At 46.7% G+C, this 576,716-nt stretch overlaps 8 protein-coding genes, 4 non-coding genes and 1 pseudogene across 15 annotated transcripts; 6 read left to right on the forward strand and 7 right to left on the reverse strand.

The window, feature by feature from the left end:
- The first annotated feature begins 1,544 nt into the window (after positions 1-1,544).
- On the forward strand, positions 1,545-56,186 carry ALDH1L1 (aldehyde dehydrogenase 1 family member L1). The gene is made up of 23 exons (XM_056128967.1): positions 1,545-1,676; positions 19,165-19,318; positions 21,216-21,450; positions 22,271-22,436; positions 22,591-22,692; positions 23,354-23,443; positions 25,334-25,471; positions 27,150-27,275; positions 28,992-29,083; positions 34,212-34,359; positions 35,610-35,729; positions 36,809-36,936; positions 39,149-39,299; positions 40,031-40,101; positions 40,532-40,637; positions 42,487-42,574; positions 48,946-49,039; positions 50,510-50,609; positions 52,270-52,368; positions 52,515-52,680; positions 53,205-53,310; positions 53,591-53,790; positions 55,802-56,186. The coding sequence occupies exons 2-23, from the start codon at positions 19,192-19,194 to the stop codon at positions 55,855-55,857; spliced, it is 2,709 nt and encodes a 902-aa protein (XP_055984942.1). The 5' UTR covers positions 1,545-1,676; positions 19,165-19,191; the 3' UTR covers positions 55,858-56,186.
- Positions 56,187-64,157: 7,971 nt separating this feature from the next.
- Positions 64,158-102,501, forward strand: SLC41A3 (solute carrier family 41 member 3). Of its 3 annotated transcripts, none has more exons than XM_056129671.1 (11): positions 64,158-64,276; positions 72,989-73,257; positions 84,651-84,758; positions 92,531-92,602; positions 93,662-93,806; positions 95,541-95,687; positions 96,480-96,624; positions 97,057-97,136; positions 100,089-100,223; positions 101,634-101,782; positions 102,251-102,501. In XM_056129671.1, exons 2-11 carry the CDS (start codon positions 73,003-73,005, stop codon positions 102,455-102,457), a joined length of 1,443 nt encoding a protein of 480 aa, XP_055985646.1. In that variant the 5' UTR covers positions 64,158-64,276; positions 72,989-73,002; the 3' UTR covers positions 102,458-102,501. The 3 variants fall into 3 exon arrangements, with proteins under 3 accessions (XP_055985646.1, XP_055985647.1, XP_055985648.1); XM_056129672.1 differs by having other exon boundaries at positions 64,196-64,276; positions 72,993-73,257; XM_056129673.1 differs by lacking the exons at positions 64,158-64,276; positions 72,989-73,257 and adding an exon at positions 82,486-82,680.
- Positions 102,502-110,217: 7,716 nt separating this feature from the next.
- On the forward strand, positions 110,218-152,668 carry NPHP3 (nephrocystin 3). Its single transcript, XM_056129678.1, has 27 exons — positions 110,218-110,613; positions 112,403-112,528; positions 114,199-114,349; positions 116,522-116,674; positions 118,356-118,489; positions 119,384-119,544; positions 122,153-122,309; positions 123,554-123,628; positions 125,642-125,815; positions 129,132-129,235; positions 130,886-131,000; positions 131,409-131,552; positions 132,252-132,349; positions 133,944-134,046; positions 134,957-135,039; positions 136,527-136,665; positions 138,255-138,419; positions 140,646-140,740; positions 142,397-142,519; positions 145,947-146,136; positions 146,348-146,589; positions 147,086-147,161; positions 148,405-148,532; positions 150,171-150,411; positions 150,946-151,071; positions 151,965-152,080; positions 152,488-152,668. The coding sequence occupies exons 1-27, from the start codon at positions 110,218-110,220 to the stop codon at positions 152,666-152,668; spliced, it is 3,996 nt and encodes a 1,331-aa protein (XP_055985653.1).
- A 2,422-nt stretch (positions 152,669-155,090) lies between these two features.
- On the reverse strand, positions 155,091-168,864 carry UBA5 (ubiquitin like modifier activating enzyme 5). Its single transcript, XM_056129674.1, has 12 exons — positions 168,667-168,864; positions 165,197-165,242; positions 164,994-165,083; positions 162,283-162,392; positions 160,541-160,627; positions 160,057-160,141; positions 159,465-159,569; positions 159,155-159,282; positions 157,862-157,997; positions 157,153-157,228; positions 156,912-157,018; positions 155,091-155,950 (listed from the first exon to the last, which is right to left on the reverse strand). The coding sequence occupies exons 1-12, from the start codon at positions 168,819-168,821 to the stop codon at positions 155,870-155,872; spliced, it is 1,206 nt and encodes a 401-aa protein (XP_055985649.1). The 5' UTR covers positions 168,822-168,864; the 3' UTR covers positions 155,091-155,869.
- Positions 168,865-169,726: 862 nt separating this feature from the next.
- On the forward strand, positions 169,727-262,529 carry ACAD11 (acyl-CoA dehydrogenase family member 11). Its single transcript, XM_056129670.1, has 20 exons — positions 169,727-169,940; positions 176,232-176,331; positions 179,057-179,182; positions 180,844-181,005; positions 183,648-183,812; positions 193,185-193,326; positions 194,317-194,438; positions 197,061-197,167; positions 200,366-200,492; positions 202,246-202,323; positions 203,155-203,293; positions 211,931-212,038; positions 214,864-214,962; positions 243,146-243,212; positions 244,950-245,035; positions 251,349-251,420; positions 251,910-252,064; positions 260,238-260,354; positions 261,343-261,452; positions 262,308-262,529. Exons 1-20 carry the CDS (start codon positions 169,792-169,794, stop codon positions 262,420-262,422), a joined length of 2,346 nt encoding a protein of 781 aa, XP_055985645.1. The 5' UTR covers positions 169,727-169,791; the 3' UTR covers positions 262,423-262,529.
- On the reverse strand, positions 217,016-225,037 carry ACKR4 (atypical chemokine receptor 4). 2 transcript variants are annotated; one of them, XM_056129675.1, is made up of 2 exons: positions 224,946-225,037; positions 217,016-219,942 (listed from the first exon to the last, which is right to left on the reverse strand). In XM_056129675.1, the coding sequence occupies exon 2, from the start codon at positions 219,931-219,933 to the stop codon at positions 218,881-218,883; it is 1,053 nt and encodes a 350-aa protein (XP_055985650.1). In that variant the 5' UTR covers positions 219,934-219,942; positions 224,946-225,037; the 3' UTR covers positions 217,016-218,880. The 2 variants fall into 2 exon arrangements, with proteins under 2 accessions (XP_055985650.1, XP_055985651.1); XM_056129676.1 differs by lacking the exon at positions 224,946-225,037 and adding an exon at positions 222,836-222,929.
- Positions 262,530-270,846: 8,317 nt separating the features above from the next.
- DNAJC13 (DnaJ heat shock protein family (Hsp40) member C13) lies at positions 270,847-398,501 on the reverse strand. The gene is made up of 57 exons (XM_056129669.1): positions 398,234-398,501; positions 383,216-383,296; positions 378,069-378,144; positions 375,892-376,041; positions 375,441-375,482; positions 370,614-370,814; positions 365,906-366,112; positions 365,725-365,820; positions 364,269-364,360; positions 352,776-352,942; positions 352,596-352,675; positions 352,346-352,515; positions 351,351-351,450; positions 349,515-349,622; positions 347,679-347,834; positions 346,742-346,798; positions 344,671-344,792; positions 343,166-343,241; positions 342,600-342,695; positions 341,403-341,546; positions 337,602-337,616; positions 336,968-337,050; positions 334,872-335,025; positions 329,016-329,119; positions 328,773-328,932; positions 326,487-326,549; positions 324,552-324,653; positions 322,068-322,172; positions 320,590-320,792; positions 319,465-319,549; positions 317,702-317,856; positions 317,233-317,278; positions 314,027-314,181; positions 312,271-312,472; positions 309,963-310,078; positions 308,393-308,471; positions 305,908-306,043; positions 303,718-303,902; positions 303,272-303,346; positions 300,791-300,910; positions 299,328-299,507; positions 298,890-299,057; positions 296,021-296,134; positions 294,199-294,315; positions 292,791-292,968; positions 289,336-289,427; positions 286,928-287,027; positions 284,037-284,111; positions 283,718-283,830; positions 283,236-283,405; positions 283,050-283,092; positions 282,511-282,684; positions 280,147-280,326; positions 279,341-279,481; positions 276,735-276,878; positions 273,244-273,343; positions 270,847-271,713 (listed from the first exon to the last, which is right to left on the reverse strand). Exons 2-57 carry the CDS (start codon positions 383,281-383,283, stop codon positions 271,607-271,609), a joined length of 6,747 nt encoding a protein of 2,248 aa, XP_055985644.1. The 5' UTR covers positions 383,284-383,296; positions 398,234-398,501; the 3' UTR covers positions 270,847-271,606.
- Positions 283,487-283,641, reverse strand: LOC130037957 (uncharacterized; annotated as a pseudogene).
- A 45,530-nt stretch (positions 398,502-444,031) lies between the features above and the next one.
- Positions 444,032-496,468, reverse strand: ACP3 (acid phosphatase 3). The gene is made up of 11 exons (XM_056129543.1): positions 496,324-496,468; positions 480,452-480,547; positions 474,563-474,649; positions 473,940-474,092; positions 471,584-471,682; positions 470,955-471,047; positions 468,772-468,904; positions 465,632-465,714; positions 462,774-462,877; positions 457,889-458,058; positions 444,032-445,063 (listed from the first exon to the last, which is right to left on the reverse strand). Exons 1-11 carry the CDS (start codon positions 496,438-496,440, stop codon positions 444,945-444,947), a joined length of 1,254 nt encoding a protein of 417 aa, XP_055985518.1. The 5' UTR covers positions 496,441-496,468; the 3' UTR covers positions 444,032-444,944.
- On the reverse strand, positions 447,516-447,619 carry LOC130037935 (U6 spliceosomal RNA). The gene has a single exon (XR_008794520.1). It is a non-coding gene; the product is annotated as a U6 spliceosomal RNA (small nuclear RNA).
- LOC130038029 (U6 spliceosomal RNA) lies at positions 469,156-469,262 on the reverse strand. The gene has a single exon (XR_008794584.1). It is a non-coding gene; the product is annotated as a U6 spliceosomal RNA (small nuclear RNA).
- Positions 496,469-566,004: 69,536 nt separating the features above from the next.
- On the forward strand, positions 566,005-566,076 carry TRNAC-GCA (transfer RNA cysteine (anticodon GCA)). Its single transcript has one exon. It is a non-coding gene; the product is annotated as a tRNA-Cys (tRNA).
- A 3,509-nt stretch (positions 566,077-569,585) lies between these two features.
- Positions 569,586-569,657, forward strand: TRNAC-GCA (transfer RNA cysteine (anticodon GCA)). The gene has a single exon. It is a non-coding gene; the product is annotated as a tRNA-Cys (tRNA).
- The last annotated feature ends 7,059 nt before the right edge of the window (positions 569,658-576,716 follow it).

The following is a 576,716-nucleotide window of genomic DNA, read 5'->3' on the forward strand; positions in this document are numbered from 1 at the left end:
GGTCTACACTCTGGGGATATGGCGGAATGGCCCCCGCCCCAACTGTCTGCCTCAAAGCTCATCCAGCTTGGAGAGAGTCAAAGAACAAATGACAGTGAACAGTGATGGGATTTAACAGCAAGTGACATAAAGGTGACAAGATAGAGTGCCGGGGACACCGGCACAGGTGTGTGAAGATTCCGTCCTGGACACTCTGAAGGGAAGGTAGGACAGAACCTGCTTCTGCAGGCTGTGTGAGAATGTTCCAGCAATGGCTGATGCAAGGGCTCTGAGGCTGGGACCAGCTCGGGGTGCTCAGGCACTGAGTAGAAACTGAGGCAGTCAAGGGTTGAGAGATGGCTCAAGTGTTAGAGCACAGCACGTGCGAGGACTTGACAGTACTCCTGAACACTGTGGCCGTGGGGATCCCTGAGCACCCAACCAGGCCTGGATGGCACTCAGGCACCCCTGATTGCCACAAGGGGGCCCTACTGAGAAAAGGGGGGCCTAGGGACAGATAGCAGGGGGTTAGGGCATAGGCTTTGCATTTACGGGACTGGGTTTGACCCCATGGTACTACCTGGCCCCCTAACCTTGGCTGGGGCTGGCCCCAGAGGCTCCCAGAACCGCTGGGGTGACCCAGGAATCCTGAGCAGTAACACATCATCACCCCCTGCCTCATTGAACCCCTGCTGGGCTTGAGAACCACAGGGAGTGGCCCCTGGTCCCTGCACCCCTCTTAGGAGTGCCCCCTGCTCCCCGCCACCCCAGAGAGAGGTGAGGAGGGCTGAGAAGGAGTCTACACAGGGGAGAGGCAAGGCAGGGAGTTCAGGCGAAAGGAAGCACCTGTTAGAGGCCCACAGACAGGAGACAAACAAGCTGTGATTCCCCCCCCCCCCTCTGTGGACTGGCCCAGGTCGGGGCTCGCCCTTGTGCTCAGCACATGACTGTGTTAATAAGATTCAGACAAAGAGCCTTGGAGGTTGAATTGGCTTTATTCTAGCAAAAGGGTGACCTGGGCAACAAACCGGCCCAGCCAGGAGGAAAGAAAGGAGGGGCAGAGAGGTGTGTCCAGGGGTGCCCACCCAGCCCGTGAGGTTCCAGTCAGACCCAGAAACTGCAGAACCCTCAGTTTAATGTTCCACTTGGGGAGAGGCGGTAACTGCAGGTAGGTTAGACATTAAGTCGTAGCGGGGCCTGGCACTCGGGAAGGAAAGGAAAGGAAAGAAAAAAATGCAAGCAAGCAGCAAGCACCTATCCAGGGGCTGTGGCCCCTTTTAGATCAGCAGGACTGGGCTCTTTGAGCCAGCCGGGCATTTCCGGCTGGGGAGCTGTTCTTTTATGGGGTGCCTGGCCAGCTCCCAGTCCCTGCCGAGGATCCATCGCTGGTCGCTGGTCGTAGTGCCCACACGCAAACAGGCTTGGAACGAGGAGGACCCCTGAACCCAGGTCGTGGGACCGCAGAAGCCAGGGCCACTCTGGTCCCCGCCTCCCGCCTCCCTCCCACCTCCCGGGTCCCTCCCCCAAGCTCAGCTGGGGCTCCCTTGGCTGTGCAGGCAGGGGGCGGGTCCCACTCCCTGCCCTCGGCCAGCCTGCACCGGCTGCTGTCCCTGACCAGGCTCTCAGCTGCTGTCCCTGACCAGGCTCTCAGAGGTCCCCGTGTCCCTGCGACGCCTGTGCAAGTTCTCCCACGCTCGGTGAGTTCCCCAGCGCGAACCAGACCCCCTTCAATTTTCCCCTTGCAGGGGGCGGGGTGGGCCTCTTTCTTGGGCTCGGGGTGCCCTGGGGTTGGGGGTGGGGGAACAAGCCCCCCGCTGGGCTTGCAAGGAAGAAAAAAACAAAAGTCACAAGCGCAGGGCGACAGGGACAACTGGGATATTGCTCCTCTCTCGGCCCCTGGGCCCATTTTTGGAACAGGATAATGCACCCCCCACCCCATCATGGGTCAGATGTGACGGCTGGGCACCAAGGCCTCTTGGGATTGCAGACCGACGGGGATCCCCCAGATAGCCACCCTGACCCCCTCTTCTCACCTGCCCAGGGAAGGCTGGCATGTCCCTGAGATGGAGCTTAGACTTCTCAGTCACCCGGGAGCAGAGGGGGGCACTAGGGGGGGTCTCTGATGTCCTTGCTTCCGTGCCCCCCTTCTCAGTGACCTTGGGTCGCCTCTTGGGCTGAAGTGGGGAGGGATGAGAATCCACAGGTGGTCTGGGCTCACCTCCACACCCCCAGTCCCCCCACCCCGAATGTAGGCCACTGTCCTTCTTTCTGGCACTGGACTTTATAGCGACCCCCGGAACTCATGACCAGGAAACCCTAATAGTTTTTCCAGGTGGGTTCTGAACACCAGCTCAGGGGGTCTCGGATAGAGAAAAGGACAGCAGAAGGGGTGACCTGCCTCCAGGGGACCCGGCTAGGAGAGGAGCAAGGGGTCCTCCCTGTCAGGGTGCAGGAATGGGGGTGTGGTGTGGGTAGGGGGTCCTAGCGTGGGAGGGGATGCTGTTGCTGGGCAGTGACTGGGCCTTTCTAGGGCAGCGTCTCTCCAGGGTCCTGGGACCCCCAGGCCAGAACAAAGGGTCCAGAGGCTCTGGACACCCTATCCCCCGACCCCAAAGTGTGCCAGCTAGGCCGGGGGGGGGCAGTCCAGGAAGCCAGGACCCTCCAGCCACCAGCACCTCCAAGAGCACAGGGACACGAGAGAACTCAGGGGGAGGCAGAGGGGTCACCCACAGCTGCAGGGCTCATCGTCCCGTCCTGGAGCTGTGCCAGGGTCCTGGGGTCAGAGGGTACAGGAGAGGGGGCAGGTCCCCAGGACAGCTTGTCACTGCCACAGTCCCTGGACCTTGATAACAAACATCCCTTCGTGCTGGCCGCCCTGCCCACCTCGCCTCCAATGGGATCTTGTACTTTCTTTACTTTCCCACAAGCAATGCATGCTAATGTAAAAACCCAAATAGTTTCCAGAGAGAAACTTCTGGAAAGAAAATTCCAGACTCAAAACACAAAAAATCACCTAGAACCACAAACGCTTAACTATTAAGTCATGACTTAAAAATGAAGTATCAATCTTGTAGGATTTTTACATTCGAACTACATATATACCCTGTACATAGACTCCCCCCACATACCATACCACAATACGCCAGATGAATGCCATATACACAGACCACATACCACGTACATATCACACATACACACACTACATGTACTGTACAAGCATACATACCACATATATGTGACTCACACGCACACCAGTTATACACACCACATACCACACACCACACAGAACATACACACTCCATATACCACACCTCTATTACACAAACCACACATTACTACACACACATGCCACACATACCATAAACACAGCACACTTGTAACACACCACATATACACATCACATGCATCACACATGCCACATATCACATGTACCCCTTTACAAACTTAGGCACCCAGATATGCTACACATACAAAAACCATATACACACAGACCAGATGCCATGCATACCATGAAGAACATCACTGTCACTGTCCTCCCGTTGTTCATCGATTTGCTGGAGCAGGCCCAGTAACGTCTCCATTGGAGACTGTTGTTACTGTGTTTGGCATATCGAGTACGTCACGGGTAGCATGCCAGGCTCGGCTCTGCCGGGCGGGCGAGATACTCTTGGTAGCTTGCTGGGCTCTCCGAGAGGGGCGGAGGAATCGAACTCGGGTCGGCACAGCGGGTAGGGCGTTTGTCTTGCACACAGCCAACATGTAGAACATATCATTCCATATACCACACCTCTATTATACAAACCACACATATAGTACACATACATACTACACATACCATAGACACAGTACACACATAACACACCACACATCGCAGGCACAGAAGTCCCCGTGGTTTGTTACTTCTGGGGTGAGCGGCTGTATCTGTTATGAACATGAAGAAGATGATCTCCGCGGATTGAGTGGCTTTCACAGCATGAAAGTAACTGTGTCATTATTCACCAGTGCTCATAGACCAGTACTCTCATCTGAGCAGAATTAAGAGAGGAAGTTTCTGGATCCCAAAGAAAGGAAGCATCTTTAGGATTTGGGTATTTATTGCCAACTTTTCCTCCCAAGTTTGTGCCAGCTGTCACCTTCCTGATGGTGCATGAGTTGATCTGTTTTCCCAGAAGAGTGCATTTGAGTTGGTATATTGTCATTAGCTTCCAATTTTAAGGGAGAAAAATAGCCTCTTGTCTTATGATGCAGTTCATTGGTAACTTGTGGTTTCAATGTGTCTTTTGTCATGGACGTGGAATATTTTCCCTCTGGCAAATCACTTCAGAGAACTCAGATTTCATGTATGAAAATTTATAACATTCATTCCTTTACATTTTTTCTTTACCAGCAGACTTGTGTAGCTCAATGCTCACCAGATTTTTCTAATATTTTGTGCTAGTGATTTATAGCCTTTCTATTTTTATTTTTAAAAATATTTTTTGGAGAGATAGTACAGTGGATAGAGCATTTGCCTTGCACACAACAGACCCAGGTTAGATTCTCTGAGCCCACCAGGAGTGACCCCTGAGTATAGAGCCAGGAGTCAACCCTGAGTGTGGCCCAAAAACCAATACATAAGTTTAAAATATATTTATTTTTTAATCCAATGAGCTGTATTTTGGAGTAGTATGTAAATTATAAAGCTTGGTGTGTTGGTTTATTGATTTAAATTCATAGATAATCTTAAAGAAAAATTTTAGACTTACGGAAAAAATGAGCAGACCGGAGCTCCCATGTACCCTTTTAGCCTCCACACTGTTCCTTGTTATTCATACATTTCATTAGTCAGATACATTCATTATGTTTATTGAGCCCTATTGGTACTCTTTTATCATCTAAAGATTATGGTTTACGTCAGACTTCAACTTTGGGCTGCATTGTCTATGGGCTTTGAAAAATGTCCTGCCTCCAAGGTACGGAGCATGGGTATGGAGCATGGTGCATCACTGTGGGTACATGCATCACTGTCCTCCCGTTGTTCATTGATTTGCTCAAGCAGGCCCAGTAACGTCTCCATTGTGGCACTTGTTACTGTGTTTGGCATATCGAATACGTCACGGGGAGCTTGCCAGGCTTTGCCGTGCCGGTGAGATACTCTCAGTAGCTTGTCGGGCTCTTCAAGAGGGGCAGAGGATTTGAACCTGTGTTGGTCATGTTGGCTGCATGCAAGGCAAACGCCCTACCTGCTGTGCTATCACTCCAGCCCACCTCCATGGTAATAGTAGGTAATAGTAGATCTACAGTAAATGAAAAGATGGCCAGAGCTCCATCCATTAATTCCCCAAGCCCATCCCCTGCCAACCTGCCTCCATAGTTTGGCCTTTCTCAGAATTTCATATGTACCACAGTCTTTTTTTTTTAATTTTATTTTTATAAAGTAGTTCACAATATTTGATCACATTCAATATTCAAACACCAATCCCACCACCATTACACCTTCCCACCACCATATTTTGGATGTTTTCATCCTGAACTCCAGCCCCTGCCCCAAGCAGAACCAAAATAAATGTTTTGTACTGCTTGTTATAAATAAAATGCTGAAAATGCTCCAAAAAACTTTCCTTAGAGGAGAGTGTGTAAAGATTGTTGTATTTCATCCAGGGGGCATTAAGCCCTTCTATATGAGATTACTAATATGCTGTTAAGGGTTAAGACCTGTGTGTTTGTATATATACATATATATGTATATATATTATATAAATACATTTCCCTCTAAGATCGGTTGCCTTTTACTTTAAACCCCATCAAATGTAGTGTGTTACACTTGAGTGTTGTGAGGTATGAGATGTCGAGCCAGGCTATACTAGAGTCTTTTCAGGAATCTTCTTTCACTTACTAATATTCAATTGAAGTTTCTCCATGTCTTTTTGGTTTAATGGACTCTAAGTATTGGCTAATACTTTGTTTTATGGGTACAATACTGTTTATCTTTTCACTTATCAAAATACATCTTGATTGCCTTCAAGTTTGGGCAGTTGGGAAAGAAGTTGCTATAAACTTGATCTCCAAGTTTCGACATGGATCTATTTCAACTCAATTTGGGTAAATACCAAGGAGTGCAATTGCTGGGTCGCATGATAAGAGAATCTTTAGTTTTGTAAGAAACCTTCAAACAATACATTCTCCTGTGGACAGAATCCACTGGTCCTCAGACCCCTGCCCCCCATTGTCTAGAGCAGACCCAGGGGCAGCCTCTTTCCAAATGCCCTCTCCAACTGCTGGTGCTGGCTTCTCACTGCAAACCTCTTGAGGTGCACAGGTATGGGCATGACGATCTTGGGTTTCCTCATGGGCTTCCCGGAGCGGCCGCTCACCTTGCTGGCATGGCTGGGCTTAATGTGTTTCCACTTGGCGCACAGATTCTGAGACCAGATCTTCATCTGCATCTCACTCAGCTTGAGGGCATGTACCATCTGTGAGCGCTCCATCTGGCGCAGGTACTTCTTGCAGTGACTGAGAGTTCCTATTGCTCCCTATCCTCTTCAGCATTCTGTGGTGTCAGTGGTTGGGATGTTGGCCATTCTAGGAGGTGTGTGTTGATGGTTGTTGTTTGAATCAACAATTCTTGATGGCATGTGCTGTGAAGCATCCAATGGTGCTCAGGACCTACTCCTGGCTCTGAAGTGAGGGATTACCCATGGTGGGGCTTGAGGAGCCATGGTGGGTGCTGAGGATCATCCCTGGGAGTTGGCCGTGTGCAAGGCAAGCGCCCTACCCATTGTACTATATAGGTCCGGCCCTTTTCACATGCTACTTGCCATCTGTCTGTCTCCCTTATTGAGGTGTCTGTTCAGGTCTTTCCTTCATTTCTTAGCTGGGTTGTTGGCTTTTGTTTTTAAATTATTGAGTCTTAAGGGTGCTGTATATATTTTGGATTCTAGTTCTTTATCACATATGTGGGTTTTGTTTTGTTTGGGGGGGGTCTCCCTAGAGGAGTTGGAGATCGCCAAGTCTATACCTGGGTTTGGAGAGGCCATGCAGTGCAGGGGATTGGACCTGGGGTCCAGCACACCAGCGCTTTGAGCTGTCTGCCTGACTCCCTTTATGTACTTCTTCTCAGTATCTTAAGTGTCATTTTCAAAGTCAAAGCTCCTCATCTTGAGAGAATAAAAGGGAATGCCCTGCCACAGAGGCAGGGTGGAAAGGGGGGTAGGGGGATGGGAGGGATACTGGGACCCGTGGTAGTGGAAAATGGGCACTGGTAGAGGGATGGGTATTTGATCATTGTATAATTGAAACCCAAGCACAAAAATTGGTAAGTCTGCATCTGTACCTCATGGTGTTTCACTAATAAAAATTAAAAAATAAATACAAGCTCCTCATCTTAATAAAATCCAATTTACCCTTTCATGAAATGCCCTTTTGGTGATATACCTAGAAATGCAAACTCTAGGCCACCTGGACTTTCTCCTAGGTTGGCTTCTAAGAGTTTCAGAGTTCTCATTTGATATTTAGGTCTATGATAGATTTTCAGTCATTTTTTATATCTAATTGTTTCAGAATCATTTGTTGAAAAGCCTATTCTTCTTCCACTGAATTGTCTTCACTCTTATGTGAAAGATCAATTTATTTTCTGTATTTGGTTTGTTTCTGGTTATTTTTTCTCTACCCTTTTATCATTATCATGTCATGATAGTAATATATAAGACAAGTAGTCAGGCACTATGTGTATTATATGGTATAAACATATGTAAATAGTAGTACAAGATCTATAGTAGATCTTGACATAAAATAATGTCAGGCATTGAGCTTTGTTCTTCTCCTTCAATATTGTGTTGGATATTTCAGGATTTTTATCTTCCCATAGAAACTGGAATTGTTACTGGGATTGTGCTGAATCTATGAACAAATTGGAAATAACTGATACCTTTAATATATTGAGACTTCCACCCCTGTTTATGGATTATCTCTACATTTGCTTTGTTTGAGTTTCTCATCAGTTTTTATATATAACTAAGTGTTTTCATTGTTTAGTGCTAATGTAAATGCATTGTATCTCTAATTTCAACCCCCCAATAATGTTTCTCAGGTGTATAAAGGCAACTGAATTTTTAACACTCTATCCTGTGACCTTCCTATATAGTTGCTTATGAGGTCCAGAAATTTTTATTAATCTTTGAGATTTTTCTGATAAACATTTATGGTACTCATTAATGAAAAGTTTATTTCTTTCTCCCTAATTTGCACACGTTTCATTTCATTTTCTTGTCTTGTTACAGTGGCTAGAATTTCCAGCAGGATGTTGAATAGGAATAATAAGGTGGACACACTTTCCTGTTCCTATGTTTGTGGGAAAGTGTCTAATTTGTCATCATATAGTGTTAGTGATAGATTTTTGTAAATGTTTTAATGGACATAAATTCTTTCCTATTCCTGGTTTGTTGAGATTATTTAATCATAAACATCTATTAAGCTTCATCAAATGCACTTTATGCAACTCTCTGTGTTCATACAATTTTCATTTTTTATGATATTAATGTGTCCTATTACATGAATGACTTTTGAATGTTGTTTTGCTTTATTCTTTGTTTTGGGGCCACACCCAGTGATACTTAAGAGTTACTCCTGGGTCTGCACTCAGGCAGGGTTCCAGAGACCAAATGGTATGCTGGGGGTCAAACTTGGGTCACCATATACAAAGCACGGCCCCTTCTCACTGTACTATCTCTCCAGCTACAATTTTTGACTGTTAAAGCCGGAATATCTGGTATAAATCTCACTTGATTGTACAAAATTTTTACACATCATAGAATTCAATTGGCTACTATAGCACTGAGAATTTTAATGTCTATGTTCATGAAATATATTGATCTGTCATTCAGCTTTCTTATAATGTCTTTGGGTGTTTATTAGGCATGACAAGATGAGTTAGAAAATACTCCCTCTGCTGTCATTTTCTGAAATAAATTAGAAGCAATTGATAGAATTTTTTTCTTAAATGCTTAGTGGAATTCATCTGTGAACCTAGTTCTTTTTGAAAGGGAATTTATAATTGACTACATGTTCTTAATAAATATGAATTATTTTTGGAGGGGGGCAAACCCAGGGGTGTTCCGGTATTACTGTTGGCTCTGCACTCAGGAATTACTCCTTGAGGCGCTCAAGGGACCATATGAGATACCAGGAATTAAACTAGGTCAGCTACATGCAAGGCAAGTGGCCTTCCTGCTGTGCTATTGCCCTGGCCCAAAATATGGGTTCTTTAAAATCATTTCTTTCTCTTTGTGTGAGTTCTGTAAATTGTGGCTTTTTGAGCTTACATTGATTTGACTTTGAGAGAGGGGCCTCTTAGCCATAGCAGGAAACAACCGAGTTTCCACTTGGTATATCCCAATCAGCTCTCTCTGGTTTAAAACAGCTAGCATGGCTACAGATACATCATGACCAGGGTTGGTTTCTCGTCTCTTGCCCCCGCCCCCACCCCGTTGCCCTCATCCCTTCCGGCTGTCACATTCCATATGAAAGTCATGGGCCAATTCTGAGGTGATTGGGCTCACAATTAAGTGCTCAGACTCACTTTCATTCCTAAGGTGTGGTGATGGATCACCCTAGTGATGAGAAGGTCTTGTGGACAGCTCTGGTGGTTCCCTTCATCCACTTTGTCCTCCAGAGCTTGTCTTAGAACATAGGCTTGCTTCTAAGACTTGTCCCTAAGTGCCTTCAACATCTTACCAGACAGCTGTTTGCCTAAGGAAGCGTGAAGAAGAAAATGGAAGGAGTTTGCACTGTATTTTGTCTCTGCAGGAAGAGGAAAGTTAGACTGAGAAGGCTTCTTATCAGTGAGGCTGAGATGGCGTCATTCATGTCTGTCACCTACCTGAGCCCTATAAACATTCTGGACCTTTGCTCTCAGCTACCTTCAATGCTGACTCGAGGGGCAACACTTGGCGAGCAGACTCTGCCTTAATGACTTATCTGGGTCTCCCATGCCCACCTACGGGGGTAACAAGGGTCCTTGTGCCCACCTACAGGGTTACCAAGGGTCCTTGGGTACATCTACAGGGTTACTATGAGTCATCATGCCCACCTACCTGGTTACCAAGGGTCCTTGGGTGTACCTACAAGGTTACCAAGGGTCCCTGTGCCACCTTCAGGGTTACCGAGGGCCCTCAGGTGCACCTACAGGGTGCACCTAGAGGACAATGAGTCCTCATGCCCACCTGCGGGGTTACCAAGGGTCCTTGTGCCCACCTACAGGGTTACCAAGGGCCCTCAGGTGCACCTACCGGGTGTACCTAGAGGACGATGAGTCTCTCGTGCCCTCCTGCGGGGTTACCAAGGGTCCTTGTGCCCACCTACAGGGTTACCAAGGGTCCTCGGGTGCACCTATAAAGTTACCCAAGTGTGCTAATGAGACCCCCACTGCAGAGAATTCCCTGGAAGGAGGATGTGATCCATGCCTGGGTTTGGACCTGCCCAGCCCTCCCTAAAAAGCTCTCATCTATCCCCAGCCTCAGAAATGCCAAGCCATCGCATCTTATCTCCTTGTTATTACTGGCACAGAGGACTGGGGCAGAGGTCAGTGACAGGAACAACTTTAATCCAGCGCTTTTCAGGAGGCAACATTTCAATTTCCTTGGTATAGAGATAATCCATTAATGAACATTAAAAAAAACAGCAGTCATTTCTTTTTTGGAGGGTTGGGGAGCATACCAGATACTGCTGTGGGTTTTCTCCTGGCTCTGTGCTCAGGGTACTCTCCTGGTGGGGCTCAGCGGTGCATATGGGGTGCTGGAGAATCACACTAGGATCAGCTACATGCAAGACAAGTGCCTTAAAAAGCACATGAGAAAATGCTCTACATCATTAATCATCAGGGAGATGCAGATCAAAACCACAATGAGATACCATCTCACACCTCAGAGACTGGCCCACATTCAAAAGAACAAAAGCAACCGATGCTGGCGCGGATGTGGTGAGAAAGGGACACTCCTTCACTGTTGGTGGGAATGCCGACTGGTTCAGCCCTTCTGGAAAACAGTATGGACGATTCTCAAAAAATTAGAAATTGAGCTCCCATTTGACCCAGCAATACCACTCATGGGAATATATCCCAGAGGCAAAAATGTATAGTCGAAGTGACATCTGCACTTGTTTGTTCATTGCAGCACTCTTTACAATAGCCAGAAACTGGAAGAAACCTGAATGCCCAAGAACAGATGACTGATTAAAGAAACTTTGGTACATCTACACAATGGAGTACTATGTAGCTGTTAGAAAAGATGAAGTCATAAAATTTATATACAAGTGGTACAACATGGAAAGTATCGTGCTAAGCGAAATAAGTCAGAAAGAGAGGGATAGGCATAGAAGGATTGCATTCATCTGGGGAATACAAAGTAACAAAATATGAGATTAATACCCAAGAATAGCTGAGATCAGCACCAGGAGGATTACTCCATAGCTTAGAGGCCAGCTGGGCATTCTAAGGGAAAGGGCAGCTCAGATAGAGAAGGGAGCACCAAATAAAGGGTATTTGGAGGATCCTCCCAGGAGGGGAGATGCATGTTGTAAGTAGACTATGGACTGAACATATTTGCCACTCATTGCCTCTTTTGCAGACCACAACACCCAAAGGGAGAGAGATAACAAAAGGGAATGCCCTGCCACAGAGGCAGGGTGGGATGGGGGGTGGGGGTGGAAGGGATATTATCCATGGTGGTGGAAAGTGGGCACTGATGGAGGGATGGGTATTTGATCATTGTATAATCGAAACTCAAGCACAAAAAATTGTAAATCTACAACTGTACTTCATGGTGTTTCACTAATAAAAAGGAAAAAAAAGACAAGTGCCTTATCCACCATACTATCTCTCCAGTCCCAGCAATCATGTTTTAATTTTAATGCATACAAGAAAATACAACTACTAATTCAACCATCCTTTCAAATATTTCCTGGTTTAATATCTAAAAGTAGAACATAATGAGGCATTAACTAGGGAAGTGAAGTGGGGACTAGAACTTTTACTCAAAGAAGGAAGAGGAGAATGAAATCAATGAGGCCAGTGCAGTGTTCGTGGATGGGGAGACTTAATATTGCTGTGAATAGTGTCCAGAGACATTGCATACTCAGCACAGATGCCATCAACATTCCAAGAGTCTTTTATTTTTTTTCAGAAATAGAACCAATCCAAACAGTCATTTGTGATTGCAAGAGGCCCCAAAATAGTAAAATGATCTGCAAAAAGAACAAAATTAGAGGACTCAACTTTTCTGACTTTAAAACGCACAAAGCTGAAGTAATCATAACAGTGTCCAGTTGACTTTTGACAAATTCGTTCAATGGGGGGAAAATTAGTCTCTTAGTAAATGTTGCTGATGCAGCTGGATTTTCACATGCTCCCAAAATGAAGGAGACCTTCTAACACACCACACTGGAAAAAAAAACACCTCAAAATGGGTCAATAACATTAATAGATTACGAGCTAACACCAAAATATGATTCAAAGAAAGAGAAGGGAGGCTGGAGAGAGGGCTGAGGGTTAAGGCATTTGCTGTTGCATGCAGCCAGTCAATCATGATTTGAATCCAGACATGGTAGGGACCCCCCCGCAAGCACTGCTAGGAGTGACCCCAGAGAACTGCCCCAACTCCCCTCCCACCCATCCCCGCAAAAAAAAAAAAAAAACATAGGGGCAAGTCTCCAAGATCTTAAACTTTAATTTCATTAATGCACAAGAAAGCAAAGGAAGGAGTGAAGGAAGAATAGAGGGAAAGATGGAGGGAAGAAAGAAAAGAAGGAAGGAAGGCAAGGAAGGAGTGAAAGAAGGAAGGAAGGAAGGAATTCAGACTCAAGCTAGGCTATGTATCAGGGCAAGACAATATAAAATATGATTAACTGAGATCCCAACAAAGTTCTCTCTACATAAACTGATAAATAAGGGCCAAGATAGTCAAGGCCATATTGAAGAATGAAACTGGTGACCAGAAACTACCATATGCCAAAAGCCGTGAAAAATCTCTAGAAAGCAATGCCTGCAAAGTGGCAGAGCAGCAAAGCCAAGTCCTCGTCCTCCCCCCACAAAGAAACGCCGGGAAACTTGTGCAAAGTGACAGAAACAACTGTCAGCTGTGACTTGACTCAAGCCAAGATTGTGAGTGAGAAGTTTAAAATGTGGGAAATCTCCCTGACACCTTCTCACCTTTACTCCCAGCTTGGTAGCAGTCAGGAAAATAGGAACAAATGTTGGCAAGTATCATATCTGATAATTCTGGTTTCAAAATCCAGAATTTATGAAGAGCTTCTTAACGTGTCAATGAAAGATAAACAACTCGGGGCTGGAGCACTAGCACAGCGGGGAGGGCATTTGCCTTGCAAGCGGCTGACCTGGGTTTAGTTCCCAGCATCCCATATGGTCCCCCGAGCACCGCCAGGAGTAATTCCTGAGTGCAGAGACAGGAGTAACCCCTGTGCATTGCCGGGTGTGACCCAAAAAGCAAAAGAAAAAAAAGGGGAGGGAGAGAAAGATAAACAACTCAAAAGAGGATACACGTCAAGAAGTGGAATTGAGGGATAATGTGGCCATTTCATGTTTAACCTCTGGAAGAACTGCTGTTATTTGCTGCAACTGGAAATGCTGCATATCCACATCAATGTTAAAAAAAAAAAAACTCCGTTTGTCACATCTTCGTCAACACTTACTTTCCTTTGAAGGAAATTACAGGGACCAGAGAGACAGTACAGGGGAAAGGTGCTTGCCCTGCATATAGCCAACCCAATTTTGATCCCCCATACCACATGTAACCCCCTAGCACCATTAGCAGTGACTCCTGAGCACAGAATCAGGAGCATCCCCTGAGCACCGCCAGGTGTGATCGACCTCAACATCAACCATCACCCAAAAAATAATGTTAAAAATAGTCAAATTAAAATATATTTAGCTGAGCTTGGATTGGTATGGGGTTCCATCAATAGAGCTTTGGGTTCAAGTCTTAGTACCCATATTCCAACAAGCATCATGACATGTGTCCCTTCCCCCTTGCACCACCACCAAAAAAATTATTGACCTACCAGTAGGTATGAAGTAGTATCTCACTGTGGTTTTGATTTGCATTTTCCTACTGAGAAATAAATCGAATATCTTCTCAAATGCTTATTGGTCACTTGTGCTTCTTTTTTTTTTTTGCATTTTGGGGTCACACCCGGAGATGCTCAGGGGTTACTCCTGGCTCATGCACTCAGGAATTACTCCTGGTGGTGCTCGGGGGACCATATGGGAAGCTGGGAATCGAACCTGGGTCGGCCATGTTGGCTGCGTGCAAGGCAAACGCCCTACCCGCTGTGCTATCGCTCCAGCCCCCCACTTGTGCTTCTTTTGAGGGGTAAATATTTATTCAGACATTTGATATTGAATATTCAAATATTCAATATTATTTTTAAAAATTGGAGATTCAGTACCAGAGAGATAGCTCAATGGCCCGAGTGCAGCCTTTTCATACAAGAGGCCCAGTTTCAGTCACCAGCACAGTAAGGTTCCCTGAGCACTGAGTGATCCCCGAGCACAAGGCCAGAAGTAGCCCCTAAACACTTCTGAATACAGGTGTGATCCCCCAATTTAAAAAAAATCAATGAATAATAAGAAGAAGAATTAGGAATTCAAACAAATACTTGTATGCCAATGTCAATTGCAGTCTTATTAACAGTAGCTAAAAAGTAGAAACAGCCCCAAGTATTGCCAACTGATGAATAGATGTGCCACACAGAAAAATATATATGTATAATATATATACATACATATATATTTTATACAAAGAAATAAAATCAGATACACAATGAAAATATTGTATGATGCTATTTGTACATAGTCACAGGAATTGTAAATTTTATAAAGATGGGATATAGAATGGAAGTTCACAGGGGCAGCTGGTGGTGGTGATGTTGATGGTAGATCTTAAATACTCACAGTTGGGGGCTGAAGCAATAGCACAGTGGGTAGGGCATTTGCCTTGCACGCGGCCAACCTGGATTCAATTCCCAGCATCCCATGCAGTCCCCTGAGCATCGCCAGAAGTGATTCCTGAGTACAAAGCCAGGAGTAACCCCTGTGCATCGCTGGATGTGACCCATAAAAAAATACTCACAGTTGTGTGGGTGATGAAATCCCTTTCTGAAAACAGATTGTCATGATGCTTGAACAATACAAAATGTAAATAGCAACACTGAATTACACACTTAGAAAGAATTGTGATGTGAGTTTTATGTTGCATCTCTTCTATGATTCTAATAAAAATAACTTAAGCTGGGGCCAGAGAGATAGTACTGGCATTTGCCTTGCACACAGCCTATGCTGGTACCATCCCCGGCATCCCATATGATCCCCCAAGCACTGCCAGGAGTAATTCCTGAGTGCTGAACAGGGAGTAATCTCTGAGCATCTCTAAGTGTGACACTGTAGTACTGTAGCACTGTCCTCCCATTGTTCATTGATTTGCTCGAGCAGGCACCAGTAATGTCTCCATTGTGAGACTTGTTGTTACTGTTTATGACATATTGAATATGCCACGGGGAGCTTGCCAGGCTCTGCTGTGAAGGGTGACACAAAAATCACTTAATCACTTAACTTCCCGTTAGTCGTCGATTTGCTCGAGCGGGCGCCAGTAACGTCTCCATTTGTCCCTGTCGCGTGCTAGTGTAGCCCAATGGCATCTCTTCGCTCCGGGAACACAAAAATAAAAATTAAAAAATTATAGTCAACTTAAAGATAGTCAAACAGATCCTTGGAATGGAATACAGAACCAGAGATGGATTTATCCATATATGGTCTGAAAAGAAAATGTTTTGGACAGAAATTTTATTCTGGAAGGATTGAGCATGTAAACAGGAGCATCAGAAATAATAAAGGTTCTAGTTTCTCTCTTTTTAAGATGAAAACTATTTTTCAAAGCAGTTTAAGTTCCCAGAAAAATTAAAGTGAAGGTGTAGCAATTTCCCCCAACTCCTGTGCCCTCAACATATCCATACCACGTTCCACACAGGGGTATATTTGGACATCAGTATCACCCAGAATTCATAGCTTACCTGAAGGCTTACTCTTGGGGTTCACGTGCTGTAAGTTTGGATAAATCTATTATAACATGTAGGCATCATTTTGTGCCATACAGTACTTTCACTGCCATAAAAACCCTCTGTTATTAAGGACCATAGAGATAGCATAGGGGTACGGTGTTTACTTTGTATGTGGCTGACCCTGGTCACATTCCCAGCACCACATAAGTTTCACCTAGCACCTTGAGTCAAGAACTCTTGAGTAAAGAACCAGTAGCCCCTTTGCACTGCTGGGTGTTGTCCCAAATCCTCACAACCCAAATACTCGGTGCTGTCTGCATTCATTCCTTCCCTCTCTCCCATTCTGATCACCACTAACCTTACTACCATCTCCACCGTTTGGCATTTTCCACCCTGTCATAGATTTGGAATCATATACTCAGTTGACGTTCAGATTCGCCTTTTTCCCTTAGTAATACACATCGACGTTTCCTCCGTTGTTCTTTATGGCTTCATGACTCATTTCCTTTTCTTGCTAAGTAATTGTCCATTGTCGAGAGAAAGCAGCTTGCCCATCCTTTCACCTATGAAAGGACTTCTTGGTTGCTTCCACGTTTTGCCAATTATAAATAAACCTGCTATAAACATCTGTGTACAGAAGATTTTGCGTGCACATGAGTTTTTAGCTCATTTGGGTAAATACTAGGGAATGTGATTGCTGGATTATATGGTACAAGTATGTTTAGTTGTGGAAGAGGTTGCCAACCTGTCTTTCAATATGACTCTCGCATTCTGCATTCTGCCCCCATGGTGAATGAGAGTTTTTGTTGTTAACTAACATTTTGATGTTGTCAGTGTTCCAGAGTTTCGCTATTGTTAACAAGTATCTCAGTCTTGCTTGAATTTGCATTTCCCTATAACCTACACATGCGGTGAAGCATCTTTTCATATTTCATATGCCACCTTCACATCTTCTTCGATACAGGGTGTGTTGAATATCTTTGGTGCATTTGAAAACAGGTTTCTTGTTTTCTTTTCTTTTCCTTTTCTTTTCTCTTTTTTTTCTTTTCTTTTTGTTTGTTTGTTTGTTTTTGGAGCACACCCAGCGATGTTCAGGGATTACTCCTGGCTCTGTGCTCAGGAATTACACCTGGTGGTGCTGTGAAACCAACCATATGGAATGCCCAGGATCAAGACCTGGTCGGTCATATGCAAGGCAAAGGCCTTACCTGCTGTAATAGGGATCTGGCCCCAAGTTTGTTTGATATTTTTCTGGTTTAATTTTTTAAGTCGCGTGTATATTTTGGAGAACAGTTCCTGATCAGATGAATCTTTTTCAAATATTTTCTTCCAGTATTGCTTTCTCATTCTCCACACAGTGCCTCTTTCAAAACAGAATAAGACACTTTATGGTATTCATCTTCTCAGGGTTTTTTTTTCCTGAATTGTGTTCAATTGTGTTTAGATATAACATCAGAGTGTGTTATATCTAAAATGTCAGCAGATGGGAGTTGGAGCAATAGTACAGTGGCTAGGGCGATTGCCTTGCATGTAGCTGACCCCAGTTTAATCTCCAGCATCCCATATGGTCCCCTGAGAACCTTTAGGAGTGATTCAGGAATGCGAGTGAGGAGCACCCCCTGAATATTGCCAGATGTGGACCAAAAACCAAATAAATAAGTAAATATAAAGACATTTCTTTTAAAATAAATACATAAATAAAAGCCACAAAATGTTCTTGGTCATCTAGGTTTTTCTCTGTGTTATCTTCTAATTTTATAGGTTTGAGTTTTCCACTTACATCTGTGGTGTATTTTGAATGAGTTAAAGACTGTGAAGTATCTGAATTAACAACTTGCTTGTTGTCCAATTGTTCTGGTACCATTTATTGAAAAACAGTCTTTGCATCCTTGCACAGATAGCTGCTTTGTCAAACAATAAGAATTTTAGAAGACACAAAGAATATTATTGTAAGTGTGGAATAAACAAATATTTCTTAAAAGACCACAAAACCCAATAACCATAAAGGAAATCCTTGATAAGGTGTACTGTGTTCTATTTAAGTCTTCTGTTCATCCAAAAGATAGCACCTAATTTTGTTTTCCAATTAAATTCCTTTTATTGAATTGCCGTGAGATGCACCAGGACAAAGCTATTCCTGGTGGGTTTCAATGATACAATGTTCCGACACCCATCCCTCCACCAGTGTACATTTCCCACCACCAATGTCCTCAGTTTCCCTCCCACCACCACCCCATCCTCTATCCCTGCCTCAGCCTGCCAGAGTGATCATTTCTACCAATCATTGCCATAGTGGTCCCTTCTCTATCCCAACTGCCTTCTCTCCTAACTCTTGAGGTCAGTTTCCAAACATAGACCAATAAATTGTTTTAACCCATCATGGAGATATTAAGACAGTCAGTCCTTAAGAGACTGAAAGTGGCAAACTCAGAACTGGAGAAGATATTTGTCATAGATAGCTTAGATGAACCAACTCCAACCCCTCGCGGAGACCGACGAGATAGTACAGTGGGTAATGCATTTACTTTTGGCTAATCCCAATTCCAACCTAGACACAACATATGGTTTCCTGAGTGCAGAGTTTCCTGAGTGCCTTGAGCAACACCAGCTGTGACCCCAAAACTAAACACAAAACCTCCCTCAGTCCTCTGGACCCTTGAGCTTAGCCCGCCACCACCTTCCCCCACCCCCCACCCACCCCACCCACCCCGGTTCCCCCTCCCACACACACATACACATAGGCCACTCCCTAACTCAGAGAAATGAGCTCGTTTGAACATTGAAAGTCATTTGGGACAGGAAAGCATTTCCTCAATTAACAAGTGAGGAAACTGAGGCCTGGTGAGACTTGATGACAGTTACAAAATTGGTGAGTCATGGGACCAGGCTCCAGTCTGCCACTCAGGGCTCCAAGCCCATTTGGCGGGTTTCCAGGGCAACACCCACCCCCCACCCCATTCCGTGGTGGGCTCTGATAGCTTCCCAATGGTGCCCTTCTTGGGGTTCTTTCACAGTGCCAGTCTCCCTGCAGGGGTCTGCCATCCAGGGGGCTCCCAGTTGAGGGAGTTGGGGTGAGGACCCAATGACCTGGCAGCCCTGTGCCATGGGGGTCACTTTGGGCTCTGATTGCTCCTTCCCCAGGTCCTGTGGCCCGTGCGCCCGGCCACCATGAAGATCGCAGTGATCGGGCAGAGCCTATTCGGCCAGGAGGTGTACAGTCACCTGCGCAAGGAAGGCCACCAGGTGGTGGGCGTGTTCACCATCCCAGACAAGGACGGCAAGGCTGACCCTCTGGGTGAGTGGGGCGATGCAGAGCTGAGGGCACTCTCACCCGGAAGCAGCTTCCAGGGGCTCCCCTGAACCGTGATCGACTGCCTGGATCTGGGACCAAGTGGATCCCTGTGCCCGACTATGGGGTGTGGTTGTGTCTGTGGTCAAGCCAGGCCTGCAGCCAGCACCCTGCTGCCGGTTGCTCCCCATGCCCCTGGGAGGCCTGTCACCCTGTGCTGTGACCTGCCCCAGGACTGTCAGCTCGTTTACCGGGGAATGGAGGGGCCTGAGAACGTGTGGTTTTCTAGAAGCCGCCTCTGGGCGTGCTGGAGGGCCCTGAGGCCTCACCCAGCCGTGCCATTGTCCCGATTCCAGGCACGCTGATGCCAAGAGCCTAGCTCCAAAGGGACAATGAGTGTCCCCAGACCTCAGTGTCATGCTGAGCCTGGATTTTTTTTTGGCTCCTCCCCCAGGCCCACTCAGGCCTTGGCCCTAGACCTGACCTCAGTGTGACCTGGAACCCAGACTCACCCCACCTTCTGAGTCCTGTTCCTGGACTAGACCCGTGACCCCAGATGTCCTGAGGTCCTGAGGGAAATCTGTCCTTGTTTGGTGACAGTGGGGACTGCCCTTGGACACAGAGCCCTGATACTGAGACCTCTTTCAACAGCAAGGAGGATGGAGAGATAGAGAGAGAGAGACAGAGACAGAGAGAGAAAGAGAGAGACAGAGATCGAGACAGAGACAGAGAGAGACAGAGATAGACAGAGAGGGAGACTGAGATTGAGGGAGGGAGGAAGGGAGAGGAAGAAGGAGAAGGAACAAGAGAGGGAAAGAAAAAAGGCAGGGGGAGAGAAGGGAAGGTGTGGGATAGAAAAAGGAAGGCAGGGAGAGAGGGGGAAAGGGAGAGAAACAGAAGGAGAGGGAGAGAGAAACGAAGGGAGGGAGGGAGGGAGGGAGGGAGGGAGGGAGGGAGGGAGGGAGGCCAGAGAGGGAAGGTGGGAGAAGGGGGAAGAAAGGGAAGAAGTGGGGAGGGAACCCAGACATCTGGCCAGGTGCTGACAGAGAATGGGCCACATAACAGCATGGAACTTTCCATGGGGCTTGGGAAGGACAGATGCGAGGACTCACGTGGAGGTGGTGACTCAGGCCCCTGCTAAGGTGGGGGTAGGGGTGGGGAGGTGGGTAGAGAGAAAACTTGCTATCAGCTAAATCTAGAAAGTTAGGGGGGGAAATTCAAACTTGTGAGGAGGGCACATAGCTTGGGGTTGGGGTCCTTCCCCAGGTCCCCTGTGGTGGGGGCAAGACACAGGCAGGCAGGTGACAAGCATGGGGCTGCCTCTGCAGACACGGAGAGAACCGCCCAGAGACTGGGGAATAGCAGCGGGTTTAATGCTCCCAGCTGGGTAAAGCAGCACAAGAGCCTCCAGAAAGGGGCCAGCCTGGGAGCAGCTGAGAACAGGGTCTTGGTTCCCTCCCCAAGAACACACACTGGAGACACAGGGACTTGATGGCATGTGGAACGTGAGGATAGAGCCTCAGCCACTGAGGTGGGTCAGGGAGTGCCCAGTAGTGGTCAGCTGGGCCACCTGGAATAGAACACTCTTGAAACGTCACCCTCGGCTGATGCTACACCCTTCATCCCCTAACGGGACACCGAGAGTGTCATGTGACTGAAATGGGCACACCATCCTACAGAGCACACCATCCTACTGGCCTATGATTGGCTCTGGGTGACTGAGTGATTCAAAATGGACCAATCCAAATCTTCCCTGAGTTTTTTAAATCTTGTGTCTGTGGAGCTGATTGAACAGCTGGTCAGGGTGGGCGGGCAGGTTGGGGAAGAAGGTGCAGGAATTGCTTTACTGGGAAGGCGGGTGCCTGGTGTGGGGCGTGCATCTCACCTGCTGTTCCCCACGCAGGCTTGGCGGCTGAAAAGGATGGTGTGCCAGTGTTCAAGTTTCCCCGCTGGCGCGCCAAAGGACAGGCTCTGCCCGACGTGGTGGCCAAATACCAGGCTTTGGGCGCCGAGCTCAACGTCCTGCCCTTCTGCAGCCAGTTCATCCCCATGGAGGTCATTAATGCCCCCTGCCACGGCTCCATCATCTACCACCCTAGTCTGCTCCCCCGGCACCGAGGGGCTTCAGCCATTAACTGGTGAGACGGAGCAAAGACTCTCCCCAAATCAGCCCCAGTGGGCATTCCCCAGGCCTAGGGCTTGTCTCAGGGAGAGAGGAGAAGGAGGAATGGGTCAACTGTGGACAGCGGGGATTCCACACAGCAGACCACTCAACTCTGATGTCAGGAAGTGAGAATATTCCTCAGCAGCATACTGGGGACAGGCCCTGTGCACCCACAGCAAAAGGAGCCCGGTGCTGTCCCCAGTCTGCAGTGAGTCACCTGGACAGAGGGGCCTGGGGAGCTCACCAGTGGGCACCCAGGAGGCTGCTGGGACACCCACCCAGCTCTAGTCCAAGCTTCTCCCTGCCAGTACTCTCAGCATCACCCTACTGGGCAAGAGATAGAGTTGGAGTAAATGGACCCTGAATAAGATAGCTTGAGGCAACAGGAATAGCTAAGACAAGAGCTGGTGCAGTCTGGGTGGCGAGTGAGTTAGGGGTGGTCAGGGAAAGAGACTAGGTTTACAAACAGGCCTACCCTTGTAGGGCAGGTCCCCTACCTTCCCCTACTCACAGGTCTCTTTACTTCCCTAGGCCTCAGTCTTCACATCTGTCAAAAGGGCATATGATATCTGTCTTAGCTGTGACCATGGAGGATTGAGTTATATGGGTCACATGGGCTTTGCACACACACCTTGCCTGTCGTTAATGCCGACATGCCCCATCTCCTTCCTGGTATCCTGTGGGGAGTCAGGGATGAGGGGGCTAGAGGCTGCCAGAGGTCACAGGGGCTGTCCCCAAGGCATCACTCTCCATGCTCTTTCCTCCCTAACTCAGGTTCTCAAACTTCTTCCTAGGACCCTCATTCATGGGGATAAGAAAGGGGGGTTTACCATCTTCTGGGCAGACGACGGTCTGGATACTGGGGACCTTCTGCTCCAAAGGGAGTGTGAGGTGCTCCCAGATGACACAGTGAACACGCTCTACAACCGCTTCCTCTTCCCCGAAGGCGTCAAGGGGATGGTAAGAGCTGGGCACTGGGTGGGGGTGCACTCAAGCCCACAGGCCTTAAATTCCAGCCGCCTCCCTGGGCACAGCTCTGCAGGGAGCAAGCTCTCCGTTCAGGCTTTCCAAGAGGCAGGAAGGACTAAGCTTCCTGATGATCCTCATCCCGCAGGTACAGGCTGTGAAGATGATTGCCGAGGGCAAGGCCCCCAGGCTTCCCCAACCAGAAGCTGGAGCCACCTACGAGTGTATTCAGAAGAAGGAAAATGCCAAGGTGAGTGCAGGCCCTGCCCCCTGCAGCCTGCCCGTGCATCGCTGAGCCCCGAGCACCTCCTGCAGGAGCTGCCTCCAGGCTGGCAGAGAAGTCCCAGGCCACGATGGTGAGTGGGACCTCAGAGAAGAATGGCCGGCAAGGAGCAGCATCCACCTGGGGTTCTTCCTCTTTCTACTCCTATTCCTCCTTAGGGATAAGAAGGGGCAAGCATGGGGGACTCCGTGCAAAGCCAGATGCTCGTTTAATGCTCTGGCAGGGGGGTCTGTATCCCATCTCTCTGCTCAGGCCGGAGCCTACGGCCATACCACCCTGAATGTGGCCAATTTGGTCTGCTCAGGCCTGATAGGGGTGCTGTGTGGGGGTATGTGGGACCTCCCAGGTGAGGCGAAGCTGGCAGAGGCATATGAAATGGGTCTTCCCTGTGCGTGACACTGGGCCATAGAAACCCCAAAGCAGCGTCACCTGTTTCCAGCCAGAGATGCATGAGGGGAGGCAGGATCCAGAGCCAGGGTGCCAGGAAGCGCCCCCCACCCCCAACACCCCGGTTCTCTCCTGAGACTCTTCAATTGGCAGCTCAAGGGTCAGCAGGGTGAGAGGTGGGGGGACAGAGGCCAAGGGGGGAGACCACTTTGAGTATCCGTGTTCCCTCACCTCCTTGCAGATCAACTGGGCACAGTCGGCCGAGGCCATCCACAACTGGATCCGAGGCAACGACAAGGTGCCAGGTGCCTGGACGGAGGCCTGCGGGCAGGTTCGTGGGGCGTGGCTGGGAACTGACTGTAAAATGACCCAAATGCGTGTGATTGGCACAGAGACAGAAAGAGAGAGAGAGAGAGAGCGAGCCAGAGAGAGAGAGAGAGAGAGAGAGAGAGAGAGAGAGAGCGCAGAGGGCTAGAGCGGATACTTTGCTTACAGGGGGTCTGGGGGTGGACCCACTGAGCACCTCTGGGACTAACCCAAACACACACACACACACACACACACACACACACACACATACCACACGTGTCCATGCATGCTTGATCAGGGTAACAAATAGCCAGTGTCCTAGCCCTCAACTCTGCCAAGTAAGGCATCGCCACCTCAGCCCTCAATTTTACCCTGGGACAGCAAGATCCAGTCTCTGCCTCTTTCCTGACAGGGGAAAAGCCAAGCCCCAAGCCCCAGCCCAGCCAGGGGAGTACCATTGGCTGTGAATGCCCGGACTCTGACTGCCAGGCTCTGGCAGAGGCTCAGGGAGCACGAGCTGGGCTGGGGTGTCGCTCTGCAGTAGAGCACCTTGCATGTAGGAGACCCTGGGTTCAATCCCCAGGACTGCATGTGCACGCACACAGAGAGAGAGAGAGAGAGAGAGAGAGAGAGAGAGAGAGAGAGAGAGAGAAGAAAGAAAGGAAGAGCAGAAACAAAGCCAGTGACTCCCTCAGCAGTCACAGGCAAAGTCTCCTGGGACACACTACCCTGACAGCAGGCAGACTCCCACCCAATGACACAGTACCCTGACAGCGAGCAGATTCCCACCCAGTGACACAGTACCTGACAGCGGGCAGATTCACACCCAATGACACAGTACCCTGACAGCAGATAGACTCCTGCTCAGTGAGGCCTGAATCAGCCAAACCAGGGTAGAAATGCAGCTCACTGGTTGGGGCTTACTCAGCTGCTGGTCACTCTCCATTCTGGTGGTTCTCAGGAAGGGGGTGACCCTGTCAGGTGTGTGAGGCTCAGCTTAGTTGATACATTTTAGAGGCAGAAGCAGGAGGCTGCCCAGGTGGAGCTGGAGTTACAATGTCTGACAGAACCAGCCGAGTCAGCGGCATTTGTGTGTGTGTGTGTGTGTGTGTGGTGGGGGTGGGGGGCGCTGCTGTCTGCTGAGGAGGATTGTTAGACACCACCGTTCACCCCAAAGGTGATGAGGAAGGGCCTCGTGCTTTGGGACAGAGCCGGGTATGGGAGGCAGTGGACAGGCCAGCTGCTGATATGGGGAGTCCCACTGGGTATGACAGGTGTTGGAGGCTTGAGGGGCCTGGCAGGACCGTCCATGATCTTGTGGCGGGTATCCCTGTCTCCATGAGGCCCTAGATGGTTCGAACCTCTGACTTCCGTCCAGCTGCCCCAGTGGGAGCCAGGATGATGTTCCGAATCCCTCACTTCCGGCTAACTGCACCAAAGGGGTCTGGGAAGATGATCTGAACCCCTGACTTCCAACCAACTGCCCCAATGAGGTCTAGGATGATGGTCTGAACCCCTGACTTCCAGCCAGCTGCCCCAATGGGGTCCAGGAGAGTCTCCTGCCCTCAGAGCCACAGAAAGAGCCTTTGCAAGTGGGTGTGCCGGGCAGCCTCCCCGGGGCAGTGCTCACCTTCACACGGCCTTGGGTATCCATCTGTGGTGAGGGCCTTGGGCCACTGCAAAGAGTCTTCGGAGCACTCGGCTCCTGAGGCAGCTTGGCCCTCATCCCCCAGCCCTTGGAGGCTGCCCAGCTCCTCTGTGTCCCTGGAGGCAGGTTCCCTGCTGCCGAGTGTCCACGGTCAGTCAGTCCATCCCCATTCCCAGGCCTCCGTGATCCTGCTCCGCCCTGCCCAGGCTGCCTGACCCACTGCCACCACTCACCTTCCCCCTCTGCCTTTCCGACTCTCAACAGAAGCTGACGTTTTTCAACTCAACGCTGAACACAGCAGGCGTCGTCCCCGAGGGTGAAGAGCTGCCCATCCCGGGTGCCCACCGGCCAGGGCTGGTCACTAAAGCTGGACTTGTGCTCTTCGGGAATGATGACAGAATGGTAATGGCGCTGCCCGGAAGGGCACAGGCCACAGCTTTGCCCGACCTGGGGCTGCATGGGGGATACCAGCCCTGGGGCTCTAGTACGGCGCATCTGCCCCCTCCCCTCACTGGGAACCCCTGAGCACTGCCAGCAAGTGGATCCTTCCTGCACCCTCTCCTGGCCCCAAACTCGAGCCCTGTTTGAGTCCATCAGACTGTGTGCCCCGAGTCAGGGTTCCCCAAACGCAGAGCCCTGGTTTCCTGTCCTTTGAGCTGAGGTGTCATGGCAAAGCACCCAGGTGTCACGCTGACACACCCCACACTCTGGCTCATACCAGCGGGTGCTGCAACTCAGAATCCCAGTGGCTGCTCCCGCATGGTGGGTCCCCGGGCAGGCAGTGCCTCGGTGTTGAGGACAGTTCTCCCACAGGTCCCCCGAGACCTGCACCCATTGGGTCGTTAGATGGTCAGGGATGCACAAAGCAGGCATGAACCCCATCTCCCAAGCTAGTCGATGGCCAAGGCGGGATTCGAACCCACATGTTCTGGTTCTGCAGTGACTGCTGGACTCTGAAGCCCTACCACTAGGCTGTCAGCAGCTGAAGATTCTAGAAAAGGAGGGAGGTGGGGGTGGGGGAGAGCGGGGTCTCGGGGACTTGGGGAAGTTTAGCAAAACCCCGAGCTGCAGCTGTTCGTGTGTCCAGGCCCAAGGGAGGCGGGAGCAGAACTCCCGTGTCTGGCCTGTGCCCACCTGGGCCTGGCACCTGCAGGTCACATCCTGCTTCTGTCTGCCGTGGACACGGGTGGGTGTTCCCAATGATGACTCAGGCTGGTTGACACTTGCAACAGGACAGGGTCTCTGTCCAACATTAGGGTCCCGCGGAGCGTAGCCGAGATGGGAATACTCATGCACGTAGTACGCAAGTGATGCACTCCGAAAGTTGCACCCCCAAAGTTGCAGAGATCGGGGGAGCAGGCCAAGGTAGATGACCACGCTAAAGGAGGGGGCTGCCGTGTGGATTGCATTCGCCTGTGAGACCCCGTTACCCTCACACCCCTCAGTTCTCAGGGTCCTGTGGCCCTGCAGTAGAAGGGCGCAATGCAGACCACACGGCTGGCAGCTGAAGAATGAGGCACCCGTAAGCGAGGAAGGGGGGCTCTGGGACTCCCCCGGGGTCTCACTGTCGTGACCACGGCAGCAGCATGGGAGGAAGGAGGCTGGGGAGGTGGGCCCATGGCCCAGGGCCCGTGGTCCTGGCTGGGCTCCATCAGGCATCCTCGGTTGAGGGGGACAGCCTGTGCCCAGCTCAGACAGAGCCGTTCTGTGTCCCCCCTTCCCCCACCTCTGAGCCTGAGGGAGTCTTGGCGCCCCCCTCTGTTTCCCTGGTGTCTCCCACACTCATCTCTGGAGCAGTTCATTGTTCTCCCCACTGACGCCCAAGCCAAGCTTGGCTCAACTCACGTCTCATGGGGAGGCCTCATGTCTATAGAAACAAAACAAGTGTGACACCCCTCCCTCCAAACGGGCATGTTGGGGGGGGGGGGTGGCAGAGGGGAGGGGGAGGGGCAGTTTCCTTGGTGTTCCTCTCTGGAGCCCCTCACCTCATCTCTGCACTCACGGGCCTGCCCCCCCCCGCACGCACCTCCTTCTCGGGGTGCCCTCTGGGCAAGGGTGACCCCGGCCCCTTCTTTGGCAGCTGCTGGTGAAGAATATCCAACTGGAGGATGGGAAGATGCTCCCGGCTGCACAGTTCTTCCGGGCAGCGGACAGCAGTGCCCTGGAGCTGACCGAGGCAGAGCAGGGCACCGCTGAGGCCGTGCGGGTAGGTGGCCCTCGAGGGAGGGTGTCTCGGGGATAGGTCACGTACAGCGCATGTGCACCCCACACCTGCGTGCTTCATGCCTGGGCACTTCTGTGCCGACCTCAGGTGTAGAGCAGGTGGTGTGTCACTCTGGGACTTCTGATGCCTCCCCCCGCCCCCCGCCCCTTCTGCTCCTTCCTGGGCCACTGGAACCTTGAGATTTGGCCTGCTGGCTCTGAGACTTCTAGAACATCCTGGTCAACAATGAAGTTATGGAATTGACATTTAGGAACAGCTAAGTGGGCCACATGCCAAATGCATCCAACATGGCCCTCTAGACTAGAAGCTTCTAGGAAGACTCCTCAAGAGGGAACCCAGAGTCTCCAGTTCAGCTCACCCCTCCATGCAGTGCCAGAGAGGGCTTCTCTCTCCGAGATGCAGTCTCTTTCCCCGGAAATCCAGTCCATGTGGCCTCCCCCTGCAGCTCCTCCTCCCTCTCCCCGCCTCCTTCTTCTGAAGGTGGGGTGATCGGGGAACCTCAGGCATTCAGCCACTTTGTGCACTCAGTGACACATCTAAGAGATGACTGCCTGGCTGGCGAGATAGTACCGAGAGGAAAAAGTACTGGCACGCAGCAAACCAAGTTCGCTTCCCAGCATCACGTATGGTCCCACCAGGGGTCACTCTGGAGCACTGCCCATATGACCCAAACACCCCGTCTCCCCACCCAAAGAATTGAGTGTTGAGCTAAAACCAGTCACTAGGCCAGAGGCTGGAACATGACGGAGCAACGTTCCCACTGTCTATGAGGGGCCCTGCTCACATGAAAGAAAGCCACGGGCAGCCAAGCCTGGAATAAAGTGGTCTCAGGGTGCCCCAGGGAGCCACATAACAGGGAAATGAGGATGAGGTCGGAGCTTGAGAGAAGGGAAAGGTCAGAGATCTCTGTGAGCAGGAGAGATTGGGGAGATGCTTTAGGCAGAAGGAAGAGGAAATACCCTCAAATTGACACGTCTATGGGGCTGGAGCAATAGTACAGTGGGTAGGGCGTTTGCCTTGCATGCAGCCAACCCAGGTTCGAATCCCAGCATCCCATATGGTCCCCTGAGCACTGCCAAGAGTGATTCCTGAGTGCAGAGCCAAGAGTAACCCCTGTGCATCGCCGGGTGTGACCCAAAAAAAGGAAAAAAAAAACACAAACAAATTGACACGTCTGGGGCAGGTGACGGCCTACCTGGGGCACTGACTGAGCTAGTGTCCTGGGATCTAGAACCAGATCTAGACATGCCTGAGGATCTAGAACTCGCTCTAGACAAGTCTCTGTAGATCCAGAACACCTGGCTGCTTTCTCAGAGCACAGGACAGAGGACCAGAGCTGGTCAGTGTTTGGTGGCTTGATCTGGCCTCGGGACCCCCACAAGAATCACCATGTTCCCTCTTATTTGACATGCCAATGGCCATATGTACATAGGGTCACACTGGGAGCTCCCACACCCGCGTGACACCCCCAGCTATAGTCAGGTCTGGGGTGTGGTCCCAGGTTTTCCTGTTGCCTTGAGACCACCATAAGGACCCACAAGCAGTTGACGTCAGGGTGAGTTGGGAATGAGGACAGCAGCTGAGGGCCTGGGCCGAGGCCCCTCCTGCTTCCCTGGGGACTCTGTGGGGAGCAGCCCTTCAGAGTGGACAGCGAGCCCAGCTCCCAGAGACCAGATGCTCACTGCCCCTCTCTTTCAGAGTGCCTGGAAAAGAATTCTTCCCAACGTCGGGGAAGTAGAGGACACGACTGATTTCTTCAAGTCGGGGGCAGCCTCAGTGGACGTGGTGAGGTGAGTCCAGGCGAGGCTCAGGCTGCTCTTCTAATGACTCATGTCTTGCAGGCTGAGTTCAGTGGCACGCAGCCCAATTCAAGCACTTCTCTAGAGTGAGTTCTAGATCCCTGGACATGTTAGATCTGGTTCTAGATCCCAGGGCATGTCTAGATCTGACTCTAGATCTCTAGACCGCTTCTAGATCAGACTCTAAATCTCTGGGCCTCTTCTAGACTTGGCTCTATATATCTGGATTCAGCTCTAAAACTCAGTGCGGCCTCTAGATCTGAGTCTAGGCCCCTTCTAGATCTGGTTCTAGACATCTAGAACTCTTCTAGATTGGGTTCTAGTTCTCCAGACCTCTCTTGGTAGGGTTCTAGATCTCTAGAACTCCAGCTCACTGGAAGCCATGCGGCAGCCAGTGATTCAATCCCATTTTAAGACTGAGTAACGTGTCACCGTGTATCACCACTGCCTTTTGTCTTCAATAATAAGCTGTCACAGTTTTATAAGCTATCATAGTTTATTATTAATTATTAATAAGCTATGATAGCTATCATAGCTTATTAATAATTAATAATAATCTAGAGCCCGGCAAGCTACTGAGAGTATCTCGCCCGCACGGCAGAGCCTGGCAAGCTCCCCGTGACGTATTCAATATGCCAGACACAGTAACAACAAAGTCTCCAATGGAGACGTTACTGGGCCCGCTCGAGCAAATCGATGAACAATGGGAGGGCCTTTCCCTTTTACCTTTACCATGGCTTATTATTGTCTTCAATAATAAGCTATCTTATCATTCTCTGTTGTCACAACTGCACCCTTTGATCTTACGGCACGAGAGTTTTGAAGTTATAGCTCCTTTTTATTTTTTATGTATTTTGACTTTTAAGCCAGAATTGTAAGTGGATTTGGTACCACCTTTGACTATATGTGGTATTGTCTGTATGTGTCTGAGAGGGGGGTGTGGCTTATGGTTGCAGGCATGAGGCCTGGGTTTGGTCACCAGTACAGCAAAGAATCAATAACTGCATAAATAAAAAATTTACTTTCATGCTCCTTCTGTCTCTCTTCAGCAGTTTTCTTCTTTCTCACTGAAGGGCTCCCAGCAGCATTTCTTACGAGAAGCTCTATTTCATTATCATCCTTGTCTCTGCAAGCAACATGTTTTCTCTCTCTAGTTTCTTTTGAGATTTTTTCCCCCTTTAACTTTTTTTGTGTAAGATAGATAGATAGATAGAGCATTTTAAAAATTATTGTTTGGCCACAGCACCCAAAAGGAGAGAAAGAACAAAAGGGAATGCCCTGCCACAGAGGCAGGGTGGGATGGGGGAGATGGGGGGGTGGAAGGGATACTGGGATCCGTGGTGGTGGAAAATGGGCACTGGTGGAGGGATGGGTGTTCGATCACTGTATAACTGAAACCCAAGCACAAAAATTTGTAAGTCTACAACTGTACCTCATGGTGTTTCACTAATAAAAATTAAAAAAAAAAAACATTGGAGACATACCCAAAAAATCACAGTTTACATTTTAAAATGCAATACATAAAAAAAATACTGTTTGATGGACCAGAACAATAGTACAAGAAGGTGGGACACTTGCCTTATACACGGTCAATCTGAGTTGGAGTCCCAACATCCTGTATGCTTTGATCCCAGCATCCCACATGGGCCCATGTGTCCTGTTAGTACTGATTGCTGAGCACAGCTAGTTGTGGCTATATAATATATATATATATATTGTTTGGGGCTGGAGAAAGTACAGGGATTAAGTAAGGTACAGACATTGTATGCCCCAGCACCACATGGTCCCTTGGGCACCTTTGGGTGTGGCCCTGGTAGTCCCTGAACACCATCATATCCTTAGCTTGAGCTATCAGGCCCAACTGGCCAGGAATCACCAGGAATGCCCCCATCCCCAGTATTGCTTGGGAGATGTGCTATCCCCAAATACGATCTTAGGTTCTTTGAGCTCTGAATCTGTAGTTCAGTATTTCATATTGGAAGCTTCTTGGCCACTGTTACTTCCGATCATTTCTCCTGTTCATTTTTTTCCTGTTGGCATTCCTGTGATGGGTCTGTAGTATCTTCAGGAACTACCCCGTGGATCTGGGCTCGTCCATTCTCTTTGATTATTCTTCTCCTTTTGCATGAGGGTTTGGAAGTTCTTTTTGGCCTGTCTGATGGGGGATGGGGGTGGGAGGGAAGCTGGGACCCGTGGTGGTGGAGGATGGACACTGGTGGAGGGATGGGTACTCGATCATTGTATAACTGAAACCCAAGCACAAAAATTTGTTAAGTCTACAACTGTACCTCATGGTGTCTCACTAAAAAAAATTCAAAAAAAAATTCCAACACCAATTCCACCGCCACTGTCACCTTCCCTTGCCCATTGTCTCCATTTTCCCAACCACCCCTCAAGACTTCCTCTGTAGCAGGCCCGCAATAATTTAATTTTTAATATTGAATGTTACCACTAACTGGCTAATGAAATTATTTTTAAAAAATTTTGGTAAAATAAAATTTGTGAAAATTGTTCTATCTCAAAATAAATAAATAAATTAAAATAAATTAAAAAAATAAAATTCCCAGCTGGATGGTTCTAGAAGTGTCTGCCCTCTCGGAGTCTGGTTCTGCTTTGCTGTGTCTCTTCGATGTTCTTACCTTTCAGCAGAGCCTGTGATTTTTCTGTTGAAAGTGGGATGAGAGAGGCCCGGAGAGGGAGGATAGCAGAGCAGACACTTGCCTTGCACAGAGCCGACCTGGGTTTGATCCCCGGGATCCCACAGGGCCCCAAAGCCACCAGGGAGTATTCCTGAGCAGAGTCAGGAGTTACTCTAAGCACTACCACCACCCTCCCCAAAAAGAAAGCGGGCTGAGAAGAACTGAACTGAATAATTGTCTGTGGCAGAAGTTTACTCTTACAAACAGAGTCAGGCTGGACGTAGCTGTTGGGGGAGAAATGAAAATTTCTAGGATCCTTGGTTTAGTCTTCTCTGTGGTCTTAGAGTTCCTTAGAGATTCCTTAAAAATGAAAATGACACTTCTTTTTTCTTTTTTTTATTATTTATTTATTTCTTTATTTTGCTTTTGGGTCACACCCAGTGATACACAGGGGTTACTCCTGGCTCTGCACTCAGGAATTACCCCTGGCAGTGCTCGGGGGACCATATGGGATGCTGGGAATTGAACCTAGGTCAGCTGCGTGCAAGGCAAAACGTGCTATTGCTCCAGCCCCCAGCACTTCTTTTTTTAAAAAATACCTTGTTGTTATGAAATGTCTGCGCTAATTCTTTGCTTGTTTGTTCGGGGACCACACCCAGCAGTGCTCACGGCTTACTCCTGGCTCTGCACTCACCGATCATTCCTGATAGGGCTCAAGGGACCATCTGGGGTGCTGGTAATCGAACCCGGGTCGGCTGCTTGCAAGGCCAATCTTACCCACTGGACTAACTCTCCTTGATCTGTTTTTACATGACTTACTTTTTAAATTAATTTTTATTAGTGAAACACCATGAGGTACAGTTGTAGATTTACAAATTGTTGTGCTTGGGTTTTGATTATACAATGATCAAATACCCATCCCTCCACCAGTGACCATTTTCTACCACGATGGGTCCCAGTATCCCTCCCACCCCCATCTTCCCCATCCCACCCTGCCTCTGTGGCAGAACATTCCCTTTTGTTCTCTCTCTCCTTTTGGGTGCTGTGGTTTGCAAAAGAGGCATTGAATGGCAATCATGTTCGGTCCATAGTCTACTTTCAACATGCATCTCCCATCCTGGGAGGATCCTCCAAACCCCCTTTATTTGGTGCTCCCTTCTCTATCTGAGCTGCCCTTTCCCCTAGAATGCCCGGCTGGCCTCTAAACCATGGAGTAATCCTCCTGGTCCTAATCTCGGCTATTCTTGGGTGTTAATCTCCTATTTTGTTACTTTATGTCCCGCAGATGAATGCAATCTTTTTATGTCTGTCCCTCTCTTTCTGACTCATTTCGCTTAGCATGATACTTTTCATGTAGTACCACTTGTATGTAAATTTCATGACTTCATCTTTTCTAACAGCTACATAGTACTCCATTGTGTAGATGTACCAAAGTTTCTTTAACCGGACATGACTTATTTTTTTTTAACCATTGAGTTTGGGGAGTTATATACTCTAAAACAAGTCCTTAATCTGATATTTGATTTGGATATATCTTTCTCCACTCTTTAGCTTGTCTTCTCATTATTTCCTTAGTGTCAGTCAGGGATTATCATCGATTTTTTTCAGGAAGCGCTATCAGTGGGCGGGGGGGGGGGGGGGGGGTTCAGTGACTCATCAGACGATGGGCAGTAACTGCTTTGATCTTTATTTATTTATTTATTTATTTATTTATTTATTTTTGCTTTTTGGATTACACCCAGCGATGCACAGAGGTTACTCCTGGCTCTGGCTCTGGTGCTGAGGGGACCATATGGGATGCTGGGAATTGAACCCCGGGTTGGCCGTGTGCAAGGCAAACGCCCTATCCGCTGTGCTATTGCTCCAGCCCCTGCTTTGATCTTTACAGCTCAAGAAACTAAGGCCCAGAGAAGTTAGTCACTTGACCCCAGGTCACACTTTGTAAGTGACCGAGCCAGAACAGGAACCCAGGGTCTTCTGAATCCACATACTGGCTCTTAAACCCACTGTGGCATGCAACATATATGTTGCTCAAGCCCATATGCTGCTTGCACCCATGTGGCAGAGCACATGTCGTGTTGGGCCACATGTGTTGCCCTCCCCTCCCCTCTTGAGCTCTTGAGATGTGGATTTTCATACTTTCGTGTCTAATGCTGGGATGTGTGTAGGGGCTCTGTCTGCTCTTGGAGAAGCCCACGTTCTCCCTTGAGCACCTCTCACTCTCTCTCTCTCTTTCTCTCTCTCTCCTCTCTCTCTCTCTCTCTCACCCACCCCCCACACACACACTTTCACTCTCTTCCCCCCTCCACACCTTCAAAACCCTCCATATAAAATCTATTTATTTAAAAAAGAAAAAAAACACTTGTAGGGTCCCACCCAGTCTTGGGGCCCTGGGTGAGGCCTCTTAGATCTGTAGTGTTGGCCGCGGCCTCTGCCGCTTGTGAGGGGCCCTGCTGACTGACCCCTGTCTCCTCTCTCAGGCTGGTGGAGGAGGTGAAGGAGCTGTGTGAGGGCCTGGAACTGGAGAACGAGGACGTGTACATGGCCACCACCTTCGGCGACTTCATCCAGCTGCTAGTGAGGAAGTTGCGTGGGGACGACGGGCAGGGCGAGTGTGCCATCGACTACGTGAGTCTAGGCCCCTCGGCACCACCCCGTCCTGCCCTCCCCTCTCTGTCCCCTTCAGGAGTCACAAGGGTGCAAGTTGCATGTCCAAGAGTAGCTTGACTGGTCCGAGACGGAAGCTGAGAGGAGAGAATGGGTGGGGGGCAGGGTTGGCCTCAGGACAGGGGGGTAGGGTGGGCAGACGGAGGGACTGTGCCCAAGGCACTCCTCCTGGACCTGTGACCCCCTGTGAGGTCGATGGAGGGTTGCTGACTTACTGGGGGGTCCTAAGAGGCCATCTGCCATGCGGGGGGAGTAGGGTCGCAGGTCAGGCCATCTGACCTCAGCCTGTGCCTTTCATGACTCCTGACCCCCCAACTCTCACCGCCCCGTGTGGCTCCCCAGTGGAAGCAGCCGCTAGGGTTCGCCCAAGGTTCCCGGGGAGCAGCCATCGTGGACGCCTGGCGGGGGAGAGTGCTGCGTTCACCACACATGTCTCTCCTGTGTGCTGTGACCATCTGTGTGTGTGACCATCTCTCCTATATGTGTGACTGTCTCCTGTGTGTGACCATCTCTCCTGTGTGTGTGAAATCTCTCCTGTGTGTTGTGTGACCGTGTCTTGTGAGTGTGACCGTCTCTCCTGTGTGTGTGACCATCTCCGGTGTGTGATCACCTGTCCTGTGTGTGTGACCATCTCTCCTATATGTGTGACTGTCTCCTGTGTGTGACCGTCTCTCCTGTGTGTGTGACCATCTCCGGTGTGTGTGACCATCCCTCCTGTGTGTGTGACATCTCTCCTGTGTGCGTGTGTGAGACCAGGTTCTGCGAGTGTGACCATCTCCCCTGTGTGTGTGACCATCTCCTGTGTGTGATCACCTGTCCTGTGTGTGTGACCATCTCTCCCGTGTGTGTGTGACCATCTGTCCTGTATGTGTGACCGTCTCCACTGTGTGTGTGACCATCTCTCCTGTGTGTGTGACCATCTCTCCTGTGTGTGTGACCGTCTCTCCTGTGTGTGTGACCATCTGTCCTGTGTGTGTGACCATCTGTCCTGTGTGTGTGACCATCTCTCCTGTATGTGTGACCATCTCCTGTGTGTGACCATCTGTTCTGTGTGTAACTGTGTCCTGGGTGTGTGACCATCTCTCCTGTGTGTCTGACCATGTCCTGCACGTGTGACCGTCTTTCCTGTGCGTGTGTGACCATCTGTCCTGTGTGGCAAAGGCAGGTGTTGGAGCCTCAGTTCCCCTGAGCCCACAGACCCTCCCCCACAGGTGGAAAAGACCGTGAACAAGCGGACCCTCCGGATGCCCCACCAGCTCTTCATCGGGGGCGAGTTTGTGGACGCCGAGGGGGGAAAGACCTTCGACACCATCAACCCCTGTGACGAGAGCGTGAGTGGCACCTGCAGTCCGGGCTCCCGCTGCTCCCCATGGCTGTGGGCCCATGAGAAAGACCCCAGTGGAGTTCTCTGAGGGGCCCAGTGCTCCCACGGGAGCCCAGGAAGGGCCTGGCAGGGAAGTGGCGGGATGGGGAGCTCAGAGACGGGAGAAGCCAGGGTGTCAGGTTTGATCCCCGGCATGACGTGCCCCCCAAACGCTGCCCGGAGACAACTGTGGGCTCAGCCAGGAGTAGCCCCGGCACCGACTGTGACCCAAAGACACAAAAGCAGCAACTCCAACAAGAGGGAGACAGTTGCAGTCCGAAGGAAGGAACAGAGGCTGCACCCTGTCCTCAGCCCCACGGGTCCTCTGCCTCCTGTGGTCCCTTTGTGTACCTGCAGTTCCCAGAATGGAGCCCTGCAAGGCCTGAGCTGGGAGCCTCCCCCTGCAGCCCAGCCAAAGTTCCTTCTCTCTTTTGTCTCTGTCTCTGTCTCTGCCTCTCCTTCCCTCCCTCCCTCCCTCCCTCCCTCCCTCTCTCCCTCCCTTTCTCCTTCTCTCTCTCTCCCTCTCCCTCCCTCTTCTCTCTCTCTCTCTCTCTCTCTCTCTCTCTCTCTCTCTCTCTCTCTCTCTCTCTCTCACACACACACACACACACACACTCATGCCAGACACACATGTCTACATGCAGAGCGCTGCACCCCACAGTGCATGTTGAGGGCCACTTAAGGAACAGGATGGACAAAAGGACACCTGGGAACACAGGCAGAGGCCCTGAACCATGGGCCGGCAGGAACCGGAAGCTGTCAGAGCTCTAGGCCTGCCCCCAGAGAGTCCGGGAGAGAGGCTGTGGACTGGGCTCCCCAGTGGTCACTTTCTGAGGATCCCAGAGGGGACATGCACACCTCCCCCATCCACCCCCTGCCCTGCACCCCAGGGCTGAGCCCCTCCCAGGGAGTGAGGGAGAGGAAGAAAGGGGCTTCATCTGAGGCCTTCCCCCCACCCCTGTGTGAACCGTGCCCCACCCGCCCAGTGACGGGGGAAAGTGGGTCTGCGGGCACAGCCAGGGCACCTCATGGCGCTGCTCCCCACAGGTCATCTGCCAGGTGTCCCTAGCCCAGAGCAGCGATGTTGACAAGGCGGTGGCAGCCGCGAAGGAGGCGTTTGAGAATGGCTTGTGGGGGAAGATCAGTGCCCGGGACCGGGGCCGGCTCCTGTACAGGTGAGAGCCGTCCGTGCGCCTGACTGCACTCACCCACACCTCAGTCAGGTGGGAGTGCGTGCTAGGTGTCCTGCCTGGAGGAGGTGGCGTCCCAACGGGTGGTGTCACGGAGCCAGTAAAACTCAGAACAGACTTCTAAAAAGAGAGGTGGGGGCGGGGAGTTGTACCAGAGGCCGGTGTGGACGGTGTGGAGCAGAGATGGGAGAGGCAGGGTGGGCACCCAGCTGGGGCCAGGCAGAGCACAGACTCTCTGGTGCCAACTCCAGCGGGGACCAGGCAGGGTCTCCCCACTCTTCCCCATGCCCGCTGCCCAACTTTCCCGCTCACACACTGAAAAAGGAAGCAGCAAAACCAGGACGAAGGGTCCTCGCCCGGGCCCTGGTCAGGATCCGAGGGACAGGCATGGGATTGCTTCAGCTGGTGACCACATCACGGGAGGGAGGCTAGGAGAGAGGCCTCACCACCCCCCACCTTGGGCAAGGTGGGCACTGGGGGTCTGAGCATCACCCCCAGGGGAGTGGGATGACCCTTCCAGACAGGAAGGCTCTGGCCAAGTGGCCGAGCAGTGATGGACGATCCCGAGAGGACCATTCCGGCCATCTGATTTGCTCTGGGGCCTGGAGAGACCTGGTCACAGAAGCCAGCAGTGTGTTGGTCTCAGCAGGTTTGTCGCCCGCGGGACAGTGTCCCATGTGACTTCCTATCAGAGCACCTTTGGTTTCTTTTCTAAAGTCCAGAAATGCCAGGGCAGCCCCCGGCCCCATCAGAGGACCGTGTGTGGGCGGGGGGGCGGGGGGGGAGCCACAAGGTTGGCAGAACTGAGAGGTGGGGCCGGCAGGGAGGGTCTGTGGTCCAGCCTGCGTGTCCAGGTTAGTTCCTGGCACACCGAGAAGCTGTCAGTTTTGTTTCTTTTGGTGTGGAGTTTTGGGATTACATCAATCCAGGGGCTGATTCCGGTTTGGTGAAGGGAGGTGGGGGTGGTCCCTCATGGTGGTGCTCAGGGGACCATAGGGTACCAGCAATCCCACATGCTAAACCTGCTCTCAAGGGGCTGGAGAGACGGTACAGCAGGGAGGGGACTAACTTTGCTTATGCAACCACCCTGGGTTTGATCCCCAGCATCCCCCATGGTCCCCTGAGCACTGCCAGGTGTGATCCCTGAGTGCAGACCCAGGAGAAAGCCCTGAGCACTGTGAGAAGTGGTCCAAAGCAAACAAAAATCATGCACTTAAGAAGCCATCATGCCTGGTCTTTATTCTGGAGCAATTGCACAGCAGGAAGGGCATTTGCCTTGCACACAGCCGACCTGGGTTCGATCCCCAGCATCCCATATCGTCCCCCCCAAGCACCGCCAGGAGAAATTCCTGAGTGCAGAGACAGGAGTAACCTCTGAGCATCACCGGGTGCGACACAAAAAGCCAAAAAAAAAATTTTTTTTTAAATAGAAGTCATCAACTGGGGGCGTGGTTGAGGGGAGGAACATACCAGGTGACAGTGCTCAGAGCTCACTCCTGGCTCTGTGCTCAGGGATCATGCCTGGGAGTGTTCCTGGGCACGCAGGCGGTGCTGGGGAGTGAGCAGGGGACAGCCGTGTGCAGGGCCAGAACCCCAACCCCTGAACTACTGGCTCACGGAGGTGAGAGCCAGTCCCAGGCAGCGTCCTTCTCACAAGACACTGTGCTGCCACCTGCTGGCCAGCGGTGTGATAATCTCCCAGATTCCCCTGGGCATGTAGGTGGCATCTGCATAGATGAAGTGTGGAGAGGCGGGATCCCAGGGTATCTCCAGCCTCCCACTGGCCCATCCCTGACCCGGGCAGCCTCCAAGCCCCCGGAGCTGGTCAAGGCCCATCACTGGTCCAGATCAGCTCTGTCAGACGGAGCGCAGCATCTCAGCCTGCATTGGAAGTGGCCTCCAGTGCCATCTGGAGACAGGATCGGGCAGGTGGGGGGGTCCATCCAGGGTGGGCTGTCCAGGGACGAGGTGTCTGAGTGGGGTGTGAGAATGGCAGAGGACAGACCTCAAGGTGTGCTGGCCGGGCCACGGCTGCGGGTGCAGAAATGGCCCAGAGGGTCTGGGTTCCTCTCGGCTCCCCGGTGCGGAGGGAGGGGGGTTCCCCCGCTTCACTGCCCACCACTGCACAGCTGAGGGCAGCAGCAGACCACCTGGCTTGCTGGACAGCCCCGTCGCGCCCCGTCTGCCCCTTGGCCAGGCTGGCGGACCTCATGGAGGAGCACCAGGAGGAGCTGGCCACCATCGAGGCCCTGGACGCCGGCGCTGTCTACACGCTGGCCCTCAAGACCCACGTGGGCATGTCCATCCAGACCTTCCGCTACTTTGCAGGCTGGTGCGACAAGATCCAGGTGGGCCTGGCGCTGGCCATCTCGTGGGGCGAAGGGGGTGGCGCACACAGCAGGCCAGGAGGGCAGGGAGCCCGCCCCCCCCCCGCCAGGCAGAGTCACTGCCAGGCCATCGAGTGCTGCCACTCAGCGCTTTAGACAGCACCGGTGCTAGCTCTGGGCCCTGCAGGCATGAGGGCGGGGGCCGGCCTGGCTGCTGGCATAAGGGTCTCACGGGGCCAGTGTGATCAGGGGGTCAGGCTGGGAGGCCCCACTTCCGGCCCCCTGTGAGCTCAGGACAGGGGTCTGGGTCCGAGTGGCTGCCTGGGGCTGCTCTGTGTTCCTGCAGACCCTTCCCACTTCTCCCTCCCTGCACAACAGCACATTTCTCCTTGGGCCCAAAACCCTTTTGACTCTTCTTCCACCATGGTGTCCTGTGCTTTCGCGGAGGCCCCTTGCTGGGCGAGGCTCACCTGTGCTGCCTCTCCCAGGCACCCGACACAGCAGCTCCCAGCTCCCAGGGGGTCAGGGCAGCGCTGGGAGGCGGGCCGGGTGACTCCCCAAGATGCCCGTGCAGTGATGGGGCTCCCCTTTCTCAGGGGACCTGAGCTTCGGGAAGGGGAGCTTGGGGCCTCCCGCCCACCTGCGTCCTGGGGCATCAGACTGTTCCTCCCTGGGGTCCAGGCACGAGGCAGCCTGCCTGGATGGGAAGGGCGAGCGCCATCCCGCCAACGCCCAACCCTGTCTCTATCCAGGGCTCCACCATCCCCATCAACCAGGCCAGACCCAACCGCAACCTCACCCTAACCAGGAAGGAGCCGATTGGGTGAGTCACAGCTCTGGGGAGCACTGTTCAAAAAGCACTCTAGGAGGCTCCCAAGCAGTGCCCCAAAGACGCTGACAACTCCAGACCAGCTGGACAGTTAAATGGTCAGGTTCAGGGGTGCCGGCAGCCACCCCTGACGCTGCTGGGGTGTGGGAGAGCGTGGTGCTGGGGATCACACTCGGGTCCTCCTGCATGTCGGCGTGTGCCCCTGACCCCTGAGCTGCCCGCCCCCAGCCCCTCACACCCCTGTTATCAGATTTCTCAAGGAAACTTCTCTTTGCCAAGCGCCTTCTGCCAGATCCTGCAGGCACCGTGCAGGGGTGAAAATGGGCGAATGTGCTGCTTTCTGGGGTCCAGGCCACTTCTGGGTGAGATGGAGGGGCCAGCCGGGGGCCCGGAGCGAGCAGGGACCGTGCTTCTCTCGTGGCAGGGTCTGCGGCATCATCATCCCCTGGAACTACCCCTTGATGATGCTCTCCTGGAAGACAGCCGCCTGCCTGGCCGCGGGGAACACGCTGGTCATTAAGCCTGCCGAGGTGGGCGCCCCTTCTGCAGGGCTGGGGGTGGAGGTTGGGTGTCTCACAGTCAGGCCAGGGGGGCCAGTGCGCCGCCCCTGCGGGGACGATCCTCAAAGGCCTCGACTGCTTCTTCTGTACCTTGGGACTAGCCCACACCCTGCCTGCCCCAGGGCTGCCGGGGACAGATAGGCGGGCATGCCAGACAGACAGACAGGTGGGCATGCTGGACAGACAGATGGACAGGCGGGCATGCTGGACAGACAGGTGGACATGTTGGACAGACAGATGGACATGTTGGACAAACAGGCGAGCATGCTGGACAAATGGATATTCTGGACTGACAAGCGGGCATGTTGGATAGACAGATACACATGCAGGACAAATAGGCAGGCATGCTGGATGGACAGGCGGGCATGCTGGACAGACAGACATGCTGGACGTACAGGCGGGCATGCTGGACAGACAGATGGACACGCTGGACAGGCAAACATGCTGGACAGACAGACACCCATGCTGGACAGACAGATGGACATGTTGGACAAACAGGCGGGTATGCTGGACAGACAAGCGGGCATGTTGGACAGGCGGACACACTGGACAAACAGGCTGGCATGCTGGACGGGGTTCCTGGGAACCTCCCAATTTCCCCCCGCTTCCAGGAGCAACTTGACTCAAAGATAACGTCATTAAAAAGCGGCTTTTCTTTCCACCAGTTTTATGAGGGGACAGATGGACATAGGGACAGAGGGACAGAGGAACAGGTATCCTACCCAGCTCAGGGAGCACCGTCAGCTCCCACGCGTGCAGGGATAGGGAAGCCCAGAGCCTGGTCCCTGTGGCTCAGGAAGGGACCCAGGGAAGCCTGGTGACCACGCGTCCCTCCCCCTGTGCCCCGTCTCCTGTGGCCACGCTGTCCTGCCTCCCTGCACTCGTGTCTGTTATATCTGTGGCTTGACTCTCACCTGCTTCCCCCAGGCGGGCGCCTCTCAGCCCCCTGTCTGATGATGTCACTGCGAGTCTGTGGGGCTTTCTCGCAAGGTCCCACATCGGTGTCACCTCACCGTGCCTTCAGAGTCCAATTGCCTCCTTTCTTATGGCTGAATAATATCTCATTATGCCTCTGTCCCATCCACCTTGGGGTCCCACAGGTGGAGCACATGAAGGAACAGGAATGGGGGTGCCTGGAATAGAGTCCTGGGCGTGGGATGGCTGATGTGTTTATAGCATTTTCCCGAGTCAGGTTCTAGAGAATTCAGAGATGGGGAAAAAAACAACAATTATTAGCACCTTTCCACCACAGCTGCCTCCTGAGATCAGTTTCCCCCTTTAGCAGGTGCGGGAAAGTTGCTGATAAATCACAGTAATTATTCCTAGGGGAACTACCCCAGGACCAGCCCCTGCTGCCCGGGCCATAAGCCTGACCTCACTCCTGAGCCTGACATGTCATGAGGAAAATTTTCTGGGATCAAAATGTGCCTCCTCTTCCTCCGAAGAGCAGGAGGAGAAGTGTAGGGGCGAGGCCTCCGGCAGTGGGGTGTCCTCCCCCCCGCCACCCCAGAATCGTGTGTGCACCGTGAAACACCCACCCAGCCTGGGCACTAAGAGGTTTCCTGCACACAGTGGACAGAGGCAGCCCAGGGTGTGCCCTGTAGGCTTTTGGGCTCGACGCCCTGGTGGAGAGCCAGGGTCCCATGTGTACCCATGAAGCAGGAAAGGGCCTGATCTGGGCCCGGGACTGGAGCCAGCCATCAGGGATGGACTGAGCCAGCCCACAAGAGCGAGCAAGTGATCTGGCTGGATTGGCGGTTCGCAACGCAGAGGATCACTTCGGGACTCTGCACCCAACCTTCTTTCCGGCACCCCGCAGGTGACCCCGCTCACAGCCTTGAAGTTCGCAGAGCTGACCCTGAAGGCCGGCATCCCCAAGGGCGTGGTTAATATTGTCCCGGGATCTGGTAAGAAGGAGGGCAGGGTGCAGGGGGCACCAGGAATGGGGGGCCAGCTGGACTGTGCCAGGGTCAGAGCAGCATGGCTGTATGGTGTGTCCTGGAGGGGTCAGCCTGGGGGTCAGGGAAACCCTCTCCTACTTGGAGGGGTTTGGGCTTTTTTTTTCTTTTTTTGGGGGTGGGTGGGTGGTCACACTCGGCGATGCACAGGGGTTACTCCTGGCTCATGCACTCAGGAACTACTCCTGTTGGTGCTCGGAGGACCACATGGGATGTTGGGAATTGAACCCGGGTCGACTGCATGCAAGACAAATGCCCTACCTGCTGTGCTATCACTCCAGATTTCAGCTTTTTTTTTTTTCTCCACCAGTGGGAGGGGGTGGTTTCCACTTTTAGCGCACTATGCATTCCAGGAATAAATCTGCTAATTTGGGATTTACCTGCCTTTGGAAGTTTGAGACAACGTATTCACAGACTAGAATTAGAGCGTGTGGTAATTGCTTTTTCAGCATCTTCTGTGACTCGTTCTCTAGTGGAGTGGGAGAATGCTTCTCTCTTGAGCACATTTTAAAATATATATTAACACGGGGGCCAGGGAGAAAGGCAAAGTGTGAGGGCGAAACTGATGCTATGATAAGCTGCAGCTAACACCAAGTCTCTGCTGGGCCTCAGTTTCTGTTTCCCTGGAGCAGAACTAGCAGTTTCTGGTAGACTCCCAGTTGACTAATGTGCCTAGATAGGGAATTGGGCAGTTGGGTCTGGCCGGTCATTTTGCTGACCACCATCGTAATAGAGCCGATGCTAAAAATAGAGCAGTATATAAATTGCCTCTTAACTCTGAGCCCTATATAAACTGCTTGTGATTTGGAGTCAGGGTCCTGGTCAAGACTTCACTGTGTTGGATGAAACTCGGACCCTAGCTCAGGCTAGCGCTGGCTCGGGCTAGGAAGAAAGTTCCTTTGCTTTCGCATTATCGTGTGTGGACTGGGTCTCTCTGCAATTGGGAATCTGACACTTGGTCACAACAGCAGGACTAGAGCCCCGAGCACTGCCTGACATGCAGGAGACCTGAGCTCAGTCCCTGCCATGGCATCGCCCCCTCACCCACTGGATGAAACCCCCTGACAGAACTAAGACAATGGCACATTGGCTGACAGTTGTCCTCATCATGCTTTATAAATATTTCCTGTGTTGGCCTGGGAGGGGCTTCCTAAGGGGCCAGGGGACCCCTCCCAGCTAAGCTCAGTTAACTTCAGTTAACTTCCCAGCCAGAAGTTCCATGAGCGAGTTAGAGAACACAGTGCTGCTCAGACCCCATGATGTCAGAGATCACCTGGGCCACCCCAGTGGAACTTGGGAACCTCCAAGGCTACACACCTGGGAAGGCCCACAGGGCTGTGTGGTGCCAGAGATTCAAAAAGAGTCAGATGCGGAGAATGGGCACTGGTGGAGGGATGGGTACTGGATCATTGTATAACTGAAACCCAAGCACAAAAATTTGTAAGTCTACAACTGTACCTCATAAATAAAGAGTCAGATGCATGCAAGGCCTTACTTCAGCCTGCTATTGTTTTGTTCCGGTATCTCTATTTCAAGTTTCCTGTTGACTGTCACAATATCTTTATACTTTATTTCATCCACGAAGTGTGGGGAAGATGCGGTATTTCCTCAGTCCCCCTCAGCAACAGCAGAAAGCTCCTGAATGTTTTTCTCTGCTCCGTTGCTTTTCCGTTGCCTCTTCCCTGCTTTTACCCTTGTCACCCCCTTCTCTGTCCACCCCCCCCCACCATGTGCTTACACCCCTGCAGCCCTTGGAGCTCACTCGTGTTTCTGTTTTGTGGTTTGAAGTGAGAAGAGCCCTGCAAGGCCTTTGGTAACATGTCCCGCCTTTCAGCGACACTTCGGCCACTCTAAGTGGGTTTGGCCTACCGTCTTCCTTCAGCTTCTAGAATTAGAGTCTCTGCAGCTTTTCAGAGGCTGCTGTTGACCTAGTCTCTCCACCCTGCTACCTTCCACCTCCAGCTCCTGGAGTCGCTTCAACCCATTGATGCTGTGTACAGCACACAGTTGTTTTTTTTTATTTTTCAATGGAGGCGTCATGGCACGCGTGTTAGTGTTTCATGTTTACATTGTGACTGTACCACACCCACCTTTCAGAGGAGCGGTTTCGCCTCTCCGCTCTCTTCAAATCCCTTCTCCCCTCTCCCTGTGATGCCTCTGTTCTCTGTTCCGTTGGCAGTGTCTCAGCGTTGGCTTCCAATGGCCACTAGCCCTTGTCTGTTCTCTTTGCTTCTTTAAACTCCACAGAGGAGTGACGTCCTCTGGCATTTGTCTTTCTCCTTCTGGCTCACTTCTGGCTCACTTTACCTAGCGTGACGCCCTCCAGTTCCATCCAAGTCGAAGCGAAATGCATGATTTCATCTTTTCTCAGATCTGAGGAGCATTCCACTATGTCATATTGCCTTTTTTAAAATCGACTATGAGATCTTGTTACTGTGTTACTGTGTTTGGCATATCGAATACTTGGCTATGGTAAATATATATCACTGCAATGAACAGCGAGAAGTATATATTTTTGTTTGTTTTGTTTTGTTTTAGGGTCACACCCAGCGATGCACAGGGGTTATTCCTGGCTCTGCACTCAGGAATTACTCCTGGCGGTGCTCGGGGGACCATATGGGATGCTGGGAATCAAACCTGGTTTGGCCGTGTGCAAGGCAAACACCCTACCTGCTGTCCTAAGAAGTGTATATTTTTATACTCATGTTTTGCCTTCTTGGGTTAAATATCAAGGAGTGGGATCACTGGGTCATAGGGCAGTGCTAGTCTTAAGTTTTGGAGATTCCTCCAGGCTGTATTCCACGGAGGTTAACCAGGGTTCAGTGAGTGAGGATTCCTTTTTCACTCCATCCCGCCAGTGCTCATTCCTGCCCTGCCATTTGATATTCTCACTGGTGTGTGATCATATCTTATTGTTATTTTGAATTGATTTTGTGTGTTGTCTTTGAGGAACTACCTATGCAATTCCTCCCCCTATTTTTCCACAGTTGTTTGTTTGTTTATTAAACCTTGAGAGTGTTTTAGATATCGCAGATATTAGCCCTTTGTTAGACTTGTGGTATATGAATATTTTCTCCCATTCAATGGAATGTCTTTTTGTTTTAGACCTCTTTTTTCTTCCTTTCTCTCTTCCTTTCTCTCTTCCTTCCTTCCTTCCTTCCTTCCTTCCTTCCTTCCTTCCTTCCTTTCTTTCTTTGTGTGCAGAGCTTTTTAGTTAAACATGGTCCCATTTGTTTATCTTTCCTTTTGTTCTCTTTGCCAGTGAGATTGTATCATGTCTCCCCGAGGAGGGTCTAACAGAGAGTTCTGTCTGTTTTCCTTAGTGTGTTTTATGGACCCGGGTCTTTTATGCATTTGGTGTTGTTGTTGTTATTAGTTTTTATTTTTAACCTTCAGTAAGGAAACTATATGTGACACCAAGCTCAAAAACCCTATGTGACAGGGTAACTGGGCCACCGTCGGGAGGATGGATATGACTGCCAGCCAACAAACTTTAGTCTTTTTTTTTTAAATATTTTTTTTAATACGTAATCTCTGTGAATTACAGAGTTGCAAAGTTATTCATTATTTGGGCTGGAGCAATAGCAGGTAGGGCATTTGCCTTGCATGCGGCCTACCCAGGTTCGATTCCCAGCATCCCATATGGTCCCCCGAGCACCGCCAGGAGTGATTCCTGAGTGCAAAGCCAGGAGTAACCTCTGAGCATCGCCAGGTGTGACCCAAAACGCAAAAAAAAAAAAAAGTTATTCATTATTAAGTTTCAGGCAAACAATGGTCCAGCACTAATTCCTTCCCATGTGTCCACTGCCCTCCACCAGTGTCCCCAGTTTCCCTCCCGTCCTCCTGTCTCTGTGGCAGGCACTTTCCCCTCCCCTATTAACCTAGTATTTCCTTCCCTAATTTATCCCCCCAGCTTCAATACTTCAGCAAGAGTTTCCTTCCCTAATTGTTCCCTTCCCTAACTTATCTCCCCAGCTCCAAGCTTCGGCAAGCTTCCTGCTGAAAAACAGTTCTCCTGCCCTTCGTTTCTATTGCCTTTTGGGCTGTGTTATCTTATAAACTTTCTTTATATCCTGTGTCTGAGAGAGATCACTCTGTGTCTATCCCCCTCCTTCTGACCAACTTCACTGCACATGATGTGCTCCAGATCCACATAACAGCAAACTGCGTGGCTCTCTTTTCTCTTACTGCCCAGTAGTGTTCCATTGTGTTTTGTCCATTTTGAATCAACATGTATGTGGTGTGAGACAGGGAACCAGGTTCCTTTTTTTTTTTTTTTTTGCCTGCATCTGATCAGTTTTCCTGGCACCATTGGTTGAGGATGTGTATGCCTGGTTCATGGATTGGAAGAATGAGTTGGACCTTTCATTTGCCTGCCTGACAGTCTCTGCCTTCTGCCTGAATTGTCACTGTCACTGTCACTGTCACTGTCCTCCCGTTGTTTATCGATTTGCTCAAGTGGGCCCAGTAACGTCTCCATTGTGAGACTTGTTGTTACTGTGTTTGGCATATCGAATATGTCACGGGGAGCTTGCCAGGGTTTGCCGTGTGGGCGAGATACTCTCAGTAGCTTGCCAGGCTCCCCGAGAGAGGCAGAGGAATCAAACTCGGGTCGGCCGTGTCAGCCACATGTAAGGCAAACGCCCTACCCGCTGTGCTATCGCTCCAATCCTGCCTGAATTATTTAATTTATATACATTATATAAATTTATGGGCTGGAGCAATAACACAGTGGGTAGGGTGTTTTGCCTTGTACGGGGCCGACCCGGGTTTGATTCCTCCGCCCCTCTTGGAGAGCCCGGCAAGCTACCGAGAGTATCTCACCCACAAGGCAAACCCTGGCAAGCTCCCCGTGACATATTCGATATGCCAAACACAGTAACAACAAGTCTCAGAATGGAGACGTTACTGGTGCCCACTCGAGCAAATCGATGAACAATAGGAGGACAGTGCTACAGTGCTATATACACTATAATTATCTATAGATTGTCTTCACAACTATCTTTTTACTTTTTATCTTCTTTTCAATGCTAGGCTTTGTTCTCCTTTTTAACGGGTTTCTTTTGTATTATCTTTTGTGTTAAATTAATATTTCCTAATTTTAATTCTCTTCATCTTAATGCTTTTTCACTCTGTATGGAGTATGTGGGCTGAGCCATGCCTGGCGGAATTTGGGGCTAACTCTGCGCTAAGAGGTCAGTCCCCAGTGGTGCTCAAGAGGGTCAACGATATGCAAGGCAAGGGTCTTACCCATGGACTATTTCTCTGGCCCTCACTGTTTTGTTTTGTTTTTAATTTTTATTAGTGAAACGCCATAAGATACAGTTGTAGACTTACAGATTTTTGTGCTTGGGTTTCAGTTATACAATGATCAAGTACCCATCCCACCACCAGTACCCATTTCCGACCACCACGGGTCCCAGTATCCCTCCCACCCTCCATCCCCCCCCCCATCCCACCCCGCCTCTGTGGCAGGGCATTCCCTTTTGTTCTCTCTCTCCTTTTGGGTGCTGTGGTTTGCAAAAGAGGTATTGAGTGACAATCATGTTCGGCCTATAGTCTACTTTCAGCGTGCTTCTCCCATCCTGGGAGGATCTTCCCAACACCCTTCATTTGGTGCTCCCTTCTCTATCTGAGCTGCTTTTCCCCTAGCATGTGTGGCTGGCCTCCAAGCCATGGAGTAAACTCACTGTTTATTTTTAAAGTTGTCTTCTTGGATTCTCTTAGACTTACCACTTCTTTTTGTTTGTTTGTTTGTTTAATTTTATTGAATCACCGTGAGATAGTTACAAGCTTTCACGTTTGGGTTACAATCCACTTCTTTCTCAGAGTAAATTCAGATCTGTACTAATTTCTGAAATGTTTCTGTCTATAATCTTTTCTTCCTTTTATGTATTTTTTTTTGTTTGTTTTGAGGGGCAAGGGTTTCCAAGAGTCTTCAGGTTCTGTGGGCAGGCCTTGGCCGACTTGGTTTCTTCCTGGGCCCTCTGTGGGCTTGTTGGTGACCTGCGGCCAGCCAGGGCTGTCTGAGTCCCCAGGTCTCTCCTCAGCAGGACCCCAGTTAGAGTGAGGGGTCCTGCCCACACCACCGGGTTTCACTTCACCGCCTCTTTCAAGGCTCTGTTTCCGGAATCACCACATCTGAGGCGTGTGGCCTTTTGACAGAGGTTTTGAAGGAACACAGTTCTGCCCAGGGCAAGGAGCAGGCTGTGGAACCCTGGCTGTGGGGAGCTCTCAGGACATAGGCCTTCTGCCCAGAGCGCTGGCCTCAAGGGGAACACGGCACCTGCTCTGACCATCTCCTCCTGCTCATATGACAGGCTCACTGGCCGGCCAGAGACTCCTGGACCACCCAGATGTGCGGAAAATTGGGTTCACAGGCTCCACACAGGTGGGGAAGCACATCATGAAATGGTAAGTGGGGGAACAGGGGGTGAGGTGAGAGGGAGCGGGAACGGCCTCTCCAGAGGGTTTGGACAGGACAGCGCCGGGTGGAGGCCAGGGACCCACGCCTTCAGTCTCCGTGTATGGGAGCTCACTGGGGGTGGGGTCTCACAAGCCCTGAGCCAGGCTCTGTGAGGGCACAGCTTGCATTTGGCAAGGCCGCTGGCCTGCAGTGTAGAAGCAGAGGCAGCCTGGATGCAGCCTCACGGGACACAGGGTCACGGTCCGCCCAGGGCTGCTGGGCACTCGGAAAAGCTGCTGAGAGTCGAGTCTTATGGCTGCCAACACCAGAGACACTCCAGGTTTGGCAAACATAGTGTTAAGTCCGGGCTGGAGTGATTAGCACAGTGGGTAGGGCATTTGCCTTGCACGTGGCCGACCCAGCCGACCTGGGTTCAATTCCTCCACCCCTCTCGGAGAGTCCAGCAAGCTACCGAGAGTATTTCGCCCGCATGGCAAAGCCTGGCAAGCTACCCGTGACATATTTGATATGCCAAACACAGTAACAAGTGTCACAGTGGAGAAGTTACTGGGCCTGCTCGAGCAAATCGATGAACAAGGGGAGCACAGTGACAGTGACAGTGTTAGGTTCGGGATTCTGGGTTCCCAAGTGGCAAGACGGACAGAGACACACACACACACACAGTGATGCAAAAAGCAGTAGGAGTTTTAGTCCAGTATACTGGGCTCAACTATCTCACCCAGAGAGTGGTCTCTTGATAGCGACCCCGACTCCCAAGTGCAAGCAGTTTATATAGGGTTTAATTACATAAGCCATGCATGCCTTATTGTCCCAGAAAAATCTGACTTAGTTACTAAACAAAGGTGGTTTGGCATGGGTCTAGGGTATCTGTTGGACTCTGACTGGTGGGGGGCTGGTGGTTGCTGGGTACATGCTCAATGGTTTCTGGCACATTGAGATTGATTTTGCCCACTTGCCCACTTGCTGGGCCCAGGGACATTCCCAGGGAGCTTAACCCCTGCAGTGCTGCTGTTACTCCCCCTGGGGACAGGTTCTGTGTGTGACTTTCTGCCTGCTGAGCAGCGGAGGGTCAGCTGGGACAGAGAGAACAGCGCCTGGTGCCATCAGACGGGAATAGCCGTGTGACTTGCACAGTGTCTGGGATGGTCAGGGCAGCCTCTGAAGAATGGGCTGGGGGAGCGGAGTTCGGCAGGAGTGAGGGGTGACCTGCAGGGACACGTGAAGGAGGGGTGGCCTGGAAAGGGGCTGTGAGAGCAAGTAGTGGGCAAGGTGTTGGGTGGGGAAGGGTCAGTGGGTAGGGAAGGGGGAGGGGAGAGAGTGGGCTAGCGTGTGGGAGTAGTACCGGGCCTGGCCCTCAGCCCCTGGTAGCCCTCTGCTTGCTGTCCTGGGGTGAGCTCGTGTGGCCCCTGGGGCCCCTGTCTCCGAGGCCCTCAGCCCCCAACCCTCTGTCCTTCCAGCTGTGCCCTGAGTAACCTGAAGAAGGTCTCCCTGGAACTGGGTGGGAAGTCGCCCCTCATCATCTTCGCCGACTGTGACCTCAGCAAGGCCGTGCAGATGGTGAGAGCCGATGTGGGCTGGGGCGGTGGACAGGGGCCCTCCCAACCCACAGGCACATGCAGCCTGATCCCAGATGTGCCACGAGCTTAGACCGGCAGGGAGGGACCTCGGGGTCAGAACAATGAATCCTTCAAAGCATGCCTCGGAGTGAGGTTTTACTGCGGAGGGTGCGCAGTCATCCAGGGAGACCCTCCATGAGTCAGCCGGAAGCCGAAGGGAGGTGGCTGTGAGAAAAAGGAAGACAGAACCCCAGGGCATGGGGAGCCCCTGCTGGCAGCAAATGCAGACATACACGTGCACATGTGTACACACACACACATACACACATACACGCAATCATGCACACACACAACCACACACACATACACACAAAACCATACACACAACCACACACATACACACATGTGCACACACACAGCCACACACTCATACACACACAACCACACACATACACACAAGACCAACACACAACCACACACACGTACACATACGCACACACAACCACAAACATACACACATTGCACAACCACACACATACACACAACCACACACACGTACAAACACGCACACACAACCTCACACACATACACATACACACACATGGGGGCGGGTCGCACTTAGAGGGAGCTCTGGGGATCACTGCACCTCTCGGCACCTCTGCACAGTGGGCCATGGCCATGCCGCCCTCTGAGGTGAGTCTTGACCTGATGCTCTCCAGAGGTTGTGCATATGTATGTGTGTGGTTGTGTGTGTATGAGTGTGGTTGTGCATACTGACACGGGGATGCTCAGTGTCATGCATCATAGTGCCTCAGGCTCTCTGTCCACTAAGTCCACGGTCACCCGGTGCCTCAGATTGCCCCAGCCATTCAGGTCCCGCTGTGCTTGGGGATGATGTGCCCCGCCGGGTGGACATGAGCGGGGTGGGTTGATCTCAGGTGGCGGGGGGCAGTGAGACAGTCCCCCTGCCCTTGACCCCAAGGCAACCCTCAGCTGTGGGCGCCAGAGCTGAGCCCCCAGCTGCTGGGCAGGGCAGAGCAGCCCGCACCCCGTCCTTCCCCGACCCACTGGACGCCCTCAGGAGCCTCTGAGGACGTCTGTGCTGGACTCCCGCCAGGAAAGCACTGAGCAGGGGTCAGCCAGCATGTGCCCGCCCCAAGCCACCTGGGTGCATCCTGTGTCACCTGTGCCCGCCCCAAGCCACCTGTGTCTGCCCCAAGTCACCTGTGCCCGCCCCATGCCCTTCCATGTCAGGCCATGTCCCCGAGTCCCTGAGCGTGGGCTCCCCGTCCTGGCCCAGCACATGGGCTCCCTGGACTCTCTCTGCATCCTCCCTCCTATCCTCCACCCTGCAATGTGGACACTGGTCATGTTCCCTGCAGCAGGGCCAGGCTCCACCTCTCTCACCCTCTCCTGCTGACCTCAGCCTCAGCATCCTCCTCCTGTCCCCACTTGCCTCTCCTATGGGGGTGGCCGGGGTGGGCTGGCGTGTGTGTACCCAGCACCCAGCCTGGGTACTGCCGGGGCCCAGGACGCAGAGCTTCCTCTGCCCCCCCCCGTAAGAAGGGGCCCCGCACTGCGCCAGGGTCGGGGGGGAGAGGGCGCTGAGGACCCCCATCCCCAGCACAGCGGCTAATGCCACTCTCCCTCCCGTTCTCCAGGGCATGAGCTCCGTCTTCTTCAACAAGGGGGAGAACTGCATTGCAGCTGGCCGGCTTTTCGTGGAGAACGCCATTCATGACCAGTTTGTGCAGAGGGTGGTGCGTCTTCAGGGTGGGCGGCTGCGGGGTCCCTGCAGGGCTGCTGGGGTGGGAGAGGGAGGGGCGGGGGAGGCGGCAGTGGTGCGTCCGCCCCGCACCCTGGGACAGCCTGAACCTGGCCAAGTCCCTCAGGGTGCTTCCCGCAGGTGGAGGAGGTGAGCAAGATGAAGATCGGGAACCCCCTGGACCGAGACACGAACCACGGGCCGCAGAACCACCGTGCCCACCTGAAGAAGCTGCTGGATTACTGCCAGCGGGGGGTGCAGGAGGGGGCCACGCTGGTGTGCGGGGGCAAGCAGGTCCCGCGGCCAGGTCTGTATACCACAGCCCCACCCCTGCACCCTGGGTGGGGGGGAAACTGAGGCAGCAGGGTATCTGGACGCTGCTTTCCTGCCCAGATCTAACCAGAGGGCTGGGCACGTCTCTGGGTCAGCCTCTGCTCTCAGGCCGCGTTGGGGGCTCAAGTCTGTCCTGAGTTTTGGGGAGCTTCTCACAGACAGCCCCCCCCCGAGGCTCTCTCTGTCTCCTTCCTGGGCTGGAGGTCACCAGCTCCCTGAGCCCCTCAAGCCAACGGCACCAACCTTTAACATGCCAGAAGTCCCACCACCCGCCTCTTCTCGGTGCAGTGGTGCCTTGTATGTGGGAGGCCCTGGGCTCCGTCCTCAACACCCCTTGCCCCCACCCGCCCCCAAATTAACTAGAAAAGCCCAGATCCTCGTCAGCTCCAGTCCCTCTGCCAGTCCTATCAGCATTCTCCTCAGTGAGAGGGTCGGGCGCGTCTCGTGGGAACCCCGCGGGAGCCCCCGCCCACAGAGCGTGGCACCCCACTTCTGCAGGCTTCTTCTTTGAGCCCACGGTGTTCACCGACGTGCAGGACCACATGTTCATTGCCAAGGAGGAGTCCTTTGGGCCCGTCATGATCATCTCTCGGTTTGACGACGGGTAGGGAGTTCCTACACGCCTCCTCCTTCCCTACTTCCTGGGGTCCCCGCTTAGTCTGGGGGTGGGGGTCAGAGGGTGGGAACAGGAGCCTCCTCCTCCTCCAACTCTCCTCCTCCTCCTCTTCCTGTGTCTCCGCTGCCCCCATTCTCCCACTGTGCCGGGGCTCCACACCCGTCTTCCCCCAAGCACCCCACATGGCAGGAACATAGAAGGGTCTGGTGTCCCCTGGAGGGAGGGGGTCCAGGCCCACCCCATGGAGCGCCTCCTGGTGTCCCCACAGTGACGTGGACACGGTGCTGTCTCGGGCCAATGCCACGGAGTTCGGCCTGGCCTCTGGGGTCTTCACGAGGGACCTCAGCAAGGCCCTGTACGTCAGCGACAAGCTGGAGGCGGGCACTGTGTTCGTCAACACGTACAACAAGACAGACGTGGCCGCGCCCTTCGGGGGCTTCAAGCAGTCTGGGTTCGGCAAAGACTTGGGTAAGCCCCGCCTGGGTGGGGAACACCAGCATTCCGGATCACGGGGTGCTGGAGCAGAGTGAAGGTCGCTGGGGTGGGGGTAGGGGCTGCAGGAAGGGGCTCCCTGAGCAGCAGCACCCGAGCTGAGCACCTTGGGAGGGGGGGTCTTCCAGACCCCTCAAGCCCATGGCCCAGGCAAAGGCTCCAGCTTTGATCTTGATGCTGGACCAGAGCACTGGTGTGGGCAGGGCGGGAAGGCAGGGGGTCTGGTCAGGACTCAGCACAGGAAGCCATGAGCCCATGTCCCATGGCACTATGAATGAGTGCAGTGGGTGGCCGCTGTGGGTGGGTGCTATGAATGGGTGCTATTGATGGGTGCTGTGGATGGGTTCCGTGGTTGGGTGCTGTGGGTGGGTGCAGTGGATGGATGTTATAGGTAAGGTGCTGTGGGTGGGTTCTGTGGATGGGTGCTGTGAATGGGTGCTGTTGGTGGTTGCTGTGGGTGGATGGTGTGGATGGGTGCTGTGGGTGGATTCTGTGGATGGGTTCTATTAGTCGGGTCTGTGGCTGGGTGCTCTGGGTGGGTTCTGTGGAAGGGTGCTGTGGATGGGTGCTATGGGTGGGTGGTGCCATGGATGGGTGTTATAGGTGGGGTGCTGTGGATGGGTGCTCTGGGTGGGTTCTGTGGATGGGTGTTGTGGATGGGTGCTGTGGATGAGTGCTCTGGTTGAGTTCTGTGGATGGGTGCTCTGGGTGGGTTCTTTGGATGGGTGCTGTGGATGGGTGCTGTGGATGGGTGCTATAGGTGGGTTCCATGGATGGGTGCTCTGGGTGGGTTCCATGGATGGGTGCTATGGGTGGGTTCCGTGGGTGGGTTCTGTGGATGGGTGCTGTGGGTAGGTGCCGTGGATGGGTGTTATAGATGGGGTGCTCTGGTTGGGTGAAGTGGCTGGGGGCTATCCTAGCGTATAGGTCTCACCAAGGTGTGCGGGCTGCCAGGAAGTGGGGTTCAGGCTCCGCTCTCTCTGTCGGGGCTGCTCTGAGACTTAGGACAGGTCTGACCCCCACATACCCAACAAGCAGGGATCCCAGCCCTGAGGTAGATGTCGCTGGGTGAAGAGCTGGAGCTCCCAAGAAACCTCCAGAAACTTCCACCTAGCCCAGGGTCCTCAGGGAAGGAGAAACAGGGTCTGACCCATTGCTCCCACCCCACCTTTCAGTCCCCGTGAAGGAGTCCCCCAGATGCACACACACTGCAGGAAGAGGGGGGTGTGCGCTCTTGCACATGTCCGTGCACATGTGTACCACTTGCATGTACATCCCACATGCACACATGCAGGCACGTGTACTCTTCATGGCCCACTTCCATCCCTCTGTCCCCATCCACCACCTCTTCCAGGAAGGTGGCTCTCTTCCTGCCGTCCTCCCCGAAAAGCCATGAGGAGGGCAGGGTCTTGGGCTCTGGCCTCCAGCACTCAGGGCTCTGCCCAGTCCCTATCACCTCTCCCCTCCCCAAGCCCTGCAGGGCCACGGAGCCAGAGGCAGAGCAGCCCACAGCATGATGGTGCAGAACCCGGGACCTGGGACCAGCTCAGCAAGTGGCTGAGACCCCCTGGGTGGGCCGTGGAGCCACTCATATAATCCTGCCTATCTCTCTCCCACTCCCACCTCATGGCTGGCTCAGCTGGGGTAGGGGAGGGGAGCATCACTGGGGAGAGCCAACGGGCTGGCACAGTTGGGCCAGCAAGAGGGCACCCAGAGTGCCCTCCCTGGAGAGGAGGAGGTGGCAGAGTGGAAGCTTCCAGAAAGTGGTCTCAGGGTGGGTCTGGAGTCTTCCTTTGCCAGCCTCACGACTCTCCTGCCTCCCCACTGTTGGCACTCGCTCCCCGCTGGCCTCCCGGTCATTGGTCACCGGCGCTGAGTCTGAGCTGGGTCCTCGTGGCCATTGAGGGGGTGTGGTGGGCTCAGAGGGGGGCGTCGGGCTCACGGCAGAGCTGCTGTGGGAATCGTGGTGGCCAGCGGCTGCTTGCAGGGGAGGCGGCCCTGAACGAGTACCTGAAGATCAAGACGGTGACCTTCGAATACTGAGGAGCTGCCCAAGGGCTACCCAAGAGGAAGCCACGTGCTCGCCTGCCTGGACCCACATGGACCCGCCCGGTACCATCTGGGAAACAAGGGAGCCCTGCTGCCTGCCCCTGTCCCCCCACTCTGACCCTGCCCACCCCCATCCTAACCACACCCTGCCCCCTGCCCCTGTACAGCCCCGCCCTGACCCTGTCCACCCCTCACCCACCCTGCCTCCATCCCTCCACATCCTGTCACCTGCCCCCTCCGCCCCCCACCGCCCCTGCCCCTCCCTGTCCAGTCAGAGAAGTCCTGAGCTCCACGGTCAGTGGCTGCGGGCTAAATAAAGGTCCTGAGCAGCAGCAGCTCCCCCCGGTGTCCGTGTACGTGTCCTGGGCGTGTCTTGGTGGTCTCCGGGGTCCCCTGGAAGTCCGAGAGGGCATCCCCATCTCCGGGAGCACCCGGCACCCTGGAGAGAGACGCAGAGAAACAGGGGTGTGGCAGCTGGGTGCAGTTTTAGGGGTGCAAGAGTCCCAGGGGTCACCCCTAAGGGAGGAAGCACAAATGGAAGCCTTAGAGGTTGGCACAGGCTCACGGCCCCCCTCACCTCCCTCCCCCACCAGCCAGTGCCCAGGAGGTGGAGCCATATGACCACGCCCCTGACCACACCCCCATTCCTGCCCCTGCCCCCAGGTCCCGCCCCCCTCCGTCCCTGCTTCCCGAGTCTTCCCCTGACCCGTTGCCCAGTTTTGGGACTGGGGCTGGCCTGGGGGCCGGGCCCTGCAGCTCCAAGCAGCCGATTCCCCGCTGGTGTCTCAGCTCCCGGGCCTCCACCTGGGCCCTTCATGTCCCATTTCTCTGTGATTCCCCTTGGCCTGGTGTTCTCCCTCTTCCTTTCTCTGTCTCTCTCCGTCTCTCTCTGTCTCTCTCTGTCTCTCTCTGTCTCTATCCTAGACCTTCTCACCCTGTAGGAGCGCACCCCTGTACCCCTACTCCAGAGGCCTCAACCCTACAATCTCCTTTTTGCCTGCTGTTGCCTCAGTTTACCCCTCTCGCCACACTCTTCTTGGCATTCCCACCCTCCACCCTTGCCTGGCCCTGATCCTCCGGCTGCACAGCAATTTAGGGTCCCCTCCTCCTTCTGGGGGTCCTCTGGCCATGCTGGAGGTGTCTCAATGGGGCAGAGCCTACCCTATAGGGGCCTTCCCAAATCCCCCACCCCCGGCGATGCCTTTGTGGCCTCCTGCCTTCCCTCATCCCTTCTACCAGGGAACATTGTGGCAGAGGGTCTGTGAAGCTAACAACAAGCTCTGAGCTCCAGTTCCCAGTACTAGCCAGTACTTTGACTTAGTCCCTATACTGACCTATCTGTCTCTTTTTGAGGGGGTGCTCTCAAGCAGTGCTCAGGAGGCTTGGGGGCCCCTCCCAGCAAGGCTCAGCCCATCAGTCCAAGTGGCTCGCTGCAAGAAGCCCAAGAACTCAGTGCTGGGGGCCACCAGGGCTGCATCCGGCGGTGCTCGGAGGACCACTGGTGCTGTGGATGGAAGCAGGGCCGGCTGCAGGCTGCGCATACTGGCTTCCTGCACACAACCCTTCCCTGGCAGAAGAGTGCCACGGGCCAAGGGTGCCCACGCCTACACAGAGCCAAGGAGCTGGTTCTCACCCTGGATGCCTGCTCAGAGCTGGTGGTCACGGCTTAGTTGAGATGCGCCTCGCTGGGCCCCCAGCCTCCAGCAGAATTCTCCTGGATCCTTCCCTCCTGAAGGGGCTTCCTAGGGATAACGTCTCGTGCTCCAGCTATTTTCCCAACCAAGTCCTCGGAAAGGCCAGCTGGGGCCCCCAACTCTACTGCCCTCTTCCTAGGCCTGAGCAAGGCCAACTGGGGCCCCCAACTCTGCTGCCCTCTTCCCAGGCCTGAGCAGCTCCCGCAGGACCAGGACTTGGCCCTCCAAGACCACCTATCCCCCTTCTGATGTCAGTCAGTGGCAGGTACCCAGTCGCCCCCAGCCTTTGTCCCTCTGGGTCACACACAGGTGCAGTCCCCAAGCTCAGGTTTTTTGATTCGCTGGAGCAGCGCCCAGGACTTGGGGAAACGCTCAGCAGAGATAGGACAAGAGGGGGACAGTCAGAGGAGGTGGTGATGGGGCGAGACCGGAAGGACCTAGAAGTTCTAACCCCACAGAGCTGGGGGACATTGACCTCCCGTGTGGGGGATGCGTTTAACCTGCACACCCTCCAAACCTGCACAGGGGTTATTCCTGGCTTTGCACTCAGGAATTACTCCTGGCGGTGCTCAAGGGACCATATGGATGCTGGGAATCGAACCTGGGTCAGCTGCATCAAGGCAAACACCCTACCCATTGTGCTATTGCTCCAGCCCCAGTCCTTTAAAGGTGAAAAGTCAGGCTCCTTATTGTGCCTCAGGGTCATGAGTTTATGACCTTGGAAGAACAGCATGCCAGACCCCAAGGGTATGGACATAAATGCCCAGACATCTGACCAGGGATATCAAGGATGGTTCCAGTCAATGTAACAAGATGTGTGAATCGCTCTGTTTCACTTCTGTACCTCCACTTGCTTGCTCAAGGCTGTAGGTGCACCTGGCCAGGGGCATCAGACACGCAGGCAGGCACCCAGGCACACAAGCAGGAGGACGTCGGGCTTAAAAACCGCTCCTGGAGAGTGATTGAGGCTCCAAGGCTCTTAGGCTTGTGAACCCTCAGTGCTGAGTCCCTTGTGTGAGCGTGTTTTGGTGTGCAAATAAAACCTTGAAATATCTGTCCTGGGGCTGGAATATAGCAGAGTGGGGAGGGCGTTTGCCTTGCACGTGGCCGACCTGGGTTCAATTCCCAGCATCCCATATGGTCCCCTGAGCACCGCCAGGAGTAATTCCTGAGTGCACAGCCAGGAGTAACCCCTGTGCATCGCTGGGGGTGACCCAAAAAGGTAAATAAATAAATAACAGGAGACACTTCTCATCATGTGACATTGAGTATGGCACTCACTCATGGTGTATATGGTTGTTCTCTTCTAGATTAAGAGAGGTTAAAAACATATAGCAATTAACCATCACTAATGGGCTTTTCTTGATTTATTTTCTAATAATTCTATTTGCCATTCCTTTAAGTTGTCTTGAACCTAGTGATATGAAATCAATTTATTATATGCCTGCCTGGGCTGGAGCCATAGCACGGCAGTAGGGCGTTTGCCTTGCGTGCAGCCAGCCTGGCTGAGCCGGGTTCAATTCCTCCGCCCCTCTCGGAGAGCCCAGCAAACTACCGAGAGTATCTCGCCCACACGGCAGAGCCTGGCAAGCTACCCGTGACGTATTCGATATGCCAAACACAGTAACAACAAGTCTCATGATGGAGATGTTACTGGGCCCGCTCGAGCAAATCGATGAACAACAGGAGGACAGTGATATGCCTGCCGAGTGTGTAGGCTGCAGGTGGGGTGGGGAACCTGGAGCTAATGGTTGTGGGGTTGATATTGAAATGTCATATGCCTGAAACGACTTTATTATGAACAACTTTGTAAATCTCAGTACCTCAATAAATATTACACGAACCAACAAACTTGCTCTTCGGGGTAGGGTTAGGGGTGGGCTTGGGGGTCTCTGCAGCAATACCCCTAGCTCTGTGTTTAGGCATCACTCCTAGAGATGCTTGAGGGATCGTCCGCGGTGCTGGGGATCAAGTGGGGTCCACCATGCACCAGGCAAGAGCCCTATCCACAGCCCTATCTCCCCATCGCCGCTACTGGGATCATTACGGAGGATTTTTATGGAAGTTTACAAGTAGAGTTTTCTTTTGTATGTGTTTGAGGTTTGGGTCACACCAGTGGTGCTCAGGAACTTTTCCTGGCTCTGTGCTCAGAGGATCACACTTTGGAAGGCTCAAGGACCGTATAGGAGGTGCCAGAGATTAAACCTGGTTGGCAGCAGACAAGGCAAGGCCCCCACCAGCTGTACTATCCCTCTGATCGCACAGGAGAATTTTAATCTCCTCACATCGACACCATCAGCTGTGCCCCCAGCCCCCCGTTCCTCTCCCATCTTTGATCCCAGTAGCGGCTGCGGGGTCCAAACAGGGCACGGGGCCAGGGGACCCCACAGCACTCAGGGCCCTTGTCAGGCCTGAGCTCCATGGAGTCACGCCCCCTGCTGGCCCAGTCCAGATTTTTCACGGAGGTAATTCAGAGAGCTGAAACAACAGTCAAAAGGAGGCAGTGGGCGTAGCGATAACACAGCGGGTAGGGCATTTGCCTTGCACGCGGCTGATCCGGGTTTGATCCCCAGCATCCCATATGGTCCCCAAGCACCGCCAGGAGTAATTCCTGAGTGCACAGCCAGAAGTGACCCCTGAGCATCGCTGGGTGTGACCAAAAAAAGGCAAAAAAAAAAAAAAGAAAAAAAGGGGGCAGTGCCAGTGACTTCAAATCCCTGCCTATCCCAGACAGTGCACAGTGCAGAGTGTCAGATGTGGTCCTAGCACAAATATGTCACGCCATATTTTTCAGCACTGGTGTGTTTCACATTTAACAAATCTGCACCCAAGTACGATGTAGTGGGGTAGGGGAGGGGTGAGGGAGTTGCCCCACACTGCCAAACTGTGTTAGAGTGTCCCATAATTCAATTCTGATGCCATTGACTGAGAAAGAATATCAGATTCCCCCAGTTTGGGACTCAACCTACAGGCTGTCCCCAGGTCTACTTCAGACTTGGGATGAAAGTCCTGGTTGTCACCTGGGCTCCAAAGCACTCCAAAGGTGGATGGTACCCAACCCCCCATCTGGGGTCAGTGCGGACCAGCAGCCGTCACCGAAGCCCGGCAGGCTGGAGGCCCCACAGTACCTGCTCCCTCGGCTTCCCCTGGACTGACCGCGGTTCATGGCCAGCAGCAAAATCAGCTCCTGGAGTTTCAATGTGCATCAGCCGCCTGTGGGCTCTCAAGGTCCCAAGCTCTTTCTGGGCTGATGGTATGGAGAATGGGGGGTGAGGGGGAGGCCCATCTCTTTAAAAGTGACATTCCTGGGCTGGAGCAGTACTACAGCGAGTAGGGAGTTTGCCTTGCATCGTCTGACCCGGGTTCGATCCCCAGCATCCCATATGATCACCTGAGCACCACCAGGAGTGATTTCTGAGTGCAGAGCCAGGAGCAACCCCTGTGCAATTCTGAGTGTGACCCCAAAAAGCAAAAAAAAAAGTGCCATTCCTGCTGGTAGAGGCATGGGGGGTGGGGGTGGACCAGCAGCCCCAGTCAGGTGGACAGACTGACCCCAGGCCCGCCGCTCCTGGATGTAACTTCCTGGGGGGAGGTTTGCAGACAGGCAGGGGTCCCCTGGTCTTCCGAGCACAGCACTGCCAAGCGTTCCCCGGATGGAAATAGCAAAGCCTGCTCTGCCAGGCCCCATCCAGCCACTCTGGCCGGTTCGCAGATTCTGTGATCCCACAGCAGGCTCAGAGACAGAGGCAGGGGCTAATTACCACCACAGCGTGCATGATTTTTTTTTGCTCATGGCTTTGCAGTTTGCAGGAGGCTTCCTAGTGATGCTGCTGCTACTCCCTGCCTGGAAATTATGCTTCACGCAAACGCCACATCCAGTAATTTCTTCTGGGGGCCCACTAATACATTTCCAGGCTGTAGAGGCATACCCCCAGGCCTGGTCCAGCACTTTGATGCCCCAGGGCTGGGCCTGCAGGGCTCACCCTGCTGGTCACCATCACCCTGCCTGAAGATCTACAGCACTGAAGTCCCCCTGAAGCAGCCCTGCGAAAGAAGGTGGGAGCTAGGATTGGTACCCCCCTGCCAATAAGACATCTCTGAAACTCCCAGAGGTGCCCAGGTGGACTGGATGGTGATCACATACCCCTCAGTGACACTTTTTACTGCCTTCCTTCCCCTGTCATGCCTCCTCTCTTCCAACACCTCAGTCTAGAGGTCACCCCGGGTGCCCAGGGGATACCCTAATATAGTGTCTGCACTGTGTGGGCCACACACTAGAAGAAGCCAGGGATGAAGAGAGAGTCCCCTCCCTTGGGGACGTCACAGGCAAAAATACCCTACCTAAGATTAGCAGCAGTGCGACCCAGTTAAGAGGCATTAGGGGATTTCAAGGAAAGAGGTGGAGGAGAGCATGTGCTTTGTGGCCCCATGCAGGGTCTGTGCAGGGCTTCTTGATGTACACATGCACCCCTATGGGGGCCCCGGTATCCCGAGGGGGTCACAGGTGAAAACCATGCCAAGTGGGGAGGGGGCCCAGCACAAGGCTAGGAGGCTGGGGGGTCCACAGGAAGGAAACAAGATAGGAAGGGGTCATGGCAGGGAAAGGGTTGAAAAACTCTTTTCATGGGGCCAGACAGACAGTACAGCGGGTCGGGCACTTGCCTTGTACACCACTGACCCAGGTTCGATTCCCGGCATCCCATGTGGTCCCTCAAGCACTCTGGAAGTAATTCCTGAGTGCAGAGCCAGGAGTAACCCCAGAGAAATACTGGCTGTCCTCCCAAATTTTTTTTTAAAAAGAAGAAAAGAAAAACTCTTTACAGAATGCACAGCACAGCCAGCCTCTGCAGGCACTGGGGTGGAAGGAGCTTCGTTTCTAGAGAGACCTCTGAGGACCAGTGGGCAGCACTGTCATGGGAAGAAACCGAGGTTCTGTGCTCCAAAGATCTTTGTGGGGTCAGATCTTGTACCTCTTTAAGCCATGTAGAAGTGAAGTGGGGGCTTGGCAAGCTACTCATTGCAAGGGCGTTTACCTAGCAGGCCATCCCTTGGTTCTGAGCAGTGGGCAGGCAGTAGGCCAGCCCTGGGCTGGGATTCCTGCCCCTGTGCTGAAGGCCTTTTGGCAAAGACAAGGACATCCCCAGATGAGTGTAAGGTGGATGCTGGGCCAGCAGAGAGATGGGCATGAGGATAGGTGTGGCCTTGTTCAGGGCCCCCACGTGCCCATGTCCATGTCATGGATGGGCATTTCTGTACAAAGCACCTTAGTACAAAATTTAAAGGTGGTTTTTGGTTTGTTTGGGGCTTTTTTTTTTGGCAAAAAAAAGTACAAAAATATATTGTACAAAATGAAATATTTTTATAATCGAAATTATTTTTATAGTTGTTAAGAAAAGAGACAAATTTAGGCAAATCCACCTTCCAGCAAGGGGAAGCCAAGGCTTTTTTCACTACCAGAGCCACTGATAACCCCAGGAAACTTCCCACTGACTGGCTTCATACTTCTAGGAGAGACTCAAACTATGGGAATGTTTCAAAAGCAGCTTATCAGGCAAGTATACTTAAGTATTAAAAGGTTAAATATGTGAGCCGGAGTACATAAAACTTGACCTGGGAGGGTGGAAAGATGGGTCCCAGAGGTAGGATAGAGTACCCTGGGACCCATATTTGTCCTTCCCGAGGCCCAGCCTGGTTTATGGCCCATCACCACATATGGTCCCAAGAGTGTCACCAAGAATGATGCCTGAGCACAGAGCCAGGAGTAAACCTTGAGTACCATATAGTACATGGCAAAGCACCAAAACCCAACACACACACACACACACACACACACACACACACTCACACACACACACACACACATAATTTAAAATGGTGTGTGTGTGTGTGTGTGTGTGTGTGTGATATTGATGGGGAAAATTACACCATGCAGATCTGCAGTCCCCCAAGGAGACTGTGGAGTGTTTCACTTCTCTAACCATTTCCATACTAACAAGTCACCTCTGCCCGCACACCAGCCCTGGAACCTTGAGGGGCGCCAGCCCTCAGACAAGATGATACCTGGCTTCTGGGAACAGCAAGTGGTCAATGCACCCCTCAAACAAGAATCTCCTTGTGTCCCCCTCTCCTCTCAGGGGGTTCCTCAGCCCCAGACCCGGTTTCCTTTGTTTGTAAACCAGGTCTGAGTGGCAGGAGTATGCGGGTCCACCGAGGATGCAAGTATTCGCTCCATTCGCTCCATTCATTGGCTTTGCAGGCGCACAACTTAGAACAGGATGTGACAGCTGACCCTAGGCCTTCCCACCACGCCGTCAGCAGCAACCGCCCTCCCGGGAGCTGTGTGTAAAGCTCAAACTTCCGAACTTCCCGCAGACCTCACAAGGTCTCTGAGGCTGGGCCCCGGGGACCTGGACCACCCCACCCCTCCCCGCCCTGGCCTCAGACGACCCCGCCCCAGACAGCCCCGCCTCCGACCGCCCTCGCCACGCCCCCTACGATTATACTACCTTCCAAGGACAGCCTTGCCACGCCCCTGACCGCTTTTGCCACGCCCCAGACCGTCTTCGCCACGCCCTCACTCGCTCTCGCCACGCCCCCGGACCGCCCCTGCCACGTCCCAAGCCCGTCCCCGCTAGGGGCGGTGCCCGCGAGGCTAGGGCTGGCCACGGTGGCCCGACCCTTCCCGCTTCCTCGCCAGCCTGCCTGAGGGAGGGGTAACGGTAAGCGCTGCCCTGCGCCCCACCCAGCCGGGGTGGGAGAGTGTATGTGTGTGCATCGGAGGTGGGATAGACCCGGGGAGACCCAGGGGGAACCCGGCGCGGGGATGGAGGGGACGGGGCTCTGGAAAGGGGTGAAAGCAGGCGCTACTCAAGTCCAGGTCTAAAGGGGGGCTTAGGGCGCGCGCCCTGCGCTGGCCGCGCCTGCCTCTCCCCCTCCACGCCCCCCCTGCCCCCAACCCCCCCACCCCCTCCCCCCGCCCAGTGCACCTGGTCCGGCCGGATAAGCTGCAGATCTGCAAGTCCCCAGGTGCGTCCCGGCGCCCGTCTTGCACAGACGCTCCTCCCCTGAGCTGAAACTGCAGGGCTTGGAGGGGATTGGGCCGCGGGCGGGGGTCCGCCGGGGTTGCTTGGTGCAGACGCGGGGCTGCGGGTCGGGGTGCCGCTCCGGGTAAGTCAGAGGACGGATACCCGTGATGGCACACATCGGTGATCGGTGAGATACGGGGATGGACGGAGTCGGTCATCAGGCAGCGGGCAGGGGAGGAAGGGGGAAAGGGCTGGTTTAGGGACGGGACGGGACAGCCCTGGAGCGATGGAGCGTCCAGGGGAGCGGGGTACTTTGTGGCGGTGAAAGGTGTCGTTACTGTAATTCAAAAGACTCTGAACGTTCATGTTGCTGTAACCGGTTCACCTCAATATAATAAAGAGAAAGTAACAACAGAAACTGGAACGAGGAACATTGCTCAAAGCGCTGGAGTTTTACAGGAGCCCGGGTTCAACACTCAGCAATGCGTGATTTTCAAGCACCACGAAGGACATCTCGTTCCCTCCCACCTAGCACCTAACTGGGGTAGTTCCTGAGCGCTGCAAGGTGTACTCTCTCCTCCTGCCCCTCCCCCCCCAATCATTAGAGAATGAGTAAAACTGGACAATATCAATCCCCCGTTCAAATCAGCAAGCCTGAAATCCAGCCTACCCCAGGCTCCATCTGCTCCTGATTTGGTAAGACAGGTCTGCCTGAGCCATGGGTCAGCTGGGTAGGACACTGCCTGCCCGGGTTCCATCCCTGGCCTCCTTGATGGCCTCCTGAGCCCCACCAGGAGTATCCCTGAGTGTAGAGACAGGAGGAAGCTCTGAGCAGTGCTGAGTGTGAGCCCAAAACTTAAAAGAAAAGAAAAGAAAAGAAAAGAAAAGAAAAGAAAAGAAAAGAAAAGAAAACAATGGTCTGCCTGCAGGACCAAGCTCTTGGCTCATTCACCCACTGTCACTCGTGAAGTCACGAGTCTGCAGTTTGGAAGGAACTGGTCAGCTCTCCCAGCCTCTGGTCTAGAAAGATAACCCGATTGTGGGGTGCCTCAGCATTTGGGGACACAGAGCCAAGATAACTGGCTGGCAGCAGGACAGATAATTTTCCTAGAAGGATTCCCTGTGACACACCCGAGCCTCTCAGCCTCTTTCCCTTCTCTCCCTTCATTTCCTCTTCTCCAAAGGACAGAAGTCCCCAAGCAGGACCCACACTGTGTTTGAGGCCGGACAAACGCCCAGGCTTCCAAATCTGTCAGAAGACCAGGCCGACACCGGGAGGTTGGGCCGAAATGAAGGCCCCCTTCCTGCCGAGGTGGATGCTGTGTCTCCCCAAAACCACCTCCTCCTGCCAGAAAAGGGCATCCCATGGTCCCTTCCTCTTACTCTGTGCCAGTCAGTCGGAGCGGTGGCCCCCAGGGGGATCTTACATTTCTGGGATCCCTGCAGGAGTTGGTTCAAGCGTCGTTCAGCATCCCTGGAAGCCGGAAGTGTCTGGGTGGGAGAATGTGTTCACGCGCTGCTTGGCCCCAAAGCACGAACCTGTTGGTTGCTGGGGTTCCTGCTGGGACAGGGGACAAAACCCACTTGCCTTTTGTCCACCAGGATGTAAAGCAGGAGGGAGGTGGCACTGACCCTAGGTGAGGAGTCCTCAGCCTCTCCTCCACCCAGGGGGCACAGAAGTGAGAGGGACATCCCTCTGCGGGGTGTGAGTCATAAGGAATGAGAAGTCCCCATCTCGGGAGCAGGCGTGGAGAGGGACTGGGTAGGGGGGTCTGGGGTCCGGGCAGGGGCCCACAGTTTGGGCATAGGACCGGAGTCTGGCCAGGCCCCATGTTGCCAATCACAGGAGAATGGAGGTTCCTGATCCTCCAGCCACCCCCCACTGAGGCCGTCCTACCTCACCGGACTGAGGCAGACACTGATGTTGGGTTCTGGGTTCTGGGTTCTGTGTGGCACATCAGTTCTGGTTTCTGGTCGCCAGTACAAACCAGGCACGACCCTGCAGGACACAGGAACGGGGTGGGGAGCAGTGATGCTGCAACAGTTGTCAGGGAGACCCCAGCTTCATAGATGACCTGATTGGGTGGGGAGGCCCAGAGCCCAGTCCCAGGACCAGAAAGTGACCCTTCCCCTTCCTATGCCGTTCTCCTTGGAGAAACTCAACCTCTGGGCCTCTTCGGGGAGAGAGCTCCTGCTTTGAAGGGTGTGGAGATTCCCGGGTCTTCTGATGGCTGCATCATATTTTGTTGTGTGTGTCTACCACACTTTCTTTTTTTTTTTTCTATTTTCCTACTTTATTTTTATTTATTTTTTAGAGCATTACAAAGCCATTCATGATTGGATTTCAGTCAGTGTTTCAACGCCCATCTCTCCACCAGTATACATTTCCCAGTACCAGTGCCCCCAGGTTCCCTCCCATCACCTACCCCCACTCCTTTCCTGCCTCTTTGGCAGACGTTTTTCTTCTCTCTCCCCACCCCCACTCTCTTTCTGTGTCTCCCCTTTTGGGCATTCACAAATCATCCTGTTATTCGTTGATTGCCTCAAGCAGGCCCCAGTAACGTCTCTTTCATCCTAGCCCTGAGATTATATTCAAGGCTCTTTAGGAGAATGAGACCCATCATTGTTACTGGTATTTGGCATATTGGGTACGCCATGGGGAGTTTGCCAGAATCTGCCATGTGGGCAGGCTACATTTGGTAGCCTGCCAGTTTGTCCAAAGTAGGAATGAGATAATAAGATGTTGCGCGGCCGCAAATGCGGCCGTGCGGTTCCAGGAGCTGGTTTTTATAGTCTCTGAGTCTTGGCCGTTGATGGGATTACATGGCGCCAGGGGGCCAGTTGGTGGGTGTGACCCCCGCCTACTGGAATTTGGAGGATCTGGGTGGGGGGTGCTCGGCCCCAATCCGAGTAGGCTTGGAGATCTCGGCCCCGGAACCCGCATAGCTTTGTCCCTCTGCCAGTACCTTCATGTGTGTGCAGCATGGTGGTGGCTGGTCCTGAAGGTCTCAGGCTGCTGGAGCCCTGGTCGGGGCATTATGGTTTGCAATATTGATACTGAAAGGTTATCAAGAAGATCCCTTACCTACTTTTTTTCCCCTTACCTACTTTTAATTCTGAGATCTTGTCCAGCATGATGATTCCCAACTATTATTATGATTCTGTTTCTTCTCTGGGCTGGAGCAATAGTACAGCGGTTGGGCGTTTGCCTTGTATGCGGCCAACCGGCCGAGCCGGGTTCGATTCCTCCGCCCCTCTCGGAAAGCCCGGTAAGCTACCGAAAGTATCTCGCCCGCATGGCAAATCCTGGCAAGCTACCCGTGATGTATTCGATATGCCAAACACAGTAACAACAAGTCTCAAAAAAAAAAAATGGAGATGTTACTGGGCCCACTGGAGCAAATCGATGAACAACGGGAGGACAATGCTATACAGTGCTATACTGTCTCTTCTCTATCTTACCTACCCTCAGCTCCCGCCCCCTCCCACACACTTATTGTTAATTACAGCCATTGACCAGTCCTCCTAACCCCTGTTTACCCTGGCCATGGATATTATTCTTCTACTATATATATGTATATATATATATATTTATATACTACAAATGAATACAGTCATTCTATATCAGTCCCTTTCCTTCTGACTCATTTTACTCAGTATTATACGCTCCGTGTCCATCCATTTATAGGCAAATTTCATGACTTCATTTTTCCTGACTGCTGCATAGTATTCCATTGTGTAGATGTGCCACAGTTTCTTTATCTATTTGTCTGGGCACTCAGGTTGTTTCCAGATTCTGGCTATGGTAAATGGTGCTGCAATGAATATAGGAGTGCAAATGGTGTTTCTGCTGTTCTATCACAACTTCTTGTCCAGTCACTGTCATTGGACGTTTGGGTTGGTGTGTATGCAGCTACTGCCCTATGTGCAGCATTGAACATTGCGTGCATATGTCTTTTCAAATTGATGTTTCTGTGACTGGGGCTGGATCAATAGCACAGCGGGTAGGGCGTTTGCCGTGCACGCAGTTGACTTGGCCAACCCAAGTTTGATTCCTCCGCCCCTCTCAGAGAGCCCAGCAAGCTACCGAGAGTATCTCACCCGCCCGGCAAAGCCTGGCAAGCTTCCCGTGATGTATTCGATATGCCAAACACAGTAACAACAAGTCTCACAATGGAGACGTTACTGGGCCCACTTGAGCAAAATCAATGAACAACGGGAGGACAGTGCTGTTTGTTTGACAGTGCAGTGCTGTGACTGGGGCTACCAAGAAGTAAATTCACTGGGTCAGATGGAAACTGTGTTCATATTCTTCTATTTATTTTGCTGTGGGTTTTGAGGCCACACCTGGAAGTGCTTGGGGCTTACTCCTGGCTCTGTGCTCAGAGATCACTCCTGGAAGTACTCAAGAGAACATGTATAGTGCTGGGGATTGAACCTGGGTTGGCTGCGTGTAAGGCAAATGCCCTACTCCTGAACATCTCTCCAGCCTCTCATATTCTTTTGTTTTTCGATGAAGGACAAACACCGTGATGGTAATGGGTTACTTCTGACTATGCACCCAGAAATCACTCCTGGTGGGCTCAGGGGACCATATGGCATAGTCCTATTGGTCTAAAAGTCTTTGTTCCAGTACTTGGGTCACCTGTGTGCAAGGCATGTGCCCTACCTGCTATACTACCTCTCTGGCCCTGACCCCTCATATACTTTTGAAACATCTCCGTACTGCCTTCCATAGAGGCTGATCTAATTGGCATTCCCACTGACTAACAATGAAATAGATTTCCTTTTCACTGCATCCCTGTTAACATTGGTTGTTTCCGGTCTTTATGATATGCACCACATTCACTGGTGTGGGATGATAACTCATTGGCATTTTGATTCACACTTCCTTGACAATAAATGATGATGAATGCTTTCTAATGTCATCTTTGTGGCGGTATCTGTCCATCAGCTGTCCCACTTTTGAAGGAGGATGTTGGGTTTTTGTTGTTGTTGAGTTTTGTAAGTGGTTTATACAGATTTATACATCTTTTTCTGATGTTTGTGGTGCAGATATTTTCTCCAGTTAATAGGGCATCTTTTTCTTTTAACCCGAGTTCTTTTGCCATGTAGAAACTTTTTAAATTTGATGTAACCCACTTGTTGGGCTTAGGTTTTGTTTCCTTTGGCACTGGAATAAAAATTACTGATGAAACCTCTAAGGTCGATATCCTGGAGAGTTTTTGCATGTGACTTTTTCAGTGTGTTTTGTGGAGTCTGGTCTAATTGCAAAGTCTTTAAACCACTCCGAATTAACTTCGTTGAATAGTGTAAGATTCAACTTTGGCTTCATTTTGCTGCATGTGGCTACCAATTTGCCCAGCACCATTTCTTGAAGAGATTTTTTTTTGCTCCATTTTATGCACCAGCCCTGTTCATAATCTTGAGACCAGAGAGATAGTTCCACAGGTAAGGTGCTTGTCTTGTGCACAGTTGATCCGGGCTCAATCCCTAGCACCCATGTGGTCCCCTGGGCACCACCAGGAATGATTTTCTGAGCACAGAGTCAGGTGTAGCCCCTGAGCCAAGTGTTGCACCAAGTACCCCCAAATTAAGTGAATTGTTCACAATTCTAAGGGTTTACCTCTGGCTCTCATTTTAACCTACTGGTCTAAAAGTCTTTGTTCTAGTACCACACTGTTTTAGTAACTGTAGCTTTGTAGTACAATTTAAAGTCAGGAAAAGCATTATCTTCCATCTTCCTTTTTTTTCCTTTCAGAAAAGCATTAGCTAGGTGAGTAATTTTATAATTTCACAGAGATTTTAGTAGAGTTTGTTCTCAGCCCTTAAAGAATCACTTGATCACTTGATCCCCCGTTATTCATCGATTTACTTGAGCGGGTGCCAGTAACATCTCCCTTGAAGAATACCACTGGAATTTTATAGGGGTTGTAGTGACTCTGTATAATGCTTTGGGTGGAATAATCAGTGTTAATCCTTGCAGTCCAAGAATGTGAAATTTATTCCCCCGTTTGGTTTTGGGACCACACCTAGTGATGTTCAGGGATTACTCCAGGCTCTGCATTCAAGAATTACTTCTGGTAATGCTCGGGGGACCGCATGGGATACTGGAGATCAAACCTGGGTTGGCTGCATGCATGGCAAGCACCCTATGTGCTGTATTATCTCTCCAGCCAGGGATCACTGTTCTGACCTGGGTTCCTATAAGCAGACTGACTCTCCTATTTCTTTTCAGGTTTTATGTTTTTTTTTTTATTAGTGAAGCACCATGAGGTACAGTTGTAGATTTACAAATCTTTGTGCTTGGGTTTCGGTCATACAATGATCAAATACCCATCCCTCCACCAGTGCCCATTTTCCACCACCATGGATAATATCCCTCCCCCCATGCCCCCCCACACCCTGCCTCTGTGGCCAGGTTTTATGTTATTTTAATTGTTGTTGTTGTAGTTGAGCTCAGCACATTTCAGATAACAGAACGGGCATCCTTTTTAAAAAATACTTTGTAATCAGTATATTAAAGAGACATTCATGCATTTCAAGAATTGCTTAAATTCTGAGCTCCAGATATAAGCTTGTGAACATGACTTAAACATACAGTTAAAGCTCCTCATCATAATTTGCTATACTATAGATGACATTACAGTTATTTGGGAGCTCAGTTAAATGATCTTTAGTAAGCCTGTACCATATCTAAAATAATACCTTCCTATCTCATACATGCAAATACATTTCCATGTAAAGATCTCGTCACATTTAAGTAAATCCTGTGCCAGAAGTCACTACTGAGGCTTATCGTGCTCTAGAGGGGAGAATGTAACCAGGGTTACGTGTGTGTGCTATTTAATTGAGGCTTTTCTGTGGCTTTTCTGAATAAGAAATTTTGTCTCTATATATTTTTGTTCATTTGGGGGCCAAACCCAGTGATTCTCAGGGTTGCTTGTAGTTCTGCCCTCGGGAATTACTTCTGACCGTGTTGAGGGACTGTATGTGGTGCCAGGAATCGAACCCTGGCCGGCGATGTGCAAGGCAAGTGCCTTGCACACTGTCCTATTGCTCGGGCCCCATCATCTATATTCTTTATTCTGTATGTCTGCTCCATCCCTAGCACAGTGGGTAGGGCCAGGCCAACCGAAGTTCGATTCCTCCGCCCCTCTCGGAGAGCTCGGAAAGCTACTGAGAGTATCTCGCCTGCGCGGCAAAGCCTGGCAAGCTACCTGTGACGTATTGGATATGCCAAACACAGTAACAAGTCTCACAGTGTTACTGGGCCCACTCAAGCAAATCCATGAACAATAGGAGAACAGTGCTACAGTGCTACTGTGCTGTATGTCTGCGTGGCAATTGGAGAATGAGAGGTCAGGGACTTCCTTTATCTCCACTCTTGGAGGGAGAAGACTCAGGTTTTGCCAAGGGACTCTGGGTGCATGGGGAGAGAGGGGGTCGCTGTCAGCATTCCATCAGGAGAGGGTGCGCTCTGCCTCCCACTGGTTCCTGAGCATATGCTACACCCCCCTGGGCTTGAGCACTAACTGCCCTGCTGGGTGGGTGGACCCCTAGTTTCCCAGGCATGTGAGATCTTGGCCATACCCTAGGTTTTCCTTCTAAGTGCTTTGACTCAGCCCTGGTTCATTGCCTTCCACTGTAATCCCTCTTCCAAGGGGCCCGGCAGGAAAAGGCTTTTGTCCCAAAGCCAGTTCCAATTGCGATCAAGTACAGTCCACACACACACAGCTCCCTGTGGATCGATAGTAGTAGTTCTGGAGCACCCGTTTTTGCAGACCTCCAGCATGCTGGGGTCCCTGGACAGAACAGCATGCCCCACCTGGCGGTTACAGTGTTGTCTGTTACAGTGTTATTCTTTCTGAGATTCAGCAGGGTTTCTCGCCCCCTGTTGTTTTGACTCACAGCTGTTGTTTTGCTCTTTACAGAGGGGAGAATTTCCAGACAGCCCCAGTTTCTGGCAAACCCTGATTCCTATTTCTTTTATTTTGGATTTTTTTGGGGGGGTTCACACCCAGCAATGCTCAGGGGCTCTGGCTCTGCACTCAGGAATTACTCCTGGCGGTGCTCAAGGGACCATATGGGATGCTGGGAATCGAATCCGGGTCAGCTGCGTGCAAGACAAATGCCCTACCTGCTGTACTATCGCTCCAGCCCGCACCCCATTCCTATTTCTTTAATCGTCTTTGCTTTTCTTACTCTCCCCCCCAAAAAAGAAACAACAACAACAACAAAAAAAAAACAAAAACAAAAACATACGCATATCCCAGAAGAGGTGGTTGTTAATTGGGCTTGCAGGGGCAGCTGTGGGGCAGGACCAGGTGAGAGAAGGGCCTTGGCCAGCCTGCTGTCCACGTGTGCAGGTCAGCTGCCCTCTAGCCCTACTGCTTTATGTTCCAGGCAGCTGTGTCCAGATGGAGAGGACGGAGACCCGGCAGAGGAGGCCAGAGGAGCTGGGGCTCCCCCACACTCTCATCGCAGGAAGAGTTACTGCATCCTCGGAGAAGGGAGCTCTCATTGCTCCCGAGAGCCCAAGGCTTGTTGCTAAACCCGTGGGGCCTGACCTCTGCAAGGAGACCACCTGGTCCATTGCCCGTCAGGTGACAGTGCCCTTCATGTTCTCCGGCCTGGGCATGTCTGGGGCCGGCATGCTTTTGAACTATTACCAGGTAAGAGGGAAGAATGGGAAGGGGTGTGAGGGAGGGGCGTGGCCTAATGTGGCCTGAAGGATGGGCAGCTCTCCGTTGGGTGCAATTTGAGAGACACGGGGTGGAGTATTCTCAAGCTGGGTGGGATTCTTTTGAGTTCTGAGTGACAGAGGTACTGTTCAGTCCACTTTAAGCTTTAAAGGACTTCATTAGCTCGGTTAAGTATACTATCAACAGGATTGGACTTCAGGCATGGCATGATCCAGGCGCTCTCCTGGTACAGGGGTACTGGCTCTTTCTCAAGTCCATGACAAGAGTCCACACCTAGAGGGACGGGTGGTTCTTGGTAGTCGTCTTTTTGTTTATATGGGTGTTTTTGGAGGGAGGCACAGCCAGTAGTGCTCAGGGGTTGCTCCTGCCTCTGTGTTTAGGGATCACTCCTGCCTTGGTGCTCAGGGGACCATATGGAATGCCAAGGATTGAACCTGGCTCAACCATGTGCAAGGCAAGTGCCTTACCTGCTGTACTATTGTGCCAACCCCTTATTTGCATATGTTTGGGGGGGTTCTCTCAAGTGATATTTGGACCCAGGGGCCACACTAGTGATTCTCAGCTAACCAGGCTGGAAATTCAGTGTCCGAACTGAGGATGCACATACTTCTCAGGCCCTGCAATGCTGGGCCACCTGGTGGTGCTGGAGGCCTCCAGAGTGACACCATACAGCGCTCAGGGATCTCCAGGGCTGTGTGACTGGGATACCCAACACAGTGCCGTCCCCGGCCCCTTGGAGATGTTAAATCTCCATTAAATCTGTCCTTTTCTCTGATGCCGGCACAGTCATGTTCCCACTCCTGGAATGAGAGTTTCTAAGCATGGTGGGTTCCCCACGCTGGGTCAGATAGGATGGTCTCAGACCCCAGGACCAGAACCTGAATTGGTGCTGTTGGGCTGGGCCTGAATTGGTGCTGTTGGGCTGGGCTGCCAGGAGCCATGCTGGACTCCATGTACAAACAAGCAAAGCTTTATTGAAAGGAAAAGGCTTGGGGGCCAGAGTGATAGTACAGCAGGTAGGGCGTTTGCCTTGCACGCAGCCGACCTGGGTTCGATTCCCAGCATCCCATATGGTCCCCCAAGCACCGTCAGGAGTAATTCCTGACTGCAGAGCCAGGAATAACCTCTGAGCATTGCTGGGTGTGACCCAAAAAAGCAAAAAAAAAAAAAAAAAAAAGGCTGCCAGATGGACTCTCTGTCAAAGGCACCAGGAAGCCCGGAAGCAGGACGAACACATGATCTAGATCTTCAGCTGCGCAGAGGAGGAGGGGAGGGACGGGCATCTTGCCCCTTGCATGTTCGCATTTAACTGGGCCTCATGGTTCGAGGCATGCTCTGTTCCTCTTTCTCAGTGAAACCTCTTAGCCACATTCTTCCACCACTGGTGGGTGTCTTGGGGCCACGCCTTACAGATGCAATAAGGGTCTCTGTCATCTCCCAGGGGTTCCTGGGATGAAGCAGTTCCTGGTTGGAATGTGGTCTTAGCCCAGTGGTCAGCTTTGCCCTCTCGGCTGCATGCTGTCCAGAGGGAGAAGCAAGTTACCTCTGGTCCAGGTCCTCTTTCTTGAGCACAAGGACACTGCCCTCGAAGACCCCTCCCTGGGGGTCCCCCAACTTCTCACTTGTGATTTAAATACCGTCCCCTGCCCCACCGTTTGAAACTAGGTATTGGCCAAGAGAACTGTTTGGCTGGAAGGGTGAAGCCACGGGCCAGGGGAGGGTCAGATGCCCGCCAGGGGGCGCTCTGCACACTGTTGGGTCCTGCAGGGCTAGACTGGAAGGGACAAAGGCCCTTTCAGCTCACGGGGGCTGACCACACAGGGGGAGGCTTTCCATGCCTCCACCTGGTCCCAGTCTCCCCAGGTGCTGAGTCCCTCTGAGGGGACATGGCTCTCCAGAGGCTGCTCTGAGGCTGTCCCCAAAGGGACCGTGGGCTCCCAGGCAACGGCTGAGCGTTTGCTTTCTGGAAATGATAAGACATGCAGGGTTCAGGGTTCAGAGGGCTGACACCTATGCACAGGGAGGGGACATCCGTCTAGGTGCAGGGACGGGCCCCCTGTGTGCCTCGGTGGGCTGGCTCTGCATCCTGCGACTGCAGCCTTTGCCATGTTCTGTGGCATGGTCACCTTTTCCTTGCTGACACCCCGGGGCACTACAGATTAGGGATCTTGGCCCTTGAACAGTGAGAGATTGTGTTACATGGTTTTGTTTTGTTTTGTTTTGCTTTTTGATTTTCTGTATATCCTTTGAATTTTTGGTTTGGCTTTGGGGTTTATTTTTGTTTGTTTGTTTCATTTTTGCCACACCCAGCAGTGTGCTCAGGGCTTACTTCTGGCTCTGACTCCAAGCGACCTCGGGGTGGGTTTGTGGGTCTCTGGAGAAGGAACCAAGGAGGCTGCTTCCCTTGAATTGTGTCAAGCTGGACCTAGAGATGGGGGCTGGCCGGCAGGTAGTGGGGAACGCGGCACCTTGTGAGGGACCAAGGGGAGAAGGTGGCAGGGGTCAGTCCTGCGCAGTGACCTCCCTGGAGCCGAGGGCTGGACAGCCCGGCACAGTGGAGAGACTGCTTAGCCTTGCATGCAGTGACCCTGGCTCTATCCCTGATGCTGCAGGGACATAGCCCCCCCCCCCCCTCCACACACACACACACCTGCCATTACTACTGGGAGAAATCCCTGAGCACAGCTCTGGGAGTCGACCCTGAGCACTGCTGGGCAAGTGAAAGCAAAACCAGAAGAAAGGCAGGGAGCAGAGAAAGGCAGGAGGGCTGGGGGTCCCCTCCCTCCAGGGAAGCCCCGAGGCAGAGTCCTGGGCACTGAATGGGACAAAGAGACCCTGTGGGCTGGGAAGTGGCCGAGGGGCTGGGGAGGGTGGGGGGAGCTCCTGTTTATCCCAGAGGGTTTGCACAGGGGAGGAGAAACTCCCACCAGGAATAAGCACGTTATCCCACTCCTGTGGCAGGGGACCTTATCAGTGGCTGGGGCAGTGGCTTGAGGGTAGGTCAGTCTCGGGCCAACCCCCCCCCCGCCCCCTGCATACCCCACGCAGACAGGGACTGTGGTGAAGACTGACTGAAGCTGTGCTCAGGGATTTCTCCCAGTAGCAATGGGCGTGGGGGAGGGGGGGGGCTATGTCCCTGCAGCATCAGGGATGGAGCCAGGGGCACTGCATGTAAGGCTAAGTAGTCTCCCCACTGTGCCAAGCTGTCTAGCCCTCGGCTCCAGGGAGGTCCGGCAAACAAAGCAGAACCTTGAGAGCAGGACAAGCCCCCCCAGCCCCCTGTATCACTCGGGGGTGCTGGCAGTGCTTGAACTCGAGGGTCTGAGTTCAGATCAGCTGACCCTTTGCACTAATAATGGCAGGGACCCTGTACCCCCATAACCTAGGGGAGAGTCTCTGCCTCTCAGTGCAGTGGGCTCTGCGGGGTCTGGGGCTCAAGGGGGATGGTGGGGGGGGGGGGTTCCCTCCAGAGTCAGCATGTGGCTCGACACCTGGGGTGATTTCCAGTCCTCTGAAGGGGACAGAGAGTGCCGTGGAGTGTCAGCTCTGGAACCCGAATGTCCAAGAGGGACTGAAGGGGGCGGGGCCCATGTGAGTACGGTCTGAAGGCGACCTTGATGCTGTCAGCAATTGGGTCCCCCCTCGATGTGCCAAGTTGGGGGTGGTGGACTCCAGTGGGGGGTCACCAGCCCTTCCTCCTCCCGGGATCCCTGCTGTACTCGGGCGCCCTGAGCCAGTGAGTCCCGGGTGGCCCTGCCACCACAGCAGCAGGAAAAAGCCAGACCTTTCCCAGCCAGGGACCAATGTCATTGGCTTCTCGGAGCTCTTGGCCAGTGGGGGCAGCATCTGGCCTGTGAGGACCATCAGCCCGTGCCTGGTGAGACTCAGAAAGACCTGGGAGCATGTGAGCAAGGTGTGCACTTGGGAAAAAACGGAATATCTCCCGAGTGCTTGGCCCCCACGGGGGAAGAGTTACAGCACAGGAGGGTACTGAGGACGTTGGCCTTGGGGTCTGCTCCCAGGCCGCTGTCGGCAGGAGCTCTCCGTGGATCTGCTGGCCTGGGAGCTGTCTCGTCCCTCCCCTGGGCAGGTGGGCCAGGGTGGGTGAGGGTCCCTCCCCTGGCCCGGACCTTCCCTGGAATCAGGTCTAGCTCATTCGCGTTTCCCACTGGGCACAGAACTAGTATTTGGTTTTGTTTGTTTGTATTTTATATATTTTTAATTTTTTTATAGACTTACAAACTTTCGTGATTACGTTTCAGTCATACAGTGATCACGTACCCATCCCTCCACCGGTGCCATTAAACTGGTATTTGTAAAATCGCGTGTTTGGTTGTCCGTATTAGGACCCAGCACACGGGGACTCACTTTGTCCTCACGTTTTGTATCAGCATCAGGGGGGTGGCTCAGAGGACAGGTGCACACGTGTGGCATGCTGGGAGCCCCTGGATTTGGTCCCAGCTTTGTAGGGTCCCCCAAGAACCATGGAGAGTGACCCCTAAGCTAGGAGAGACTCCAGGCTGTGCCAACTCCTCACTTGCACTCCACAAGCAAATAACAAAACAAAAACGGAAAGAAAAACCCCTCGTATAGTAACATCATTATTTTGTTTGGGTCACAGTCTATGTGATGATGGCTATGAAAGTAAATAATCATAAAAGAATGTACAAAGGGGGCTGGAGCAATAGCACAGCGGGCTGGGCGTTTGCCTTGCACTCGGCTGACCCGGGTACGATTCCCAGCATCCCTGAGCACTGCCAAGGGTAATTCCTGAGTGCAGAACCAGGAGTAACCCCTGTGCATCGCCGGGTGTGACCCAAAAAGTAAATAAATAAAAAATAAATAAAAGAATGTACAGGAAAATGATACCCTGTGCACTGCCAGGAGTAATTCCTGAGTGCATGAGCCAGGAGTAACCCCTGAGCATTGCTGAGTGTGACCCAAAGAGCCAAAGAAAAAAATTCCAAATGCTGGCTTTTGGGCTGGCTCTGTAGTACAGCGCATAGCACTTGCCTTGCACGCAGGTTTAATTCCCCAGCATCCTCAGATGGTCCTGACGGCAGAGCCAGGAGTGATCCCTATGTGATCCCCTCCCCCCCCAAAAATAAATCATTTCCTAAGAGATATACATATGTATGTAATGATACAGCATCAATGAGTGCATGGTCTAGAGTGATTAAAATAGGATGCCTGGAGAGGCTGTGTGAGGGCCTCCCCAGCCCTGGGTGGGTCCTGGCGGCCACTCCTGGCAATTCTTGGCCTGGTGGTTCCAGGCCTGAGGGTTAGATGCCCAACCCTGTAATGCTCAGACCTGACAGAACCGAGGGAGGTGACCAGGGCTAGTTCTGTGATCATGTGACGGGTGTTCTGGAGGGTGAGGGGGCACAGTGGTGCTCAGGGCTTACTCCTGGCTCCTGGCAGGCTCAGGGACCTTATGCGATGCTGGGAATCCATCCTGGGTTGGCCACTTGCAATGCAAGAACCCTGCCCACTATACTATTGCTCTGACTTTTCTTTTTTCTTTTTTTAATGCTAAAAGCACCGCAGAGCCTGGCAAGCTCCCGTGGCATATTCAATGACGCCAAAAACAGTAACAATAACGGGTCTCATTCCCCGGCCGTGGAAGAGCGTCCAATACAGCAATTTTGTTGGGAAAGACGAGTAAGGAGAGGCTGCTAAAATCTCAGGACTGGGGCAAATGGAGATGTTACTGAGGCCCGCTTGAATAAATCGATGAACAATGGGATGACAGTGATACAATGATACAGGAAAAAAAAATAAGTCACTGTCTCTTATACTCCCTTCACCCTCAGCGTGGGGGCGTCTCTCCTGAACTTTTCACTGCTTTTGAATTACTTTCTTATCTCTTTGGCATTTGATTTTTTTTTGAACAAAAGAAAAAAATAGAGAAAAATGCCTTTGTGATCATTGTTGCTTGCTGAGTTGACCCTCTGTGGGTTCCTATCTTCTGCACTGTGTATAATTATACTTTGTATCAGAAGGCACAGGAGGTGCTGAAGCCCAGACAGGGGACATCTGTCTGGAAATGGGCGTCTGGCCAGAAAGAGGGACACCTAACTGTTCCCTCTAGCTTGGGAAGAGAGTAGAGAGGTGTCCAGAGAATTGGGGCCAGCCCCCAGCCTGGCCCCCCAGACTTCTCTCTGACGTCATGGCGTCTCCTTCAGCCCCTTCACCTATGCAGCCTGTGCTCAGGAAAATGCCATTTCTCTCAGCTTCCTTCTGCCTCGGACCCATTTGGGTTGTGTGTGTGTGTGTGTGTGTGTGTGTGTGTGTGTTTTGTTTTGTTTGGGGGCCACACCCAGTCCACTCAGGACTCCTGTGTCAGCCGCCTGCGCGAGGCGAGCACCCCACCCTCTGGACTGTCACCCCAGCCCATGAACAATCAGCGAGGCCTAGTCGGAGGGCCACAGCAGACAGGCAGCGGTCCAGAGAGTGGCCGTTGGGGAGGGATGCGGGGGCACCCTGAGTTGGGCTCAGTCACCGAGGGCCAGGCTCCTGCCTCTGGGTCAGTCTGGGATGTGACCCTGTGGAAGGCTTTGTCACTTTGCAGTTTCCTGAGCCTCCTGGGACCATCGAGAGCCATGGGAAGTGTCTGGTGATGGTTGGATGTGAAATGATTCGACAAAGGAAGGTGCTGTAAAGCAGCTCAGGGCACAGAACAATGATGGTTCAATCATTCATTCATTCATTCATTCATTTTTCATCCATCACTGGTCACTGGGTGTTGTACCGTGTTCTTGGCCAGCCAGAGACTCACTGACAAGCACGTCCCACAACTCCTGACTGAGTTCTGTTTCTTAGGATGGTCGGCTCGTTGGAGAGGAACTCTGCGTGCATCGGATGAGTTTACAGCTTAGAGCTTAGGCCAAAGTCTAGCCAAGATCAGACCTGAACGCTCCTCCATGGAGCGATGTACCGAATCACTTCCCTGCTCTGAGGGTTGTGTTTGGGCATCCCAAAGGCTCATCCTCAAAGGCAAAAGCAACTCGCGCTTCCTCGGGGCTCAGGGGTCTCGCACGAACAGAGGAGGGGAGAGTGTGCTTTCCACCCCCAGGCACTGCAAACAGATAGAAAGGAGGAACAGGAACGTGCTTTGGAGCGCTCTTGGCAGTGTGGGGGCCGACACAGAGCCTGCAGCGTGATTTACAAGAGCTGAATATGGAAGCAGAAGGTGTGTTCCCTTAGCAAGCCGATCAATAGATGATCGGGGAAGGAAGATGAGAGCCATTTTAAAAAAATGGAATCCTTTTTAGGCTATAAAAATAAAATGAAATAAAATTAGGCAGAATCTCGCCACTCATAGCAAAAGTGGAAGAAAGAGAGGGGATTATGTGAAGTGAAATAGGCCAGAAGAGAAAGACTGGGGTTGGATCAACTCACCCAAGTGAGTTATTACTGAGAGAAGCGCAACTAATGGACAGAAAAGGGGAATAATATAGAGCTGTGGAACAGTAGTTGGGATGGAGGGAGGGAGAAAAGGTGTGTGTGTGGGGGGGGTTTGTGCACTCACGCGTGAGTGTGCATGTGCTTGTGTGTGTGTTGGGGTGGGAATGGGGGCGTTGTTTTGTTTTGTTTCGTTTTTTTTTTCTATAGCACAGTGGGTAGGGCGGGTTGGGCTCAGTCACCGAGGGCCAGGCTCCTGCCTCTGGGTCAGTCTGGGGTGTGACCCTGTGGAGGGCTTTGTCACTTTGCAGTTTCCTGAGCCTCCTGGGACCATCGAGAGCTATGGGAAGTGTCTGGTGATGGTTGGATGTGAAATGATTCACATTGGATGTGAAATGATTGCCTTGCACACAGCTGACCCAGGTTCAATTCCTCCATCCCTCTCGGAGAACCCGACAAGCTACCAAGAGTATCTGCCTGCATGGCAGAGCCTGGCAAGCTCCCCTTGGTGTATTCAATATGCTAAACACAGTAACAGCAAGTCTCATAATGGAGATGTTACTGGTGCCCACTCGAGCAAATTGATGAACAATGGGAGGATAGTGACAGTGATAATTTACATTTGGGTCAGGCTAAACAGGAGAGGCATCTCCTCCTCCTCCTCCTCCTCCTCCTCCTCCTCTTCCTCCTCCTCCTCCTCTTCCTCCTCCTCCTCCTCCTCTTCCTCTTCCTCCTCCTCATACTCTCTCCCACAGGGCCTTAGCTGTGACCAGGCTCATGAGCTGGTAGATAAGGAGGATTATCAGTCTGTGGTCAGAGGACAAAGAAAAAGTGTTCTGAGGCCTGAGAGGAGGGTGCTAAGCTCTGTCTGGGAAACTGGGGCAGCGTTTGAAGCCCCCTGAGTTGGTCCTGAGGCCTGTCAAACATTAGGCAGGGTCTGAGCAGGCATGTGGGAGGAGCAGGTACAACCTGGCCATACCCGCCAGAGTGTGTATCCCCCTGCATCCCAATATCCCACCTGGCATTCCCGTCTCCCACCTGAATTCCCATATCCCACCCGGCATTCCCATCTTCCACCCCCATTCAACCACAAGGGTTAAAATTCTCTTGGAGAGACAGTAAGTACAGCAGTCAGTCTCTTGCTTTGCACGCGGCCAACCCAGATTCAATTCCTGGCATCCCATCTGCCGCCAAGCACCACCTGGAGTGATTCCTGAGTGCAGAGCCAGGAGTGACCCCTGAGCATCACCGAGTGTGGCCTCAAACCAAAAATCAAAATCAAATGAAATGAAACTCCTGCTGTTGCCCTGGGGCTGGGGCAGGAGCGGCCAGGCACGTCCTGTACGCTGACCTCTCGGGCCTCATCTTGCCAGAGCACGGGAAACTCCGGGCCTTCACACCCCTCCAGACAGACCCCCCTGGTGTTGCTGGCCAAGGCCAGGCGTCACTCCAGTCATATCGTCTGGACTCAGCACAAGCCAGTGTGCCACCCTTCCTCCACCCCCGCTGATATCAAGGCTAAGGGACAGGGAGCGCCTTCGTGGAGGGCGGGCCAGGGAGGTCTCGGTGGACACAGCAGCCAGTGTCTGAGGAGCTCCAAATCTGCTGGGTGTGTCCAGTGGCCAGCTGTCCAGGTCCTGCTGAGGCTCACCCCCCTTTGACTCTCAGGAAGTCGGGGAGCCGATCCCTCTGCCGACGTGAGCCGCCTGCACCTTCCGCAGGCGAGTGTTCGAGTTCCGGTGTGGTGAGGAGGAGCGGTCAGCGGGGCCTGGACAGCACCCCCACGGCCCAGTCATGGTGGTCACCGAGCTCAATCTGGAGTTCCGCTTCCAGGGCAGGAAGCTGCGAGGCTTCCGCTGCGAGCTCACGCGGTCCCCTCACGGCGTCGTCCCCGAGAACGTCTGCACCATCACGGTCCAGATCGTGGTGCCCATCCTGCTGTCGGGCCTGGGCATGATGGCCGCGGGCCTCGTCATGAACGCCATCCAAGTGCGTATGGGTGTCCGAGGGATGGACAGGGCGTGGGGGCAGAGGACCAGAGTCCCTGGGCGTCCTGGTAAGGACCGACGGGGGGGAGGGAGAGGAAGGAGCTGCCCATCAGGCTCCCGGACAGCCGCCCTGACCCGGCCTCCATGGTACTATCCTCAGGGGATCCATGTTTAAGGTTCACAGGGCACTGACCCGGCTTTCTGACTCAGTTTCCCCATCTGTCAGCACCCACCGTGGATGATCTAGAGAACCTGACCGAGATTGTCCATGACCTTTTCATCCCCCACCGGCCCTGGGGGTCTTTTCCAAGGGGAAGACAAAACTCGGGCTAGCCGAGGAGCCTGGTGGGTGCAGGGTGTTGGGGGTGGAGGTCCCCAAGAAATAGAGGCATGGGCAGAGGGTGGGCCTCCCACCCTCCATTCCCACCTCCCCCCCCCATTCCCACCTCCCACCCACATTCGCCCTCTCCCACCCCACATTCCCGTCTCCTACTTGCGTCGGTTTCAGCCCAGGCTTGTCTTTGAATCTCTGACTCGTCTTAGAATGTGCTGGAATCCTGGAGAGTTTCTTCCTTCTTCCTTCCGCTCCCCCCTTTGCTCCAGAGCCGGGGGCTAGAGTGACCAGGGAAGAGGCATGAGGGAGGAGGGCGTTGTGTTCCGTGGGGTCGTACATTCCGTGGGTTCATATGTTGTCATGCTGTCTCTTGACCTGGTGAATGCAGATATTCTGTCCCGGGGGTGGCCAGACTGTTCCCCCTCTCTCCTCTGCGAGCTTGCCTTGTCCTTCTGGGTGGCCACTCGCCATCTCCCTGTCTGTCCGTGAGCCGGAGACAGTTGATCTGCTGAGCCTGAGACCTCCTGGTCTCCAAACAGGGCTCACGATGGCCCCATCCATGGACAAGTCCCCTCTGGACTGGTCAGTTTGCCGGCAGAAAGCCAGTGTTCAATGGGGCTAGGGAGTTAGGGCCAGGTTTAAAGTGCTGGGCTGGCACTCAGACCCACCCCTGCCACCATGTATGGTCCATGAGCATCTGAAGGAGTGATCCCTGAGCACTGCTGGCTGTGCCCCCCTCTTCCGAAGAAATAAGGGAAGCTGGTGTTTAAGCCAGGGTGTGGCTTAGCAGTAGAGCACTTGTCTGGTGTGTGGGGGTGGCAGCACATTGACCTACCTTGTCCTGATCAGGACGGGCCTCCTCGGGTTGCGGTTCACAGCGGAACCCTGGAGTCTGATCCTGCCCTCTCACGAGCAGGTGCTAAGTCCAAAGCCTGTAAGAAACAGTCAAAGACCACCTTGTTCTGGACAGATAGCACAGGGGTTAAGACCACATGCAAGTGGTCTGTGGTGTTTCCATCACCAGTATCACTGAGGAACTCCTGATAATTCCTGAGCACAGAGCCAGGAGTCACAGAAACATTCAGCCACGTAGAGACCAGGTAAGGCAGGAAGATAGTCCAGGTGTTAGGTGTGTACATGGCCTGCCCTGGTTCAGTTTCCAGCACCACATGGTCCCCAAACACTGCTGGGTGCAGCCCTGGGTGTCCCTGAGCACCGTGGGTGGCCCAGGACCTCCCCCAGCACTGTGTCCTCCGTCCTCCATTGAATTGCCTGGTTGGCCCAGAATTGTCAGGAGGGGCTCTTGGGCCTCCAGATCACCACTTGGGAGACCCCTCACCCCAAAAGAAATTGGTTAGAGCAGGAGAGAGAGACTTGCCTTGCATGCACAGGATCTGGGCTTGATCTGCAACACTGTATATGGCTCCCTGAGCACTGCCAGGAATGAGCCCTGAGCACAGAGACCGGAGTGAGCCCTGAACCCTGAGTATCACTAGGTTGGCCCAAAAACCAGAAGAGAAAAAAAAACTGGTCAGTTGTAGTTATTGGTGGTGAAAAGTGGGTGAGTGAGGCTTGCCCGAAGCTTCCGAGATGCCCATCTGCACCCTGGGACTCATGTCCATTCTCTTCCCCACCAGCACTGGCCCGTGTTCACGGAAGTGCAAGACCTTCTGACCTTGGTGCCCTCCCTGGTGGGCCTAAAGGGGAACCTGGAGATGACATTGGCATCGCGACTGTCCACCGCAGTAAGTAACAGCTGGGCCCCAGTGCCCCAAGCCACTGCCATCATGCCTGTCTACCGCAATCAGAGCTGACTCTGTACCCCAGTACACTGGCCTCGTGCTGTCCACCCCCATAGTGTTATCTGGTGCCCAATACCCCAGAGCATATGTCCCCACCACCAGCTTGCCCTTGAGACAGGTAGGTAGTTGGTGGGTCGGGTTGGGGTCTGGGGTATAGACCAGTGTTGCTTGGGGTACATCCCTCTAACGTGCTCTCCGTGTGTCCCCCCTCCCAGTCAGTCAGCCCTTTTCCCACGGCCAAACTGGCCTTCTCTCAAGGCGGAGCACCCATATCACCTTTATTTTTCTTTCAACCCGAATGTTGGGGACATTCTGGGCCCCCCACTCCCTCAGCCATCTGCACCCCATGGCAGGGGACTGTAAGAGCTGCACAGAATGTTATAAAGAGAAGAGATTAAGGCCAGAAAGAGCAACATGAACATCGCAGAGTTATCAGTTCTCCGTGTTTCAGTTGATAAAATTAACTCAGTTGTTATCTATCTGCCGAATGGAATTATGGGGACATTTGGTTAGTTGTTCCCTTATTCTGTTTCTTATGTCCTGCATGTTTTAAAGTGGAAGGAATAAATGAGTGAGAAAAGGCAAGAAGATATGGTAGGAAAAAAGAAAAAAGGAGAAAGATTTAGGGTCAACCTTGATTTTAAAATGTAGTCTAAAGCTTTATAATTTAAAAAAAAACCGCAAATAGGATCATTGGTGTATCAGAGAAAAAACTGGGCATCTAGAGATACACTCAGATGAATATGCATGCAAACTATTGTAGGATACTGGCGCTTTTAAATCAGTAAAAAGACTAAACTAGGAACCTAGTACAGCAGGTAGGGTGTTCACCTTGCATGCTCCCGACTTGGGTCTGACTCATGCGGTCCCCAGAACCCCTCCAGGAATGATTCCTGAGCACAGAGCAAGGAGTAAGTTCTGAGCTATGTTGGGTATTGGGTGTTGGGTGTGGCTGAAAAGCTCCTCCAACCCCCCCAAAAAGTATTGAGATTAGTTGGTTCATTTTCTATAGGTTTATTTTTATTCATGCACTTTGTTTTGTTTTTTTTTGAAAAAAATTAATTTTATAACTAAATCAAGTTGTTCACGATTTAGTATTTTTTCCCTTTAATTAGTGAGACACCATGAGGTACAGTTGTAGATTTACAAATTTTTGTTCTTGGGTTTCGATTATACAATGATCAAATACTCATCCCCCCACTAGTGCCCATTTTCCACCACCATGGATAATATCCCTCCCACCCACTCACCCACCCCCCATCGCACCCTGCCTCTGTGGCAGGGCAATCCCTTGTGTTCTCTCTCTCCTTTTGGGTGTTGTGGTCTGCAAAAGAGGCATTGAGTGGCAATCATGTTCAGTCCATAGTCTACTTTCAACATGCATCTCCCATCCTGGGAGGATCCTTCAAACACCCTTTATTTGGTGCTCCCTTCTCTATCTGAGCTGCCCTTTCCCCTAGAATGCCCGGCTGGCCTCTAAGCTATGGAGTAATCCTCCTGGTACAGATCTCGGCTATTCTTGGGTATTAATCTCCTATTTTGTTACTTTATATCATGATTTAGTATTTTTAAAATTTTTAAATATGATTTTTTTTGTTTTTCTCTTGTTTTGGGGCCACACAGGTGATACTCAGGGGTTATTCCTCAGGCTGTGCTCAGGAATTCTTCATAGCAGTGCTCAGTGGACCATATGGGATACTGAGGATCAAACTCAGGTCAGCCACATGTAAGGCAAGCACCTTGCTGTCACTCCGGCCCCTCATGATTTAGTTTTTTTTTTCTTTTTGGGTCACACCTGGTGATGCACGGTGGTTACTCCTGGCTCTGCACTCAGGAATCACCCCTGGCGGTGGGATCTTATGGGTAGGGGTAGGGGTAGCAGGTAGGGGACCATATGGGATGCTGGGAATCAAACCCGGGTTGGCCACGTGCAAGGCAAACGCCCTACCCGCTGTGCTATTGCTCCAGCCCCCACATGATTTATTTTTAAACTTGCAACCCTCCAACACCAATCCCTTTGCCAGTGTCCACTTGCGTCCTTCAATGTCCCCAGTTTTACTCCTGTTCCCTGCTTCAATGGCTGTACTTTTTTCCTTTTTTTTTTTTAAACCTGCTTAAGCATTGTGGTATCCAATACAAATCCTGATTGGGCATCATGTATGTCACTCCCTTTCCCTCGTTTCGGAACCCAGTCCTCATCCAGAGTGACCGCCTCCCCTTATCACTGTCATGGTGGTCTCTTCCCTGACCTGTCCCCTCTCCACCCTCCACCCACAGTGGCAGACGTCCTACCAAGGACCCATCCTCTGCCCTTTCTTTCTATTATCTTTGAGCATTAGTTACTCTCCTACTGATTCCTGACATCCCACGTATGAGTGAGTCCATTCTCAACATGTGTTTTGAATAGATTAAGTAACTTTAAGTGAAACGTGCCCAGAAAACATGCCATTATGTTCAGAATCTGTTAATACAAAATGCTTTTAAGTCACAGAAAGAAAATAAATCAGACAATTTCTACAGGATAAGTAATCGGCTGGTCTGTAGTCAGTAGGAATCTGTGTTTAATTTGTGAGGATCCCGGAGCCGTTGAAACAGAGGGCCACCGAATGAGAGGCATCCTACCACATGACTTCAAACACCCAAGGCAGTGAGTGGAAGACCGAGGGTTGGTTTCTGAGGGTTGATTACTTCTGAAGGTGTGAGGGACAGTCTGCCCTGCCCTGTCTTAACTTTGTTCTTTTCCTGGGATTTTTTTTTTTGAAATATTGCTCAACTCTGGGTTTCTTGAGATTGCGTAGGTAGGCATTTTAGAATTTGTTTTTCTATTTCTGCAAATAAGCCATTGGAATGTTGATAGGGATGGCATTAAATCTATAGACCGCATTGGGTAATAGCCACCTTAATGACATAAGTCCTGCCAAGTCACAAGCATGTATTGTCTTTCTGTCCTTGTGTCTTCTCTAATTTCCTTCAACAGTGTATGTAGTTTGTTTTTGTTTTGACCCAACAGTGCTGGGGTGCCAACTTCCCAGGGGACCCCTAATGAGTGATCTGGGACAAAAGTAATGGCAGGGGACCATAGGGGGATCGAACCCAAGGCTCTGATAGGCAAACCTGCACTCTAACCCTTTGAGGCATCTCTCTGACTCCTGAGGTATTTATTATACAAATCTGGGGCCAGAGAGATAGTACCGCAGGTAGGACACTTGCCTTACACATGGCTGACCCAGGTTCGATCCCTGGCACTGCTTATGGTTCCTGAGTAATCAGCGAGTAGAGAGCCATGTGGCCCGAAGACCCCCAAAATAATGAAAGGGGTGGAGGAAGGGAGAGAGAGACAGAGACAGAGACAGAGACAGAGAGAAAGTCTTTTGCCTTTTTGGTTATGCTCATTTCTAAGTATTCTATTCTTTTTTTTTTTGATGCTCTTGTGAATAGAATTGTTCTTAGTTTCAGATTTTCTGTTGTATATAGAAACAAGACTAATTTCTCGTGTGGTTTTATATCTTGCAATTTTGTTGAATTTATTAATTCTGTGTGTATGTGTACATGTGCAGTCTCTGTGGCTTTCTGCACTCTAAGATCATGTCATCTGCAAATGGAAACAATTTGACTTGTCTCCAATCTGCATCTTTATTTTTCTCTGAGCTGGCAAGCACTCCCAGGACCGTGTTAAGCAACAGTGGCAACTATGGGCCTCCTTGTACATTTTTTTTTATCAAAAGAAGTTTCAGACTTTCACTTTAAATGAGATATTAGCCCTGAGATTTTTATATGTGACCTTTATTATCTTCTTTTGGTTTTTCTTTTTCAATTCTCACTTTGTTGACTGTTTTTCTCATAAAACAATGTTGAATTTTATCAAATGCTTTCTTTCATCGATTGAAGTGATATTGTGCTGTTTTTTTTCCCTTTTATTCTGCTAATATTTTTGATTCCCACAAGTTTACACCCTCCTTATTTCAAGAAATAAATTCCACTTGAGGGGGCTGGAACAATAGCACAGTGGGTAGGGCGTTTGCGTTGCACGCAGCCGACCTAGGTTCGATTCCCAGCATCCCATATGGTCCCCTGAGCACCGCCAGGAGTACTTCCTGAGTGCATGAACCAGGAGTAACTCCTGTGCATCGCTGGGTGTGACCCAAAAAGAAAAAAAAAAGATAAATTCCACTTGATCATGGTGCCTAGTTCTTTTAGCATGCTCTTGGTCTGGTTTATTAGTACTTTATTGAATATTTTTGCATCAGTACTTATACATCAGCACTGTTGTCTATAGTTATAGTTTCCTCGTAGTATCTTGGTTTGCTTTTCTGTCAGTGATGTGGCATCCTGAAATGAAGGTGGAGTGTTCCTTTCTTTTTCGTTCCTGGAAAAATTCGCAGAAGATTGGTGTAGTTCTCCTTTAAGTGTTTGAGGGGAGCAGTGTGTGGAGCCGTGGTATAGCAGGAAGGGCACAGGTTCGATCCCAGGCACCCAATCTGGTCCCCTGAGCTCACCAGGAGAGATCCTGGAGTGCAGAGCCACGAGTAGCCCTGAGCACTACTGGGTGTGGCACAAAACCTAAAAACGAGCAACACAAAACACACAAAAAAATGTTTGGTGGGAGCTGTTGAGGTAGGACAGCAGGTAAGACACTTGCTTTGCACAAGGGCACCTGAGACCCACTGGTAGTGAACCCTGAGCATAGAGCCAGGAGTGAGCCCTGAGTCCGCAAACAAACAAAAATTTTGGGGGGGGGGGTCACACCTGGCGACACACAGGGGTTACTCCTGCACTCAGGAATTACCCCTGGCAGTGTTCAGGGGACCATATGGGATGCTGGGAAATGAACCCGGGTCTGCTGCATGCAAGGTAAATGCCCTACTGCTGGCTGTGCTATTGCTCTAGCCCCCCCCCAAAAAAAATTGTTTTAAATTTGTGGAGGGTCTGGAGAGATAGACAGTACAGGGGTTAGGGAGCTTGCCTTGCGTGTCGTCAACTCGGGTTCAATTCCAGCTACTACATATGGTCCCCCAGTACTTCCAACTGTTATTCTAAATTTCTGCTACTTTTTTCAGTTCTGTCTATGTCTATTTAATATACTTGGGCAGCTCTGATGTATGATGCCTATATGCTACAATCGTGTTTTCCTGGTGGCTGGAAGATTTTTTTTTTTCATTAGAGCATGCCCTTCTGTGTCTCTTGTAACCATTTAAAAATAAATTATGTTTGGTCTGATATGAATTGGAGCGATAGCACAGTGGGTAGGGCACTTGCCTTGCACGTGGCCAACCTGGCTGACCCAGGTTCGATTCCTCCGCCCCTCTCTCGGAGAGCCCGGCAAGCTACCGAGAGTATCTCACCCACACGGCAAAGCCTGGCAAGCTACCCATAACCTATTCGATATGACAAACACAGTAGCAAGTGTCACGATGGAGACGTTACTGAGCTCGATGAACAACGGGAGGATAGTGACAGTGACAGTGGTCTGATATACATACAGCTGCCCTGCTCTCTCTCAGCTGCGCTTTCTACTTAACAGCTTTCCCTGTCTTACTCTCTTAATGTGAATGTGGTCTTAAAGCCGAAGCAAATATTCTAGAGAAAGTATATCATTGCATCCTTTTATCTTTATTCTGCTAGCACTGTAGCACTGTTGTCCTGTTGTTCATCGATTTGCTCGAGCGGGCACCAGTAATGTCTCTATTGTGAGACTTGTTACTGTTTTTGGCATATCGAATACATCACGGGTAACTTGCCAGGCTTTGCTGTGCGGGCGGAATACTCTTGGTAGCTTGCCGGGCTCCCCAAGAGGGACGGAGGAATGGAACTCAGGTCGGCTGCATGCAAGGCAAACACCCTACCTGCTGTGCTGTCGCTCCAGTTCGTTCTGCTAACTCGCGTGGTTTTTTGAGAGGCCAGGGGGACAGATGAATTTTGGGAATCTAAAACGGGACCTCATTCATGTTCTTGTGCGGTTTGATTTGAGATTTTAATGCATTGACATTTAACTCATTACTGATAGAAAAAAAATGCCATTACCATGTAGTTATTTGTTTCCTCCGTGTCTCCAAGAGCTTTCTTTAAAGCACTGTTTCTTAAAATAAGTATCTGGGGGCTGGAGAGATAGTTCAGGGATCAAGGCACTGGCCTTGCATATGGCCAACCCTGATTTGATCCTCAGTACAACATATGGTCCCCTGAGCACCACCATGGATTACTCCTGAGCAACGAGTCAGGAATAGCCTCTGAGCACTTCCAGGTGTGGTTCAAAACAAAAATAAAAGGGTGAGTTCTAGGGTTTGAAGTCGTTGGTAGGAGACAATCAATAGGCAGTGTGGAGGGTACCCAGACCAGCTATAGGGCACTGCCCGTAGGGCTTTGTGTCTCCTCAGCCCAGCCCCCAAGGCTCTGCTCTCTTGCCCTTGATTCCCTCAATCTCATGAGGACACCTGACGTTTGTGTTAGTGTACCTGCATGAAGTAGGAATCTGACCAGGGATGGATATCCATCAATGCTGAAAACAAGAAACAGTTCCTTAGTTGGAACAATGAAAAGTAATTCTGCTTTTTTTTTCTTTTTGGGTTGCACCCAGCGATGCACAGGTGTTACTCCCAGCTCATGTACAAAGGAATTACTCCTAGTGGTGCTCATGGGACCATATGGGATGCTGGGAATCGAACCTGAATTGGCCGTGTGCAAGGCAAACACCCTACCTGCAGTGCTATCACTCCAGCCTTGCAATTCTGCTTTTTCAAAAGAGAAATTCAAAAGTTTAGTGAGCACAGAACAAAAAGCCAAAGAAGATTATGAATATGGAAACTTTTTTGTTGTTTTTTAGTTTGTTTTTAGTTTGGGGTCACATCTGGTGGTGCTCAGGGGTTACTCCTGCCTCTGTGCTCAGGGATAACTCCTGGCAGGTCTCAGGAGAACCCTAAGTTGAACCCAGACTGGCTGTGTGCAAGGCAAGTGCTTGACCCACTGTACTATCTCTCTGGCCCCTGAAACCTTTCCTTAGGAACTTTTGTTTAATTAATTTTTTTTCAATGCGGAAATGAACCCAGTTCTGCATGCAAAGCATGCATTTTATCATTCAGCTGCATCTCTGGGCCCTGAACCCTTTTCTTACCTTTAACTTAAATTTTGCTGGCAGCTACTTTGATGTTAGGAGCTAACTACCAGTGTTAGAGGAGAGGGTCATATTTCCAGTCAGACTTGGTGTATTTTGTAAACAGGACCCTTGGCAGAGGTGAGACACTGCAGTGATTAGTGGTCATTTGAGATGTGACTTGCTGGAGGAGGGAGAATGGGGGTTGCAGGTGTTGGTCAGGAGGGGGGACCCGAGACTTGGCTACTCAGCAGGAGCCTTGCTGACCTTGCAGTCCGCAGATGAGCTTGGAAATCCGATGGTCCTCAGTAGTTGACAGCAGTCACACTCACACACTTGCATAGGAAACAGCTGCTCCGGGTATGGAAGTGGTGGTCTGGGGATGAGTTTGTATATGGGGGGGAGGTAACCCAAGTACTGAGGGAGGTGGTCCAGGTATGGGACTACTGGTCCAGGACCCAAGGGACTAATGTCCTTCCCTCCCTGGCCCCAGGTCTCTGCTTCGCTCACTGGGCCGTGATTTGCTCTGATCTCCGTGGCTCAGTTTTGCAGATCTCTCCTGGGTGACCTGCCCTTCTGGGCACTGGGCCCAGCCAGACTGACCCTGTGCCCTTTGCCTCTCTCCTAGGCCAACACCGGCCAGATTGATGACCCCCGGGAGAAGCACAGAGTCATCAGCAGTAACCTGGCCCTCATTCAGGTGACGCGTCCTCTACTCTTCGGAGCATGCTACCCGCCCCCCCCCCCCGCACCCCCACTTTCAAACCTGTAGCCTGACATGCCTAGGTAGAAGGGGACAGGCAATGTGAGCCTTTGTCCCACACCCTGCACGGAAGTTGGGGACCAGGGGTCACCAGTACCTCCCCACTCACCCACCAGACCGGCTGGAGGCTTCTGGAAAGATCTACCAGCCTCTTGCTCCAGGCCTGCTCCCCGCCTTTCTCTCCCTGCCTCAGCCAATGGTAGTATCCGCTTTCTTAGTTCTGTGATTGCCCTGTGCTGTGATCCTGCTTCCTCTCTCTGAGGTTTTGGGGAACCCCTCCTCCAGGGCCCTTCCCCTTAGCCCTGCTCCTGCCCCCCTGCTGAGCCTTTATGAGACCCTCCCCATAAGTTTACTACTCCTGCTCTGTGCTCAAGGTCACTCCTGGCAGTGTTCTGGGGACCACATGCAGTGTGAGGGACCAAATCAGTTTAGACCGTGTGCAAGGCAAAATGCTTTACCCCTGGCCTGAGCTCTCTAGCCCGTGTGCCTTAAATGCTCTCTGCGTCCCTCAAAAGAGGACGCCAGTCAGTTGGTGCCCATCCTGGGTGGGTGGGGGGGTGCGGTGGGGAGGCAGGATGCCCAGGCAGCAGAGAGGGGCTGGGGCAAGAGGGAAGAGGAAGAACCTGGGGCTGGAGCGATAGTACAAGCCGGTAGGGCGTTGGCCTTGCACATGGGCGACCTGGGTTCGATCCCCGGCATCCCATATGGTCCCCCAAGCACCGCCAGGAGTAATTCCTGAGTGCAGAGCCAGGAGTAACCCCTGAGCATCTTGCATTGCTGGGTGTGACCCAAAAAAGCAAAAAAAAAAAAAAAAAAAGGAAAAATCTGATTCCCACCCCCCCTCCACCTGCCCAGAATCAAGGGCTGAAGGAAGGGGCGGGGGGTCTGCTTTCCTGGGGTGCGTGGGCTGCTGGCAAAGTTTAGGAGAGACAGTGCATGCCCTGCAGCTCAGGACCTAGTGCTGTTACCCACCGTGCTGACCGTCTCCCCCCGCAGGTGCAGGCCACCGTGGTGGGGCTCTTGGCCGCGCTGGCCGCACTGCTGCTGGGCGCCGTGTCCCGGGACGAGCTGGACCTGGCCAAGGTGGAGCTGCTGTGCGCCAGCAGCGTCCTCACCGCCTTTCTCGCCGCCTTTACCCTCGGTGAGCTGCATCCCTGCCCAGCGTTCCTCAGCTCGCTCTGGCACCTGAACCATAGCCCTCCTTGGGGAGTGACCCATGGGCATCCAGAGTGGGGCGGGGGGGGGGGGGGGGGGGGAGTTTGTCAGGGGGCGGGGAAAGAGCTTGTGGTGTGCTCATAGGTACCTGGGTTGGGGCAGAGGGGTTAGGGAGGATGGGGAGCCTCCGCTCCAGGCAGGATAAGGCGGGCCACCTCCCTTCCTGCCCCCCGGGGACACATCCATTCAGCGGCAAGGCCTCTGTGCCAGTGTTCCCCAAGAAGGTGACCCCTTCACCCCCACGCCGGGCTGAGTCAGGGGACACTGGATTGATGGGGTGGGGCGATTGGTAGTAACAATTGGGGGGGATTTTCTGTTAATTTAAGGTGGATTCCCCCTAAAAAATGGGAGCTGAAAGATAGTACAGCAGTTAGGGTACTTACCGTCTATGTGGCTGATCTGGGATCGATTCCCCAGACTGCATGTTTCCCCAAACCCTGTGATCCCTGACCTCAGGGCCAGGAGTAAACCCTGAGCATCACCACGTGTGGCCCAAAAAACAACCCCCCCCCCAAAAAAAATAATGTGTATTTCCAAAGGACAGTGAATGATTTTTTTTTTTTTGAGAGAGTAGCGGGATTTAGATTCTCAGGGCTTTCTTCTGGCTCTGTGCTCAGGGACCATCTGTAATGCCGGGAATCTAACATGGGCTGGCCACATGCCAGGCGCACGTCTTAACCCCTTTACTATCTCTCCTGCCCTGGAGTGATTTGTTTGTTCATGCTGGGTTCAGGGGCTACTCCCAGCTCTCTCCCTGGGGGTCACCCCTGGCAGTGCTCAGGGGGCCATGGTGGTGGTGGGGGGTGGGCAGGGCTCAAACATGAGCCTCCCATTGCAAATCATAGGCTCCAGCCTGGCTTGGAGCCTCGTTGCAGCCTGCTGAGCAAGGGGGTGTGGGTGGAAAAGCCCGGAGTCAGGCTGTGTCCCAGCCAGAGTCTGTGCTGGGCTCTGCAGTCACTGAGCGACAGTACTCAGGTCTGCCGGTGTTTCCTCCCTCAGAAGTCTCTCCAGACCAACCCTCACACAAGCACCAGGCTCTGCTTGCCTTGGAGAGCACTGTGAGAGTGAGAGTCTAAAGGGGCAGCTGACCCACAAACATGGGGTGTGGGAGAACCCAGGCCTCCCCACATAAAAATATCCACAGGCACAGAGACGTAGTACCCCGGGCAGGGTGCTTACCATGTCTGATGCTGATCCAGTTCTATTCCCCGGACTTTATGAGTCCTGCCAGAAATGATCTGTGATCACAGAGCCAGCAGTCAGCCCCGAGGACCATCAGGAGTGCCCCCAAACAAAACACCCCAAAACATCCACCAATAACTTCGTCTCCCCAGGATTTCACAAGCTAGCCTGTTGTCTGCCTGTGTCACCTGTCATCGCAGGGGTCTCCGGCCCCCAAAACCCACCTGCCCACTCTCTCCCCATTTTCCTGGGAGCTTTAGCCCAGGCCTGAACCAAGCTGAGTTCACCCACAAGCAGGCTCAGTGCTTGGCGAGAAACACCCCCGCATTCAGGATGGGCCGCAACTCACACACCTGTGAACGGTGTCTGACAACCTCCAGGCCCTGTCATGCTGAGTGGCCTGCTTCCTGTGCCACTGAGCATCCAGGGTCCCTGGCTCCCTGCACCTTCGACGCCCCTCTCTTTCCACTCCCAACAGGCATGCTAATGATCTGCATAGTGATTGGCGCCCGGAAGTTGGGGGTCAACCCCGACAACATCGCCACCCCCATCGCAGCCAGCCTGGGAGACCTGGTCACCCTGTCCATCCTGGCGCTGGTCAGCAGCTTCTTCTATAAACACAAAGGTAGGGACGCCGAGAGGGGCAAGGGACACGTTCAGGTGGGCAGCAGGGACAGGCTAGAGTCTGGGTGGCGGGGAAGTGAGGGAGAGACTAGAATGGTCAGGGGGTGTGGTCAAGGGCGTGGCCAAAAGGTCCGATCAGAAGGTGTGGTCAGGGGCATGGCCAAAGGATCCGATGGGGGGTGGTTGGGGGCGTGGCCAAGGTGTGTGGTGGGAGGGTATAATTGGAGGGTGTGGTTTGGTGCGGCCAGAGGGCCGGTCAGTGGGCGTGGTCAGAGGAGTCCACGTGCAGTCTCAGTCCCTGGTGGACCGAGGGTGGGGGGGAGTGGACAGCACACAGCCTCCTCACCGCTGGAGAAGGCCACAGTGGGAGGGAAGTGACTGGTGGTGGCCTAGCGAGAGGCACGGATGTGTGTGGGAGGGGGGCCACCTTGGTCCAGCCACAGCCAAGACTGGCACCTGGACAGGGTTCCTTAGTGGCCGGAGGGCGGCTGCTCCTTGGTTGCCTTCCGGCGGGATTTGAGGAGTCACTGAGCACGTGATTAGCCTATGTGGGTGGCCTGAGCCGGCTGCAGGCATGGTCCCCTTGAAAGAACCATTGAGAAGAATGCCAGTGAGGACCACGGGACAGGACACAGAAGACCCATCGGGGCAGCCACAGGACGGATCCGATGGGGCAGTGCGGTGGCCGCAGGGCGGGTGCACCCTCGGGAGCACAAAATGCCGGATGGCTGGTGCCCCTCTGCACCCAGACCTTCAGGCAATGGGTGCTGCCCCGTGTCCCCTCTGCCCGCAGACACCCGGTACCTGCGGCCGCTGGTCTGCGTGTGCTTCACCGCCCTGACCCCCGTGTGGGTGCTCATCGCCAGGCAGAGTCCCCCCATCCTGAAGATCCTGAAGTTTGGGTGGGTCCCCATCATCCTGGCCATGGTCATCAGCAGGTGAGTCCGTGAGCGCAGCAGCTCTGCCTCTGCTCCTGTCCACCTGACTGGGAGTTGGAGGGGGGAACGTAGGGGTGAGGCGCAGAAGTAAGGAGACCCTCCCCGGCTCCCTCATGGAAGCTGAGGGTCTGTCTGTTCTCCCACCGCGCTGAGTCCCCTCCACGCTCTGTCCCTGCGCCATCATTAGGCTTTGGGACACCGGGTCCCCTTTCTTGCACCTCACAAAGCATGAAGATATTCAGTAAATCAGGGTGTGAGCCCTAACGGCAGGCCCATGACAGTTATCTCGGGCATAGCTTAGAAACTTACACAATGTATTCTAACATTTTTCCAATAAGAAATTAGTTCCTAAATTGCAGGTCAGGCTGTACTGACATTCTGGCTCCCGGCAGGAGGCTACACTCAGAGACTGACCGTTTGCTCTCTCCCCAGCTTCGGGGGGCTCATCCTCAACAAGACCATCTCCAAGCAGCCCTACAAAGGCATGGCCATATTCACTCCCATCATCTGTGGTAGGTGATGGCAGGCCAGGCGGGTGAGAGTGGCAGGGACTCTGGGTGTCAGCCCTGGGGCTGGGTTGGGCTGCAGGAGCCCAGAGAGAGGGACTCCCTCCCGCCCCGCCCCACCCCCTCCCCAGCTCCCGGCCCAGCAGAGACTGACCCCCAGACTTGAAGACATGCAGACTTTGCCCCACGACTTGCTGGCCCCTGCTGGCTGAAGGTGACCATGAGATGCCAGGTGACCATGCCTTGCTGGCCCCTGCTGGCTGAAGGTGACCTTCAGAACAGAACTGGGCCATGTGGCCACCTGTGACTGTTCTTTGAAGCTTCATTGGCAACATTAAACAAGCCGACACAGGCTAGAGAGATAGCCCAGCTGGTGAGACCCTTGCTTTGCATGTGGCCTACCTGGATTTGATCTCTGGCATCCCATATGGTCCCCTGAGTACCACCAAGTAATGACTCCTGAGTACAGATCCAGGAGTAACCCCGGAGCATCACTGGTTGTGGCCCAAAAACCAAAACTAAAAAAATAAATACATTTAAAAGCCAACGATACACATCAAAACCTGGATTTCTGGAACCAAGAAGATGGTGCTAAGGGCTGAATATATTATTTACATGCAAAAGGTCCAGTTTCAACTCCTAACACTGCAAGGTCCCCTAAGCACCCACCAAGAGTCAACCTGAAGCACCAATGGGTGTAGTTCCCAAACCAAAGAAGCAAACAAAACAAAAAGAAAATAATAAAACCTGGATGGGGTTTCCTTCCTTGCCTGAGTCCTGCCGAGTGCGGCCCTAAATAAAACAGGCATGTGGATTTCTCTTTATTACAATACAAAACTGATGCTCGCAGGTTTATACTGGAGAGATCGGTTGCCACTGAGATCATCTCTGTGCCACCAACTTGGCCTCAGTCACCTCCATTCCCTGACCCTGACTCTAATTCTCCCTCCTGCCCCTTGATTCACAGCCAGACTTAGAATCTGTGATAATTTGTGTGCAGATCCTGCCTATGACCACAATCAGTGTGTGTCCTGTTATTCGTCGATTGCCTCGAGCAGGCCCCAGTAACGTCTCTTTCATCCTAGCCCTGAGATTATATTCAAGGCTCTTTAGGAGAATGAGACCCATCATTGTTACTGGTATTTGGCATATTTGGTATGCCACAGGGAGTTTGCCAGACTCTGACCTGTGGGCAGGCTACATTCGATAGCCTGCAAGTTTGTCCAAAGTAGGAATGAGATAATAAGATGTCATTAAAAAAATGTCCTGATAAGACATCGCGCGGCCGCGAATGCAGCTGCGCAGTTCCGGGAGCTGGATTTTATAGTCTCTGGGTCTTGGCCATTGATGGGATAACAGTGTGTGTCCATTTTCTGCAAATTCCCTAGCTGGGTGAGGCACAGACCAGATAACTCACTGTCTGGTCAGTGTGGTGCTTGGGACTGGCTACCTCTGGCTACAGAAATAGGCTGCTGAGGCCCTTGCCTGCCCCCCAAGCACCCCCACTTCCACAGGACCCCAGTGTTTCTTGCATCTTAGGCCAGAGAGGTAGCACAGCTGGTAAGGCACTTGCTTTGCACATGACCTACCCAGGTTCGATCTCCAGCATCCCATATAGTCCTCTGAGCACCACCAGGAATGATTCCTGAGTGCAGAGCCAGTAGTAATTCCTGAGCATCCCAGAGTGGCCCAAAAACAAACAAAAAAAAGAATCAATAATTTAAAAAGCTGACAGTGCACATCAAAACCTGAAATCCTGGGGCCAGGCAGATGGCGTAAAGGGGCTGAGCATGTTATTTGCAGGTCTGGACTCTGACAGAGTCCCACAGGGCCTGTCCTCACTTCTGGGGCTGACCCCCATCTGCGGATAGCCCCTGGTCAGTGAGTCCCCATATGCTTGGGAAGAGTCTCTGGGATGTCACCTGCTTGGTGCCCTCTGGGGCCAAGTATACAATCCAGATGAGCAAAGCAGAAGGACAGCGAGTCAGCGAGACAGTAAGGAGTGGTGGGAAATAGGGGCAGACAGCAGAACCTGTTCCCTGTGAGCCGGAAGCCCCTGCACCTGCTCAGTTCCAGCCTGTGGCCTCCCTTAGGCCTTCATTGTTCAAGTACAGGCCATGCAGCATCGCTGGGCAGTGTCCACTGTGCACACACTGGTCCTTGCATGGTCTGGAACAGCTCAGGTCACTGGGTTCATCCCTGATGGTCCCTGGTACACATCAGGTCCAGGGAGGAGGCCCCCATTCTCGGTGGGGCACAGCAGTGCTCCAGGGGAGGTCATTGTGGCAGGCCCCATTCTTTCCAGCCCCAGGTCCTTGCCCCTGCAGGAGCTCACCCTCTGGGATCCTTGGGCCCAGGAGGATTGTCCTTTCTCCTGCTCGTTCCTCTCCTCCCCACCACAACGTGGGGGAAAAAAAATTCTTTCTATCATCCAGCTTGTAACTCCTGTCGGCTCCTATATCCTGACAGCTGCCCGTAGGCTCAGCCATCCTCCCTTCCACCCTTCTTTATCCACCAGGCACGGATTGAGAACCCATCTGGCCAATAACTCTCAAGAGGTGCTGTCTGTTAGGGTTTTTTAGTCACTACCCTAGTGCCTCACCCAGCAAGGTCAAGGGCAAGCAGAAGGGAAGGAGAAAATAGCAAATCTCCATCAAGGGAGGCTTCCTGGAGGAAGTGGGCTTAAATGCCCTGCCACAGAAGCAGGGTGGGATGGGGGTGTGCTGGGGGGTGGGAGGGACACTGGGATCTGTGGTGGTGGGAAATGGGCACTGGTGGAGGAATGGGTATTTGATCATTGTATAATTGAAACCCAAGCACAAAAATTTGTAAGTCTACAACTGTACCTCATGGTGTCTCACTAATAAAAATTTAAAAAATAAAATTTTTTAAAAATGCAGACTAGATCCAAGTCTGACCGATAAAGGCAGTGAAATCTAATGCTCTTTCCCCTCGCAGGTGTTGGTGGCAATCTGGTGGCCATTCAGACCAGCCGCATCTCCACCTACCTGCACATGTGGAGCACACCTGGAGTCCTGCCCCTCTGGATGAAGAAGTTCTGGCCTAACCCATGCTCTACGTTCTGCACCTCAGGTGGGTCTGTGTCCCCGGACGCCCTGGGACCATTCCCTTGAGCTGAAAGTCCATGACACGAATGCTGCCAACTGTGTTACGTCACATCCAAGTGTGAGCCACCAGTGGTACGCACCAGCATGGACAGGTAAACCAGTGAAGACGGGCAACAGCAGAAGCTGGTGCGTGTAGTCTTGGACGTCTTAAGACCCCTGACCTCAGCTCAGGAGGTCTTTGGCGACATATCGTTCTCCCTGAGATCATTGTCTCCATCCCTGGCCTGAGTGGATTCACAGAAATCCTACCAGTGGCATGATAAGACAGAGGACAGCAGTTAGACGCAAACCCGTGAGCACACAGTCCCCACGGGTGTGAAAAGAAGAAAGCCAGGGGCGTGGTGACACAGACACAAGAGGCCCTGGGGTGGCTGCTGGGAGGAGGCAGGTAGGCGTATCTGAGGTGGAGGGGACAGCCGAGGCAGGAGGGGGAAGGTGAAGGGTGGGAGCTCAGTGAGGGAGCTGAGGTCACCAGCGTGGAGGAGCTGGCCGCCCGGGGTGTGGGGGCTGCAGGAAGAAGCCCGGGTCCCCTCCCGAGAGCCCCGGGAAGCCCCTGGAAGGTTTTCTTCTTTCCCTTTTAAAAATACAAGTTTGGGGACCAAAGTGATAGCACAGCAGGGAAGGTGTTTGCCTTGCACGCGGCCAACATGGGTTCGATCCCCAGAATCCACATGGTCCTCTAAGCACCACCAGGGGTAGTTCCTGAGTGCAGAGCCAGGAGTAACCCCTGAGCATTGCCGGGTGTGATCCCCACCAAAGAAAATACAGTTTTGGGGCCAGAGCAATAGTATAGCCAGGAGGGTGCTTGCCTAGCATGGGGCTGACCGGATTTGATCCCCATCATCCCATATGGTCCCCTGAGTACCGCCAGGAGTGATTCCTGAGCAGAGAGCCAGGAGTAAATCCTGAGCACTGCAATAACCAAAGCCAAAAGAAATAGATTAAAAATAAAAATTAGAAGTTGGTCTTTTCGGACCGGAACGATAGTACAGTGGGTAGGGCGTTTGCTTTGCACACAGCCAACCTGGCTTCAACCCCCGGCATCCCATAGGGTTGCTGCCATTGCTGGCATGGTCCTCCAGCACTGCCAGGAGTGATTCCTGAGTGCAGAGCCAGAAGTGACCCCTGAGCATTGCCACATATGACCCAAAAAGCAAAAAAAAAAAAAAGTTGATCTTTTCTCCCTTCCCTATAACGTCAGCTTCACGAGGGCCATGCTCTGCTCTGTATAACGTGTTGCCCATTGCAGATACCCAGGTACCCTGTGGCCGTGGGAGAGAGGAGCTGGTGGCATACCTGTCTGCTGTCACATGCTGCAGGGGATCTGCCTGACCGCCACCCCCCCCCCCCCGGCTTCTCATTCAATTTCTTCCAGAAACCAATTCCATGTCAGCCCGGGTCCTGCTCTTCCTGGTGGTTCCAGGCCACCTGATTTTCTTCTACATCATCTACCTGGTGGAGGGCCACTGGGTCACCAGCAGCACCGTCTTTGTGGTGCTCTACCTGCTGGCGGGCCTCATCCAGGTGAGCGACCCCACCCACAAGCCATATCCCTGGGCTGGGTGAGGGGCAGGGAGTGGGGGATGGGTTGTGGGTGATCCCAGACTTGCAGAGCACGGGCGCTGGCTGCCAGGAATCCAAGCGACTCACTGCAGCCACTGCTGGGGCACACGGACAGTGCAGATCAAACTCTGCTCTGCACACTCCTTGTGGCACAGGGCACACGGCACAGGGCATAGGTGCACAGCACCCAGCACACTCCGAGAGACACACTGCGTGAGGCGCCCAGGCCACTGCACAAGGCGCTCTGTACTCCAGAGTCCATTCTGCAGGGCCCTCAGTGTCCCCTCCAATGGCAGTCAGCAGAGGGGTCTGGAAGAAGGGGACATCCAGGGCCTAGGGCACAGGGCCACCGGGCCATCTGGCCTGGGAGTCTGTTGGTGGCTTCTCACTCGGGCCACCGTCCTCTGTGTCTGCTAATCCTCCTGCTAGGTGGCGATCCTGCTGTACCTGGCGGACGTGCTGGTTCGGCTGATGTGGCACCAGGCGCTGGACCCTGACAACCACTGCATCCCCTACCTCACGGGGCTGGGGGACCTGCTTGGGACGGGCCTCCTGGCCCTGTGCTTCCTTGTCAGCTGGCTGTGGAGGAGCAAGGCGGAACTGGAGGGCATCTCGGGCGCGGCGGGTCCCCCCTAAAGATCCAGACGGCCGGCTTGTACCAGGGAGTGTGCCCTCAGACCTCTAGCTGGAACAGATACAGTGTCACTGCAGGCATCTGGGTCCTCCCGGGTTAGGGTCCTCGCGTTAGACACCTCCATCAGGGTGGGGTGGAGGCCCGAAACTTCCTTTGTCAATGTGCATTAAATGTGCCCCGCAGGGTGGGAGCAGGGAGGGGTTGCCCAGGCGTGGGTTTCACGGCATGTGTGTGCCCAGGGGTCTCTGGCCTGAACACCCTGAAGGAAAAGGCATTTCCACTGCCCTCTGGGTGTGTGTCGCTGTCCCTGTTTTGCACCCAGGCCGGCTGGACGGGGGTGACGCTGGAGGGTTCTGTGCTGTGCCTGCGCCTCGGGGCTCTTGGAGTCACAGTTTACCTTCTGTCCTCACCAGCTCCCAGCCTAGGCCACTCTGCTGCTGAGGCCCGTGCCCAGAGTCCCCCCTCCCCACCCTGACTCACCCCCTACCCTGCTTTTGGCATCAGAGCTATCACTATCCACCCCCCCCCCCCCCCCGTATTTTCTTTTTCCTTTATTATTTTTTTTAAAGAAAACATCTCTGTTTAGATTTACATGATCAGTGAAGTAATAAAACATAGTTTATAATGTCCTTGGCTTTCTTGTGGTGTCGTTCGTTAATGCGACCTGAAGTGGTGGGTGCAGAAGAAACCCACCTCAGGTGTGTCTCAGTTGTCTGTTTCTCCAGTTGGGCAGAAGGGCTCGTCGGACATGCAAATATGGGGCCAGAAAGACAAGGTTCAACTCTCACTCTCAAGCACAGTGACCCCCGCTATACTCTGGATGTGGCCAAAATCTAGAAAGAAAATATGCAAATGACCCGCTCCCCACCCCTGCCCCACCCCCAAGGCCTGCCCAATCAGAACATCTTGAGTAGTACCCTGGGAGGCGGGGTTTAAGCAAGTAGCCAGGTGGTTCTGGCCCCCACATAAATGCAGCCCCTTAACCCTTTCTGTGGTCTGGAGTAGGCTTACTTCCCGTCTCTTAACTCATCCATCAAAGTTAGCCCAGATTCGCACCACGGGAGTATTACCTTCCTCTGGCAAAATTAATTTGCCCAGCAAACTTGGACCCCTGCCCTTGATCATGGGTTCCAGGGCCAGGCTCAGGCCCTCGCCCACCCTCACGGGATGGAGGGGGCCACTCCAGGCTCTGCTGCTTGTGGGAAGACTTCCCTGTGGCCCCCATTTATGGTGGCCCCAGTTGTTGTATGCCTTAGGCTAGAGTCCCCTGCAATGGATGACGCAGCTCACCTCCAACTAAAGTGAGAGCAGAGGGCCACGGAGCAGGGGCTGATGATGGGGGGTAGATAGAGGGGTGGGGAAGGGGCCCTTTCATGGAAAGCTGCAGAGAGAGAGCTAACAGAGGGCTCTGCCAGTGGCTGAGTGAAGGACACAGAGATGGGCATTGAAATAATAAGAGAATCTAGATTAAACTGGCCTGTTCGCATTCTCCGTGCACCGAGAACCCCGGAGACCCCAAGTCAGGCTGAGTTGGGAAAAAAGAGCTCCAGAGTGGGGGTGTCCACCACCCTTCGGGGCTGTGACGAACTCAGCCCAGTAACACCGAGGGCTGAGCTGCATCCCAGCCTAGAGTGGAGGCCCTGCCCATCACTGGAAACCCCGCCCCATTGGCCCCGCCCCTCCCAAGCCCCGCCCCTACGACCCCGCCCACCGCGTGAGTTCTGCAGAGACCTGGCCCATTGCTGCGAGCCCCATCCCCCACCGTGCCAACTGACTTTCCTGCCAGAGACAGTTGAAGGACGGTCCCGTCTCTAGGTAATGAGCATTCCCTCTTCGCTCAAGCCTAACTTTTAGGGTTCCTCTGTAACATTTGTACTGCGCAGGGCACAGTACATGCGGCTCCCATGAAGGCCTGGCAGGGTTGCCAGGAGGTCTGCTCCAAGCATCCTACCCGCTGTCCTTTTCCTGAGCTTTTATGGACTGTTAAATCCCGCTTTGCCAATGTTTTTTATACATGGAAACTCCCTGGGTACTTGCTTAGTACATGCTTTCACACATCGCTGTGCACGCAGTTAAGGATGTGAGTGCATTTTATATTAGCAGCTTAAACGTAGTTTCATACCTCTACTCGTCAAGTTTTCTTTCTTGCGTAATCAGTTGTATCAGTGGCCTGTGAGCGTGTGTCTCAACCAAATATGTTCTTGAATTTGCTTTGTCCTTCCTCTCAGATGTGGAAGGATAGGGTGGGTTTGGATTGGATAGAGATTTCATTCCCTGGAGATGAATCTGTTCTTCTGAATTGCTCAGTGTTGGCCCCCATAGCTAATTTTTTTTTAGTGAGAGAGAGAGAAATTAAATGATTGAGATGAAGGTGATTAAAACCAGAAAAGAGACATCTCTCTTGCCTGGGAGAGTGAAAGATGATATGGAATATTTTCCAGTGCTGGTTTCATCTGCCCTTACAGAAATTTGGAAGATATTCTGGATAGGGGAGAAACAAAACCTTTACCCTCAACTTTGATGTGTGTGGTGGTAAAATATAAATAATGTGAGGCCAAAAAGATAGAAAAGTAAGGCACTTGCCTTGCACACAGCTGACCCAGGTTCATTCCCTGGCATCATATATGGTCCCCTGAGCACCACTGGGAGTGACTGCAGAGGCAGGAGTAAACCCCAAGTACCACCAGGTGTGACCTCCAAACCAAAAAAAATTTAAAAATAAATCTGTTTGAAGGTCAGGGATGTAACTCGGCAGTAGAACATATGCTTTGCACTTATGAGCCTTTGGGTTTGGTGCCAGGGCACACTATTAAATCTATTTAGTCAGGGTCTGAGGAGACAGCTTAAAAGGCTACAGTACATGCTTGCCATAATGGAGCACTGGGTTCAGTCCTCTGCACTGCATTGTTCCCTGAGCACCACTGGGTTTGACACCCCATCACCAAAAGAAAATAATAATAATAATAATAATAATGACTAAACTAAAGAGTAATGCCACCTTAGGCTCTTTGGGTATTATCTGCATATTCTCAGGATCAAAGCCAGGTCTTAATGCATTTTAAAGCGTGCACTTTTCTGTTGAGCCACACGTCTGGCCCACTAGAGCATGTATTTGAATCCATTCTGTCAGTCTCTGTCTTTTTTCCAAGAGGAGAGGGTGTCGGGGTGCACCTGGTGGTGCTCACAGCTTACTTCCGGCTCTGCCTCATGGATCACGCTTGGTTCAGGAGACCATATGGGATGCTGGGGATTGAACCCAGGTTGCCCCCGTGGAAGGCAAGCAATCTATCTACCCACTGTACTAGCTGGTCCCCAGTCTCGTGATTGGAGAGATTAGTCCTTTGTCATTCGGAGAAATTTCTGCCTAGGATGAACTGACTTCTCTCCTGCTGTTGGTTTCCTGTGTGCTTCACAGCCTCTGACCCTCCAGGACCGAGCAGGCCCCTATGCTGCAGGATCTCTGCCCCATCTCTGCTGATGAGGACGCCCCATACTGACCAGTGCCTCGACACCACGGACCAGGTGACTGTGCCACGCTCGCAGTGGCCTGACGTTCCGTCTGGGACAGAGCTGCCCCTGAAGGGGGGTGACAAGACTCCGCAGAGCTCCTCCAGCCTCCAAGAGCTTTGCTGCAACGTCTAGAGCTTGAATGCCTTGAACCGCCCCAAAGCCGTCAAATGAAGCCTACTGCCTTAAGACCATCACCTCGGAGTCCCCTAGTGAAGGGGTCACTTGTGATCAGCTCCAGGGCTCTGTCCCCAGGAGTGAGGAGGAGACTACAAAGCCATATCCTGCAGTTACTCACTACCCCTGTCTGGTTTGGCCTCCCCGGATCCCGCAGTGGGAACGAACCCCTGCTTCTCCAGATGCAAAGTACAGACTTTGGTCTCAGCAATGAGTTCACCATCTGCCATAAATGAACAGCCCCCTGGGGGTTTCTCAACTTGAAGAGCAGGCTGGGGTCCAGGGCATAAAATGTTGAGAGATAGATAGGTGTGAGTGGGGAGCACTTGAGACTGATTGGTTGATTTATATTTAGCAAAGGAATTCCCTGGGAGGAGAATTTCTCCCGAGGACATCTACTGGGACGCAGGGGACCAAGAAGAGGCGGCAAAGGGGTGTCCTGCACAGGCATGCAGGGAAGACGATAAATTGCCCAGTTTTCAGAAGCTACAAACATGGTCCCTACACAGGATCTTTCCAAAAGTCACCTCCTCAGGGGAGCCCTCCCAGCTTCTACAATCTTCAGTGACAGCCTCCCTGACCCCAGGCCTCTGCGGGAAAAACAAACCCACTATATAGTATTCAGAGTTCTCTCCCATGTCCTCAGTACATGGCCAGAGACCACCCCGCCCCCACCATTCAGAAAAATGTCCTCATTGGAGGCTGAGGGCCCAGGTCACCTCTGGTCTTACCACTGTCCCCTCCTCTCCTCCCACTCAGCCCCCTCACCTGCATCCCTTGTTTGGAGCAATTCACATGTAGTTTTTTTTGTTTGTTTTGTTTTTGTTTTATCTGCTGGTTGTGTCCCCTACCTGTTAGCTCTCTGGAGTAACATTTTGTCCCATCCCTGAACACGCTGAGCCTATAAGCATAGAACAGGGCGCAATAAACATGAACAGTAGAACCTTAATACTCCCCACCAAAACCCCAAACATACACAACCTTCTTACCATGTATCCTCTTGTCTCTGAGCCAGGGGGCAAAACTGGGGACTCAGGGAGGTCAACGTGGGTTTGGGAGCCCACAGAACTCTCCTGGCACAAAGCAGATGTTCAATAAATATTTCTGGTGGAGGGAAGGAGCTTTCACCGATAAAAAAGAAGACTCCTCCAGGGCGCTTGTTTTCAGATGATTCTTTGCGTCTGTGATCATATATAGAGCCAGCCTGGTTTTACATACCATATAATAAAGTAGCCCCAAAACTGGTGGTTTACAGCAAAGCTCTTCTGGTTCTGTGGTTCTGTGGGTTGCCTGGGCTCAGGAGGGTGGTTCTTTGTTGCTTCTCTCCTCAGGCCACTGGAGGGTGCCAGGATTGCTGTGACAGGCTGTCCCAGACTTGCTCACATGTTGGCCCGGGGCCTCAGCTTGGAGGTTGAGCTGTGCTCAGAACCTCACCACTCAGTTTAGACTTCTCTCAGCAGCCCAAGAGCCAGAGTTTGCTGATAGCAGAAGCTGTGGTTGTGTTAGAAGGCAGGCCTCAGAGTCACTTTTGCCATACTCTGTCAGCCAGATGCAGGAGTGTGGACAGACCCCCCACCTCATGGAGGATGGTTGGGAGAACGGGTTTTGCAGTGGCTGTTGTTGTATGTATATCCCCACAAAAATTCCACAATGAGCGCTCTAATCTGGTATTGGGTGTGGAGTCTTTGTGTCTAGGCAGGGAAGCAGATGTTTAAAAAGATCATTCTAGAACCTCCCAGGAGTGGGTAAATCCTCACCATAAATACCTAAAAACCAGACAAAAGATTTGGAACATCTCTTTTTGTGCTCACTGAACTCTTTGTTTCAGGATAGCAGGCCTATGGGCAGACCAGGACAAACCTGGAGTAAAAACGCTTTATTGGGGATGAGCCGCTAGGGGCCCAGTGAGAGGATGTTGGGCTGGGGAGGCCCAATCTGGACTTAGCTTTTCAGATTCCAGCCCTTGAGACTGCGGACCTGATAGGAAAGAGGCTCAGCCACCGTTGGGATGGAGGCTGGAGGAAAATCAACCCACTGATGGATGGGGCGAGACTTGTCCTGTGTGGGTGTCCTGTGTGGTGTGTGGGTGGCCACGAGGCTGGTGACACTGGCACCTGACCCCTGTCCATCTCACCTTCTTCACCAGCACCCGAGCTTGACTTTTTGCCATAAGCCTCTCTGCCAGGTCATGAGCCAGAGTCTCATGATTTGCATTTTTCTGATGATGAGCCATGTCGGCGATCTCTGCATTTAATTATTGGGCTTCTGTAGGTCTTTGGAAAAATGTCTCCCAGTCTTTCTGCTCATTTTTTCCCACTGGATAGCCGAGCAAGCTACCGAGAGTATCTTGCCCGCACGGCAAAGCCTGGCAAGCTACCCGTGACATATTTGATATGCCAAACACAGTAACAAAAAGTCTCACAATGTTACTGGGCCCGCTTGAGCAAATTGATGAACAATGGGAGGACAGTGACAGTGACAGTGACAGTGGATTATCTGATGGGGGGGGGCGTTGTATAAGTTTCTTGCATATTTGGACACACCATATGTGGCTTGATTAGTAAATATTTTCTCCAATTCTGTAGGTTGCCTTTTCATTTTGCTTTTCCTGTGCAGAGTTTTTGGGGTTTTGTTTTCTCTTGGGGACCACACCTTGCAGTGCCTCAGGGCTACACCTAGCAGTGCCCTGAGCCACATCTCACGCAGACACTGTCCAGAGACTTTTCAATCTGAAGGACTATCCCTTGTTCTGTTTTGCTTTTGTTGCTTGAGCTTCTGGTATTTTATCCAAAAGCATCACTGCCAATTATTTTTTTCTCTTAACCTAGTTTTGTCAATCTGTTTCCTTTCCTTTCTTTTTTTTTTGTTTTGTTTTGGGACCACACCTAGAGGTACTTGGGGTTTACTGAATTCCATGCTGGGCAGAGGTCACTGAGAGAAGGGCCCCGGTGCATTATACACGTGGACACTGGGAAACTGGGCTGCTCTCCCCGCCCCACTCCTGGGTGCCCCTCCCTGCCATGATAGCCCCGCCTCGCCAATGCTCCGCCCCGTTACTCTATCTCCGCCTTCTAGGCCACCCTAGCTGCTTCCTAATGCCCTGCCCCGTACCGCTAGCCCCGCCCTCCTCCCGCACCCTGTCCTTTCCCGAGGCCCCGCCCCAGACCTCTAGCTCCTCCCGGTACCTTCCTGAGGCCCCGCCCATCGCGCTAGCTCCGCCCCCTAAGCGATTGCCGCTGGCTTCCTGAAGCCCCTTGTTCAGCAAGCCCTGTCCTGTCCCTTCCTGGTTCCCTGCCCCACCCCGCTAGCTCCGCCCTCCTCCCGCCCCTGTCCCGGACGCCCCAGCTCAATACCTCTGGCTTTCTGAAGCCCCTTGTTCTGCAAGCCCTGTCCTTTGCCTGCCTGAGGCCCCGCCCCGTCCCGCTAGCCCCGCCCTCCTTCCGCCCCTGTCCCTGACGCTCCCACTTGTTCCCACTAGCCCCGCCCTGCCCTTCCTGACGCCCCACCCCGTCCCTCTAGCCACGCCCACCCTTCCTGCCGCCCCGCCCCATTCAATTAGCCCCGCCCTCCTCCCGCCCCTTTCCCTTCCTGACGCTCCCACTTGGTCCCGCTAGCCCCGCCCTGCCCTTCCTGACGCCCCACCCCGTCCCTCTAGCCGCGTCCACCCTGCATGACGCCCCGCCCTGTCCCGTTAGCCTCTCCCTCCTCCCGCCCCTGTCCCTTCCTGAAGCTCCCACTTGGTCCCGCAAGCCCCGCCCTGCCCTTCCTGACGCCCCGCCCCGTCCCTCTAGCCACGCCCCGCCCTTCCTGACGCCCCGCCCCGTTCAGCTAGCCCCGCCCTGTCCCTGCCTGACGCCCTGCCCCATTCCGCTAGCCCCGCCCTCCTCCCCGCCCCGTCCCTTCCTGACGGTCCCGCTTGGTCCCGCTAGCCCCCACCCTGCCCTTCCTGACGTCCCGCCCCGTCCCTCTAGCCACGCCCCGCCCTGCCTGACGCCCCGCCCCGTCCCGCTAGCCCCGCCCCGTCCCGCTCGCCTGGTCTCGCCCCCTCCCGCTGCCCGGCTGCCCGGTCGCGGTGGCCATGGGCACCGCTTCGTCGCTGGTGAGCCCCGCGGGCGGGGAGGTGATCGAGGACACGTACGGGGCGGGCGGCGGCGAGGCCTGCGAGATCCCGGTGGAGGTGAAGCCCAAGGCCCGCCTGTTGCGCAACTCGTTCCGGCGGGGCGCGGGCGCGGCGGCGCTGGGCGTCGGGCCCGGCTCGCTGCCCCGCGCGGCGGCCGGCGGCGGGCTGCTCGGAGCCAGCTTCAAGTCCACCGGCTCCTCGGTGCCCGAGCTGGAGTATGCGGCGGCCGAGTACGAGCGGCTCAAGAAGGAGTACGACATCTTCCGGGTCAGCAAGAACCAGGAGCTGCTGTCCATGGGCCGCCGCGAGGCCAAGCTGGACACGGAGAACAAGCGGCTGCGTGCCGAGCTGCAGGTCAGTCCCGGCGGGGGCTCGCGCACGGCTACACCCGGGGCAGCCCCCGGCGGCCGGCCTGGCCCTGCCCGCTGGACCCGGTGCTGCCCGACGGCCGCCGCGCGCATTCCAAAGCTGGGCGTTCCAAGACCGCAGGAAGGGGGCACTTTCTCTTGGGCACTAAGCAGGAGTCCTCGGCATCTCTTTCTTGGCCGTTTCTAGTCCATTCATTCGGATACCCTGGAGCACTTAGCGCGCGAGTGGCCTGAAGCAGGCACCGAGGTCCGGCCTGGACTGGGTGTGCAGGGAAAGCGCGTGTGCACCCATGGGCGCTGCGGGGGCGACTCCGCAGGACCCCCCCCCCCCATCCCTGTTGCATACCTCCAGGTGGGCTCCTGTCTTTGTGAAGTTTCACAGCTGGTGGCTTCACTGCTCTCCAAGTCCATTTTTTTCTGGAACCACCCACCTAATTTTCACCCAAGTTAACTGCTCTGGCTGAAACCGTTTCCTAGATGTAGTAACCCCCCCAATTCATATCAGGAAACAGTTGTTACTTGTTACCTCCCCGTTAGTAGATCTAACTCATTATAAATCATTAAAACAGCCCTGAAAGCAAGAGTGGCTTTTCTGAGCAGAGTTTGGAGGTTTTAGGGGCCATCTGAGTATTGCATTTTTTCACTCTTTTTCTTACCGTGGAGGAGACTTGAGAGACCCTGGGAGAAGTGAATTAATAGCTGTGATTTTCCTGAAAGCAAACTGGTCATTCAATGAGCACCATTACCTTTACTCCGGAAGGCAGACTGATCTGTGACCTTACCGGTTTTCCTACTGAGTGCTCTTAATCTTGCCTGTAAAAAATTAATCTGCGTGCCTCACACACCTGATTTCATGTGCACATGTCACTGTTCAGTGACACGGCACATTGAAAATGACTGAGCTGGGGCTGGAGAGATAGCACAGCGGGTAGGGCATTTGCCTTGCATGTGGACGACCCAGGTTCAATTCCCAGCATCCCATATGGTCCCCTGAGCACCGCCAGGAGCAACTCCTTAGTGCAGAGCCAGGAGTAACCCCTGTGCATTGCTGGGAGTGACCCAAAAAGCAAAAAAAAAAAAAAAAAAAAAAAAAAAAAAAAAATGACTGAGCTGGAAGTAGACAAGAAGTCCATCTCCACTGAAGATTTGCAAACACTGACTAATGCCACCAATGGGTGGGAAAACGAAAGATACCAGTTGATGCTGTGGTTCTGTGGCAAAAATATTAATTTTCATTGAAATCTGAAGGTTGAAGTGTGCTCATTTATTAGAGTTCAGGCATGTTTGCCTTTTTAAATGATAACATGTTTGAATGAAATAGCAATATACAGTTCTTGATGGCTGGTAAAATGGCAAGTAAGGGATTGCAGTGATAGTACAGAAGCGAGGGCACTTACCTGGCAAGCAGCTGACTCCAGTTCGATCCCCTGCATCCTCTATGGTCTCCTCAGCCCAGCCAGAAGTGATCCCTGAATTCAGAGCCAAGAGTAAGTCCTTAGCACTGCTGAGTGTGGCCCCAAATCAAAACAGAAAAGCTAATAAATTGTAAAATTTTTAAGATCTGTGGAATGTATGCCATAGAATAATAATTCTGAGAGGAATGCTATTTTCATTAGAAATGACAAGGTAAGGGCCTGGGGAGATGACCCAGAAGGCTGGAATGCCTGCTTTGCATTCAGACGCCCAGGTTAGTCCCCTCCCATCCCCTCCCATTCCCCACCCCCACACACACACAACATGCAAAGGGAAGAAAATAAGAAGACAAATCATTCTAGGCACTTCAAAAAACTTATCAGAAGATTCTTCGGGAAAAGGAAAGTGCCTTAGAAGCAAAATATCAAGCAATGGAGAGAGCAGCTACATTTGAACATGACAGAGATAAAGTTAAACGACAATTCAAGGTAAATCCCTTACGTGTTTGCTCCCAGTGTGATGTGGAATAAAATCATCATGTTTAAAAAGTTCATATCAAAACAGTTAGATTGCAATGAAAAAAATAGAATGAGTGGAGTTCATGCACAATTCAATCAGCTAATCAGTGGCCGAATAAATAGCATTACTCCTACATGAAAAAAAAAATAGAATGAGCCATATAGGATGCCTTAAAGTGATAAAATTAGAATTGTGCTTTATGTGTTTGAGTTGTTTATGTGTTTGAGTTGGACATGGGAGAAAAGTAAAGAAAGGGTTTAAAAATAGACTTTCTAGGGGCTGGAGCTATAGCACGGTGGGTAGGGCATTTGCCTTGCATACAGCTGACCCATGTTCGATTCCCAGCATCCCATATGGTCCCTCGAGCACCACCAGGAGTTCTTGAGCACAGAGCCAGGAGAAACCCCTGTGCATCGTTGGGTGTGACCCCCCCCTCAGAAAAAAAAAGCAAAAAAAATGGACTTTCTATTTGGGAATTTAAAAGATAAAGGTAGGGGTTGTTTGCAGATAGGGCGCTTGTCTCGCACACGGCTGACCAGGACTCGATCCCTGGCATCCCATATTGACTCCCCAGCACACCAGGAGTGATCCCTGAGTGCTGAGCCAGGAGTAAGCCTTGAGCAACCTGGGTGTGGCTTAAAAACCAAAAATTTAAAGAGAAGAAAAAGGAAAGTGTTTCTTCATGGGGCATGGCATTTGGAGATGTTTGGGGATGTTTTGTGGGTGTGTGAGTGTGACAAATTTTCTAAAAATCAGGCCATACTTGGGACAGTCCCACACCACAGTCTGGAGACCCGCCTGAATTCCAGTGAGTTTCAGTTACAAAATACAGAGGAAGAGGCTTGGGTTTGTCTGCCCTTCAACAGACATCAAGACCCATAGGAATATTGTTGTTGTTTTTCATTGAAAGATTTTTTTTCCCCCTTGAGCTGGAGTGATAGTATAGCGAGTAGGGCATTTGTCTTGCACATGGACAAATCTGGATTTGATCCCTGGCACCCCATATGATTCCCTTAGCCCTCCAGGACTAATCCCTGAGCGTAGAGCCAGGAGTGAGCCCTGAGTCTTGCCTGGTGTGGCCCCCAAACCAAAAAAGAAAAAAAAAGTTTATTTTTCCACTTAAAAGTTAATGATGAAACTAAAAAAGAAAAAAAAAGAAAAAAAAGTTGATGATGCATGGAAGCAGGAGACAGTACAGTGGTCAAGGTGCCTGTCCAGCATGGAAGCCTCCAGAACCACCTGGATGACAGATGAGTCCCCCCTCCCAACCCCACCCTATCATCCTTATGTTCTGGGACCTTTGCACCGAGCCGCTGATCTGATTGGCTGAGAATCACCAATGCCCCTCACAAAGGACTTCTGAGCACTGTTTGTTCCCCCCACAAAGTCGCTGATACAACTTTGCTTAGGGGAAGTTTCCAAGTGAAAATTGTTCTTTGAGGGCCAGAGTGATGGTCCAGTAGGCAGAGCGTTTGCCTTGCACGTGGCTGACCTGGGTTCCCTCTCCGGCATGTCTGTATGGTTCCCTGAGCCTGACAGAAGGGATTCCTGAGTGCTGAGCTAGGAGTAAGCTCCAAGCACAGGGTAGAGTCTCCCACAAACAACAGCAACAACAACCTAGAAGAAAATTCTATTATAGATTTTTAGGGAGACCAAGGAAAATGAAATTCAGGACCTATTGCGGGCTAAGCGCGAGCTGGAGAGCAAACTTCAGAGGCTGCAGGCCCAGGGCATCCACGTCTTCGATCCTGGGGAGTCTGATTCTGATGACAACTGTACAGATGTGACTGGTAAGTTTGTTCTCTCAGAGGTCTGAACTTCCCCCCACACTGCAGCCGTCCTGAGAGGCAGCTCTGCGTCCCGCCTCTCAGGATGCTGCTTTGCTTCTTCCCGCCCTCTCACTCAGCTCTAGCACGGCTCTTTGCCATCAATCGCTGGCCTTGGCTGGTCGGAGGTTCCTTCTGGTTGCTCAGCCAGAGTGAACCCAGAGGCTTTCTTTTCAAGTTAAGTAGCTTCCCCGGTTCCCCCTCTGTGTCCGCGCTTCAGCCGGAGGCCAGCGGAAAGAGATCTGTTCTTTTCATCTTTGTGTGTGTGTGTGTGTGTGTGTGTGTGTGTGTGTGTGTGTGTGTGTGAGGGGGCGGTTGGTGGTGGGATTGAGCCATACTCAGCTAGTATACTCAGTGCTCAGGGTATACAACTGGCTGGGTGATGAGAGATCACTCCTGGCCGTCTCAGTGAACTAATTTCAGGCTGACCTGGGTTGGCAGTGTGCAAGATACTTGCTCTGCTGTCTGGCTCCTGGAAGCTCTATTTTTATTTAAAACAAATGCACTGTCCTCCTATTGTTCATCAAATTGCTCTAGCGGGTCCAGTAACATCTCCATTTTGAGACTTGTTGTTACTGTGTTTGGCATATTGAATACATCACGGGTAGCTTGGCAGGCTTTGCCGTGCGAGCGAGATACTCTCGGTAGCTTGCCGGGATCTTCGAGAGGGGCAGAGGGATCAACCGGGCTGGCTGCATGCAAGGCAAATGCCCTACCGCTGTGCTATTGCTCCAGCCCATTTTTATTTAAATTTTTTTTAATTTTATTTTTATGTTTTGCATTCTGGAGGATCCCAGAGTTACTCCTGGTTCTGTGTTCAGGGATCATTCCCTAAATGTAGTCTTGGGGGACCATATGGAGTGCTGGGGATCGAATCCAGGTTGGCCATGTGCAAAGCAAACACCCTACTGGCTGTACTGTTGCTACGGCCCCTCTATTTTTTAGGTAAGGTAAGGTAAAGGCCCTCCCGTTGATCGTTGATTTGCTCGAGCGGGCCCAGTAACGTCTCCATTGGAGACTTTGTTGTTACTGTGTCTGGCATATCGAATACTCTCGGTAGCTTGCCGGGCTCTCCGAGAGGGGCGGAGGAATCGAACTCGGGTCGGCCATGTTGGCCGCTTGTAAGGCGAACGCCCTACCGCTGTGCTATTGCTCCAGCCCACTATTTTTTACTTTTATGAAAAATATCCATACTGTTTTCTGTACATAGAGACAGAACCAGATGGCGTTCCCACCAACAGTGAATGAGGGTATCTTTTTCCATCACATCCCTGCCAACACTGGTTGTTTTTAGTTCTTCTGACGTGAGCCATTCTCACTGGTGTGAAATAGTCTCTCATTGTCACTTTGATATGCATTTCCCCGATAAGAAGTGATGACGTGCACGTTTTCATATGCCTACTAGCCAGCTGTGTATGTCTGTTTTGAGGCAAGAATCTATTCATCGAGCCAGAACGATAGTACAGCGGGTAGGGCATTTGCCTTGCACACGGCCAATCCAGGTTCCATCCTCGGCATCCCATATGGTTCCCCAAGCACCGCCAGGAGTGATTCCTGAGTGCAGAGCCACGAGTAACCCCTGAGCATCACCAGGTGTGACCTCCTCCACCCACCAAAAAAAAAAGAGTGTGTTCATCTCCTCTCCCCATTTTTTGATGGGGTTATCGTTTTAGTAATTGTTGTTGAGCTTTGTGAGTGGTTTATGTATAACAGTCAGCCCTTTATCTGACTTTGGGGTACAACTATTTTCTTCCATTCAGTAGGGGCCTTTTTTGTTAGCCCATTTTTTTTTTTGCCTTGTGCAGCCTTTTTAACTTGGTGTGGTGTGATGGATCAGTCTTTGCTTTCATTATCTTTGCCACTGGAGTCAAAACATTGAAGATACCTAAGGACCATATCCTGAGGAATTTTGCTCCAGTTTTCCTCAATGTACTTTATGGATTCTGGTCTGATCTCGAGGACTTCACCCTTCTCGGCGTTAACTTTGGTGACTGGTGGGAGATACGGATCCAGTTCCATTTTTTTGGCCTGTGCTTGTCCAGTTTTCCTATCACCCTTTGTTGGCTGTACATTCCGTGCTCCACTTACGGTGGCAGGTTAACTGGTACGTCTGAGGAAGCTCTCTTGCATTCACAGCTGCCGGGACCCACTGTGAGTATTGGACGGGTGCAGCCCTGGGCAGTGAACCATCCATCGGGAGTATGATCCAGCTGCAGCAGACCTTCCGGGGCCCAGAGTTCGCTCACAGCTCCATAGACGTGGAAGGACCTTTTGCAAATGTCAATAGAGGTAACTCATGCCCTTTGACGGTCACCGGGGCTGTTCAGGCCCTGGAAACATGTGCTAGGGGAGCTCCCTTCTGTGGAGCAGGAGACTTGGGCTCTGGGTACCATCCACTGACATCCATCCCGGCTTGTCCTGGTGCTGGTTCTGATCAGCTGATGATGTTCCAGAATGTACCTCTGGACTTAAGGTGGGCACTAGCAGGCCTGACCAATCAGATTTCAGTAACCAAGCTTCTGGCCAGTAGAGCATTTTGTGTGGATTCACTGAAGAGCAGCTTCTAATCTTTCCTTCGGCGTCTTTGATATGGAGGCAGGTTTGAGTAGGTTAGTGGGTTGGAGGTAGAAAACTCAGTTATGTTTGGTCAAAAAGATGTTTTCATTATTTGCATGTAATTTGGTGTCAGACAGTTCTAACCTCCGCTGTTTTAATCTCAGTTCATATCTAAGAATATTGTGAGATAGCTCAGTTATTCTTTTTCTTGAAACTATAAAATGATTTCTCTTAGTTAAATAAGAAAATTTTTTTTGGTTTGTTCGTTTGGGGGCCATCCCTGGTGTTATGCAGGGCTTATTCCTGCCTCTGCACTCAGGAATTGCTCTTGGCAGGATTCTTCGGACCATATGGGTGGCTGGGGATCAATCCTGGGTCAGCTGTGAGCAAGGCAAGTGCCCCGCCCACTGTTCTGTCACTCTGGCCCCAATAAAAATGACTTTTGACAAACCATACCACAGTGGTGTGTGTGCTACAGAACTTGGTCTGCTCCAGACCAAACTTTTGGCTGTTGGACTGGGGGTGCCAGGGGCCCACTAGGGTCCCCCTATTGCTGCTCAGGGAACCAGATGAGGCTTGGATCGAATCAGGGTCCTGCACATTCCAGTCATACACTCTACCACTTAAGTCAACTCCCCAGTTCCCAAACAAACAAACAAACAAATTATTCTTAATTTGCCAGATAGCCCTTAAAATGTGTTTTTACTAAAGTGCTTGTGGTTTCTCTTCATTTTTCAGGGGTGGGGAAACTGGTTCCTGCCAAGGGTCATTTGGATATACAAAACACCTTTCAAACACCGTACACTAAAGGCAGATGGGCCGTGGCAGCCAACCAAAAGCAACCGTATCTGCCCCATCATGCCCCAGGTCCAAGCCACAGACGTGGCGGGTGTTACCTGGCCTGTGTGCCAGATGGCCCCCACCTGTTTTATACCATTCTTGACTTTTATGTTTTGACTCTGGGTATTACAAGGATAGGACCTGCCCAGAGGCCAGCGCTCCCAGGACCATCAAACTGCTTGTGTAAATTGCTCAGTGGCATTTACCTGGAGCTACAGGTTCAGGTGACACTGGTTGACACTGGTGGCTTTCAGTCCATAATTTTAATTGAACGTTGAGAAAACCGGCTACCTTCTGATATATCCTTCTAGAAGCTGTGTCAGCAGTACAGTTAGAACAGATGTTTTAGTGGTGTCTGTGGTGTGTGTGTGTGTGTGTGTGTGTGTGTGTGTGTCTTAAGACTCTGGAAGTATTGGCTGGAGTACAGCCAGTAAGGCATTTGCCTTGCATGAGGTTGACCTGGGTTCCCGACATCCCATGTGTGACACAAAAAAAGCCAAAAAAAAAAAAAAAGCCAGTCTCGATGAATGTTTTCTGGTAGATCTGATCAAGACCTTAGAATCTTTATTTCTAGATGACTGGGATGTTGCCGTGGCTAGTTTATTACAAGTCACTCCCTTGTTCTCACATTCCCTATGGAGCAACAGCGTCAGATGTTACCTCATTTACACGGACGAAACGCAACCTGAAATGGATCTTTTCCTAAAGGTGAGAATATCTGTATAATCTGTGTTTCTGGATTTCAAATGCAGTTCACGTGGTGTCCTTCTGTGATTCTGCATCATCTCAACCAAGGGTGATTTACCACTGCATGATTATGTTTTCAGGAAGCAGCTTGGGTTTTCTTCTAAGGGAGACACTCGCTCAGTATTCACAGGAGATTCAGAGGGAAACCTCGGAACTCCACAGGTTTGAATGCTTTACTGCACATGCTCCACGATGCGGGGGATGATTGTCAGGCTGTGTCAACTTCAGTTAATTCATGCTAGTTAATATCCTTGAATCAGTGTCTGGTTATCCCAAATGTAACTCTTGTCCAGGTTTTTAGAGTCTGAGGACAGTCACTGGACACACTCGTCATGGTGCCGCAGTGCCAGATCGTGCCAAGAGCCAGACCCAACACTGGTTGTGGGGTCACACCCGGTCACACTGGGTGCCCTCCAAGCGCTATGCCATCACTCAGGGAAAAAGTGGTTGTTCCAAATCAAACCTGCCTTCAAAGTGAGATCTCGGCCCATTGAGCTCTCTCTCCAGCCCTGTTTTATTTTTAATTATAAAAGAATTCATTTCCATGGGGCTGCGTCGAAAGTACAGTAGGTAGGGTGCTTGCTTGCTTTGCATGTGGTAGACCCGGGTTCAATCCTGGGCATCCCATATGGTCTCCCAAGCAATGCCAGGTGTAACCCCCAAACTAAAACATCAGCAACAGCAACAACAGTTCATTCTCTAGCTAGGAAATAGCCAAGTTGCTTAAGCTATTATTATTTTTGTATATCTAGTATATATTGTTCTAAAACAATATCGCTTGCTTTTTAAACATTGTAACTAGTGAAAAATGGATGAGCATTTTAGTGAAATAAGCTTTTTTTAATGTATTTTCAGGACTATTCCCCTAAACTTAAAAGAATGTGTGAGACAATGGGACATTTTTTCCATGCTGTGTATTTTCCAATAGATATTGAAAACCAATACCTCACTGTCAGGAAATGGGAAATCGAGAAGAGTTCCTTAGTTATTTTATTCATTCATTTAACTTTACCCAGGTGAGTTGAAATGTTAATGGTTAAACTTTTCTGTTGCTTGTTTTGGAGCAGTGGGAGGGTTTGGAGCCATCCTTGGTGGTGCTCAGGGCTTATTTCTGGCTCTGTGCTTAAGAATCCCTCTGGGTGGGCTTCAGGAGACCACATGCAGTGCCAGAGATTGAACTGGGGTCAGTCGCAAACAAGGCAAGCACCTTTCTCACTAAGCTGCCTCTCTAGATCACTGTCAAACACTATCCTCCCATTGTTCATCGATTTAGTTGAGTGGGCCCAGTAACGTCTCCATTTTGAGACTTGTTGTTACTGTGTTTAGCATATCGAATACGTCACGGGTAGCTTGCCAGGCTTTGCCATACGGGTGAGATACTCTCTGTAGCTTGCCGGGCTCTCCGAGAGGGGACGGAGGAATCGAACCCAGCTCGGCCGGGCTGGCTGCACAGAAGGCAAATGCCCTACTGCTGTGCTATCGCTCCAGCCCCATCTCTAGATCATATGGTTAAATTTGTTAATGGAATGATTGGGATTTCCAACTATACCTCAACCTTCTTCTTCTTTTCCTTTGTGGGTTAAACCCTGTGATGCTCAGGGCTTACTCTGCACTCAGGAATGACTCCTGCCAGTGTTCAGGGGAGCATTTGGGATGCTAGGGATTAACCTGGTCGGCCATGTGCAGGGCAGATGTCCTCCCTGCTGTGCTATTGCTCCAGCTCCTCTAATTTTGCCTTCCTAGAATCAAAATCAGACCACAAAAGAATTAAATTCCATGACCTTTTGTACTTAAAGAACAGCTTGTGTTGTCAGATTGGCTTCAAGATCATAAGATGAATGGTCATTTTAACAGGGCTCAGAAAGCTATGGCTCATTGACCCAATCTAACCAGCCTCTTATTTATAAATATACCTTTATTAGAACATGGGGTGAGGTTTCTACGACACCCAGAGGTGTTCAAGACCTACTCCTGGCTCTGTGCTCAGGGATTGCTTTTGATGGAGCTCAGGGAAGACAATTATATGATGCTGGAGATAAAAGATAAAACTTCAGGCAAGTGTCTTAACCCGGGTACTGTCTGTCTGATCCTTTAACCCTTATTTTTAGCTTTCTCTCTATTGAGAGATGGGTGGGTTGGGGGCCAGAGCTCCTTCCTAGCTCAGTGCTCAGGGGTCTCTCCTTGCAGTGCTCAAGATTGGCCCTGGGTTGCCTGCGTGCAATACACACAGTCAGCCCATTGAGCTGTTTCTCTGACCCAACTTCATTTTTAAAAGAAGGGGCTGGAGTGATAGTACAGTGGGCAGGGTGCTTGCCTTGTGTGTGCCCAACCTAGATTCAATCCCTGGAACCCCGTATGGTCCCCCAGGTCCCATTGGGAGTGATCTCTGAGCATAAAGCCAAGAGTAAGACCTGAGCACCGCGGGGTGAGGTCCCCCCATACCAAAACCAAAACAAACAATTATTACCTCGACCAGAATATCGCTGAATTCTCACCTCTCCCTGGATCTACCTTCAGATCTTTCATATCCTATATCTCAGATGCAAGGACTCGGGCCATTTATGGAATGCAAAAAGACTAAAAGGTCTAAAATAAAAAGAAATCTTGAAACCCAAGGGTGGGGAGATATCTCAGTAGGTAGGGTGTTTGACCTTCATGCAGCTGGCCTGGGTTAAATCCCCAGCACCCCACATAGTCCCCTAAGCCCGCCAGGAAAGATCCCTGAGTACAGGCGTCACCCTCCCAAAAAACCAGAAAAAGTCTTGAAACCTTGGGACTGAGGATTGAGGATACTTAGGGGGAAATCTCTCTGAGTGGATTTCTGTTTTCCATTTATTTGGAAATAAGATAATGCACTGTCCTCCCATTGTTTGTCGATTTGCTCGAGGAGGCCCAGTAACGTCTCCATTGTGAGACTTCTTGTTACTGTGTCTGGCATATCAAATATGTCATGGGTAGCTTGCCAGGCTTTGCTGTGCGGGCGAGATACTCTCGGTAGCTCGCGGGGCTCTCCGAGAGGGGTGAAGGAATTGAACCCGGCTCGGCCGGGCTGTCTGCGTGCAAGGCAAACGCCCTGCCGCTGTGCTATCACTCCCGCCCAAAATAATGCACAGGACACATTATTTTGTGCCTCCTTTGCAGCAGTTGTGAGAGTTCTTTTTTTGTCGAATTAAAAACTAAATTTAGGTCTGCTTGAAATATGAATGCATTACGCACTTGATTCCGCCTGTGAGATGGTTGTTGAGGAACACACTTTGAGACTAAGGGGCTAGGAGACCTTCCGAGGCGGGAAGTCTTGTCCTGTGAGGGCTTGGCATGGGGCTAAACCTCCGTCACCGACCCTCCGGGGAATGGAGGTGGTGCCCTGGCCCGTGTGTTTGCATCGTTGGTAAGAAATGCCCGTTTCCTTGGGCTGGAGCAATAGCACAGCGGATAGGGCATTTGCCTTGCACGTGGCCAACCCGGGTTCGATTCCCAGCATCCCATATGGTCCCCTGAGCACCACCAGGGGTAATTCCTGAGCGCAGAGCCAGGAGGAACCCCTGTGCATTGCTGGGTGTGACCCAAAAAGCAAAAAAAAAAAAAAGAAAAGAAAAAAAAAGAAATGCCCATTTCCCACCCTAGCCTCTTGGTGGAGGACTGCGAAGAAGCTTTTCTAAAGAACCCCGAAGGCAAACCGCGCCTCATCTACCACCGTTCGGAGCCTGGGAAGGTCAGTTCCGACTCCGTGCAGAGATTCATCGAGCAGGTTTCTCACCTGCACAAGACCAGCAAGGCCAAGGTGAGGTTCGAAGGGCCACGTCGAGAGACCTGCTGGGCCAGAGGAAAGTGGGGGCCCCAGGGTGACATGGGCGATGGAGGAGGCTGGGGTGCTGGGGGGGTTTCACAGGGGAGACAGGTTTCCCAGCAGACTTGTGACCTCTGCCAGGGAGGGGAGTGGAGAATGGCCAGGAGGAGACGCCTTGAGGACGACATGCAGCATGCGGAAGGGGTTGCCTGAGCCTCAGACTCGGAACAGCTGGGCTTTCCAAGTTCAACACCACTGGGCATTTTTGGTTTTGTTTTTTAGTTGCCAGGTCTCTTCATTGTTTTTTTTTTTTAGGGGAGGGCAGGAGTTGGGGGGGGGACAGGGGAGTGGATAATTTGGGCTGCACACAATAGTGCTCAGTACTTGGGGGACCCTATGTGGTTGTGAGAGTGGAACCTTGTTAAGGCAAACACTTTATTCCCTAGACTATTTCTCCAGCCCTGACACTGTTTTTACTTCTCTGTGGTCAGCCAGAAAATAAGATCAAATGTGAAGACTGGCACCTCTCTCGCTCTCTCTTCTTTCTCTCTCTCTCTATCTCTCTCTCTTTCTTTTTCTCTCTTTCTCTTTCCTTTCCTTTCTTTCCTTTATTTTTCTCTCTCTTTTTCTTTTTAAAAAACAATTTGTAGTGGTGCTCAGGGCTTACTCCTGGCTCTGTGCGCAGGATCACTCCTGGGAGGTGTGGGGACCATGTAGGGTGCCAGGGATCGGACCTGGGTGGACTGCATGCAAGGCAAGCACCCTAGCTGCTGTGTGGAGGGATTGTGGCCATTCAGCCTACAAAGAACCCAAACTCACACCAGAATGTTAGAAGCGGGATTTATTCACCTGCAGACCAAGTGGAGCTGTAGCTCTCTTGCTCTGATGGGCCCAGAACTCAAACAGGGAATTGATGCTTTCTTTACCTCACAAACTCAATGGAACTTCCCCTTGGGAGTGTAGACAAAGTCGGGGCTGGAGAGATAGTAAAGCAGCAAAGCACTTGATTTGCACGTGTCCAATACAGGTTCAATCCCTGGCATCCCATATGGTCCCCTGAGCACTGCCAGGAGTGATTCCTAAATGCAGAGCTAGAGGTAGCCCTTGAGCATGGCTCGGTATGGCCCCAAAACACACACACACACACACACACACACCATTGATGCGTGACCCACTCCCCCTTGCCTCCTGGTCATCCTGGTTTCTGTCTTCTTTTCAACTCTTGATTCTCCCCTCAGATTATTGATCACTCGGGAGATCCTGCAGAAGGAGTGTACAAGATTTACACTTACGTGGAAAAGATCATTAGACAGGTAAGTGTGCATTCCCTGTCAGGGATCATGTGAAAGATGTTCAGACCATTTTTCCCGGGACTGGAGAGAGAGGACAGCAGGCAAGGTGCTGGTCTTGCACACAGCCAACCCAGGTTCCATCCCACCTCCATTGCCCGGAGGGTCGGTGACGGGGGTTTAGCCCCACGCCAAGCCCTCACAGGACAAGACTTCCGCCTTGGAGGGTCTCCTAGCCCCTTAGTCTCATAAGGTCCTCTCATCCTGTCAGGAGTGATCCCTGAGCACAGAGCCAGGCATCAGCCCAGAGCATTGCTGGGTGTGGCCCCCAAACAAAGCAGATGACTGAAGGGAAAAAATGACTTTATCTATAAAATTGGATTTTCCAGAGAAACCCAGATGTTACATTTGTCAATGCTAAGGGCATGCTGAGCGATCTGGAGATCGAACCCAGGCCCAATGCGTGGAGAGAACCCTGGTCCAACTTTAGTGCTGATTTTTCATATTAAAAAATATTTACCGGGGGCTGGAAAGATAGCACAGTGGGTAGGGCATTTGCCTTGCACACGGCTGGCCTGGGTTCGGTTCCCAGCATCCCATATGGTCCCCTGAGCACCGCCAGGGGTGACTCCTGAGTGCAGAGCCAGGAGTAACCCCTGTGCATCGCCAGGTATGACCCAAAAAGCAAAAAAAAAACAAAAAAACAAATATTTACCAAGGGCCAGAGCGATAGTACAGCATGGAGGGCATTTGCCTTGCACGTGGCCACCCAGGTTCAACCTCTGGCATCTCATATAGTACCCCAAACACCATCAGGAGTAAACTCTGAGTGCAGAGCGAGGAGTAACCCCTGAGCACCACTAGGTGTGACCCAAAAGGACAAAGAAAAAAATGTTTACCAGCCATATATAGGCAGAGATACTGTAGAAAACATTTTTGCAGACAACATTCCCTGGGAGTCAAATATTTCTTTTTTTTTTCTTTTTGGGTCATACCTGGCGATGCACAGGGATTACTCCTGGCTCATGCACTCAGGAATTACTCCTGAGTGGTGCTCGGGGGACCATATGGGATGCTGGAATCGAATCCGGGTCAGCCACATGCAAGGCAAATGCCCTACCCATTGTACTATCACTCCAGCCCCAAGTCAAATATTTCTTAACTTTATTATTTCTTAATATTTTTGTTTTATCATCATAAAATAAAATTTAAATGATTATGTTATAATATTATAAATATTATAAAATAATAGTTACACCTGACAGTGCTTGGGAGGGTCCTTGTTGCTGGGGCCTCGTGCATGCCAGGATACAAGACACATGCTCAGCCCCGGAGCTCCATTCCTGCCCCCACTTTGCTTTAATTTTTGTGTTTATTAATTTCATTTTTTAATGATTTTTGGTTCCAACACCCAGATTTGCAAAAGTTATTCACAGTTGTGGGGCTAGAGAGATAGTACAGTGGGTCAGGCTCTTGCCTTGCATGTGGCTGACCCAGGTTTGATCCCTGACATCCCATATGGTCCCCTGAGCACTGCCAGGAGGATTCCTGAGCACAGAGCCAAGAGTAACCCTGGAGCATCGCTGGATGTGGCCCCCAAACCAAAAAAAAAAAAAAAAACCCTGATATTTGCTGGTGAATTTCAGGCATGCTCTCTTCCAACACCAATCCCCCCAGCGTCTTATTTATTTTTATTTATTTATTTATTTTTGCTTTTTGGGTCACACTCGGCGATACTCAGGAGTTACTCCTGGCTTTGCACTCAGGAATCACTCCTGGCGGTGCTCGGGGGACCATATGGGATGCTGGGAATCGAACCTGGGTTGGCCGCGTGCAAGGCAAACACCCTACCTGCTGTGTCATTGCTCCAGCACCCCCCCCCCCCCCCGCAGCATCTTATCTTGAAAATAAGCTAATGCTCTTATTCCAGTTTGTGAATGGACTCTGAGGGGTCACGCCTGGCCTCTCCGCAGGACCCCCGCACCCAGGCCCCCTCTTCTCTTCATTCCTTCTCAGGAGCTTCTTCTTGGCGTGCAGGACCTCCTGGGCTTCGAGAGCACTGAGCTGGAGACGAAGGAGGCCGGCAGTGAGGAGGCCCTGCCCGAGGAGGAGGGGCCGGGTGATGTGCTATGGGACATCCACGACGAGCAGGAGCAGATGGAGACTTTCCAGCAGGCTTCCAGCTCCACCCACCAGCTGGGCTTTGAGAAGGTAAAGGAGTGGGAGGTGCAGTCCCAGCCCGGCCACCGCTGCTCCCCAGCTGTGTTCCGGTCGGGTTTGCCCCTTGATAGAGTCAGGGTGGTCAAAATGAGTTAGCGCCCTAGAGAAATGTCTCCGGAACCCAACCATCTACAATCTAGCATTCCAGAAGTGCAAGGCCATGACATCCACGACCTTCAAGATGAGCAAGGGACAATAAATGATCTAGCATCTGCCCCTGGCAGGCAGGCTTGAATGGTGGTGGGAAAATTCAAGCAAAACATAATGCCCAAAAGTAGAGAGAGAGAGAGAGAGAGAGAGAGAGAGAGAGAGAGAGATTGGGGAAAATGCCATTGGAGGCAGGATGAGGACTGGGATGGGAAGGGGATATACTGGGGACACTGGTGGTGTGCACTGGTGGAGGAATGGGGGTTCGATCATTGTACAGCGAAATCTCGAACATGAAATGTTTGTAACTGTGTCTCACGGTGATTCATAAAAAAGAAAAAAAAACCAACAACAACATAATGTGGAGTTCATGCCCAATTCAATCAGCTTAATCAATGGCTGAATGAACAGCAGTACTCCTACATTTAAAAAAAATTAAAAAAGAGTCTGGGTGAGTGACAGTACCTGGCCTCGGGTTGGTTCTCCACCTTGAGACACACTCTTGGATTTGTGTCCTGTAAAAGTGAAGAGTCTTTTAAGTATTGATGTAGAAAAATCTTCCCAAAGGAAAAGAAGGTTCTCTTTTTTTTTCTGGACTGCTAGAGTCTTAGGAAAGACACATTTATTTATTGGTTGTTTTAGTTTTGGTTTGGGGGGCCACATTTGGTGATGCTCAGGGCTGACTCCTGGCTCTGCACTCAGGAATTGCTCCTGGTGGTGCTCAGAGGACCCTGTGGAACTGGGGATTGAACCTGGGTCAGTCGCATACAAGGCAAACACTACCCGCTGTACAGTCAGTCCAGCCCCAGGATAGGTGCTTCTGTTACTCCTGGTGGGCCCAGGGGAATAATACCTCGCCAGAACCTGGCCTCTTGCTTCTGCATGAATTTTTATAACCATCCTTGGGTAACTGAGCAAAGGAACACAGGAATGTGAATTACAAGTCTCTAGAGTTCCATGTAATTGACTCGCTAGCATCCAGACCTCTCAGGGGACAGGGTTAACAGCAGGTGAGGGTGGAAGGTGGCAGGGAGTTATTGTTTGAGTCAAGGAATGTAAACTATTAGCCTGGTAGGTGTTCAGGTTGGCAGCCAGTAGCTGTGGCAACGTTATGGAGCTGGAGCCTGCAGGGGTTAAAGGGTCAGGCCGGGCATACCAAATGGATATCACAGTATAGGTTGAAAAAGGACACAAGCCAAAGCTGAGTTGCACATCTCATAGCGGGCTACGCGTGCTCATACTATTCAGCTTTGACACTTGATTCGGGTGGTTTTTTTTTTTTTTTTGGCTTTTTGGGTTACACCCGGCAATGCACAAGGGTTACTCCTGGCTCTGCACTCAGGAATTACTCCTGGAGGTGCTCATGGGACCATATGGGAAGCTGGGTCGGCCACGTGCAAGGCAAACACCCTACCTGCTGTGCTGTCACACCAGCCCCATGATTCAGGTTTTTCCTCAGATATTTTCCCATCTCAATATCACCATTGAACAGTTTCATTATCCATCAGGATGTGTCAACTGCGTGCCTGTTGTCCTAGCACCTTTAACTCACTACAGAAGAGAGTGAAGAAACTCGCCAAGAATAGTGAGGCTTTACTGGAACAGAGGAAGCGTATGCATGTGCTGTCCCAACCACATGCTGCAGAGTGCAGGTGGTACCCGGGCATATGAGTTGCCCACATTTTGCCTCTCGAGATGGGGACTTTGATCTCTAGGGCTGGGGTGTGTCCTGGGTCTCCCTCTCCACTCTGGGGAAACCCTTGTTCCCTCTTGAGTCTCTCTATCTCTATTTCTCTCTCTCTCTCTCTCTCTCTCTATATATATATATATATATATATTGAACCACCATGAGATACAGTGACAAAGCTTTCATGTTTGAGATTCAGCCATACAATGATAGAACACCCATCCCTCCACCACTGCAAACTTTCCAACACCAATGTCCTCGGTATCCCCCCACCCCCACCCCACTCCATCCCATTCCTCACCCTGCCTCTATGGCAGACAATTGCTCAGATACTCTCACTCTACTTATGGGCATTATGTGTTTTTTTTTCTTTTTGGGTCACACACAGCGATGCACAGGGGTTACTTCTGCTTCACGCACTCAGGTATTACTCCTGTCGGTGCTCAGGGTACCATATGGGATGCTGGGAATCGAACCCGGGTCGGCCCCGTGAAAGGCAAATGCCCTACCCGCTGTGCTATCACTCCAGCCCCTGGGCATTATGTTTTGCTTGAAGTTTCCCACCACCATTCAAGCCTGCTTTCCAAGGGCAGATGCTGAATCATTTATTTTCCATTGCTCATTTTGTACATGTGAGAGGTCATGCGACCGCATAAGCGGCCACGCACTTCTGAAATTCTAAGATAATAAATGATTGGGTTCCAGAGACATCTCTGTAGGAGTTATTCCATTTTGGGATTCAATTGGGAACTTCTGGGCCTGGGCTGTTGGTGTGCCAAGATGGCCCCCAGAGGCAGATTGTGGGCGTGACTTCCAGCATTTAGAGTGGGTGGGAAGCCAGGTGAAACTGCCCAGCTCCACTGCCACAACCCTCTCTCTCTCTCTCTCTTTCTCTCTCTCTCTTTCCCTCTCACCCCATTTCCTTATCTCTTCTCTCTCTCTCTTCCCTATCTTTCCTTCTCTCTCTCCCTCCATCTCTCTCTCCTATCTCTTCTCTCTATCTTTATCTTTCTGCCTTCTCTCCTCTCTTCTATCTCTCTTTATTCTCTGTCTCTCTCTCTCTCCAATCCCTCCTCCAAATTTCCAAATAAAACTGAAAAAAAAGAAAGAATTGGAACTGGAGGGTCTGGGCTGGAGAGATTCTATTGTGGGCAAAGTGCTTGCCTTGCATGTAGCTGACCTGGGCTTACTACCTCACACTGCATAGGATCCCCAAGACCGCCAGGAATGGTCCCTAAGCACAGAACCGGAAGTCTTGAGTACAGCTGAGTGTGATTCAAAACCAAAAACAAATAGTAAGGTTTTGGGGGGAGCTTGCAGGGTGGTGAACGTGTGCTTTGCATGGGAGAGGCCCAGGTTCAATCCCGGGCACTGCGTGGCCCCCCAGGCAGCAGTCAGAGGTTGGCAGGTTAATGTTGGCATATCCTCCCAGACCGGGGCTTCTTCATGATTTCCATCAATCTCTGTTTCCAGTACTACCAGCGGCTGAATGACCTGGTGGCAGCCCCCGCTCCCATCCCGCCGCTGCTTGTCTCTGGAGGACCAGGTTCTGGGAAGTCCCTTCTCTTAGCCAAGTGGTAGGTGACTGTGCGACTCCAGGCTTGGTATTGTCCTCATTGTTGTCCAGGGATGCTTTCAACAGAAGGCACTGCTGCCTGCTTTCCTGTCAGCGGGGACAGCCCTGAGCGCGCGCACACACACACACACACAAACACAGACACATACTCACACACACACACACTCATACACACTCTTACACTCACACAAACACACTCATACACTCACATACTCACACTCACACACACTCACACATACACACACACACACACTTATACACACACTCATACACACATGAAAATAAAAGAAAAGATCCCTTCCCTGAAGGATTTTCTGTGTGAAGGTTAGAAGTGTGAGAATGGAAAAGAAATAGGAGATGAGCCCTTGTGACTGCAGGAGAATTAGGGAGTCAGAGCCTGGTGGGGGCTTGGGAGGGCATCTGAGGGTGGGCAAAGGGAACTCAGGGATGCACCTTTGTTTGTAATTCCTGGCTTCATCTTAAATGTTTCATGGGCTCCTTCCATCCTTCCTTCCTTCCCCTCCCTTCTCCTGCCCTCCCCTCCCCTCCCCTCCCTCCCTTCCTCCCTCTTCCTCCCTCCCTCCCTCCCTCCCTCCCTCCCTCCCTCTCTCCCTCCCTCCCTCTCTCCCTCCCTCCCTCCCTCCCTCCCTCCCTCCCTCCATTCCTCCCTCCCTCCAACTCCCTCCTTATACATGCAGAGCCAGTGCTCTGCCACTGAGCCACCACATCCCTTGCCAGATTTACAGAATCTGAAAGGAGACACAGTTTCGTTAGTATGACAGCCCCTAAAGAACGACTAAAAAAGGGCAACCTTTACTGTGTATGCAGGCTAGCTCTTCATGTTCCAATCTAAGGCCCAGATATGTGAATAAGCTCTTTAACTTTCATTTTAGCTCACTATTCTGGTTGTGAACACTAAGGCTCCAGTGCCGGAGAACATGCGCTGCGTGTCCGACTGCCCGGCCTCCAAGCACTGCCCAAACAGGAACTAAGTAATGGCAGGAGCGAGTAGGAAGTTGCTTTCATTTCAGTCACAGTCACTTCCAGTGACAGTTCGGCGGGTTGTTGCCCTTCCATTGCCCTTTGAGTTAAAGTTACACCTCAGGCCAGAGTTCATGCTCTGCGTATAGGAGCTTGATGCAAGGTACTGCATCATCCTCTGAGTACCACCAAGAGTGACCCCAGAGCACTGAGTCAGGAGTGGCCCTTGAGCAACACTGGCTATGGCCCCAAACCAAATTATGCTAACATTAATTTGTAATTTAAGTAAGTAAAATTTTAAAATTATCAACTTATTTTTTGCGGGTGACCACACCCAGGGATGCTCAGGTCGTACTCCTGGCTCTGCATTCAGGGATCACTCCTGACAGTGTTCAGGAGGCCATGTGGGATGTTGGGGAATTGAGCCTAGGTCAGCTGTGTGCAAGGCAAATGCTCAACCTGTTGTACTATCTCTCTGGCTTTAAACGTATGGATTTTCAAAGGTTTATGTAAAAGCATCTGAAAGTGGGGTAAAGTGGGCAGTTTCCCCCATTTATTCAAAGCCACTCTGGGGCCAATTATCAGCAGTAATGATGTCTAATTCCTTGAGAATTCTTTTGTCGCTGCTGGTTAAAGGAGCATCATCTGATCCGAGATTCTTTTCTTCCAGGATTCAGTTGCAACAGAAGAATTCTCCAAACACACTCGTTCTTTCTCATTTTGTGGGGAGGCCACTGTCCACCAGCTCCGAGTCATCCTTGATCATTAAGCGGCTCACTCTCAAGGTACGGGACCAGAACTTTGGTCTAGATTCAGGAGTTGTCGGGACCGAATCTGAATGACAAACTAGTTCTTAGGGTTGCCCATCTGGTATGATTTTGTGGATTAAAACTAGGGGCCGACTCAATAGGACAGAGGGGAGGGCATTTGCCTTTGCACTCAGCCGACCCAAGTTCGATCCCTGGCATCCCATTTGGTTCCAAGAGCACCGTCAAGAATGATTTCCTGAAGGCAGAGCCAGGAGGAACCCCTGAGCGTCGCTGGGTGTGACCCCCCAAAAAATAGTAAATAAAAGTGATGCTGGCCAGTGCTGGGCCCCTTGCGGGGGACCGTCTTGGTTTGGAAGCACAGTGCCCTGTCCCGCCTCCCCCCGCCCACCTGCCCCTGAGTGTGTCCATGTCCCTGTCTCGCAGCTGATGCAGCACTCTTGGTCAGCATCTGCTGTGACGCTGGATCCTGGGAAGCTTCTGGAAGAGTTTCCACGTTGGCTGGAAAAACTCTCTGCCCGCCATCAAGGCAGCGTCATCATCATTATTGATTCTATAGATCAAGTCCAGGTACTGTTTCCCCCTCGGAACCCGCCAGCACCCCCAGAAAGAGACAAAGGCATCGGCAGGCACTGAAATCCCCCAATGGAGATGAAAATGTTGATGCTGTTTCGTTCACATCTGCTTAGTATCTAGGAAAAAAGTATGGATTTTTTAAAAAAGAAATTATATATATATATATATTTTCTCCTTCCTTCATATATATATTATATATAGTATATATATATATATACACACACACTATACACTGCATACTGGCTGACATGTGTATCTTATTGGAAAAAAACAATTGAATTTAAAAATGATCAAGGGGGGCTGGAGCGATAACACAGCGGGGAGGGTGTTTGCCTTACATGCGGCCAACCCGGGTTCAATTCCCAGAGCACCACCAGGGGTAGTTCCTGAGTGCAGAGCCAGGAGTAACCCTGTGCACCGCCAGTTGTGACCCAAAAAGAAAAAAAAATGATCAAGGATCAATTCTTTCTGACATATGTTTAGGGTATAGATATTTCTCTAATACTCAGAATTCAGATCCATTGTATTTCGCCATTGTCCTTTGGATGCCATGAAAGAATTCATCGTCAGCTAAGAGCTCATCCACACCGTGCATGAGAGACAGAGAGTCGAATTTTCTTCGGGGAGCGATTATTGGGTTGCCTTGAAATACCTTGAAATTAATAGACTGAATCTTGTTTTTATATTTTTAAGCAAGTTGAAAAGCACATGACATGGCTGATAGACCCACTGCCAGTGAATGTCAGAGTAATTGTCTCTGTGAATGTGCAAACATGCCCTCCAGCATGGAGGTGAGGACGGGTGCTCTCAGCTGATGCCGACTGTCCCCCCCCCCCCCTACCAGCAAGGGTCTCTGAGGCGCGTTTGTAGACGTGGGGGAGACGCGGGTGGATTCACGAAAGAGACTCAGCGAGATCCCAGGAGTGGGAAGGGGAGGGAGGACGTGAGGATGTGAGGGAGGAAGAGGCGAGGGGGACGCCCAAGTGTCTGCCTCTCGAAGGAAGATAATTTATGCGGGGTCCCCTGAAGGAGGCGGCTGTGCGGGTGTGTGGAGGAAAGGTGGGGAGCCCGTGGTCGGATATGTGAGGCTTGAGTTGGCTCCAACACAGTGATGTGGAGTGAGGGCATCGGGGGAGGACTGGACCAGGGCCACTGACAGCTATTGTCCTGAACCGGAAATGGACTTTAACCCATCCCCCTGAATTCTGATGCCTTCCCCCCTCACCCCTCCCTCTCCCACCCCCTCCAGCGCTCTGATATTCCCTTCAGGAGCCTTTTTCCATATTTTACTCCTACTCACCTCCCTCCCTACGAGAATTTCTCTGGCTTCTTTGTCTTGGGGCCACACCCGACAGTGCTCAGGAGTTACTTCTGGCTCTGCACTCAGGGATCACTCCTGGAGTGGTGCTTTGGTGGGCCCTATGTTGAACTGGTGATTGAACCCCAGTTAGCTGCGTGCAGGGCTAGTGCCTAACCTGCTTTGTTGCCTCTCCAGCCCAAGAATTTATTTTTCAGTGCTAGGGATCGAACCCAGGCTGGAGTGATGGCACAGAGGGTAGGCACTTTGCCTTGCACGTGGCTGACCCGGGTTTGATTCCTCCATCCCTCTCTGAGAGCCCGGCAAGTTACCAAGAGTATCCCGCCCACACAGCAGAGCCTGGCAAGCTCCCCGTGGCATATTTGATATGCCAAAAACAGTAACAACAAGTCTCATAATGGGACGTTACTGGTGCCTGCTTGAGCAAATCGATGAACAACGGGAGGACAGTGCTACAGGGATTGAACCCAGGTTCTCATATATGAGCCAATGCTCCAGCCCTTCTTCCAAGAGAGTTTCCTGCCATTCATGTGTTGTTAGACAGTTTATGTAGATAAACATGTGTGTGCTTTATTTGTATCTGTGATTTATTCCTAAGGAGAGTAAGTTTTGTTTTTGTGGGCACCCCTCACCCTGTCCCCCCGCCCAGGGCAGTTCCTCCCTGTTCTCTCTGAGATCTAGGTTGGAGGGTGGATAGTTCTCTTTTCTGATTTACTTGTGAGCAAACTATGTCTTGTACTATTTTTTATTTTTTTACTAACTCTCCATATCTATGTCTAGCATTACTGAGAACATGGACTTTTAAATGGTTTTCCGCTTTGTGTCAACTCTTGGCTATTTACCAACAATCTTCTTCACTTTTTTCAGTGACCGAAAGTAATGACATACCTTTGAGAATAAATGAAATGTTATTATTACGATGATTAACAGAGAGTTATTTTTGCTATTTTAGAAAGATGATATAAAAAGAGTCATTCCTACTATGTTTTCGGGATAAATGTGTAAGTCACAGCTTAAAAAAAAATCATCACGAGAGAATTTCATTTTCCTTTCGTTTCTAATGAAAGGTTGTGGCCAACGCTTCATCTTGATCCTTTAAATCCCAGCGATGCCAAAGCTCTCATCATTGCAGAATGCCATGCCTCGGACATCAGGTTGAACACAGAGCAGGTAAATTTTTAAAACTTTGCTGCTCTCTTTTACTTCATATCAACCTTCCTTTAAAACACCTTACAAATCTTAAAATTCACTGTGTGTGGAGAGCCCTGTGGAGAGTGGGTGGAGGGCCCTGGCTCTGACCCCCGTGCTGTCTGCCCCAATACCTCCAGGGGTGTCCCTTACAGTCTTTATAGAAAATTCAGTGTGGGCCAGTCCCTGTGGTTTGGAGGACCTCGAGGGTTTCATAACTATTTTTTTTTTGGCTTTTTGGGTCACACGTGGCAATGCACAGGGGTCACTCCTGGCTCTGCACTAAGGAATTACTGCTGGCAGTGCTCAGGGGACCATATGGGATGCTGGGAATCGAACCTGGGTCGGCCGCATGCAAGGCAAACGCCCTACCCACTGTGCTATTGCTCCAACCCCTGTAACTACTTTTTAAAAACCATTTGCTCTGGGGGCCAGAGTGATGTACATTGGGTAGGGCATTTACCTTGCATGAGGCCAACCTGGGTTCAACTCCCAGATTCCCTTTTGGTCCCTTGAGGATGGCTGGGAGTCATTTCTGAGCTCAGAGCCAGGAGTAACCCTTGAGCACTGCGGAATGTGGCAGTGCCCAAACAAAAAAAATAGATAATAATAAAAATAATAAAAGCATTTGCTCTTACACTAGTAACAAATATAGAAGCAACAGTACAAAGGCTCTTGACCTTTTAGGTTTGCCTTGCTGTGTCTTGCTCTTTTTTTTTCCCCCAATGCTGGGGCCAGAGGGAACCGTGGGGGGTGAGGAGTGTTGGGTGATGGCAGTGCTTAGGGCTTACTGCCGGCTCTGTGCTCAGGGATCCCTGGGCCAGGGCCCCCGCGTCCCTCCCACTTCCGGACTGGTGAATGTCTCTGTTTCATTTCCGGGAACCCTGCGCAGGAGAAGCAGCTGGAGCGGCACTGTCGCTCCGCCACGGCCCGCAACGCCCTGTACGTCACCCTGCTGGGCAGAGTGGTGGCCCGGTAAGTCCCGCAGCCTGACCCGGACAGCCATGGGTGGGGCTGAGTGAGGGCAGCGTGTGCAGGCCTGACTCTCGGTTCCAGCCTGTGGCTTTAACCTGTCCCCTACGGAGCTGGGACCCAAACCTCCGTGTGCCCTGAAGTGTTTGTTGGCCAAACCAGGACTCACTGAGCACAGACACGTCTGCCCAGGGCCCTGGCAGGGCAGCACAGGGAGGCGGGTGGGTGGAGATCCTCTGTGACCTCTTAAACCCTGCTCAAGCCTGCTTTCTCCCCTCCCCTCCCCTCCCCTTCCTCCCCTCCCCTCCCCTCCCCTCCCCTTCCCTTCTCTTCCCTTCCCTTCCTTTCTCTTCCTTCTCCCTCCCTTCCTGACATGAATATGTCAAAAAGAAATACATCAAGAAGATGGATTTTTCTAGAACTGGGGATGTGACTTTATGTTTGAACATATGCCTCAGTCTAGCTCAGTAGCAGCTGGTCAGTCGTTGGCCTTGAGAGAGATGAGCATTAGGAGCTTTCCTGACTCTGACTATGTCCAGCCTCACTTCCTCTGTCCACTCACTGCAGAGGGGAAAGAGATGGGTCCACTCTGGGGGCTCACTAGGGCGGACAGTGACCCTGCGCAGCTCCCATTCCAAATGCCAGGACGAGACCCGTTGGCTCCTAATCCCGCTGCCCTTCCCCGCACCCAATTGGACGCCGAAGAGTTGCCTGTGATGTGTCCACAATCTTTTCTACTGTCCTTGGAGATAGTGGCCATACCCCCTGGCACCCCGGAACCCCAGGAGGCCCATCCAGTTACAGAGCACATGGCCTTCTGTGCATTTCAGAAAATTTACTGACATTAACTGATGGAGGAGCTCGGGATTGTGAGGGCTCCCCCTTCCCCCTTTTCTTCACATAAAAATTAGCCAGTGGTGTACTGATCCTCCTTTGTCTGGTGTTTCCCACGTTCTGGCTCTAATGTTTGATCTCCTGGCTAGCTCACTAAGAAGACGTGTCCATGATTCCTTTCCTGCTTCCTGTATGTAGGGGCATGCCCTGGGCAATGAGAGTCTTTATGCTCATTGAGGGGTACTCAGTGGGCTTCGGCATACATGTCTTGAGTTGGATTCTCTGGTCTACTCCGATGAGCCTGGTGATGCTGGCATCCCTCATTTCCTGAATATGTTGGGGTTCTGTTTGTTTTGTTGGTCAGTTTTGATGTTGGGAGCGCATGCGGCACTGCTCAGGGGCTATCCGTGGCTCTGTGCTCAGGGGTGACCCCTGGTGGTGTTCAGGGGAGCCGCATATGGTACTGGGGTTTAGAATCAAGGGTTGTTGGGATGTAAAGCAATCTCCTTACCCTTTGTACTATTTCTCCGGCACTCTGGATTTTTCTTCTTAAAGTCCTGTTGTTGTCCAAAAATGTCACCAGAACCTCAGACCCACATTGCTTCTCGCGAGTGTTGGCAGTGGGTAAGAAGTGGCATCTCTTCTGACTCCCACAGTGCGGGGCGAGCTGGGAACTTGGATAAAATCCTCCATCAGTGTTTCCAGTGTCAAGACACAGTTTCCCTGTATAGACTGGTCCTCCGGTCCATCCAGGACTCCATGGGGAATGAGATGGACAAAGAACTCATGAAACAGGTGAGGGATGCTTGACCACAGCGACATTGTGTGTGTGTGTGTGAGAGAGAGAGAGAGAGAGAGAGAATGTGCATTTGTGTGTGTAAATGTGTGTGAGTGAGTTTATGAATATGTGAGTATGAGTGTGTGAGTGTATATATTTATGAATATGTCTATGAGTTTGGGTGTGTATGAGTGTGTATGAGTGTATGTATATGGTGAGTGTGACTGTAGGTATGTTTTAGTATGTGTATGTGTGTGTATGGTGTGTGTATGTGAGGGTGTGTATATATTAGTATTGTATGAATGTGTGTGTATGGTGAATGTGCCTGTGTGTGAATAGGTATGAGTATGTGTAAGAATGTGTGTGTGTGTCTGTGAAACTGCAGTTTTTAATTGTGTAAGTTGGTATGTTTTAAGCAAACTAGAATATCTGTGTAAATCTGACCAGGAAAAGACCTTAGAAAAGATTTTCCTGATGTTCTTTGAGACTTTCTATCTTTTTCATGCTGATGGTGATTTCATTTTCTCTTCTGTGACTTAATAGTTCAAGTACTTTACTCGTTTTTGGGGAGGGGTTGTTTTATTTCGTGTTTATTGTTGGACTATACCAGGCAGTGCTCAGGGCTTACTTCTGGCTCTGCACTCAGGGATCACTCCTGGTGGGGCTCCAGCAAGTGCCTTGACCCCCATGCTATCTCTGTGGTTCCTTGGCCCATTTTGTAACTGAGTTTTCTTTTTTCTTAATGATCTTTAGGAGCTATTAAATGTTCTGTATACTGAATACAAATTCTTTGTTGTAAAGGTAAAGGTAAAGGTAAAGGCCCTCCCGTTGTTCATCTATTTGCTCGAGCGGGCCCAGTAACGTCTCCATTGGAGACTTTGTTGTTACTGTGTTTGGCATATCGAATACGTCACGGGGAGCTTGCCAGGCTCTGCCGTGTGGGCTAGATACTCTCGGTAGCTTGCCGGGCTCTCCGAGAGGGGCGGAGGAATCGAACTTGGGTCGGCCATGTTGGCTGCGTGCAAGGCAAATGCCCTACCGCTGTGCTATCGCTCTTTGTTGTAGTTTGCAAATAAAAGTCTTTTCCTGTTTATTATTTAGCTTATGGTATTGTCCTCCTTGCAAACACTGATTTTGATAAAGTCTGAGTTATCAAGGACTTTGTTTTGTGGTTTATGTCATTGTTTCTTATGTGTTCTTTTAGGTTTGGAGTGCTACAACTGGGCATTGGTTAGGGCTTACCCCTGGCTTAGGGAACTCCTGAAGGAGCTCTCTTGATCATGTCTTTTGGGATTTGGGGTTTTGTATATTTTGGGGCCATCGTTGGTGGGTTTCAGGGCCTACTCAGGCTCTGTTTGATGTGGTTGCTCCTGGTCATGGTCCCAAGAACCCAGTACCAGCGACCAAACGTAGGCCTCCCGCATGCAAAGCACATCTTAGCCCATTGGCCCTCTCTCTGGCCTGCTTAATGCCTTATCCTGGCCTGCTCGATCACTTGATTGACAAGTGTGAGAGACTTGACCTGCTTTAAAGAATAAGTACATGTTGATGGCGGTGAGTCTGCATACAGAAGTGCCCCCTGATTGGCATTGTGGTTCCCGCCTAGATTCTCTGCCTGGTAACCGTCAGTCACAATGGCGTGAGCGAGTCTGAGCTGATGGACCTCTACCCCGAGATGTCCTGGGCCGTCCTGACCTCCCTTGTGCACAGTTTACACACCATGGGTTTGCTGACGTATGGTTGTGGTCTGCTCAAGTTCCAGCACCTACAGGTGAGTGCCATTCTAAGTGTTTTAAACCAACCATCCACTGGCAGACCTCAGTGTACCCCTGCATGCTACTCTATACCTTATTATTAGATCTGATTGATTTGGATTTGTACCACTGCTGGTGATACTCAGGGTTGACTCCTGGCTACTCAGGGATCACTCCTGGCAGGCTCAGGGGACCATATGGGGTGCTGGGGATCGAACCCAGGTCAGCCATGTGCAAGGCAAATGCCCTACCTGCTGCACTATGGCTCTGGCCCCTCAAACTTACGTTAGAATCAACTCTGGGTTTCAGCGAGTGGCTTTCCTAACAGTATACATGTTAAGCACTCGGGCTCAGTCAGTCCTGAAACTCTGGACACGTTCTAAAGCTACGGAAGCTCTTTCCACCTGCTCACAGCTGGACAGACTCCACTGAAGGCCTCGGTCCTTGTGAGGTCAGGCACGAGGCAATCACTGTTTCAGAGTGTGAACTGATATTCTCTCCACCCTCAATGCCAAGGTCGACTGATGTATATATGCAAAGTGCAAGAGGATCTGCTATATTTGTGAATTGTTACAGCCCATTCTCTTTTCTTGAAGTTCCTGAAGTTCTGGTCTAAGACTTACTGATGACTGTCATTTTTAGAGGTATATACAAGCATCTCAACAAAGGCTTACTAGATTAGTTCTGCAGGGAGCTCATATCTAGCAGTTATTTGCAGCATTGCATTCCAGTCTAAGATGAGATGATGATGATGATGATGAGGAAGAGGAGGAGGAGGAGGAGTAGGAGGAGGATGACGAGGAAAAGAAGGAAGAGGAGGAGGGGGGAGGTGGGGAGGAGGAGGAGGAGGATTACTATTTGCAATGCTGGAACGGAACCTAGGGCATCACCACATAGAAAGTGAGAGCCCCCCGGCTGAGCCCAATTCTGCCCCCCCTTTGGCAATTTCCCAAGACTCTAGCCAAGAGTTAGGATTTAGCCTTTGGTTCTGGTGTTCTTCAGGCATCTAGTCCTTTGCCTTCCCTTTACTCTGGACATTGTTGATGGCATCTGCATACCACCCTTCCCAGACCCCCTGGGAGCCCTGTTTAATGGGGTTTCAGTTGAGATATTTATTTTGAAGGCAAGAATCTGCCTCTCTGAATCTTGCTGACCTGTCTGGACAAGGCTCTGGGGTCTGTCAATTGAAAATAAAGTTCATAATCTATTTAAAAAAAAGTTCCTGAAGTCCTAGTCCCCTTGGCTACTTTTTCAGTCTCTATATATTTTTTCTTGTTCTTTTATTTTTTTTGGGGGGGGGGTTAGGGGTAGGGCACACCTGGCAATTCTCAGAATTTGCTCCTGGCTCTGCACTCGGGAATCACTCCTGGCAGTGCGTGGGGGACCATCCGGGATGCCAGGGATCGAACCCGGTGGGCCGTGAGCAAGGCAAACGCTCTACCCGCTGAACTATCACTCTGGCTCCTTGGTCTGTGTTTCTGAGATTCTCAACATGTATTAACTGAAAGTTAGAATCACACGGTATTTTGCATTCTTGAAACATTAAGGAGAGTGGGCCTGGGAGAGCCTGGGGACTGGGCGGCAGGCTTTGGCTTCAAGGTCCCCTGAGCTCCTCCGGATGTAATCCACACAAACACACAAATATATATTAATGTAGGCTTTTATTTACTGATTTTGGTTTTTTTGGGTGGCATACCTAGTGGTGCTCGGGGTTCTCTCCTGGGGATCACTCCCCGAGGGATTTGGGAGACCATGCATGTGGCCGACATGGCTGACCTGAGTTTGATTCCTCCGCCCCTCTTGGAGAGCCCGGCAAGCTACCAAGAGTATCAAGCTACCAAAGAGTACCAAGATACCAAGAGTTAGCTACCACATAGCAAAGCCTGGCAAGCTACCTGTGAAGTAGTCAATAAGCCCAACACAGTAACAAGTCTCATATGGAGACGTTACTGGGCCCGCTTGAGCAAATCAATGACCAGCGGGAGGACAGTGACAGTGACAGTGACATGGTGCCAGGGATCGAACCCAGGTCCACTGTGTGGCAAGTCAAGGACCCTCCCCACTGTACTCCTGCCTACAGAGAGGCATTTTTAACTTGGTGCCAGTTTGCCACAGACCTGAACATCGGAATATTTGAATGCAGTTTCTATTTCACAGCTAGCAAACGGAAGTGATGGGGACTGCCTATGTTAGAGCCCTTTGTTCCTTATAGACTTACAGACCTGTGTGTCATCTTTCCCCAGGCTTGGGAGACAGTGAGGCTGGAGTACCTGGAAGGCGGCCCGCTCACCTCCTCCTACAGGCAGAAGCTCATCGACTACTTCACCTCGCAGCTCAGGTAGCGAGTTCAATGTGCTCCCACACTGTGCTCTGCACCATCGTCAGCGCTTCCTGCCTTACCAGTTCATGTATAATAGACTCAGTTAGTGGGCCAGAGCATTAGGCCCACTGGACTGGAGCATATGCTTGGCATAGAGAAGGCCCCAGTTTGACCCTCCAGTCCGAGTTCTGCCCAATGCATCAGTCAGGCATGGAGTAGTCCCTAAGCACCCCCTGGTGAGCTACACCCCCCACACACACACCCCCAATAATGGAAAAACAGAAACAGGAAGCAGGGGCTGGAGAGATAGTACAGGAGGTAGGGCGTTGGCCTTGCACAAGGCTAGGGCCAATCCAGCTCTGATCCTTGGCACCCCATATACTCCCTGAGGTCACCCAGAGTGATTCCTGAGGCAGAAGCTTGGAGTAACTCCTGAACATCACTGGGTGTAGCCCCCAAACCAAAAATGAAACAGGACCCCGAGGGATAACACAATGGCCTTCAACACATTCTTTGCATATAGGACACCTGGGTCTGTTCCCCAGAACCACATGGCTGTTGAGCACTGCTGGAAGTGACTCCTGATTACAGAATAGCTCCTAAACACTTTTGGGTGAGACTGAAAAAATTAAAAATAATAACAACCCAGGAGACTTTGGTAGATGGAGCCCATGCTTTGCAGGCAGGAGGCATGGGTACAATCCCCACTGCGTGATGTCCTGAGAATCACCAGGAGTGACCGCTGAGCTCTGAGCAAGGAGTAACCTCTGAGCACTGCTGGCTGGGGCCCCTAAACCAAAAACAAAAGAATTTGAAGAATTGTTACCAGAGGATTCAGTGCTATTCTGTTAATGTCCAGAGTGTAAAAAGTGATTATGCAAATAAGCTTTTTAATATGACACAAATATTTGCATGTAAGTACAATCAATGCAAAACCAACTCTCATTTTTTATTTTATTCTTGTGGAATCGTTAAAGGTTCTGTATGAATCTGTGTAGCCCCAAGGGTATGGATTTGCGTGCTCTGAGGTTTTGAACAATGAGATTTTAGGGTTTGGCGTGGTTCTGAATCTCACGCCCTGTATTTTCACAGTTCAGTCCTGTTTCTGGGCTGGACCTCGTTTTCTCAGAGTTAAGTGCTGCTTAGAGTCAAGGACCCACTGTCACTGTGGGGGCCCTCCTTTAGTCAGGCCCCAGGGTCTGATGACAGGTCCCTCCTCTCTGAGTCTGGACAGGTTGTGTCTGAGACTTATCAGAGACCATGTAGTGGGTCTGAGTGTTGAGGCCTGTGAGAGAACACGTGGCTGTGGGTCTTATGATGTCTGGGGCCTGTGAGAGACTGTGGTTGTTAATTCTCATGGTAGCTGATACCTGTGAAAGATTGTGGCTGGTGGATCTCATGTGTTTGAAGCCTGTGAGGGACTGTGGCTGATGGGTCTCATGGTGTCTGAGGACTGTGAGAAACTGTGACTGGTGGGTCTCATGGTGACTGAGGCCTGTGAGAGACTGTGGCTGTTGGCTCTCATGGTGTCTGGGGTTTGTGAGAGACCCTGGCATGTGTGTCTCATGGTGTCTGGGGCCTGTCAGAGACTATGACTGGTGGGTCTCATGGTGTCTGGGGCCTATGAGGGGGCCGTGTGGCAGGCAGGTGTGATGCGTGTCCCTCCTCTCTCAGTCAGGACCGTGTGACTTGGAGGAGCGCTGACGAGCTCCCCTGGCTCTTCCAGCAGCAGGGGAGTAAACAGAAGCTGCACGATTGCCTCCTCAATCTCTTTGTGTCTCAGAACCTTTATAAAAGGTAAGAAACTGAATTGAGAACAGGTCTGGGCTGTTGTTTACCCCAGCACTGCATATGGTCTCTTGAACACACTTCAGGAATGGCCCTGAGAACAAAGCCATGAGTAAGCCACGTGGCCTCAAACACCCCCAAGGGAAAAAAAAGTTAATTGTGAATGAAACTCCTAATATATCTTACCTAAGAAAATTGAAGTGCAGATGATTTTAGATGCACTGTAAATCAGTAGGAAAAGGTGGGTTAAGCCATGGGTTGACAATTCACAGTTTCCCCCAAAGTCAGTAAATAATATAGCAGATTATATTTTCCAGTGCCTGTATCAGTATCTTCCAGCTCACCCTTGTGCAGTGTTATGTCACCCCAGCTTTTGCTTGGGTGGCCCCTTTGGCCTCCTTGATGAATAGGATATGGTGGAAATGCTGATGTAACAGTTGCAAGTGTTATTCTTACCTTAATGATTCCAGTTCCAGCTTCTGGCCTCTTGGGAGCCACCCCTTCTGTTAGAAATGCAGTTCCCACCAGTGGTTTACCCCACAGACTCTTCCTGCTGCTCTGAGAATGGCTGCTGTAGAACCCACAGGCTGGTGCCAATTTTTCTACCTAGGGTTATTTTGTCGCATACAGAAACCAAAGCTTCTATGGCTGCTCATGTCATTGGGCACTTGTGTTCTTTCCAGATGGCGGCTATTGCAAACAGCGCTGCAGTGAACACAGTGTGTATGTGTTCTTGGGGGTTATTGCTTTTGTGTTCTAGGGATAGATGCTTAGCAGTGGAATTGCTAGGTCAAACGTTAGATCCATCCCTAGGATTTTAAGAAATGCAGCTTTCAGGACCAGAGAAATAGCACAGTGGGGTGTTTGCCTTCCACATTACCGACCAGGCGATCCCGGCATCCCATGTGCTCCCCCAAGCACCATCAGGAGTGATTCCTGAGGGCAGAGCCAGGAGTAACCCTTGAGCATCACTGTTTTGGGTGTGATGCTCAAAAAAAAAAAAAAACCAACCAAATAATAAAACAAAACAAAAGAAGAAATGTAGCTTCCCATAGCAGCCAGATCAGTTTACACACACGCCTCTGTCCCCCAGTATCTGAAGGTTCCTTTTTTCTCCACATCCCACCAGCATTGCTTCTGGCCTTTTAATTTAGGCCACGTTCACAGCTATGAGTTCTGTTAATCATTTTGACTTGCATTGAAGAGTTTATTTCCTTGCATGCCTTTTGGCTATCTGCATATCCTCTTGGAAGAAGTGGCTATTCGACTGTGGAAAAAATGACCCTTTTTGGTAGGGAGACCTCCCAAGCAGTGTTGGGGGGCCCAGGCCAATTCCAGCCCATGTGGGCCTGAAGTCTGGAGCTTGGACCCCGTGACACACATCATCTGCTCATGCTCAGAGGTGCTGGCGGCCGTGTTCCGGATGGCCGTGTGGAGCCCAGGCTCCAAGGGGGCCTCAGGCAGTGCTTGGTGCAGAGGACTGAGCCCAGACCTCCTGCCAATGAGCAGAACTCCAGCCTGGTGGGGTCTGGAAGAAGGTTTTTAAGACCATGTGCAAATTGCCAGGACATCTACTTCCCCCAGCCCACCGCCTCCCAAAAGGAAAGGAAAAAGCTTATAGCTTCTGTGCTCCTGAAGCCAGGCCTAGAGAGACCTCCAGCTCGCTCTGGGTCTGGCACTGGCTTTGATGCCCGCGAGAGCCCACTGCTCCGTGCCCCCGTCTCCCAGGCCTGCAAGCCTGATTGCGCAGACTCACAGGTCTGAGCTTCCAGGCAGGACCAGCCTTTCTGGCACGGAGTCTCTTCTGCTCTGTTTGAATTTGCCGTGGCCAGAAACACTTTCCCATGGGCCAGGCTTCTTGCTTCCTCAGCCCCAGGAAAGGGGTTTTCTATCTCACTTAAGAACATAGGGGCTGGAGAGATAGTACAGTGGGTAGGGCAGGCGCTTGCCTTGCTTGCACAGCGCAGCTGACCCAGGTTTGATCCCCGGCTCTGCAGGCGGTCCCCTGAACCCCACCAGTAGTGATACCCTGAGCACAGAGCCAGGAGTAAGCCCTGGGCTAAGTGTAACCCCTCCCCTCCCAGGAAAAAAACAAAGACAGGTAGTCTGCTTTCCACATCAATAAGTGCCTCATCAACTTTGCTCCCAAGTACACGTGTGAGTTCATACCTTTTACGTTTCTTTTTTTTAATATAGGAGTACTGCTATTTATTCAGCCACTGATTAGCTGATTGAATTGGGCATGAACTCCATCTTACTTTTTTTTCATAGTTTTATTTATTTTTCATCTTATATTTCGCCTTACACGCGGCCAACATGGCCGACCCGAGTTCGATTCCTCCGCCCCTCTCGGAGAGCCCGGCAAGCTACCGAGAGTATTCGATATGCCAGACACAGTAACAACAAAGTCTCCAATGGAGACGTTACTGGGCCCGCTCGAGCAAATATTTATTTATTGAATCACTGTGGGAGAAGTTACTAAGCTTTCAGGTTTAAGTCTCAGTCAGTGGAACTGGCCCTTTCCTCCCCATCCCAGCGAGACCGCGAGTCGCCACCTACAAACGGCCTCTCTGGCTCCTGATCAAGCTGATTAATGGCCATGATCCCAGAGACTCAGAAACAAATCTCGAAACCCAGCGGCTTTTGGCAGAAATGCCTCTGGACCGCATACATGGCCTTGGCTCCAGAGGCAAAAGGCCTTTTACGTTTCTGATCCTCTGTCCTGGCGGATTCCTCGGACTTCAGGATCATTCTTGGTTTTCCCAGCTCTCAGGTTTGCTCATCTAAAACAAACAAGCTTATTTCTGTCAGCCCCACCCCGGGGGGGAATACACAAAGGCAAGGGCCTGGAGAGAGGGCACAGTGAGTAGGGCATTTGCCTCAGGTTCAAACCCCGGCACCCCACAAGGCCCCCTGGGCCTGGCCTTGAGCTGTCTTTGAGCACGGAGCCAGGCGTAGTTAGCCCTGAGCACTACCTGGTGTGGCCCCCAAACAGCTCAGCTCCAGACAGCTCCAGCTGCTTCTGCAGTTCCTGCCACCCCAGTGACTGCTGCTGAGAATCACGTGGGGGTGAACTCGCCAGCCGAGTGCTCTTGGGAGCTCTCTCGAAGGATGCCTCAGGATGAGAGAGCGAGTTCCTTCACCCGTGGCCCCTGCCTGCTAAAGAACAGCTTAGAATTCTTTTTTGGCAGGAGACTGGGGGTGTTTGGGTCACACCTGGAGATGCTCAGGGGCTACTCCTGGCTCTGCACTCACACTCTGCACTACTGTCGGTGGTGCTCGGGGGACCAAATGGGATGCTGGGGTCGACCTCATGCCTGCAAGGCAAGTGCTCTCAGCCCAGTGCTAGGGCTCAGGCCCAGGGATGGTGTGAATTCTTGCTTTGTCTCTCGCCTTGTAGCACTTGTGTCTCACTCGCTGTCACCTGTTGACACAGGGGCCACTTTGCCGAGTTGTTGAGCTACTGGCAGTTTGTGGGCAGAGACAAAAGCACCATGGCCGCAGAATACTTCGACTCGCTGAAGCAGTACGAGAAGAAATGCGAAGACGAAGAGGGCCTGGTGTGCCTGGCGGGGCTCTATGAAACCCTGGGGCGCTTCCTCAAGGACCTGGGCCTGCTCAGTCAGGTAAGGGCAACCAGTCCTCTGGAGTCCTGGGTCACACAGTTCCCCTCCCAGGCCTTGAGATTCGGGTCAGACTGGGGCTCGGTGGTACAGCCCAACCTTGTCTTCTGTGAGACCCTGGGTCCAGTCCCCGACCCCTGAAATGAACCCACGGCAGATCGGGGGTATTTACCCTTTCACTGGCTTTTTTGCCTTCTTCCTACTGTGCCCCCAGGCCGTGGTTCCCTTGCAGAGGTCCCTGGAGATTCGAGAAACCGCTCTAGACCCTGATCACCCGAGAGTAGCGCAGTCCCTGCACCAGCTGGCTAGCGTGTACGTGCAGTGGAAGAAGTTCGGGAATGCGGAGCAACTGTATAAACAGGCGCTGGAGATCTCGGAGAACGCCTACGGGGCTGACCATCCACTCACGGCTCGGGAACTGGAGGCACTGGCGACTCTGTACCAGAAGCAAAATAAGTAAGATTGGAGGGGAAGGGCGAACACCCTGCTTCTAGGAAGGGACTCTGTCCCGGATACTGGGCGGTGCAGCAGGCCTTGCCCTGAGCTCTCCTTGCCCTAACTCTGCACTCTCTTGAATGTCCATGTTATTGGGGGTTGGGGGTGGGGAGATTACTTCATGGAGTAAGCAACAAATTAGAATGACAAGATGCTCCTCTGTGTGAAGATGTGTAAGGAGGGTGCTCGTTCTCTGCCTTGAGACCATCTCTGCCTCGTGGTCCTGAGGGCATCACTCATCCCCTGTCCTCCAACTCTCTGGGGTCCACTACCTTGGAAATTAGATTTATGAAATGCAGCCATTTCCTTTCCCCCAATTCCTTATACCTGTTCCTTCTAGAAATAGTGCCGTGTTTTACAACCACTGGGGCTTTTGTTTTACTCAGTAATGATCGCTAGCACATGTGTTTTATCTTGGATTGAGTTTTTCTTTCTCTCTTTCTTTTTTTTTTTAAAGATATGAACAAGCCGAACATTTTAGGAAAAAATCTTTCAAAATTCGTCAGAAAGCCACCAGGAGAAAAGGCAACTTGGTAATGAGATTTCTGTTTTAAAGCAAAGAGGACACAGCATCTTTGAATATCTTAATATTGATGATCAATCACCTGTGTTTAAGACCTTTACATTTTTATGTGACTTTCAGAAAAATTACGAATGAGTATTTTCTTATTTACTTCTAATATATTCTTTAACATTAGTGCATTACTGAGTACAACTCAGTAGACTTAAAAAGTACATATAATCACTTTGCCAACTATATATGTATCAAGTCACATTAAACTCACACAGTATTATAAGTCGGTTGTATCTCAGTGAATACTGGGAGCAAAAATAGCTTCAGGTGGAACACTACAGTTGATTTGGAGGCTGAGTTTAAAAGATGAGCTTTAAAGCTATTGCAGTTCTTTATAAGGCTGGAAAAGGGAATGAAAAACTTTAGATTTTGTTAGATCCTGATACAAAGACATTTGTCTCCTGGATTACAAGAGAGTATTGTTTAATTTTTCCAAGTTGTTGATAATATGTAAATATTGCATGTTTGTCTTTAATACCACATGCATTTTATGGAAATACGTTGTACACGTCAGGTGTACAGCAAATTTGATATTATTTGGTATATTTATTTATAACGATATGATTGATGTTCCTCTATCTTATCGCATAATTACCTTTGTGTGTCCAATGGAGACAATTAAGATCTAATCTGACCAGTTAGAGGATGAAAACTCCTTTTTATTTTGTTTTGGTCACACTTGGCAATGCTCAGGGATTACTCCTGGCCCTGCACCAGGAATTACTCCTGGAGGTGCTTGGGGGACCATATGGGATACCAGAGATTGCACCCAGGTCCGCTGCGTTCAAGGCGAGTGCCCTCTTCTCTGTACTGTCGCTCCAGCCTAAGAACTCAGTATTAACGGCTGCCTTTATTCTGCACATCGGGTGTCCAGGGCCTCGTCTACCATGGCAAATGCTCTGGGCTCTTTTAAGTTTCCGAGGCCTGAAGGTTTGGCTGTGGGAGAGACACATCCCTGCCGTTTACTCTGACTGCTGATTTGGGTCCCATTCACTTTGTAACCTGTGGCATCACCCTGCTCCCCAAATAGTTTTGACTGAATCTGAGGACAGGCAGCAGCGAACGGATTTTCAGCAGCCACTAGACAACTCAGTACGAGGAGTCTCATGGCATGAAGGGTGTCAGGAGAGGAAAGGGCGTTACTCCGGCCGCCCGAGTCCTCTCGGAATTTGGGGCTGACCACTGTGCTCTCTCTGCCACAGTACGGCTTTGCCCTGCTCCGCCGGCGGGCCCTCCAGCTAGAGGAGCTTACCCTGGGGAAGGACACCCCCGACAATGCCCGGACCCTCAACGAACTAGGTGTTCTCTACTATCTTCAGAATAACTTGGAGTGAGTATGGGGTGGGCCCCCGGGGCAGTGCCCACCGGTCTTGGAGATGCATTGTGGTGAGACATCCACACCACGAGGCCATTGCGATAAGGGAAACGGTGCTGGGGCGGGGCGGGTGGGGGGAGGAGAGGAATCCTTTGGCTAAGACCTGGGCTCTTCCTGCTGTAGGAACTTGAAAGTTCATCTCTCGTGGAGTTTCCCATCACTTCCGACTTGAGTTTGTGCTATTGTACGTGAGACCTCCCAGAAGAAACTGGGGAGTAAGAGAAGGAAGCATGTCTGTAGATGGGTCCTAGTTTTATTCTCCAGTTTGGTGTTTTAATACTCAGACTTTCAGGGAAAGGAATGTTTGGTATATACTTGGATGTCAGAAAACTACAATGGGGGAGATCAGGGAAATGGAGCAAAAGATTTTGCACATTTCTCAATTTTAATTTTTTTAATTTATTTTTTCTTAATTAAAAAAATAACTGCAGTCGAGCTAGAGAGATAATAACAGGAAGTAAAGGGCCTGCCTTGGGCGGGGCCAATGCTGGTTGAACTTCCCAGGTCCTCACACCACCACTAGGGGTCACTCCTGAGCACCGCAGGGGTGGCCCCAGAACTCCCTCAAATTAAAAACAAAAAAACAACTTCAGGGATTGAGAGTGTAGCTCAGTGGTAAGCACTTGCTTGGCATGTGTGAAGTCCTGGGTTCCATTCCTGGCGCCATAAACAGATACGGGGTGGGGAGCGCAGGGAGGGGAGACACGGAAGGGAAGAAGATTGAATGCCACAATCTTTGGAGTTGGGTCTGATCTTTTTTTTTTTTTTTTTTGCTTTTTTGGGTCACACCCAGCAATGCACAGGGGTTTCTCCTGGCTCTGCGCTCAGGAATTACCCCTGGCGGTGCTCAGGGGACCATATGGGATGCTGGGAATCGAACCTGGGTTGGCCACGTGCAAGGCAAACGCCCTACCTGCTGTGCTATTGCTCCAGCCCCAGGTCTGATCATTTTAAAGGTAGCACTGCACTGTCCTCCCACTGTTCATCGATTTGTTTGAGTGGGCCCAGTAATGTCTCCATCGTGAGACTTGTTGTTACTGTGTTTGGCATATCGAATACATCACGGGGAGCTTGCCAGGCTTTGCCGTGCAGGCGAGATACTCTTGGTAGCTTGCCAGGCTCTCCGAGAGGGGTGGAGGAATTGAACTCGGGTCGGCTGCGTGGGCTGTGTGCAAGGCAAACGCCCTACCCACTGTGCTATCACTCCAGCCCATTATAAAGGTATATTCTGGAAAAAGTTTGAGTCTTTCTTTTAGGAGAAACTGAGACAATTATCCAAATACTTTAGGTCCTCAAACTTTGGGAAGCTTTTCCTATTTGGAAAAGAGACGAAAGGGATGAGGGGCAGGAAAGAAGGGAAGAGGCTATCGAGCTGAAATTTTTGTCTTCACTGTCTTGGATTTAAGAATAAAAACGCACCAGCCAGACCAGAGCCGTGGCTTCATGGTGGAACGTATGCCGCATGTGTGTGAGGCCCGGGGTTTGAACCCCAGCGATAAAACCTTCAGTTCTCTACCTACAGAGGGTGGGGTTCCGACTTCTAGAAAACAAATGGCCCATTGGACTTTTTTTGTTTGGGTGTTTTGTTCCTAGAACAGCTGAGCAGTTTCTGAAGCGTTCCTTAGAGATGAGAGAGCGGGTTCTGGGCCCAGATCACCCAGACTGTGCGCAGTCTCTGAACAACCTCGCGGCCCTCTGCAACGAAAAGCAGCAGCACGACAAGGCGGAGGAGCTGTACGAAAGAGCCTTAGACATCCGGAGGCGAGCCTTAGCCCCCGATCACCCTTCCTTGGCCTACACCGCGAAGCACCTTGCCATTTTGTATAAGAAAACGGTGAGTTTCCCCAACGCTGCATGTGTTTCATGGTCTCTGAACCGAATCAGGAAGCTGGGAGGAAATGCTTCTCCATTTTTTTCCTCAAAATTTACTTTTTTAGGGCTGGAGAGACAGTACAGTGGGTGGAGCTCTTGCCTTGCATGCGGCGGAACAGGGTTCGATCCCTGGCATCCCATATAGTCCGCGGAGCCAGGAGTAAGCCCTGAGGATTGCTGGGAGTGGCCGCCAAACAAAAAGAATTATGCTTTAGGGGGGCTGGGGGGGGGGTAATACAGTTAGGATACAAACAGCACATGTCTCAGGTTTGATTTCTAGCATCATTATGGGATCCCGAGTATCACCAGGATGGCCCGAGCACTGACTGCTGACCCTTGGGATCACTAGGAGTGGCCCCCAGTCCCTGGACACAAGCTTGAGAGTCCTGCTGCCCCCAATCCCTTTACTTTCTAGTGCAAAACTGTATTTGTGAAATGACTGTAACAAGACTGTTTTTCGCTTTAAAAGTTATTATATTTCCCTTCTGTACTTTAGGGGAAACTGGACAAAGCTGTACCTTTGTATGAGCTGGCGGTGGAAATTCGGCAGAAGTCCTTTGGCCCCAAGCACCCCAGTGTAGCTACAGCCTTGGTGAACTTGGCTGTTGTCTACAGCCAAATGGTAGGTTCCTCCGTTTCTGCTCTTGATTGCAAGAATGGCTTTCAGGTATGAAACCCACATAAGCAGGAGTTAGATATAGACCAGAAATTTCCAACACTTCCTTTGTGCTTCAGAAGTTATCGATCTTACACTTGTAAGTTGGCCCCTTCCTTGCACAGTGAAGTACCAGTTCTTAAGTGAAATATTTCAAATCCAGGTTCTTTCTCCTGTCCCTTACCCTCAACCAGCTTCCTCCTGTGCTGCCTTTAAACTGTCTGCCTATGCTTGGGAGAAATAGACGTGGGCCTCACTGGGCGGTAAAGAAACAGGTCTGTGCTTGTACTCAAGGACTCAGGCCAGGCCCAAGCCTTATGACTCTGACTTTTTTTGGGAAATCGACCAGCAGTGCTCAAGGGTTACTCCTGCTCTGCACTCAGGAATTATTCCTGGTGGTGCTCAGGGCACCATATGGGATGCCGGGGGTCAAACCCAAGCTGGCCACATGCAAGGCAAGCACTGCGCCCCTTGTGCTCTCTCTCTAGTCCCCATTTCTGATGTTCTGCTACACTGATACTCTGGCTATGACTATTCAAACATGAATCAGTGCAGCCACCCTTTGAGAGGACAAGAATATTTTCAAAGTTTTTTTGTTTGCTTCTGGGTCACACTCAGCAGTGCTCAGAGCTTACTCCTGACTCTGCCCAGGGATCACTACTGGCAGGGCTCTGGAGACCATATGGGGTGCCATACATCAAACCTGGGTCAGCGGCATGCAAGGCAAGCATCCTACCCATTGTACTATATAGTTCCAGCCCCACAAAAGTGCTTTCTAAATAGGCTGGTTGATCTAGAATACATAACTAACTTTAGAAACCCTGTCTGTCCAAGTGTGCAGTTTCTTTTTATTTTATCAGAAAAAACATATGGAAGCCTTGCCATTGTATGAACGAGCATTGAAGATTTACGAAGACAGCCTGGGTCGAATGCATCCTCGCGTTGGAGAAACATTAAAAAACTTAGCTGTACTTAGGTAAGAATGATTCCACTTTGCTCATGCAACCAGGCTCCCTTTTAGAACAGCTTTAGCTGAATTCATTGTAGAACTCAATTAGGCATATTTATTCCTATGTTTTCGTAGGTAAGCAAGGGAATTTTTGGTTTCTTGGCTTTGTTTACTTCAAGTGATACTAAACTCTTACCTAGAATAGAAACCATTCAGGATGCAGAAAATGACTTCCTTTTAAGTTCCCTGTATCCATTTCAACACGGTCTTAATGGTGTAAGACCCGCGCATATTCCCCTGTGGTACAGAAAGAGAACAGTTGGATATTCTCCTGCACGGGTCTGCGGGGCAAACACAACTTGTTTTTCTGTATAGCCTAACATTATTTAAAATTATGAGGTTACAGTTTCATTTTAAGAATTTTTCTTTCAAAGTTATGAAGAAGGGGATTTTGAAAAGGCCGCTGAACTCTACAAAAGGGCAATGGAAATCAAAGAAGCAGAAACATCCCTTCTGGGTGGAAAAGCTGCTTCCCGACACTCATCCAGTGGAGACACTTGTAGCGTAAAAACCACCCATTCGCCTAATGTTTTCCTTCATCAAGGACCAAGGTAATAGCAGTCATGACCTGTCACTGAAAATGCACCTTAAGAGAGAACAGAATGAGAAAGCATGAGGAAAGTTAGAATTTAAAACGTATTAAAAGGAAATTTTATTTTACACTTGGCATTTCCACTGTGTATAGTATTTGTATGAAATATCATCCATAAAAATTCCCACTGTGTAGAATCTTTATATGAATCTGACTTCCCCTGTGTCTATTTCCACTGTGTATGATACTTGTAAGAAACTGTATTGGATGATACTGATGTTTAAGTCAGGCATGTCAGTGTCAAGATGTTTAAAAAAAATTAACTTTGCAGTTGCACAGGATCCAAGGAGGAGGATCCAGCTGATCCTAAAGTGGAATGAATGGATCCCGAGAGGTCTGATGTGCGTGTGGAGCTGGCAGACAGCAAAGACGGCGCTTCGGGCATCCCGTTCTCCCTTCATCTCTCCAGAGCGATTCTGGCTTCACCATTCTTTGTCCTGCCTTCCCAGTATTAGCCTGGTGCAATTCTCTACCTCAAAGGAAAGTTCCAAAGGAGTAAGGGATGTTTATGAAAGGTTTCAAACCATTGTGTCCCGCAAAATAAACTGGCATCTCTGACTCTGAAGAATAATTCGAGCCTTCATTGCACAGACGGGCTTTCCAACTCTCTCAACACTGCTGCTGTATGTATGGGCATAATGAATGAAGTTGTTCATGCCGCGACAGGTCGACTTCTTTGACCTTTCCCCAAATACGGACATGAAATTTTCCTACACCTTCTTAAGTGGACTAAAACTGTCCCTTTATTTAGCTCAAACTCAATAGGCTGCCATTTTCTACTGAAAAAATATTTTTATAAATTTTATAAATGCTCCCATATTTGGGCTATTGTTTTTATGTCATTTATGCACTTATATATAATAAAAATTCAATATTAATACTTGTAAGAGTCCTACATGTACAGAAGATAAACAGTTATACTTCATGATTTGAGAAGTGCAATTTCAAGTTCTCGTTTTCCTACTGCAGTCTACCAAAGTTCTATTTAGAGAACTAAGAAATATGGTGAGAGCAGGGGAGACAGCTCAGAGGGCTGGAGTCCCGTGGGAGGCCCAGCACTGTGCTGACCCTGAGTTTTGCCCCACCCCCCAGCATCTGAGCACCATTGGGTATAGCCCCTATTAAAAAAAAAATAAAGGGCTAGGATGTAACTCAGCAACAGAACATTTGCCTTGGATGGGGGGTATCCTGGGCTTAACTTTGGCTTGACACAAAATTTTAAGGTTAGAATTATGAACAAGATCTCTGCGTGTACTTGACATTCTCAAATAGGAATATTATGTACACCTTAGTACATGCTCTAGCTGTCATATAACTCAAGATAAATCTGAAGTAGGGGATCCAGATTATGGGAGTTACTTAATTTCATGAACACTTTATAAAAAAGAGAAACATGAAAATAAAGAGTATTGGGGAGATTCAGAGTTTTAATAAATATTCTTCAATAGTTATTGCCTTTTTGTATTGACTGGTGAATTTATAGTTATTCAGGGTGCATTTTATATGAAGAAACCCGTAATACATAGTCTTTACTATACAAAACACTTGACTAATACTGCAAACTAAATTCCCATGAACATGGGGAGAGACTTAAAGTTGAACGTTGTTTTACTAAAAAACATAAAATTCAGTGGTAAATTTTTAATGAGAAACTAAATTCTCATATTCAGCTCCTTGTAAGTGTGCATGGCTTGCACAACTGAGCGGACACTTTATGATTGCGAAAGCAGCATTTTTTTTTCCGGTAAAATAATCCAATTCCAATTATTTTTAAAAAGGGTAACATTAGACCTAGAACTTAGGTGAGATACAGTGTCACCAAAGACACCACTGTGTAAAGCAGCAAGAATGGGGGAAAAGTGCAAAAGATGTAAATTTGAGCCATTATACTTTATAAAAATACACATTTTTCAACCAGAAGCAAATCCTTAGACCAAATTAGTGTATAGAGGATCCAATGCAATGAAATTATTTTAGAAAAAATATGGGATATTTTGTTTTAATTCAAAGTATCTCTAGTAACTAGAAAAACCATTGAATGAATACTCTACACAAAAACCAAAAAAGCAAAACAGCAAGTAACCTATCAATGCAACATAAATAGGTTTCAAGGTTAGAAAACAAGCCCCCACCCCCTGCTTTCCTGACTCACTGTAAACATAAGCATCACAATATGATCCCTGAACCTCAAAAGGAGTATTTTGGACACATCTGATACCAAGTGCTTTCTAAAATCAGTACTTAGGACTTTGATTTTGTCAGTGGAAAGTGCACTTGTCTTTATCAATAATGCCGCCCCTTAGCTTAGAGGCACGAGTCAAACATTCACAAAGCAAAAAATAAGACAGGTCAGTAACAGTCTACAGGTAACACAGCCTTTGGTCTCAAATCACTGGGCATTTATTTCTATTGAGGCTTTCTAGGTCTTCATGATACTGATAAGCAAATCCAGAGAAAAACCACAAGAGGTCACTGCAGAGCAGCCTTTGGCCTCCCTCATGCCTATTATCCAGGACAGCACCCAGTTACAGATCAAGTTTAAGTAAGGTATCTGAAAACACAATTCACTTGTTTACAAACTGTTCCAGTGACTATTACCTCAGCACAGAGTGTCTGAGGAAACAGTTGAGAGGTTGTTTTTATTTGGCGGGTTAACGATTTCAAATTCAGCATTTCCTGGGGTTAATAGTGAGAAGCAGTTTTCCTGCTGAGTGCAAATCCGAGCACAGGTGAGCAGATGCTTCTCTCGCTGACCGAGAGGAGACTTGGTCCCTCTGCCCATCTCTGAGACCACATGCCACTTTACGGTCCAGGGCCTAGGCCGAGCTCACAAAGTCAGAAAGAAAATAAAGCTGCAGTCAACTGGCCCCTCTCCCTCCTCCCCAAAGGCATTTGAGTAAATCTTCCATCAGATTTATAATAGCCTACAGCAACCCTTTGACATTTTCTTACCAGAATGAAACATAAGTTTCAGTTAAAGGCCCTGGAGTGGCCAACACAGGGTGACAGTATTTTCCCAGAGTAGGACTCCGTGATCATTATATAGCAGCTGACATCATCCTAGGTTTTTGTCATTGTTTAAATAATTCTTTTCAGTTGCAAGAGAAAAAAATAAATTCTTAATGGAACAGACATAGGAAATCAAACATAGCTCAGTCCGTGGTCTACATATTCTTCATCTTGGCCATGAGGTCTTCCAGGCTTTCACCGGAGTCTTCCACTGCTACCTCAGGTCCAGACTCCTCCTGCTCCCAATGAGGGGGGGTGGGTAAACAGAGAGAAGATAACCTGATACAAATGCTGCCGCTGATATACACATGACCGGCAAGCTTGCTCTCTGCCCTTATTATTTACCAAATAGAACTTCTATTTTAAAAAAGTAAAAAGAAATAAAAAAGAAGTATGCCTTCTAGTATTTCAAAGAGACCGATTTTGTTCTCCCCTCCCCCTTAGGATTCCCAAGGCACTGAAGTGGTATTTTCAAACAGTATGGTGGCTAATACTATCAACAAACGCTGTGTCAAGCAAAATCTGTCTGATCCTTCAATAACAACCACCAAATGATGCCTCTGTTTCCAAAGTTCAAAATGTGCTATACTTATCTCCACATTAACACCAAATACCTCTCCGTATTTTTGGGAGGGTGGTGGTGGTGGCTGGGAGTCGGAGTAGGGGTCACCACGTCTAGCAGTGCTTGGGGGTCATTCATCAGTGCTCGGGGGACTGTGCAGTGCTCAGGATCAAACCCAGACTACCTGCATGCATGTCCAGTGCTGCGTTCTGGCTCTCTGAGCTAGCTCCTTGGCCCTCTTTCACGCAACTGAACCCCTAGAGTGTAGTAGACCTAACACGGGGTTCGTTAGCTGGAAGCAAGCCCAGTGGCTACTGTGCTTGCCTTGCAATCCAAAGGCCTTGAGTACAGTCCCTGTGTCAGCACATGTGCTGAGAGGGAGCCTGGCAGCTCTGTCTGTACCCGGCTGCCCTGCTGCTGGATCCCACAACTAAAGCAACATCCAGGGGCACCGCAGCCAGGTGAGTGTGAGCACTGCAGGAAGGCTGTGGCTTGTGGGAGCACCAGAGCCAAGCCTCAGCAACCTTGGGGCCCACATCAACAGAAGGAAGGGAAGAGGAAAAATCAGGAAACAGAAGGTGAGACGAAAGTTTTTTCTTACATATTTACTTACACAAATCTGATTTTAGACGTACCTTTTTGGGAATTGTGTATGCCACTGTGATTCCTTCAGGTAAATCGGGAACTGGGCCTGAAGAATTCTTCAGTTCCTCTTCTGAAACCTCAGATACCAACTCAATACCTGAAGGGTGCGATATGGCCGCATTACTTCCTAAGGCACTTAATAAGCAGTCGTTACTGAAAACAAGTCTGATCTTAAACATAATTCGATTGCCTGCCATCAGGAGTCTGCCGCGCCACTTTTAACTGGCCTACCCCACTCGTTGTCTTCATGGATTATCTCCTCCGCCTCGGGAACAGTCTCCTGTCTGGGCAGTGACGCCTCCTTTTTCTGCAGAAATCAAACAGTATCAATGTTTTCCCTCAGTCTTTATTACCAAGCTTAACCAGGTATTCATTCAGACAAGATACCATCTTATCAAAAGAAAGATAAACTTTTGGTTCTGAATTTTCAATTTTGAAGCATATAATCACTGTATCACCGTCATCCCGTTGTTCATTGATTTACTTGAGCGGGCACCAGTAACGTCTCTATTCCTCCCAGCCTGAGATTTTAGCAGCCTCTCCTTACTCGTCTTTCCCAACAATTGGAGATTCTTTCAGGGGAATGAGACCTTTTATCATTACTGGTTTTGGCACATCGAACACGCCACGGGGAGCTTGCCAGGCTCTGCCTGTGTGGGTAGGATACTCTTGGTACCTTCCCGGCCTCTCTGAGAGGCATATATATATATATATAAACACACACACACACATACATATATATGTATGTATATATATGTATATATTTATATATTATTATATATATAGCACTGTAGCACTGTCCTCCCGTTGTTCATCGGTTTGCTTGAGCGGGCCAAATGTTAAAAATTCATTTTTCTTCTATTCCAAGTCTAAATTTTTTGTTGTTGTTGTTGCCCTCTCCATTATGATCTCCCACACATGCTGACAGACTCAAGCATACCTTATATTCCTCCTGCTGCTTCCTGCAATTCCTGTCATCACACTGAGGATTTGGCTTCATGGACATGGTTGGGAAAAAATCCTGCATTGCATTGTATCCAAGATAAAAACTGACAGTACCGAAGCTTAACAGAAACCTAGAAAAATAAGCCAGAGTTGGTATGAATATACAAAATCATAAAAGTATTTGAGTTTTTAAAAATGATTAAGTAGGCAAGTTAATTTTATATCAAGTACCCAGAAAATAATGATTTTTCTCTTGTTTACAGGGCCTGGCCCCGTAGATATTTGTTAAATGAAGGCAGGAGAGAGAAGCTCGCTTCCTTTCATAAAGCATAGAGTACATTTTAATTTTGCAAACTCTTAAAAGTGCTGCCAACTAAACTCCAGCATGTCAACAACCTCAAGAGACAAAGTGAGAGGCCAGAGAGAGCTCAATGGGTGAGCACGTGAGCAAGGGGCAAGGCCGGTTCAATCCCCAGCACTGCCTAGTCCTCTGAGCACTGTGGGGGCGACCCTTGCACAATGATCCAGAAACAGACCCCAAGCACCACAGTTTTAAAGGCAGAAACAAATGGCTTAAGGCAGGGGACACTTAAAGGGTCTCTGCCTTTAATAAGCTGTGAATTAAACCTTCGGGCCAGAGAGATGGCTCAATGGGCTGGGTGCATGCTTTGCATGCAGGAGGGTCCCCCAAGGAGTAGGGAATGACCCGCAAGCACAGAGCTGGGCATAACCCCCAGGACTGTGGGGTGCGGCCCCTCTTCCAAAAGAAGAAAACTTTGCATTTTCGGACTTTAGTCTCCATGGTGTAGTTGTGGATATAGCCACTGAGATATCAGAGATATTACTCTGGTTATAGTTTAATCACATTCACATTATTTTCAGCAAAAGTTAAGTCAAAATATTCTAAACAAATCTGGTTATGTCTAATTTTCCACCTCCTGTCAAACCAGCAAAAATTAAAGTCGCTGGGTGAATGCTGCATTAATACACCAGTACTGTCTTGCCATTTAACCAAGAACATTTCTGTGTATGCATTGTAATCTATGAATGTATTAACATGTTATATACATCAATGCATTAGCAAACATAGTATACATATATAAAAACACAGACAAGTGTAGTCTTTGCTCTACTGACTGAGCTCACTAGGGCAGTGCGCTATATAGACATAATAAATAAAAACAAAAAGATACTTAGATGGCAATTCTACTATTTGAAATGCTTCATGAAATATACTTGCTCTTATTGATACCTAAGGGGACACTGGGGAAAATGAGTCCGGACTCACTTTAACACGTTCTGGACCAAGATGCCGGCGACCACTCCCATGGTGGTAGGGAGGCTGGCAGCACACACGCCTTCCCGTTTCAGCGTCTTCTCGTCGATATTTGCCGCAACCACAAGCGGTGGGGCACACTGTGCGTGAAGAGAAAAAACAAAGAAGGTGTATTCCAGCAGAGAAGGAAGGAGAGCAGTGAGTTCCAAGCAGGACTCTGTCACACCCAAACTGGCTTTATCTCCGAGCTGTGAATTTGTTATCAATGCCCCTAAGAATTTAGCAGTTGCCTCATAAATCGAAAATAACCCAAAGTGCATACCGCAAAACAAGCAGATTCCCCAGGAATGATGAGCTGAATGTGTCCGGACACTGCATTCTCACTGACCCCCGACTCCATCCACGTTTGTCCAAGTTCATTACAAGCCTTAGTAAAAAGAGGTGAGAACACCAAAGAACAAGGTAATTCAGTTACCTTAAGTGCTGAAGAAAATGTAGGGTTGAGCTCAACAAATCACTAAAGGTTTATAAAAACGCATTTTCAAACTAAAAGCAGAAAGCTGTAAATAGTGGGGTTCTTTAATTGCAACTTGGCAGTTGCACCAATCTCCTGAAAAAGCCAGAAGGCCAGAGAGGACAGGGCCAGAGAAGCAGCTGAGAGGTTGAGGAACTGCCTTGCATGTGGACAACCCCGCTATCTGCTATTTTAGATTCCCCCACCAGCTTAAGGACAGGACAGGGACACTGGCTCAGCTGTGAGGCAAGGACGTGAAGAGACCATCAACCACAAACAAAACATGCTAAAGAATGGGGCTAAAGGCGGAACGTTCAGGACAGGGAATATGTACAAAGCAAATATACAGGAAGACAGATAAATCCACAAGTCTAACACCTTGCACTCCAAGAATACTCACCGTATTTATCGCCATTCGGGCTTCAAAATTATCCACACAGCTAAGAACAAGGTCAACAGGTTTTCCCTCTTCTATCCCACCATTACTGGGCAAAGAAAAGAAATTTGATTCAAGAAAAATCAGGATACAAAACACGGTCATTATATTTCATTATATTGTGTAGGCATTTATTTCTTCCATTAAGTATTTACTATATTAATATTTAACGTTAGTTAATATGCAGCAATATTTAATACATAATACATATTTAATAATATTTAATAATGAATACATTTATTCTTAGAGTAAATATTTGAGTATAATCAAGATAGTGTTTACTTCTAAATATTCCAGAATATACTGAGTAACCTTATGAATACATCAATAATAATACACTTTTTGTATAACAACCTACCAACTCATTGAATTAATCAGCAGATTTTCCTAATAATGCTTATTTAATCGAACTTTATATTACACAAAATATTCATAAATAAAAATTTACCTTATTCTGTCCATGAAATGTTGAAAGTTTTCTACTGTGGTGATATTGTAATTGTGCACTTCAAAAAGAACATCAGGATTAATGTTCCTAATAGGGAAAAGGGAAAGATACAAAAATTACTAGTAAAAGAAGCTTGGAAAAGGAACGGCAAGAGCTAAAGGCCATTGAAATATGTTAGAGAAATGGAGTAACCTAGTGCAGAGCCACCCAAGTACCAAGTACTGTAGCTCCCTACCCTGGCAAAAAAAAAAAAATCCAATAATTTCCCTGTCACTGTCCTCCCATTGTTCATCGATCTGCTTGAGTGGGCCCTGTAACATCTCCATTTTGAGACTTGTTACTGTATTTGGCATATCGAATATGTCACGGGTAGCTTGCCAGGCTTTGCCTTGCAGGTGAGATACTCTCGGTAGCATGCCGGGCTCTTGGAGAGGGGCGGAGGAATCGAACCAGAGTAGGTCAGTTGGGCTGCATGCAAGGCAATCGCCCGACCGCTGTGCTATCGCTCCAGTCCAATAATTTCCCAATATATAAAAATCAAATCATCATGCTGATTCCTCCAAAGATACAGTGACATATGAGAATGATTTCTCAAAGGAAACCAGGAACAGGAGAAGAAAAATCAAAGCCCTGTTCTAACTTTTTGGTCTCACTTCAAGGTCTAGGTTGAAGCATGGTGCTGAATCCGAGCAAGGCTCCCACAGTGGGGGGAGGGGAGGAAGGAAAGCCGCCTTTGGCACCTCGGCTGACTCCTACTCAGCAGGACAAAGACTCTCTTTGTTCCTTATTGCAAGGACATTTGGAGCCACAGAGAAGTCCTCAGCTGAGGGCTGGCAAACTGAGGCCTCGTCCGAATCTGACTGAATCCTGCTGGGTAGCTGCTGCTCCATAAGGTCTATTTTACCCTAAGAGCACTGAAAGTGGCTTTTACATTTATTCAGTGGTTGAAGAAAAAAGAAATCAAAGGCATCACTCTTCATAAAGTAAACACTTTATTCCAAATCCCACACACGAAATGTCAGTGATCACAGGGTTCTGCTGGAGACAGCCAGGCTCCCGCACGTCTGCACTGCCTGGGGTAGCAATCACACTATGACTGCACAGCTGAACCGTCTGCAGAGGGAGCACCGGCCCTTAAAACCTACACTATGGGCACTGGGGAGAGTACAGGGGAAGGTGCTGGCCCTGCACAAACTAACCCTGATTCAATCCTGGCACAGCATACGATCCCCTGAACATGGCCAGGGGTCACTCCTGAGCACAGAGCCACAAACAGCCCCTGAACACCCCAGTGTAGGCCAAAAGCCCTCCCCCCCATTAAAAGTAAACAAACAAAATGCCTAAAATACTATCTAACCCTAAACAGAAAAACACTGCTAAATCAGATCTAAGAGGTGAGGAGTTTTTCATATGTGAAAACTGTACCAGGAGCTGGAAACTTCCCTGTAATGCTCAGGGAAGCCCAGAAACCCACTCCCAGCAATACTTGGTCAAGCTGTGTAGGTCTGCTGGTGCCCAGTAAGAATGCAGTGCTGCTTGGGCCTGGGGGTACTAGGGGCCACTAGGATGATATCCAGCAGAGCCAGGTAATGGCATGCGGTGCCAGGCATCAAACTCATGGTTTCCCACACCTAGAGGATGTGCTCTCCTGTGAACGAGCTCCCTGGCATACATTAAATTTATTGTACCACATACAAGTGACATTTCACCAAAATCTGCTCTTAAATTGCTTTCCCATTTACCTCAAGGTATGTTCTGCTGCTTCGACTTTACTTAGCCCCGCTTGGTGAGGTTGGAAAAACAGTCTATTCATGTTGGCCAGTTCCACCTTGTCATAGTCAAAGAGTAGCAACTAAAATGAGAAGAGCAGCGAGCTGATGGAAAAGAAGCTAAAACAAGCTAGAGCAAACTCATGGGCCTAGCACTCGGTAAGCTTCCTAGTTATAACAATATTAGCTAATTCCAAAATGTTGAATACCATATGTTAAATTGTGCCAGAAATAAATATTGCCGAATCTAAGGACACAGCTGATATTCCCTGAGAAATAGATGATGTCTACAAGTCACACATGGTACGTCATGGAAATGGGCTCAAGCCTAGGTGTGCTCCATCGGGTCCCCGCATCCCAACTATGATGCTTACCCTGCCACTCTGTGTGGTCTGTGGGGAAATTATTCCACTTTATTCCACTTTGTCAAAAATTGTGTAAAATAATGGGCTGGAGAGACAGCTCAAAGGGCTACTGCCAGTCCCTACGTGTGGGAGACCTGGGTTTAATCCCTGGTAGCAGAACCCTGAAGCACAAGAGACCCCCATGCATCTCCCCCCGCCCCCAACACACATACAAACACAAATAAATTGTGCCCTCAAATATGACTTTGTTTCACTTTTCTGATAGTCAAGAGCCAAATGAAATTTTAAAACAAGGTAAAAATAAATATAGGTTGGAGCAATATATAGCGGGTAGGGTGCGTGCCTTATTCGGCCAACCTGGTTCTATACCTGGCACTACAAAAGGTCCCTGAGCACTGCCAGGAGCGATCTGTGAGCCCTGCTGGTGTGCCTCCCAGCAAAAAAAAAAAAAAAAAGGTAAAACTAAAAGCCAATATAAAACTATTGCACAGCATAATTCCTTTTGTGTAGTAACACTACACATTTATACCCATGGCATGGCTAAATGATCATTCCAAATAGAATCAGTAACCAGTTAACTGTTGATTCCTGCCATCTGCACACAATTTATGCCACTGTCACATACCCCTTAAAATGGTCCCAAAGACCCCCTTCTTTCTTGAGGGTGGACTCTCTGGTACTAGGAATCGAACCTGAGGCTGCTGAATGCAAAGCATGTATTCCAGGCCTCTGAGTTATCTCCCATCTGCAAGATTCCATTTCTTACTAGCAAAAACACATTGGACACAAGGATTTCCAGGATTCTTCCTTGATATAAAACCCTGAGTTCCACTGAAAAACCTAGGTATACAGGACCAGTGACTGAAAACACCAGGTCTCAAGGGGTCTGGACTGGGTCAACCATCTCCCTGCCCTTCCTGGGTCCTGGCTGTCACGCCCACAAACTGCCTCCAGGTGCCATTTAAGTGTATTAACGGCCACGATCCAGAGACTCACAAATGAATCTCAGAACTGTTCTGCCGCAGGGATGGCTCTGGAATCCAATTATTTAAATTTTTAGAATCCCAGGAGGACGCAACCACCATGCAATATCTCTTACTATTTTTTTGCTTTTTCGTTCAATCACTGTCAGATACATCTTATACTATTCATAACAAGCAATACAAAATAAATTTTCTAGCATCTGCCTGTGGGGCTGGCTTGACTGGTGGTGGGAAAACTTCGAAATAGTGGTGGTGGGGAGGTGTAATCATGGTGGGATTGGTGTTGAAATACTGAATGCAATCAATTATTGTGAACATTAAAGGCCATTATGAAAATAAAATTTAAAAAATAAATTTAAAAAATTCTGTGAGTTTATAATATAGTTCTCATCCTAAATTTAACAATAAGACAAAATGAATTTTCTTCTCAATACAGAAACAAAGAAAAAAAGGTTAAACCAGTCAATAAAAGTGTGCACTCACGTCAAGTGCATGCTTGGGTGACTTAGGAGTTTAAAAACATATAGACAGGGCCTGGCAAGATAGTATAGTAGATAGGGCACTTGACTGCATGCAAACGACCCGACCCAAGTTCAATCCCCGGCACCCTGTATGGTCCCTTGAGCCTGCTCCAAGGACCCTAAGGAGTGCCAGTGATCAAACCCAAGTTGGCTACATGCAGGACAAGCACCCTGCCCGCTGTACTACCTCTCTGGCCCCTTATAAAGCAAGTTTGACAAATACTTATTAGATGTTCAGTATTTCACGTTCATATTTGCAACGATTTGACAGTATTCTTTCCTTAGCTTTCTACTTAAAACACACATTCTGGATGTTTATCTGTGACCCCAAAGTAAAAGTTCCTAAGTACACCTAGGCAGACCAGCAATGACATCAACTTCCATTTTGGTGGGGGCTATGTATGTGGTCATACCCTGGATAGAAACAACAATCTGTGAAATAGCAATCTGCATGCATGCACACAAGTGCATGCGCACGCATGCACGCACACACGCACACACGCACGCACACACACACACTACTCCTGGACAGAAAAAACAATGTATGTATATATGCACACATGCATGTAAGACCCCTGGTCATAAATAACAATCTATGTGCACACACAGGCAAACATGCACACAATACCCCTGGACAGAAATAGCAATCCGTGTATAAACAGGTACACGCACGTGTGCACACACACACACACCCCCACACACACACCCTACAAATCAATAAACCATTATTAAGGAGGGGAAAATCCTAATTTGTACCTGACTTATTGCAGACGTGAGCAGGTTTTCTATGTGAAAGGCAAAGAGAATGCGTTTACCTTACCAATGCCACATCTTGTCAGCATTTCAGCAGTCACGCTGCCAACTCCACCAACACCTACTACTGCCACAGCAAAGGTGCGGATTTTCTGTGAAGCACAAATTGTAGATGTCCTGGTCAATCACTTCATCAAACATGTCACCAGAAATTATTTGCACCGAGTGAATTCATCCTCAAAAACTTGGCCAAGGTTTATCATACCTCATAATCGCTGACAATTCCCATTCGTTTCAATGCCATCAGACGGCTTAAAAACAAACAGACAAAAAGAATGTTTTAAAGACTGCACTTTCATTGGTGCTACTGGTAAATTACATCATAGCAGAAATTAAACACCAAGACTCCGTCACTGCTAATCCTTAAAAAAAAATACTGAAATCTTTCTGTTAGCTGTAGCAGATGAAACGAAACTTCTGAGGCAGCTTTAAAACCCAACATATGGTTCACTCCTGGCTTTTGGCACCTTCCAAAAATTAAAAGTAAATAAAAACATGACATACTTAAATACCTGGACAGGATCAATCTGGGCAACAGTGGTGTTAGGGGGTCCCCAGCTGTGCCAGGGGAACAAAGCCAGCAATACTCAGCAATGTGGCGGTCTGGTCTGACAGCTGAGGGCCACCAGGGCTATACCTGGCAGTGCTGGGGGATCCGGGGAGGGGATATGGGGGAATGCAGTGCCATGAAGGGAACCTGGCACCCCACATTCCTCAGAATTCCCGTCAAGACTGTGACACACTTAGTCAGGTGTGTTTAGGCAGAATTGTATACGCTTCCCACTCTAAGTAAATATTGAATTTTTTTTTTTAAAAATTGAATCACCAAGTAACAAAGATATTCATGATTGGGTTTCAGGTACATGTTTCGACACCAATCCCTTCACCAGTGTTACATTTTATGCTTAACACTGATTTTTGTGTGTGTGTGTGTGTGGTTTTGGGGTCATACCCGGTGATGCTCAGGGCACACTCCTGGTTCTGCACTCAGGCATCACTCCTAGCAGTGTTTGGAGGACCATATGGGCTGCCAGGGATCAAACCAGGTTGGCTGCGTGTAAGACAAGTGCCCTGTGCACTGTACCATCACTCCAGCCCCAAATATTCCAACTTAACAACAGAAAATCTTGTGGCTGGAATTTCACTCACTGTAGCCTCTGTCTACAAAAGGGGAAATGTCTATTTTTTTTTTTAATAAGCACTTATTGTAAGCCAAATACCCAATAGGTACTTTGCTGCTCATCTGTTTGCTGTTCTTCCTTAGTGTTTCCATTTTATACAGCGATCTAAAGTGTTCTTAAAACTAAAAATGGAATTGTGTGTATGGAGCGTCAGATACAAAGTCACATCAAGTGCCAGGTAATTTATCTTGCTTCTGTACCACTCCCACTTTCAACGGTGACCAATGTAGATGCTTGTTATTTCTTGATTTTCAATTGTAAATATTAGCTAAAGATTTTACTCTTTCGATTAGTCCCAACTGCACCAAGCATGACCCATTCCACCAGCCACTGAATATTGTTCTCTAGTCACCTCGGTTAGGGTTGCTTTCTTCTAGAATCCCTGCCCTTGACATAAATAAACGTGTCTTTCCTTGGGCTTTAAGGCTTAGGTAAGTCAGCGTTAAGTGCAGCTGTCTAAAATTCCTCTGTACTCAGCGGAGCGCATTATTGTTCTATCAATTTCATCCTCTGACGAATGTATGGACAGAATCTGTTGACGTGTCCCAGTTGTAGACACATACTTCCTCTTGTCACTGCTCTTCATTATCACCTTGCAACTTCTATTATTTATTTCTCCTGCATAAAATCCCGGCTTCCTTGGGGCTCAGGGGAGTGGTCCACAGCCAGTAGCACATTTCTGGAGGCGCTCAAAGGACCCATCTTTGGTATGGGGATCAAACCAGGGTCAGCGGCACTCCCCTGTACTCTCTCCTGCCAGTTCTCAGCAACTTGAAATTGTGCTTTGTGAATCAGTAAGCGTCCTACCTGGTAATCTCTTAGAAATGGTTAATATTTAAAAAAAAAAAGAGAGATTTTACTAAAAGGTGAGAAAAGTACACTCGTTCACGAGAAAGCAGGCTTCTCCAGAAAGAGGATAGAATACACTGGAATGCAAGTAAGGAATACAAGAAATGCCAATTTCAAGGACTTGTCCCATGATCAAATGAACCAAACTTGAGGTGTTAGGCCTGTGTTCTAACTGGGTCTTCAGCCGATTCTGATTCGCACTCAGGTCTGAGAGCCGCTGCTACGTCTCTTAGTCTCCTATAAGAATCTCTTCTAGTACCTTTACAAAGGGCACAAGGAAAGTAAATATTGAGATGTCTGGAAATATTCTCTATCAAAATTTTGATCTTTATAAAAATGACAAATGTAAAGTTATACAACGGTGTAAAGTCACACACACAACTTCACAGTGCAAGTTGGTATAGAAGTCTAAATTGATAACAATTTCCTAAAAACTTCTGCAACGTATGGCTCTGCATCTTCTAGCTTCTGGAATTTCTACAAGCTGCAGAATGCCCAGTGAACCTTTCAAATTGGAAATATGCTTTCCAGTTCAAGAACATCTGAAAGAATCTGATTATTTTGTTTTTTCTTTCCCCCCCCCTTTTTTTGGGGGGGTCACACCCAGCAATGCACAGGGGTTACTCCTGGCTCATGTACTCAGTAACTACTCCTGGCGGTGCTCAGGGAACCACATGGGATGCTGGGAACCGAACCCGGGTCAGACAAGTGCAAGGCAAATGCTCTACCCACTGGGCTGTCACTCCAGCTCCAGTTTTGTTTTTCTCGAACTTTCTAGAAGTCCTATAATTTAGAAGGTGCGACTCCGGGGTAATGCTCATCTTTTCGTGTTGGGGCTGCGCCCAGTAGTGCTCAGGGGTCATTATTCCTGACAGCTCAGAAGTGACTCCTGGCTGTGCTGGAGGGATCCACACCTGAGTTGGTTACCTGCAAAGCAGGAACCTAACCCTTGTACTCTCTCTCCTGCCCATCTTTCCCCTGCATCTACTTCCCATCATTTTAGTCTCTGCCTTCCAGATTTAACCCTGTTTCCAATCTTTCTAGCCAGAGTTTTCTTTCTTATTTTTTCTGCGTTTTGGGGGGAAGGGGGCTACATCCAGCCGTGCTCCGGGATCGCCCCTGGCAGGCACAGTCAGGGGACCACACGGGGGGGGGGGGGGGGGGCTGTGCCAGAAATCAGAAACCAGGTGGTGAGTCACCTGCAAATCAATGCTATCGGCTGATCATGTTGATGATCGTTCTCAAGAATTCTTCGTGATCCGGGGCTGGAGCGATAGCACAGCGGGGAGGGCGTTTGCCTTGCACACGGCCGACCCGGGTTCGATTCCCATAGGGTCCCCCGAGCACCGCCAGGAGTAACTCCTGAGTGCATGAGCCAGGAATAACCCCTGTGAATCGCCGGGTGTGACCCAAAAAGCAAAAAAAAAAAAAAATCTTTGTGATTCTCCGAGTATCTCCGTGGCTGCTCCTACCTTTTCCCGTGCACGGCACCTTCTCTCCTGAGACGCCGACAGTCGCGTCCAGCGGGGTGGAGGCACCATATGGCTCCCCCGAGTCCCCGTCCCGCCCCAACCCCCCAACCCGGTACCGAGACGCGGTCCCGGTCCGCCGGCAGCCGAGGCATCTCCGCCGCGCCGCCGCTCACCTGTAGGGGTTCGAGTCCACCACCTCGGGGCTCATCTTGTCGATGCGGCTGCGGCCGCCCCCGGCCCCGCCGGCCGTCCGGCTTCTCTCCTGGGCCAGGGCCCGCTCCAGCTCCGCCACCCGCTGCTGCAGCCGCTCCACCGTGGTCTCGGCCATGGCTGGGCCCCCGGCTGCCCCCGCTCCCGGCCGCCGCCGCCGCCGCCGCCGCCCCACGCCGCCGCCGCCCCTCCGCAGCCTCAGCGCCACTCCGGTAAAGGCGGCTCCGGCGTGTCGGCTACAGACACGTCTCCCCGGCTGCGCGCCGCTTCCGGTGTGCAGCGGCCTTCGCGCCCCCGCAGGAAACTTCCGCTGCTTCCGGCTTCCCGGCGCGCCCCCGAGTCCTCAAGAGTCCGGGCGGAGGGCAGGCGGGGCTCTCGCAGCCCAAACCGGCGCGGAGCTGCAGGGCCGCCTTTCCAAGCCCGCAGACGGAAGAGAAGCACCCCAGGATCGTTTCTTAAGACTTCCTGGGCGCGAGATTCACACGGACTCTTTTCTGACCCGGACCGACTGGCACTTCCTTCCGTGGGTGCATTTGTTTTGGGGTGGAGGGAGTGGGGGGATTCTTATTCTTATTGGTTCTTATTCTTCTTGCTCTTATTGGCTTGGGACGACTGACCTGACTTTGCTCTCTTTAAAATCGGGGACTGTCACTGTTGAGGCGGACTGAAAACAAAAATAATAAAATCTTCAACTACAATACACAGGAGGCGTGTGAGGGATTTCCCGGAAAGAGCCCAAAGCAAAGCCTCACTTGTTGGTGTTGTGTTGCTCAGCAACGGCGCCCAGGGTGCGTGTGATTCGCTGGAACCGTCTAGTCCCCGCCCCAGCCCCGTCCAGACCCCGCCCCCGCCCCACCCAGGCCCCGCTCCACCCTCGTTTAGGCCCCGCCCCGACCCCGTTCAGACCCCGCACCGCTCCACCCAGGCTCCGCCCCACCCCGTCTAGGCCACGCCCTGGACCGGCCACGCCCCCGTACCCGCCCTGGTCACGCCCCCTATCTGTTCTGCGCTTCCCTCCCGGCCGCTGGCATCTGTGCGCTGCAACCTCCCGGGCCGTGCGCCTCTGTTGCCTTGCGCCAGCGACAGTCATGGAGTCCAGTGCCTCCCGGGAGCCTGAGATGGCCGAAGTACTGCCCCAGCACAAGTTCGATTGCCAGTCCCTGGAAGCCTACCTGAACCAGCATTTGCCGGGCTATGGGGCCGAGCGCGAGGCCAAGCTCACGGTGGCCCAGTACAGGTACCCTCGCCGGCCAGCTGCAGCAGAAACGGCATAAATCTGCACGAATCTGCCCCTAGAGCTTTTGGGGTTCCCATGGCCCTGAGTGGGTTCCTAAATTTTCCTACCCCGGTGTCTTTTCCCGGACGCCGAAGCGGTCGTCCATGCACCCCTCTGGCTGTTTGCAATTCCCGTGAAAGTTTCAAAAGGCTGAAACTTTTAGGGTTCTAACTGTGAGAAGGAATCTTCTGTATGCAAGAATGCAGCTTTTGTCCGCGGAGGATTCACAGACAGCAATTCAGGCAGAAAGCCCTCAAATACTCTCAACTTTTGTGTAGAGCCATTAGAATTTGCTTAGCAGAACATGCAAATTCGCTGTGATTGGAGGCTTTGATTAATGGCACCAACGGGGGAACCCAAATTCTAATTCCAGATCTTCTACAGAATCTCTTTGGAGAGAAAGCTCTTTCCAGAATGAGGAGATGGAACAGGATGACGACCCAGAGAATCTAAGCCCCCACCCCCACCCCACTCCCCCAGCCCCGTTTCCCCTGGATCTGGCGCTAGTCTGATGTTTTATAGTCATTCAACAAATTTAAAACAAGTATTTTGATAAACACAAAGCTATGCTAGACATGTCTGGTACGGGTGGGCTGGTAATTCAAATACATTGTGTAAGGTTCTTAGACAACTGGTATTTTAATCTAAACTGCTGGTCCTCAGAAATCCTAGTGATGAAACAGATATAGGTGAAAGGGCTTAACGTTCTCAGGAAACCTGATTCCAGTGGCATTTGCCAATTGCAGGTTATGCTCCTAGACTATTGATTTCAGTGAAAACAAAGCCAGTGGTGAACTGAGAGCGTTTTAAGGGTGTAGGATTAAACGGTCTCCTGTTCCCTAGAATCAAAGTAAGTGGGTGGAAGGGGAAGTAGCCAAGGTTCTAGAAGCTCCTGTCAACAAAACAGGTCAGAGTTCAAGTTTCACTCCAGTTTAACCCTTGAGTGATCTCTTTAAAGCAAAATGCTATTTTGCTGAATATCAGCAAAATGATATTTAGCTGAATGTTAAAGTAAATTCAGACTTATGCTTGAGAGGTAGACGTCATTAGTTGTGGCATTGTTGCGTTATGTATGGTGTTATCTCAGGACACGTGAAAGAGTTTATAGAAATTGAAGATATGATGGGTCGGGCATTAGTGGAGGGACACTGGCTCTGGTGAGGATTGTGGAGCTGCAACATTGCCTCAACTCTAGAAATTAACTAAAGAAAAGTATCTAATAGATGCATGTTCAAAACCAGAGAGATCCTTGACAGTATTGTAAATCACAGTGACTAAAATAAACATTCAAATGATAATAATAACTAAGGGCTGAGATTATGACTCAGTGGCAGAGTGCCTGCCTCACAGTCCTGGCTTTGATTCTTCCAACAGCGCGCGCGCACACACACACACACATACACACACACACACACACACAGCAGTTAAATGATTAACGAGCTAATAATCTGCTGATAATGAGTTTGTCAAAGTTCACTTGCAAAATGCCAGTTGCATGTCTTTCAGCATTGTGAAAATGCAATTTTCAAAACAATATAAGCAGCATCAAAAATAGAAATTGCCTGAGTAGTAGTAAAAATGCATGCAATGTTTCTGTAAAGGAAATTATAAAGCTTTATTAAGACCCTTTAAATAAATAAACATGGCAGAGGCCATGTTCATGAATAGGAACATTCAGTATTATAAATGACTATATCTTTTATCTCCAAGTGATGAGCTGATGAGCGTTCTCTGGATTTTGAAGTCAATAATGAGCAGTGTAAGAAGTGGATTCACTGTTACACTTTTTAACCTTGGTCCTTGTAGACAGTCAAGAATTCAAGTTGACTCATGACATGAAGTAGCAACTCAAATGTGATTTGTTTGTTTGGAGAAGGGTGGTTTGTTTTGTGTTTTGGCCACACTTGGTGGTACTCAGGGTTTATTCCTGACGTTTATTCCTGCACAGAGATCACTCCTAGCAGGGCTAGGGATGCCATTTGGGGTGCCAGGGATGGAACCAGGGTCAGCCACATTCAAGGCAAGAGTCTTGCCTCCTATTCTCTTGCTTCAGCCTCTGAAATGCCATTTGTTGGAGGTGGTTTCCGGGGCTGTGGACAGTGGAAGGAGCCAGACCCCTATGGACAGTGGGGTTCATTTCTGTACTCAGGGTTCCAGTAGCTCACAGAGGACTGAGCCCTCACTCTCAGGAGACCCAGGAGCATGGCCTAACTCCCACTCTAGATGCACTGTGTGATTATATGACTGGTGGTGTGATGCCCCACCCCCCCTGCACGTGTGTGTGTGTGTGTGTGTGTGTGTGTGTGTGTAGTAGAGCGGGGGACACACCTGACAGTGCTCAGTGGCCACTCCCGGCTCTGCACTCAGGAATCACTCCTGGCAGTGCTCAGTTGACCATATGGGATGCTGAGAATCAAACCCGGGTTGGCTGCCTGCAAGACGTGCCCTCCCTACCTCCCTCCAGTGCCTTCTGCTGCTGTTGAGGTCGTCCTCCTTACTAGGCTTATTCTTGGCCAACCAATGGGTAATTCCATTACCTTAGTCAAGAATCTTCAGTTTGAGTTCATTTTTTTGTTTGTTTGTTTGGCTTGGGGGCCACACCTGGTGATGCTTGGGGGCATCTCTGGCCTGTGCCTGAAGGTTGCTTCTGACAGTGGTGGTCATGTGCCCTGTTAACTCTCTTTCTTTCTCTCTCTCTCTCTCTCTCTCTCTCTCTCTCTCTCTCTCTCACCTTGATTTCACTTGTGACTCTACCCAGAATATCTCATCTTCCTCTGGCGCATTATGGCTGAGCATCAGAACACATTCTGATATGGATCTGCTTTGGGGCTTTGGGGTTTTTGTTTATTTTTGGCCCCACCCAACAGTGCTCAGGGCTTTACTCCCAGCTCTTACTCTGGGATCACTCCTGGTGGGGTTCTGGGCACCCTATGGGTGCCAGGGATTCAAACCCAGGTTGGCCATGTGCCTGTTGTACTATCTTCCTAACCCCTTCAGAGTATGTTCTTAAGGGGTATTTTTCCTCTGCTGCTCCAGATTTCTTTTCTTTGGTTGGTTGATTTTGTGGTGATGGATCCCAGAATCTCTGTTATGCAGAACATACACTCTCCCATCGTATCACATCCCCAAGCCCCTCCATATTTGCATATTTAAGTCTCTTGAACCATATGGTCTCATATTTTTCAAGTTTATAACCTATGCCATTTGCTTTTATGTTTCTTGACCTATCTGGAAAATTCATTTCAGATACTGCTGGCATCATCTTCAATTTGTGGAAATTCAGAGGGTGAAGGAGAGACTTCAATGTCCCCTCACATTTGCCAGTCTGGTTGTTATCTTTGTTATTGTGCATTTGATTTCGGAACTCGAATGAGCACACCCAGCTGTGATCAGAGCGGATGGTGGAGGTGGATCTGGTTTCAGTATGAACTTGATCACACTTGATCAGAACATAACTCCACTGGTGCTTTCAACACCAGAGACAAAAGATTCCCAACAAACAGTTGCAATCCTGAGTATTTCCAAACTTGTATGGGGTTGGGGGGGGGGGCGGCAGAAGTGTATCTGCCTAGCTGCGATCATTCGAGACCCTCCCCCCGCCTTTTTTTGGCCTTTTGGATCACACCCAAAATGTTGTTCAGGGGTTACTTCTGGCGATGTTCAGGGTTACTCCTGGATCTGCACTCAGGAATTACTCCTGGTGGTGCCGGGGGAACCATATGGAGTGCCGGAAATTGAACCCAGGTTAACTGCATGCAATGCAAATGCCCTACCGGCAGTATTATCGATATGGCTCGACCCCACTTCTTAGAACAGATGCTTTCTTCTGTTCTTCGTTTTCTGGCCCTTGAAACAATCCTGTAAGAATTTTTTTCTTTGACTTGTTTGTTTTCTTGTTTTTTTTGGGGGGCATAGCAGGCAATGCTCAGGGTTTATTTCTGGCTCTGTGCTCAAGGATCTCTCCTGTCGAGGCGCGGGGACCACATGGGGTGCCTAGGAATCAAGCCTGGGTAGCCGGTACAAGGCAAAGACCCTCCCTGGCCCTCTACCTATAGGTATTTTTACATATCTGAAACTTGTGTGTTGACCCACCCCCACTGGGGTGATGTTCTGGCTCTGAGATTTGTCTCCCGTATTGAGAAAAACGGGTTTAAAAAAAATCTTTTATTGGAGCTGGAGCCATTGTGCAGGAGTTAAGGTGTTCGCCTTGCATGTGGCTAACCCCGACTTGGTACCACCGCATGGTCATTTGAGCATGGAACTGGGAGTCATCCTTGAGCACTTTTGGATACCCCAAATCTTTTCTCCTTCTCTATGGACATATGAAGTGCTCTTGTTAATTCTCTCCTTTTGGGAATCCAGAGCAGGAGAAAACAGCATGGATTTGGCCTCTGCATCTGAGCTGAGAGGTCTGTAAAGGAAGTCTCTGTGTCTGATGGGGTCCAACGCTTTTGACGCTGAGCTTGCTTTTTGTGAATGCCCCTTCTTTTCCCTTTGCTGTAGCAATGGGTGGGCTCAAACACTGGACTCTGCTGACTGAGTTCCCCAGAGCAGTGGGATGATCTTGCACCTCCCTGTCCGTTCTGGGACCTGACTTATGAGTATGTTCATTGTGGGGAACTGTGTTTGGGTCATTCCACTAGCATTGGTGATACCTGTGGGGCTTCTCTCTCCAAGGACAGATGCAGGTGTCCTAATCCAACCTTTTTAGGATCCTTTTAAAAAAAGTTTTTGAATCACACCCTGCAATGCTTAGGGGTCACTCACTCCTGGCTCTACACTCAGGAATCAATCCTGGTGGTACTCAGGAATGTGGCTCCAAGTGTCCCGGGCTCATATTCTGCGCATATGGAAGCCCAGGGAACTGAACTCACATTCTTTCAGTCTTTGCAAGACAGGTGCTTTTTTTTTTTTGCCATTGAGCCACTCCATGGGCATGTTGCTAAATCTGTCACTGTCACTGTCACTGTCCTCCCGTTGTTCGTCGATTTGCTCGAGCGGGCCCAATAACATTGTGAGACTTGTTGTTACTGTGTTTGGCATATCGAATACGTCACGGGTAGCTTGCCAGGCTTTGTCCTGCGAGTGAGATATTCTCGGTAGCTTGCCCGGCTCTCCGAGAGGGGCGGAGGAATCGAACTCGGGTCAGCTGGGTTGGCTGTGTGCAAGGCAAAAGCCCTACCCGCTGTGCTATCGCTCCAGCTCATTGCTAAACCTAGTAATATAAAATAAAAATTCTGTCCAGGCCTTCCACGTCTTAAGTGGCAATAACTTTTTCACAGGGACTGGAGCGATAGCACAGCGGATAGGGCGTTTGCCTTGCACACAGCTGACCTGGGTTCAGTTCCCAGCATCCCCTATGGTCCCCTGAGCTCTGCCAGGAGTAATTCCTGAGTGCAGATCGAGGAGTAACCCCTGTGCATTGCCAGGTGTGACCCAAAAAAAGCAAAAAAAAAAACCCCAAAAAACAACTAAAATACCTTTTTCACAAAATGGCAGCATTTGAACTGGGCTAAGGACCAGCAATTAAAAACAACTAGTCTGTTCAGTATGCCAACTTGCAGGTACTAGAATACGTGTGCTTATGTGTATGTTTTCTCAGGAGGAAATTGCAAAAAAAAAGTGGTTATTATGCCAGGGTGTAGGAAACTCAATATATGGGGGTGGGTACAGAAGTAGAATAAGACATTTCAAGTGGTCCTTTCCATCCAGCCTGCTGTTTCTATTAGAATATATTCCCTAATCAAGATCTTCAATCAGCATGGAAACACTTAAAAAAAAAGTAACTCAAAAGCAGCAGAAGAAATGGTACCCGTAAGAGTGGCTAAGAAACTTATACCTGCCTTTCACATGCCAGGCCAGGCATGTGCGTTGCAGGTGCCTGACCTGCTGCATTAACCCTCCAGCCCCATCCAGTGTCCTTTATTTTCTGACTGGTCACCCACAGTCTCTGCTTCTGGACTTTCTCTACTTAGATCTTGGCATTGTTCTAGGAACTTCTGATACATCTCACAGTGGGCTGGCAGGAGGGTGGTCCCCTCTGCTCCCTGTGTGGGTTCTACACCCAGCTACTGCTATTTCCCTCTCTGCTTTATACCATCCCCCCAACAGGTTCTGGCCTCCCAGTTGCACCCCCATTGACTTTCCAGCCCTAAGATGGATTTGTTTTCATTTTGCGTTTCTTCTACTATTTAGGTAGAACTCGGAGAAGAAAAACCTTTCTTTGTAACTGGCCTTTTTTCTACTCTCCAGATCAGGACAGTCCAATCCCACTTTTTATCTCCAGAAGGGCTCGCAAGCATATGTACTCAGGAAAAAACCTCCTGGTTCTCTGCTTCCGAAAGCACATAAGGTACAGTATGTAAGCTCAGTGGTGGATTCCTGGTTGACAAATGCGTGTGTTTTCGTACATGCCCAGGCCCTCTGAATGGCTCTCAAGTCATCTCATGGTTATTAAATAATAGAAATGCATTGTATTTCTTAGATTAAGGTTTCTTCGATTAAAATTAAAATGTGTGGGGTTAGAGATATAGTACAGCAGGTGAGGCACTTGCCTTGCATGGGGCCATGCCAGGTTCAATTTCTGAAAAGGATACAGGTCTTTAGGCTATTAATAGCCTTGAGGTCTATGAATACTGATCCGTATCGCCTGGATTTTATTTGTTCGTATTCACTTGCCAAGAAATACAGTCACCCAATGATTCTGAGCACTGCCAGGACTGACCCCTGAGCACAGAGGAATGATGAAGGCCTGAGCACAGCTGGGTGTGTCCCACAAACAAGCAAACAAATCCACTTGAATTGTATCCCTTTTTGAAAAGGATATAGCTTACAGGTCTTTAGGCTATTAATAGCCTTGAGGTCTATGAATACTGATCCGTATCGCCTGGATTTTATTCCTTTGTATTCAATTGTCAAGAAATACAGTCACCCAATGATTCTGTTCAGTGCTACTCATTTATAGATGTTTTCTAAGTTGGTTGTGTAAATTGTTTTAAAAAGTATATCCTGGGCCTGTACAGTGGGTAGAGCATTTGCCTTGCGCACAGTTGATCCAAGTTGTATCCCTGATGCCCCATATGGTCCCCTGAGCACAGCTTGGAGTGATTCCTGAGTGCAGAGCCAGGAATAACCCCTGAGACTGCTGGGTGTGTCACCTCCCTCCCCCCCAAAAAAAATCAAACCAAAAAAAAAGGATATCATGATACCTTCTAACCATATCCACTCATCAAATTATTTCATTTGCTATGGCCCTGATCTTTTGCTGACAAAAGAAATATTGAAACATTATTGTACACTGTTCTCTAAAGATGAGATTTGAGTCAGCATTATAAGAGATCATTAAAAATACTGTTTCAGAACACAGAGATAATTCATGGATTTCCAGAGACAAGAAGAAAGCAAAAGTGGCCAGTTCTGGGGCACCTGCAGAGCGCTGTTTGTGTGTTGTCTATTAATGCGATTCTGTTCTTCCAGCCCAGCCTTCTGGAGAAGGGGGCCACTGAGGGAGGAACTTCCTATCCCAGTAAAACAAAAAGCAGATTCGAACTTTCTTGGTCTCATATTAGTCCACCAAAACTAAAGCAACTCATCTCCTTATTCTTAAAAAAAAAAAAAAACGTTGAGCAACTGATCCAGGCCCACCATGGCCTGGTTGAAGGGATTGCCCCAGCAGTACCCAGAGATTCACCCCCACAAACAACTCTGTTTGCCTTTCAGCTTGCTGTCATCCTTCCAGAAAACATCAGAATGGAACAGAAGACTCTCAGGGGCCTGGCTCTGGAGATTTTTTTTTTATTATTATTTCCAGTCCCTCAGCTTTCCTTAGGGCTATACTGGAGAAGCAGGTTTCTGGCTGTCTCTGCCCACAGTTCTCAGGGCCAGGGCCTGCCAACACTCTTCTCTCCAGCTCTGTGGGCTGTGCCTGCCTTGGTTGTGGCTCATCTGCTCTAGTTGGACCACGTCTATTCTTTCGGCCTCACAACAATCATCATGTGCAGTGTGGCCTAATTCATTGTTGTCATAATTGCGCAAGGACAGTTCTTGAGGAGAATACTAAGGAAGTTGTTATCCTATGAGTCCTTTGTGGATATTGTCTTGAAATGGATCGAGTAGAATTGGAGGGTCTGATATTGAGCCAAAATAGGCCAGAGGCTGGTAGAATCCAGGAAGTTCAGGAAAGTTCTGGATGATCTCACCCCTCTACGGTATGAAGAGAGACAAATCAAGGGCATGGATAGTATCTGTTGATGATAAACCCTAGGCACTGAGAAGACCAGGTTGAATATTCTCAACTGGGATCCACCATAGGTGGCTCAGATGTCACAGAGGGGCACAGGTGGAAGGTTGAGGTATGTTAGTGGTGGTGGAGTGAGGTATGCACCAAAACTATAATGTTAATCAACAAAGAATGGCGGGCAGGGGGCGGGCAGAGAGAAACAGGAACTGAGAAGGAAGAATGGACCAGAGGTGGCATGAAGACAGGGTGGCAGGTCATAAACATTTCTGTGATGCTGATATGAGCATCTTTGTACATCAGTGCCTTAAACACTGTTGTAGTCCTATTAATTAAACTCAAACACTGTTGTAGTCTTATTAATTAAACTGTAAAAAAATTGGATTTCTGACCACCTGAGTATTAGTCCACATATAATTAGATTCCTACATTTCTCTCTCTCTCTCTCTTTTTTTTTTCGCTTTTTGGGTCACACCCAGCAATGCTCAAGGGTTATCCCTGGCTCTGCACTCAGGAATTACTCCTGGTGGTGCTTGGGGGACCATATGGGATGCTGGGAATTCAACCTGGGTCTGCTGCATGCAAGGCAAATGCCCACCCTGTTGTGCTATTGCTCCAGCCCCTATGTTTCTCATTTTCAGTGTTTTTTTTTTTTGAGGCGGAAGAGAGTGGTCACACCCAACTGTCCTCATGGCTTATTTCTGACTCTGCACTTGTGGGACCATATGGGGGTGTGGGAATCAAACCCAGGTCAACCATGTAAAAGGCAAGTGCCCTACCTGCTGTATTATCACTCCAGACCCTCTATTTCTGATTTTTAATGAGCAATTGTTCTGTTTAGATTGATAGGGAATTTCAAGTCCAGAAAGCTTTGTTCGCTGTTGGATTCCCTGTTCCCAAGCCTTTGTTGTACTGCACTGATACATCGGTCATTGGAACAGAATTTTATGTGATGGAACATGTGCAGGTAAGCTTACATTTCATCCTGCTTTGCCGATGCCGTTCTTTTGAGTTGGAAAGTCATGTATTAGAGTAACAAAATAGGAGACTAACACCCAAGAATAGCCGAGATAAATACCAGGAGGTTCACTCCATGGCTTGGAGGCCAGCCACACATGCTAGGGGAAAAGGCAGCTCGGATAGAGAAGGGAGCACCAAATAAAGGTGTTGGGAGGATCCTCCTAGGATGGGAGATGCATGCTGAAAGTAGACTATAGACTGAACATGATTGCCACTCAATGCAAACCACAGCACCCAAAAGGAGAGAGAGAACAAAAGGGAATGCCCTGCCACAGAGGCAGGGTGGGATGGGGGGGAAAGGGGGGTGGGAGGGATACTGGGATCAGTGGTGGTGGAAAATGGGCACTGGTAGAGGAATGGATACCGGATCATTGTATAACTGAAACCCAAGCACCAAAATTTGTAAGTCTACAATTGTACCTCATGGTGTTTCACTAATAAAAATTTTTTAAAAATTAGGTAGAGGAAATAGAGGTCATCACATTAAAAAAAGAAAGTCATGTATTAATAACTGGTAGTTCATTAGTAAACATTTTGGATAGTTTGCTTTGTGATGGCTTACATTTTCTTTTTGTTTTGTTTTGTTTCTTTAAATTATGTTTTATTAGTGAAACACCATGTGGTACAGTTGTAGACTTACAATATTTTGTGCTTGGGTTTCAGTTATACAATGATTGAGTACCCATCCCTCCACCAGTACCCATTCTCCACCTCCCAGTATCCCTCCCACCCCCACCCCCCATCCCACCCTGCCTCTGCGGCAGGGCATTCCCTCTTGTTCGCTCTCTCCTTTTGGGTTCTGTGGTTTGCAAAAGAGGCATTGAGTGGCAGTCATATTCAGTCTATAGGCTACTTTCACCAGGATGAGAGATACATTTTCTTTTTAAGTCAAGTGCACAGTGTGGGAAGTACGGTTGGATTCTTATTCAGTCTTCCGCTAGGTGTCAGTAAAGAGCTATGTGTCATGGTACCAATCTCTACCTACCATGGTACCTGCCTCTAGAGGGTAGGAGGAAAGACTCCGCCAATAAAACATCAAGCCATTAAGGGCAATGCAAACCACTTCATCAAGTGGTAGAAAAGGAAAGAGAGAAAAAGAGGGCGATGAGGGAGATAAGAAAAGTGTCTGCTATAGGGGCCGGCTCTTGGGGGGGAGGGCAGGAGAGAACAGTGGTGGTGGGAAATGGACACAGGTGGAGGGATGGGTGTTGGAACATCGTGTGACTAAAACCCTATCATGAATAGCTTTATAACTGTTATCTCACAGTGATTGAATTTTTAAAAGAAGAAAGAAAAGAACAATACATTGAAAATGGTAAAATATGATTTTTTTCTTCTGTGAACTGTCTTGAGAGTATTTTTTTCCTTTATCATTTTTCTAATTTTATTTTTTATCCCATCATGCCCTTGAATCCCCCCTTCAGCTTATCTCCTTGGATATTAAATCTCTTTCACAGAGAAGGGTTTTTCTAGCCTACTCTCCAAAGAATTGGGTTTGGATCTGTTATCCATATCTTGTGGGTAGGCACAAAGGGGTGATGACCCAGCAAAGAATTGGTATGTAGGATGTATCTGGTTTTAAGTCAACTACTGTGATTGTGTCCACAGGGTCGCATCTTTCGTGACTTCACTATTCCCGGTGTTAGCCCGGCAGAGCGTACGGCCATATATGTGGCCATGATAGAAACCCTTGCACGGCTGCACTCCCTAGACATACGTTCCCTCGGGCTGCGGGGCTACGGGCGAGGCTCTGGCTACTGCAAGCGACAGGTAACTCAGCTTCACGAAGAGCTTCCCTCCTCCAGCTCTTCGCAATGACAAATGTTATCAGCCTGAAGAAAACCTTTGATTATAGCCATTTCTGAAACACAGCTCTGGCTTTTGTTATCAGGCTTCAGAGACTTACTTGTATTAATTATGCCATTTGATTCTTTTATTTTCCTTTTTGGGTCACACCCAGCGATGCACAGGGGTTACTCCTGGTTCTGCACTCAGGAACTACTCCTGATGATGCTTGGGGGACCTTACAGGATGCTGGGAATCGAACCCAGGTCGGCCACTTGCAAGGCAAACACCCTACCCACTGTTCTATCGCTTCAGCCCCCATTTGATTCTTTTAGATCAAGTCTTACTTAGCAAAAGCTTCTGTAGCAAATGGCATAAACACAAATGCACACTTAGAGTTGTTTCTGCTTCCATTGACCTTACCGATGCATTTTTTGGACATGATTTTCCCTGTTTTAAATGAGGTTGGCAGATATTTATTAAGCATCTCTGTGTGTTTGAGCCCTGCCAAATAAGAAGTCAAGAAAATTGGTGTAAGTTCTCCGGAGGTAACACTTAGTCATACTTATGAATCTCACATCAATGAAACTTGAAAAATGATGAGAGAGCATGTGATTGAGTAGCGAAAGGAAATTCTTCACAAGAGCTGTTCTGTGTGGAGGGTGCAGAGTGGCCCACCTTGTCCAGGGGGGCTGCTCCCCGGAGAGAGGTCTCACACTGTGTCGTTAAGGAAGGATGAAAGGCAGAGCTATAGGGAAGAACCTTTCATTTCAGATCAAAGGAACAGCAAGGCCAGGTGTGTACGGGACTGTGGGCCTTCCTAAGTGCGTCATCTGTGGGATGCTGAGGAAGGAAGCGTTAGTGTGTATTGCACACGAGCTGAGTGTGCTCCATGTTGGACATAACTCCTTTGTGGTCATCATAATAACCCTGAGACAGTTGGTCTGGCCTCCATTTTGCAGATGAAGTTTATAGGTATTAAACACTACACCAGTAAGGGGCTTAGATAAAATTAAAACCCAGGGGGCTGGAGTGATAGCACAGTGGGTAGGACATTTACCTTGCACGCAGCAAACCCGGGTTCGATTCCCAGCATCCTATAGGATCTCTGAACACCGCCAGGAGTAATTCCTGAGTGCAGAGCCAAGAGTAACCCCTGTGCATCGCCGGGTGTGACCCAAAAAGCAGGAAAAATAAAATTGAAACCCAGGTCTGTTTGATTCCAAAGACAAAGACATTGACTGCTCTTAATTCACAGTGGTGCCTTGAGGAGGAGGAAGAGAGAGAGGGTGCCTGTCAGTCAGATGGTCTCCACAGACGGAGGGTTTTGAGAAGAGGCGGATTTGTTTGCATTTAGTTCTAAGAACAGAAAGGCATTGCACTCTTCATGCTTGTAGTGTGTCAATAATATTCTATCTTTTTTTCCGGTTGGGCATTATCTTTTGCTCAAATTTTCCCACCGCTACTCAAGCATAATTTTCAGGGACAAATGCGAGATCAATTACTTTCCATTGATCACTATGCATATGAGGAAATGTTGCGGTCCGAAAAAAAGTCCTGGTACCTGCATGCCAGAGCCATGCTTAACAATAAAGCATATGAAAATGGAAAGTGAAAATTCTTCTCCTCTTCTCCAAGTCTTCTCTTCTCCTGTGGTAGCTAGGGATTACTTGGTTGGTTTTTTTTTTTTTTTGCTTTTTTTGGGTCATACCTGGCGATGCACAGGGGTTACTCCTGGCTCTGCACTCAAAAGTTACTCCTGGCGGTGCTCAGGGGACCATATGGGATGCTGGGAATCGAACCCGGGTCGGCCGTGTGCAAGGCAAATGCCCTACCCGCTGTGCTATCTCTCCAGCCCCGGGATTACTTGTTTCTTATGGCCCATCCAGAGATTTTCTTTTTCTGTTTTTGGTTTTGGGGCCACACCCGGCAGACTTACTCCTGGTTCTGTGCTCAGGGATCACTCCTGGTGGGGTTCAGGGGACCATCTGGGGTGTTGTGGATTGAACCCAGGGCGGTCACATGTAAGACGAGTGTCCCACCTACTGTACTGTCTCCCCAGCCCTCAGAGATTTTTTTCTATGTTTGTTGATTTGTGTGCATATTTATTAATTTTTTCCTTCTACAAAAATAGTTGGGCTAGAGCGATAGCACAGCGGTAGGGCGTTTGCCTTGCACGCAGCCAACATGGCCAATCCAAGTTCTATTTCTCCACCCCTCTCGGAGAGCCTGGCAAGCTACCCGTGATGTGTTCAATATGCCAAACACAGTAACAACAAGTCTCATGATGGAGACATTACTGGGCCCGCTCAAGCAAATCGATGAACAATAGGAGGACCATGACTGTGACGGTGACAAAAATAGTTGCTCAATAAAGACCAGGACCTACTTTATCGCTTCCTGGGCAAGTTTTTATCCCTGGTAAAACTAATGATGTAAAATGCATCTAGGTGGAAGAGCAATGTCTATGTTTAAGTTTTAAGTTGACCTGAGTGTTTTAGATGAACATGAATGTCACTCTCAGGCTTGTAATTCAATTTATTGTCATTGAATTTGTCTTCCTTTGAGAATTGCTGCACCTTACATGTCCGCTCAGCACCGCACTTCTCTTCCTCCTCTGACTTAAGGTATCAACCTGGACAAAGCAGTACCAGGCTGCGGCTCATCAGGACATTCCAGCCATGAACCAGCTCTCCGAGTGGCTGATGCAAAACCTGCCGGATAATGACAATGAAGAGACTTTGATTCATGGAGATTTCAAACTAGACAACATAGTGTTCCACCCGAAAGAGGTATTGGGGCATGTTGGCAGTCAGTGGAGGTGTTCTGACTTGAGGCATCCGTGCTGAGCAGATATCTCTGTCTCTTGATTTCGCCCCCCACCCCCCACCAGCATCCCAAAGGAACAGAGTCCCGATCTTGTGCCCCACCAACATTTCAGACTGTCTTCCCCACTCAGAACCTGGCAGAAGGACTTTTTTGGGGGGCGGTGGGGGGGGGTCACACCCAGCGATGCTCAGGAGTCACTCCTGGCTCTGCACTCAGGACTTACTCCTGGCGGTGCTTGGGGGACCATATGGGACGCCGGGGATCGAACCTGGGTCAAACTAGTGCAGGACAAACGCCCTCCCTGCTGTACTATTGCTCTGGCCCAGGCGGAAAGACTTTTTGCAGCTTCTGCCTTGAGTGCTGTACCTCATCCTGGATGATTCAGTTGACCTGCTAACAGAGTTGGGGGCACAGGGACAGACCTGGGTGATAGAGGAGGTGCTTTGTATGTCTGAGATCCTGGGTTTAATACCTGGCACTAAGAATAAAAGCAAAAGGATTTTCGAACATGCACACACACACACGTGTTCCTATTTCTTTGATGTTTTCTCACCCATTAAACATATTTAGCAAAGAGACCGTTGAGGCGGCTCTAGAAGCAGGGTCTTGCCTTGTGTACAGCCAATCCTGGTTTGATCCTTGGCACCTTGTGTGGTTTACTGAGCACTGTTAGGAGTCACTCCAGAGCACTGAGCCAGGAATAGCTCTGAGAACTCCAGGGTGTGGCTTAGGGATCACTCCAGTCAGGGAGTTCAGAGGACCATATGGAGTGCCAGGGATCGAACCTGGGTCAGCGCTATCTAAGGCAAACACCTCCTGAGCGATCTCTCCAGCCCTTGAAGTTTGTTCGTTTATTTATTTTATTTTTCGGGTCAATACTCATGGGTTATTCCTGGCTCTGCATTCAGGAATTACTCCTGGCAGTATTCAGGGGACCCTATGGGATGCTGAGGATCGAACTCGGGTCAGCCACATGCCAGGCAAATGCCCAACCTGCTTCGGCCCCTTAAAGATAATTTCTAATAAAGTAAAATACTTGACAGAGAACAAGTCATTTTGTATGTATTTATTTATTACCTATTATGTTCTCTGATTCCTCCACCCCTCTCGGAGAGCCCAGCAAGCTACCAAGAGTATTGAGCCAGCATGGCAAAGCCTGGCAAGCTACCCGTGACGTATTCGATATACCAAACACAGTAACAAGTCTCACAATGGAGACATTACTGGTGCCCGCTTGAACAAATCAATGAACAACGGGAGGACAGTGCTATACAGTGCTATGTTCTCTGAAAGAATAGGTTCAGAGTTCAGATGAAAATAAAAACTCGGGCTGGAGCGATAGCACAGCGGGTAGGGCGTTTGCCAACATGGCCGACACAGGTTCGATTCCCAGCATCCCATATGGTCCCCTGAGCACTGCCAGGAGCAATTCCTGAGTGCATGAGCCAGGAGTAACCCCTGAGCATCGTGGGGTGTGACCCGAAAAGAAAAAAAAAAGAAAATAAAAACTCCTCAGGTAATAACAGAGAGCCCAAGTATACAAGTGTACAAACCATACTTCATCTTACAGCAGCCGTCAAAAAAAGAGAAACCCAGTGTGCAAGGGCATTAAGAGCTATAAATATTAGAATGTATTCACTGAATTTGGGACATTTCACTTGAATTCTGAGCGAAGCCCAGTGGTACTCAGGTGTCACTCTTCATGGGATATGTGAGCACTCGTAGGATGGAACATGGGCCTGCAGAACGCAGAACATGTACTTCCAGCCCTTTGATCTCTCTCCTTGGCATGAAGTGTTAGGATTTACTGTCAGTTATAGTTTTTTTCGGGTTCTTTTTCTGCCTAGTTTGAATTATCAAATAGGTAAATAGGGAACTAGAAGTATTGTGCCTTTTTCCATCATGGCACTCCACAAATTGCAAAATAAGTCTCTGGATTAGGACTATCCAGATACACACAACACATATTCTTAGTATATTCCTAAGGCAATGATTGAAGAGCTTTTTTATTTTTTTTATTTTTCCAAGAGAATCAGAATGAAGACTTTCATTTTTGCCTTGAGCATCTCTTTAATAGATCACTGCCTTGGGGGCTGGAGTGATAGCACAGCGGGTAGGGCGTTTGCCTTGCACTCAGCTGACCCAGGTTTGATTCACAGCATCCCATATGGTCCCCCAAGCACCGCCAGGAGTGATTCCTGAGTGCAGAGCCAGGAGTAATCCCTGTGCAATGCCCAGGTGTGACCTCCAAAAAAAAAAAAAGAAAAAAATAGGTCATTGCCTTGATAGATAATAATAGATCATTGCTTTAATAGATAATAATACGTGAGCACTTAGACTATAACTTCCTTTAAAGCACATACCTCTTATTCATTAATGTAGCAAGTGATAGAAATGTGTTCTAGAGCTGGAGAGATAGGGCAGCGGGCAGGGCGCTTGCCTTGCTTGTAGCCAACCAAGGTTTCATCCTGGTACCACATATGGACCCCTGAGCCCCACCCAGAGTGATTCCTGAGTGCAAAGCACCAGGAGTCAACCCTGAGAACTGCCGTGTGTGATCCCCAAAGCAAAAACAATAAAAGAAATGTGTTCTAGGCCAGAGCGATAGTACAGCCTGTAGGGCATTTGCCTTGCACACAATCAAACTAGGTTTGATTCCCAACATCCCATATGTTCCCTCAAGCACTTCAGGAGTAATTCCTGAGTGCAGAGCCAGGAGTAACCCCTGAGTACCACTGGGTATGATCCAAAAAGCCAAAAAAAAAAAAATTAAATGTGTTCTACTGCTGAGCTGCCTTCCCAACCCAATTACATGTTTCCGAGTGAACTGATAGTGGAAAGAATTGATTTTAGTTCATCACTATTTCTGCCTCATGTGTTTATGCTTCATTTTTATTCACTTTGAGCAAATTCTCAAACTCATTGTGGTGACCTGGTATTTTCAGCCATTGACTGAGCTCACAGACTTACAGACTCACGGAAGGTGTCAGGATGGTAGCACGGTCCCATGCATGAGGGGTTTCCCACATGGGTCTCACCTGACAGTAGTACAGCCTCAAAGCCAGGAAATCACACTGTGTGGTTTCCATTTCATTATATTTTTTAAAAAATGCGCTTTGATTTCCTCCCAACCAGAGTGCAAGAGGCCGGGCCTGGTGGTACTCAGGCAGGGGGCTGGGCCTGGGGTGTGGGGGAGGGACTCACCGCCTGTGTGTAAAGTGTGTGCTCTGTTTCTTTGAGCTCGCCCCCAGGCCCGCGCATGCCTTATACACTGAGGAACAGTATAAAAATTGGGGAATTGCTAGGAATCCAAATGGAAGTCATTGACAGGGAGAACATGGCAGGTATTTATTTTAGTTCTCTTCTTTTCCCATTCTCTCCCCCTATTTTTCTTCTGCTTTCCTAAGACTGTCTATCAAGCGCTGTTCTTTAGCAAAGTAGCACTGTAGCACTGTCCTTCCGTTGTTCATCGATCGCTTGAGTGGGCACCAGTAACGTCTCCATTGTGAGACTTGTTACTATTTTTGGCATATCGAATTCGCCACGGGGGAGCTTGCCAGGCTCTGCTGTGCGGGCAGAATACTCTCAGTAGCTTGCTGGGCTCTCTGAGAGGGATGGAGGATTCGAACCCTGGGTCAGCCACATGTAAGGCAAACGCTCTACCCACTGTGCTATCTCTCCAGCCCATTCATCAAAGTATGAAGGTATAAAAGGAAACATTTTCTACGATACAGGAAAACTCAAAGAGTGGTTTTCAGGGATGCTATTAAGAGCTTTCTGAGTGATATATATATATATAATATATATACATATATATGTCTCTACATCTATCTGTATGTATATCTGTAGTGTTTAGTGCTTGAGACTTTATTGTCTTCCCACCCAAATAACAACACATTTTATTTCTATTATTAGAAAACATAGCTTAATCACTTAATCACTTAATCCCCGTTATTCATCGATTTATTCGAGCGGGTGCCAGTAACGTCTCCATTCATCCCGGTTGCGTGCTAGCGTAGCCCAATGGTATCTGTTCGTTTTAGGAACATGTAGAGCCTCAAACCGATCATTTAGGGCCTTGACGAAGAAGTCTGACCATCTTATAGGTGGGCGTCCACGTGATCTTTTGATGTCTCGTGGAATCCAATCAGTAATGGCTCTAGTCCAGCGGTTGTCTGTAAACCTCATTACATGTCCAGCCCATCTGATTTTTGATGTCTTGGCAAATGAGACAGCGTCTCTGATTCTTGAGCGTTGACGAAGATCAGAACTCCGGATTCTATCTCTCATTTGAGTGAATCGTGATATTCCAAGCATAGTTCTTTCGATTCCTCTTTGAGAGACCCGAATAGTGTTCTCATCCTGTTTTCGTAGGGTCCAGGTCTCTGAGGCATATGTTAATGCAGGAAGAATAGTGGAATCAAAGAGATGTGCTCGTAGTTGGAGGTTCTTTGTCCTTTTAGTTATTTCTTCAATGCTCTTGAAGGCATTCCAAGCCGCTCTCTTCCTCCTGCGTAACTCAGGTGCCAGGTCATTCATCATGTTGATTTCTCGACCTAAGTATATATAACTGTTGCATTCGGAGATGGTGGTTCCGTTGAGAGCGAATGGAGCGTCAGGAACAAGGCTGTTTCTCATAAACATTGTCTTCGTAAGATTCAGCTGTAGTCCAACCTTTCCACACTCACGGTCAAAGTCCGCAAGCATTTGTGCTGCTTGGCTGATGTTTGGTGTTATTAGAACTATGTCATCAGCAAAGCGGAGGTGGTGTAGTTGCCGACCATCTATCTTCACTCCCATGTTTTCCCATTCTAGTTGTCGCATGATGTTCTCGAGGGTGGCACTGAAGAGTTTTGGTGAAATGGTATCACCCTGCCGAACCCCTCTCTTGATATGGATGATTACTTCTTTGTAGAATGGTGAGATCTTGGTAGTGAATCCGCAATAGAGCTCACGAAGGATCCTGATGTATTGAGTTTGTACGCCCTGATTGGCTAGGGCTTCCATGACCGCTTCCGTCTCAACAGAATCAAAGGCCTTCTTTAAATCAATGAACGTTAGACAGAGCGGCATCTTGAACTCCCGAGATACCTCAATGAGCTTGGTTATTGTGTGGATATGGTCGATGGTACTGAATCCTTTTCGGAATCCAGCTTGTTCACATGGTTGTCCTTCATCTAGTGTTCTGCTAATCCTATTCAGGATGACTCGAGTGAATAGTTTGTAGATGACAGACAATAGGCAGATTGGGCGATAGTTGCCAATGTCGTGGATGTCTCCTTTCTTGTATAGTAGTACAGTCTTGCTGGTTTTCCACTGGGATGGAACCTTGCATTCAGACAGGTAGCGTGTGAAGAGTCGAGCTAATGTATTGATGAGTACTGATGGTAAGTTCTTCAGGTGTTCAGGTCTGATCTTGTCTGGGCCAGGTGCTTTTTGTTTCTTTACCGACGAGATGGCATGTTGGATTTCGGAAGGGAGAACATTGGGAACGACATATCCATCATGTGGTATGTGGTATGTGGGCAAGTGGATGTGGCTATTAAAGAGATCTGAGTAGAATTCATGAATAATCTTCTCCATTGCCCTTCTGGAAGATGTGATAGATCCATCATGATGTCGGAGGGCAGTCATCTTGGTTTTGTAGTTGGTGAAGGACAGGCGGGCATTACGAATGTTTTTCCCAGCTTCTGCTGCATCTACCAGTACTGCTGCTCTCCTGTTTTTGAGGTCATCCTTGATGGCTTTTCTGCACTGTTTTGCCAGTTCGGACGTTTGCTTGTGGTTGCCTGAGGCACGTGCCACGCCACGTTGGCGAATAAGTTCAAGAGTGTTCGAAGAAAGACGGTTTTTTGTGGTAATCTCTCTCTTGGCATTCCTTGCACAATCATGGAGGTGCTGAATCATTCGATCATATTCCTCATCAATGTTGTCAATGACGGCATCTTCCCATGTTGCTGCAACAGAGCCAAAGAGTTCCCAGTTGGTGGTTGTTCTGGGAGTCTTCTTCTTAAACCTTGCATTCTTTTCTCCTCGTTCTGTGAGGTAGAATTTTGCACGAAGAAGACGGTGGTCTGATCCCGTTTGGAATTTTGGGACAACAGCAACATCGGTTAGGCAAAACCGCCGATTGAATATGATGTGGTCTATTTCATTGTGGAACCGTCCATCGGGAGACTCCCATGTCCAACGTTTAGATTCAGCCTTTTGGAATTGTGAGTTACCATGGAAGGTTTTGGTTGACATGATGAACTCAGACAGTCTGTCACCTTGTTCGTTCCATTCCAGGCCATGGGTTCCGATGTGGAGTTCATCGACTGATCTTCTTGGTCCTATCTTGGCATTAAAATCACCAACAATGATCTTGTAGAAGGTGTGATCTTCTTTATAGAATTTCTCCAGCTCCATGTAGAATTTCTCAGTTTCTTTTTCACCATAACTGGATGTTGGTGCGTAGACAACAAAGATAGAAACTGCCGGTAGTGAGCCACATTTATTCAAGTGTAATCGTCCGATTCGGGTTGTTAGGCATTCAAATGAATCAATGCTTGTGACTAAGTTTGTGTTGACAAGGATACCGACACCACCGACGCCTCTTTTATCACATGTTCCAAGGAACAGTTCTTCTCCAGTGTCGAAAACAGCATGATGGGATTGATGTCTTCTCGTTTCGGTCAGACCAATGATGTCGTACTTGATCTTTCGTGCTTGTACCATAAGGTCTTCAATGGATGCAGCAGATGCCAGCGTACGAGCATTAAAAGTACAGACAATCATTTTTGTTTTTCTGCGTTTTGGCAGCCCATGTCTGCCTTGGTGTTTTATCAGCTTCTCCTTCCATATCCTTCTCGACTCTGCATAATCAGGGCTAGGGGAATGAGATCCATTTATTACTGGATTTGGCATATCAATTTGGTCTATTTGGCATAGATCACGGATAGCTTGCCAGGCTCTGCCGTGTGGGTTGGATATTTAAGGATATTTAAGGTATCCGGAAAATTATTAAATAAATAGAAAACATAGCAATTAAGAAAAATCACTATAGGGGCTGGAGAGATAGTATGGCATATAAGGTGACTTTCTTGCATATAGGCAAACAGGGTTCAATCCCTAGCAGGACATATAGTCCCCTGAGCCCCATCAGGAGTGACCTCTGAGTGCCGAGCGAGGAGTAAACCCTAAGAATAGCCAAGTGTCACCCAAAAATCAAAAAGAAGGAAGATAGGAAGGAAAGAAGGAAGGGAGGGAGGGAGGAAGGGAGGGCAGAAGATAGGAAGGCTTAAAAAGACTAAAGCACTGAAGAAACGTGTGGGTTAGCCTATATAGGACTACTCCAGGGCTTGGGAATGCAAAAGCATCAATTACTCAATTTGACGGTCCTGAGTTTTTCCCCAGTTCTTTCTATGCGAAGGGTGAAGCTTTATGAGCGAGTATTCCAGCAGTCCAGCATTTGCACAGCAAGGTGTAAGAGAAATCAGGTTTTCAGAGAAGTTCTCATAAATCCCCTTGTCCCTGACCCAGCCCTCTCTACCGGCTATATTTCCTATTTCTTTGTGTCTCCCCTGAGATGCAGCAAATCTGATGGCTCTTCCTTCAGAGTTTATTATGCCCTCTTAGGATTGTATCTGATTTGGCTGGTTCACATAGGCCTGAACAGTTGTTTCAAAAATCCCCTTCTTTTATTATCGAGTTGAGTTCATAAATGTTTGACTATGGGTACATGCAGGTGATAGAACAGCTGTTCAAATATAAGCCTTACCCAACTAGTAGGGAAAAATTTTAAAAATACGGAATTCAATGTGCATAATGTCATTCCAACTTGAAAAGCTAATATATTTGCTAATATATTTAATTAGAAAAAGATAAAACACAACCTGTATCTTTTTTTTTTTTGAAAGAGTCATGGTTAACTTTGTAACCATTTCTCTTCTTCTTTTTTTTTTGTTTGGCTTTTTGGGTCATACCTGGTGATGCTCAGGGGTCACTCCTGACTCTGCACTCAGGAATCATTCCTGGTGACGCTCAGGGTACCATATGGGATGCTGGGAATTGAACCTCAGTCGGCCGTGTGCAAGACAAATGCCCTACCTATTGTGCTATCACTTCAGCCCCACAATCTGTCTCTTTAATAGAATTTTATTTTAAAAAGTTTTTTAAAATTTTGGGCCACATCCAGTAGTGCTCAGGGCTTACTCTTGGCTCTGTGCTCAGGGATGACACTTGGTAGTGCTCAGGAGACCATGCATGGTGCTGGGGATTGAACCTGGGTGGTGTGCAAGGCAAATGCCCTCCCCACTGCACTGTTGAACCAGTCCCTAGCTTTTTATTTTTAATCCCCCCAATCACTTTGTTGCTAAAACCACAGCACATTTTAATCTTATAGCTAGAAAATGCATAGTGTCTGGGAGCTTTCAACCTATTATGTCGGCATTTAAAAAATACTCTTGGCATTTAAAATATACACAGGCTGTGAACGCAGGCCCTCCATGCTCACCCAGCGCTCTTCCTTGCATTATTGCTCATTTTCACCAGAAATGGCCAACTGCAACGCTCAGAAATCAACCCCCTTGTCTCTGTCCCAGCCCTCTCTACCGGCTGAGTTTCCTATTTCTTTGTGTCTTCCCTGAGATATTGCAAATTTGATAGCTCTTCCTTCAGAGTTTATGCCCTCTTATCATTACATCTGACTATCTTGGCTGGTCTACACAGGCACGAACAGTCGTTTCAAAAATCCCCCTCTTTCATTATCGAGTTGAGTTCACAAATGTTTGAGTACAGGTAAATGCAAGTGATATCACAGTTATAAAATTTCCCCACCTTTGATTCTTTTTATGATTCCAGAATCTTCTCTATACGTTTTGACTCTGTATAGTCTTTGATCCTGATCTTGGGCCATATTTTTATAACACTATAAATTCATGAAACCAGGTTCTGGGTCTGGGCTATGTCTCTGCTGGGTTTTTCCATCTAGGGTGTGGTGCAATCTTAGCAAAGTCTTGCCTCTTTCCTGACTCATGTTCACCCTTTGGGTAGCTTTCCCAAATTTCTTCTTTAACATAGCTACTTTCAGTTGAGTGGCATCTTCCTTCTTCAGTGGAGATATTAAGGCCGTTGAAAGTTGAATGCAGGTGAACTGACTGTCAGGAGTGGAACAAAGAGGACCTGGATGGATGTGAACACAGGACTAACTGGTTACCTGATAAATGAGATCCTGTGTTCATTACCATGAGAAGAGGCTACAGCTTTGCCTTTGATGTCAATTTGGATTTTGTATATATCTCCTTATTTCAGTGGTTGTGGATTGAATGTGATAAAACCTCTGTTTTTAATTCTAGTCTCGAGTGATAGCTGTACTGGATTGGGAACTTTCAACCCTTGGTCATCCTTTGTCAGACTTAGCTCATCTCTCCCTGTTCTACTTTTGGCCAAGGACAGTTCCGCTGATAAATCAAAGTTCTCATCTGCGAGAAAACATAGGTATGAAAGTATGATGTTGCCTGAAATTCTATTAATACAGTTATTTTGTGGGTATGGAGTGGATAGGGCACTTACTTGCCTTGCATGCAGCTGACCCAGGTTTGATCTCTGGCATCCCATATGGTCCCCTAAGCACCACCAGGAGTAAGCCCTGAACATCTCTGCTTGAGGCCAAAAACTAAAAAAAAAAAAGAAAAAAAAAGAAAAAATTATCTTAGATATTTCTTATAATTAAAAACACAGGACTATGGGGTTGGAGAGCAAAGGAATAGTTCATGCATAGATAGTGTGTGCAAAGGCATACTGCATGCGTAGGTTTTGCGTGCAGATGACTTGGTCAGGTTTGATCCCTGGCACTGACCTGGTCCCCTTAGCACAGCCAGGAATGGCCCCTAGAGTATTGCCAGATGAGATTCACAAATTAAATAAAATAAAAACAAAATGACTCTTTCACCCTTCATCCCTCTTAAGAAATATTATATACTAGTTTTAAACTGATTTTGTTTCTTGAAATGGCTTAAATAATTTTATGGCTTGTTATATTTTTTCTGAATCTGTAGCACTGTAGCACTGTCCTCCTGTTGTTCATCAATTTGCTCAAGCGGGCCCAGTAATGTCTCCATTGTGACACTTGTTACTGTGTTTGGCATATAGAGTACGTCACGGGGAGCTTGCCAGGCTTTGCCCTGCGGGCGAGATAGTCTCAGTAGCTTGCTGGGCTCTCTGAGAGGGGCGGAGGAATCGAACTCGGGTCGGACATGTTGGCCGCTTGCAAGGCAAACGCCCTACCCGCTGTATAGCATTCTATTTCTGGCAATTTATAATAAAAATTATCCATTGTATATAATTTTTTAAAATAGTAGTTAGAACATACTTCATTATGTGGTTTAATAATTATGATATTCCAGTTTTATATACATGTGCAATATTATGTTTTTTAAAAGTATTCACTCTGACTTTTTTTGAAGCTTATGTGCTTTTGAATTTTAGGGGTGCCATCACTGGAAGAACTGATTTCAATATATTGCCACGGCAGGGGAATTGATTCTGTTCTTCCTAACTGGAATTTCTTTCTTGCCCTTTCATATTTTAAAATGGCTGGAATAGCACAGGTAAGTGGTGTGTGTGTGTGTGTGTGTGTGTGTGTGTGTGTGTGTGCGTGCGCGCGCGCACGCATGTGCGTGATGCTGGGTCTCACAGATAATTGTTTCTAATATGTGAGTTCATCATTGCTTTGGTGCCACACCCCTGTGGTGCTCAGGGGATAGTGCTAAGGATCGAACCCAGAGCCTTACACTCACAATGCAAGACTTTACCTCTGAGCTACATCTCAGCCCTAGTTAACAAATGTTTTGTAATCTTAAGCAGACATCACTAAAAGATTCCAACTCTTCCTTTGGTCATCAGGAAATCTTATATACCTTAGTGTGTGTGTGGTGGTGGTCATGGTGGTGGTGGGTGGGTGGGTGGGAGGGGCCTGGTGGTGCCGATTTGGCTCATCCCTATTAATACTCAGGACTTACTCCTAGCTCTGGGCTCAAGGACCACTCCCAGGTGTGTTCAGGACACTATATATAGTGCCAAGGATCGAGCTGAGGTCAGCAGCATGCATGCAAGTGCCTCACTCCTGTACTTTCTCTCCAGGCTGCTCTGTTCTTTCGTCATTATGTTTTTCTCCCTTCATCCTTTAATGGCTCTTTCTCCTTTAATGGTTCTAGGGTGAGATACAACAATCTTCACATACTATTTTTTTAAAGGAAATCTGTTTTGATCACTTTTTATTGAATTAACCATAAATAAGCAATATAAAAGAAATCACTCAGGGTCTGCTACTGGGGCAGGTTTGGGTGTTAGTTGGGAAAATAGGAAAGAATGGTGGTGGGAAGGTTTAACGGCGGTGGGATTGGTGCTGGAATCTTAAATGTAATAAATCTCTGTGAACAATTTTATAAGAATTAAATTTTTTTTGGAAAGTGAAAGCATAGACTCAATTGTGCCTCCATGGTAGAGCACTTTGATGGGTGCCAGTGACCCTATCCCCAGCACCACACAACCAAAGCAGAAGAGCAAATCAGTGAAAGCACGTTTTGCTGCACAACCTTTTCTCTTGACAAATTCTTATTCTACAAATTCTGGATTTATGTCTTACCTATGCCTGGCATTTGTCACTATGAAAAGCAAAATTACCTCAGGACAGAGAATACCAAACTGCTAAACACCAGAAAACGTTGCCAAGAGTATCTTTACCACCTGTGTTATCTCTAGCCCCAAGGCTTGGTATGTGTTATGATTAAAATGATTATGTATACCATAAACTACAGTGTGATAGCCATACACATTTTGTTCTAACTAGAAATACGAAATTGGAAATGATGGAAAGACTATTGGAGTGTTTTTATTGCATCAATAATTACATTGTAAATAATAAAAATCAGTTGGAGGTAGTGGGAGAAAGAAAAGTATGTTATGTTAGAAACACAAAGCATGGAGAGAGAGTTTCACCTTAATTAAAGGTTCAAACAAAATTCCCCTCCCTCTGCTAATTCAGGAGGAGGGTGATATCAAATGCCAGTTTGGTATCTGGTTCTTTTTTTTTTTAGTCTTTTTGGGTCACACCTGGTGATGCTCAGGGGTCAGTCCTGGTTCTGCACTCAGGAATTATTCCTGGTGGTGCTTGGGGGACCATATGGCATGCCGGGGATCAAATTTGGGTCGGCCGCATGCAAGGCAAAAGCCCTACCCGCTGTACAATCGCTCCAGCCCCATTTATCTGGTTCATTTGCAAGTAGGATTTGATTCTGCTGCAGTTCTGCTAATAAAAGAGTCTGATGAGGAGATGATACAGTCACTTCCCCCTGAAGGTAAATGGGAAAGAGTCATCTGATATCTGTCCAGGTGCTGTGGGACCTGTTTTGAGTCAGATCCATTTCATCCTGTTCCCAAGCGGCATCCTCTTTGCTCCTGAGGGGTAGCCACAGAGAAGGCTTGCTCAGAGCTTTCTCCTCATTGCTGATGCTGATCAGTGAGACCCTGCTCTTTCCTCATGGATGTTCAGGAAAGACCCTCTACTGTTTGCTAGAAAAGACCCACTCCACAGTCTACAAACACTCACCAGGGGGCTGGAGCGATAACACAGTGGCTACGGCGTTTGCCTTGCATGCGGCCGACCTGGCTTCAATTCTCAGCATCCCATATGGTACCCCCGAGCACCACCAGGAGAGATTCCTGAGTGCATGAGCCAGGAGTAACCCCTAAGCATCACCAGGTGTGACTCCCCCCCCCCAAAAAAAAACCCAAAAACGAACAAACAAAAAACTCTTACTCACCAGCCCAAAGTCTTCAAACTAAAGACAAACGAAGCTCAATCCATTCCCCTGCTTCATCCTTTATATAGTGATTTTTACTTCTTAGGTTATTCCTGGCACTATGCTGGGGGTGAGGTCACTCACAGGGTAGCACCTGGGAGTCCTGTGTGCAAAGTCTGTGCCTTGGCCCTGCTTCCGGCTGTAAGCCCCCTCCTACTCAGGCCGGGGTGTGCTTCTTGGGTGCAGACCCCCAGCATGGTGCCTGTCTCTGATAACCCTTTCCTGACGGTGTTGCAGATCTGCTGCTTTCTGAATGTAAGTACTGCATGAGCTTAGAGACCCAGAGAGCTGGGAAAAAGGAAAGACTGACGGGATACTTGCAAAACGGTTTCCACTGATGGTCACTCCTCTGAATTCATGAATCTCTAGGGCGTGTATAGTCGATATCTTCTGGGAAATAATGCATCCGAGAACAGCTTTCTGTTTGCCAGTATTGTGCAACCTCTGGCAGAAACCGGTTTGCAGCTCTCAAGAAGGTAAGCAGAACGGAGTGCTCACCCTACTCCAGCAGAGCCTAGATTTGGTCTGGAGAAGTTATCAACTTGGCAGATGGGGCGCAAGTTGGTTTTATTACTTATCCAGATTGCTGCTGCCAATCATAGTCCTTTCATGGGTTCATTTTTTTTAATGTTTGAATTTTATTTTAATGAATTTTTATTTACCATAATTGATTACATTGACTATTTCAACACCAATCCCACCACCATTATGCCTTCCCACCACCATTACTTTGAATTTTCCCACCACCACTCAAGCCTGCCTGCCACAGGCAGATGCTAGATCATTTATTTTGTATTGCTTGTTATGAATAGGCTGGAGCGATAGCACAATGGGTAGGGTGTTTGCCTTGCACGTGGCCGACACAGCTGACCCGCGTTCGATTCCTCTGCCCCTCTCAGAGAGCCCGGCAAGCTACTGAGAGTATCTTGCCCATACGGCAAAGCCTGGCAAGCTACCTGTGACGTATTTGATATGCCAAACACAGTAACAAGTCTCACAATGTTACTGGGCCCGCTCGAGCAAATCGATGAACAACGGGAGGACAGTGATAGTGACAGTTATGAATAGCACGAGAAAGTGGCCGCATGCTCCTGGAATTCTAAAATTTTAAATAATTGGAGTCCAGAGACATCTCTGCAGCGAGCTAATCAGTTCCAAGATTCATTTGTGAGTCTCTAGATCATGGCCATTAATGCACTTAAAATGGCACCTGGAGGCAGTTCGTGGGCGTGACAGCCAGGACCCCAAACAGGCGGGGAGATGAGAAGGAGCAGCCTGTCCCTGACCCCTTGGGACCTGGAATTTTCAGTCACTGGTCTCGTCATGGGTTCTTGTGTGTGATGGTTTTGGGCATCTTTGAAAGGCCTGAAAATAATAAATGCACCTCAAATATAAAGAAAGTGCCCTATTCCTAAATTCATGATTTCTTTTTTTCCTCCCCAACATGAATTATTAACTTCTTTTGGGTGGGGGAACTCCTTGCTGTGTTCAGGCTAGTGACTCCCAGCTGGCAGTGCTTGGGGACCCCAGGCTAACCTTGGTGGAGGTGGTGGGTGTCGGGGGAGGCCATCCCAGGGATGGGTTCTGGGGCCTGACGCATGCAAAGTGTGTTCAACCACTTGGTCCACATCGCCAGCATGCCTGGAATGTATAAACTGTTTTGGTTTCGGTTTTGGGCCATACCTGGTGGTACCCAGGGCTTCTGCCTCTGTACTCCGGGATCACTCTTGGCGAGGTCTGAGAGACCACATGAGGTACTGGGGGGTCAAACCTGGGTTGGCTGCGTGCAGGGCAGTCCCAGACGCTGCCACATTTTATGAAACTGTACCCAAACTTTCCACATGCGTCTTTGAAATCCCCACCCCTCTCTGTGGCACTCTGCCCAGCACATTCCCAGCTAAGTCATAACCTGTTGACTGATTTGTGCAAGAGGCTCTGTCTGGAAATTCTGCCTCTCCCATGAGAGGACAGGGCATAATGCGTACCATCCAATTTTTTACATGGACCCCAGTGATCCCCCCAACAGGCTAAAATTGCTCTTCATAATGATCCTTCTTAGCAAACTGTGCTATGTGTGTGCATGTGTGTGCATATGTGAGTATGTGTATCTGTGTGTACATGTATGAGTGTGTGTGTGTAGGGTTACAGTTGAACCCGGGGCCTCTTTTTTTAAAAATTTTTATTAGTGAAACACCATAAGGTACAGTTGTAGACTTACAAATTCTTGTGCATGGGTTTCGATTATACCATGATCGAGTACCCATCCCTCCACCAGTGCCCATTTAACACCACCACTGATCCCAGTATCTCTCCCACTCCCCATCACCCCTATTCCCCCTGCCTCTGTGGCAGGGCATTCCCTTTTGTTCTCTCTCTCTCCTTTTGGGTGCTGTGGTTTGCAAAAGAGGCATTGAGTGGCCATCATGTTTGGTCTATAGTCTACTTTCAGCATGCATCTCCCATCCTGGGAGGATCCTCCCAACACCCTTTACTTGGTGCTCCCTTCTCTATCTGAGCTGCCTTTTCCCTTAGCATGTGTGGCTGGCTTCCAAGCCATGGAGTGAACCTCCTGGTACTTATCTCAATTATTCTTGGATATTAGTCTCCTATTTTGTTACTTTATGTTCGAACCCGGGGCCTCTTACAGATGAGGGATGTGCTCTGTCATTGAACTACGTCCAAGGACCCCAAAGTGATCTTTAGAGGCTTTGTTCATAAAAACATCTAGCACTGGTATTTGTGAGGCTTATACTAAAAAGTTGCTAAATTTGTATTCAATTTTTTTTTGTATTCAATTTTTTTTGCTGCCAGTTTTTAAAATTGTTCTTTAGGGGAGCTTATCCCTGGCTCTGTGCTCAGGGTTTCCCAGTGTTTGGGAGACTGGACCATGCTATAGACCAAAGCTGGGCCTCTTGAATGAAAGCATGTGTTTTAATCCGCTGAGCTAGTATCCTCCCTACCATTTTTCAGATTCTAACAAGCTACTTCAGTGAAGACTGAAAACCACCATTGATTGAGATCATGCCTGACAGGCTCTCCTTAATAGTGTTTTTCTCTAATAATGATTCAGGCCTTCAAGTTTAATATTTAAAATAAAATGATTGTCCTTTCATTCCCTATATAAATATATGCATCTAAGGTAGAAAATCTTCACAATATGTTACTCCTGATGAGGGATATTTGGGAAGCTGGGCGAATATATTCATTATAAGACATTCTATTTCAAAAATCTATATTATTGTGACAATGATGGTTGGAAGGGATTGCTCTGGATGGGAGATGTGTGCTGAAAGTGGGTAAAGAATCATACGTGATGGCCTCTCAGTATCTGTATTGCAAACCATAATGCCCAAAAGGAGAGAGAGAGAGAGAGAGAGAGAGAGAGAGAGAGAGAGAGAGAGAGAGAGAGAGAGAGAGAGAGAGGAAAAGCACCTGTCATAGAGGCAGGCTGGAGTGACAGGAAGGATGGGGGGGGGGATATTGGTGTTGGAAATGTACACTAGTGGAGGGATGGGTGCTGGAACGTTGTTGCATGACCGAAAGCTGATCACAAAAGCTTTGTAACTGTATCTCACAGTGATTCAATTTTAAAAAATTATATTTTATTCAAAAATCTGCAATGATGACTGTGAACATCTGGGTTATTATTTTATTTATTTATTTTTTTTGTGAAGAACTTTCAGTACTGCCCTGACCCCACCCGACCCGGCCGGGCAGCTCTTCGGGCAGAGCAGGGCAGGCCAGGAAGTTCTTGGTCGGGTGAAGCACTTCATGACACAGCATATCCTCCCAGCTGAGCAGGTAAGGACTGTGCAGGCACCGCTGCTGATTCCCCTGTCACCCCGGGGATAGATCCTGAGCACATTCTGTCTGTGGCTCCCCCAAATACAAAAACAAACAAGCAAAAAGAAAAGACAGAACTCTGGTTCAATATGGGACAGTTTTCCCTCTGCCCCCAACCCCCCCCCCCCCAATTCCCCCAACTCTCACACCAACTTCACGGCACTTTTTTTTTTTTTGGCATTTTGGGTCACACTCGGCTTACTCCTGACTTTGCACTCAGGAATTACTCCTGGCGATGCTCAGGGGACCATATGGGATGCTGGGAATCGAACCTGGGTCTCCCGAGTGCAAGGCAAATGCCCTACCCGCTGTGCTATCACTCCAGCCCCTTTTCTGAGTTTGAGGATGGTATCTCTCTGACTTCTTAGAAGCTCCAAGAGCATTCTTTTTCTAGTATTTCCTCTTTCTTCATATGAGACTTCGGTTAAACTTTTTCAAAAACTTCTTTCACCGTTTGAACTTTCCTCCTCTTGATTTTCCATGACTCATTCTGAGTATTTGTTGTGTAGGGCGACACCTGGCAGTGCTGGCGAAGGGGGAAGAAGGGGGGTTCCCTGGGACCGTACAGTGCGGGGATAGAACATGGACTTCCTGCATGCAAAGAATGTGCAAGTCTTATGAGCGAAGCTTCCCTTAAAAAAGGATTTTTTAAATTTTGTTTTGGGGTCATCCCTGATTGTACTCAGGGCTTGCTCCTGGCTCTGTGCTCAGGGATCATTCCTGGCGGTGCTTAGGGGACCGGATGTGGTTCCAGGAATTGAACCTGGATCAGCTGAATGTACCTTATCCCTGTTATCTCTTTGACCCTACAAGAAAAGGCTTTATGAATTTTAAAAGTCAAGGGTCCCAGCGCATCCACCGCTCACCCATCCCAGGGCTCCCGCAAAACTCCACCGTCAGACTTTTGTTCCTGCACAGCTGTACATTACTAATTACTAAGGAAATTATCATTAGCATTGACCTGGCGTGTTTAGTTGTTCTACCCTGGACAGGTTTCTGTGGCCCTTTATTGGGCCCTCTTGCTAAATGCAGTGCTCCAATCTTTGTATAAAATTCTAGACATTGGGGCTGGAGTGATAGCACAGTGGGTAGGGCATTTGCCTTGCACGCAGCTGACCTGGGTTCAATTCCCAGCATCCCATATGGTCCTCTGAACACGGCCAGGAGTGATTCCTGAGGGCCAGGAGTAACCCCTGTGCATCGCCTGGTGTGATCCAAAAGGCAAAATAATAATAATAATAATAATAATAATAATAATAAAATGAAAATGATTCTAGACATTGAGGGTAGGAAAGATAGTATGGCTGGGAAGGCACTTGTCTTATGTGTGGCTGATAGCAGTTTGATCTCTGGGATGGCATATGTGCCTCCAAGCTCTGCCAGGAGTGATCCCTGAGTACAAAGCTAGAAATAGTCTCTGAGCACAACTGGATGTGACCCAAACCCTCTACCCCACCCCACGCCACCCCACCCCTGCCAAAGATTCTAGACATCAATGATCTAATATTGAGGCTGCTTAATTTCATCAGCAGCCAATGTCTATGATTTTTTTATACTTCTGTCTCGCTTTATAAAGAAAATTCTTGATCTGTAGCAGCTCAAAAGACTTCCTCTAAAATATGCTTACTTTAGGTACTGGCAATTTACAGCACTATTTATTTTGTATTAAGTTTAGCTAATGAACTTTTTTCCCCACTTCTATTACTTCAAGGAGGTAATTGAATTCTATGCTAAAAATGAAAATTCAGTGGACAAGTGGAGACCCCATTTTGTGATTGATAAACTTAAGGTAAGAAACATAAGAAAATGTTTAGAATTAAAAATATCTCTGTGAGCCGTTTTTGGCATCTTTGTTGTTGATCTTGTTCTCTCTGTAGAGCATAGTTGTGTCATCTTAGTGAATCTATAATAAGAAAATGAACGACAGAACATGTAGTATACCAACGAGTCAATACAGGGGGCAGAGCAATGTTACCGCAGGGAGGGCATTGGCCTTGTATGTGGCTGACCCAGATTTGATCTCTGATATCTGACATGGTCCGCTGAGCACCACCAGGAGTGATTACTGAGTGCAGGAACCAGGAGTAACCCCCGAGCAGCACTGGGTGTGACCCCAAAACAAAGCAAAAGAACAAATGAGTCAGTGCGTTTTTATACATGGCCTGGGATGGAGGTAGCCCCTGTGGCTGCTCAAGGGACAAATGCATTTATCAACATTACCAGATCCCCCATGTCTCTATGTGAGAGTCAGTCTGCTCTACAGGGACTCCGTTCTCATTTCATGTTTCCAAAACCTTAACGATCACCCACATTGTATGCTGCATTGCTCAAAATAGGGTCATTGGCATAATTGCATGCAAACATGGGAAGATTGCATAATAGCTATACTTCGACTAGAAGTAATCAAATAAGAAAATTCTGGTTTTCAGCCAAGTGTAAGGAAAGCTGGAGAAAAGTCATGCCTTTGACAAGAAACTGTTGGTTTATAATGAAGTCGTGACTCCTTGTCATGAATACTCTCAGGCCCAGGGAAATAAATAACTTCATATGTGTGTAGCTATTAAAAAGGATGTGAGGTCACGATTAACGATCACCTCTGGCCTATTCTCCACATCCACAGGAAATGGCCAAAGCTGAGGGCCTCTGGAACCTGTTCTTGCCAGCTGTCAGTGGACTCAGTCAGGTGGACTATGCTTTGATCGCTGAAGAAACCGGAAAATGCTTTTTCGCTCCAGAGGTCTTTAACTGCCAAGCACCAGGTATGATGCAATTTAAAAACCAACTTTCTGTGATAATTTCAGCAATGTTTACATTTTCTCTCTCTTTTTTTTAATGAGAGGAAGTTTTTCCAAACAGAGTAACTGAGTTATAACTGTGTCTATAATTGCACTATTTCTGTGACTTGGATTGGGGAGAGAGAACAGAGGTTAAGGCATTTAATGTGCAGCCACCCTGGTTTCCTCCAGAGCACAGAGCTGAGAGTAGACCCTAAGAACCACCTGCTGTAGGGCACCCTCCTTGGCCATCAAAGCAGAGCATTTGTGAACTTGCACAAAACGGGATGGTAATATAAGATAGCAGTTTCCTGATGGAGTATTGGGGATTTCTATGACCGACTGTAATAAGCAGAGTGCCATTTTTTTTTTAGTTAGATTGATTGTCTTTTGATTTACCTATTCACCAATTGGTTCTCTATTGTGTCCCAAGCATTAGGTTTTGGGATTATTAAGAAATAAAATATACAAAGCTCTCTAGTAGAAGAAGAAAGAATGACAAATAAGTAAATTCTGTGATTTCTTTTATTTCTCTCATTTTTGGTTTCTTTTGGGGGTGGGGTTTAGAGACCCTTGGTGATGCTGAGGCTACTCCAGGTTTGGTGTCAGAGGTTACTCCCCACTATGCTTAGGGGACCATAGTGTCCGGCTGGAACCCAACCTTCTCTGTGCAAAGCATGCAGTCCGGCTCAGATGTCTCTCCCCTACCCCATTGCTGATTGGTGTTTGTTTGGGGGCCACACCTGGCAGTACTTAGGGGTGACCCCTGGTGGTGCTTGGGAGACTGTATGTGGTGCCAGATTTCAAACCAGGGTTGACAGTCTGCAAGGCAAGCGCCTTACCCCCTGTACTATCTCTCCAGTCCTGTCTTAGTCTTTTTAAGTTACTCTCAGTGGTTCTGAGGCTGCCCATTGAGGACTAGCATAGACCATAGAATGCTGGACACGACATCCCAGACTGAAGACACATCAGTGGTGTCTTGTGTGCTATTGTATGATCTGGTATCCTGGCGCCAACTCCTTCCCAGAAGAGGTCATGTTGGTCGAAACTGCTAAAGGCAAGATGCTGTAGTTTTTAAAATTTGTTATTTTTTGGTAGAGTATCTCACCAGCACAGCAAAGCCTGGCAAGCTCCCCGTGATGTATTCAATATGCCAAACACAGTAACAACAAATCTCACAATGGAAAAGTTATAGGGTCCGCTTGAGCAAACCGATGAACAACGGGAAGACAGTGCTACGGTGCTACAGTTATTTTTCAAAACATTTTTTATTGGGTCACTGTGAGGTAGACCTTACAAAGCTGTTCATGATTGGATTTCAGTCATGCAGTGTTCCAACACCCATCCTCCCACCAGTGTACATTTCCCAGCACCAATGTCCCCAGTTTCTCTCCTATAACCCTCCACCCCTCTACCCCTGCCTGCCTCCATAGAGGTGGCAAGCACTTTTCTTCTCTCTCTCTCTTTCTCTTTCTCTCTCTCCTCTTTTGAGCATTGTGGTTTGCAATATTGATACTGAAAGCTTATCAAGAATATCCCTGTACCTACTTTTAACCCTCGGATCTTGTCCGGCGTGATCATTCTCAACTATTATCGTCATACTGGTCTCTTTTCTATCTTCACTCCACACACACACACCCTTCACTCCACACACACTTGTGGTTAGTTCCAACCATTGATGAATCCTTCGAACCCCTGTTTTCCCTGGCCATGAATATCAATCTTCTACTATACATTATTTTTGTATATCACAAATGAATGCAGTCATTCTGTTTCTGTCCCTCTCCTTCTAACTCATTTCACTCAGCATGATACTCTCCATGTCCATCCATTTAAAGGCAAATTTCATGACTTTATTTTTCCTACCAGCTGAAGATGCTGGATCTTTGATAGAAAAAGTCAATATGGTCGTGTGGCTAAGTGGTTCCATACTGGACTTAGACTGTCGGATGTTTAGAGAGATTCATAGACTTCATTTTTCATGTACTCTTAGATACTGGGATTTGGTTGCTGTATTTAGGGACAGAGCAGTAGGCTGCTAGGTCAACTTAATAGAAATGGAAAAAGTTACTACTAGGAGGAGAAAATCTGGGACAGAGGTGAAGCAGAGAGAAAGTGATGAGCATCTGTGTCCAGAGCTGTGGTGTATCCCTGTGTCCTTGGGAAAGTTTCTCCTCCAGCTGTTTACCAAGAGCACCAGTGTTGGGGAAGTTGGATCTACGGTAACGATGATTTCCTTTACCCCTAAACTTCCCACACTGGGACTGGGAGTGGCCAGTCCTGTCCTCCCTCTTATTATGTGATGTTTCTTTTCTCCTTGAGTAAGAAAAGATTCAATTCCGCCCTGTCTTAAAAGAAACTTCCTGTGGGGGAGAAGGAACAAGGGGGCAGTATGGGAGGATTATGGGCTCTCTGGTTCTGCAAGTATAAAACAATAATATGGGAAACTGCATGATCTCAATACACATAAGGAAAAAGGAAAAATAAGTTACCAGAAGGTAGAATAAATAAAGTTAAATGGGGCCCTGAGCAATAGTACAGCGGGTAGGGCATCTGCCTTGCATGCGGCTGACCTGGATTCGATCCTCCGCATCCCATATGGTCCCCTGAGCACCTCCAGGAGTAACTTCTGAGTGCAGAGCCAGGAGTAACTCCTGAGCATTACCAGGTGTGACCCAAAAACAAACAAACAAACAAAATAGATAAAGTTACATGAGTTTATCTGTATTAATAATAAAAAAAACTACTAGTAGTAACTATTATGACTAGTAAGGGAAACAGTGCATTCACTTTTCTCCCATTGAGTCCAGTCTTATTTATGCTATTTTGATCTAGTCTAGTTTTTAGAGATAGTTTATTAAGTCGCGTTCAGCTCCTATGAATGGGTCATAAAATGAAAGATAATGCTTAAGGGCTCGAGAGGTCGTACAGCGGGGAAACCCCTTACCTTGCATGCTGTTCACCTGGTATTCTGTTCACCACATATGGACCCCCAAGCTCCACCACGAATGATACTTGAGCACAGAGCCAGGAAGAAGCCCTGAGCACCACTGGGTATGACCAACACACACACACACACACACACACACACACACACACACACACACGGACCTTTTTCCCATTAAAAACCTGTTTTCATGATCCCAGAGACTCGGGAGCAAATCTCAGAACCCAGCAGGTTTTGGCAGAAATCCCTCCAGATTTAAGTGTTAAAATTTTGGAATTTCAAAATCACACAGCCACTACTGCAGCCACACGACATCATGTTATTCATAACCAGCAATAGAAAACAAATTGTCTACTGTTGCCTTTTCAGCAGATCTGAGTGTTGGGGTAAAATCTCAAATAATAATGGTGGGTCTGGTGTCAAACTATTGAATATGATCAAAGTAGAGAGAGACTAATGTGGAAATCATCTGCCCCACAGGTAGGGGGAGGGTGTGGGATGGGGCTATACTGGGGTTGTTGGGGGTGGAGAATGGGCACTGTGAAGGTATGGGTGTTTCATTGTATGACCGAGACTTAGACCTGAAAGCTTTGTAACTGCTCTCACGGTGATTCAATAAATAAAATTATAAAAAATGAAAGAGAACAGCACAGAGTCTCCTGCTCCTGCGCCTGGCTGTCCTCGCCGGGGCCCCTTGGAGGGGAGTGGGTTGAATTTTCCTCCCTGCCCCGACCAGGGCTCCAGCAGCCGAAGACCTCCAGAACCAGCCACCACCATGCTGAGACCACTCTCCGCACACACGAAGGTACCGGCAGAGGAACAAGACACGCGGGTCCCGGGGCTGAGATCTCCACGCCTACTCGGATCGGGGCTGAGCATCCTCCACCCAGATCCTCCAAATTCCAGTAGGCGGGGCTCACACCCACCAACTGGCCCCCTGGCGCCATGTAATCCCATCAACGGCCAAGACTCAGAGGCTATAAAACCCAGCTCGCGGAAGCGCGCGGGCGCGTGGCATCTTATCATCTCATTCCTACTTGGACAAACTGGCAGGCTACCGAATGTAGCCTGCCCACACGGCAGGGTCTGGCAAACTCCCCGTGGCGTACCCAATATGCCAAATACCAATAACAATGAAGGGTCTCATTCTCCTAACTCTGAAAGAGCCTTGAATATGGCACTTTTTAAAAAAATCTCAGGGCTAGGACGAAGGAGATATTACTGGGGTCTGCTCGAGGCAATCGACGAATAACAGGGTGGTTGTGGTTGTTGATAAAAAATGAAAAAAAAAATAGTAGGGTGGAGTTCATGCACAATTCAATCAGCTAATCAGTGGCTGAATAAATATCAGTACTCCTACATAAAAAAAAAATTGTTTTCAAATTTTCCAGTGATACCTTTAAAATAAAAATGGCTATTGGGCAGAGGGTGCAGTAGAGAGATGATACAAGGGTTAAAGTACACACCTTGCTGACCTGGCTCACCCATTTCACTCTCTGCCACCCAACTGTCCCAGAGCACTGCTGGGTGTGGCCCTAGGTGGTCCCGAGCACTGCCATGGTTGCCCAGCTGATCCCGGGCACTGCAGGGCCTGCACAGTACCATAGACTCAGGCCCTGTGTTAGGCACACGGCCAGTGGTCTGGGAATCGTGGAGAGGAACTCCAGGGCCACTGAGCTGTGCTCGGGAGGCCTCCAAAATCGACGAGAATGAAATTCCTATCTCTGCTCTTTCAGTGTACAATATCGTATGAGTTACTGAAGAGTAAATGGGAAGACTTGTTGTCTTCCCCATAAACATTCTTAACTCTTTGGGGAATGATTTATGTGACCATGGTAGAATTCATCTTTCACACTCAGGAGGCTGCAGGGGCCTGGCACGGCATCGGCTGCCGTCTCTGCTGTGGAATGGCCCCACGCCCCACACCCCATGCCCCACGCCCCAGCTACAAGCCTGCACCCAGAGCAAACGCCGTGTTTCTGCTCAGCTCCTCACGTCTCGGTGCCCGAGGAGAGAAGCTGACCATTTTTTTTTGTTGTTGTTTTTGGGTCACACTCGGCGATGCCAAAGGTTCCTCCTGGCTCTGCACTCAGGAATTACTCCTGGCGGTGCTCAGGGGACCACATGGGATGCTTGGAATAAAATCCAGGTTGGATGCGTGTAAGGCAAACGCCCTACCCTCTGTGCTGTCGCTCCAGCCCCATAGGCTGACCAAATTTTGAACCAAGAAAATGCACTCACCTGACCAACGAAGTCATTCCCACTATTTGGTGTCATTGGAAAACTTCTGAAATTTTGAAACTAGAGTAAAACCTCGGATCCAATGTGAAAACTGTATTCCCAGGTCAAATAGAGAAAAAGGGATAGACCTGCAAACCCTGTTCTGAACATTTTTTTTCTTTTCCCTCCTCCCCTCCTTCCTCCCTTCCTCTTTACTCCCCCCCCTCCCCTCCCTTTACCTCACTGTTTTGGGCCATACCTAGCAGTGTGGAGGGGACCATATGCAGTACCAGGATAAACCTGCTATGCTATTTCCCTGGCCCAGTTCTTCTGTGTTTTATTTATTTATTTGTTTGTTTATTTTTTGCTTTTTGGGTCATACCTGGCCGATGCACAGGGATCACTCCTGGCTCTGCACTCAGGAACTACCCCTGGCGGTGCTCAGGGGACCATATGGGATGCTGAGAATCGAACCCGGTCAGATGAGTGCAAGGCAAATGCCCTACCCACTGTGCTATTGCTCCAGCCCCTCTTTTGTGTTTTATTTTGGGGCCACATCGTCAGTGTTGAAGGCTTACTCCTGATTCTGTTCTCAGGGATCTGTCCCTTAAAAAAAAAAAGTTGGGGCCAGAGATCCAGCTCAGTGGTAGGGCACATGCCTTGGACCTGAACCCCCCCCCCACCTCTCCTCCTTCTGCACCCGTCCATGCACATAAGAACATCTGGAAGAACTTAGGTGTTATTTATTCCTTGCTGCTGTGCATGTCGAGGTCTTATTTCCCTTCTTGCTCTTTGCCTTTAGAGAACTAAATTAGCTTAAGAAAAATGATCACCCCATGTGCTTTCTGTCGGGGGGCTCCAAGTCATACCACTTTGGAAGCAAGTCTGCACGGGTGACAGAGTGCAGGAATGACAGCCGTCACCACAGTAAAGGCTCCGGTCTCGGGGGTCACTCTGGGCAGGGCTTGAGGCTTGAACCCAGGTGGCCCCACTCAAGGCAAGCACCCTGCCCACTGTGCTGTCTCTCCACCCCCCAATTCCAGTTTTAAATAGAAACATTTTTGTTCGGGGTTGGGTTTGGCGGCCACCCCTGCCTATGCCCAAGGGCTTCTCCCTCTTGGCACCTGAGGCTCTCTTCTGACAGTGCTCGGGGGATCTGGATGTGCCAAGGATAGAACCCGGGCCTCCTGCATTCAGAGCATGCGCTCAGCCCCATTGAGTTATCTCCCTGTCCTCTGGAAAATATTTTTGTCTAAGTAATTTATCTGGGCTTTCCTCCCTAGCCTCAGACTCTCAGAGCAAACTGTTAACTTTCAGAAAAACATTACTCATTATTTAACCTCATTTGAACCATAAGAAACAGTGAATTTTAAACAAACAAATACAAAGAGTTTTATTAATTATAACTTAGGACTCATTTTATCCAATAGAATTCTAAGCTTATGTTAATCTCCTTGAAATCCTGTAATTTTTTTTTTTTTTGCCTTTTTGAGTCACACCCAGCAATGCTCAGGGGTCAGTCCTGGCTCTGCACTCAGGAACCTCTCCTGGTGGTGCTCAGGGGACCATATGGTATGCAGGGGATCGAATCCGGGTCGGCCGCGTGCAAGGCAAACACCCTACCCTCTGTGCTATCGCTCCGGCCCCAATCCTGTATGTTTTTAATGTAACGTTGGCTCTGTTGAATGTCTGAACAGAGTACAAACATACTAATTTTGGCTTAACTCAATGTCTGTAGGCATTTTCGTGTCTATCCTTAAAGTTGTTGCGATATTGAAAACTTCTTTGAAATCTTCGAGTCATTGATACTCAAGGGAAAAAACATCTTTTAGATGGTATATTTAGAAATTTGATGGGAAATGCCTAAAAGGGGGAGGGGGGAGGGAGAGAAAGAAGAAAAGTATCTGCTGTAGAGTCAGGGTGGGATATGGGGGGTGGCGAGAGGGAACCCAGGGACATTGGTGGTGGGAAATGTACACTGGTGAAGGGACAGGTGTTGGAACATTGTATGACTGACACCCAATCATGAACAACTTTGTAACTCACAGTGGTTCAATGAAAATAAATAAATAAATAATACACATATACAATGAATTGGATGAAAGAGATAGTACTGGAGAGATGGTACAGCAGGTAGGGCACTTGCCTTGTATGCAGCTGACCTGGGTTCGAGCCCCGGCATCCCATATGGTTCCCTGAACCTGCCCAGAGGGATTCCTTAGTGCAGAGTCAGGAGCAAGCCCCGAGTACTGTTTGATGTGGCTCAAAAACCAGAATAAAAGAAGGAAAAAGATATTTAATGTGAATAAAATTTGGAGGAAGACACCCAGAGCCTTTGCTCTGTGGCAGACACAAAAACATCTTCCCTGGAGGATCCTTCAGAGTGTCAGGTCCTGCGAGTTCTCCTAGGGAGGGGCTTGCTCTCAAGTCTCCCGTGTCACTTGCGTCCCTGCACCGGGATACTGTGCTCTGCATCTTGAGCTGTGACTTTGCGCTTTTTCCAGATGGTCTAGAGCACACAAAGTAAGCGCAACACCAGAGGCCAAGGGACAGTCCTACCTGTCGCGGGAGCTCAGTCAGGAAGGTATTAAGCAGTGGCTCCTTGAGAGAAATTTACTTGGGAATGAAGGAATGAAGGATAATTTCACCAGAGGGTAGACCTGGCCCAAGGAAACTCCTCAGAATCAGAAAGCATGGGATGCCTGGGAGAAACAGCAGCTTGACTTCCGGGTGGGTGTCTCAGTGGGCCGGGCCATGTGAGTTGTCCTCCAGGAGTCGGTTGTTGCCTGTGAGAAGTGCCTTTGACAGCAGCCGGCGGGGTTAGCCTGGACGTCGCTTCCCTTAGTCTCGGTTGAGTTTGATCTCAGTCAGCCAAATTGCACTGGGACAAACGGGCAAGAGAGTCTGTGATTCCCAGCAGGTTGGACACATACCCAAAACCGTGTCACCACTCACCGTCATTGGCTTAACAACATAACAAATTGTTGTGATTTGTTTGTTTTTGGTGAAGCGATAAAGTTTTTATTGAAATGTTTTAGAAAGACGTTTAGAGAGTTTACAAATTTTTAGAAGGATTTAGAAAGGTGTGAGGAGAGAGAGAGAGAGAGAGAGAGAGAGAGAGAGAGAGAGAGAGAGAGAGAGAGAGAGAGACGGAGAGGGAGGGAGAGAGAGAGAGACGGAGAGGGAGAGAGAGAGGGAGAGAGAGAGGGAGGGAGAAGTACACGTTCAAGAGAGAACACAGGCTTCTCCAGAGCAGACAGAGGTGGATGTCCACAGAGACACATGTGCATGGACTTGCGAAGCCCCACCACTGAGGATTCCTCCTGGTTCTGTGTTTCTCATACTCTCGGTATCCAACAATTGCTTTGGAAAGTCGTGTGGCATCCTCTCTTTGTGCAGCCTGCAGGTAAGGGAAAAGAATCGAAAATGCAAAAGCCTTTTTTCTTGTGATGCAGACACGGGGAACATGGAGGTGCTCCACCTGTACGGAAACCAGGCGCAGAAGCAGCAGTGGCTGGAACCTCTTCTCCAAGGAAGCATCTCCTCTTGCTTCTGCATGACAGGTGAAAGCCCACCCCATCCCCAGCGCTGGGGAGGATCCGGGGGCACATGGGAGGAGGATTCGAGGTTCAGACACATCTGTCCCTGGCCAGAAAGGTGACTGTTATTAATATGAGACTGACACCCAAGGACAGTAGACACAAGGGCCAGGAAGATTGCTCCATGGTTGGGAGCCTGCCTCACGAACTGGGGGAGAAGGCAGCTGGGATAGAGAAGGGATCACTAATGCTTGGAGGAGGGGCTGGAGCGATAGCACAGTGGGTAAGGCGTTTGCCTTGCATGTGGCCGACCTGGGTTCGATTCCCAGCATCCTATATGGTCCCCTGAGTACTGCCAGGAGTGATTCCTGAGTGCACGAGCCAGAGGTAACTCCTGTGCATCACTGGGTGTGACCCAAAAAGCCAAAAAGAAAATGGTTGGAGGAATTGTTCGGGATGGGAGACGTGTGCTGAAAGTAGAGAAAGGACCAAATGTGATAGCCTCTCAGTATCTATATTGCAAACCATAATGCCCCAAAATAGAGAGAGAGAGAGTATGGGCGAAATTGTCTGTCATAGAGGCAGGAGGAAGATTGGGAAGGGGGGATATACTGGGGACATTGGTAGTGGGGAACATGCACTGTTGGAGGAATGGGTGTTTGATTATTGAAACTCAAACATGAAAGTTTTGTAACTTTATCTCATGGTGTCTTTCTCTCAAGACCTCTTTTTATGACATCTTATTATCTCATTTCTACTTTGGACAAACTTGCAGGCTATCGAATGTAGCCTGCCCACAGGGCAGAGTCTGGCAAACTCCCCGTGGCGTACCCAATATGCCAAATACCAGTAACAATGATGGATCTCATTCTCCTAAAGAGCCTTGAATATAATCTCAGGGCTAGGATGAAAGAGACGTTACTGGGGCCTGCTCGAGGCAATCGACGAATAACAGGATGATGAATGAAATGAATGAAATCTCATGGTGATTCAATAAGAAAAGCTTTCAAAAAACAAACAAACAAACAAACAAAGAAAGGTAACTGTTCTGAGTCCACTTTTAAATGTTGTCCTTAGAGCTCAGACTTGTGCAAGAGCAGAAGGACCCTTTTGTTTTTCTCCTTTAAAACTCCATGAGCTGGGCCGGAGCATTAGTATAGTGGGGAGGGCGCTGGCTTTGCATGTGGCTGACCTGAGTTAGATCCCTGGCACCATACAGGGTCTTTCGAGGCTGCCAGGAGTGATTCCTGAGCACAGATCTAGGAACAAACCCTAAGCACAACCAGGTGTGCCCAAAAGTAAAAAAAAGTTTTTTTAATTAAATAAACTTTTTTTGCACCAAGCATTGGTTTACAGCTGAATCTGTATTTCAGGAGCATGAATTTGTGAATTTGTGCCTCTATATGCATAAGCCTCCCATACCTGCTACTGAAGTTGGAGCACCATTCCCATTATTGGATTCACCCTTCCTAGGCTTACTCCATGCCCAGCTCACACCCCCTCTGCTCTTATTTTCTTAAACAGCACATAACGGTTCTGACACCATTCCCATTCTTCTAGCACCATTGGTTCTAGCGCCATTGGTTCTAGAGCTTCCCGTAATAGTTTTAACACCATTCCCATGATAAGATTCCCCCCTTCCTTTTTTTTTTGTTTTGCTTTTGGGGTTACACCCAGTGATGCTCAGGGGTTACTCCTGGCTCTGCACTCAGGAATTACTCCTGGCGGTGCTCAGGGGGCTCCATTGGATGCTGGGGATTGAACCTGGGTCGGCCATGTACAAGGCAAACACCCTCCCCTCTGTACTATCGCTCCATTCCAGATTTCCCCTTTCTAGGCATACCCCACCCCCAGTTCCTGCACCCTCTGCTCTTATTTTCTTAAACAACATGTAATGCAGCCGTTTTGTTACTTTGATTTTTAACTACAAATAGCAGGCTCATTCTATGCACCATCTTACGGCTACATCTGAGACTCCAAATGGAACAGCACTGATGCGCTCAGTACTGACTTAGTAAGTGTCTGCCCTGTGTCAGGCCTGTCTGTGTTTGGAACCACTGTCAGGTCGCCTAACGCTTGTCTTCTCTCTGTGGAGACAGCACTAAGCTTGTGATGACCCAGGAACCCCTTTAAGAGCTCCTCCCAACAGAGAAAGCTGCACCCCTGTCCCTCAACAAGTACTCAGAACACACACGTGCGGCAGGACTGCCTGCTCTGAGGAGAAGAACCCCGGGAATAGTCTTCAGTTTTGACAAGCGCAGAGCAGTGTGACAAGAACTAGCCTGTCAGCTTGGGAAGGCCGAGCATTCAACCGTGGTTATAGATGTTTATGGAAAACTTCCAGGAGATCATGTAGGCCAGCCTTCAAAGAATCTAAAGAATGTAAATTATCAGACCTGTGAATGCATTCCTGGCAGAATTTATAAGGCTCAGTTAGAAACTGTTTAAGGGTGGGGAGGGCTGGTTTGCAAATATTTAGGAGAGGCTTACCTGGCAGGGACTAAAGAACAATCTTTCCTCAGCTCTTTCCCATGTCGGGAGGAAAGATTAAGTCACGGTATCCCAAGCCCCATATCAACAAGGAAGTCAAGAATTCAAAAACAAATTGTTGATTCCTAGAGTTCTCAATTGAGCTTTGAGCTTCATTCATTCATTCTTCCAATGCACAGTGATTGAATTCCTACTAGGTTCAGGTTATGGGAGGACCAGGGTGAAACGGGTTGAAGAACAATGGACCACAAAGATGAGGATGGCTCTGACCCCAAAGAGTTCACCCTCCTCTAATCTAACTCTCTTGTGAACTGATAGTTACTTGCCTGCTTGCAAACTCATCCTTTGCTTCTTTGTAGAACCGGGAGTAGCTTCAAGTGATGCCACCAATATTGAATGCAGCATCCAACGAGATGGAGATAGCTATGTGGTTCATGGCAAGAAATGGTGGAGCAGCGGTAAGTGTCCAGTCAGTCCTGTGTCATGTGTTGTCCGGAAGTGAGAGATACTATTTGTGTCTGTGATGCATGATCCCAGATCGTTAAATTGGAAGCATCTTCAAATTCAGAAATAAGCAATAAAAGAAAGGCATTTCAGCCTTGCAGTTCAGTGCAACTTGGATCAGATGGGAAGGCATCATGTTAAGTGAAATAAGTCAGGGAGAAGGAGAAATGCTGGATGAGCTCTGAGGTAGAGAGAGAAATAAAACAAAGGACTAGACAGAATTAAATGATGGCGAATCCTTGGCCTTTGATCACGAGACTGAGATGATCAAGCAGTGGGTGGAATGGAGGGAGGCGGAGAGAGAGTAAGGGAAAGTAAGAGGAAGACCAGAAGTAACATTTAAGAACACTGTGTGGGGGAGGGGTGGAGCGATAGCACAGCAGGTAAGGTTTTCGCCTTGCACGTGGCAGACCTAGGTTCGATCCCCAGCATCCCACATGATCCCCGAGGACTGCCAGGAGTAATTCCTGAGTGCAGAGCCGGAGGAACCCCTGAGCATCACTGGGTGTGACCTAAAAAGCAAAAAAAAACCAAACAAACAAACAACCAACCAACAGAAAAAGAACAGTGTAGAGAGACTTGGACACTTTGATGATGGTGAGGATGCTGTAAATTTATACATCAAAACCATTCATATTAACACTGTTATAACCATGTTACTGAAACTACAGTAAAATTTTTAAAAGATTAATTTCAAAATATTCTTGATTAGGTAATGTTTGTAATTTATATTTTTGGTGGCACGAAAGATTCGATGAAGGATCTCACATACGAAAGACATGCTCCTTACCACTATTAAATTTGTTCGGGAAGCCACACCCAGCAGTACTTAAGGTCTACTCCTAATCCAGTGCTCGCGGGTCACTCCTGGTGGTGCTGAGGGGGGGCAGGGAATAGCGGGGATCAAATCTGGGCTTCCTGCTTGCAAAACATGCATTCCAGCCACTGTGCTGAATGTTTGTTATGTTTTATGTTGTTATTTTGTTTTATTATGTTGTTATGTTTATTCTTATGTTTGGGCCATACCCAGTGGTGATGGAAGTGAATCCCTGTTTGGTGCTTAGAGGTTGTTTGCAGAGGTTCTGAGAGAGCCCTGAGGTGCTAGGGATCAAAACTGGGTCTCCTGAATGCAAAGCTTACGTTGAGCACTTTAAGTTATCTCCCAGGGCCCCTCAAGACTAACTAAATTTGGGGCTGGGGCAATAGCACAGTAGGTAGGGCGTTTGCCTTGCACTTGACCAACCCAGGTTTGATTCTCAGCATCCCATATGGTCTCCTGAGCACCGCCAGGAGTGATTCCTAAGTGCAGAACCAGGAGGAACCCCTGAGCATCACCGGTTGTGACCCAAAAAGAAAAAAAAAAGACTAATTAAATTTTATTTGGTTTGGGAGCCACACCTGGCTCTGTGCTCAGGGGTCACTCCTAATGGTCTCAGGCTAACATATGTGGAATGGGGGTCTGGACCTGAGTGGACCAAGAGCCAGGCAAACACCCTTCCCGCTGCTCTGACCTTCCTGATGTTAATTTTAGAAGCTAAAAAAAATTTTTTTTAACAGTTTGTGAGATGGGTTGGAGCAATAGCACAGCGGGTAAGGCATTTGCCTTGCATGTGGCCAATATGGCCAACCTGGTTCGATTCCTCCGCCCCTCTAGGAGAGCCCAGCAAGCTACCAAAAGTATCTCGCCTGCATGGCAAAGCCTGGCAAGCTACCCGTGACGTATTCAATATGCCAAACACAGTCACAACAAGTCTCACAATTTGTTGTGAGATGTTACTGGTGCCCACTCGAGCAAATCGATGAACAATGGGAGGACAGTGCTACAGTTTGTAAGATGTAAAACTAATATGAATACACACTATTTTTTGAAGGTCAAAAAAATCTTTATTATTATCCAAGTACCTTTGAAAAGATAATTGTACAAGTTAGCGCATGAAAAACGGGCCTGGGGCAGCCCTTGCCGGCCCTGGCCTGAGAAATGTACATATTTACATGGGCCCCCTGAGCTGTGGGCCCGGGGCTGGAGAGGCTGGCCCAGCAGGTGCTGTGGCCGGATCCGCGCAGCTGAACCAACACTGTCAAAGGTATTCGGTGACGTGGACAAGCAGAGGCCCTGGGCCTGTCCTGGAGAGACCACAAGGAGACCAGGAGGCGCAGAGCCTGGCTTGAGTGCTAGGGTTAGCCTCAGGGGCTTCCCAAGTATTGCTCCGGAGGCAAGGGCAGGCTCCCTCCTTGCCAACAGGGGTCAGGAATACACACTATTTTTAACTTTTGTAATTTCTATCAAAATTAAATTTGAATAAGCGAATAGTACACAGACTACCATAATGTACATATAATTATTTTTCAAAGAGAAGCTGTCTATGGTATTAGGAATAATTTCTTGTGTTAGATTTTTGTTGTCTAAAAGTCCAAAATTTAAGTGAAAAACAAGATGCTTTGTACACAGACAATTTATTGTTTAGTCAACGCTCAGTAACAAAGTCTCATAAGTGGGTGAAGACTTTAGGAAGTTATAAAAACAAGATCTTTGGGAGAGAGAGGGAAAGAGAGGGAGGGAGGAGAGAGAGAGAGAGAGAGAGAGAGAGAGAGAGAGAGAGAGAGAGAGGAGAACACAGGGGACACACTTGCCTTACTTGCCTTACTTACATCCTACTGACCCCTATATATGGTCCACTCACTACCGCCAGGAGTCACTCCTGAGCACTTCCGAGTATGTCTTACAAACTAAAATAAAGACTAAAACAAAAACAAAGCACAAAAAATAGAACCAAGGATGACTTGAGGATTGTTTCTAGAGTTTATGTAATAACTGCTAACACTTTTCAGCATTCTAACTTGTTACTAAAGAAAGCTGATAAATATAGACACTTACCAGGAATTTATCAAAAGGGCCTAACATGCTTTTTTATGTATTTTCTGTTGTTCTTCATTCGTTTTTCTGGGTTCTTACAAAAATCCCTTACAAATTAAGAAAAAGGAGGTGTGGATGGATAAAGACACATTTTCCTAGATAGGTATTTAAATACAAAAATGATGGAGGATTTTATAGACAGTTACTTAAATACTAAACTTTTGCTAGTTAAGCCCTAAATTTCTTCAAATTTTGATCTCTTGAAATAATTATAGTGCCTTTAATAAGACACTTCCTATCCATTTATGCCTCTCGGAGAGCCCGGCAAGTTACTGAGAGTATCCCACCAGCATGGGCAGAGTCTGGCAAGCTCCTCATGGTGTGTTCGATATGCCAAATACAGTAACGACAATAGGTCTCATTCCCCTGACCCTGAAAGAGCCTCCAATCGTTGGGAAAAGACGAGTAAGAAGAGGCTGCTAAAATCTCAGTACTGGGAGGAATAGAGATGTTACTGGTGCCCGCTTGAGTAATTCAACGATCAATGGGATGACAGTGATACAGTGATAATAAATCTTATTAATCTCCTTTAGATAGCCTGAATTCATAGCGTACTGTTATTTATTCCTATTACTAGCTCTGTTTCTCTAAGCTGTTTATTTTAATGCTTTATACATTGGGGGATTGGTGAGGGGGGAGGGTTGGGGCCAAACCTGCAGGTGCTCAGGGCTTATTCCTGGCTCTGTGCTCTGGAGTGACTCTTGGAGGTGCTCAGGGGACCATAGGTGGGGCAGAAGATCCAACTATGCCTAGCTGCATGCAGGTGCACAGTTTTTGTGCAGGACTACCTCTCCAACCCTCTGCTTGATGCACTTATTACTTTATTGCCTGCCCTTGATGTCTACCCCCGGGCCCCCTTCGACACCTTCTCTGTGATAAGTTGCGAGCGCAAAGTTTGAGGTTTGAGCTTCAGAATGATGCAGATGGTCTCTCAGAGAGAGGCAGAGCGGGTTGGCCTTTAAATACTGAACGTGCTGGTGGGCTCGGTGGGATTTTCTGAATCGAAAGGAATCTCCTCCACAGGGGGTCTCTGCGGTCGCCAGGGCCCATATTTCTTGACGGCCTTCAGGAGGTGACTCCTGAAGGAGGCCCCCATGAAGACGTATAGGACGGGGTTGAGGCAGCTGTGGAACAGCGCCACGCTCTCTGTCACCTGGATGGCCACGTCCATGCGTTTGCTCAGGTCACAGTCCGTGATCAGGGCGTAGATGATGTCGATGGCCTGGCAGAACTTGACGATGTTGTAAGGCAGCTGGGTGGCAATGAAAACCACCACCACGGCCAGGACCACCTTGAGGGGGCGAGATTTCTTAATGTTGGGGGTCCTGAGGAGCGTGCGGGCTATGAGGAAGTAACACACGGCCATGATCAGCAAGGGCACGATGAAGCCCAGGAAGATCTCCAGCATCTGGATGGATGCCTTCACCGACGTGCCCAGGTGGTAGGGGAAGATGGGCACGCACCTGTCCTTGTGGTTGACGTTGTAGAACACCAACTGCGGGATGCTCAGCAGGATGGCTGCCGCCCAGACACAGAAGCAGAGTAGCCGGCCCCTTCTCCCCACGTCCGCTGGGCCCGGGATGCGGGTCACTGCCGAGTGTCTGTCGATGCTGATACAAGCCAGGAACTGCATGCCAGAGACGAAGTTGATGGTGTACAAGGCTGACGTGACTTTGCACATGGCTTTCCCCAAGACCCACCCGTGCGCTGCGTTCACGGCCCAGAAGGGCAGCGTGAAGAGCAGGAGCAGGTCGGCCACGGCCAGGTTGAGGATGTACACGTCGGTCTTGGTTTTCTGTTTCTTGTGAAAGGCGTAGGTGGCCACCACCACGGAGTTGCCCACCAGCCCCACGACGAACGTGATGGCGAAGAAGGTGGGCAGGAAGATCCTGGCAAAGCTCCGGACCTCCTCCTTGATGCAGATCAGCTCGTACTGGCTGTAGTCATGAGTCCCATTCAGCTCGTGCTCGTCGTAGTCGTAGTCGGCCGACTGGTTGTGTTCCAGAGCCATGGCTCAGATCTGAGTGGCAAAAGGACCCAGGAGAGTCACTTCACTCGTGCCTCAAAAAGAATACTTTTTGTTTGTTTGGGTGGGGGGGTGGGGAATGCAGCTGGCAGTGCTCAGGGCTTACTCCTGGCTCTGCACTCTGGGATCACTCCTGGCTGGGCTTGGGGAACCATAAATGGTGCTGGGTATAGAACCAAGGTTGACCGCGTGCAAGGCAAATGCCTACCTGCTGGACTATTTCTCTGGTCCCTCAAACGGAACACTTTTTGCTTGTTTGTCTTTGTTTGGGGGCCACACCCAGGGATGCTCAGGGGCTACTTTCTGCCTCTGCATTCAGGAATTACTCCTGGAGGTGCCATATGGGATGCCGGGAATTGAACCCGGGTCAGCTGTGTGAAAGGCAAATGCCCTACCTGTTGTACTATCCCTCTGGCCCCGCTTTTTGAAGTCTAGTACATGTTTGATTCTCTTACTAGAGAACAGATTGCTGCTCTGATGCAGGAGAGCCTAAATCAGCCCCCACAGACTCACTCATGGAAGCCGCACAGAGTCTGTCCCCAAGAGGAGCTTCTCCTGCTCCTGTTTCTACAGGTCCGTGTGCAGGAGCGGGGATTGACACAGGGAAGAGGAAAATGAAACCCTGCAGACCTGGACCAGCTCTCAGAGGGCTGGAGAGCGTGCTTGGTGTGTGGGAGCCCTCGCTTCAGGCGACGCCCAGCACCCCAAGCACTGGGAGCAGCCCTTCCCCCAAGTAAGGAGCAGCCCCAGAGCACCAAGGGGGTAAGTCCCCCCCAAATACCCTAAGGTTTAGGTTTTTGCCTTGCATACGCGGCTGACCCAGGTTCAATCCCCAGCATCCTGTATGGTCTCCCGAGCACTGCCAGGAGTCATTCCTGAGTGCAGAGCCAAGAGTAACCCCTGAGCATCACCGGGTGTGACCCAAAAAGAAAAAACCAAACAAACAAATTTAATTTTATTGCTCTGTGAGGTTTGGAGGGGGTGTTGTGGAGGGGAGGTACACGCTATGCCTGAGTAGCTCTATTTCCCTCAATTGTTCATTTTACCACATTATTTCCCTCTCGGAGAGCCTGGCAAGCTTCCGAGAGTATCCCACCCATAAGGCAGAGCTTGGCAAGCTCCCTGTGGCGTATTCGATATGCCAAAAACAGTAACAATAACGGGTCTCATTCCCCTGACCCTGAAAGAACCTCCAATAAGGCACCATTGGGAAGGACGAGTAAGGAGAGGCTGCTAAAATCTCAGGGCTGGGATGAATGGAGATGTTACTGGCACCTGCTCGAGCAAATCGGTGAACAACGGGATGACAGTGATACAGTGATACCACATTATTTACCACGTATGTACTATACTGTGTCTGTAGTCGTTAACTTTTAATTGATTTGCCAAATGTGTTAAAATTAACTTGTCAAATTAAGTGGCACTGGGGCCAGAGAGAGAGAGAGTACAGCTGGTAGAGCACTTGACTTGCACACAGCTGACCTAGATTTGATCCCCAGCATCCCAAAAGGTCCCCTGAGGACCACCAAGAGTGATTCCTGAGTGTAGAGCCAGGAGGGACCCTTGAGCATTGCTGGGTGTGGCCTAAAATCCACCCCTTCCCAAAAGAAATTAAGTGGCTCTTCGGGATTTTTCTTGAGTTGGTGCTTAGGGGTCATTCTCGGTGGTATCTGGGGATCATTAAGTGCCAGGATTTGAGCCTGGGTCTCTGCATACAAAGCGTCCACTCCAGCCATTTGAGCCATCTCCCCAGCCCTTTAAAAAAAAAAACCAAAAACAAAAACCTTAATATGAGAAGATAGATCTCAACTACAAAAGAAAGGGAAATCTTTTAATCCCTCTTTTGTGGTTCCAGGCAGTACATTGACAATGCAGATGAAAGTCCATTGTTTAAAAAATCAACTTCTTTTCTATGCTAAGTTGCTTATACATGTATCATAAATGTGACGCTCAATGTTGCATTCCCTCGCTCCTTGGCTTCTTCCTCCCACACCTCAGCCAGGCCACGGTTAACTTTCCTCCGACTTCATCCTCGATTTCCTTGTTCCTAAATTGTGATTGAACATCCCAAGGAAGTCCCAAATCTCGTGTGTGAGTGTGTGTGTGAGTGTGTGTGATTGTGTGTGTGATTGTGTGAGTGTGTATGTATGTGTGAGTGCGTGTATGAATATGAGTGTGTGGTTGTGATTGTGAGTGTGTGCATGAATGTGTGAGTGTGTGTATGCGTGTGAGTGTATGTGAATGTGTATGTATGTGTGTGAGTGTGTGTGATTGTGAGTGTATACATGAGTGTGTGTATGTGTGTGAGTGTGTATGAATGTGAGTGTGTGATTGTGAGTGTGAGTGTGTGCATGAGTGTGTGTATGTGTGTGAGTATGTGTATGTGAGTATGTGTGTGAGTGTCAGTGAGGGTGAGTGAGTGTGTGTGATTGTGAGTATGCGTGTGTGCATGAGTGTGTGTGAGTGTGTGTATGAATATGTATGTGAGTGAGTGTGTGTGATTGTGAGTGTGAGTGTATGCATGAGTATGTGAGTTTGTATGTGTGTGAGTGTGAGTATGTATATGTGAGTATGTGTGTGAGTGTGTGTGAGTGTGTGTGATTTTGAGTGTGAGTGTGTGCATAAGTGTGTGTGATTGTGTGAGGGTGAGTGTGTGCATGAGTGTGTGTGTGTGGCCGTGCTCAGTGATGCTGGGGCTACTCCCGGCTCCGGGTTCATTCTCAGTGGTACCTGGGGCACCCTGTGGTGCCCGGGCTCCAGCCAGGATCCATCCATCCAGCCCGTGTGAAACCCACCGTGAGCTCTCTGGCCCGTCACCTCCTCCTTCGAATCTGCTTTCTTGAGCACAGTCCCACAGTCCCACCCTCATTCCCCTTCCCTGGCCCACCTGGGTACCTCCCCGACTCTCTCCTGCCGTCCTCACTTTCCTCCTTCCTTGTCCCAGACACTCTCCTCACGGCCACCACAGTGCTGGGGCTCCACAGTGTCACCTGGCACGCCTCTGCTGCTGTCACCTGGAAGACCCTTCTCTGCTCGAGAGAGACCCTGCCAGGCCGTCTGTGACCTCTTCCAGCACCACAGGCAGGAATGGGATTCAGTAGCCAGCACCAGACTGCAGCACTGGCCTGCACGTCCCTCATTCCCTTCCTTTATCTGACAGTTCCTGCCCTTCCCTTAAAGGGCGGCTCCTCCTGGCCCTGTAATTATTGCCTGGGCAGCTCAAAGCACCAACCCGCTGCTCTGGTTTTTTTTTTTTTTTGATGGGGGAGGGGTCACACCTGGCAACGCACAGGGGTTACTCCTGACTCTGCACTCAGGAATTATCCCTGGCGGTGCTCAGGGGACCATATGGGATCTCGGAATCGAACCCGGGTCGGCAAGGCAAATGCCCTACCCGCTGTGCAATTGTTCCAGCCACAACCAACCCGCTGCTTTGGGAGAGATGCTTCCTGACTGTCTTTCCCTGGTACGCTCTTACATTCCTTCAGAGTGTATCCACCCCAGGAGCTGATGTTTGACATTACTGCCTCAGACTGCCCACCACGGTACTCAGTACATATTTGTCTAGCTAAAGCTCTGCCAGCCGTTGCTCTAGAATGGACAAGTGTGGTGCCAGGAGTCTTGTCTTTCACTGTGGAGTCCTTTGGCTCCATCGTGAAGAATTAAGCGTGATAAGCTGGCACACAGACCACACGTCTGTTCACACGGCTGTTCCCACACGGACCCATGTCAGCCTTCATCATGAGTCTTGGCTTGCTTTCCCCTTAGCCTTCCTGTCTCCCTTGGGATATTTTAGTCCTCGGAAGGATCTGAGCTAGCTTTCTAAAGTCTTTCATGAAATGACTGCTTTCAGAATGGTGGCTACACTTTCAGAAGAATATTCTTCCAGGGCTGGAGCGATAGTACTGTGGGTAGGGCATTTGCCTTGCATGCGGCCAACCCGGTTTTGATTCCCAGCATCCCTTATGGTCCCCTGAGCACTGCCAGGAGTAATTCCTGAGTGCAAAGCCAGGAATAACTCCTGAGGATTGCCAGTTGTGACCCAAAAAGCCAAATATATCTTCCAGCGCCAGGGAGAGGGCTCAGTGGGATGGAGTGCATGCTTTGCCATCCCCTCTGGCCCTGCTGGGGGATCCCCCCCTCCAAATAAAAAAAAAAGAGTATTTAGATTTGTTCACTACTTTTGGATGAGTAAGCCAAGGAGGACCCCCCCCTTCCCCTGACCCCAAAAGGGAGGCTACCCCACAGAACTGCCTTCAGTGTATCAGATAGACTCAAGGCACATTTTTTTTTTATGGCACATTTTCCACCCTGGGATTAGCTGACACGCTCCAAAGCAGAAGCTGCCTCTGAGCTCCCTTTTCTTATGCATTAATGATTAACACAGTCTGAACTCTACCCTTCTCTTTTACTGCAATCCCTGGAATCTGATAAGGAATAATCTGGCCCAGTGATACAAAGACATTCAGGAAGTTTTTTTTTAAATTTTAATTAAAATTTTTTAATTAAAAAGACTTCTGAAAAATTAAAAAAATTTAATTTTTTTAATTAAAAAAAAGAACTGGAGAATTCCACTTCAAACAGGAGTGAAGAGCAATGCAGACTCTTTGCAGAAAAGACCCTCCCGGAAGATACACGTTCTAATGCCTTTATGATGATACCAAGAACAGAAAAATTAGTGCTTGTAAAAGAAGCCGCTCCCTCCCCCCAAAATGATAGAGTCAAACGTGTTATCTCATTAACCAGGCTTTATAAGCGTGTAATGGCATTATAAATAATTCTCCCGGTTATATGCAGATGTTTAAGGTTAAAGCATACAGCTGTTTCCAAAGAACTTTTTTTTTTTTTGCATGTAGAAATGTTCAAACTTTTTAGCTCAATAAATATACGGATAGTCTCTGGGCTTAAACATAACATCATTTCCAAGTCAGACAAATGAAAGAAAAGAAAAGAATAAAATGAAAAGAAAGTAAAAGAAATGAAACCCCCAAACCAACCTGTCTCGGTGGGCAGAGAGGACCGTCTTGAGTGAAGGGAGTCGTCTAAGGACCTCACTCAGGCGACTTTTGTTTTCGTTTTTATACCCGCCTATCTGGCACCCAAGAGGGCTTTCCTGAAATTCACCTCGGGAGCAGCAGTGCCTGCTCCTTTGTTCCGCTTCTAAGCATCCTGTGAGGTCAAAGCCAGATCGTGAAGTGCTTCCCTCGTTTCCCAAACCTCGACCTTTTCAAACTTCGCACTTAGCTGAAGGGAAGCAGAAAGCGTCGGGTGGTGCCAGACCACAGGAATCTCTGCAGGAGCTGCTCCTGGGAGAGCTGCAGCATCTGAGAAATGCGCTTTGATTCTTGTCTAGGAGAGAAAGTGAAAATGATCATATCCCAAAGAGTTCTCTGTTGGAAGAGTCAGGGAGTCAAGAACGGACTTCTGAGTAATCCTTAGGCAGGACACACACACACACACACACGCACACGCACACACGCACACACGCACACACACGTATATTGCATATATTACATCATTTAATAGTTTGCACTTAATTAGCCTCCTCTGTGTCTTCCAAAGTTCTTGCCTCCCTGTGACTTTTTCCCCTGCAGATACAAACCTTCAAACGGGGCTGATGTGTCCTGCTTCACAAAGTTAAAGCGAGAGATTGAAGGGACATAGATGCCGATTTAGCCCTTTCTCATATTTGCATAACGGTTCTTGGTTATTTTCTCCCACGCAGCCAGACTGTTCTCCACCTGCAGAAGTTAGTAGTGGGGGCCCAGCCGTTTCTCCCCCGAGCCTGGCTACCCCTTTCCCACCACCCAGGAGAGGATCTAGTTAGTGGGATTCAAAGTGGGTGATAGCACTCCTGGCTGTATGAAGGGTGCAGGCATGATGACCGCAAGCGACCCAGTGCCAGGGTCACTTTTTTTTTTTACAATTCGTAATATTCCTTATTTATTAGAATCTGAAGATGTCCATATTACATCAAATATAAATATATATTATATTTACATTTCCTTCTTAGCTTTCCAATTTAGATGAGTGTATTTATAGGTAATGCCACTAACGTCATCTCTATTCTAATCCTCAGTGCAATTGGCATTTTCCTTCCATTAGATGCAGATACGATCAGCCAGCATCTGAAAAGAGGTGTCCTATCCTTTTTTAAAAAATAAAAGTCAAGTCTGGTTATCCATGAACTCAGATCTAAGAATTTTCTACAAGAATTTTTTTAATGTTTTGTTTTATTAGTATTTCAAAATACCTGAAAAATGTGGTCCCTTTTTGCAGGATTTGGTCTCTACTTGGGGACAAGAAAATAAAATATGCAACTCAGAAAGGAACAGAGCCCAGAGGAAAGAGAACCTGCTTGTTAGCTCATTAATCTGTTTAGTAAAGATCTGTTGGAAATGTCTGAATGCTGTACAGTATCATACACGAGGGAGCTTCAGCCTCCCGTAGCTGGTATATCCTCTCTGAGATGGCCCCGGCCCCACAGTCTGGAGCTGCCTCTGCGGCCCTGGCACTGGGTCACTTGCGGTCATCGATGGTTTTAATGAACTCCACTGCTGCCGTGAACTGTATCCACCAATAGGACTCCTCTCCGGAAAGACAGCTGGCATAGAAGCTGCTGATATACTGAACCGTAGACAGCCTTGCACATGGCCAACCCAGGTTTAATCCCCCAAATCCCATATGGTCCCCCAAGCACCACCAGGAGTGATTCCTTAGTGCAGAGCCAGGAGTAACCCCTGAGCATCGCTGGGTGTGACCCAAAAAGCAAAAAATAATAATAGTAATAATAACATTGTAGCACTGTCCTCCCATTGTTCTTTGATCGCGTGGGCCCAGTAATGTCTCCATCCTGAGACTTGTTGTTACTGTGTTTGGCATATTGAATATGTCACGGGTAGCTTGCCAGGCTTTGCCGTGTGGGTGAGATACTCTCGGTAGCTCGGGTCACATCCAGCAGTGCTCAGGAATCACTCCTGACAGTGCTCAGGGGGCTAGATGATGAAACCAGGCTCAGCCAGCCGCAATCTGGGCAAGCACTTTAACCCCTCTACTCTCTCTCCAGCCCATCCTAGCTTTTGAAACAGTGGGTGGAAACCCCATTTGGAGCCATAGCTTTTTAAATTTTTTTTCCTTAAATTTGTTAGGGGCCAGAGAGACAGCACAGGGGTTACACCTCTTGCCTCCCCAAGCACCCTCGGACAGATCCCTGAGCAGGGAGCCAGGAGTAAGACTTGAGCAGAGTAGGACGTGGTCCCCAAGTAAAAAAAAACTGTAGCACTGCAGCACTGTCCTCCCAGTGTTCATCGATTTGCTCGAGCGGGCCCAGTAATGTCTCCATTGTGAGACTTCTTGTTACTGTGTTTGGCATATCGAATACACCATAGGGAGCTTGCCAGGCTTTGCCGTGTGGGCGAGATACTCTCGGTAGTTTGCCGGGCTCTCTGAGAGGGGTGGAGGAATCGAACTCGGATTGGCCAAAAAAAAAAAAAAAAACCCTTCTAAAAGTAATTTGTGGTCTATTATCAGTAAATGTTTGGTTTGTGTACCTGTTTTAGATAGCTGTCTACCAGGGGTCGCATAGAAACTTTCCAGGTTAAAGGAGCAGCAAAGTCTACGTAGCCAAGTTCTCGATTATTCTCCAGTCTATGTGCAAGCGCCTCAGCTCCACTTGGTTAGCCGCCCGCTGTGCGTGCACTCGTCATCTGCTTGTGGCTGAACCAGCTCGTTAAGAAACAGGGAAGGGGTGGGGCGGGGGGGTGATGGGAGGAACCCGGGGACACCCGTGCTGGGAAATGTACACTGAGGGAGGGATGGGTGTTGGAATACTGTATGAAATCCAGTCATGAACAGCTTTGTAAATAAATAAATACAAGTTTTAAAAAGAAATATAGAAATTTAAAATGGGAGAAAAAAAGGAAACCCTTTCTTCACAGAGGTTAAGGAAAAAAAAAAGAGAGAAACAGAGGCCTGGGGCAGAGCAATAGTACAATGGTGAAGGTGCCTTCCTTGCATGCGGCTGGACTGAGTTTAATCCCTTGCACTCCTTGAGCCCCCAGGAGTGATCCCTGAGCACAGAGCTGGGAGTCAGGTGTGAGCACAGAGCTGGGAGTCATGCCTGAGTACAGAGCTGGGAGTCAGGAGTGATCCCTGAGCACAGAATCAGGATTGATCCCTGAGCATTGCCAGATGTGCTCTCCTCCCACTCCCCTCCCACCCCCAAATGGCCTGGATTGGTGGCATTTGCCTTTTTCCATGTGGCAAATACCCCTCCAGAGCACTTCAGGCCATCCAGAGGTGGAATTGCTGAGCCAGGAGCCTCATCAACTCTGGGCACCTCTGTTGTTTCCCGTGACTGCCCACTGCCCTGTTACTCTGCAAAGGGCCAGGAACGTGCTCCCGCCTAGCCCATCCCTCCTCCCTCTCACCTGGGCTGGTTTTGATTTTATGGATATTGGGGGCAGGCAGCAACCCAGGACCCCCACTTTTAGCATGGCTGCCGAGGTCCCACAGGTCTGCGCCAGCCTGTGTGACTCTGACCTGTTCCCGGCTCCCGGCCCCTTGACCTGCTTGCGTGGTCCCATCAGCCTCCGTGCTGCTAACGGAATGTCCTGGCGCCTTCCTCCTTGGGGCTTGGGGAGTGAGAGACTCTCCTATCTGTCTGGAATGTGCTTCCTCTGCATATTTGCAAAGCTCGCTTCCTCTTTGTCCAGTCCTTTCCTTACTGAGACAGTCTCTGACGACCTGCTTACAAATGCCCCTCAATTGCCCACGTTTCAGTGAACCTCCCTACAGACTTGCTGGGTGATAGAATATCCTTTATGTTCTAATTCATGTTTGTTGTCTCTGATCCGTATTAGAGACAGAAACTTTAAGCAGCAGGGACTTTTCTTAGTTCACTGACAGACCCCCAAGTGCCTTGAATAGAGTCTGGCACATAGTAGGTGCTCAGTAAATATTTTGCATGAATAAATTGCCCTGGCCTTGCTTTGTCTGTTACCCTGTTTCACTTGCCATGTATCTTTAATGACTAGTTTTCTCCTCACTGCCTCCACTACTAGCATGGATTTAACCTCTTCATTCCAACAGTGCGATAAATCTACACAACACAGACTTCTAGACCTTTGCACATTCATGATGTCTATCACGAAAACACACTTTCTTAAGCTGTGGGCCACACCCCCCCATGTGCATCATATAACTTTTAAACCTATTTTTTTTGTTTTCAAAGACATTTATTTATGATTTATTTGCAGCAAGTGTTTGCTTTGTGTGGGTAGGCTGAGTGCATTCTTTGCATTCGGGAGTCCCAGGTTCTATCCTGGGTACCACATGTTCCCCCAGGCCCTGCCAGGAGGAACTCTGGAGCACCGAGCCCTGAGTAGCCCTTGAGCACTGCCAGAAGTGGTCCCCAAACAGAATTTGTCCTTTTTATATACCTGTATGCTCGGAGTCAGGTAAAAAATCCTCAAGTGAAAAGGAGCTATGAGTGAAAAAAGTTTAAGAAGCCCTGAATATTCTTGTTCTACTTTTTTTTTTTAAATTTTTGTTACTAGGTCACATCTAGCGATGCTCAGGATTTACTTCTGACTTTGCACTCAGGGATTAATCCTGCTATGCTCAGGGACCAAAGAGGATGCCAGGGATTGAACCAGGGATTGCTTGCAAGGCAAACGCCCCACTCACTGTACTGTCGCTCTGGGCCCCTCTTGTTCTCCTTTTGCTCTCTAACTCCAATCTGATTCAGTTTCAACTTTAACATTACTTAATTCAGGAAACCTTCCTGAACTCTCTTAGGTTAGATCAGATTTACTCTGGTACAATCTATTGCTGATACTGATTTTTGTCGGGGGGCCAGGCGTGGAGGCACTCCAGACAATGCTAAGGGGTTACTCTTGGCTCAGCACTTGGGAACTATCCTGGCGGTGCTTGGGACACTGTACGGGATGCCAGGGGTGGAACCTGAGTCGGCCGCGTGCATGTAGGCACTCTACCCGCTGTACCGTCGCTACCACTCTTATTCCTGATACTGAGTTTTCTATTGTCATTGTATTCTGCTCTATTCTCAACGTTCAGCGTCATGCGTTACTCTTGGTGCCAGCTTACTGAATGGTATTTAAATAATGGGATGAACAAATTAATTTGTGTTTAAGGAACCTCCTGTATTTAAGTATCCTCCACAGACTTTTACGTTCAGCCCCAGGGCTGGGCTTGAATACAGACCTTCAGTCTTAAACTATTTCCACTGTATTACATTTCATCTCTTTTCTGCCTATGATTCCATACATGCCATCTGTTTTAGAATCTTGAGACTTTAGACTATATTCTATCTTTCAAATAGGTATTTTTCCTTTGGCTGACACCTCTCCCAGAAAATCACGTGCTTTCTTGTAAGTAGGATTTTCTTCTTGTGAATTTGTTAACATCATTGGAAGGTGTACAATCTTTTGGCTGACTCAGACATGCCTGGCCCTTGGAGCTGAAAGGATCTCAGACTCAACCTACTTCAGGTGATACACGGTGACCCACACCAGGGCAAGCCGCCTGAAGACAGGGAGAAGGTCTGGCCTCGTCCTCACCCTTTCTCAGCAGCCCCGTTCTTGGTTTCACCATCCACAGCCCTCCCCCTCTCCCATAGCCAATTGTCATCTGACAGTAGCACAGTAAGACCCTGTAAGAGGGAGAGATCGCATGCATATACTTTTTTTTCTTTTTGGGTCACACCCAGCGATGCACAGGGATCACTCCTGGCTCTGCACTCAGGAATTAATCCTGGCGGTGCTCAGGGGACTATATGGGATGCTGGGAATCGAACATGGGTCGGCCACGTGCAAGGCAAATGCCATAACCGCTGAACTATCACTTCAGCCCCGCATGCATATACTTTATAGTGTTACCACTATTCTACTTTAGTTATTGGCATTACTGCCAATAACTGTCTCACTGCGCCAAATTTATAATTAAACAATATTGTCAGTTTGCATGCATAGGAAGAATATGAATCTCTACAGGGAGCGATAGCACAGTGGGTAGGGAGTTTGCCTTGCATGAGGTTGACCCGGGCTGACTCCAGTTCGATTCCTCCGCCCCTCTCAGAGAGCCCGGCAAGCTACCAAGATAATCGCGCCCACACAGCAAAGTCTGGCAAGCTCCCCATGATGTACTCGATATGTCAAAAACAGTAACAAGAAGACTCACAATAGAGACATTACTGGTGCCCGCTCGAGCAAATCAATGAACAACAGGAGGACAGTGCTACAGTGCTACAAGTACTGTCAGGGGGCTTGGGCCATTCACTGGGCATCCTGGAGCTTATTCTCCCACAGTGAAGAGGGATGACGGAGCTTTTCTCTGCTCTAAACACACCTGGAGGAGCTGATGTGAATGGGGGTGATTTGACAAAGGATGAAGGGGATTTCTTGAAATATTTTTCAGCTCAAAGGACAGGAAAAGGCATCACTCAGCCACCTTAGGCTACTTTTTCCAAATTCTTCCCTGATGTTTCTTCACTGTCTTCATTTGTGGTGCTAGTGAAGACTTACTCTACTCTTGGGAAGTCCCTCAGAGCTGGGCCTTTATGGTCCCAGTAAGCTGTTCACCTCTACCTGCCTGGAGGGAGCTACCCTGCGCCTGACTTAGACTCATCCTTCCTCTCGTCCTGTCATTTTATTCAGAAACGTATGGAGCGTTGTTTGGGTCATCTCATGATTTCTCTCCACTGTTCTTATTGCCAAGAGTCAGCCTCAACCTTTGCTCCTGCGCCTTCATTTCCTTCTCCAGCACCTGAGACATGTAGCTCGCTGCCAGAATCATGTGGTACACACCTGCCTGTCAGACTAGTGCAGGGCTCACTCGGAATTCAGGAGCCTCCCCACTCCCCAGTCACAAGCCATCCCTCATCTAGTCAGGTGCCTACTACGCTCGGACCCCCAGACCCAGCCTTACCATGGCCAGTGCCTCCACTTGGTGCAGCAAAATGGGCTTATTGCAGAAGTCCACCAGTGGCTTCAGGATGCTCAGCATCAAGGGCCAGACCCGCGTCCCATAGCACAGTGGTAGGGTGTTTGCCTTGCATGCAGCCAACATGGCCAACCTGAGTTCGATTCCTCTGCCCCTCTCGGAGAGCCTGACAAGCTACCGAGAGTATCTCGCCCGCATGGCAGAGCCTGACAAGCTACCTGTGACGTATTCGATATACCAAACACGGTAACAAGTGTCACAATGGAGACGTTACTGGGCCCACATGAGCAAATCGATGAACAACGGGAGGACCGTGACAGTGACAGTTCGACAGTTCTTACTGCATCTTGAATTTGGATGGTATCTGAGTTTGTGTGTGTGTGTGTGTGTGTGTGTATGTGTTTAAATAGGCATTGTTGCTAATTTTACTCACCATAAGTAAACTCAATATAACTTCTGGTAAGATGATATTAGATTAAGTCCACTTTTACACAATGTACAGAGCTGCTATTTCTAATATAGTTTGTCATGGCAAAATACTGGAAATAGTCTAAAAGGCCTATAATAGTTGACTGGTAATCCAAATTAGGATACGACCAAATATTCTCTAGCTACTAAACTTTATACTGTGTATAATTCCCCCCTTCCCCTTTCATACACAAAGATAGCATTATTACTATTCACCCAAGAGAATAATCCTAGAGTTCCTTCCTGTAAGTGTGTGGAGGCTTCCTTTGTTTCTGAAAGTTCTGTTTTATATGTATATTACAGTGGACTTAAGTGTCCCCTGTGGACTGGTTATTGTTCGCGCCCAGTTCTTTGAAAAATACTGCACTATTTACAATGACAAATCTTGCACAGCTCTCTTTCCATTCATGGACACTTTTATCTGTATAAAAAAATCCTAGAAGTTGGGTTGATATAACACGGGGTAAATCAATCTGTAATTTCAGGGCTGGAGAGGGAGTAGGAAATAAGGCACTTCCCTCTAATGCAGTGGACACAAGTTTGATCCCTAGCACACAAATGATTTTCTGAGCATATCCGTGTCACTCCTAAGCCCAGAGCCAGGAACAAGCTCCTGAGCACAGGTGGGTGTGCCCTGAAACAGAACGAACATTGTGGGGGCCCCACCTGGCAGTGCTGGAATTCAGGGGACATAAGAGTTGGGATGAACTTGGCCAGGTTCGTACTAGACATGTACGTACTTAAGCCACATCTCCAGTCCCTGATGAATATTCTGTGCAGGTGGAAATTTCACTGTGAAATGGAGCTTAACTCTTATTAGTTTATTATAGTTTATAATGAAATGTTAGGATTAAAAGACCAAGTGAAGTCTAAGTACTTGATTTTAGAAATTTGGTACCGATAAATGAAGAAACAAAGGAAGCTTCCACACACTTACATGAAGGAGCTCTAGGATTATTCTCTTGTGTGAATAGTAATAATATTTTGTAGTAATATTTTTGTCATATCCTAATTTGACTTACCAGTCATCTATTTTAGGCCTTTTATACTATTTCCAGTACTTTGCCATGACAAATCAACTTTGTGGATGTCGAAATGTACTTCATATTTTGTAATTGTTTATACCACTTTTTTTTTTTGCTTTTTGGGTCACACCTGGTGATGCTCAAGGGTTACTCCTGGCTTTGCACTCAGGAGTCACTCCTGGCGGTGCTCAGGGGACCATATGGGATGCTGGGAATCGAACCCGGGTCGGCCGTGTGCAAGACAGACGCCCTACCCGCTGTGCTATCGCTCCAGCCCCAATTTATACCACTTTCTTACTGTTATCACACACCACATCTTTACCCGCATCGTGTCTTTCTCTGAAAATTCATCTTCTTTTCTTGTCAGAAAATGATTTTGTGTAATAACCAGTGGTGGCTTTGAAGAGCCCCAGAAGTCAGGCAAATACTAGGAAAATTGAAGTCATAAAATTTGTTTATAAATAAACGGACATGGCTAGTATCATGTGGAGTGAAATGAGTCAGAAGGAGAAGGACAGACATAGAATGATTGTACTCATTTGTGGGATATAAAAAACATAGTATGAGGGGTTGGAGGGATAGCACAGCGGGTAGGGCGTTTGCCTTGCACACGGACAACCCGGGTTCGATTTCCAGCATTCCATATGGTCCCCCGAGCACCGCCAGGAGTAATTCCTGAGTGTATGAACCAGGAGTAACCCCTGTGCATCGCTGGGTGTGACCCAAAAAACAAACAAACAAACAAACAAACAAACACATAGTATGAGACTAATACTTAAGGACAGAAGAAATAGGGGCCAGGAGAACTGGTCCACGGTTAGAAGCTTGCCACAAGGCAGAGGGTAGGGGCTGCAGTTAGGATAGAGAAGGGACCACTGTGAAAATAATAGTTGGAAACGATCACTCTCAACAAGAAATGAATGTTGGGGTCTGAGCAATAGCACAGCGGGTTGAGCATTTGCCTTGCACACAGCTGACCTGGGTTGGATCCCCGGCATCCCCTATGGTCCCCCAAACACCACCAGGAGTAATTCCTGAGTGAAGAGCCAGGAGCAACCCCTGAGCATCACCAGATGTAACCCCCAACCCTCCCCCCAAAAAGCCTTAATAAACAAATAAAGCTCATTAAACTATATTCTTAAAAAAAATGCATTCTGAAAGTAGATAGAGATATACATGATAACATTTTAGCGCCTGTCTTGCAAACCGTAATGCCTAAAAGGAGAGAGAGAGAGACAGTAAAAGAGAGAGCGAGAAAGAGAGAGAGAGAGAAAAGAACAGAGACAGAGACAGAGACAGAGAGACAGAGAGAGAGTGCCTGCCCTCGAGACAGGATGGGGATGAGAGAAGTGGAGGGAAACTGATTACATTGGTGGTGGGAAATGGACGCTGATGAAGGGATGGGTGTTGGAACATTGTTTGACTGAAACTCAATCATGAACAACTGTGTAACTGTATCTCATGGTGATTCAATTTGAGACAGAGAGAGGGGAGAGGGGGAGAGGGAGAGAGAGAAAGAGAGAGAGAGAGAGAGAGAGAAATTAGGCAAGTATCAGGAAGATGACAATATGACAAGTCCAACCTGAGCTACTCTTGGCATTTGAGCAGTCCCGGAATACTGCAATCTGGATTAAGAACAGATTTATTTTATCTCTGCTGTGTGTTCTCATTCATGAAGGCCTGGAACAGAGCAGATATATTTGTTTTCCAGACTATTCAGATTTCCTCTCATATATTTCATTTGTGACATTTGGTATCCTGTTCATTAACTAAAACAATAAAAAAAAGAGTAAAAGTCTCTTTAGAAGGACATTTCAGCTGCTGCGCCTGCCAGATTCTGCTTTGGTCTAAGATGAGATGATATATCTGCAGGGAATTTTCCAATTTTCTGAAACATCAAGGTTAAATCAAAATATTTCCAAATTGATAACTCAGATATTCATCCTCACTTCCTCTACATAATGACCTCAAAAGGAGAGCCAGGTTAGAGGTTTTATTTTTTTTAAGAGTCTGAATCTTTTTTTTTATTAATTTTTATTAGTGAAACCCATGAGGTACAGTTGTAGACTTACAAATTTTTGTGCTTGGGTTTTAATTATACAATGATCAAACACCCATCCCTCCACCAGTGCCCATTTTCCACCACCACGGATCCCAGTATCCCTCCCACCCCCCATCCCCCCATCCCCCCCTGCTTCTGTGGCAGGGCATTCCCTTTTGTTCTCTCTCTCTCCTTTTGGGTGTTGTGGTCTGCAAAAGAGGCATTGAGTGGCATCATGTTCGGTCCATAGTCTACTTTCAACATCCATCTCCCCTCCTGGGAGGATCCTCCAAACCCCTTTATTTGGTGCTCCCTTCTCTATCTGAGCTGCCCTTTCCTCTAGAATGCCCAGCTGACCTCTAAGCCATGGAGTAATTCTCCTGTTACTCATCTCGGCTATTCTTGGGTATTAATCTCCTATTTTGTTACTTTATGTCCCCCAGATGAATGCAATCTTTCTATGTCTATCCCTCTCTTTCTGAAGAGTCTGAATCTTTTTCCATATTAGATTGAACAAGCAGAATCAAATAATTATTTCCTTTATTTTAGTTTTTAAAAGTTACCTGGTACCTTAAATCTTTGAGGGCACTTGAAACAATGGCAACAATTTTTCATGATCAATAGAACAAGGCAAGACATGCTATTGGGAGATATTGAAGAAAGTATGTCTTCTTCTGAGTATTTGAAAAATCAGGCCTCAGACTAGAGTTTAAAGGGATTGTAGGAGAAAAAAAATGAATTTTGAAGGATTTGGCTTCTGGTTTCTTTGGATTATGATCCATAAAGCCTTAAAATATTTATCCAGAAAGCTCCTTTTTGCCAGGTTGGAAAGAATTAGAAAGAAAAGATCTTAAGTAAAAGCGAGGCTGATATCACGCCGTATGATTTCTCAGAAGTATGCCCACCAAGGAGAGAACATTTTATATGAGAAAGGACCTGCAAGCCTGGAGACGTCTAGGCATTGTTCCAGACTTCTGAGAAAGAGTCAACCTCGGCCGCTTCCCGCCCTACCAACATCTGTTGAAAAATGAAAAGTGAGCTATCTTGCAAAAAAGAAAAACAAAAGCAGTAGAATTCCTTCAGGATTTACTAATGCCTATTCAAACCAGGACTGACTCTCTAGAAAGTAAACAATGATGACAGTGATGCACAATCTGAAAACTCAGAATGAAATAGTTTGGGCAGTTGGACATGAGTCAGCGTCAATTTGTACCAAGTACTCTCACCATTTAAAGTTACGCGTTTTCTGTAATTGTTTATACCACTTTCTTTTCTGTTATTGTTATGATGGGTCACATCGTTACTCAAGTCGTGTCTTTCTCCATTCATCTTCTTTTCTTGTTCGAAAATGATTTTGTGAAATGACCATGTGGTATAAAGAGGCTCAGAAATTAGGCAAAGACCAGGAAAAATGAAGTATTGAAGTTAGCTAATAAATGGATGGACATGGAGAGTATCATCCTGAGTGAAATGAGTATATATATATATAGTATATATATATACATATATAAATATTTATATATCATATCAACTGTTTCACTGTCATCCCATTGTTTATGGATTTGCTTGTGCGGGTGCCAGTAACGTCTCCATTCGTCCCAGCCCTGAATTTTTTTTTGTTTGTTTTTGCTTTTTGGATCACACCCGGCAATGCACAGGAGTTACTCCTGGTTCATGCAGTCAGGAGTCACTCCTGGCAGTGCTCAGGGGACCATATGGGATGGTGGGAATCGAACCTAGGTCGACTGCGTGCAAGGCAAACGCCCTACCCGCTGTGCTATTGCTCCAGCCCCCTGCCCTGAGATTTTAGCAGCCTCTCCTTACTCGTCCTTCCCAACGCTGCTGTATTGGAGGCTCTTTCAAGGTCAGGGGAATGAGATCTGTTATTGTTACTGTTTTTGGCATTTCGAATATACCATGGGGAGCTTGCCAGGCTCTGCCATGCAGGCATATATTATATCTGATATAATATATGACTATATGTAATATATAATTATATGTTTATATATAAAGTATATGCATAAATATAAAACACCTAGGGCCAGAGAAAGAGCTTAGTGGGCTGGAGGCATGCTTTGCATACGGAAGGCCTAGGTTTCAAGCCTGGGACCACACGGTTCCCTGAGTGTGGACAGAAGAACCTCCCAGGCACTGATCCAGAAGTAGCTCCCTGAGAGCACTGGCCATGACTCAAGAGCAAAAGGCAAACACACACAAGAGATCACGTGGACAACAGTTTCCCTCCCTTTCTCTTTGTTGCTGTGATGGCTACGCGCTTGGTTCGGTGCTTGCATTTGTGACTGTGGAGCCTGCCGGGGGCCACATGCTTTAATTGTGCTTTCACCCCTGCCTGTGTGCACACGTCACCCACTCAGCTGCCACACCAGGAGTTCCACATCGCAGAGCCGCTGGGACCCTGCTCAGTGCCCCTGGGGAGCCCAGGAAGGGAACTCATGCAAGGGAGCTTGCAAGGGAGATGCCTTGAGCCACTGAGCCAACCCCCAGGTCCCTAAGAGCTAAGATCAGTCAAACCTAATTTGAGGGCCTGGAGTGATAGCACAGCAGGTAGGGCATTTGCCTTGCAGATGGTCAACCCGGGTTCGATTCCCAGCATCCCATATGGTCCCCTGAGCAACGCTAAGAATAATTCCTCAGTGCAAAGCTAGGAGTAGCCCTGTGCATCACCGGGTGTGACCCAAAAAGCAAAAAAAAAAAACCAAACAAAACTAATTTGAAGTAAAGTCTTCCTGGAGTTAGGACCCAACAAACCCCTCACACATTGACAATGTTCTGTGTTAAAAATGCATATGCAGGGGGCCTGGAGCCATAGCACAGCAGGTAGGGCGTTTGCCTTGCACACGGCCAACCCGGGTCTGATTCCCAGCATTCCATATGGTCGCCTGAGCACCGCCAGGAGTGATTCCTGAGTGCGAAGCCAGTAGTAACCCTTGAGCATTGCCAGGTGTGATCCAAAAAGCAAAAACAAACAAACAAAAAATGCATGTGCAGGGCTGGAGCAATAGCACAGCGGTAGGGCGTTTGCCTTGCTGAGCCTGGCCGACCCCGGTTTGATTCCTCTGCCCCTCTCAGAGAGCCCAGCAAGTTACCTGTGATGTATTCGATATGCCAAACACAGTAACAACAAGTCTCACAATGGAGACGTTACTGTGCCCACTCGAGCAAATCGATGAACAGCGGGAGGACAGTGCTACATGCAGGGCCGAGAGACGGTATGGTGAGTAGCCATTTGCCTTGCCCAAAGCCAATTCAGATTCCATCCCAGACATCCTGTATGGTCCCTCGAACACTGCCAGGAGTAATTCCTGAGCCCAGAACCAGGAGTAACTCCTGAGCATCACTGGGTGTGACCCAAAGTAAAATAAAATAAACAACCAAAAAAAAAAAAAGACATAAAAATGCATTGACTGCCTAATCCAAGGGCCAACTTTAAATGCGTTCAGACACTGACGCTAGCCTCCGTTTGGGCAGAAGTACCTGTCTGTGTTTCGTTTGTTTTCTTTTGGGGGCCTCTCACTGTGATGTATGGAGGTTGTTCCCAGTGGTGCCTGGGAGACCTGCAGTTCCCAGGATTGAACCTGGGACCGCCTACACACAAGGCATGGGTCCCGGGTCCTTGCTCCGTCTCTTGTTGAGCCTCAATACAGCCCAATTTTATTTATTTATTTTCACACCTGGCAGTGCTCAGGAGTTATTCCTGGCTCATGCACTCAGGAATTACTCCTTGTGGTGCTCAGGGGACCATATGGGATGCTGGGAATCGAACCCAGGTTGGCCATGTGCAAGGCAAATGCCCTACCTGCTGTGATATCGCTCCAGCCCTGACAGCCCAATTCTAAACCAAGCTTTGAGTCCCTCCTGAGGCTTCCTGGGCAGCGAGAAAGCGTTCTGGGTAATGGAGATGTTAGTGCTCACAGCTGACACAGCCTCAGCTCCGTCTCTGCAAGCATCTGGGGTTTGTTCCAGTCTCCCTAGCCTGGGCAAAGATCAAAATGAATCTTTTATTCATTTAGAAGTTTCCAATAAAAGGTTCCTCTCTGAGGCCAGTATGTTTCTACTTTTGTACCATTGTCAAGTTGGGAATTCTTTGAGTCAGACCATCCGAAGTCAGGACAGTCTCACGTGAATGGGCGAGTCCTGGCTCCTTGGAATGTGGGAGGCGCTGAAGCTGATACCGTCCCAGGTGAGGCCATTTCAAACTGATTAAAAAAGCAGATCTGGGTCCAAAGGACAGTTAAGGGGTAAAGCACTGGCCTTGCATGTGACTGACCCGGGTTCGATCTCCAGTTCCACATCTGGTCCCCTGAGCACCACCAGGAGCAAAGAGTAATCCCTGCGCACTGCTGGGTGTGACCCCAAAACAAACAAAATTAAGTAGTTCCTATGAAATTTATTAGGGCTGGAGCAATAGCACAGCGGCAGGGCATTTGCCTTGCATGCGGCCAACATGGCCGACCCGAGTTCGATTCCTCCGCCCCTCTCGGAGAGCCCGGCAAGCTACCGAGAGTATCTCGCCCACAAGGCAGAGCCTGGCAAGCTACCAGTGACGTATTCGATATGCCAGACACAGAAACAACAAAGTCTCCAATGGAGACGTTACTGGGCCCGCTCGATGATCAACAGGAGGGCCTTTACTTTACTTTTACTTTATGAAATTTGTTGAAACCCCAAATCATTGACTTATTTCTTTTTATTTTTTAAAATTTTTTATTGAATCACTGTGAGATAGAGCATTACAAAATTGTTCATGATTGCATTTCAGCCATACAATGTTCCAACACCCATCCCTTCATCCATGTAATTTTTTAGCACCAGTGTCCTCAGTTTCCTTTCCACCCCTTCAAACCACCCCCCACCCCAGCTTGCTTCTATGACAGGCACCTCTTCTCTCTCTCTCTCTCTCTCTCTCTCTCTCTCTCTCTCATTTTAGGCATTATGGGTTGTGATACAGATGCTGAAAGGTTATCATGCTTTCCAACACTCAGTTCTTATCCAGAGTGATCACTTCCAACTAGTATTGTCATAATGGACCCTCCTCTATCTTAACTACCCTGCATCTCCCACACCATTGACCAACCACTGACCAGTCCTCCTGGCCCGTTTTCTCTGGCATTGGATATTAGTGTCATACTGTTTTGATTTGTTTTTATATCCCACAAATGAATGCAGTCATTCTATACATCTCTGTCTCCTTCTGACTCATTTCACTCAGCATCCAGGAATATATATAAATATATATATATATATATATATATATATATATATATATGTTTGCTTTTTGGGTCACACCCGGCAACTCACAGGGTTTACTCCTGGCTCTGCAGTAAGGAATTACCCCTGGCGGTGCTCAGGGGACCATATGGGATGCTGGGAATCGAACCTGGGTAGGCCGTGTGCAAGGCAAATGCCCTACCCGCTGAACTATCGCTCCAGCCCAGGTCTATCCACTTATAGGCAAATTTCATGACCTCATTTTTCCAGTATTGATTTATTAAAAACAAACAAACAAACAAAAACAGAAGTTTGACAGATCCCCAACCTTGGGTTATTTGTTCAAATAGCCAGGAAGGCACCAGCGAGGCAGACAGCAGCTCTGTTCCACAGAGGCAGGCAGGGGCTGTCATCCTGTGCGCTTGAGTCAGTGCCAGAGCTGTCGCTGAGCGAGGGCCTTGACATGAGCCTTGGCCTCTGGCTGGCAGAGCCCGAGACCCTGGATCATGTGGTGCCAGCTTGTTCCCCGAGCATGGGTGAGCTGTCTACACAGTGGGCTGTGTTGGAGGCTCCTGGTCCTTGAGGATGGCCCCTGGGGCTTCCTGGACCCTGCCCTCTGCCCCGGCGCATGTAACCACGCAGTCCTGGCATTGTTGTTGAATCTTCTTCAGGCCCTTCCTGTTGTGCTTCTTGGCGAATCTCCTAGTTCTCGGGAACTTGGGGTCCACCCCATTGAATCCTGTCTTAGTTTCCTGAATGCCATTTCTGCGCCATTTTGGGGACTGGTGTGCATCTCCCCAAGTGCTGGAAGCAGGAGAGAGAGGAACAAGGACTGGGTTGAAAATAATCGGGTTTAGGGCTGAGCCATAGGACAGTGGGGAGGGCGTTTGTCTTGTAGGTGACTGACCTGGGTTTAACTGCGGCGTCCCATCTGGTCCCCCGAGCACCACCAGGAGTGATCCCTGAGTGCAGAGCCAGGAGTATGCCCTGAGCATCACTGGATGCCCCAAAACAAAACAAAAAAAGAAAATAATTGGGTTTTAAAGTTGTTTTTGTTTGTTTGGGGGCCACATCCAGTGGTGCTCAGGGGCTGCTCCTGACTTAGTGCTCGGGGTGACACCTGATCCAGCTCAGGGATCACTGAGGATTAAACCTGGGCCTTCTGCATGCCACATCTGTGCTGTGCTTCTCCCATTGAATATTTACTCTGTCCCCAACTCTCTTAATCTCTCAACTGTCTCTCTGACCTTTTTTTGTTGCGATTTAGTGCTTGAAGAAACTGGATTGTTGGTTTTCTTACCTTTTCTACAAACTGTGTATCCTTAAAGAGGTGCCGCAGAGTTTTTCATTTTCAGTCCTGTGATGGTTGTAGCATCGTTCAACAACTGGACTTCATCCCTGACACCTTTCATTGACTCTTCAGATCGCCAAGACCACATTAGTGTTTCACTGCTGTGTTGCTGTCAGGGGTGGGAGGGTTGCGCCCACATCGCTGTGCCAATGGTCACTAGGTCACACATGGGGCAGTGCCAGATGTCCAACCCAGGGCCTTGGGCACGCAGAGCATGTACTTGAATTGTAATTGCTGTCTTAAGGCCCCGGGAAGACTAGTCATCAATTTCTCAGCTGAAACCAGATAAAAGTCAACATCGGTAGGAGAATAATTTTACATTTCTCTACATCTAAAGCTTAATAGATCCGTGAATGAGAAACTTGGCCTACTACAGTGGAAGTCAGGTGGGACAGACCCCAGTTGACTGTCTTCATTTGCTCTATGGCATCACTCAGGCTGGCGGGCTGGACTCGGCATCAGCAGATTAAAACATTCACACAGCTGGGGACCAGAGCAATAGCACAGTGAGTAGGGCACTTGCCTTGCACCTGGCCTACCTGGGTTCAAACCCCGGCATCCCATATGGCCCCTCAAGCACAGCCAGGAGTGATCCCTGAGTGCCGTAAGGAGTAACCCCTGAGCATCGCCGGGTGTGCCCCCCCCAAAAAAAACAAAACCAAAACCAAATTCATGCAACTGCAAGCATGACTGGCAAACGAGGTCTTAGCCCCTGGCTGGAGAGTGAATGTCACTGGAGTTTTGATGGAAAAGCAGGAGGAGGTACACTCAGACAGGACCCCTGCCTCCCTAGCAGCTGCCGGGCGGTCATTGGGAGCGCCCCATGTACCCCAAGGACGGCAGTGGCTCTGTGACTTCTCTGATGTCTAATTATTGGGTGGCGGCAGATATCACTGACGGAATCTATTCTTGGCTTTGCCTGACCATTCTTCCTCCATGATGTCAAGTTTTATACATGAGCATTACTATTATTATTTTTTAACTGAATTGAATGTTCTCATTCTCTCTCTCTCTCTTTTTTTTTTTATTTAGCCTAAAGTAAACTTGGAAGGATTCGAGCCTTTAGAAATGTCAGATGGAAAACTTCCTTTTATATATTCTGCTATTTTCCCTTGTTTTTAGGAGCTGGGAAGCCAAACTGCAAAATTGCTATTGTTTTGGGAAGAACTAAAAACGCCTCTGTGAGCAGGTAAAAACAAAACAAAACAAAACACAGTGACAGAGAAATCTGGGTAGGAGTAAGTTTTTCTTTTCTCTGTCCCCACTTAGTGTATGTCATGTACAAGCTTTACAAATTACAGTCACTAATCACTGTATCACTGTCATCCTGTTGTTCATCGATTGCCTCGAGCAGGCCCCAGTAACGTCTCCTTCGTCCTAGCCCTGAGATTTTAAAAAGTGCCACATTCGAGGCTCTTTCGGGGTCAGGAGAATGAGACCCATCATTGTTACTGGTTTGGGGCATATTGAATACGCCACAGGGAGTTTGCCAGACTCTGCCATGTGGGCAGGATACTTTTGGTAGCCTGCCAGGTTCTCCAGAGTAAGACTAGATAATAAGATGTCCGGGAGAAGGGTTTTATAGTCTCTGGGTCTTGGCCGTTGATGGGATTACATGACGCCGGGGGCAGTTGGTGGGTGTAACGCCTACATACTGGAGGATGGGGGATCTGGGTGGAGGAGGCCCCAGTCCCAATCCGAGCAGGCTTGGAGACCTACGCCCCGGGTCCCACACACCTGGGTTCCTCTGCTGGTTTCTTCATGCGTGAGGCTCGTCCGAACGTGTGGAGAGTGGTCTTAAGCATGGCTGTGGCTGGAACCGGAGGTCTACAGCTGCCAGGGCTCTGTTCGGGGCGGGGAGGGAAACTCAACCCACTCTCCTCCAGGGGGCCTCGGTGAGGACAGCCAGGCGGGGAGGCAGGAGACTTTGCACTGTTCTCTTCCGGGAGCAGGGTTTTATAGTCTCTGGGTCACCAATAAGATAGGAGATTCACTGTATCACTGTATCAGTCATCCCATTGTTCATGGATTTCCTTGAGCAGGCACCAGTAACGTCTCCTTCGTCCTAGCCCTGAGATTTTAGCAAGTGCCACACTGGAGGCTCTTTCAGGGCCAGAGGAATGAGACCCATCATGTTACTGGGTTTTGGCATACCAAATATGACACGGGGAGCTTGCCAGACTACCATATGGGCAGGATACTCTCGGTAGCCTGCTGGGTTCTCTGAGAGAGAGAGAACTAGACAATAAGAGGTCATGCAGCTGCAAATGCGGCCGCACATTTCCGGAAACTTGGTTTTATAATCTCTGGGTCTTGGCCATCAATAGGATTACAGGGGTTAGAATGTGTTTCTGAATCCTCAAAGTTCTTTGGATCAGATTATAAGATAGACACAAATGGTGGTGGATTGGTGTTGGAATATTGAATGTAATGAATTATTGTGAACAACTTTATACTATTTTTTTAAAAAAAGGCATACTTTTTTCTTCTTTTCTTTTTGGGTTACTCCTGGCTCTGCACTCAGGAATTACTCCTGACAGTGCTCGGGGGATGCTGGGAATTGAACCCAGGTTGGCTGTGTGCAAGGGAAACACCCTACCTGCTGTACTATGGCTCCAGCCCCACAGCATACAGTTTTTCAGAACTGCCTGTGATTCGATGTGTAGCTCAAAGGCAGTTGGTTGTCTGAGACATCGAATCATGTATCTGCTCCCTGTTGATGGATGAGAGGCCGCAGGTAACTTCCCTGTCATCTCAGGTCATTGCGATGGTCAACCATGCCTGGGTCCATCTCTTGGTTCCCATCCCTGACATCGGCCCTACAGGGTGCAGAGATCCCCGTGGGGACCTTCCATCCCGACCCTGCCCAGTGTCTGCTGTGTTTCCCGGCAGTCTTGCTCCTAACATCTGTTTTTCCTTTCACCAGGCATCAACAACACACGATGATTCTTGTTCCTCTCAACACACCTGGAGTGGAAGTTGTCAGGCCTTTGTCTGTTTTCGGCTACCTGGGTAGGTCCTCCATCCACGCAGACACGTGTTAGCTGTCTGGGAGCCGAGGCCAGGCCCTGAAACGAGGGGACGGCTACTGTTTTTCTGGCAAGATGGGAGACGTGTTCTTGGAAACCCTTTGGCCCTGGCAGCTCTCTGGATAGACCTGCCAGTGGAGTTCAGAGCGAATGAGAAGAGAAAGACAGTTTTTCTCCCCGCTTTGTTTCCCTGGCAGGAGGCAGAGCAGCTTGGCTAGTTTTCTTTCTATCCTCCAGGAGGACAGAATCATCAAAGAGAGAAATTAGATCTGGATAATCCACAATCAAATTCATTTTTCTCTCCATGTTTTCCTTCCTTCCTTCCTTCCTTCCTTCCTTCCTTCCTTCCTTCCTTCCTTCCTTCCTTCCCTCTCTTCCTCCCTCCCTCTTCTCTCTTCTTCCTTCCTTCTCCCTCCCTCCTCTTCTCCCTCCCTCCCTCCATCCCTCCCTCCATCCCTCCTCTCTCTCCTTCCCTCCCTCTTCTCTCTTCTTCCTTCCCCCTCCATCTCTCCCTCCCTCCCTCCCTCCTTCCCTCCTTCCTTCCTTCCTTCCTTCCTTCCTTCCTACCTCCCTCCCTCCATTCCTCCCTTCTTTCCTTCTTTTCTCCCTCCCTTCCTCCCTCCCTTTCCTCTCTCCCTCCCTTTCCTCTCTTCCTCCCTCCCTTTTTCCCTTTCTCCCTTATCCTTCCTTCCTTCCTTCCTTCCTTCCTTCCTTCCTTCCTTCCTTCCTCCCTCCCTCCCTCCCTCCCTCCCTCCCTTCTTCCTTCCTTCCTTCCTTCCTTCCTTCCTTCCCTCCTCCTTCCTTCCTCCCTCCCTCCTTTCCTCCCTCCCTCTTCTCTCCTTCCTTCCTTCTCCCTCCCTCCTCTTCTCCCTTCCATCCTCCCTCCCTCCCTCCCTCGCTCCCTCCCTCCCTCCCTCCTTCCGTCCTTCCTCCCTCCCTCCTTCCTTCCTCCCTCCCTCCTTCCTTCCTCCCTCCCTCCTTCCTTCCTCCCTCCCTCCATTCCTCCCTTCTTTCCTTCTTTTCTCCCTCCCTTCCTCCCTCCCTTTCCTCTCTCCCTCCCTTTCCTCTCTTCCTCCCTCCCTTTTTCCCTTTCTCCCTTATCCTTCCTTCCTTCCTTCCTTCCTTCCTTCCTTCCTTCCTTCCTTCCTTCCTCCCTCCCTCCCTCCCTCCCTCCCTCCCTTCTTCCTTCCTTCCTTCCTTCCTTCCTTCCTTCCTTCCTTCCTTCCTTCCTTCCCTCCTCCTTCCTTCCTCCCTCCCTCCTTTCCTCCCTCCCTCTTCTCTCCTTCCTTCCTTCTCCCTCCCTCCTCTTCTCCCTTCCATCCTCCCTCCCTCCCTCCCTCCCTCCCTCCTTCCCTCCTTCCGTCCTTCCTTCCTCCTTCCTTCCTCCCTCCCTCCTTCCTTCCTCCCTCCCTCCCTCCTTTCCTCCCTCCCTCTTCTCTCCTTCCTTCCTTCTCCCTCCCTCCTCTTCTCCCTTCCATCCTCCCTCCCTCCCTCCCTCCTTCCGTCCTTCCTTGCTTCCTCCTTCCTTCCTCCCTCCCTCCTTCCTTCCTCCCTCCCTCCCTCCTTTCCTCCCTCCCTCTTCTCTCCTTCCTTCCTTCTCCCTCCCTCCTCTTCTCCCTTCCATCCTCCCTCCCTCCCTCCTTCCGTCCTTCCTTCCTTCCTTCCTCCTTCCTTCCTCCCTTCCTCCTTCCTTCCTCCCTCCCTCCTTTCCTCCCTCTTCTCTCCTTCCTTCCTTCTCTCTCCCTCCTCTTCTCCCTTCCATCCTCCCTCCCTCCCTCTCTCCCTCCCTCCCTCCCTCCCTCCCTCCCTCCCTCCCTCCCTCCGTCCTTCCTTCCTTCCTCCTTCCTTCCTCCCTCCCTCCTTCCTTCCTCCCTCCCTCCTTTCCTCCCTCCCTCTTCTCTCCTTCCTTACTTCTCCCTCCCTCCTCTTCTCCCTTCCATCCTCCCTCCCTCCCTCGCTCCCTCCCTCCCTCCCTCCCTCCTTCCGTCCTTCCTCCCTCCCTCCTTCCTTCCTCCCTCCCTCCTTCCTTCCTCCCTCCCTCCTTTCCTCCCTCCCTCTTCTCTCCTTCCTTCCTTCTCCCTCCCTCTTCTTCTCCCTTCCATCCTCCCTCCCTCCCTCCGTCCTTCCTTCCTTCCTCCTTCCTTCCTCCCTCCCTCCTTTCCTCCCTCCCTCTTCTCTCCTTCCTTCCTTCTCCCTCCCTCCTCTTCTCCCTTCCAACCTCCCTCCCTCCCTCCCTCCTTCCGTCCTTCCTTCCTTCCTCCTTCCTTCCTCCCTCCCTCCTTCCTTCCTCCCTCCCTCCTTTCCTCCCTCCCTCTTCTCTCCTTCCTTCCTTCTCCCTCCCTCCTCTTCTCCCTTCCATCCTCCCTCCCTCCCTCCCTCCCTCCCTCCCTCCCTCCCTCCCTCCGTCCTTCCTTCCTTCCTCCTTCCTTCCTCCCTCCCTCCTTCCTTCCTCCCTCCCTCCTTTCCTCCCTCCCTCTTCTCTCCTTCCTTACTTCTCCCTCCCTCCTCTTCTCCCTTCCATCCTCCCTCCCTCCCTCGCTCCCTCCCTCCCTCCCTCCCTCCTTCCGTCCTTCCTCCCTCCCTCCTTCCTTCCTCCCTCCCTCCTTCCTTCCTCCCTCCCTCCTTTCCTCCCTCCCTCTTCTCTCCTTCCTTCCTTCTCCCTCCCTCTTCTTCTCCCTTCCATCCTCCCTCCCTCCCTCCGTCCTTCCTTCCTTCCTCCTTCCTTCCTCCCTCCCTCCTTTCCTCCCTCCCTCTTCTCTCCTTCCTTCCTTCTCCCTCCCTCCTCTTCTCCCTTCCAACCTCCCTCCCTCCCTCCCTCCTTCCGTCCTTCCTTCCTTCCTCCTTCCTTCCTCCCTCCCTCCTTCCTTCCTCCCTCCCTCCTTTCCTCTCTCCCTCTTCTCTCCTTCCTTCCTTCTCCCTCCCTCCTCTTCTCCCTTCCAATCTCCCTCCCTCCCTCCCTCCCTCCCTCCTTCCGTCCTTCCTTCCTTCCTCCTTCCTTCCTCCCTCCCTCCTTTCCTCCCTCCCTCTTCTCTCCTTCCTTCCTTCTTCCTCCCTCCTCTTCTCCCTTCCATCCTCCCTCCCTCCCTTCCTCCCTCCCTCCCTCACTCCCTTCCTTCCCTCCTTCCCCCCTTCCTGCCCTCCTTCATTCCTTACTTCCTGCCTTCCCACACCCTGCAATGCCCAGGGACCAGTCCTGGCTCTGCAGTCAGTAATTACTCCTTGCATTGCCGGGTGCATATGGGGTGCTGGGGCTTGAAGCCGGGTCGGCTGTGTGGAAGGCAAACACCTACCTGCTGTACTATAGCTCTGGTCCCTGTTTAGCTTTCTTAACCATGGAACAGAGCTGTCAATAAGCTCTGCTGAGAGGTGTTCATTGTTGTTGTTGTTTGTGGGCTGTACCCAGCAGGTAAAGGGGCAACTCCTGTTTCAGTGCTCCTGGGGGGTACAGCAGAGAGAGGGAGACTGTGGTAGCGGGGATCAAACTCAGACCTCCAGCATGAGAAGCACAGGCTCCAGCCTCTCACACCCTCCCTCCAGCCCTCAGCGATGCGTTTGAATGACCTGCATGTACAAGTTTCCTGCTTTCTCTCCTCGCGTGGGGTTTCTGAGCAGCATCCTTCTCTCTGGCCACATTCACTCAGCAAATACCTGGGCTTGAATTCTCAGCTCTCGGCAGGAGGCGTTCACTTGACCACTTGACATCCCGGTACTCATCTGTTTGCTCGAGCGGGTGCCATTAATGTCTCCATTCGTCCCTGTCGCATGCTAGTGTAGCTCTAGGAACACAAAGAGCCTCAAACCGATCGTTCAGGGTCTTGACGAAGAAGTCTGACCATCTCGTAGGTGGGCGGCCACTCAGTCTTTTGATGTCACGTGGAATCCAGTTGGAAATGGCTCTAGACCAGTGGTCATCTCCAAATCTCATTACGTGTCCAGCCCATCTGATTTTTGATGCTTGGCAAACGAGACAGCGTCCCTGATTCTTTTTTTTTCCTTATATTTATTTATTGAACCACTGTGGGAAAGGTTACAAAGCTTTCAGGTTTAAGTCTCAGTCATACAATGATCAGACACCTTTCCCTTCACCAGTACTCATTTTTCACCACCAAGAACCCAATATACCCTCTTCCCACCCCTCCCAAAGCCTATGAGGCAGATGATTTCTACTTAACTTTTCTCTACATTGATTACATTCATTATTTTGACAAAAGATGCACCATTATTGTTTAGAATCCCCCCCCCCCCAATCAGAATTGCTGAAAAGGCATTGTGAAATACTTTGTTTTCTATAGCTGGTTATGAGAATCATATAATGATTTTGCATTTCTGCAAAGAGCCAGATAATTACTGATTGTTGACTGTCCACGGAGGTCGGAACTCCGGATTCTTTTTCTCTTTTGAGTGAAGTGTGATACTCCAAGCATAGCTCTTTCAATTCCTCTTTGGGAGATCCAAATAAATACAATGGGTCTCATTCCCCTTTTGCAAGAGGCGTTAATGAACGTTATATGACCTCCCGGGGCCTCCCACCTAAGGAAAGAGAGGCCAGAGCTACAGTCATGGAAACGCGTGACGCGACTTCCCGTGTGGGTGTTGGACAGGCCACAGAAGAGCTTCCTGCATTTAGTTTCTGAGTGACTGGCTTTCTCCTGACTGTTGAGTGCGGCCCCTGGAAGCGTTCAAGGGGGTGAAGGAAGAGTTTCACTGAACAGAACCGCTAAAGAGCAGGAAAACGGCCCATTGGTTATCGAAGTTGGCGAGATAGGGATGGCAAGCTGACGGGCCCAGATTGTTCACTGGGTCTTGGTGGAGGTGGTTGGTGGGGGCGCGGGGGGGGATACAGAGCAGCAGCTGAAGGACCCCTAAATGCATTTGCCATATCCTCGGGAATATGGCTCCTTCCCTGCAGAGAGATGTTGGGATTCTCAGAGGGACAGATTCACCAGCGTCGCAAGGCCAAAAGACGCAGCCCTGGGAAGGTGGTTTGCTCATGTCTGCTCTGACAGGAAAAGGGTGTGGAGTCGGCTGGAGATTGTCTCCAGAACTCTCGGTGGGGAGGAGCAGGGCGGACCCACAAAAGTGCAGATGTGGTTCCATCTCTGCCAAATGCCAAGAGACAGGCAGAGCGCACAGGGCCCTGGGCGGGTGCCGGCCCCCCTCACCGCCTCCTCCATCAGACTGGCCTCATGCCCAGCCCGCTGCCTCTCCCCAAAGGCCCTTCCCGTGCCAGCGCCTTGGTTTCCACAGCCATAAAATAAGAAATCTGAACTTCACCACTCTTTCCATTGGGGTTGCGTTTTTATTGTTTTGGCTTGAGGCCACGCCGCTTGGGGGCTACTCCTGGTGCTGTGTTCGGGGTTTTGTGGTGCTTGAGGGACCATATGGTGCCAGGGATTGAACTGGGCCTCCTGTTTGCAAAGCCGGTGCTCTGGCTTGTGGGAGGCTCACCCTCCCCCCAAACTCACTCTCTCTCTCTCTCTCTCCCCTCTCTCTCCCCACCTTTCTCCATCCCTCTGTCCCTCTCTTCTCTTCCCCCCCCCCCGCCCCACTTTCAGTTTTTGAGACCTTGCAAACTTTTTTCTTTTCCAGGCAAAATTTATTTTGGAAATCCATACATGAAAAAGATCCAATTAGTTGCATTAATAATAATGGCATTCAATCTTCCTTTTAAAAATCTTTTTGTGCCACACCCAGCTGTGCTCAGGGCTTACTCCTGGCTCTGTGCTCAGGGATCACTCCAGGTGAACCCAGAAGACCATGCGGGGTACCAGGAATCAAACCTGGGTCAGTTGCTTGCAAGGCAAGAGCCCTACTCCTCTGCTATTTCCCCAGTCCCAATCTTTCTTTCTTTCTTTCTTTCTTTCTTTCTTTCTTTCTTTCTTTCTTTCTTTCTTTCTTTCCCTCCCTCCCTCCCTCTCTTCTTTCTTTCTTTCTTTCTTTCTTTCTTTCTTTCTTTCTTTCTTTCTTTCTTTTCTCTCCCTCCCTCCCTCCCTCCCTCCCTCCCTTCTTTCTTTCTTTCTTTCTTTCTTTCTTTCTTTCTTTCTTTCTCTTTCTTTCTTTCTCTATACCTTGAGAATGGTTCAGAAACCTCTAGGTCAAATGATTTCCAAACTGGTTTAAATGGAATAGTTTTGTGTTTTCTGGGCTGTCGGAACTTTGGGGGCTAGGAATGCCAGTGCTACAGGAGACTTTTCAATCCTACTTCCGTCGAGAAGTTGTACTTCAATGAATGAATGTATGTGGCTGTTTGGGGTCAGTGCATGTGACCCGTCAACATTTTGTTTCCCATTTCACAGATCAGTTACATGGAGGACATTTTGAAATCCATTTTAATCAAGTGCGAGTTCCTGCCACCAATTTAATACTAGGTAAGTGAAGGTTGGAAAACTTCGCTCTCCAGTATGGGATAGTAGGATCTTTCCTGGTCTGAATGTGGGAAAGATAGAAGTCAGCCTTAAATTAGATGCCTTTCTTCATCATTTGTAAGGACAACTTTTTCTGTTTTGTGTCCTTCCTTCCTTCCTTCCTTCCTTCCTTCCTTCCTTCCTTCCTTCCTTCCTTCCTTCCTCTTTTTTCCTTCCTTCCTTCCTTCAATAGAAAGAAATTGAGTCACTGTGAGATACAGTTATACAGCTTTCATGTTTGAGTTTCAGCCATACAATAATCAAACTCCCATCCCTCCACCAGTGCACATTTCCCACCACCAATGTCCCCAGTGTACACCCCCATTTCCAACCCTCGCCCTGCCTCCATGGCAGACAGTTTCCCCCATACTCCCTCTCTACTTTGGGGCACCCCGCAGATCCCAGAAGCGAAGGCAGTTGGGCCTGACCAGTTCTCATGCTCCTCCCCCACAGGCGAAGGGCGGGGATTCGAGATCGCGCAGGGCCGCCTGGGCCCGGGCAGGATCCACCACTGCATGAGAGCCGTGGGCCTGGCCGAGCGCGCGCTGGGGCTCCTGTGCCAGCGGGCCGCGCAGCGGGTGGCCTTCAAGAAGAAGCTCTACGAGCACGTAAGTCCCCGCAGGTCCTGCTCCCGAAGCACTGGGGTGCAGGCAGGGGGGCACCTCCTCCCGCTCTGCAACTCACCCCGAGGGCTGGGCTTCTCCTGATATCTTCTGGTCTCTCACCTATTGATTTTTCATTTATATTCATTCTTTTTTTAAAAAAAATTATTTGGGGCTGGAGTGATAGCACAGTGGGTAGGGCGTTTGCCTTGCACGTGGCCGACCCGGGTTCCATTCCCAGCATCCCATATGGTCCCCTGAGCACCGCCAGGAATAATTCCTGAGTGCAGAGCCAGGAGTAACCCCTGTGCATCGTTGGGTGTGACCCAAAAAGAAAAAAAAAATTTTTTTTTGGATTGAGATTCTGTGGTTTACAATACTGTTGATAGTGGTTTCTCGAGCACATCATTCCCACATCACGCCCTTCCCCAGTTGTCCGCCCCCAGCCCCGGTCTCCCCTCCCCTCCCTTTCTAAACCCCAGCCTCCCCAACTCAGTTGTGTGGATCAGTGCCCCCATTATGTAGCCCTTTGGGTCTTTGTTGCTTACCTTATTTTGTGTGTCTTTGTCTCACATGCGAGAGAGATCATTCTGTACCTGGCCTTTTCCTTCTGACTGTCTTTGCTTAGCAGAATTTCCTCTAGTTCCATCCACGTTGCTTCACATTGCATGATTTTGTTCTGCTTTAGAGCTGCATAGTATTCCATTGTGTGTACACACCACAGCTTCTCAGCCATTCACCTGGAGTTGGGCATTTTGGGTTGTTTCCTTATCTTGATTCTTGTACTAAGTGGGACAATGACATGGGTGTCATATATTCTTCTGAGCGAATGTTTTTGTTTTTGGGGGGGATAGATGCCAAGAAGTGGTAGCATTGGGTTGGGTGGTAGTTCTGTAGCTTTCCGTGTAGTACAGCAGGGCAGCTACAATTCTTCCCACAGGCCACTTGTCACCAGAGACATGTTGATGTGACTCTGGGTCTGTGGTCGTATAAACAGGCCTACGAGTTAGACATTTATGGATAATAAATCATCAAGACATTTATTTCAAAAGATGTATATATATACATATACATATATATATTATTTGTCTTTTTGTGTCACCCGGCAATGCTCAGGAGTTACTTATGGCTCAGCAACTCATGAATTACTCCTGGTAGTGCTTGGGGGAACCATATGGGATGCCATGGATCAAACCTGGGTGGGCTGCATGCAAGGCAAACACCCTGCCTCCTGCACTATTGCTCTGGCCCTGAAAAGATATTTTATTTTATTATTTTTTTAAGTGAATCACCGTGCGATACAGTTACAGACTTAACTTTCATGATTACGTTTCAGTCATACAATGATTGGGCTGGAGCAATAGCACAGCGGGTAGGGCATTTGCCTTGCAAGCGGCCAACATGGCCAACCTGAGTTCGATTCCTCCGCCCCTCTGGGAGAGCCCAGCAAGCTACCGAGAGTATCTCGCCCGCACAGCAAAGCCTGGCAAGCTCCCCGTGACGTATTCTATATGCCAACCATAGTAATAATTATCACGATGGAGACATTACTGGGCCCGCTTGAGCAAATCGATGAACAACCGGAGGAAGTGACAGTGACATACAATGATCAAGTACCCATCCCTTCACCAGTGTCCATTCTTCACCACCAATGTTTCCAGTATCCCTCCCAACCCCCATCCCCCACCCCCCATCTCTATGGTAGGCACATTCCCTCTTACTTTCTCTCTCCCTTTGGGTGTTAAGATTTGCAATACAGGTATTAAGTGGCCATCATGTTTGGTCCATAGTCTACTTTCAACACGCCTCTTCCATCCCAAGTGAGCCCTCCAAGCATCATTTACTTGGTGGTTCCTTCTCTATCCCAACTACCTTTTCCCCCAGCATGTGAGGTCGACTTGAAAAGATATTTTTTAAAAAAAACCTTTTCACTCCTCCTCACTCAGTGCCAGGACCCCCGATTTAAGAAGCTGGTGTCTACAGAACTGGGTTTCTCGGCATCTTTGTGGAAATGAGGTGGCCATTTGGGAAGAGGCTTCCTTTGACCTTTGGCCTCTTGGAAGGAAAGAGGCGAGTGTGGAGGTGTGGGGAACTGCGCATAGTTCCATGGAAGGGGTGAGGCGGGCGTGGGAGGGGTTGTTGCAGGAGGAAGTGAGCGCCTGCATTGTGGTAATGAAGATGGGCCTGCGCCTTGTGGTAGGTTGGAGATGTTTTGACTCTTCCGCAGCTATTCAGTGTCTTGTCTGCAGAGCACAACCAGGTTACCTGTCACTGATATAATAAAAAAATGGGCTGGCTTACCAAAGGGCAAAGAACCTATAATTTCAGGCTTCTTTGGAAACTTTTAAAGACAGGTAGAGAGATAGTACATTGGGCAGAGCACTTGCCTTGCATGCGGCAAGTGCAGGAAGTTTAGTACAGCAGGGCTGCTATAGTTCTGGGTCTCTCTGTGGTCCCCTGAGCACTGCCGGGAGTGATCCCTGAGTAAGTCCTGGGCACCACTGGATGTTACCCCAAAACAAAACAAAAGTGAGTCTAGAGAGAGGAATGAACGCACTTGTGTTATGTGGCCGGCCCTGAGCTGGGAGTGACCCCTGAGGGCATCCAGGTTTGAGTTCTTCAAAAGAAGAGTGGGGGCTGGAGCGATAGCACAGCAGGCAGGGCGTTTGCCTTGCGCGCGGCTGACCTAGGTTCAATTCCCAGCATCCCCATATGGTACCCTGAGCACCGCCAGGAGTGATTTCTGAGTGCAGAGCTAGGAGTAACCCCTGTGCATCACCGGGTGTGACCCCCAAAAAAGTGAAAAAAGAAAGTGGTTATTCAGATCACACCCCCCCCCCACACACACACACAAAATCCTTTCAAGGATGTGAACAAATTTATTACAGGTATAACACTTGGGCTGGAGTGATAGTACAGCAGGTAGTGCATTTGCCTTGCATGTGGCCGATTTGGGGTCTATCCTGGCCTCCTATGTGGTCCCCTGAGCCTCACCAGGAATGACCCATGAGTGCAGAGCCAGGAGTAAGCCTTGAAGACTATGAGTTTTAGCCCCCACGTAAAAACAAACAAAATACTTAGGGGCTTCACTCTGGGGGCACCCCATGTTCTCTCTCCAACACACATTGCCTTTGTTCTCTCCCCTCACATCTAAGTAAGTTTCATTCAACAAAAACCTTCTTGCTTCACTAAATAATACTTATGTTTACTAAAATTTAAGACTTAGTCTTAGATCATCAGTTCCAGGGTGAGAGACTTTTACTTGCATTTGCGGGACATGGGTAATTTGGGAGTTTGGGCCATGCCTGGTGGTGCTCAGTGAGTGCTCCCCGTCCTGTGCTCAGGAGCCAGCTGGCTACTGCAGGCCAAGCCGGGCATCCTTTGAGCTTTCCCAGTGTCTGGGAGAAGAGTCAGACACCCTTTGGCGTTCCCCTCTCAGCGGTCTGCTTGTTTTGTTTGTTTGTTTGTTTGTTTTTAATTTCTATTAGTGAGACACCATGAGGCACAGTTGTAGACTTACAAATTTTGGTGCTTGGGTTTCAATTATACAGTGATCAAGTACCCATCCCTCCACCAGTGCCCATTCTCCACCACCACTGATCCCAGTATCCCTCCCACCCCCATCCCTCCCATCCCCCCATCCCCCCCACCTCTTGGTAAGGCATTCCCTTTTGCTCTCTCTCTCCTTTTGTGTGCTGTGGTTTAAGCGATCTGCTTGTTGTCATCTTCTGTGTCTAGGAAATGGGCGCATTAAGATCAACTTCAAACAAACGAGATGTCTGGGGCTCCCTGGGCATGGGGCGGAGGGTGTCTTGGCAGTGCAGTGGAGATCCCGCGGTGATGTGGTCCTTAAGGAACAGCCTGCTCGGTGGCCCACCCCTGCTGATCATGTGCGGGGAATCCTTTGAGTAGTGGGGCACCGGGGTTGAGGCCCGGGACAGGAGCCCTGCAGGTCGTCGGGAGGGGCCTGGGGATGCTGCTGCCTGGCTGGGGAAGGCCCCGCTCTCTCTGCTGACGCTGCTGTTGGTTCAGGATCACGCCCGCCTCTGGCGCCTCGGCACCCTCCACCCCCTGAAAGCCTTCCTGTCCTGCTCATATTTTCTGAAAGCAGCTAGACACCCACCCTCGAGGGAAACACCCCCTCATGCTTCTCAGGGCCTTTGTGTCCTGCAGAGCAAGCCCGGGCTTTGGGGACACACGTCTCCCTGCTCCGGAAACTTCCTGCCTTTGGCACTGACAGGGAAGAGTTGGCAGGAATAACAGGGGCGTGCGATCCTGCCCCAAATGAAAGGGCCAGCTGCTTCTCCTTTTCTTTCTCCGATTGTCAGAGTGACATTCCATTCCCTGAAAGGGCTGCTCCAGCCAGCGGCTGCCTCCTGAGGGGTTCCAGGCGCCCCAGTGAGGAGAGAGGAGTGAGGAGAGAGGAGTGAAGGAATAAAGAGAAAAGAATGAGGACAGAAGAGTGAGGGGAGAGGAAAGAAGGGAGAGGGATGTGGGGAGAGGGGTGAGGAGAGAGAGGGGTGAGGGGAGATGAGTGAGAAGAGAGGGGTGAGGGGAGAAGGGTGAGGGGAGAAGGGTGAGGAAGGAGAGGTGAGGGGGAGAGGGGTGAGGGGAGAGGGTTGAGGAAGGAGGGGTAAGGAGAGAGGGGTGAGGAAGGAGGGGTGAGGAGAGAGGGGTGAAGGACGAGGAGTGAGGGGAGAGGGGTAAGGGAAGAGGGGTGAGGTAGAGGGGTGAGGGGAGAGGAGTGAGGAGAGATGAGTGAAGGAATAAGGAGAAAAGAATTAGGACAGAAGAGTGAGGGGAGAGAAAAGAAGGGAGAGGGGTGAGGGGGAGGGAGGAGGGGTGAAGGGAGAGGGATAAGGGGAGAGGGGGAAGGTAGAGGAGTGAGAAGAGAGGGGTGAGGGTTGAGAGGAGAGGGGTGAAGGAGGCAGGGTGAGTGGAGAGGGGTGAGGGAGGAGGGGTGAGGGGAGAGGAATGAGGGGAGAGGGGTGAGGGAAGAGGGGTGAGGTAGAGGGGTAAGGGGAGAGGAGTGAGAAGAGAGGGGTGAGGGGAGAGGGGTGAGGGGAGTGGGAGGAGGGGGAGGGGAGAGGGGTGAGTGGAGAGGGGTGAGGAGAGAGGGGTGAAGTAGAGGGGTGAGGGGAGAGGGGTGAGAGGAGAGGGGTGGGGGGGAAAAGGGTGAAGTAGAGGGGTGAGGGGCGAGGGGTGAGGGAGGAGGGAGGAGGGGAGAGGAGTGGTGACCCAGAACAGCAGCCCTGCTTGGGGTTCTGAAACACTCTGTGCGCCTGAAGGGAGGTCGGAGGAGCAGGGCCAAGCACCCAGCTCCCCTCCTGGTTTCACACTCCCGGGAAAGCGCGGAAAAGGGTCTAGACAGATGACAACATCTGGGGCCAGAGAGACAGTGCAGTGTGCAGGGTGCCCGCCTTGCAGGCAGCGAACCCCAGTTTTATCCCTGCCACCCCATATGGTCCCCCAAGCACTGTCAGGAGTGAATTTTGAGTGCAGAGCCAAGAGTAACCCCTGAGGATCACTTGCTCCATCCAAAACAAAAAAATAAATCATCAGATGACACTTGATGACACTTGAAACCCTGATTTTCTGAACTGGCAGCACATCTGCACTGGGCGGACACAGTGCAGTGCTCAGAGCCCACGTGGCCGACAGAACAGAGGCCAGAGGCCCACGAAGATGAATGGGCCAGCGCAGACAGGCCTGGCCAGCATGAAATGGGCCAGGGAGGGCTTCCGTGGCACGGATCAGAGCACGACCGTCTCCTGCTCCAGCCACCCATGCCAAATATTATTCCCTGTCATAAACACCGGGGCCATGTTTATAGACAGAGCCGGGGGACCCAGAGAGCCAGCGGAAGCGTTTGCTCTGTCTCCCACGCTCAGTGCCCACTTCCAGATATTCAAATGCTCATGGCATTTAGGGCCATGTGGGTCTCCATATTCGACACTTTCTTCCCCAGGTGTTGAGAAAACTCAGCACTCAGCCGACCAAGAAGCCAGTGCCATGTTTAAAAATGAATTTTGGGGAGAATATTGTAGGTTCACATACAGATTAAGAAATCCTACAGGGGCCGGAGAGATAATCAGCCGGTGAAGGCACTCACCTTGCAAGCAGCTGACCCGGGTTCAAGTCCCAACACCACTTATGGTCCCCTGAGCACGGAGCCAGGAGTAGACCCTGAGCACAGCCAAGTGTGGCCCCAAACCAAACTGTCAAAGACAGACACAGAGAGGTGTGGTGCCTTTCGTCCATGTTCCCCACTGGAAACGTCTAGAACAGATCAGAGCCAGACACTGTCACTTCTGGGCACCGGGGATGGGGGGGGGGGGGGGGTTGGTTGTGCTCTGGCCATGGCTATAGGATCTGGGGTCTCTCGGCATGACATGCTTACTCTCTCTCCCCCCTCCTCCTCATTAGCCCCGGGTGACCACTGACCTTGCTAGTGTCATTTCTGCTCTGTTTTTCTTATTCAAGTTTTTTTTTTCTTTTTGGGTCACACCCAGCGATGCACAGGGGTTCCTCCTGGCTCTGCACTCAGGAGTTACTCCTGGCGGTGCTCAGGGAACCATATGGGATGGTGGGAATCGAACTTGGGTTGGCCTCATGCAAGGCAAACACCCTACCCGCTGTGCTATCTCTCCAGCCCGTGTTTTTCTTTCTTTTTTTTTTTCTGCTCTATTTTTCTACATTCCCGTGCAATATTTTAAACCTTCTCTCTTGATTTAGCTACGGTATTCCTTACACATGCCGACCTGAATTGGCACACACACACACACACACACACACACACACACACACACACAATTTTATTTTCAGAGAGTGGGTATTTGGTCTACATACTGTGGTACTGTTTTGTTGCAGGTTGACTTTAGGTTGACCTTGTGACCACTCACTACTTTCAGTACTGGGGCTGTAGCAATAGCACAGTGGTAGGGCATTTGCCTTGCACGTGGCCGGCCTGGCCGACCTGGGTTCGATTTCTCTGCTCCTCTTGGAGAGCCCGGCAAGTTACCAAGAGTATCTTGCCCGCACAGCATTGCCTGGCAAGCTATCCGTGACGTATTGAATATGCCAAACACAGTAACAACAAGTCTCCCAATTTGTTGTGAGATGTTACTGGGCCCACTCGAGCAAATCGATGAACAACGAGAGGACAGTGCTACAGTTCTCTGAATATAGCTCTTCGGTATGGCTTTGCATGGCCCGAGGCATTTAAGGATCTCTGAGCAGGGTCTGTATCTGTGGGTCTCTTGTCAGTCTGCGAACTCATCTTCCTGGGTGGGCGTGGAAGACAGGAGCTTCAGCTTCCTCTACCTTCCATCACCTCCCCCGCTTACAATTGTTTCAAGCCCTTCCTCTCCGTATATTTGGTATGATATACGGTGGAAGGCTTTGGATTCAGCTATCAGGTTCATTTAGAAAACTCAGGTGGTGCTCGTGTGCTGCCTGAGCCCATGTGTTGCTGGCGCCCACCAGGCCGAACATGCGTCGCCCGAGCACATGTGTCACTCGCATCTCCCCTCTTGAGATGTGGACTTTCATGCTTTCGTGTATAATGTGGAATGTGTCTAGGGGCTCTCTCCGCCCTTGGAGAAGCCCAAGTTCTCTCTTGAGCACATTAGTCTCTCTCTCTCTCTCTCTCTCTCTCTCTCTCTCTCTCTCTCTCTCTCTCTCTTTTTCTCTCCCTCCACACCTTTAAAAACCTTCCAAATAAAACCTATTTACTTCACTGTCACTGTCCTCCCATTGTTCATCGATTTGCTCCAGCGGGTCCAGTAACATCTCCATTGTGAGACTTGTTGTTACTGTGTTTGGCATATCGAATACGTCATGGGGAGCTTGCCAGGCTTCTACCATGTGGGCGAGATACTCTCGGTAGGTTGCTGGGCTCTCCGAGAGGGGCAGAGAAATTGAACCTGGGCCGACCTGGTCAGCCGTGTGCAAGGCAAATGCCTTACCCACTGTGCTGTCACTCTCTCTCTCTCTCTCTCTCTATATATATATATATATATCAAATAAAATATATATAAAAATATAAATATACACATACACACACACACACACACAGAGCAAGGCCTGGGCACAGTCTGGTGGGTGGAGCGTATCTCCTGCAAACTGCAGGTCTGTGTTCCACGTGGCCTAGATTTACCACGTCCCTACCCGCCCGCAGGAAGTGGTGGCCCACTGGATTGCCAAAAGCCGCATCGCCATCGAGGAGATCCGCTTGCTGACCCTGAAGGCTGCCCACAGCATCGACACTCTGGGCAGTGCTGGAGCCAGAAAGGAGGTGAGACCCCACCCCCCCAGGCCCCTACCAGCTGTGTCCTCTTGAGTTTCTCCCACTCCTGGAGCATTTCCTGCTTCCTGGCGCTGGGGCCACTCCGCAAATGGGAAGTAAAGATGTTCAAGGTCAGCGAGATAGTACAGCGGGTAGGGTTCCTGCCCGGCATGCAGCTAACCCAGGTTCGATCCCTGGCACCCAGGATGGGTCCCTGAGCCTCACCAGAAGTGATTCTTGGGGCGCAGAGCCAGGAGTAAGCCCTGAACTCTGTGGGGTGCGACCCTGAACAAAACAAAGAAAGAATTTTCAGCACCTGTTCCGTACCAGTGCTCCATTTCCGGGCTGCTGGGCTGAGATTCCGGACAGCATATCTTCAGCTCCTTGAGACTCGGTAACAGAGCAGGGAAGCCCTCAACTTAGAAGATGTGGCATCGTACCACTGTGTCCCTCTGCCAGCCGTGTGTCCTCGGCAGCCCCCCCCTTCCATCCAGCATCTGGGTGACCAGTGACTGTGGGACTCTGGAAGCTTTGCCCCCTGGTCAGTACTTCATCACAGGCACCCCTTGCCCACGGCCACCTTGTTGGAATAAGAACGTGACCACTTAATCCTAAAAGCCAATAAAATGGCTAAGAGGAAGCTGGTTAGCCAAGACCCTTCCTCTCCTCCTCTGACTCCTAAGGCAGGGATGTGATCTCCCAGCTACCTGAAATTCTTTTTAAAAATAAGGCAGGTCACAACTAAATGAAGGATATTCGACCTGGCAGAGATCCAGCTCTGGCCAGCAGGTTGGACTTGCAGGCTGACTGGCCTTGAAGTCTGGCCCAGAGCCACATTTTCGCCAAGGCCTGTCTGTGTTACTTGTGGGGATGTGCGCATGGGCAGGTTCCTGTTTCACTACACAGAGCCAAGTGCAGTTTCCACCAAGCGGACCATGTCTTGTCTGAAAGGGAATGTCTTTTTTTTTTTTTTTAATTTTTGACCTGGCCTTCGTAGATCTCAATGATTAAAGTGGCCGCCCCCCGGGTCGTCTGCAAAGTCATCGATCGGGCCATCCAGGTGTGCGGAGGTGCCGGTGTGTCCCAGGATTTGCCTCTGGCTAACATGTGAGTGGCTGTCATCTCGAACCCTTCCTGTGGGTTCGTGTACTGTTAGCAGATGCCTTGACCCGCCTGCCTCACACTCCCATGAGGTTAAGGACAGTGACATTTCACTCGTGAGGGTAACAACTTCTGCATTCTCCTTGGTGCTGAGCTCTCCCGGGCTGCAGAAATAGCGGGGGTGGGGGGGCGGGGGGGCTCCCCCTGAAACAGGGCGTGGCAGGTAGATGGGTGTGAAGCTGAATCAAGTGGGAACTGGGGGGAGCTGGAGAGGGAGTTCTTGGGGGACAGATCTCAGATATGGGGTGTGTCAAGAAGGAAGAGTCCCCATGGGGACGGAGAGATTGTCCAGGAGTAAAGCATTGGCCTTGTCTGCAGCAGCAGGCCTTGCTTTGATCCCGGCACTGCCTGGGGGGCCCCAAACTCCTAGGCACAGAGCCAGGAATAGCCTCTGAGCACCTCCAGGTGTGGCCAAAGAAGAGTCCTCATTGCCTGCGACAGTGCCCTGTCACCTGTCACCAGGAGATGAGTTCTTCCTCATCAATGCCCAACGTGGAGAAAGCATAGCTGGCGTCCGAGGCTCGCCCAAGAGAACTCTTTGTTCTAGCAACCTCTGTTCGCCCGTCAAGGTGCACTTAGCTCCCTCCCCGAGCCCTCAGAGGTTCGTCTCAGGGGTGACAGCTTGCAGGGATGTTCTCTCGGAAGGCCCCGGGCTGAGTGGCCTGGATCAACCTGTGCTTGTTTGTATCTGTGCCCTGGCCAGGGTTCAGGAAGGGCGGCTGGCCTGGAAGCCCTGCGAGGGTGCTGAAAGGGCCGTGTTCCTCTCTGATAACCCTGCGCCCCCCGCTCTTGTTTTCCCAGGTACGCCCTAGCACGAACTCTGCGCTTGGCCGACGGGCCCGACGAGGTGCATCTCTCAGCCGTGGCAGCCCTGGAACTGCGGGAACAGGCCCGGCGCCTGCGGGCCCGGGTGTAGGTGGCACCACAGCCGCCCTGCCGGGATGCTCGCCTCGGGCCGTGCAACTGAGCACGGGGTGAATCACCTTAGACTCGAGCATCTAGGCCTGGGCAAAGGGCTGCAGTGCAGGCTGCAGGGGAATGGGGGTGGGGTGGGGGGAAGACCAGCATTGGGGATGGCTCTGCAGAATTCCCCCAGCACCCCTGGGTATGCCCCCAACCAAAAAAGAGAGCGATGAGTATCTCGGTCCTTGATGCAGGGTGTGTTTGTGGAATTTCATGGGTGCCACAGGTTTCAGGTAAATAAGAGATCAGACATTCCTGGGGTTGTTCAGTCTTGCATACAGGTGTTTAGCGAGGCTGTTTCTTAACACCCAAATCCCAGATCATGAAATCAATTAGAGCGCTAAAGCATGGGCGTCAACTACTTCGACTTCTGACTCTCAAAGGACTGCAGCTTTAAATTGATCTTCAAGGAAGCCTTCCAAAACTACAAATGGGTCTTTTTTTTCCTTCTTTTTTTTTCTTTTCTTTTTGGGTCACACCAGGCGATGCTCAGGGGTTACTCCCAGCTCTGCACTCAGAGTCTTCCCTCCTTCCTAACCAATGGCTTGGCAGGCAGGTTAGCACCATGGAGGGCATTTGCCCTGCAGGAAGAAGCAAGGTGGCCACAGGCCTCTGTGGCCTCTTCATGGCTCATCAGGAGGCATTTCGACACCAAATCTGAATCTGCAGTTTCAAGTTTGCTACAAAACACAACACATGGTGAGGACACTTTAAGTCATGGAGGAGAGCAGTGGGCGGTTTCGGCTCCAAGTGGCTCGAGAAGGCATGAGAGACAATCTGCTGTCCCAGACCAGCTTCACCAGTCCCCCACGGCCCAGACGCCCCCAGCTCGGGCTCGGGTGGGGGGGATCATGTGCTCCTCATGGCCCGGCCTACTGTTCCTTTGAGCTTTTTTTTTTCTTTTTGGGACACACCTGGTGATGCACAGGGGTTACTCCTGGCGCTGCACTCAGGAATCACTCTTGGCAGTGCTCAGGGGACCATATGGGATGCTGGGAATTGAACCTGGGTCGGCTGCGTGCAAGGCAAATGCCCTACCCGCTATGCTATCACTCCAGCCTGTAGCATCTCCTCTCGGAATTCCTTTTCAGAGTGATGGCACGTGGGGTGACGGCTGCTGAGTCCTTAGGACTTGCCTTCGCCCTCTCCCCGTGGTCGGGGTCTGCACTGCTTACCCAGGGCTTCTTTTGAAGTCCAGGGGTGTGTCTTTTCCACTTCACTGTCAGGGAGGTTTCTGGGGGTGCTCTGTTAAGGGATGGACATCATCCTGACCTTTGGTCTTGTACTGGGGGCCTCAGTTGTGCCACTTTGGGAAAAGGCGCTGACTCCTGACCCTCTGTGCTTTTTTTTTTTTTTTCACTTTTTGGGTCACACCCGGCAATGCACAGGGATTACTCCTGGCTCTGTGCTCAGGAATTACTCCTGGTGGTGCTCAGGGGACCACATGGAATGCTGGGAATCGAACCCGGGTCAGCCACATGCAAGGCAAATGCTCTACCCGCTGTGCTATGGCTCCAGTCCCCTCTGTGTGCTTTTTAGCCTTGAACTGTGGCTGGTGCCGTGAACCACTAGATTTTCTTTCTTTCTTTTTTTTTAAATCAAGTCTCCACCTGTTTCCAGAAGCCATTAAAGTATGCTTGGAATAATGTGTATGCGAGTCAACTTGTTTTGAAGGTAAATTTTATAACATCAAAATAGAGAACAAATCTTTCAAATGAGGATTTTGCATCCGGATTTGGAAACAGAATAACTGAAAATTTAACTCCGGAGTTTGAAGACAGTGTGAAAAGAAAAATCTCACCGATAATTTTTTTTTGAAGACAGTATGAAAAGAAAATTCTCACTGATAATATTTTTTTTTGGTAGGGGGGAGCGCTCCCATGTGGTGGTCAGGATATCAGGGTCCTCACCAGCAATTCTCAGCTAGGTTGGTGGTTCAGGAGGTTGCCTGGGATGCGGTGCTGCTCGGACACTGCGTGCTGGTGATCACCCAGGTACCCCAGCAGGGTTGAGGGGCTCTAAGACTGTCCCTGGTGATGCTCGGGGACTGAGTGGTACCTGGAAAGAACCTAAGTCAGGTGTATCTTAGATCTGAGTCCTAAACACTTGATTATCCCCTAACATTTTCAAGATATTGATTCCCTCTTGACAGACTGGATCATTTAGAGATACTGAATCAAATCAAATGTATTATTGAAATTAATTCTCCCTGTTGCTTATTCCCTCCTTAGTGGGGCTGCCATTTGAATGGTAACTGGTAAATAAAAAATTTTTCAAATAAAAGCATTTTTTGGTTTGTTCCTTGGGGACATATCTGGCTGTGCTCAGGGCTTTCTTCTGGTTCAGAGCTCAGAGGGACTCCTGGGGGACCATATGGGGTGCTGGGGACCAAATTGGGGTTGGCCGTGTGCAAACAAGCACCCTATCCACTGTACTGTCTTTCCGGCCTAGAAAGCATTTAAAAAATCTCTAAAAACTGTTTTATTAGAAAACATTTTCATCACTTGAAATGATTGATGCCCAGAGATTTCAACTATATGTATTACTGTCATCGTGTTGTTCGATTTACTCGAGTGGGCACCAGTAACATCTCCATTCGTCCCAGCCCTGAGATTTTAGCAGCTTCTCCTTACTCGTCTTTCCCAATGCTGCCATATTAGAGGCTCTTTCAGGCTCAGGGGCATGAGACCCGTTATTGTTACTGTTTTTGGCATGTCGAATATACCACAGGGAGCTTGCCAGGCTCTGCTGTGCGGGTGGGATACTCTTAGTAGCTTGTTGGGCTCTCCAAGAGGTATATCACTGTCACTGTCCTCCTGTTGTTCATCGGTTTGCTTGAGTGGGCCCAGTAACGTCTCCATTTTGAGACTTGTTGTTACTGTGTTTGGCATATTTAATATGTCACGAGTAGCTTACCAGGCTTTGCTGTGCAGGTGAGATACTCTTGGTAGCTTGCCGGGTTCTCCAAGAGGAGTGGAGGAATCGAACCCGGCTCGGCCGGGCTGGCTGTGTGCAAGGCAAATGCTCTACCTCTGTGCTATCGCTCCAGCCCAAGAGGGGTGTGTGTGTGTGTGTGTGTGTGTATTTTTTTCCCCCTCTATGATCTGTTGCCTACTGTCTGAACCTCATAAAATATGGTGTGGTAATTATGGAAGATAGGTAGGGAATGTCTTATGATGTGTTGTGCAGCCACGAATGTGAATGTGGCCCTGCAGTCCAGGATTATATATATAGCTGCCTATATATATATTATTTTTGTTTGTTTGTTTGTTTTGAGTGGGGACAGAGAATGGGCACTGGGCTCAGGAGTGCCATGTCCTCCTGTCACTTGGGCCCGGCCTCCTAAGGGCTCATGGCAGCCCCTGGATGTCTGAAACTCAGGACGCACTTTCAAAGGCCTGGAAGTCTCCTGTCTTGGCTGCTGATTGTCAACCGTTTCAGTGACAGAAGGGAGCAGCATTGTTTTTGAAGATGAAGAATTAAGGGTTATGTCTGGTACTTAGCGTTTTGTGGTAACCGTCTTCCTTGCTTGGAGACCGGGCAGGATGCCTTGTTTCCATTCCAACCCACAGAGCAGACACTCGCAGGATCTAGAGTCCCCTCCATCCTTCTGCCCTTGACTGCTGAGGCGAAAGGGAAGATGGGGCAGTACCGGCCGGGGATGTGGTTCTGTGGCCGAGTCCACGCGCCACATGCCCGGGGTCTTGGCTTCCATCCCCAGCACCAAAATGCCAAGTTCAAGACGCCCCTTGCCTGAGTCACTGTCCAACTGGGGACAGACTCTTCCTGTTAGTGTGGAAGTTTCTAGAGCTATTTCCAGAATAGCCGTGGGCATGCTGTGGCCTGGGCTCCTGCCCCAGAACTCAAGGTTGACACAGGGCCCGAAGGGGCTCTGGGGAGCTGAGGCCGGCAGAGAAGGGGCCTGTCCTGTGGCTGAGGGGCCACAATCAGAGAGACAAGTTGAAGGGGTCATCTCCAGCCGCAGGAAGACACGGTCACTTGAAAACGTGCCGTTTCTACACAGCACTCTCCAGCCCCAGGGGTCCACCCAGGGGAAGGCAGGATGCCAAAGAAAAATAAAACTGCTCAGTGAGTTAGAATTTTCCAGATAAACAGGATCCTGGGAAATGTCCTCACCTAATGCAGAGCAGATAAAGGGCATTTAGGATTTATGGTCCTGCCATGGTTATTTTCTCCTCCTTCATTCCTCTCATTGTGATCCTGTGTTTATCCTGAAGAACATCCAGAATATTCTAGCACTCGAGGGTGCTTATGACAAGTTCTGGGACAACAGGACTTTGGCGCTGCCTCTTCTCCTGTCCCCCGCCAGGGCTGGTGGCGGGGGGGATGGTGTGTGGCTGGGGTCCTCTGGAGGCCTGACTGTGAAGGACACCCGAACCCCCACTCCAGTCACTGGCTGCGCTACTGAAGGGGCAGTGGGATTGTACCTACTGCAGCCCTGTCAGCCCTCATGTCACCCTGCCATGCTGCTGGCCTGCTCCTCCCCCAGCCCCCACAGTTACCCACCATCTCGGCTTTAGAATCAGGAACTGTTACTGACCAAGGGCTGAAGAAATAGCTCAGGGGCCAGGGAGAGGCCCTGGTCCCCCTGGCCCCCCACTAAGCACTACAGGGCTCTATCAGCACCAGATAAGCAGACAAGAGGGGGGGAAGAGTGCAGTGACCGAGACTCCCCAGGAGTGGCCCTGCATGCTCTCGGCACCGTGGTGGGAGGCTCCCCCTAAATAATTTTTTTTTTGATTTTTGGGTCACACCTGGTAATGCATAGGGGTTACTCCTGGCTCTGCTCAGGAATTACTCCTGGCGGTGCTCAGGGGACCATATGGGATGCTGGGAATCGAACCCGGGTTTGCCGCGTGCAAGGCAAACACCCTACCTGCTGTGCTATTGCTCCAGCCCCATCCTCCTAAATAATCTTGACTTCAGTTAAAACGAGGTGCTCCATGAGAAAAGGCCTTGAGAGCCTTCCTGGGTCTCCTCGGTCTTGGGCTGGGACTGTGGACGCCAACTCCCCATGGCCTGTTTACTGTTGCTCCGGCCGCTGGATATTATTTTTTAAAGTGGGTATCATGGGCTGAGCCTCTCAGGTTTAGGGTTTGTCTCCTATCTGCCCGTGTTTGTTCTTTATTGTGCTTTCCAAGGTTTCTTCCACTTCATCTCCCATTTTAGCTTTTAAATTAAGTAACATCTTAAAGTTGCATTTCACTTTTTCCAAAGGAGGCTTCCTGAAGAGGTGTCCTGTGCTCTGGCAATCTGCAACGTTGATCTAGGAGGGGATGAGCCAGAACTTTCCATCTTTGCAGCATTTCTTTCTTCCTGTCTTGGCCTCTGTCCTCCTGCCTCTCTGGTGCCTGGAGGCTCCCCCTCATGAGCCTCCTTGTAAGTCTGACTTCAAAGGCGTGCAGACGGGGGAGTGGTACCATCCAACTGAGAACATGGCCCGCTCTGATCCCTGGCGGTGGTCCTCAGCTGAGAGAGGGACCACTCTCCCAGGTACAGCCAGGACATGTCCGTCTCAGGTGGCCCGGGCCTGGGACAGATGCAAACGAAGGGCTGCTTTGAGTTCTGTGGAATGTTGTCAACGTGGGGCGTGAGCATATGTCCTGGTGGAAGCAACTTTGCTAAATCCGTGACCGACTACATACTTGTAGAATTGCTTCCATATGACCATGCTTTTGAAGAGAAATGACTCACTCCTGCAGTGACTCAAGACACAGCCTCATCAATTTTTTTCTGAAATAAAGGGGACCTAGGGTTCCTCTGTTCTTGCAACACTTGGCAGGGGCCAGGGGGTGAGAGGAGTGTCCTTATAGACATTAAATTTCAGATACGACAGGCTCTGGATGAACACAAAACTCCCTACACATAGCAGCCCCAGAACTTTGCCTTATAAACCACATAACTTAAGGAAACGTAAATGTTCTTATTTTTATATCTCAGACTTTCCACGAATGGCCTTTCCTTTCTCCTGCCAAGTTATTTCCCTAAATGGGGCTTCATAAAAATATATACATTTTCCCTGGTAAGTTTGATGGCACTGCAACCTGCCATGCGACACCTGCTCAAATACACAGAATCACATCTAAAACAATGATATGATTTTCTAGTAAACACCTGGGTCCATGCAGCGAGTCTTTCTAGCCTCACCGTGGTGGAAACATCCAGAATCAATCGTGTTTGTCAAAGCTTTCCTGATGCTAGTTCTCACAAAGTGTGAAGTTTAACACGTTATCTAGCTTTCAGAACAAAGACATTCCCATGGGAGTGCCTAATGGACCAGACTTCCAAAGGCAGGGTATCGGGGTCAGGCTGCAGGGGGCTGTGGCCCCCAGGAACACAGGAAGTGGTATAGCCAGTTTAAGAACTTTGTTTTTGTCATCAAACTTATCAGGGCCACCTATCCCTCAAAACACACAAACAGCCTGGAGACATACCTCTGCTCCAGCATGGGGGAGCACAAGCAGCACCCAGGAATGTGGCTGCAATGTGGACGGAGGTGCTAGTGCTGAGAGAAATCGCAGGGAGGAATACAGACACGAAACGAGGGCAGACAGGAAGGAGTTCTTGTTGTTTTGTTTGGGGGCCACACCCAGCAATGCTTGGGGTTTACTCCTGGCTCTGCACTCAGAAATTACTCCTGGCAGTGCTCGGGGAACCATATGGGATGCCTATGGGATGCCGGGGATCAAACCCGAATGGGGCGTATGCAAGGAAAGTGCCTTAACCATTGTACTATCTCTTCAGCCCTGGGCGGACAGTATTAAATGAGGACAAACATTTGGCTTTGATTATAAAACTGGGATGACTATGCAGGTAGGGTGAGGGAGTGGAGGGGAATGAATGAAGATTGAACCAGAGGTGACCGGGGACAGCAGTGGAGGCTTATGGGGGCTTCAGTGGGGTGCAGTAGCCTGGTTCATCAATGCCATAAATATGAACACTACTGGAACCGTATGACCTACACTATGATTTAAAGAAAGTTTTAAAAACCAAGAACAGCTGTCCTCTCAGGCACAATCTCTTGCTGAGATCTCGGTGTCAGAACTTTTGACTTCCTGTTACTTATTAGTTGTGTGATTTCCAAGTAGCTGCTTTACCCGAGAGGCCCTGGTCATTTATCTGGACTCGGGATTGCACCACTGAGTACGGGAATGTTCTAAAACAGAGTCAGGGTGGGCATATACCTTACAGTCCCTGAGAACTGTAGGAGTGACCCCAGAGCACTGAGCCAGAAGCAAGCTGTGAGCACAGCTGGTTGTGGCTCAGAAACTGGCAGAGAAAAAGAGCAAGTGCTATTTCTCAAGACAAAACTGACCCATGGATTAAAATCATTTTCAATACTTATTACAATTAATTCTTGCAAATACAATTTCTCTCAAGTACTTCAAGGACAATAAAACGTGTTCATTTAAGCTTTCCTAAAGCACTCCTCCTAAATTCACTTATTATTATTATTTTTTTTTTGCGATGGAGGGCAAGAGGGGTTGCTCCAAAGCAGTCCTCAGCATACCTGGGCCCCTCCCACCAGCAGTACTCAGACGAAACAGGTAGTCGGTTCAGCATAAGGGTGTGGAGGGTGCTGCTGATGGGTCCCACAGGGCCAGGGACTCAGGGTGGTGCTGGGGGGGCGGTCTCCAAGGTCACAGCAGCAATGCTCAATGTCTTCCTGGGCTGTACCCAGAGATGCTTGAGGGACCATGTGGTGCTGAGACTCAAACTTGGGTCAGATACATGCTAGACACATGCCTAACTGCTGTATTATCTTCTGGCTCTTATGCCAATCCCTTTCAGTGAAATTATCTTTTATGACAAAGAACTGCCTAGAAATAGAGCCCAGCTAGACACTGAAATACATACCTGGGTTGTTGCTCTATACCCTTGAGAGATACATTAATAGGACACTTGCGTTACTGATTAATAGCTGGGTTTCTGCTGTCGTCCTCACACAGTTGCTTCTGGCTCTCCAAGTCAACCCGTGGGGTAGGGGTACCTCTTCAATAAGAAATGTTTGAACACTGCCACGTTTCTATTTTGCTACCGTGTGTCATCACACCAGAAGTCCTTAGTGCTGAGATCTAAGACTTGAAATATCTGCTCTCTCTTACCCTCTGAAAGACTGGCACTGATGTGTCAGTCCCACAGAAGTATTTCTAGCCAGCCTGACTGGACTGAGTCTTGTATGGGAAATAAGTGGGCTGCGTTAAGCACACTGGGTGTTCTAGTAGTTAGGAGGTGATCAGACATCAACATGGCTGTCTACAGGAAGAGTGTGACTATACCAGGACAGTCTGTGAACCACTGCCCATCAGAAAAAGAAATGAGGTCTCCAAAGAAAAACTAAGCTAGAACAAATATATCTCATTAACAAAGCAGTCGATTCCCTTTATTTTTAAAATTTTATGTACATATATGAATGATCTGTATAATGTACATTCAATATAGAAAGTCTTATGTTTGATAATGTATAGAACATTTCACAATTACACTAATCTCTTATATAACATCTTGACATTGTTTTTAGATTAAATTTTTTTTTTTTTGCACAAGCTCCTTTTTCATTCAACTTGGTAAAGCCGGTTTCTACATATGGACGTGTATTGTGAGCGCTTGGGTTAATGACTGAGGAGAGGGCGCCTGGGACCCGGGCCGGGCCGGGCCTAGTAGTGTCTGACGGGCGGGCGGGCAGGCGTTCATGTGACTTGATACAGGTGAAGATTCCTCTTTTCCAGGAACAAGTGACTTGGTTCAATTACTGTAGATTGCAGCTCAACCCCACAGCACACTAATTCAAAAAAACATTATAAAAACTAGAAAGAAAGTTTTGTCTTTTTGATTCACAGTCTTGTAAACAGATATAAAGGAACAAAATGTGCTTACATACATCAAGAAAAAAAATTCTTGTGTACCCACTGAAGTTGATCCACAGAGTGCTTTCTGACAATGCGATACTATTAGAATCACTGACGTTTTTCCCCTAAATAAAAATATATTTATAGAAAAAGGAATAACACTGTCGTGAAACCAGGAGAAAGGCAGTAAGAGTTTGCTTCGACGTATCGGCTGGAGGAATGTGGAGGGCACTGGCCTTTCAGCGTTCATTGTCTCTCACGAAGGTGTCAGGTCTGGTAGCCAAGGTCACCGGCCTCGTGGTCCACGGGTGGCGGCAAGCTGGACATGACGGAGGAGGATGTCCCTGCGGTAAGGTAGCCAGCCACTCCAGGCCCTGCAGGAGAGAAAGTGCACAACCTTCCTGAGAGCTGTGCTCTGCACAAACACTGACCTTCACACAACCTCAGAACCCGCACAAATGCCTGGTTCCAGAAGGGGAGGAGCTACTGGGACCATCTCCAAGTGCAACTGTACCTTAATAAGCAGCTGCAGAGCCTGTTCCCAAGGTCTGCCTTTACTCTATGTCAAAGTTAAAAACCATGCCAAGGGTCGCAGAAGATACAGTAGGTGGGCATCTGCCAGGAATGTGCCTGACCTGGGTGCAGCCCCAGGCTCTGCCCCAGAAGAAAGCCCGGAACACCTCTGGGTGTGCGCCCCTGCCACCCCATTCAAGATTTATGCTTTTGGTGTGGATATATGGGGAGGAAAAAAAAAACTCCTGTTCTCACATCTGGGAAAGTCAGGCTTTCAAAATATCCAGGATAGGAAAAGACTGATATGTCAAGGGGAAAGAAAGGGGAAGGGAGGAGGCGAGGGCAAACAGGAAGGACATCCCACACCTGGGCAAGCCGTCCCAGCCCTACGTGATGAAAGGCCCCATCACTGCACTCCCAACATCCAACCTGAAACTACCGTCACTGGGTGCAAAGAAATGCTATGCCGCCAGCACCAAACGGACAGGGCCAACACCAAGGCCTCGCTTTCTGCATCTGCTACGATTCTGGACAGATAGCAAAGACCTCCTGGCATTCGAAAGGGTGAGATCTCAAACTGAACACTTAAGTCTGACACTACACGCCATCCAAAACAGAGAGCCTGACCTCCATAGCTAGAAGCAAACAGAAAAACAAGTATCCCAGTATTATGCAATCAGTGTATCAAATAAACAAACAGCTTGAGCTTTAAACGTGTTATTTCTGGGTCTCAAGCAGTGAACATGCTTTTATTTATGATACCCACAAATTTCCTCCCGAGGAGAAAAACCCTTTAATTCTTGGTCAGAGGACAAACCCAGATGACAAACATTCCATACACAAAAATACACACTTTGAGTTTCAATCTGTTACTGCGACAGAAATGAAAAGATGCTACCTTGTAACTGATACTGGTGTTCCCAAGGAGACAGTTCTGTGCAATTTTGGTGTGGAAATATGGGGAGGAAAACAAAACAAAACAACTCCTGTGCTCACATCTGGGAAAGTCAGGTTTTCAAAATATCCAGGATATGAAAAGACAGATAAGTCAAATGGGAAAGAAAGGGGCAAGGAGGAGGCGAGGGCAAACAGGAAGGACATCCCACACCTGGGCAAGCCGTCCTGGTACGTACTTTGTACTAGCACGGCACCTTTCTTTCATTACCTGGACCCCAGCTGGGCAAAGCTGTGTTTCAGGCATGAGCGCACGTTGCAAATGTGCTTCCCTGGCTGAGATGGGCATTCTACAACACGCCCAAGGATCTCCCTCAGTGGGAGCTGGACTCCGAGCAAAATACTCCAAGTGCTGTTTTCAGCGTACTCAGGGCAAAAAGGAAGCTCCAGTGATGTCTGGCGTTATGTCGTAGGGTAACTAAGCCGGTGTGGCTTACCTGTGAGGTATCCTGCCGTTTGTGAGTCAGAAATAAACAAGTCATGTTTCTGATCTTTGAAGGCACTCCACACTGAAGAACGAGACAGGATCTCATTCACCTGGGGAGGAAAGCAAACACTCTCAACATCAACAAGGAACTGGGTGCTGGAAGATCGAACTGCAGAAAAAAAGCTGAACTTCTAAGGCCAGAGGCAGGGCCCTGTGAGGCTAGAATCAAAGGCGGAATAAGACCTAACGTCTCTCCAACGCTACAGAGCCAGGCGCTTCCAAACCAAAACTAAAGGAGCTGGGTCTGTCACTGGAACTTACACTTCGCTGACTCAGAGTTAATTGGGGAAGGTTCCAATATGGAATAGTTTCTTGTGACAGCTGACAGTGTGGTCTGGGCTCATGAAGTCTTCCTGAGGAAAGGGCTTGGGAAGACAGGGCCACAAACTTGTACTAAAACCTTGAAGCAGTCTTTTGAATTATGGGTTATGACCTGTTGGAAATTAATGGATGGTGGCCAGCACACCTGAGAAAATGCAGTAGGTGAGTGTAGAAAGCATCCGAGTATCATATACTAAGTGGGAAACAGTTCTCCCATACATGTTGCCTGTGAGTATAATGTGTATGTGTTGGATGAAAACAAAAGACTTTGCAAAGTAGGGCTGGAGAGAGAGCACAGTGGGTAGGGCATTGGCCCTGCATGCGGCTGATCTGGGTTCAATCCCTGGCATCCCATATGGTCCCCAAAGTACTGCCAAGAGTAATTTCTGAGCATCACCAGGTGTGGCTCAAAAACCAAAACCCAAACTAAACCCCCAACAAAACAAAGACTTTTCTTTGTGATAAAGATTTAAAAAAAAGTAGGAAACGCTAACTTAGTGGTTATTTTTCACACATTAATCTTCAGGCCAAATAGTTACTGACACGTTGGATGTGGCGGGTACCATGGACACCAAGGACAGACAGACAGATTTGGCCTTGAAAGTGCTTAGAATCTAGTGGGGGAGACTAGGGTATAGCGGGAAGCATTAGTGGAGACACATAGGGGAACTGTTTCAACTTGGGGAAGATGCGGAAGTGGTGAGTAGGAAGGGTGGGAGGGTTCCTTCCCTTGGGGTGAAAGGTGGTGCCAGGGCTCATTTGCAAGTTTCACCAACGGGGTGGCAGCAGGCAGAGGTGAAGAGAGAACTTCCTTGTGGTGCGTGAGCATCTCTGATTGGCTTCGCCTCCCCCCACCCCACCCCCGCACAGCCCTTTGTTATGACTGCAGCAGTGCATGATGCCTCCTCGCTACATCATTTGAAATTGTTCAGTTGGATGATGGCAACAGTTTCAGTTGTGACATACAAATAGCAGAATTACTAAAGGGAAGCTTTTGCCCAATTTATGCCTGTAAAAAAAAAAAAACAGAAAGAGAGGGATAGACATAGAAAGACTGCATTCATCTGGGGAACATAAAGTAACAAAATAGGAGACTAACATCCAAGAATGGCCAGGATTACTACCAGGAATTTTGCTCCATGGCTTGGAGGCCAGCCACACATGCTAGGGGAAAAGGCAGCTCAGATAGAGAAGGTAGCACCAAATAAAGGGTGTTGGGAGGATCCTCCCAGGATGGGAGAAGCATGCTGAAAGTAGACTATAGACCAAACATGATTGGCACTCAATGCCTCTTTTGCAAACCACAACACCCAAAAGGAGAGAGAGAACAAAAGGGAATGCCCTGCCACAGAGGCAGGGGGGATGAGGGGTGGGAGGGATACTGGGATCCGTGGTGGTGGGAAATGGGCACTGGTGGAGGGATGGGTATTTGTTCATTGTATAATTGAAACCCAAGCACAAAATTTGTAAGTCTACAACTGTACCTCATGGTGTCTCACTAATAAAAATAAAAAAAAAAAATTAGGAGGCATTAACCAAATGTTCCCGTGTTGAGTGGACGAGCAAACCATGGCACAGTCAGGTGAATAAACATTAAGGAGCAGCTCTAAGTGGTTCACAAGGTGTTTTCGCTGTGTGAATGCCACGAGTGTAGCTAAACAAGCAAACAGAGCACAGTCCCTGGCCTCTTAAAACGGTGGGTCACAGAATTGAAGAGTGAGGACCCTCGGAAGAGTGGTGCAAAAAATGTGGCAACAATAAAAATTTCTAAACTTGCAATGATCAAAAATTAATTCAACAATCACAGTGGAATACAACTCAGCTGTAAGAAACGAAGAAAACACGCAACTGGCCACTATGTGGATGGAAGTAGAGGGCAGCACGCCAAAGGAGGTCAGTCTGAAAGAGAGCACCGAATGACCCCATATATGTGGAGCACAGGAGCAGCAGGGGAGCATCAAACAGCCAGTGCTACCAGGCCCCAGAGTGGACTGGCAGAACCGAACTCATCTAAAGGGAGACTCTGGGAGAAGGATGCTGTTCCCAACACTGTATACCTGAAACTTCATTATTAATAGTATTATCAACTATGGCTCTGAAACAAAATTAAAGTTCCCTGACCGACTGTGCATACAATGGAATCTTGCTCAGCCATAAGAAGGGATGAAACACCAATACACGCTCCAGCATGGAGGGGCCAAGGACTGAAGTGTTAGTGCGTGCAGAGACCAGGCTCCAGCCCTCACGCTGTGTGGGCCCCACACACTGCCAGGGGTGGCCCTGATGGTTCCTCGAACCACTAGGCCCAGTGGTTCTCTCTCACCAGACCTGAGGATTAAACTGTCCCACCCACAGACCTAGTGGGATCAGGGTGGAAGTGGACCGGGGCTCCTTGGGAAGTCTTATCACCTCCCAAATGAACAAATCTTGAGAGACCAAAACCAGATAGGAAAGGTCACGTGGTTTTAAATTTGCATTTTACAAGTTTGTATCCAAATAGGTGAAGTCACAGAAATTTAATGTTGGTGGGCAGGGAGTGTCCATCTGGGAAGATGAAAATGTTTTGAAAGTGATAGGGTGTGGCTACGTAACATTGCGATGCTGTGAAACGGTTGATCCTGTTATGCATAATTCACCTCCATGAAAGAAAAGCGAAAGACCGATGAGTAGACAGGGCTGTCTGGGCAAACCAAAAGAGGAGCTCAGAAGCAACTAGAAGAATAAAACAAAATACAAAACAAACAAACAAACCAAATAAGAAAATCAAATTAATGAATAGGCTGGAAGTGAACTTACAATGCACCTTAAACATAAAGTACACACAAGAAAGCAACACCATAAGCACTATTAAAAAGCAGCTGCCTACAGGACAGTCGTCTCTTTGAAAGAGGCACTTTGGGATGGTGAGGGAGTGTGGCCATCACTAGTCACTGCTAACCATTGCTCGGGCTGACGAACAGGGCATCTGTCTTCCTGCCAGGGAGCGCATGTGCTCTACCCAGAGCGGGAAGCCTCCAAGGAGACCAAGGGCCAAGGCAAGTCCCTAGGCAGCTTTGCTTCCAGTGCTGGTCCCGGGAGCTGACCCGCAGCCACACCAGCGCCGGCCCTCTGCACGCTCACCTGCTCTCCATGCTGCAGGCTCCGGGTCATGGCCTTGAGCGCTTTGACGATCTGTGCCTTGGTGGCCGCCGGGCTTTCCAGCTTCTCCAGGCCAACGCCTTCTAGTAGCTTGAGGAGGTATGGGACCAGATCCACGCTCAGAGCCTAGAGGAGAAGACCACACACATGTACAGCTCTCTGAGAAACACAGATCTTCCCATGGAGGAAACTAACCCCCGGGGCCATGGTTGAAAAAGGACACCCTGCTCGCCTTTCTTAATGCCAGGTACACAATTTTTTAGGACCTATGATGGTGTGGTTATTAAATAAGATTTTGTTCCATGCCCACAACCGTTCCAGATGTCGTATACTAGTTATTGTATTTGACGCTCCCGGCACCCCAGGAGATGGGCAGTTACTGATGGGAAGTGCACCCGTGGGGGTTGACGGGGTTCATAGTGCAGTTGGGCGGTGATGGAATCTGGAACCGGGGCTGTCATGTATAGGCCCCGAGGGCTCAGCCACTACCCTGGGCTGAAAACACAGAACAGGCAACAGTGTCTAAAGCACCTTTACTTTTTTTATCACATATTCTTCTAACACTAATCTTTCCTGTACTCACCATGCGTTAAAAAATTTTTTTTTATTGACTATCCACGAGATAGACCATTAAAAAACTATTCATGACTGGTTTTCAGTCATACAATGATCCAGCAGTCATCCCTCTACCTGTGTACATTTCTACCAGTAAGTACAGGGAAGTGGGGGGAGTGGCTCATCCAGAACCCGAGAAAGCCTGGAGATTTCAGTCACAAACCTGTATATCCGAATTTTCAGTTGACTGTATCTTGGTGAGGTCTGTCCCGAGATGGTGGAGTCTGGCCAGGGACATGGCGGTGATTGTGGATTGTGGAAACCAGAGGCTGCTGGAAACTCTGCTTGGGTGGGCACCAGGCTGACCCATCCCCCTCCGATTTACCCTGGTCTGTTCAGTCTTGTGTGGGTTAGAGATTACCTGGGGCTTTTTATCTCTTTCAGCATTTATGGATCTCTGAAGCAAGGCCGATAAATGGGCTGAGCCAGAGATGGTTTGTGGGTGTGGCTCTCACATCCCTAATTTTTGACTGTATAATTTCTCAGGAAGCCTGGTATTGAGTTGTTGGGATCTGGCCAGAGGCACAGCAGCAATTTTGGGGTATCAGGAAACGTGATGGCACCATCAGGCTATTGATGCATGCACCCCGCAGGTACAAGTTGAATATAGGTTGACCTGCTGGTGGTACTGTACCCCCAATAACAGGCATTTTGCAGCAGCCCAAGGACTCCTGCTCTCAGTAATACCCTGTTTTACTGTCAGCTCTGAAACTCAGGGACGAGGTGGCAGAGACCAACACTGAGCGGGGCTGCCTCTTTTTCACAAGATGCTATTCTTATGACCACCACAAGGCAGTTCTGCCTATACAGAGGAGCCATCTGAGCCCACTACCACCCAAGCCTGAGCCAGAGCCACCAGCGGGAGTAACAGCTCCTGCTACTCCTGTAACGAAACCACCATCCTGGGGCTGGAGTACAGCGGGGAAGGCACTGCCCTTGCATATAGTCAACCTGAGTTCAATCCCTGGCATCCAATATAGTTCCCTGAGCACCACCAGGAATAATTCCTGAACGCAGAGCCAGGAGAAGCCCCTGAGCATCACTGACTCCAAAACAAACAACAAAACAAAAAAACAAATCACATCCTTCCAAGCCAATGAGAAGTAAGAACCCAAGAGCATCCAGTTACCTCCTGAAGGTGTACCCCTACTTCTAACCTGCCTGGGGGAGAAGCATGGGGAGGGGATGGGAAGACAGAAGGTCAGGTAATAAAGATTCAGGGTCTTATCATCATGCCCTAAGCAGAGAAGGTAAGAAGGAAGGTACCTGCCAAAGAGGCAGGGGGTGGGATGGGGTGGGTGTGCCGGAAGGGATATTGGGGACATTGGTGGTGGAAAATGCGCACTGGTGGAGGGATGGGTGTTCCATCATTGTATGACTGAAACTCAACCATGAAAGCTTTGTAACTGTATCTCATGGTGATTCAATAGAAAAAAAATTGCATCCATTGGATGGAAAAAAAAAAAAAGATTCAGGGCCTTGTACACAAGTTATGGGTACCAGATGCCACTTTGGTACCTGGCAGGTAATGCTAGCCACTAAAGATAAGAGTGACCCACTTACAGTTTAGAAAGACAACAATGGTTTGCTTCTTACTATTATTTTTTTTCCTTAGTTTGTTGTTCTTTCAGTGTCTGCCTCCTTGGTGCACCCCAAATCCTAGTTTCACTAGACATAGTCTCTTTGAAAAGAAGAATAAAAATCGTGGCCTGTGTCTTATATCTGACTTAAAGGGATGAATAAACAGAATGAATCTTTGTGAAGAGAGTGAGGCAAAGTTTTCGAAGAAAACTAGGATACATGCTTAGTAGATAACTGAACTCTAAACCTGAACGAACACAAAGCACTTCAAAGTCAGGAAGACGGTTGGGGCTGGCTGTCATTCAGTGTCTAAGTCCTGCATGCTAGTGAAAATCTGTTTGTCTGGTAGGTCTACTTTCCTGAAACAGTGCTGAATTTAGAAAATCACTTACCTGAGCCACCAATTCGTTCTGCTCCTTCTGAAACATTCTGTTAATCGCTTCACAGGCCAGGCCGACTGTATCTGGCCGCTTCTTCATTCCATTCATCAGTGGTCCGATAGTGTCCAGAGATGCCAGGGCTCGCACACACAGCTACAGGCACAGAAAGAGAACGTTAGTCAGAGCAGCAATAGTTGGTATGGCATAGGAAGGAGCATGATAACCAACTATATGTAGAAAACCTACTCCTAGTTCAGGTTGAAGAAAACACTAACACAAATTTAGTAATTACACTTAACAGGTTTCAGAACTGTCATAGGGTCTTGTGGGGCTGGAGAGACAGTACTGCGGGTAAAGTGTTTGCCTTGCATGCGGCCGACCTGGGTTTGATCCCCGGCATCCACCTGAGGATCGCCAAGAGTAATTCCTGAATGCAGAGCCAGGAGTAACCCCCGACCATCTCAGGGTATGACCCCAAAACAAGCCCTCTTCTCCCCCAAATCCCCCCCACCCTCGCCAAAGAATTGGAAGAGCACACGCTCAGCATGTATGAAGTCCTGAGTTCAAGCTCCGGGAGCTGCATGGCCCTCTAAACACTGCTCGGTGCAGCCTGGTGGCCCAAGGGCACTCTAAAGGAGCCAGGGAAATGGTGCAGGAGCAGAACTCACATTCCATTCCTAGCAAACACGCCCCCTCCATTGGTAATGGGATCCACAAGCAGAAAGACACAAGGTAGGGTTTCAAGGGCCAAGCACAGCTTTCAGGAAGAGGGAGCGCCCAGTCTGAAGCCATAAGCTATGCAGCGGACCCTGCAATACCTCATTATCCGACAGCACATGGATAACCCGGATGGCACTCTTAGGGATGGCATTGTTCCTGTGGTTCATGGCCTGCAGCACTTTGGGAAGGTGGCCCAGCGGTGGCACCTGATCAGCCAGCTGCGGCTGTGCAGTGAAGAGACACACCGTAGCCATTGTCAGAATTTCCAGAGTTTCTCCCTGGAAGATGTGGAGCAAACGTGAAACACTGGGAGAGACTTAGCCAGCCTGGTCACTGCCAGGTATTCACAAGTTCTAAGTGCTGGCACTTGAAAACAAATTATGAAATCTTAACAGAACACACTTCTGTGTTTTGGTAAAAGGCATGAATCCAAAGGACATTAAGTATAGGTTATCTTAAGCCAAGCAGCTAGATGACATCCCATTCGACAGCAGGCTTCACCATGGTCTCCATGCAAGAAAGTACCAGGAATGTTTAGACATGTCACAGAAATGTCAGCATTAGAAAACATTAACGACTTGGGAAAATGCTGGACTGCGAAAACGATTTTCCCCTCACAATTCCATCAAAAATTCTACTTGTAACAGGTCTGCTTGCTGTAATGTACTTTCTAATGTGGGTACCGGATTATAAAGACCTATAAACTACACCATTATTTGCAGACGTCCATACTCATATAATGCATCTTAAATGAACATGGGAACTAGGAACATAGGAACATAGGAACTAGAACTCTTAAAAAAGAGGTGACAAGGCGAAAAAAGTTCCTATAGTTTTAAATTAATTTTCGGGCCTCCCCCAAAGTGTTCAGGGGAAACTGATGGGCCGCACCTGGGATTTCTGACCCCGCGGCCAGAATGACACTCCTGTTCAGTGAACACTGCTGCTTGTGCTGAGGGGGCCCTGGGAGCTACACCCAATGCTGTTCATGGGAAAAAGCAGTAACGGAGGTGTGGGTGTGTGTGTGTGTGAAGGGGGGGGGGGGTGCCTCGGTGCCAGGTATGTACTCCCTCTGAATGAGTTCCCTGGCCCTCAGTTTGCACTTTTAGAGAAATTCATTTGTGTTTGTTTTTGGGCCTTATCTGGTGATGCTCAGGGGATATTCCTGGTTCAGGGCTCAGTAATTACTCCTGGAGATGCCTGGGGGACCACATGGAATGCTGAGGATAAACCCAGGTTGGCTATGTGCAAGACAAATGGTCTGCCTGCTGTACTATAGCTCTGGTCCCAGGACTTCATTTTTTTAAAGCAAACTGTGTACGTCAAAAAATCCAAGTAAAGGGGCTGGAGGGATAGCACAGTGGGTAGGGTGTTTGCCTTGCACATGGCTGGCCAGGATTCAATCCCCTGCACCCCATATGGTCCCGATCCCCCAGTAGTGATCCCTGAGTACAGAGCCAGGAATAAGCCCTGAGTGCAGAGCCAGGAGTAAGTCCTGAGCACTGCCGGATATGGACCCCAAACAAAAACAAAGACAAATCCTAGTAAAGAGAGAAACTGATAATGGAAAGAGACTTAAGTATTTGGCACGTTTGTATTTTTTACGAAGTTTGCTAAGTTAGGGATAGTAACTGGTAAGTAACTGATAATGTGTCAGATGTTAAGTTCTCCACATATGTCACAACTCATTCGAGGGATTGGATGCAGCAACAGGTAAAGTGGAAAAGTACATTCCCAGCATGTGAGAGGCCCTGAGTTCAACCCCTGGCCCTGCATGGCACCAAGCACGTCTGTCGTCCTGGTTATCCCAGCTCCACAGAGTGCGGTCCCTGTAAAAATCATCAAAACCCAAAAGGCTCCTTAAAAACCTCAGCGTTTGGGGTTGGCACTGCGATCACTCTACCAAGAAAGCACCGAGACGGGGCTGAGCCCATTCACATGGCAGCTCGGGTTCATGCTCGCCACCCACAGCTGGCCTGCATGATTCGACATCAGTCCAGGGCCTCTGCTTTTCAGGGTTTGTGACTCAGTCGCTTTCTCACTCCCTCTGCTGTGGGCAGGCGCACAGTGCCCAGCCCTGTCGTTACACCTTAAGTTCAGGTTATCCCTGCCACTGATGCAGAGCTGCATGCAGGGCACAGCTCCGGGGGAACCGGGAGCACTTAGTGTTCTCCTGAAAATTATACAATTATTAGAAACAGGGGAATGGAAACTTTCCCTTGGGGCTTTTAGAACGGTCAGACCTAGGCTCCATTTAATGTAAATACCTCCTCTGCCGTCTCCAAAATAAACATTAGGAGTTTCACTTTTGAACAAATGATGCTACATGTTTACATTAAAAACAGAGATTTTTCAATGTAATTTCATTTACTGAAAGAGGCTATCAGTAAATTTTATTGCCCAGTGAATGAGGGCGGAGCCTTGGCGGAAAGAGATTCTTAGCAGCCGGCAGGGAGGCTTACATGCGGGCTATTCTTCTCCAGGAGCTCCGTTAGCTTCTCTAGCAGCGCAATCAGAAACTCTCTTGGTTTTCTTAGCACCCAGGCTGGCTGTGCAATAAAGATTCTCAAGTAGACACCTCCGACGGCGAGTTCACCCTCTGCTTCTCCAAACACCACAGAAAAATCTTCGGGTAGCTGTCAATGAAGAAAGAACCACAGTCAAATCAGCTATACATGAAGCCAGAAATGCAAACTCAAGTGCAGAAACATGAAATTAGTTCTTGGTTTATATTATAATCAAATGATAAATTTTCTTTCTCTTAATAAAATTCAGAAAAGTTACTCTGATCAGTTACTACAAAAGTAAAATCCTAAAAAAAGAAAAAAGTAAAATCCTACTTTTATATTTAAAACCTTATTTTCCGAGGGAATACCTAAATGTTTTAAAAACAAAGTACCCAATAGGCTAGCACTGAATGGACTCTGCAGGAATTAAGAAAGAGCAACAACCAATCAACAAAAAAACAAAGTTCACTCCTCTACTTAGGAGCAGATCTTACCTTCCAGTTCATGTCAGGGTTGTCTCGCTGATTTTTAAAGTGCCTTGGGAAAAAAAAGGAGGAGGGGAGAACAGCAAACTTCAGTCACAAGCACACTCCGCGACCCCCGAACAAGCAACAAGAAGGGACAGAGGGAGGCGGCGGCCTCCGCCCACCCCGTGCCCGTTCTAGAGGGTCTCCACTTACTCGAGCATCATTTCTCTCACTGTGGTAGACACCTTATCCCTGGAGCTGTCGTTCCAAATCAACTCCGGGTTTTCATGGGTCCCTTCAAAAATCTGTACCGCGGCTTCAGGGTTGTCTCTCATGGCGTCCATGAACACACTAGGTAGAAATTTCATGAGCGTGATTCGAACCTACAGGAGGGAATTTAGATATCACCATTAGTACACCTCAACTCCAGTAATTTTTAGTGTGTGCATGTGTGTGTGTGCGCGCACAGGTGCGCACATGCCAGGTATTGAACCTGGGGCCGCATATATGCAAAGTTTGTGATCTACCACTTAGCTGTACCCCTACCCCCAAACTCCTATCATCATGTTCTAGCTGCCGTTTCAAAAGGAGAACAGCTAAGGATGTTCCTGCCTGATGATCCAACCCAAAGCACAGAAACTAGAAGTAGTAGAACAAAAATTAATTTCTTCCTCAAAAGTCTCTTCTGTGCTCACCTTTGGACCTATTAGTTTATCTCCTGTCATTTTAGCAAACAGTTCTGCTGTTTGGGCTCGAACCTGCGGGTGTGTAGAGTTGCAGAACATATCCAGTAAGTAAATCAAAGCTCCTAGGAAAGAAAATGAATTTTAGTGTTTCCACCATAAAGAACAAGACTTTTCTATCAGTTCATTTTAAACCTGACTTCAATTCAATATTGTTTAAAATCAGAAACTTTCCAGAGTGTTCTTCTAGTTTGAGAATATACAAAGAAGCCTAAAATATGCTTCCTCCATTACTGAGCAGGGATGGCTAAGACAGCATCCTGTACATTACCTTTCATCATGGCTTCTTTGATTATTTTTGTACTTGACGTCAATGCATAGAGAGTTTCCAGAACCAGCTGACGACCTGCAGAGTAAAAGACATTTCAGGAAATGCATCATGCTAGTTTACATGTACTGGGCAGGCAGTAGCTCCTTGCCTGGTCAGGTTCTGCACAGGTATCATGTGGAAATCTTCACACTAGCATCAAGAAAGGCTTATCACGGCCTAGTTAGGAATGAGAAAGGTTGGCCGGACTGACAGCTTATTTAGTTGGCCACGTACTTTGCAGACAGGAGCCCTGGGTTAGATAGATCCCTGGTACTAAACAGGCTCCCAAGGTACCACCCAGAGCAAAACCCCCCTGCCCAACCCAAAAACAACAAAAAAGCCTTGGGGCCAAAATGATAGTATAGCCAACTTGGACTAGATCCCCAGTATCCAAAAAGGTCACCTGAGCCTGCCAGGAGTGATCCCAAAGTTCCAAGAGGAAGCCCTGAATACTGTTGCTCCCACCCCAAAAAAAAAACCCTAAACAAAGAAACCCCCCCCCCCCCCCACAACACACACACACACGGTCCAGTTTACAGCCTGTTCATGGTCTCATGGCTACTGAGCTCTATGGCTGGGTTCAATATAGAGCCTAAGTTCAGAGTCCACAGGACACGGGCCTCTTTTCCCACCTCACTGCTCACTGGACAAACTGACCCTCCACACCAGCTGACACCCTGAGCCGTGCTCGCTCTATCACACACATGGAACAGGGCTGCTGTCTTCAGGAAATGAGTCCAGGGAGTTGGAGGACGCTGGTTCGGTCTCAGTCCCCTCGGGATGGTCTGTACACCCCTTCCTTATCCCTGAACTACACTGGGCCACGGGACTTTTAGAGACTCAAATGGAGAAGGCAGACAGATGAGGAGCTGAAAGGGGTAGTGGAGGCAGCACACTGTTAGACTGAGAATAAAACTACAAAAAAAGGTGGTCCAGCTGGGCTGAGCTAAGTCAGCATGGAGAAGAGACACTCAAAAGGAGATTACTGGAGAAGCAACAACCCGCCACTGAAAACCTACCCCTGTCACACACCCAGCTCCCAAGGAAAACAAGTCCTTGTAAAGAGAGGAAGTTAATGCTCTTTTGTATTTTAATATCCCTCAGCAAATAGGTAACTCTGTTACTCCTGATAAAACCACCACCCTCCTGGGGCTGGAGAGAGTCATAGGGGAGGGTGTTTGTCTTGCAGTTGGCCATCTCCTGCAACCAGTATGGTTCCTGAGCATTACCAGGAGGGCCAGGAGTCAGCTCTGAGCACCAAGAGGTGTGACCCAAAAACCAATAAAAGGAAAAAAAAAAAGAACAAAGGAAAAACCAGGGGCCAGGGAGCTAGCTCAAGTGGTAGAACACATGCCTATCTCCTGAATTCGGTCCTGGCACTGCACATCATATTCTCCTGTGCCCAACACTGTGAGGGATCAATCCCATAAAAAGTTGAAAAACAAAACAAAACAACTAAGGCACAACAACTTACAAATGGCCTTCAAACCTGTCATTTGAAAGAACTGTTTCAAACCTGTCATTTATTAAAAGAGACAAACTATTTGGTGGGAATTCTACTCCCCAGTGTGTTCAGTAGCAAGGTTCAGAACCGTCCCTCAAGCTGCACACCATTGGGTCTACAGCAAAGGCTCCGTTACCCCAAACAGGGATGTGGGGGGGAAAGCAACACGAGCACCGAGAGACTGGCCACGTCGATGGCAGTGGTGTGTTCTGAAGGTCAGAGCTACACCACATCCACCCTTCAAAAGCACCATCAAGGCTGGTCCTAGTGCAGCTGTGACACACGACTGCACTGAACAGTGGCCTGCTTCTCTCCCGCCTATGTGAGGAGTGCAGGCTGTGCTCAAGAATCAGGTCAGGTTACTGTCAAAAACTCCTCTTTTCTTGGTTCTAATGGTTGGCCAGCAGCAAATATAACTGAAGGATAACAATGCAGGACAGGCCTCTAAGCTGAACACAAAGGAATTCTGCTTTAGTTTGGAGGCCACATCTGGCGATACTCTGGGCTCATTCCTGGCTCTGTGCTCAGGGATCAGTCCTGGCAGGGTGAGGGTATGTCAGAGATGGAAGCCAGGTCAGCCATGTGCCAGGCAGGCGCCCCCCCCCCAAAAAAAAAACTGTAGGTGACTCTGACTCCCAGGCCACTAGGCCTGTGCAGCATCATACTGTGAGCGGGAGCACGTGGCGGTAGGGACCAACTAGGGCCTCACATGTGTACGGTACACACCGTTGCACTTGAACTATACCTCTGGACCCCACACAATAACTTTTTATTTTTCCTTTTGGCTTTCTGAGTCACACCCGGCGATGCACAGGGGTTTATTCCTGGCTCTGCACCCAGGAATCACTCCTGGTGGTGCTCAGGGGACCATATGGGATGCTTGGAATTGAACCCGGGTTAGTTGCGTGCAAAGTAAACACCCTACCCGCAGTATTATTGCTCCAGCCCCCCACACAATAACTTTTAAGCTATTTTTCTACCAGCTATGACCAATTATTTCTATAAATTAAGAGCATTAATAGATTTTTCAATTACTTGTGGGTTGATTCTACTCAGCAAATTGATTTCCTTTGCTTTTTGACCTTGCCTCCCTCCCAACCTTCAGCTTTTGATATGAAAAATGCACAACAATGCTATTAACGTATGTAACATAATTAAGAAGACTAATATAAACACATGTTCAACATGTTCAACATGTGTTTATATGAATTCCAGACCAAATATGGCTAACACTGTGCAGTGTTTTTGTATCATGCGTGTAAATGCTTGCTCACTATTGCCTCTACAGTGGTTCCCCAATTCTATCCAGGAATATACATACTTAAAAAAAAAAAAAGACTATACGTACTTGATGGCAACGAATGAAGAAGAGCCAATAAATTGGATAAAACCATTGATTCTGCAATATTGTTGACACAATCTTGGTTAGATGTCACTATATTCACAACCTGAAAATTAATCAACAGGACATTTGAAACTTAATAATTATTTCAGAACTCAATCTACTTAAGCCAGATCTCAATAAATTTAAGGCACTACAAAAGTTAGAGCAATGGAGGAAAAACATTTAATTTTAAGAAAAGAGTTTATTTTAAATGACTGGCTTTCTTACTTTCTTTTTTTTTTAGGATCACACCCACTGGTACTTGGGGCTGATTCCTGGCTCTGCACTCTGGGGACCAGACATGGTGCTGGGGATACAACTGGATTGTCCGTGTGCAAGGCAAGCGCCTTGCCTGCTGTGCTATTGCTCCAGTCCTACTTTGCTCTCTTAAGAAATAATACAAGTATTCTGTACATAAGCTTCCCAGTGGAGGTACTATGAAATACAAAGATTGAATATTTCAATACCGCTTCGTAATCTGGCAGCTCCCAAGGTGTGACACCCCCCCCCGCCCCCCCCCCAGAAGCCCTAGGATGAGCACTGCTGTGTTTTTTGATCACTGATTTGAGGAGGGAATGACTGGGAAGATCAGAATTCTCACAATCAGTACTTTTCTCTTATGGGATCCACACCCGGGAGTGCTCAGGTGTTACCCTGGCTCTGCGTTCAGGATTATCCTGGCTGGGGCGAGGGGGACCATATAGAAGCTGGGGATGGAACCTGGGTTGGCCGTGTACAAGGAAAGTGCCCTACTCGCTGTACTATGGCTCCGACCCGCAACAGGGATTTTCTATTTGGCTTTAGAGGGAGAGAGTAAATGGCTTTACCACTCAGGACAGCAGATTGGCTCTTTCTCCATTGTCAAGAAAGAGGCAGGCTATTCTTTCAGAGCAGGACCTCGTAAGTCTAACTTTTACAGTATTCATCTAATTATAGTATTCATCAATGTCATTTTTTAACTGGAACCATGTGGTCAACTTCTCAAAGCAATGTCTCCTTGATCTAATAATGTTTATCTAAAAAGTCGCAAGGAAGTTATTTAAGATAGAGAGGAGTACTTTTTAATTAAAAGAACATACTTGTTAAATTATGTTAGTCTAGCTAGAAGGCAACGTTATAAATAAGGAATCAGTCCCTGGGTCTCATGAGACCCACTGCAGGTTTCTGTGTGAACTATACACACTAAGATGGCTTTTTCCAGAAATGTTCTGGACCTTGTGAAGAGAATAATGAACAGAAAAAGACAAAATTCGTGTCTCAGAGGAATGAAAGGAATATTGATCCAATAGACAATACATTAGGAGCTGGAGAGACAGTACAGTGGGCAGGGTGCTAGCCTTGCATGCAGCTGACCTGAGTTCTATTTCAGCATCCCATATGATTCCCTCAGTCCTGCCAAGAGAAATTCCTGAGTGCAGAGCCAGGAGTAACCCCTGGGCATCACTGGGTATAGCCCATACAAACAACCCCAACATACAATACACACAAAAAATAACACCTCATTAGTTTTTATAACTATTTAAAATTTTTTTTTTTTGCTTTTTGGGTCATACCTAGCAATGCACAGGGCTCATGCACTCAGGAATTCCTCCTGGCGGTGCTCAGGGGACCATATGGGATGCTGGGAATCGAACCCAGGTCAGCTGCGTGCAAGGCAAACGCCCTACCCACTGTGCTATCATTGCAGCCCCTAAAAAAATGCTTTAATGAAAATCTCTTTTCAACCCAAATGCAGTCTAAAAATAAACCTGGCACTGCAGGGTTGAAATGGTTTTCTGTGATACAAACTATTTGTCCCAGCTAGGAGAGTCATTGGCAAAGCGACCTTGGGAGCTCACTTGGCTGTCTGGACACGGAGCACAAGTGAGTGGGGGATTGGTTTTCACCAGGGGAAGAGACCGAAGCTGGCAAGTTGTCCATGATGAGAGGTTTTGTTTTCCTCAAGGAGGGGCCTTCAGCTTCTCTTGGCCACACAACTGGGGGCCCAGCTTTTGGGCCTTTGTACACAGCTTCCATCACACGTTCAGGGGTCTGTGAGCCTGGCGCAAAGGGATGCTGTTGGAAGCAGACCTCCGAGGGGAAGCAAGCGAGGGGGAGGTGAAGGAGCCCCTCTTCCAGGGGGACCCTGCCAGTGTGTAGCCAGCAGAGGTCCTGGTCTGAGTGAGGTTTCAGAAACTGCCTCTCTGGATCGACAGAAGCCTGAGCAGACAGATCAGAGAGGGACCCTCGCTGAACACATTCTCTGATACACGTATTCACTTGGCTTCACTGGCAAACAAACAATACAACTCACCACTCAACTTCAAGGTTCAGAATAAAATCTGGGAAGTGGTCGTCGGAAAGATAACGCGTTTCAAGACAAAACGTTTTACCTCTAAAGCCAGCTGCTGCACTTGACCAGCTCCATGGACTCGGAGGAGAGAGAAGAGTAACTTAAAGTGCCCAATGCATTCACTTTCAGAGCCTAGGGAGCAAAAATCAAATTTTATTCCCGAGGGATATTCTGAATTACAAACCTTTAGAAAATGGATTTACACTGTTACTCTCAATTTTAAGTCTGATAATTGTTCAACATTTATGATTGGAAGCATGTAAACCAACAGTACGTCTTAGAGTCTTAAGAAACAAAAAAGGAAACGCCGGTTTCTTAGGTCAGTTTCCACTTCCATCCTCACTCTATTCCTATCTTTAAAAGTAAGACATTGACCAACACCCAGTCCAGAGGCTGAATACAGAGCTCCAGGGCTGGTATGCCTGCTTCTTGGGACCGCAGGAGGCCCAAGCTGCATCCCTCGCACCTCATGGTCCCTAGAGCACTGCCAAACTTGACCCTAAAACCAACCAACCAACAGACACAACTGAAATACAACTCAAAAAAACAAATATTTAAAGTAGCGATCCTCCTCTCTATCTGAAGACCCGGCGGTATCCTCCTGAGCCTCTTTATATTCTGGAAGAATATGGTATCATTTGGTTTTGAATTAAGCCCAAGTGATAACTTTCTCACTTCGAGACCACAATATAAAGAAACTGATATGGGATAAACAAAATTCTTCTTGGAAAAATACATAAAACTGAAGAGTATTTTCATTCCTTTCCCACTCAAGTCCTAATCCCAACATTTACTACCATATGGTATTGACTTTCCCCTTTGCTCCACTAGAGCAAAATGTATGATATAAGCTGTCTCTCCCTCCCCCCACCCCCTTTTTGAACTTTTGGGTAACACCCTATGGTGCTCTGGTGTCATTCCTGGCAGCGCTCAGGGTAACATACGTGGCGCCAGGGATAAAATCAAGATTGGCTGTATACAAAGCAGGCATCTTACCATTATATCTCTCCAGCCCCTAAACTATAATCTTCTGAGATCTTATAAGTTTACTATAACCCTCAAAGATTCTGAAAATATTCTAAAGTATGTTGCTTTTAAATTACTTCCCAAACCACTTAATAGGTAAAAATTAGTATAGCTGTATCTGAGACACATACACCATGCTTCTAAATTACAAGAGGAAATGTGATACTTATATTCAAATATTATATATGCTATCAGAGCAAACTTTCTGTGCAATTCCTCAATTTTTATGATTTCTAAATAAACTCCCTACCTTGTAGCAATTTCACGTACCTAACCACAACAGTAATGTTCCATTCCAGCTCCTGAAAGGAATGAATTTTTTTTTTTTTTTTTTGCTTTTTGGGTCACACCCAGCGATGCTCAGGGGTTACTCCTGGTTCATGCACTCAGGAACTATTCCTGGCTGTGCTCAGAGGACCATATGGGATGCTAGGAATCGAACCAGGGTTGGGCCGCTTGCAAGGCAAACGCCCTACCCGCTGTGCTATCAACTCCAGCCCCAAGGAATGAAATTTTATCTGGATTTTATACCACTGCCTTACATGACATCCCAATGAATACCGGAGTAACTGTCTTAACAATTATTGTGGGTCATTATATGTGGTTATTTGACAATAACCAACGAGTGCAATTTAACTCATTTTATTAAAAAATGAGGGGTTCTGAGTCACACCCAGTGGTGCTCAGAGGCTCCTGGCCCTGCGCTCAGGGGACCGTGTGTGGTGTTGGGGACTGAGTGTTGGCTAGAGGCAAAATGTAAGAACCTTAGCCCCTGCACCATCTCTCTGGTACAGGTATGGCTGGTACAGGCTGGAGCGATAGTACAGCGGGTAGGGCGTTTGCCTTGCATGCAGCTGATCCGGGTTTGATTCCTCCATCTCTCTCAGAGTCTGGCAAGCTACTGAGAGTATCCCGCCAGCACAGCAGAGCCTGGCAAGCTCTGCGTGGCGTATTCCATATGCCAAAAACAGTAACAACAAGTCTCACAAAGGAGATGTAACTGCGGCCCAGCTCGAGAAAATTGATGAACAATGGGAGAACAGTGCTACAGTGCAACCATCTCTCTGGCCCCTCCAAAAGTGCACATTTTTAATAGTACTGCAGTATCAGTACTGAAAAGAGTACAAAGGGCCTGAAAAGTAATATTAGATGTTAAGAAAAAGTCACTGGATGTTGCCAAATAACTCTCTAAGTTTGTATTAACATACAAATATACTAGGTAAAACTTAAAACAATGTATATTTGTGATACAAGTTAGAACTGGAAGCAGCTTTTGGATTTCACTTTCAACTCCCTGAAGAATTCTGGTTTACAGATGTTTAAAAAGATTTCCTTTTTATTACAACCATTTAAAAAACAATTTTTTGGTTTCTGTGCCACATCCAATGGTTCTCAGAGCTTACGCCTGGCTCTATACTCAGGTAGTGCTCAGGGAACCAGATGGGGTGTGGGGATTGAACCCAGGTCAGCTGCAGGCAAGGCAAATGCCCTACCCACTATACTATTACTCTGGCCCTATTGTCATAATGTTTAAAACCTTTTATTTATGTTAAGGCGGATCTGGGTGGAGGATGCTCAGCCCCGATCCGAGTAGGCTCACACCCACCAACTGGCCCCCTGGCGCCGTGTAATCCCATCAGTGGCCAAGACTCAGAGACTATAAAACCCAGCTCCCGGAAGCATCTTATCATCTCATTCCTACTTTGGACAAACTGGCAGGCTACCGAACGTAACCTGCCCACATGGCAGAGTCTGGCAAACTTCCCGTGGCGTACCCAATATGCCAAATACCAGTAACAATGAAGGGTCTCATTCTCCTAACTCTGAAAGAGCCTTAAATATGGCACTTTTTAAAAAAAAATCTCAGGGCTAGGATGAAGGAGACATTACTGGGGCCTGCTCGAGGCAATCAATGAATAACAGGATGGTTGTGATTGTGACTGTGTGATATTAAGGCATCAGGATTTATAAAGTTGTTCACAGCTGAGTTGTAAACATACAATGTTCCCGCACTAATCCCACCACGAGTGTCAATCTCCCTCCACCAGTATTCCCAGGCTCACTCCCATTCTTCCCCACTTCCTCCAGACTGTCTTCTTGACAGGCACATTTTTGAGTGTGGTTTTATAGTTGGAATCTCCTGACTCTGTGGTTTGGTGTTAGCACAATTCTTATACACTAACAACTTCCATGCAGTCAGCTTACTTCCTCAGTCTGCTTCTACTCTAGTTACTCTGCCTTTCCAACCCTGAGTACTCATCTTCTCTTACAATTAAACCCACTGAAATACGATGCCTTCCCTCTCCCACCAGACTGCTGGGCTAGGTAAATGATAGGGCCGATTCCTCTGATTCTTACATCAACTGTGCCATCATAACCAAATACAGTTTTGCCAGGTGAAATGGAGAACTGACCCGCTTAGGACCCTTCTTCTGTAACGTTGTCACCAAGGCAGGTGTGGCCACATACCTGGGTTGTACTTGATGACATTTCTCAGGGCCTCCAGAGACATTTCCACTCTCGGCAGGCGGTCTCCGTGCTGCTCGGACTCCACCTTTGCAGCGTGTGTGATGGCCATGAACGTGTGGAGGTACTGGGCCTGGGAGCCGATGTAATCCAAAAGACTTGCCGCAAATGCTTTTGGAACCTAGGTCAAGAAGGCAAGTATTTTACAAAAGGGTATGCTCAGAAATACAATTAAAAACAAACAGACAGACAAACGAAACATCACCATACTGAAACCTCCCAGACAAAACTTATGCACGGACACTCCTATGAATTACAAGGGGCAGGGGGCAGAAACAAAACCCAGTGGCATTAGAAAGTGTATCTCAAAATTTTTGGTCCCAGTATACTGGAGATCTGATACACTTCCATCAGTACCTTAGAGTAACAATTCTGAGCTCAAAGTATCTCCTCCCTTTACCAATCAGAGTAACTGATAGCATGGGATGTAACTTCTACCATCTGCCTGTATTTTTAGAAATAAAAAATTATATATATTTAGATTAAAATTCAAAGGAGTTTCCAAGTACACCTAAAATCAATAAGCTCATATCTGCTTCACAGTTATTTAGGTTACTCTGTGATGACATTTTAAGGGCAAAGTTTTGGGTGAGTTACTAGACAACAAGGGTTGGTCCTCCAATATGCATAGTCTATATGCTGTACCAGCAAGCTACCAATCAGCTGAAAATTGATTTCAGTTTTCTGAATTGATTTCAGCACTTCTTTTTCCGTGGAAACCATTCAAGCACTGAGGCCAGAGCAACAGTACAGTGGGAGGGCACTCGCCTTGCATGCAGTCACTCTGGGTTGGCTCCCCAGTACCCCATACGGTCCCCTGTGCCTGCCAGGAGTGATCCTTGAGTGTAGGTGGGTGTGGCGCCCCAAAACAAAACCCAGAGAAACTAGACGTGATCTCAGTCATCTAAAAGATCTCTTTGGTCTATGATAGTATTTTCTTCTTCACTTCTACCAACTGACCAGGGAAGGCTTTGTGACGGCCTGAGAGTCTACAAGACAGAGCGAGCGTGTAAACAAATGTGTCACTTCCACGCCAGTCTAGTAAGGATAAGGGTCACTGTATGACTTGTGGTAGGCGCAGCAGTATGAATAAAATGTAAGACGTAAAAAATAGTTGGACAAGGAGTCACTTCGTATTTGTGAATCCACTGCATTAATATGACATTCAAGACACCAAGAGTTTTCAGTAGCTGCCCTATCAACCGCACCCTCCTCCCGCCCCCCAAGCTAGCATAAACCTTTTAGCAATGAACAGGAATTATTTCAATGCACAGAATGTGAAAGACTGAAACAGTAGCTTTTAATCACAAATGATCAAAGGCTTAAACCAAACTCCCAGTAGACAGCTTACCTCTAGTTGGAAAGTAGGGACTGCATTATATACTCTAACGAAAATCTCCCCCACAATAAGTTCTTTGGCATGATCGCTATAGACAAATTCTGATCCATAAGTTTTGTCACATTCACCCTTAAAAAAAAAAAAAAGAAGAAGGAGAAGATACTATTAGACAGAAACGAAAACCACTGGTATCTGGCTTGTAAATATATCCATATTCAGTTTACTTCAGATAAGTAACTTGGGAAATCCCATCATTTTCCAAGAACTAATGTGGTGGGATGCGCATGAGAGCTCCCAGTATAGTATTAACATTCAATATTAACATAACTGGGAACATGAACTCTGGCAGAGGCCTGGAGTTATTTTAATTTTTCAGTCCAAAGACTAATATAAAATGACTCATTTTAAAAGTTCCAAAGATCACAAAGGTCAGCCACTAATGTTCGTAGAAGTGTTTCTACAGTAAATAGGTCCCGGGGTTTCTTTAATCTGACTCAAACATTTGGCCCTGTCACTTGGAGGCTGATTTAAGTTAAGAAAGTAACATATGTAAACTGTCATTTAAAAAAAGCAAAAGGACAGTGGTGAAGTGTCATGTCATTGTGGAGGGATACAATTAACTTCAATCATACACATTAACACAACTGTAACTGTGTTACCTAAACTATAATAAACAGAATGAACACCTGACTTCAAGTGAAGCGTTTATTTAAAAAAACACTTCAATCTTGGACGAATTTGCATTATAAAATAATATAAATCTATTACTCCAAAATAATAAATGTGTTTTTTTTTTTAAAAAGCACAACATTGACTAAAAGTGAAGTCTCTGAATAAAGACAGGACAACAGTATGTAGATTTCACAAATCAAGAAGTGCTTCCATTTAAGAAAAAGGAAAAAAGAGTAAGAGAAAAATAAAGACTTAGGCCAAAATCACACAGAACTTAAGATAAATTATTTCAGAAATATAAGAACTGTTCGCCTTAGCTTTACAGTTTTTAAAACTTCTATTTTACAGATAATTGCACGTGCACTGTCCTCCTGTTGTTCACTGATTTGCTCGAATGGGCAGACAGAGTTCTAAATATCACGAAAAGGGTGAAAATACAAATTTTGAATATTCAGGACACAACACTGACGGTTACGCTTTAATAAATCCAAACTCACAATTACCTTCGAATCTAAACCGTCAAGACTCAACCAGCAAGTACATGATTATCCAAGCTGGCTTCTAAATCTTCTATCCTAGCATCTCTGTATTTGTCTCATTGTTTAAATAGATTGTAGCAGGATAGAAGAACCTATTTAATTTTGCTACCAGGAAGCAACATTGATTTACTGGGGACAAGGGTTGAAAGAGAACAAATAAAACAGGAAAAAAAAAAATTGGTCAAAAGGGAAGACAGCTGAGCAAAAGCAGATGTAACAGCCATAAAAAAGGTCTAACAATTTTAAATATAGTAAGAAAAGCCCAAAACAATTGGGTGACAAAAATTTATTGGCTTGATTACCATCAGATAAACAAACAATAAATAACTGATCCTCAATATTAAGTCCTATTTCCAGAGATTCCATTAGGGAAAGCTACCCAAGACATTTCTAAAACATACTTTTTTTTTTTTTAATTAGTGAAACACCATGAGGTACAGTTGTAGACTTACAAACTTTCGTGCTTGGGTTTAAGTTATACAATGATCGAGTACCCACCCCTCCACCAGTGCCCATTCTCTACCACCAATGAGCTCAGTAATAGCCCTTCTGCCCCCCCCTCCCCCCGCCTCTGTGCCAGGGCATTCCCTTTTGCTTACTCTTCCCTTTAGGGGACAACATACTTTTTTAATCATGTTTTCTTGTTGGGATTCAAGAAACTCCAGTAGCTCTGCTCTTGTAGAGTTGTTCCATATCAAATAGGGACTCTCGGTGTTGCTGTTAAGCATCTTCAAGATCTAGGAGACAGAATATTACTATTTTGCCAACACTGAGAAAAAAAACAAAAAACCAATTCAAGTTATTAAACTGTTTATTAACAGGATAAGGACCGTGACGTGCTATGAGCACAATGACTCTCAGCAATCGTAAGAAGTCTGTTAGTATCATTCATTCTGCAACTGAAATATCTCTATTAAGGGGCTGGGGAGACAGCTCCAGGCACTGAGCTGTCCAGTCCCGTTGCCCACGCATTGCCCACAGTGGCTCCTAGGCTCCTGAGTGTTGCTTGGGAACAGCCCCCACAACGCTTTCAAATAAAAGAAAAACCAAAGAAAAGCAAAGTAAAATTATTCGCCCTGAAGTGGTAAAAATTGGGATTCAAATTTGAGTTAACTTCACTTTTTTTGTGGGGGGAGGGGACGGGGAACCTTTCAAACAGCTCATGGGGTACAGGGATACTCCTGGTTGGCACTTGAGAGCAGGGCCTAAGGATGTGGTGCTCCTAGGGCCCTGTGGTGCTGGGGTCCACCAGGATCACTGTAACAGTGTTTCAGAGCCTCCAGGGGTGCGTCTGGTAATGCTAGGGGGACCAGGCATTGCCAGGAAGTGAACTTAGGTCGGTGCGTACCAGACATGCACCCCAACTGACGTCCTATTTACCAGGCTCCACTTCACAGTCTAAACTCAGACTCTTAACATCTGCTCTGCTACTGTGAAAACAAAAGACACTTCCTATCAAAGCATGTTGTAAACAGTGGGTAAATATGAGCTTATAATGAATCACGTCATACTGCCTTTATATGTACATCTAAAAAAACCCCATTCGACTTTATGAATCGTTGTTCTATGAGGGGAAATAAAACATACAGGCAGGGGCTGGAGCTATATAGTACAGCGGGTAGGGTGTTTGCCTTGCATGTGGCCGACCTGGATTCCATTCCCAGCATTCCATATGGTTCCCTGAGCACTGCCAGGAGTAATTCCTGAGTGCAAAGCCAAGAGTAACCTCTGTGCATCGCCGGGTGTAACTCAAAAAGCAAAAAAAAAAAAAAAAAACAAAACAAAAAAAACCCCAAAAACAAAACAAACCCAAACATACAGGCAGACACACAACTGAGATTTCCTTGTTCAAATCCTGATTTTGGTCTACATTAAAAAGACCTGCAGAAGCTGATGACCACTGAGCTAGCAAGCAAGTGCACTTTCCCCTTGGTTAGCTCTCGTGATTATGAATGTTGCTTGGCCATTTGACTCTTGTTAAGTGCTTTAATGAAAGTTTTACTTCTGGTTTGGGCCACATCCAGCAATGTTCAGGGCTTATTCCTGACTCTGAGCTCAGGGATGGCTCCTGATCACTCCTGGTGGGCTTGGGGGAACCACATGGGTTGCTGGGGATTGAATCCAGGTTTGACAGCAAGCAGAGCAAGCGTCCTATCCACTGTACTCCACCCCAGAACTTCGTTTTCAAATATTAAATGTCTGGAGGGGAAAAAACCACTAGAAAAATGTTAAACATAGAGACTTGGCAATTTAAAATAAGCATTTTATTAAATCCAGATGATATTCTGGTCATGATTTAAATGTTCCTATGGTTATTTTCTTTGGCAGTTGGTTGTCAGTTTGGTACTATTTCTGGGGTAAAAAAAAAAGTTTTCAATCGGTAAGAAGTACCACATAGGTAAATACAAAGGCCAGAAAAAGAACAAAGACCCAGAGTGTCATGGCACCTCATTCTTTTATTCAGAGGCACTGAAAAATAATAGTTAATATTAAGAACAGACTATCAGATTGGATTAAAAACAAGCTATTTAGAAATTTTGAAAATACTTTCCATTTGGAATTCTGAGAACTTTTGCCTTATGAAAGTATCATACAATCTAGAGAAAACAAAGTAAGGTAAAAGTAACTTATAATTATGCTATTCAGGGATAACTGTCATCAACATGTTGATAAAGATCCATCTATTCACATAGATACTTTTTTCAAATACCAAAAGAGGGAATTTAAATTGTTTTTCCACTCAAAAAGCTTTTCAAAATATATCAACATCTTCAAGTAGCAATATAAAGTTTCCTTCACAAAATGAAACTTAATATAGTGGAATTTAATTCCATTCAATGGAGTTCTCCAGTCTATTTCTGTGTTAAGACTGTTTCTCCGTGATCCACAGAGGAGGGCAATGAGGATGAGTGATCTTCCAAGGGTCATTTTGGGAAGAGGGAAAAAGAAAGGGAGTGAGCAACAGAGAGAAAAGAAGAATGAGCACACGCACACAAGCCGGTGTATACACTTTCAGGAACTGAATCATGATCTAAACCATTACGCTTATATGAAATGGCTATACAGAAGGCACTGGGTCTCCTGACTCCACTGAGAAAACTGGGTTCCAAGTGCAGGCTCTTGCCCTGTCCCTTGGTTAGTAAGAATGATGACTTTACAACTAAGAAAGACGAAGCTAATTAACTGACCTCTACAAAGATTAGACTTAGAGAGCTGGCATCAATAATAATCCACAGTAACAAAATTTCTTGGTTGAGAACATTTTAATGTTTAGATTTCCTTTCCACACTGCTACGTTCCTTTACTACTTGTTCCTTTGGAGGCCACACCTGACGATGCTCAGGGACGATATGAGGTATTAGAGATTTTTAACTGGGGTAGGTAGAACGCCAGGCAAGTGCCTTAACCCCTGTACTGTATCTCCCTGGACCCCCTCTTCTGTTTTCAAGGCTCTTGCAGTACTAAGCCCCAGGCTACCTCTAAAACCCTTACCTCAGTAGCACTGATCACAGCAAGTTTTCTAGCAATATATGGTGTCAGCATGCCAGCTATACTTTTCCTGATGGTTGGATTTTCTGGGGTTGCTTGTTCTTCAGACAGATAACCGCCGAGGCGACTTAGAGCATGGACACTCAGTTTGGCAAGACTGTTGGCTACTTCCTGTTACAAAAAATAAACACATACATAAGAGTGGGTTTGTCACTGAACAGTTACCCTCATGGTGTCTAAACCTGCCTGAAACAGACTTACACAGCAGCAGGCACCCCAACAAAGTAGGGTTCCAGGTAGCATCATTCTAGTTCCCCTGGACAAATTTATATGGACGAATTTTATTTTTAGGGTGCCTTGGACATCTGGGGCTTTGTCTCTAGAGTCACTGTAGCATTAATTTTGAGGTCAAATACATCTGGAAAAGAGCGTGGGGGTTACCTGCTGGTTGGTTTCTTCGCTTTTCTGAATGCCGCTCTCTTCTAGCGTGTAGTCATAATTAAACAGATAACCTAGCAGATGCCACAAGATCCCAGCCTGAAATAAGTGCGTCTGCAGCCAAAAGTCCACCGCAAAAGAACTGACACATTCGACCCCGAGAGCAGCTACTCGTGGAATACCCTGAGACAGGAAGAATGGAATTAATCATAGGGTGAGAAAAAAAGTTCCCAGGAGAAACCGGCTTTAAAATATTTCCTGCTAACTATCTGACTGTGCATTTTCGAGTCTAATTTACAACAGAATCCCCTATATTTTAATGCCTAAAATAAAAAGAGACTCTGAAAAAATTACAGACTGAACTGCTTTTTTGTTTGGAGCCAATGTTCAAAAATGTGGGTTTTCAAAAAAAAAAAAATGTGGGTTTTCTTCTCTACTTTTTGTCTTTTTAAAAACAGTGATAAGGCATTATAACACCTTACATTCTAGTGGCCCTAAGTGTTCCAATACTTAGAGCTAGGTAGGGTATGAATTTACTTCTCTACAGTCAGTTTATATTCTTTTTTTTTTCTTTTTGGGTCACACCCAGCGATGCTCAGGGGTTCCTCCTGGCTCTGCACTCAGGAATTACTCCTGGCAGTGATTGGGGGGGGGGGCCATATGGGATGCTGGGAATCCAACCTGGGTTGGCCGCATGCAAGGGAAACGCCCCACCCGCTGTGCTATCACTCCAGCCCCAATCAGTTTATATTCTTAATAAACAACTATAATGATATCTAGTAAACAGAGCTGAGGAGACATTTTCACAGATTCCTTCTTTTTTGTTTTTCAGCCAGATGTGCTCAGGGATTACTCTTGGCAGGGCCTGGGGGACCACATGGGGTGCCAGGGCTCAAAGCCGAGTTGGCCACGGGCAAGGCAAGCACTCTACCTGTGTACTATCTCCCTGGGCCCAGATTCCTTACTTCTTGATCACTTACTCTAAGATCATTGGAGTCCTGTTCTATTCCAACTCACTCTCCAAGTCTGGTTCCCTAAGAGATTTTTCTCCTACTCATGCATCACATGTGACTGTAATCAACTCCCCTTGGCAAATGGGACACACAGGGAACGCTGAGATCACTAAAGTCTTTCCCACCAGGAATGATCTGAGTTTAAGTTTCAGATTTCACAGCCTCTCCACTTTCACCAGACTTGTTTAATTTCACCTTTCCTCTTTACTTCCTGCCTCTCTTCTATGGTTCTAATGAAACCCACTTCCTTTAACTACGTCACTCTGGTCTGACACTTTGTGGGTTAGCCTAGGAACTCAAGCTTGTTTACAATTAGGTTTTTTTGAAAAATGCTTTTGGAGATAATAAATTATCTACCTAAAAATAATTTTGGAGAACAAACTCATTTGGGCTCCCTTGACAAGCAAACCCAATGCTGATGATATCCAAAAGGTGAAACAGATAAACTTTTACCTTGCCAAAATAGAGCACCCGACAGAGATCCTTGATGATGTTAGGCATTTCTGTGATTTTCTCCCGGCTTTCTTCAAACTGAGCAGCTACACTGTAGCATTTGCTTATGTGCCCACACACCTGCAGACAACAGACAGAGCAAGAATCCAAAAAAAAAAAAAAAAAAAAGACAATTACAAATGCATTCTCTCTGAAGGCTGCCAGAAACAAAGCCAGCTGAGATTCCTAGATATTTACTGACATAGCAGTGCTTCAAATGTCAACAGAATATGGATCGATTAGTGCCATACCACCAGTTGTTCTGGTTAAAACGCTGGGTAGAATAGCTTAGAGGCCAGCGGGCATTCTAGGGGAAAGGGCAGCTCAGATAGAGAAGGGAGCACCAAATAAAGGGTGTTTGGAGGATTCTCCCAGGAGGGGAGATGCATGTCGAAAGTAGACTATGGACTGAACATGTTTGCCACTCAATGCCTCTTTTGCAGACCACAACACCCAAAAGGAGAGAGAGAACACAAGGGATTGCCCAGCCACAGAGGCGGGGGGGGGGGGGGGGGGGGGGGATGGGGGGGATGGGCGTGGGAGGGATATTATCCATGGTGGTGGAAAATGGGCACTGGTGGAGGGATGGATATTTGATCATTGTATAATCGAAACCCAAGCACAAAAAATTGTAAATCTACAACTGTACCTCATGGTGTTTCACTAATAAAAAAAAAAAGAGACCTTTAGAAGGTAAATGATGGACGAGTCAAAGGCTAAATTAGCATAACTGTCTCATGTATCATTTAATAATGCCAAGATCTGGCTGTTTACTATCTACTGCATTCTGTCAGGCTTTTGGAAGCACTCACGTACCAAAGGAATTGGCAATTTTAAATGTAAGCACACAAGAAGCATTTTCTAATTGTTACATGTTTCAGCATATACATTCTTATTATTGCTGCTAAAATCAAAATGTCTAACCTCAGAAGACAAATAAATGTGCTACTAAAAAAACAAAAAAAACAAAACAACAACAACAACAAAAAAACTCTGGGTAGAAAATGGCAGACTAGCCATAGCCGCCACAGCACACATGCCAAATTGACCCTGGACACCTGGCCCCATGTTTTCTTTCAAATGGAGTCATGGGGTCTTACAAACAGAGTTCAGAAGGCCCAAGAGTTCAGAGTCCATCCTAGCCAAATGAATCTGGCTCAATGCGAGAGCCTACAGACACGAACGGGGTGCAGGGCATCACCCAGGCCACTCCCATAGGGCTCAGGGATCTCCATGGCTACACTCAGAGATGCTCGGGGGATCATGTGGTGCCAGGGATTAAGTGAGGCTCAATGGGAAGCTTTTACATTTTTATAGGATCGGAAAGAAAACAAACATGCAGCATAGGCTATGTGTAGCTTGAAAGCCTCAAAATATTTTTTTTTAATCTGTTATTAAAAAGACTGCCAGGGGGCCGGAAAGATAGTACAGCAGGTCACCACGGCCGACCTGGGTTTAATCCCCAGCACCACAAGAGCAGAGTCAGGAGTAAGCCTTGAGCAGTTTAGGTGTGCCCCCCAACAACCAAAAACTAAAACCAAAACCAAAAATAAAACAAGTTTGCCTTTCTCTGGGATTAATACATTTTTGTCCAGTGTTACCAGGATCCTATTTCTATACTTCAAAATAAAGGAAGAAACAGAAAAGCCTGCATTTGACAGTCTAATCGCTTAGAATTTGCTGGCATAAACAAAGGGTCACACAGAAGATGCATCCTAGGGGCTGGGCGGTAGCTAAGGTGCCAGAGAACATGCCTTGAGTGGCCACGGCGCTGGGTTTGACGCTGGGCACTGAAGGTCCCCTGCACATCACCAAGTGCACCTCCAACAAAAACACACAAACAAAACGTGTGTTCTACACTCATCTTCAGAGATGATTGTACAATTTTCCAACAAAGAATCCAATATTCCTAACTTTAACAAAAAATACCCCAAAGAAAATACTGTGGATGTTGAGAGAGGTAGAGATGGAAACTAGGGGAGGAATTAAGATGTGTAAAAATGAATAGCAAGATAACACAGTTGTGCAACTGGGTGTGTGGTCAAAAGAGTTCATTAAACTAGTTAGGATTTTAGGGGGGGAGGGGAGGAGCAAATGATGACAAGTTTTGGAGCAATGGTTCTTGGAAGAGTGATGCACAGACTAACAGCATCATCATTATCTTATAATTCACTAGCAGAGCACATTCTAAGACCATAGAGTCCAGCACTACAGAAGAAGCGTGACCAGAGGGGCTGTGATGGGAAGTAGCAAGGCTTACCCACAATTTCCAAGCCCTCCCAGTGATGCTCTTGGATGTTCCAGTCTACGCTAATGGCATCGCCAGGAGTGATTCCTGAGTGCAGAGCCGGAAGTAACCCCTGAGCATCGCCGGGTGCGGCCCCCAAACCTATAAAGCTACCAGTCTTGTGTAACTTTCTTGGAATCCTGTTTCAACCTCACCTGTACTGACATGTCACTTGGCTTACTAGACCGGTTCAAGACAGCCACACAACGACTGAACGCCTCTTGGAGGACCTGCAGAGAAAGAAGCCTATCGTTAACCATTCTCATTAGAAATTAAAGTCTTTTCTGAAGGAATCAAAGTAAAATATTAAATATCTTTTAAAGGTTATACAGTTGTTTACTCAATCGATGGTTATTAAATAACAAAGAACTGCCAATAAACTACGCTGTATGCAATACAACTTTGACTCCAATACTCTTTAATTCATCTTATGAAATCAAGCTTCTATCTTTCATTTTAGATCTAGAATATGGAGAGTATTTTACCTGTTGAAATAAAGAATCTGACAACCGTATTAATAATTGGTGGCATCTCTACTGCCATGTGTCATACAAAGAAAACCACAAACTGACGACAATATATACAAAGCAACCCAGGTTACCTCTATCCCGTTCTCCCTTCTGAGCTCTTCTGCATTAAGAGCGGAGCAATTGACAGTATGAAAAGCCAGCTCTGCGGCAGCCGGTAACAACGGTGATTCTTTTGAAAACAGGAGGTCATCTGAAGTTTCCATTGTTATAGTCCTAATCAGCATGGGATATCCTGCATATTTATAAGGCTGCAAATCTGAAAGAAAAAAAGAAAGGTTAGAAGGGAAATATAACAAAAGAAAAGCTGTTAATACCACGGTTATAAGTTCATTTTGATATTTTGTTCAATTATACTGCCTTTGATACTGCCTTTGAAAGGGCTGGAGCGATAGCACAGCGGGTAGGGCGTTTGCATTGCATGCAGCCAACATGGCCGACCCGAGTTCGATTCCTCCGCCCCTCTTGGAGAGCCCGGCAAGCTACCGAGAGTATTCGATATGCCAGACACAGTAACAACAAAGTCTCCAATGGAGACGTTACTGGGCCCGCTCGAGCAAATCGATGATCAACGGGAGGGCCTTTACTTTTACTTTATGCTGCCTTTGATAAAATATTCAAATGATCCTGAATTTTTTTTTACAAATGATAAAATATTCAACACTTAAATGTCTCCCAGTTCTAGTCTAAAAAATAATTCAGCCTTGTATTACACATCCTTTAGGTCTTTCCTTTTCTAGCAAAACTGTTAATTTCTTCTTCTTTGCTTTAATGATCACACCCAGCAGTGACTGAGGGCTGCTCCTGGCTTAGGGGTCATTCTTGGTGGTGGTTGGGCACCATGAAGTTCCAGGTAACAAACTAAGAAGGCAAAAAGTAACAATTTGCTAACTATAATTAGTTAATTCTACATTTCAATAAGCAAATTTGAAAGTGAACACTAAAATGTACAAGTGCCTTCTGGTTCAATTCTTTAAAAAAAAAACTTAATTAGACAGAAACATGCAAGGTTATTGGCTTCAACATTATAAGAAGAAAAAAGGCATTCATTTTTCTAAATCCTATCACATCAGGACCCTTAAGAAATTATTGGGGGGGCTGAAGCAACAGCACAGCAGGTAGGGGGTTTGCCTTGCATGTGGCCAACCCGGATTCGAATCCCAGGATCCCATATGGTCCCCTGAGCACTGCCAGGAGTAATACCTGAGTGCAGAGCCAGGAGTAACCCCTGAGCATCACTGGGTGTGACCCAAAAAGCAAAAAAAAAAAAAAAAATTATTGGGTATAAATTTCCTTTAGGATGTACCCTAAAAAAACAATGAGTATTAATAGCACAAAAGTTTGAAAAGATTTAAACTCATACTAATTATTGGCAAATGGCATAAACCTACAGACATTAGAAATGTATTCTGTTCAATATACAAAAAAATTAATAAATTACTATTCTCATCAGTGACTGAATTGTTAGCGCCCCACAACTACAATCATTTATCATCAATTACCCAACACTCCACATGTTAGCAGATCTCTAATTACTCTTCCATCTCACCCAACATCCTGTAGAGCAAATGGGTGTTTCAACTATTAAGAACAGCATCAAAGATTCTTAAATTCTAGACTCATCCATTTTAGATCTCTCATTTAATGTTTGCTGATAAATGGTTAACCACAAAAACTGCTCCAAGTACCTCCACAGAATGAAAATGTCTTTAGTAGGAATAAAAAGAAACCTTGTTGGAAATGAGAAATACTGAAAAACATACCTAAGATGTGGAAGGTCATAAAACAATTATTCTGGGGCCAGCATAACAGCACGGCAGGTAGAGTGAGTTTGCTTGTGTGCAGCTGACCCAGCTGGATTCCCATGACCTATGGTCCCCGGAGCCCCATCAGGTGTGGCCCCTGAGTGCAGAGCCAGGAGTAAGCCCTGTGCACTGTCGGTTGTGGACCCCCAAATTTTAAAATAAACAATTATTACCACCAGTCCCCCCCCCCCAGTGGTACCAATTGTCTATGCATTTTTTTAAACCCCAAAATAATCCAATTATTTGGATCTTCCTATTTAAAAAACAAACAAAAAAATCCCTCTTTTACTCTATCTAAAATTTCAAGATTTTTTGGAATAAAAATTCTAATTTTATTGTAGGGCCAGGGATTAAGCCCAGGTCCTCACACACGCAATACGGCCCTAACTCTGCTAAAGAACTAAGTTAGCATGGTAGAAGACAGAGGTGGGAGAAATCAGAAAACTGCACAGGTCTTACCTTCTTTGTGACGGTTGAAGAGGATGCTCTGTGTTTTCAGAATTAAAATTATATTCTCTGGATCTGGTCCATCCACTAATTTTGCTGATTTGGTACATAAAAATTCATATGCTTTATTTACTTTTTCAAACATATCCTGTAAGTAATCAAAGACAATTAACTTAAAACTTGGAAGCTCTTAAATCGTAATTAAATAGAACACAACCAGTTTGAATTTTACCATGAACTTCTTTAGTTGCTGCTTTATTTTGCTTTTCATATTATGGAATTCCTTCCAATAGTAATCTACTTTGAAGGTATATATTTCTCTGGTATAAGTCTATTTCTACATTTACACATAGCAGGCATATTAGTTTAAAGTGAACTTCCCTCCTAAATGACTATTCAGTAATTTATTTAAAAATAAAATTGGGGAGGGGGCTACTAGGATCAAACTGGCTGTGCTCAAGGCTTACTCCTGGTTCTGTGCTCAGGGTACCATACGTGGTGCTGGGATTTGAACAGTGGTTGGCAGCATGCAAGGCAAGCGCCTTACCTTCTGTACTATCTCTCTGGCCCCAGAAAAATGTTTCTTTTCCTGGTTTACACGGAACATACCATTTTAAATTAACATATTCTAGAAACAGTTTAGAGTTATTAAAAAATTATAATCAGAGTTACTGCTGAATAATATGACAGGCATTAGGCTACACTTACTACATTATCCCATTTAGCACTTAAAGCAGTCATGAGAATTATACTCGTTTTATAGATGCTGTTACATAACTTGCCCAAGGTTCATTAAAGTAAAAACTCTAGTGGCAGAATTAAGATGCACACCCAGGTCTGACACTTAAATCCATGCTCTTAAATTAGTACACTATTCTATATTCCTCAATGTGATAGTCCCTCTATGTGACAGTTCTTCTTTGAGGCAGGGAGGGGGGAGAGGAGATGGGTCTCATCTGACAGTGTTCAGGGAGAGGCTGCTCCTGACTCTTTGCTCAGGGGTCACCCCTTGGAAGTGTCCAAGGGATCATATGTGTACTGGGGCTAAAAGCAGGAACCGACCCTCTTTGAAGATTCTGTGGCAATACTTATTATTTCACTACCATAGTTTGCTAGGTTACTTAAATATCTGACAGGTTAAGTTCAACAATTTAATACTGATTTCAAAATTTCTTCCTATTTGACTATTCTTTCTTCCAGATGAATTTAGATTACTCTGAATTTCTCAAAAAACATTGTGGATTTTTTGTTGTTTTCTTTAATTAAAGCTGCCCTTAAACAGATAAAAGTGGCATCTCTTCAATGCCTAGTCTTCCCATTTGGGAATACTGTCTGTCTCTAATTAAAAAGAGATGACCATGAAGTCAGTGGAAAATGCTTTAAGTCTCAAGCACCAGACTTATTAAAGTTCTAGTTTCAGCGATTCTTGTCTGATTTCATCTTTTATGAATCTTCATTGGAAATTTTGTGGACAAAGCAAGACCAGATAATGCTAGCAGCAACTCTTGGCCTTTGATTGCATAATTTTTTTGTGTGTGTGTCACACCCGGCGATGCTCAGGGGTTATTCCTGGCTCATGCACTCAGGAATTGCTCCTGGCAGTGCTCGGGGGACCATATGGGATGCTGGGAATCGAACCTGTATCGGCCATGTTGGCTGTATGCAAGGCAAATGCCTTACCTGCTGTGCTATCGCTCCAGCCCCAGATTGCATAATTTAAGATTAAGCAGTGGGTATGTGGTGGGATGGGGATGAGGAGGGACTGGGGAGAGACTAGGAAATGACATAAGGGGTCAGAGAAAGAGAGCAGGTGCTTAAGATGCTTGCCTGGCATGCAGCTGACCTCGCTTTGATCCCTGGCACTGCAATATAACCCCCAGAGCACTACCAAGACTGGTCACTGAGCACAGAGCCCAAACCAATCCCTAAGCACAGCTGGGAGTGACTTGGGGAAAAAAGGGAAAAAAGAAAGCAACATAAGGACAGTGGTGGAGAGTTTGGGGCACTCTGGAAATGCTGTAAGGCTGTAACTAGTACACCAATACCAATAAAAGTTAAAACTATTGTAACCTTTATTGGAGTTGTAGAAAAAAAATACATAAATGTTTCTAACTTCAGTTAGAGTGATGCAAAGTTGGATATCTTTAGAAAAAATATTACCCAAAATGTGGATAGCAACAGCACAATCTACGAATGTTCACCTATATTCTTAACTTTGTTATTTGTGTGATTGCCCATGAGAGCTAATTTTCAAACAGACATGTAAGAAGCATAGAATGCCTGGATTAGTCACAGACGGTTCCCGTGATAAATCAAACCAAGTCGATTCATTTCAGGAAACACGGGTATGTCAGCAGGCTACAAAGTGAACACAAACTGGGTATACCATGTAACAAAGACTACAGAGAGGGAGCCCAAATCTTTCATCCAGGTTGAAGCAGGAAAACCCAGCAACAGGAAACCAACCCGGAGTCCCAGCTTCAGATGCCATACATACCCTTCCTTCTGGGTTCTTATCAGGGTGGTACTTCTGTGCCATTCTGAAGTAAGCTTTCCTAATCTTGCTCTCATCATGCCTGTTAGACAGGAAAACTACTTTGTTAATCCAGTACAGAACAAGACAAAGGTCACAATCTCATTCTATAATACCTACTGATATTTCAGGATCCCTGCTTTTATTACGTAGTCATATACGAAGCATCAAATTAAATGCAATCTCGGAGAGCCCAGCAAGCTACTGAGAATATCCCACCTCCACGGTAGAGCCTGGCAAGCTCCTCGTGGTGTATTTGATATGCCAAAAACAGTAACAACAAGTCTCACAATGGAGATATTACTGGCGCCCCCCCTTGAGCAAATCCATGACCAAGGAGGACAGTGCTACTATGTAAATAAAATTACTTCCTGCATGCTAATTTTATAGCTGAAAGAGAAAGCCTAAAAAATTTCCTATAAAAAGCTTGTTAGTTCAAATTGCAAAATTCTAGTTGGTGTTTGAAGAAGTGAAAATGTGCTCAATATTGGTTTTCAAAGTATTACTTCAAACTCTAAAGTATCTGAACTATCAGTCTTGCAAAAAAAAAAGTCGAAGTTCACTTTATACTTTTTTAATATTCTGGTTTTTGGGTTTAATTTTTGGTTTTTGCAACACCTGAAAATGCTCAGGGATTACTCCTGGCTCTGCATTCAGGAATTACTCCTGATGGTGCCTGGGGAACCATACTGGATGCCAGGAATCGAAGCTGGATTAGCTGTGTGCAAGGAAAATGTCCTACCCACTGTACACTCAGCCCCATCACTCTCTACTTTTAACTGCCTTTGCTACCAGGATCACTGCTCGAGTTGTATGGTGCTGGATCAACTCAGGGTTCACACAGGCTAGGCATGTGCTCTACTGCTTGAGCTATCTCCCAGGCCCCCACCATTTTCCTGTGATACAATCTACTATGAAGGGTCACCAGTACATTAGTACTTTACGATATACCTGTCACCTAGTATTTTAGATAACATCACTATGAAATTTCCTACATGGATCAAAAGCTGCAAGAGGAAGAGGGAAGATGAGTATCTGAGGGATTATCATGTATCGGCTGAGGCTAGGTACTCAACTGACTGTACTGGCAAGACAATGAATGAAATAATGAACAAGCAATCAAAGAAAACCATCTGGACACAGCTTCATACGGTTTTTGTCACAGGGGCGCATAGCAAAGTAGCACTGTAGCACTGCCCTCCCGTTGTTCATCGATTTGCTCAAGTGGGCAGCAGTAACGTCCCCAATGTGAGACGTGTTATTGTTTTTGGCATATCAAATATGTCACGGGTAGCTTGCCCGCCTCTGCCGTGTGGGTGGGATACTCTCAGTAGCTTTCCAGGCTCTCTGAGAGAGGTGGAGAAATCGAACCTGGGTCAGCCGCGTGCAAGGCAAACACCCTACCCGCTATGCTGTTGCTCCGGCCCATAGCAAAGTAAAGGTAAACATTCAAATGGATTTAATCATTTAGCTTTTGCTATGAAGACGTTAAGGCAAGAGGGACATTTACTATTATAATACTGAAACCACTCACGGCCCCTGTCCTTGAGGGAGATGCAGCACTTCGTAGGCTTCATCTATGGACATCATAGGGGGCTTCTTCTCTACTTCCTTCTTCCAGGCGTCCAGGGTGTCTTTCAGAAGCTTCACCTTAAAGAAAGATGGTTACAATTTATATCTACTATAGCCAAACTTTCAGAGTGCAGCTTTTAAATGATAGAATTCTAACACCTATATAAAATAACATTTCTGGAATATGCTATTAAGAGTTTTCTGGAATCCAAATAGCCCATTCTGTCTCCTTTGAGCTGAATAATTAGGTGACACGGCGTTGTTGTTACGAGGCTTTACTCTGCTCTTTTATAAAAGTGTTATTTTTTTATTCTGCTAATTTTGGTCTTGTCCTTGGGTTTTTTGGGGGGAGTGGAGAGTGGGGTTGGACCACACACAACAGTCAGCAGTGCTTGGGGTTGCTCCTGACAGTGCTCAGAGGATTAACAGTACCGAGGATGGAATGAAGGAGGGTTGGCCACAGCAAATAAAGCACCTTAATCCTATACTGTCTCTCTAGCCTGCTATTCTTTTGTTTTGGGACCACACTTGGCAGTGCTCGGGGCTTATTTCTGGCTCTGTTCAGGGACCACTTCTGGTGGTACTCAGGGGACCATGTGTAGTTCCTGGGACTGAACCGTGATGAGCTGTATATAGGGCAAGCACGAAACCCTGTATTATCTCCCTAGCCCTCTATTCTTGTGAAAGGGACAGGAAATACTTCCAAATTAGTAAACAAATGACACTCTGTAATAATAAAATAACCATTATGTGGTACCAAGCTTTTTAAGATGACTGAAAATAATTGCTGACAATTTGCGTTCAAAGGAACAGTGAGCATAGAAACCCTGGGTAGCAGGCGAAGAGAGTTAACACAGACCTATGTCCAGATGCGTAGGAAGTCAGTCCTTGGCAGATTAAAGCACACCTAATTCTTTTATAACATTTCAACACACAGAACAATGAGCTTCTTAGATAGCTGCATTTCCCAGTTAATAAATGATGCGGGAGTCAAATCATGATTTGGCTTTTCGACCTAATGTCGATTTCCGAACAAGTAGCCAAGTCGGCCTCCATTGAGCTGCAGTACTGCAAAGAGGCGGTGCTTGGTGGTACAAATGGCAGTCACTCTGAAACCCTCTGATGTCAAGACAATGATATAACTGTTACTGGAGTAACAGACTAGCAGGGGTCTCCAGACCAACATTATTGCAGACTTGTAGTGGACACGGGCTCAAGCTGAACAGGTCAGTCCCAAGGGCACTGTGGACAGGCCCAGTAGATACTTTTTTGTTTTGCTTTTTGGGTCATGGGTCACACCCAGTGATGCTCAGGGATTACTCCTGGCTCATGCACTCAGGATCGGCAGTGCTCCATTGACCATATGGGATGCTGGGAATCGAACCTCCTCGGTCTGCCATGTGCAAGGGAGACACCCTACCCGCTGTGCTAACGCTCCAGCCCTCCAGTAGGTACTTTTATACAAATGAGGTGACATTTAGTGTCTCTCTCTTTCTCTATCTATATGCACATATATATAAGTGATGCTGTCTTAATGAAATCTCATGCAACTTCCCTAATCATTGAGAGATAGCAGCTATCACTATTTCCAGTAATCTTAGAAAGTCAAGCAATTCATTAATCTATAGGGCTGCTAATGGCCAAACCAAGACTCAAAACCCAGCTTCCCAATTCTAACATGTGTGAGCCTTATCTGGCTGATATAAAAAAATTTACCATTCATAATTGTGATACTGTGATAAAAGCAATCAAGTTTGTTTTTATTAATCGCAGAATTTAAGCTTGAAATACTCTTGCAGAAACTTACTTCCCAGTTAGGATTTGCCCACACATACTGCTCTACCTTGTAACACAGGCTCAGGCACTGGGCAATACTGAAGAATGCTGCTGTCCTCACAGAGGGGAATGGGCAGAGACTCCTGCTGCCGGGACTGGGCGCACACCTGGTGCTTGTGAGGTGCTGAGGGGAATGAGGAGGTAATACTACAGGCCTCACAAACTTTACTTGTGCTCCAGCAAGGACTGTAACCGTTGCCAGGGGTCACACACTCGGTTGAGATATGCTTAGCAGTACTTGCACACAGCTGGTTGTAGTGTGCCGAGATGGTACTTTGCTGTGATGCCAGAGGTTTCTCCTGGCATGTGAGGAAATGCTTGGGAACTCGTGGTCTCCTGCCTGTCAGATATGAGCTCGCCCACTGAACTGTCCCAGACCGTAGGAGAGCCTATTTCTCTGGGAGAAGGAGGCACAAACCCATCTGTTGACTTACTGGATCTTTAATTGGCCAGTCTGGAAACCGGAGTGTATCACAAAGTTGTTTGAGGTAATAAATATTACAAAACAGTTCATTTTCTAGTTGTGGATAGTTGATGACTGGGATTGGACAGTAGTGATAAAGTGCTCTTGTGTTACTCTGAAGACGAGGCGTGAAATCAGCGAGATGGGCAGCAATCTTCTCTATCATTAGGCGCCTACAATGATAAAAATCTTTCAGCATTAGTGAAAGGATTGCTTAAGGCCAACAGAAAGGAGGAGTGGCAATCATGCAACATAATTAAACGGCTCTTCCGTAAAGTCACTCAATTTACTAGAATAAGAGAGCTTATCAGAATGCTACCTAGGATATGCTACACTCACTGTGTAAAAATACTCAATGGATAGCAGTTTATTGGTAACAGTTACCTATAAGCAAGATCAAAAAAAAAAAATAAGGCTGATGTTTCCAGTCTTCCTGCTGAGAAAACAGTCACAGGCAGGTCAGCCAGGACAGCCCACACGAATGAAGATCATTCCAATGAGCACTCTGCATGCTATTTATTTCACGTAACTTACACACACTGGGAGCTGGTCCTCATCTAAGACAAACCTTGATGAAGAAACTGTATCTTTTAGAGGGAAAACTCATATTGACCCATCTCAAGGGTAAAAAGCCACAGAGAAAAACTGAAATACACTCATTTGTATTTCCTACGTTTGTTAACAATGAAAAGTATTCTCCCATGCAGAACACATTCAATTTGCCAGGTAGTACAGGTCAAGCATCTGCTTAAATGCTGAGATGCCACATGACCCAATAGGTGGCAGTATGGGTGTCAAGGAGGTTAAAAAGCCTGCATCTCCTTCAGAGGGCCCACTGCCATCAAGCCCCAAGCACATAGCCCCAACACCAGAATGAGGAGCCTTTTCCCAGACAGCGCCTGAGCTGACGATGGCGCTGCACCAGGTCTCTTCTCATCTGGGTTTCCGCAGGTTTTGCCCAAGGTATCACCTACAAACAAAGGCTGGGGATGCAGACCCTAGATTAAGATCAAATTGTGCTGGCTAAGAAGTCCTCAGTCTGTAAAGAACTTGAAGTTAGTGGAGTACAGCTCTAAGCACCCAGGAGGTGTGTCTTGAGTCTACCTAGATCTTTACGACCTGACCACATTGAATGGTTCTTCCCGCTACTCCCAGCAGTGTCTGGGGCACCTTGTGCTAAGGACTGACCTGCACTTCCTGCATGCCAACTAGAGAACCCTCTGAGCCACCTCTCCAGCCCCATTCCAGTATATACTTTACGTATTATTTTACTGCTTAAAGTTTACCAGTTCTATGGGCTGACTTAAGATGGATGTGGTAACAGCTTTACCCTTAGGGCCGGAAAGAGAGTAGAGGGGTTGAGGCACTTGCCATGCATGTGGCCAACTCTGTGGTTCTATGCCCTGCATTACAAATGGTCCTCCAAGTCCCACCAGGAGTGATCCCTGAGCACAGAGCCAGGAATGAGCCCTGAACACAGCTGAGTGTGACAACCCCCACTAGCCACCACCCAAGGTCTTATCTTTATATAATGTCCTATAAAGTAGAAGTAATTTTGTCAATCATAATGAAGTGTACTATCTTGTTAAATAAAACCCCCATTTGATCTGGCACTGAAAACAACTATAGCTGTAGATGAGAGAGCTAGAGAAACGTGTTTTTTTAGAAGTTAAGCCATACTGAAACAATGCAAATATTTTGAATACAAAATATAATTGGTTATTTACCTCATTTCACTACTCCAGATTGCTTCCGGAGTATCAAATTCTCCTAGAAAAATCTCAGAGAACTTTTCAGGCTCGTAATTTTCTAAGTAACAAACCATTGCTTCTGGTAGAATGTGTCCAAGTATGCTTCTCTGGAAAATATCTTGTCCTTTTGACTTTAAAACAAAAGAAGAGAAAGTCAGGAACACTAAAAACATACTTCAATTTTCTAGAAGTTAATATTCTCTTAACTTTAAAAAGCAAAGGGAACAACTGTTAACAAATGGCTGTTATGGGGGGAGGATTTATTTAAAAATTGTTATTGAAGCACATTGGTTTTTAGCATTGTGTGGGTTTCAGAAGCGTAGCATTATACGGTATCAGTAACCATTAAAGACTTCAGTCCATTCTGAATCAATTTTTGTGGAGTGTAAGACTGTGGTATAGTTTCTTTTGCATATGCCTGTCCAGTTTTCCCAGCACCATTTCTTTCTTTTTTTAAATTTATCGAATCAGTGTGAAATACAGTAACAAAGCTTTCACGTTTGAGTTTCATACAATGAATGAACACCTCCACCAGTGCACATTTTCCACCAACAATGTCTTCAGTATTCCCCCCCACCCCCCGCTTCTAAGAGTAAGACAATTTCCTTCTTCTCTTTTTCTATTTTGAGGCATTATGGTTTGCAATACAGATACTGAGAGGCCATCATGTTTGGCCCTTTATCTACTTTCAGCACACATCTCCCATCCCAAATGATCCCTCCAACAATCGCTGACTCAATGATCCCTTCTCTATCCCAGCTGCCTTCTCCCCCAGCTCATGAGGCAGGCTTCCAACCATGGACCAATCTTCCTGGTCCTGGTCGCTACTGTCCTTGGGTGTCAGTCTCATATATTTTATATTCCACAAATGAGCCCAGCATCATTTCTTAAGGAATCTTTCCTTAAGAAACACTGCCACATGTAGATGACCTTGGCATGAAGTGGACAACACAAGGAGACTGCAGAGACCGACACCTGTCACTGTGTTACACAGTTTTTAAGAACATCAAATGTGGTCAACCTATTTCTGTTCTGAACTTACGTAAAATATTACTGATATCTCTCTGTCCGTCTCTTTGTATCTATATCTATCTATGCAATTTGTTTTGGGGCCGGTCATACCGACCAGTGCTAGGTGGACCCAGTGGCGCTGGGCATGGAATCTGGGGTGCCCACATTCAAGCCACACACTCTCGGCCTCTGAGTCACCTCCCTGCCTGGAGGCAATGTTTTAAACTTTTTCCATTCTCTCACTTCCGATTTGTATCACTTGGTGTAAATGACCCTGTCATGGGCATCTCTCCAATATAAGACTCTACTGCCTCACTGGCGGCTCTACAGACAAGCTTCTTCAACTATGGATGCAACCCACCTGGGGTCACTTAACTGACATCAAGAGCTGTGAAAAACCAGGCAATGGCAAAAAGTTTCTGAAGGTGCAATGACCAAAAACTAACTGGAAGTCAAATATGTCACGGATTTGTTGCTTCTGGCAATGCTTGCTGACACATGGTGCATTTCTCGGGCAAAAAGGGTCACAAGCAGAACAAGTTTGTTCAATGAAACGTGGGATCTGAGGCCAGAGTGAGCACAAAGGGCTGAAGGACGCACCGGGAAGCCTAAGCCCAAGTTGGAATCCTCGTCCCGCCGAAGCCTCGCCCTCCCCCAGCACCGAAGCCACTGGCCGGCGGACACAGGCACCTCTGGGCCAAGGAGCACTGCCCTGCCAGGTCTGAGAAGGGAACCCCCAGGTTCTCTGACACTGGCTGGGCACTCTCCCCTCACCACTGAAACGGAAACAACAGGAACTGCAAGTCTGACCTACTGGCTACTGTCAGCGTGACGCTATGACAGTCCTAGGTGAGTCTCTTATGCACGGTCTGGTTTTAATTTACTGAGATCCCAGTAAAATCCGAAAAATCAATGCTACAAGAGAGGCTGAACAAATTCTGAAACATCCCTCAATGATGTTTTCAAGAGTCTGGTCACGCAGACAGGTCTCTTTCTTTACTGGATTCCTAGTTTCCTCCTCAGTAAAATTGGCAACAGTACTTGAAGCCCTGAAAAATCAGGTATTCATTGGGGATGTAGTTGGTTCCGTAGCAGACGGCTATCCCTTGCATGTGGAAGGCTTTTGACTCATTCCCTAGCACCACTAATAAAGAACAGCTTCAAATTAGGAGCCTGGAAGAGGGAGATGGCTTGGGGACTCCAAGCTTAATCCTTTCCATCACATGGACCCCTAAGCACCATCAAGTCTAGCCCTGGAGGCCTTAGCACCACTTGCTCCAAGGAGTATGGCACTGCCCAGTCCAAGCTCAGTGGCCTTAGTACAGCTGGGAGTGACGTCTACGCCCTTGGAACACTGCTAAGAAAGCTGGCCAAAACCCCAAGTAAATCAGACCTCAACAAGTCACAACTTGAGATGTGGGGGGGAAAAAAAGAAAAAAAGAGAAGAAAAAGGTTAGGATTTTACTGAATACTTCGCGAACTACACAGTGCTCATATAAATAATGAATTATTTATTAAAATTACCAACCCAGGGCTGTGGAGAGACCTCAGTGGGCTGGAGACCAATCTCCCATGAGGGGGGCCTGAGTTCAATGCCCAGCACAGTGTGGTCCCCTGACCATCACCAGAAGGAACCACAGAGTCCTGAGCCCAGTTATGTGTGGGCCCTCCAAAACACAAACACAGAAAAATTAAATTACCAGTCTAAATTTTACACAACCTGGGACATAGGTTATATTCACAGCGCTATCAGATTATAATTTACAACCTGTGATTTCTATGTACTTACATGTGTTGCTTTTGGTTTTGGGGGGTTACTTCTTGGATCTGTGCCCAGGGATTCCAAGCAGAGCTGGGACTGAACCTGGACCTCCCACATGTACAGCCTGCACCTAGTTCCTTGAATTCTCTCTCTGACCCTGCAGTTTCAGTATGAGGCTAATGGGAACGATTTATTTTTGTTTTAAAAATGCCAGCTAAGATTTCTATTGCAAGTTACTACAAAAAAAAATGTAAAAAAACCCAAAATAAATAAAAAAACCAGAAGAATCAAACAATACCTGCCTGCAAGTACTTATAATCTAATAAACACACACCTCTCAGGAAACTGGTGCCAAATTTCCTTGCCATATACTATTGTGGTATGCATTCAGAGGACTAATCTGGCTTACCTCCTCTGACTTGAAAGCCTGTTTGGTATGTGTATACTTCAAAAACCTAGAAAAAAGATAAATGACTCCTTATAAACTGGTTTAGACACAGTCGCCTTAGTTTTCTATATATCAGATCTTTATAAAAGCCACCAAAGGTAACGTGTACATTCATATTCCTAAACTGTTTAATTTCAAATTAAGGAAAGAGTTTAAATTAACTAGAAAAATTAATCAGCTAATTGACTAATTAAGGTTCTGTCATATTAAAAAAATACCCAAAGACCTAAACGCAAAACTGCATGAGCAAATGAAGTTATACTGAATATGAGATGTAAATAAAATTATTTGTGAGATGTGGTAAAGTTATTCTAAGTCAATTTTCCCTAATCTAACTTTTAACCTAAGCAGACATGTAATAACTTTTATAATTACAAAATAAAATTATCACACACACACACAAAAATCAAGCAAACAACAGAGTTCTTACCGAGCAACTGGAAGCACATTAGAACCTGTATACATCATGATAAAAAAAAATACTCCACTAAGGTAGAGTCGAGGTAATTGTGGATTATCTTGCATGATATGATACAACAAAATAGCAACCTTCTCCACAAGGATAGGGTCAAAGGTCAGCAGGAGCTAAAGAAAGAAAGAGTTTTGTTACTGGATTGTTCTGATACCATCCATCTTAGGTTTACTCATTTCATATGCTAAAGTTACAGTTTCTCATATATGTAATAAGTTACAAAAATAAACATATCCTGGATTCAGTTAACTTGTTTACTGCTCTCAAAAGCATTGAAAAATAATTCACTTGAGGGCCAAAGATAAGGTGGGGGGGGGGGTTAAGGTACAGCCAGCCCTGATTCGATCCTCAATACCGTATTGAGGGTCCCCAAGTATTGCCCCAATACAGGTCCCCAAGTATTGCCTGGAGACCTGGGTAACACCTGTCACTGCAGGAGCCAACAGCACCTCCTCCTCTGGTACCTGCATGAACCAACAGCCAAGCTGGCTGAGAATCATCAGCAAGGGCCCCGGAACCTCCAGGTAACCTGAGTTCCTCATCCCACCCCCACCCCCCATTTATAACTATCAGTGTAGAGCTAAGTACCGAGGACTTGATAAAACATATTCAGAGAAAGTTCAAATATGCCTGAAGCTGCTCCATCATGATTAGTGGTGAGAGTGTTTCTTGTGCATTCTCCTGACTGGACTTCTCTGTTAAGGAAAAAGGTGGGGAGGCAGATGGGAGAGAGCTGGGAGAGGGAGAGATGGGTGGGGTGCGGGGGTGCGGAAGGAATCCTGCTTTGGCCTAGCTTCAGATTCATCGAATTGACATCAGGGCTGAGCTGAAGGGCTGGAGAGTCACTACAGCGAGTAAAGTGCCTGCCTTGCACTGCAGCTGACCCGGATTTGATGCCGGCATCCCAAAGGTCCCCCAAGCACCAAGTACTGTGTGGAGCGATTCCTGAGTGCAGGGCCAGGAGTTACCCCTGAGCACCTCTGTGTCAACATCACTTCAAACAAGGAGATCTAGAACTAAAAATACAGGCAGAGGGTAACTGATAGCCACAGCATTTCTATTGTCAGAAAGTTCCAGAGCATCTAGCCTCTAGAAACCTGTACTTGAAAAACACCGAGGGGATTATCTGGGGACCACTGAGCTGAGTCCGGACTAATGGCAAAGTATCTCTGGAGTGGCCCAGGACTTGGGAGCACTTCTGGGAAGACAGCAAAGAGGAGGAAAAACACTAACCTGAACCCCCTTGGGACTGACTTCATTTCAGTGCTATACTGAAATTTAGGAAGCTTAACTCCAAATGAGTAAAATAATGAGGGAAACAGAAAGGGATCTCAGTATATCCTGCCTGATTTCAACTCAATGCCTTGGACCAGCAGTTTTTCATGAAAACATGCAACTGCAAAGTCAGCTCTGAGGCAAAGACCGCAAAAATGTTGTGATCTGTTTCCTTTTCTTAGTGAAACTGTTTGATTTAGAAAATATGAGAGAGGGATGAAGAAGAAGAGAAGAAAATGGGGGACAGTGGAGACAGAGGGAAAGAAAGAGCCTAGTTAGAATTATCAACTCAGTTCAAGAGTAAAAGAACTAAGTGCAAACCCAGGTTCAGATATTTTGAAAATGGAACCAAGTACAATAAGAAAGACAAGGGCTCATAGCAGAATTACACATAGAAACGAGTCTCCAAACACTGCTCCTAACTTGCTAACATGAAGGTTTCTCACCTGAATAATATGGGGAAGGCAAGCGTTATCCGACAGCAGTTTTTTCACTCTGGGTAAAGGCCGAATGATGGCATTATCTTGATCCCTAGAAAGAATTTCCTAAGGTCAGCCTTTTTGCTCTATTTATTGAAATAAGTATGATCGGAGCATGACATTCTACATGAAGCATGTTACCTTACTTTTTTGTTAATGAAGACTAAGCTCTCATACAGCTGGGAACATGATTAGGTACTTTGTCTTAAATCTATTTGGCTGATTAATATGACTTCATTTCCTTCCATAAGATTTCCTTGAAAAACAGTGCCCTAGAAGAGCCAAAGACTCTTATTTATTATTTAATTGATTAAACTTGGTGCTGTTCACCACACTGTCAGTGGATACTTCCCCCAAAGGGCTTATCAAACCTCTCCACTTTAATTATTTAACTATACTCTGTATTTTCCAAGTATAGCCTTAAAGCTGCATTTCTTCTAAATACTGTTCATATGGTTTTATGATCTGAATCTTAATGAAACCATTAAAACCTCCAGTATTAATAAAAACTATGATAATTATTCAGTGATTCCCATCAAAAAATATCTTTACTATGTTAATAAAGCAAAATGATACAGGTGTCAATATTTCACAGAGACTGAAAAGATCCCCAAGCCAGAGTTACACGTACTACTGCAGAACCGATTAGCCTTCCCTAGCCAAGGAGGAGGCAGGACAAGCTGTGGACCTAACAACCGAAGAGGTTATCTTTGCATATACATGAAACTGGCACCCACCAATGTCTATAGACTGCAGTATACTCATTTCAAAATGTTCATACTGATCCACAGGTACATGGAAATACCGTTGCTAGAGTATAGCTAGTCAGCCTCAATATTTTAATGCTATTTAAAGTTCCCCGGAGAAGTTGTTTTTAGCTACTGTATCAATATAACAGGTAAAATTATGCCTCATACATATTTTAATAGGCTCCAAAATTCCTCCAGAGCCACGGGGGAGGTGGGGCTGGCGCATCCTGGTTCTAAATCACCAAATTCAACCCGTGCCATTACTGAGAAATACCCATGCAAACGTAAGTACAAGACGGTATAGAGTCCTTGTTTACCACGGAAATACTCAACTGCATTTTACCTGCTCGGAAAATATCCACACATTGTGATCAGCATGTTCAGTATAAGGGTAGAAAGTTCCGTCTCATTTAGTACTGCCTGTCCAGTGGCTAACAGACACCACTTCAGCTGGGGGATTGACTGAAGTGGCTGCCATCCATCCATGCCTTGAGCCCAGCATATGGTTTCCGCAGTTAACTTTTTATTGTCCCACAATTTTTGCATCTAAATAAATGAAAAACATTATCACAGATAAAGCAAAATGGAAAAGTCTGTACAAAAAAGTTTGGAACTTTCAACAGGAACCCAAATTTGTCTAGTAATGTTATAGAAAAAACGGCAGCAACAACGAAAACAACAACAACAACAAATCTTGTTGGTGAATCCACAGAGAGAAAACAAAAACAAAAACCCCAATCCAAACCCTGGAAAGAGAGACCAGAGAGACAGTGCAGCTGGTAAGACACTCGCCATGTGCACAGCTCACCTGGGTTCAATCCCCAGCCCACCACGAGTGCTATCTCAGAGCAGAGGTGCAGTCAGGAGTAAGCCTGAGCATAGCAGGGTGTGTGTTGCTCCCTGCCACCCCCCAACCCCACAAAAGAATCAAACTGGTTCACAAAATATAAAATAAATTATATAAGCAGAAGATCTGATCTTCTAAAAATTATCTCTGGATAAATTCCAAGACTGGGATAAATTTCAGGCTGGGAAACAGGATGGAGGGGAGTATTAACAGATATATTAACAATATATCAATTATCAACAGACATTAAGAGAGAAATTGTCCTTGGATCATGAAAGTATTTTATAATGAATTTCAGTGTGCAGATTAGAACTTAGGTCTAACGAAGAAGCAGTTTGGCGTAATTCCTAAAGTAGCAATGTTAAAACTCTGACTGCTACCTCTATAACAATAGCTTTTATTTATTTTTAATTTTCCTGGGTTTTGGGGTGACCACCAGCAATGCTTGGCAATTGCTCCCAGCAGTGCTCTGGGAATCTTGCAGCGCTGGGGACAGAATCCAGGGCCCCAGCGCAGAGGATGCGTCTCAGCCCACTGAGCTATCTCCCTGGCCCTATTATTGCTCTGTTTTCAAAATAGGAATTCCAGCCAGCAATGCTGGGGGCAAGGTGTGGTGGACACTATGGGTGCTACTGGGTAACTAACCACTCAGTGCTCAGACCTGTGATGCAGTGCTGCTTGGACCTCGGTGCTCAGGACAACCCAAGGTCTGAGCTCAGAGCCCCCCATCTGCCCTCTGTTCCATACCCCAGCCCCACAGAGGCTTTTAAATAGGGTTGAAGACATAAATGCATGAGTCAGAATGAAAAGGAGAAAGACACTCAGAAATAACATCTATTCCTGTATTTAGAAGTTGAATGGCAGAGTTCTTAGAGTTGCTGATAAAAAACAAATCCCAATTTTTAAATAGTTCACATCTCTTTGGTAGTAAGCACGGCTGACGAGAAGCCAAGTCCCCACAAGAAGACCCATACCTCACAGTATCCGTACGGTCCGCTCCTTTCTTCGTCTGCATTGCGAAAGTACCATTCCTTTTCACTCTCTCTCTTCATATCCGGAGCAGCTTCAATGACATTACTCTTAAGATTTGAAAGAGAAAAAGAAAGTTATGTTTCAAAGCAGAAATATGTGGGGGGAAGATATCGTGAGAAAGTTACACTACTTTCCTAGACTAATATTCCTTCAGAATTTGCCTCAAATTTTCAGTGACCTTATTTTAAGAGTAAGGATTTGATCCCTACCTAACAGTTGGAAGAAACTACTGACTTATAAGCATGCACTTACCGTACTCAGTTTCTTAAATTGGCAAACTATTTCAAAGTTGCCTTACATTCTTGATTATTAATAAGCTCTCAGGTCACTAAAATTTCAGTAACAAATACTACTACAAATGAACACATACCAGGAACTTTAAGCCACAGTGATAAAAAGACTAAGTTCTCTTGAGGGAAAAAATTCACACCAGCTGAAAAACATCTGAGATCAGAGTTAAAATTCTGACAACAGAAAAACTCACAATGGTTTTATTTATTTTGGATTTGGAATTACATCTGTGGTACTTGGGGACTACTCCTCGCTCTGTGCTTCAGGAGCGCTCAGGAGGTGATGCAGTGCAAGGAGGGGCCTGGGTCCGTCGCAGCCAAGCACATGCTCCATCCTGCTGAGCTAACTCTCTCCAGCCTTGTTAGTGGTTTCAAACATTTAGTTTCAATCTCTTCTCCTAGCTAAAGGGAATTCTTATAACGTCATTAGTTCCGCCGAGAAGCTACACTACAGAATATAAAATATTCAAGCTACCTAGTTACAGTATTTAAAAGTTTTTTAAACGCCTCATAAACATTAGTTTTTCTTAAGACACATGTAGGGCAGTAGAACTAAGTGACTCCTTCAGGTCAGATGTCTAACAGGTCCTGCCCCTTACTGGGTGGCAGGGAAAACAGACTTAACCTTCTGTTCTATTTCTTCAACTGCCGGAGATTTATTTGTTATATTTAGTTTGGGGAAAGCAAGACCTGTTGGTGCTCAAGGTTTACTCCTGGCAGTGCTCAGGGGACTTTATATGGCATCAGGGATAGAAGTGAGGTTGGCTGTGTACAAGGCAAGCACTTTGAGGAGCTGGAGTGATAATACAGCGGATAGGGTGTTTGTCTTGTATGCAGCCAACCCAAGTACCCAGCATCCCATATGGTCCCCTGAGCACCGCCAGGAGTAATTCCTCAGTGCAAGAGCCAAGAGTAATCCCTGTGCATCGCTGGGTGAGACCCAAAAAGCAAAATTTTAAAAAGGCAAGCACTTTAACCCTAGCTATCAAAAGCCGTTGGAGATTTAAGGTTATGTGTATAGCACATCACCTGGCATACAGAAATGGTACAGAAGCATTATAACCATTATTCATCCCTGAAATTAATACTAAACTTACAGTTAAATATTATGGAGCTTTGGCCTTTGGCCTGGCCCATTTCAATGCCAGGGCAGCTTTCCCTGGGTCCATCTAGTCCCTAGTTGGGAACCTGCCTTTGGAGTGCTAGGAGCTAAGGGCAACTGAGGTTTAAGTCAAGAAAAAGGGTGCTCGAAGTGATATTATTTGAAGTCAACTAACTCCCACATAACAAAAGCATAGTATTAACTGTCTTCCTGTGTCTATACAAAAAGGACATTGTTCTGAAGTAACTATGCAAAGGACATAAGGAAAACGGAAAAGCAATATTCACAAGTTAACAGAATCTGATTAGGAGATAAAGGTGATTGACCATTTGGGGAAGCAGAGCACGAAGAAAAGGTTACAGATGAGCACAGAGGAATGGGAGTGCCTCTTATGGGAGCACTGTGATGGGTGTAACCCAATAAACCCAAGCTTCCTGTGGCAAGGCAGAAAGGACAAACCAACGTTATCCTACACATTCAGTTTAATCTGTAAGTCATGACATTATCACAGAACAGCAACTGAGATGTGGTCAATTGCCTTATTGTCCTACGGGCCCCACAGTAAGGCAAATGACTCTATATCTAAGTTATATTCCTAGCCCAAGAGGTGAATGCTTTCAAAGACAAACAAAGCACTGGAAAAATAAAACTGGATCATTACTTTCCATTTGAGATTCTTCTTAATGGTCATTTCAATTGTGTGTAAAGGGCGGGAGAGATAATACAGCAGAGAGGGTGCTTGCCTTGCACATGGCCAACCTGAGTTCTATCCCTAACACCCTAAGTCGGACAGGAGTAATTCCTGAATGCAGAGCAAGGAGTAGTCCCTGAGCATTGCAGGGTGTAGCCCCAAAACAAAACCCAAAAAAACCCAACTCCCTCATTTTCTGTGTGTAAATCTCCCAGGTTTCAGCACCATATAATTATTGGAGAAATACACTCCTGGTCACAAACCCTGACATATTTTCAGGTTCGTGTGATTTCATGCACCAAAAGACCACTTACTTTTGCACAACCTAGAGAAACAGACATACCTGCAGTGGCACAGTCGCTCGGCTCACATGGAGATGAGCAAGGGTAAGCAAGTCCACAAGAATTCTGATGCCATTCGAATCCATGAGCTCCTTCACATTTTTCTGTAAGTCAAAAAGATTTTTACATTGCTATAGTCTTTCTGATGCCCTAAAAGTCTCGCAAATAACAGAACAATTGACGTCTCCTTGGTCTTGGGTGAACGGATTTTGTTTTGTTTTGTGTTTTTGTTCTGGAGCCACACCCAGAGTTGCTCAGAGTTTGCTCCTAGTTTCATGCTCAGCAATCACTCCAGGTGAGGTCTAGGGGGCCATACGAGGGGCCAGGGATCCAACCTGGGTCAGACATATGCAAGGCAAGTACCCTACCTGCTGTACTATCTCTCTGGGCCCTATCAGGAGTCTCTTTGGAAATCAATGACAAACAGTATTACTAGGAGTTTTCAGAACTTTAGAGTTAAGGAACACAAATTCAGATGAAGATTCAAAGGACAAAACCATATTATCAAGAGACCAGAGAAAGAATTCTTACTTAAAAACTAGCAGGAGTAACATCCATGGCAAACCTTCTGGGTGCACAATTACCCTGCACTTCAACAAAGACCCCTTTGTTATAATAACCAGTTTCTATGATCAGAAATGTGCTCAAGTGCTTGGCATGTAAGAGACCCTGAGTCTGACCCTCAGTACCACATACTTTTGCGCTCACTGCTGACCTGATGTGCCCTACAATTAACAAACTTAAAATGATCAAATTCTAAAATCAGAAACAGGGCAGGAGAGATAGTACAGGAGGGAACGTGCTTGTCTTACATGTGGCCCACCCCAGTTTGAATCTCTGGCATTGGGTATGGCCCCTGGAGCAACCTCTTAGGGGTCCCAGTAGATCCCTCAGCCCAGAGCCAGCAGTAAGGCCTGAGCACTGCCAGGTGTGGCCCTCCTCCCTCCTCCATAACATTTTGTAATGTTCCGGTTTATTTTCATTTACATTTCCCTATAATTTATCAATTATACTTTTGTTAACACTTGCATTATCTGCAAAAATGAGACAGAAACCAAACGAGATGATTAGTACAGAAAGTGTGCTTGGGACCAGAGAGAGCTCAACAAGGCTCAGTCCTGGGTTCAAACGCCAACACTGCTGGGTGCAGTGCCAAGCACTGCCAGTTACCGCAAAACTAAGAACAAACAAAAATGTGCTCAACTTTATTCCAAGGACAGCCCGGCAAGCTACCGAGAGTATTCGATATGCCAGACACAATAACAACCAAGTCTCCAATGGAGACGTTACTGGGCCCGCTCGAGCAAACCTTAAATTAATGTTACATAATTATGAATTCTTAGTAAAAATAGCACCAATCTATAAAAATGCCTTAAAAGATGACAGTATGAAGTCTTCACTTTATTCTTCAAAATACTTTTAAGTGTACATTGATAAATTAAAAACCTTTTTAGGTCAAGCACTTACTTTACTTAGAATACTAAAGATACTAAATACTAAATTCTAATACTTAGAATACTAAAGATTCCCTAAAAGTAATCAGCTAATGACTTTTTTAAACTGAATCGCCGTGAGATGGAGCATTACAAAATTGTTCATGATTGCGTTTCAGTCATAAAATGTTCAAACATTTAAATGTTTGTGCGTTAGCACTGTGCCACAACCCCAAACCCCAAAGCTATGTGTTCTAAAAAGGACAAGAATTAAGCCTATCTGGGCAATAAACCCATACTGCCATAATTTATCATTCTGTCGGAGAGCCTGGCAAGCTTCCGAGAGTACCTCAATATGCCAAACACAGTAACCACAAGTTTCACAATGGAGACGTTACTGGGCCCGCTCGAGCAAATTGATAAACAACGGGAGGACAGTGCTACAGTTACATACTCAAGTAACTTACTTGGAAGGAAAAATGTATTTAAGCAGAAATACTGTACCTTATTAAGGATCAGCTTGTTGAGGAAGAGGATCAACCGATCTCGTTCAAGTTTATCTGTGGACTATAAAAATAAATTAAAAATCAGTCAATAATAGAAAAACAAAGGAACTATAACCATTATCACTGATAATAAAGGAACTGTAACTATATCACTGGGTAAAATCAAGTAGCCAATAGGAAATAATGTCATCTTTTAAGTATCAACTCAGAGGAGACCACAAATCATTCCCATTCTTCAATGTCTTATATTCTCTGCAAATTAATAACTTGTCTGACTTCTCTGGAAAGGCAGATATTATCCCACTGGGTTTTGTTTTGGTTTTTGGTCATATGCAAGTGTTCAGAGTTTACACCTGGCTCTGTGCTCAAGGATCACTCCTGGCGGACCCTGGGGGACCATATAGGATGCCAGGGATTGAACCCAGGCTGGCTGCGTGCAAGGCAAGTGCCCTACCTACTATATTATCTCTCCAGCCCAAGACAAACACTTTAAAATCATAAACATTAATATGTATTTTAAGAATGAGTATTAACTCTTTAATATGCTTAGATGATATTCTTGAATTAAAGAGCTGAAGCACATTTTTTTCCCTTTTTTTTTTCCCTTTAACTTTTTGGGTCACACCCAGTGATGCTCAGGGGTTACTTCTGGCTCTGCACTCAGGAATTACTACAGAAGGTTCTCATGGATATACAGGTTGCCAGGGATCGAACCCAGGTCAGCTGCATGCAAAGCAAATGCCCTACCCGCTGTACTACTGCTCCGGCTCTTAAACACATTTTTGCATGCTGAAGGTTTGCGCCAAATGGCACCAAATGCTCCCCTGAGCAATGAGTCAGAATTAAGTCCCTGAGCACCATGGGTGTGGCCCAAAAACCAAACAAGGGGAAAAGAAAAAGGGAACCGAGTAATGTTTTACAGAACAAGGAGAAACCAATTTACTTAAAATACAGATACTATAAGTACTCAGGTTCACTGGAATAACAGTGAATCAGAATTCAACAATACAATTTGTTTTGGTAATGAATATTAAAGATCTTCATCCAGCTGCATTATTTCCTAGATATGTTTTGTGACCTTATTCAGAACCAGTTTTCTAATCGACAATGCAAAATTAACAGGCAATTATAGCAAACACTGATGATCTTTTAAAAATTGGGTGAGATAATTCTAAGGCAGTTTACTGAAATTTAATTAATATAACACAGCGCAGTTTGAATTGCACTGTAGATGAGCTGATTCATCTGCTCTTTCCTGGCCCCATATTTGAATTAAGTACAAGCTTTCTAAAATAAGGAAATTCAGAGTTCCCTTTTAGAAAAAATTTTTGATTTTCTAAAAAGTTTTATCTTCACAATTTGAAATTTAGTAAAAGTAAAGTAAAGTAAAGGCCCTCCCGTTGATCATCGATTTGCTCGAGCGGGCCCAGTAACATCTCCATTGGAGACTTTGTTGTTACTGTGTCTGGCATATCGAATACTCTCGGTAGCTTGCCGGGCTCTCCGAGAGGGGCGGAGGAATCGAACTCTGGTCGGCCATGTTGGCTGCGTGCAAGGCAAACGCCCTACCCGCTGTGCTATCGCTCCAGCCCTTGAAATTTAGTAGGCTAGCATAATTTTTCCAAAAAGGGCCAGAGCGACAGCATAGCGGGTAGGCTGTTTGCCTTGCACGTGGCCGACCTGGGTTTGTTTCCTTCGCTCCTCTCAAAGAGCCGGGCAAGCTCCCTGTGACGTATTCTGTATGCCCAAAACAGTAAAAAGTTTCACAATGCAGATGTTACTGGTGCCTGCTCGAGCAAATTGATGAACAACGGGAAAACAGTGCTATGGCATCATTTTTCCAAAACAGAAAACCAAGAGTTCAATATAGATATGAAAGCCACTACTTCTTTTACACTAAGTTCAGCTCATCGGTACTGACATTTTCCTATTCATCTAACATACTTAAATAAGTATAATGTGAATGAAAGGAAAACTCATGGAGAAACTAGTAGGACTAATAGGATCAAATGGGATTGAAATTTAGTTTGATTTCTTTTTTTTTGCTTTTTGGGTCACACCCGGCGATGCACAGGGGTTACTCCTGGCTCAGGGACTCAGAAATTATTCCTGGCGGTGCTCAGGGGACCATATGGGATGCTGGGAATTGAACTTGGGTTGGCCACGTGCAAGGCAAACGCCCTACCAGCTGTGCTATTGCTCCAGCCCGAAATTTAGTTTTAAAGACATTAACATGTACTCCAAGACATTTCCCCAAGGTAGACTCCTTAAATGATCTTCTTACCCTCTCTAACATTCCAACAATGTATCTTGTGTCTGTAAAAGGTCCTATATCTTCATGACATCGGCCATAAACAATAGCAAGGGCTTGTAAACATAAACACTTCATGTTTACTTTTGGGGTGAGCAGGAAACGGTGATAGAGCTCATTGAAAAATTCATACCTAGATTTAAGAAAAAAAGATTAACAAAAGAAACAGCTATAAACAGTGAGAACAACTATAACAAGAATGGAAGAGTGCCTTACGATCTCTTCATCGATCCACTTTCTTCATTCTCATCTTCCTCCAGCAATAATCTCAGATAATAGTCCCCTATTTTGATTTCCTCTGCCAGGCACTCATATTTAACCTTCATATTAATAAAAGAAAATTACATGCTGTTAGCTACAATACTCACAGCATTTCCACATCACTGCTGTTGATTAGTCTTTCTGTTTAGAGTTCTCTGCTTTGCTGAATAAGAGAGACACTTTCACTGGGAAAAAACTTATCATTAAAAACAATCAAGTAACTGACTACTGTTAATATGACTTACTATTTCAGCTAGACATGAAACCAGAGCTACCTATCAATTTTATGACTATAGAATCTGCTGATATAAATGTTGCAAGACTACATGGCACCCACGAGGGCTTCAGCAAAGGAAGAACCACAATTCTGTTATGGGGTGAGGATGCGGATCAGTGACTGAGCACATCACTCTCACGCATGAAGGCCTCATCCAGCCCCGAAAAACACATTTCAGAGATGCTCTTCATTCCCTTCTATGCCCACCACATCAAGCAAAGAACAGACAGTTCTCAGCTTCGCAAAGTCTGTCCAACTGACATAGCTGCTTCAGGTATTCTCTCATTCCCCAACAAATCAAATGCATATCACGACTTTCTTTTTAAAAAAAGAAGCTTTATCTGGGAATAATTTCAAACTTACAAAAAGGTTCAAGAACAAAAAGCTATAAGAAAAATAAAATGCAAGAAAAATCTGACACTTGGATTCCCTTCCATGGCTATTTTCATACAAGATCCATTTTCTTTTCTTTTTTTTTTGCTTTTTGAGTCACACCTGGTAATGCACAGGGGTTACTCCTGGCTTTGCACTCAGGAATTACTCCTGGTGGTACTCGGGGGCCATATGGGATGCTGGGAATCGAACCCTGGTCGGCTGCGTGCAAGGCAAACGTCCTACCCGCTGTGCTATCACTCCAGCCCCATAATATCCATTTTCTGTATGTCAAAATACCCCAAGCTACAAATGGGAATTGGTACATGAGGAACCCATAATCAGGAAAGTAGGGGTAGCACTTTAACCCTCGGCTCAGTTAGGATGCCTGCCACTTCTATCAAGGAAGATTTTTAAGTGATAAGTTAGTGGGGTGCATTTTGGCCACATCTAATGGTGCTCAGGAGCTAGTTCTGACTCTGCTCAGGGGACCTTATGTGATGTTTAGGGCTTAAACCAGAGTTGCACACAGGCATTTTTACTTCCTGTACTATCTCTTTGGCCTGATTTATTTAACAACAACATTTTCAAAATGCTTTTCCAAAGGCTGAAATATAAACTAAATAAAATCAACTATAGGGTGCGGTAGTACAGTGGGAAGGGCACCTGCCCAGCATGCAGCAGACCTGGGTTTGACTCCCCAGAACCATATAACATCCCTTAACCCCAGCAGGCATGATCCCCGAGTGCAGAGCCAGGAGTAATCCCTGAGCACAGCTGGGTGTGGCCCAAAACCAAAAAAAAAGAAAGAAAAGAAAAGAAAAACCAAAGACAGAAAAACAATAAAATCAAGTATAAATTTACACATATAATATTTTTATTAATTCTGTGCCTTTAAATGATTTCACTTTTATTACCTACATATTATGTGCTCTATACACTACCTAGCTATTTGATCTGTCACTATCACTGTCCTCCCGTTGTTCATCAATTTGCTCGAGCAGGCCCAGTAACGTCTCCATTGTGACAATTGTTACTGTGTTTGGCATATCAAATACGTCACGGGCAGCTTGCCAGGCTATACTGTGTGGGCGAGATATTCTCAGTAGCTTGCTGGGCTCTCCAAGAGGGGTGGAGGAATCGCACTCGGGTCAGCCATGTTGGTTGCTTGCATGGCAAGCGCCCTACCCTCTGTGCTATCCCTCCATGATAATTTATAAAAAAAAAAACAAAAAAAAACAAAAAAAAAAAACACCTAAGTACTACCAGTTAAAATCAAGCAGGAAAAAGAGAAAGAAGATTTTTCTCTAAGGTCGAATTTGAAACAGGGGAGGTGGAAGACGTCCACTTGGTTGATTATGATTCAGGAAATGAAAAGAAGTTATCAGGCTACTTAGGAGGGGGAAAAAAATCTAGGCAGTTGCAATATAAATACAAAGTAGAAAGACACTTAGTCAAGAACAAGAGTTTGGCGTTCTTTTGGGAAGCCGATGTGGCTGGAACCAAAGCGAAAAGATAAATAGTAAAGGAGATCAGAGAAACGACTCTTGAGGCTAGGGGTACAGAGTCTGTCTTTTTAAGGACCCAAAGCTTCACTAACGGAGATGGGAAATTACAGGAACAGATGGTTTGAGTGAAGAAATGACACCTCACTGGCTTACATTCTGACAAGAACACACTGCCAGTCTGATGATAAAGGGGAAGCAGATATTGCTACAATCCCACAGAGAAAAGAGGACTGGGTTCAGGTTACTTTTTTTTTAAATCAAATCACCATGAGATACACTTACAAAGCTTTCATGATTGAGTTTCAGTCAGAAAATGATCAAGCATCCATCCTTCCACCCGTGTACATTTTCCACCACCAATGTCCCCAGTATCTCCCCCCTCCGTCTCTATGGCAATTTCCTTCTTTCTTTCTACTTTTGGGCATAATGGTTTGCAATGCAGATATTGAGAGACCATCATGTTTGGTCCTTTATCTATGTTCAGCATAAATCTCCTATCCTGAGCGATCCCTCCAACCCTCACTGATCAGGTTACATTTTAAAGGCACACTGACAAGGATTTGCCGAGCAACTTGCGTTGATGTATGAAAGAAGGTCATTTCAAGGGCTTAACTAGAAATAAACAGCCATTATCTAAGAACAGGAAGACTGAAGTCTGAGGGAAGAGGAGAGTTTTCGAGAGAAGTTCTGCACATACTCGTTAGCCAGCCAATGAGGAAAGTGTGAAGTCCACGCGGGAGCACCTACTACTCATGAGATAAGACCCTGCAAGCTGCCAACACATAGAAGAAAACTCTAAGTGGCAGAGATAGCGCAGAGGGCTGGGTTTCGTGCTTTGTGCTTATGCCAGTACATCATAATTTCCTCCCAAGCACTGTGAAGAACCACCTCTGAGCACTGCAGGGTGTGGTGCCTCTCTCACCCGCCCCAAAGAAAACTCACAGTCACTGAGGACTGATGAGATCACAGGGACAAGAGATTCACATGAAAGAGGTATAAGAACAGATATTTAGTGCCAACTTACACATAACACGAATGAGGAGAGGCTAGTTTTAAAATAAGAATAGAGAAGAAAACCCACGGAGAGTACAGACTTCCTAAACCAAAGTAAACCAGGGGGGATGGGAAATAGCATAATAAAATCATCATGGTTACAAAAGGGAACTGGGCTAAAAAAAAAAAAAAAAAATCAAAGCCTGGACAGTCACAAGCTTATTCAAATTTACTGCTTGTTTATTTATAGTAAAAGTTCAACTTTATATATACATGTACACAGAATCTCACCTTCTAATCTCTTTCTTCTTCCTACCTATTTTTCAAAAGAATAGTTGGACTACCAACCACCGGTACCGGTACATTTCTAGTTCTGATTTGTTCTTTTTTAAATTAATTTATTTATTTATTGAATCACTGTGGGAAAGGTTACAAAGCTTTCTCAGTCATGCAAATATCAAATACATTTCCCTTTACCAATACTTATTTTTTAAGCCCGGCAAGCCTCGGAGAGCCCGGCAAGCTACCGAGAGTATTCGATATGCCAGACACAGTAACAACGAAGTCTCCAATGGAGACGTTACTGGGCCCGCTCGAGCAAATCGACGATCAACGGGAGGGCCTTTACTTACTTTACTTTACTTACCATGAAGAACCCCAATAAAACCCCACCCCCCACCCCTCCCCGTCCCTGTGAGGCAGATGAATTCTAGTTAACACTCTATCTGCTTTGATTAGATTCATTGTTTCAATAAAAGATTCACCACTATTATTTAGAGTTTACCCCCCCCCCCAAATCAGACATGCTGAAAAAGCATTGTGAAGTGATTTGCTTTCTACAGCTGGGTTCAAGAATTAATGTTGGTTTTGGATTTCTGCTATTTTACCTATTGACCCTGGAAGTATTTCAACTGAAAGTCAGATAGTTAAGAAATTGGTTTCTGTGTTCTGGAGTCATGGCCGTGCTGGAGAGCCGCTCGTGGGGGGCAACTGGTGGCCTCGGTAGGGCGTGAAGGGCGGACCGAAACGCCCCCTTCCCATGAGGTTTTAGTCGCCCCCACACTCCCGGCTCATACCTGCTGTCCACAAGGCTCCCATGTGACCGCCATCTTTCTTTCCAGAGAGGAGAGGGTGAATGGGGCAACACCCTTTCCCCTCCGGCAGACTTGATGGCCTGGTTCAACGTATAGTCCGTTCACTTTTCTGCTCCAAGCTGCCGGGTTCTGCATTAAGTCCTTGTGCTTCTGGGGCTGTGGCCGTGCTGGGGAGCCGCTCGTGGGGGGCGACTGTTGACCTCGGTAGGGCGTGAAGGACGGACCGGAACGCCCCCCTTCCCATGAGGTTTTAGTCGCCCCCACTCCCCCGGCTCATACCTGCTGTCCACAAGGCTCCCATGCGGCCGCCATCCTTCTTTCCAGAGAAGAGAGGGCGAATGGGGCAACACCCTTTCCCCTCTGGGCAGAAATGATGGCCTGGATTAACACATAGTCCGTTCACTTTTCTGCTCCAAGCTGCTGGGTTCTGCATTAAGTCCTTGTGTTTCTGGGGCTGTGGCCATGCTCCAAACTTAACTCTGATTTTCAGGGAGAAAGATTGGGTGGTTTACTTCTCATTGATCACTTTGTATATAGAGAGATGTCTTACGCGGCTTATGCGGCCGCGCGGTTTTAAGAAAAAGTCCTAGTTCCCGCATACTCGAGCTGTGTTTGTAGAGGCTTCTGTTCACCGGGGTTCCATCTGGGGGAGGCGGGATGCGGCACCTACCCCATCTGGAACTTGCCGGTGATCTCGGCTCTTTTTGGAACCTTTTTTTTTTTTTTCCCTCCGGGATCTGTGGTTCCCGCACCCTCCATGTGGTCCTTTTCTTAGGCTGAATGCCTGATTTGTTCTTTATATAAATATTTTAATAGAACAGTAAAATATGATCACATTCAGCATCAAATTACCACTAAAAATTAATTAGGTAAGCTACAAGATACAAGGACAGGCTGTGCTTTAAGGGGCAAAAAACCCCCAAAAATCTCAAGGGCAAAAAGCAAAGAACAGACCTGATAACACAGAATCAAAATGGTCAAATGAGCTGATGTGCTCAGATACAAAATTACCTAACAAGATTGATTTTTTAATTTTTATCAGGCTAACTTAAGTATTTCAGAATTTCCTCCAAAGTAAAAAGATCCACTTTATAAAAAAGTCCAAAAATAATATAAGCTTCGGGGGCCCAGGGCAGGCTTGGTGGCTGACAGACTCTGTCCTGCAAACACAGGGTGGTGAGTTTGCCCCTTTGGTGCCACCACCTGCACTGAGTATGGTCGTGGCAATGCCGCTGTCCAGGACCCGCCTGCTGCCACAGGGTGTGACCTCCAGTGCACAACCAGGATGGGCAAACATGGCACTCAAGTGTGTGCCCTCATTGGGTGGTTCCCCAAACCATTGCCAACAACAGCCGCAAAGGGCAAGGGGAAAATGATGCTTTTAAGAAAGTATTATGGCTTGTTCTTCAAGCCTTTGTTTTCTACTGGATACGGATTTTCTCTGTTCCTCTCCCTCTACAACTTTCTAAGTAAGTTTTATTGGAAAAAAAAAAAAACCAACCCCAAAAACTATCTTGCTTCATAATGAAGCCAAAAACAAAAACCCTATACAAGAAATAAAACTTACCTCAAATTCATGGTGGTTCCAGGAGATCACACTGGCACTACCGAGCTCTCTGTTGGTATTAAAATCTCTCATTTCAGATTCAAGTTTATCTCTCAGTTCTTCTCGTGTTTTGAAATTCCAAATTAGGTTTGACTTGGCATGGTCCTGTCCAAACCTAGATATATGTTACCAGAAAACAGCAGAATAAATGTATCAGAAAATCTATAAGTATCCTTTACTACATCTCAGAGTTAAGAACAAAAACATACACTTAGTCCTATATTATGTTCCTCCACAACTGGAGAGTTTCCTTCCCTTTCCCTTCTACTTTCCAATTAACCTTTCTATTTCTAAATCTGAGAAAGAACAAAGAAAAACCAAAATAAAGCATGGAATATTTTTTAGCAAGTATAAGTAATAAACAACTCTATAAAGACAGTAAATGTTAATGGTACAATATACACAGCAAAAATGTTCACTGCAAAATTGCTACACTTTTTACTTATATGTAAATTTTTTGTAATGAAATGTGGAGGGGAGAATTCTATGACTCTCAAAGCAAGAAACTGATATTCCAATTTCCATATTTCCTATTAGTATACATTCTATAACCAGGTATCAAATTTCAGGTCAGGAATAAAAACTTCTGGAATACAGTGTATGAAGTGTGAGCTAAACAGCATTCCGGCTCTATAAACCACCCAGGAAATAATACTGCTCATCTGCTAGATCGCTTCAATCCTGGAAATATTTTTTTAAAAAAATGTTTAAAACTTCCAACACTAATTGACAAAGTGTTTCATAATACTTTTATTTTAAACAATCAATGTTTCAACACTAATCCCACCACCGGTGTGACCTTCCATCCACTACTGTTCCCACTGTTCTGCCTGTCCCCTCAACAAGCACCAAAAATTTACTTTACACTGCTTGTTACAACATATATCTGACACTGGTGTTACTAAAGTCATTGTCTGAGGATTATGGAGTTGTTAGGTGCTAGTTGGCCTTTTGTGCTACCATTTTTATTCACTGAGTTTAGTGGGCTTCTATGTAACTTTCCCATCTAATTTGCTGTGCTCTGGCGCTGGAGTGATAGCACTGCGGGGAGGGTGTTTGCCTTGCACATGGCCGATCCAGGTTTGATCCCCAGCATCCCACATGGTCTCCCGAATACCACCAGGAGTAATTCTGAGTACAGAGCCAGGAGTAATTCCTGCGCAAAAGCTTTAAAAAAAAAATTGCTGTGCTCCTACTGGGCTGTCAGTACTATGAAATCTGGAGGAATTTTGTGGCTGTATATGCTGGAGTTAGTTGTGGAACTGGGATGATTCAGCTGCGTGGCATCTAAGAGATGTCCTAGATTAGTCCTGGGCTGTTTACATGCCTGAGGGAGACTGGGCCTAGCTGGGACGAATCAGCTGCAGTACCGCTCTTCCCTGGAATATTTTAACTATTATAATAAATGTGGACAGAAGTCTGTACTAGGAATGAATGGGCTTCATATCCATTTACGTCAGTCTGTAATCCTGATGTCAGAGTTTCAGGGAAGTTTTAATAGGGATAGCACAACGAAAGGATTGCTGAGGTTGAGTTATATTGAAAGATCTGCAATTCCCCAAATGCTTATATCCAAGTGCTTCTACGCACGTGTATGTGTGAGTGATGTTTGGCATCGGCTAACCTGAATACCTGTTTTCAGTAAATAATTCTCCTATGTTTTCCTTTGCCAACAAAGTCCAAAGAAGTGATAACGCAGCTGTTTTCTGGTTTGCTTTTGGGTCACACCTGGGATGTTCAGGGGACCCATATGGGGTGCTGGGGATCAAACCTGACTCAGCTATATGCAAGGCAAGTGCCCAACTCACTATTCAGGTCCTAATGAAGGTTCAAAAGTAACTTTAGTTTCTCAAAGACTGATACTCTATGAGAAAGAGTTTCTTGTACTGAAGCAACATGAAGCCTCACAATTTTAACAGTTAAGGGTTTCTGACCTTGATGGTAGAAAAATACCTGTAGCAAAAAGTCCTCGTTCCAGGAAAGCAAGCCTGCCATGATCCCCTAATGGCAATGCCAGGTTGGTTTCATCTATGCTGGGAAAGAGCCGTAAGGTTTACCTGTAATAGAAGAGATCCCAGTTGGCTTCTATTTTTATTCTTTGCCTTCTCTTTCGAAGAACAACTGGCTTCTGATTTATATTCTGAAAAAAAAAAAAAATAATGCTCAATCTGGGGCTACCCAATGGCTCAGTCACATAATCAATTCACAAACGATATGCAACATGTTTTCCTTCGACAAATTTTGTAAGAAAAAAAATCTACAAGATAGACATAGAGAATTTTAAGGTATGATATTTAAAATGTAATTTAATATGATGACTTTTATAATATCGGCCAAAAAGTCTCTGTAGTCTATAATTACTGTTTCAACACCAAGTTTGGCTACAGTCTACAGTGATAATTTGATAAGATTTGTAACAGTGAAAACAGTGACTTGTTTTAAACATTTGCATGCTTTAAATGCAAAAGTCATGAGAAAACAATAAATGCAAAAGATTAGAGGTTATTAAACTGTTACTGAAGTCGAGAGGAGCAAATATAAATTGAAATAGCTAATGGACAAGAAATAAGCATCAACATTCAGACATATGTGAAGACTTGAACTTAATCTATCAGACAATGACTCCAAAGACAACTCCACATGCCAGGCAGTTTAATGCATCTCACACATGTAGGAGGGACTTACACTCACCAGACTGTTTCTGTCCTGAATTTAATTGTAAAAGGAAACAAAAAGGAAAATTTTAAGAAAAGAAAATGATCCAAATGAACCTTTATCTGCTAATGTCCATTAAATTCCACAAGGATGTCACAGATAGAAATAATCTTCACTTGAAGCGAGAAATAAAGGCCCTCCTGCTTCTCTAGGTCTATGGTTCAAATTTGGGGCAATAATAAAACCTTTTGAGATGTCAAAGGAAACACCGATCCTTGTCCCCCAAAACACATGTGTTAGTTTTGCATCTGAAAGGGAATGATTCAAAGATTCCTTCAAGAATCTACAAGAACTGGAGCTCAAGGTTTTCAGTCCTAGTGATAACTGATAAAATTCAGAGACGAAAATTCTAAACCTCAGTGTCATAGAAATAAAGCAGAAAGTAATATAGATTCAATAGGTCAGTCTGTAACCTCATTAAAGAAGTGGCAATTATATTCAGAAAGCGAAAATAGACTAGATGACACAGAGAGAAAAGATAAATCACCAAAATTTTAAAAGTAAATGCAGCTTGGAATCTGAAACTATTAATTATGTCAGAGAATGTTTCCTATAAAGTTTAACTCTATGACTGTAAGGTCATTTGAATAAAACCATGTAAGCAATTCTAAAGAAATCTGATTTTAGTAACAAACCTTTATTCAAAACCAATGATGGGAATTAAAGAAAGTACTTAATTAGTTTTCATTCCTGTCTCCCCTCTACACTCCAGGAAAAATAAAGCTGACAGCTTAGAATGATAAAAATGTAAGCTCTACAGAAAGTAAGGCCATCAGTTGGCAACATACTGAATTGAGTGACTTGAGACTTAGGTTTCAAAATCCTAACTCATTAAACAAATCCCTAAACTGGAAATAATATAAATAGGAAAAACCACTTTTCTCAACAGCCAAAGGTTACAATTATTACAACAAAGAACATTAACTACAAATAGAAATGCTTCACCTACATTCTAATAAGAAATGCAGCTTATATAAAAAGACTAGTCAGTTAATCTTGACAATGGTTAATTTTTAGGTTTTAGCGAAAGCACAATTCAATATCTTACTATTTCAGTGCATCATACAATGGCAAAGATCATTCCCAATGTCCTTAACAGATTAATGTTAAAAATAGTATCTTAGCAGAAACAATCAGTTTTCCACTGATGTGCTTTCTTGACCAGTTTATCAATTTGGGGTCATTACTTGTTCAACACTTTAAGACTGCGTAAACAAAGCCAGCATGCTAATAAAACATTATCAATAGCAAAAATAAGTTCTACTTCCCTGAATTATGTCTTTAATTGAGAAGTCATCTACACTCTGAGTTACAAGCTTATGCTTGACAGAGGTTATATGAAATCTGATGCCCAACACTTTTTTCCCTTATTATAACTATTTTCAACAGCTTAAAACAATGTTTACATTAGAAACAAATTTAACTAACTGAAACCAGGAGCTTGTGCTTTTAAATGACTAACAGCCATTCACATCATATCTGTTCAAAATATTACAGTAATACTATCATGACCAGAACAGACACATGGTAATTTTACTATCACCTTGTGGACATATCAAGACAAACCTGCAGGAGAAAGTAGGGAGGTCTCAGTATTCTGATTTTATGGAAGAGGAAAAGGAACCCCAAACTTGCCATAGGGTAGTGACAGAACCAGATTTAAATAAAGGTTAAGCCTATTCAAATTCAATATTCTCTTTACTATGTTGTCACTTGGAAGCTGTTTAATGACACTACATGCCATTTATATTACATTATGTTACATATGTCGCTCATACAAGTTAGCACTAACCCATTATGCTCAAGTTTGAAGATTAGTCTCAACTGCTGACAGGCACACCGAACTGTATTTGTTCTACTGCCCCTGATGCCTCATGCTTAGTCAGTCTGGAAATCCATAAAAAAATGTGTCAGTTATAGAGTTGAATTCTTGTAACTTTGCTGGAATAACAAAACAGCTACCAGGAACAGGGAGACGGCTAAAGAGAAAGAATAGAAGACTGGCCCACAAAACTGTGAGATCAAGTCATCTTTTGCAGGAGGCCACAGACCATTGCATACGGCATTCTACATGAAAGAATGTATAATGCCGATTTGGGTTCTTGAGCACAAACCACAAGGCAAAGGATAAGACTGAAATTGTTTTAGATCTTGACTGGAGGAGCTAAATGGATATTTTAAGTATATACGAGATCGGGCGCGTTCAGGGTGGTATGGCCGTAGACATTCAACTTAACTTTAAAATGTGAATCTAATGGGCCTGCAGAGAGTAAACAGGTAAGGCACCTGCGTGAGATGCGGGATATCCAAATTCAATTCCTAGCACTTCATATAGTCCCTGGGTCCCGCCGGCACTGGTGTAGCCCCAGAACAGAGTAACAGGAAAAAAAAAAAGAAAGAAGAGAGAATGAGGGAAAGAGGGAAGGAGGGAGAGAAGGAACAAGGAAGAAAGGGAGGGAGGAAGGGAGGGAAAAACTTGATTCTTATTTCCAAAACACTTGTCTGGGGCCTGAGCAATATCACAGCTTATAGGGAGCTTCCCTCCACAAGGCTGACCCAGGTTTACTCTCCAGCACCACAAACGGTCCCCTATGTCTCCCCAGGAGTGATCTTTGAGAGCAGAGACAGGAGAAAGCCTGATCACTGCCGGGTGTGGTCAAAAAACACTTGTCTGGTGAATTCTGAATAAAAGATCTAACAAAACCTTTCTTTTTATAGCTAGTAAACAAAGTACAGAGAAAGAAATGTATATAAATAAAAAACTATATTAAAAATTGCATTGGAGAAAAAAAATTGAATGAAATTTCACATTAAGAATCTAGGCAACGGGGCCAGAGAGACAGGACAGTGGGTATTATGGTATGTAGGGTGCTTGCCTTGAGTGCAGCTGACCAGGTTTGGTCCTGGGCATCTCCTATTTCTCCCAAGCATCGTCAAGAGTGCTTCCTATGGGGCTGGAGCGACAGCACAGCGGGTAGGACGTTTGCCTTGCACATGGCCAACCCGGGTTCTATTCCCAGCATCCCATATGGTTCCCCGACCACTGCCAGGAGTAATTCCTGAGTGCATGAGGCAGCAGTAACCGTGGTGCATCGATGGGTATCACCCAAAAAGCAGAAAAAAAAAAAAAAAGAGTACTTCCTGAATGCAGAGGCAGGAGTAACCCCTGACTATCGCCAGGTTGGTGGCAAGGGGGGAAAAAGTCTTAGTAACAGGGCAAGAGAGACAGTAGAGCAGGTAAGGTGCTTGCCTTGAATGCAGCTGACACGGACTTGATCCTTGGCACTTTGTCCTCCAAGCACTGCCAAGAGGGATCCCCAAGTATAGACCCAGGAATAAGCCCTGAGCACCACAGGGCATGGCCCAAAAGCCAGAGAAAAATAGAAAACAACAATAGCACACCTTAGTAAATTCCAAATAACTGATAACAAAACTATGAATTAAAAAATGTGTATTAGGGGCTGGAGGGACAGTACAATAGGTAGGGTGCTTGCCTTGCATGCGGCCAACCTGGATTCATTCCCTGTGGCCCAGCTGGCTCCCCGAACCAGCCAGGAATCAGTCCTGAGCACCACTGGGTGTGCCACCCCCTCAACCCCCCCCCCCCAAAAAAACCCAAACAAATAAAAAACATTAAAATATATATTCATCTATTAAAATATGAATCAGAATTAATGACATGACTTTAGGTGTGATCTGCTGCTTGTGCGGGAGAAACTCAAGCAAACCTGAATCCTACAGAAGGGCTAGATGTTTCCACGCAGATTTTATTTTTACCTCTTTCTGTGCAATGCCCATCCTGTCCCGCCAGTGCATCAACACAAGATCCACTTTCTCTTTGGCAAATTTCTCCACTTCTTTAGCAGCTTTTCCAGCAAGTCTCTGCCACTCTGGAACTTTATTAAATTTTCCATACTGATCCTGTAAAATAATGTTAAAAATTCATTACAATCCTGCTTTGGTATTTATTTTAAAAATCTGAGTATAGCAGAGTTGTGCGTGATAAGACAAACAATGGATGTTAGGGCCGAGAGATAAACAAGGTGGATACTTCTGCAATGCATCATGCTTTCACCCAAGAAATCTTATCTTTCCTACCTAGCTAGCAAGCTGATTTCTTTTAGAGGAGTGGCAAGATGCAAAAGGAAGATAGAGCAAAAAGTGAAAGAGAACAGAGAAAAGAATTTTTATCAAGCATTATTAGGGGAGTTCTTAAAAGAAAAGCACTTATCTTTTTATGCTTTTTGGACCACACCTGGCAGTGCTCAGGAATCACTGCTGGTGGTATAATGTGGATTTGGGGATGGAGGGGGGAGTGGGAGCATATGTGGTCCCTCGGATGGAACCCAAGTTAGCCCATGCAAGGCAAGTGCTCTCCCTGCTATACTATCTCCCTGGTCCTGATATCTAAGTCATTTTCTTGGAAGCAGCACAAACTTAAATGTTTTTAAGAGTAAAGATAGCTCCTTTACAGAAAAAAAGTTACACCTAATATTTTCAGCCTTTGCCACTTCCACTAACACCCAACAATTATATAGCAACTTCAATCTAATTTTTCAAAATTTCATTTCTAAATGTGCAAATAAGCCAAGTCAGAGAAACAAAACATGCAGTAGTGCTGTTATCATTAAATAAGATTGTGGATATTGCTGCAGAACTCAAAAGTACACAAAAATAACGTATATGTAAATGAAAGTTTAGGTGATACAAATTTTACCTCAGTAGCACTGTTATTAGTAGTTAAAGAGCATCCTCGCTTGGGCAAGGGAGCGAGCCAAAGGGTAGGAGTCCTGAGTCTGGTCCCCTGGCACCACCAGCTTCCCCAAGCACCGCCTGGAGCGGCACCCATGAGCCTCCCTCCCCCCAAGAGTACTAGTACTCAAAGCAATGAATTCTGTAGTTAGTACCAGAATCGCCAGTGTGTGGGAAAAGCACACTCTCTTTGTCCTGAGACATTAAGGACAACAGTTTTACCATGGCTATTTTCACATTATCTCTGACGTGCATCCTATCAGCATCCTTCTCAGGAACTGGATCTGAGCTGTCCAGGTGTGCGAGCAATCCTGGTGGCTAAAAACAACAAACAAAACCACACATAAAATCCACTTTCTAGAAAACTATGGATCAAGAAAATTTAACCTCCCAAACCCAAATAATCTAATACTCTGACTTTATACACACACACACACACACACACACACACACACACACACACACACACACATTCGGTCACATCCGGCAATGCTCAGGGCTTATTCCTGGCTCATGCTCCCAGGAATTACTCCTGGCGGTGCTCGGGGGACCATATGGGATGCTGGGAATTGAATCTGGGTCGGCCGTGTGCAAGGCAAACACCCTACTTGCTATGCTCCCTGTGATTTAATATTGAGGATAGCATTTATCAGATGGCAACTCCAGCAACTGTCTTTAATTTTAAATATATTAAAAAAAAAAACTTTGACCCTTTGACAGTAAGTTGATGCACTGAAATCTGACTGGGCAAGAATATATAAATCTTTCCAGTAATTAAACTGACTTACCAAAATGCGTTTCAACAAGTTCGTTGCAGTTGCACTATCAGCTGTCCAGAGTCCCACTAAGTGTCTACTTAGCTGTCTGAAAAAAGCAGACGTTGAGAAAGGTTTGCTGCTTTATCTCAGCTAGAACAGAAAGGAATTTTTAAGAACAAAATATCATATAAGAAATGCAACGATAGTAAAATAATTATTCTAAAGATGTATGAGATAATAGCTGAATTAGAGACAATGTTCAAGAATGTTTTTAGAAATTAAAATACTTCCCTGAAAAAAATTTAACTTTTGGTGGAAGGGAATGTGAAGAAGGAGGTGATTACCCCCATTTAAAGATAGGAGGAAATTTTTTTAATTATACTTGTGGTACAATTAAGTCTGTATAACAAGTTCTGACACAGTGATCACAGCAACTTGACATTCTTTGCGATTCTGAATATGAGCAGAAGTCACCTTTTTAGTAAGGTCAAATAAAGTATTTTCACTTCTGAAGTTTGAAAAAACTAATTTTCCTACTCATCAAGGGCTAAATGCTGGTTCAAAACAAAAAATCACGATTGAATTTATGTTCGAGCCATTTATTAAATAATCTTGATCCTTATGATATCTGTCCTAGGCTGGCAGAGAATAGATCTTAATCATCATTGACTATTCTGGCACCTGATTCCTGTACTATATGAAAACTGATATATTTAAGTAATAACACTGGTAATTTTCCAGATAGGATATCACTTTTAGCTATCTTCCTGGCCTTAAACCCTTTCTTTTAAACTAATACAAATCATGAGTCAAAAATGGGTCATGATAAAGTTAAGAGCTAAAACAGAGAGCCTATAATTAAAGAATATATGTGTTTCCTTGTATTTATTATAAAAAATATTAGTTGCCACTATTTAACTACAGAAGATTAAGGATGGGGGGCTGGAGAGGTGGTACAGGGTTTAAGGTGTTTGTTCTGCGTGTGGTTAACCCACTCCAAGCCCCACAGGTGCAAGTCTCCAGAGCACCTCCAGGAGAAGATTTACCCCTCACACCCTCCCAAGAAGATTCAGAATTGGCCCACATTAAACTGCCTAGATATTAAAAGTTTTCTTTATTAAACAGTGCACAAATGACCAGAGATGTTTTAAAGCGAAGGTGTGAGATTTTCACATGCGGTCATCTGCATACAAGATGGACAGAGAAAATGGGCGTCTTCTTCTACAAGAAGAGACTGAAGTTTCAAGCTTTAGATACCCTTTCCTATACTGCAGCCCTATGATAAAGGGGATACAGACTGGTAACAGGGTAACTGAGGATGAGATGGGGGAGTAAAAAGGCGTTTTCCCTCTCCAGGTTAGCCAGAAGAAGGGACCATGATCACTGGGCACAACCTTTCTATAAGGAAAAGAAAAGGAGAACCAGGGGAGTGAAAAGGAAAAGAAACATTTGTGTTATCCAAACACTTTGTTTTATGTAGTACGTGTCCATCCTCTAAACAGAAAGTTGATGTAAGCAAATTAAATTTAACCTACCTATTTGTAAGCATCCTTTGATCTGAGCTTATTGTAAACATCGCAGTATGCAAGTGTCGAAGTAAGGCACCTTCACTTAGGGCAAGCTCCTGCATTTTTGTAGCAATTTCTTTGTCACCTTCCTTTGGAAAAAGGGCAAGATGATCCCTAAAGCAACAAGCTAGAGCAAGCTGTCCTAGTTCTGTGAAACTAATTTTACATCTCTAGATAAAATATCTATTCAGTATACAGTAAATATTAAAAACGTATATCCTCAATGACCCCAAAACAAAAGAGATAGAAGAGATTTTTTTTTCATTATTTGTCTTTGGCATATAAAGTTCAAATGTTTCCAGATATATTTCTCTGACAAACTAAGCCTTATTAGTTTAATGTTAAAGTTGCATTGATTCTCTGAATATAAATCAGTCAAGAGAGGGGAGAGGTAACTTTAAAAACCAGCAATTCCTACCAAAGGCACCTAGAGATTTGGCTTCTTCTGTTCATTGACTATATTCATTTCATGCTAAACACATTGTTTTCTTAAAAGAGTAATCTGGTGTAGGGGCAATTCTTTTTATTGTCTATACACTCACTCTGGCAACAGACTTAGGACTACTAATCAAAGGTAGCTACAGAACTATGAATTAAAGCATGTAGGATGATAATTAGACAATTTGTCAGGAACTAAAAAATGCCCACAATGTTGAAGAGAGGAGGGCAATATACAGTACATCTGAAAATATACATACAGAACGGCAAATCATTTTGACCAGTGATTATGCAGTATGTACATACAGCACATATATGGACTCAGATCATTGTGAACCGTGCACAGTTTGAGAAGGAATTTACCAAAATGCACTTATCTCTGGATGGTAATAATTTACCAAAATGGCACTTATCTCTGGATGGTAATAATATAGCTGATTTATTTTACTGCTTAGAGATCTTTTTTTCTGTACATGCCAATTTTTTTTTCAAAGATCATATATCTGCTGTCAGGAAAAAAAAAAAAAGGAAGGTACCTGCCAGGACTTCAGTGAAATTAGCTTTTCTTATTGCTGGTATTGCAATGAACCTAACACATATGGCTTGTAGTGAAGCCAAAGTCATCATTTTTGGCACTCAATAACTTTATTTCCAAACGCATGCCAATCTATTGGCAGATACATGTCAGGAACACACTTTTGTCTGGCTTCATAATCCTAACTGTCCTTGGCTACTTTAAGCTCTATAAATAGATTGTAGTATGTTACACTGTAAGCTAACACTGAGCATACAAACCATTAGCTTGGTGGAAAAATTGGCATTTAGGTAAATGCACATTACAAAAAGACACAAACACTGCCATTTCAATTGGTTTCCTGCCTTTCAGATTTGAAACAGGTAAATGGAAAAAAAAAACTAAATCTGTGCACATATTATTTAGCTATGTGTTATATTTATGATCAGTAAGTCCTATTTTTCTGGTAAAAGGGCCATCTATTCTCCCATGTCATCAAAATCACTACCATGACAATAAGATCACTCAAAAGCCTCTTAGATTGATGTCCCTATAAGCACGCAGTATGCTAGCTGATCACGGTCCTGGTCTCATCTTCGAGACCAGAAAAGAAGGGTGAAGCAACTCTGCGGGAGAAGTAAGCCCTACCTGCCCTCTGACTAAACCATGCCCTTATCTCTACAGCCTAATTACAAAGCTACTTCAGCAAAATAATTAATCTTTTGTCGCCATTCTTATTTAGTAACACTCTGTTATAAATGACACGTTAATAGATTTCTATGTAACCTCAATGCCAAAAGATTTTAATAGTCATTATCAACCTACCCAACTTCCCAAAAAACAAAAAGGAGGCTATTTTTTAAAATTCTTTTAAAATGAAATGAAGAAAAACAGGAACAAAGATTTATTTTCTCTAAACCCATTTAAGAACTTATCAACTAAAAAGAACTTCTGAGGAAAGATTTAAAATTGTTTTTCTTACCCAGAAAAAAAAAACCTATTTTCCAACAAAACAGCAAAAGCCTGTTTTTCAACTTCAGTTAAAACAGAGAATACTTAAGTTTAAAACGTCAAAATTTGTCTCACCTCTATTATTGCCTTCATAACCAATCCAGCTCCCTTTACAATTGCCATGGACGGATGCTTTTAAATGGGTAAAGAAAGAAAACAATTTATTTAGCATACTTAGCTCTTGTTCTAAAAAGGATACATAATTTCATGCCTGCATAAATCATAAAATTATAAAAGATAAATCACAAAGTTAAATCCAATTTGATTAAGGATTTTAGGTGTCCTTATAATACAGCTCTATAATTTATATTAGTTGAAAACTAGTACCAATTGGGTAAAGGTAAAGGCCCTCCCGTTGATCGTCGATTTACTCGAGCGGGCCCAGTAACGTCTCCATTGGAGACTTTGTTGTTACTGTGTCTGGCATATCCAATACTCTCGGTAGCTTGCCGGGCTCTCCGAGAGGGGCGGAGGAATCGAACTCGGGTCGGCCATGTTGGCCGCTTGTAAGGCGAATGCCCTACCCGCTGTGCTATCGCTCCAGCCCAATTGGGTAATATACTTAATTTGAACAATATATACTGAACAATATATACTGAACAATAAAATTTCCTAAATAATGTAAATTGACTTACAAAGTACTGTATTTTTAAAAAAAGTACATTTATTCATCTCTACATATAAGTGAATAAATTTTTTCCATTGTTGGTAGCACTGTTAAATCTCATTAGTTGGGTGTTGTAAATAGTGCGGAAATTTGGGACTTCACGGCATGGATTTGAAGGGAGTGGTGGACAGACCACTTTTTAACAAGTAGTACCCATCACTACATCTAAAAGGTAAAGGAATCAACAGTAAGGTCATTATACCCAACACCAATAGACCTGTAGGATCAGACTACATGTATTCATTAGCATTACTAAAAAGGAAACAGTATGTTACTAAGAAATAGAAGACCCAAATGGTTCTGGGAGGTCAGCTGTTCTCTGGAATGCTAAGCATAAGCTCTCACCTGAAAGAGTTTGAAGAGGGTCTTTCCATTGGACGCCACCATCTCCAAGAGCATGTCAAACTGCTGCCCTTCTGTTGTTTCACTATATGGAGCACAGAGGGCGAAAGTAAGGAAGTCCAAGAGTGAACTAATGACGAGGGCACCAGTCCCATGATCCTGAAACAAAGCAACACATGGCATCAACTTAGGGCTGAAAGCCTCACTTCCAATACAGCAATACGAGGCTCCTTTCTGTGATTCCCTGTCAGAAGCAAACATTTCATTTCTCAGCACCAATGTGCTAAGAATCACAATCCAAATGTCACTCCATTTCTCAACATTCCATTTCTCAGCACCAGGTTCCAAATTTGATGACTCAAAGTCTCAAAGTAGTACCTGGCTTACTAATATAGATTTGCTGCTCACCATACCACAAAAGACAATGGAATGAAAATTCAGCAGGACTGAATTTTCCTGTGGAAAATTCTCCACGTCCTGTGTAGGAAGTTCAGGAGGTCAGGGCTGCTGCCAGCCATAAGCAGGCTGAAAGTGCAGGAGCTGGCAAGGCTGCTGCTTGCTGGGGTCTCGAGGTGCTGGAGGCCACATCCCTAACCCCAGCTGTGCTCAGGCGGCCATGTGGTGCTGAGGTTCAAAACCAGGGACTTAAGCATGCAGGCCTGTGCTCTGGACCTGTGATCAATGTCCTAACCCCTTAAAAGCAATCACTTCTCAAGCTTTGGCACAGGCTCACATTCCTTCTTGATGTTATAGATTGCTCAATGAAAGCCAACATGTTTACCAATGACTGAAATTTGGTTTCACTTGTATCACATGTCATTCCGTTGTTCATCGATTTGTTCAAGCAGGCGCCAGTAATGTCTTCATTCGTCCCTGTCGCGTGCTAGTGTAGCCCAATGGCGTCTGCTCGCTCCAGGAACACACTGAGCAGCAAACCGTTCATTCAGGGTCTTAACGAAGAAGTCCGACCATCTCGTAGGTGGGCGGCCATGCGTCCTTTTAATGTCCCACGGAATCCAGTCGGTAAGGGCTCTAGTCCAGCAGTCATCTGCAAATTGCATTACATGTCCGGCCCATCTGATTTTCGACAGCTTGGCAAAAAAGGCAGCGTCCCTGATCTTCGATCATCGACCGAGGTCGGAACTCTGGATTCCTCTCTCACTTGAGTGAAGTGTGATAATCCACGCATAGCTATTTCGATTGCTCTTTGGGTGACCCAAATAGCATTCTCATCCTGTTTTTGTAGGACCGAGGTCTCTGAGGCATGTATTAGTGTAGGAGGAATGGTGGAATCGAAAAGATGTACCCAAAGCCAGAGGTTCTTCATGCTCTTAACAACTTCTTTGACACTCTTGAAGGTGTTCCATGCTGCTCTCTTCCTCCTGCGCAGCTCAGGTGCCAGGTTGTTCTTCATGTTGAGTTCTCGACCTAGGTACACATAACTGCTGCATTTGGAGATGTTTGTTCCGTTGCAAGCGAATGGAACGTCAGGGACTAGTCCATTTCTCATGAACATTGTCTTCGTGAGATTCAGATGCAGTCGAACCTTTCCACACTCATGTTGAAGTATCTCACCCGCACAGCAAAGCCTGGCAAGCTACCCATGACGTATTTGATATGCCAAACACAGTAACAACAAAGTCTCACAATGGAGACGTTACTGGGCCAGCTCGAGCAAATCGATGAACAATGGGAGGATAGTGCTACAGTGCTACTAAAGGATGACCAAGTTGAGGGCTGCAAAAAAAAAAAAAAACAACCTATCCATGTTGTATTTTTAGAACATTATTCAATAATGACCTGGTATTTTTCATTAAGGCACATTTCATCTTAACTTACCACATGGGAATTAAATTTCTCCAGTAAGTTTTCCAGAAACTTCTTTGAAGAGAGAAGGGAAGCTTTGTTTAGCTGTTCTTGTCTTAAGTCATAGTTATCATGCATGGGCTGTTGAGGAAAAACAGTGATAATGTAGTTGCTGGCACCACACAAAAGTCATTTATTTATAAAGAGTTCTCACTGAACATCAGATGAATTAAAAATCACAGGCTATAAAATTTAAGGGAAGAAGAAAATTCATACAACAAGCAGCAGAAGAGATGATTTTCCTTGTGTTTGATGAGCTTTTATAAGCAATTTTTCCAATAAATCACTGTCTACAACACTGCACAAAGTGTGGTCAGAAGTTGTCTCTTATTGAAGGCAAATGGCACTTAGTCCTTCCCCCAATTATCTACCTTAAATTAAAAATGATGCAACTTAGTATTTAAAAGCAAGTACTAAAATCAGTAGCAAATTCCTCTCTGTCTCATCTGCACCTGTATGTTCATTGCAGCACTGTTCATAATAGCCAGAATCTGGAAACAACCCGTGTGCCGAAGAACCGATGACTGGTTAAAGAAAGACTTTAGTATATCTATACAATGGAATACTATGCAGCTGTTAGGAAAGATGAAGTCATAAAATTTGCTTATAAGTGGATGGTCATGGAGAGTATCATGCTAAGTGAAATGAGTCAGAAAGACATAGTACTTCACTCATTTGTGGAGTATAAAATAACTTAATATGATACACACAAGGAGAGTAGACACAGGGGTAAGGAATATTACTCCATAGCTGGAAGTTGCCTCATGAGCTGGGGGAGAAGGCAGCTGAAACAGAGAAAGAATCACTAAGTCAATGATGACTGGAGGGATCACTCAAGATGGGAGATGTGTGCTGAAAGTAGACAAAGGACCAAACTGATAACCTCTCAGTATCTTTACTGCAAATCATAATAGAGGAGAGAGAGAGAGAGAGAGAGAAGTGCCATTTACCCAAAAGTAGAGACAGAGTATGGAGGAAATTATCTGCCATAGAGGCAGGGAGAAGGATAGGAAGGAGGTGGTATACTGGGGACATTAGTGATGGAAAATGTGCACTGCTGGAGGGATGGGTGTTCATTTACTGTCTGAATGACTGAAGCTCAAACATGAAAACTTTGTAACTGTGTATCTCATAGTGAATCAATAAAAAAAAAAATTCTTCTCTGACTCAAGGTGACTCTCTTTTGACTGCTGGGATAACTGAGCACAGGAAAGATTCTAGATCAATAATTTGGAGTTACTTTCAAATACTTATTGTGCAAGTTATCATAGCTATTCTCTGACAGTGAGTTTCTTAGGCTCTTGAAGCTTCATTTTCTTCAGCAGTAAAGCAAGAAGAATAACAGTACTTACCTCAGATGGTGGCTATATAAGACAGTTCATGTAAAGAGCGTAGCCAAAGCCTAACAAGTGAAAAAGGTTCTATAGATTTGTTCATACTATTGCTACTTCATGCTCTAATTATCTTACTTTTAAAAGCAAGACAACAGGGTGCCAACTGGGTCCACTGCCTATACTAAGCTCCACCATCACCAAACTGAACCCATTTTTTTGGCCTTCCCAGAAACAAATCTTAAACCAGTAAAAAAGAAATCTCCTAATCAATGTAAGTAACCTGCCTGGCAGCCCCCTGCTATAGTCACTAAAGGAAATAGCCCTGTCAAACCTCTAAGTGAAAAGAGTCAGAAAGACATAGTACTTCACTCATAGTACTTCTTGCCTCATGGCAATTTCTTCTCCTCACTCCCTTCTTCCCACAAACTACCAGTTGACGTGTAAAGTTCCATTTCCTCAAGAAAGTGCCACTTACACACATGAGGGCACAGAGCATGTCCACAGAAGCATGGATCACTCCATTGTGGTTCCTCTTCAGTGCTTTTACTACCTTCACTCCCAGACGCTCCCGAAACCTTGTGGAACAAACAAACAAAAAATGGCATATAATAACCCTAAGAGTATTACTGTGCTGTTTAATTAAAATGAAGAAGTCATTCCAAATTTCCATTATTATTATTATTAGAATAATTGCTTATTTTGAATCCTACTAAAGGTCAACTTTCATAGTAGGTCTTTTCTTTAAGGAAAAACACTTTTGTTCCATTTTTATCATTAATTTTACAAGATTATATATAGATTGAGAGGCATCATTCACCCATGTGTGTAAGGAATTCATTGCACTCATTACCAAATTCCAGTGCAACTTCATCACCAAAAATATTTCTCCACTAGGAACCTCTATTATTTTGAGGGTGTATATGTGTGTTTGGGGTGGGGGGGATGGCATCAGAAGATCAAAGCTGGGGACTTATACAATTCATGTACTGTACCTCTGACATCTCTATCCTCCTACTTTGACTTTTGAAGTTAATTAAAACTAAAAAACAGGAGACAATTGCAGTACTAGTCAGTATGGAACTAATATCCCCTGTAGTTCCACTTACCCTCCTTTTGAAATTCTCATGAATAAAAAGAAAAAGAACTACTACCGCATTGTCATGTCATATAAAAGTTCTAAGTACTGTTATGTCATATAAAAGGTATGAAGATGCGGTCAGATATGAAGGCATGAATCTAATACTTATTAGTGAGATATTTAAATTCTCTAAAGGAAGTTGAGTTTCAGAAGAGAGGAGCCAGAAAACGCAACAAACTGAACACATGCTCTACGTGCCGGGAGCCCAGGTTTGGTCCCCAGCACTGCACCGTCCCCAGAGCACCACGCACCACCAGAAGCAATCGCCATGCACGGCCAGGCTTGGGGCAAGAAAATGAAGAAAGAAAACAAAGCATCAGAAAATGACTTACTTCGGAAGCTGAGTGAAGGCTAGAAAGCCAGCTTTGGAAGCCACGAGCCTCCTCACAGCCTGGAACTGGCTCTCCAGTTCTGCATTTGAAGCTACATGCTCTCCCTCCTGGGACAGCAACGCTGTTATGGCATTATTGATCAGTTTCTCTTTGTTTTCTGAGAAGAGACCCTAGGTGAAGGAAGAGTATTTCAAAACAAAGTCTCCACACCAAAATTTAGTAAGAATGAACAAATCGCAACTGATCTTACATCCTGCGTCACCGCATGCAAAACACCACTGTAGGAAATATTTGCGTTGAACCTGAACACAGCATCGGCAAAGTTGCCATCTGTGAGGGGATGAAAAGGCCAAGAAAGACTTAGAGGTTTGCATTTCTCATTTCCAAATGATGACGAAGTGAGTGGAGGGAGATGCAAATCGATACTTACTCGGGGGTGCGGCCAAGAATCGGAGATGAAGGCTCTCGACTTCCTCGTCCACGGGCATGCTGAGCAAGCCCCACCGCTGGCCTTTGTGGGTCGGCGTCATTTTCACACAAACATCTCTGTTACCCGAGGCTCTGACTCCATCCAGCAAACTTGCTAGCAAGGAATCTCTAAGCAAGGTTTAAAAGGAAAGAGGTTTCAAGATTCAAAATTAAGGGGACGTTAGATTCAGAAGCACAGACCCTTTAGCAGATAGAGGGCTCTGGGAACACGGGACTTGAGCACTTGAGCAGGGCTTGAGCAGGGGTGGAGGCCAATACTAGCTCTGCATGGTGCTGTTGTGTGACTCTGGACAAGGAAATTCTGAAGTGGAGCTTCAACATTTTCCTAGGTTTTACATTTTCCAATGTTTAAATCTTATTGAGGTATAGCTATAATTTTGTTTTTAAAGCTACCAATTGGGGCTAGAGCGATAGCACAGCGGGCAGGGCATTTGCCTTGCATGCGGTTGACCGGGTTCGATTCCCAGCAGTCCATACGGTCCCCTGAGCACCGCCAGGGGTAATACCTGAGTGCAGAGCCAGGAGGAACTCCTGTGCAGCGCCAGGTGTGACCCAAAAAGAGGAAAAAAAAAAGGCTACCAATTAAGAGTTAGGTCATTTTTACCATACCCCAAGGCTGTGCAGTCATCCCCACAATCCAAACTGTGACACTGCCATCATCCTGAAGAGTTCTCCCATGTCCATCTTTTGAAAAAAGTCCCTGCCAGGCAACCTCTTAGTCACTTTGGTTCTCTGTAGTTTTGTTCTTATGGAAACTTCAAGAGAATGAAATGACAAGCCCCAGGTTGGGAGAAAATATTTGCAAGAGACAGAGCTGAGAAAGTTCCCAGAATATATCCTTGAGAAAGACAACACAAAAGAATATTCATAGTCCTTAACAGATATTTTCCCTTCGTCAAAGAAATGCAAATAAAAGCAAAATATCACTAGGCAACTATTTAAAAATGGCCCAAATCTGTAAATGTGGTGAGGATGTGGAATACCAGGAGCTCTTGCTCAAGGCTGGTGGGAGAATAGAACAGCTTAGGCACTTCCGGAAGACATTCTGGTGGTTTCTTACAAAACTGACCATCCTCTTAGCAAATCACTTAGCAATCATACACACCTCAGGGTTCACTCAGAGGAACTGAAAAACTGCATTCACACAAAACTAGATCACTGATGGTTACAGAAGCTTTTATTCAGAATGGCCAAAACTCCACAAGTAATCAACATGTTCCTCATAAATAAATGGCTAAGTCATGATGCATCTGACAACGAAGTATTTGTCACTGGTTAAAAAAAAGTGAGCTAAGTAATCTAGTAATGGACACCATGAAGATTAGAGCTAATTTTGCACTGTATATTTGAAAGTGGCTGAGAGGAAATACCACGCATTCTCATCATGAAAGAAGCGTCTGTCTGTAACCCTGTAAGGCAATGGGCAGCAGCTACGCTTACTGTGGTGATCCGTAAACAATGCACACAATCACTGAGACCAACTGAGGATCATTAAGTGAATTCCTCAAACTATCATTTGATATATTAATCCCACTTCAATAAAAACAGAGAACAAGCCTACTGATAAAGCCATGAAAAGACTTAGAGGAAACAAGAAGGCAACTGAGAGGCCTGATCTGAACTTCCATTACATGACAGTGGTGAAAAGGCAAACCCCCTAGACAATAAGAAGACAAGGAGTCGGGGAGAGGGCAGGCCTCTGGTGTTGGAAATGCAGTGACTTCGTACATTAAAAGCAAAACATTGACACGATTGTAAACTGTAGGATAACACTGGTTTGTCCTTTCTGCCTTGCCACAGGGAGCTTGGGTTTATTGGGTTACACCCATCACAGTGCTCCCATAAGAGGCATTCCCATTCCTCTGTGCTCATCTGTAACCTCTTTCTTTGTGCTCTGCTTCCCCAAATGGTCAATCACCTTTATCTCCTAATCAGATTCTGTTAACTTGTGAATACTGCTTTTCCCTTTTCCTTAGGTCCTTTGCATAGTTACTTCAGAGCAATGTGCTTTTTGTATAGGCACAGGAAGACAGTTAATGCTATGCTTCTGTTACCTGGGAGTTAGCTGACTTCAAATAATATTCAGTTCGGGCACCTTTTTTCTTGACTTAAACCTCAGCTGCCCTTAGCAAATAGCACTCCAAAAGCAGGGTCCCAAACTAGGGACAGATGGACCTAGGGCAAGCTGCCCTGGCATTGAAATGGGCCAGGCCAAAGCTCCACAATACTTAACTGTAAGTTAAGAGCATGATCATTGACAAGTTCTGTCAGGATCCAAAGAGGAACAACTGGATTAGGACCCTGCTAGGGTTAGGAAAGACTAATCTGGCCTGAGCACTGTAGTCTGAGATCTATAGCGAGTGTCCCCAGGAGAGCCACTCTACAAGCTTAATAATCTCTTATTGTGTCCATACAAAATGACAATATTATTGAGGAGTAGAATTAAGATGAATGTTTAAATGGCTATTGGACTAAGGAAAGGAGAAACACACCCTGGGTGGTATTTCACCCCTGACCACGATCTCTGGCTGCAGGAGATCAGAAAGGGCTTTCATATGTTGATTGTGATACCAGGCTGGGGTGTGGTTGCTATAGCCAAGGTTTGGAGGGTGTGGGAGACTAGAGTGACCTCAGAGAGTTGGAGCATGGTGAGACTAACAAGGGGAACAGAAGAAGAATGTAGGGAAAGAATGTAGTAGGGAAGAAGAATGTAGAGGAGAGGAATATAGGAGCAGGGTCTGGGGGAGAGGGATCAAGGAGAATCGGGGGATCAGGGAGGATCAAGAGGAATCCAGGAGATGGAACATGGAGACGCTAGCAAGGGGGACAGCAGGAGATGGGAATGAGGGGCAGGGTGAGACTAGAATGTGGAGCTTAGTGAGACTGGAACAGGAGCGCAGGGAGAACGGAATAAACAGCAACTGATCACCAACCAGCCTGGCCCTCGCTTCCTCCTTCGTCTGCCCATGGCATTGACCGTCCTGGGGTGGGGAAGTGTCCTGAGACCACCAAACGCAGGCGGCGAGAGAGAGCCGCAAGTTTTTTATTCGTTTTATGATTACACAGTAAACCACGTTACCTTGGTAAGAGTAATTTTGAAAAAAATCAATTGTCAAATTTTATAGGGAAGTGGAAGAGAAAAATAAGCCTATTTCAGAGAATTTTTTTTTTATTCACAAAATTCAGCTAGTGAAAATACTCTGTATAACAGTATAATGCTGTACAATGTGTCGTTATGCATTTCCCTAATCTATAAAATGTACAACACTACGAGTGAACCATAAGGAGCATAAACAACTTTTTTTTAAATTTATTTATTTTTTAATAGTGAGGCACCATGAGGTACAGTTGTAGACTTACACATTTTTGTGCTTGGGTTTCGATTATACAATGATCAAACACCCATCCCTCCACCAGTGCGCATTTCCCACCACCTCGGATCCCAGCATCCCCCCCCCCCCCCCCAGCCCCTATCCCACCCTGCCTCTGTGGCAGGGCATTTCCCTCTCTCTCCTTTTGAGTGCCATGGTCAGCAAAGGAGGCATTGAGTGGCAATCATGCTTGGTCGACAGTCTACCCTCAGCATGCTCTCCCATCATGGGCGGATCCTCCCAACACCCTTTATTTGGTGTTCCCTAAAATTCCTGGTACTAATCTCTGCCATACTTGGGTGTTAGTTTCCTATTTTGTTACTTTATGTTCCCCAGATGAACGCAATCTTTCTATGTCTATCCCTTTCTTTCTGAGTCATTTCGCTTAACATGATACTTTCCATGTAGTACCACTTGTATGTAAACTTCATGACTTCGTCTTTCCTCACAGCTACATAGTACTCCATTGTGTAAATGTGCCAGAGTTTCTTCAACCAGTCATCTGTTCTCGGGCACTCAGGTTTTTTCCAGATTCTGGCTATTGTAAAGAATGCTGCAATAAACAGACAATTGCAGATGTCACTTCGGCTATACTTTTTTTCCTCTCTGGGATATATATTCCCAGGAGTGGTATTGCTGGGTCAAATGGGAGCTCAATTTCTAGTTTTTTGAGAATCATCCATACTGCTTTCCAGAAGGGCTGAACCAGTCGGCATTCCCACCAACAGTGAAGGAGTGTCCCTTTCTCACCACATCCGCGCCAGCACTGGTTGCTTTTGTTCTTGTGGATATGGGCCAGTCTCTGTGGTGTGAGGTGATACCTCATTGTGGTTTTGATCTGCATCTCCCTGATGATTAATGATGTGGAACATTTTCTCATGTGTCTTTTAGCCATTCGGATTTCTTCTTTGTCAAAGTTTCTATTCATTTCATCTCCCCATTTTTTGATGGGGTTGAATGTTTTCTTTTTGTGGAGTTGAACCAGTATTTTGTATATCCTTGAAATTAACCCCTTATCAGATGTGTAGTTGGCGAATATCCTTTCCCATTCACTTCACTGTCTTTGTATTTTGGTCACTGTTTCTTTTGAGGTGCAGAAGCTTCTTAGTTTAAGATAGTCCCATTTATCTATCTCTGTTTTCACTTGCTTGGCCAGCGGTGTGACATCTTTGAAGACACTATTAGCTTCTATGTCATGAAGGGTTTTGTCAACATTTTCCTCAATGTATCTTATAGCTTCCGGTCTGATGTTGAGGTCTTTAATCCACTTAGATCTTACTTTTGTACATGGAGTTAGGCAGAGATCTGAGCCCATTTTTTGGCATATAGCCGTCCAGTTTTGCCAGCATAATTTGTTAAAGAGGCTTTCCCTGCTCCACTTCACTTTTCTTGACCCCTTATCGAAGATTAGATGCTCGTATACTTGGGGGGGGACGTCAGTATATTCAACCCTGTTCCATTGGTCTACAGCTCTGCCTTTGTTCCAGTACCATGCTGTTTTAATTATTACTGCCTTGTAGTAGAGTTTGAAGTTAGGGAGGTTGATTCCTCCCATTTTCTTTTTCCCTAGAATTGCTTTAGCTATTCGTGGGGACTTATTGTTCCATATGAATTTCAGGAGTGTTTGTTCCAATTCTTTAAAGAATGTCATGGGTATCCTAATAGGGATTGTGTTGAATTTATACAGTGCTTTGGGAAGTATTGCCATTTTGACAATGTTAATTCTCCCGATCCATGAACAGGGGATATTTTTCCATTTCCTCGTATCCTCTTTTATTTCCTGAAGTAGAGTTTTGTAGTTTTCTTTGTACAGGTCCTTTACTTCCTTAGTTAAGGTGATTCCTAGGTACTTGATTTTCTGGGGCACAATTGTGAATGGGATTGTTTTCTTCATGTCTTTTTCTTCTCTTTCACTATTTGCATATAGGAAAGCCATGGACTTTTGGGCATTGATTTTATAACCTGCCACTTTACTATACAAGCCTATTGTTTCTAGAAGTTTCTTGATAGAGGTTTTAGGGTTTTCTAAGTATAGTATTATATCATCTGCGAATAGTGAGAGCTTGATTTCTTCCTTTCCTACCTGGATGCCCCTAATATCCTTTTCTTGCCTAATCGCTATTGCAAGTACTTCCAATACTATATTGAACAGCAGTGGAGAGAGTAGGCATCCTTGTCTCATCCCTGATCTTAGAGGGAAGGCTCTCAGTTTTTCGCCATTGAGGACAATGCTTGCTGTAGGCTTGTGGTAGATGGCTTTAACTATATTGAGAAAAGTCCCCTCTATCCCCATTTTGGCTAGGGTTTTCATCATAAATGGGTCCTGGATCTTGTCAAATGCTTTCTCTGCATCTATTGATATGATCATATGATTTTTATCTTTTCTTTTGTTGATGTGGTGGATTATGTTGATTGATTTCCTAGTGTTAAACCAGCCTTGCATCCCTGGGATGAATCCTACTTGGTCATGGTGTATGATCTTTTTGATGAGTTGTTGAATTCTATTTGCTAGTATTTTGTTGAGAATCTTCGCATCCGTGTTCATCAGGGATATCGGCCTGCAGTTTTCTTTTCTCGTGATATCTTTGTTTCCTTTTGGTATTAGAGAGATATGGGCTTCATAGAAACTGTTTGGGAGAGTTTCCGTTTTTTCAATTTCCTGAAAGAGCTTGAGAAGGACTGGCAGCAGGTCCTCTTTAAATGTTTGGAAAAATTCGCTAGTGAATCCATCTGGGCCCGGGCTTTTGTTTTTGGGAAGGCTTTTGATTGCAGTTTCTATTTCGTTGATGTTAATAGGTCTATTCAGATACTCCAGGTCTTCTTGATTCAGCTTTGGGAGCTTATAGGAGTCCAGGAATTTGTCCATTTCTTCTAGGTTCTCTTGTTTCGTGGCATACAGACTTTCAAAGTAGTCTCTGATGATCTTTTGGATTTCTTTGGTTTCTGTTGTGATATCCCCCTTCTCATTTCTGATTCGGTTTATTAGGGTTCTCTCTCTCTCTGTTTCTTTGTGAGTGTTGCGAGCGGTTTATCTATCTTGTTTATTCTCTCGAAGAACCAGCTCTTGGTTTCATTGATCTTTCGTTTTGTTTCTTTGGTTTCCATGTCATTGATTTCTGCTCTAAGTTTTATGATCTCTTTCCTTCTGCCTGATTCAGGTTCTTTCTGTTGATCCTTTTATAAGGACTTGAGCTGTGAGGTCAAATTGTTTATGTGCACCATTTCTATAGACCTAAGATATGCTTGCAGAGCTATAAATTTTCCCCTTAATACAGCTTTCGCTGCCTCCCATAGGTTCTGGTAGCTCGTGTCTTCATTCTCATTTGTTTCCAGGTATCTTTTGATTTCGTCCTTGACTTCGTTCCTGACCCATTCATTGTTCAGCATCGAGTTGTTTAATTTCCAGGTGTTTGATTTGGTTCTCCGTGTCTGTGTGTGATTCACTTCTATCCTCAGTGCATCAAGGTCTGAAAAGATGGCTGATACTATTTCTATCTTCCTTATTTTGTTGAGGTATGTTTTGTGTCCTAGCACATGATCTATTTTGGAAAATGTTCCGTGTGCACTGGAGAAGAATGGGTATTCTTTCTTTTTGGGGTGTAAAGCCCTGTATAAGTCTATAAGCCCTCTCTCTTCTATTTCTTCTTTCAAAGCCAATGATTCCTTGCTGGGTCTTGTCCTTGTTGATCTGTCCAGAGGTGATAGGGCAATGTTGAAGTCTCCAAGTACTATTGTGCTGCTTGCAATGTCCTCCTTAAAGTCTGTTAGCAGTTGTTTTAAATATTTGGCTGTTCCCTCATTAGGTGCGTATACATTTAAGAGTGTGATCTCTTCCTGTTGTACGTATCCCTTGATGAATAGAAAATGGCCTTCACTGTCCCTTCTAGCCTTTTTCAGGGTGAAATTAATGTTGTCAGATACTAGTATGGCCACCCCAGCTTTTTTACAGGAGCTGTTTGCTTGCAGGATTGTTTTCCATCCTTTGACTTTGAGTCTGTGTTTGCTCTGAGTGTTGAGATGAGTTTCTTGTAGGCAGCAGAATGTTGGGTTCTGTCTTTGTATCCTTTTTGCCACTCTGTGTCTCTTCAATGGTGAATTGAGACCGTTGACATTGAGAGAGAATATGGTTATGGGGTTTTGTGTCATGTTTCTGTGCGGGTGTGTTGTGGTTGTAGGGTTTGTCTTGTCTTATAGTAGCCCCTTTAGTCCTTGTTTTAGGTTTGGTTTTGAGTCTATGAAGTTCCTGAGCTGCTGTTTATCTAGAAAATAGTGTAGCTTTCCATCTATTTGGAGTGAGAGTTTAGCCGGATAGAGTATTCTTGGTGAAGCATTCATTTCAGTGAGTTTTTTGACTATATCTCGCCACTGTCTTCGGGCTTGTAGGATTTCCTCTGAGAGGTCTGTTGTGAATCTCAGGGGTACTCCTTTGTATGTGATTTCCTTTTTTGCCCTTGCTGCTTGCAGTATTGTGTCTCTATCGGCAGCATCGATCATTCTGACTATAGTATGTCTTGGGGTGTTTCTATTGGGGTCTCTTTTAGCTGGCACCCTTCGGGCTTCTTGAATCTGGATGGCTGTATGTATCATGGAGCGCTGGGAATTTTTCGGCAATAATTTGTTTCAGCAGGTTTTTTCCATTGGGATTGTTTCCTTGAGCTTCTGGTAGTCCAATGATTCTAATATTGTTTCTTCTGGAATCATCTCATAGGACTCTGATTCGCTCTTGAGCTATTTTGAGGTCCCTTGCCATCGTTTGTTGTTGTCTGTTGGCTTGCTGCAGCTGATCTTCCAAGTCACTGATTCTTTCCTCAGCTGTGGTCGTTCTGTTGTTGAGGGCAGTGAGTGAGGTTTTGACTTCGTCTATGGAATCTGTGATGCGTGCCATTTCTGTGTGGAGCTTTCCAATTTCGGCTCTCATTTCTTGCTGTATTTTGTCAATTGTGCGATCGATTGTTTCTTTCATGTCCTCTTTCAGTTTAGCGGATATGTGTGTGACTGTTTCATCGAGTTGATTGAACATCTTGATGACTTCATATCTGAATTCCTTGTCAGAGAGGTCCCTAAGGTGGCTAGCTCCTACTGAGGCTTCTTGAGAGATTTCCTCATGGTCTCCCTGTGGTGGGGATTTGCGTTGTTTCCTCATGTTGTTGTATATGTGGAGGGGTAATATTTGTTGGTTTGAGTGAACAACCTGCGGCCGCGTGAGCTTTGTCCCGCCGAAAATTAAGCCACGCCCACTTTTAAAAGCCACGCCCACCTCTGAAGTGGCCACGCCTCCGCGGATACCTCCTTTTTGTCCAGGAAGTAAAGACTGGGTGGGGGACAAGGAAGCAGCTCTGATGGGCGGCCGGACCAAAGGGACAGGCAGAGAGGGACGCAGATCCCCTTTTCCTCCGAGCGTGGGGGGGGGGGGGGGCGCCTGCAGACACTTGCACGGTGGGGTTCCAGTCCCAGGTCAGGGGGGAGGCGCAAAGCAGGAGCATAAACAACTTTCAATTGATAATTGTGTATCAGTGTACTTGCATCAGTTTTAACAAATGTACCATTATATGTGTACCCGCATATATGTATATACATAATATATACTGGATATAAATCCTTTATCACTTACATTATTTCCAAATACACACACACACACACACACACACACACCTTTGCTTGCTGTTTCAAAGACTTTTTTCTGTTTTGAACTGTACTTTTGATATTAGGTCTAAATATATAATCTGAAGTCACAAAGAAATTACTATCCTCTTTGCTTTTAAACTCTACTGGAAATAATGGCCGCTTTTTTCCTAGGGCTATTATCAGGATTAAACAACAAAGCACATGACAGACTGTAAGCTTGAGATTCTTCCTGCTAGAACATCTGCAAAATTCTTTTGGGGCTGCTCCCTGTAGTGCCAGGGATCAAACCAAGGTCAGCTGTGTGCAAGGAAGCATCTTAACCCCTGAAATCTCTCCAGGCCCATGCACAAGTCTTTTCAGGAGTCCTCTTCCTTGAATTCAGGACTAGAAAAAATATGACCTTTTGCTTAAGATGCCATATTTTTGTGGATGTTTTTGTTTTTACTCCTACAGTGCTCAGGGGACCATTAATGGGATGCTGGAGATCAGACTGAGTTGGCCCGGTACAAGGCAAGCGCCTTACCTCTGTATTATCTCTCCAGTCCAAAGATGCCATTTTTGTTGATGTTTTATCAAAAGCTTTAAGGTAAGAGGCTGGAGAGTTATCTCAATGCACTGAACATATGTTTTGCCCGCAGGAGGCCCAGAATCAACCCCTGGCACAATGTGGTTCCCCAAGCACCAGCAAGGGTAACCACAACATGCGCCCAACCCAGGTTCCATCACTGACACTCCATATGGTCACCTGAGCACTGCCAAGATGAACGCCTGAGTGCAGAGCCAGGAGCAACCCTGCCTCCCCACCCTCACCCCCGAAACAGCATTCTTAGGTAAGAAACAGCTACTGTTCACATAAGTAAGATTGTAGTGTACACAGTGGTACAGTGTGCTCAAGCGTTTCAACTGCTGAAGATTTTGTCTTCAGTTATTTACAACAGCAAGAAAAGATTGCCTAAAATACAGGAACTACCAACCCACAATGATGGTTTAGTCCATGAAGAGAATCACAGCAGAATGGTACTAGGTGTTTGACCTTACCGGGGGAGTTTGAGACCTGTATACTCTCACAAAATTTTCATACCAAAAGTCAGGTCACAAGAATATTTAAAAATAGGAGGCCGGAGAGATAGCACAGCGGGGAGGGCATTTGCCTTGCACGCGGCTGACTCAGGTTGATTCCCAGCATCCCATATGGTCCCCTGAGCACCACCAGGAGTGATTCCTGAGTGCAGAGCCAGGAGTAACCCCCGTGCATTGCCAGATGTGACCCAAAAAGCAAAAAAATAAATAAATAAAATTTTAAAAATACATTAAAAAATAAATAGGATTATAACATTGAAAGTCAGTAGGTTGATTCTATTGATAAAATTCTCAATGATTCATAAAATCATTAACTTGTGACTGTTATTCAAGCACTGTAACAATGAAAGTGAAATCATAAATTAATTTAAAATAAAATCACCATTTTTATTCTCTTTAGGAATTTAGAAACTGAATAAAGGTCATTTTAAATATGTATCAATGTCCTTTCTTTAATTACACAATCCCAAAGCCCTAGGTTTGCATTTCCTTTTGTTTTCGGGTCACACCTGGCGATACCCAGGGGTTACTCCTGGCTCTATGCTCAGGAACTGGGCAGAGGGGGGCGGGGGGGGGGGGGGAAGGGGAATCACATGGGATGCCGGGGACTGAACCCAAGTTGGCCGCATGCAAAGCAATCATCTTACCTGATGTACAATCTTTCCCTCCCCAAAGCTCTAGGTATTTTTAAAAAACAGGTTTATGGGGACCAGAGAGACAGCGCATGTGCTGGAATATATGTCTGTATGCAGGGGGCCCAGGTTTAGTACCTGTACAACATGATACCTTGACCACCAAGAGCACAAAGCTGGGAGTAGTTTTAAGCACTGCCAGGTATGGCCCAAATTCCTACCCATCTCTCACACCCAGTAAAATAAAAGTAGGTCTCCCATTTTTATTATACTTATACTACAATTAAAGTAAGCTGGCTGTCAGTAGTGCCAAGAGCACTATTAATATTAAGTACCAAGAGCAGTCCTCCCAGTCCTTAAGTCCCTCCCATCAGTGCCCCCCCCCCCCCGCCCCCAACTGGCCCTAGGAGTCTCAGCTCTGTTATCAGTGCAGTTTGTTTGCACTGGCCATTGTCTGTTCTCTCCCTTTGATGCAGCAAAAAGAACCCACACTCGCTGTTGGTGGCATCACAAACTGGCTCAGCCTCTGGAAAACAGTCTGAAACTGACACTATAACTACCATAAACTCCAGCAAATCACTTCTTGGGTAACTATATCAAGAACACAAACACAGTCTGAATTTGACAAGCTCGAGACTGAAACCTTCCTTTTTCATCTTTGATGGCGCACTTCTGCTACCCATACACAAACAGGTCAGCAGCTTGATAAATTAAAAACACAAATACCTTTCTGTTGAAGAATATTTCCGTATCTGCCCTTTTATAAATTCAATGGTAAAAATTTGAGGATTTTCTGAATCACAAACCAATGCAAATACCTAAGGAAAACAAAGGTAAGTTCAACAAAGGATATATTTTTCACTTCACTAGAAAAATCACATTGCTTCAAATCTTACAAAAGTTAGTATTTTTAAAAGTAACTTATTTACAAAACCTAATTTAAGAGGTGCTTAGAAGTCCCATTCAAATTCTAATAAAAGGTAAAGGTAAAGGCCCTCCCGTTGATCATCGATTTGCTCGAGCGGGCCCAGTAACGTCTCCATTGGAGACTTTGTTGTTACTGTGTCTGGCACATCGAATACGTCACGGGGAGCTTGCCAGGCTCTGCCGTGCGGGCGAGAGACTCTCGGTAGCTTGCCGGGCTCTCCGAGAGGGGCGGAGGAATCGAACTCGGGTCGGCCATGTTGGCCGCTTGCAAGGCAAACGCCCTACCCGCTGTGCTATCGCTCCAGCCCTTCAAATTCTAATACCTGAATGAAAACTTTCTCTGGGGGTGGGAGTGGGGTGGAGAAACAGCTTGAAGAGGTGAAGTACAAGTTTTGCCTGTGGGAATGCAGGCTTGGAGCAATCCCTGAGCAGTGAGCTGAGAGGGGCCCAAAGCCAAAAAAAATTTTTCATTGCTAGTACACTTACACATAACATTTATAGGGAAATCAATTTCTTATATTATTTTCGAAGATAAGTAAATACAGCATTAGAATTATAGACTCTTTCTGTCATTTCAGGCATGACAAAATATTAGAATAAGAAATTAGTCCTCCATATCTGTGGGCTCAATATCTGAGATTTGACCTGTTCAGAGAAGAAAATTACATACTACATAGTTAGGTTTCCAGTGAAAATTTTACACCTGTTGGGGTTTTGTTTGATTTTGCTTGTTTTGGGGGTTGTTTTTATTTTGGGGGTATTTTTTGAGGGTGGTTCAAGTCATACCCACCAATAATCAGGGGCTACTCCTGGCTCTACACCCAGGCATCATTCCCGATGGGCTCAGGGAATTATGTGGGGTGCTGGAGATCAAACCCGGGTTGGTTATATGCAAGGCAAATGCCCTACCCTGTGTTCTATGGCTCTGTCCGAAAGGTTTGCATCTATACTGAATCTGTACAATTTACTTTTCATTATTCCTTAAAACAGTATTGATCTTGTATTAGGCTATTATAAGTAATCAAGAGATGATTTTAAGTACAAAGTACTGAGAAGTAGCACATGCCCTAGGCGAATTCAAGGTCATTTTACATAAAAGATCTCAGAAAGTTTTGTTAATAGTGGGCGGTCAGAGAACAAACCAGTCCTGACGCCCCCCCGCCCAACCCCAATCCCAACCCCAGCCCACCTGGAGACAAATGCATTCTAATGTATCTAATATGGAAAAAGAAATTCATTTAATGCTACAACTTACTTCTCCTAAAGGCTTCAATGTTGCAATATTGTAAGTAGCTGGATCTCTTTCTACTAAACAAGTCTCTGTAAGGGCTAGAACTCTTTTCACAGGTTCCTTTAAAAAAAAGAGAGAGAGAGACACTAGACGGGGAAAAAATATCAAAATCAAGATGAACAACTTTTTAACACAGAGATCTTACCGGATGTCTTGGTGATATTTTTTGCACAATAAACTCAGCTAAAGATGTGATGGATTCATCAGTGCTATATTTTCCAAAACGAAGATTCAAATACTGCTCAAATTCTAAAGGTTCTTTTCTGATCCGTAATGAAATGCCTACATAGTTGCCAGCATGATCTATTGCACTTTTGATAATTTCTTCTCTTTGCTCCGATGCAAATAAATGCTGTGGGAATTTTGAAATGTCAAAAGTCAGGGTTGAACACTACATTGAATTGATTCACAAGAAACACATGGCAAGTCCAGAGGGGGAAAAGATAGTAGAACTTAATAAAGATAGGGAAAGCATGTTGTAGTTGAAACATTACTCAATTAAAATCAAAGTCTGGGACATATTGTCTTGCAAACAGATCACTGAATGAAAGAAAATTATCCCCTCCCAGTCAAGTATGATTCCCATCTGTGTACGGAAAAACAGCATTTTGAATCTTCAAAAGAGGATCTAAGAATCTCAGCTAAGTCTAGTGGAAGCAATGCAATGATGAGTAAAATTTCCCACTTTAAAACTAAGGTAGCTTTGAATTATTTTTTTAAACAGTGGGATCCAATGCAAGACTATGTTGAAGAGTGTTTAAATGTTTAGAAATTAATGGCCTGTAGATATTATAAAGCAACCTGTGACTATTTACAAAGTAAGGGTCAGATACTGCTGTCTTGTATTTCCCAAATAAAATTGCCTACTTTAAACACACACACACGTGCAAACACACACAATTTTATTATTAGCAGTTTAACACATCACTATGGATACAGGACACCAGATCAACGCCAATTAACTGAATCTATTTGCAGTGAAATGACTCTATAACTAGTATCTTTTAAAAGGCTCCTTTGGAATTAGCTTAAAAAGTGGATGTCGCGGGTAAGGTGCTGCCAGCAGGTCAATCTGTACCTGTGAGGCGAGTGCATCAGCAGCCTCATGGCACCTTCAGACTTCTAGGTACCCCAAAATTGTTGCTGTGCCTTTGGCCAGACCCCAAAACCTTGGGGCAAATTTTTCCAAGAAAGTAAACAGCCAAAAGTTAGGTATGTGGGAGGCACACCCACAAACCACCTCCGGCTTAGCTATATAATTGGAGGCATGGCCTCTCTGGTTCCTGATTGAATTGCTTAATGGCCATGATCCCAGAGACTCAGAAACAAATATCGAAACCCAACAGCTTTTGGCAGAAATGCATTCAGTCCCTGCAGTAGGCTACCGGTGCTCGACCACACCAGGTGGGAATAGGTTTAGTGCCTTGGCCTGTACCCCCTGGCGGCCTGGTGGCCGTCATCCTCCAGAGGCCACTGGACAGTCAGGTTTGGGCCCGCAGTGATGAGACACGCAGGGCCTCACAGGATGGAGGTGGAGCCAGCCCTTTCCTCCCTGTGCCAACAAGACCCCGAGTCGCCGCCCACGAACAGCCTCTCTGGCTCATCAAGCTGCTTAATGGCTATGATCCCAGGGACTCAGAAACAAGTCTCAAAACCCAGCGGATTTTGGCAGAAATGCGTCTGGATAGCGCAGTAGGTTACTGTTGCCGGGCCACCCCAGGGGGGGAAGGGTGTTGTCCCTCCACCTGCTCCCCCTAGGTGGCTCGGTGGCCACCATCTTCCAGAGGCCATTGGACAGTGAAGTTTGGGCCCACAGTGAAGAGACACGCAGGGCCTCATGGGATGGGGGGTGGAGCCAGCCCTTTCCTCCCCATCCCAATGAGACCCTGAGTTGTAGCCCACAAACGGCCTCTCTGGCTCTTGATCAAGCTACTTAACAGCCATGATCCCAGAGTCTCAGAAACAAATCTTGAAACCCAATGGATTTCAATGGCAGAAATGCACCCAGTCCCTGCAGTAGGCTACTGGTGCTGGGCCACTCAGATGGGAATAGGTTTTGTGCCTTGGCCTGTTCCCCCTGGCAGCCCGGTGGCTGTCATCCTCCAGAGGCCACTGGACAGTCAGGTTTGGGTCCGCAGTGATGAGATAAGTGGGGCCTCACGGGATGGGGGTGGAGCCGGCCCTATCCTCCCCACCCCAATAAGACCATGAGTCGCCGCCCCTGAACAGCCTCTCTGACTCCTGAGCAAGCTGTTAATGGCCATGATCCCAGAGACTCAGGAACAGATCTTGGAACCTAGCAGGTTTTGGCAGGTAATCTCTCCAGATTTAACTGTTAAAATTTTGGAATTTCAAAATTGCGCACTCATTACTGCAACCATGCGACATCATATATTATTCATGACCAGCAATAGAAAAATTGTCTACTGTTGCCTTTTCGGCAGATCTGAGTGTTGAGGTAAAATCCCAAATAATAATGGTGGGTGTGGTATCGAAATGTTGAATGTGATCAAAGTATAGAGAGAGTGATTTGAAAATCATCTGCTCGACCACAACACCCAAAAGGAGAGAGAGAACACAAGGGATTGCCCTGCCACAGAGAAAGGGGGGGATGGGGGGATGGGGGTGGGGGGGATATTATCCATGGTGGTGGAAAATGGGCACTGGTGGAGGGATGGGTATCTGATCATTGTATAATCAAACCCAAGCACAAAAAATTGTAAATCTACAACTGTACCTCATGGTGTTTCACTAATTAAAAAAAATAATAAAATAAAAATCATCTGCTCCACATGTAGGGGGAGGGTGTGGGATGGAGGTATACTGGGGTTTTTGGTGGTGGAGAATGTGCACTGGTAAAGATATGGGTGTTTCATTGTATGACCGAGACTTAAAACCTGAAAGCTTTATAACTGCTCTCATGGTGATTCAATAAATAAAATTATAAAAAATGGGGGGAAAAAGGTAAGGTGGAATTCATGCAAAATTCAATCAGCCTAATCAGTGGCTGAATAAATAGCAGCACTCCTACATTTAAAAAAAAAAAAGCGGATGACTAAAGTTGAAACTGTTTGATACCACCAAGCAATAAAATACACTGGCAACTGAGTAGTATCAGACAATTCTCATCCAAAATGTTTACTTTATCCACGGTACAGTTTAGTTGAGTGACTGTGGTACACTAGTCCTGTTAAGGCCTGTATGATCATCTCCTGATAATTAGAATGCTCTCCTAGTGCTAAGGCATTGATCATTCATTACAACCTCCACTACCCAAGGATGAGACAAACTTCTGCACAGCACCAGGACTGCAGGCTACTGGCTTCTTTAAGGTGGAAGAGGTAACAACTTTTCTCCTTTAGCTTTTGGGTCTTAACTTAAAGGTAACAAAAAAGTCTACATGTGTACTTATCTATAACGGGCCACTAGGATAAAACCTATAACCTGGATAAGAGTAAAATCAAGAGTCTGGGGATGTAACTCAATTTGTCTTGAAAATATAAGGCCCTGGACCTGGAGAGGTAGTACAGCCTTGCACACAGCCAACCCCGGCTCAATCCCCCACATCCCATATGATCCCCTGAGCATCACCAGGAGTAATTCCTGAGTGTACAGACAGGAGTGACCCTCTGAACATCACAAGGTGTGGCCCCAAAAACAAAACCAAACACAAAAGAAAATGTAAGGCCCTGCATTTGATCCCTGGCACTGTCGAAAAACAGGGTTATGCCTAGTGAATAAGGTCTTTGTTTTGGGGGTGTTTTGTTTATTTGGGGGTGGAGGGTGGGGAGAGAGGCAAGGGTGTTCTTGAGTTATACCCAGAAGTGCTCAGGGGCTTTTCCTGGCTCTGTGCTCAGGTATGACCCTGGCTATGACATATATCATACCAGGGGCTGAATCAGGGCTGGTCAAAGTGACTGCATGCAAGGCAAGTGCCTTACTTCTGCTGTCTCTCTAGCCCACGTCTATATCTCTGAAGAAGTAATGTATTTTATAAATCATCTTGTTCCACAACTTCCCAACCAATATGCTTATTTCCTTTCTGCTACCTTTCACCCTCTTACATATCTGAAAGATGTCTTGGCCAGGGGAGGTTCACTTAACCACAATACAATCTTGGAAAGGTATTTATGCCACTATGGGAGCTTCAGGAATTAAAATTCTCAAAGAAAATAATTCTTGGCATTAAGTTTAATTGAGTCTCTCTACATGAAGAATCTTGCTCTATTGCTCATTTTTATTATTTGGAATTTAATTAAAGAAGGCAGAATGCTTCCTTTTCTCCTACTAACACGAGTCCCAGCATCTAAAGTGGCTGTTATAACCTACAATTTACATATAATTCAGAATTTCAAAATATAAGCATGCAATAGGTTGCAAATTTGACATTTCAATGAATACACAGATTTTAGATTTAAACTGCTTTTTCAAAGATAGCTGATAAACTTTCAGAAAATACATTAACAAGTTAGAATTCTAATAGCAAGTCAGAATTCAAGCTCAGGTTTCCATGATGTCAAGACCTTTACTCTTAACACAAAATTTTCTCCCAGAAGAATCATGTAAAATTTCAAAATAAAGTGTGAAAACCCCTGTTTTCCTCCAAATGGTCATGCTACCTTTAAAATAATTTAAAAAATAAAACAGGGGCGTGAGCGATAGTATAGCGGGTAAGACATATGCCTTGTACATGGCTGACCCGGGTTCAATCCCTGGCATCCCATATGGTCCCCCAAGCACCGTCAGGAGTAATTCCTGAGTGAAGAGCCAGGAGTAACCCCTGAGCATTGCTGGGTGTGACCCAAAAAAGAACAAATAAAATTAAAAAATAAATAAGACAAAACACTACTTACCAACCTACTAAATCCTCCATACAGTATGCAAAACCCTCCTTGATAATCCGAAAGATCTACAAAACCTTCAATATTTCTATAGTCGTACGAACAGAGGACTCTGTTGGTTGCAGGATTAATTTGGTCAAAACCTCCAGGAGTTACTTCCAAAATGACAGGTTTTCTAGTATCACCCCAGTGATGCTTATAGCAGCTATATCTCTAGAGAGAAAGAAATAGCATTATTTTTAGGTACATAATTCTAAAGTTTCTGCTGAAACAAATAAAAACCAAAGCAATATTATGAATACTTTGAAGTACTGTCCAAATTTTTAAAACACTTTTTTTTAGCTGCTGGAGGTTATAAGTACTTAAGAAAGTGCAGGGGTTGGGGCTGGAGTGATATGGTATAGCAGGTAGGGCTTTTTGCCTTGGATGAGGCCGACCCAGGTTCCTCAACATTCCATATGGTCCCGAGTATTTCCTGAATGGGCTGAGCACATGCTTTGCAGGAAGGAGGCCTGGATGTAAGTCCATGAGACTGTCAGGAGCAACTCTAAGCATGGGGCTGGAGACGGTTCCTGAGTAAGATTAGATGTGGAAGATAATATATCCTCCATTTGTAATTAAAGATAAATATTGGGGCTGGAGCGATAGCACAGGGGGTAGGGCATTTGCCTTGCACACGGCTGACCCGGGTTCAATTCCCAGCATCCCATATGGTTCCCTAAGCACCACCAGGAATGATTCCTGAGTGCAGAATCGGGATTGATCCCTGAGCATCGCCAGGTGTGACCCAAAAAGAAAAAAAAAATATTAAGGTAAGCCAATGAAGTAAATAAAAAGAGAAAGAAAGGAGAAAAGAAAAAAAAAGAAAGAAATCCTATATAGGTTATTATTCAAGAATTTATCATGAGAAAGAGTTCACACATTTTGAGGCAAATTACAGAATCAATTTAAAACAATCTGAGCTAATTCAGCATGTTAATATAGATTTTCTTTCAACACATATAAAAAAGATGACAGCTATAAGCTCCAGGTACGAGCAGTGGTGGTGCCAAACCTCATGGGACAGGGGAGGAGTGGGCACTCCTCTTTTCCCCCGCCCCATGAGACTCTGAGATGATGCAACACACAGACAATGTCTACTTAAGCTCCCACATGGCCAGGATCCAGAGACACACAAACGAACCTCGGACCCGAGCAACTTGCTGCAACGATCTCTTCAGACCATAATTATTAAAAGTTTAGAATTCTTAGGGTGCGTGGCCACTCTTGCAGCTGCGCAACATTATACTGGATCCAAAACAAACGATACAAAACACATTATCTAGCAGTGTCTTTTTGGCAGGTATGAGTGGCAGTGAGTCTGGTCTCAAAACATCGAAGGTATAAAGTAAAGAAACAGAGCATTGTGCAAATTGTCTGCCACACAGGCAGGGGGAAGTGCAGAATGGGGAGTCTGACTTAGAAAAATGATGAAGTCTGACTTAGAGCTTCTAATCATATCAAGTAGAAGGTTACCTTTACAAGAGTAATCACCACAGTAAGTAAAACTGCACTTTGGCAAATATCTTAAATCTAGTATCAGAAAATATTAGAATAGTCAACATCTTTTACTGTGCCATTTTATTCTTAAAAAACAGAAAAAGTGTAGCTGAGGCCATTCATCAAAAACTATAATAGAAGAAAACAATTTAATGGCAAAACAAAGCAAAACAACAGCATCAAGTACAAAAGTAATCATCCTGCACCCACTCAAAAAAGCCACTTTTCTACCCATCAATATGAAGACTGCAGCTAACAGCATTTACGGTAAAAATCAATGGCGTGTTTGAGAATAACCATTCTTATACTGAAATAAAAGAAATTCTCTGTACACATTCAGAAGAGTATGGTGCATTAAAATAAAAACATACCAACACCCCAATATTAAGCTCAATAACAAGATTCACATAGGATCGTATCATATCGAGTCCTCAGCATTACTGCTCGATGGCATTATGCATACTGAAGTTCCATAGATCCATGGAAGGAGAAAAGCCTGCATACTCCAAGAAATGCAGCTGGGGCCTTGACCCTGCACTGAAGAATGAAGCAGTCGGCCACCTCTCCAGGAGTGGCACAGAGAGGCCACAAGAAAGGAGGCGCTCCTCTGACAGCTGTCCTTGTTGTCAATCTCCCCACCCATCCTGCAGGGGGTTCTCCCAGCCCACCCAGCTGATAATCAACAGGGAAGGAACGGTGAAGGAGCACTGAGGGAAAGCAGATGAAAGAGTGACCCTCCCTCCGGACTCAGAGATGGGGAGAGAAAGAGCAAGAGGAAGAGAAGAGAGGGGGGAGAGAGAAAAAGGAAAGAAGAGAAGCAGAGGGAGAGAAAAGGAGAGGGACAGAAATACAGAAGAAGGGAGAGGTAGGAGAGAAAGTAAGGAAGAGAGAAGGATGGGGGGTAAGAGAAGGGAGAGGGAGAGAAAGAGACAGAGAGGAAGGAAAAGAAGGGCAGGGAGACAGAAGGGGAGGAAGAGAAGAAGGTGTGTGTGTGTGTGGGAGAGAGAGAGAGAGAGAGAGAGAGAGAGAGAGAGAGAGAGAGAGAGAGAGAGAGACTTAAGCCTGACTTAGAATCTATAGTGGAGCAACTGAAGGCCTCAGGACCAAACACAACAAAGGCACATCAGCTCAGCATCTGGGACAGAATAAACCTGAATTTCTTGGTAGGAGGTGCAGGTGCTATTTATTCCTAGTGTAATCTGAGGTGAACTAGCCTCCGTCCGTCTTCTAAAGACACTGCTTCCAACTTGCAGTATGACAGATATTAGTGGAGATTAATTAGCAGAGGGAAATTTAGAAACAAAATCTCTTATGTATGGACCCGAAATAGCTGTGCACAAAGAAAATAGCTGTGCACAAAAACATGAGGCACAAAGAAAACTTACTGCTAAACTAAAACAAAGATGAGCACACGGAGATATGACTTATAGCAATCTGGAGTCAGAGCTGTAACCCAGCAGGTAGGGTGCCTGCCTTGTATGCAGCAGACTGGGGCTCGGTCCCTGGCAGCACGGATGGTCACCCAAGCCTACTAAGAGTTCAGGAGTCAGCCCTGAGCATTGCCAGGTGTGGCATAAAACCAAACAAACAAAAAAGGAACCTGGCTGTGGCTTATCAGGAACAAGGGAGAATCAACTCTGACTGCCATTATGATTTTTTTAAATGGCTTCTGGGCAACCAGCCAATGGTTTGAGATCAATGAGGCTTCTCGGATACTAAAGCAAGCATTAGAACATCCCTAGAAAGGATGAGGGTGTCTTTAAAGAGAGGGGAATGGAGCTTCTGACAATATCTTAGAACTCAGTTCCTGCTAGAGGCCAGAGTTCTGAAGACTGCTATCAGCTGAGGCAGGATTCTAGCTCCTACCCAACATGATCACCCCCCATCCTGGCTTATAAAAGCAGCATCTTAAAGAATGGCAGCATTTTAAGGGGGGTGGGAGAGGGGAGAGAACCCCTGTCCACTCTGTAGAAGACCGATTTAGTTTAGATGTTGCTGAAATGACTAGAGAAGGCCTCAAAAAGTTCAAACGGTTCCAGGAAGCAATTATGACATTCCCCAAATGGTCAGTGTAAGAACACGTAAGGTACTGGAGCAGACGCGGGGATAAAGAGGCCTTCATTCATTGTTGGTGAGACTGCTGACTGGTTCAGCTTCCTCGGAAAACAATATGGACATTCCTCAAAAAACTAGAAACTGAGCTCCCATACGATCCAGCAATGCCACCTCTGGGAATATATTCTGGGGGCCCCAAAACACACAGAAGAAACGCCATCTGCACTTCTATGTTCATAGCAGCACTGTTCACAAAATCCAGAACCTGGAAACAAACCAAGAGCCCGAGAACAGACAACTGGATAAAGAAACTATGATAAGTCTACACAATGGATTAGTATGAAGCTGTTAGGAAAGATGAAGTCATGAAATCTGCTCCTAAATGAATGGACAAGGAGAGTATCATGCTGAGTGAAATGAATCAGAAGAGAGATAGGTATAGAATGACTGCACTCATTTTTGAGTTATAACATAAAACAAAAAAACAGTATGAAGCTAATATCCAAGACCAGGAAAAACAGGGACTAGAAGGAATGGTCAATGGAAGCTTGCCACAATGTGTGGGGGCAAAGGACAGTTAGGATAGAGAAGGGTCCAGTATGACAGCAATAGAAATGATCACTTGGACAAGAACTGAATGCTAAAATTAGGTAAAGAGATACCTGATAACCTTTCAGTATCTGTATTGCAATCATAGTGCCCAAAAGGAAAGGTGGGGGTGGGGGTGGGGGGTGGGAGTGCTTGCCATAGAGGCAGTCAGGGAGTGGGTGTGGAGGGGACGGAGGGAAACTGGGAACAATGGTGTTGGAAAATGAACACTGAAGAGATGGGTTTGCTAGAACAATGTATTACTGAAACCCAAACATGAACAACTTTGTAATTGTGCATCTCACTGTGATGGAACTAAAGCGAAAAAAAAATTCTTTTTTTTGCTTTTTGCTTTTTTGGGGGGGTCACATCCAGCGATACACAGGGGCTTCTAGCCCTGCACTCAGGAATTACTTCTCGGGGGACCATATGGGATGCTGGGACTCAAACCCGGGACAGCCACGTGCAAAGCAAACACCCGGCCAGCTGTGCTATCGCTCCAGCAATTACATACTGAATGTAATCAATTATTGTAAACAACTTTAGAAAAATAAAATTAAATTAAAAAAAAAGAGTACAGGCTATGGAACTATTCTTAAAAGAAAAAGCAACACTTGAATATTTTATTTGAAATAAAAGCAGCTATTAAATACTTACCCTTCCTGTGATTTTTCCTTCTGAAAAATCTGTTCTAAATCTCTGAAACAGAAAACGAGAATAGTTTTAGGCAAAAGACTCTAAGGAAAACTCACAGTTCAATCTTTCCTGTCTAAAACAAGCTAAATCCCAACTAGGAAACTTGGTATTAAAAAATGTTATTAAAGTTACAATTTAATAACATTCAATAGAAAGTGTGTGAAATTTCATTAATTAACAAGAGATATTTAAACATAAAACCAGATTGTTCTGCATACTGCATTTACAAGATTACAAGACTCTTTAATACAAAGGATTTTCTAGTCTTCTAGTTAGAAGTAAAAATTCAGGGTTAAATTTAAGATAAAAAAAAATAAGAATAAAGGGAAGAGAACTATGTTAAATTACAGAGTTTTAAGAGTACGAAGATTTACAAACAGAAGAACTGAGGTCTTAATAGATTTAGTCTTACCAATGCTTCTGTGAGAAGTTCTGTTCTGTGCTCTGTAGAAAATTTTAAAGTTTCTGATTTTCTCCCACTGCCTTTTCTAAATGTGAGGTTGAACTCTGTTCCTTGTCCTTTTCCAACAGGGCTGATACTGCAAATGTCTCCATAAGGCCACTAACAAGAACAAAGCAATTCTTGCAATTGGTGTCAAAATATAGTGAAATGCAGCTTTTGTTTGCAACTTAAATTTCATAAACATTAAAAGAGAAAAGTTCTATAAAATACTGACAACTAGAAGTTATGTCTTATAACAATTCTATAAAAAAAGTTTTAATAGTTTTAGGTCCACAGACACAGTATTTCAAAATCTTATATTTTTTTATTAATGACATTTTTTTATTAATGGCATTAATACAAAGCAAATAAAATATAAAGTAATGAGGGACCAGGGAGCAGGTGGTCAATGGGCTAGTTGTTGCATACTTGGCATGCCAAGGGTCTGGGTTTCACCCCGGAGCACTGTGTGATCCAAAAGCCAAAAGCAAAGTACAAAGAACTGAAAATAACTGGGGAATAAAAATACATGGTTACTAGAAAATTTTGTTTAAAAAAAAAAACCCAAATCTGTAAACCATGCTGAATTTGAATAAAAATAAGGGGCCAGAGCGATAGCACAACAGATAGGGTGTTTGCCTTGTACGCGGCCAACCTAGGTTCGATCCCTGGTATCCCATATGGTCCCCCAAGCACCGCCAGGAGTAATTCCTGAGTGCACCACCAGGAGTAATTTCTGAGTGCAAAGCCAGGAGTAACCCCTGAGCATTGCTGGGTGTGACCCAAAAAGGAGAAAAAAAAAAAGCTAGAATACATTGATTTTACTTTGGGGGGCTACACCTAGCAGTGCTCAGGGCTTACAAGTAGCTTTTCACTTAGGAATCACTCCTGGTGGGGCCCAGGGGTTGAACATGGTGCCAGGGATTGAACCCTAGTCAGCTGCATGCAAGGCAAGTACCCTCCCTGCTACACTATCTCTCCAGGGTAAGTTAGAACATACTGAAATGGATATCCTTGTTCAGTTACTCTTGCCTATACTGAAAGTGATTCTACTTCCAAGAAAAAGAATTTGAAGGGCTGGAGCGGTAGTACAGAGGGTAGAGCACTTGCCTGGCATAGGGCCAACCTGGATTCAATCCCTGACATCCCATATGGTCCACCGAGCACTGCCAGGAGTAATTCCTGAGTGCTGAGAGAGGAGCAACCTCTGAGCATCACCAGGTTTGGCCCCCAAAAAAGGGAAAAGAATTTTCAAGAATGATACTTGTAACTTCTATACAAAATATTAAGAGCAATAACTCAGCTTCTAAAATTTAAAAAACACTTACCAATTTTACCTAAGAAATAGCTACAACGGGAACATATCTAAGTTATAACCTTAGAACTTACAAATAAAAATACACACACACACCCTTTTATTTATTTAGTTCCCTGACAGATACTGAGCATTATATAATCTCTTTAAGCTTCTTTCAGACTTGGCTTTTGTTTTGTTTTGGGGCCACAAGTCAACAGTGCTCGGGGGCTACTCCTGGCTCCATGCTCGAGGGTCACTCACTGGTGTTTGGGCCGGGGAGCAGGTTGACTGGGGATTAAACCTGGGCCTTCTGCATGCAAACATGCACTAGGCCCTTTGAGTTATCTCTCTGGACCTCAGATTTGACATGTTTAATCTAAAGCACTGACAGCTGGTAGAGACAGTTCCAGGGGTTAAGGTGCTTGCCTTCCATGCAGCCAATCTCCATTTAGTCCCTGCACTGCGTATCATCCACTAAACACTGCCAGGCAGGAGTGATTCCTGAACTCAGAGGCAGGAATAAGTCCTGAGCACCACTGGGTGTGATCCCCAAGCCCCCCAAATTGCAATAATAAAAGTAAAAATAATGTACTATTATCAGGCCAGAATCAAAACTGTGTAAAGCTTCAAGTAGGGACAGGATGGTAGATAGCTCAAAGGCTTGAGCACAGCCCCGGTACAAAAGCATGGTCCCATCTACCCCTCCAAATACCCTCTGGTAGACTGGGGACACCAGCACCCAAGTGTCTGGGTGTGGTCTCTCAGCCTTTAAGCACTGCTGGACAGGATATCCTGACATAAAATAATAAAATTCAAATGGGTTCAAAGATAAAATGATTGAAATAATTACCTGATTTGTTACTTCTAAAGTATTAGGATTATATGTAGTAATTGCGTGGGTTCCAACTGAAAAGACACGCTTATATCTACAAAAGAAGACAAAAAATTTGTAAGTGTTAAATAAAACATTCTGTAAGAAGATGTATCTCACCAAAAAATAAAACAGAACAAATAAAACATTTCAACAGACTAATGGTGACTTAATACCTTAATTTTATATAAAAATGTATACATTTAAAACATTCTAAAATGTTATTGGTATTAAGACAACCACTCATTGTATTATAAACTGGCAAAATTCCTACAAAGAAAAGCATGACCTTATGTAAGCAATCTTATTATTACTAAAGTTAACAAAGCACCATATAAAGATACCAAAGATTCTACACAGAATTTTTTTTTTTTTTTTTTTTGCTTTTTAAGTCACACCCGGCAATGCACAGGGGTTACCTCTGACTCTACACTCAGAAATTACTCCTGGTGACCATATGAGGTGCTGGGAATCGAACCCAGGTCGGTAGCGTGCAAGGCAAACGCCCTACCCACTGTGCTATCACACAGCCCCTAGACAGAAAAATTTTAACTAAAAACAAAGGATGTTGGGCTTGTTCTTCAAGCTGTGTTCTCCACTGAACATGCATGTCACTTGCTTGTCTCTGTTATTTTCACCTGGAGTTCTCTCCAGAACAAGTACTTCTCCCATATTTTCCCCTCACATCTTTCTAAATGAGTTTCAATAAAAACTTTCTTGCATCACCAAAACAAAACAAACAAGGAAAGACACTGGGAGGCTGGAGAAAGAGTACTGTGGATAAGGAGTTTGCCTTGCACGCACCAAACCCAGGTTCGATCCCCATATCCCATATGGTCCCCCAAGCACTGCCTGGAGAAATTCTTGAGTGTAGAGTCAGGAGTAAGCCTAGCGCATTGCTGGGTGTGACCTCCACACCCAGGGAAAAAAGGGATGTATCTCCAAGAAAGGCTGGAGCATGTACTTTGCATGCAAGAGTTGGTGGTGGGAGGTGGGGACGGGGGGGGGGGGGGAGGGGGGGAACGGGACACATGACACAAAGGCGAGACAGTACAGTGTGTAGGGCACTTGCCTTGCATGTGGCTGACCCAGATTCAATCCCCATATGATCCGCTGAGCACCGCCAGGAATGAACTGACTGAGCCAGAAATAAGCCCTGAACATCATCTGATGTGGCTCATATACAACAACAAAAACAGTTCTGAGTTTGATACCTCAGGGTCCCCTGAACATTGCCAAGAACAACCTCTAAGCACTAAGCAGAGCGCAATACTTCAGCACTGTAGGGAATGACCTAAAACAAAAGACAGTGCAGGGCTGGGGATCTGGCCCAGAGCATGCTGGGATTAAACCCCAGCACTGCCAAGGTAGGCCTGGTTTCTCCCAATCCCACAAAAAGACACTGTAGGGGCTGGACAGGTGAAACAGGAATTAACACACCTCTCGTGTGGTCAACTCCAGTTTGATCCCAGGTACCACACGGGGTCCCCTGAGCACCAAGCCAGGAGTAAAATCTGAGCACTGCCAAATACAGTCCAAAAATCCAACCTCCCTTCAAAAAACAGGGACAAACACTGCAAACTGTTTTTTACAATATCCTTACACAAAAACCATGGTGATACAAAGGAGGGGAAAAATGATGGCCTACAACTGGTCAGTCACAATCATATTCTGAAATCGTATTTACTTTGGAAATCGCCTACTACATGTGCTGCAATTTTATAGGGCAATTTTCACTTCTAACTTCGCTTCCTCACTTCCTATCCATTTGGTTTTACCAATAATAACTAATTTTTTTCCTATCAATACTCCTTTAGACTAGCATTTCTCAACCAGGGAGGATAAGGCCTCCCAGGGGGCACAGGAGCCACAGAAAAACATCACACAAACGGGAACCCTGAAGTGAGACTCGGGGGACAACAGGTGGGACAGGAGGATCACAGAAAAGAAACAAGCTCGAAGGGGGACACGGTTAGAAAAAGACTGAGAAACATTGCGTTAGGAAAGGGCTTCATAAAAATTAAAGTGGAAATTAGAAAACGCATGAAACAAAGAATAAGGTCTTTGAAAATAATAACATCGGAGAAGCATTAGGAGGTCTAAGAAAATGCAAAAACAAAATTAAAGTAAGAGGAAAAACTGTATAGCCTGCCTGCACACTGAGGCTGTAAGGCGCAGCCTACAGTGTCCTCTGTCATTATGTAACCTGTGGTTGGCAGAAACAGCATTATCAGATATTACTCTAGTTCAGCTCCAAATTGTTACCAAAAGGATCCTCTGCAGACTTAGTCACTACTCTCTCTAAGACATTAAAGAAACTTCCGCCACATGATCGGTTACTGATAAGCACACAAAACATTACAGCACTTGGTCCCTTAGAAGTAATCTATAATTATGTTACAATTGTTTGAAAACAGAAGTCATCAAGATGCTCACATCAATCTACCACTTGAGGGAAAACTAAGGATCATTGAAATGTACAATTCTGCTCTGGGGCCATATCCAGGAATGCTCGTAGCCATTCCTGGTTCTGTGCTCAGGGGGACCATAACAAACAATATGCAGTACCAAAGAGCCACACGTAAGGGCTTAAGTTCTGTATTATCTCTGGACCATAAAGGCAGGGTTTTTTAAGGCTGAAACAAAGAACTAAGAAAACTGCTATTCTTCTCTGAGTATGCTGATTTTTCTTTTTTGGTCACACCTGGCAATGCACAGGGGTTACTCCTGGCTCTGCCCTGGCGGTGCTCAGGGATACTAGGAATTGAACCTGGGTCTGCCGCATACAAGGCAAACGCCCTACCCGGTGTGCTATTGCTCCAGCCCCTCTTGAGTATGCTGATTTTGTCTTTAACTTTGTTCAATGGAAATTAACCAGGAGCTGGAGCAGTAGCACAATGGGTAGGGCCTTGCCTTGCATGTGGCTGACCCAGATGTGACCCACAGCATCCCTGACAGTCCCCTGAGCCCCACCCGGAGGATTCCGGAGTACAGAGCCAGGAGTATCTCCTGAAAACTGCTTGGTATGGCCCCCCGAATATTAACTAAAGGGGAAAAAATTGCAGACAAATATTCTAAGCTTATAATAATGCTAATTTAGGAGCTCGTTGACAACTAAAAGGAAACTAAACTAAACGGAAATCTTTCACTGAAATCTTTCAAAATGATGTTTGTTACTCAGAGCCACCAGAGTCCTGACGTACCATTCTAAGGCACCACACTATTACCTAAAAAAATGGAAAGAACAACAGTTACCGACTCCCTGTGCATAGAATGTTTGCCCTATCTGAGGCCTGACTTGGAATAAAGTGGTCTCCCACCTGTCAAAAGTGTGGTACGCTCCAGCGCCCCAGTAGGGTTTCCCCAAACCGCCCAAAGAGTGATCCCTGAGCAGGGAGTCGGGAGTAAACCTTGAGCACTGCCAGCTGTGACTACCCCAACTGACCCCCACCCTCAACCCCCAAAAAAGGTGTGGTGCACTCATTTAACTTGTTACTACTCAGAAGAAACAGAAGCTAGACTTAGTAACAGTCAGCAGGTGCCATTTCTTGAACTCTCAGTTTATTTATTTAAGGCATTAGGGCTGGAGTGATAGCACAGGGGTAGGGCGTTCGCCTTGCACGCAGCCAACATGGCTGACCCAAGTTCGATTCCTCCGCCCCTCTTTGATAGCCGGCAAGCTACCCGTGATGTATTTGATATGCCAAACACAGTAACAACAAAGTCTCCAATGGAGATGTTACTGGGCCCGCTGGAGCAAATTGATGAACAATGGGAGGACAGTGACAGTGACTTTAAAAGCATCACACACTCCATTACTGTAGCCTTCAACCTTTCAAGCATGCTGAGGGTAGCAATTCCCATTCATTTCTCAGAGCATGTATACCCTGTACTGATGAGAAAAGCTACTGAAAAATGGCTTCATCTAGAAGTCATGAAATTTACATACAAGTGGTACTACATGGAAAGTATATTAAGCGAAATGAGTCAGAAAGAGCGGACAGACACAAAAAGATTGCATTCATCTGGGGAACATAAAGTAACATAATGGGAGACTAACACCCAGGAGTAGCCGAGACTAGTACCAAAAATTTTGCTCTATGACTTGGAGGCCAGCCACACGTGCTAGGGGAAAAGGAAGCTCAGATAGAGAAGGGAGCACCAAATAAAGGGTGTTGGGAGGATCCTCCCAGGATGGGAGAAGCATGCTGAAAGTAGACTATAGACCAAACATGATTGCCACTCAATGCCTCTCTTGCAAACCACAGAACACAAAAGGAGAGAGAGAGAACAAAAGGGAATGCCCTGCCACAGAGGCAGGGTAGGATGGAGGAGATGGGGGGTAGGAGGGATGCTGGGACCTGTGGTGGGGGAGGATGGGCGCTGGTGGAGGGATGGGTACTCGATCATTGTATAACTGAAACCCAAGCACAAAAATTTGTAAGTCTATAACTGTACCTCGTGGTGTTTCACTAATAAAAAAAAATTTTTTTTAAAATGGCTTCATCTACCCCTAAGGAAAAGAAATGTTCACACCCAATATTTTACAAAGTGGGTGCATATCTAAAAGAAGACTATAAAACACACTCTGGTATATTTTCAACAACAGTCACAAAGTTAAGACACTGTTGCTTTTCTTTGGCTCTGGAGAAGCCCCTGTTCCCGTTGAGCCTGAATCTCTTGTTCTCTCCCCTCACATTTCTCCAAGTAAGCTTCTCTAAATAAACTTGTTTTACTTTTTAAAGTAAAAATTACAAAGGGAAAAAAACCTGTATAGGCTAGTCTCAGGGCAGGAAAGCTGCTAACCCTCTGCTATGACTACCCAACCTCACCATCCATTGGTAACATCCAAGAGGATGGAAAATGGGTACAAAACTTTCCTCTTGTCACCCATGGTTCTTACCAAACATCTTCCCAGACACAGAAAACCAGATTTATCAAAAGAAGAAAGAATAATAACTGATCAAAATGCAGCTTTTGCACTTACAATACATACATAAGCTTTTCAGAAGGGAAGGGCCAAATGGCTTGACTGAGTTGGGTGTTACAAAAGCTATTAAAAGAGAAATGTTTTAAAATGATACTTTACAGAAGCAAAGAAAATTAAAAACAACAGAAATACTTACTTTCCCCTCCATGAGTGTTTTGTTGTGTAGAAACATGCCAGGTCCTTATTCTCCCTAATTATATTCATTTTGCGTTGAAACCTGTAAGATAAAAGTACAGGTTAACGTCGTGAAGTGGTATCCTTAGATTTTCCTGATTCTCCTATACTACCCTTTTGAAATTGCAATGAGTAACTGAAAGGCCTGTCCTGTAATGTTCATTTTATGCATAGCTTCTCCTAAAAAGTCCACAAAGGTTAAAGCAGCGGGGGCAGGGAAGAGGGGGCTGTAGAGAGTATGGGGGGAGATGCTTACCTCGCAGGTAACTGGCCCTGGCTAGATCCCCAGCATCACATATGGTCCTGTGTGCAGTCAGGAGTGATCAGAGCACAGTGCCAGGAGTAAACCCTGAGCACTGCTGGGTGTGCCCCTCCCCCAACCAAAGCAAATCAAAACGACAGTGAAGTGCATGTTCTCCCCACTGCCTTCAGCACACTATTCTGAGACGGTCGGCTCTCCCTACAACACTGGGTTTCTCTAAACAACACTGGGAGGGAAAAAGAAAAGGTCAAGGTAAATCAGCACTTCTTCCACCACTTGCTAAAGGCAAATTTTTATTTGCTTTTTTGTTTGTGAGCTACACCCAGCTATGTTCAAGGCTTCCGCCTGGCTCTGTGCTCAGGAATCACTTCTGGCAGTGCTGAGGAGTGGGGGAACCCTATGTGGTGTCAAGGATCAAACCAGGGTCGGCTACATGCTAGGCGAGAGCCTTATGCCCTCTGCAATATCTCTCACCCAGATATATATAAGATTAGCATGTTGACTATACCTCAGAACTGTGTAAAATCCTAAACCCATTTACTTCATAGAAAACATTCAGTTAGTTTGATAGGGTAAATTGTAATTTAAGTAAAAATTACAAAGGGAAAAAAAACTGTATAGGTTAGTCTACTAGTGTACTGTATAGGAACTGTCTACTTAGTATAAAACTGACAATAAATTTTGAAAATTTATGGAAAATAAACATGGTCATTTACTTTTGTGACTTGGCTCCTCTCCCTTCCTAGTTTATTAGAAATGCGCTCTCTCTCTCTCTCTCTCTCTCTCTCTCTCTTACACACACACACACACACACACACACAGTTTTGTCATTTTATTTTTACTTGTTTTTGGATTTCTGAGTGACACCCAGAGATGCTCAGGGGTTACTCCTGGTTCTGCACTCAGAAACTACTCCTGGAGATGCTCAGAGGACCATATGGGATGTCGGAGATTGAACCCAACAGGTCACATACAAGGCAAATGTCCTACCCCACTGTACTCGCTGTTCCAGCTCATGTACTTTTTTTTTTTTTGGTGGTGTTTGGGGAGGGTTTTGGGTTACACTCAGCAGTACTCAGGGATTACTCCTGTCTCTGCATTCAGGATGGGGCTCAGGGAACCATGTGTGGTGCTGGGGATTGAATCTGGAAGGCAAGCATCTCCCCCCCCCCCCCCCACCACCACCACCACACTGTACTATATCTCCTGGCCCCTAGAAGTGTCCTCTTGAAAAGCTACATAGATACCTAACAAAATGCCAAGAAGGTAAACTCAACAGTGTCATTACGGCTAATGAATCTTTCTTTGCGTCTTTATACACTGCCCTTAACTTTTCAAACATCAAGTATTCCTTTTATAATTTTAACATAAAGCCATCTCTACCTAGAAAAGTATTATAATAATAGGGCTAGAATGATAGAACAGCGGGTAGGGCGTTTGCCTTGTGCATGGCTGACTCGGGTTCAATCCCCGACACTCCATCTGGTCCCCAGAGCCCTCCATGAGTGAGTCCTGAGCGCAGTCAGGAGTAAGCCCTGGGCACTTCTGGGTGTGGTCCCAAAACAAAAATTTTAATAAGAACTTTTCTGTTTTAAGATGTAATTACATACCATGGAACTTTTGTTTTTGAGGTGGGGGTTGGGGAGCACACCTAGCAGTGCTCAGGGCCTACTCCTGGCTCTGTATCCAGGGGTCACTCGTGGCAGGCTCAAGGGACCATAAAGTGCCAGGGATCAAACTGGGATCAGCTTTATGTACAAAGCAACTGCAGTGTAAGGCAAGAGCCTTCACCCTTGTTCTGTCTCCAGCTCCCAACTTTCCCTTTTGAAATGTAGCATTCAAGGAATGATCTACTATCAATAACTCTGCTTTTAGATTTTTATTACTCCCCACCAAAGAAACTCGGCTAGAGAGATAGTGCTATGCATGCAGCAGTCCCCACATCTACATCTAGCCCCCACAGTCCCCCAAGTGACCCCAGAACAGTCGTTTCCTGAGGATCACTGGATGAACATATACACACACGCCCCTCACCTTCCATCTCAAAGACTCGATGAGGAAGGATGGACACACCCACTTATATACATTCATGTTTCTCTCTCTCTCTCTCTCTCTCTCCTCTCTCTCTCCCCTGCCCCCTCCTCACCCTCCCCACCTCCCACATCTGGTGTTCCATAATATATCTATTTTGGATGTCTCCTGTAAGTAAAATCAAACACCATGTGATCATTGTAACTACCTTCTTTCACCTGGCAGCAATACACTGCCAATACACTGCCAATCAATACACTTTTTGAGTTTGAGACCACACCAAGTGGCACTCAGGGGTCACTTCTGGTGTGTTCAGTGGACCATATCCAGTTCTGGGGCTTGATCACATGCAAGGCAAAAGCTTTATCCCTAGGCCCAAAACCCACAATCTTAAAGATAGCTCTACCGTGAAATGACTATCTTCAACTCCTGCTTATTAGCAAATTAGCAAGAACCTCTTCTGCACATGGTGGACAGCCCTCCCACAGCATCTGCATTCTGGCTAATCTCTTCACCTCCTTCAAATCTGTTTGAATGTCACCTCTACACTGAGGCTAGTCCTCGCTATCTTTTTTTCAATCACAACCATCCTCTTCATTCTATAGTCTTGATTCCCTGACATCAGCTCATTTATCTTCAGCCCAGCACATTTCATAATTTAATGTACAATCCATCATATTTATAATTAACCTAATCCTATTAGTCCAGAAAGAGATATTTCTATCTTAAGCTCCGTGGTATATACATACCCCCCAGAACCTGCAAGTGTTCCCAACGCACGTACTCAATACACATGAATGAACCAATGAAGGGGAGCAATCCCATGGAAAATTTTGATGTCCCTTCAAACAGGGCTGAGAGCACAGAGGCTTATGGTTGTTTGCCAAGCCTGCCTAGCTGATCCCAGCTGACAGAATTACATACGGTCCACTGGGCATCACCAGGAGTGACCACTGAGCACCGATGGTATGGCACCCCCCCAAAGAGATACTGAAATGTCTGACTTCTATCAAGAGCCTATCTTGGGGAAAATCAACAAGAACAAAAATGGGCTTTAGGAAATATTGGCTCTATGACTATGACTTCAAAATAAAGGTGAAAAAAAATAGTGGGCTTAAAAAAATTGGGGGGGGATTTTTAGGGGAACATACTCAGTGTTGCTCAAGGGGTACTCCGGACTCTGTGCTTGGGGGAACATGTAGTACTGGCAATTGAACAGGAGGCCTCCTGCATCAAGGCATGAGTTCTGTCCTTGAGTTATTGCTCCAGCTCCAAAGAGAAGGATTCCTAATAACTAACTGTGTCTGTACTAGTGGGAGGTGAGACTAGGAAAGCAAACTAATTCCCAGTAAGAAGGCAAATTTAAGGGCAGAAAAAAAAAACCCTAAGGGCAAGAGAGATGACAGGAGGCAAGACACTTGGCTTGAGTGTGGTTGTAACCCTGCTTCAAATACCTGGTACCACATATAGTCCTCTGAGCCACGGCCAGGGGTCACTCGTGATGAGAGTCAGGAATAACCCCTAATACTGCTCAGTGTGGTCCAAGGCCCACCCCAAAGAATAAAACTAAAGACTGACCTCATAAGGGTTGGGAAGAATAGCTACAAGGGCTGGAGCACATGCTTTCATGCAGGAGCACCATGTTCAATCCCCCGAACACACAATCCCCAAGTATTCTGGGAGTGGTCCAAACCCATCTTAAGTCAACTATAGCCCACCCAATCCCAAAAGGAACGACAGCACCTGTCTCAAAGGGCTAAAGGAGACAACCCTTCATCAAGTCAGTGTGAGGCGTGGCGCAAACAACAGTCCAAACTATTAACTGCAATCATAATAATTACTACAGTTCTTTAGATTTACTACCCCAGATATACAACAATTATTTTGAGACTACCTAGTGACTCTTTCATTAAGATTATTTATGGGTCCCTACTTATGGCATTTGGGGGAAAGGTTACACTTTAATTACTTGATCTCCAAGTCTTATAAATTAATTTCAATCCTAGCACTCTTCAGTGTAAAACATTTAGAATTTCTGCCCTCAAAAATAAAGGGTGAAGGGCCCAAAAGATAGTACAGTGGATAGGGTGTTTGCCTTGCACACATCTGATCCAGATTTGATCCCCGACAACCCCTCTGGTCCCTGAGCACTGCCAGAAATGATCCCTGAGGGTACAGCCAGGAGTAAACTCTGAATACTGCCAGGTGTGACCAAAATACAAAGAAAAAACATTTTAAATAAAAATAAGTTTGGTGAGCAATATACTTAAGTGGTAAAAAGCATCTTTCATGTATATAATCCCTGGCAATAAAAATCACTAATAAAAAGTAAAGTACAGTACTTTCTTTTGGGCAGTCACTGTCACTGTCACTGTCCTCCGGTTGCTCATCAACTTGCTTGAGCGGGCCCAGTAACGTCTCCATTGTGACCAACTGTTACTGTGTTTGGCAAACCGAATACATCACGGGTAGCTTGCCAGGCTTTGCCGTGCGGGCGATATACTCTCAATAGCTTGCCGGGCTCTCTGAGAGGGGTGGAAGAGACGAACTCGGGTCAGCCATGTTGGTTTTGGGCAGTACAAGAGATCAAACCCAAGGGTTTATGAAAGCCATGCTCTACCACTGAGCGACATATCCAGTCCCTAAAAAAATAGAGCATATTGTTGATTTAATTAGTATTCAGCTTAGTATATATTTGCTAAATCAGATGAAGCATGAGGGCATCATCTTATTATCATACTTTTTACAACTTATCCTTCCACTAATGGTTTTAACATACAAATATACATAAGACAGGTCAAGATAATATGATAGATTAAAATGTTTTAAGTATCTTAAGTCAACTATAGCCTAACATCACCTAACATTTATGCTTCTTTCTGTTTTTAGTGCCAGTGACCACACCCATGTCTCATGTCTACAAGGCATGTGCTTTTCCACTGAACCATATTTTGGCTCCAGCTTCTCTTTATTTCAAATTTCTATCCACAAAATATCATAATCTTGCAAGTCAACTGCATTTCCTACAGTGTAAGCACATTTAGGCATTTGAAATGTTAACTTTTTTGTGCACGGGGGGAGGGGGGGCCCACACTTGGCAGTACTCAGGTGTTACTCCTGGCTCTGCAGTCAGGAATTAATCTTAGAGCTGCTCAGGAGACCATATGGGATACCTGTGATCAAACTTGGGTAAGCTGTATGCAAAGCAAACACTCTACCTGCTGTACTATATTGTTCCAGTCCTGGACTCACTGCTTCTTACCATAAACCCAATCTAATATTTTTTTGAGGGGGAACAGGGTGGGATTTGGGGGCCACACCTGGTAGTGTTCAGGAGCTGCTCCTGGCAGTGCAGAGCTGAGGATCAAACCCAGGCCTCCTGCATACAAAGTATGCACTACCCACTGCTGAGCTGTCTGTCTCCCAAACTTAAAATTTTTCAATTAATGTTTGACAACGCTAAGTCATGATTAGGAAAAAATAAATATCACACTCTGAAAAATGGAATCTCTATTCAGTAACTCCTCTGAACACTGCAGGACAGGGTGCTGGGGGACACACCTGTCTAGTACCCAGGGACTGTGTGGTGCTGGGGTTGAACCCTGGACCCCTAAAACCAACCAAGAGTTCAGCCCACGGAGGAAGCTCTCCAGCCCAGTACATATTTCTTTAATAAATTATCTGGCAATGCTAAAGTCGTTCTCAGATGCAAAAACTCTTAAGCAGTCATTAACTCCCACCAACAATGATTTAAAAAAAAAATATCTGTAGAATTGCTAGAATCAAGCACTGCAAGCATCAAGCAGGTAAGATCTGAGACAGTCATAGTGACAGTCCTAGGTGCATCCTATAAATAACTGAGCGACACTGATTCCGTGCGTGGTTTCAGTAACACGTGAGCACCACTTGCTGGGGCTGCGACTCCAATCAGCAGGAATTCATCCATTCAACTATCACCTAAATCCATATCCTTCCAGTCATGCATTAGGGCGCCCACTTCAAATTCTCAAGACCGAAGAGACAAACTCAAGTTTACATGCATTTGGAACTAAATCACCCTGAAAGCATCTTCAGTGTTTGCAAGTCACTCTTTCTTCTTCTCATTTTATATCCTAGTACAACGCTCTCAGCAGAGCTCTGGGAAGATAACTTCATAGTTCAGGTTTTACAGAAAACTGTAATCTGTAAATGTCAAATGCAGATGGCACAGGGGTTAAGGAACTTGTCTTGCTGGTCGCGACTCTGGTTTACGCCCTGGCACTGTGTATGGAACCCTGATGCAGCTTCAGCAGCACAGCCCATGAGCACTGCTGGGTGTGGCCCGCAAATTCCTCAAAAAAAAAAACAAAAAAACTTTAAACCAAATTTAGGGCATTTTTGTTAGATTCACATTTTCCAACAACATCCCTTGCTTCATGACTGACTGTATACAGTCCCCTGAGCAATATCATCGTGATCCCTTAGCACAGAGCCTAGAGTAAACCTTGAAAAGCCAGGTGAGGCCCCAAAACAATAATAGTAATAATACTGTCACTGTCACTGTCCTCCCGTTGCTCGACGATTTGCTCGAGCGGGCCCAATAATGTCTCCCTTGTGATGCTTGTTACTGTGTTTGGCATATCGACTACATCATGGGTAGCTTGCCAGGCTTTGCCGTGCAGGTGAGATACTCTCAGTACTTGCCAGGCTCTCGGAGAGGGGCAAAGGAATCAAACCTGGGTCGGCCAGGTTGGCCGCATACAAGGCAAATGTCCTACCCGTGGTGCTAAATAATTTAAAAAAAAAAAAAAAAAACTTATTTTAACCTGAATTTAGAATCTGAACCTAATCACTGGTTATTTCAAAAAAAAAACAAGGCAAAAAAAATTGAATGGTTAACTGAACCTTAATTTTTACCCAGCTTTTTAAGCTACCACTAGACTATCTTAGAATGTGCTGTGTAGGGAAGAAAACTGCTATGAACTTTAACCTGCTTTTTAAAACTTGAATTTTTAATTCTCAGCTTCCTGTTTTAGTAACTCAAGCACAGGTAAAAGCATTTTCTTCCAGATGAAAACAAGTCAATATATATACTACAGATGATGTCTACAGTAAGGGGCGCTTTACAGTTATAAAAGTAGATCACAAAGTAAAGTTTATGACATCCATTCTTAGCTTTAACATAGTAAAGAACCCAGTTATTCTAGAGATAAAAATCATTAGAGGGCAAAGTTGGATGTAATATCAAATTTCAGCTGACAGTCCTATCTCCAAACAACTGCCCAGAAGTTACATATTGACACCTCTGTCTGCACTGCCTTGACACATCAAAATCTGTACCAACATAGGTTAAGGCAAAATAACAAGACATACACGTTCTTTTTTGGTTTTGTGAACCACATGAGGCTGTATTCAGGGCCCTGCCGTGCATCAAGGATCACTCCCGGTAGGTCTTGGGGGACCAAATGGGGTGCTGGGGATCAAACACAGGCCAGCCCGGTGCAAGGCAAGTGTTTTACCTGCGTGCTATCTATCCAGTCCCTTTATTTTTTTTTATTCATTCCTTTTCATTTAGAAACAGGATATATATTCATGAAATGAGAAGGCAACAGACAATTCAAAAGCAAGCCCTAAATTTGAAGAAACGCCTTTAATGCTACCAGTTTATGGCCCAAAACTGTAGCACTGTACATTGTAGCACTATGGCCCAAAACAACTATGAGCCTAAAACTATGGCCCAAAACAGAAAAAAAATTTTTTTCCCAAGAAAGATGCATGATTATGAACTTCCCTTTCCAAAACTTGTAAATGTCTCTGAATCTGAAAATAACCAAGAAGATGTGCTCACTTAAACAATTCTGTAAAATTAATGCTGATCATGTACTTATTTCTCACTTGAAAATTGTGAGATTCTTAAGACTTAATTTCTATTTCATTTTATATTTGTAGCTAATTTGGCCTGTGCAAGAATAAACTATAATCAGTTCAATAAGCTCATGAGCAGGCACAGAGTAGTAATCTTGTCCTATGAGGCTAGTTAGAGGTGTACCTCATGAGATTTTCAATTGCCATATTTTAACGTGTTGCTGTTTTTTGGTGTTTTTGTGTTTATCAAACGCATAATATAGGAATACATTTCCAAAGCATATGCAAAACAAAACGTGAACATTTTACAGCAAGCACTCTAATATCCAGACATTACGACTTCCTTTTCACCTCATACACAACAGCAACATCTAAGTTTCTAGTTTCCCTTTTTCAAGTCTATTATTCCCAACTCTTCAATAAGGATTTTCAGTTCACAAAATAGAGCCAAAACTCTAAGCTGATGGGGGGGGGGGGGGGATTTACTCAACTTTTAACTGTGGCCCCGTTGGAATATCCTAGGGTACAAGATGGGGCGACAGTTGAGAAACCTTGCACCAGATGACTAAAGAAAACAAGTTTGAAGTCCATGGGAAAGACTTTTAACTCAGTATAAAATGTATAAACTATTAAAGACAGGTCTCCTATATTCCTAACTATACCTATCCTTCCATTATGTTCCAGCTGACAAAATCAGAATACTAAAATATTTTATAATGTTTTAGGAGGGTTATTTTCAATCTGTTCATCAAAATCCTACTTCGACTGCAAAAAGATAGCAGCAATGGGAATGCATTAAGTATGTGAAAGGGGCTCAGGCAGTGCCATCTACTCTAAGGGCAAGTTAGAGCATTAGCGCTATTAGGACAGATGGGACAGTACAAGAGCTAAGGCCCTTGCCTTGCAAGTGGTGAGACTCACCAGACCTCCAGGAGCAGCTCCTGAGCCCCACTGAATTGGCCCAACTAGCAACCCCTCTAAGTCCTTCTCCCACATACAAATAACCTATAAAATCCCACTGATTTTAACTTCGTTTCAGATAACACTCTTCTTCATAAGCATATATACGTACTCCACAAAAGTACAAGCCCAAATATGCAAGCAGCTGGACAAAGTTAGAAGCATCTGAAAAGAATTACTAGCAAATGCTAAGTTTCTCTTTCTTGACTAAACCATGCTTAAATGGACCTTTGAACATATCTGTGCCACTCTGAGAGAGTAATTCTGAAAAACAGAGTGCAAAATAAGTCACAGCATTTTGTCAAGTTAATCCATTCTTTCCCTTTATGGATCACACTTCGGTGATGCGGCCCAAGAAACTCATTGCCAAACCAAGTCCAGTTTTTTCCTATTTTCCAGAAATTGTAAAAGTATAAAATGTTTTGCACTTCGACCTAGGTATTCCTGGAAAACTGAATACATTATGTAATATAATATGCCATGTCTAAATAGTCTTGTCTATGAATACAACTATTCCAACTATCTCTTGTAGTCTATCTTCTACTTATGCCTTTAAATGTGATTCTTACAGTGTACCTGGTAACAGGTAATGACACATTTAAAGTGATACTGATAGTTAAAATTTACATCTTCTGGTCGGAGTGATAGGACAGTGGGCAGGGCATTCGCCTTGCATGCGCTGACCCGGTTCTGATCCCTGGCATCCCATATGGTCCCCAGAGCACTGCCAAGAGTAATTCCTGAATGCAGAGCCAGGAGTAAGCAACACCTGATCACTGCTGGATGTGACCCTCACCAAAAAAAAGAAAAAAAATGTATTTTGTTATAAAGAAAATGTAGTATGAGACTAATACCCAAGGGCAGTAGAAACAAGAGCCAAGAGGACTGGTCCACAGCTGAAAGCTTGCCACAAGTGGAGGGCGAGGACAGTTAGGACAGAGAAGAGACCACTGTAACAATGAGAGTTGGAAATGATCACTCTGGACAAGAACTGAGTGCTAAGAGGAGGCAAAGGGATAATATATTATTGTATAACAATAATCACTGACAGAGCCATAGAGGCACACTGGTGGGGGGGGGGGGGGCTAGGGCTGGAGAGGGTGGGAGAGAAACTGCTGACACTGGTTGTAGGAAATGTACACTGGTGAAGGGATGGTGTTGAACTTCGACTGAAATCCGATCAGGAACAACTATGTAACTGTGTATCTCACAGTGACTCAATAAAAAAATAAAACTATACCTTGCAATCTTTAATTTACTTCAATCTGTTTCTTTTCTGCCTTCTCGTCTTTAAATGAGCCTTTTCAATAACTTACGTTTTTCCTTTTCTAATGACTTAGCACTTCATAAAAATTTTTAGCTGTTGCCCTATGGCTTATTTTTAGTCTTTACTCAACCAATCTACCTTCATATAAGACACTTTACAGACTGAGTTCACTTTCAACTGCCCTTTCTATCTCTGAGCTATTCTCTCACAAAAACAGCTACTAGTAATTGTTTTACAAACTTCTAAAGCAATTAAAAAGGTGAAAATTGTGGTTTTTGTTTATGCATTTATTCTGTAGGTACAGAGTAAAGAACTTTAAAGAACTTTAAACTTTTCGTGAAGAGTAGATTTGCGGGCATTAGGGTTTCTTGGCTTCTGGTCTGTTTTAGGTTTTGATTTGTTTTGAGGCCACATCCAGCAGTGCTCAGGGACCACTACTGGCAGGCTCAGGGAACCAAATGGGGAGCAAGGACCAAACTCAAGTTAGATACATGCAAGGCAATCACCCTACCCAATATACTATGTTCCCGGCCCTATATTTTGTCATTTTGAAAGATACCTTTACAGTGTTTTCTTTTGAGCTTTAAAGCTGTTCATTATTCTCCTGGTTGCATGGTTTCTTGTCTATATGCTTATCTTTCTTTCTGTTACAATGTTCTTCTTGGTTTATCTTAAGATTTTCTCTTTGTCCTTTGCTTCTATCAATCCAAATGTACCTATAGGATTGATGTATTCTTTGGGGGGGAATCTTCAAGGGCTGCAAGTACTTATTCTGCTTCTTATTCTCTAAGCTTTTTCAACACTAATTTTGGAAAATTGTCTAACTTCCAAATATCTTTAGTATCCCTTCTGTTCTTGTTTTCTAGGATTTGTTTTGCATCAGTTAAAGTGCCTGATATTCCTAAGCTCTTCAATGTTCTTTTTCAAAAACTTTTTCTTCATTGGGTAATTTTTACCAACCAAAATCTGTAAGTTCACTGATTTTCAGTTATGCCAAGTCTAATAATGAGCCCAAAGGTATTTTGCAACTTTCACCTGTGTGATGAAATTTCTAGAATTTCCATTCTGATTCTTAGTTTCTCTGAGATGAAATTAAGTATCTTATCGTACGTGTTTTCCAATTGTATTTTTAATACTATAGTTCTTTAAAACTTCCTACCAAATAACATCCTGTCTTCATGTACATGTTTTTCCTCTTGGAAATTCTGTACCTTCGTATTCCTTGCAATACTTTTTGCTGAATGCTGAACAAGTGGTACATGACTGCAGAGACAGAGGTACTTTTTTCAACTAGTAATGAGCATATCTTTTCTTCTTTTAGTAATTTATTTTTGGTTTTGGAGTCACACTCAGTGGTACTCAGGGAGCCTTATGGGATAATGCAGATGGAACCCAGGTCAGCAGCGTGTAAGGCAAGCACCCCACCCACAGTACCATCTCTCAAGTCCAAAAGTTTATAGTTTAGTTCATCTGTGGAGGAGGTGGGCTGAGTTTATGGTTTTCTGCAGGTAGGGGTAGCCCTAGTGTATTACCACAAACTTCAAATACCTGCAGAATGGCTTGTGCCTAAGGAGTGGATGGTTAAATCAAGCAATATCTGATTTTTTGTGTTGTGTCTTTCTATCTTGTTATCTAATCTTGTTCCTGTCCTTGCAAAACCTGGTGGTGGAAAGTTGGGGAATGATGATTTGTTGTTCTCACAAAGTCTTAGGCTCATACTTCATCTCTCCATCTAAGGAGTGTGACCTCAGTTACCCTGGTTGCATTATGGGGTTTCAATGTCCATCCCTCAAGAGAAGATTCGGGGGCCGGAGCGATAGCACAGCGGGTAGGGCATTTGCCTTGCACACAGCCGGCCTGGGTTTGATTCCCAGAATCCCATATGGTCCCCCGAGCACTGCCAGGAGTAATTCCTGAGTGCATGAACCAGGAGTAACTCCTGTGCATCACCAGGTGTGACCCAAAAAGCCAAAAAAAAACAAAAAAAAAAAAGAGAAGATTCATTCCCCCTTCTCTAGTCTGCCCTCATATTTCAATTAAGTTTTGTCTCAAAGGAAGGTCTAAAGCTTCTCTTCCAACTAAGGGCAAAGTTAGATGATAACATGCATGAACTACTGGTATTACAAGGATCTGGAATAAAATGGGTATCTTTGACCTGATCAAGCTGAGAAACACTGACATTAGGTGCTGCTTCAAAACTCTCTTTTGAGCCAGAGAGTCCAAGTAGTTAAGGTACATTCTAACATCCGGACATCCCATTCAGTCCCCAACACAGCACATGCACCACCAGGAATGACCCTGAGCACAGTCAAGTGTGACCCAAGAGCTCAAAAGCAAACAAAAAACAATCACAAACCACTGCTAAACATTATAGGCAACATTTAGACCTAAACCTATTAGCAGCAACTAAACTTCTGCTTCTATTTATCTGTACAGACTTCCTTCTATATTATTAATCTGTTGTTAATCTTAAGTGCTCGAGAGCAGCACAAGAGCGGCAGCGGAAACCTCAAATTCACCTGTGTAAATAGAATTGCTTGAGGAGTGGAGTCAAATTATTGGAAACAGATCCCTTTCAGTTCAACAGTAATTCAGTATCTATTCAGTACCAGACTCCACTTTTTTTTCCTTACAAATTAAAAACCAGTCCTATTAAAGGTTACTTGGCAACCATCTCTGCTTATTTGTGGGTTAAATCCTTACAAATAACTCAAACCTCCCCTGACTGCTCTCTGATAATGCCCCTCTACTTTAGATATTCACATTAGAAAAAGAGACTGTCCACTGTCTCCCAGAGAGGAAAAAATAGGGTGTTTTCCATTAACCAGCGCATTTTCCATTAACTGGACCACAGTCTCAGGTTCTCCACAGACCTGCATCTCTCTTAATACTCCTCTGACTCCACATTTCCTCTGCCAATATGTTCTACTTCCTGTTTTCAAATCTGATATAAGGAAATCTTTTCTAAACCGGATCTCAGTTCCATTCAAGGACTAGCAAGCAAAAGTTGAAAATATCACCAAATACTCCCCGAAAAGTTTGCATTCATTCTGAACAAGGTTTTATGTGATAGGCTAACTTTAAGTTTTAATATACAAATACAAAGAAGTATTTCCAGGAAACTAAAGAATTGTGAAATCAAGTCTTTTTAGGATACCAAATTTCTGGTAAGCTGTTTTCTAAATTCTCTCTCTCTCTCTCTCTCTCTCTCTTTTTTTAAAGGCAACTTCGTTTCAGATTCCCATAAACTCAAGAGTCTTGATGATCTACTACTACCTACCCTGACCACGGGGAGAGATTCCCTTAAGTTCTTGTAACTACTACTTTGAGACTTAGAATCCGATCCATTATTGGAAGAAAAGTCTCAGGAAGAAGGACCATGGCTGGGAAGGTCCTGAATAAATAATCTTAAGTTTTACTCTTTTTCTGAAGACACCATGGCCCGAGCTTTGAGAGATACCCAAGTGTCTAAACCCCTTCAAAGAGAGACACTAGCATCGGGCAGAACACCCTCTGTCCCCCAACCCACTAGGACCACACACACACACACGTTTGAAGAGGCTCAGGAGTCACATACACGTGTGTACACACACACACACACACCTGAAGAGGCTCAAGAGATACCCAGTGTCTAAACCTTTGCAAAGAGACACTTGCATCGGGCAGAACACCCCCTGCCCCAACACACACACACACACACACACACACACACACACACAGTTGAAGGGGACCAGGGTGGAGGCAAAGGGAAAAGCAAAAAAAAGCAAAACAGGTGAGAAACCATACTCTGGGGGAGACCCCCCAGCCTCATTCTGGGGAGAGTTAACTATTTTTAAAACCTTCCTCCGCGCGAGGGCTACCCCCACCACCTGCACAAGGACCGCGGCAACAGCCTGGATGGGTAACCGAGCTCCCGGGGCCAGGAGGAGAAAGCTAAAGCGCTCCCGGGAGGGTGCGTGCGTGCAGCGGCCACTAGGCGCCGTGCAGAGAGAAGACCCCCCGCGAGGAGCCCCCCTCGGCAGAGACGGCTAAAAAGCCTTGGGTGGAAGGGAGGAGAGGGGAGGGAACCACCACGGGCTTGCTTTGAAGAAGACCAGGCGGCGACTTGGGCAGGGGCGACGGCGAGGGGGCTTCCCCCACCACACACACACACACACTTTCCCTTTCCCGAGGAAAGGAAACAAAAGCTGAGATGCAAAAACAAAAACAGAAAGGAAAAAGTCAAAGTCGACGGCGGGACGTGGCGGGGGCGACGAGGAGGAGGAGGAGGGTCGCGGGGCGGAGCGGAGCGGCCGGCCGGCGGGGGGAGCAGCCGGGAGGCGCGGGCGGCGGCCGCCAAGGGAATCCCGAGGGTGGAGCCCCGCGGGGAGAGCGGGGGGCGCGAGGGGAGGACGAGCCGGGGGGCTGGAGGGGCAGCCGAGCCCGGCAGTGCCCGGGGGTCAGTGCCCCTCGGGGGGGAGGGGCAGGGGGCAGCCCGGGTGGCAGGCGCGCGGCTCATCCTTTTCCCAGACCCCCCCCCACACACCCACGGCCCCGCGGCGTGCGGGGGTGGGGGTGGGGAGAGAAGGCGGAGCCCCCCGCCCCCTCCCGAGTTCGGGGTTCTGGAGTGCCTTTACCTTCGCGGGAGGCTGGAGAGGCTCCAGCACGAGCTCCTCCTCCCGCCGCCGGCTCCGCGTCCAAGAGCGGGACGAAGCGCGCTCGGGCCTCCTCCCGCTCGCGACTTCCCCTTTCCCGCGCCGGGGCCCCTGTGGCTGGGCGGCCGCGGGTTCCTGCTGCCGCCGCCGCGGCGCTGCCTCCCCGCCCCCTCCGCCTCCTCCCCTCGGCCTCTCAGAGGCTCGCCCTGGAGGCCGCCATCTTCGCTCGGGCTGCCAGCCACCGCGCTCCAGCACGCCTGCGTCGCCGCCGCCCCGGCCGGTCACGAGACCCCGTCAGCTGAGGCCGGCGCTTCCGCCTCGGGCCCCGCCCCCCGCCGGCCGCGCCCCCGCCGCCCCCTCTCTCCCTCCCTCCCTCCCCCAGCTCGCATGCGCAGAAGTGGAGGGCCGGCGCCGGAGGGCGGCCCCGGAGTCCCCGCCGGCGCCGGAGAGACCCGCCCCTCGGGGGCGTGGCGGGGTGGGCACGCCCCCCTCGCCGCCGCGCCGGGAAGGGCGGGACACGCCCCCCTCCGGCGTGTTCTCGGGGACCACGCCCCTCGGCTTGTGACTCGCTGCGCGCGCAGTGGTGGGTTCGGGTTGATCGGCTGAGGTCCTGTCCTGTTTTCAAAAGTTCTTGGCAGACTGACCTTTGACTTCTAGTGATAAGGAGTAGGCAAGAGGCAATCTGGACATCTCAGATTATTGCCCAGAGGTTTCAGTCCTCTGCGATGGCCCAAACGAAGCCGAAAGGGGTTCCCGGATGCCTCTTGCCTTTTTTTTTTTGCCGGGAGTAGGGCCAGGAAGCTAATACTGATAACGCCTCTATTTTTGTTGTTGTTGTTGTTGTCATCTTCAACTCTAACGCAGGAATGGCTGTTTTGCAGAGAAATCAGGTTCTGTCTTTCCATTAGTTTGAACTTGGTGTTGGAAGCCAAAGCAATCTGACCTGCAGAATCTGCCCTCTAGATAACCATCTCCCAAGACTGCCTAAGGGAACTGGGGGATGGAAGACTGGCTAGAGACCCCGGAGTATTGTGTCACCTGTGGCCAGAGGTTTATAAGGACGTTCCTTCACTCCCAGACCTCAGCTCTTAACTACAGTTCAAAACTAAGTGATTCTGCTGCAGACTTCACGAGACAGGGGTGTAGTGTGGCTTGCTTGCAAGTATACTGTTTGTTTTGCCATAGCCAGCTTTGCTCAGGGTTTTTTTCTGGCTTAGTACTCAATCACCCCTGGCAGTATGCATAGGGAACATAGGGGATGCCGGGGTCAAACCCGGCTGGCCTTGTGCAAGGGAAGGCCCTACCCACTGCGCTATCTCTCTGGCCCTGGATACATATTTTTAAATGATTAAGATCTGTTAAGGAGTTTAATACTTCTTGTTTGGCTCATTTTGTTTGTTTACTTGTTTGTTCTTTAGAGACAGAGATTGCAGATTTTTAAAAATGCCTGGTTCTTATAGGCTTTACTTTACCTTTGGCCTTATCTTAGGAGATTAAAATAAAAACTGCATTTATCCTAAGAACTACAATACTCTGTACTGCATCGGTAAAATAGGTGCACTTAAGGGGTGGTAGCAGAAATAAGCTTGGGTGTGAAATGATGGGACCACCCACTGTAACTGTCACTGTCCTCCTGTTGTTCATCGATTTGCTCAACCAGGCCCTGTAACACTGTGAGACTTGTTACTGTGTTTGGCATATTGAACACGTCATGGGTAGCTTGCCAGGCTCTCTGAGAGGGGCAGAGGAATCGAACTCTAGTCGGCAGTGTACAAGGCAAATGCCCTACCCACTGTGCTATTGCTCCAGACCACCCACACACACACACACACACACACACACACACAAAGAACATGTGCATACACACACACAGAGAGAGAAAGGCCACAGAAATAGAGAAAGGAGGGTTAAGAATCTTCTTATTTTGTCCCATGGCAACACAACAGTTTGTGTGGCATTGACAGGTCAGAAAGCCTTCCAGTAACCCCAAAAGCAGATCTGGGGAATGTTCTGGTTGTTATACAGAGAAGCAAATCTATGGAGATGAGAGCCTTGCCAAAGTAACCTAACTCCTTCCTAGAGGTTAGCAGGTGTTTGCTCACAGAGCTTGTAGCAAAGACTAATGAACTTTTATATCCTCATCTAACTGCCTTTTTGCACAGTATTTGAAACAAGTAAATTGGATTCTTGGGGTTGATGGAGCTTCAGGCTTAACTGCCACAACTCTGGTAAGAGAAATATTTGCCTCCCAAGATACTTGTGTTCTTGCAATTTTTGAAACCCATTTACCTTGTATTCAGCCAAGTTGCTTCATCTTTCCTAAGTGTTTGTGTTGACTTTTGTTGTATTTTATTTTGGTGTTGTTTTTTTGCCTTAAGTGTTGCCTGATGTGGCTCTCCCTGTTTTCTGCTGATCCCTCCATCTAGCCCAGCCACAGTTCTACAGCTTCAGGGCCCATTTTTCTTTTTTTCTTTTTGGGTCACACCCAGCATTGCTCAGGGGTCAGTCCTGGTTCTGCACTCGGGAATTACTCCTGGCGGTGCCTGGGGGATCATATGGGATATGTTGGGAATCAGGGATCAGATCGAATCCCCGGGTTGACTGTGTGCAAGGCCAACGCCCTACCTGGTGTACTATCACTCCGGCCCCAAGGGGCCCATTTTTCTTGTGCTTTCAACTGCAGCTTACAGGAAGTGGTTTCAAGCCTTTTCACAATTCCCCTAGTTTTTCTTCATTGAAATTGCACACATTTGTCAATATCCTTAAAGCACTGTTACTAAACATAAGAGTCAGGGCAGACAGGAGGTCTTGTCTCTTTTCCAAACCCACTTTTTACATCCGCCTCTGTCTCCTCACTCCCCCCGCTCTTTCAGAGGCATGAAAGACGCAAGCAGGTCCCACAGCTCAAGGGGCTGAAGCACTTGCTCAGCATCCTGGAGCCCCAGGTTTGACCTCTGGCATCTCCTGGCCTGTGAGCACCTCCGGGAGTAACCCTGAGCACTGCTGGGTGTGGCCCAAAACAAACAGAAAACGAATCAAACACAAGGCAGGACCCTCATACTTTTCTTCCCGGGTTTATCTTCTAGCCAAAACCTGAATTTTCACTCATTTTTCCTCACATGTTCATAGTAGCAGCACATCAAATTTATCATCAAGGAGAGGCAACAGCATAGAAGTGGCCCCTAGGGGCTGGTGATAGCACAGCAGGTAGGGGTAGGGCGTTTGCCTTGCATGTGGTTCACCCAGGTTTGATTCCCAGCATCCCATATGATCCCCCAAGCACTGCCAGGAGTAATTCCTGAGTGCAAAGCCAGGAGTAATCCCTGTGCATCGCTGGGTGTAACCCAAAAAGCAAAAAAAAAAAAAAAAAAAAAAAAAAAGTGGCCCTTCAAAAGTAGGTGGCATGGGCCTGACAGACAGAACGGGAGTTAAGGTCCTTGTCTTGCATGCTGCCAACCTGATTTTGGGCCCCAACACCAATATGGGATCAATTATAAACACTGCTGGATGTGGTCCCCATTCCCTTAAATGAGGAGACATCTATTTACACATTTCCAGCTTTTCAGTTATCAAAACTTTTTATCAATAGCCTAATCACTTAATCACTTAACTTCCCGTTAGTCGTCGATGTGCTTGAGCGGGCGCCAGTAACGTCTCCATTTGTCCGTCGCGTGCTAGTGTAGCCCAATGGTATCTCTTCGCTCCGGGAACATGGAGGGCCTCAAACCGATCGTTCATGATCTTGACAAAGAAGTCTGACCATCTGGTAGGTGGGCGGCCACGCGGTCTCTTGACATCCCGTGGAATCCAATCAGTAACAGCTCTAGTCCAACGGTCGTCTTTAAATCTCATTACGTGACCAGCCCATCTGATTTTCGACACCTTGGCATATGAGACAGCGTCCCTGATCCTTGATCGTCGACGGATGTCAGAACTCCGGATTCGTTCTCTCATTTGAGTGAAACGTGATATTCCAAGCATAGCTCTTTCTATTCTTCTTTGGGAGACCTGAATGGTGTTCTCATCTTGTTTGCGTAGGGTCCAGGTCTCTGAGGCATATGTTAATGCAGGAAGAACAGTGGAATCAAAGAGATGTGCCCGGAGCCGGAGGTTCTTCGTCCTCTTAGCTATTTCTTCGACGTTCTTGAAGGCGTTCCAAGCCGCTCTCTTCCTCCTGCTCAGCTCGGGTGCCAGGTCATTTCTCATGTTGACCTCTCGACCTAGGTACACATAGCTGTTGCATTCGGAGATGGTCGTTCCATTGAGAGCGAATGGGGCGTCAGGAACAAGGCTGTTTCTCATAAACATTGTCTTCGTAAGATTCAGCTGTAGTCCTACCTTTCCACACTCACGGTCAAAGTCGGCCAGCATTTGTGCCGCTTGGCTGATGTTTGGTGTTATTAAAACAATGTCATCAGCAAAGCGGAGGTGGTGTAGTTGCCGACCATCTATCTTCACTCCCATTCCTTCCCATTCCAGTCGTCGCATGATGTTCTCGAGGGTGGCACTGAAGAGTTTCGGTGAAATGGTATCACCCTGCCGCACCCCTCTCTTGATATCAACGATCACTTCTTTGTAGAATGGTGAGAGGTGAGATCCTGGTAGTGAATCCGCAATACAGCTCACGGAGGATCCTGATGTATTGGGCTTGAATGCCCTGATTGGCTAGGGCTTCAATGACCGCTTCCGTCTCAACAGAATCAAAGGCCTTCTTTAAATCAATGAACGTTAAGCAGAGCAGCATCTTGAACTCCCGAGAAACCTCAATGAGCTTGGTTACCGTGTGGATATGGTCGATGGTGCTGAATCCTTTGCGGAACCCTGCTTGCTCGCATGGTTGTCCTTCATCTAGTGTTCTGCCAATCCTATTCAGGATGACTCGAGTGAACAGCTTGTAGATGACAGACAATAGGCAGATCGGGCGATAGTTGCCAATGTCATGGATGTCTCCCTTCTTGAACAGTAGTACGGTCCTGCTGGTTTTCCATTGGGACGGAACCTTGCATTCAGACAGGTAGCGAGTGAAGAGCCGAGCCAGTGTATTGATGAGTACTGACGGCAGGTTCTTCAGGTGTTCAGGTCTGACCTTGTCTGGGCCGGGTGCTGTTTGCTTCTTTACCAACGAAATGGCGTTAGCCTAAATTAACATAAAATGCAAGAGAGTTTGAAGATTTTAGGCAACTAGATAGTTCAAAGCCTGGAGAGAGGGCACCCAGAGAGATAGTATAGTGGGTAAGGTGCATATATGGTCCCCTGAGCACCACCAGGAGTGACCCCTGAATGTAGAACCAGGAGTAAGCCCTGAGCATCACTAGAGGTGCCTTCCTACACACACACACACACACACACACGCACGCACGCACGCACGCACGCACTGCCAATTTGCTTGCAGGAAGCCTGTTCAATCTCCAACACTGCATAATCCAATGAGCACTACTGGGAGTGACCCCAAGGACCCCCGGGTGAGATACAAAAACAAAACGAAGATACCTGTTTATGAAGCACCCCCCTGCTTATGAAGCACCCCTTTGCAGTTGCAAGACAATTGCCTTATCCGCTGTACTACCTCGCTGGCCCCACCCTATCCCAGTTGAAATGACCTTTCTAGTTGTATCTATGCCCAGATCCAAAAAAAATCCCCAAGAACTCTGTACTTCAGAAACATATAAACTGTTTCCAATAAAACTGGAGTCCCATGTGACTACTGAACACTTGTAATCCATACACCAGAGAGCCAGAGAAAGATCTTGAAGTGCACATTTAGTAAGATTCAGCGTTGATCCCTGGCACTGCATGGTCTGCCAAGCTCCTCGCTGGAGTTAGACTTGTATTCTGCCTGATGTGGCACTTTACAATGAGAAAAGAATGTAAACAATAAGTAATTTCATATTGATTACATTTTGAAATAATATTTTGCACATATATTCAGTTAAAGGTCGTTAAAATTAATTTCACTTGTTCCTTTTTTAAAGTGATGTCACTTGAAAACGTAAATTGTTTTTATTTTTTTTCCCACTTTTTGGGTCACACGCAGCGATGCACAGGGGTTAGTCCTGGCCTTGCTCTCAGAAATTACTCCTGACGGTGCTCAGGGGACCACATGGGGTGCTGGGAATCGAACCTGGGTTGACCATGTGCAAGGCAAACGCCCTACGCACTGTGCTATCACTTCAGCCCCCAAAACATAAAATTTTTATTTACCTGTTTGGGGGGAGTTTGAGCCACACCTGCTTAGGAGGTCATTCCTGGCAGTGCAAATGGTATTGTAGGCAGTGCTAGGGATCAAATCAAGTTCAGTCTCCTGCAAAGCAAAGCATCTTACCCCCCTGTACTATGTCTCTGGCTTTGAACATGTCCAACTTTTTCCATTTTGGGGCTACACCCAGTGATGCTCAGGGTTTACTCCTGGCTCTGCACTCAGGAATCATTCCTGATTCGGGGATCCATTTGGGATGCCATAGATGGAACCCAGGTAAGTCACATGCAAGGCAAGAAGTGCATTACCCACTTCTTGTATTATCTGTTATATTATCTTGTATATTATATTATATGTTGTATTATCTGGAGAGATAATATTCTGTATTATCTCTCCAGCCCCAGAAAATATAAACTTTCATATATGGCCTAATTATATATTTTTTCTCTCAAAACTAAGGAAATGTATAATATGATACCAATATAAATGTGACCTGCTTACAGTGTGGCCACACCTTGCAGAATCTGCTACATCAGTACAATGCCAAGATCCTTCCTCTACTATTATTCCAAGATCCCTTCCCCCCCTCAACTTTCCCTAGTACCTTCAAATCAAAGTACTATTGACCATTTCTCAGAGTTTGTTTCCCTTGGGGATCATGTGATCTTTTGTTTTGTTTCTTTCAACTCCACCTAAGAGTGAGCTCATTGGCATTTGTCTTTTTTCCTTATGAGTCACTTCACTTAGCACAAATGCCTCCAATTTTGTCTAAGTTGCAACAACCTGTAAGATTTCATCTTTCAGCATAGCAGAGTAGAATTCCATATACCTGCAACGGGTTGGAGCGATAGCACAGTGGGTAGGGCGCTTACCTTGCACACAGCCAACCCGGTCTGAACCCCAGTTCGATTCCTCCACCCCTCTCAGAGAGCATGGCAAACTACCGAGAGTATTGCACCCTCACAGCAAAGCTTGGCAAGCTAACCGTGACGTATTCGATATGCCAAAAGTCTCACAATGGAGATGTTACTGGTGCCTGCTCGAGCAAATCGATGAACAACGGGAGGACAGTGCTACAGTGCAGTGCTATACTTGCAATAGTTGTCTTCTCCACTTATCTTCTGAGCACTTGACTCTTTCCAAAATTTGGGCTATCCTAAATAATGTTGCAATGAACATCAATGTGTGTATACATCCTTTTGGATGAGTGTTTTTGTGTTCTTGGGGTAGCTGCCCACGAGTATAGTCACAGAGCAGAAGCTCTGTTCTTGATTTTTTGAAAAGTCTCTAAACTGTTTTCCAAAGAGGTTATACCAAGCCACAGTTCCACCAGGGGTGAATGAGAGGAAGGACCATTTCCAGTCCCTGTGATACCTCATTGTCATTATGATTTGCATTTCCCTGCTAATCAGTGATGATGAACATTTTTTCTTCTGCCTATTGCTATCTTCATGTTCTTTTTGATAATTCATTTATCTCCTCCCCCCATTTTTGCATGGCGTTGTGTGCATGTGTGTGTTGAGCTTTGAGTGCTATCTATATATACACACATATACACACATATATATATTTATACATATATTGTATACTTACCCTTTGTCTGATGTATGATTATAGTGATAGAACAGCCGGTAGGGCGTTTGCCTTGCATGCGGCCAGCACAGCCGACCTGAGTTCGATTCCTTCGCCCCTCTAGGAGAGCCCGGCAAGCTACCGAGAGTATCTCGCCCACATGACAAAGCCTGGCAATCTATCCGTGTTGTATTCAGTATGCCAAACACAGTAACAAGTCTCACAATGTTACTGGACCCACTCGAGCAAATTAATGAACAACGGGAGGACAGTGACAGTGACAATCATTAAGGTGTCTTTATTTTAGTTCTATTTCTTCTCAGCGCAGAAGCTTTTCAGTTTGATATAGCCCCACTTACTTATTCATTTGGGTTTGGGTGGGGGTCACATCCAGTGGTTCTCAAGGCTTACTCCTTGCTCTGTGCTCAGGAATCACTCCTGGCAGGACTCAGAAGATCATATAGGATGCCGGGACTCAAAGTCAGGTATGCCTCTTGCAACAAAAGCGCCATAACGCTGTTCTCTCACTCCGGCTCGTCTTTAAATTTCTTATATGGCTGGTTTTTACTTGTGTCCTATAGTTTTCCTCAGGGTTTTCTGGGACTGTTGCTCAATGGTAGAGCATATGCCTCAAATACGGGAGGCCCTGAGTTAGATTCCTGGCACTATAAAAATAAAGAAGTCAAAATGAAAAGGAATTAAAGTTTGTGTTGATCCAGAGAAATAGTTTTAGAGCTAAAGCAATGCCTTGTATGTTTTAGATTCCAAACTCAATCCCTTGCCCTTCATTGAATGTGTCCCTGGAAGCATCTGAGCACTGCTTGGGAACCCCAGCACGGCGAGACCTGAGTATAATCACATAGTGGGGCCAAGCATTGAGCCGTAACCCCCGCTGACCTGAATATCACTGGAGGTTGTCCGCCCACTGACCCTCTGAATGACCCAGAAGACTGAGCAGAGAATAGTCCCTGAGTGTTGTATGCTGTGACTCCCCTAAACCAGAAAACCCCAAAATCAAACTCTCATAGGATTGCTGGTTCAGTGACTGTTTGGGGCCCTATCTTCACAGTCTGCACATTTCCTTTGGTCCCAGGAGAGAGCTGGAACATAGAGGAGCTGGGATCACAGGACAGCCCCAAAGGGAAGTACCGCTTTTATTTTTTTAATGGTTGACTCATAAAGCTTCTACAGTTTTGCCTCTTGTGTAGCTCATTTATTTTACCCCACAGCCAAGGAATCAAGAACTTTTTTTTTTCCTTATGGGCAGCAGTGAGTGAGGTGGCAGCCACCTGCTCAGCATAAAAGAGAATCAAGCTAATATAGCAAATAGTACTTCAAGCTCAGCTGGGTAGCTTAGGATGATGAAGGAAACAGACCCCTGCACAGGGTTCAAAGAGTCTCACATCAAGAATGCTAACATCAGAGAGCTGTCACGGGCCACTGAGCCCGGCCACATGGCATAGCCATAGAATACATGCGGAATGCCGTTGACATGGTCCCAACTTGTAACCTTGGTAACCTGGGAATGTTCTCCAAGTATGCTCATTCATGTCCCTGAGGTGGGACAGACCCTACTTTGCAAAATAACATGCTTGGGAATTTCTCCCAAGCTGCCTGCGAATGCCCCATTAGATCATCTAGAAAACTTGGAGCAAGAGCTCAACTGGGTTTGCTGGAGTAATGCAAACAGTGTCTGCTTGGTTTTCCCCTGGACTTTGGGTGAAGTTTCTGCAACAATAAAGTTACTGAAGCTTGGCAGTCATGCCCACACACTGCCCCTGGTTCCATATACTCTCATTAACCGCCACAATCCAGAGACTCAGAGATAAAGCTCCAGGAAGAGAGCAACATAGAACAACACACAACAGAGATGCCTCCAGACCCTGCGCCAACTGGGGCAACTGGGGGTGGGAGGTGTGGGGAAGGGGAGGTGAGTTCCCCTCCCCACTTCAACAGAGCTCCGGCAGCCGAAAAACACCAAAACTCGATCGCTGTCATGCTCCTGGCTGCTCTCCACAGGCTCGGACGAGCCTCATCCATGAGTGAATCTGCTGTATAATCGTATTCTAAATTTTTAGAATTCCCAGAGTGAGCAGCTGCAAATTCTCCACACCACTGATGTACAAAGAGTAGCACACAGCATTCGATAGGTTTAAAAAGTAGAAGGCAAGCAATCTCATGGGGAAACTATATATATATATATATATATATATATATATATATGCACACAAGGCTCAACCTTTAACAAACCTGTTAGTGTTAAGCCCAGGACTATGGGTTCCCAAATGGTGAGGCGAACAGAGGTGCAAATAAGATAATGCAAGAGCAAAAGGAGTTTTATTCTAGTTAACTGGGGTCTACTATCTCACCCAGGATGTGGTACCTTGATAGAAACCGCCGCTCAGAGTAGCAAGCAGTTTATATAGGTTCCAAATTTTCAAAGTTAAGCAAGCACTATGGCATCAGTGGTCAGGCAACAGGTAAACAATAGTTTCCAGTAACAGTGTATGGTTATATTCTCTATGGTTTCTGGCACCTTGTGATTGATTGAGCCCGCTTGCTGTGCCCAGGAACTTTTCAGGTGGGTTCAGGTTGGCTAGTTATACATTGTTTGATTTCTGGGAAATTGAAACTGTTTCAGTTCCAGGAACTGAACCTGAGGTCAGTTTGATTTTTCTTATTTCTGCCACCTGTCATGGCGTCAGTTTTGCCCTTACATTAGTAATGTCTTATACAAGGACTTAATGGCTCTAGTATGAAAAAGAACAATCTTCACACACTTTCCTCTAAGGAAACTTTATTGGACCATTTTTAGCAGATTATTCATAACAAGCAATACAAAATTAATTGTTTCTGTTCTACTCTTGGGCACACAGTTTGGGATTAGGGGTGGAAACATTCTAAATATGGTTGTGGGAAGGTGCAACGGTGGTGGGATTGGTGTTCGAATATTAAATGTAATGACTTATTGTGAACAACTTTATAAAAATTAAATTAAATTTAAAAAATTAAGTTACTGATTGTCAAATCCATACTGTGGACTTTGCAAAAGAGAAATTGCCAAGAGGATAATTGTCTCTCATTGAAAAAAAGAAAACAAAAGACACTAATAAGTCCTTTTTGAGAAAGAGTCTTACCTATATGACAAAGCAACTCACAGATACTAGTCATACAATTCCAAACACATTATAGTTACTTTGGGCCCATTGCAGAGCCCGTTGTCAGGTGACCTTTGAGACTTGAGACTTGTGTGTTGACAAGAAAGCAATATGGCTCGGTTATTAGAGTTAAGATACCACATTTCCCCCATCTTTAACTATTTTCTGACAATGTACTTACATATATTTGTTCTCTTTATAAATGTTCAAATCCAAGTTCTACCACTTACTAGCCATTTGACTTAGGAGCCACCATTTTCTAATCAATGAGAGGAAGATGCTGTATACGTCAGCTATAGCTTTTAGATTCAGATTAGTCCAGATATGCTGTTAATTTTTTTTAATAATGTAGGTACTGCTATTCGTTCAGCCATTGATTAAACTGATTGAATTGGGCATGAACTCCACGTTACTGATTTTTTAATTGTATCACCATGAGATAGAGTTGCAAAGCTTTCGTGTTTGAGATTCAGCCATACAATGGCAGAACACCATCCCTCCACCAGTGCACATTTTCCACCACCCACATCCCAGTCCTCATCCTGCCTCTATGGCAGACAATTTCCCCAATACTCTCTCTCTAATTTGGGATATTGTGTTTTGCCTGAGATTTCCCACCACCATTCAAGCCTACCACCAGGGGCAGATGCTAGATGATTTATTTTCCATTGCTCATTTGAATATCATGAGAGCGCGAATGGTTGTGTTTGTAAATGTAAATTTCTAGATTGTAATTGGGTTCCAGAGATATCTCTGTGTGGCACTAATCTGTTTTAGGATTCAATTGGGAATCTCTGGGCCAGAGCACAGAGCCAGGAGTCTGCCCCGAGCACTGCTGGGTATGGTCAAAAACAAAACTAAACAAAACAAAAGGAAATTTTCAGCATATAAATTTGTCTTATTTGAAAAAGCTTATTTGAATCTGATTTTCAGTATTTGTGGCTAGTTTATGGATCACGATCACGATCACAATCATCCTGTTGTTCGTCGATTACCTCGAGCAGGCACCAGTAACATCTCCTTCTTCCTAGCCCTGAGATTTTAAAAGAGCCATTTCAATGCTCTTTCAGGATTAGGAGAATGAGACCCATCATTGTTACTGGTATTTGGCATATTGAGTATGACACGGGAAGTTTGCCAGACTCTGCCGTGCGGGCAGGATACTTTTGGTAGCCTGCCAGGTTCACCAAAGGAAAAATAAGATAATAAGATGCCTCATGGCTGCGAATGTGGCCGTGCGCTTCCGGGAGCTGGGTTTTATAGTCTCTGCGTCTTGGTCATTGATGGGACCAACCTGGCGCTGGCGGCAGCTGGTGGGTGTGATGCCTACCTACTGGAAGATGGGGGGTCTGGGTGGAGAAAGCTCAGTCCCAATCCGAGTAGGCTTGAAGACCTCAGCCCCGGGACCCGCATGCCTGGGTTCCTCTGCCAGTTCTTTCATGCATGAGGCCCGTCCAGACGTGTGGAGAGAGTGGTCCCAGCATGGCCGTGGCTGGCTCCGGAGGTCCTCAGCTGCTGGGGCTGTGCTTGGGGCGGGGTGGGGAGGTGGGGAGAGAAACTCAATTCTCCCCCTACTGGAAGATGGCGGGTCTGGGTGGAAAAAGGCCCAGTCCCAATCCGAGTAGGCTTGGAGATCTCAGTCCCGGGACCCACATGCCTTAGTTTATGGAATCTATCAAAAATTGTAGGATGCATTTGGATTAAAGAACTCTTAAAAATTCACCAGATCACAAAATTTAATATCCTTTTTATTCTTTGTGCCCTATAAGCTTAGAAGACATATATAGACTCTGATGTGAATTTTATTAACCTGTGTGTCTGTGGGTAAATATTGATTGTTGAAAAACTCGGTACTTATTAGAAAACTATCCTAAGATGCTTCTATATGTTAACAATTTAAGATTAGTTACACATATTAAAATTTTTTCTCTCCTCAAGTTTAATCTATATCAACAATTAAATTGTTTCTAAAACATGACAAGTCTAGGTTTGGGGAAAAAATGTCTCTGATGAATAATATAGTGAGAAATTTAAGTAGAGCCCTATGGTGCCTGATGTCTGCAACAGAAACATATGAATCACCACATGGCACCTTCCCCCAAAAGTGATGATTGTGTTCGGTATGACTTTTGGTATGGCCAAGGAAAGCCTATTCTGGGCAATGCAAAATTATGCTCAATTTTGAACCAGTTTTTAAAGAAATAGTATGGAATATATTAGGGCTCAGAGGAATTATCTCCTGCCTTGCATGTGGGAGGCCTGAGTTTGATTCCTTGGTACCGCATAATCCCCCAAGCATCACAAGGTATGACCCAAAATGAACAAGAAAGGTATTGTTATTTATTATGCTCTCCTTGCAGAGCCATAATTTTGTATACCCATACTTATACAACATTTATATACTTTACATTTTTTTTCTTTTTGGGTCATATCCAGGGCTGGAGCAACAGCACAGCAGTAGGAAGCTTGCCTCGCGTGCGGTCAGCCCGGCTGAGCCAGGTTCGATTTCTCCGCCTGTCTCAGAGAGTCTGGCAAGCTTCTGAGAGTATCTCGCCCGCACAGCAAAGCCTGGCAAACTCCCTGTGACATATTCGATATGCCAAACAGTAACAACAAGTCTCACAAATGGAGACGCTATGGGGCCCGCTCGAGCAAATTAATGAACAATGGGAGGACAGTGACAGTGACAGTGGGTCATATCCAGTGATGCTCAGGCATTACTCTTGGCTCTGCACTTGGGGAGCACTCCTGGAAGAGCTCGGGGGACCATGTAGGATGCCTGGGATTGTATCTGGGTCAACCACTTGCAAGGCAAATGTGCTATCTCTTTGGCCCCTCAAATTTTTTTTAAGGTTTTTGAGTCACACCTAGTGATGCTCAGGGGTTACTCCTGGCTCTGCACTCAGGAATTACTCCTGGCAGTGCTTGGAGGACCCTATGGGATGTCAGGGAATCCAACTCAGATTGGGTGCAAGCAAGACAATTGCCTTCCCCACTGAACTCTGGTCCCGACACGTACTTTCTATATGGTGTTATTGACCTCAAGGCACCATTTCATCGACTTTTCATCACCATCCTGTAAAGAAAAACATTATCATCATCTCCTAGATTACTTTACAGGCAAGGAGCTCAAGGCTTTGCAAAGGTATTGAGCTTTCCCAAAGTCTTCTCATTAGGAAGCCACAGAGCCTTTTCAACTAGGTCTCTAAACCAGCATTTCTCAAGCAGGGACCACATGGCTTCCTGTGTGCTCCCAGTGTAGTCTGTAGGGATCACAGTTGAAAATTGCATAAACCCATAAAACACCCATTGCACGAGACTAGGGGACCAGCCAGTAGGATGGAGGGCAGGTGGGGCACAGGCAGGAAACAAGATTGAAAGGAGCTATGGTTGAAAAAAAGATTGAGAAACATTTGTGTGAAGCAGTCTATTTCATTTAACACATAAACCCTAATAGCGCGAGTCTCCCTTTCCTTCATCACCCAGGAATTTGCTGACTGTAACTACTAAAAATTTATAGTAAGGACTTTTTCAGGGGTGGGGGGTGGCTCACTTGGCCATTCTCAAGGCTTATTCCTGGCTCTGCACTCAATGATCAATCCTGGCAGGGCTCAGGGGACCATATGGGTATTGGGGATAGAACCCAGGTTGGCCACGTGCAAGGCAAATGCCCTACCCACTGTACTATTTCTCCAGTCCCTATAGTAAGGACTTTTAAATAGAAGAAAGACAAAGAGAGCAACTCACACTTTGCTGATAGTACGCTTTCTCAAAATAATAGACGGAGCCTACAACTTCTGTCATACGCTTATCCATACCAGTTTTACTACATTAACTTTTATGAACGTTTGACCGATAGACCAATGACCTACCCCAAATATCACATGTCAGGAATTTGAAATCAGAAAGAAATATGCCATCCTCATCTGCAGATCCCTTTCTCTTCGTTCCAGCCCATTTGTAATCAAAGAAGGGGTAACAGAAACTGGAAGTAAATAGTTCTAGTGAAATTAAATCAATGATGGAGTGGGGGTGGGGAGGTGGTGGTGGTGGGGGTAATGAAACTTCAAGGTCATCCAAAATCAACTAAAATTGAGCTGCAGAGAGTTGAAGGTGGTAGATGAATAAGGGTACTTTCATCTTGCTCTTTTTGAAAAAAAAATAAGTGAAAGGTCCCTTTGAGTGTGTTTGTGTTTGAGTGAATTTATTAGATTATACATACAGAATCCAGAGTGATCTGAAACCAGGTAGATTAAGTACTCAGGGAGGCCAGATAGATAATACAGTAGGTAGGGCATTTGTCTTGCACCCAACCTACCAGGAATTGATCCCTGGTTTCACAAATTGTCCCCTGAGCACTGGCAGAAGTGATGCCTGTGCATCTCTGAGTGAGCTGCCCCCAAGAGATCAAATCAGGGCTGGGAGATAGTCCAAAGTTCTGGAGAGCATACCTTGCATTTCCCATGCATAAGGCTCTGAGTTTGATCCCCAGCACTGCATCCTCCCTTCCCTCCCAGTACTGCTGGGTTTAGCACCCGTGTTCCTTACCACTGCTGGGCCCAGGCAGCACTACCTGGCCAGACCAGACCACAGGACCCAGCCAAGGATCACCAAGAGTGGCCCCCAGCCTCTGAGCTCTCCCACCCCCTTGCCCTCCCAATGAAATCAGGCTCATTGAATTACTTTTCCCTCCTTAACTCCTTCACTTCTTTTTCCATGGAGTAAAAGATACCTTGGAAAAAGGGGAGAACTAGATCAACCCAGTTTGGCGATATTTTTTTTTCTTTTTGGGTCACACTTGGCAATGCACAGGGGTTACTCCTGGCTCTGCACTCAGGAATTACCCCTGGCGGTGCCCAGGGGACCATATGGGATGCCGGAAATCGAACCCGGGTTGGCTGTGTGCAAGGCAAATGCCCTACCCGCTGTGCTATTGCTCCAGCCCCAAGGTTTGGGAATATTTTAAATATTTTTTTTTCCAATGAAGGGCACCACTCATGTGCTCAGAGACTAGTCCCCGGGGCTTCTGCATGCAAAGCTTGCCCTCAGCCGCCAGCCTTGTGAGCCGTCTTTAGAAGTGAACAGACAGCTGTGTGAGCAAAATAGGAACAAGGCTAGCTTTGCTCTCCAAACATATTCAATGACGCCTTCTCCACCCCAGCCCCAGCTTTTTCTTCTTTCGTCTCTTTTATGTTTGTTTGCTTTCTTGGGGCGGGAGGCACACCCAGCTATGCTCAGGAATTACTCCTGGTGGTGCCTGGAGTATCCTATGAGATGCTGGAAACCAAACCTGTGCCAGCCATGGGCAAGGCAAGCATCCTGCTCACTGTACTATTGCTCCGGCACGCCCTTTTTGTCTCATTTTTGATAACTTCCCCAATGTCACTCAAGGAGGCATTTCTGTTTTAAAAACCCCAAAGATCATCCAGCCATCTAATCAGTCTTCCTGCATCTAGCCCAGACACTCTAGTAATGTTATTTGGGAATCAGGGACCCAAGTGGCGATTCCATTATACAACTGATTATTTGAATGGTTTTCTTCTTTATTTTGTAGGGTTTGGGGACCAGACATGGCAGTGCTTGGGGGTTTCTCCTGGCTCTGTGCTCTGGTATTGTTCTTGGTGGTGTTTGGGAAACCATGCAGTGCCAGGGACCAAGCCAGGGTAGGCTCTGTGCAAGGGTAAGCACCGTGACTCCTGTTCTGTCTCTCTGGATCCTCAGTGATTTTATGATTTTTCTTGTGGGACTGGAGATACTGTTCAGTGGTGTAGCACTTGCCTATACTCTCTCATGCTCTCTCTTTCTCCCTCCCTCCCTCTCTGTCTCTCCCTCCTCCCTGTCCATCCCTCCCTCCCTCCCTCCCTTACTCCCTCTTTGTCTCTCCCTCCCGCCCCTCCTCTCTCTCTCTCCCTCCCTCCCACCCTTAAAAAAAGAGAACTAACCCTTCCTGGCTGTGTTCCCTTTGTGATTATGATATTGAACTTTTTCCACTGCAGATTTTCAAGAAGACGGTTAACCTGTGTGCCATTGTGATAGTACAGCAGGTAAGGCTCTTCTTGCCTTGCACGCAGTCAACACAGGTTGAATCCCGGACATCTCATATGGTCCCTGGAGCTGGCCAGGAGTAATTTCTAAGTGCAGAAACAGTAGTAACCCCCAAGCATTGCAGGTGTGGCACACCCCCCCCAAAAAAAAGATGGTAAATCTAGGATAATAAGCCAGGTAAGATTCAAGGATGGCAGGTGAAGTCAGAGGTCACCCCGGTTGAAACAAAACAAAACAGGGTTGAAGAGATGGTGGAGCAGACAGGGAGCTTCCCTTGCATGCAGCTGACCCAGGTCTGATCCCCAGCACCATACAGTTCCCTGAGCACCCCCAGGACAATTCCTAAGAGCCACCAGGTGTGCCTTCACCCGTCCCCCCCCCAAAAAAAAAAACCCCAAAAAACCCAACCTATAAAAATTCCCAGAAAAGTTCTGAGGATGGCAAAGGATCTATTGGGAAGCGTTGGACACAGTCACTTGCCTGAGAAGGAGGGTGATTTTACTGGACACCGAGTTTCACCACCACACCGGAAGACACAATTTAACACGTGGTTGCGAGCTAACAAACAGCTGGGCTCTGCCTCCTAGGGAACTGCTTGGCTCTCACCCAAAAAGCCTTCTAAGCACTGGTTTCGTTTTCCCGTTCTGCTTTCTGCTCTCTCTCTTTCCTCTCTGTGACCTGCTGCGTGACGCAGAAACCAGGACTGGCCCTGCTTGGGGGCCCGGCACTGGCAGGAGTGCTGACTCAGCACTTGGCACAAGAACAGAGGGTTGTCCAGGGCCAGCCCGGATCTCACATGTGTGAGGCCAGCAAACACCCTGGCTTTGCGGATTAAAAAAAAAAAAGAAAAAGAACAAGGAAAACAATCAGGGCCTTTTAATTTCTAATCACTGTCTCACTGTCTTCCTGTTGTTCATCGATTGCCTCAAGCAGGCCCCAGTAACGTTTTCGTCCTAGCCCTAAGATTTTAAAAAGTGCCACATTCGAGGCTCTTTCAGGGTCAGGAGAATGAGACCCATCATTGTTACTGGTTTGGGGCATATTGAATACGCCACGGGGAGTTTGCCAGACTCTAATATGGAAACAAAAAAAATTAAGGAGGGTGGGGGTGAGGTGAGGAGGGACTCTCTCTCCCTTCCTTCTTCTCACATCCGGAGGTCTGAAATAGCCAAACCAAGAGTAAGATCCGTCCCTTGGGCAGCAAAAGCTGAAAGATTAAATCGGTACAAAAATAAATAAACGACTTTGTCCCAGTCCTTTGCATTTAGCCGTTACCTGCCCTGCGGCCCACCCTCCCAGCGCTCCCATGCTGGGGTCTGTTCTCTACACACTTCCTCTCTCTAGATGCCACACTTAGCCAGGAAGATGGTCACTGTGTGTCCCCTTCCTGTTGCCACAGGCTTTCAGGAACAGCTGCAGGAGAGGGAGGCTCTTTCAGGAACCCACTTTTAAAAAAACAAACAAAAAAATGAAAAACAAAAAACACTTTTTAATTGAATCACTGTGAGATAGACCCTTACAAAGCTGTTTAGCATTCAGTTTCAGTCACACAGTGTTCCAACACCGATTCCTCCACTAGTGTTCATTTCCCAGTACCAGTGTCCCCAGGTTCCCTCCCATCACCCCCCACCCCCCGACCTGCCTCTATGGGAGGCGCTTTTCTTATTTTATTCTGTCTTTTTCTCTCTGTCTCTCAGTCTCTCTCTGTCTCTCAGTCTCTCTCTCTCTCTCTCTCTCTCTCTCTCTCTCTCTCTCTCCTTTTGGGCATTGTGGTTTGCAATGTTGATACTGAAAGGTTATCAAGAATATCCCTTTACCTACTTTTTAATACTCATTTCTTGTCCAGCATGATCAAGGAATCCACTTTCCTATAGAAGAGAGAGAGAGAGAGAGAGAGAGAGAGAGAGAGAGAGAGAGAGAGAGAGAGAGAGAAGAGTTGGGACTTCAAATCCAAGGATTGGACCTGAAAGATAGTATAGCAGGTAAAGTGCCTTTTTTGTACAGAGCTGAACTGGGTTGGATCCCTTGGTACTGGTTATGGTTCCTGAGCCCCACCAGGGGTGATCCTTCAGTACAGAGCAGGAGTATGTCCTGAGCATGGCTGGGTGAGCCTCGAAAGCAAACCAATCCCACAAAAATCACAGGGCAGAAGTCTCTGCTTTTATATCACATTGGAGCCAATCTCTAGTTATCCATACTAGAGTTTTGCTAGAGAACAGGAAATAGACTGTCTGCTCTTTGGGGTACAAGGCAAACCTCCCATAAAAGACATTCTATCAGCATAAGCCTGCTTTATGATTTTCGAAGAGGCCTTTCAGAGCCAGCAATGTCTGCCATGAATAGTTAGCTCTGAGAATCTTTCCTTCCTTATTAGTCCTCAGCTGGAACCATAATTGTTTCCTTTGACGTTCTTTCCTTTTCTCTTTTTACAAAACACTTATGGGCATTTTATTTATTTAATATATTTTTTTATTAAATCACTGTGAGATAAACCCTCACAAAGCTGTTCGTGATTAGATTTCAGTCACACAGTGTTCCAACACCCATCCAGTGTGCATTTTCCCAGCACCAGTGTCCCCAGGATCCCTTCCATCATCACCCCACCCCCTACCCATTTCTTGTCCTTTTCTTTTCACCTCACTGAGGAATTTCTGTTGCATTTTCCTTCAGTGGAAAGCATCTTCAGACTGGACTTATTTTAAAAAGCGAAATAACTTTCCAAACATGTATAAACTCCAAAGAGAAAATGGACTTTTCTTCTAGGTATGATCAGCGAGGTAAATGGTATTATCACCTGTAATGAGATTTTAAAACTTTGTTTATCTGAACCAGTTTTGCATCATCAAAGCAAAAAATACATATCATTTTGTCTTTAAGATGCTAGTACATTTCTTCCAACCTCCTCCCTCTGGAAAGAAAGATGGCGGCCACATGGGAGCCTTGTGGACAGCAGGTATGAGCCGGGGGTGTAGGGGCGACTAAAACCTCATGGGAAGGGGGGCATTCCAGTCCGTCCTTCACGCCCTACCGAGGTCACCAGTTGCCCCCCACGAGCGGCTCTCCAGCACGGCCACGGCCCCAGAAGCACAAGGACTTAATGCAGAACCCGGCAGCTTGGAGCAGAAAAGTGAACGGACTATGCGTTAATCCAGGCCATCAAGTCTGCCGGAGGGGAAAGGGTGTTGCCCCATTCGCCCTCTCTTCTCTGGAAAGAAGGATGGCGGCCGCATGGGAGCCTTGTGGACAGCAGGTATGAGCTGGGAGAGTGGGGGCGACTAAAACTTCATGGGAAGGGGGGCGTTCCGGTCCGTCCTTCACGCCCTACCGAGGTCACCAGTTCCCCCCCGCGAGCGGCTCTCCAGCACGGCCACGGCCCCAGAAGCACAAGGACTTAATGCAGAACCCGACAGCTTGGAGCAGAAAAGTGAACGGACTATGCGTTAATCCAGGCCATCAGGTCTGTCCAGAGGGGAAAGGGTGTTGCCCTAGTCGCCTTCTCCTCTCTGGAAAGAAAGATGGCGGCCGCATGGGAGCCTTGTGGACAGCAGGTATGAGCCGAGGGACTGGGGGCGACTAAAACCTCATGAGAAGGGGGGCGTTTCGGTCCGCCCTTCACGCCCTACTGAGGTCACCAGTTGCCCCCCACGAGCGACTCTCCAGCACGGCCACGGCCCCAGAAGCACAAGGACTTAATGCAGAACCCAGCAGCTTTGGAGCAGAAAAGTGAAAGGACTATGCGTTAATCCAGGCCATCATGTCTGCCCGGAGGGGAAAGGGTGTTGGTCCCTTCCGCCCTCCTCCCTCTGGAAAGAAAGATGGCGGCCGCATGGGAGCCTTGTGGACAGCAGGTATGAGCCGAGGGACTGGGGGCGACTAAAACCTCATGGGAAGGGGGCGTTTCGGTCCGCCCTTCACGCCCTACCGAGGCCACCATTTGCCCCCCACGAGCGGCTCTCCAGCACGGCCACAACTCCAGAGCACAGAAACCAATTTCTTAACTATCTGACTTTCAGTTGAAATACTTCCAGGGTCAATAGGTAAAATAGCAGAAATCCAAAACCAACATTAATTCTTGAACCCAGCTGTAGAAAGCAAATCACTTCACAATGCTTTTTCAGCATGTCTGATTTGGGGGGGGGGAGTAAACTCTAAATAATAGTGGTGAATCTTTTATTGAAACAATGAATCTAATCAAAGCAGATAGAGTGTTAACTAGAATTCATCTGCCCCACAGGGACTGGGAGGGGTGGGGGGTGGGGTTTTATTGGGGTTCTTCATGGTAAAAAATAAGTATTGGTAAAGGGAAATGTGTTTGATATTTGCATGACTGAGACCTAAACCTGAAAGCTTTGTAACCTTTCCCACGGTGATTCAATAAATAAATAAATAAATTTAAAAAAAAAAGATGCTAGTACATTTCACTAATCTTCATCCCTCAATGTTTCATAAAGCTGGCTGAGGTTTGATGGAGCAGGATATTATTATCACTCAGGTAATGTTAGTTTACAAGGCTATATCAGTTTTAGGGGTATAATTTCCCATCTTTCCAAAATGAATTTCATCACATCAGCTCTATCATCTAAGTACCAATATCTCCCACCACTCTCCATCCATTGAACCCCCTTTTCCTATAAAATTCCCCACCCACACCTTGCTTTCTGGTAACCTGAAATCTGCAAAGTCAAAAATTTGCTTTCATCTGTCTTGGTCTGTTTCCTTGCGTTGCATTTTTTATATACCACATATGAATGAGAGCATTAAGTATTAGTCTTCGTCATTCTGACCTATCCTGCTTAATCTGACCCCCTTTAGTTCCATCCATGTTGTAGCAAAGGCAAGGTGTTTCCTTTTCTTATAGCTGGAAATATTCCATGGTATATAAACAGCATATTTCCTTTATCTGGTCATCTGTCTTTGGATACTTGGGTTATTTCCAGCCTGGGCTCTTGTAACCACCCTGCACTGTAAATAGCATTGCATTGTAGACAGGGTCCTGTAGGTCTTTTAGAATTAGTGTTTTTGTGTCCTTTGGATACCAAAGTGCAGACATGCTAGATCCTATGGTAGATCTAGGGATAATTTTTTCATTTCTTGGGAGGCACATCTGGCAGAGCTAGGGGACATGCAAGACCAGGCACCGAACCTGGAGCTCCTCTGCATGAAGTCTACTCCTAGGCTGAGGAGTAGACCAGGAGTGAAGTAAAAACAGATCTTATTTTGAGTTTTTTTTTAAGGAAGGGGAAGGAGAGAGGGAAAGAGAGAGTAATGCAGTGAAGGGAGAATGCAGGATTCTCCATAAAAGGAGAGATTGTCAGTACACACCTCAAAGCTCCTGCCCTTTGAGCTTTCTCCAAAATTCCTATTTTTTATTTATTTAAAAAGAAGTCTCCACTAACACCCAAGAATGGCCGAGATTAATACCAGGAATTTTGCTCCATGGCTTGGAGGCCAGCCACACATGCTAGGGGAAAAGGCAGCTCAGATAGAGAAGGGAGCACCAAATAAAGGGTGTTGGGAGGATCCTCCCAGGATGGGAGAAGCACGCTGAAAGTGGACTATAGACCAAACATGATTGCCACTCAATGCCTCTTTTGCAAACCACAACACCCAAAAGGAGAGAGAGAACAGAGGGGAATGCTCTGCCACAGAGGCATGGTGGGAAGGGGGGGATGGGGGGTGGGAGGGATACTGGGAGCATTGGGGGTGGGGAATGGGCACCTGTGGAGGGATGGGTATTTTGATCATTGTATAATTGAAACCCAAGCACAAAATTTGTAAGTCTACAACTGTACCTCATGGTGTCTTACTAATAAAAATTTTAAAAAAAAAGAAGTCTCCAATAAGTACCAAGAGGTTCACTCCATGGTTTGGAGGCCAGCCGCACATGCTGAGGGAGAAGGCGGCTCAGATAGAGAGGGGAGCACCAAGTAAAGGGTGTTGGGAGGACCCTCCCAGGATGAGAGATGCATGCTGAAATTAGACTATAGACCGAACATGATTGCCACTCAATGCCTCTTTTGCAAACTACAGCACCCAAAAGGAGAAAGAAAACAAAAGGGAATGCCTTGCCACAGGGGTGGGGTGGGATGGGGGGGTGGGGGGTGGGAGGGATGCTGGGAGCATTGGGGGTGGGGAATGGGCACCTGTGGAGGGATGGGTACTCGATCATTGTATAACTGAAACCCAAGCACAAAAATTTGTAAGGTCAACAACTGTACCACATGGAGTTTCACTAATAAAAAAAAAAAGTCTCCGAACTGTTTCCATAGAGCCTGGGCCAATTAACATTCCCAGCAAGAGCATGTGAGGATTCCTTTTCTCCAACGCCTGCCAGCACTGGGCTGTTTCTGGCCTTTGAAAGGAGGGGGAAGCTACTTTTCATTATGATTTGCAACTCACACTTTTTCATGTGCCAATGTCTGTTTACCAGTTCAATTCTGCATATGGTTCTGAAGTTGGTAGGCCCCCACAGGCAGCTCTAGTGAGGCAGGGAGGAGAGAGAGAGATGGTCACTTTCTCCAGATCTATTTCTGCCACCCCAAGACGGCTGGGAAGGAGGGCTAGGATCCAGGATGGAGTGAGGATTTGCGCTTTGCAGGAAAGGAGAGTCAGTCCTAGGCCTTACCCAGGGTTTATAGGCTCAGGAGTAGATGAGGAGTGAAGTAAAAACAGATTTTATTTGGAGAATTTTTAGGAAGGAGAATAGAGAAAGTGAGAGAGTAAAGCAGTCAATAGATAAGGCAGGACTCTCCATAGAGGAGAGAGCCTCAGTATACATCTCAAGAGGGGAGATGCAGGTGACACTTGTGCTTGGGTACTACATGTGCTTGGGATGTGGGCACAAGCAACACAAGGACTCAGGTAGCATATGTGTGCCCTTCCTTTGTTCAAGGGTTTCTCCAACCTGCCCCCACGTGGGGATTTCTAGCTAGGTAAGAGTTCATTGCTAGGGTGGTTGCCAAGGTGCCGGGGGTGGGGGGGGGGGTGGGGGGGGGGTGGGGGGGGGTGCCTTGGTTTGAAGTTTCTCTGGCAGAGGTGAGGGTCATTCAGGTGTCATAAATCTCTTTCAGGTCCTTAATTGCAGTCTCTGTCTCTGCTGTGTCTCTATGACTGCCAGCCTTCACAAGGTCTGTTACTGGCGCCAGGAAGATCTTATCAGGCATATGCCTTAATTCTTGCAGCTTCAATGTTATTGGATTTATTGCTTCTCAGAAATTCCATTGCTATGGGCCCTTGCCTATCTACCTGTCTGCCTCAGTTCTTCAAGTATCAAGCATGAGCATCACCAGAGATATTCCCTGAGGACAGAGCCAGGTGTAAGCCCTAAGCACCTCCAGTGTGGCCCCTAAACTCTTCCCCCAGAAAGAGAAATATTTGTTCAGTTCTTGTTATTCTATTGCAGTGACTGTTTTCCATGTTGTTGTTGATTTTTTTTTTTGAGGGTCTATACCTAGCAGTGCTCAGGGATTGAACCCGGATCAGCCTCATGCAAGGCAAGTGCCCTGCCTGCTGTACTCTCTCTTTCTCTCTCTCTCTCTCTGGCCTCATGTTGAGTTTTGTGATTTCCTCACAAATCTCGGCTATTAACCCTTCCAAAGGTGTGCACATATTTTTTTCCCATTCAGTTGGAAGCCTTTTTGTTTTAATGATAAAAATCATTAAAGCCTTGTGCAGAGGCTCTTTCATTGGATGCAACCCATTTGTTAATCTTTACTTCTGTTTCTCCTGCAGTTGGAGCTAAGTCCCAAAGACATCCCTGACGCACATCTCAGTAGAGTGCTTGAGGCTGGGATTTTTAATTAGGTTCAGACAAGTGACAGAGAAGTTTATCCTGGCAGGGGTCTGGCTGAAATCAGACAAGAACTTGAGGAGAACCAGTGGTCTGACTGTGCTCAGTCCTTGATGAGTCATAGTCCACACTTCTTTCTCTCTCCTTTAAAAAACTATTTTTTTTTTTTTTGCTTTTTGGATTATGCCTGGTGAAACTCAGGGTTACTCCTGGCTCTGTGACCCCACACCACTCTTTTTTGGGGGGAGGTCACATCTGGTGATGCACAGGTGTCAGTCCTGGTTCTGCACTCAGGAATAACCCCTGGCGGTGCTCAGGGGACCATATGGGATGCTGGGAATCGAACCTGGGCGGCCACGTGCAAGGCAAACGCTCTACCCGCTGTACTATCGCTTCAGCCCCAACCCCACACTACTCTTAAGAGAAGGAGAAATGGAATGTATTTCATCTGTGACCCAGATTTCTCATTCTAAAATGAATAAAGGTGCCACATAAAATCTTCATCGTGAAGATTTTAATGTATACCTAGGATGCATCCAAACTAAGTTGAGAAAGAAGGACAAATGCCCAAGGATCTTACTCATCTGTGGTATAGAGGGAAACAAGACAAGGGAATAGACAGTAACAGATGGTGACAAACCCTTGGCCCAGAATTACAAAATGCAGATTACCAAGCAGGGAGGAGGCTTGGGGGGAGGGGGGTGTGGGAGAAAGAGATGGAGAAGAAGTAATGAAAGGACATAGGTAGAAGGTCTTTGGCATTTTGATGGGAGTCAGGTGTGTTGCCTGTGTTCAGCAAAATTATAAATGTTAACACAATTATAAATCTGTAATCTAGTAAAATATAGAGAGAAAAGAATAGTTGTTGCCCTTTAACAAAGAACAAATTCCTAAAGCTGCTTTGATACTTTTGTGGATGGGTTGAGGTTAGTGTCTGCTGGGAAGGTGACTCAGTTTAGACTTTTGAGCATTACCTGGTATTGCCCTTCCCCCCAAAATAAGAGTATATTATGTTGATTAGCAAACTATATGGTGGTCTCTAGATCGGATGAGATGGATAGAAATAGTGAAAAAAGAAACCAAAATAAAAAAAGAGCTTGAGTGATAGTACAGCAGGTAGGGCATTTACCTTGCACACGACCAACTCATATTTGATCCCTGACATCCCATATGGCCCTCTGAGTACCACCAGGAATGCAGAGCCAGGAGTGACCCCTGAGCACTGATGGGTGTGACCCAAAATACCAAAAAGACCAAAAACCAAACAAACAAAAATTCCCACCAAAACCCTAAAACAAACAAACAAACAGCAAAAAACCCCTACATTGCAAGAAAAGAATAGTATAGCAGGTTGGACACTTGTCTTGTACATGGCTGACCCAGATTTGATCCCTGGCATAGGGTCCCTTGAGCTACCCTCATATGATTCCTCAGTTCAGAGCCAGAAGTAAGCTCTGAGCACTGTCGGTGTAGTTCCACTGCACCCCAAAACAAAACAAAACAACAAAAACAAAAAGAAGATTCATTTAATCAAAGGCAGAATGGAAAATACACATAACACTCCCCCCATCAGTGACAATTACTAGCTTTGCCTGAACTTCTCTCCTAGGTGCTGTGCTGTATTCTGGGTGCTAATGGTGGACTGCTGAGTGTCTAGTCTAACTCAGTTAAATGTGGTAAGGAGTGTGTATGACCAAGAAAGGATTTAATCCCATTCATATATAGGATTAATCTTATATCATATGCAGATATAATCAATCGGTTGTGCTTTCTCCATTTTGTTTTCACGTATCTACTCAGAATTTATGTCTTTTCTATCTCTTTTAATCTGTGTATATTATATTTGAACTATTTCCTGTCAATAGCATAAAATGGTGCTTCTTAATTGTCTGACACTCCCTGTTTTAAAATTGGCAATCCAGATAACTGACATAAATATTGTTTTCGATATGTTTGGATTTGGTCTGGTGCAATAGCACAGCAGGTAGGGTATTTGCCTTGCACGCAGCCAACCCGGGTTCAATTCCTCCGTCCCTCTCGGAGAGCTTGGAAAGCTACAGAGAATATCCCGCCCGCATGGCAGAACTTGGCAAACTCGCGTGGCGTATTCGATATGCCAAAAACAGTAACAACAAGTCTACAATGGAGACGTTACTGGTGCCCGCTCGAGCAAATAAATGAATGAACAACAGGAGGACAGTGCTACAGTGCTATGTTTGGATTTTGATTGATGGTAGTTCAAGTTTTGCCATTATTGCTTAACCTGCCTGTTGCTATTTGCTGCCCGGAGTCACTTAGGTACCCTGTGCGTTCTGCCTCAGTGGAAAGTTGAGAAACATGCTCAGTCCATCTGCCTGCCACCAGGACACTGAGAATAATCACTTAAGAACGTTACCTGAAGCTGAGGGTCAGATTCCCCCAAGTTTCTGGTGGCATATTAACACTCCTATTAGCTCACAGAATCTCAAATTTGCCACCAAGCCAACAAACTTCTGTAAATATTTTCCTTCAGCAGTTGAACAATACACACACACACACACACACACATATATATATATATATATATATATATATATATATATATATATGGGCTGGAGTGATAGCACAGTGGGTAGGGCATTTGCCTTGCAAGCAGCCAACATGACTGACCCGAGTTCGATTCCTCCGCCTCTCTCGATGAGCCCAGCAAGCTACCGAGACTATCGAGCCCGCACTGCAAATCCTGGCAAGCTTCCTGTGACGTATTCGATATGCCAAACACAGTAACAATGGTCACAATGGAGATGTTACTGGGCCCGCTCGAGCAAATCGATGAACAACGGGAGGACAGTGACAGGACAGTTATATATATATATATATATAGATAGATAGATAGATAGATAGATAGATAGAAATGTAGTACAGCAGGTAAGTGCTTGCCTTGCATGAACCCAGGTTCCATCCTGACACTTTGAGCCCACCAGAAGTGACCCCTGAGCACAGAGCCAGGAGTAAGTACTGAGCACAGCTGGGTGTCACCCCAAAATCAAAACAAGCAAACAACATGTGTATATTGTTTGTGTGTATATATATGTAATTTATGTAATGGGGACTGTGATCAGGGTTTATTGCTGACTGTGCTCAGTGGACACTTCTGGTGCTCAGGGCATCATAAAATGCCCCAGGGATCAAATCAGTGCTGGTTGCATGTGAGGCAAACTCCTTAACCCCTCTACTATCTCTCTGGCTCCCCTAGAGAGATACCTCTGAGGAATCCCAGGATGCTTTTCTCATAACCCTCATCCCAGCTCATTGCTGCAAATGCAGAAGTTCCCACAGTTCAGAGACACTTGGAATAAATATTCACACCGTGAATTTTTTTTTTTGTTGCTCTTTTGCTTTTTCTGTCACACCCAGCGATGCTCAGGGGTTACTCCTGGCTCTGCACTCAGGAATTACTCTTGGCGGTGCTCAGGGGACCATATGGGAAGCCGGAGATGGAACCAGGTTGTCCACATGCAAGGCAAACGCCCTACCTGCTGTACTATCGCTCTGGCCCCACACCGTTGACTTTTCTAATAGCAAACAGAACCTCAAAGCTAGAAGCACATTAATTTCACAAAAGAATTGGATTATCCATTTTCCCTCCAACCAATATTATGGGTCCTGTTAGGTGTAGCCATAGATAAGAAAATGATCCCTGTTGTTGCAGGGAGGGGCAGGGGAAGAAGATGCTGATAAATAAATCAGTGTCTATCCTAAAGGCTGTGAGAAATAAAACAGAAAGAACTAGAAGGGGACAGGGTGGGGAGGGAAGAATGGATACTTTACCTGAATGGTGGGGAAAGGCTCATTGAGAAATGACATTTGTACTGAAACGAGGCTAGAACATGGAAATGGAACTGAGCAGATGTTTCCTGCAAGAGAGAAATGGAATTGCAAAAGTTTGATCTATCTCTTTCCTATGTTCTCCTCTGTATGTGTTACCACATAATTTTAAAAAGTCTTTTTCACCTAACGCCACAAGGGAACCTTCATTAAACCTCAAACTCTACATACAAAGTCCTCTCCTATATTTCTATAGCTCCCTCCCCATCTCACACTCCTCTCCTTTGTTCCTTCTTCTTCTTTTTTTTTTTTTTGGCTTTTTGGGTCACTCCTGGTGATGCTCAGGGGTTACTCCTGGCTCTGCACTCAGGAATCACTCCTGGCGGTGCTCAGGGGACCATATGGGATGCTGGGAATTGAACCCTGGTTGGCTGTGTGCAAGGCAAATGCCCTACCCATTGTGCTATTGGTCCAGCCCCTCCTTTATTCCTTTATTCAGAGTCATCTGGGTTCCATCTCCAATGCTCTATATGTTCCTCAGAGCTCCTCCAGGAGTGATTCCTGTGCACAGAGGTAGGGTAAGAATTGGTCACCACTGGATGTGACTCAAAAACAAAAACACAAAGAAAAGGGGGCAAAAGGAAATAAGGGATGTCTTACTAGTAATTATTCTCTGGCCTTGTAGAAAGACAAATGCTACAGGTTAGCCTGATTTGTTATGCTTAAACTTCTTGGGAAGCTTTGTAATATAAGGAGAAATGTTTAATCTTTTTTCCCTTCTTTTTTCTTTTTGGCTACATCCAGAGATATTCAGTGCTTACTCCTGGTCTGCACTCAGGGATCATTTTTGGTGGGCTTGGGGGACCATATAGGGTACTAGGGTTACAACTCAGGTCGGCTACATGCAAGCCCTACTGCTATACTAACTCTCCACCCCCAAAATGTTTAACCTTCTTAACATATCTTATGTAGAATAATAAAGGTGTTTTTAAAATTAATAATAATAAAAGAAAAAGTCAGAATCATCACTTGCATTTTGAATCCTGTTTAAAACTTGCTGTGAGGGGCTGGAGCAATAACACAGCGGGTAGGGCGTTTGCCTTGCACACGGCCAACCTGGGTTCGATTCCCAGCATCCCATATTGTCCCCTGAGCACCGCCAGGAGTAACTCCCGAGTGCAGAGCCAGGAGTAACCCCTGTGCATCGCCCAGGTGTGACCCAAAAAGCAAAAAAACCAAAAAACAACAACAAAAAAACTTGCTGTGAAAGCGAGCACGCAGAGGCTGCTTGTGGGCAGCAGGTGGCAGACTCTGCCCACAGACGAGTTGAGTCCTCAGACTAACCCCCCCCCCCCCCCCACACACACACACACACACAAATTTGTGGGAAAGGAGCAGGTCCCAGTTTCCGGTGTCCGATTAGGCCACGTGAAGGGCCTTCATCAAGGCTATGCATGTGTTGGCATGACACGCGAAGCTTCTTTATTCTAACGACACTGAAGTGACCTCTGCAGAGCCAGGACACCATCAAGCAGCCCCCTGGGTCCTAAAAAAAAAGAAATGCTATTTTAGTGACTCATATATCCTAGACATGTCATGGAGGATCTAAGCGACACATGTAGATCTTACAGACTCTCACATTTATCTTTGATTAGGAATTTCAAAAGAAGGTAAGTGGAGTGAGATCTTTGAAGTGCTTAGGATTTTGGAGGTTGAAAGACAGGATGTTGTAGCAAATGACAGAGCATGCTTTATCCTTTTTTTTTTTTAAACAAATAATAACTTGCAAATGATGTGGTTCTGTGGCATCAGTCATCTCCAACTTAGAAATTCTGTTTGTTTTAGGCTTAGAAAATCTATAAAGGGTACTGGAGACTTAGAGGGATAAAGATGCTTGCCTTGCATGTGGCTGACCCCAGCTTGATTTCTGCCAACACATATGGTCCCCTCAAGTACTGCCAGGTGTGATCCCTGAGCACAGAGCCAGGAGTAAGGCCTGAACGCCACTGAGTATGGTCCAACAACCAAACTAAACAAATGAAATCCCAAACTCAAGGAATACAAAAGACAGAAAATAACAACAATGAAAACCCAATAACTAACAACTGAGTTTATCTGGGATGTAACATACAAGAAAGTGACCATATTTCCATATAATAGCAATGTTGAATTAGAAAGCAAAAGATGTGAAAAACACTCCAAACAATTTCTTTTTTTAAACAATTTTTAAAAATTATTTTAATTTTTATTTTTTTTGCTTTTTTTGGGGGGGTCACACCCGGCAATGCACAGGGGTTACTCCTGGCTCTGTGCTCAGGAATTACCCCTGGCGGTGCTCAGGGGACCATATGGGATGCTGGGAATCGAACCCAGGTTGGTCGCATGCAGGGCAAACGCCCTACCTGCTGTGCTATTGCTCCAGCCCCCAAACAATTTCTAATGGCTCAAAACTTATTTTGGTTGAGAGCTAAAAAAACACACCCCTATAATCTCTATAGTGAGAATTGCAAAATGCTGGTAAAGGCATTAAACTAGACCAAAATAACAGGAAAACAACCGGTAACCAGGATTAGAATATTCAATGAAGCAATGTTGTCAAATCTTCTCAAACTGAATAATTGATTCAATAGAATATAAATAAATATAAATCCAAAGCAGGAAATGTACAGGTTTCTAGACAAAATGATTCCAACATTTATAGAAATAGTGAAGGAGAGTAGAAGAAGTAAAAAAAAAAGTTTTAAAAGGGAAGAATAAGCTTGGGGCAATCTGTAAAAACATTTTGTTTTTCAATGGAAAGCAGCATTATCTGCAATCTACCTTTCCATTTGATCGGATTTTCATTCTGAGGGACCAGTTTGATGGCAGCAGAGGGTAAACACACGTTCTCTTTCATCTGGATAAAGGTTCAAATGTCTTCTCTCTCGCCCTGTGGAAAACCAATTTTGTTTTTATTTGCAATACATCTCAGTACTCCTTTACTCCAGATAAATGTGTGCTCTTTGGACCTTCCCTTTGAATGACTTATAACATTATAACCAAGTATAACATTATACTTGGTTTCCTTATTAGCTAGTGAAATCAGATAAAGCATACTCATTTTTACATTTGTAGCAGTCATTGCTTTGATCTATTTCTGAAAATTATCTTTTAACTGTCACCCTACCGGATTTAAAGACTCGCTTTCAAGCTAAGTAATCAGGACAATGTGGTATTATTGAAGGGCTAGGAACATTAGAACAGGAGAGGGTCCAGAAATAGATCCACATACGTGGGCAATTTTTCTTCTTAACAAAGGTGCAAAATGAGCTCAGGTATTAACCATATACTCTTTAAAAAAATAAAATGATGTTAGAACAATTGGCTAGCCATAATTTTTTTTAAAAGTTTACCTAAATTTGGAGCTGTAGAGATAATACAGCAGGTAGGGCACTTGCCTTGCATGTGACTGGCATCCCATATAGTCCCCAGACCCTGCCAGAAGTAATTCCATGTGCAAAGCCATGAGTAACCCCTGAGTTCCCTCATGTGTGGCTCCAAAGTCACAAAAAAGGGGGAGGGGTGAATTTTACCTAAATTTCATACAATATTAAAAAAATTAAAAAACAAAAAAAACACTGTTCTCCCATTGTTCATCGATTTGCTCTAGCGGGCCCAGTAACGTCTCCATTTTGAGACTTGTTACTGTGTTTGGCATATTGAATACATCACGGGTAGCTTGCCAGGCTTTGCCATGTGGGCAAGATACTCTCAGTAGCTTGCTGGGCTCTCCGAGAGGGGTGGAGGAATCGAACCTGGCTTGGCCAGACTGGCTACGCTCAAGGCAAATACCCTACCACTGTGCTACTGCTCCAGTCCAATTCAAAAACATCAGAACTAAAATGTGGAACTATAACATTTTAAGAAATAAAACATAGTAGACCTGAGACTTATGATAATATTTTTTTCCTTTTGGTTTTTGGGCCATACCCAGCGGTGCTCAGTAATTATTTCTGGCTCTGTGCCTAGGAGTGTCCCCTGGCAGTGCCCAGGGAACCCCCATATGGTATCAGGAATTCAGTTGCATGCAAGGGAAGTGCCTTACCTTCTGTGTTACTATCTCTTTGGCCTTCATGATGAATGAATTCTTGTTCTTTGGGGGGGTGGGGAGGGTGGCATCATACCTGGCAGTGCTCAGGGCTCATTCCTGGCTTTGTGCTCAGGGATCACTTCAGATGGGGCTTAGGGGACTATACAGGGTGCCATACAGGGATCAAACCCGGGTCAGCAGTGTGTGAAGCAAGTGCCCTACCTGCTGGATTATCACTCCTGGATTTTCCCTCCAACTTCTTGGTGCAACTTGTTTTGTTGAGAATGAACAAAATTCATGGCAGAGAATAAGAAACCCTTCTAGCATCTAGACCTTCTCTCACAGATGGGTGGCAGAGCCCAGCAGATCTCTGGTCTCTGTTCACTAGCAATGCATTTCCCAAATGAGAATGTGAGATGTGATTAATAAGCCTCTACTCCTGGGAGTTCTTAATTGGGCTAATTATCATCACTGTACTACTCGCTACCACACACTGGGATATTTACAGATGTCAATGTGTTAGATTGACAGAAAAGTATCTGGATCTGGGAACTACCAGAAATCTGAGATTCTTTCCTTTCATTTTAGCTCTGCCAACCTGGACATCACAACTTGCAAAGCCCGGGGCTCCTATCTCTGTTGAAAACCCTCCAGCAAAGTCACCTCACGAACTGCTGCTTCTCTGTGCCCCTTGGTGGCATTTTGGCTGGTATTAGCAGTGGGATCTCAGTCTCTTAGATTTCCTTGTTCCTTCTTATCACCTGTAAACTTACCCTCCCCCCCGCCCCAAAACCCTGGTTTTTGTGCCATACACAACAGTGTTTGGAATTTACTCCTGGCTCTGTGCTCTGAGATCACTACTGACAGTGCTCAGAATTTATCGGGTGTTGGGGATTGAACCCTGATCACATACAAGGCAAGTAAGTTGACTCCCTGTACTATCTTTTTGGCTCCTATACTGCAGACTTTTAACTATGCTGTCTGTCAATGATCTATCCAAAATAGAAATCTGACTCAAAGTCAAGTCCATGACTTTTATTCCAACTCAGTCACTCATTTATTTAGTGGTTCCAGTTTGTATATGGGAGCCTGATATGGCTTAGAAATCAAAGTCAAAGATCTAATGGCAGGGGCTGGGGAGGTAGTTCAATTAGCTAAAGCCCATGATTTGCTCAATAGTTGATCCGTGGCCCTGATAAACCTTCCTGACTGCTTCTAAGACAGCAGATTAGCTTTAAACACTGACCCTGAAAGGGTTCCCAAGGACCCTCAGAATTCACTTGCTCGCAGGTAAGAATATAAGAGACTTAAGATGAAGATAAAGAAAAAGCAAGTTAAAATGTAGGGGCTGGAGAGATAGTGCAGTGGGTAGGATGCTTGCCTTGCACACAGCAATCCAGGTTTGATCACAGGCAATCCATTTGGTCCCTTGAGGCCCACCAGGAGTGATCCCTGAGCACAGATTCAGGAATAAGCTCTGAGCATCACCAGGTGTGGCCCCCAAACCAAAATAATTAAAAAAGAGGAACAAAATAAAATGGTGTTGTAGAGGGCACCAACACCGACCGGCTGGCACTGTTACATCCTGTTTCGAGCAGAGGTTCTGACTCAGTATGTCATGGCTAACATCTGGCTCAGTCACAAGGTCTGTTGTGTGGCTAGGATGTGCGACTTAACCGCTCTGTGCTTCAGTGAACATATCTGTAAAATGGGAATAGAATGGTATTCTGATCTCAAAACATCAGCACACAGTGAAGTTTCAATTGTTAATACATTTGGATAATCTCTTGGGCATCATCCCTAAGGGCAAAAATTCTCAAATTCTTTTCTCAAATTCTTTTCGGTGACTTGGATTATTAAGGAAATTTCTAAAATACAAAGGTGCGAATGTTATTTTAGATAAAGCACTCATTGTTTCATAAGGGTGCAGCTTATACTTGGTTTAATAAGTAATAGAAAAATGTATAGATAGTGTTTCAGAGTTGACATCTAGGTTAACGCTTAAAAATGAGTAAAGTGAAAATATATATTAAGGCACAAATAGAATAGCTTTACCCCAAATAGTGACAAAGAAACTAAAATGCTTGAAATTGGCATTGGAGAGTTACAAATCTAAGAGTCTGCAAAAGAGAGAGGAGTCAATGAAGTCATTTATCCAAGTCACTGAACCAGCATCAAATGCCAGCAACTCTTCACCCCAATCTAGTTTATTTCACATTTGATCACCCTAAAACACTATTTAAAATCTATATCTCTCTTCCAAAAGACAGTGTAGTTTTAATGGAGCGAGCTATAATTTCAGCTGGGTTCTCTGGTAAGGATCACTAAGTGTGTCTATAAAACACTGACCTACAAAATGATTATGCTAAGTTGATGTAAGTTCCCATTAGGCTGACTAATTTTATTGTCATATACTTAGTTTTTAGAATCTTCTTCCTTCCTTTCTTTCTTTCTTTCTTTCTTTCTTTCTTTCTTTCTTTCTTTCTTTCTTTCTTTCTTCCCTCCCTCCCTCCCTCCCTCCCTCCCTCCCTCCCTCCCTTCCTTCCTTCCTTCCTTCCTTCCTTCCTTCCTTCCTTCCTTCCTTCCTTCCTTCCTTCCTTTCTTCTGCTTTTGCCTGGTGTCAAGGATGAAGTATTGTAACGTGCTGATAATGGACTTTCACTCCCATTCAGTGATGATGACTTGACCTTGCAATGTCCGTCCAGCATTGAAATGATGCAAAACCTGGCAATTCTGAAGTGTTTCAGAATTTTGCTGCTGGCGGGCCTAAGAGAAAGCATGAGTCATTAGTAAACATCTGCTTACTTTCTCAATGTCTTAGATGGTTAACCTGGATGTTTTAGCCCCAAGATGTTCATAAATTATAAGAGAATCAAATCTTAGTTTTTCAACTTATTGCATCCACATAAAAGCCTCAAGCTTAAATTCATATTTATGTGATGGGAGATTCAATTTAATAAAGAGAATTCATTGTTTTGTGAGGAGTGAGCTACTTCTGAGATCTTTCGAAGATTTTGAAGTAGTCAAGTGAGAATGTTATTTGCCTGAGTAGTGTCAAGAAAAACAGCTCCCTTTTATTGTGAAGTGCCACGTCTGAAATGGCCAAAATAAAACAGCGCTCCACTGAGAAGGGGCCCACATATCATTTTAGCAGTCATTTTCCTCCCAGACATCAGCATCTTAAAAGTGAGAGGCATTCTGGGCAGAAAAAAATGACAACAAAATGAAATAAGAATAAAATGTGATTTTTCTGGAATCCTACCACTGGACTGGGAAGATAACTCAAAAGGCTGGAGTATATGCTCTGCATTCAGAAAACCTGAGGTGTTTTTTCATTTTTTCCTTTTTGTTTTGGTTTCGGGCCCTACCTAGCAATTCTCAGGGGTGACTCCTGGCTCTGCACTCAGGAATCACTCCTGGTGGTCTTGGTGGACCATATGAATGCCTGGGATCAAACCAGGGTAGGCAGGGGATCGAACCCAGGTAGGCTGCATGCAGTGAAAGCACCTAACTGCTGTACTATTGCTTTAGCCCCAGGAAATCTGAGTTCTTTTTTTTTCTTTTGGGGTCACACCTGGCGATGCCCAGGGGTTACTCCTGGCTCTGCACTCAGGAATTATTATCCCTGCTGGTGCTCAGGGGACCATATGGGATGCTGGAAATCGAACCCAGGTCGGCCATGTGCAAGGCAGACGCCCTACCTGCTGTGCTATTGCTCCAGTCCCCGGAAATCTGAATTCTAAGCTGTATGCATGGTCCTCTGAGCACCACCAGGAGCAACCTCTGAGTGCAAAGCTGGGAGTAATTTATGAGCATTCCCGGGCAATCCCCCACTTCCAAAAAGTGTTGCATCCAGGGTGAGGGACTAGCACTTTAGGAGAGCACTTTTCTTGCATGTATAAAGCCTTGAGTTTGATCCCTGGCACCAAATAAACAAGCAAACCAAAAGTAAAAAAAAAAGCTTCTAGAAGATAGTTAGCATTTAGAAGACAACTTGGGCTCATGGTTCACATTCTATCCATGTTGCCTTTTCTCTGATTGTGGGCAGATTACTTAGCTCAACCTCCGCAGCTGCGATATTAGGATCAGTTCCTGCCCTTACGAGACTTGCTCATAGTGAGTGCATGCAAGGGTTTGTTAGATGAGCAAAATCTACAAGGTTTGTCTGTTGATTCTAGCCATGATTCAGCAATTGTTATGCTTCATCAATTATTCTATCAAAATTAGGGTCTAGCAAGTTCACAAATTCCCATTCACCAGAGGATTTTCCCCCCCACATTTTAGTGAAGGGTAACTTCTTAGGAATTATCTATATCTGTTTCAAAATGTTTAAATTATGAAAACAATTACTTCTGAATATGCCTTGTGTTTTGAAAATGTCATAAAAAGCATTACAATTTTTTGGGGGGTGCGGTGCAGATGGAATATGGGATCAATGGGGAGGGAAGTTGACACTGGTGGTGGGATTGGTCTTGAAATATTATGTACCTGGGGCTGGAGCAATAGCATAGTGGGTAGGGCATCTGCCTTGCATGCGGCCAACCCGGGTTTGATTCCCAGCATCCCATATGGTCCCCCGAGCACCGCGAGGAGTAATTCTTGAGTGAACGAGCCAGGAGTCACCCCTGTACATTGCCGAGTGTGACCCAAAAAGCAAAGAAAAAAAATATTATGTACCTAAAACTTTCGGAGAGCCCGGCAAGCTACCGAGAGTATTCGATATGCCAGACACAGTAACAACAAAGTCTCCAATGGAGACTGTTACTGGGCCCGCTCGAGCAAATCGACGATCAACGGGAGGGCCTTTACTTTACTTTACCTAAAACTTAACTATCAGTAACTCTGTAAATCACAGTTCTTAAATTAAAAATCATTTTTAAAAAGCATTATAAATTCTTTATTTTTCCCATCTGTATGTCCTGTCACTCTTACCCCCCAAACAAACAAAAAAAAACCCAAGAAGGGTAATGTGATGCATTTTGAATCACCAGAATCTTGCGGTGCCCTGAAGAGGCCAGGAAGGTGATCTTCATAAAAAAGAAAGAAAAAGAAAAAAACAATGACAGTTGAGGAACTTAGACCATTTCCCAGCCTGCTGTATGCAGGACTTGTGTACTCTGAGAAAGGACTATTCATGATTTTCTGTGGCTTGGGGGTTAGAAAATCATGTTTTCTCCTTTAAAAAGCTACCAGCTAAGGGGGTACCTAGAATCCACTTTGCTGCATGTCATTATCCAAGAACTTTGGTTCACCTGTGACTGAGTTTTATTTTTTTTTTTGGACCACACCCAGCTGTGCCCAGGGCTTCCTCCTGCCAGTGCTCAGGGGACCGCATGCATAACCGGGGATCAAACCAGGGTTAGTGATGTGCAAGGCAAGCACCTTAACTCTGTACTCTTTCTCTCTCCCTACTCTATTTTTGAGACATTGCTTGTTTGTTTTGTTGAGGTCATTGAAATCTGGTCATAAAGAATGCAGTCTGTTTTTATTATTGTGAAGAAAGAAGTTGAGCAATAGTAAGCTACTTAAGAAAGTGGAAAAGAGGGGGCTGGAGAGAGCACAGCGGGTACGGTGTTTGCCTTGCACGTGGCCGACCCGGGTTCGATCCCAGCATCCCATATGGTCCTCTTAGCACTGCCAGCAGTAACTCCTGAGTGCAGAGCCAGGAGTGACCCCTGTGCATCGCCAGGTGTGACCCAAAAGCAAACAACAACAACAACAAAAAAACCAAAACCAAAAAAAAAAAACCCCAAGAAAGTGGAAAAGAAACTTGCCACCTACATTTTGTATTAATCATCTTGAAATGGCTCTACATTGTCACTAACAAGATGACAAATCTTTAGAAACCCAATCTTCCCGCTTGTTTTTCTTTCTTTCTGCAATAACCACCTTCGCATAGAATTGGTAATAAATTCAATTGGCTCCACACTGAAATCTGTCTTTACATTTTTATAGCTTTTCTTTTTTCTAAGTATTCTATTATGGTCAGCCTTGTGCTAAAATCTAGTTATAGAGTTTGGGGGAAGATATTGAGAAATTGTATTCTCTCTGACCGAACTCCTCAAAGTAACAGTTTCAATAAGGTCTCAAATTTTCTTGTTGTTCCACCAAATAAACTTTCCATCATTTAATAATAGTTGTCATTTCAAGATACAGTAGAAGAAGATTAGAGGGAGGAAAACTTTCTAGTATGAGGAGATCTTATGAAGAATGACACTTTGTGATTGTTTTCTTAAACATGACAAAACTCAAAATCAGGATGTTTTAGCTGGCAATGATCAGAAAATGCTTCCTGCCTTTTTTATGCAGTCCTTTATTTAACAAGCACAGTGTTTACTGTGTGTGAAGCTCACCTTATCAATATTAGCTCAATTACTCCCCTTAGCAATCCTCCGAGGGTGGGTATGATCCCTATTCACGCTTTACAGATGAGGAAGTCACAGCATGGAGAAGGATTGAGTAAAAGTTTGTGAGGCGTCCATGCCTCTCAGTGAGAAAGAATAGCAGTGAGAAAGAATAGCACCCTGCTATTGAATAACCCCATGCAATGAAAATCAGAGAGAGGAGACTCTGACACTGTCAAACTCCTGTCCACTCTGTGGCTGACCCTTTTATCTTGACCTAAGAAAACTAATGAAAGATTTCAAGCATCTAGATTTAGGGTTAAGAAAATGGGCTAATATTCTTGAAGCTGTCAAGGAGAAACAGGGCCCAGAAGGCCTGGTCATTGGTTGGAAACTTGCCAGAAATGTATGAGGGGTGAAAGGCAGTTAAGAGAGAGAAGGACAAGTATGACAATAATAGCTGGACATTATCACTTTGGACAGGAACTAAAGGTTGAAAGTACGTAAAGGGATATGCCTGATAATCTTTCATAATCTGTATTGCCCAAAAGAAGAGGAAAGAGGGAATGAGAGATGAGAGGGAGAGAGAGCGAGAGCGAGAGAGAGAGAGAGAGAGAGAGAGAGAGAGAGAGAGAGAGAGAGAGAGAGAGAGAGGTGCCTGCCATGGGGACACGTCTGGAGGAAAACATGGTGGGAAATGTACATTGGTGAAGGGATGGGTATTGGAACATTGTACTAAACTCAATCACGAACAACTTCATAACTGTGTATCTCACTGTGATTCAATTGAAAAAAAAATTTTGAATTTATCCAAAGTAGAGATGATGGTTTTCAGTTTGATTTCAGATGATTTATTTAACTCTTACAAAAAAATACCAAGAAACCTGGGATTTGGCTCGGCTGTAGATCCCATACCTTGCATGTGTGAGCCTGTGTTTGAGTCCGACACTGCAAAACAAAAAACAAAAATCCCCAAAACTTCAACACAATAGAATCAAGATCTACTTAAACAGAACCAAGAGTCACAATCCAAAAGTTCACTCTCTCCATAAAGAAATAATAAAACAAATACACACTTTGGGGAAAGACAATTAAGATTGATTCCAGAAAGGGCTGAGGAGCTAAATCTATTTAATCTTTTAGACCTTGCAGGCATTTATTCAAGAAGATGTGATAGGAAAAAGATATACATGACGAAAAGGGAAAGAAACATCAGCTATACTTAAACATCCACAGAGTTTTAACTTGTGATTTATGATTTATAAGAATGTGAAATAAAGACCCAGTTTGAAAGAGGAGATTTGAGATTAATACATTTAAACCACACATTCCAGAGAAAACTGACTTCAGGGACCAGAGAAGAACTTGAAAATGAGCCAAGTGACAGGCTGTGGGGAGGGTGGGGAGGGAAACTGGGGAGATTGGTGATGGGAAATCTACACTGGTGGAGGGATGAGTGTTGGAACACAGTCTGACTGAAACCCTAACACAAACAGCTTTGTAACTCTTTGTTCCCCTGCTGGGGAGGCCTGAGGAAGCCTGGGGAGGATGGAGAGGAGGCTCTCAACTGCCAAGTGCATTCTTCACGACCCCACACTTGTGAATTCAGTTCTCTTTTCTTTTTTTTAATCCCCACCCCTCCCTTTCCCCAGCTCTCTCTTTTCCTTCCCTTCTCTCCTTCTTTCTCTTCCTCCTTTTCCTCCCCCTCCTCCTCCTCCTCCTCCTCTTCCTTCTCCTTCTCCTTCTCCTTCTCCTCCTTCTTTTCTATCTTCTCCTTTTGTGAAACAAGATAGTTTTTATTGACAAAAGGACATGAGGGGAGAGAGAGGGAATGCATGTAAAAAGAGAACATAAGCTTCTACAGAGTGGGAAAAGCTACAAGCAAAGAGACAGAGACATGTGAGCAAGAGCCATATGTGTTCAAGGAGAACACAGGCTTGAAGGAGAAACTCCCCCCTCTTCCCTCGCCTCATCCCCACTTTTCTTTTTTTGGTGTCAGGGATCAAACTCAGGGTCTCATGCATGGAAGACTTGCTCCAATACCTGTACCTCCAGCTTCTCACTTAGGGTTGTTTTTGCAAAAATCTAGGCAGTTACTATTAAGACAGGCTGCTAAAGAAAACTTTTCATAAAAATCTTTTTTTTATCAATTCAGCACACCAACAAAAATAACACAATGTAGAAGCTTAATGACAACTTTTATTTCTTCACAATAACCTGACAGCAGATTTGATGAGTTGTAACAAAGACGATATCATCTTTACTTCATAAAGAACCTGAAGTGGAACTGTTTTATATAGTAACCACTGGTGATTATTGAGGCCTGACACATGCCAAGTCCAAATTAAGATGTGGTCTAGGTAGAACATATCAGATTTCAAATACTACCTTTGAAAAACTGCAAATCATCTCATGAGCAGTTTTAAAAATACTAATCACACGTCCAAGTGATACTTTAGAGGCTATTAGAAGTTACAATTTTTCCATATAACTTTTGTGGCTTTGCAGTATATTTCTATTCCATAACTCTGCCAAACTGTAGCCTGCATCCATTGTTCCTCAGATGGGATTTCTGTAAAAGAAGCTGGGTTGTTTTGTTTTGTTTTGGGGTCACACCTGGCAGTGCTCAGGGTTTATTCCTAGCTCTGTGCTCATGGATCATTCCAGCCAAGGTTTAGGGAACCATATGAAGTGTCAGGGATCAAAACAGACTTGACCCTATGCAATGCAAACACCCTACCTGCTGTATTATAGCTCCAGCCTCTGTAAAGAGAGTTTTGAAAGAAAAATTGAACACTCTGGCCTTCACTTACTGAGAAACTCCACCGATCGTGGAGAAAGATCTGTGAAAAAATTAAAACAAGATAGAAGACAGAAAGACTGGAAGTTGAGAGAAAAGAAAATGTGATTGAATTCAGGGGTAAGGAATGCTAGTCCTAATTTCAAAAAAGTTTGGATGTCTTCTTGTTAAACAACATCAGACATCACTCTTTTTATGATCCTATTCTCTCTTTTTGAGGGTGGGGCACGCCCAGCAAGACTCAGGGTTTGGCCCTGGCTCTGTGCTCAGGGATCACTCCTGGCAGGGCTCAGAGTGATGCAGATGAGGCAGAAGCAGCGGCGGTAGGTCTCTGTGTTCATTCGTGATTCTCAGGTTCTTCAATATTTTCAATAATTTAAAAAATATTCAATAATAAAGATGCTCAGACTCAGCGTTAGAAAGTAGAAAAGTTTATTGAAAAAGAATCTCAAGTGGAGAGGAACTTAGTACAGGACTAAGTTAAAAGGGAGTTTTGTGGGTGCCCTTTTAAAGGCTCTTTGCATTCCTCATCAGTTGACAAGGTTTTACAATAGATGTCAGAAAATCACAAGGATGTCTCGCTGGTCTAAATCTCTCTGGGCATGTTTGCCCCTTACCTTAGTCTCCCTGTTGGCCTAGGCTCCAGGACAGAGATTTATGGTCCTGGAAATCTCTGACCACGGTGGGGGGGGGGGGGGGGCGGGCAGGACTTTGGAAATGAACTGTGTCAGGTTGATGGGGGAAAGGTGGCAAGGGGAAACTGTGACTTCCTTCTTCACTGGCCAGGGGAAACAAACTTCCAGGCCTAATTCCATGCTCTCAGTCAGCCTAAACTCCAGGACTGCCCATTATCTCAGTTTCCTTGTACGCCTAAAGTCCAGGGCAGAGTTTTATGTTCCTGGGAAGCCCCAGGAATGCTGAGACAGAGCCTTGGGGATGGAGTGTGTGTCAGGTTGATGAGGGAGAGATGGAACATCTGGAGAGAGAAAACTGTGCCTTCCTCTCTCACTGGAAAGGGGAAACTGAGGCTTCATCTTACAAGAGAACTATCTAAGATGCTAGGGATAGAATTCTGGGTCACATGCAAGAAAAGTGTCCTACCCACTGTACTATCATTCTTTCCTGATGCTGTTTTCTTAATATTTTTTGTCTGCAACGCTATGGAGTTAGAATGACTCTACTTACAACTCTTCCTTAGAACTTTTCTACATATATCTGTCGAGCTTTTCCTACATAAGAGAAGGTGCTTACACTGACATTGTGGTGGCATTACTTTAACCCTGTCAAAGGCCCTGAGAGTGGTTCAGATGTGGGAAGTATATTTCATAGTGGCTATTGCTTCAACAGGCCCCTAAACATCGCCTAAACACATTTCCCATCATACCAACTGGTTTTATCTCTGATTTTGGGGGAGAATAAATTTTATCAGAAGATGGAAATCAGAAGAAATCTTGGGTGATGAGATTTTTTTCTTTTTTTCCCCTAGGAAAGGTTACCAGGCATTTGGGCCCTGGGCGTTTTCACATGGGCAATTTCTAGATTATTTTTCACATGTCATTTTTCATTCTGTTATGAAGTTTGAAAAGCAGTGACAGTACTTATCAACAGAGCATCTTGGTGGAAGGTAAAAGAAACAACCAAATTGGAAACTGGAGTTTTCTTTACAATAATCAAGAGACTGAAGGGTAAAAAGGAAAAAAAAAAACCCTCAGAACCAGTAGAACACAGAAGCTCTTTTAGCCACTTTGGAGAATAAAAAGATGGCAAAAAAAGGTTGTGCACACTTTCACTTTTACTTTCTACCAACCCTATGTAAGGCTGTACTTGAAGCCAAGCAACTTAATTACCATATTAGAGATGGGTAACTGCATCCGGGCCAGTGATGAGCAAATTTAGGCCTCCTAGTCACATTCATTGAATGCAACTTCTTCAAAGTTGGACACTTGACTTTGATTCTGCTTATATTTCTATTTTAAAGCCTCCCCACTTAACTGCAGCTGCAATACTGATGTGATTAGCTCTTTGATGGAGAAGGTCATTTGTCCATAATTCTTACTGTTCTCGATATTTTTTCCTCTTTCCCAAGATGAGAATGGGAACAGGTTTTACACTTCTTTGCCTACGTGTTGCCTTTTATTTGCAGCAGGAAGAACAAGTTGCCTGGATAGGACTCACTGAGTATCAAGGACTAAGTGAATGGGGCAAAAGTGCTTATGGATGGAGAGATTGTACAGGGATTAAGGAGCTTGACCTGCATGGTGCTGGCCAGGGTGTGATTTCCAGCACTATGCCCCAACCCTACCTGCCTATACTGCCTGTTGGAACCAAATTCCACAGCACCGGTAACCCTGCCCCTCCCCCACCCCCAAAAGAAAGAAAGTGCTTGGAGCTTAACAGGGAAAGTCTGTGGGATTCATGGGTAGAGGAAGATTCCTGAAACTGAAGATTGTGTGTGTGTAGGTGTGTGTGTGTGTGTGTGTGTGTGTGTGTGTGTGTGTGTGTGTAATACCGGGAGCTTGCAGACATGCAAAGATGGCTGCTTTCTCAATGGGCAATGATCCCAGAATGACTCGCACCCTGATAGTAGACTCTAGAAAGCCTGGAGAGTTCCAAATGTGTAGCCATGGTAGCCAATGTGCCCCGCCTTTCCAGTTTAGAAGGCATGCAAACGACCATGAGCTGACTTCAGACCCATAAGAACAGCATCAGTAAAGGACCCTTCCTGGTTCTTCCCACCAGAATTACCTCAGAACTTGCAGTAGCGGCTGAGTAAGCAGGTAGAGACTCCTTCCAATAAGTCAGCTGCCTGCCAGCTCCATGAAGAATGAAATGGCAAATATACTTCAGCCTTGCTAACAATGGTACCATTCGTGAGGGTGTTTGCTTGACAAGCATTATAAAAAAGTGTTTAACAGAACATGAGCACTAGATGTGACTTTTCTATTCCTCTAGTTCAGACCCTCCAATGTGAGAGTCATGAAATCAAGATTAACATCGCAGTCCTGTGGAAGGTTGAAGAGAACAGTGCCAAGGTATTGGCAGGACAGGCCTGAGGCTGCGGCTTTGAGCCCTCTTCTCTCTCTATCCCTGTTATTATTCGTCGATTGCCTCGAGCAGACCCCAGTAACGTCTCTTTCATTCGAGCCCTGAGATTATATTCAAGGCTCTATAGGAGAATGAGACCCATCATTGTTACTGGTATTTGGCATATTTGGTACGCCATGGGGAGTTTGCCAGACTCTGCCCTGTGGGCAGGCTACATTCGATAGCCTGCAAGTTTGTCCAAAGTAGGAATGAGATAATAAGATGTCATAAAAAGATGTCCTGATAAGATGTTCCGGGAGCTGGATTTTATAGTCTCTGAGTCTTGGCCGTTGATGGGATTACACGGCGCCAGGGGGCCAGGTGGTGGGTGTGACCCCCGCCTACTGGAATTTGGAGGATCTGGGTGGAGGATGCTCGACTCCAATCCGAGTAGGCTTGGAGATCTCGGCCCCGGAACCCGTGTGGATTTGTCCCTCTGCCAGTACCTTCATGTGTGCAGAGAGTGGTCTCAGCATGGTGGTGGCTGGTCCTGGAGGTCTTCGGCTGCCGGAGCCCTGGTCAGGGCGGGGAGGAAAGCTCAACCTGCTCCCCTCCAAGGGGCCCTGGCGAGGAACAGCCAGGAGCGGGGGCAGGAGACTGCACTGTTCTCGTCCGGGAGCTGGATTTTATAGTCTCTGAGCGCTCGAAGGCAAAACCCCTGTTTCTGATGAGGAGCTGAAAAGAAGAGGCACCGAGGAGCTGGCATTGGAGAAAGCCAAGAGAGAATCCGAAAACCAGAAACGATTAAAGCAGAGCAAAGAACTGGAGCAGATAACCAGAGCTATTCTTCGAGAGAGAATATCAAGTGAGGAAGAGACTCTCTATCCCATCACGTGAAAAAGTCAGATCTATCCTGAAATTAAATGTACTCTGAGTTCATCTTGGTCACAAATAAACCATATCAAAGTAATACCTTTGGCTTTTAATAAAGATATAAAGAAATCAGAATTGTCAAAATATTCAGCTCGGTGAGTGGAAGTTTGGAAAAACAACCCTGGGTAGGAGGATTTTTTAATTCTTCTCCATGACAGAAATTGAACTGAGGAACGTACAGAATGACAGCTACCTCGGCTGCTGTCACAATCCCCGAGGCTTCAATCCTGAGGCATTTCCGCGGTCTGCATTATTTATGTGTAGCTGCTGGAGCACACAGTCATATATTGGCCATCAAACTTGAATATGCTTGGCGTTACTTTTCATGCATTAATGTGTCTTTGCAGTAAACCCAACTTGATAACTAAAGGAAATATTGCTTTATTTAACTTTTGGTTGAGACATTGTGTGCTTGTGCGTGCGTGCGTGCGTGCGTGTGTGTGTGTGTGTGTGTGTGTGTGTGTGTGGTGTCTACCCCAAGAATCAAACCCAGTACCTCATCCATGGGAGATAAGTACTACAGTGCCACGTTTCCACCCCCCATGGTCTTCTTCCACAGTATTTTCTGTGTGACTCCTTTGAATTCCACCCCGTCTCCTGTCTTCTCTCCTCTCTGTGTCTTAACCTTTGGTGCTGGGCAGGCTGGAGTGTTCTAGCTGCTTCTTTCTCTCTGGACTTGACTGCGATAGTATAGAGCTCTCCTTGGCAGTTCGAGTCACAGCCAAGCCTGGAGGAGTTCAAGGTGGAGACCCAGTTGAAGTAACTGGGCTATGCATGCATTGGCCAGTCCCGCAGCTGTCTCTGGGTCCCTGGGCCTTCAGGCTCGTCTATAGGCAGGCTCGGAAGGAAGGGTGTTTGGGGGGTGCAGGGCGATGCCTGTGTGCAAAAGCTTGTCCTCTGAGTGAGACGCTGCCCTGCAGGAGCACTCCCTGGCTGGTCCTCCCTTCTTCGGCCGGTCAGATGTTCCTATAGGGGTCTCTCTGCCAGCAGGGTCCGTAGCGGATGAGGGTGAACAGAAGCACCATCAGGATACCAGACACCAGGCAAAAGGCGACAGCAAGGACGACCCTCAGAACTACATGGGGAGAAAGAGGAAAAGCAATGTCAGAGTGGGCAGGACAAGGAAGAACATGCCTCTCTGTGCCATGCTGCCTTAACTGTACGTGTCAGAGGCATTTCTGATGCAGCTATGAAACCAGCACCAAGTGGTGTAGAGAGGGCTGGCCCAGGGCTTAGGAGCTGACCTGGTTTCCAGCTCCAGCGTGACCTTTCACCCTTAGCTTCAGTCTTTCACTAGAGGGAAGGAGGGAATTTATTGCCACAACAGACACCACCTTTTTATTTATTTATTTATTTATATATTTATTTATGCTTTTGGGGTCATATCCAGCTGATGCACAGGGGTTACTCCTGACTCATGCACTCAGGAACTACTCCTGGCAGTTCTTGGGGGATCCTATGGGATGCTGGGAATCGAACATGGGTGGGCCACATGCAAGGCAAATGCCCTACCCACTGTGCTATTGCTTCAGCCCCATCCCACCTTTTTAAATGTAATCTTATTTATTTATGTATTTATTTATTTTTACTGCTGAGGATGGGGCTCCCTTGTGGGGCTTAGGGGATCAGGAGGCACCAAGGATTGAATCTACGGTCCTGCAGTCTCTCCAGCCCTTTATATTAACTCCCTGGGTCCTGGTTTTGTTATTTGAATGAGTTACTTTTTCAGCACATATGAAAAACAAAGGGAGGACAACTGAAGTTCTTATAAGGTCTCTTCCAGCATTGTCTTCCCCCAATTTCTACAGTAAAAAGGATCAATAGCACCAGGGATAGTTCTATGGCAGCATGCTGCCTTGCAGGCCTAAGACCCTAAGTTTATTTTTATTTAAAAAAATTTTGGGGGGGTCACACCCAGCGATACTCAGGGGTTACTCCTGACTCTGCACTTAGGAATCACTTCTGGAGGTGCTTGGGGGACCAAATGGGATGCCAGGAATTGAACCCAGGTCTGCCATGAGCAAGGCAAATGCCCTACCCGCTGTACTATTGTTCCGGCCCCAGAGGCCCTGAGTTTAATCCCCAGATCTCACCCACGTTGTGAATGGAATGCCATTTGGGCTCCCAGTGCAATCTCGGGACACCACAAACAAGTGTGTGTGAACACTGCAACTAAGGGTACAACCCCTTGGGAGCAACACAGCCAAGTGTGCAAGTCCTGGCAGTGTGTGAGTGATGGTCAACAGGACAACAAAGGGAAGGGAGGGGAAACCATCAACTGTTCACGTGCTCAGGCCCAAGAAGCTTCTGAAAGGCAACTGCAGTCATTAGTCAGGTTTGTAGGAAATGGAATATCAACTTGGTCAATTCAGCTTTTGGTTTTCAGCAACAATCTTTTCAAGAAGAGAATATAATCTATATTAACCAGGACGAGTATTTTATTTTATTATTATTATTATTATTTCTTTTTGGGTCACATCCAGCAAAGCACAGGGGTTACTCCTGGCTCATGCACTCAGGAATTACTCCTGGCAGTGCTCAGGGGACCAAATGGGATGCTGAGAATCGAACCCAGGTCGGCCGTGTGCAAGGCAAATGCCCTACCACTGTGCTATCACTCCAGCGCCAGTAACAATCTTTTAGAGAAGAGAATATAATCTATATTAACCAGGATGAGTATTTTAATGATAACAGCACAGTCGTGCTGATCTGCACCTTGCTTTAACACCTGGCCCATTCAAGGCTGACCAGTTTTGAAGCAGATCTGGATATTTTGTAATGAGACATTTATTATTTCACATGGAAAATTACTCCCCCCAACACTCTATATATAGTAAAATATATTTTATTTAATATATATATAGTATATATAATATTTAATATATTATATTTAATATATATAGTAAAATATATTTTACTATAGTATGCAGATTATAATATCAGTTTGTACCATCTTTAAATATTGACTGTAAGAATAGGGGGTTGGGAACTAGGGAGAGAGCTCCCGGGCAAATGCTTTGGATGTGGGAACCTTGGGTTTAGTCACCAGTACAGTCCAGCCCCTGAACATTGGTGAATGTGACCCAAAAATCTGAAAGGTTCAGGCAACAGGAAAGAAAAGATTCTTCTACTCCTGGAAGCTCTGTCTATAGAATCCCAGTGCTTTATGGAACACAGAAATCACTGATCTTGCCTAACCTTATTATAGAAAGGAGGGAAATGAGAAGCAGAGAGATGAGATAATTTGGCTACAGTTAAGAAGAGAGTTATATTTGGGTTGAAATACATGGGTTCTTTCTAGTTTCAACTTTTGTACTGTTATGAAATAGAAAGGTTTATTGGAAAGTATAAGGGGGAAGGAAGACTAAGTTCCCATCTTGGGAAGAATTTACTTGAGGACTAAGTTGTTAGTCTTGAGACTTTAATAAGAACACTAGTCGCTTCAAATTTAAATCTCCCCAAGTGCAATACACACTCTCTCTCTCTCTCTCTCTCTCTCTCTCTCTCTCGCTCTGCGTTTCAACCAGAAAAATATGGCATGCTTCACGAATCTGTGAGCCAGCCTTGTAGAGGGACCATGTCAATCTTCTTTGTCTTATTCCAATTTGAGTATAGTTGCTCCCAAATGAAATATTCTTATGTCTAACTCTGTATTCTATCCTTAGAGAGCTGATAGGCATCTCTGTCTCAACCATCCAGTATTGAACTCCCAATCTTCTTAATGCCTCCACCACCAAATCCATTCTTTCTGCAGCAACCCCCTACCAGCTGATGGAAACATCCTTCTTGAGATCTCAGGGTCTACACACTTTGAGTCTTCTGGGGCTCATCTTTCTTTCACTTTTTTTTTTAACCTAATTTGTCAGAAAATCCAGTTAATTTTACCAAAAGCTCTATCCAGCACCACCCACTCTCCCCTTCTCTGTCAACCTCCTTCTAGACATCCCCATCATTTTAGGCAGAATCACTGCCACACCCTGCTGACCTGTTCCTTCGCTTCTCTCCTTCTCTTCTATAATCCATTTCCAACAAAGCTGTCAAGTGACTTCAAGCAAAAGTGTGTCACTCTATCACTCCAAGTCTAGATTTAGTCCTCATTTCATCAAGAACAAGAGCCAGAGTTCAGACTAGAACAGTGGATGAGGTTCATCTGGCCTCATTTGCCCCTTGAATTTCCTCTCCCCATTCTCTCCCCTTTCAAACTATATTTTGGCCAGACAGACCTTGCTGTTTCTCAAACAAATCAGGTTGGTAGCTCTGCTGTTGACTGCAAGCCCGACTCATGAATCTCTCTGCAACAGTCCACTCCATCATCTTTGCTCAGATCTTCTCTTAGAAATATAAGCTCTGGGGCTGGAGTGATAGCATAGTGGGTAGGGCGTTTGCCTTGCACGCAGCTGACCCAGGTTCGATTCCCAGTATCCCATATGGTCCCCTGAGTACCGCTAGGAGTAATTCCTGAGTGCTGAGCCAGGAGTAACCCCTGTGCATTTCCAGGTGTGACCCAAAAAGCAGCAAACAAAAACATAAGCTCTGTGGGCTAGTCGGGTTACTTTAAGGGTCGGAGTGCATGCCATTCCTGGCATGGGCAAGGTCCTGGATTTGATCCCAAGGACTGAATAGCCTCCCTGGTACCTCCAGGCATAACCCTGGTGCCCTCACCTTGCCCCCAGCACCACTGGGGAGGTCCCAAAACAAAAAGGGTGAACTATACACCTTGGGAGCAATAACCACCTACAACTGGGCTCTTGTGTTCACCATCCAAAAACTTGTTTATTTAGTTCTTATTAATTCCTCCCTTCTCCTTCCGACTCTCTCACCTGCTCACAGAATGTAGGTATCACGGAGGGGCTTTATCTTTGTGCATGAATGTATCCCAGTCAGAACAAGTCCTGGCAAATAGCTGGTGCTCATGAAATATTTGTGGAAAAAATATGACACCAAATTCCTAGTTCACAGTGTGCCGCATACCAGGATGCATCTTAGCATCACAAGAAGAGTATTAATAGAGTTAGATCCAGAGGGAAAGGGGCTGGAGAGATAGTACAGGAGGTAAGGCATTGGCTTTACAATGCAGGGGTCATTCCTGAGCATGGAACCAGAAATATTCCCTGAGCACTGGATGTGCCCAAAGGTTCCCCCACCCCAACACACACACACACACACACACACACACACAAACACACACACACACAAACACACACACACAAACACAAAACAAAGATTCTGGGGGACAGGTGCCATTAACAAAGAATTCATATAAAGTTGGAAAGAACTAAACAGAATTGAGGAAGGAAGAAAATAACTGACTGGACAAGAAGGGAGATGGCAGGGATGAAGGATTCTTCAATATTAATGTTCACATCTGACTTTCTGTATTTGGAGTTTATTTTCATTGGCTTTATTGGATATGCTGTCACTTTTTTTTCTTTTTTCTTTTTTCCTTTCTGGATGCATGGTGAGCACATGTCATGGGCCAGATTATTTGTGAGTTGGATTCTGGTACCATTCTGGGTATCAGAATCTCTGCTTTTCAAACGTCATCATCTAGTGGAAGAGCTTGACAGACATTCATGAGATAATGTGATGGACAGTAAAACAGAGAAAAATCAAAGAACAAAAGCTCCAAAAGATATGTTATTGGACAAGAGAGTAAGAGACAGTTAACGCCAGGTACTCTATTTGGAAGAGTTTGGGAAATCTTGGGGAGTAGTGGGGGGAATGGTAAGATTTGAGCTACCTTGGTGGTGAAACTGGTTTTGTTATGGGCCAGAAGGAGTTGCCCAAGGTTGAGGCAGTTGAGAGGTCGCCTATGCCTGGAGCAGAGGCGAAGTCAAGGGGAGGAGAGATGTGTGGATGGGGTCCTATTGGGGCTCTGTTGTAGGAGAAGCTGGTTTGCCATGGGTAAAGGGGAAATGAGCAGAAGTAATAACGCATGGAAGTGATATGGCCCAATGGGTGTTTTAAAAAGCCTCAAACACTGGAGAAAGAGGATAGATGATAGAGACCTTATAGGCTTATTAGAATGCAGATGGGGATTCTGGGCATTGCTTTTGAATAGAATAGATGAGGCTTTGTGATGGTGACAGATACGAAGGATGTGGTCTGTGTGGGTGGGGCCAGCCCGTGGGTTCTAGGCTGAGCATTCAGAGTGGAAGCACATTAAAAAGGATCAAAGGGGCATAGAAAAGATGAAAATTTGTTTCAAATGTAGAATTGAGTTTTTTTGGTGGGAGGGCAAAGAAGACAGATGAAGTTGGCCTCTTAAGCAATGTTCAGGGGACTTGGGGCCACTCCTGGTAATTCTCAGCCAATGGGCGAGATGGTTGAGTGTGAGGGTCTCAGGGTACAGGGCTGTTCAGGCCTTATGGTGCCACTGGGGACCCCTGGGCCTATGCCAGAAGTTGTTCAGGGTGAGATATTTTATTTTTGATTTAGGGCCACACCCAGAAGTGCTCAGGGGTTACTCCTGGCTTTGCACTTAGTGGCCACTCTGCCGGGCTTGGGAGACCATATGGGATGCTGGGACTTGAGCCTGGGTTGGTTGTGCGCAAGGTAAGTGCCCTACCTGCTATACTATCTCTGACCCCTATTTATTTTATTTTTTTTTTCACGTAAGTTTTCTCTTTTTTTGGTCCCTAATAGAGATGATCATCAGGCATCGGGTGGGGAGGAGGGATGCAGATCTAGAAATTTTGGGGTAGAGATGGAACTGAGGACTGCAGTAGATGTACATGTCTGAGTTTGGGGGTATAATGGTTCCTGGTGATTGTGGAATGGTGGAGCCAAGAACAGGGCCCTGGAACACCATCATAATAGGTGGTCAGTGAAAAAATATCTCCCTCTCTCTCCCTCTTCCTCTTCCTCTTTCTCCCCCCATAAGCTCCCTTGTGCCTTAAAGGATTGTTTTGTTCTGTTGTTTCTTCTGCAGTGCCGGGGATCAAACCCAGGGCCTCATACAAGCAGGAAATGTACTCTATCACTGACTCATATCAGGATTCTTTTCAGTTCAAGAGAATAATGTTCTAGAATCTGAAATAAAATGCTCAGTGATGCTGCAGTTCTGCTCCTAAGACTGTCTGTCTCCATGGGGATCCTTGAACGCCGCAGAAAGCCACACACAAATTGTGCTGCAATTTCCCAAAAGGTTTTGGCAAACATGCAACAGCCCTTCCCCTGTTGGATGTGTCCTGTCTTCTCTCCTTCTTTTCTGCCTTTGAACACTCAGCATTGCTCCTTCTACCCCTGGTCCTCGGATGATTCTCTGTCTCCATCCTCCTCCCAGCTGAAGCCTCTCCTCTGCAGCCCAGTCTCGTCACTGAAGAAATAGGTCTTTATTGGGGTCACACCCAGTGATGCACAGGATTTATTCAAGGCTTAGGGATCACTCCTGGTGGTGCTTGGGTGTAGGATAACATTGGTTTGTTCTTTCTGCCTTGGCACAAGGAGCTTAGGTTTATTGGATTACTCCCATCTCCCATCACAGTGCTCCCATTCCTCTGTGTTTATTTGTAATCTCTTTCTTTGTGCTCTGTTGACTTGTAAATATTGTTTTTCTCTTCTCCTTAAGTCCTTTGCATAGTTAATTTAGCACAATATCCTTTTTGTATGGACACAAGAAGACAGTTAATGCTATGCTTTTGTAACTTGGAAGTTAATTGACTCCAGACAAGATTACCTCCAGGGCATCTGTTCTCTTGACCTAAGCTTCAGTTGCCCTTGCTTCCTAGCACCCCAAAAGCAGGGTCCTGACAAGGGACTGGATGGATCCAGGGAAAGCTGTGAGCTATGTGCTACCCTGGCATTGAAATGGACCTGGCCAAAGTGCCATAATGCTTAACTACAAGTTAAGAGCATAAAAAGGTAAAGGTAAAGGCCCTCCCGTTGATCGTCGATTTGCTCGAGCGGGCCCAGTAACGTCTCCATTGGAGACTTTGTTGTTACTGTGTCTGGCATATCGAATACTCTCGGTAGCTTGCCGGGCTCTCCGAGAGGGGCGGAAGAATCGAACTCGGGTCGGCCATGTTGGCCGCTTGTAAGGCGAACGCCCTACCCGCTGTGCTATTGCTCCAGCCCAAGTTAAGAGCATAGTCATGGACAAATTCTGTCATGATCCAAAAAGTAATAACTAGATTTGGACCCTGCTAGGTTAATCTGGCCTGAGCAGTGTAGTTTGAGTCTGTGGAAAGATGTTCCCAGGAGCATCTACAAGCCTACAAGCTCAGTGTATCTCTTACTGTGTACATACAAAAAGGACATTGCTCTGAGTTAACTATGCAAAGGACTTATGGAAAAGAGAAAAACAATATTTACAAATCAACAGAGCACAAAGAAAGAGGTTACAAATAAACACAGAGGAATGGGAGCACTGTGATGGGAGTAAACCAATAAACCTAAGCTCCCTGTGGCAAGACAGAAAGGACAAACCAATGTTATCCTATACTTGAGGATCATGCAGTGCTGGGAATCAAACCAGGCTCCTACAAGCCAACCAGGTGTCCAGCCCATCAAGCCCTCGCACTAGCCCAGGAACTTTATAAAATATAAGGCCAGTTATTGTGTGTCCCATGCTGGCACCTTCCAATGACCAGAGCTACTCAGCTGGACCTCAGAGACCCCGACTGCCACCTCTCCAGTCTCTTTGCAACCCCCCCATATGTACTCTTTGTATTTCCTGAAATGTCCCTTGGAGCGTTAGTCTCTGGGCCTTTCTGTTTCTTGTCTATAATTCTCTCTCCTCGCCTCCATTCACTGGTTGATTCCTGTTTCCCTCCGGGTTTCAGCTGAAACATCTCCCTTGGAGACTTCCCGGACCTTTGAGAGTCAGGCTAATTACCTCTGCTGAATGTTTTCCTAGTTACCTGCGTGCTTCCTTCAGCACCTTCACTGTCCTGAATTGTGAAACTTGGATTAATTTTCTATCTCCTTGCCCACGTCCCCAGGCCCTTGCTAATAAGCCGTTTATTTTCCTGCTGTTTCCTTAGCAAATGTAATACATGCTTATATAGGTATATATTGACAAGAGGTAGGTACTCATGAAATCTCTCATTTATTAAGTATTCTGCTTCACTGACCCACTAATCCTATTTTGTGGCATTTGTCCTCAAGACACGAGGGTGGGAAAGAGAATGAGATCATAGAAATATTTATCATAACATTGATGAATAATGCTAGCTTTGAGTCCTGACTCTACCCCTTGGGGGGCCTCAATGGAGGACTGGAGTGAAAGTGAGTTCTCCAGAGGCCACTGAATTAGTGGCTGATGACTTTCCGAGGGGAAGCTGTTCAGAGACACGAGGATGAATGTCATGTTCCAGATAGTTCAGGCGTGAGAGGGAATGAGGAAAGAGAATGTCATTTGTCAGTTGAGGAACACTGGCATTGAAAAGAGATGAAATGGACACTTGAGAGTGTATTTTGATGAGAGATTGGGGGCATTTCAACAGAGATGAAGGAAATAGGGCAAAGAATGAAAAAGAAGCAAACCTGGAGATTGAGGAGACCAGGAGTCAGACAACAGGCCTGAAGAAAGGAATCCGAAAGCTTATTTTGAGGTAAGGATGGGAAAAGTTAAGAGTTTTCAACAGATTACCCTGCCTTACTCAGGCAAGTTCATGGGAAGTAAAAAAAAGCCAAAAAGGGCTTCAAGTTTGGGGGAGATAACAAAACCTTCTGGCAAAAAACAGGATTCAGTAGGAGTCCATTGACCAAGTGCCATGGGAAGATTCAAAGGATGTTGGACTAGAAATGTCAAGATTTCTAGTTTGAAATGGCAACGGTGGGATTCAGCTCTACTCAGCCAGTCTTAATGGAGAAACTGTGGTTGATGGATCTAAGGTTGGATATTGGTTTTGGGTGCAGGGATGGGGTTGGAGCGATCATTAGGGCTACAGAATGTCCTCAGTTGAGGGCCAGAATGAGAAAGAGGATATGGAGAAACAAGTCAGATGCCCTGTGTCTTAAATGAAGGAGACATGTGCTGGGGAAAAATTGACTGCGGTGACAAGGATAAGCAAAAGGTGTTACAAGCAACTAAATTAAACTCAGAGGGAAGATGTATGCTGGCAGGATGACCGTGGAACAGGAGCTCTCAAGAGTCCTGAGATAAGAGAATGCAAGGTGATGGACGATGCTTACAAAAAGGTCAGGTAACACAGACATGTGGGTGTGGACATACACAGTGATCAGATCTTCCTATTACGGTCACAACCAACACCCAATTGTAGCTCTTTTAGTTTATTGAATGACTGAAGCTCCAGGCTCTGACATCTGTGTTCAGCCATGCTGAAGTCAGGCAAGTCAGAAAAGGAATGAATATTTATTGCACAAGCACATACCAATGGAACGTACCAGGGTCAAAGCAAAGTCTCCTGGTTGAAGAGTCAAGGAAGGACAAAGTATGGACAGAATCTTCAAGAAGCTCCTGTAGAATCAGGAGCCTGTGTATGTATATACACTGCAGGTCCCCCACTTTGCAAAGATTTTTGAAGGGAAACTAGAACTTCTTGTCTGTCAGTCTTATCATAAAAAAAAAGGGCTTAAAGCAGGGGATTTAGGAGAGTGTTAGTGAAGAAAGGTTGATTGTGGAAGTAATGTTTTGGAATTAAAGAAGCACATTCTTTCTTTCTTTTTTCTTTATTTTAAGTACTTTGTTATTTTCAAGTAGTTATTTTCAGTGGAAGGAAATTGGACTTAGGGTGACTTTTCCAGCTAAGGTGTGGTTAAACTGATATTAGAATGCATTGAACTGTATTCTAGTTTTCAGCCCTAGCTGGAAAGACTGACTTAGCTATGGGTAGGATTTTATGTAGGTTGCTTACTTCATATGTTGTAAATACACAGGCTGGGCATCCTAAATGAAATTCATCTTTAGTTTTTGTTCTGGGCATCCTAAATGAAATTCATTTTTAGTTTTTGTTTTGGCTTTGGGGCTTCACCTGGTGGTGTCCAGGGATCGCTCCAGAGACCACATGGGATACTGGGAATCAAATCTGGGTCAATCATGTGAAAGGCAAGCACCCCACCTGCTTCCATTGCTCTGACTCCTCTTCTTTTTGTTTTTTTTGGGGGGGGAGTCACACATGGCAGTGCTCAGGAATTAATTTTGGCTCTGTGCTTAGGCATTGCTCCTGATGGGACTTGGGGTACCATATGGGCTGCTGGGGATTGAACCCCAGTCAGCTTGTGCAAGGCAAGCACCCTATTCCTTGTACTATCTCTCCATCCTGGAATTCATCTTTAAAAACAAGCAATGTTATGTGTGTTTTTTTTTAAATGAAAATCTAGCAGTTAGTGCTATTTATCAAATTTAATTGAGAAGTTTATACTTGATTTGTTCAATTTAGTGGCAGGCCAAATTGAATGATCCAATCCTAGAATCTTCCACACTTTGACCTACTTGAGACACACTCTTTTCTTAAGAAGTTTGTCTGTTGCTTTTTTCATCACCCTTTAAGGTCACATGTGTCAGGTTCTAATTTTCTTTGTTGAAGTCCAGTTAGTGACTGCAGTGTGCTGAAAGCATTGGCTTGCTGATAAATTAGATCTGAAAAATAGAGGCCCTAAAATTCGTGCTTCAGAAATTTTATTCTGATTAAACACACAGACACACATGTTCAAAATTCATTATAAAGGTAATGATTTTGAACATCCTAAGAATGACTTTATTCAGTATTTCACACATGGCTCACTTGCCAGAAGACAGTTACATGCAAGAGAAGAATTAGAGGATGACCCCACGAAAGAAGGTTTACTTAGACAAAGCAATAATACAAACAAGCAAACCATCCATGTGTCATGTTGATGACCAACCAGGAGAAAGGATGGTTTTGCTCTGCATTCTGGCATCCTGTGGATACCATCTTTAGGAACAATTTCATCTTTATCCACAATAGCCACGTAGCATGGAAATCTCTAGACAGGTCACCTCTGTGACCTGAGAATTCAAGAGAATCATGTGTGCATTTCTTCCTGTAGAGTGGGTAGTTTCAACAGGACCTGTGAACTTGTTTAGGTTTCTGGGAGACAATAGAGTTAGCCTCACATAGGACCATATTTATCCTTGATATAGATATCATACGTGGAAGCTACCCAAATGTCCAAATGACAGATGACTGGATGAAGAAGATGTGGTATAATGACATGACGGAATACTATACAGCTGTAAGAAAAGATTCAATCTTGCAGTTTGCAGCTACGTGGATGGAACAGGAAGGCCTCATGTTAAGAGAAACAAGTCAGAGGGAAAAGGACAAATGCTGGATGATATCACTCCTCTGAAGTATTAAAAGAAACTGAACCAGGGAACAGATAGTATCAAACAATGACAAAGCCTTGGCCTTGGGCCACAAAACTCAGTGGGGGAAAGAAGAGGTAGATGAGAGGTGACATTGGACTTTAGTGGACTTGTGGAAGAGGAATGCAGAGACTTTGCACATCAATACCATATCTTTTACCACTATTGTGATCACATTTCCTAAACTAGAAAGAGAACAGATCATTACAGTCACATGTTCAACATTTAAATTCATTTTTCTCCCCGAAGCATTCAGTATTGTCTTACGGTTCTAGATTTATTTCAGTTTAAGATGCATTCTCATAGTTTCTCTTTTTTTGTTTGTTTGGGGCATGGGTGTCAGGAGCAAACCCAGGGCTCCCAAAGCTAAGCATGTGCTCTAGTCCTTTCACCCATCTCCCTGGCCCCTCAGATTTCCTTTCTTAAATAATTTCAGATTCAGCATCCTTCACCATTGGAGCTTCAAGAGATCCTGTGCTTCTGTGGGGACTCTATCTCTGCTCTGCTCGGCCCAAAGAGCTTGTTCTCATCAAATCACTGGTTTGCAATTTGTTACACAGTCCAAGAGCTTCACACACAGAAAACTCCTCTGAGTTTTCTGCATGTCAATTTGAGCATGGTTCCTTCTGAAGTAACAAGATTTTCCAAAACTAAAGGACCATGTAGTGATTTTATTTTCAGCTCTTTCCTCCCAATGAGCCTGAAGATAACCCCTTCAGCTTCCTAGTAGAGGAATTTCTTCAGTTCCTACCATAGCATCCCAATTCTGGTTTCTTCTATGCGAGGCTGGAATGAGTGTGTCTGACTTTATTTTTTTAATTTTCTAATCTTTTTTGGGATTTTTTTTGGGGGGGGGGTGGACGGTCACACCCGGTGATGCTCAGGGGTTACTCCTGGCTCTGCATTCAGGAGTTACACCTGGTGGTACTCGGGGGACCATTTGGGATGCCGGGAATTGAACCCGGGTTGGCCATGTGCAAGGCAATTACCCTGCCTGCTCTACTTCGCTCCAGTCCCCCCTTTTTTTTTTTGGCTTTTTGGGTCATATCTGACTATGCTCAGGGGTTAGTTCTGGCTCTGCACTCAGGAGCTACAACTGGCGGTGCTTCAGATGTGCCTATCTTGAGCATTTGAATCTTCCTTCCCTTGCTCTACCTCAGAATTGTACCTTTGGTGTGAAATCAACTCTACTTCATACTCTCAGAGAACAACCCAGTAGAATCCTGCTCAAATGAGACATGGGGCATCCTTCTAGAACAAAAGACTGGTGGGCCCATCCTGTAGCAGAGCACAAACTTGCATCTAGGTTTGACCACTATTTTAGAGCTCTAGCTTAAAAAAATAACACTGAAAAAAAAAAAAAGAAAACCCTCATCAAGGTTTAGGCAAGTGGATCCAGGACCACGTAAAGAGAAAAGGTGCTGGGTATGTGTGTAGTGGAGTGAAGAGGTCTCTGAAACATACAATGATTCACCTCCCCCCAAAATCCATTTTTTCTTACAGGGAGAGATAGCCAAGTCATGTTCTCCAAGCACATCCACCCGAGATGGGGGCTTGGAGTTTCTGGCAGTGCTTGGGGCCCCCTAAGTCATCACGCTCTGGTACCTTGGTGGCTGCTGGTGGTCAGACACTCATCGGCCCATACTCCGGGGATCACGGGTGCCAGCAGGTCAGTGAACTTGCTCAGAGGGCAGCTGTGTGTGCAGCCAGGCAGGGTGAGGGGGTGAGGCTCACGCTGCGTCTCATTGCGGTAGAACATCTCCACGTAGTACTCCCTGCAGGAGGCCAGGAGAGACAGGTTAGCGGCAGGTGGGGACTGGCACTGCCATGGGTGGGCACAAGACCTAGTGCTAGAGCCAGTGGGGAAGAGCCGGCTGAGATGAGGGAAGGGAAAGTCTGGGCCTGTTTTTTTTTGGGGGGGGGTCAGCAGGGTCACGGTTGGAAATAGTGAGGAGCTGTGTGTTGGATAATCGCTTCAGCAGAGTAGAAGTTGAGATGTTGGGGGAGTTTGGGGATGACCTGAGAAGCCTTTGAGTGAGAAGCGGGGAGCTAATCTTTTAGGCTTCTCTCTCTCTCTTTTTTTACTTTTTATTATTATTATTTATTTATTTTAAATTTTTATTAGTGAGACACCATGAGGTACAGTTGTAGACTTACAAATTTTTGTGCTTGGTTTCCAGTTATACAGTGATCAAGTACCCATCCCTCCACCAGTGCCCTTTTCCCACTACCACAGATCCCAGTATCCCTCCCACCCTCAATCCCCCCATCCCACCCTGCCTCTGTGGCAGGGCATTCCCTTTTGTTCACTCTCTCTCCTTTTGGGTTCTGTGGTTTGCAAGAGAGGCACTGAGTGGCAATCACGTTTGGTCCATAGTCTACTTTCAGCATACTTCTCCCATCCTCGGAGGATCCTCCCAACACCCTTTAGTTGGTGCTCCCTTCTCTGTCTGAGCTCCCTTTTCCCCTAGCATGTGTGGCTGGCCTCCAATTAGGCTTCTCTTTGAGTCCTTCCTTTTCTCTTTTCCTCCCTTGCTATTTCTTTCAGTCTTTGCCCTGAATGTATTTCCAGCTTCCAAACCAGCCCGAACCCTGGACTGACCTCTGCATAGACTGTGCAAATCCATGCCTCGACCACACAGAGCAAGAGAACAGGGATCTGTAGGGTCGACCCTGAGGGGCCTTTCAATTCTCTCTTTTAGAAGGCTATACCCCGCAGTGCTCAGGATTCACTCCTGGCAGGATTGGGGGACCAGGTGGGGTGCAGGCGAGCCAACTTGGGTCTGTCACGTGCAAGGCCAGAGCTTTTCCCCATTGATCTATCTCTCTGGTCCCTCTGTTCTTTAAAAAAGAACAATGTTCTATTCAGGGGAAGGCCCTCGGCTGAGATGCTGAGTGGAGAGACCCACCCACGATGTAGGATTCTGTGATCCCTCTTGTGGGGAATAACTCCACAGAGGCAATTTGGCATTTCCCTCATAAGTCAACCTGTTTTTTGTTTTCTTTGAAAATGTTTGTGGTTTTTCAGGTCACCCCTGAAAGTACCCTTCTCAGTGAAGGACTTTGGAAAATAGATTTCAGAGATTCAAATGGGTTTCAGTGGGGAAGACACAATTGATGATATATACAGAAACTTTGCAAAAGTATTTCATAAAATTGGCAAGTGAAAAGAAGTACTATTTTTAAGTTAGTAAAATCTCATATAGCGTATTTTAAAAAATTTGGTTTCTAACAAAACACTAAATGCATATGCATATATACTTGCATATATATACACATACATACATATGTGTATATATATATATATCTATATATACACACACGCACACAACACATACACATAGTTTGGTTTTGGGCCACACCTGATGGTGATCAGGGCTTATAAATGGCCTACCTGCTGTGCTATTTCTCTGGCTTTATACATGTATTTTTTTTTAATTGGAGTCACCCCCAGAGGTACCTAGAAATCCCGAGTGCTTCTGTCCACTGGTGCAGGCCATAGAGTTCAGTGCTCAGGGGTCCCCACAGCTACACTGGTGGTGCTGGAGGTGGGGGGTCATGCGTTACTGAGGGTCAAACCCAGTACCTGGCACATGTCAGGTCTGTCCTCAACCTCCTGAATGATCTCTCTATCCCCAAGTTAACATTTCAAGAACATATTTAGTTCTTACGACAACTTTAACATTTACAGTCCTATGATGGCTGAAAAAATAATAAGTTATTCTTTTTTCCTTTCTCCTTATTTCCTCCAGGGCAAGTGGGATCCCCTAAAATAGAGATTGGGGTCAGAGAGAGCTCAATGGACACTGTGGCCAAGTGCGTGCAATCCCTGGTCATCACAACGGCAGCACTACAGAGAAGAGATAGGGACTCAACAACAACATCAACAATAATGGGGGCTGGAGGGAGACCACTGGGGGGAGGGCAATTGCCTTGCTTGGGGATGACCTGGGTTCGATCCTCAGAACTCCATAAGGTTCCTCAAGTATCACCAGGAATAATTCTGTAGTTCAAAGTCGGGGTAACCCCTGAGCATCACCTGGTATGGCCCCAAACAACAGCAATGATAACAAAAACCAGATTGCTAAAATGTGCTAAACATCATGGAAAAATTATTAAGGATTTCAATACAGTCACAGAGACTGGTAAGCCCAGCATGGCCTTTGCTGAGCCCTGAAGCACCTCACAGGCAAGTGGGTCCTGTGGACAGCTACTGGGGTGCCTTGAGGGGGTTATAAAAAGTGCCTTTCAAATTAACCCAGAAATTAAATTTTGATATCACTGCCCTCAATTTATCCCTTCCTTGCTCTGATTCCACAATGATAGCACTGTAGCACTGTCCTCCCTCTGTTCATAGATTTGCTCGAGCGGGTGCCAGTAACGTCTCCATTGTGAGACTTGTTGTTACTGTTTTTGGCTTATCAAATACGCCATGGGGAGCTTGCCAGGCTCTGCTGTGTGGGCGGGATACTCTTGGTAGCTTGCAGGGCTTTCTGAGAGGGATGGAGGAATTGAACCTGGGTTGGCTGCATGCAAGGCAAACTCCCTACCAGCTGTACTATCGCTCCAGCCCCTCCACTAATGATATCTCACAAAATTGTGGAGCTTCCAAAGGTACTTCTGGCCTTATCTTTCCAAAGACAAGGTCTGGGTCATGGGTATGGGTCATGGGTCTTCATTCTCGACATGGTGCTGGCCTTGGTGGCCAGCTCTTCCCAGTTTGCAATGATTTAACAATGAAACCCACATGTCCTGGCAACCCCTACAGTTTTGGGTAAACTGAGTCCTTCTAAAATTCAAAAAGCACAGCGGTAGGGCATTTGCCTTTCAGGCAGCCGACATGGCCGACCCGAGTTCGATTCCTCCGCCCCTCTCGGAGAGCCTGGCAAGCTACCGAGAGTATCTCGCCTGTACGGCAGAGCCTGGCAAGCTCCCCATGACCTATTCGGTATGCCAAATACAGTAACAACAAAGTCTCCAATGGAGATGTTACTGGGCCCACTCGAGCAAATCGATGAACAACGGGAGGGCCTTAAAAAAAATAAAAAATAAAATAAATAAAATAAAATTCAAAATTTGACTCTGCTAAGTGACTTTAAGCAGAGCCTTGGTCACTGGGGAGGGACACAATGACCATAAGTTACTCTGTGGTCACCATGGGTCTGTCTTTTGACTGGTCCCCAAAAGCTCCATGGAGGTGTTTAAAGTCTTTAATGCATATACTTAAGTCATTAGTATATGAATGTAGCCTGGTTGGTGGGGAGGGGGTGGAAGTCTTGGAGGAGCCCTTCAACTCACAGCCTGCTGGTAAAAAGAACTTAAGCAAAGACGCTAGCAAGCACGCCATCCATCCTACCCTTGTGTCTGTCTCCTACCTTTGTGCCTTAATAGGAAGAAGCTGAACTGCTCTTCCTGGAGCATCTTACTTATCTCAGAAGACTGTTACTGGAAAAGGGGTTTGAAATTGTACCAAACCAGCATGTGTCAGGGTGCTCCTAAAACTGACCTTGGGAGTGGCTTTCCCCTAATTTTATTTTTTTTTTCGGTCTGTTTTTGCATCATTTCCATCATGCTCAGGACTTACTCCTGGCTCTGACCACAGGGATCACTCTTGGAAGGGCGTGGGGGACCATAGGTGATGTTGGGGGTCAAATCTTGCATGGAAGGCAAGCACCATACCTGATATATTACTGCTCTGACCCTCCAAATCTTTTTAATGCTAAAAATAGATTTAACATGCCAATTAAACATGCAACCTATTTGTGTGTGTTATGTATGTTGTGTGTGTGTGTGTGTGTCTACATGCAATGATAAGCTTGGGGAAGAGGGACCCTTGCAGTAAGAGGAAGCAGCTTCTCCATAGTCTCAGGCTCCCTCTTACTCTGGGCATTGAAAATAAAGGATCTTTGGTCCAAAATTTGCCTGTGATATTTTACTTCACAAAATCCCTGGGAGAAACGTTACAGACGGTCCTGCTCATTGACTTGTAACAGAAACTTCCATGAACTTCCTTTTCCTTTGACATCTTTTACCATCTCCTGCCTCTCTGTGTTTTTTTTTTTTACACAGAGAAAAATGTAATGCTTGTTTACTTCTTTGAATACCATAATCTTTTTATTAAAAGCAACTTTTGTCATTTAGGGTTGTTTTCAAAGTTTTATTGACTTTATATATATATATATATATATATAAAATACTTGTATAATGGCTTTAAAGAAATTGAAGATTTGTTATGATTTTAAAAATTAAGTCGCTTTTGTCTTTTAGGGTAATTTTCAATTTTTTTTTCATTGACGTTGTGTATATAGTTTTTCCTCAGAAGTTTTCATGAAGACAAAGTGAAAACATGACTCCTTTATGAAGGAGTTATGGATGGCCACTATTTAAAGCACCCTCCTTTCTGGAATGTAAAACAAGACCAATGAAAAAGACAAAAGAAACTCGAGGTCTAGCAATGCGAAGTTGGAAAGATTGATTCTTAGACACTTACCCTTGGTCCAGGTACAATTCCATCAAGTGGCAGGAAGCATAGGGAGGAAGGAGTCCATTGTAGACATCTAGCGCCATCTGTAGACCACTCACGGTAGTGTCGTGCTACAGAGAGTTGACACAAATTTTTTATTTTAACATCTGGTTCAGAATTATCTTCAACAGGTATGAATTAGACAGTTGTAGAAGACCAAAGAACCATGATTTACAAAGAATTATCTTCAACAGGTATGTATTAGACAGTTGTAGAAGACCAAGAACCATGATTTTCAAAGTTATTGATAGTTGGGTTTTTGATGTACAATATTTCAACACCAATTCCAACCATTGTTTTTGTGCACCCTCAAATATCCTTATCTTGACAGCACATTTCAAAGCTTTGTGGTTGTAGTTTAGATATATAGCTCTACCACTCTCCCACATCATCAGTATAACTAGGCCCCTGATGCCTAGTCTCCTTTCTCTTCTTTCCCCCCGAACTTCTTTCTTTCTCTATACTTATTTTCCCTCTACTCTGAGGTCAAGGCTGATCTAGGCATCCCCCCTTTACTACATTACATTTTCTCATCTAGTTATTTTATTTGGGCTGGAGCGATAGCACAGCAGGGAGGGCATTTGCCTTGCACATGGCCTACCTGGGTTCGATTTCTCTGTCCTTCTTGGAGAGCCTGGCAAGCTACTGAGAGTAACCCACCCGCATGGCAGAGCCTGGCAAGCTCGCTGTGGTGTATTCAATATGCCAAAAACAGTAACAAGTCTCACAATGGAGACGTTACTGGTGCCTGCTCGAGAAAATCTATGAACAACAGGAGAACAGTGCTACAGTGCAGCTATTTTACACACCATTGATATAAGTGAGATCATCCTGTGCTGGAAAAGCTTATTTTGATAAAGTATCTGCTCTGTACTTGGCTGTGAGATTTGCATATATATATATCTTTTTGGGCTGGAAAGATAGCACAGCGGTAGGGCGTTTGCCTTGCAGGCAGCTGACATGGCCGACCCGAGTTCAATTCTTCCGCCCCTCTCGGAGAGCCCGGCAGGCTACCGAGAGTATCTCGCCCACACGGCAGAGCCTGGCAAGCTCCCCGTGACGTATTCGATATGCCAAACACAGTAACAACAAGTCTAAAAAAAAAAAATGGAGACGTTACTGGGCCCGCTCGAGCAAATCGATGAACAACGGGAGGACAGTGTTATAGTGTTATTTTCTTTTAAAAGATAGAGAAATAGAGATCTAGAAAAATTAAGTGATATAATTAAGATCATAGGATCCTGAAACAAAAGAAAGGAAATCTGAAACAAATCTTTGATTTTTATTACATGACTTTCCCAGTAGAAAATGTTTTATTGGTTTTCACTAAATTTTAAAATATTACAGAGGATAACATTAGACTATATTTTAAAATTAATTTTTTTTGGTTTATGGGCCACAGGGTGATTTTTCCTGGCCTTGCACTCAGGAATCACTCCTGGCAGTGCTCAGGGGAACATATGGGATGCTGGGGATCGATCCCAGGTTGGCCACGTGCAAGGCAAGTACTCTCCCTGCTGTGCTCTCTCCCCAGTCCCTAAAATTAAGTTATTTTGGCATTGACATTGGTTATACCTAGTGATTCTTGTTTACTATGCTAAGGATCAAACAGACTGATGTCTCCCTTCTCTGCGGCACCAGAATTTGTTTGTGTGGCCTTTATAGGCAGCTCTTTGTGAAGTTTATGTGCTTTGTTGTCCATTTTAAGAGTGACAATGTTTGGGGCTGGATAGATAGTACAGGGGATAAGACATTTGTCTTGCATGCAGCTCTAACCAGGGTTGGATTCCCAGCACTGCATATGGTCCCCAGAGCACTTCCGGAGTGATCCCTGAGCACAGAGCCTGGAGTAATCCCTGAGTACCACTGGGTGTGACCCCCAAACCAAAAATAGTGACAACTGTTGAAGTGGCAGAATTATGTTTTAACTTAAATTTGATGGGAGTAGGCATCTACTCACTCCAGAGTGTTGGGGAACAGGGTTAAGGCCATGCTTCCTCCTCCAAGAGATCAGACACTTGATCATGAAATTTACATACAAGTGGTACTACATGGAAAAGATCATGCTAAGCGAAATGAGCCAGAAAGAGAGGGACAGACATAGAAAGATCGCATTCATCTGGGCAACATAAAGTAACAAAATAAGAGACTAACACCCAAGAATAAAGGTAAAGGTAAAGGCCCTCCCGTTAATCGTCGATTTGCTCGAGCGGGCCCAGTAACGTCTCCGTTGGAGACTTTGTTGTTACTGTGTCTGGCATATCGAATACTCTCGGTAGCTTGCCGGGCTCTCCGAGAGGGGTGGAGGAATCGAACTCGGGTCGGCCATGTTGGCCGCGTGAACACCCAAGAATAGCTGTGATAAATACCAGGAGGTTCACTCCATGGCTTGGAGGCCAGCCGCACACTCTAGGGGTAAAGGCAGCTCAGATAGAGAAGGGAGCACCAAATGAAGGGTGCTGGGAAGATCTGCCCAGGATGGGAGACGCATGATGAAAGTAGACTATAGACCGAACATGATTGCCACCCAATGCCTCTTTTGCAAACCACAGCACCCAAAAGGAGAGAGAGAACAAAAGGGAATGCCCTGCCATAGAGGCGGGGTGGGTTGAGGGGGACGGGGGTGGGAGGGATACTGGGATTGGTGGGGGTGGAGAATGGGCACTGGTGGTGGGATGGGTACTTGATCATTGTATAACTGAAACCAAAGCACAAAAATTTGTAAGTCTACAACTGTACCCCATGGTGTTTCACTAATGAAAAAAAGAAAAAGAGAGATCAGATACTTGAACAAACGGATGCTCAGGGGGAGCAAAACAACTTACCGCTGAATACATGACGAGTTTGCGGCGGTTTGATGGCTGAGTCGCACTCATCAGGTTATTGATGATTTCTTTGACCAGGACGCCTGAAAGAAGGAGAGATCAGTGGTGAAACGGAGCCGAACACGAACTTATACTTCCATCCAGATGCTTTTGGTTGATACACAATGATTCTCTCTGCCACAATTCTCAAGAGTTTAGAAGTGAGGAAAAGAACTAGGTTGGGTGGAGTGGTAGATATACATTGGGTACAACTCTATCTTATCAACTGCTGCCTTCCACTCTGCTTCCCTCACTCCTGAACTCAACGAGGTCAGGGTCTGGCCAACATCTTCAGTAAAGGTTAGAGCAAGCGGTTTGGCTTGGTGAGTCATGTGGTCTGTCACAGATGTCCCCTCTTGGCTGGCAGCATAGGAAGTAGCATCCTAGATGCTCCCCGGACTAAGGAACAAAGCTGGCTTCCAGTACTGTTTGATAGAGAAAAGGGGCCAGAGAGATAGTATAGTGGGTAGGGTGCTTGCCTAGCATGTCACTAACCTGGGTTCCATTCCCAGTACCTTATACAGTTCTATGAGTACCACCAGGAGTGATCCCAGAGCAGAGCCAGGAGTAAGCTCTGAGCACCTCCGGGTATAGCCCCCCAAATTTAAAAAAAAAACCCAAAGTTGAGGGCCAGAGAGATAGTGCAGTGGGTAAAGTGCTTTCCATGCAGCTAGCCCAGGTTTGATTTCTGGCACTGGGAAGGCCTGCCCGGAGTGATCCCTGAGCACAGAGCCAGGAGCATTCTCTGAATACTGCTGGGTAGAGTTCCCAAACCAAATAAATCAAAAATTGATAGAGAAAAAAACCAGATTTGAACTATCCCCCCCCCCCCCCCCCCCCCCGAGTCTGGAACAAGAAGAGATTTCTACTAGGATAGATCTGAGAGCTAGCAGGTCTTCCTAAACTTCTGACTGGGTGTACAAGCAATGAGGGCGAGGAAGGATTTTATCAAAGTATTCTTCCTGAATGTCATGGATGAAACAGCAGTTTTGACAAAGTTTCTGGACACCGCCTGAACATTCCTCACTGTGGGGCCCAGACAATGAGTATTTTCTCTGCAGGACACTGTCCAGATTGCTTCGTCACTCGACAAGTATGTCACTGACGTGTCTCTCTGGTCTAGCCAGATCTGAACAATAAGACTGAGTTTGTGCTTTGGCACGGGATGCCTCGAGGAATAATCTCTGGGCTTATCAATAGCAGCGAACTTCCTCCAGAAAATAGGACAAGAGGACTACTCACTGGCTTGGGGCTCCAAGTCCAAGAAGGCACCAGGTTCTGACCAAACCTGAGAGTACTTCTCTGATGGAGAAACTGAGACCCAAAGCAGGGAAGGGACTTCCCTGGAACACCAGTTCTATTGCCATGGGTGGGTGGGGAGCAAGTGGAGCAGGAGGCAGCAGGGACAACCTCATCTTTTGTTCTTGGGCACCTGCATCAATGAGGAGAAACTGCCTGCCTGGCTCTCTGCCCTGGCCTCCGCTAGTTCCTGCACCAGAAGGAGCGCTCCTGGAACTGTGGCATACAGGTGCGCGCTTGTCTTGGGGTTTTATTAAAATGCAGATTCTGGGCTGGAGAGACAGACCAGAGGCTTAGGTGCTTGCATTATATGTGATTGATTTTTTTTCCTTAAATTTTTATTAGTGAACACCATGAGGTACAGTTGTAGACTTACAAAGTTTTGTGCTTGGGTTTCAGTTATACAATGATCGAGTACCCATCCCTCCACCAGTGCCCATTCTCCACCACCACTGATCCCAGTATCCCTCCAGCCCCCCCATCCCCCCATCCCACCCTACCTCTGTGGCAGGGCATTCCCTTTTGTTCTCTCTCTCCTTTTGAGTGCTGTGGTTTACAAAAGAGACGTTGAGTGGCAATCATGTTCAGGCTATAGTCTACTCTCATCACGCATATGTGATTGATCTTGATCCCAGGCACCACATTGTCCCCCAGCACCGCTGGGAGTCACCCCCCTTCCACCCCCCACCACCAGCATGGCTGGATGAGGCTTCCAAATCACATAAATAAAATCAGATTCTGATGTAAAGGCTGGGGCCTGAGATTGTGTTTTTAGGTCAGGGGAGGGATGCTGGCACTGTTGGTCCCTGGACTGTGGTTTGAGGAAGTGCCAACTTCTAAGGCTGTTGGGACAGGTTGAGAGAAATGAATCTGGGGTCCTGCCTCCACCATGGGATGGAGCCAAGTCACCCTGCTGACACCTGGTGCCCCAGGAATGAGCTGGTGTTTGTGGAGCCCAAGAGAGCCAACTTCCACACTCTGCAGCCTTCCCGGTGAAGCCCAGTGACTTTCAAATACAGACCTGTGGTTGGTTGGTCCTCAGGTGTCAAAAGGCTGAAGGATGGGGCTGGAGTGATAGTATAAAGCACTTGCCTTGCATGCAGCAAACCAAGGTTTAATCCTTGGCATCCCATACGGTGCCCCTGGTATTATTATTAGAGTAATCCCTGAGCTCCTCTGGGTGTCCCCCCCTCACCAAAAAAACAAAAAAAACCCCACAAAACATAAAAAAAGGCTGAGGATCCAGGAGACCTCAGTGGTGGGCCACAATGGCGTAGTGAGCTGGCGAGACAGAAGTTCAATGCCTGGCATGGCTACTTGTGTCTAGGTGTGATCCCACGGGCTCTGCTGCACGAGTTCTAGGGGCCACGGGAAAGAATGTGGTCTCCGGCACGCAGCAGCCAAGTATGGGATCCCCAGCCTTACAGGTACAAGAACGATGGACGCAAAGAGAAAAATACCAAGTCAGGGTCAGAACGCTGTTCAAGGCCCAGAGAACAGGCGTTGCATGCGGGAGTCCCTGGCACTGTAGAGTCCTGGATGCATCACCAGGGATGCCCTCAAACACCATTGGGAGTGTCCCCGTGCCCCAAAGAAAAATAAAACAGTATTGTACACAAAAACAATAAAATAAAATAAAATTGAAAAAAAACCAAACTGGGCGGGTGTGGGTAGGTGACTTGTTTCAAGTCAATGAGCTGCTTCTTGGTGGGCCTGGGACACACACCCACATACCCACACACCCACACACAACACATACACCACTCAACCGTCAACACATTCCCCCCCGCTCTCCTACTCACCTCCCTGAAGTCTAGATTTCTCCTTCTGCTTGTAAACGCCATAGAGGGACAAAAGGGACAGCTCTGATAATTCCTTCAGCTTGGTCATGGTGTCTTCGGTGGCCCAAGAGGGTAACGTGAAATTGTGAACATCCTGCAGCAAAGAAAAGAGGGCACACATACACACACACACGTGTGTGTGTGTGTGTGTGTGAGTGTGTGTCACTAAGTGTCCTCTTTGTTGACTTTTTCTTCTCTTTCAGACTGGAATTCTGCCAAGTTTCTCTTTCAGAAAACTTTACAATGGACACATCATGGTATTTTCTTTTTTTCTTTTCAATTTTTATTAGTGAAACACCATGAGGTACAGTTGTAGACTTACAAATTTTTGTGCTTGGGTTTCAGAAAAATATGGAATGCTTCACGAATCTGCGTGTCATCCTTGTGCAGGGGCCATGCTAATCTTCTCAGTGTCATTCCAGTTTTAGTATATGTGCTGCCGAAGCGAGCACACATCATGGTATTTTCAAGAAAAAGACCCACAGAATGAATGTGTTCCTTCTTACTCGCCCATAGCCTCTGGCTAAACTGGGTTGAAGAATATTTAGGTTCTGCAGAAGGCTCAGTGCAGTAGGGCAAGGCCTTGGTGAAAGTTAAAGCAATTTAATGTGCACCCGTGGGCCTGGAAACATCATTCAGGCCTAGAGCATGTTTCCTTGGTTGCTGACTGAACTGCCTGAAAGAACAACCAGAGGAAACAATGTGCACCCAGAGCCTTCTCCAACACACTCTCTGCTCCCCTCAGTCTCTTGTTCATGGCTCTTGGGGGAAGCTTGCCTCTCATGGGCTAGAGGCACTTGGCAAATACTTATTAACTAGATATTGAAACCGCACCTTAAGGACAGAGAGAGATACTGGGTCAGTATTTGTGGCCTACCATGGAGACGTATCTCTAGCATCAAAAGTTGCAAGAGAGGTGCTGGAGTGGGAGTACAGCGGGTAGGGCGTTTGCCTTGCACATGGCGGACTCGAGTTTGATTCCCAGCATCCCATATGGTCCCCTGAGCACCGCCAGGAGTAAGTCCTGAGTGCAAAGCCAGGAGTAACTCCTGTGAATTTCTGGGTATGACCCAAAAAGAAAAAAAAAGTTGCAAGAGAGAGAGTGTGTGTCAACTCACAGAAGTACAGGCCAAAGGGACGAAGGAAGACCCATAGAGGGAATAAATGGAAGAGTGGTGAAAAGAACCCCAGATACACACACCATGACTGTGACATTGAATAGCCCAGATTCAGCTGCAGGGAAGGAGGAAGAAAAAAGAAAATGGAGCCTGTCACCAAAATATGTCCTACTGTCCTTTGAGAAGTTATTCAGGCAAACAAACCAGTCTTGAAACAATGGGATGATACAAGTGAAACTAGTGGGAAGAAAGTATCTATTTGGGTCAGTTTGACTCTATCATGGGGAGGAGTTAGGGGTGGTGCCCAATAAAATATGTGATTCTGGCACTTAAGCAGTATAGATGTATGTGCATCGTGGCCAGGAGTGTGACCTCCTACTCCCCCTGAGAGAATGTATGTGAGCAGCACAACTCAAGTGCTTGGCCCGGGTGCGCTCCTTGCTCAGGTGGGCATACTATATACCCTGGCAAGTACCACGGCCAAGTGTAGGGGCACCGGGATCTAGTGAGGGCCGCTCTTGGTCACTGTGACAAAAGCAGCAGCAAAAGGAAGAGAGAGATGGAGGAAATGCTGTGATAGCCTTGGAAATGCTCCAAAGTGTACTTCCAGTTTCAAAGACTATTGAATCTGCCTTCTACAGAGAAGAAGAGATATTTTCCAGATAAGCCCATGTCAACCACCCAGCTGCAAATGGGCTTGTTTATTTCTCTCTGTATGTCCAGATTCCAGATCACGTTCAACATCATCATGAAATTCCCTGCCTGGAGTTCAAGACTCCCATGTGAGTGACTAAGAAGTATACAATGACAAGGCACAGAAGAAAAGTCATTTTTTGGGGGGGTTCTAAGAGGTTAAAATAAGAAGGAGAAAAGTCAGAATTTTCAAGTGACTATTAGACTGTTAAACTATGTTTTAAGTCAAAGGAAAGAGAAGAAATACATCCACCCCTAGAAAATGCATTAATTTTTCAGCATCGGGGAAGTTAGAAAATTGGAAAAGTTGATGTTGGAGAGAGTTTCCTTTACCTCACAAAATAAGGGATCGTAGATTCTACTCCAAATTCCAAAGAGGTCCTGTCCCTGGTATCCTGAAAGTTTGGGCAAAGTTTCCATGAAATCCTGAAACACAAAGGGAACAACAATGACTTTTTCCCGGGTTCTTGAAGAATAGCATGAGCGAGTGACATCTAAGATGGGACAGTTCTGTGTTGTGTGGACAGAGAAGGGGGCTGAATATTCCCTCACTGAATGCTGGCACCATTCTTTTGTTTTTTGGGAGGGGGTAGAGTTGCGGTTTGGGCCACACCTGGCAGAGCTCGGGGCTACTCCTTGCTCTATGCACAGGAGTGACTCCTGGTGGAGCTCGGGGGAACATATGTAATGCAAAGGATTCGAACTTGGGTCAGCAGGATGTAAGATAAGTGCCTTAACCCCGTACTATCTTTTCAGCCTATCTAATAATTTTTTTAATTTAAATTTTATTTCCATTTTTTTGTTCTTTGGGTCACTCCTGGCTGCTTAGGACTTATTCCTAACTCTGTTCTGAGGTCCGGATGAGGTGCTGAGGACTCAAACCAGAGTTGGCTGTATGCAAGGCAAGTGCTTTGCTTTCTGTTCTATCTCTCTGGTCCCTAATTTTAATTTTACTTTTTTACCTTATAAGGATCCAGCATTTTCTGGAATTCCTCTGAGATCAAAGTTTCATTCTCAAGTTCTTCAAAACGAGGACAGTTTCGGAAAGGCAGGTACAGTAACTGAGGATAAAAGAGAAACCATAAATCCTTTTAATAACCAGGAGAGGGATTTGTGGGGGTGTTGGAGGGAAGCTAAGGAAGTTGCAGCCATATTTCAAGCCTCATTAGGTACAAAGCCACCTGAATAAAAGATTTTATTTTTTAATATCAATGTGTTTTGAGTTGAATGGAAGTTCTAAAATTGAGGGGAAAGAAGTAAACGGTCTACTGGTCTTAAAGCATGAGGTATCTGCACAGAACTGAAAATAGTTTCTTTTATAAGTTTGCCTAAGTTTAACTGTACCATGGATGTTGTTGGTTCTCCATGGCATAATGGGATAGTGACCTGGCTTCTCTAGGGTCCATTTCTAGTGCTAGATGTACACGTGAATTCACAAACACACACACACACACACACACACACACACACACAAGTCAGAGGTTCTGGAAAGAAGCTCAACAAATCAAAGTCAAAGCATTATTGTTTGCAAACTGCAGAACTGTAAAATAAGGGCACATGTTTAATGGAAGAAAAGTATATTTAAAAATCTATTATAGGGACTGGGAATAGGGTTCAAATAGAGCACTTGCATGTATGAAGCCCATGTTTGATTTCCAGTACATTAAAAAAAATCTATTATGAAGATAAAGTGAGTTTAACTCCGACACTCATAATTATATATATTTTATATATGTTATACATAATTATAACATATAGAATATATAATTATGATTGTCACATTAAAATTATATATATAATTTTTACCTTTTTGCTTGTTCTTGTTTTTTTTGGGGGGGATTAGAACAAACCCAGTGGTATTCTGGGGTCACTCTTACCAGTGCTTGAGGGAATCAAATGTATTAGGATCAAACCAGGGTTGGCCACATGCAAGGCAACTACCTTAAACCTCTGTATTAACTCTTCACTCCAATCTTGTATCATTTTGATTACAACCCATTGGTTGGTGACTACTAAATTTATTTCATTGCCCTTATTTTCACCTATAGGTGAAACAACTACCTTAACCCCTAACCCATCTTTCCAGCCGTAGGCAGATTATTTTTAAAATACTATGCCCATGGGGCCAGAGTGATATTACAATGGGCCGGACATTTGTCTTGAATGTGACCAACGTAGGTTCAATGCCCCGGCATTCCATATGATCCCCCAAGAACTGCTAGGAATAATTCCTGAGTACAGAGCTAGGAGTATCACTGAAACAAAAAAACAAAAAATACTATGCCCAGCACTACCTTTAAAGCCTGATATGTTAATGGCAAATGCCCTGGGTATTAGGAGTTTAAATGCACCCAGGTGATTCAAATAAAGGGGAGCATTGAGAATCATGCGGTTCCTGGCCTGGCCTACACCTGGATCCAGTCCCAGGCCTGATGTGTGGCCCTGGGACTGGCTTTGTTTATTTTTGACTACATACTGCACTTGTTGTAAAATGAGGACAATATCTGATATTCAAGGTTGCTACTGAAGGTATGCATGATGACACAGAGGAAGAAAAGGCAGGCAGCACTCAAATCTTTCTTTGTCCTTGATCCAAGGAGTGGGGAATTCCTATGGGGAAGAGAAAATTAGTAGGTAGAGAGGTCTTAGGATATCCTGAGAGGAAGAGAAGAAACTCTTACGGGGCACCACAAGCTAGTGAAATGAAGGCTCAATTTGGGAATTTGTGAGGCATGTGTGTGTGTGTGTGTGTGTGTGTGTGTGTATGTGTGCGTGTGTGTGTATGGAGACACAAACTGCCAACAGTCCAGGTAAAAGGAAGTAGATGACTAAGATTCAAAGAGAAACTCTACTCCTACTCTTTTATTTGGGGGGATGGAGAATGTTGTTGGTCCCTACCCAGCGGTGCTCAGGGCTTGCTCCTAAGAGACCTGGGGATGACCCGGGGTGCTGTGGATTAAACCTAGGTTGGCTATATGCAAAGTAAGCACCCTACCTACTGTACTTATTGCTCTGGCCCCACTCTGACTCCTTTTATGCCTCTTCGCCCCATTATCCTTTGCAGTTTTATTTAGGAAAGACTCGAGATTGTACCACACAGGGCTCTGGAGATCCCAGTGGTCTGAGCACACAGCATTTGATCCCTGGCATCTTCCCACATGCAGAATTCCATTCCAGTGGGACTGCAGCCAAGGGTGTGCAATCCCCAGTCGGAGCAACAACAACAAAACGAAATGGGAGTGGGGGACTCCCAAATCCACAGGCACTGAGCAGCTGAATTCCCCCAATGAAGTCTCCTGGTTTTGTCCTCACACTGACCTGGTCTTCAGATCGAGGGACTGTGTGCACAGGGATGGGCTGCCAGGCCAGGCTGGGGTTCCAGATGCTGGTTCCTTCTGGGGGGAAGAGGGCAGCCAGGTTTGTCATTGCACTCATCAATGTCCGGTCAATGTCTGTGCTTCGGACGTAAACCTAGAGCAGGCACATCGAAGCAGAGCACAAGTGAGAGGAAGTGGGCATCTCCCCTCCCCCAACACACATACACAGTGAGGCTGAGAGTTGATCTGAGAAAAGGCCGTTCACCCACACTAAAATCTAAGAAGACTTGGGGGCTCCTATCCCTATCAAATGATGTTGCGGGAGAGGCACGACTGTGAGTATATGATGATATAAAGCAACCAAATATGCCAATAATTGAATAGAGCAAAGGAGACCCATTACATGGTAATTACTAACTAAACCAAAACATCTTCCCTCGAGGCCCATACAATGTTGAATTTTGTCATCTTCACAGATTATTAGGAGCTAAACATTTGCACACTTGTTTAGTACATTGTTTGACAAGACCTGTGACCTGTGTGAAAGTTCAACCAGAAACAGGCAAAGCACTTTTACAGATTCTTCTACAGATCAAGGCTCCCATTCGAGGCTCCCCAACTTGCCTGTTCATGTTTATAGGACTCATTCAAGAAATCTGCATATCTCTTCCTTAGATATGTTCCAAGTTCATAGTGTTGCTCCATGCCCAGCTAAGGGAACAGAGATAAGCGAAAGTTAAGTTCAGAGAGCATCATTCTTCGTCTTCTTTTTTGTTTTTTTAAATTTTATTGAATCACCGTGAGATAGTTACAAGATAGATACTTTCATGTTTGGGTTACAATCACACAATGATCAAACACCCGTCTCTCCACCAGTGCACATTCCTCACCACCAATATCCCCAGTATACCCCCCCTTTCCTACCCTCTCCCTGCCTCTATGGCAGACATGATTCCCCATAAACTCTCTCTACTTTGGGGCTTATGGTTTGCAATATAGACTCTGAGAGGTTATCATGTTTGATACTTTATCTACTTTCTGCGCACATCTCTCATCCTGGCCGATTCCTCCAGCCATCTTTTTCTTAGTGATCCCTTCCCTATTCTAGCTGCTTTCTCCCCTTTGCTCATGAGGCAGGCTTCCAGCTATGGAGAAATCTATCTGTCCCATGTATCTACAGTCCTTAGGTGTCAGCCTCATGATATGTTGTTTTATACTCCACAAATGAGTGCAGTCCTTCTATGCCTGTCCCTCTCTTTCTGACTCATTTCACTTAAAATGATATTCTCCATAACTATCCATTTATAAGCAAAGTTCATAACTTCATCTCTCTGCATAGTATTCCACTGTGTAGATGTACCAAAGTTTCTTTAACCAGTTATCTGTTCCAGGGTACTTGGGTTACTTCCAGATTTTGGCTATTGTGAACAGTGCTGCAATGAACATATAGGTATAGATGTCATTTCTACTGTGCTTTTTTGCATCCTCGGGATATATTCCCAGAAGTGGTATTGCGGGGTCATATGGAAGCTCAATTTCTAGTTTCTGAAGGACTGTCCATATTGTTTTCCAGAAAGGCTGGACTAGTAGCATTCCCACCAACAGTGAAAGAGTGTCCCTATTACCCCACATCCACACCAGCACTGGTTGCTTTTGTTCTTTTGAATGTGTGCCAGTCTCTGTGGTGTGAGATGATATCTCATTATTGTTTTGATTTGCATCTCCCTGATGGCTAGCGATGTGGAGCATTTTTTTCATGTGCATTTTGGCCATTTGTATTTGTTTTTTGAGGAAACTTCTGTTCATTTCTTCTCCCCATTTTTTGATGGTGTTGGAGGTATTTTTCTTGTACAATTCTACCAGTGTCTTGTATATCCTGAATATTAATCCATTAATCAGATGGGTATTTGGTAAATATTCATTCCTATTCTGTGGGCTCTTTCTGTATTTTGGTCACTGTTTCTTTTGAAGTGCAGAAGCTTCTTAGTTTTATGTAATCCCATTTGTTTATGTTTGCTTCCACTTGCATGGCCAGTGCTATTTCATCCTTAAAGGTGTTTTTAGCTTCAATGTCGTGGAGAGCTCTGCCTACATTTTCCTCTATGTACCTTATGGATTCATGTCTGATATTGAGGTCTTTAATCCACTTTGATCTGACTTTTGTGCCTGGCATTAGACAGAGGTCGGTGTTCATTTTTTTTTGCAGGTAGCTTTCCAGTTTTCCCAGCACCACTTAATGAAGAGGCTTTCCTTGTCCCACTTCACATTTCTTGCTCCTTTGTCAAAGATTAAGTGGTCATATATTTGGGGGTCTGTGACAGAATATTCAACTCTATTCCATTGGTCTGCAGGTCTGTTTCTAGCCCAGTACCATGCAGTCTTAATTACTACTGCTTTGTAGTACAGTTTGAAGTTGGGGAGGGTGATGCTGTCCATCCTCTTTTTTCTCAAGGATTGTTTTTGCTATTCATGGGGGTTTATTGTTCCATATGAATTTCAGGAGTGTTTTGTCTATTTCTTTGAAAAATGTCATGGGTATCCTGATAGGGACCGCATTGAATTTGTGTAGTGCTTTGGGCAGTATTGCCATTTTGATAATGTTAATCCTCCCTATCCATGAGCAGGGGATGTGTCTCCATTTCCTAGTGTACTCTTTTATTTTTTGAAGTAGTGTTTTGTAATTTTCCTTGTATAAGTCCTTCACCTCTTTGGTTAAGCTGACTCCGAGGTACTTGATTTTCTGAGGTACTATTGTGAACGGGATTTTTTTAAATGTCTATTTCTTCTCTTTCGTTACTTGTATATACGAAAGCCAGGGACTTTTGGGTGTTGATTTTGTAGCCTGCCACTTTACTAAACCAACCTATTATTTCTAGGAGTTTTTCTGTAGAATCTCTAGAGTTTTCTAAGTATAGTATCATCACGGTCCTCCCGTTGTTCACCGATTTGCTCAAGCGGGCCCAGTAACATCTCCTTTGTGAGACTTGTTGTTACTGTGTTTGGCATATTGAATACATCACAAGTAGCTTGCCAGGCTCTGCTGTGCGGGCAAGATACTCTCGGAACTTGCCGGGCTCTCCGAGAGGGGCAGAGGAATCGAACTCGGGTCGGCCATGTTGGCTGCGTGCAAGGCAAACACCCTACCCGCTGTGCTATTGCTCCAGCCCATATCATATCGTCTGCAAATAGTGATATTTTGACCTCTTCCTTTCCTATCTGTATTCCCTTGATACCTTTCTCTTGCCTAACTACAATGGCCAGGACTTCTAATACTATATTGAATAGGAGTGGCAAAAGTGGGCACATCTCTTCTCTTTGAATGTGCAGCATGAACAATGGTGTTATTTTAGTTGCACAAGGTATAACATCCTCAATAACACCCATTTCAAGGAAAGAAAAGAGTGCATTCATCTACAGCCATGACTTTCTGAGAAAACACATTTCTTTTCATTAGCACTTGACAGAGAGTGAGTAAACTGATTTGATCTGAAGCATTAAGTGAACACTTCATGTCTGTTGTAAGGAAGTGAATTCAGTGGCTCATCTTTGTGGTAAATGTTTTCAGGGGACTGGTTGACCACTTGCCAGGAGGATTATGGGAGAAATCCAATGACTGCTAAAAAGGTTGACTAGGATGAACTGAGAGATCACGTCAGGCTTCTTTTAAAGCAATACTTCATTATCTGCATAATTTATGCTTGTTTCATAGAAAAAAAACCCCAAAACCAGAACTAATTACTAAAAGTGGGGCCTAGGGAGCAGCAGTATCAGCATTACCTGGGAGTAGGTTTGAAATTAAATTTTGGGCCACGCCCTTGACCTACTAAACCAGAATTTTCAGGGTGGAGCTCAGGAATCTGTTTTTAACAAACTCACCCAAAGATGCTGATAGTAATCATTGAGAATTGGTGGTTTAGCTTGATGTTCGTCATGCATGACTGGCATCAGAAGGAAAATGATCAAGCAGATTCCTCCTTTTTCCCCCAAATTCCTGCTTAGGACACAGCTCTGGAACCTGCATTTTAACAAGTGAATTTTTTGGGGGGGGTGGGGGGAAATGGGGCAGTTTGGACCACACCTAGCAATGCTCAGGGGTTACTCCTGGCTCTGCACTCAGGAATTATTCCTGGCGGTGCTCGGGGAACCATATGGGATTCTAGGGATCGAATGCAAGCGTCCTGTTTGCTGTACATAGCTCAGTTCCCTGCCCAGAGATTCCCAGGTTGTGAGCTGGAAGGAGCAAGCTTTTGAGACACACTGTGTACATGTCTTTCTTTTTTCTTTTTTTAATGATGCTCAGAGATCACTCCTGGCCGACTCAAGGGATCATATGGGATGCTGGGGATCAAACCCGGATCATCTAGTTACAAAGCAAGCACCTTACCCACTGTACTATTGTTCTGGCCCTTCTTTTGTTACCTTTCCCCCAAAGATTAAAAACAAGGTCTCTGTTTCTCCTATTTGAACCTCTTCCTCACTTATGTTTGCAGATAAAATGGAGTGGTCCATGGGAGACTTTGTTGGTTCAATCTCACAGCACCCTTCTTGAAACCTCTGTTCTCTTTCTCTAACCAAGCCATGTGGGCTAGATGGTTACTTTAAAGACAGGAGACCACGATCTTCTAAGGCCAGCTGATTGCCAATAAAGCTCCTATTTTGTTTAATTTTATTTGGGGGCCACACCTGGTGGTTGTTCAGGGTTTAGTCTTAGCTCTGAGCTCAGGGATCATTCCTGGTGAATTTGGGGGACCATATGGAGTGCTAGGGATAGAAGATGGGTTGGCTGCAAGGCATATGCCCTGCCTGCTGTACTATCTCTCCAGGCAACTGATAAAGCTTGTCCTCCACTTGTGGCCATGTCACCTGACTGACTGGCAATCAGCTGGGACCTTGGAATGATATGTCAAATATCACTTCCTGGAGAAGCGCCCCCACCTCTGAAAGGCCCTGGGAAGTCAGGATCGGAGCAGTGATGACACCTCTTTGTGCCTCTGTTCACCACCTCCTTGGATGTGCTTCAGGAAAGATGGGTCCCGGTGGTTAATGAACCACTTCTAAGGAAGGCTGAGCCCCAACAAATCCAGTTGACAACTCTTTACAACAGCCAGAATCTGGAAAAAACCTGAGTGCCTGAGAACAGATGACTGGTTAAAGAAACTGTGGTATATTTACACAATGGAGTACTATGCAGCTGTTAGAAAAGATGAAGTCATGAAATTTACATACAAGCGGTACTACATGGAAAGTATTATGTTAAGCGAAATGAGTCAGAAAGAGAGGGATAGACATAGAAAGACTGCATTCATCTGGGGAACATAAAGTAACAAAATAGGAGACTAACACCCAAGAGTGGCCGAGATTAGTACCAGGAATTTTGCTCCATGGCTTGGAGGCCAACCACACATGCTAGGGGAAAAGGGAGCTCAGATAGAGAAGGGAGCACCAAATAAAGGGTGTTGGGAGGATCCTCCCAGGATGGGAGAAGCATGCTGAAAGTAGACTATAGTCCAAACATGATTGTCACCCATTGCCTCTTTTGCGAACCACAACACCCAAAAGGAGAGAGAGAACAAAAGGGAATGCCCTGCCACAGAGGCAGGGTGGGATGGGAAGGATGGGGGGTGGGTGGGAGGGATACTGGGACCTGTGGTGGTGGAAAATGGGCACTGGTGGAGGGATGGGTACTTGATCATTGTATAACTGAAACCCAAGCACAAAAATTTGTAAGTCTACAACTGTACCTCATGGTGTTTCACTAATAAAAATCTAAAAAAAAAAAAATCCAGCTGACAAGAAAAATTTAGTTTCTGGTTCTAGAGGAATTGAGTTTTCCCAAGTCAGTCAACTCAGCTTCTAGATGATATTTGTTTTCATCTTTTCTGGTGGAGCCTGAGCAAGTAAAACATTGACTTTCTTTTATTTATTTATCACTGTTTAATTATCACTGTTGTTATTTTGGCTTTTGGAGTCACCCATAGCAATGGGAGGGTGGGTGAATACCATGGAAGCTGGGGATTGAACCTGGTGGGGGGGTGAAAAGTTCTTTCTCCTGAAAAGTTCTTTCCCAAGTAGTGCTCCAGCTCTCTGAGCTGTCTCCTTGGCCTCAGATAATTCCACAAATTTTTTCGGGGGCCTCTCACCTTCAAGGTAAGAGTTCTACCGCTGAGTTGCTGAGTCACAAATTCCTTGATTCTTGTTCCCGTCCATGGGACATCTCTGAGGTTTTAATAACGTCTCAAGGATAATTGGTTAAACAGAGTCCAACAGTCAATTCAATATTTTCCCTATTAGTCACCAAGGGTAGATCAGAAAGCACCCAAGTTGACCATAAGTGCCCCTTGTTCAACAATTGAAAAATATTTGAGGTAGTTTTTTTGGTGCCAGGATTGTGTGCAAAACACTTGGCCAGATCTTAGCTAGTCAAGTCCTTATCTGGTTTCAACAGATGACAAACCTCACCATGCTCTGCATCCCTAGAGACCTAGCAACAGTTTATCTGAAAATGCAACCAACCTGAGTGAGCTGGCCAAACCCCTGTGGCCATGAGGATTCCTGGATGGGGTCATCGGGGAAGGTTTCGATGGGGCTGCGGTCTCCGTGCCGAAACACCTAGAAAGACCAGACATCAATGGCATCAGTTTCATATATGGCTCTTGGTCCTGCTCCCCGTTATCTATTGTTATTATTATTAATTATCATCATCATCATCATCATCATCATCATCATCATCATCATTTTCCTCCGCCCCTCTCAGAGAGCCCGGCAAGCTACCGAGAGTATCTCGCCCGCACCGCAAAGCCTGGCAAGCTCCCCGTGATGTATTCGGTATGCCAAACACAGTAACAAGAAGTCTCACAATGGAGACATCACTGGGCCCGCTTGAGCAAATCGATAAACAATGGGAGGACCGTGACCGTGATCATCATTATTATTATTTCTAAACCATTGATTCTCAATGTTGTTTGCTCACTGGATTACTAGGAGAGAGAAATAATTCTGTGGACTGGATAAAAGGATTTAAAAGGATATAGGGTGCTGGAGAGAGCTCAACAGACTGAATGTACGTTCTGTGTGAAGGAAGCACAGCTTCGATCCCTAGCATTGCATGACCCTCCACCACTATTGGGTACCACTACCCAGGGACTAGTCCCTAAGCAATTCTGGATGTGGCTCCCAAAACCAAGACAGACAGACCACCCCTGATTTCCTCTCAGGTGAGAAACAACTCCTGTAGCCTACCAGCACATGCCTGATTTTATATAATATAAGAAACAAATAGGAAGCTGGAGTAGGAGAGATAGCACAGAGGGTAGGGTGTTTGCCTTGCACGTGACTGACCTGGATTTGATTCCTCCGTCCCTCTCAGAGAGCCCTGCAAGCTACCTAGAGTATCCCGCCTGCATGGCAGAGGCCTGGCAAGCTCCCCATGGTGTATTTAATATGCCAAAAACAGTAACAAGTCTCACAATGGAGACGTTACTGGTGCCCGCTCAAGCAAATCGATGAACAGTGGGAGGACAGTGCTACAGTGCAATCCTGCATGCAGCTGACCATAGTTTGATCTCCGGCACCCCATAGGAGCACTGCCAGGAGTGATCCCTGGGTGCAGAGTCAGGAGTAAGCCCTGAGCACTGCAGATGTGACCCAAAAACTAAAAAAGAGAATTAAGGGGGCTGGAGCAATAGCACAGCGGGTAGGGCGTTTGCCTTGCATGTGGCCGACCCGGGTTCAATTCCCAGCATCCCATATGGTCCCCCGAGCACCGATAGGAGTGATCCCTGAGTGCAAAGCCAGGAGTAATCCATGAGCATCGCCGGGCGTGACCCAAAAAGCAAAAAATAAAATAAATAAAAAAGAGAATTAAAAAGAAGCAAGTAGGAAGCAGGTGGGAGCACGTGGAGTCAGGAATGTGCCCAGGGAACTGCAGGCAGAACCTTCAGTTTGTTTTCACGGGCCATTGTTTGTCTATACCCTTACTTTGTTCCTTTACTTTGTTTCTCACTCCACATATGAGTGAGATCATCTGGGATTTGTCCTCCTTCTGACTCACTTTGCTTAGCCTTACACCCTCCCAGTTCTAGCCAAGCTGCAGCGAAAGACAAGATTTCATCTTCCACCGTGGAGCTAGGCTACAGCTTCTTTATCCATACATCAGTTGTTGGGCGCTTGGTTGTTTTTGGTTCTCTACTATCACACTTAGCGCTGACGTGAGCATGGGCGCGCATCTCTCTTTCAAGTGAATGTTTTTGTGTTCTTGGGAGAGATGCCCAGGAGTGGAATCTCCGGGCCCTGTGGTAATTAATTCTGTGTTCAATCCGGGGGAAGTTTCCCGACTGTTTTCCAGAGAGGCCAAACCAGACAGCCTTCCCACCCACAGTGTCTGAGTGTTTGTTCCTTTTCTGCTGCCTACCAGTCAGTGCCGAGTGTTTCCCGGCTTGATATCAACCACTGTCATTGGTGAGAGATAAATCATGGTTGTTTTGGTTTGCATTTCCCCAATAACCAGTGATGATAAATACTTAAAAAAAAACCCCAACTATGCCTAGTGCCTGTCAGAACAAATAAATTTCCATTAACTACCCATCAACTCTTAAAAATTTTACATAGGAGTCGGGTGGGGGAAGTCTTTATAGAGGCCGAGTCACAGAGTCTTCCCACTGCATGACTCTATGCATGCTGGATGCCAGGGGCAGCTTTGGGGAGCGAGGAAAGCAAAAAAAAAAAAAAAAAGAATGCATCTTCCAAGGTGGGGGACAGTGAAGAGACTCCAAATGCCTGGACTAGCTTGAGCGTCAACCGGGGGTCAAATACTCTTAAGGCTCCGCCAGTGGCTGCAACAGTTGGGTCAATTCCTGGGCGAGGCTGACCCCTGCACAAGAGGTTGCCCAGGAGCATCTGGGTCCTTTGTCAGCAGAACACAGGTAACATTCCCCAGTTGGGAAAACAAAAAAGGTCTCTAGGCTCTGCCCACTACGCCCCAGGTGGCAAACCACCAACTCAAGAGCCCACAAGCAGCCAGATGGACTGCATTGCAGTTGAGTGGTTTACGAGGTTTCCCACCCCAAAGTCACACCCCCACAGGCTCCCCAAAGCTGGCTTTATCCTAGAAACTCTGCCCTTGTGCTGCTCCTAGTTTGAATACTCTCATTACGTCTCATTTTCCTTAGTTTGTTTGGGGGTCATACCCAGCAGCTCTTAGAGCTTACTCCGGACTCTGTGCTCAGGAATCCCTCCTGGTAGGCTCTGAGGCCCATAGGGTGAGTTCATGTGCAAGGCAAATGCCCTTCCTGCTGGACAACGGCCCCTGACACTCTCTCATCACTTTTTTAAAAATTAAATCACATTGATAAACACATTTACAAAGTTGTTCATAATTAGTCATATAATGTTCCAATACCAGTGTACATTTCCCACCACCAATGTTCCATGTCCCCTCCCACTCCACTACTATGGCCTCCTCTCATCTCTCTCTCCTCTCCTTTTTTCTCCCTTTCCTCTACCTCTCCTCTCCCCCCACTCCCACTTTTGGGCCTTATGGTTTGCAATACATATAATGAAAGGTTAACAGGTATATCCCTTTGCCTACTTTCAACACTCAGTTTCTGTCTAAAATGATCATTTCCAACTATTACTGTCATCTCTCATCATTTCAAAGACTACTCTTCTCTTTCCAAACTGCACGAAGAGATTAACCCAAGTTCAGTGAGCTGCCCAAGGTCCCACATGGAGGGTGCATGAGGTCAGGGCCAGCAATCGACAGAGACAGCCTGTCCCTGTGAGGGGCTCTCGCACAAGCCTGGGAGTTGGGAGCAGTATTGTCTACTCAGTGTCCTCTAAGAAGGAAAGAGATGTGTATGGGGGAGAGAGGGGTCGGCAGGGAAGGGAAGGGGTGATGCAGTGGAAGGGGAAAAACAACTTTGATGTTTAAAAAACAACTTAAGCCCAAGTACTATTGGAAAAACTAGGGAGCTGAGAGCTATTTTGTCTTAAGTCACATTTGGCAATGCTGAGGAGTTAATTCTGGGTCTGCACTCAGAAATCACTCCTGGTGGTGCTCAGGGGACCACATGGGATGCCTGAGATCAGGCTCAGGTGGGCTGCATGTAAAACAAGTGCCCACCCCACTGTACTATCACTCCGGCCCCTAAAGGATTCTTTTTAAATATTTTACGTTTATTTTTTATTTAAAAAAACTTTTGTATTGATCACCGAGAGATAGAGCATTACAAAATTGTTCATGATTGCGTTTCAGTCATACAATGTTCTGACACCCATCGCTTCACCAGTGTAATTTCCTAGGACCAGTGTCCCCAGTTTCCCTCCCACCCCTTCAAGCCACCTCCCTCTGCAGCCTGCCTCTATGGCAGACACCTCTTCTCTCTCTCTCTCTCTCTCCTCTCTCTCTCTCTCTCTCTCATTTTAGGCATTATGGTTTGCAATACAAATGCTGAAAGGTGATCATGCATATCCTATTACCTGCTTTCCACACTCAGTTCTTATCCAGAGTGACCTTTTGCAACAGGTATTGTCATAATGGACCCTCCTCTGTCTTAACTACCCTCCATCTCCCATACCACTGACCAACCACTAACCAGACCTCCTGGCCTGTTTTCCCCATCCTTGGATATTAGTTTCATACTGTTTTTTTTAATATCCCACAAATACTATATCTGTCCCTCTCCTTAAATTATGACTGAGGGTTTTAACTAGCACAATTGAGGTTTGATAGGATGGGCGGTGGAGAAAGACACGTGGTGGCACATGGGAGTGTGTGTGTGTGTGTGTGTGTGTGTGTGTGTGTGTGTGTGTGTTGTCAAGAGCAGTAATTGCAACAGCATCAGGAGACCCAGGCAAGTTCCCTACTCAGGCCACCCTTTCCAAGTTGCTGCTGACCCCAGGCTCTCCCATACTAGCTAGGCTGTAGTGCTCTCCTATATGGCTGCAGTGCTCTGATTTCGACCTTGGTGCTTGCCAGGGCTCACACCTTTCAGCTGCGGTACTAGAACCCATGCTTCCTGGGAGCACCTCCCAGCCTCTGTGCTGACACAACTTGTTTCGTGGTGGCACTCTCTGGGATCACACATTTTAGTGGTGATGCTTGCACATGGCTGCACAGCTGGGACGATGTTCCGTGCACACAGGCAGTACATACAAGCACAGTCTCAAATGGGCAAGGCAGGTGCTTTGGCCAATGAGCTAGGCCCAACTCCATCCGGCCCCCTTGCCAACCATGAAGACTTTCTTATCCTTCCTTCCAGGTGGAAAAGTCATACCCCAAAAGTCAGTGAGTTTGCAGTGAGTTTCAAGACTATCTAAGGGGGCCGGTTCAAGCCCGCTGTTAACTCTGGAAAGGTGGTTTCCCTGAGACTTGGTCCAGCCTCCCCATCTCCCAGAACTGACAATCAGCGTATGCATGCCCACATTGCTACACTGTGGGAGTTTTGCCAGTTCAGCACCGTGGCCCTCGGTCTGAGTGGAGGCTCTTTCAAGTGTGTGGCAGGCTGGGGAGTTTCTGAACTGCTGCTCGGCTAGTTTACAGCCTCTGATCTCCAGCCCGCAATCACACCCTGTGAGATCCTCTAAAATCCCGGAGGTCTTTCATCAGCAGTCGGATTATTTGCAGCGCTGGTGGTTGAGTGCAGGAGGAAGACATCCCCAGCGAGAACCCCTTCATTTTAGGCTGCCCTTGTGGTTTTGTAGACTCCTTCTTCCTTCACTCACTTGCTCTCTCTCTCTCTATCTCTTTCTTGGGTGTCAGGGATCATGCCAGGTCACACGTGTTCTGCCCCTGAGTCACACCCACCCCTGACACTCTCTATTTGTCTTCCGACACCCCCCCTGCAAAGACAGGACAGCATGGCCGCTGCACCAATATGAAAAGAGAATCAGAGAGGTGCAGTGAGCTGTCCAGAGCTCCTCACTCTGGCGATTGCTAGACTGTGAACCCACTGCTTTTTCTACTGCATCACATCCACTCCCCTTTTAAATCACAGACAACTGATTTATTTTGGAGGCGGAAGTTGTCTTTTATTAAAAAAAATTTGGGGGTGGGCTGGAGCGATAATACAGGGGGTAGGGCGTTTGCCTTGCATGTGGCCAACCTGGGTTCAATCCCTGACATCCCATATAGTGCCCCAGGCACCGCCAGGAGTAATTCCTGAGTGCAGAGCCAGGAGTAACCCCTGAACATTTCTGGGTGTTATGCAAAAAGGAAAAAAAAAAACAGAAAAAAAATTTTGCGGGGAAAATTTGGGGCCACGTCCGGTGGTTCTCAGATCACTCCTAGAAGGCTCACAGGGCCATACAGGATGCTGGGGATTGAATCCAGGTCCACCATGCCCAAGGCAAGTGCCCTTCCCACTGTACTATCTCTCTGACTTCAGGGGGTTGCTTTTTAAAAAAGAATCATGCTTTGGGATCAGGGCTGGAGCAATAGCACAGTGGGTAAGGTGTTTGCCTTGCATGCGGCCAACCAGGTTTCGATTCCTTTGTCCCTCTCAGAGAGCCCGGCAAGCTACCGAGAGCATCTCACCCGCACGGCAAAGCCTGGCAAGCTCCTCGTGACGTATTCGATATGCCAAAAACAGTAACAAGTCTCACAATTTGTTGTGAGACATTACTGGTGCCCGCTCAAGCAAATCGATGAACAATGGGAGGGCCGTGCTACCTTGCTACCATGCTCTGGGATCAGAGAGATACATCAATGGGTTGGAGAGCTTGCTTTGTGAGTGGGAGGTGCAGGTTGAATCTCTGGTACTGCCTGGTCCAATGAGCATCACCAGATACCAGCGCCATGAGCACTAAGTCAGGAGTAACCCCTTAACACTACAAAATGGAGGGGAAAAAAGGACCATGCTTTATCCTGCCCAGGATCAGTCCTGCTCTGTATGTCTGCTGGAAGATGAGGAACACGGTGGACGTGGTGAACATGAGCGTCTACAGAGCCAGTCTCCCCCTCCGTCCCTCTGATAGGCAAGTGCTCTGTGAAATATTGTGCCTGGTAGTTGGAGACAGGCAGAGAAACAGTGCAGGACCCGAACCAAGGAAGCAGTTTGGATAGAAAGGAATGAAGTCAATGGACACTGTGTCAGAGAGGATGGGGGTGAGGAAGGGCTTGCCAGCTGAGGGCAGGAAGTTCTTCCTAGAGATTCGTGTAGAGTCCAGGAGGAACACAGAGTCCAGAAAGGGGCTGGGGGAAATAAGGTGGGGAAGGAGGCTACGCTGGTGGAAACGGCCAAATATTTCAGCCTGGATCTAGGTATGAGCTGGTGAGATCTAGGTTTGAATCCCTCCAGAGGCCCTCATAAGTAAGTCCTTGGGTGACCTGGAAAATGAGTTTCACTTCTGCGTGCCCCAGTTACCCCCTCTGCAAAATAGGAAGTCAGTTTTCCATGCAAAGGATAAGAAGGATTAAAAGTGTAATGCATGCAACGCCATGGACACAGCACTGCTGAGAGAGGAACCCCAGTTTATGAGCCTGGTCATTAGGTTTGTTCCTATCATCATATTTTATTTTCTTTATGGACCATACCCAGCCATGTTCGGGGGGTACTCCTGGCTCTGAATTCAGGTATCAACCCCTGGTGAGCTCAGGGGACCCTATGAAATACTGGGGATCAAACGCGGGTAGGCCGCATGCAAGGCAAGCACCTTACCACTGAGCTATTGCTTTGGCCTGGCTATTTTTATTTTAATAGTAGAACTGAGACAGGCTTAGAGATCTGAGGGCAAGGCATGAAGCTCATCAGGAGAGCACATACCTTACAGTCCTGAGGCCCTGGTTCAATCCCCTGGTGAGAGGGAAGGAAAAAGTAGGGTTTTTTTTTTTGCTTTTTGGGTCATACCCGGCAATGCTCAGGGGTTACTCCTGGCTCATGCACTCAGGAATTACTCCTGGCGGTGCTCGGGGGACCATATGGGATGCTGGGAATTGAACCTGGGTCGGCGATGTTGGCTGCGTGCAAGGCAAACGCCCTACCCACTGTGCTATCGCTCCAGCCCCAAAAACATAGTTTTTGAGAAGGTGATGCCTATATGGAAAGCGATGAAGATGAAGGCAAAGAAAAGACCTGCCTGCACCTATTCCTGCCATCGTTAGGATGGAAAGGACCAAAAATCAGCAAGTGAAACAATGGCTGAAGGGACTAAAATATGTTTAACTGAATTTTTTTTTCTTTCTCTTTCTCCCACCCCCCCAACCCGGTTGCCTGCCTCTCTAGCTGTCTGCTTTTTCTGGGCTGCTGGGAGTTGTTTTTTTTTTTTGTTTGTTTTGTTTTTTGTTTTAACTCTGTAACAACCCTGGGAGTTGGTGATGTCAGACTCACTGGGTCATTTGAAGGTTAGCAGCCCAGGAAGGTTTCACTAAAAAAAAAAATCACATTTTGGGGGCCGAAGCAATAGCACAGTGGGTAGGGCGTTTGCCTTGCATGCGGCCAACCTGGGTTTGATTCCCAGCATCCTAAATGGTCCCCCGAGCACCTGAGCATCGCTGGGTGTGACCCAAAAAGTAAAAAAAAAAATCACATTTTTTAATTAATCTTACCCCCCTTTTTGGACCAGGGGCTCAGAGCTGGAAAAAAATACTGTTTGAACTTAAAACACGTACACACTTTTGAGTACAAAAAGACTATTAAAGGGGATACTGGGATCCGTGGTGGTGGGAAAATGGGCACTGGTGGAGGGATGGGTATTTGATCATTGTATAATTGAAGCCCAAGCACAAAAATTTGTAATTCTACAACTGTACCTCATGATGTCTCACTAATAAAAATTAAAAAATAAATAAATAAAAGAGAGTAAAGCCTTGTGAAGTAAAAAAAAAGGCATTTTAATTAACTGGTTTTATGTTACCATTATCTTAACATTATGGAAATGGGATAATTGTGTATTTGTACTTTAATAATAGTTACAAAGTTTTAAGCATGTACTGGTGAGGCTTATATGCATTTTTAAATGTATTAACTCCAGTATCACAACAATTATATAAAGTACTACTATATCCATTTATTAGCATTTTATTTTGTAATTTCTGACCACATCTGACAGTGCTGGGGATGGGGACAGGCCACTCCTGGCAATTCTCAGGGCCAGGTGGTACTGAGGATAGAACCTGGGGCTCCCATATACAAAGCACCCCAGCCAGCCTTTGAACCACCTCTTGGGGGCCCATTTTGCTGCTGATGAAATTGAGAAACAGAGTGGTTAATTTACTCATCCAAAATAGAATAGCCAGTAAAGGGTTAAACAGGCATTCAAACCTGGGACAGGCAATTCCCAAGCCTTAGCCATCATGCTAGAATACTGGGTAGTCCATGATCTTAGACATCTCTTTGGGGTCTGAAAGAGAGTTCAACAGGCTGAGCACATACTTTGCATCATGTGGGAGACCTGGGTTTGATCCCCAGTACCACATGGTCCTTGAGCACAGCATGAGTGATCCTGGAAAACCATGATGCATGACCCCCCAAACATAAATAAACAAAAGAAAACTCTTTGGCTCAGGGAGAGAGATAGCTCAGTGGGCTATCAGTCTTTGGGAACATGCACAGGAGTAACTTCCTGAGTACCATTGGGAATAGCCCAAGAAAGAAAACAAACAAACAAACAAACCCAAAAACCCATAAGGCTAAATAAAAAGAAATGTATTTGGAATTTTGGATTTATATCACATATTAATTTGGTAAGACCTTCAAATACTTAGCAGTTATTTTTATTTAGATATATTTTAGGGGGTTTTGGACCATACCTAGCAAATGCTCAGGCTCACTCCTGATGGTGTGCAGTGGACTATATGCAGTGCCCGGGGTTAAGCTGGGGTTAGCTGCATGCAAAACAAGCACCTAAACCCCTGGACTATCTCTTGGGCTTCTACTCTGAGTCTTTTATGTACCTTTTCTCCAGGGTATCATTATCTTTCCAATAACTAAAATGAGAAAAACCCATGGCTCTTTCTCTTCCCTAACAGTCATATTCAACCCAGAGGGATTCTGCCTTTGCATTAAAAAAAAAGTCCATCCATTCTCATCTTCCACAACTTTCTTCCCCAACTCAGCCTTCACTATGCTTTCCTGAACTGTGCTAGTATCTCTTCTCTATTCTCCCCTCCTCAAGCCACACTCAACCTGCAGAAGTGTATCTCCCTATGAGAAAATCAGCGTGAGTTACAGGTGGGTGAGATTGAAAAGCAAACAAGTTACATGGCCAGTGGAAGATTTTTGGGTCCCACCCAGCAATGCTGGTTCTGCACTCATGAATTACTCCTGGAGGTTCTTAGGGGACCATATGGGATGCCAGGGATTGAACCTGGGTCAGCCGTGTGCAAGGCAAACTCCCTACCCGCTGTACTATATCTCTGGCCCAGCCAGTGGAAGGTTCTTATAAAGATAACCGCCAGAACCTTATGTATTTTTGTTCATCGTTCTTTAAACTACACATAATCCCCTACTAAATGAAAAAACTCAATAACAGTGAGTGATCATCTAGAATACTGAGGACATGATGCAAAGAAAACCAAGCCTGTTGCAGACAAGTATAACGTCACTTTGATGAGGGCTCTGGTAATGTGAGAGAGCAGAAGGAATGGTTGTCCGAGCCGGGGAGGGACTGTGTTTAACAGGTGAAGTTTCACTTTTGCAATATGAAAGGAGTTCTGGGGTGGAAGATCTTTATATAGCACACCACTGAGAGTGCATTTAACGCCTCTGACCTGTACACTCAGAATTGGGGGGGGGGGGGGCTGCAGAGATACTGCAGAGGTTTAAGGCATTTGCTTTGCAGGTTGCTAAGGTTTAATCCCCAGCGCTGCATAAGGTCTCCCAAGCACTACCAGGAGTGATCCCTGAGCACAAAGCCAGCAGCAAGCCCTGAGCACAGCTGGGTGTGACCTAAACCCCGCTGTCTTTCCCAGAAAACAATGCTTATGATGGAAGCTCATGTTCTGTATATTTCACCATAGTTTTTAAAAAGGGATAATTAATGCCCAGTTAGATTTTACTCCCGATGGTGGCAAGTTGCATTTTGTTTGGAACTGAGGATCTCAGCAGTTCCCGATTGCTGTACATGATTCACGTCTTGATTCCTATTATCAGACCATTTTGTCCTGTAATCTAGGAACATAGCTAGGAACATTCTAGCTCATTTTTAAGTGTGAGACTCAGACAACAGAGCGATCAGCCCATGGTCTTATGCCTTGTAAAGAAAGGTGGAATTGGAATGAAAGAAAAGTCCAGTATTTCCTAGATCTGTCTTATAACTTTTATTTGAGAAAATGCCATTGGAATATTTCTAACTGGATTGGACTTCCAGCTGGAGGAGTAATACACCAATGTTGGGGCTAAAATGACAGTACAGTGGGTATGAGATTTGCCTTGCACAAAGTTGACTTGGGTTCGATCCCCAGCATCTCCTATGGTCCCCTGAGCACCACCAGGAGTAACCCCTAAGAATTACGGGGTGTGACCCAAAAAGTGAAAATACACACACACACACACACACACACACACACACCAATGTCACTTTTCCAGGAGGAGCAAGGAAGAATCCTAAAGATTGGAGATCCCTGTTGCTTCGCCAGGCCACAACCTGGAAGTTTCCACCCCGGCGTACACACCATATACCTAAGGTTTGAAGATTGTTTTCATCAATACCCACAGACCGCCTCCTCGGCAATGACAAGGACAGCTGATGCTCTGTGACTCAGAGCCCCTTTGTTTATAGAACTGGGGGAATCTAGAAGGAATTGGTCTCTCTCTGACATCACCTGGAGCAAAGGAGAGAATGCTATAAAATAGCATATCCCTAATTATGGGTGGAATAATTAGGGATGGAATTGCTTTTCAAAAGTCCAGTAGTTGTGTGTGGCAATGTAAATGAAACAAGATTGGCTCTGAGTAATAATTACTGAGCTGCTAATAGGTACACTGGGATTCTTATTAGTCTATTAGTCTCTCTCTCTCTCTCTCTCTCTCTCTCTCTCTCTCTCTGAGAATTCAAGTTAAAAATAGACATTCTGGGACTGGAGTGATATCACAGCAGGTAGTGTGCACGCTTTGCACGGGGGCAGCCTGGGCTCGATCCCTGGCACCCGAGCCTGCCAGGGGTGATTCCTGAACACAGAGCCAGAATAAGGCCTGAGCACCACCAGCTGTGGCCCCCAAACAAATAAAAAATAGCAACTCTTGGCAGAGAGATAGGACAGTGGATAAGGCATTTGCCGTGCATGCAGCCAACCTAAGTTCAATCCCCAGCACCCCAGGTCCCCAGTGGCCTCTAAGCACTGAACTAGGAGTAAGCCCTGAGCAGAGCTGGGTATGGGGTCACAGTACTTTCCTGTGAAAGCAAAGCACCATTAGAAAACTTAGAGAAATTCCGTCTAGAGAGATCCTTAAATACAGCTTAACCTCATTTAAGCACCAGAGCTCCCCTCCCCGAAGTGACTATTGTGCTCCCAGCTTGCCATCCATAATTTTTTTTAATTTTTAATTTTCTGGTATTTTAGCCAAACAACTGTTCCTGCCTCAACTTGTCATTTCACGGGATTCTGGGGACCTGTTTTAAAAGATCACATAGTAACTGCTCATGTGAGCAAACAAGAGCCAAGGACAGTTTCCTGCTCCTCCTGCCAAGATGTGGGGGAGATTTAACTTATTTTCTTGGCTCCCAAGGAAAAGCGAGGAAACAGCCTGTGGAATAAGCAAGGTCGGTGGTCAGAGCCACACAGAGAAATGAACCTGTTTAGGAGCCCAGGGTCTGACCTGGGAGCTGCCAGGTTGGTTTCAGGAGGCTGAAGGACTATAGGCAAGGACTGTGACCTCTCTGTGCCCCAGTTTCCCTATAAAAGGACAGGTTAGACTTCTGTGAAAACTTTATAGAACAGCCACCAGATTTAGAAAACAGAAATCTCCTGGAGACCCACGGAATGTTCAAAATCTGCTCTGATGGAACAACTCTTTGCTGTTTATTTAAACTCAAGTTCAAAAGGGCATGGGGTTGTCAGTTGATTTCCTGGCAACCCTAGGTCAGAGGTTGTTGGGAGACCTATGAAACAGGATTCATCTGGAATTCCAGGACACAGAGAGAGTGCTCAGCCAACGACTGACCGGTGCTATTTCTTTTCTTTTCGGGTTTTGGGCCACACCTGGCAGTACTGAGGGCTTACTCCTGTTTCTGCATTCAAGGGTCACTCCTGATGGGGCTCAGGGAACCATATGGTATGCTGGGATCAAACCCACATAGGCTGTGGGCAAGTGCCTTCCCCGCTTACCAACTCTCAGGCCCTGGCGCTGGCTATTTCTATCAATGCATTAACCAGAGGCTCTGTCCTATTCAGCTTGGAAGAAAAAAAATGGAAAAAATGTGGGAGGCGCTGGAGACATAATACAGCAGGCCGAAGCACTTGCTTTGCACACCACTGACTCCAGAATGATATCTGCACTGCAGAAGTAGCCCTGAGCCCTTCGAGGAGTGACTCTGGAGCACAGAACCCGGAGTAAGCCCTGCACACCACCAGGGGTGGGGTGGGGACAAACTTCCCTGCCAACCAACACAAAAAAGTGTTATTTTCTGACTTCACTGTCACTGCCCTCCCGTTATTCATCGATTTTCTCGAGCGGGCCCAGTAATATTGTGAGACTTGTTACTGTGTTTGGCATATCGAATATGATACGTCACAGGTAGCTTGCCAGGCTTTGCCGTGAGGGTGAGATACTCTCGGTAGCTTGGCGGGCAGAGGGGCGGAGGAATCGAACCTGGGTCAGCTGTGTTGGCTGTGTGCAAGGCAAACACCCTACCCGCTGTGCTATTGCTCCAGCCCCTTCAAATTGTTTTGCAAGCATCAAGACAGGTGTATTATGTCGTCCACTGGTGAAAAGATACTGTGTAGGAAAAACTGTTAACATTAGCTGGCAGGGATAATGTTCCCATTTTTGTTGTTGTATGAGAGCTACCTGTATCATTTTTTCTTTTCTTTTTCTTTTAAAATCACACCTAGCGATCCTCAAAGGTTACTCTTGGCTCTGCACTCAGGAATTACTCCTGGCAGTGCTCGGGTGACCATATGGGATGCCGGGAATCGAACCTATGCAAATGCCCTACCCACTGTGCTATCGCTCCAGCCCCTTAGTTTTTCTTTTCGTGTGTGTATTGGGGTGGCGCACACCTTGTGGTACTCTGGGGCTACTCTAGACTCTGCGCTCAGAGGGTCTTGAGGTTCTAGGCATCAAATGTTGATTGCCTGCATATAAGGAAAGTAAGTAGTGCCTGATTCCCTGTATGATGTCTCTGGTACATCATTTTCTTTCTCTTGGGGAACCACTAACTTGTAGGTCCTGAATACAAAAGCAAGGAGGGATAGAGGAAACACACAAACTAGGACGGGCAAGGGAAAAATGCCTTGGCCAGCGCAAAACAGACTAGACCAAACTTGGTTAATCAAGTACTCTCGGGAACAAGAAAATTGCTCCACCACCTGCTTGCCAAAGCTCTGAAGGTGCCATTTCTGCAGACTACTTGCTTAAGACATAAATTGATAAGGAACTTGTGAAGACAAGTCAAACTCTTAACTTTCATGGATCTAGCTATAGGAGGGACGGATGTAAAACGTGTTTATTTTCCCCAGCACAGAAGACTGAATATTGGTGAATCACTGTACAAATTGATGACATATGTATCTGACTCTTTTTCGTTCCGTGCTGACTCATGATCTAGTAAAGATTTGTGGTGCTAGGTATTATGACTTGCATAAACATATGGTTATGAAACTAACTTTGTAGAAGAGAAAGGGGTTCTGAACACACAACACTTAGAAAATAGGAATGTCGGGCTTCTTTATTTTCATCACGCCAGGTATGGAACTCAGGCAGTTTTTTGGTTTTTGAGGCCACACCTGGCAGTGACCAGGGCTTATTCCTTGCTCTGTGCTCAGGGACAGTCTTTGGTGGTGCCCGGAGGACCATATGTGGTATTAGGAATTGAACCTGGGTCAGCCACATGCAAGGGAAGCACTTTAACCCTGTACTATCTCTACAGCCTGGATCAGACCCAGGAAACTTTACACATACCAAGCAAATGCTCTCCTGTTCAACCACATCTAGAGCCCCAGGGTTAATTTCGGGAGAGAGAGAGTTGGGGCTTGGGCAAACCTGGTGGGGCCTAGGATCTACTCCTGGCACAGTGCTCAGGGTGTCGTTGCTGGCTGTAATCAAGCGAACTATAATTGATATCAAGGATGGAATTGAGGTGCAATCCATGCATGCAAGGCATGTTGTGTCTTAATCCCTGTATACACACACACTCTCTCTCTGAATTCATGTTTACTCTTTAAGTAAAAGATGCCCTCCCATCAAATTATAAAAATACATTCTGAGTACTTTTCCAAAAAAGAATATTTGCTTACTTATCAGCATCCTTTCACTGATATTAAAACATGTGAAGAAGAGATCAGGAGAGACCATGCAAAAAAAAAGTGCAGTGACAGAGTGTAAAAAAGAGAAGAGGGAAATTTATGCAGGTAGGGTATTGAAGAGAGACAGAGGGAGCTGCAGAACACGTATAAGGTGGTAAATTCCATTTACTGTGCAAACTCTATTCTTTCTTTCTTTCTTTCTTTCTTTCCTTTTCTTTTCTTTTGCATACCCAGTGCCTTACATATGGAGAGCTACAACTCCTCCCTGAACTCATCCCCAGTCTGTTACCTCGTTTTAAAACAATGTGAATGGTATATTCTACTGTTTCACGAACTTATATTAACCATCACCCCTCAGCCCACGCTTCCCCTTCATATCTTCCCCCCCCCCCCCCCCCCCCCCCCCCCGTAACTTTTCACATAAGCCACAGGATAACCTAATCTATGTCTCAGGCAGCCTTTGTAGAACTTGTTGCTATCTCGCTTCTATATGGCTCAAAGACCATTTACAAGTCTGTTGCCCAATTTCCTGGCAAAGGGGGAAGGGACTCCTTAACATGAGATTGGGGGTCTGTTTTGCAAACAGGCTGTCTGGTCCTGGAACCCAACCACCATGCTCGGTTAGACCCAGGCCACAGTGGTCTTTTGTGCCTTCTTGTGACCCTCAAAAGGATTCAGGGTAGTTGTAAAGCTAGTTAAAAAGCAGAGAACACCGGTAAAATAGGGATGGGGTGGGGAGAACCACCCCTAAATCCCCTAGTTAACAACAACAAAAGACCCAAACACTCATCCAAACACAACCAAACCTATCTTTTCTCCCCCCTCTGTTTTTGTTAGAACACGTTAAGACTTCGTGAGCAGAACTGGCAAAACTTGATTATTCACTTTCTGAGTCTGGTCTTGGAGGCAGGCACCCTCATGCTTGTTGGCTCTCAGCCCCTACGAACAGAATGTTTTAGAGGGGAAATAAGAGGGAAGTACTCACTGCCGTCACGAACTTCAGTTCCTTGGCTCCCGGCAGCCCCGGGAAGCAGGAGGCCAGCAGAAGGAAGAAGGGGAGGCCGAGGCTGTGGGGGGCCCGGGCCACGGGGACAGCCCTCATGCCCAGAGCTGCGGTGGCAGGGCAAGGAAGTGCCTGAGCAGTGCCCCTGGCATCAGAGGGGGAGCTATTTAATCAGCGCATCGGAAGGGCAGGAGGGACGGGGCGGAGCCTGCTCCCAAGTAGGGAAAAAACTCTCCAGGTGTTTGGGGCGGGGCTTGGCGGCGGTCTGGGCGTTAATTTGGGAGCTGGGGGTGGAGATCGCAGGCTCCCGGATTTAACCTTAGAACACCGTGCGTGGCATGCTCTTGGCTTGGTCTTCTCCTTGGCTCTTTCCGTTGAGGGGAGACGCTGTGGGTCTCGCAGTGACTGTCATGCAATCTCTCTTTTCAGGGGAGGGGCGAGAAAGGGAATGCCTGGATTAAACAGAGGGGAGAGAAAGAGCGAAGCAGATGCAGAGAGGGCCCGAGTTAGAGGGACCTTCCCTCACTGTTTTTCCAATCAAACTCAGAGATCTTGGAACTGTGGGTCACTCCTGAAAGATATTTGAGGCTCATGGGTGGGATCATCACGATTAGGAATCCAAGGACTTTTCCTAACCCTTCGGAGGTTCTCAGCCACTAACCCCCCCCCCCCACCCCCCACCTATTCTGTATGGTCAAGCCCCAACTCTGGCCCAGAAGCCGGATGTCCAGGGTGAGTCACAGCCCGGCCTCTCCCGCTGTGATGTCATCAGGGATGTGGGTGAGAGTGGGAACTCAGGGCCCCTTCTCCAGTCTGTCAGCACTGTCCTGGGTGAGGCTGGACTGAGCCCAGCTCTGCGGGCTGGGTTTCATCTCTCCAGCCTTCAGCAGGCTGCTCCCATCCCCTGCCCTGCTCCCAGGTGCCCTAGATTGGGGCTGGGGGAGAGAGCTGCTGTTCCTTCTGGGGTGGGGAGATGGGTGTAAAGAACGAGCACACTGTGGCCCTCAGCCTTGCATCTTCTTTCCAGGCCCTCAGCTCCTCTCCCTGCTGCCCATACAGTCCCAGTCCCGGTCAGGGTCCTCCCACTCTTCCCACTGGCAACCCTACCTCTCTCTAGTGGTAAACTCTTTTCTCTAGCAACCCCTTTTCATCTGAGAAGTACAACTTGGGTGAGCTCTGCTAGAAGCCTGTCGGATTCATAATGTGGTTGGTTATGAATGGAGTTTGGTTGTTAGGCATTCGGAAACCTTTCGTGTTGCCATATTTTTTGGTGATTTGTCAAAAATACACGTTCCTTGGTTTAAGAAATGAGGGTCTGCCCTACGTCTAAAACTACTGTTTTGTTTGTTTGTTTTGGAAGCACATCTAGTGGTGCTTGGGAGTTAGTCCCATCTAGGTGCTCCGGAGCCCATGGGTGCTGGACTCTGGCATAATCAACCAACTCATTTTACCTTCTATGACAAATTTGCATTACAGCCATTGAAATATTCAGTGAAAAATCTTTTCAGGTGAAACTCCATCTCCCTTGTGTTGTTGGCCAGGTAGGAGGGCAATATCTCAGCTCCTGAACTTGTACATCTTCACACTTTATCACTGTCACACTTCACACTTTATAGCACTGTTCTTCCCTTGTTCATCGATTTGCTCGAGCAGGCACCAGTAATGTCTCCATTGGGAGACTTGTTACTGTTTTTGGCATATCAAATACATCATGGGTAGCTTGCCTGGCTTTGCTGTGTGGGTGGGATACTCTCGATAGCTTGCTGGGCACTCCGAGAGGGGTGGAGGAATCGAAACTGGGTCAGCTGTGTGCAAGGCAAACACCCTACACACTGTGCTATTGCTCCAGCCCACTCTTTGGCTATTTTACATTTAATAATGCAAATAAATAACAGCCAGACAGAGCCTTGTTACTGAAAGAGGAAGCCTCAGTTTCCCCTTGGCAGTGGGAGAGGAAGCTCCATTTCCTCTCTCAAGATGTTTCATTTCTCCCCCATCAACCTGACACATTCCATACCCAAGGTTCTGTCTCAGCATCCCTGGGACTTCCCAGGGAAATAAATAAAGCTCTGCTCCTGAGTGTAGGCTGACAGGGAAACTAAAATAATGGGCAGTTATGCCTAGAGATTTGTTTCACCTTGCCAATGAAGAAGAAAGCTCCAGTTTCCTCTTACCACCTGTCCCCATTAACCTGACACACATTTTATCCCCAAAGTTCTGTCCCACCATTCCTAGAGCTTTTCAGGACCATAAGACTCTATTCCTGGAGCCTACGCTGACAGGGAGACCAAGATAAGGAGCAATAATGACCAGAATGATTTAGTGGTCTAAATATCTAGACTGTGATTTTCTGGCATCTTTTGCAAACATTTGCTAATCAATAAAGAATGCAAGGAGCCCTTAAAAAGGTCTACAGAAAACTTCCTGCCTTAACTTAGTCCTATATTAAATTCCTTCCCACTCCGGAAGCTCCCTTTCTTTTCTCTTCTACTTTCCAATAACCCTCAACTTTATTGCTCAATATTTTCATTCCTGAAAATATTAAAGAACCCGGGAATCACGAACGAACCCACTTTCCCTGCTTCTACATCACCTGCATCATTACCCTGTTGGCTGTTTTTCACATCAACTTTTCTGTGCCAAGGACTAAATCCAGGGGCCTTACACATGTGAGGTGAGTGTTGTCCATTGAGACACATCTCCAGCCCGTTAGCTGTTTTCCAAAAGATTGATATGAGATGGATTTAGACTAAAAGTTCACCCCTCAATTGAGCATTTGGGAGGGGTGTTTGTGTCTATTTGTCCTTGGCATAAAATGATTGACAATTGTATTTTGTATTTGTGTGGGCTGGAGTGATAGCACAGCGGGTAGGGCGTTTGCCTTGCACGAGACCGACCTGGCCAACCTGGATTTGATTCCTATGCCCCTTTCGGGGAGCCTGGAAAGCTACCGAGAGTATCTCACCTGCATGGCAAAGCCTGGCAAGCTCCCCGTGATGTATTCGATATGCCAAACACAGTAACAAGTGTCACAACGAAGATGTTACTGGGCCCACTCGAACAAGTTGATGAACAACGGGAGGACAGTGACAGTGTAACAATTTGTGTGTTTGTGTATGGATATGTAATTTTTCCCCCAGGGTTGTGTATCACACCTGGGGCCTCATGCATGCGTGTTCTTAGTCGTCTTGACAAACATTCTCCTTCCATGTGATGAGTGATTCGTCATTGGAATATTAGCCAAGTTAGGTGTAAGCTCAGAAAGCATGTTTTTAGCATGCATAAGAATCATCTGGAGAGCTTTGCAGAACACAGATTTTGGGGCCTCACTGCCTAAAGTTTGATTCCTCAGAAGGTTTGAAAGGGATCGGCAACAGGGTTCTGCCATACGTCAGTGAGGACGAGGGGGCTGCTGTACTATGATGGCATTTCTATTTACGTAAATCTTTCTCTTTTGTGTGTTCTTTGTGGTGCTCAGAGGTTAGTCCCAGCTCTGTGCTTGGGGTTTGTTCCTGGAGGTGACCAAAGATCTACCCCTGGGGAAGGAGCAATAGCACAGTGGGTAGGGCATTTGCCTTGCACGTGGCTGACCCAGATTCAAATTTCAGCATCCTATATGGTCCCCCGAGCAACACCAAGAGTAATTCCTGAGCATTGCTGGGTGTGACCCCCCCCCCCCCAAAAAAGAGAGAGAACCAGCCTTCACCCATCAGGGGATCAATTCTGGTCCTCCCTCTATTTAAAAAGGAGATTAAAGTCATGCATTGTTTTTAAGTTCATTTTTAATTTTAAAAGTTGTGCTGTTGTTGGGGCTGGACCAATAGTACCAGGGTTATGGCACTTGCCTTGCACACAGCTGGGCCAAGCCCCTGGCACCTCGTGGTCCCTTAAGGACTGCCAGGAGTGATTCCAGACTACAGAGCCAGGAGAAACCCCTGAGCATTACTGGGTATGTCCCAAAAACTGTCACTGTCACTGTCCTCCCATTGTTCATCGATTTGCTCAAGTGGGCCCAGTAATGTCTTCATTGGAAACTTTGTGTCCCCAAAACATAAACACAAAAAAGATCATGCTTTCAGAGGACTGGGGAGATTACTCAGAGGGATAGAGCACAAATTTTGCATGCACCTGGCCTGGTTTTTTTCCTGGTTCTGCAAAAATAAATAAAGTCCAGCACCGTATGATCACCAGGGCAGTGCCAGGAATAGCCCCTCAATACCAGCAGGTGAAGCTTTAAAACAAAACAAAATAAAAGACTAAATACTATTTATCTTGAGTAATTGTGTGTTGGCTTTATTATTTTTTTTGTAATTTCTTTTAAAAATTTTTTAAATTTATTTGTTGGGTTTTGGGCCACACCTGGCTTGCTCAGGGATTATTTCTGGCTCTGCACTCAGGAATCACTCATGGTGGTGCTTGGGGGGACCATATGGGATGCCAGGGGTCAAACCTGGGTCAGCCACATGGAAGGCAAGTGTCCTATTCACTATCACTTCTGTCCCGCAATTTCATTAAGTTCCAAGGTCAATGTCTTGATCTCCTCACCCTAGTTCCCAAACACAACCGTAAATCGTACAAAGTGGTTCCTGAGGATGCTCCATCTTATTACTCATTAACAGATCAAGTGCTTCATTGGTTCTATTGTATTCCAACCCCCAAAGGAAAGAACTCATATCTTACCAAAGTATTAATCTTTTTTTTAAGCAATGAATATTTTTTTTATTAGTGAAACACCACGAGGTACAGTTACAGACTTACAAATTTTTGTGCTTGGGTTTCAGTTATACAATGATCAAGTACCCATCCCTCTACCAGCGCCCATCCTCCACCACCACGGGCCCCAGCATCCCTCCCACCCCCCATATTTTATTCATCTCTCTACTAATTCCATAACATTGAACCTTAAGGGTCTCTAAGTATCCAAAGTATTAATCTTTCTTATTTTTTATCAATGTGTATTGGAGAAAAGTCTGAGGAGAGGTTTATCAACTTTTGGATGGGTGGAGGTTGGGTCGTGTGTGTTTCTTGATGAACAGTGTTATAATTTTATTAATGAATCTGGGATCACTGGGGATTATATCTAGAATGTTGTTAAAATTCTTGATGATCTTAGGGAATGCTTCAATAACCAACCCCTCTTCTCCTGGTCCGTTGTTTCAGTCCCACCTTGGATATTTGCCTCCATCAATTTACAGTTCAGTAATATGAGCCCCTAACAACCAATTCTTCTACATGTGACTACTCCAAACTGTAATGTATGGGTGTGCATATATTGAATTTTTATTTCATTTTATATTGCTTTTCCCTTTCCTTTATGTCCTTTCCATAGTTTAATTTTAGAGCAATGTCCTTTTTGTATGGGCACAGGAAGACAGTTAATGCCATGTTATTATGTCATGGGAGGTAATAGATTCAGGGAGCTGCCTGCTTTGCAGGGTCCTTAAGTGGACCTAACTCTGGGAGCTGCCTCATTTAGAGGGTCAAGTGTGCTTGGCATAGCTCTCTGTCCCACCACCTCTAATACGTGGAGTAGTCATTATGTCACTAACTCAAGCCTACAGAGAAGTTAATACTTCATCATCCTCAGTTTGCAAGAGAAGTTAATAAGAAATGGATGCATTGTGATGTTGCAGCATATGCAGGAAATTACACCTTTGGTAAATCATGAAAAGTACACAGGAAGGGTCAAGGTGTTCTTCAGTGCACTTTGTTATTATTTCTACCTTGTTCTTATTTCTTGTTACTGATCCAAGTAACATTGTTTTCATTATATTATGCTTCCCATGCTTGTTATGATCTAAGAAACGTATGATCTTGGGAATATGTTTTTTGCAATTACAATGGATGATTTTACCTGCCAAGTTCCTGATAGAGATGTATAGGAGGCTGTCTGAAATAAAGATCAATGCTGCTGTTCCATGAGAACTCAGCCCTCTCAACCACCTGTGTACAGTTTCTTTAATCCTCACCTTCCCTCTCAACCCGTTCAACTGCCGGCTGAACCAGCAAATAGACTTCGAACAATATTTATTCCTGGACATCTGTTATGTTCAATTGACTTCAGCCTCAGTTGCCCTTAGTTCCTAGCACCCAAAAGCAGAGTGCTAACGAAGGGTCTGGATGGACCCAGGACAAGTTGCAAGCTATCCTGGCATTGAAACGGGATAGGTCAAATGCTACAAAACTTACCATAGTTAATAGGCATGGTCATGGATGAATTCTGTCATTCTTCTAAGAGATGTGATTGGACAAGGGCCCTGCTAGGGTTGGGAAGTACTAATCTGGCCTGAGGACTGTAATCTGATAGATGTCTCCAGGAGGAGCCACCTTTAAGCTTAACACATCTCTTGCTGTGTTCATACAAAATGACTAGAAGTCAATTTAACACGCTAGTTTAAATATATTACTAGCAAAGGAAATGAGAGGACAATATACCTTTAAACAGAATTAACCCTTTATCACATTTCTATTTTTTATGCTGTTAGCCTTTGAATTAAATAAAAAGGGGGAGATGTGGAGCATCATGACACACTGAAACGAATTAGACCTAACCTTGCAAAGCAGCCCAGAGCAAAGCCTCACAAGAGGGAGTATCTGGGCAAAGTTGGCAAGAACAGGGTGTCAGCTAGCACCAGGTGTTTGGCTATGAGCCTCACTCGACCTCCTCGTCACATGAGCCTAGAAACTGTCATGTATGCTTGCAAGTCATCCTAACTGCAGTATCTAGCCTTGATTGGGATTGGACCAGGCCAAAGCAGAGTTGGAGAGGTGATAGGCCAACAGTGCCAAACTTTCTGTGATTGGACCATCCTTTTAAACCAAGACCTCCCCCTCCGCCCCCCCTCCCAGCTGGAGCGATAGCATAGCGGGTTGGGTGTTTGCCTTGCACGCAGCCAACCTGGGTTCGATTCCCAGCATCCCATATGGTACCCCGAGCACCGCCAGGAGTAATTCCTGAGTGCATGAGCCAGGAGGAACCCCTGTGCATCACCGGGTGTGACCCAAAAAGCAAAAAAAAAACATAAACCAAGACCCCCTATAAAATATGTGTGTGTTTGACAATAAAGTGAACAGTCATCAGCTGCTCCCCGAGGGTGTTTCTCGGCGCACCTGTTATCCTTTGCCCCACGTCTTCCCAGACCTGGTGCGCAATGTGTCCGGGCACCGTTGGGGGGAAAACTGTTCCCCAACAAGGGTCACGGTGTGACTCACAGTGCTCAGGGGCTACTCCTGACACTGTTCTCAGAGACTAATCCCATATTTGTGCTCAGGAGTCACTCCCAGCAATGCTCTGGGAACTGTAAGGTGCTGAGGGTCAAATCCAGTCATCCGGCATGCAAAAATTGTACTCACGTGCCCTTCATTAACATTTGGGTCATGATTTGTTTTTTGAGGGTAGTGACATGATTATACTGACATATTATTTTCCTACTTTACAAATTTCTTATAGTGATCACATTTATTTTTGCTGTTTTGCTGTTTTTTTTTTCCCACACCTGGCGGTGCTCAGGGCTTACTGCTGGCTCTGAGCTCAGGGATCATGCCTGGCAGGGCTTAGAGGATCATAATGGGGTGCCAGGGATCAAACCTACATCTACTGTGTGCAGGACCATGTCCTACCCGCTGTACTATTCCCTCCAGCCGTGAGAGTGGGCAGGTTTTGTGGTTGGATCCCACCCAGCAGTACCCAGGGCTTCCTATTGGCTCTGCGCTCAGGGATCACTCCTAGTGAGCTTGGGAGACCGTGTGGGTGCTAGGGCTCAAACCCGGGTCAACTGCATGCAGGCAAGCACTATCCACTGAACTATTACTCTTGCCCAGGCAGTGAGTAGATTAAAGAAGCTAGCACCAGAAAAGAAATACAAAACTGTCTAATAGAATCTATCTATCTATATGCTTTCTCCTAGATTAGTGTGGCTCACTTTTGGATCCCCGAAGAGAACTGAAACCATCAGAGATTTTTATTTTTCATCAGGGACATTTTTAAATCCCACATTTGAGCTGAAAAATTAACATGGCTTCGCTTTTTATGATGTGTTAATTTTAATGAAAATTATGTTCTGATTTTATTTTATTATGAGGCACACTCTCCCCAATGAGATCTCTTATTCCAAGTATAGAATGAATTCCTAAATCTTGAAGGGTCAACATTTGCTTCTCCTCATGCTGAAAGTAGACTATAGACCGAACATGATTGCCACTCAATGCCTCTTTTGCAAACCACAGCACCCAAAAGGAGAGAGAGAACAAAAGGGAATGCCCTGCCACAGAGGTAGGGTGGTATGGGGAGGGGTGATGGGAGGTGGGAGGGATACTGGGATCCGTGGTGGTGGAAAATGGGCACTGGTGGAGGGAGGGTACTTGATCATTGTATAATTGAAACCCAAGCACAAAAATTTGTAAGTCTACAACTGTACCTCATGGTGTTTCACTAATAAAAATTAAAATTAAATTAAATTGTTTTGGAAAAAAAAACATTTGCTTCTTCTTACCCTGATTTCTATCCCTTTTAGCCCCCTCCTCTAACTTTTAAATTGTCTTTGTTAAAAATACTTTATTTTGTTTGTTTGTTTTTGGTTTGAGGGCCACAACTGGCAGTTCTCAGGGCTTACTCCTGGCTCTGCACTCAAGAACCACTCCTGGAAGGGCTTGGGTGACCATATGGGATGCTGGGGATTGAACCCGGTTTGACTGCATACAAGATAAGCACCTCACCCTCTGTATTATTTCTTCCAGAAGTATCATGAAAATCCCAAGATAACACAATACCAGTCAGAAAGTCCCGAAGAAGGTCCTGACTGAAATGTAGCCACTGATGACCAGAAGTCTACCATTTAACTTTCCACACACTCTGAAGACAATCCCTGATCTCTCATGGCCGATTGGGCCAGCTTGTCTGGATCCTTCCTCTTCTTACTAGGTCTGCTCCTTAGCTCCTCTTTCCCTGCCATACTGATCCATTGTTCCCCAGAGGAGTCTGGTCCTCTTTCTCCTTAGGCACTTTCTCTTGATTCATTCCCCTCTCCGGCACCCATTTTGCTCAGCTGGTTCTCACTTGGCTTTATTAGCTAGACCTTCCCTGACTATCAATGTTCATTTAGTAGTTTTCCAGCACTCTCTCTCATTTTTTTTCATTTTGGGGTCACATACAGCAATGCTCAGGCTCTGCACTCAGAAATTACTCCTGGCGGTGTTCAGGGGGACCATATGGGATGCTGGGGATCGAACCCAGGTTGCCACATGCAATGCAAACACCTTCCCTTCTGTACTATCTCTTCAGTCCTCTGGCACTCTCTTGTGTACTTTAGTTTTGCTTCTGTTCTTCATGTCTGCCTTTAAGTTATTCATTGGCGGGTCATTCCTCTTCTTCATCCATGGAAAGGTTTAACTCACGAGAACAGTGCTTACCGCTGGATAGAACAGTTGTGGGCATGGAGCAGGGGCTCCAGAAGCTGGGGAGAGAGCTCGATGGGTGGCTTGACATGCCGGGAACCTGATTCCATCCCTGGTGCCCCAAGTACCACTGGGGGTAACCCCCCATATGAGAAAGGAGCATCCCATGAGCATTTTGGGGTGTAACCCCCTAACCAAAATCAAGCAAACAACATAGGGGCTCCGTAATATTTGATGAATGAATGAAAGAAGTTTCAGTGTGTTCCTTCTTACTAATCAATCTCTTTATATTGGAAAAAAGAAAATCAAACCTAGAAAATTTAACATGTTTTGAGATGTTCTTGTTGGGGTTTTTGCTTCTTTCTTTTGTGTGTGTGTTGTTTGTTTTCTACATTTTTCCCTTTTTCTTTCTTCTTCTTTTTTAATTTGGGCCACACTTGGCAGTGCTCAGGTGTTACTCCTAGCTCTGCACTTAGAAATCACTCCTATCATGCTTGGGGGACCAAATGGGATTCCAGGGATAGAACCCAGGTTGGACATGTGCAAGGCAAGTGTCCTACCTGCTATTCTATCACTCCAGCTCCAAGGTGGTGGTTATTTTCTTACCAAGGATGGATACTGTCTTATAGTATGGATGTTTTGCTGAGAGAAGTAAAGTCTCATCCATCTGGATCTTGGATCCTGAAACTTAAAGTGTTTTGTGGATTTTGGCACTCTCTTCTCTAAGATTTAGGCTCTGGCCTTTGGCTTCCTGCTAAATTCTGTCAGTGGGTTGTGTTTGAGAAGAATCTATCTGCTAAAGGAGAGACATTTTTGAAACTCACTTTAGATATTTAAAAAAAAAACACTAATGTAACTTCTTGATTTTGTATGATATCCTTTTTTTTTTTTAAAATTTTTGGGTCATACCCAGCAATGCTCTGGGGTTACTTCTGGCTCTGCACTCAGGAATTACTCCTGGCTGTGCTGGGGGACCATATGGGACACCAGGAATCAAACCCGGGTCGGTCGAGTACAAGGCAATCGCCCTACCCACTGTACTATCGCTCCAGCCCCTGATATGCTTATTTTAATGAAAATAGTCCTTGAGATTCTTACAGGGCTTGCATTCCATGACGCCATTAGGCTTCATCACTACAGGGTTGAATGAGCACACGCCCCCTTCCGGAAGAAGTGTGACTTTCAGCCTCGGAAGGAGTTGGCTCTAAGAGCAAGGGGTGATACTTCATGGGGAAAGCTTGACAGTAGGCACTACCTACTATATAGGTTACTATGGGAGTAATTTTCCTAAAACATTCTGTTTGTGTTTTGCTTTTGTTTTGGGGGTCACACTCAGCAGGCTTACGGATCACTCTGGCAGCACTCAGGGATCACTTCTGATGGTACTCAGGGGACCATATGGGATGCTGGGGACTGAACCTTGATCAGCTGCATGCAAGACAAGTGTCCTACCCTTGGTACTATTACTCCGGTCCCTCTCCAGCCCCTAAACATTCTAAATGGGATCCATTTCCTCATTTTCTCCTTCACTTCTTAGTGTATTTTTTAGAATCTGATAATAGTAATGGAGAACAAGCTGAAGATCTTGCTCTCAATATTGCTCATTACAAATAGTTGAACTTTGAAATGCTAGGTTTTTGTTTTTGTATGGACTGGAGCAATAGCACAGTGGTAGGGTGTTTGCCTTGCACACAGCCAGCCCGGCCGACCCAGGTTCGATTCTTCTGCCCTTCTTGGAGAGCCCAGCAAGCTACCAAGAGTATCTTGCCCCCGCGGCAAATCGTGGCAAGCTACCCATGACATATTCGATATACCAAACACAGTAACAAGAAGTCTCACAATGGAGACATTACTGGGCCCGCTAGAGCAAATCAATGAACAACGGGAGGACAGTGCAATGCTACAGTGTATGAGGCAAATAGTTTTTAATAAAAGAAATTTCAGCTACCTCCCAAGTTCTAAAAATTTCTTTCTTAAATCTTTTCTCCCCATTCATTCATAGTTTTCTTTTGTTACTGCTGTTTATTTTTTAAAAATAAAATTCCTACTTTTTAGCCCAAAAAATAATGATTCATATCAAATGGTTGTCATTCCATAGTTTTTTTTTTTTGGTGGGGGGAGTAGGGTGGGGTGGAGGGTTGGGGCCAGGTGCCTGGAGGTACTTAAGGAGCCATGCGGTGCTGGAGATCAAATCCAGGCTTCCTGCATGCAAAGCATGTGCTCAGAAAGCTGAGCCATCTTGTCCTTGTCACTCCACCTTTTATCAAATATCTCACACAGATATAATTGCTTTCTCAGCACTAAATCCTTTACAGTTCTGTCAGATCCATTCTACCCAGCCCATGGCAGGCTTTCTGAGTTGTTTGTTTATTCGAATAAGCAATTACAATAAAGCAGAAGATTTCAAAGTGTGAATTGTAGTTTCAGACCCATTCAGGGAGTTCTAGAAGGAAATACATTCAGAACATCCATGGGTGTCAAGACTGTATTCATAAAAACATGTATGTATTATTTTCTTTTTCATTTTTATGTCTTTGCAGCACTCTCTGGAGGTTTCCATGGGTGACATGATGTAACTCTGATGACATCATGGCTCTGATACTAACTTGGAATTTTTTAAATGCTCTTGGTTTTAATTTTGAGGACTTTAAACATTACTAGCTACAACCCAGACACACAAAAAAAATTTTTTGTGTTTTTTTTGGAGGGGGGGCACACCCTACCCACTGCTCTTTAGCCCACAGAAAGCTTTTAAGGCGCTTCAGTAATTTGAATTCAGAGAATGAAGGGGCTCAAAGATAAACTGCTTGAGGATTTTTGATCTAAGCAATCTAATGAATTGTGACATTGTTGAACCTCCTATGTGGACTGGCTGCGGGAACACCAGGCACAGGCAGACACGAGCTGCCCGGTCACTGTCACTGTCCTCCCATTGTTCATCGATTTTCTCGAGCGGGCCCCGTAACATTTCCATTTTTGAGACTTGTTGTTACTGTGTTTGGCATATTGAATACGTCACGGGTAGCTTGTCAGGCTTTGCCGTGCGGGCGAGATACTCTCGGTAGCTTGCCGGGCTCTCTGCGAGGGGCGGAGGAATCGAACTCGGGTCAACCGAGTCGACTGCGTGCAAGGCAAATGCCCTACCCACGGTGCTATCGCTCCAGCCTGAGTTGCCCCGTAGAGCATATTATCTTGAGATGGCTGACAATTACAATGCAATGAAGCCAGTGAAATAGGCACAGAATATTGTCATTGCAAAAGAGAGGAATGTTCAAGTCATGGTTAGAGGAAAGTCAATAAGAACGGCATGGAGGAATGGCAGAACCTGGGACATTCTGAAGGGAATGGAATTGGGTTCGGTAGCTGGGGGTGAATGTTCTCTTTAGAACATGTTATGTCTCTAGCTACTTTCATAAATTGCAGGATTATTGTGGAGACAAGGTGAGAGAATCCACAGAGTGGTGTGCTATAAATGTTGAATAATAGATCCTGGGGTATGTGGGGGGGGGGGGGAGGGTTCAATGTCTTGCATGTGCCCGTTTTTATAATGTAAGTATTCCCACCCTGGCTTCTCTGAAAGCATGAGGTCACCAAACATGGGAGTGGGTCAAGATGAACACGTCATTCTACATTGCTCCATAGGTTTTCCATCATCACGTGTCGTACACCTAGCAGAAGTATAAATAGCCTCAAGAAAATACTAATGCAATGGGGTAAAGTCATTTGGCAATCATGTGCTTTGCATATTTATCTTTGTTTTGACTGTACTCGGTTGAATTTTAAGTTCATGTAATTTGACTGTGAATAATGGCCATGTTTAGCAAAATTCCTAAAAAATAAGCAATTGGTTCCTACAAGTCATTTTTTTTTTTGGTTTGGCAATGCTCTGGGTCATCCCTGGCAATGCCCACTTCCAGTGGTGTCTGGGGGGTGGGGGGAACCATGCAATGCTAGGGACCAATCCCTGGGCTTCTGCCTCCCAGGTATGTGCTCTAGCTCTCTAAACTATCCTCCCAGCCTCTTTACTATTCATTGAAAACTGTCTTCAGCACATTATCAACACGATTTCATCCCCAGTATGGTACCCTGAGAATTGCCAGGAGTGACCTCCAAGCCCAGAGCTGGGAGTTACTCCTAAGCATTGTTGGGTGTGGCCCCCTCTTTCCATCCCCCCCAAAAAACAAATAACCCATTATTGGATCTACTATATCATTAGCTCTACATTGCTAATTAGAGGGTCATTATCATTTACTCATTGCAGAGGGGAGGAAACTAGGGTACCTGGCCTGACACAGGGCAGGATCATAAAACTTCACTCGGGGTTCAGTGATGGAAACTGTGGGTGGCAAATAGGGTGTGTGTGGGGGGACATGAACAGAGGATGGAATGGTAATTATGGAGTCAGATCAGAGCATGACCGTTGACAAGCTCAGCTTCAAACCCTGGATGTCTGGCTCTTAGCTGACTATGTTCTTAACTTCTATACTGGGCCACAACCCTCTTTAGATACCTAAGAAATGTCCGTTAGGAATCCAAGTAGACCAGTTAATGGCTCTCTGAGCCTGGAGTCTGGGAGAGAGTTTAGGGCTGTTTTTTTTTTAATTGAATCACCATGAGATACAGTTACAAAACTTTTATGTTTGAGTTTCAGTCACACAATGATCAAACACCCATCCCTCCACCACCAATGTCTCCGGTACTATCCCCCTCTTTTCCAACCCTCCCCCTGTCTCTATGGCAGACAATTTCCCCCATACTCTCTCTCTACTTTGGGGCATTATACTTTGCAATGTAGATACTGAGACTATCACATTTGGTCCTTTTATCTACTTTCAGCACACATCTTCCATCCTGAGTGATTCCTCCAACCATCGTTGGCTTAGTGATCCCCTCTCTATTCCAGCTGCCTTACCCTCCAGCTCATGAAACAGGTTTCTAACTATTTAGCAATATTCTTTTTTTCCATAGTTTTATTTATTTATTTGTCTTATATTTATTTATTGAATCACTGTGGGAAAAGTTACTAAGCTTTCAGGTTTAAGTCTCGGTCATACAATGATCAAACACCTTTCCCTTCACCAGTACTCACATTTCACCACCAAGAACCCCAATATACCCCCTCCCATCCCACCCAATGCCTGTGAGGCAGATTTCATATTACATTCATCATTTCAACAAAAGATGCACCGTTATTGTTTAGAATTTCTCCCCCAACAATCAGAATTGCTGAAAAGGCATTGTGACATACTTTGTTTTCTATGGCTGGTTATGAGAATCATGTAATATTGCGTGGCCGCAAGAGCCAGATAATTTAGAGATTGGTTTCTGTGCGTCTGGTGTTATGGTTGTGCCGGAGAGCTGCTCGTGGGGGGTAACTCAGGACCTCAGTAGGGTGTGAAGGATGAGCCAGTACCGTCCCCCTTTCCATGAGACTGCAGTTGCCCCATCACCACCGGCTCATACCTGGATTTCCTATAAGCTCTGAGGCAGCGGCCACCTTGCTGCCAGGGGGGAGAAAAGGCGGAATGGAGCAACACCCTTTCCCTCCCAGGGAGGCATGGTGCCATAGTTTAACGCATGGTCCATTCACTTTTCTGCCACAAGCTGCCAGGCTCTGGATTAAGTCCTTTTGCATCTGGAGCAATGGCTGTGCCAGAGAGCTGCTCGTGGGGGGCAACTTGTGACCTCGGTAGGGCGTGAAGGATGAGCCAGTACTGCCCCTCTTCCCATGAGACTACAGTTACCCCGTCACCACTGGCTCATACCTGGCTTTCCATTAAGCTCTGAGGAGGCGGCCACCTTGCAGCCAGGGGGGAAAAAGGCGGAAGGGAGCAACACCCTTTCCCTCCTGGGGAGGCATGGTGCCGTAGTTTAACACATGATCCATTCACTTTTCTGCTGCAAGCTGCTGGGCTCTGGATTAAGACCTTTTGCCTCTGGAGTCATGTCTGTGCCAGAGAGTCACTCGTGGGGCACAACTTGTGACCTCAGTAGAGCATGAAGGACGAGCTGGTACCGACCCCCTTCCCATGAGACTGCACTTGGCCCGTCACTGTCTGTTCATACCTGGCTTTCCAATAAGCTCTGAGGCAGCGGCCACCTTGCTGCCAGGGGGGAGAAAAGGCGGAAGGGAGCAACACCTTTTCCCTCCCGGGGAGGCATGGTGCCGTAGTTTAACGCATGGTCCATTCACTTTTCTGCCACAAACTGCCGGGTTCTGGATTAAGTCCTTTTGTCTCTGGAGTCATGACCGTGTATGCATTTCCAAATGCATTTCTGCCAAGAGCCGCTGGGTTTCAAGATTTGTTTCTGAGTCTCTGGGATCATGGCCATTAATCAGCTTGAACAGGAGCCAGAGAGGTCATTTGTAGGCGGCAACTCGAGGTCTTGCTGGGATGGGGAGGAAAGGGCCGCTTCCACCCCCATCTGGTGAGGCCCTGCATGTCTCGTCACTGCAGGCCCAAACCTGACTGTCCTGTGGCCTCTGGAGGATGACGGTCACCAGGCCGCCAAGGGGAACAGGCCAAGGCACAAAGCCTATTCCCACTGCAGGAACAGGACGCATTTCTGCCAAAAGCTTTTAGGTTCCGAGATTTGTTTCTGGGCCTCTGGGATCATGGCTGTTAAGCAGTTCGATCAGGAACCAGAGAGGCCATACCTTCAATTATATACCTGAGCCAGAGGTGGTTTGTGGGTGTGTCTCCCACATACCTTACTAAGTTTTGGCCGTTTACTTTCTTGGTAAACTGTGTCCCAAGATTTTGGGGTCAGGTCAAAGGCACAGCAGCAATTTTAGGGTATCTGAAGACCTGACGGTGCCATCAGTCTGCTGATGCACTTGCCTCACAGGTAAAGATTGACCTGCTGGCGGCATCATACCCCCTCTATTTAGCAATATTCTTGGCCCTTGTGTCTACTGTCCTTGGGTGTCAGTGTCATATTGTGTTATTTTATATTTCACAAATGACTACAGTCATTCTATGTCAGTCCCTCTCTTTCTGACTCATTTGACTTAGCAATGATACTCTCCATGACCATCCATTCATAAGCAAATTTCATGACTTAATCTTTCCTTACAGCTGCATAGTATTCCATTGTGTAGCTGTACCAAAGTTTCTTTAACCAGTCGTCTGTTCTCGGGCACTTAGATTGTTTCCGGATTCTGGCTATTGTCAACAGTGCTGCCATGAACATACAGGTGCAGATGTCATTTCTACTGTGATTTTTTGCACCTTTGGCATATATTCCCAGAAGTGATATTGCGGGGTCATATGGAAGCTCAATTTCTAGTTTTTGAAGGAAAGTTCATATTGTTTTTCAAAAAGGCTGGACCAGTCATCATTCCCACCAACAGAGGAGTTTGGAGCTGATTCCATCAATCTAGTTATCCTGGGCTGTGGAGGGGGGGGGGCATAATTTATATGAAATTACCCAGAGAAGGTCTATCAAGAGAAAAGGAAAAGTTAAACTTTTATTTTAGAGAGAAGGTTGATTACTAGTTGCCTGTGTTGGAGGTGGCAATAAGAATTAGCTTATTAAGGCATGAGCGATAGCACAGTGGGTAGGGTGTTTGCCTTGCACACCGGCCGACCCGAGTTCGATTCCTCTGCCCCTCTCAGAGAGCCCGGCAAGCTACCAAGAGTATCTCGCCCACACCGCAAAGCCTGGCAAGCTCCCTGTGACGTATTCGATATGCCAAACACAGTAACAAGTCTCACAATGTTACTGGGCCTGCTCGAGCAAATTGATGAACAACGGGAGGACAGTGATAGTGATTCATATCCCCAAGAAAACGAGTAATGCTTTGGGGCAAGACGGTTCTCCCTCCTCTTAGTGGATAAGAGGATCTTCCTAAAAACTGGATTTAAACCAACACTATAAATTCACTGGAAAAGTGCCACAGTGTTTACTTGTAATGGATGAATTTGATCCCTCCATAAGATTGTTAAGAAACAAAGTAAAAAGAAAGAGATATACCACTTTCCACAAATTTGCTCTTACTGAGGTACTTATTATAAGTCCCTTAGCCATTTGGTTATAACAAGTGATACAAAACAAATTAGTATGTGTCTGCTAAGGGGGCAGGCTTAGGGTGTGGTTGGGACAATGGGGACAGTGGGGGAGGGAAGGTCACTCTGCTGGTGGGAGTTGGAACATTGAATGGCTAACAGCTGAATTATGAACAACTTTGTAAACCCCGGGAAGTAAATAATTTTTTTTTAAAAGGAAGAGGCCTGGACTGCACCTCCACATAGCAGAAAAAGGAGAAGTCTTGGAGGGAGGCAGACTCAGAGGTAGCAGGAGAGGGTAACGTAAGGGCAGCTGGCTGAGAAGAGGAAGTGGTGGACTTTCAAAAGCTCCTGGTGTCTCCAGAAAAGACAGAGACGGAAGCTGACCGGGGATTTGGCAAGCCAAGCTCCTGCTGGCTCCGAGAGCAGCTCAGTGGGCCTAGCAGGAAGGGAATGGGGCTCAGGAAACCATCATCAGAGACATTTAACTATGAAAAGAGTCAGAGGAGGAGGGAGATGGACAAGGATGAAGAACATGTGGGTTTCCCCCCTCTGGATCTCCACATATGTTCAAGGGTTGCATCTGGGTGTTGGCTTCCTCCCCACTCCTCCCCTCCCCTCCCTTTATCTTTTTTTCCCTTTCCCTTTCCGTTTACTCGTGACTCTGTGCTCAGTCAAACCTGGATTGGCTGCATACAAGGCAAACACTTTAACTTTTGTACTCTCTCTCTCTCTCTCTCTCTCCCTCCCTCCCTCTCCCATTCTTTTTCTTTCAGCAGTCATTTATAGTTTTCTTTGTGTAATCTTTCACTTTCTTTGTGAGATTGCTTCCCAGGGTACTTTATTCCAAGGAGGTAAATGGGATTGGGGATAAATTATAAATAGAATTGAAGATTTTTTTTTCTTTCTCTATCTCATTGCAGACAAACAGACGTGTAACCAACTTTTGCCTATTGATTTTGTGGCCTGTCAGTTGATTGCACAGTTTTATTAAAAGTAATTTTAGGCTGGAGAAATGGCTTAAAGGGCTAGCGCACTGGCATGCCGACTGGAGACCCGGGTTCAAGCCTGAGCACTATGGCCACACCAAGCTCTGCTGGGAATAGCCTTTGAACACTGCTAGGTGTGGTCCCCATTTTTAAAAAAAGTAATTTTAAATCACTGTTGTATGATAAGAGCACTCTGGTGAGGGGCACTCCTGGGATGCCACTGCCATCAAATCAGGAGCCTCTTACATGCAATGCTTGGGTACAACTACTCAAACCACACCCCCAGCCATTGTCAGGGCACTTAAAACCCAGATCTGACTTCAAGGTAAGAATTCTAATGTTTCAGTCTTAATCATGTTGCTCGATTTCTGCCCCCACTTTTATCCCTTTTGTGTTTCTGCCACGACTCAGCCCCAACACCTGATCTTGCGGTATTCATGTTTTGTTGGTGTGGTGCTCACCTGTGCGTCACACAATTGTGACGTGCCAGAGATCACACACTTTATTGTGGTACCTGAATTGTAGGATTCTTCGTGCCATGCAGGGTGGAGCCAGGGGCTGAACTCGGTGGCCTCATACTACAAGGCAGGTGCTCTACCTCTGTGCCCCCCGCCCCCAGGCCCCTGCAAAGCTCTTTCTCCGCCCCCCCTTTAAAAATTCTCACAGATATAAGGGACACACTTATATAAATATAAATTCTACGCAGATATAAATACACGACTCTTCTCCCAAATTTATAGGCTCAAAAATGGTCTGTGTTCCTTCTTTATTGAGTTTCTAAAAATTAAGAAAAGTAACTTGAGTAGATAATAAACATTTTATGAATTCCTATGAAACACTCTAAAATGAGTCATCGATTTTTCACTCCTTTGATATTTTAAGTTGTTGACCTTTCATTTTGAATTTGTGTAGTTAATTGCTTTGGATCATGTTGCCATTTTATTTTAATACCCAACTGAAATTAAGTTCTATTACTTATTACTTATTAAAATATTCATAAAATATTGGCTTGTAGTTTTCTGATTAGTTTTCATTCTCTTTTATTTCTTTCAAACTTGTAATTGTTTTAATTGCATAGGTAACCTTTGTTTCTTTTAAGTTTGACTGAATTTGATTGAAGTCGCCTGTGAAATGGTCTGGATTTGGTGTTTCCATTTTTACCTCTTTTATTTTGGAGGGGAGCTTTGAAGTTACACCTGGGAGTGTGCAGGGGCTACACCTGGTTCTGTGCTTGGGGCGGGGGCACTCCTGGTGGGGCTTGGAGACCATGCAATGCAATGCATGCAAATGCAATGCAATGCATGCAAATGCTCATCCATTCGGTGATTTCTCTGGCCCTGAATTTTATGTTTTTTAAAGGTCAAATATTTGATAATCTTTGTGGTATTTTATTTTTAAATCGAATCACAGTGAGATACACAATTACAACGCTCTTCATGATTGGGTTTCAGTCATAATGGCCTAACACCTGTTCCTTCACCAGTGTACATTTCCCACCATCAATGTTCCCAGTTTCCCTCCCACCTCTCTTTCACTCTCTTTTCCTTTGTGGTTTTTGTTATCCTTGTTTAAATCATTGCTTTGTGTTTTGGTCATTTATAGTAATATATGTAACTTATATTTAATTAAAAATTGTAAATTTATTTAAAAATAATTCATTTTGGGGGCTGCAGAGATAGTACAGTGGGTACAGCACTTGTCTTCCATGTGGCCAATATGGGTTTGATCCGAGATGTTCAGATGGTCCTCTGAGCACGGCCAGAAGTAATTACTGAGTGCAGAGCCAGGAGTAATCTCTGAGATCACTGGGTGTCCTCCAAATAACTCATTGCCTCCAGATTTATCATACTACTTTTTAAAATTTCTTTATATTGGAACTGGAGAGATGAAACATTTGCCTCACACATAGACAACACGAGTTGGGTCCGGAACCTCACCAGGGGTGATCAGTTTATCTTTGACGTGGCATGTAGGAATATCAATTCTTCGAATGATACAGATCCTGAGTCAGTTTCCAGGACCTCTCTTGGCAGATTCAAATGAGGTAGTGGGGGTAGAGAGGGTTCCTGTAAGAAGGAAATTTACTCTTCCACTGAGCTGTAGCTATGAGGAGATTATTTTTTTTTTTATTTTTTGCTGTTTGGGTCATGCCCGGTGATGCACAAGGGTTACTCCTGGCTCTGCACTCAGGAATTACCTCTGGCAGTGCTCAGGGGACCATATGGGATGCTGGGAATCAAACCCGGGTCGGCCGCGTGCAAGGCAAACGCCCTACCCACTGTGCTATTGCTCCAGCCCCGAGGAGATTATTTTTAATCATGCTTTTCTTTTTTTAAATTAATTTATTTTTTATTAGTGAAACACCATGAGGTACAGTTGTAGACTTACAAGTTGTTGTGCTTGGATTTCAGTTATACAATGATCGAGTACCCATCCCACCACCAATGCCCATTCTCCACCCCCACCAATCCCAGTATCCCTCCCACCCTCCCATTCCCCATCCCACCTGCCTCTGTGGCAGGGCACTCCCTTTCGTTCTATCTCTCCTTTTGGGTCATGCTTTTCTAATTATCCCAGAAGGCCCAGCCCTTATATTGAGGAGAGCCATAATGTACACCTTAGGAAGTACTTTCCAACTTTTTTTCCATTGAGGGACAAAGTCTTTATAGCTATTCTGGCATACATTTCCCTGTTATCTCTCTTGAGATTAAAAATGCGTGAGCCCTGTGGTATGGGATCAGGGAATACCTAGACATGGCTTGAAAGCCATTCCAGTGAGAATTAGCCTTAGAGAGAATGCACATTACCCGTATAAGGGGCAGTACTCTATTAAACCCAAAGCTAGGAAGGAAGAGCCCCTAGTAGAGAAGAGTTTAAAATATGGGCTGATAGTACCTTACCAGTCACCTTGCAATACTCCCATCCTTCTAGTGAAAAATCTAGTGAAAAGTCACGAGTGCAGGATAGCACAGGACTCTTGTGACTTAGACAGTACGTTACATTTCTAAAGATCATGTGTTGGTAGTTGATCCCATGGGTTCAAGTGAAGGAGCTGGGAGGGCAGTGTTTCTTCTGAAGACTGTAAAGGGCGCACTTTCCCCTGCTCATCCATTCCGTCCACGATCAAGAATCAGGGACGCTGTCTCATTTGCCAACGTGTCAAAAATCAGATGGGCTGGTCACATAATGAGATTTAAAGACGACCGCTGGACTAGAGCTGTTACCGACTGGATTCCACGGGATGTCAAAAGACCGCGTGGCCGCCCACCTACCAGATGGTCAGACTTCTTCATCAAGATCATGAACGATCGGTTTGAGGCTCTTCATGTTCCCAGAGCGAACAGATTCCATTGGGCTACACTGGCACGCGACAGGGACAAGTGGAGACGTTACTGGCGCCCACTCGAGCAAATCGACGACTAACGGGAAGTTAAGTGATAAGTGATAAGTGATAACAGCTCCCCTGGCTCCTGCCCCTTCCCCCCATAGAGCTGGATCAGTCTCCTTCACATGCCATCACTGACACAAACTCTACTTTTGCTTCCCTTATACTTTAAGGACCTTGTGATAATTTCGTTATTTGTTTTTTAAATGTTTTGGCTTTGGGCCCATACCCAATGATGCACAGGGGTTACTCCTGGCTTTAGACTCAGAAATTATTCCTGGCAGTGCATGGGGAAGCATATAGGTTGTCGGGGGGTGGGGGATTGAACCCAGGTCAGCCGCATTGCAAGGCAAGCCCCCTCCCTGCTGTATACTATCTCTCTGACCCCAAACTTGTGATAACTTTGGACCCATTTGGGCAATCCAGTTGCTCTCCTGTCTTTAGAACACATGATAAGCAACTCTGATTCCCTTTTGCCATAGTCAGACATGGGGATATCCCCCTGTCTGCCACAAATTCCCACTTCCTGCGGCCATGGAGAGGACTCAGTGAGATCAACCTAAAAAGCACCCTGCAAGGGGCATGGAAATGACTCAAGGAAATAGAGCACTTGCTTTGCATGCAGTAGATGTGGAATCCATCCATGGTACCACTTCCTCTAGCACCACTCAGAGAAATTCCTGAGCACTGAATCAGAAATAGTTTTAGAACATCCAACTCCACCCCCGGTCCCCAATTCACAAAATGAGCAGGGGAATTCCATTCCTTAGGGCAAAAATCTCCCCTGAAACAAGTCTGCACTGAAAATATAGGAATCGATTCTACATGACAGTGACAGTTGGAGGACCTAAGGCAGGCTGAGATGCAGAGTGCAGAAGCCGCCCTTGAACAATGAAGGAAGAGAAGGAACCAGCATCCCAGTGCCACAGCAGCTGAGATTTCCATCCTCAGCGGCTGCAGCACTGGAATGGGAAGCTGGAAGCCAATGCCTGGTCTTTCTCAGGAGACAGCTGGCCGCCCTGTGGGAAGCCCGTGTTTCTCCTTCTGTGGCTTGGCTTTGGTCATGCTCAGTGGTTGTCCTTAAGTCCTGACTTGAACAAGACTCACCTGTCCTGGTATAAAAAGCAGCTAAGCTTGGGGGCCCACTTCATGGCAGGCCACTGGGCAGATATTCCTTGCACCCTTGCCCTACACACCTTCTGCCTTTTTTTTTCCCCGACAGCTACTTCTGACTCCATCCACACACACTCTTCTCAGCCTGCAATGCTGTGTCCTGACTTCAGCTCCAGGCTCATTTCCACTCATTCAGTCTGAGCCAGACTGACCCAGACTCTTGCTCTGTGTTCTTCCTCCCCACCCACCACCAGGTAGTGCTGAGGTCGCTCCCTCCACCTCACAACTTCTCCCTCCCCCCCCATGCCCATCTCTGTTGGGCACAGGAATGCAAGACACACACAATATCCTGGCCGTTCTCTCCAGACTGCATCCTTCGTGCCCCAGCAGATGTCTGCAAAAGGCAGGCTCTTCCCCAGGGCTGGCTCAGTCAGGGACTTTATCTTCCCATGGACACGCACCTGACTGAGGACCCGTGAAACAGACCCCATGTCTCCGGCTGTCTTGGCTGGTCTCCCTCGTGTAAGAGATGGGCCCATCAGTCTGCCTGCAAGTGTGTTTGCTTGATGAATCCACCATAATCAGGCCCTTCCCACTAATGGTATAGCAACACGCTGCCTTTTTAAATGGATTGTGTTAGTGGAGTTCATGCACAATTCAATCAGCCTAATCAGTGGCTGAATAAATAGCAGTACTCCTACATTAAAAAATAAATAAATAAATAAATGGATTGTGTTATAGTTAACAAAAGTCACTTATATTGCCGAAAGGATTTCACCTGGAATAAAGACTCAACTGAAAGTAAACATGAAATTCTACCTTTATCAAGTCGTTATGTTACCTTTAGAAAGTTACTTGGTTTAGTAATGCTGTTTCAAAAACAGATAAACACTTTGGGCTAAGGGTGCATGACCCTTCCCCACTTCCTCTCCCCTCCTTCCACTTCTTCCCTCCCCCCTTTTCTTCCTCTCCCTCCCCTTCTCTTCCTTTTTACTCTCCCCATCCCTTCTTTTCCCTTTCCTTCCCCTTCCTTCTTCCCCCCTTCCTTCCTCCCATTCTCTGAATAAGATTGAATGCTGACAGCCTGTTGCAAGCTTAGGAAATGCCATGTGAAGGGAACTTAATGCCTGACTCCCAGGTGATTTCTTTCTAGGCCATTTTGTTTGCAAAGAGAGAAAGAAAACAGTTGGAAAACCTGTAACTTGGACTTTGGAGAAATCCAAGCTTGGAGAGTTGGCAGCTGATGAGTAGGTTTGTGCTAGTGGAAGCAGAAAATCCTTAGGCTAAGAGCGTCCCTCAGAGAGTGGCCTCATTGCCCAGGTCCTGGCGCATTGATTTACTCTCACTGCATTCACACTGAGGCAAGTCAAGGGAAGATGTGATTCCTGCCCTCGGAAACCTTCATCCTTTGAATCCCATCTTTGTTTTTTTGTGGAGGGAGGCCCACACCTGGTGGTGCTCAGGGTTGATTCCTGTCTCCGTGCTCTGTCCTGGTGGGCCTGGGACAACTGTAAGTGTTGTAGGGGGATCAAACCAAAATCAGTGTGTGCAAAGCAAGTATCTTACTCCCTGTACAGTCTCTCAAGCCTTTAGAACCCAGTCTTTCGTAGGAATGTCTTATTCTCTGCCAGCTTGAAGGCAAGTTCCCATTACCATATTATACTGAGCTGGAGGGAAGTAGGCGCCAAGCATCTGACTGGCTTAGTCCAGATGGATTGGTCATTCTCAGTGTGAGGCCAGACCCGTGGCATCATGCTTCCTTGGGAATGCATGTAAAAGGTGAGTGTGAGTCTGAACCCCAAGCTGCTGAGTCTGACACTAGGTGCGGAGAGGGGACAGCAGTCTCTGTTTTCCCAGTCTGTCCCCTCCATGCCCCATCCTCACAACTGCTCAGGTATCAGAAGACCCATCTAAGCCCGTGTATGTCTGGGGCCAAGCAGCACCCACAGTGGGGTGGGGGGTTCACTATTTGTGCTTTGATAGCGTCCCAGGTGCTCTGCTCGAACACAATTTTCCCTGGCAGGGTGCCCAGTCAGGGTCTGACTGTGACTGCCCATCTCAGGTATGAAGTGCCAAGACATTCTGTCCCCATCATCAGTCTGCTTTCTGGTGACACTATTATGTGCTGTGCAATTCTGAGCGGGCATTTTGCAAACATGGGCAGCCCCAGGGTTCTTGCAGAACTCGTTCAGCCCCTGCCTACAAAGACTGAGGGGGTGTCACTTGAAACACCATCAGTTTTCCAGGGGCTAGCAGGTGGCCATGAATGTCAGGGGTCCCAAGATTTCCCCCTTCCTAAGATTAAAAGGTAAAGGTAAGGTAAAGGCCCTCCCGTTGATCGCCGATTTGCTCGAGCGGGCCCAGTAACGTCTCCATTGGAGACTTTGTTGTTACTGTGTTTGGCATATCGAATACTCTCGGTAGCTTGCCGGGCTCTCCGAGAGGGGCGGAGGAATCGAACTCGGGTCGGCCATGTTGGCCGCTTGTAAGGTGAACGCCCTACCCGCTGTGCTATCGCTCCAGCCCCTAATTCCTAAGATTAAGGTAGAATTAATTGTTTTTTGGCCACACCACAAGAAGAGCTGTGTGTGTGTGTGTGTGTGTGTGTGTGCGCGTGCGCGCGCATGTGTGTGTGTGTGTGTGTGTGTGATTCCCAGAGGGAAGTGCACTCTTGTATTCGCAAAGTTGATTCTTACTGTAGCACTCTGGCAGCTACGGGGAGAACCTGGGTGTGCGGAGACCATTCTTTCAGGGTCTAAGATTGATAATTCATAGACAGATATGCAAGCTACTGACTGCTGATCAATACACGTGGGCCAACGACCAGTGGTCAATTGACAAATTTTACTCAGGGTGAACAATGATTTTATAGGAACAGAAGGAATGCAGTACGTGCAGTTTGTGCAGAAAGAACATGTAGGAAGAGAGAGCACGTAGTAAAGGGGGAAAAGAGAGGTCAGGTTTACGGCTATGTGGGACAGAGTGGATGGAGTTTCTATGACCTAAAGCAGAGACAAAGCTGTAAGTCTTATAGATACCATAGATTTCAAGCCCCTGCTGCTGATAATTGTGAAGTCTTCAATCTGCACTAATCTCTGGTGAATGCCAGATCTCCTGACATTAGTCCATGCCCTCAGGACCTGGAGCATTCTCAGAGGCCCTACAGCCCGCATTATTTGGGAGCTGTGCTAGAAAGAACTCTAATACTTACAGGTCTTTTTCAAACTGTGTCTCCACCCCTGCTGCTCCCAACCTTGAGTATTGTCAAGGAAAGATTGGTGATCACCTTTCTTATTTTGGTAGGGGCGGGGCTGGATTTGGGTTGAACCTGGTGGTGCTCAGAGACAATTTTTGGCTGCTGGTGGTGCTGTGGGGATTTGAACTGGGGTCAAGGTAGTGACAGCAGCATGCAAGCAACCTTACTTGCTCTACTATCTTTGTACCCCTCCTTTCATATTCTCTCCCCCCCCCACACTTTTAATGGAATCATAGTGAGATACACAGTTTCGAAGTCGTTCATGATTGGGATTCAGTCATGCAATATTCCAACACCCCTCCCTTCACCAGTGGACATTTCCCACCATCAGTGTCCCCATCTTTTTATATTCTTATCAGGGTCTTGGGTTTCTGCTGAAATGTTTGTTCTCCCAAGCGTTTGCTCTCAGCCTTCTGCATTTAGGTGGGCATTATTCAGTTTTTTGTTAGTTTGTTTTTGTTTTTTAGAGGGGCCACACCCGATGATGCTCCGGGCTAACTCTTGGCTCTGTGCTCAGGGATCACTCCTAGCAGGCTGGGACACCATATGTGGTGCTGGAGATGGAACTAGGGTCAGCTACATGCAAGGCAAATGCCCTTCCTGCTGTCCTATCTCTCCAGTCCTCATTCAGAGTCTTATCTACACTTCCTTCCTGCACATCATCTGTGAAAGGGGTCTTGCTTTTGTGGTCCTGTGCCTGGCCCACAAACTAACTCCTTTTCAGATCTTATCTGGGTTTTATTATTTGCCAAACTCATTGCCAAGGGCCCCCAACCCTCACCACCTGCCTCATGACTTGTTCTCTTATCAGATGCTTGTTTAGTTATTTAATGAGTTTCTGAAGAACTCAGAGGAGTGTGGGATGATTTCTTTTCTGCCCCAACAATTCTTTGTGAAGAGTGGGGGTGGTGGTGGTGTATGGTGTAGTGTGGTGTGTGTGTGTGTGTGTGTGTGTGTGTGTGCATGTGTGTGTAAAATTTCTTTGCCTGGTAGTGCCTTGGCATTGGGAAAGACCAGGACAACCAATGTGGATTTGGAAGCTGGCTTGTCAAGTGTGTCCAGGACACTTATGGGGCTGACCACCTTGTCCTGTGGACTCTGGGGACACAGCAAATGATGGGGCCACTTTCTGGTATACCAGAAGCCCACAGGCCCTTAAATAACAGGGTTTGCGTGGTTTTGAGCTGTGGATGCTCCAACATCACTTTGTCACTTATGAGTCTTCACAGATTCTTGATTTGTGAATGTGCTTCCTTGGTGGAATTTATTTGCAATTCCACAACAGAGAAGTTCTTTGGTGGCCTTTACCGGACACAGCTCATAGTGCAAGGTCTGACTTGCCTGCAGCATATGGTCTGGTCCATCTTGCTCTTCCTTCCTTCCTTCCTTCCTTCCTTCCTTCCTTCCTTCCTTCCTTCCTTCCTCCCTCCCTCCCTCCCTCCCTCCCTCCCTTCCTTCCTTCCTCCCTCCCTTCCTCCCTCCCTCCAACCCTTATTTCCTCCCTCTTTTCCTCCCTTCCTCCCTCCATCCATCCCTTATTTCCTCTCTCCCTTCTCTCCCTCTTTCCTTCTCTCCCTCCCTCACTCCCTCCCTCCCTCCCTTCTTTCCTTCCTTCTTTCCTTCCTTCCTTCCTCTCTCTCTCTTTCTCCTTCCTTCCTTCCTTCCTCTCTCTCTTCTTCCTTTCTTCCTTCCTTCCTTCCTTCCTTCCTTCCTTCCTTCCTTCCTCTCTTTCTCCTTCCTTCCTTCCTTCCTTCCTTCCTTCCTTCCTTCCTTCCTTCCTTCCTTCCTCTCTCTTTCTCCTTCCTTCCTTCCTTCCTTCCTTCCTTCCTTCCTTCCTTCCTTCCTTCCTTCCATCCTTCCTTCCTTTCTTTGTAAGCCATGAGCATTGCTGGGTATAACCTCCCTCCCACTCCCCACACTTCCCCGCTTCACCCCCTCCAATAGATCCCAATCTTTCACACCAGCTTGTGCAAAGGTGGGGAAACAAAGAGGAAGGGGGAGTGTGGAATGCAAATAAATCTTGCTGTTGTTCCTTTGTTTCAGGGGAATATTTATAATGACAGAAAGAGGCAAGAATTGAGGGGCCAGCAAGATAGTACAGTGGGTAAGGTACTTGCCTTGCATGCAGCTGACCTGGGTTCCATCCCCAGCAACCCATGTGGTTTCCCTAGCCTGCTAAGAGTGAGCCCTGAGCACCACTGGTGTGATCTAAATACCAAAAAAAAAATGTGGAAGTCAAAAATTGGGGGAGATGGGGTGACCCTTCTTTTCAGTGGCATCTGATTGATTCAGCCCACTTTTTGTTGTTTATTTTTAGCCACATCTGGCTGTGCTCAAGGTATACTCTTGGTTCTGTGCTCAGGGATTACTCGTGACAATTATAGTGCTCAGATGACAGTGCTCAGTTTCAGCCAGAGACTAAACCCAGGTTCAATGCATGCAAGGTAAGCACCCTACCCATTATACTATCTCCCCCGCCCCAGTTCATCTCAATGTTGAGACACAAAGAGGTCCCAAAGCTGTCTGTGAATGGTCAAGGGTTATTCTATACTCAGGGTGAGGGTCTTAAGGCCATTAGACCCTCTCTCTGGCCAAAGGAACACCAACGCTATCTGGCACATACTTTCAGAAACATAACTTACGAGTGCTTATTTCCACTTCTGTGTTGGCACAGGGCTCTGCCTCCTTTGAAAGATAAATTTCAAGCAGAACCAGGGCCAAAGTTTCCATTTGGCTTTTGCTCTTGCATAATGTTGAGTTACTATTTCTCTTTTGCTTATTTGTGTGACCATGTCACCTCCAGTGGTGATCAGGAGCGGCTCCTCGCTTAGGGTGTGGGAAATGATGCCAGTGGGGTTCACATACTCTGGGCACTCCTGCAGTTCTGGGAATTGAACCTGGGCCTCCCACATGTCGAGCTTAGGCTCCAGCCTTTTGACCCATCTTCCCAGTCCACATTTACTATTTCTGTAAACCAGAGTAAGGCTATACTTGCAAAGGTAAAGAAGTGATTCACTTTTATTCTGTGTGGGTTGTACCCTGCAGTGCTCAGGGACACTCTGGGGGGGGGGGGGCGGTTGGGTTTGTAGCTTGAGTAAGATGAGGGGAGGGGACTCTACCTGTGGTTCCTGGGGTTGCAGCTGGGTCTTCCGCATGCTAAGTCCGAGCACTCACACTTGGAGCTATCTCCCAGCTCCTGGGAGAGAAGAACTTTTGTATCAACAAAGTGCTTAGGACTGTATAAGGCAACCGCTCTCAAGATGCAATTTATGCACACCTTCATTGAGTTTTTGAGTGTGGAGAGCTTGGTGGAAAATGTGCAGTTGCTACCTGCCATCCTCTTGGACTGTGATTTTCCCAGTCCTACTTGGGCGAAAGTTAAGTGATTTAAGTGATTAACTTGGGCGGGAATGGGAAGGAATATTTTTGAAAAGACCGGGTGCGAGCCTGTGTGCGTGTATGTTTGTGTGTGTGTGCTTACGTGTGTGTCTATATCTCTGAATTACCCAAACAGTGTGTTTGCGTGTGTGTCTATATCTCTGAATTACCCAAACAGCATTTATTAATTGCTTCTTCATATGGGGGATTGGTTGTAAGCTTTAAAGGGGAAACCCCAAGAATGGGAATTGTAGGCAGGCCGTGCATCTCGTTAAACCTTGGCCAATGGCCCAGATAGTAGAGCGAATGCAGAATGCCTGATGCAGGCAATGAACAAGAGAGCAGAAGTTCCTGCTCCCAAAGGCAATAAACCCACGTGAGCTATAGAAATAAATGAATAATGCGCGCTCTAACCTCCCAGAGAAGCTGATGGACTTGGACAAAGACATGTCAGAAATTGAAGTAGGGAGTGAAGTTCTTTCTTTTTTTAAATTTTATTTTATTTTTGAAGTGAAACAGATTTTCCTCCCAGGATGGGAGAAGCATGCTGAAAGTGGACTATAGACCAAACATGATTGCCACTCAATGCCTCTTTTGCAAACCACAGCATCCAAAAAGAGAGAACAAAAGGGAATGCTCTGCCGCAGAGACAGGGTGGAATGGGGGGAGGGGGGGTGGGAGGGATACTGGAACCCATGGTGGTGGAAAATGGGGACTGGTGGAGGGATGGGTATTTGATCATTGTATAATTGAAACCCAAGCACAAAAATTTGTAAGTCTAAAAAAAACAAAGAGTTATTGACTTTTTATTAAAAAAAGATTTTATTGGAGGTTTTGAAGGGAAGGAGGAAGACAAAGTGGGAGAGAGTGGAACGTATCGTGCTCAAGAGAGAACCCAAGCTTCTCCAAGGGCTGAGAGAGCTCCTTCACACATCCCAGCAAGAAAGTACACATCTCAAGAGGGGAGATGCAGGTGACACATGTGCTAAGGCACCAAATGTGCTTGGCCACATGGGCGAAAGCAGCACATGGGCTCGGGCAGCATATGTGCCTTAAATTTTATCACAGTATCACAGTCCTCCCATTGTTCATTGATTTGCTCGAGCGGACCCAGTAACGTCTCCATCATGAGACTTGTTACTGTGTTTGGCATATCAAATACATCACTGGTAGCTTGCCAGGCTCCTCCATGCAGGCGAGATACTCTCAGTAGCTTGCCGGGCTCTCCGAGAGGGGCGGAGGAATCGAACTCAGGTTGGCCATGTTGGCTGCGTGCAAGGCAAATGCCCTACCGCTGTGCTATCACTCCAGCCCTTAAATTTTATTAAAATGTTTATTGTGTTTCAGTTCGTATGGTTACACTAGTGTTTGATTTGATAGCACAGCGGGTAGGGCGCTTGCCTTGGACCTGGCTGACCCAGGTTCGATTCCTCCGCCCCTCTCAGAGAGCCCGGCAAGCTACTGAGAGTATCTCACCTGCACGGCAAAGCCTGGCAAGCTACCCGTGATGTATTTGATATGCCAAACACAGTTACAACAAGTCTCACAATGGAGACGTTACTGGGCCCGCTCAAGCAAAATCGATGAACAATGGGAGGACAGTGACAGTGACAGATGCACAGTTACTACACCCCATTGCCACTACCACCGAAGTGCCCAAGACCATCCACCATTGTCCTTAGGTTCCCTATGGTCTGTTCTTCATCTTCCTTCACTCTCTCCACTTTGTTAATAAATTCTCTAATCAAAAGCCTGGATCTGTCATTGTTTGATACTTTCTATTGCCTAGTTTTTTTTCCTCTCTGTCTTCCACAGGTGACTGAGATCATCCGGTATTTGTTCTCTCTCTAGAAGTTTAAGTTCTTTGGACATTGAAATCCTGCTTGCAGTTGACAGGCTCCTGAGAACCAGCAGTTGCAGCGCACACCAAAATATTTTATTTTTTTTTAATTGAATCACTGTGAGATACAGCTACAAAGCTTTCATGTTTGAGTTTCAGTCATACAATGATTGAATACCCATCCCTCCACCAGTGAACCTTTTCCACCACCAATGTCCTCAGTATCTTCCCCCTTCCTCTATGGCAGACAATTTCCCCCATACTCTCTCTCTACTTTGGGGCATTACGGTTTACGATATAGATACTGAGAGGCTAAGGAGTGAAGTTCTTTCTTTGGTTCCCCTTCTTTGTTGCTGTTGGCATGAGGATGGAGGATGGGGTCATCACACATGCTTGGGTGTGGTGCTCTCCTCCATTCTCACACATTCAGGTTGCAGTGCGGTGCTCACCATTTCCTGGCCAAGGTGCCTGAGCATCTTTTTTAGTCATGGTGTACTCTGGGGGAATCTCACACTTCAGTTCTCCTGTTCATACACATCTGGAAACCACACCCTCTGGCAGTGCCAGGGACCCCCACAGAGCAGAGATGGCCTGACCACGCTTGGAGCACATGTGGGTGGTACTGGGGATTGAACTCATGGTCTTACATCTGCAAGGTGGATGCTCGTAGTCGCTGAGCCATCCCTGGGTCCTGGAGAGTCCTAAAGTCAGGCAGAAGGACGAGGGAACAGAGGGGCTGGCTGTGGGGAGAGTTCCAGGAGGCAGGAGTAGAATGAGCAGGGCCATGAGTGCGTGGAGGTTGTGCGTTGGGAGAAGGAAATATAGTGGGAGAGAAGGAGAGGACAGAACACTGGGGTGGGGTGGGGGTAGGTGGGGAATAGACCCCACGATCACGGCTCAGCAGCCCAAGATTTGACTTTAGGAGAGGTTTGTCTGACAGCCATGGGAAAGAATGAGTATCCAGAGAATTAGCCACTAGGGCTCAGTCAGTCTCTCTAGAAAGTTCTGCCCAGGGCCCCTCCACATTGACCCCCCCTCCTGGGGGCTGGTTCTCTGAATTGAACCATTTCACTTGGACAGTGTCCAGACCTCTCTCCGGAAGGCCCCTGAGCTGCTTTGTTTAGGCCCCTGGGAGTCTGAACGTGGAGTGGTAGGAAACTTGACCAAGAGCGAAGGTGGGTTAAGCAAGAGGAAAGCAAGTCTGTCGAAGAGGAACAAATAGTGCACCGTTTCCATGGACACAGGTAGGCCTGCAAAGAAAGAGGTCTTCCTCATAGAAAGATTGCATTCATCTGGGGAATATAAAGTAACAAAATAGGAGAATAACACCCAAGAATAGCCGAGATAAGTACCAGGAGTTTCACTCCATGGCTTGGAGGTCAGCCACACGCTCTAGGGGTAAAGGCAGCTCAGATAGAGAAGGGAGCACCAAATAAAGGGTGTTGGGAGGATCCTCCCAGGATGGGAGATGCATGCTGAGAGTAGACTATAGACAGAACATGATTGCCACTCAATGCCTCTTTTGCAAACCACAGCACCCAAAAGGAGAGAGAGAAGAGAGGGGAGTGCCCTGTCACAGAGGAAAGGTGGAATGGGGGGGGGAGTGGTGGGAGGGATACTGGGACCTGTGGTGGTGGAAAATGGGCACTGGTGGAGGGATGGGTACTCGATCATTGTATAACTGAAACCCAAGCACACAAATTTGTAAGTCTACAACTGTAACTCATGGTGTTTCACTAATAAAAAAAAAAAGAAAAGAAAAAAAAAAGAGATCTTCCTGGCATGCTTAGGGGGTGCTCTTTATAAACGTATTTTTTTTGGCTGCTTTTGGTGTGAAACCTCCACTTTCTTTTGTTTAGTTAGTTATGGGTGAGGAAAGGGAGAGGGTGGGCAGGACACAGACCTAATTTGGGGGAGAAGGTAAATTGTCTATAAAATATTCTATGCCAATCACGTAAAAAAGATAAGAAATACATATAGGCCAAAATGAGCTTGTAGGGCTCTTGCCTGGCACAGAGCTTCAATCCCCAGCATCCCAAATGATCCCCTAGGCACTGACAGGAGTGGTCCCTGAGTTCAGAGCAAGGAGTAAGTCATATATGGCCCCCAAATAAACAAACAAACAAAATACAAAAAGAAAGAACAAATGTATACAATAATTTGGATCAACGGGGCTGGAGAGATAGCACAGCAGGTAGGGCATTTGCCTTGCACGCGGCCGACCCAGGTTCGATTCCCAGCATCCCATAGGGTCCCCTGAGCGCTGCCAGGAGTAAGTCCTGAGTGCAGAGCCAGGAGTAACCCCTGTGCATCGCCAGGTGTGACCCAAAAGGCTAAAAAAATAATAATTTGGATCAACTATGAAATGTTATGAACCAATCACGGATAGATAATAAAATATGCATAGAATCATTTTAGTGCATTCTGGAAAGGGAATGTTGTGGACAATTTGAGGAATTTGGGTGGTAGAGACCTAGATATATGTCTTTCTGGGCCAAATTGATGATTGGCAGGGATGCTGGGCCAGTCTTAAGAACTGGGGACCAGAATGAAGCAATGATGGGGCCCTGGAGCTTCCTGGGTGCAGCTGATTATCTTAGCAAGGAGGGTCTCAGCCTGCCAGGCCTTTGAAAGGGGGGAGCGCTTAAGCTCAGCATCTTTCTTCTTTTCTCTCCGTCCCTCCCTCTATCCCTCCCTCCCTCTCTCCCTTCCTCCATTTCCCTCCCTCCCTCCCTTCCTCCCTCCCTCCCTCTCTTCCTTCCTTCCTTCCTTCCTTCCTTCCTTCCTTCCTTCCTCTCTTTTTTTTGGGGGGGGGAGTTGGGATGGCGGTCACATGCAGCAATATTCAGGGCTTACTTCTGGATCTGTGCCCAGGAATTCCTCCTGGCTATGCTTGGGGTACCATATCGGGTGCTGGGGATTGAACCCCTGGTTGGCTGCATGCAAGGCACTATCTCTCCAGTTCAAGCTTGAAATCTTTATAGGGAGCTTTTACTCTATCTCTCTGGCCCTGTTCACATTTAAACAGGCATATAAATCCTTCTGAAATGCACCAGGTTTGCTAGATCTGAGTGTGGATCAAGTTACTGGAAGGGTAAGCAGCACCCCAGTGACGCCAGCGTGGCTGGTCCAGACACACTGAATGAAAGTGGCCCGCTGGCTTGCACACTGGTGCGGCCCAGTTATTAGAAAAGCCAGAACACAGCGGGGTATCTGGGTATCAAGATTAACCCCTGCTCCCACCCCCAGACTCTGATTAGGGTGTGTGACTCAGACAAGGAGGCTTTTTGAAGTGCCCTCTGATGAAGGACTAGATGTTTCTATTTATTTTTCAAATTTTGCTGGAAGGTTCTGGAATCTGGAACTACCAGCCAGGCAGGGCGGGCAGTGAGTGGGGATTCTGTGTTCTGGGAAGGGAGCAGGGATTGCTTCATCCTGGGCTCTTGCTGCCCACGGAAGGCTGGAGTGGGTGGGGATGCTACATATTTGCCTGTCCACCATAGCCCAGGGCCTGGGGGTCCTGGAAGGTGGGGTGGTCCTGGGAATCCCTACTAATTGCCTGGTGGTGGTGACATCATCATCAGCCCAGTCATCATTGGGCTGGAGCAAGGAGTACACACTCTTGTTCTCACTCCTTGGGTTGGTTTGCCGTGGGACCTTTCTCCTGCTACCTCAATCTGGTTGTGATAGGGATATTGACTGCAAATCCCCTTCCCAAGAGCAACACCCAAGACCCTCTCCCATCCCCTCTACATAACAAGTCTCCGATTTTTATTTATTAGCTGGGGTGTTTTTTTTTGGTCACACTCAGAGGTGATCAGGGTTTACTCTTGACTCTGTGCTCAGGGATAACTCCTAGGGGATTGGGGTACCATATGTGGTGCTAGGGACCAAACCCAGGTCAGCCATGTGCCAGACAAATGCTCTACCTGCTGCAGTGCTCTATCTCCAGTCCTGCCTCCTGAATTTTAAATGTGGAGCCATCATCACTCTTCTGGGTGGAAATTCAGTGCAGATTTAAAAACAAAAGAAAGGAGCAAAGTCACTCCTGCAAGCATGGGAAGTGTGGGGGACACCTTCCCTCTTATTGTAACTCCTCTTCTTAAGGGTTGCAGACTTCATTCCTTTCCTATTTCCTCCCACTCTCCCCCGTAAAAGAGTGGGGATCCCGAGTTCTGGGGTCCTGGCTCTATTTGGCCCTGGCCATGGGCTGCCTGGGCATCTCTCAGCGGGCCTGCCATGGTTAGTGACTTTAATGTGCTGAAGTTTTGCAAGGACTGTCTCATGAGTTGGAGTTTGCTACGCTTTCTCTCCCTGCTTCGAAGAAAGGGCAAGACCTTGCAGAGGCTCATAAAAAAATGAATTGGGGTGGGAGCGGGAGTGTGGATGTTTAAAAAAAAACATTATTTAGTTTAGGTCACATGGTTACAATTGAGTCAGCATTCATAGCTTTGATACACATGGTTACCATTTTTCACCCCACCAAAATGCCCAAGACCCCCGAAAATATCTTTGTGTTACTTCTTGTCTGCCTCTGCTTCCACCTCCATCATGAAGCTGTGTTTTATTTATTTATTAATTTTAAGGTTTTTGGCTCATGCCTGGTGGTGCTCAAGACTTACTCCCAGCTTTGCACTCAGGGATCACTCCTGGGGGGAGTGGGAGGACCATATGGGATGCCGGGACAGAACTCAGGTTGGCTGCAGGCAAGGCAAGTACCCTATTGTCGTTCTGGCTCCTCTGTCAAGTTTTAATTTTTTTCAATTTTTTTTTTACTACCTCTAATTAGAATCTGGGCCTCGCTTGGAGTACAATTGCTTGCTTTTCTCCAACCCTTCTCCTCTTTCCATCCCTCACCCAATCCTTTAGGTATGAAACCTGAATGCAGTTCAGTGGTCGAGAATTTGCTTGACTTATGTGAGACCCTGAGGGGTGCTGGCATGGTTGTGGCAAGAAAGGGACCCTCCTTCACTGCTGGTGGGAATGCCGACTGGTCCAACCCTTTTGGAAAACAGTATGGACGATTCTCAAAAAATTTGAATTTGAGCTCCCATTTGACCCAGCAATACCACTCCTGGGAATATATCCCAGGGAGGCCAAAAATTATAGTTGAAGTGACATCTGCACTTGTTTGTTCTTTGCAGTACTCTTTCCAATAGCCAGAATCTGGAAAAAACCTGAGTGCCCAAGAACAGATGACTGGTTAAAGAAACTTTGGTACACTTACACAATGGAGTACTATGTAGCTGTCAGAAAAGAGGAAGTCATGAAATTTACATACAAGTGGTACTACATGGAAAGTATCATGTTAAGTGAAATGAGTCAGAAAGAACGGGATAGACACAGAAAGATTGCATTCATCTGGGGAACATAAAGTAATGAAATGGGAGACTAACACCCAGGAGTGGCCGAAATTAGTACCAGGAATTTTGCTCCATACTTGGAGGCCAGTCACACGTGCTAGGGGCAAAGGAAGCTCAGATAGAGAAGAGAGAACCAAATAAAGGATGTTGGGAGGATCCTCCCAGGATGGGAGAAGCATGCTGAAAGTAGACTATAGACTAAACATGATTGCCACTCAATGCCTCTCTTGCAAACCACAGGACCCCAAAGGAGAGAGAAAGAACAAAAGGGAATGCTCTGCCACAGAGGCAGGGTGGGATGGGGGAACGGGGGGTGGGGTGGGAGAGATGCTGGGACCCGTGGTGGTGGAGGATGGGCGCTGGTGGAGGGATGAGTACTTGATCATTGTATAACTGAAACCGAAGCATAAAAATTTGTAAGTCTATAACTGTACCTCATAGTGTTTCACTAATAAAAAATAAATAAAATAAATTTAAAAAATTGTTTGTTTTTTGCGTCATTTGACCATACGTGGCAATGCTCAGGACCCACTTCCAGCTCAGTGCTTGGGGGGTCATGTTTGGTAGTGCTCAGGGAGCAATGTGCTGCCGAGGATTGAACCTGGACTTCCTGCATGCAAAGCATGAACTCAGGCTGTGAGTGCTCTCTCCCACCAGACTCTGAGTTTGGTCCCTGGCCTGGAGGTTAAGAAAAAAAAGTGGTCAAAGTCAGTGATAGCCTTGAAATTATTCCTGATTTCGTAAGAAATGATTTTAACACATTTACCTTTTTATTTCTGGAGGCCAGGAGGCTACTTTTGATGAGGTTAAAGAAATTTCCTTCTGTTCTTTTTGTTTGTTTTTATTTTTTATAAAATTATGAATATCCTTGATTTTTGTTGTGCTGCCAGGGATCAGTATAGTATTGATTTTCATCAAAGGATTTTTCTTTCTCTATTGAGATTAGATCTCCTTTTCTGATTAAGCTTTAATAGGGAATTATGAAAGGATTTTCTAGTATTAAAACCACACTTGCATTTTTTGGAAAAATCCATTTTGCTTCTGCTGTTCTTTTCCAAACATTATTAGGTTTGCTCTGCTAGCATTTTTCTTTTTTTTTTTTTTGATTCTAAAGTCATGAGTGATTATACAGCCAAAGAGAAGGACCACATGGAGGGCGGGAACCACAGATCCCAGAGGAAAAAAAAAAAACAGGATCCAAAAAGAGCCGAGATCACCGGGAAGGCCCAGATGGGGTAGGTACCACATCCCGCCTCCCCCAGATGGAACCCCGGTGACCAGAAGCCTCTACAAGCACAGCTCGAGTATGCAGGAACTAGGACTTTTTCTCAAAACTGCACGGCCGCTTATGTGGCCGCGTGACATCTCTCTATATACAAAGTGATCAATGGGAAGTAAACCACCCAACCTTTCTCCCTGAAAATCAGAGTTAAGTTTGGAGCACGGCCACAGCCCCAGAAACACAAGGACTTAATGCAGAACCCAGCAGCTTGGAGCAGAAAAGTGAACGGACTATGCGTTAATCCAGGCCATCATGTCTGCCCGGAGGGGAAAAGGTGTTGCCGCATTCGCCCTCTCTTCTCTGGAAAGAAAGATGGCGGCCGCATTGTGGACAGCAGGTATGAGCTGGGGGTGTGGGGGCGACTAAAACCTCATGGGAAGGGGGGCGTTCCGGTCCGTCCTTCACGCCCTACCGAGGCCACCAGTTGCCCCCCACGAGCGGCTCTCCAGCACGGCCACAGCCCCAGAAGCACAAGGACTTAATGCAGAACCCAGTAGCTTGGAGCAGAAAAGTGAACGGACTATGTGTTAATCCAGGCCATCAAGTCTGCCAGAGGGGAAAGGGTGTTACTCCCTTCCGCCCTCCTCCCTCTGGAAAGAAAGATGGCGGCCACATGGGAGTCTTGTGGACAGCAGGTATGAGCAGCTCTCCAGCAGAGCCACGACTCCAGAACACAGAAACCAATTTCTTAACTATCTGACTTTCAGTAGAAATACTTCCAGGGTCAATAGGTAAAATAGCAGAAATCCAAAACCAACATTTAATTCTTGAACCCAGCTGTAGAAAGCAAATCACTTCACAATGCTTTTTCAGCATGTCTGATTTGGCGGGGGTAAACTCTAAATAATAGTGGTGAATCTTTTATTGAAACAGTGAATCTAATCAAAGCAGATAGAGTGTTAACTAGAATTCATCTGCCTCACAGGGACTGGGAGGGGTGGGGGGTGGGGTTTTATTGGGGTTCTTCATGGTAAAAAATAAGTATTGGTAAAGGGAAATGTGTTTGATATTTGCATGACTGAGACCTAAACCTGAAAGCTTTGTAACCTTTCCCACAGTGATTCAATAAATAAAAAAATTAAAAAAAAAAGTCATGAGTGATTTTGTCCTGTGATGATTTTTTTCTTTTTCTTTTTTCTTTTTGACCCCGTTGTGTGTGTATGTGTGTGTGTGTGTGTGTGTGTGTGTGTGTGTGTGTGATACCTGGAAGTGCTCAGAGTTTACTCATGGCCCTGGGTTCAGGAATCACTCCTGCTGGTGCTCCGGGGAACATATGTGGTCCTGGTGATCAAATTAGGGTCTCTGTACTATTTTTTCCACCCCTGAGATGATTTTTCTTATTTATACATTAGCATTTTGGATATCAAGATTATGCTATTTTTCTTCCCTGGTAGAGTTTGTATAGTACTTGAGCCTGAGGGTTTAATTTTCAGAGGGTATGTTGTAGCCGTAGTTGCCCCAGTTCTGAGGAACTGCCTTGCTTGGAATCAAACCAGGTTATTACTTTAACACTGGTTTTTACTCTATCCTTTGAAGCACATTCCTGGCCTCTAGGAAATTTTTATTTGTTTTGTTTTGGGGCCACACTTGCTGGTACCCAGAGCTTATTCCTGGCTCTGTTTCGGGGATCATTTCTGGTGTTTTTTGGGAGACCATGTTTTGGTTATTAAGTCCAGACCAGCTAGCTTCACACAAGGCAAGCAAGCACCTTAACCAATGGACGATCTCTCCAGCCCCTCTAGGAGATTTTAAAGTAATGATTCAAAATCTATAATGATTGTCATGTCCACTGATTGCTGTTGTGTAAATCTTCCCACCATGACTGGTAGGAATCTACCAGCAGTTAATAATCAGTTCCCTAAATTCCTTTGGAATCAATATTTGGCTGGGTTTCAGTGTGGGACGGTTCTAGGACACTTATTAGCTACTTTAGGATTTTTTGGGTAGTCCTCCAAAGTCATGCTCAGGACCACAGGATCACTCTGAAAAGTACTTGACTGACTGGGTCAATGGCTAGGTGTTTGGGTACTATCACAGAGCACTGCTTGTGATCAGCCAGCATTGAGGGGTGTGGGTGGGGCGCTGGCTCCTTAATTGCCTCACTGATGCCTTTCAGGATTTTCTTGGAATGTGTCCATCCATTTTCAAGTTTATCAGCATAAACTATTCCTTAATATCCTCTGGCATCTTTTAAATATATGAATTAAGGTACGATTACATATAGCACTGTAGCACTGTAGCACTGTCCTCCCGTTGTTCTTCGATTTGCTTGAGCGGGCACCAGTAATGTCTCCATTATGAGACTTGTTACTGTTTTTGGCATATTGAATATGCCATGGTAGCTTGCCAGGCTCTGCAATGAGGGCTGGATACTCTCGGTAGCTTGCTGGGCTCTCCAAGAGGGACAGAGGAATCAAACCCGGGTTGGCCACATGTAAGTCAAATGCCCTACCTGTAGTGTTATCGCTCCGGCCCACAATTACATATATGCATTTAAAATAATACTAGATCTAATTAAAATAAAACTTTAAAAAATCTTATATTTTAATAATTGTTAACTTTGGATTTTTGGTTTTTGGACTTTTTCTGGCAGTGCTGGGGACTACTCCTGGCTCAGTGCTCTGGGATTGCTCCTGGCAGTGCTTGGGGGAACCCCACATGTTGGAAAATCAAACCCAGGGTTATTGGATGTGAAGCATACACCTTTTGAACTATCTACCCTGCCCTCAGTTCTGTTTTTGTTCATCCTCTCTATTGGGAATACATCTGATAGGATGTTCATTTGTACTTACCATTATCACTCTACTTTCTTTGGGTTTGTTCTGTGATTTGTTTCTTAATTCACTTCTTTTTTTGAAGGGGTTGTTGGTGGTGGTATGGGAAATGCCCAGTGGTGCTCAGGGCTCATTCTTGGCTCATGTGCTATTCATGTGGTGTGAGGGGAACCATATATGGAGCGGGGTATTGAACTGGGATCAGCTGCATGCAAGGCAAGCAAGCACCTTCACCACCGTACTATCACTCTAGGCCCTTGTTTCTTAATTTCGAATGTCAGAGGCTCTAGAGGTCTGTCTCTGCCCTAGCAGGAAGTAGACGGCATATCAAGGGGAGCATTAACATAGAGTAGCTGTTCGGATTTATGTAGATGGGACAGGTGACAGAAACCACCCAAAGAGGAAGCAGCTGGAATTCACAGCATCAGGAAGGATGGTTCCATCACCTGACTTTGTGAGGGGAAGGTGCAGGATTGTTTCATCCCGCATGAGGCCTGGAGCCTGGAGGAAGGGCTGTCTGGGAAGAGCTGAGCCATTGACAGAGAAAGTGACCCCTGCCCAAGCCCAGGGGAGAGGTTAAAGAAACTGATGCCCAGCTACTGGATGTGCCCCAGAAATAGATAATTGACAAGGGGGAAACCATTGCACCCCAGGGGTACACAGGAAGCCATCACAGAGGGAACCTGCCCATCTTGGGTCTGTCCCAGCCCACCTGCCCCACAAGTGCTTTTAAGGCTACAAATTTTCCTCTAGGGATGATTTTGACTATACCTTCTCCATTGCAAAATGAGGCACTTTCATTGTCCCCGCTAAATATTTGGATAGCATTTGGTAAGATTTCATTTTTAATGTGTGAATTACTTGGACGAGTGCTTTAACATTTTCAAACATAACTTTGTTTTTGTTAGTAGTGGTTTTCATTTTGGTTTCGATGTCTAATTTGTAGTCTTCTGGATACCAATTCTTTGAAATGTTTTGAGACTGGTTTTCTGGCCTAGCCCATAGGGTTCTTGAGGTGCTTGTAAAGATGGTGTCTTTGGAAGAGTGTGGTCACAAGACAATCTTGGAAATTAATATGTTCTCAGTAAGTCTTTGGGGGAATAAAGAAATCAAAGTAAAGATAATAAAGACTGTGTGTTCATAATACATTGATTCTGGTGCTGTAATTGGCAGTAATGAAACCATATTCAAGTATGTACCACTGATGGTACATGCCAGGGTCAACATTTAAAACCATAGGTGTGAAATGTCTCCCATGTAGGGGTCCAGATTGAAGGGATCACAGGGAAAGTTTGTGTCAGCCTCTCTCCTCTGCTTATTGGTTTCTAGTCCCTTCTCTTGGGGTCTTCTCTTGTTTTTTTCTGTACAGATCTGTTGTCCTTGTTTCTCCTTTTTAAATGGGCCCTGGTTCTATTGGACCAGGTCCCATTTTCATGACCTAATTTTCAGTTAATGAATCCATAAAGACCCTGCCTCCAAACAGGGTCACATTTGGGGGGTCTGGGGAATTTCAGCACATGGATTTGAAATTCACAGTTCAACAACCCACAGCACATGATTGAGTGGCCAGCTCCTTCACTGACCTCTGAAGCAGAGGTCAGGTGACAGAGCAGGAAGGTCATATTAGAGGGATGTGCCTGAAGGATAAAGTGGAGATTGGGGGGGCAACCAGAAATCCAAAGGCAAACCTGGACCCCAGATCTTTCCAGGTTAGAGTCCTTCTCCATTTGTGTACTTCAGTCCTGCTTCTGTGGACTGAGGCAATGCTTTGAACAGACAGGATTGGAAAAGTGAACTATAGGTCAAAAGAAGTTTCACCCATTGTCTTGGGCGACATGTGTGAATGAGAGATCTTGTAGGGCAGCGTGTTTGGGACCTTGGACACTTGGACACAGTGTCATCAGGCTAAACAGCATCTTCCAGTCTCTGAGAAATCTTGCATAACGTGATCCAGTTCATTTGATTGAATTTCATATTTATGGATTTTTTTTGGTACCACCAAGAAATCCCTTGGGTTTGGGACATCCTTCCTAAAGAATTTGCTAATGTGCTGTATCATTTGATAAGATGAATTTTGGAAATGCCAGGCTGGGGGTTACTTCTGTGGGTGGGAGAGAAGTACGGGTGCGGAGTACTTTCAGTTCTTTCTACTTTTCTTCTCCCTAAAAAGAGGAATTACAGGAGCTGGAGAGAAAGGACAAGGAGTAAGGTGATTGCCTTGTACATATCCCTAGTTTGATCTTGGAGTGCCACCAGGAGTGATCCCTGAGCACCATCAGGAGTAAAGCCTAAGCAGTTGAGTGTGACTCAACACCCTCTTCCTCTCAGAAAGGTGATTGTTCACAGTTGGGTGTGTCTCAATACCCTCTTCTTCTCAGAAAGGTGATTGTTCCTGCCCTGATGTACATGTCATCAGTGCTTAGCCCACTCACATGGAGGTTTCATTGAATGACAGTGGCCTTGGCTTGGGTTGAGTTTCAGCTCCTGTCACAGGAGAAGTAAGGCCTTTGTGTTGGTTGATGCAAGTGTGTATCTTTAGGGAAAGTTTGTTAAAGAACCTTCTGCTCCCAGAAACGCTACAGGCCAATCACAATATTTTCCCTGGGTTTCTAAATGTCCTATTGATGATTTGAACAATAGCCCGTGTCTTTTGCAAGCTTGTTTTGGTTAAGATCCCAATTTAGAGGCTGGAGAGATAGTACAGCAAGGTACGGAACTGTTTTTATTTTTTAAATTTTTTTAATATTTATTTTTAATTTTTATTTATTTATTTTAAAATTTTTATTAGTGAAACACCATGAAGTAGACTATAGACCAAACATGATTGCCACGTAATGCCTCTTTTGCAAACCACAACACCCAAAAGGAGAGAGAGAACAAAAGGGAATGCCCTGCCACAGAGGCAGGGCGGGATGGGGGGCATGGGGGGGTGGGAGGGATACTGGGACACGTGGTGGTAGAAAATGGGCACTGGTGGAGGAATAGGTATTTGATCATTGTATGATTGAAATCCAAGCGGAACTTGTTTTGAATGGCATTGACCTGGGTTCAATCTCTGACACTGAATATGTTGCCCTGGGCCCCACCAGGGGAAAGCCTCAAGCACTGCTGGGTGTGGGCTCCAACCCCAATCTCAGTTTTAAGAACATGGACAGGGAATACAATAGGTAAGGTAAAGGTAAAGGTAAAGGTAAAGGCCCTCCCGTTGATCATCGATTTGCTCGAGTGGGCCCAGTAACGTCTCCATTGGAGACTTTGTTGTTACTGTGTCTGGCATATCAAATACTCTCGGTAGCTTGCCGGGCTCTCCGAGGAATACAATAGATGACTTCTAAATGTGCTACTTTGGTTGGTTTGTGGAATTTTTTTTAAAGATGAAAGCCATCAAGATCAAGCAGATTGGAAAAAAAGCATTTCACTTTCCCTAAACTACTCTAATAGGATTAAAAAATTTTTTCCTTAAAGAACTGTGATTTACTGAATTATTAATAATTGAGTTTTTGACACACAGTATTCTAGCACTGATCCCACCACCAGTGTCAACTTCCCTTCCACCAGTGTTCCCAGATTCCCTCCCACCCTCCCAGCTTGCCATCTTGACCGGCACATTGCCGAGCTTGGATCTGATGTTTTTTGTGCTGACTCTGTGGTTTGGATATGTAACTATTCTATTCCTCTACAACTAAACTACTAAATTATGATTATGACATGATAAAAATATTTTTTAACTTACCGTTTGGTGATATTTGGCCAACTGTTATTTAGTTGTTTATCACTATACTATGTAGAACAATTCCATAATTTAGTAGTTTTGGTTTTTAAGAGTCTGGCAAGCTCCCTGTGGCATATTCGATATGCCAAAAACAGTAACAATAACGGGTCTCAGTTCCCTAACCCTGAAAGAGCCTCCAGCACGGCCTCTGGAAAGATGAGTAAGGAGAGGCTGCTAAAATCTCAGGGCTGAGATGAATGGATATGTTGCTGGCACCCGCTCAAGCAAATCGATAAAACAGGATGACAGTGGTACAGTGATTTCTCTACAACACTGATGTACCCAAGGTCCTTGATCCCTGTTGCTTCCCGTTCACTTCTTTTTAGTACCCCTTCTCCAATTTATTTTCTTTTCTGTCCTTTTCCTCCCTATCCTTGGGGCCAGGGGTAATCTAGGTATCCCCCTTCTCTTTAATACATTGCACTCCCTCACCTTGTTATTCTAACATGCCACAGATAAGTGAGATCATCCTGTGTTTGTCCTTCTCACTGCACTTAACATAACATCCTCCAGTTCCATCCATGAAGCTAATAGTTGAGTTTTTGACACATCTAGTTCCTCATCCTTGCAGATGCATAGTATTCCTTTGTGTCTATATGCCACATTTTCATAATCCACTCATTTGTCATTGGATACCTGGGCCGATTCCCTTTCTTCTCTCTTGTACTAAGTGCTGCAATGAATAATGGGGTGTGTGTGTCTTAAAAGGATTGTTTTTTGGTGTGGGGAGACTTGTTTTGCCTCACTGGCAGTGTTCAGGACTTACTCCTGGATACGTGCTCAGGGAGCACTGATGGGGTTTGGGGGATCATGTGGGGTGCTCGGGATAAGTCATGTGCAAGGCGAGTGCCCTGCCCACTATACTATCTCTCCCACTTCTATCTTAAAGGGTGTTGAGTAGGCTGGAGTGATAGCACAGCAAGTAGGGCGCTTGCCTTGCATGCGGCAGACACAGGTTCGATTCCCAGTATCCCATATAGTCCCCCAAGCACCGCCAGGAGTAATTCCTGAGTGCAGCGCCAGGAGGAACCCCTAAACATTGCTGGGTGTGACCCAAAAAGCAAAAAACAAAACAAAATACAACAGAAAAAGGGTGTTCAGTGAGATCCTAGCTCAGAGAGAGGACACTTTCCAGAGACAATGTTCTATTCTGAATAACTTAAATGTTCAGTAGAAAAAATGTCTAATCACCAAAATCTGCCTTTGTAGCACCTGTGAATGTCTATTGACATCCTCTCCAGTTCCTTCACTCCAAACAGCAGGGAACCCCTCATTATTCGACCTACCTTTGGCCCTCATGTGCACACATTTCAATTGGATTTTCTCCTCTTCATCTGATTTAGGCTAAATCATTTGTTAGATTAGTCAAAAAACTCCAAAAGGGAAGAAGAGAAAAAAAATCTATTCCAATCCTCTGCTTCAACAGTACAAAATATCCATGCTGAGCGTGGGGTGATTTTATTTCTCTCATGTTGAGGCCACACCCATCAGTATTCAGGGGCTGCTCCTAGCTCTGTGCTCAGGTCACTCACAGTGGTTCTCAGGGTACCATATGGTGCCAGGGTTAGCTACATGCAAGCAGGCACCTGTACTTTCATTCCGACCCTGGGAGGTTTATTCAACATGACTGATGAGGGTCTGGACATAGTGTTTGATTGGTGGAGACTTGAAAGCGTGAGGATGAGAGTTTGATCCCTGGTATACTCACACGCTGAATGTCATCCCAGGGGCTCTGCCGTTTGGGATCCCAAGTGCCACGTCAGGTATGTGTAAGCACTACAGTTAAGGCACATGACCCCAGTGAAAAACAACCTTAGCCCAGGGGTGTGACGCAGTAACTATGGAAAGGAATCAGAAACAATTGAAAACATTTGAGGGAAGAAAATCACACTATTTGAGGGAAGAAAATCACACTAACCGTCAATAAGATCAGACTGATACTATTGTCTATCCCTGACAGACAATCCCATGGTTATTGCGATAACCAAGAGCATCTAAAACATCTGTTGCAAGAGCTCTTGGTTAGGAAAAGCCCCAGTGGCCAGAGGCTGCCTGGACACGCACTACATGTCCTGCAGATAAGAGCTATTCAGGAACAAGTGAGTCCCTATGTTTCAGCACCCTAACTCATCACTGGCCAGTAGGAGTCATGTCTTGATGCAACACCTGGACACCATGACCTGGGGATTTCCAGGGAATAACCCAGAAGGTTGAAAAGGAACAGATTCTTCTCCCTTCCTCAGCCCACAAGCACAGTCTCCCTTTGTTTGGTTCCAGAGGTTTGGTTCTGGCTAGAGAACTCCCACAAAGAGTAGGGACTTGGTCTAAAGCAGAGGTCTCCAACCTTATTGGTCCTACCACCCCATTCTCAGAAACAAAACCACTCACATCACACTCCTCTGATCATCATCATCACCTTCTTCTTCTTCTTCTTCTTCTTCTTCTTCTTCTTCTTCTTCTTCTTCTTCTTCTTCTTCTTCTTCTTCTTCTTCTTCTTCTTCTTCTTCTTCTCCTTCTCCTTCTCCTCCTTCTTCTACTTCTCCTCCTCCTCCTCTTCCTCCTCCTCCTCCTCCTCCTCCTCCTCCTCCTCCTCCTCCTCCTCCTCTTCCTCCTGACTTAATCCTGGTTCTATGCTCAGGGATCACTCCTGGCAGGACCATGTGGGTTGACAGGGATGGAGCCAGAGTCAGCCACGTACAAAGCAAGTGCTTTTACTTTTTGCTCTACTATCTCTTCAACCCAACCCCCCTGAAAAAGCTTTATTATTTGAAGAGAAAATGGCCCCCAACAACACCTGAAGCTACTATGGCCCCCTGCAATGTTCCAGCAATCTCTCCCCCACCCCACAGCCCCTGTTTTTTCTACTTTGGGAAAAGCTGGTATCAAGGATACTTGGAAAGGTGAGGACTCAAGGGCTGAGCTGAGGAAATTTAAGGAAACATTGGGGTAAATTTTATCTAGGAAACAGATACGAGAATTTTAATGAACGACTTTTAAGTGTTCTCTTAGGAACATTCTCTTGGCTTCTATGATTTGAGGGCCCTTAAGCTTAGCTCTGATTACTTCAATCAGAGTAATGCCAGTTGCCACGTACTGATTGTTTACTACTGATAAGCATTTCTCTGGGTGTTCTCTATGTGCTTTTAATCATAAAAATAATCCCATGATATGGGTAAAAAGGTAAAGGCCCTCCCGTTGATCGTCGATTTGCTCGAGCGGGCCCAGTAACGTCTCCATTGGAGACCTTGTTGTTACTGTGTCTGGCATATCAAATACTCTCGGTACTGAAATCATTTTAATTTTGGATTTTTTTTTTTTTTTGCTTTTTGGCGATGCTCAGGGGTTACTCCTGGCTCATGTACTCACGAATGACTCCTGGCGGTGCTCAGGGAACCATATGGGATGCTGGGAATCGAACCTGGGTCGGCCATGTTGGCTGCGTGCAAGGCAAACGCCCTACCCACTCTGTTATTGCTCCAGCCCCAATCATTTTAATTTTGTGCATTTTGAAACTGAGATTGAGAAAGGGAAAATCTCTTTGCACAGAGGGAAAAAGAAAAAAAAAAACATAGCTAAGAACTTTTGAAAAGACGAAGTTGGATTTTAAACGGTCTAGATGAAGGGGTAGAGGGTGGAATAAGTGACCCAGATCAGACACTTGTTTGATGATTGTCGACATTGGTGATGAGTACATGAGAATTCACTGTAATATCCTCTTGACTTGTATTGAAAGTTTTCCCATGATCAGATTTAAGAAACTCTTATCATAGCTTCATAGCTAACTAGTGCCATCTATGGGTCATATTGGGGATTTGCTCTTATAGGTTAAAAAGATAACTCCTCAAAACTTCGGTGTTTCTCCTCCTTGTTGTTTTTTTTTTGTTGTTGTTGTTTGTTTGGTTTTTTTTTTGCTTCTCTTGTTTTTGGAGTTAGAGAGGTGGGAATAGCATGAAATAGAAATGTTTTATGCTTAATTCATAGAAATGGAGCTCAGAATAAGATTGGGTCAGCTGTTGGAATGCTCAAGAATAAAAAGAATGTGTGATTCCCTAGAGAGCAAATCACGTTTTACAAAAATGCAAAGGGTCCTCATGAAAAATAGGCTCTGGGTTCTGGATATTTGATTCAGTCTTCCTAATAAGAGTTCTTGGACCATGATTTCTTCTGTAGAAATGACATCTGGCCTGCATAGGCTTATAAAAAAAGATCTCATTCCTTTTTTTTCCTTCCTTCCTTCCTTCCTTCCTTCCTTCCTTCCTTCCTTCCTTCCTTCCTTCCTCTCTCTTTCTTTCTCCTTCCTTCCTTCCTTCCTTCCTTCCTTCCTTCCTTCCTTCCTTCCTTCCTTCCTTCCATCCTTCCTTCCCTCCTTGATTTGGACTTAACCAACACACTCAGGCCTCACACATTCTGATAGGCATTATAAAACAGTTTTTGGAAGTCATCATTGCTTGGCTATTTCTTAGGCTCTTTGAAATCTGTCCTCATGAGGGTTTTCCAAAATCAGCACTTCATGTGCTTTCATCCTCATGTGTCTAACACTCCTCTGCCGACTTATAGGCGAATCACCATTCTAATCATGGCTGGATGGGAAAGAAACCTCTTGAATGTCTATTTTCCCTGCCTCTTGACTTTTCTCATTCAGTCCCCACAAACACCCATCACATTTCTGCTGTCATTCTGCTCACCAGGTCTATTTGCACATTGCCACAGGCTGAGCCAGCTTAAATGGACCCATAGCTCTGCCTGCAGGCTGCAAATTCAAGATCTTCCTGTGTGTAGATCGGCCTGTTCTCCTTTTTTTCTTCTTCCACCCTCCCGCCTTTTATATTAAAGGAGGGAGCATTCCTCAGGCTCAGGGTCATTCCTGATGTGCTCAGGGGACCATATGTAGTGCTGGGTATCTAACCCGGGTCTTTCTGTTGTCAGCTGAGAGTGACTTCCTGCCATGTGCTTGCTTGTGTAGTCTGATCGTGAAGGGCAACCCAGGGTCCCAGAGGCCTCATAGACCTCACTCAGAGGTCCTCATAGACCTCACTCACAGGCAGCAATAGCACAGCGGGTAGGGCATTTGCCTTGCATGCAGCTGACCCAGGTTCGATTCCTCTGCCCCTCTTGGAGAGCCCAGCAAGCTACTTAGAGTATTTCGCCCACAAGGCAAAGCCTGGCATGGTCCCCGTGACGTATTTGATATGCCAAACACAGTAACAACAAGTCTCACAATTTGTTGTGAGACGTTACTGGTGCCTGCTTGAGCAAATTGATGGACAACGAGAGGACAGTGCTACAGTGTTTTTTTTGGGGGGGTCACACCTGGCGATGCACTAAGAAATTACCCCCTGGCAGTGCTCAGGGGACCATATGGGATGCTGGGAATTGAACCTCGGTGGGCCGCATGCAAGGCAAACACCTTCCCTGCTGTGCTCCAGTCCAAAGAACAGGGCAATTCTTCTTCTTCTTTTTTTAAACACATCTCATTTTGAGGGCCAGTGATGAGGCCAGACCCTGGAGAATTTTAGTCTCTGAAGATGTCATAACCTGGAAACTGAAGTGTCTAGATTTGAGCTCAATTGATCTGCACACTCTGTCTTTCCCACTTTGCTAAGTAATTTACTGTCCTGCCCTTCTTTAAGCTGGTGGACATTTTCTTTCTCTAACCACTTTTTTTTTCTTGTTGTTTATTTTAGGGTCACACCTGGCAATGCTCAGGGCTTATTCCTGGTTCTTTGCTCAGAGATCATCCCTGGTGCACTTGGGGGATAATATGGGGATCCAGGATTTGAACCCTGGTTGGCCACATGCAAGGCCAGTGCTCTACCTGCTGTCCGAGCGATCCAGCCCCTCTAACCATCTTTTTCTTCCTTCCTTTCTTTTTGTTCTGGACCACATCCAGGGGTCCCTGGCTCTGTGCCCAGGGATGGACATCTGCGTTGCTAGGGTTCAAACCTGCATGCAAACTATGCACTCCAACCCAATGAGCTCTCTCCAGCCCTTGTTCTTTCTTTCTTTTTAATTTGTTTTAGTTTATTTATCATAATTATTTTAATTCTTCTGCTTAAGGTGTTTGTGTGTGTGTGTGTGGTTCACTTCACCACCACAAAATTTCTGTGTCACTTCACCACACCTAGGACCTTTTGTGTGTTCTGTCTTTCTCTCTGGTCACCGCCAGAGTTTTCACCGAGTCTGGAGGTTCATTGAATAGAATTCTTCCAGTTTAAAGGCTTTAGTTATTTCTATTCCACATGAATATGAAATCATCTGGTGATTTTCTCTCCCTGCCTTTTTTAAATTCAGCGTTATTCTCCCAGTTTTTATAAACTTTGTCCCAAGTGGTACAAATTCATACATTTTTCTTTAAATGACAGAACATTATCCTAGGAGTATGTTCACCATAACTGTTTTATCCAGCTATACATTGACAGGCATTTGGGGATAATTTCATGTTGTGTCTGCTGTAAATCATGATACTATGAACATTGGGGTTACAAAATATCTTACCCAATTCAAGGTTTTCAAATTTTTCAGCTAAATGCCTCAGAATGATATGGCCATATCACATTTTTGGGGGGGAGTTTGTTTTAGGGCTACACTCAGAGCTGCTCAAGGCTTACCTCTGACTCTGCACTCAGGGATCATTCTTTTTTTTTTTTAATGTAGGAGTACTGCTATTTATTCAGCCACTGATTAGCTGATTGAATTGTGCATGAACTCCACCTTACTTTTTTTTTCATTTTTTATAATTTTATTTATTAGCACAGCAGTAGGGCGTTTGCCTTGCATGCACCCAAGATGGCCGACCCGAGTTCGATTCCTCCGCCCCTCTCGGAGAGCCCGGCAAGCTACTGAGAGTATCTCGCCTGCACGGCAGAGCCTGGCAAGCTCCCCATGACTTATTCGATATGCCAAACACAGTAACAAGAAGTCTCATGATGGAGACGTTACTGGGCCCGCTCGAGCAAATCCATGAACAACGGGAGGACCGTGACCATGACCGTGATAATTTTATTTATTGAATCATCGTGAGAGCAGTTACAAAGCTTTCAGGTCTAAGTCTCGGTCATACAACGAAACACCCGTACCTTCATCAGTGCCCATTCTCCACCCCCAACAACTCCAGTATACCCCCATCCCAAACCCTCCCCCTAAGTGTTAAAATTTCGGAATTTCAAAATCGCACAGCCACTACTGCAGCCATGTGACATGGTTATGTTATTCATAACCAGCAATAGAAAACAAATTGTCAGGGATCATTCTTGGCAGTGCTTAGGGGACCATATCAGGTGCTGATGATCGAACCCAAGTCAGTTGTATGGAAGGAAATCACCCTACCTGTTCCAGCTCTGCACTGATTTTTTTTTTAATCTCTGTACCTGTAGCCTAGCAAGCTACCTGTGGCATATTCAATATGCCAAAAATAGTAACAATAATGGGTCTCATTTCCCTGACCCTGAAAGAGCCTCCAATACGGCAGTCATTGGAAAAGACGAGTAAGGAGAGGCTGCTAAAATCTCAGGGCTGGGATGAATGGAGACGTTACTGGTGCCTGCTTGAGTAAATCGATGAACAATGGGATAACAGTGATACAGTGATACAGTGAAATCTCTGTACACATTTTCAGAGAGTCTGTACCTATCTACATTCTCACCAGCACAGTGCTGGAGCTCCTTCTCCTCCCCTTCCTCCTCACCTTCCTTCTCCTCCTCCTCATATTCATTGCTTCCAATGAATATTTTGGATACAGTCATTTGACAGGCACCAGGGGACAGCTCATTGTGGTTTGATTGGCATTTTGCTGATACTGGGTGATGGTGAGTCTGGGTTAATAGCCTGACTTCCCTGACCACTTCTGGAATTGCTGGCCATCACCCCTCAGCACCCCCCACTTCTGCCATTGCGACCAGCAAAGACCTTAGAGGTAGTGTTATTTCACTGAAGGATTTTTTTTCTTTTTTTTTATTAGTGAAAAACCATGAGGTACAGTTATAGGCTTACAAATTTTGTGCTTGGGTTTCAGTTATACAATGATCAAGTCCCCATCCCTCCACCAGTGCCCGTCATCCATCCCCATGGGTCCCAGCATCCCCCCCACCCTCATCCCCCCCCCCCCCCCCCGTCCCATCCTGCCTCTGTGGCAGGGTATTCCCCCTTGTTCTCTCTCTCTTCTTTTGGGTACTGTGTTTTGCAAGAGTCACTGAAGGATTTTGGCCCGGTGCCATTCCAATTTTCAGTTGCATTTATTTCTGTAATACCTGAAGGTTTTAAACAGCTTCTTTCCTGAGGGAAAGAGACACAGGTTAACACAGTCAGGTTGGGGGAATCATAAATACAGAGACTAATTTCCCTTCACGCTTTCTTTCCTGCAGCCGTTCTTAGCTGATTCTTCACTGCCCTGAACCTTCCTTTTTCCTACTCAGTTCATTCATCTCCCTCTCCCTCCAGCTGCCTTCCCCATTGCTCTCTCTGTGAAGTCTCCCCGCAGAACTGAGTCTGGAGTCAGTTTCCTCAGAGGCTTGAGCAGGCCAGCAGGGGTGAATCAGCAGGTGACTTTAAAGTCTGCTGACTTCTAGCTGGCAATTTGCATCTTGGGGAACTCCAAGTGCTGGTTCTATGTCACCAACTATCTGCCTGGAATGGAAATACTCTGCTTACCAATATTTATCTTTGGAGGGGACCGGTTGGGTCACACTAATAGTGCTCAGAGGTTACTCCTGGCTCCGGATTTTTGTAAGGGACCGCATGCATTGGAGAGCAATCTGGGGTCTGCTGTGACCAGGCAAGTATATTAACCCTGGTATTATCCCCCTGGCCATCAATATGGATCTTAATAATAAAACCAGCTCCTGAAGAGGATTGATGGAGCTTGCTTATTTATCTCTTTTCTCTAAATCCCATTAGAATGAAGGGATATGAAAATTGAGTAGACCGTTTCCTTTTATTTTACTTTGACAACAAATCTGGGAGACAGGTAGCAATATCAGAATTTCTGATAAAGAAGTTAAGTCTCAAAGAGATCAAGGAGCTCGCACAAGGAAAAGCGTTTAGCATCTCATCCCAGGAGTTTCTACACGGTCTCCTCCAAGTTAGCTTTGCCTGTGTTACTGTGTTAGGCAAGCCTGGGTTACTTTGTTAATCATCTGATCAGGCAGGGCTGACTTCTTAATGCTTGAATGATAAAACCACTTTATCCCTAATTCAAAATCCAAAGGTTGGTTTTGATTTGCACTGGGTTCCAATTTATTGAGCAGGCTATGCCAGACCTCACAGCCCCTCCTATCATACAGGCTCTCTCCGAACACCAGCACTGTGGCACAAGGGGGCAGGGCGGGGGGAGCTGAGAGCTGGTCTGTTGTTTCTCAGGCAGTTTGTGTTACATGTGTGATGATGAGGCTTTCTGTGGTTTTGCTTGGGCCACTGAAATAATCCAACCTAACATGGAATCTAAGAGAATGTTCCACTTTATTGGTGACCAGTTGACATCTCTTATGTTTTAGGTTGAAAGCCAGTGAAAACCCAGTTACATTCTTTCTTTTTCCTGGTTTATTTCAGGTGTGTGTGTGTGTGTGTGTGTGTGTGTGTGTGTGTGTGTGACCAACACACCAGTGATGGTCAGGGTTTACTGCTAGCTCTGCACTCAGGAATTACTCATGGTAGTGCTCAAGGAACCATATGGGATACCAGATTTCCAACTTGGGTCAGCTGCTTGCAAGGCAAGCCTTACCCGCTGTACTATTGCTCCGGCCCCAACAACCAGTTTCTAAGGGAGGGACAGGAACAAGTGTGGCAGCTGTCTGTGTGGACTTTGGCTCTAATCAAACTCACTTGTGAGCTACGGTTTCTGAGCCTTCTAAATAAATCAAAGGACAGATTCAGGATTATCTACAGAAAGAAGAAAGCTATCGGATCTTTGTCTTACTAGTGTTATTAAATGAGTGCTTTCTTCCCAGGATGGGAGAAGCATGCTGAAAGTAGACTATAGTAGACTATAGACTATTAAGTGACATGATTGCCACTCAATGCCTCTTTTTCAAACCATAACACCCAAAAGGAGAGAGAGAACAGAGGGGAATTCCCTGCCACAGAGGCAGGGTGGGATGGGGGGGTGGGGGGTGGGAGGGATACTGGGATCCGTGGTGGTGGGAAATGGGCACTGGTGGAGGGATGGGTATTTGATCATTGTATAATTGAAATCCAAGCACAAAATTTGTAAGTTTACAACTGTACCTCATGGTGTCTCACTAATAAAAATTAAAAAAAATAAATGAGTTCTTTTGTTCCTGTTTTGTTTTGGGGTGTGCTTGTGTGTGTGTGTGTGTGTGTGCGTGCGTGCGTGCATGCGTGTGTGTGTGTGTGTGTGTGTGTGTGTGTGTGTGTGTGTGTGTGATGCTTACTCCTGGCTCTGTGGTCAGGGATCACCCTTAGGGCTCATAGACTATATGTGGTGCCAGGGATTGAACTAGCTCTGCTGTATACAAGTTGAGCACCTTCCTACTGAACTATCTCTCTGACCCCAAACAAGCATTCTAGTGACCGAAAGCTGTAGAGGAGAATGAATGATGAGCGTGACTCTTTTTCCTGACCTCAGACACCCATTTTTCCTTCTGAACACAGAGCATGTCAGAGTGAATTATGCAATAAAATGAAATCCAGTCAAACAAACGAAAAGCTAAATCTGTGACTTTGTGACTGTCACATCAGGACACCCTGCGTGATGTGCCTGCCATTCAATGCGGAAAGGATTTGAATGTGCGGTCATTGCGCAATCACAATTATTTGCTGTTTGCTTTCAGTGGAAAATTTCTCATTTGCTTAAATTTATCATGGACTTGGGGAGAAAAGTTACCTGTGATTTTATATATGACATAATCATGGCTGCTTATACATTGCATTCTCTATTCTTCTCTGCACATTGAAATACATGCTCACAGGTAGGTACTATGTGCGACACTCCCTCCCATCCTCACATGCTCTATTCTCTACTTTGTTTCTTTACCCCAAGACTTTTGGATTACACCTGATGGTGTGCATGAAGCCTATTCCTGGCCGTGTTCAGGAATGAGCCCAGCAGCATTTAGGGGTCTATATGGTAATGAGGATTTGAATCAAGATTCATTGCTAGCAAGACAAGAGCCTTAACCCCTATACTATGTCTCTGGCCCTCTACTCTGTAGCTAGTAGGTAGCATCCACAGGTACACTATGTGTATTAATGATTTTATTGTGGTCCTATTTGATAGACTATCTTTAATGTGTTCATTTCCATTATATCTATAAAAACCATTTGCTTTATTCTCAAGGCCAATTCACAGTCACTTGAGCTATGTAGATGACAAGGCCCATACTACTGAAGTTTTCATCTCCCGGTAATTTGTTTTGTTTTTTGTTTTTTTTTGCCTTTGACTGATTTAGTTTACTCAGAAAAATGCCCTCAGCTTTCAAATCCATGTGCTCACAAATGGTGAAATTGTCTTCTTTCTCCAGTCCCAATATTTAGCAATTTTTGCAAGTGCCCAGAGGATGCACCTACTGCTTTGAGACCTTCTAGGACATTCTGCAGCTACCTGGCACCCAAGGCAGTTCCAGGCAGGGCACTGGGCCACTGCTAGCATTGTCTAGCTTTTTGTCTAACCCAAACACTTGAAGACAATTGTGAGGTACAACCTCTTATGCAAAGTGGATTAAGCCATAGGTACCAATGATGCCAAAGTGAGAGAAGCAGAAGAGGTGGTGATATGGGATCCCCAAACACTAAGAGGGCTTGAAGGTCCCTAGAGATCATCTTTGTGCTCATCCTAAAATCATGTATCTCATGTATCATGTATCTCAGCTAAATGCAGAAGTAAGCAGGCATGTGAGACCTGGGTCAGGTCTCTGGCTCCTGACTGGGGCTACTTGTCCTAGGTTGAGTGGAGTTAGGGGAGCGTGTGATGAGGCTGCCAGGCCCCACTCCTCAGCCCCTCGAGGATGACATAGTACCAGTGGAGACCCGCTATGTGACTGGATCATGCTAAGCATGATGAGAGGATTTCTACCTTGGAAGAGTCCATAACTGCAGTGTCATGCCTTTAATTTGGTTTTTGTTTGTTTGTTTTTAAATTTTTGCAGTACTGAGGATCAAACTTAGGTCTTATTCATGTGAGGTGTGTGCTCTGTTGCAAAGACACATCCATAGTCCCTGAAATGTGTTTAAATCAATACAAAGTAAGACTCCATAAATATTTTTTACCTAGGGCCTGGAAAAATAGTACAGTGGGTAGGGTGCTTGCCGTGCATGCGACTGAGCCAGGTTTGATCCCTGACATCCCATATGGTTCCCCAAGACCCACCAAGAGTAATTCCTGAGTGCAGAGCCTATAATAATAATAATAATAATAATGATAATCCCTACCTAGGGCTAGAGAGACAGCGCAGTGGGTGAGACACTTGCCCTGTATGCAGCTGACTCGAGGTTTGACTTCTAGCACGGCATTTAGTTTCCTGAATCCTTCCAGGAGTAAGTCTGAGTATAGCTGTGTACGGATCCCCCCAAACAAAGCAAAACAAAACAAAAATCCAACCAACACAAAACAACCAAAAACAAAATACAAGGGTCTCTACCCTTGAAGGTGGGAGGAGGCTGGGATTGGAAATATGGGAGGGACAGAGTGTCATGTTAATAGAATTGGACATATAAAGATGGAGGATGATTTGTTTGCAGGGATCAACTCAATCCAGGTCATGGTGAAAAAGGGGATGAACAAAATGGTTTGTGCCCTTAGGAGGCATAATGAGCTGCCTTCCTCAAAACCCCCTGGCAGGGGTGGGACTGAACTGAAGAAGAGGGAGGCTGGAGGCACTGGGGGTGTGGCTCGGAAAGTCACTGTTCAGAGGTGTCAGTTGGATAACAAGCCAATGGTAGCATGGATCTGGAACCCAGACATGAAAGAGTGAAAAAAGGGTGAAAAAAGACTGGAGGTGATGGCCTGCTAAGAAAGGAAAGGGGGTTCAGACACAATCAAAGCAGAAAATATTAGGGAAAAATAAGGGGACTTTTTGGGTCGTGTGTAATCTGACCCAGAATAAGGCAGGACTTTATATCATCACCCTTCCTGAAGAGCAACTGCAGCCCCAGGGGGAAACTATTCTGTGAAGTTCCTGAATATCTTCTAGATAGACAAACACAAAAGAGCTTATAAAACCCTCTGAGACAATCTGAGAGGACGCTCACAGGGATGCTTGTGTGCTTTGCATGTGGGAGCCGACATGATCCCCAGTACTACACGGTCCTCTGCCCGCCCTCCCCCACCATTCACTTGTACAGGACCTATAAACCATACTTTTATTCTCAAATATTATTGAGTATTAAGAGTAATCCAAGGCACTTCTTAGAAATCAAGAGTCCCTGGGTAATTCTTCATTCAAAACCAGTAGGTTTGGGGTAGGTCAAGAATTTGCATTTTTAAAAAAAATTTGAAGTTTTAATTTTTTTTTCTAATTTTACTGAATCACCATGAGATAGTTACAAGCTTTCATGTTTGGGTTACAATCACACAATGATCAAACACTTATTCCTCCACCAGTGCACATTCTCCACCACCGTGAATTTGTGTTTTTAACAAGCTTTCCAAATATTTCTTGTCCGTGTGTGTGTGTGTGTATGTGTGTGTGTGTGTGTGTGTGTGTGTGTGTGTAGTGTATATGTATATGGGTAGTGACAGGTGCTGGGAATCAAACCCAGGCCCTCCTATGTGCAAAGCAAGTCCCCGACCTCTGAACCACACCCTCAGCTCATCCTGGAATTTCTGACGCAGGCAGTTGCATTGGCTACTGTTTGAGAAATATTGGTTCATTTAAACAATGAAGTGGGGGAAGGAAGAAGTGAGCCCAAGAGAAGGTCTTACTTCCTTTTTAAAAGTACGCAAAGTGAGTATTAGCTATAGACAGAACTTGGCATCCAAAGTAAATGGCAAATGTGTTCCGGAAATTAGTCACTACCCCTGGAAATAGGCTGACTTCGCTGAGAGGAAATAATTGCTTGCACTCCAAGGTTTATTTAATTTTTCAGTGCATGTTTATTAGTAATAATTTTCTTAATTCTATAATTGGGCACATGGGTAGGGCTCACCCACAGCACTGGATAAAAAGCTCAGCAGAGCCTAAGAGGGAGTCCAGGTCTTTTTTGTAAACAGGATGCTGCCTCTCCACGGTTCTCGAAGACCCTTTCTAAGTATCTAAGTATTTATTTCTAAGACCCTTCATTACCTCAGGAACACTTACCACTTGAGATGAATAGAGGGTCCTCATGTCCCAGTTCTCTCTTGTTCATTGGCCATAAGCTTTCTTTCTGGGTTATATGAGTGACTGCACCTGAGAGAGCTTCATGATGGTGTGACTCCTCTGGAGAAGGGATGGGTCCAAGATGGTGGGTATGGTCTAGTGCTCTGTCATAGGTCGTAAAAGAGAGCAGGCAAGACTTCCTGGAATCTTGGAACGGAGCAGGGACAGAGGTTAGCAGAGTGGGGTAAGTTATTACGAACCTCTGTAGCTTCCTGATGCTTTATCTTGGACATTGCTTATAACCCCACCTCAAAACATTAATATATTGGGTGGGTAGCATGAATAAGGGGGTGTTGGGTAGATAGGAGAGTTTGGAGAGTTCTATGGGATGAGATTCCTTTTACTTTTATTTATTTATTTTTATCTGGTGGAGTCTCCCAGGGGATACTCAGGGCCCTAGTGATATTTGACTGGACTATACAGGCTGGGTGGGTCAGTACTTAGGCCCAGTAATGCAGAGCTGCATCCGGTCAGACCTGATGGTGTTGGGGCAGGGGATTGACCTCCACATGCCAGGCATATGCTCCAGTCCTTTGTATTTTCTCCCTGGCACTGGGATGAAATTCCTGCTGAGGAATGGAGAATAGGCTGGTCTCCTGGAAGTCTGCTGTGAAGGAAGTGTGCTTGGGCTGATGTAGGTAATGGCAGATATTCAGGAGACGTTAGAAAATGGAAATGCCTTTGTAAGTGCTGCAACTCTCATTCTCACTGTCATTGCCCTTGGTAGGGTTCCATCTTCCCCAATTGCCTAACTAACATGTTGGTGAGCTTCTCCTTCTGGACAGTGACTACTTAGCCTAGGAGTCGGAGATGTGCCAGACGGGGGTGGGATGGGGTGTGTGGGAGGGGGCGGGTCTCCATGCTACCATCTTCAGGAAAAAGAGCATGAAAGTTTCCGGTACCCTGACATGAACTTCCCTGGGTGACACTAGCCTTAAGGAATAGCAAGGCAAGGGAACAGGAACAGTCCTGTGACTGAGACTAGGGCTGATGGAGACAGAAGGATAGACCCAGGGGAGTAAGCTGCTTAGAAGGAAGTAAAATGTGGCATTCCATCCTGGTATCGCCTGCACCCCAGCTCAAGGTGTGCCATTTCTCTTCCTTTACTTTGTGCATCTCTCTCACATGTCTCATAATAAAACTATTTATTTCACTTAAAAAAAAAGAAGAAAATACAATGGACCATGGAGGGTGGAGGAGGCAACAGGGACAGGAAGTTCTATTGGGATTCCTGCTCTCAAAGGATCACCTTTGAGACACTTCCGCCTCCAAGCTTGAAAGCGTCTGATTCAGAACAGAACAACTTACATTGCTCAGTGGAGATGAATCCCAGATGTCCCAGCTCTGCAGCTAAACCCTATGTAGCTTTTGTTGGCTGCATTTCCAGTTTGAGGATATGCTAACTATAGCAAAGGATAGACGGTCTCAAGTGGGGAGTTGGAGAGGGGGACTAAGGCTCTTGCATTCGCACGTAACTTCAATCCCTGGCATTGCATATGATCCCTTAAGCACTGGCATGAGTCAACTCTGAACACAGTGCAGGAGTGACCCCGAGCATTGCTGGGTGTGGCTCCTCACAAACAGGGTGCTGTTACCTTCTTTTGCCCTGCAGGGCTATTCTGTGGCACCCGGAAGCCCTCCCCACCCCAGGTCTTCAGGCTGTCATTGATGTCATGTCTGTCAATCAGTGCCTGTGTATCACATGCTTTTAAGTAAGAAGAGGACTGGAGGCATTGGCTGGAAGTGTGAGTAGACTCTGGCTGCATGCCAGAAGCCAATGGTTGGGAGGGGAAGGATAGCACCTTCCCTCCTGAAGCCTGGAGAACTCAGACCCCAAGGAGACAGATGAGTGAGTAGGAAGAGGGTGGTGTTGACAACGGATGGAACCCAGGCCCTCACACATACTCTACCTTTGAACCATATCCTTGACACTGACCAGGACATTTTGTTGTTGTTGTTTTGGGCTACATCAGGTGGTGCTCAGGGGATCATGCAGTGCCAGGGATTGAACTCAGGTCTCTTGGATGCAAAGCATGCACTCAGCTTGTTGAGCCATTTCTTCAGTTATGACCAGGACGTTGACAGTCGAGACAGCATGGCTGTGGCTGCACAACCTTCCTCAGAGGGGCCCCAGGTTGGTCAAGAGAGGGAGCTGAGATAGTGGTATCTGCCTCAGAGTCCTACCCAGTAAGGTTGGAGATTTGCTGGAAGACTCACCTTCCACTGCTCGTCTGCCCTTGGCCTGCATTAGCAGGGGATGGGAGATGCTGCACCAGTTTCCACAGAGGTGTTAGGACTAAGAACAATCAGGCCAACATATAGAAGCCTCAGGTTTGGCCCTGCTTTGCCTAGTGGCCACTCCTAAAATCCAATCTCCTTTTCCTTATGTACTTCCAGGTCATAAGCACAGTAGCATCATTGGGTTTGCAGCATTGACGTTTCCTCCATGGGGAATGGCATGTATCAAGGCCAATTTGAGCTGGAGAGGGGAGGAACAGAAAACAGGTCTCCAGCTTAAGTGCTGGGATGATGAGGGATAGGTAGAAAGACAGAAAGGGAACAGGACCTAAGGGCTCTGCTCTCTCCAGTCCTGACACATCAAATGATGAGATGCCTCAGAGGTCAGGGCAAGAGACAAGGAATCTCAGTAAAAAATGTCCATGCTGTGAGCTGTCACCAGTTCAGGGACTCAGTGCCAGGAGTCTGGAAAGCAGGATGGAGAAGACTTGTTTCCACTCTGCTCTGCCTGGGGTCGCCTAAAGGAGAGGCTGGATTTAAAGTTAGGATGAAAGGCCATTCACTCCTCTGTCCGGTTGTTGACCTTTAGCCCTGGGTGATGATGATGATGATGAGAGAGGGAGAGGGAACGAGGGAGAGAGGGGGGAGAAAGAGAGAAGGAAAAAGAGAGAGAGAGGGAGAAAGGGGAAGAAGAGAGAGAGGGAGAGACAGGAGAAAGGAAGAGAGAGAATCTTAGGGGATGCAGGAGGAAGCTGAAGACCTTTTTCTGGTTTTTGTTTTGTTTTGTTTTATTTTGGGGGGCCACACCCAGCAATGCTTAGGGCTTACTCCTGGCAGGGCTCAGTGGAACAAACTGTGCTGGGAATTGAACCCAGGTTGGCTGCATGCAGTGCAAGTGCCCTACCCGCTGTGTACTATTGCCCCAGCCCCCTGAAAGGCTCTTTCTGACCTGCTATCAGAAGTCACGCAGTGTAACTTCTTCCAGCATCTACTGGAGAAATCTCCAGAGACATAGATACCACTACTTTTTAAAATTAAATGTTATTAAAAGCACCATGATTTACAAAGTTGTCCATTATATAGTTGTTTCAAGCATTTATGTTCTAACACCGCCAGTGTGACCTTCTCTCCACCAGTATCCCCCAGTTTCCCTCCCAATCCCAATTCTTTTTTTTTTTTTTTTGCTTTTTGGATCACACTCAGCAATGCACAGGGGTTACTCCTGGCTCTCCACTCAGGAGTTACTCCTGGCGGTGCTCAGAGGACCATATGGGATGCTGGGAATTGAACCCGGGTTGGCCACTTGCAAGGCAAACGCCCTACCTGCTGTGCCTCCAGCCCTCCCAATCCCAATTCTTAGGCACAAAACAAATTTACTTTATGTTGCTTATTCCAATAAAACTTTAAGAAATGGCAAAAAGAATGATCAGAAAATAAATCAGTAAGAGCCCATTTGTGATTACTATATGATTCTGACCTATATAAATTAGAAAATTATCACCTTTTATAATAATATAATAAACTGCTTATTCTCATTTATGTATACAAGTTTTCAACTCTGGTATCTAAAGTGTATTACATTAAATTTTATTTTATACTTGGATCTCATTGTGGTAATATCATATTTCACCTGTCATTAATAAAACCAATTCTATATTAATATATATGAATTTACATGGAATAGATAAAGCTACATATGTAAAAATTCCCCCTACACTTTATATAAACACTATGGTTTATGCATCGCTGGAGTGATAGCACAGTGGGTAGGGCATTTGCCTTGCATGTGGCCGACTCGGCCAACCCGGGTTTGATTCCTCCGTCCCTCTTGGAGAGCTGGGCAAACTACCGAGAGTATCTCGCCCTCATGACAAAGCCTGGCAAGCTACCCGTGCCAAACACAGTAACAACAAGTCTCACAATGGAGACATTATTGGACCCGCTCGAGACAATCGGATGAACAACAGGAGGACAGTGCTACAGTGCTACAGTGGTTTACAAAGTTGTTTGTGATGATTTGTTACAGGCATTCAATATTCCAACACCAATCCCACCACCATGACACCTTTCCTCCACCATTGTCTCTAATTTTCTCAGCTGCCCTTTAAGCCTGTTCCTCTAGCAGTCCTGCAATAATTTATTTTATATTGCTTCCTGGAGCGATAGCACAGCGGGTAGGGCGTTCGCCTTACAAGCAGCCAACATGGCCGACCCGAGTTCGATTCCTCCGCCCCTCTCGGAGAGCCCGGCAAGCTACCGAGAGTATTCGATATGCCAGACACAGTAACAACAAAGTCTCCAATGGAGACGTTACTGGGCCCGCTCGAGCAAATCGACGATCAACGGGAGGGCCTTTACCTTTACCTTTACCTTATTGCTTCCTACCAATAATTTTGCTAAAAGAATTATTTAAAAAGTTTCCTTAGAAGAAAATTAGTGTAAATTGTTGTATCTCATCATAAAAGACCTTGAGTCCTTGTACAAGAGATTAAGATGTTCTTGAAGTTAAGGCTTCTGTATTTATGTTTTGTTGAAATTGGGTGCCTGCTACTTTACAGCTCATCCAAAAACACCACGTTAAAAATGGTGTTTTCAAAGTGATGAAGAAACACAAGGCCATTAAAAAATTTAATTAATTAATTTGGAGTTCAGGTGGAATCATTAGTCATGTGCAAGTTCATGGTAAGTGATTACACCCTCTATAATGGAAGTCCCCTAGACTGTCCACCACTGTCCCCCTGTCACCTCTAATCTGACCCTCCATCCCTTCATTACCCCCTTCCTGTCCCTGAGGTCAGTCAGGTTTCAGAACATGTTTTTTTTTGTTGTTTGTTTTTATTTTGTGTTTTTGGGTCACACCCAGAATTACTCTTGGTTCTGTCCTCATGACTCACTCCTGGAAGGGCTCAGGAGACCGTAAGTGGTGCCTGGAATTGAACCTGGGTTGGCCATGTGCAAGGCAAGAGTCTGCCCACTGCACTGTTGTTCTGACCTTTAGAACAAAATTTAAAGTGCCTTTGTATCCTCAGGCTCTGATTGTTTTCATGTCTCTTGTTGCAAACAGCCTCCCTTCTCTCTATTTCCGGAAGAGACTCCCTCTGAGACTCAGACTTCAGGACCAGATGCAAATGAGGCTCCTGGGTGAAGTTCCTCAAACTCATGTCCTTGGGTTTGATGACCACGGACTCAAGACACTTACTATCTCCTCCTGGTGACTAGATCTGGGGTAGCTATAAGAGATAGTCCATGAAGAGTGGGGGATAGAAAGCACCTGGCAGGACTGGCCCTGAGCAAATTGGAAACCAAGCAGGATGCTAAACCCTTTGCCAGAGCTCAGTGGCACTCCCCAGATTTTCCCTGACTCTTGACTCCGCCAGCTTGACCATGGATGTGTGCTCCTAGTCATGCCAGGAAGCTGGAGGAGAGAGGGAGACGGTGGATTCCTTGCATGGGGAACAGGGCTCTAAGTTCTAGGTTTAGTTATTCATCAAGGAACGGCAGCTTCTGGCACAGAGACTGGTGATCACATGAGATAGTTCTGGTGTGTGTGTGTGTGTGTGTGTGTGTGTAGGAGGGGACAAAAAAAGATGAAGAGGGGGGCATAGGCCTTGGTTTGCATAACTCAGGCTGAGTGGAGAGGAGGTAAATGAGGGGCTCTCTCTTAGGGCAAAAATTAAATATCTAATTCACCCCGTAGAGTTTGATCAAATCAGCCAAAATTTTATGCTTGTTTTTAACCTCAAGCCTAATTCAGAATGTGTTACTCCTTGTTCCCAGGGAACACAATGAAGGACTTTTTAGGAGGCTTTCTTCTGAGCTGTGAGAATATTTTGATGTTTTCCTTGTTTTCCTTACACGTTGTATGTCACAGATTTCCCAAATTGGATTAAGGCAATCTATATTTACAAGTGAAATGATCAAGTCAGCCTACAACATGAAAGCAAAAGGACCAAAAATTATGTAAAGAAGGAGGCTGAAGATCAGAGTCAATTATTTATTTAGTTATTATGGAATCACTGAGCCTCCTGCCTCCATGCCTGGCTGTCCTCACCGGGGCCCCTTAGAGGAGGGTGGGTTGAGTTTCCCTCCCCACCCCAAGCAGAGCCCCGGCAGCTGAAGACCTCCGGTTCTAGCCACAGCCATGCTTAAGACCACTCTCCACACGTTCGGACGAGCCTCACACATGAAGGAACTGGCAGAATAACCCAGATGTGCAAGACCTGGGGCGTAGATTGCCCTACCCACACTGTTTCTAGTCCAGGGACAATTTGGGTGTAATTTTTTTCCCTCTTGGTGTTGCTTCTGTGAGAAGAAATATGCATTAGACCCCAGCCTACTTTCTCTGGCTAAGAGTGGACAATAACTTGAAAAATGACTCCAGACCTGCAAGAAGTGGGATGGAAGTTTGTCCAGGGCTAATCTCGGGGGTGCATCTCCAAGTGCTTGTGGGGGTCAGCTGTACTTGACTTTGTTATTAAGTGAGTAAAAGCCCAGAAAGACTACAAACATCAGTGCTGGCGTACTTCCTGGAGAGCAGGGAAAAGCTCTGGATTTGAGTGAGCGGAAGAACTTGGCCTGGTCTGTGAATCAGGTAATATCGATCCCCTCAATTGAACTTACCTGAGCAGCTCAGGTGACATGCACGCACCAGGGATCCAGCCATTTCTGCAACAGGCACACACACTTGCTTCCTAAGTTAAGAGCCCTGCACATGGGACTACGGGTATTTAATTTTTTTTCTTTTGACAAAATCCACATTATGTTAAAATTGCCATTTTAATCACTTCTATGCTTACCTGATAAAGGTGTTACACAGATTCCCATAGCAGTGCACTAGCTCTCTAGAATTTTTCTCCTTTTGATTTTTTGGGTCACACCTGCCTGCGCTCAAGGCTGACTCCTGGCTTTGTGCTAAGGAATCACTCCTGGTGGTATCCAAGTTCTTGTAAGATGGGTGGGTAGGTAGCAGTTCCCTTCCTCTCTGTAGCTCTAATGTGTGTCTTTGACACTCAGACTGTTTGACTTACATACACATGAGCTTTCTCACATTGTGACCAGGAGAGCGAATTCACATGTGATACCATAACAGGGACAGAAGCAGGGAATCAGGAAAGCACCAGAAGGTCAACTCAGTCTCCTTGCTGAACCCCTATCTTGTAGAGCTGTTTTCTGGGTCTGATAAGATACATGAAATTTCAACACTGTGAACAGGATCTCCATGACCAGTGCAGGACTAATAATTTAAAAATTAAACATTTTTATTGAAGTTTATGAATGTTTGTTTAACAAGTGTTAAAGTATAATGCCCAAAGTGATGTACTCAGTTACCACGGAAGTGCTCACAGCTGCCCACATTTGTTCCAGTGTCATTACTAGTCTGATCTTCTTTCTGTGTACTCCCTTCCCAACCCCAATCTGCACCCACCACCCTCTGCTTAAGGCCAAAGGTTGTTAATGTTTGATACTGTCTGATGTCTTGTTTTGTGTCTCTGTATTCCATAGAGAAGGGAGATCATCCATTATTTATTCTTCTCCCTCTGACTTAATTCACTTCACACATTCCCTCCCGTTCTATCTAAGTTGCAGCCAACAGCAAGATTCCATCTTTTCTACAGCTGCATAGTATTTCAGCATGTGTCTATGCCATAGCTTCTTTATCCAGCCATCTGTGATTGGTCATTTGGGTTCTTTCCTGCTCATTGTACTCAGTGTGGTCATAAAGATAGGTGTGCATAGATCTTTTTGAATGAGTATTTTTGTGTTTTGGGGGGTAAATGCCAAGTTACCAAGGTGTGCTTATATATTAGGACTTTCTTGAGAAACAGAAATGAAAAGATTTATAGTGCTTTCTATACTATTCTGTTGTGAACATAGTATACATATATATGCAGCTTATTATTTATATCCCATTGGTACATACAGAATGTATAAAACTGTTATATAGTCAATATAATTAATATTATATGTGTATGTATGTATTTATGGTAAGGGATTTACCTGCACAATTGTGGAGATTGAAATATGCCCCCCACCCACCACCACCAATCTATAGGCAGCAAATTGTAGACCTAGAAATCTGGATGTTGCTATTTGCAGCTGAAGACAGGACAAGCGCATGTGAAGGCAGTCAGGGGGAGGAGGTCCCACTCACTCCCTCTTCTTGTTCTATTCAGGCCATCAGTGGACTGCAGATCTCAAAAGAGAGGCCCAGTCTATCCGTGTGTGTGTGTTAATCCATCTCTTCACTTGTGGTCCCACGAGCATGTGAAATGACCACACCAAATTTCATATTGGTGTGGTCACTGAGGGTTTCCAAGATGAGTTTGGGGAAACATGGAATAAGTCACCACCAATGGGACCTCAGGCAAGCTACTGAATACCAAAGAATCACAGTTCACCAAGCCTCTGTTTCCTCTGTAGAGATGTGAAGTTTCCTGTCACTAACCAGAACATTTGGTTCACGTTGATAATGGCTTGATAATGATTGCACCAAAATTCCCTCAGCTCCTACATCAAGTGGAGCTGGTAATAGGGTCCATGATCCATTGCTCATATATTTAAGCAGGCTTTTTTGATTCCCTCCATCTCTATGCATCAGTTGGGCAAAAGAAGTGGTTGCAATGGGGTCTCTAGATTCCTTTCAACACTGGGATTCTGGAAAGGAAGTGCACAGCATCTCTGTTACTGCCCAGATCTCAACTCCCATTCCCACTACAGAAGAGAAAAATGGACAAGGTATACTGTGATTCTTGCGTGTGTGTGTGTGTGTGTGTGTGTGTGTGCGCACGCGCGCGCGCGCGCGCGCGCATGCGTGTGTATATAACTGGAGATTGAACTCAGGACTCCACCTATGCAAGGTAAGTGCTCTGCCATTGAGCTACATTCCTGGCCTGCATTGTGATTCTTGTCTTAACTCTCAGAATGGGCCAGAGTCTCTCCCTTCTCCTGGTTCTCCACCAACCACCACTTTAACACAAAAGGACCACCCCTGATTTTGGAGTCTCAGAGACTACCCAAAAGAGGTCTGTGGTCTGGGGAACTGGCAGAAAAGAGACTTCCCAACAGGTTTCAACATACAGGATTTCCATGGGAGCAATTTATTAGGGTAGTTAGGAAACTAAAATACTGATAGTCCTGTTGCTGGTTTTAGTAAATTCTAAATAAATCTTGATGGTACCACAAAACGAATCACGAATTTGGTTGATTAAGAGATTAAGGTTTGGGGATTTGCATCTCTTCATCCCATGACCTCTTGAGGTTGTAGTACTCAAGTCTTACTGTATATTTATTTTTGTGGCAGAGATCAACCCAGAGTCTCACTTAAACAAATCAGATGTTCTCCCACTGATCTATATTCCTAGCAGTATTTCAAGTTTGAAGCCAGTCTTGTTACATATGATTACAACTTAATGTATATATTTTTTGTGTTTAAAACTCTCTTATAGTTACAGTTTGGAAAAGCTATCTTGTACAATTTTTTTTTAATTTTCTTAGTAAAACATCATGAGGTACAGTTGTAGACTTACAAAATTTTTATGCTTGGGTTTCAATTATTGATTTGCTTGAGCGGGCCCAGTAACGTCTCCATTGTGAGACCTGTTACTGTGTTTGGCATACTGAATACATCATGAGTAGCTTGCCAGGCTTTGCTATGCGGGCAAGATACTCTTGGTAGCTTGCCGGGCTCTCCAAGAGGAGGAATCGAACCCGGCTCATCCGGGCCGGCTGCGTGCAAGGCAAACACCCTACCGCTGTGCTATTGCTCCAGCCCAATTATTCAATGATTGAGTGTCCACCTCTCCACCAGTGCCCATTTTCCACCATCACTGATTCCAGTATCCCTGCTACCCCCCAACCCCCCCATCCCACCCTGCCTCTGTGGCAGGTCATTCCCTTTTGTTCTCTCTCTCCTTTTGGGTGCTGTGGTTTTCAAAAGAGGCATTGAGTGGCTATCATGTTCCATCTATAGTCTACTCTCAGCATGCTTCTCCCATCCTGGGAGGATCCTCCCAGCATCCTTTATTTGGTGCTCCCTTCTCTATCTGAGCTGCCTTTTCCCCTAGCATGTGCGGCTGGCCTCCAAGCCATGGAGTGAAAAATTTATCCTTAGGTATATTCTCCCTGCCCACAGTCAATTAAATGTGATGTGTATCTTAGGACAGCTAGTTTGCAGTTTAGTTCTGAGCAGTTAACTTTAAGAGGAAAGAGAATCACAGCTGCCATGTCCCTGGCTCATGATACAGGCCTGGACTCTATTAATCTCAATTATTCTGATGTCCCCATTTGGGGGGGAACCCGGTAATTTTTTACCTGGATCCAAGGTTCGCTTTCTATGAGTTGGGTGGATAGGAGAAAGGCTAGGAAAGTCTGAGAAGAGTTTTTTGGCTCAGAGAACTTAGTTCTTGGGAACCCTGTCTCTTTTTCATAATAAACTTCTCGGACTTGTAATGCCCAGACTCTTTCCAGACAACATTCTAATTATAGCTTTCCTGAGTCACAAGAGGCTTTTAATAATCAGAACATTGAGAGAGAGATAGACTACAAAAACAAATTCATCTCGCTGGGGGTATAGCTCAGGGGTAGAGCATTTGACTGCAGATCAAGAGGTCCCTGGTTCAAATCCAGGTGCCCCCTTCTAATACTTTTTTTTTACGTTTGCAGAAAGGATTGAACAAGGACTTTCTCAACATCTGTAGCTTGTGGCTGGTTGAAGCATCCCTTGAGCATGTGCTCGGTACCTGCCTGAGTTCTTTACCTGGTTGCCTCCATTTCTCACCAGATTTCCCCAACACACTCAGTGACTTCAGTTCCTACGAGAACTCTGAGAGTTGGGAAGAGGCTTAGTCATTGGCTCCAGCTTGAAAAGGGACAGAGGGCAGGTGTAGGAGGGAACTCAGAGAACTCAGTGACTTGGACCTATGATTCACTGTCTTCCGAGGCATACTGGGACAAAATTCCACACAGAAGGAGAGATGCAGGGCTAGGGCTGCCTGAGTTTCTGAAGCTTCTGTGTGCCAGGTCTACCCCGCAATGCAATGCCTTGGGCAAAATCAGGAAAGAGAGGCTTTATGTACAAAACATTGCTAGGGATAAGCCTGGCCTGGCCTGGACTTAGGGAAGGACTTCCTTTCTTTTCCCAAGGATGTGCAGACTTTATTCTCTTTCACTGCATACTCTCCCTCCCCTCTCCCTTCCCATTCCTTTCCTATGATCAAGCACTTGCTGCCACCTTGGGTGTCGTAGTTTTGGTCTAAGGAGACACAGGAACTGCTGTGTGCCCAGGTGGGTCCAACCCACAGACACTGCGTACACCTAGGATACTCCGGAACTGTGCAGGGTGTGAGCTCAGAGTTGGGCACAGGGGGATAAGTCACAGCTCTAACATCAAGTGGAGGGCTGTCAAATAAGAACTCAGTGCCATGAGCTCCCTGTGAACTGTGCCAGCTTCTGGCATGCACGGGAGAGCTGTGGCGGTTTCTGTGTCTGGTGGGGAAGTTGAGGCAGGCCAGAGAGAGTGGCTGAGGGCAAGAACGGGCTTCAGAGGTGAGTCCAGTCTCCAGATGGAGGGTGCAGTGAAGGTAGGGGTGGGAAGTGGGAGCTGATTTCAGGCATAGAAAATGGCAGGGCAGAGATGGGAGGCAGTTGGAGGGAGAGTGGAAAGTTTTCAGAGGCCAAAAAGTGTAGAGAAGTTGATGGTCATACTCAGGGGCCTGAAGTTATTGTCCTCAAGATATTTAGTGGCCTGGATAGGCTTTACCTGAAAACAGACTGTTCTGTGATTAGTAATGAGAGGGCTCAGAGGAGCAGAAGCTTTGAGGAGGTGGTCCAGCCAGGGGTGGGGTGGGGTGAGGCAGTTGAGACAGAAAAAAATCCATGGTGCTCTGCAGTGAACTGGATGTGCAGCAGAGAGGATGGGGAAATCTCAGAGTGATGCCCAGTAGTTTAAGTCAAATGAGTGAGCTCATGGTGATGTCATCAACAGAAGGAGGCTGACGGAAGTGGGTGCCATGATTCAGTCCAGAGCTGACACTGGAATCCTAACCCCGCTGCCTCCGAGTGGGGTGATCACTCTGGGCCTCAGTTTCCCCCACCCCTCTCCTGCCAAACCAGGCTGCTGCTACAGGCTTCCTCCCACTTTTTGCAACGTTGCCTGGCATGCTGCTGTTGCAAAATACCCATGTTAGTTCCTGTCTTTGATCCCCAAAAGTGACCTGAAGAAGGTCTTAGCTCTTGGGACCCAAGTTAAAAGAGAAGCAGGAGGCTAGAGTTGGCTTTGCAGCAGCCGTTCCAGAAATAGAGAGTACCCTGAACAGTGGGAGAGACACTGCCAGCTTCCTCTCTGGGTTCAAATCCTGGAGATGGGCCCTGCTGTCCCTGCATTCACTCATGTAGTGTCTTATGTTTGTTGTTTGGGGGCCACATCTGGCAGTGCTCAGGGCTTACTCCTGGTCCTATGCTCAGGGATCACTCCCGGTAGGCTCAGGGGACCGTATGGGGGTTTCCAGTATTGTACCAGGGGTGGTACATGCAAGGCAAGTGCTCTACCCACTGCACTATTACTCTGGCCCCCAGTAGTGTCATTTTAGACTTTCCATTCTACTTGGTCTGTCTTGTTTGCCAAGGCGTGACCACTGGACTAAAGCCGTTACCAACTGGATTCCACTGGACATCAAAAGAGCACGTGGACGCCCACCTACCAGATGGTCAGACTTCTTCATCAAGATCATGAACGATAGGTTTGAGGCTTTTCGTGTTCATGAACGAACAGACGCCATTGGGCTACACTAGCAAGCGACAGGGACAAATGAAGACATTACTGGCGCCTGCTCGAGCAAATTGACGATTTATGGGAAGTCAAGTGATCAAGTCATCAAGTGATTCTACTTGGTGGGATCTGATAACTTATATTTTCTGTCTGCAAAGGCGCAATTTTTTTCCCACATCAACTAATGGTAATGGAACATTGATGGTGACATCACTTTATTGACCTACTTTCTTTTTATTTGGTCACCCTGATTTATACCAGTGTCCATGAAAAAATTCTATACCTGCAATACTATTTTTCCACCCCCCACCACCAGTGTGGTGGGTGCCAGTTTTACCTTTTGAAAACTTTTGTTTCAAAACTTTCCAAGAGTAGGGGAAACCTGCAATCACACTAATTTTATGAGATTTTTGTGATGATTCTATGGGAAATTAGGGTAGGAACTTTGAGTTCTGTGTTTTACACACAGCAAACCCTTAGTAAATACCTAGTATTGTTACTGCAACAGCAAAACAGGAATGGGTACAGGTCTGTACAAGAAAACAAGCTTTCTTAGGGACAGACCACGTTTTACATCTGCAAGCCTGCAAGGTTTGAGAGGGCTGGGGCATGCATGGGTGGCATCCCTCAGTGGACCCCACCCATGCCTGACTTCTGTTGGTTCCCATGACATCATGCATCTAACAAGCTGGTCTGTGAGAATTTCTTTCATTGGCCAAAATTTTCTCTTTTTTTTCTCATCTAAGAGAGATATTAAAGTCTTCAGATTAGAGCAAGGAACTTGGAATCAAAAACTTTCAAAAGTGAATTTGGACTTTGGAACATTCAGTGTTCTTCGATTTGTTCTTAACTGTATTATCATTTGCAAAAAAAAAAAAACCCAGCAACTGTCCTGGTTGAGGTTGGTCCCCTGAAAAATCTGATGAAATCACACACAGGAAAAAAATACAGCCATGTAGGACATAGCTGTCTATTTCCAGAGTTGTGGGGGAAACTCTGAAATTCATTTCAGATCCTGGGTGCTCAGGATCTTCCTCATGTCCAACCTGGATGACCCATAGTTTTTAAAATAATGATGGCCATGCCCAAATTTATGGCCAACTGGTGCCAGATTTCCAAGGCAGGAGAGGTACTCTCAGAAGTAATCTGAGCCCTGAGCTGTAGGGCTAGAAAGAGAGGGAGCTTGCAGCCCTGGGAGAGGCAGGCGGTGGTATGGAGAAAAAGAATTGTGGGTGCATTTGAATTGAGCCTGAATCCCAATCACAAAAAGTTTTTCTGAAGCATGATGAAGCTCATAAAAAAGTAATATGTTTTTCAAATCCATTTCCTTAACCACTCAGCCATGAATATGTGTTTTTCAGGAGCTTGGCTATGCCCTGGGGGTATAGCTCAGTGGTAGAGCATTTGACTGCAGATCAAGAGGTCCCTGGTTCAAATCCAGGTGCCCCCTCGATGTTCTTTTGTTGCTCTTGGCTGCTTTACTATGAGATGAGGTAAAGGGGAGGAAGCAAGTTGCTTAGGGCTGAAGGTTTAAGAGGCTGAGCTGTCTCTCCTGTTTGGGGACAAGCAGTCACCTGGACTCAAGAATTCTCATAGTAGAGCACTGTGCTCATAAGAACTCACCTTTCCTTCCACACATAGACTCACAAACACACTCACGTGTGCACACTCATACATGAGCATGTACACACACATGCATGCACACATGCACACTGTCACTGTTACTGTTATCCAGTTGTTCATTGATTTGCTCTAGCGGGCACCAGTAATGCCTCCATTGTGAGACTTGTTACTATTTTTGGCATATCAAATACGCCATGGGGAGCTTGCCAGGCTCTGTTGTGCGGGCGGGATACTCTCTGTAGTTTGCCGGGCTCTCCAAGAGGGGCGGAAGAATCTAACACGCACGCACATTCACATATGCACACACATGTACACATGCACAGGTGCACTTTCCCAAGGTACCTTGATTTCTCCTTCCTTATAAATACTGTCTTATTCATCTGACTTTTACCTTCATCTCACTTCTGTGGTTTTAGATTTACAGGTGAGTTATAAATAGCAGAAAGGTGCCATGTAGCTACCCTCAGCTGCCCCTCACAAGATGAGCCGCTAACACAGCCTTGCTCTCCACCATTAATGAACCAAACTGAATCTTCCTCGCCCTGCACTGATCATTATACTCACAGCTATATTCTGTCCCTGAACTCAAACCAGGCCATAATAATATATTATAATATATTTATATAATATATAATATATTATATATATTATATATAATATATAATATATTATAATATATTTCGTATTATCTGTTATGAAGAACTGCTGAACATGCTTACAAAAAATTGTTCATATAGGAAACAGTGTGAAGATTGTTCTATTTGGCAGGAGCCGTTAAGACATTCTATAGGATATCGTTAACCTGTTGTTAAAGTTTGGGTGATGTGAGCTTTGATATATATGTATATATCTCGAACTCGGGTAAACCAGGTTGGCCGTATGCAAGGCAAATACCCTACTTGCTGTGCTATCGCTCAGGGTGTTTGTCTTGCGCACAGCTGTCCCAGCCGAGCCGGGTTCGATTCCTCCGCCCCTCTCAGAGAGCCTGGCAAGCTACTGAGAGTATCTCGCCTGCATGGCAAAGCCTGGCAAGCTACCCATGATGTATTCAATATGCTGAAAACAGTAACAACAAGTCTCACGATGGAGATGTTACTGGACCTGCTCAAGCAAATCGATGAACAATGGGAGGATCATGACCATGACCATGACCATGTATATGTATATCTGAAAATATGTATATATGCATATATATATATTTCCCTCTATGAATTGTTGCCTACTATCTGAACCCCATCAAATGTGGTTTGGTAATTATGGAGAATGGGTAGGGAGCATTTTATGGTGTATCGCAGCTGTGCAGTCCAGGAATATGTTTAGTTATATGTGAGGTTCGGCTGGAGTGTGTGGGGAGAGGCCTTGAGCGTGGTGGCGGTTGGGTTGTGGAGTTTTTTGGCTGCCGGAGCTGGGTCCCTTGGGGCGGAGAGTTCTTTCACTCTGGGGCACCCTGTGTTGAAACAGCCCGGTGCGGAGTCCAGTGGCATGGTTAGGGGACCTTATTATGCTCCCTTTAGGGAGAAGAGGGCATGAGATCTGGCCAGCTCTGCTCCATTTCCTTCCTTCCGGCACCTTCGTGTGTAGCCCTATCACTTGCAAAGTCCAGCCAGAGGACTTTGATAGAAGACTCCCTCTTGGGCCGAAGTGATAATAAAGCAGGTAGGGCGCTTGCTTGCCCACAGTCAACATGGGTTGGATCCCTAGCACTCAGTATAGTCCCATGAGCCCACAGCCAGGAGTAAGCACTAAGGCGCTCTGTGTGTGGTCCAATTCCTTTCCCCTACCCACCACACACACACACACACACACACACACACACACGCACACACATGGCTCTTCCACTTGTTTGCCTGCAGTTTTCTTGCTAGATGAGTTGTAGGTTTGGAGGAAGACTCCTAAGAAATGTACCCTGTCTATGTTTCTGCCCCAGGGAGTGAAACACTTCTGGGGCAGGGGGATGCTGCTCAGTGGGGTGTGGGGTCTGCTGGCATGAGGCTGGAACACTGGCCCACCTCAAGACCCTGGCCCCCCACACCAAGTGTACGACCCCAACTCCGCAGCAGCAATAGTCGGCTCTCGGGAAACAGTTTTTAGGGGGGCTGATGTTGGGGTTTTCCCTTGGCAGGGAGTGTACCCCATCACAGTGCTCACCTCACAGACTCTTTGGGCAGTGTGCTCGAGGGCAAATGCCCTGGTCACAGTCACCCAACAACTTCACACAGACACCCAACAGAGTCTCCTCTGTGCCTGTCTCTGCTCTATACACTCAAGGCCCTGACCAGGTTTCTCTCTTATTTTATTTATTTATTTATTTTACTTTGATTACGTTCATTATTTTGACAAAAGATGCACCATTATTGTTTACAGTTTACACCCAACAATCAGAACTGCTGAAAAGGCATTGGGAAATAATTTGTCTTCTACAGTTAGTTATGAGAAACATATGAAGTCGCGCGGCCACAACAGTGGCTGTGTGAATTTGGATTTCTGATATTTTACTTACTAAGTCTGGAGGTATTTCTGCCACGAGCCAGATAATTATGAGAATGGTATCTGTGGCTCTTGAGCCATGGCCGTGCAGGAGAGCCGCTCGCGGGGGGTCAACTCGTGACCTCGGTAAGGTGTGAAGGATGTGCTGGGGACACCCCCCTTCCCATGAGGTTTCAGTTGCCTCGTCACTGCCCTCTCCCTTATTTTAAACTACGTGAAACTGTGAGAACCACTTCTTGCCCCGCGACCCCCCAGTGCAGAATCTAGTTGTGTTGAGTTAATGCAGCGTGTGGAAAACCCCAAAATATCCAGATGCCCAGGGCTGCTGCCCTTCCTGTCCCCCTCACACACTGTCCTGGATGAGGACGTCCATCCATCCCGAGAGTCAAGTTTAAGAGGACAGTTTGCAGGTGCGTTTGGAACTGATGTCACCTTCTTTTGCTGCTTCAATTCCTTTCAACCTCTGCTCCCTGAGATTGCATTTTAAAAAAAATAGCACAGCAGCAATATATATATATATTTATATTGTATTTAAAAATATTGCATTAAAAAATAGCACAGCCCTTTACCTCTAGGCTCTGGTTTCACTATTTCTGGCACCAGGGATCAAACCCAGGGCCTCACACATACAAGGCAAGTGCTTTACTGCAGCGCCACCGCCCCCACAGGCTCTAGAAGCTGCCCTGCAACTCTGCCAATTTTCTCTCCCTGTGAGATCACCTGAACCGATTCCAACAGTCTGCATGAAGATCTACTCTCCCAATCACTATCCCAGTCAGAGCCTTTGCTGTATTTTCCTATGGTCGAAAGCTGACTCCAGAGAAGGACTAATGAGGTCTCAGCCTAAACACCACGGCCTGAGGTAGCTCAAAGGGCTAGAGTATAGGTTTGCATGCAGGAGGTCCCAGATTCGAAGCCTGGCTCATTGCCAAGCAGATTACTGCTGGAAGTGGTCTCCCAATCCCTTAGCACCTAGATTAGGAAATGATTCTTAGTGGGTTTAGCACAAGTGCCTGTACTTAGGACAATCATTTTCTTTTCTTTTCTTTTATTAGTTTTTGGATCCACCTGGCAGTGTTTAAGAATTTCTTCTGGCTCTGTGTTCAGGGGTCACTCTTAGAGAGGCTTAGGGAACCATATAGGGTGTTGGGGATTTAACCTTGGTCAGATGTGGGCAAGGCAAGCACCCTACCCTCTGTCCTATCTCTTCAGCCTATGTTGTTTTCCTTTTGACAACAGCTGTCTAAGGTATCATTAAAAGAAAGGCATTCAAGAGATTTTCTTCATTTAGGAATACATCCTGTACTTGATGCAAAATGTTTTAAAACTTTTCTAAAATACAGGAATCTGGAAAGCTGCCTGGTGGTTGTCCTCTGGACTGTATAAATAATACGTGGGCCACTTGAATTGTTTCCAAATTTCCTCTCCAATTGTAAGCAGTCCAGTGCTAAGCAGAGCAGGACAGCCTGTGTCTTTGGGATCAATATGGCAAATAAACAGGTCACTGATAGGTCATTAGTGCACATGGCAGGTGAGAAGGAATCTTCTCTGAGTTCCTGGAGCCTTTGGTTTTAGAGAAAAATGAAGGGAATTGCAGTTGTATTCTTTTTTTTTTAAAGGAAATAGTTGCGTCCAGGTTGGGTTAAACAAGGTGCAATCTCTGTCTCATTCCTTTGTTTGGAAAAGAAACAATATCCGAAGCTCATTATATAGGTCCTTCTGAGGACCCAGGGTTTGTGTTTCACTGTGCAGGCAAGAATGGGCTTTCCTCTGACCTAGGAACACTCTTCTTATGGTTGCACAGTTAGGGTGACTGAAGTGTCATCCCATGGCCCGGCATGACCCGGTTCAGTTCACTAATCTCAGCGCTGGGTCATTCCCACTTTTACACTGTGGGTAATAATAGCCTCCTTATTGCTAAGCTTCATGTTCTAATTATAGTCTTCAATCAAGTGCATAGTACCTGCTCAATAAATTATAGCAACAGTTTCACAGTGACTTAATTTTCAAAGGCAGAGCTGGGATTCCAGAAATATGATGGGTTATCTTAGTGACCAGAAAGATATCCACTCATTAGATTTCAGGAAGCCACATACTTTTGCACTGTCTCTTTCTGCGGTGACAGGTTTTTGGGTTATTAACTCAGCTGAAACCTAGTCTTTCTACCTAGCTCAGAGCTCCAGAATATATATGAAGTGTGTCACCAAACTGGGAACTGGTTGGAAATGCATTTGACCACCTTTGGTCCTTTCATTTTGGAATCTGATCTCTGAGCAGTGGGGCCCATTTGTCTTATGTTTTTCAAAGCTCTCCATGTGTTACTCACACACGCCAAGGTTTGGAAACCACCCCTCTAGTTGCATCCAATCTGCTCCTCCTCCTTCCAGTGGCAGATCTGGGCAGACGTTTTCTGATCCAATTCAACTTCTTCTTCTTCCAGCCTTTATTCTGCCCTGCTGCTATTTCTTTTACCTCAATGACACTCAATGGCAATGAGAGCATTCTTCATCCTTCACGGGATAATAAGATGCTCTATAAGCTGTGAGGTATGATGCCTGTCAATCTCCCTATCCCTTTGATGGCAGCAGACAGGTCATCCTAGAGCACGATAGCTCCTGGGGCCTCAATCAGTCCAGTTCAGTGCAGCCCCGCACTTTACCATGGCCAGGGGACCCTGAGTCAGGGACATCATGAGCTTCACAATAGGAACTACTTCAGTTCACATCCTCTTTGCACCTAAAGTCCAGTGTTAAACTGGACTTTGCATTTAAAGCCCAGTACCAAGCATTAGCATCTGTTCCTTTTCCAGTTCCTTTCACTCTCTTTTATTATTTTTGGCTTTTGGGTCACACCAGGTGGTGCTCAGGGTTTGTTCCTGCTGGGCACTCAAGGATCACTCCTGGTGGGCTTCTGGGGACCAACCGGAGTGCCAGAGATCACTTTGCCTTGCATGCAGGCAACCCGATTCTTCCACTCTCTTACTGTTTCCATCTCCAATATGGGTTTAGGGATAACTGGATCCATCGTGAAGTCTTTATTTTTCAAAAATGTTAGCAAAACCATGCACCTGTGCATGAACAAATTTCCCTCTCTCCCCTAGCCCTTCCTGCCTTCTTCTCTCTCCCTGTAATTGTTCAGTGACGACCCGGGCTCAAGGACATTTGCTGGTGGTGCTTGCACACGTACTTATGAGGTTGCATACTTTAGTTGTGGTGCTCGCACCCACGGATGTCGTGCGCTGGACACTGCACCCTTTGATCTGTTGCAGGGGATCCAGATGGCATTATAGTGCCACCAGGATCCCAATCCTGTAAGTGGGGCAGTGCCAGAGAACCCAACTCACGGCCTGCCTCATGCTTGCAGGGCAGTACCTTGATCACTGCATCCACTTTTGATGCACTTTCTGTTTTAAAATGCACAGATGCACTTTTTGTTCTTAAATGTCTCTTCTGTTAAATAAAATTTATCTTTGCTTTAAAAAAATAAAAAGAGTTTTTGTAGATTCTCTTTTCAAGGTGTAAACAGCTAGACTAAAAATATCTTTGTTGTGGCAGGAGGCGGGATGGTGCTGGGTCTGACTGTCTCTCTCTTTCTTATTCTCTTATCTTGCTTCCTGGGTCTCTCTCAAGTCATTCAAATCACTCAATTTTAAGTAACAAAAATTGCTATTACTCAGAAGATGCCTGCCCCAGTGAAAAGCTAACTTGAGAGTTAAAAAAATGTTTATTTTTATCAAGGTCGTAACTGTGATTGTTACAAAGTTATTCATAATTGAGTGTAAGGTGTCTAGTGTTCCAACATCAATCCCATCACCGTGTCCACTCCTCCACCAATGCCCCCCACTTTCCCTCTTCCTAACCCCCACAACCTGCTTTTATGACAGGTACGATTTTATTCATTTTATTTTTAAAATTTTGCTCGAGCGGGCCCAGTAACGTCTCCATTGGAGACTTTGTTGTTACTGTGTCTGGCATATTGAATACGTCACGGGGAGCTTGCCAGGCTCTGCCGTGCGGGCAAGATACTCTCGGTAGCTTGCCGGGCTCTCCGAGAGGGGCGGAGGAATTGAACTCAGGTCGGCCATGTTGGCCGCTTGTAATGCAAACGCCCGACCGCTGTGCTATCGCTAGGCACCATGGTTTACAATACTGTTAAAGATAGGGTTTCACACATAACACAGTCCAGCTTCAACCTCCTCCCGAGCGACAACCTTACCATTTATTTTTATTTTTTAACAGTTTTTTTAATTAATCACCGTGAGATAATTGCAGAGTTACAAACTTTCCTGATTACATTTCAGTCATACAATGATCAAGTACCCATCCATCCACCAGTACCCATCCTCTATGACCAATGTTCCCAGTATCCCTCCCACCACCTCTGTCTTAACCCCTCTCCC

Source organism: Sorex fumeus, unplaced genomic scaffold, assembly GCF_029834395.1.
Source record: "Sorex fumeus unplaced genomic scaffold, SorFum_2.1 ptg000072l, whole genome shotgun sequence".
Taxonomy (NCBI): Eukaryota; Metazoa; Chordata; class Mammalia; order Eulipotyphla; family Soricidae; genus Sorex; species Sorex fumeus.

Bases quoted from the DNA above. Each gene is read 5' to 3' on its own strand.
- ALDH1L1 (XM_056128967.1), top strand. From the start codon at position 19,192: ATGAAGATCGCAGTGATCGGGCAGAGCCTATTCGGCCAGGAGGTGTAC. The intron at 40,638-42,486 runs GTGGGCGCCCCT...GGCACCCCGCAG, and splicing joins TGGTCATTAAGCCTGCCGAG to GTGACCCCGCTCACAGCCTT. The intron at 53,791-55,801 runs GTAAGCCCCGCC...GGCTGCTTGCAG, and splicing joins TGGGTTCGGCAAAGACTTGG to GGGAGGCGGCCCTGAACGAG.
- SLC41A3 (XM_056129671.1), top strand. From the start codon at position 73,003: ATGGAGAGGACGGAGACCCGGCAGAGGAGGCCAGAGGAGCTGGGGCTC. The intron at 92,603-93,661 runs GTGACGCGTCCT...CTCCCCCCGCAG, and splicing joins GTAACCTGGCCCTCATTCAG to GTGCAGGCCACCGTGGTGGG. The intron at 97,137-100,088 runs GTAGGTGATGGC...TTCCCCTCGCAG, and splicing joins ATTCACTCCCATCATCTGTG to GTGTTGGTGGCAATCTGGTG.
- NPHP3 (XM_056129678.1), top strand. From the start codon at position 110,218: ATGGGCACCGCTTCGTCGCTGGTGAGCCCCGCGGGCGGGGAGGTGATC. The intron at 146,137-146,347 runs GTAAGGGCAACC...CTGTGCCCCCAG, and splicing joins ACCTGGGCCTGCTCAGTCAG to GCCGTGGTTCCCTTGCAGAG. The intron at 147,162-148,404 runs GTAATGAGATTT...TCTCTGCCACAG, and splicing joins CCAGGAGAAAAGGCAACTTG to TACGGCTTTGCCCTGCTCCG.
- UBA5 (XM_056129674.1), bottom strand. From the start codon at position 168,821: ATGGCCGAGACCACGGTGGAGCGGCTGCAGCAGCGGGTGGCGGAGCTG. The intron at 157,229-157,861 runs GTATGCTTGAGT...TGATTTCTGCAG, and splicing joins AGCAGCAGGAGGAATATAAG to AAAAAGGAGGCGTCACTGCC. The intron at 155,951-156,911 runs GTACGTCTAAAA...CATTGGGAGCAG, and splicing joins CATACACAATTCCCAAAAAG to GAGGAGTCTGGACCTGAGGT.
- ACAD11 (XM_056129670.1), top strand. From the start codon at position 169,792: ATGGAGTCCAGTGCCTCCCGGGAGCCTGAGATGGCCGAAGTACTGCCC. The intron at 194,439-197,060 runs GTAAGTGGTGTG...ATGAATCTCTAG, and splicing joins AAATGGCTGGAATAGCACAG to GGCGTGTATAGTCGATATCT. The intron at 252,065-260,237 runs GTAAGTCCCCGC...ACCCGCCCGCAG, and splicing joins AGAAGAAGCTCTACGAGCAC to GAAGTGGTGGCCCACTGGAT.
- ACKR4 (XM_056129675.1), bottom strand. From the start codon at position 219,933: ATGGCTCTGGAACACAACCAGTCGGCCGACTACGACTACGACGAGCAC.
- DNAJC13 (XM_056129669.1), bottom strand. From the start codon at position 383,283: ATGAATATAATTAGGGAGAATAAGGACCTGGCATGTTTCTACACAACA. The intron at 303,903-305,907 runs GTAAGACCTGTG...TTTTTCTTTCAG, and splicing joins CTTCAACCGTCACAAAGAAG to ATTTGCAGCCTTATAAATAT. The intron at 283,093-283,235 runs GTAAGTGGAGAC...TTTTTTCCCAAG, and splicing joins GTGAGAGAAATGATGCTCGA to GCACTTTAAAAATCAGCGAG.
- ACP3 (XM_056129543.1), bottom strand. From the start codon at position 496,440: ATGAGGGCTGTCCCCGTGGCCCGGGCCCCCCACAGCCTCGGCCTCCCC. The intron at 471,048-471,583 runs GTAAAAAAGTAA...TTTGTGTTTCAG, and splicing joins AAATGCTGGATCCTTATAAG to GATTTCATGGAAACTTTGCC. The intron at 465,715-468,771 runs GTGAGTAGGAGA...TCCTTCTTTCAG, and splicing joins GAAATCTAGACTTCAGGGAG to GCGTCCTGGTCAAAGAAATC.